This window comes from Heterocephalus glaber, unplaced genomic scaffold (genome assembly GCF_053883595.1).
Source record: "Heterocephalus glaber isolate CG9 unplaced genomic scaffold, H.glaber_assembly_v1.0 deba00000621, whole genome shotgun sequence".
Classification (NCBI taxonomy): domain Eukaryota; kingdom Metazoa; phylum Chordata; class Mammalia; order Rodentia; family Bathyergidae; genus Heterocephalus; species Heterocephalus glaber.
This window is the reverse complement of record NW_028258153.1, coordinates 15,354,499-15,931,214: the sequence shown is the minus strand read 5'-3', so window position 1 is coordinate 15,931,214 and position 576,716 is coordinate 15,354,499. Positions and strand designations below refer to the sequence as shown.

At 35.8% G+C, this 576,716-nt stretch overlaps 1 protein-coding gene and 3 pseudogenes across 42 annotated transcripts; 3 read left to right on the top strand and 1 right to left on the bottom strand.

Moving 5' to 3' along the window:
• The first annotated feature begins 64,978 nt into the window (after positions 1-64,978).
• LOC110350475 (gamma-crystallin E-like) lies at positions 64,979-73,630 on the top strand (annotated as a pseudogene).
• A 2,749-nt stretch (positions 73,631-76,379) lies between these two features.
• LOC101703844 (eukaryotic translation initiation factor 4 gamma 1-like) lies at positions 76,380-81,331 on the top strand (annotated as a pseudogene).
• Positions 81,332-190,484: 109,153 nt separating this feature from the next.
• Positions 190,485-192,516, bottom strand: LOC101703491 (signal recognition particle receptor subunit alpha pseudogene; annotated as a pseudogene).
• Positions 192,517-307,384: 114,868 nt separating this feature from the next.
• Positions 307,385-575,616, top strand: Map2 (microtubule associated protein 2). Of its 42 annotated transcripts, none has more exons than XM_087206177.1 (20): positions 307,388-307,581; positions 381,391-381,440; positions 445,066-445,130; positions 474,923-474,999; positions 483,135-483,212; positions 506,039-506,320; positions 527,695-527,808; positions 529,697-529,774; positions 539,140-539,385; positions 541,086-544,775; positions 544,976-545,182; positions 545,360-545,494; positions 548,368-548,429; positions 550,966-551,136; positions 552,005-552,152; positions 556,713-557,053; positions 565,308-565,400; positions 567,435-567,516; positions 571,448-571,560; positions 571,769-575,616. In XM_087206177.1, exons 6-20 carry the CDS (start codon positions 506,059-506,061, stop codon positions 571,982-571,984), a joined length of 5,958 nt encoding a protein of 1,985 aa, XP_087062303.1. In that variant the 5' UTR covers positions 307,388-307,581; positions 381,391-381,440; positions 445,066-445,130; positions 474,923-474,999; positions 483,135-483,212; positions 506,039-506,058; the 3' UTR covers positions 571,985-575,616. The 42 variants fall into 42 exon arrangements, with proteins under 42 accessions (XP_087062313.1, XP_087062328.1, XP_087062303.1 ...); XM_087206175.1 differs by lacking the exon at positions 474,923-474,999 and adding an exon at positions 354,712-354,800; XM_087206174.1 differs by lacking the exon at positions 474,923-474,999.
• Positions 575,617-576,716: the final 1,100 nt, after the last annotated feature.

Below are 576,716 nucleotides of genomic sequence, written 5' to 3'. Positions count from 1 at the left end.
TATTTAACATTATCTATTATACCTTTTAGTCCTTATTTACACTTTCAGTTTCTCACAGTAGAGAAACTATTCAATATTTACACGTGTGTCATGTTTATTTCACTTAAGAGTATTGTTTCAATGTGAATCCATTTAGCAATAAATGTCTCTAATTTCTCATTTTTAATGGCTGAGTAGTACTCCATTTTAGAAAAAAACCACATTTTCTTGATCCAGTCTCCAGTTGATGGGCATTTGGGCTATTTCCAAGTTTTAGCTACTACAAAATGTGCTGCTATGAACATGGGTACACATATATCACTGTGGTATAATTCTTTTAATTCTTTGGGGAAGACACCCAGCAGAGGAATAGCTGGGTCAAATGGGACTTCCAGTCCTAGTTCTCTGAGGTATCTCCATGCTGATTTCCACAAAGGTTGCACCAATCTACACTTCTACCAGCAGTGGAGAAAGGTTCCTCTTTCCCCACAGCCCCACCAGCATTTATTGTTGGTAGATTTCATGATAGCAGCCATTCTTTCTGGAGTGAGGTGGAATCTCACCATTGTTTTCATTTGCATCTCTCGAATGACCAGTGTTGTTGAACATTTTTTCATATGTTTATTTGTCATGTCTACTTCTGTGTGAGAAATGTCTGTTCATTTCAGATGCCCACTTTCAGATTGGGTCTTTAAATTTGGGAGGTCTGATTTTTTTAGGTTCTTTATTGATTCGAGATAGTAGACCTTTGTCTGAGGGACCACTTGTGAAAATATTTTCCCACATTGTGGGTTGTCTCTTTAAATTGCTGGTGGTTTCTCTTGCTGTGCAGAAGCTTTTTAGTAAAAAGAGATCTCACTTGTTGATTGTTTGTGCTAGTTCATGGGCAACTGAGGTTTTGTTCATAAAGTCTTTTCCTACCCTAATATCTTGAAGAGTTCTACCTAACCCTTGTTCCAGCCGGTTCAGTGTTTCTGTTTTTATATTTACATCTTTAATCCATTTCAATTTTAGATTAGTGCATGATGAGAGATAAACATCTAGTTTTAGTCTTTGGCAAGTTGAAACCCAATTTCTCCAGTACCACTTATTAAAGAGACTATCTTTCCTCCAGCAAGGGTGTTTGGCTCTCTTGTCAAAGATGAGGTGGCTGAGAGTGTCTGGAGTTGTTTCTGCATCTTCTAATCTGTTCCACTGGTCTTCAGGTCTGTTTCTTTGTCAGTACCATGCTGTTTTTGTCACAGTAGCTTTGCAGTATAGTTTCAAGTTGAGGGTTGTAATACACCCTGCCATATCTCTGTTACCTAGAATTGCTTTTGCTATTCTGAGTCTCTTCCTGTTCCAAATGAATTTTTGGATTGTTTTTTCAAGGTCTATGAAGTATGCTCCTGGGATTTCAATTGGGATTGCATTGAATCTATATAGCAGTTTTGGAAGTATAGCCATTTTCACTATGTTGATCCTTCCTACCCAGGAGCAAGGGATGTCTTTCCATTTTCTGATATCCCGTTCAATATCTTTTTTCAAAGTGCCATAATTTTCAGAGAAGAAGTCTTTGATTTCTTGTGTTAGGTTGATTCCTAGGTTTTCCAGTTTTTTGGATGCTATTGCGAAAGGAATTGTTTGCCCTATTGCTGTCTCAGTGACTCTGTTGTTCGTGTAGAAGAAAACTATTGATTTTTGTGTGTTGACCTTGTATACAGCTACTTTACTGAATTTGGTTATTAAGTCTAGAAGACTTTTGGTGGAGTTCTTGGGGTCTTCTATATAGAGTATCATGTCATCTGCAAATAATGACAATTTGACTTCTTCATTTCCTATCTTTATTCCTTTTATTTCTTTCTCTTGTCTAATTGTCGTGGCTAATCTTTCCAAAACTATGTGGAATAGGAGTGGTGATAGTGGACCTCCTTGTCTTGCTCCTGATTGTAGTGTGAAGGACTTCAGTTTTTGTTCATTTAGTATGATATTGGCTGTTGGTTTTTCATAGATGGCTTTATTGAGGTAGAGACCATCTATTCTGATTTTTTGTAGGATTTTAATCACAAATGTGTGTTGGATTTTGTCAAATGCTTTTTCTGCATCTATTGTGATGATCATATGGTTTTTGACCTTGACTCTATTGATATAGTGTATTACATTGATTGATTTTCATATGTTGAACCACTCCTGCATCCCTTGGATGAATCTCACTTGGTCAGGGTGTATGATCTTCTTGATGATCTTCTGCATTCTATTTGCCAGTATCTTATTAAGGATTTTTGCATCTATGTTCATTAGTGAGATTAGCCTATAGTTTTCTTTTTTTGGTAGGGTCTTTCTCTGCTTTGGGGATCAAGGTGGTGCTTGCTTCCAGGAATGAATTCAGGAGTATTGCTTCCCTTTTCAATTTCATTGAAGAGTTTAAAGAGTAGTGGCAGTAGTCCCTCTCTAAATGTCTTGTAGAATTCAGCAGTGAAACCATCAGGCCTCGGGATTTTCTTAGTTGGTAAGTTTTTAATTATGTTTTCAATTTCATTGATTGATATTGGGTTGTTTAGAATTTTTTGGTCTTCTTCATTCAACTTTGGTACTTCATATGTATCTAGGAATCTGTCCATTTCTTCTGTGTTTTGCATTTCATTGGTGTATAGGTTCTTGGAGTAGGTATTGATGATCCTCTGGATTTCTTCTGGGTCTGTTGTAATTTCACCCTTTTCATTCTTAATTGCATGGATTTGGGCCTTTTCTTTCCTTTTTCTGATAAGGTTGGCTAAGAGTTTGTCAATATTTTTTTATTCTTTTGAAGAACCAACTCTTGGCTTCATTGATTTTTTGTATCTTTCTCTTAGTCTCCATTGCATTGATTTCTCCCCTGATCTTTAAAATTTCCTCCCTTGTATGAGCTCTGGGGTTGTCCTGCTCTTCTTTTTCTAGAAGCTTGAGGTTCAGCATCAGGTTGTTTAATTGGGTACGCTCTGTTTTCCTAATATGATTATTCACTGCTATGAATTTCCCTCATAAGACTGCTTTCATTATTTCCCATAGATTCCGTTATGTTGTATTGTCATTGTCGTTTAATTGAAGGAACTGTCTGATTTCTTCTTTAATTTCCTCTGTGACCCATTGGTTATTCAGAAGTGTGCTGTTCAATTTCCATGTGTTTATGAAGTTTTTGCAGTTTCTTTTGCTATTGATCTCCAATTTCATCCCACTATGGTCTGATAATATACAGGGGATAACTTCAATTCCTTTGCACTTATATAAATATGTTCTATGCATGAGTGTGTGGTCTAGTTTGGAGAGTGACCCATGTGCAGCTGAGAAGAATGTGTATTTTGATTTTGTGGTGTGGATCACTCTGTAAACATCTGTTAGGTTCACGTCTTCAATATTTTGATTGAGTTCTAGTATTTCATTACTTGTTTTGTGTCTAGTTGTTCTCTCTATTTGTGACAATGGGGTATTGAAGTCCCCCAATCATATTGTATTAGTGCTCATATGGTTTTTCATGTCCATTAGTATTTGTTTTACGTAATTGGGTACACTAGTGTTTGGTGTATAGATATTTATGATTGTTATCTCTTCCTCTTGGAGTATTCCCTTTACATGGATATAGTGTCGTTTTTTGTCTCTCTTAATCAGTGTGGCCTTGAAATCCACTTGGTCTGCAAAGAGGATATCTACTCCTGCTTTTTGGGGGGTTCCCATTGCATGGAGTATTGTTTTTTACCCTTTAACTTTCAGTCTATGAGTTTCTTTTTGAATTAAATGTGTTTCTTGTATGCAACATATTGTTGGATCTTGCTTCTTGACCCATTCTGCCAGTCTATTTCTTTTGATTGGTGAGTTGAGACCATCAACAGTGATGGTTACAACTGACATGTATTGAGTTATCATTGTCATGACTTTTTCTTTTTGTTTGATCCTCCCCCTTTGTTTTTAATTTCTTGTTGTGCCCAGCAGATTCATTCTGCTGGGCTTCCTGGGGTTGTGATCCTTGTTGTCTTTCCCTAGGATATTGTCTAAAACTTTTTGGAGTGCTGGTTTGGTATTCATGAACTTCCTAAGGTGCTCTTTGTCATGAAAGTATCTTATTTCTCTATCAATTTTGAAAGATAGTATTGCAGGGTACATCAATCTGGGTTGGAGGCTTTTTTCCTTTAGGGCTTGAAATACATCACTCCAAGTTCTTCTTGCCTTGAGGGTTTGCAGTGTGAAGTCTGCTGTGATTCTGATGGGCTTTCCTTTGTATGTGGTTTGTTTCTTTTCTCTCACTGCTTGTAGAATTTTGTTCTTCTGTTGTGTTTCTTGAATCTTAACAATTATATGCCTATGTGTAGATTTTTTTTGATCAAGGCTATTTGGAGTCCTATATACCTCATTTATCTGTATGTCAAGCTCTTTTCCCCTGCTTGGGAAGTTTTCTGCCATCACTTCTGTGAACAGTTTTTTATGTCATCTGCACTCTCTCTTGTTTCTTCTTTGACTCCAGTCAGTCTTATGTTATTCTTCTTTGCATCGTCTAGCAGCTGCTGGATTGATTTCTCATGGTCCCTTAAAATTTTAAAGAATTTTTTCTTTTCCTGCTCACTAATTGCAATCTTACTTCTGTATCTGAAATTCTGTCTTCACATTGGCTCATTCTTCTGCATAGACTTTCAGTGGAGTTTTTCATCTCCTGGAAATTTGTTTGTATCTGTTTTTTTTTTTTTTGGTACCGGTGATCGAACTCGGGTCCTTGATCTTTCAAGGCAGGCACCGGAACCACTGAGCTAAATCCCCGGCCTGTTTGCATCTGTTTTATGGATTCAATTTGTTTCCTACATTGGCATTCCATCATGTTCCTCAGTTCCTCTGTTTTTTTTAATCTGTGTCCTCTCTAGATTTATTAATCATGTCTTGTACTATAGGCACAATCTTTGCTGTTATGTGAGAAATTATTTCTGATTTCATTTTTTCCAGGTCCTCTTTCATTGCTAGTGCAGGGTGTCCAGGTGGTTGAGTATCAGAGTGTTCCATCTCATTTCCCTTTGGGGTTGCTGTAGGTGATCTGGCAGTCTGGTTCTGTGGCTTGTTTACCTGTCTTCTCAGTTTGACACATGGGGGTGGTGTAGGGTGGGTCTATGTTCCTGGCTCCTGCGTGGCTCACCTCCTCTGGCCTCGGAGCCATGGCACATCTACTCAGAAGCCTCCTGCTGCCCACGAGCCATGGTTCACCAATCTGGAGTTCTCCTTTGGGCTCGGAGCCATGGCACACCTACCCAGAAGCTTCCTCTATGCTGGGAGCTGCAGGATGTCTCTATAGTCTAGATTTTAAATCAACTCTAAATTAATGCATTTCTCCATCCCGAATACTGATTGACTTAGATAAATGAAAACAAGTTCTTTAAACATTAATTAAAAAAATAAATAGCAAAGTAAATCTGCTTTACAGAATTATTCATGGGTACCTCAAAGTCAGTATAAAAGATTTCCAGGCTATTCATTGTTTTTTATTATCATCTTTATTGTCAATATTGGAGGCTTAACTGCACTATATTAATTTAAGCATACTGGCCAAGGATTTAGCTCAGTGGTTCCACAGCCTGCCTCACAAGTGCAAGAACCTGAGTTCGATCCCTGGTACAAAAAAAAAAATTTAAGAATACCATCACCTTTAGTTTGGTGAAGTACTGCAGTCCTAACTCTTGGTTGAAACAAAACACTACTTAACATTTCAGATTCTAAAGCAAACAGCATCAGAAGTTATTGTCTCCTATATTTTGGTGAGTGGGATGTAAAACATATAATTAACACTGATTACTGATCAAAATATTGCACAAGATAGTTGAAGAGTTGACTGATGTGCAGCTCCTGTCTTCTGGGAAGTTTTTCCTGCTCAACTCTAGTCATTTCATTTCATTATGGTCCTGTCCATTGGTGCCTGTGACCTCTTGTATAATACTTTTCTGTTTTGGCTGAAGGTAGCTTCATTCTGTGTGTGTGTTACAGAGGCCAGAGACATAAATTGGTGATTGACTTCTTTTCCTCTCATAGCCTACACACAAATCATTTTGGTTGTACCTACAAAATATAAATGGAATTTGAACATTTCCATTACCCCCACCTACCACTTTTCCCAGGTCACTATGTCTCTTACCTGAATTATTACAATAATGCCATAAATGCTTTTCCTGCTTCTGCATTTACTCACCAAAACCTATTCTTTTAAACATCAGTTAGCTTGTATCATTTTTTGAGCAGAATTCTATAGTCATCCCCAGCTTCACCAAAAAATCAAAACCAAACCTACATCACATATATGTTCTTGCTCTTTGTCCCTTATCTAACCTCTTCTGTTCTCCCTCTTACTCATTTTGCAACGGTGTCCTTGCTGTTCCTTGAGTGGCTAAAGCAGGATCCTGCCATGGGCGATTTGCTTTCACTATTCCATCTCCTTAGAATATTCTTTCCTCGGATGTCTGTATAGGCAGCATTCACTCATCCTTCAAGTCTTTGTTAACACACTACCATCTCAGTTAGGTATGCTCTGCCAATTTCATTTAAAATGAACTGCCTGACTTTATCCTTGTTTCTAGGTTCTCTGGTTTCCTCCTTCCTAGCTCTTCTTTCTCACATTTTTCTCATAAGACTTAATAATGATAATTCCAAATTTACTGCTATTATATTCATGTTATAATTGTTCTCTCTATTTTTCCCAGCCATTTTGAATATTCAAAGGTAAGCATACTTGAGGGTTTAATTATGCATCCCATACCAAAAAGCCCTTGACATATCTGTTAGATGGTATCAAAGTAAGCTTCAATCAATCTCAATCTAGACTGTAAATGTTGAAAATGTTGCAACCATAATAAATAGCAGAGTTAGTAAACCATAGTTCACTCATCATTCCTGGCACTTTCTGAAGCAGTTCTGGAAGCCCTCTGTAAGAATGTCTTTAGTTGCTCTGTTGTGGCTGCCTCAATATCCTGAATTGATTAAAACCATTTACCTGTTATGGTCATTTTGACTTTGAGGAAGGACCAGAAGTTTCCTGGTACCAGATTCAATGAATAAGGTGGATGAAGATACAGTGTAATGTCTTTATAAGCCTTCCTTTGTGTTGGATGGTGTTTAACAACATTTATTATATTTTTTATTGGTACATGTTTGCCACATATAATGATCACATTCATCATAGGGAATTTGTATCTATACATAATATATCTTAATATATCTTTTGAGATACCTCAGAGAACTAGGACTAGAGGTCCCATTTGACCTAGCTATTCCCCTGCTGGGTGTCTTCCCCAAAGAATTAAAAGAATCATAGCACAGTGATATATGTGCACCCATGTTTATAGCGGCACAGTTTGTAACAGCTAAAGCTTGGAAATAGCCCAAGTGCCCATCAACTGGAAAATGGATAAAGAAGATGTGGGTTTTTTTAATAAAATGGAGTACTACTCAGCCATAAAGAATGAGAAACTAGATTCATTTATAGCTAAATGGATGCATATTGAAGCCATACTCTTAAGTGAAACAAATAGGACACACATGTGCAAATACTGAATAGTTTCTAGTGTGAGAAACTGAAAGTGTAATTAAGGGTTAAAATGATTAAAATGAATAATTGATAACTTGAAATAGGAAGAAAAGGTTCAAAGGGGTAGGGGTGACAGGAGGGGAAGGGAAGAGATCAGAGTCACAGGCTGGAATCTGGAAAGAATCCATATATAGATTGTGTTTAAAACTATAGGAAGAGATGTAAATAAAGACTAGGCTGGAGCACATCAGTGGGTTGGAAAGGAAGAGTCACTGAGATCAAAGGAGAGAATGGTGTGTTTCCAGGAGAAGCACATACAACTATGTACAGTACACTGTACTTGATAGTGTGATAAATGACTGTTACTGTTTTATGTACTTATCATAACATGCTGTGCTTTTTATACTTTAGAGCATAATCCTACTTATATAAAAGAGTTTACTGTAAAACAGTGTGCTGCTATGCCAATGGTAGCCTCATGTATCTCGTGTTTAACTGCGTATTTGAATAATATAAAGGGGCCGTCACAGGTGATTGACGTATACCTTCTTAGTTTGCACTTAGAAGTTGGCACTCTGTGTGGTACTTTGTGATACACACAATGAAATTGCCTAATAACATATTTCTCAGATTATATTTCCATCAGGTGTCACATGACTGTATTGAAATTGAAATTTTAAAAGTTTGGCCTATGTGGAGTCTACTAGCTAATTACAATTTTTTTCCAGACCACTATTTGTTTAATATTAGTTTTGAAAATCTTTCTAAAACAAATCACATCCTTTGATGTCTTGTTAATGCTTGAGATTTTTTAAAAATTATATGGAAAAATGTTTAAGTACTTTTCAGTTTTGCTTTGGTTGAGTTCTATTATATTTGAATATTAATATAGTTTTTTCCCTTGCATTGCTTTTCCTTGAATATTTTTATTTTTGTATATATGTGTGTTTAGTGAATGATAATAAAGTTATACATTAAAAAAATACAAAAGACAACTTCAAAAACTGCTTCAAAATTGACAAGAAAGAGGAGGTAAGAGTGTTCAAGGTGAGGGGAGTATTTTGACAGAGATTAATGTCAATGTATCTTTACTGTAATAGTGAGCTTTAAATTTACAAATTTACTGTATTTGTATATTTTGATCATTCCTGATAGCTTAACATATATACATTTAGTTCCTTTCTATTTAGGCAAATCAATGAAGTGTTAGTGATAAAAGTACTTATTTAGACAAATTTAGAGGGATAAATTGAGTTTCATTTTCTTAACTCCTTATGATGTATCAATCAAGGAAATGGACTTTTTATGATGATGATGGTATTTTATTTTGTTCTTGAGATAAGTCAAGGAAATAAGTCATAACTTTTTTAAGCATACTGTGACTTTTTAAGTTAATAATACTGTTACATGTTTTAAAAGTTATGTACAGACACATAATTCTCAATCTTTCTGTATGCTCCAGTCACATTATGTATAAATATATATTATATATATTTCATCTTATATATAAATTCACTTCCTCATATATCTTCTGTGATTTCTTTATGCTGCTTATAAGCAAGTAAAAATAACCAGCTCTTTCATATATATACACTGTTTTGAAACTTTTCGCATTTAATGATGTATTTTGAATTTCTGCATATTAGCATGTAAAAGAGCCTAGCTTATCAAAACCACAGAGAATACACTATAGTTATATTAAACAGTCCCTCATTCCAAAGTACAAGTCTTGTCAAGCCCGAATAGAATACATTATTTAAGTGACTGATTTTGACTGTCAAGTCAATGCAGAAGAAAGCAAAAATCACAGAAACCACAGACTTACTCATTATTGTACATTTCCTCCAGTTATATATAGGCACCTATTTTTTGAATTTTTCAAGACTATGCAGGTAACATAAGTGACAATGTTATGACAGCTATGCAGAACATGTATTACATATCTCTGAAAGAGTTTTCTAGCCTAAAGAAGGTGGCTTATATTGTGTAATTATGAATTGAACATTGATTCACTGGTTAAAAACTGTTTTTTGACATTTTTGTAACATCTTTTTTGAACATTTTTGTTCTTTAGGGAAAATACAGTAGATCTATAAATTGCTAACTTGACATTTTAACAGTCTGACAGTGTATTTTAAATTGCTGGGATTCAATTATACAATTTGAGCACTACAAAACAATTATTTATAGAAGAAGGTTAAAACCACCTATAAGTTAAAATGTATAAAAATGCATCTTTTTAATCTTATGTGTCAAAATTTCACTTTCCCTTTAATAAGAGAGAGGCAACTAAGATTTTTGGAGTTGCTTAGGAAGATACTACTCCTTTCTTATAATATTTCAATTGTTCTACCTGAAGCTATTTTGATCAATACTGAATTTAACAACATATTTCAAAATGTGGCCTCATTCATATTTTCAAGACAATTTGATTCTCATAAGAAATGCAAATGTGAGTATCAGTAAAGATTTAAACCTGAATGGTGAAGATACACATAGTAGTCTCTCCAGCAGACAGAAATTCCCACTACAAGATGGAGAAAGATGTATTCATCTCTGGTGGGCTGATGGAACTTCTCCAAGGGAACCCTGGAAACTCATTGCCTCCTTAAATCACTGGTGAATACCAGTGTAAGGGACCCGAGGAAGGCATGGTCTTGATTTCCATGCTGGGGATTTTAGAGTTTACCTTTTCATAACTTTCCTTCACAATGGCAGGCCAACTTTTCCTGCTCAATGGTGAGAAAATAAGTATGGTACAAAATTTGTACAATTTTTCCCCCAATCCATCAGAATCCCTAAAATTTAAATTTGTTTAAAAGAATGTAGGGAAGATAATATCAGGCTAAATTGGATTTTTGCTTTGAAAGAAAAGAAAGAAGCTCAAAATAATCCATTTTGAAAGGTTATATATCTAACATAAACCATTTATTTTAGCCCACCTTTTGATCAGATAACATTTTGGGAAGGAGTTTACAATTGGAAGCAACTTCACTTGTATGTTAGTGTTTGAATTATCTTTCTAAGTTATGTCTGTCCTTCTTGTTTCTAAAGTTTCTAAAGTTCTGAGATGCACAGACAACCTCAATTTTAAAGGAAACTTCAGGTAAAAAGAATCAGAATTTCTACATAAGACATAGTTATATCACTCTTTACAAATTCTGGGTGCTTATTCCCTTCCTCTCAGCTTTTATAGGGCAAAACTCTTAGACTGTGTCCAATAAAGCTATCAACAGCTTTCACACAATAGACAATTGGATTTTATGAGCTATTGTCATTAAATTTGGCATAATTTCATATAAATAGTAATATAATTATTTCATATTAATTTACCTCTTCTGTATAACTACAAAAAATACAGCTCAGAAAGTTGTTCTTTTTTTCCTGAATTGGGCCAGAGGAAATGGAGTAGTAGAAGCAGGGTGTAATTCAACTGCTACATAATCAATATTAAACATTTGTTAGAGAATTAGCACGCTATTCATGCAATAGATTATTTTAAAATGGAAAATTAATGAATCAAAATCCTATAACAACTCAAAAGTTTACTTTTAATCTTTGTTCATCTGTAGCTGCCTTCTATCTTAATTTTGTAAATGTAAATGGCTATTAAAAGGCAAATTTTATTATTACTCTTTTGTTTTAAATTAATTATAATAAATCTACTATGTAAAAAATTACTAAATCAGACAGTTTTTTAAAAAAGGGTCCCAGAAGAACTCTTCTGAGGAGCTAAACATAATATCTTAGTCTAAGATTTGCTGATTGTAAGACATGTCAATGTAAATATTATAACTACCTCCATAAATAATTATAAAATTAAGACTAAATTGGGAACTTTCACTAGGAGCAACTTCCATTCATTTGTTAAATGCTGGTGAAGGTGATGGTGGTGATTCAGTTGTGTGGAAATGTGTGCTATTCTTTAAGAAAGTTACAATTTTGTCCAGGCATGGTGGAATACACCTGTAATCTCCTAATACTGCTAAAGGCTGAGACAGGAAGATTGCAAGATCAGGCAATTTAGAGACTAATTAGACCCTGTCTCAAAATTATAAGAATTTTTAAATAATAAAAGGACTGGATATATAGCTCAGTATGAAGGCCTTAGGTTCAAGCCCCACTACCATAAAAAGTACACCTTTTATATTTTTATGTATCATGTTAAAAAGTAAATTAAGAAAAAACTAAATGTTCTTATTTTGTCCATTCAACACTTTGAATAAAGAACTGCAGAATACAGAATAACTACGAAACTACTGCAAGTACTGCCCAAACAGCAGGATATAAGGTAGAGCTGATTTAGTGCACTGTTATTAGCACAGACAAAATGATTTGCCAATTTCTGTTACCAAATTATGTTTGCTAAAAGGGTTTGATATCTTCTTTCCAGCAATAAAATCTGTAGGCCATTTTCAGCAAAATATGACAAAGAAGAAAATTATAAACAAGAATACGTGCATTGATTTAATATTTTTCAAATTCCTTTCTGATTAAAATTAAAATCTGTTTTTAAATCAAAACATAATTCTTTGAACTTGCAAGCCAGAAAATTAGTACCACCTTTGTAAAGGTACTAACTGTAAGATTTTCTCTGACAGTGATGTAAAAATTAAAACCTAGACATTTAGGGCATTGTATTATAATTATCTGATCTCAATATATATTAGGTTTGATACCTAAGGGCACTTCTGATCCACTCCTGTGGAGAAAAGGAAGACACCTCATTACTCACTGATGCCATCTTCACTGACAGGGAGAGGGCGAACTTCCTTTCAGCATTTCTAAGCTGGTTTCCACTGACACTGCTGTGGGATGGCCTTCCTACCAAGTTGAATGTCAGGGAAAGTCCTGAAGCTCCACTTGGTGCCCTCTGACAGTGATAACAAGCAGAATGGAATTCCACTGAAATTGTGAGAGTAAGGAAGGCCTGTTTACAACCTATTGTGGAAAAAGGTCCTGGCTCCCATTTGACCTTCCCTGTACAACCTTGGTGGGAGTTTGACTACCTCACTATAGTTCAACAATAGAGAAAGTCTAATCTCTCCCCTCAGGCTTTGCTGGTGGATGTGGTGATGTTTGACAGAGTAGGGAAATTATCAGTTGCTCTGGCTTATATCTAGATGTTTCTCCCAAAGCCTCATGTGCTCATAAATTGGGTTTAGGGAGATGACTGGATCAGGGTGTGTGATACTAGATTAGTCCACTGATGGGTTTATAGCTGGGTGTGATGTTGAGAGATGAAGCCTGTTGGGAAGAGTGGGTAACTGTGGGCATGGCCTGGAAGGACATATTCATTCATATATATATATATATATATATATATATATATATATATATATATATATATATATATTCTAACTTCTCCCTTGATACTGCTGTGCTTCCTGCCTGCCATGCCGTGGACTGTTCTTTTCTGTGATGCCTGTCTGTCATGCCACCCTACCTTGGATCCAGCTGACTATAGACTGAAACCTCCACAAAGTGTGAGTCAATATAAACCTCTCCTCCTTTAATTTGTGGATGTCAGGTACTTTTTCTCAGCAATGAGAAGTCATTAAGATATCATCTAACTCTAAATGTTTTCTGTCTTGGTAGGCTTCATTTTCTTGCTTTTTTTTTTTTTTAACTGAGAAGAGCGGGCTTTTCTTTAGGTTTGTTCTTGCATCTGCCTACTGGTGATTCCATATTGCCAGCTCTCCAGTACTTAGTCAGGGATACACAAAGCAAAAGGCAAACCCAAGGAATTCATCACTACACCTTCCCTAGGTTCTGAAGCCCCTGGCAGGTTTGTTTTCTCCTCAGCTTCAGAGGTTGTTTGCTTTATGTATAATTTCCAGGGTTTTTAGTTTTACATAGTAGGTAAAAGAGGGAAATGTCCTCCAAAACTGACCCCAATAATTGACTTTTTATTTCAATCCACTTATACATTTATTTCTTAGATAATCATGTTTTATTTTTATATGGGAAAATTAATTTTATGGGAATATTTTTACCTTATATGGAAATAAGATCTGCAACTTTCATAAAAATATTATGTGCAAAATTAAATAGCACATATAAAGTATCACAGAAAGACATAAAAGCATTGACACCAACAACCAAAAATTTTTATGTAGTAGAGGAAATGATTCTGGGAGAAGTAAATAAATAGTTTTCTCCACTATTAGATGGTTCTTAGAGGCATATGAGGTAACTGTCTCAATGTATTTGTTCTTACTGAAAGTTATTAGCACAGTACCCATGTGAAACTTTCATATATCAAGCTGGTTTTATAAAGAGTTAAAAGGGAAAACTCTAAAATCTCATGTTATTTTCACATTTATGTCAATGCATTGTATCAAAGTTCCTTGGCAAGGCTTTGAGCCAACAGATTTTACTAGAACCTAGTAAAGATGAAGACCTGAGAAAATAAGACAATTGAGCAACATCATCATCAATCATGAAGATGGGACTCTAATGCTTAAGATTTTGCACCAGAGCCTCCTTATCTGTATTATGATGGACATTTCTGTCGGACGTGGCGGTATTTGGGCACTTAGGTTCACACAGTGGAAATATTGCAGCAGAAGAGAGAATGAAGAGGGGTGAATTATAGGATGGTAAACATGTCATAAAGTGAGATTTCCTATGGAGTCCTGGATCCAGGACTCTGGGACTCTGAGACCATAGGTTTTGCTAAATGCTATAAGCCTTGATTTTTTACATTTATAAAATGAGATTATGACAGCACCCAATTCAGATGGTCCTCAGGAAAAAAATAAAATAACCTAAAATAATATATCTGAAGTTTGTGGTTAACATGATATTACTTCCCTGCCTACCAAGATAGTTTTCATGATTCTTTATGATGGAACTAAACCAATATTTACCAAATGCTTACTATGAGAATCACTAATATGCAAACTTTATTATTAATATTATCTGATAATGACAAAGGTAAATGTTTAAACAAGATAACTGAGGCTCAGAGATATTGACATATTTCCCCTGATAACAGAAATTAGTGTGCAACAGGAGCAAAGACACAGAGATTCTATTTATTCTGTTTAATACATGGTTGGCATATTGCTAGACACAAGAATAAAATGGTGAAAAAAACACAATTTCTCTCCTGGATGATTTTAGATTAGAGTGAGGGAGCAGTCAAATAGACTACACAATTACATAGTACAAACTAGAATTCTTAACAGTAAGAATTATGAGAATATGTAGGTGAGGCACCTAACTCACTGGAGATATCAAAGTTGAATGGAAATGAAATTTGTTGTGCTTTCCTTGTGAACTGTATAGATTTTAAGTTTTAGTTGGGACATGGAACATAGCTTTCTGTAGAGTCAGATTCTAACTGATATGATAGAACATGGTTTAAGACAATTTGAGACCAGTGAATGAAGGTCCCTGCAGGGAGGGATGGATGAGAAAAGTTGCGACAGGAACCAAACTGGTTCAGTGCACAGATGAAAGTAGATGGAGCCGGTATTCATGCAGGTGGACAGGGTCAGGCACCTCTGCTGCAAAGTGGTCATGGACTGGCCCCTAGAAATGCATTCAGAGTCAAACTCTGATGTGTGAAAAGACTCAGCTGAAAGAAGTCAGGACTTCTGATCTAGGCAGCAGACGTGCTGGTCAGGACTTCTGGTTCAACATGGGGATGGGGAGCAAGATGTGGACAAAATCACAAGGAGGATTTAAATAAAAATAAATTAAGAGAAAAATCAAATAATGCTATATAAAAGAAAGATACAGAGCTGACTGACTGAAGAGAACATGTTAAATAGTATGATTGGACACAGATCTTAAAGGAGTTTTTAGGTGTCACTGATAAACTCAAAGCCCATTACCACAAATTAAATCTCTTTAATATCTCAAGAATATCACAGACCCCCTTTCATGTACTTTTTTGTGGACAATTTTCCTAAGGAGACACTCTCTCTATACTGTCTTATTCCTGCATTTTGGTCACCTCTACCGTTTGTAGTTCATATTTTAAAGTTCAAATTTGTAGTCTATGTGGCACTGATCAAAATCCCCATGTTCTTATCATAATCTTCTGCAAAGATATATGGTGACACCCACGTCCATGTAGGTTCTGATACAGACTCTAAATAGGCAGGAATTTTATCACGGGCCATTTAATGCTTACTTTGGGAAGATACCATGTCTGCATCTTCTCTAATGCTTTGCTACTTTAATTCTTACTCCCTTTATGTCTGATCTCTTAAATTTGCTTGCTTCTCCAAACCTTGCCTGCAGACTTGAATAGTAATTCTACAACCAGAATTTTGAGGATTTTTCTTTTCCTTCTTTGTTTTTTTCTTTTCCTTGTTCTCTCACAAAGTAATACAGATTCTTTAATAATTTCAAAAAATAAAATGAGAAATGAAGGAAAGATCACAAATTGCTCATTTTCTCACTGCTCAAACACAGTTGCAAATTATTTACTGATCTTTTTATTCTAGCATTTCTTTTGACAGGAGATGAAAATATTCAGATGAATAATTGAATTTCTTGGTTGACTGAGAATTTTCAACTTTCGTATTTTACGTCTGATGCCTGAAAGCTACCCAGTTTTCCTGGGTGATGGGCATTTATGTCTCACTTCACAGTGTATGAGAATCTATTTGAAAACTCTGTCTAGAGTATTACAATGTACAGGAAGCACATTGTTCTTAGTTTTCCTAAATGGAAGCTTGGAAATTCAGAAACTCATTCAGTTTTCTTCAAGAAATAGTTTTTAAATTTCTAAAGACAATATATGATGATTAAAGATGGAAAATAAATAGAAAATCTGAGACTTTTTACTTGTTCCCTCATTGGCTGGATTTGAAACCACAAAATTAAGCATATTATTATGTATGTCAAACAAAAATGGAAGTGGTTCACTACATAGCATTATTCCTTGATATAAGCAAACTCTCTAGTTTGTTTAATAAAAATGAGGCTAAGGAAAATGCAGCACCTATTAAATAGGAAAATATTATCATCATTTCCCATGATTTTTCTTATTTTTAGATATACATTTTTTTAACCAAACAGTATTAAAGTTGAAAATTCACACAACCAGCTTACATGGAGAAAGTGAAGAAAAGTTGTGTTTAGAAATTTAAATATATCATAATCCTCTTACTTAACAGTTGTATCTAGGGTCTGGATGGCTCCAGCAGATCTTTTTCAAAAAACTTTTAAGTTTGCTTACTAGATAAACAGGAAAAATGTTCAAAATGCAGATATGTCCAGACAGTCCTCAATCTATTCTAATAAATGCAAAAATTATGAGCTTTTATATTTCATTTGATGAAAAAATCAATCATAATGTTTGGAAAAGTCATAATTAATGTATTTTACACTCCTCAAAGAAACATGTTATTGATAACTATTATTTTGACTTCTGAGGATATCTGAAAGCTGCAGTTGGATTTTCTGAGTAAATATTATTCCAAGTAATCACCCTTCGTGGGAAGCTTAATTTAGTCATGATCTCTCTAACCTCCACCCCTCCACAGTTGCTCATTTCTTTCTTTCTGTCCAGTTCTATTGAGCTACTTCCATATCTTCTGCTAAATTTTTTCTTGTTCATTAGCGATTTTACTAAAACAAAGAACTGATATTGTAAAATTTAATTTGCTCCACTGTACTTATTCTTAGAAAGTCCAATAAAAATAAAGTCACCATACAATCCAAGTATTGAAAAAAGTAGAACTTTTTCTCCACATTCTGATCCTGAGTCTTGTTATTTAAAAAGTCTTAATAGGAGATAAATTTTAAAGAGTTCTTAAATTTTCACAAAACAAGCAAAATTACCAGGCCTACATAAGTTAAATGCCAAGTGCAGGTGGTTGGTTGAAAAAGAAAAATAAGCTGGGGACTTAGCTCAGTGGTGCCACCGCCTGCCTTACAAGCTCAAGGTCCTGAGTTCAATCCCCAGTACCAACCCCCCCCCCAAAAAAAACAAAAAGCAACAACTATAACAACAAACCTATGAAAAATAAAAATAAGTTTATTGTCTTTGTATAAAAATGAGATGTGTGTTTACTTCTCATATAACATGTTTATTGTTTTTTAGTGGTTGATACCTATGGACCATCTTTTCTTCTAGTTTTTTTTTTTCGTTTAGAAATCAAATTAGGAATATAACTGTGACTGAGTTTATTGCTATTATCTTGAAGGACATTCTGATTTCTTCTATTATTTTCTTTTCCTCCATATGAGAGAAAATTTTCAGAATCTCGAGACCTGCTTTTATTAAAAAATAAAACACTTTTATTAATTTTAAATGCTTTATTTTAACTGACATAATAATTATATAAATCTGGGGATATAATGTACTTCCTAAGGTATTTGATACACACATGTATGGTATAATGATTAAATCAAAGTAATTATCATATCCATCACTTCAAATATTTATTATGTCTTTGTGCTAAAATATTCAAAATTCTTTTAGCTATTTTGAAGTATTCATTGTTATTAACTATACTCAGCCTGTTGTGCAGTTGAACCCCTGAACTCATTTAATTTCATACCCACTAAGTACACCACCTCTGGAAACTATTATTCACCTCTCCATTTCTGCAAGCTCAATCTTTCCAGGTCCCACATACAAGTGAGGATGTGTGGCATTTGTCTTTCTGGCTTATTCCCATCCTTCTTGTTGGAGCTACATTAAAACAAGGTCTAGCATAACCTTCTTTAGCAATCAAAACATCACTGGAAGAAATCAAGATTTTTCTAGCACCAAACTTCTTTGCAAACATGACCTGAATTGTCATTAAAGCCAACATAATCATATTATAAAAACATGTGATCAAACCTAAAATAGCATTTCTTAATTTTTATGTAGTTTTTCCTCTGATTTTTGTCCTTCTTCTCTGAGAAGGACAAACATTCTCATCAACATTCATCAACATTCTATTCTACTTGGGCTTCCAAGACATAAAACATCAACTTATATTTTGTCTTCCTTAGTCTGGTTGTTTCATAATTTTTCCCCTATTGATTTTAGAGTTCTTCATGTTCTTTCCTATCCCAACAGTTACAAACTTGATGCCAGAGGTGTTATGCTAATAAAAAAATCATACTACATACAAGCCTACCATTATGCTTCATTCCTACTCTATATTTTTCCTAATGAGAAAACTTGAGCTTGCTGAAACTCTTTGTTTTCAAAGTAATAAATAGGTGTTGAATTATCCTACTCCAGTATCAGTGTCTTCTGCTAAGACTTTTTCTGTGCTATGTAATTGTATAGTTTTTTTGAAAATCAATAAGCTTGGAATAACCTCTGACTAATCACTATTAAATTTAATGTTTTCTACACCCATTTCTTGTTGGATTCTTGATTGAACCCAAATTCATAAATTAAGTGTACTGTACTATATGGTGCTAGGAACTGAAGGCAGGGCTTTTTCAGGAGGCTGCATCCACAGCCCTTTTTATTTATTTATTTTTATTTTGAATTGGGATCTTGCTAAGTTGCTAAATTTCCTGGCTGGGCTCAAAATTGAGTAAATCCTGCTTCAACCTTCTAGAGTGCTGGCATTACAGATATGAGCCACCATGCTTGACTAGTTTTTAGCCATCTTTTTCATAGTCTGCCACATTAACTTCTTTAAATGACTCCTTCTAAAACTTCCTAAGGATGTTATATTAATTCTCTATAGGTATTTCAAGGTTCTGACTTTTATTCAGTTACAAACAAAAGATACAAAAGATAGTAAATCCCCGTTTGCTATTACCATTAAAGAATTTTTAAATAATCATTACACAAAATAAAAAATTGTACAGTTGTGGTGCTACTGTATTTTCATCACAATAAATTTCTCTTGTCTATATAAGAGAAAACTAGTTTGTCCACAACAAATTAGTTTTCAAAATGCAGAACATTAATATAACACTGGTTTCCCCTTTCTGAATAGTCACTGTTAATGGTTTATTCTAATTCTTGTTAATAAGATTCCTTGCCATGGTAAATCAATACAGACATGATGAACAATGTTTTTATTATAATCATTGATACCTAATGTATAGGAAGAAGATAGGAAGAAGAAAATACATTTAATATATTTAATAAGTAAACTCCAGTAGTTTTTTTATAATAATTAAATGTAATAATGATTGACATAATAATTGCAGTATTACAGAAGTTTACTTATTTAGCACTTATGCAGATAAAATTCCACATTGGCTATTGAAATCATGAGCAATGTTGGCATAAAAAAAATTTTTTGCAAACTCTACAATAGGTGCTTGAGATCCTAAACAAGATCTCTTTATCCTTCACAGTTATTTGGTGCAAAATCACTAAGACCGCTGAAGAAGGCTCATATGAACCTATACTTTTACCTACTTGAATCCACTGTCATGTACAACATCCAATTGAAACACAAAATATTTGCAGACATGATCCTCCAAAATGACAAGGACAAACTGCAAAACACATTCACAGCACATGGACACCAGGGTCTTCATTTACCAGTTGCCCTCCTCAAGCTGTCTGATAAAAAAGAAAGTTCCCAACTTTCTCAATTCATGGTGATCTCATGATCAAAGTAATTTTTTCATGGAATTTCCAAGACCAAAAGTAATGTTAATAATTCCATCTTTGAAGATTTTTAGGCCAAACAATTTATTAATGATATATCCTAAGTGAATTAGAAAAGTAGAAATGATTTGAAAGTAAACAATACTTTCATTTTGATACTGCCACAATCACTGAGTAATAACATTTATAAGCTGGTATATTTTCTTAAATTTTGGAATCAGGTTGGACACTGCTACTTCCATTTGTTGTCAGAGGTTAATTTCTGGAAGTTACTTGCTTTTTATTACAGCAAATTTCAATTTAATACACAAATTTCAATTTAATAAAAGTATACCAGAAGGAATTTAGCCTATTTAATATCCAAACTGTAAACTACCTAGAACTAATTGTTTAAATGCTGTTCAACGAATGTTAAATATGTGTTTCCCCTGAAATTTTAAAATATTTGGCAGCATCCTTGTGAATTTCTCTGTGCACCTTAAAGCAAGTTTAAGCACTATATATGTAGAATAATAATTAATAACTAATAAGGTAAGTAAGCTTAATATTTCAAGATCTCTCACTGGCAGGAGCTTTTTCCATGGCTATAGTTAGAACAGAGCAAAACTGAGACACACTCACAATTATATAAGACATGCATTTTTTCCCTTCATCACTAGTCCCTTTGCAGTGTAGCAGTGTTAGAATGTGCATGGTCATTTTGAGGATGTCACTGTGGAGAAGCTAGTTGTTATGAGATAATAGTCTGAATTCAAACTCGGTGGAACAAGTTTTTTTGTTTGCAGTCACTTTAACTTACCCCTAGTCCTCCAGTGTGTGAAAACTTCTGGAAAGAATCGGGCTCCCCACCGTGCTGATGCACCCTGGATCATGACAGAAAGTGCCAGAGCCAGGGATATTATGGGGACAGTGAGGAAGAAGCACAATTTCAAATTAATAAAGTCAAGAGATATCTGTGGATGATTCTTCAAAGGTAAAAAAAACTTCAAGCACAGGATTAGTTTTCAGCAGTACTGAAGCACAATGTGATTTTTCTTTTGTCAGTAATATACTTGATAGTAAAGCCTTTGTAATTACGAATTTTGAATATATAATTATAAAATCTCCCTTTTCTCCTTAGTCATATGTGAATTTGGGAAAACAAAAATTATCAGAATTCACTCATTTTAGAACCACAAGTTTGCAGAAATTGTACAAACAAAATACCTATGAATCTGAAATTGTAAGTTTTATCAATCACAGGTACCAATTAAACTCAATCTCTCTTTAGAAAAGTGTAATGTAGAACTTTTTCATTTAAAATAGTTATTAACTAGGATCAAGCCAAAATATTATGTATTTTATTTTATGGTGATTATAACATTTCTCAAGTTGTTGGTTTCTTTTCTCATTAAACTAAACATACAGTATTAAATTGGATTTTGGATCCTTTTTCCTAAAGAGATCACCTTAAGTTTTATAACACTGATGGCCAATAAAGCAGCTACTTGTACTCACGATATAAATGAAGCATTTCTTTAAACCATTTTAAATCATTTTTATCTCTTTCTACATCTTAGCTTACACCTGTATTTGCCTCCAAGACCTATTCCAAAAGTAAATTTAAGAGCTCATTTCTAGTTTTCTCTTTTACACTTTTCAGAATGGATACATTTATTTTAGAAAGCCTTCTGACGTCTTCAATGTTTTCTGTTTCATGTTTCTGCTTTCTTAAAATACTATAAGCTAAATTAAAATATTGCTTTTTAAAAATACTACCTCCTTATCTGCATGCCCATCTTCATTGCAGTATATTCACATTAATCAAGATACAGAATCAAACTAAGTGCTCATCAACAGATGAATGGCTAACAAAAAAATATATATGGTGGAGGGCTGGGGATTTAGCTCAGTGGCACCATGCCTGCCTTGCAAGTGCAAGGTCCTGAGTTTGATCCCTGGTACCAAAAAAAATGAATATATATATATGTGTATATGTGTATGTATATATGTATATATGTGAGTACATATGTATGTATATGTGTATATATATTATATATATAGTGGAAAAATAATCAGCCTTAAAGACAGAAGAAAGTCTATCATTGTGACAACAGAGAGGAACCTATAGGACACTAGGAGTATGTTCAGAGCCATAAGCCAATCACAGAAAGACAAATACTGCATTATTCCACTTGTATGGACTCTAAAGAAGTTAAACTCCTACAAATAGAGTTAAATGGTGGTTGCCAGATGCAGGGGTTGAGAGTGGTTGGAAGATATGTGTCAAAGGGAGGGCACAATGATTGTATTTTAAAAATTAATAAGTATCCCCTGAACTCCATAAAAGATGCGTCTGCCCCCATTAATAATGCCAGTCGCTCTTTTCCCTTCTTTCACCCAGTGCCCTTCAAGGCTGCTTATGTCAAGAATCTCTCAGTCACTGCCTGGAATCTCTGGAGCCCTCTTGACTTCTTTCCCTTCCCTGTGCTCTTTCCCCTCTTCTTTCCTCCTTATGGTCAGTCACAAAAACACAGAACACCACACCCATGCAGGTCAGACTTTCTACACGGCGTCTGAGAAGGGAAGACTTTCAGGTGATGCCTGTGCCGGTGTTTCCAAGCCACGAGAAAGAAGGGTCTGCATCTTACTCAGCGCTTGCTCCTTTCCAAGCACAGTGGAATGTATTTAGAGAGACGAGATAATTTTGATTAGGACTTTTTGACTTCAAAACAGCTCTACCTCTTAGATGAAGAAATGGAGCCTCACAGAAGTATTTCTGGGAAAAAGTATATACTTTATCTGATCACTTTAAAAACAATAAATCACAATATTCAATTGTTTTATGGAATCCATAAAGCAATAGTGACCTGGATATCATGTACACACACACACACACACACACACACACACACACACACACAAATTGCACATTCAATCTGCCCTGTTTTCTTTTTTGGTACCAAGGGTCGAACTCAGTACCTTGCACTTGCGAGGCAGGCAGCAGCACCTCTCAGCTAAACCCCCTGCCCTGTCCTGTTTTCATTAGTAATATTACTGTATAGTTAAGAAAAGAAAATAATCTCTCACATTGTACATGAGTATTATAACATTTGGCGCCATACAGTGACCATCTACATATACTAATTGTAATAATGAAAATAATTAATTTTCATTATATATTGCATATTTCTGTTCCTGAAGATAAAATAGAGAGAAAAGTGGATGAGTTTAACTTTAACCTTAAAAATAAGGTGAAAGAAATGGCTTAGTAATTGACTAAAATGAGCAAATTAATAAAATGTCAAGTGAATTTCTCAAAAATGGTTATTGCTAGAGCTTAAATACAAAAATCAAAGTTCTGAATAATCACCAAGTCAAGGATAAACATAAGTTTAAAATATTAATAAATGTAGAGAGCTTTCACAATATGTCAATGTAATTAGCTAGGGAAAATTGTTTGTCTTCCAGGTGGCAATTAAGTATTTGTGAGAAATACTGGTGCTTTAATTGACAAGCAATTAAGTGAGATAAATTGACTAGTGAAGCATAAAGTGAATAGAAAACATATATTATCTTTGGAAAAAGTTGGTTGAATATGACTGAAGTAATGAGTTCTTAGTAAATCTACCTTTTGCATACTTTCTACTAATTGGAAACAACAAAATTAACTAAATAATATATTTAACATTTCAAAATTGCTTTTTAAATGATAAATTTCTAGGGGAAAGTATCTTGATAAGTACGAAATGTGCACTGACAGACACCAGAATTAAGCTGGAGTCTACAGTGCCCTCAGCTGGGATTGAACAATCTAAATGATATGTACAAATGCTTGAGTGTATGGCTCAGAGAATGAAAATTTAGGGATAAACAGAATATAGGGAACATTTTTACTTGATCATTAAGAATATCTACACAGAAAAAAACATTAAAACTTTATGATTTCAAGGTTCCACATTAAATGAACCAATATTAAAAGATAAACTACAGAAACGTTAAAAGTTCAAGAATAAGCTCAAGAAAAAATAAACAAAATTATTAGATTGATATTGGAAAATAAAATCTAACCAAAGTTGTAAATGATATATATTAGTACAAAGTAGGCCAGTTAGTAAGGATTTGTTTGTCCCACTTTGATATCAGATAAAATTTTCTAAGAGGTATTAGATAGGTAGTTTAATCTGCAAGAGTTATAGATAAACTCTGCAAAGAAAAGCAACTTTTTTCAACTGTGTATCATAAAATAAGCCTTGGATTTTTTGTTAATAAAAGAGAAGAAAAAGAAGGTCTTAGTATTAGCAGTAAAAATATAACCAAATATATGTAAGATTTTGAGAAAAAACAATTATTAAAAGAGATAAATGCAAACAATCTTATTTTAAGAGTTAATTTCATTTCAAAAACTTGGCACTTAGCAAAACCTTCTTAGATAAGTAAGACACTGACAGAAAGATAACCATATATTTCATAGATCCTTTGCATTTCCTGGTATTAAACATTTCCTCGTATATTTTATCTTAAACTGAAATTAATCAGTCTTAAATTTCATAAAATTGTTAGGACAAGATGGAATCAAACTATAAATGTCACCACAATGAGATAGCTTATGTTATCTGATTGCTTTCTGTGATATGATACTATTACTGGTTAAATTTCAGTGAATTATTGATTAGTTGCATAAACTGCAAATCTAGCTCTAAAATTAAATTCTCAATTACTTGTTCTTAAATTTTTGAATTAAAACTTTCTTCTTTATATATTATTTCCTAATTTCAACATGACAAATTTAAAGTAAAAATAACTTGTAAGTTTTTTCCTAAGAGAATGAACCCTCAACATTTAAACCACCTAAATAGCTTTTGACTTGTTTTTCGCTGTTAAGCAAATTAAAAAGATACACAATGGTCACTCAAACACAAAAATGAAGAACCAATAATAAAATGATAAGTATGTAATGTGAGGGATTTGTTAATTAACCTGATTTAATCATTCCACACTATATACATATACTAGAACATAGGATTGCTCTCAACAAATATAAATAATTATGGCATGTCAATTAAAATATTCTGAATTCTTTTTCTTAAATCAGATTATTCTCTCTTAAATAAGTTTCTAAGCTAACTCTAATCAGTTTATCCTTACTCTTTTTACTGAAAAGACTTACCAAGCAGATCTTATCTTTTCCTCACACAATTAGAAATCTAATTCACCACAAAATGATGCATTAGCATATTTTTCAAAGAAACAGTCGCAGATGTTCTTATAATCCACCTGCTTAAAGCATTTGGTAGTTCAGTAGCAAGTGGTAAAAATCTATATAGGATTAAAGGAAATTCACTCTCCAAAATACCTCAAAAACATCTATGTGTAAAGTTCTTTAAATATTTTGTCTTGATGGTAACTTTGTTCTCAGCTTTCTGGAGAGCATATCACCATCTTAAAATGTGCAAAAACATTTACTACCCTAAATAATATCTCATCATTTGTCATATTAATCTTCTGTCTCCAAATATCCTTCAAACTTTGCCTGTTACCAGTGTCACCAACTGATAGGAATGCCCTTACTAGCCCAGAAATTTTTCTTATCCCAGGAATATCTGTTCCCACCATAGTGGGAATGACTCAATTTTTAACAACAATATCTATCCATCCCTGGTCAAAATTTGTAAGTAATTTTTGAATGTAAGTGCCAATGCATATTTTCGGATGAGTAATTTCATTAAGTATTAATTTTTTTCTCAAAGCCACTAGTCTTCTTATTTGAAATTTATCAGTAATAAAATAACAAACACATTAATTCCTTTTTCTTTGGCCATTTTGCCTAACATTTACTTCTATTAGACTAAAATCCATGGTAACCTGTCTTCAGTTGCCATGTGCTAGGGACACAGGTTAGATGCACTGTCACTACCCTTATCTACCTGAGTAGTTGCTCTTATAATTATTTTGAATGAAAACAATCCAGTGCCTGCAGTATCTGGTTCCTTCTACCACTTCACTTTCATCCCATGTCATATAATATTTTCTGTATTTTTTTAAAGAAATGGAAATAATTGTCTTAAAAAAAGAAAAAGGACATAGCCTTCAAAGAGAAAATTAAATGATTTGAAGACACTGTGTGTGGTCAGTTGAGGAAGAGACAATTCAGGTAAAGGAAACCATAAAAAGAAATATGAATATACAAAGGCCATAAACTACCAAGGTTTTAAAACGATTTCATAGGTAGGAATGATAACACATACCTGTCTGTAATCCCAGCACTCTGAGAGACTGAAACAGGAGGATTCCATGTTCCAGCCCAGCTTGGGGAATTTAGCAACCTAGCAAGATCCTGTCTCAAAATTTACAAAAAAGGGTCAGGGTCGTAGCTCGATGAGAAGGTCCTGGGTACAATTTCAAATACGAAGAAAGAAGAAAGAAAGAAAGAGAGAGAGAGAGAGAGAGAGAGAGAGAGAGAGAGAGAGAGAGAGAGAGAGAGAAAGAAAGAAGAAAGAAAGAAGAAAGAAAGAAAGAAAGAAAGAAAGAAAGAAAGAAAGAAAGAAAGAAAGAAAGAAAGAAAGAAAGAAAGGCAGGTGGTGGGAGGGCGGGAGGGAGGGAAAGGAAAGGAAGGGATAATTTTATTGTATCAGAAGTGGTAGTCTCAGTTGGATTTTATAGTTCAAGAGATGAAGGAAGGGGAAAAAGTATAAGACTATAGCAGAAATCTACTTATTCCAACAACAAAGCCAAATATTTATCTGTTGATGCCAATTTAATGTCAAATAAACTTGATGTTAAAACGTGTAACTCCTTCAAAATTGATGTAATAAGGAAGAGATGAGAATTTAAATGGAGTTTAAATTTGTCTTAATTAAAGACACTCAAAGAACTTTAGCTATGGTCTCTTGAAAGTTTTCAGTCTAAGTCCATGCTCATCCTTTAGCATTAGCTAAATGTCAACATCGTATTTATCAAAGGTCTTAAAGCAATGACAAGCACCCTACCTTCGAACTGCTCAGTCAGCAGAAAGATAAAGGAGAACACTGGTTTCCCTACAGTGTGGGAAGGGGGTAAATGGAGTTGTTAGAGCACAGAAAGCAGATGATCTATGTCTGTGTCTCTGCTCACAGAGGTAGTAATGCTCCTGTTGATCTCTCTCTCTCTCTTTCTCTCTCTCTCCCTCTCCCCTCATCTCTCAACTGGAAAGACTCAAATTTAAAATGAGAATGATGGTCCAAGGCACATTCTCCCTAGCAGAGATTAAACAACATGAGCAGAAGTATTATACACATAAAATGTGAAAAGTTCACCTCATCCTATTTAAAATAATTTGCCCCATTTCTCTTCCAATCCCATATAATATTAATCACTATAAGTTATAATTTGCCTTATTTTTATTCAAATCTCACATAATGTTAATCATTCTATTACCATTTTATTGAATAATTAATATCTGCAAGATAAATAGAAAATCTAAATGATCAGATGGGTGTAAGAATCTAAGAGATGACAAGAATACTAAAAATCTGAGATTATTTACATGAATTGTATAAATGTATTCTATGTACACCTTGAAAGAACATTTAATTATAAATCCTTTAAGAAATATTCTATTTTCATTATTAGTTAGGATCAAGCTTTCTTGATGATAAAATGACTGTCATAGATAATCAGATGTATGCTAAGAAAACTTAGGTCAGGGTAATGTTTATTAGCAGATTATTATTTATAGAAATAAGCAGTAAATGTTATATTTTTATTACAACATACTTAAAGCACAAAAATGTACACTAAAATTTTTGAAATAGTCATATTGATGCTAATATAAATTCTGACAGGTGACTTTTTTGAAAGATATAAAATAGTATAATTACTGTTATACTGAAAACAATAAGAATATTTAGGGATTCATTAATGATGAACTAAAAATATTAGGACTTCTGATTTTAGCTACAATATTCCTTTCTCTTCAGAGAAAGAAAGCAAATCACTAACCTAAAATCTAGAGAAATAAATGTCATTCAGAGAGACCCAGTAAATAAATTCTTACTTGGAGTTTAAGTTATTAGACATAAATTAGTATGAATACACAGGTGATAGTTTTGTTAACTTACTAGATGCTGAGCATGGACTAGTGTTAGAAGCTCCCGAATCCTCAATCTTTGGACACCCTGCATTTTTGTATAATTTACATCTAGGAACCATTCTTGGGTTCTTACAGTGAAGATCCAAAAAGATTTGGCAAGAAAAATGAATGCATCCAGAGCCTTCTCCGTGACAAAGTCCAATTCTACACTTAAAAAATAAGGTTCCTAACACAATTCTAGAGCCTTTTACTAGCTGGAGGAAAAATCTTTCATTCTAGCTTTCTACAGGTCCCCCTCTCTCACATAAGTAAAGACAAATAGTCAACATGGATCAACTGCAGGCAGGAAAGATGAGAGGGACAGAGGGAAGAGCTATATCAAGGAGAATCACTTGTGAAGGTCACACCCTGAGATCCAGACCCACTAAAGAATGAGATGTTTACAGAAAGCTGCACAGCACCACCTTTCCAAATCAAGCTCCAGTATAAGAGTGGGATATAGCTGAGAGATCTACAGGACACAGACTTATTCTGATGATTGTACCCCAGAAACCTCAAGGTCAAGAAGACATACAAAACAAAGATACTAGAAACCCTAGGTCACCTATAGCTATAGCAAAGAGTAAGCATAGCCCAGCTACTAGCCAGACCAAATTAAATTCTCACACTAAAAGTGTGTTTATGTGAGCTCCTTAATAGGAAACAATATATTAAGATTTCAACAACAACAATAGCAAAATATACATAAAAATAAGTGAAGAAAGACAAATTAAACAGACAAAGCAGTCATCAGAACTAGACTTAGATGTGACACAAATGTTGGTATAATCAGACATAAAATTTAAAATAATTATGATTAATATATTAAATCCTCTAATGAATATAGTAAACAACATGCAAAAATGGAAGAGCAATATAAGCAGAGATAGAGACTCTAAGATAAGATTAAAAAGTAATGCTAGAAGTGAAAACACTATAACAGATATAAAGCATGTTTGGAAGGCTTATAAGTAGACTGAACTTGACCAAGTTAATAATCAGTGAGTTTGAATGTTGGTTGACAAACATCAAACCACAGGTTCAGGAAGCCTAGAGACTACCACCTAATATACATAACAAAAATTAAAATAATATATGCCTAATATTTAAACTGTGGAAATTCAAAGACAAAAAGAAAATCTTAAAAGAGGCTTGGAGATGAGTGAGGACACCTTACGTGTAGAAGAAAAATGATAGCCACGGCACGGTAGAGATACACTTAGCCCACCAGAGAGAGAGGTCTCAGGTCGGCGGGAGCCCCGCTCCATCCAGGCCATGCCGTACGCATCATAGAGGACCAGCCAGAAAGTGAGGACCCCTTGGCACTGGCCATGCACACAGCTTAACCTTCAGGACACCCCCCCGCCCCCTGCCTTTGGTGTCATGGCTCTACCGCTACCTGGTTCCACAGTACAAAGACACAGAAGACACCAGACCACCGTACTTGGTAAGTTGGAGGGATCATCACCTCCCATCAGAACGTGGACTATCTTCAAGGGAAGGGCAGCTGGACTCTGCAGTACAACCTCGCAGAGTTCAACCCTACAGGAGGACAGGGAGCTCAACTTGGGACTTGCCTCCAGAAATCTGCCTGAATCCCATGGGTCTGCGACTGGCTTGCTGAGACTCACTGACTTATATCTGCACACTGCTGCCTACATTGTCTATAGTGACAGCAGAGACATACCCTGAAGGAGGCCCTTCATTTTCATTTTTATTTTTTATTTCCAAAATGATTATTATTGGGTTTTTTGGCTCTTACTTTTAATTTTTTTCCTACTCTTCTCAAATTTTTATTTTTCTATTCTTTTTTTCTTTCTTTTCTCTTTCCTTTCTCTCTTACACACACTCTCTTGCTGTCCCACATTGTTCTTCATCTCTTTTTGTTCCTGTTCTAGCCCTAATTCAGATTTCTTCTTTATTTTTCTTTTATTCTCTTTTTCCTTCTCTCACCTGTGTCCTCTGGCCTCACTGCTAACCTTCCCCTATCCTTCTACCTATCTATCCCTCCCTCCCCAATTCTTCTAACTCCCCATCCCAAAGGGTAAAGTTGCTATATTGAAGAGTTTATTCATTATAAACATATGTTGGGTTGGTCCTCGATTTTGATTTAATTCACACAGTTAAAGGCAATAGATTAATAACTTTCACAAAGTGTCACTTTCTAAGATGTTCTTGCTGCTATGGTGTTGCTGATTGCATCATCTGGGCCAAGATGTTGTGATTGATCTAATCAGTTTTCCTTCCTGGTATAATGAAAATGAGACAGCCTCAGAGTCATTAGAGACTCAAAACCTAAAGACCAGTTATATCTGGAAGACACCTCTGAGAAACAATCATTCCATAAGGGTTCTAATTACAAACAACAAAGATACTTACAATAAGCAATTTTGAAGTATCAAGCCAAGAGTTAAAGCAAGGACAGTACCAAAAACAAAATACGAAGACATTTAAGCAAGGCACAAAACTCAGACTTCCACCCCACCAAGGGTAAATTCTGGGGGAAATGAGGTGGAAAAGTCTGATAATCAACCATCTGGATGCACTGAACTGATAGCACAGGAAGTAACAAGACAGATGAATGAGACTCTAGAAAAATTCAAAGTAGAAATAATCTCCTAGATATCTACAGAGATAGTGAGCAGAGTGAAAGACATGATTAGAGGATCTAGAACAGAAACAGATAAAAAAATAGATGAGCTCAGAAACATGCTAGAAGCCATGAATGCCCAGCATAAGAAAGAAATGGAAACTATGATTGCCCAACATAAGAAAGAAATGGAATCCATGAAACAGATTCAAACAGAAATTCAGGAGATTAAAAACTCCACTGAAAGTATGCACAGAAGATTAAGGGAATCTGAAGAAAGAATATCAGATATAGAAGACAGGATTGCAGTAAAGGATCAAGAAAACAGAGATTTCTTAAAAATAGTAAGGAACCACAAGAAATCAATCGAGCAGCTGCTAGATGATGCAAAGGAAAATAACATAAGACTGATAGGAGTCCACAAAAAAGCAGGAGAAAGTACCATTGACATAGAAAAACTGTTCACAGAACTAATAGTTGAAAACTTCCCAGACAGAGGTAGAGAATTGGACATACAGATAAGTGAAGCATAGAATTCCAACTAGCCATGATAAAAAAAAAAAAGCTACACCTAGACATATAATAGTCAAGATCCCAGAAACCCAGTAGAAGAACAAAATCCTACAAACAGAGAAAAGAAACAAATCACCTACAAAGGAAAGCCCATCAGAATCACAGCAGACATCTCAACACAAACCCTCAAGGAGAACCTGGAGTGAAGTATTTCAAGCCCTAAAAGAAAATAACTTTCAACTTAGATTGTTGTAGCCTTCAAAATTATCTTTAAAATTGATGGGGAAATTAGATACTTCCACGACAAAGAACACCTGAGAAATTTCATGAGCACCAAACCAGCACTCCAAAAAATTCTAAATAATATCCTAGAAAAAAACAATGAAGGTCACAACTCCATAAGGTCCAACAGAGTGAAGCCACCAGGCAAGGCAAGAAACTAATGGGAAAGGAGAAAAAATAAGAAATAAAAGCACCAACAACAGTAAAACATCATGACAAAGATGAGTCAATATATATCAATTATAACTATCAATGTTAATGGCCTCAATTTACCAGTCAAAAGAAATACACTGGCAGAATGGATTAAGAAGCAAAATCCAACAATATACTGCATATAAGAAACACACCTAACTGAAAAGGACATTCATAGACTGAAATTAAAAGGATGGAAAACAGTTCTCCATGCAACATGAACCCAGAAAAAAGCAGGGGTAGCAATCTTATTTGCAGACAAATTAGATTTCAAACCAAAACTAATTAAGAGAGACAAGGATGGTCACTACATCCTTGGGAAGGGAACACTCCAAGAGGAAGAGATGACAATCATAAATATATATATGCATCAAATATGAATGCCCCAACTACAAAAAACAAATATTAATGGACATGTAAAACCAAGTAAGCACTAATACAAATGTAGTGGGGAAGCACAAACCCCACTATCACAAATAGACTGATCATTTAGACAAAAAATTAACAATGAAATTCTAGAACTGAACCAAGCTATTGAACAAATGGACTTAATAGATATTTACAGAGTGTTCCACCCCGCAAAATCAGAATACACATTCTTTTCAGCTGCACATGGGCCATTCTCTAAATTAGACCACATGCTAGCCCATAGGACATGTTTAAGTAAATGTAAAAGAATTGAAGTTATCCCCTGTATATTATCAGACCATAGTTCAATAAAATTGGAGATCAATGACATAAGAAACCGCAAAACTCACACAAACACATGGAAATTAAATAACACCCTCCTGAACAACAAATGGGTCACAGAGGAAATTAAAGAAGACATTAGACAGTTTCTATAAGTAAATGATTATGCCAGTACAATATACAGGAATTTACGGGACACAATAAAAGCAGTTCTACATGGGAAATTCATAGCAGTGAATGCCCATATTAGGAAAATGGAGAGAACTCAGTTAAATAACCTAATGCAGAACCTCAAGTTCCTAGAAAAAGAGGAGCATAACAAATCCAAATCTCATACAGGAGAGGAAATTATAAAGATCAGAGCATAAATCAATGCAATAGAGACTAAGAGAATGATACAAAAAAAAATCAATGAATCAAAGAGTTGGTTTTTAGAAAGAAAAAATAAAATAGATAAACCTTTAGCCAACCTTATCAGAAAAAGGAAAGAAAAGGCTCAAATCCATGCAATTAAGAATGAAAAAGGTGAAGTCACAACAGACCCAGCAAAAATTCAGAGGATCCATGCCTACTTCGAGAACATGAACTCTAATAAAATGGAAAGCACAGAAGAAATGGATAGATTCCTAGATACATATGAATTGCCAAAGTTAAATGAAGAAGATATAGAAATTCTAAAAATCCCAATTACAATGAGTGAAATTGAAGATGTAATAAAATATTTGCCAACAAAGAAAAGCCCAGGTCCTAATGTCTTCACTGCTGAATTCTACAAGACATTTAAAGAAGGACTATCACCATTACACTTTAAACTCATCAAGAAAATTGAAAGGGAAGCAAGGCTTCCAAATTCATTCCTGGAACCAAGTGTCACTTTCATTGCAAAACCAGGGAAAGACCCAACCCAAAAAGAGAACTACAACCCAACCTCCCTAATGAACATAGATGCAAAAATCCTCAACAAGATACTGGCAAACAGAATACAGAGGGTCATCAAGAAGATCACACACCCTGACCAAGTTGGATTTATCCCAGGGATGCAAGGATGGTTCAACATTCATAAATCAATAAATGTAACACACTATATTAACAGAGTCAAGGACAAAAACCATATGATCATCTCAATAGATGCAGAAAAGGCATTTGACAAAATCCAACATTCATTCATGATAAAAACCCTACAGAAATTTGGAAGAGAAGCTCTTTATCTCAACCTGATTAAAGTTATCTATGAAAAACCAACAGCCAACATCATACTAAATGGCCAAAAACTGAAAACTTTCATGCTAAAATCAGGGACAAGACAAGGATCCCCATTATCACCACTCCTGTTCAATATGCTTCTGGAAACATTAGCCACATCAATTAGAACAGAGAAAGAAATAAAAGGAATGAAGACAGGAAAGGAAGAAGTGAAACTGTCATTATTTGCTGATGATATGATACTTTACATAGAAGACCCAAAAACTCAGCCAAAAGACTTCTAGAGTTAATTGGCAGGTTCAGTAGAGTAGCTGGATAGAAGGTCAACACTCAAAATAAAATAGCTTTCTTACACACAAACAACAGACTCACTGAGAGGGAAAATTAGAGAAACAATTCCTTTCACAATAGCATCCCCCAAAAATGAAATAGCTAGGAATCAATCTGACAAAGGAAGCCAAAGACCTCTACACTGAAAACTACAGCACTCTGAAAAAGGAGATCTAAGAGGATACAGGAAAATGGAAAGGCATCCCTTGCTCCTGGATAGGAACAACCAATATAGTGAAAATGGCCATACTTCCAAAACTACTGCATAGATTTAATGCAATGCTGATTGAAATTCCAACAATATACTTCACAGAACTAGAGAAAACAATCCAAAAATTCATTTGTAACCAGAAGAGACCTAAAATAGCAAAAGCAATTCTAGACAACAGAGACACGGCAGGGGGTATCACACTCCCCAACTTGAAACTATACTACAAAGTTACTGTGAATAAAACTGCATGGTACTGGCAAAGAAACAGACTCCAGGATCAGTGGAATAGATTAGAAGATCCAGAAACAACTCCAGACATACTCAGCCACCTCATTTTTGACACAGGAGCCAACCACCATCATTGGAGGAAACATAGCCTATTTAATAAATGGTGTTGGAAAAACTGGATTCCAACCTGCCAAAGATTAAAACGAGATCCATATCTATAACCATGAACTAAACTAAAATCCAAGTGGATTAAAGATCTTAATATAAAAACCAAAACACTAAACTTGCTGGAAGATAAATTAGGTAGAACTCTTGAAGACATTGGCATAGGAAAAGACTTTATGAACAAAACCTCAGTAGCACAGGAACTAGCACAAAGAATCAACAACTAGGATCTCATCTTATTAAAAAGCTTCTGCACTGCAAAAGAAACCACCAACAGACAACCTATAATGTGGGGAAAACATTTTAGCCGCTATACCTTAGACAAAGGACTACTACCTTGAATATATGAAGAACTGAAAAAAAACAGACCCCAGAAATTCAAAGACCCAATTCAAAAATGGGCATCTGAAATGAACAGACATTTCTCAGACAAAGAAGTAAAAGCAGCAAATAAATGTATAAAAAAATGTTCAACATCACTGGTCATTCGAGAGATGCAGATGAAAACAACACTGAAATTCTACCTTACCCCAGAAAGAGTGGCTGCTGTCAAATCAGCCAATAACAAATGCAGGCAGGTGTGTGAGGAGAAAGGAACCCTTCTCCATTGTTGGTGGGAGTGCAGACTGGTTTAACCACTGTGGAAATCAGTATGTATTTACCTCAAAGAACTAGGACTAGAGGTCCCATTTGACCCAGCTATTCCCCTGCTAGGTATCTTCCCAAAAGAATGAAAAGAATCATACCACAGAGATATATGTGCACCTATGTTTATAGCGGCACGGTTTGTAATAGCTGAAGCTTGGAAACAGCCCAAGTGCCCATCAACTGGAAACTGGATAAAGATGTGTTTTTTTAATAAAATGGAGTACTACTCAGGCATAAAGAACTAGAAACCAGAGACATCTATAGCTAAATGGATCCATATTGAGGCCATCCTCTTGTGAAATAAATAGGACACACGTGTAAATACTGAATATTTTCTCTGGTGTGAGAAACTGAAAGTGTAAATAAGTGTTACAATGATTAAAACAAATAATTGATGATTTGAAATAGGAAGAAAAGGTCCAAAGGAGTAAGGGAAGTGGGAGGATAAGGGGAAAGGAAAGAAGGGAAAGAAAAAATTATGAGAAAGGAAAAGAATGGAAATGAAGTCTATATAAATAGGGAAGGGTGGAGGGGGTGAAGAGCGCACAGGTAATGGGGAAAAAATAAGAAACAAGATGCATCATGTACAGGTACAAGCACCCAATGATAAATGTAAACATATTGTATACCTAAAATGTACCAATAAAAGAATTTAAGAAAAGAAATGATAAAACTTAGTTAGACTTCTCATCAAAAACCACAGAAGCAAGAATATAGGAGAGAAGCATCTACAGTAATTGTTTAAAGAGAGAAGCCACAAACTTAGAATTCTCCATTCCTCCAATAATGAAGGAGAAATAAAGAATTTGTTAGACAAAAAAAAAATGAATACATTACTAGGATATCTACTCTGAAAGAAAAATTAAAATACAAATGTATTAGAAAGAAAACGTTATATGTTCGTGTAACATGGTATAGTGTTAGCTAAAGGTGAACATAAATGCAAATCATTTAAAAGTGTTTAACTTAATCTCTGGGGCATTCATTAAATCATAAGGTATAATAAATATACTAGGAGATAAACTAATATCCTGTAAAATATTTAGTTACATCCAGAGACAAGAGGGGAAGTATGTGTATTGATGGAAGAGGGCAAACAAAGAAAAAATGCAAGAATTTTTAAAAAATTACAAACTTCATATAATAAGAGGACAGTTACTAACATGACAAATAATCCATCTCTATTAATAACTCTTGACATGTGAATGGTCTATGCTTATTAAAGACAAAGATTGACAGCCAAGATAAATTCCCAATTTGTCTACAAAAGTCAGATACAAACACTCATATAGGTTAAATGGAAATGATGAAGAAAGACATATTTTAGTAACACTAATAAAAATAATCACGGGTAGCTATATGCATTTCTAACAGGAAGACTTCAGAAGATTCTCAAGGATCAAGAAGAGTATTTCAGGATGATAAGTGAACTGAGAACTGAAAAACGAAATAAACAAGTCTACAATTGTATTCAAAGACTTTAATGTCCTTTGAAAGAGGATGTCAGAGGACTCTACAGAAACACATGCAATCGCCCTTTAGAAGAAGGATCAGGAGATCCAGTTGCTGAAAGAAAGCACGCAGCCGCAACTCAGAAGCCAAAGGGTAGAGAAACCTGGCATGAGTGGAGTCTTGAGAGGGCCTGACCAGCAGAAACTAAGTGATCATGTGAAAGGAACTGGCCTCATCTGAAAGGAAATGAGAAGCTATTGGAGAGCTTTAAATGAGGCACTGATGGGAATGGTTTTGCATTATGACTTGGTTCTCCAAACCTGTGCTGGAAATAGCTGTGAGGAAGTTGGGCTGCCAGAGAGGGTGACAGAGAACAGTTGCAAGGCCACTCTGGCTGCCCAGAATGACATTAGGCAGAAGCCTTGCAGCTGAGCCATTGTAGTGTGTCTGTTGTGGTCTTTTGGCCTGATTGTTTGAATGAGTTTCTCAGACCTCTATGACTTGAAACCACTGTCATTTTGTTGCTATTTAAGGGGGAAATTGCATGTGAAGAAATAAAGGTGATATGTAAGTAGCTATCCAATACTTCCAATTATGATGATCTTCATCTAGTATAATTTTAATAAACAAAATAATTGGTTTTCCCCCAAGAGAACTTATAAATGTTCATTTCAGAGAACAGAGGTAATCTGGCTCTCTAAAAATGAAAGAGAGTCATGAATTTCACTTAGTAGATTCTTTAGAACTGTCCTTCTTGCTCCAAAAAAAATGACCCATTCTGCAATACCATAGTTTAGGTAATGGCATTTTAATCAAGTTGTTGACTTTTGGTTCCACTGTCATGTGGTAAAACCACAATTTATAATCCATAGTTGATTGTAAACTTAAAGCAATATCCCTCGGAATTTCAGTCACATTCTTAGTATGATTTATCAAATGTATAACAAATGCACTATCAAATGAATGTTTGCATAAGTGTTACAAATATGTGTGATGATGTTTCTCCTTTTTTGAGAGGTGTGATATAGTGTGTTATCAAAAAAGAAATTTATATCATAATTTTTATCATGGGCACAGGATCTAGAAAATAGATCATGCATTTTGCAAAATCCATAATTTTTTATTAACATTTTAATGAACAAGGCCTGTCCTATGCTTCTGGGAGTTAGGAATGCAAGTTCCCTCAAAGAATTCTTGGCTATGAGTCTCTTAAGCGAATGTCAGCTCTTTTTGTGGTAAGATAACTCAGAAGGCAGTGACAATTGATGCAGACAAGGGGATGAGGGAGGGGTCACTTTGGATTACCATTTATAAGAACAAAGATCTTCATACTGTTTTTGGCCTATACTTTCTTAAATAAGCAAAATGTTTCATAAGATTCACTGAATCAAATTATTTTCATCCCCCAAGGAGGTTTCTTTTCTCACTGATCAGGAAGAGAGCTATTACAATAGTAAAAATAAAAATAAACTATTTCTTAAATAAATGGATGACTCATGAAAGAACCAGTAGAAAATAACTAAGAAGCCCAAAGGACAAGACAGAAACCCAGAAAAATCAATGAACCACAGGCTGGTTCAGCTGTTGCTGACCTGTGAGATCAGTGATTTAGAGAAAGAGCAGGCTGGAGAGAAAGCTGGAAAAGAAGCCTCGAGACAACATGATTTCCAGGCTAGAGCTCTAAAAAAAATCACTGTTCATAGAACAACCCTGGACATAAACAGTGACCAATAGTTTCCTCTCTGTGTCATTTTTTTCTACTTGTTATAATTTATTTAGAAGCAAAGTAGAAGCCATCAAATATTTTTGTTCAGGCAATCTATGGATTTCAGAAAACTTATTTATACCAAGGGTTTTAAAGTTTCTTTTAGACATAGTAGCAATACTAGAGTTTCATAGTTAGGCTGATGTTGAAGATGATGAATATATAGGCCTTAGAAAATGTCAGATCACTTCTTCCTTCTAGTAACTCAAATGTTCATGCCCTTGGCTGTATTTTCTTCCTTGTCCATCAGTGATGGGGAGGGATTTGATAAGAGAAGAAAAATTATTATTTGGTGAACACTTTCATTATCAGAAGATGCTTACAATTTTACTAAGAAGCTTTTGAATGCAAGATATTATCAAGGAAAAAAATGTTCAATTTTTATGTTTTATCTCAATCTTAGGATGTGGCCACATCTATATATAAGGCACCCAGATTTAAGAGCATGCAAAGTAACTTTGGAGTGTTACCTTTTGATGCTAAACCTTGGTTAAAATTCAAAGTGCCATTCTACATATAAAGGTAGTTGTGGAATTACTGGGCCTGTATATGTGTGGAGATAAATAATTTCTATTAGTTGCAGATCCATAGGTTGGTGGATACCATTAAGGCCACAAATGGCTTTACATAAACACAAGCTTGATGCAAAAACTAACATACACCAAAAGGGGGTCTTTGTTCCACTCGAGATGAGATAGAAAACAAATTCGTTCCACATATACTTAATGGAACACATTTAGTTTTCACTCATAGGTAGTGTTGAATAAAAATAACCAGTCAAGAAAATCATTGGAATAGATTTTAAAAAGTGAAAGAATGAAAAAGTTTAAATTATATTTGATTTGTTCAAAAAGTAGTATTTGTTTAGGTATTTATTTTGATGCACTTCACCTAAAAAGCAATCAATTTGCTAGCTGTATTGAAAGAGCATCATCATTCAGTGGACCTTCAGAAGGTCTATGAAAGCACTTTACTAAATAAAAATGTTTTACAGAGAAAACTCCCTCAGCATTTGAGCACTGAAGAGTGGATGTGTGTCTCTGGGCTGGCTAACAGATATGCACATTATCATTTTTCAACTTGAGAAGCCTCAAGCTTTCCCAAGATAACAGGCATCTCAGTGGCCTTGAGTGGTGAAGAGGGCACATGGTGGAGTCTCAGACTCATTTGATAAGTGCACCAATTGATGATACTCTCTAAAGCCAGTTGTCCTCTATAGCTTTCCTGTGAAGGACAGTAAAAGTAATATTATCTTTAGTAAAAGGCACAATTCATTTAGCTTTTATTATGCACTCATTTGCTTTCTAAGCTCTAAATGTATTTTAACTCTTTTAATCTTTGTCATCATTACTACCTTGGCATCTAAGAATAATTATCTCTGTCTTACAGAATAGTGAAAAACTTGCCCAAGGAGAAGCTGATACTTAAAAACAAACTAATTACAAAGGAATATTGCTTCTGTTTGAGCAATATAAAAATTAACTGGTGCTATTATGATGAAATATATAAATTTTAGGAATTTATATTGGGATATATTGATGAGGGGAAATATGTACATCAAGTGTTAAACACCAAATGTGAAACATAAAATGACTTAGTTTGTACCAATTGTATACTATTAGAACTATAAATATATTTAGCATTTTATTAATTTTATTTAGTTTTATTTTTATAAAATAAAAATATACATTTAAAGAAATTAATTCAATAAATTCACATATGAAGTATTTTAGAAAGATTTTGAACATTTTCAAAGTTCTTATAAATAAGAACTCAGAATTCCTTTAGAGTATTTTTATAGTGAAATGTAGTTTCCTATCAGGTAATAAGTAATGAAACATGATTTTAATTAGATTTGTTAGTTCAAAGCTCAATATACTTTTTATTATGTTACAATTCATCTCATTTTTTAATGTAGGTAGACACTTTAAAAAAGAAAAATGTTAATATTTCATGGACCAGCTACACAACTCCAAGCTTAGCACTTATTATTAAAAAGTTTAATAAATGGAAAAGAATGAGATGGATGCAAAGATGAAAGATGAAAGTGAGCAGTATGGAGATGATATTGAAGGATAGGAGAAAGGTGCTGATTTGCAAAGTAAGGGATATTCATAAAATCTTAGTAGTTTTGTGGAAGTATCTTGCAATAATTAAGAAACAAAGAATTGAAGGGCAGGTGGCAGAATGGGATGGAGAGTTTTTACTGTCATGCTTTTTCTGGTTATAAATGTAATATATTTATTATTATACAATATTCACAAAATACATAGGATATATTAAAGTATAAAAATCTATATTATCAACCATGTGTGGTGGGGCGCACCTGTAATCCCAATGGCTCTTGAGAGAGGAAGATCAGATGTTCATCCTCTGACTGTGCAATTTAGTAACAGCGAGATCCTGTCTTAAAATTAAAAAGGGTGGGGGATGTAGCTCAGTGTTAAGGTCTTGGGTCCAACCCTCAGTAACATACACCACACGCACGCACACACACACACACACACACACACCAATCTGTATTTCCTCATCCAGCGATAAACAGTGTTAATATTTTCTATACCAAAGATCTCTGCTTATAAGTCAGAGAAAAAATGATATCTTAAACCAAACTTGACTGTGATTTCTGTATACTAAAACACAGTGTATGATTTGTATTAGTAGATGGGGAAATCTGGTTACTAAAAATACTAGAACAATACAAAAATTCCTAAATCTCATCCTGTTTTATTGTTGTTCTATAAAAGAGCGGAAACTTGGGGAGGGGGGGTGGCAGAGTTTGCCCATATACAAAATTAGACTTATAGATTAGAAGTGGTTTCAGAGCTATTGCCAAAATTAATTGAGGAAAATGGCACTTGGATTAGAAAAAGGAAGAAAGCTCCCTCTTCTCCCCCCAAAAGAGCACAGGACAATCTTTACAATGGAGTGAAACATGACTATAGTGTGCAGTGATGGGTATTTTATGAAATTTATATCTAACAGTCACTTTATAACTGTTTTTATTCAGCATTGAAGCCATACATATCTCTCCTAAGTCTTAGCAGAACATTTCAACATAGGCATCTGTACAGTAGAATGTCTGAGAGAAATCAAGTAGAGATAATTTTCCTCTGTCTAAGAAAATGATGTACAAGAAGGACACTCTTCACTGGATGTGACATAACACAGTCACAGAACTCAAAAAATGAATGCTCTGATGTGGACATGGTGAGGACCATTAAAACAAGAAACCAGAGGAAGGGGCATGTGGGCCACCATCCAGCTCTCTACTCCAGCCCAGAGGAAGGGGCTTCCCAGCCACCATCCCTCCCAGCACTCCTGGCCCAGAGGAAAGGGCTTTTGAGTCACCATCCTTCCCGCTGCTCCCAGCCCAGAAGAAGGGGCTTCCAGGCCACCATCCCTCCAGCCTCTCCCGGCCCATGTCCCACTTCTCCCAACTCAGAGGATGTGAGCTGTGGGGGCCCCAACAGCACCACACGCCCCCGTCAAAATGAGAACACACATAAATAAGTCTCAAAGCCAGACTTCCAGATCACCAACAGCAACCCCAAAGGGGAATGAGATGGAATACTCTGATACTCAACCACCTGGACCCACTGAACTGGCAACAAAAGGGGATCCGGAAAAAATGAAATCACAAATAATTTCTCAGATAACAGCAGGGATTGTGCTCCCAGTGCAAGACATGATTGATAAATCTAGAGAGGAGATCAGGAACATGATGGAATCCCAACATAGGAAACAAATGGAATCCATAAAAGAGATGCAAGCAGATTTCCAGGAGATGAAAACTCCATTGAAAGTCTACAAAGCAGAAGGAGCCAATGTGAGGACAGAATTTCAGATACAGAAGATAAGATTGCAATTAGTGACCAGGAAAAGAAAAATTGCTTCAAAATTATAAGGGAACATGAGAAATCAATCCAGCAGCTGCTAGATGATGCAAAGAAGAATAACATAAGATTGATTGGAGTCAATGAAGAAAGAGGAGAGAGTGCAGACGACATAAAAAAAAACTCTCCACAGAAGTAATGGCAGAAAACTTCCCAAGTAGGGGAAAACAACTTGACAAACAAATAAGTGAGGCATATAGGACTCCAAATAGCCTTGATCAAAAAAATCTACACATAGGCATATAATTGTTAAGATTCCAGAAACTCAACAGAAGAACAAAGTTCTACAAGTAGAGAAAAGAAACAAATTACATACAAAGGAAAGCCCATCAGAATCACAGCAGACTTCTCAACACAAACCATCAAGGCAAGAAGAGCTTGGAGTGACATATTCCAAGCCCTGAAAGAAAATAGCCTCCAACCCAGATTGATGTACGCTGCAAAACTATCTTTCAAAATTGTTGGAGAAATAAGATACTTTCATGACAAAGAACACCTTAGGAACTTCGTGAATACCAAACCAGCACTGCAAAACATTTTACACACTATCCTAGGAGCAAACAATGAGGATTACAACCTCAGGAAGCAAAGTGGAATGACCCCATCTGGCACGACAAGAAATTAAATGTAAAAGGGGAGAACCCCAAAAAAAGAAAAAGTCATGGCAATGATAAGTCAATACGTTTCAGTTATAACCATCAATGTTAATGGTCTAATTCACCAATCAAAAGAAATAGACTGGCAGAATGGGTCAGAAGCAAAATCCAACAATATGCTGCATACAAGAAACACACTTAATTCAAAAGGAAACTCATGGACTGAAAGTTAAAGGGTGGAAAACAATACTCCATGCAACGGGAACCCCCAAAAAAGCAGGAGTAGCTATCCTCTTTGCAGATCAAGTAGATTTCAAGCCAACACTGATTAAGAGAGATGAAGAAGGACACTACATCCTTGTAAAGGGAAGAATCCAAGAGGAAGACATGACAATCATAAATATCTATGCACCAAACACTAGTGCACCCAACTATAAAAAACAAATACTAACAGACATGAAAAGTCATATATGCACTAATACAATTGTAGTGGGGGACCTCCATACCCCACTGTCACAAATAGATAGATCAACTAGACAAAAAATAAGTAATGAAATACTAGAACTCAATTGAACTCTTGAACAAATGAACCTAACAGATGTTTACAGAGTCTTCCACCACACAAAACCAGAATACACATTCTTCTCAGCTGCATATGGGTCATTCTCCAAAATAGACCACATACTCACACACAGAACATGTTTAAGTAAGTGCAAAGGAATTAAAGTTATCCCCTGTATATTAAAAGACCATAGTGCAATGAAATTGGATATCCATAGCAAAAGAAACTCAAAAAATTTCATAAACACATGGAAATTGAACAACACACTTCTGAATAACCAATGGGTCACAGAGGAAATTAAAGAAGAAATCAGACAGTTCCTTCAATTAAATGACAATGACAATACAACATATCAGAATCTATGGGACACAATGAAAGCAGTCTTATGAGGGAAATTCATAGCAGTGAATAATCATATTAGGAAAACAGAACGAGCCCAATTAAACATCCTGATGCTACACCTCTAGCTTCTAGAAAATGAAGAGCAGGACAAACCCAAAGTTCATACAAGGGAGGAAATTATAAAGATCAGAGGAGAAATCAATGCAATGGAGACCAAGAGAACAATACAAAAAATCAATGAAGCCAAGAATTGGTTCTTTGAAAGAATAAACAAAATTGACAAACCCTTAGCCAACCTTTTCAGAAAAAGGAAAGAAAAGGTCCAAATCCATGCAATTAGGAATGAAATGGGTAAAATTACAACAGACCCAGCAGACATCCAGAGGATAATCAATACCTACTTCAAAAACCTATATGCCAATAATATGGACAACACAGAAGAAATGGACAGATTCCTAGATACATATGAATTACCAAAGTTGAACAAAGAAGACCTAAAAATTTTGAACAACCCAATATCAACCAATGAAATTGAAAACGTAATAAAAAACTTATCAACTAAGAAAGCCTGGGTCTTAATGGCTTCACTGCTGAATTCTACAAGACATTTAGAGAGGAACTACTGCCACTACTGTTTAAACTCTTCAATGAAATTGAAAGGGAAGCAATACTCCCAAATTCATTCCTGGAAGCAAGCATCACCTTGATCCCCAAAGCAGAGAAAGACGCAACCAAAAAGGAGAACTACAGGCCAATCTCACTAATGAACATAGATGCAAAAATCCTTAATCAGATACTGGCAAACAGAATGCAGAAGATCATCAAGAAGATCATACAAACTGATCAAGTGGGATTCATCCCAGGGATGCAGGGATAGTTCAACATATGTAAATCAATCAATGTAACACACTATATCAATAGAGCCAAGGACAAAAACCATATGATTATCTCCATAGACACAGAAAAAGCATTTGACAAAATCCAACATATTTATGATAAAAACCCTACAAAAAATTGGAAAAGATGGTTTCTACCTCAAACTGATAAATGCCATCTACGACACACCAACAGCTAATATCATACTAAATGGTCAAAAACTGAAATCCTTCACACTAAAATCAGGAACAAGACAAGGATGTCCACTATCACCACTCTTGTTCAATATTGTTTTGGAAACATTAGCCAGGGCAATTAGACAAGAGAAAGAAATAAAAGGAATAAAGATAGGAAATGAAGAAGTCAAATTGTCATTATTTGCAGATGACATGATACTCTATACAGAAGACCCCAAGAACTCCACCAAAAGTCTTCTAGATTTAATAACCAAATTCAGTCAAGTAGCTGGTTACAAGGTCAACACACAAAAGTCAATAGCTTTCCTCTACACCAATGACAGACTCACTGAGAGAGAAATAGGGCAAATAATTCCTTTCACAAAAGCATCCAAAAAACTGAAATACCTAGGAATCATCCTAATGAAAGAAATCCAAGACCTCTTCTCTGAAAACTATGGCACTCTGAAAAGAGAGATTGAAGATGATATCAGAAAGTGGACAGACATCCCCTGCTCCTGGGTAGGAAGGATTAATATAGTGAAAATGGCCATATTTCCAAAACTGCTTCATAGATTCAATGCAAGTCCAATTGAAATCACAGCATCATACTTTACGAACCTTGAGAAAACAATCCAAAAAATTCATTTGGAACAAGAAGAGACCCAGAATAGCAAAAGCAATTCTAGGTAACAGAGACATGGCAGGGTGTATCACAATCCCCAACTTGCAACTATATTACAACGCTACTGTGATTAAAAACAGCATGGTACTAGCAAAGAAACAGACTTGAGGACCAGTGGAACAGATTAGAAGATGCAGAAACAACTCCAGACACACTCAGCCATCTCATCTTTGACAAAGGAGCCAAACACCCTCACTGGAGGAAAGATAGCCTCTTTAATAAATGATGTTGAAAAAATTGGGTTTCAACTTGCCAAAGATTAAAACTAGACCTATATCTCTCACCATGCACTAAGCTAAAATTGAAATGGATTAAAGATGCAAATATCAAAATAGAAATGCTGAACAGGCTGGAACAGAGGTTAGGGAGAACTCCTCACGACATTGGGGTAGGAAAAGACTTTATGAAAAAAACCTCAGTTGCCCATGAACTAGCACAAACAAATCATCAAGTGGGATCTCTTCTTAGTAAAAAGCTTCTGCACGGCAAGAGAAGCCACCAGAAGTGTGAGGAGACAACCCACAATGTGGGAAAAGTTCTTCACCTGCTCTTCCTCAGACAAAGGTCTACTATCTCAAATCTATAAAGAACTTAAAAACATCAGACCTCCCAAATTTAAAGACCCAATCCAAAAATGGGCATCTGAAATGAACAGACATTTCTCACACAAAGAAGTAGAAATAGCAAATAAATACATGAAAAAATGTTCAACATCACTGGTCATTTGAGAGATGCAAATGAAAACAACACTGAGATTCCACCTCACTCCAGAAAGAATGGCTGCTATCACGAAATCAACCAATAACAAATGTTGCTGGGGCTGTGGGGAAAGAGGAACCCTTCTCCACTGCTAGTGGGAGTGTAGGCTGGTACAACCACTGTGGAAATCAGTATGGAGATACCTCAAAGAACTAAGACTGGAAGTCCCATTTGACCCTGCTATTCCCCTGCTGGGGATCTTCCCCAAAGAATTAAAAGAATCATACCACAGTGATATATGTGCACCCATGTTCACAGCAGCACAGTTTGATAGCTAAAACTTGGAAACAGCCCAAATGCCCATCAACTGGAGACTGGATCAAGAAAATGTGGTTTTGTTAAAGAGGCTATCTTTCCTCCAGTGAGGGTGTTTGGCTCCTTTGTCGAAGATGAGATGACTGAGTGTGTCTGGAGTTGTTTCTGCATCTTCTAATCTGTGCCACTGGTCCTCAAGTCTGTTTCTTTGCCAGTACCATGCTGTTTTTATCACAGTAGCTTTGTAGTATAGTTGCAGGTTGGGGATTGTGATACACCCTGCCATGTCGCTGTTACCTAGAATTGCTTTTGCTATTCTGGGTCTCTTCTTGCTCCAAATGAATTTTTGGATTTTTCTCTCGAGGTCTATGAAGTATGCTGCTGGTATCTCAATTGGAATTACATTAAATCTATATAGCAGTTTTGGAAGTATGGCCATTTTCACTCTATTAATCCTTCCTACCCAGGAGCAGGGGATGTCCATCCACTTTCTGATATCATCTTCAATCTCTCTTTTCAGAGTGCCATAGTTTTCAGAGAAGAGGTCTTGGATTTCTTTCATTAGGATGATTCCTAGGTATTTCAGTTTTTTGGATGCTTTTGTGAAAGGAATTATTTGCCCTATTTCTCTCTCAGTGAGTCTGTCATTGGTGTAGAGGAAAGCTATTGACTTTTGTGTGTTGACCTTGTAACCAGCTACTTGACTGAATTTGGTTATTAAATCTAGAAGACTTTTGGTGGAGTTCTTGGGGTCTTCTGTATAGAGTATCATGTCATCTGCAAATAATGACAATTTGACTTCTTCATTTCCTATCTTTATTCCTTTTATTTCTTTCTCTTGTCTAATTGTCGTGGCTAATGTTTCCAGAACTATATTGAACAAGAGTGGTGATAGTGGACATCCTTGTCTTGTTCCTGATTTTAGTGTGAAGGATTTCAGTTTTTGACCATTTAATATGATATTGGCTGTTGGTTTTTCATAGATGGCTTCTATCAGTTTGAGGTAGAGACCATCTATTCCAATTTTTTGTAGGGTTTTTATCATAAATAAATGGTGCTGGAAAAATTGGGCTTCACCTTGCCAAAGATTAAAACTAGACCTGTATCTCTCACCATGCACTAAACTAAAATCAAAATGGATTAAAGATCTAAATATTAAAATAGAAACTCTGAACCAGTTGGAACAGAGGTTAGGTAGAACCCTTGAAGACATCGGTGTAGGAAAAGATTTATGAACAAAACCTCAGTTGCCCATGAACTAGCACAAACAATCAACAAATGGGATCTTTTCTTATTAAAAGCTTCTCCACAGCAAGAGAAACCACCAGCAGTGTGAAGAGACAACCCACAATGTGGGAAAAATTCTTCACCTGCTCTTCCTCAGACCAAGGTCTACTATCTCGAATCTATAAAGAACTTAAAAAGATCAGACCTTCCAAATTTAAAGACCCAATCCAAAAATGGGCATCTGAAATGAACAGACATTTCTCACACAAAGAAGTAGAAATAGCAAATAAATACATGAAAAAATGTTCAACATCACTGGTCATTCAAGAGATGCAAATGAAAACAACCCTGAGATTCCACTTCACTCCAGAAAGAATGGCTGTTATCATGAAATCAACCAATAACAAATGTTGCTGGGGCTGTGGGGAAAGAGGAACCCTGCTCCACTGCTGGTGGGAGTGTAGAGTGGTGCAAGCACTGTGGAAATCAGTATGGAGATACCTCAAAGAACTAGGACTGGAAGTCCCATTTGACCCTGCTATTCCCCTGCTGGGGATCTTCCCCAAAGAATTAAAAGAATCATACCACAGTGATATATGTGCACCCATGTTCATAGCAGCACAGTTTGTAATAGCTAAAATTTGGAAAGAGCCCAAATGCCCATCAACTGGAGACTGGATAAAGAAAATGTGTTTTTTTTTATAAAATGGAGTAGTACTCAGCCATCAAAAATGAGAAATTAGAGACATTTATAGCTAAGTGGATGCACATTGAGGCAATACTCTTAAGTGAAATAAATAGGACACACATGTAAATACCGAATAGTTTCTCTAGTGTGAGAACTGAAAGTGTAAATAAGGACTAAATGTATAATAGGTAATGTGAAATAGGAAGAAAAGGGGCAAAGGGGAAGGAAGTGGGAGGGCTAGGGGAAAGGATAGAAGGGAATGGGATTAATATGAGAAAATGGAAAAATAGGAACAAAATTTTTGTAAATAGGGAGGACTGGAGGGGTTGAAGGGAGGGCTGGGCAAGGGTGAAAAATAAGAAACAAGAGGTAAAGGTGCAAATTTCCAATGATGAATGTCATTATATTGTATACCTAAAATGTACCAATTATTAGAATGAATAATCGATAATGTAAAATAGGAAGAAAAGGTCCAAAGGGATAGGGGTAGTGGGAGGCACAGGGGAAAGGAAAGAAGGGAAAGGAAAAAATGATGAGAAATGGAAAAAATGGAAATAAAATCTTTGTAAATAGGGAAGGGTGGAGGGTGTGAAGGGAGGGCTAGGAATGGGGAAAAAATAAGAACCAAGATGCATCATGTAAAGGTACAAGTTCCTAATGAGAAATGTAAATGTGTTGTATACCTAAAATGAACCAATAAAAGAATTTAAGAATCAAAATATAAAAAATAAAAAATAAAACAAGAACCATCCCTTCCCATGGTAGAACTTTCCCCCTAAACTCTACTGCTAGTCATAATAGAGAATTATAGAATACAGTGTGTATTAACTTTTTCTTTAAATGTAAAATGTACTTACGATCTTTACCAGATTCAGATTCTGAACTGAATCACCCACACATTTCAATCATTTGAGTAGCTGTTAAACTATATGATGCCTAGGTCTTATTAAATATTCATAACTGATTAATTAGATTGTATGGCAGATAATACTGATTTGAGGAAGATCAGGCCAGAAGAATCACACCAAAAGGGATTTTAATATAAAGAAATGTTCAAACCACGGAGAGCCATTTGAAACATCAAAGAGTGAGAGGAAAGCAAAGGAAATAGCAAAACTAAAATTAGAAGGAAAGAAAGGAAACCAGGAAAATTTTTTATGTAAAATCTGGATGAAGGATCAAGAGGGATTAAGATAGCATAGTGCTAAGTACTGCAGGGAGTTAAAAGGAACAATAAAAGAACAAATTCCCTTGATTTGGCATGCACCTCACAGATACCTGTAGATAGAGGAAGCTATTTTGGTGCTGGTCATGAGATTCAAGGAGGTAGTACTCAAAATCTATTTAAAAAGGCAACAAGAGGGTTAAAGAGAGGAAATAGAAGGTGAGGAGAGAGTTTTATGTTTGAAGGAAAGAGCTTTGGAGGAAGTATGACAAGTGATACATTAAAATGAATATTTTTTTAGGATTAGTGAGAACTGAGAATATTTGAGAGGTGGTGTAAGAAGCAGTTGAAAAAGAGCTTAAAATATTTTGAGAAAATTTTAAGAAATTTAGAGAAATGTCTTGAGAAGTTGTAACAATAGTAAAGGATGGACTCTCGAATTTGAGAGGAAGATAGTAAAAGATCTGAAATCAATTGTTAGGTTTGACTCTTGGACTTACCACTTACTATATAACATTTCTTGAATGTCTCATAAGGTACAGGATGTGATTTGTGTGATCAAAATGTGTGATTGTAATAAAACTACTTAGCCATTTTATGTGCCAATTTTCACTTCTATAAAATGGGCTTCTATAAAATAGTCTTAAAGAGTTAGTGTGGAAAATAAAGGAATAAATAACAATGAAACTTTTAAATAGTGTTTAGTAGATTGTTCACAAAAACTACAAATTATTAAAATAGATTGTTTATTTTATTTATATCATTGATCCAATTAGTTTTTAAACTCGTGTAATTACACACAAACACAGACACACACACACACACACACACACACGAACATGCTCCCTATTATTTCTAAGTCTTTCCTGCAGAGAAAATGGATAGCTAGCATTCCCATAAATAAACCTGGCCATTGAGCAAATGAGGAGCCAAGCCAGGAATGCAAAGGCTATGAAAAGGTATGAATGTCTCTGTCCATTGTGAAATTTAACAGAATTTGAAATTGATGACTGCATGGAACCATGTTTTTTCTTCAGTGTCTATGTTTTTTTCCTTTCATTCAGATTCAATTATTATCCCACAAGTGCAATGATATTTAAGATCTAGGCATCTCAGACAATTGGCAACACAAAGGGACTTGATTCTGCTGTTCTCAGTATACAGCAGTGCACTGGGATTCTAAAGAACTATTTTCTCCATGTTTTGCTAGCAGGCTAAGAACATTACGTACTACTCTCCACCTCAGAGGCAAGCCTTTTATTTTATCTTTTTCTAAGTAATAACGTAGGGTATTAGGCAAGAATCTCATTATTTTCCCACTGTACCTACTCTAATGTGTGCTTGCCTATTACCTCTCACTTCTGTTTTTTGTGGGGCTCCAGTGATTTTATATCCCTGATGACTACAACAGCTGCTATCTCTTGGTAGTTACTCCCCTGGCTCTCATTGTACCACATTTCCTTCCAATTATCAGACACTTGTTCCTGTTCTTGGGGTTTAGTAAATAATAGAATTTACTACTGTATTTATACAGTAGTTTTAATGTTTTGGAGTTCCTTGCACTGTACTCTGCTCATATCATATAACATCCAAGATTTTTAATTTGAAATGCAAAAGTTTATTTATTTTAATACAAGTTTACTTAATAAATATAGTTGCTTTTTGTGGCCGAAAATTGGTGTTACTTTGAAGCAGCCTAAGAGTATTTCCTTCACCTTCAATGAACAACCTTTTAATACCACTTTAGAGGGAGATGCAAAACTGAGCAAGGCCTCGTTAAGAACATAGATTGTGGGGGCCAGGGATTTATCTCAGTGGTTTCGCCGCCTGCTGCGCAAGCTCAAGGACCGGAGTTCTATCCCCGGTACCAAAACAAACAAACAAAAATGAACATAGATTGTCGTAGCAAAATTGCAGTCTATGATGTGTCTTAGAGATCTGTTAAGTGTGGATACAAAGCCCATTGGAATGCCCAATGGAGTAGAATTTATTCTTAGGCCTAAAGAAGCAAAACTTACAGAGAAGAAACAAAGATACTGGACAACAGAAAAGAGGTCAAATGGCCTTTTTCTTGCGGTGCTGGAGAGGATTTCTAAGGCTCTCCAGCCTGGAGAATAAAACATGCATTTTTTTTTATTAGAGAAAATCCCTGGGGGAGAGGTGAGGAGATAGCACCCCCCCCCATGAAAGAAACTAAGAGCCAATGTACCTTAGCATGTCTGACCCAAGGTGGAGGAACTGGGGGTGGGAAAGTGCACCCTACATTAACATGTAGCCCCCACACTTCCATATAGTCTTAGGCTCAGACTCTAGGAGTCTGTCAGCCAAATTCAGTCATCAGAGAGTCTTTCTTCTCCCCACTTGGGTCTACCAGAATGTTCTTGCTCTCTTCAGCCATCAGTTGGAGAGTGTGGTTTCCACAGAACATGGAGGTACAACTCAGCAGCTAGGACTTCCATCACTGATTCTCCCAATACTTGGTGATTGGCAAAGAACATTCTCATGAGAGCCACATCCATACACAGTCTACACATCTGGTATTTAAGATACGCATTTTTGCGAAGCATGCCTCATGCCTCTTTTATTACTTAGGGTAATAATCCATACCTATTGCTTTTCAGGAGTAAAGGAAAAAGGCATAAGTTACTTACTGGCAATAATCCATAGGAGAGATTACTAAATTATTTTACAGGACATGGCACTATGTGCACTAATGTAAACTGCAGAAAAGCTTTTCTGTTTTTTCTTTCTTTAAACACTAATCCCCAAAATGACAGGGTCCATGCCTGAGTCTGCATGCTGTGTTACAAACTACATCAAAAAGGGAATGGATTAATGCAGATCAGCAGTCCCAGTTCTGTCGCACACTATGGGGAGACATTGGAAAAGTCACATCACTTTCCAGGGCTTTGAGTTATTCTTTTATTAAATGCTGAAGCTCAATCACATTTCCTGCTTGAAAATATATTCAAAAGCTTTCCATGTGAGTATTAAACAACAGATCAACAAATTCAAAATTAATATGTGTTCACTTTATCCATGAAATCTACATGGTTGTGTTTAGAGAGGAAAAGAGAGCCATTATTGTAAATAGTTGAAATATTTTTCCAGTCAATTAAGCCTATTCTAGAACAATAAGACACCACCTGCAGAGGTCCTTGATGAATATGCACAGGCTGCCCTTCCTTTCAATATTTGTTTTATTAATTTTATTCCTAAAAATCATTTTTCCCATTATAGGATGTCTGAACCCAACTACATCATTTGTGAAATGTCTGTTGCTTCTAATAGAACATTTAAAAAACTATCTCCCACATTTAAGAATTCTCATAAACTAAATTTTGATTTTTTTGTATTTTTTAAATTTTTAATTAATTTTTTGTGGGTAAAATTTAAATATACATAACAATCACATTCATCAAAAGGAATTTGTACCCGTACGTGATATAGCTTAATTCCTCTTTTTCTTCCATTCCCCTTCCCTCCCTTCAACCTCCCCTCCCTTATTTACAAAAGCTTTGTTTCCATGTTTTCCTTCTTTTCTCAACTTTTCTCTTTTCCCTTCCTCCCCCCTTTCACAGTTTCCCTTTCCATTTGAACATTTTCATCCTATTTCATATAATCTGCTATATTTTGAATCTAATATGGGTAGTTCGTTCTAAAGCTATTCTGGTTTCTTCCATTGACTGGTTAATGATAGAAGGATTTCAAATTTCAAGATATTTTCTTGAAGAAGTTGTTATAAAACCATCCTGAATCCATATTTGACTACCTGTGTCCTTTTTAATTTACTAAATTTAATAAAAATTTACAATGCCCCAATTAAATTTAAATACATTTACAACTCTGGTCTTAAAAGATATATTAGAATTTCCTGAACAAGAAGTTAGTGTTGTTTGGTCTACTGTTTAGAAATAAAACATTATTCTTCAACCAATCAAATTCTTCAGAGAAGAGGTAATGAATAAAAAGTAGCAACTAGAAATAAAACTAAATCATGGTGAAAGCTTTGTTCTTATAAATGTACATACTTTAAGATAGTAATGCATACAATATTAGTCAAAGATCTCATAATAAAACTCACTGGTGTGTGGTATAAGAAAACCTAATCAATTTTCATCAATGATATTTAAAAATTATTTATGTTGTAAGAGGAAATGGTTCATCTTAAATTGGCTTAATTGGCCCCTATACAAAATTTTAAAATCAAAAAACCTTCTTCAGTGGGACATGGGGATGGGATATTATAATTCTACAACTAATAATGGGAGTAAAGAAAGCACAATATTTATTCAAATTCATTTTTTGTGATAAAATAAATCAGTTATTTAGAAACCGAAGATATGTGCAACATACCTGAAATGGAATACAGCTAAAAATACTACCAGGAAACAGACTCTGCATTAAAGACACTGACAAACTGGGAGGAAATGTCAGTGGGTGTAATACTTCTCTAATCTTCCTCAGACTACATGACCGTATAGGGCACTACATGGTAGAGTGGCTCAAGGACTCATTTCACAAATCCTAAAAATTGGCCAGGGTTGTGTTAAGAAAAAATATGATAATTTCTTTCATTTATATTTGAAATCTTAAAATTCTTAATCAATTTTTATATCTTCAAATTCTTATTTGCTAATATTTAATTTACATGTGTTATCTTTGCTCATGCATGTGTGTTGTTGCAAATATTTTTATTTCCTGAAATGTTTTAAGAGTTAGTCTCAGTCCTCTTAGCAGAGAATTTTATGTGAATATCATCTGTATTTTCTTTGCAATTTGTTATATTATCTCCACCAGCAAACCAAAACAGTTGCATAGTTAACTAGGCTTTGCAAAGCTAATTAGATTTCTTGGTCAGAACCAGTCTGCTGTGTGTGCTGTGTGCTCTTTGTGTCTGTGTGTGTGTGTGTGTGTGTGTGTGTGTCTGTGTGTGCATGTCTGTCTGTCTGTATATCTGTGTGTGTGAATGGAAGATTATGTATTAATTAGAATTTTTTATTGTCTTTCATTTTTGCAGTATCATTATTTTCCTTGCCTTCTTTTCCTTCACAACAGGATCACCAAGGGCCTCTCCTTGTTCATTGCCAAAGTCACTCTCTTCTCTTCCTGAAGCAGGACTGACTCTCAGGTCCCAAGGGTCAGAATTTTCAGGTTTTTGTTTTGCCCAGAGCCTGTGCTGTAACATATCAACATTTCCCAGAATTTTTTCCTCCAGGGAAAGACTTTCTCTATTTGAAAGTTAATTATATTTGTGTTCCATCACCCCTCTCTCCCAGGCTTCCCACACTTGATTCCTCTTTCCCAAACATCTTTCATATTTTCTAAGGACTCTTTGCAGTTGTGAGACCCTGAGAAGTTCTGCTAGGTTTGAATATTTAATTCACTGCTCATAGGTTATCTGAAGAAAGTTGTATGTTTTATTTCCTAGGTTGGCTAAAGCCTAGGCTATAGATGGTTTTGTTTCTTCTTCTTTTTAATGCATTGGAGAATGTATGGAATTTAGGTGGCACCATATGGCAAACAAGAAGTTAAAAAGGAGAACTTTGATGGGCTGGGGATTTAGCTCAGTGGTTCCACTGCCTGCCTCTCAAGCACAAGGTCCCGAGTTCAATCTGTGGTACCAAAAAAAAAAAAAAAAAATAGAGAACTTTGAAGAAATTCAAGATAATTTATTGATTCTTCTTTCTTTATGCTTTTACTTTATGATCATCCTGAGATAAATCTGTAATATTTCAGACCCCAAAAAGGGCAATATCTGAAGAGCGTACCTTCTTCTTTTGAGTTAGGAATAAAAGTGTAATTAATCAATTTAAAACTTTGTTGGAGAGAAGGAATAAGACACAAGTACCACTGTAGAAATAGCTAAATACAAACTTAGCATAGCTTTCTCATATGAGGTCAAGAGTCTTCAAACTTTTTTTTATAAAGGGTGAGACGGTAAATATTTAGGTTTACTGACCATATAATCTTTGTTGCACCCATGCAAGCATGCTATTGTATGGGGAAATAAGACCTAGACAATATGTAGAAAAACAGAAGAAGCTGTACAAATTTATTTTTTTTTAAAAAAAACTTGTTTTATAAAACTTTATTTAAAAACCTGGCAGTAGTCTGAATTTGTCCCTGTCCTAGATGAGGAACAACCCTAGTACAACCATAAACCACCAGCTACCCACCTGACACCTATCTCCTCTTCGATACTCTCTGTTTAGCCACTCACACATTCAGGAAAACCACCATTTTTGGGTAGTCATGGTAACTGAGTCTGATCTGTCTAATTTGGGTTGAGTTTAGCAACAGAGAATCACCTTCTTCGGTTGTCTAAGACATGCTTTTTACGTTGTAAGCAAATCAAATTTGCAAAAAAAAAAAAATTCCAAACTCCTATAAATAGAATTCTCTTACAGTATTTCAGGGAGAATAAAGAACTAAATAAAGATTGAAGCATAAAGTATTCTAGTTGATTTTATCTGTCCCCTTCCCCATTCAGACATTATTTGTATAACTGTAGGTGATTTGAAGGATTATGTTTTTAGTATTTTGTCCATGCATCTTTTAGGTAAATTTATTTTATCTTGTTATACTTCCAATAAAGTTCCAAGAAGTGACTTTTGAGGAAAATAAGAATGGATTCCACTCTTTTTCACTTGGTAAATTATAGGTTTTGAATGTATAATCTTTTCACCTAGAACAAGTGAATAAAAAATAAATAATTTTAGAGAAAAGGTAATTAAACAATAACTTTTACAGTATGAGGTTGACATTTAATTTATTAAAATGTAAAATTACATTTTAAAAAATATATTATTTCTTTTGTACAGTAATTGGAGAGTCTAAAAGAAATAAACATCTCAACAAAGAGTCAAATAATAATTTGCCTGTGCTTTCTAACATGTCCAGGAATTTTAAGTTCATCACAAATTTTTTACTTAGATACCCACACTTTTAATAGAAACTAGCCAACAGATATTCCACTTTCCTCCTTTTTAACAGACCAATGATAGGGTTCAAGCATACCTACCCTTAATAGGCCATATGGCTAATGAGAAGACAATTCTTATCTCTGAACCAGCTCCATGATAATTTGGTACTCAGGGTAATTCAAATTAGGGCATGGCATTTCTTTAAGATTAGCTTTTCTCTAGGCTGTCCTAAATTGATGTAAAGATAACTGTCCTTTCTATGTGTAAAAGTTTGAGTCAGCTACTTATTATTTCTGTTTTAATTCACCCTAACTATAGTCTATGTTGTTAACAATTTTTTGATACATTATTATTACCTGACCTATTTTAAAGTTAACAAAATTGATGTACTCAAAGGCCATAAAGTGACTCTGAAAATTCTGGAACTATCTTATTCAATATCAAAAATCTTCCACCCTTATAGTCATATAGCTGAAGGGCAATGTTATAATATTTTTTATTTTGTATAATATATAAAGTATTTCATAAAATTATTATGTAACCTAACAAACTGAGTATTTATGTGTGAGTCAAACACCTTGGATTAGACTGCAATTCTCTATTTCCTCTACACTCTATGACTTGCTAGCTGTATGATCTGGAACAAGTCATTTAATATGTTGCTTCTTTCCTCAACAGTGAAATGAGAAACAATAAAACACTTGTTTCCTAGGTCTGTTAGTAGTATTAATAGAAGCAATCCGCATAAGGAGCTCTATATAGTGCCTGATATATTGTAGGTTTTTCCATAAATGTGAAAATTATTTTACCAAGTTGCACATGAAAATAAATATAACAATGTTTTAGTTCACACCAAGTTCTTTACAAATATCTATAAATATGAATACTCTATTCAGGAGGACCTGAATATGAATATGGATGAGTACCTGATGGCATAGAGCATGGCAAGTATGCATGGTCCAGGTATAAAAGAATGGTTCATGGGAATTTCTCATCCTGTCTCCCTGGTGGCTTTTTTAGCATCATCATTTGCTATTTCTAAGAAATGGAAAAAAATGACAGAGTCAATAGCACTACTAATATGTTCATGAGACTCCACACCCTATAGTAAAATCTTATTCCAAGCTACTCAATTAGTCTGTGATTTATCATAGCATCATTATTTAGCAATATTATACAGCTAATGGAATCAATCACTCAAATTTATAAATCTATCAACAGCTTCTTCATGATAAGTTTAACTTTGCCTTTCCATATAGGAATCTAAACTAGATCCATCATTTTTAGAAAACATAAAACGTATATAATATACATATTTTCTTTTTAACCAATTTTCTGCAGAAGCACATTCAGGGCTCACAGAGAGCAATCCTAAAATGCAAAGTGCCACTCTCAAAGAATGAAGGTTTATGATAGTTTCCTGTGTTTTAGATCCTATCAGTAAAGTTCCTGCTGCCCTCCTTAAGAAGAAATCCACCAAAAAAACCTCTGAAGCCCGGGAAATTTCAAAATCATATTCTTAAGCCAAAGGTAGGTTCAAGATGAGAGAAGTGAAGCAGAGTACAAGTTACATCAACCCAGCCAGATGTACAGGTTGCAGAGCTGGTGCAGACAGCTTGGAAGGATGGTGTACCACAAGGGTATTCTTTCAGCATTGTTTTTAGCAGTGAGATGTTGGAAGCTACTTACTGGGTTCTATTTAAAAGAGCAGCTGTGATATTTCATATGATGGAACAACAATTAATCCAAAAACAAAACAAAATATTTAAAAACCAGAATCTCTTTATATCATGATTTAGAACTATCCCCAGAGAGAGTTAAAGCAAATGACAAAACATCCTTATAGGAAAAATATAAGTTATATAAAAAATATATAAAACTGTACTGCATGTGTAAAAATGTATAAGGTATAAACTTATAAAAAGTATTAAAATGGCATAATACAAGTATGAAATACATAAAAATCATTTATAAAAATATTTAAATGCATGTTTCTGTGTGACAGACAATTTGTGGAATGCTGGTCAAGAACCTGGTCATGTTGGTTGACTTCAAGGAAAGGAACTAGACAGCTAAAGGCAAAGAGATGATGTGTGTAGGGGGTATCACACATTGTTTTTCAGTGATGTTTAATCATGTGATTTTAACACAAATTCAAACTATTGAACAAAAATGGCAGTTTAGAAATACTGTTGTTACATATTACTCATGTAATCCTTTTTCATATATCTCTGAGAAACCCTATATCCAAGAAACTCCCTTTCAAAAATTAAATTAGTTCATTTACTTTTGTTCTGAACATTATTTCTAGAGAGAAATTGTATCTCTGTTCATGTCATCAAACAGAATAGTAACAAAAGTTCATGTGTGTGCATGATCCAAGTTTTCAAAAATTTTAAATTTCATGCAGTTTTGCTTGGAAAATACAGAAAACTATAAAAAATGTCAAAATATGTAATTTATTCCTCATCTAGTGGATAACTAATATCAGATTGGCCCAAATCTTTTAAATTTCCTTAGTTTATTTTTCTCACATTTCTTTTCCCCCTGGGAATCTGTCTCTCAGAGCCCGTTCAGGTGGGGCTGGCTTGCCCTCTGAGCTCTCTCCTCTGATTTAGTCCATCCTCTCTTCCCTGCTTCAGTGAAGGCTTGTATCTCTTCTGAAGAATATGTAAGAAAGCCATGTTTATCTTCCTTTTGCTATTAGTATTTTTGTATTGGGACAACTACTGAAGGTACAATGACTATTTTATAATATAAGGCCCCCAGAACTCCAGATTCCTGTGATAATCATGAAACGTGTTTGATCTCTTGTGTGAAAGTGAACATCTGTGAAATCAATGGACCAACTTACTTGAAGCTATTCATAAGCTACTTTTTCCTTAAAGAAAATATTTTCTGTTACTGAATATTTTTTTCTTGAATAGTAACATTGTTGATTGTAATATTGAGTATTTTTTAAACTTACTGAAAGTTATATACATACAAATGTGCCCCTTTCATACTATAAAGGGAAGTAAATTAGGCAGTACAGCACCATGCTGTAAGGAGACAAAATGACACAGTAGAAAGGGAGTTAAAATAAAACTAAAGAAAATTCAGTTCTATTCTGGATTCTGACACAATTTTCTGAATGTTATCTACAAAATGAGGGTGTTCAGCCAAGTGTTTTATAGTTTTGAAATTCCACAAATTATCACACTTCTTTTCTACTGAACATGGAGAAGATAAATTTGAGTTTCACAAAAAGGTTTCCTGACCTACAGAGCTATGAAACATCAATTTTTTCCCAGGAGAAGCTGAGAATGCTTCTTTATAAGATTCTAAAAGGGAGAATCAGTTCCCCAGGCTAGCCTATAGTACAGACCTCTAAAAGAGCATAGGATGGAGAAATGTTCAAGGTCCCTAAACCAAAAGACTCTCAATTCTACTTCCAACTCTCTAGAAAAAAATTAAACAGAAATTCATATTCTAGAGTACTGAGGCAGCTGCTATGCTAGCTCCACCGACACCTGGGATTCTTTTTCCTCTACCTATTGCTCTTCATGCAGTAGTGTCTATACTTAAATATTCACTAAACTTACCGGGCAAGGTGGTGCACACCTGTCACGAGACAGGAGAATCACAAAGTTAGTCGATCTTGGGCAACTTACCACTTAGAGAAACACTGTCTCAAAACTTTTTATAAAGAGCAAGAAGTGTTGCTCAGTGCAAAAACTCTGGGTACAATTCCTAGTACCACCAAAAAAAAAAAAATCACTAAAATCATACGTGATAATTCTTTGACTTTTACACAGTAATCTAAATGGATAATTTTTTAAATATAGAAATTTATTGAGCAATTAGGAGATAGACAGTTTGCTAGATTATTTTACCATCTAAACTTCATAATAGGCATCTGAAACAATATACCTTAGTCTTCTTATTTATAAAATGGAGAATAAAATAGTGGAGTCTGTGAGAAGCTATAGGGTAATGCACACAAAGCATTGTGCACCATAAGTATCTCTGGTATGTGTGGTAGCTCCACATTAGCTCAGTGATTGATACATAATAAGTGTTTAAATATGCCTACTGAATTGGGCTGAGTTGAATCAAATTGAAATCCAGATAAACAATTTTTATTTTCTTCACAATTGCTGGGCATCTGAGTGGGGATGGTAGTTATTAGAGTTTTATAACAGGTCTTTCACTAAACAGAGTACACTTATGTCCCAGGCCAAGCAGGAAGAGAAATGCAGCTGATAATTCATGAGATTACTACAATGACAAAATGCTAATGAAAAAGACACAGCCTGGGTGAACATACAAAGAGAACCAGAAAGGGAAAATGTTCACTCAGAAAGTGCAGTGGAGAAAGCAGATGTATGAGTCAGTGCAGTCTAAGTGGTTTAACAGAAAACCCTAAAATTTTAGTTCTGAATACTATATAAAATTTGTATGAACTCTTTGAAGAAAGTATTGAATAATGCATATCCTCCCCTCCTCTGTAAGTTAGAAAACCTGTAGTTGTTCCAGATTTATTCTTAGAAAAATAATTTAATAGGAATCTACAGTCTTGGGGATTTTTTTTAACAACTCCAGCCATTTTTTTTAGACTATTAATGTTGGTTTTTGTTTGTTTGTTTGGAAGTACATGACTGAGCCCCCTGGACCTTTTGTTTATAGTCATAGGGAGCTATGCACAAAAACATGTTTGACATGAATGTGTTTTTCTTTGTTTTTGATTGGGCTGGTTTATGCTTTCATACTTTGTAAAGCTTTGCTGTTTATTTACCTGTTTTTTAAAAGTTACTGACAAAAGAAAGCACTTTTCTGAATACCATGGAAATAAAATGTGATTCTGGAAGGCCAGCCATTAGTTCATGAATGGGTCCAGTAATCTGTTTTTATTAATATGCAATGAATGGAATGTTCAAAACATCATCATATCTCAGATTTGGACCTGTTCCTATTCTACCCTGACATTGTTAAGGATTGTTCCAGGTGTTTTGCAGCAGTTTTAATAAGCCACTCATCCTGTGACACCAAAGACCTCTAAGAAATTGTGACGATGTTTGCTGTTTCTGGGTAAAATACCAGTGGACTCAGAATTCCAGCTCTGGTAAACTTAAGATAATTTAGAAACTCACCCAAAAGCAAAACCAGACCACAACAGAAGACATGAGCTCACTCATTTTTCATTCATTCTTTGTGGAGGTGAAGAAGGGGCTTTATAAAAGAGCAGTAAAATAAACTTTAATTTATAAAAATACATACAAAGGCTTTAAATGGGAAAATTTTCCTCATGAAAGCATTAAAAAGATTGTGAGGATAGAAAGACAAAGATATGAACTTCTTATCAAGTTACATCCCTATATTTCCCACTCGTTTTTAAATTTAAACAAGTTTAAGTCTAAAAGACAAAACCTTAGTAATCTGATCTAAGGAGTTTGTCATTTTTTTTTCCTCAAATAATTTTTTTAATCATACATTTGCAAATTTACTGCTTAGCTAACAAAGTGCAGAAACTGCTGTACTGTCCCTTTCATTCCCGGGCTAAAGAGACACAGGAGATCTTGGGAGGTGTTAGATATGTCTATTACCTTGAATATGGTGTTGGTCTCATGGGTGTTTATATACATCTAACCTCATAAATTGAGCACATTAAATTTGTGCAGTTCTTAGTATATTAACTATACTTAAATAAGTCTCTTAAAAGCCAATAATGGAAAGAAGACAGTGAGAAAAATTTTAGAAACTAGATATTAACTAGGGTAAGGCACGGAAAACAAATATTCAATTATTTTATTCAAGGCAGCAATTTGTAAGACAATTTGGTTTGCCTAGCTACTGAGATGTTGAGAGTCTGAAAGAAATTTCTCTAAGGAGCAATAGTTCTCTGTTAAAGTAACTTGCATCTGCTCTAACAGTTGACTCATCATTTAACTAAATAGCAATCTGAGAAAACAAGAGTAAGTCTAACAGACATTTTGTATCTTCATTTCCAGTTAAGAAAAATAAAAGGATCATAAAACCAGTCTATTACTTTATCTGCTATCTAATATTTCCCTACCTTCCCCCTTCTTTGGTCAGAAAGGACAAATGGATATTATTGTATGTGTTAAAGACGACCTCTGACATCTCTGGGATCTCTAAAATGAACACTTTCATTTTGTAAAACACCCCCCAAAAAATCACTAAGACTGTTTGTGTTACTTACCATCATAGAGCTAAGTATATTAAATGCAATTTACACATTCTATTAAACATATTAGCCCAAATGTTTAAAATACATTACAAATATTGTTACAGCATTTAGTAACCATTTAGTATATTTTTTATTTTAGCAGATGATACTATTTTTCTGATATTCCCACAGTAAATGAATATCTTATGCTTATTTTAGATATCTAGGTCAACTATATCCAGTGTTTTTACTTTCCTTAGGAAAAACAGCAAGCTTAATTTTATTGAGAAACGATTTACATAACTTAGTCATGATTTATGAAAGGCTGTTAGAGAAAGAAACATTGACAAACATCTTTGCTCACCTACAATATTCTTAGACTTTATTCTGTTTTTTCAAAGGAATAATGCCTCTTAGGACATGAGTAATAATAGCATAAAGAAATGGAGGACAAGAAATGAATGATGATCTCAGTGTAATATTTGTTTTCTTACATTTTATTTCTTTCAGGTTTGGTTAATGAGTTTTAGTCAGAAGTTTGATATAACAACAGAAAGGTAATAAATAAAATTTTTATAGTAACAACAACAAAACTCTATTTGCTGAGTATTTTTTTTAATTTCTTTTTTCTTGGTTTTATTGAATTATTTGAAATCATAAGTTTTAACTTTTTATACTTTAATGCTTTTGCTTTAAAATTTTATCAATTTTGAAATAGAAAAAATAATTAATTAAATCTTTAATTATAACTTTATTTCCTTCTTGGACATTTTGGAGTCATAAAACCCTGATGATATACCTCCTCTTTCTTCTTTTTCTTACTGTCAATTGGAAATTTTACTTTATTTGTAGCATCTATTTCAGCAAGCTGAAATGAAGCACAAACACTCTGTATATGTTTTATATAGTCCACATTTCACAACTGTTCTTAAAAACTATTGTACAAATGAATTGCCTTTAAACTATTTTCTCCCATTGGTATGAATGCTACAAATTTACTTAAAAAATACTTTTCATATTAAATAGAAAGAAAGATTGTATCTATCTTTACTAGAAGAGATTTGTGATGGACAGTTAGGGTTAGAATGATTGGTATTCAACCTAACAAAACTTTGCACTTATTTATCTATCTCCTTGGAGAACCTTGGTACTTTTCTATGATAATAGGTAGGGAATTGCAGCTGCCTCCCACAGAGACATACTCAAATACAGAATTCCATTAATAACATATAATTTAGAGTAGAAATATAATGTGTTGACCCTAAAGATTTTGTTCTTGAGATGCTTTAAAAATACTTCAAGAAAGGGTTGGAGCTCAGTGGTTCCGCTGCCTGCCTCAAAAGTGCAAGATCCCAAATTCAATCCCCGGTACCAAAAAAAAAAACTTCAGGAAAGAATATAGATAGCTCGACAATTTGTTATTTGAGTCTTATTCTGGAAATAAATCTCTTGTACATTAACTAGAAGGTTCAAATAACAAAACAGTCAATTGAAGAAGTGAGTCTCTTCAAATCCTCTTGGGAAAATGTGCCATTAGCCTTTAGGAAAATGTACTTTAGAGGCCCTGGTGATAAAACTTTTTCATGTGCTCTTGCCAACATACTTAGTTCTGCGTCCTTCATTTGACAGGGCTCCAATTCTTCATTTAACCTTGCATTGTTTCTTTTAAAAAGATTATTTTTTTCTTTTTCCTGAAGACCTTGAAGGAAAAGCTTAAGTTCTTTAGTAAAGCTTTTGCAAAATGGGGATAAAAATGGTTTATACTCCTGCTAAGATCTGTGCCCAATGTCTCTTATATTATTTGTCTTCTTTTATTCATAAAGAAAAAAGTGTTTTCCCATGTTTTCTCATATGTACAGTGATGCTATTCAGAGAGGCACAATGTCTAACAACAATGGTTTTTGTGTATTTATTTTTAAAATGTATTAACAAGGAATAAACCCTATTTTCAAGCACGTTTCTGTATAAAGCACATGAAAGTGAAGATGCTTAGGTTGAAAATGGGCAGGGATGTCTAGCTGTAGCATTCCAGTTTCTTCCTCCACCTTCTTCTTTGAGTGTTCTCAGAGCACTTCTGAGAAATTTCTGCAGTTCCCAAACCCAGTCTACAAACCATACCATTAATGCAGTGTGGAAACTGAGAGTGGGAATATGAGGTTCGTACTAAATATATTTTGAATATGGCTAGTTTTTCGACCAGTAGTTTACAATAGGGATGAATTTTGTCATCCACCCAGCTTCCCACCCCTACCAGATGGACATTTGGAGATGTCTGAAGATTTCTTCAGTTGTGACAACTTGAAGAGTAAGGATAGGTGTGCTACTGTAGTACCTGTAAGTGGAGGCTAGGGGTGGTGCTTCACAGCATCCAGTGCAGAGGACAACGCCTAAGATTCCAGCCTGGAATCTCACTCTCGCCCTGGGGTTGAGAAAGCATGCTTTAAAGAGTATGGATGGGGCTCCAGGTTCAGCTGCAGAGGAAATGGGACTGGGGTTGCAGTGGCTGGGAGAAGATTCCAGACCCCAAATCTAGGACTTGCTCCTGGGCAGAGAACGAAAGGAAAACAAAAAAAATAAGAAAGAAGGAAAGAAAGAAAGAAAGAAAGAAAGAAAGAAAGAAAGAAAGAAAGAAAGAAAGAAAGAAAGAAGGAGGGAGGGAGGGAGGGAGGGAAGGAAGGGAAAGGAAGGAAGGAAGGAAGGAAGGAAGGAAGGAAGGAAGGAAGGAAGGAAGGAAGGAAGGAAAATAGAAGCCCTGTGCGATTTCAACTTTACTTAGATTCCCAACATCTCCCTGGCTGGCCTAGTCTCCAGGGAGCAGAGCTGATGCCTGTTTTATCTAGCTTTGCTTGGTAGAATCCTCCCGGCACATTATTTATCTGATCTCTCTCCCTGCTTGCCAGAAGACAGGATGAGCTAGAGAGGTTCTCTCAGTGCAGACCAAGGCAAATCCCAAACTACTGAAAACACCCTGTGGAAAAGGTAATTTCATTCCCATGTTCCACATTTTCATGCAAAGCAAATCCTCTGCGATCTAAACATCCTGCTATGCCCCATTCTGATCCCAGACTTGATCTCTACCCTGCACTGTGATGGCAAAAAGTTCTTATCTTGAAATTTTAAAAGGTAAATAAAATATTTTATTTCAATTAACTCTTTCATCTTCGTTTAATTACAATATTCCGAAATAGGTTTCATTTATAGGCCTGAGTGGCATGAAGTGACTCTGTTGACCTGGTCATCAATTCAAAAGCTCTGGAGAGTCTAGGAGAAAACATAGAACAATCCCACCCCACGCGCACTGTAAAGAAAGGGAGAGAAAAGCGCCCTTGCCTTGGCGGGCCCCTTTGTGCGGTTCCTGCCAGCGCGGCAGCCTCCTGCTATATAGACTCGGGCGCCAGCGCTGCGACCGCACCCACAGCCGTGGACAAGGTAACCCTGGAGGGGCGCGGGCAGCGGAGGCCCGGGCCGGCCCAGGCCGCTGAACCCTCGCCTCGCCCGGCCTTGCAGATCACCTTCTATGAGGACCGGGCCTTCCAGGGCCGCCGCTGCCAGTGCAGCGGCGACCACGCCAACCTGCAGCCCTACTTCAGCCGCTGCAACTCGGTGCGCGTGGACAGCGGCTGCTGGATGCTGTATGAGCATCCCGACTCCCCGGGCCTCCAGTACTTCCTGCGGCGGGGACTACCCCGACCACCAGGGCTGGATGGGCCTCAGCGACGCGGTCCGCTCCTGCCGCCTCCTCCCGGGCGTGAGTCCGGGGCCCGGGGCCCCTCTGTGCCCGAGGCCCTGCGGTGACCCCGACGCGCGGCCCACTCCGCAGGCCGGGGTGCAAGGCGGCCCCTTCTTTCTGGCTCAGCCGTATTCTCTCCTTTTATTAACGTCTTCGAGCTTTCCTTCACCTAAAAAGTAGATGGCCAGAAGCTTTTAATTGGACATTTGATTTGCTAGATCGAATTCCCCGCTGCTGGGGAAAGCAGTGCAGGCTCCGTTCACAGCGCCTGCGCCGCAGGCTGAAGCAGCAGCAGGCGCCTCCTCGCCGTCGGAGCTGAGCCGCCGTCTCTCACTTTCTCCATCTGTGAAACGGGGCTGACGAGAGCAGCTCATTTATAGAGCCGCGATGTGGGCACCGGGACTGCCTGGCACAGCCGAGCCACCCTCCCTACAGCAGTAACTGTTACAACACCCGAGGTCACGTGAGTCCCGCCTCTAATGCGGCTAAACACGGAGCGACCCTGAGGTCCCCAGAGCCCCTGCAGAGCCCCTGTCACACACACCGCCCCCCCCCGGGCCCCCGCAGCCCAGAATCCCCCGGCAGAGGTGGGATGGGAAAGCCCCGCTGCTCTGAGGCCTGCACCCCCGGAGGGCCCGGCCTGGCACCAGGAGCCTGAAAACCTGGGTCCCCGCTCCCGGTCCTGACAGCCCCGCAGACAGGGACTCGGGACCGCAGTTGCTCTCGGGGAAGAGAAGGCTCAGCGTGCGGTTGCTCTGCCTGTGCCGGGCTGTGGGGAGACGGAGTCTCCCGCCGCCTCGGGGAAGGCCTGGCAGCAGCAGCTTGTTCCTCAGGCCGAGCTGCGCGGAGAATCCTTCCTGCACGGGCGGGGTGGGGGTGGGGGTCCTGCCGGGAAGAAGCCCGCAGGCTGGGGAGGAGCAAGAGGATTTGCCCGGGCCCAGCGGCCCAGCGGCCCACTCTCTGAAGGTTTTATACTCTTGGTCTCCTGCACCATCTCGAACTTCCATTTTTGTTAACTACCTGAGATGATGGGCAGGAGCCGTGTTAGAGCTGAGACCTGAAACCCGGTCTTTGGGAGGCTCTTGCTGTCCAGCTGGGGGGCAGCAGGGCCTGAAGCAGCGAGGAAAGGATGGGGCTGGCTGGGCTGAGCTTTCTTCCTGAATTTCCAGTCGAAACAGTGTGACAGCCTCTCCCTCCAGCTTCTTCTAACGCGCCTGAGACTCTAATGCCTTTTGCCCCGAATATATTGGTGTTTTTACTGCAGTATGTACTTTTATGATGTATGTACTTGTTTGATAATACAAGAGCCTCAGGCCACCACGAATCCATGGGAGAATAAAATAAATACATTGAAATTGTGACTTAAAAATGGCCCTGCGCAGGTCCAGCGTGCGTGGGTCGTGTGGACTGTGGTACCAGGAAACTCCAGGAGCACCATTCACGTCCGAGGCACGTGAGAGGTGCCTGCTGGAGTGTCGCAGTGTCCAACCTACCCCGCTGCACACAGTTTTAGCGCGGTCCCTTTGTACAGCAGAGATAAAGAAACCCCCGGCCGCCAGGGGAGCACGTGATTGATTGGTCGCTAGAACAAGCTCAGGTTTACTGACCTCGCCTCATCTGTTGTTTGCTGGGTCCCCAGTCCGGTTCCCACAGAATCAGGATCTACGAGCGCGACGACTACCGAGGCCAGATGGTGGAGATCACCGAGGACTGCCCCTCTTCCACTTCGGTGACATCCAGCCCTTCCACGTGCTGGAGGGCTGCTGGGTCCTCTACGAGCTGCCCAACTACCGTGGCGGCATTACCTGCTCCTGCCAGGGGAGTACAGGCGGCACCACGACTGGGGGCCCTGAGTGCCAGGGTGGGCTCGCTGAGGAGAGTCACGGATTTCCATTGAAACATTGCTCCACCCTTTTCTCCATCTGGAAGTTAATAAAATATTTCCTGTGGGTTTCATGCAGAAATGGACTTCTCTGTTCCTTTCGGCCTGCTTGGACAGGCCCAGCAAGAATAAAGGCAGGGATTGTGTGGGTTTTCCAAAATTTGTCAGCGGAAAGGGTGGTATGCAATAGCATTCAGAGTGCAGCCTGGGTCCCGATCCACACACTAGCTACAGGTGGTGAGGCAAGGTATTTATCATTTCTGTGCCTCAGTTTCCTAATTGGCAAAAATAAGGAGTGATAATACTCTTCTAGTAAGGATTTAACATGGATTAAAGGAGTTAACGTTTTTTCATCACTAACTATAGTTTTGCATATATAAGCTTCTAGGAACCTGATCCGTGAGTTGACTTGTGGAACACCTGATCACCTTCTGAGAATTGTTGTCTCATTTGAAATCTTTTTGAGTGACTGCATTAAGAAGGATGGCTAAGCTCGATTGCATTGGAGGTAGACAGAGTTAGCAATGTTTGCATCATTGTATCTAACACATCTGAGGCTTACAATAAATGAGTGGTTGAATAGACTGATTAATATTTTACATATTCAGAGCATAAATATAGGAACCAGGTACTACCTAATACACAGAGCCAAAGAACTTCTCCAGTCACAGATCACCCTAAGGGAGCTATAGAGCAATCAGGCAGTGTGCAGTGGTAAATATAGGTACACACACCGTCCAGGAGTAAAGACAGAATGAAATAAGGCAAAGTTCATAAGCTTATTATTGACTTGGCAGATACTGCCCTTGAACTTGGATCAATCTTTATGATTCATAGCTCAAGAATCAGCATTTGATATCATTCCTAATACTATGAAAGAAAAAAACATAAGGGGATTATTATTTAATGGAGTTCAGTATGTCTTTTCAAGAGAAAAGGAGTCGGAATGAAATCTAAGTAGGTATTCTAGTACACCAGAGGATTTTCTGAAAGCAAAAATACTATATTTTTATGTTTACATGTAATCAAGAAAAAAATAAATTGCTACTCAGCTTAAGAGTTTTCCTTAATTGTGAAAACAGAAACCTCTTGATGAAATAAGTCCCTGGTGAGTTAAATGGCCATGCTTAAGAAAGAAGAACTGCCAATAACTTTCTACTTGAAGAAAACCATCAATCAACTAGCAAATACTCTACTACAACAATCTCAGATATTGAAAGAATAAAGCAACCAGATGATTTATGTCTAACATTTTATTTACCTAACACACATGCATGCTCCAAGATACTCAAAGAAACTCTAAGGACCTTTTGGACTTGCTCTGTATCTTTTAACTTTTTAAATGTGGCTACTAAGATATTTTAAATTACATTTATGGGCCTCACTATATTTTCCGTTGGACAGTGTTGACGTAGTGGAGGAAAAAAGATAAATTGGCATTTGCATTCAGAAAAAGCACAGCCTTTGGAATTTTTGTTCAAGATATGGCCTGAAAGTTAAGTTATATAAAAATCCTGGAAGTTGAGAGATGGCAAGTATCACATTTAAATTGTAAGGAGATGCTCAGTTAAACTGTAATTTTCACCTGACACTAACTGAGGCAGAGTGGGAGAGGTAGCTTCCACCATTGTCTCATGTGTCTGTTCCATTAGCTACACTGTACTGAAATGTCAACAGCAAATAAGGAATTTGCAGATACAAGTCACTTCTTTTCTCTACTGATTCCCCCACTCTCCCTCTCCCTGTCCATTAATAGACTTTTAGTTACAACCTTTCACTCTGGAGATAAGCAAGTTTGTCTCTTTTATTAAATTTTATGTACTTCTACAGGGAATATCTCCAACACATTTTTATCTTCTGAAGTTTCCAATAGATTATGCCTAATCCAGACCAGGTCCAATGGTGGTGGATAGATATCCATAAGAAGAGAAAACATTTGTCCATTGGTAATTTCTGAGTCATTGGGACAAAATAGTTATATAAAAAACACTATTTGGAATAAGAGTGCCAGGACCTAAGTGGGAGAGAAGTAAACTTAAATGCTTTCCTGGGCCAAGAGGGTAATGGGAACGGGAGAAGTGGTTAGCAGACAGTGGGAGGGAAAGGTAAGATTTGTATTGACCAAAGAGCACATATCAACAATTTTAAGATATTTTAAAATGTGATACAGCAGAAACTAAGGGCCATCCATTTATTATCTCTGAGCAGTAACATGTGCCTTGAAATGAACACCTCAGGCAGAAAGAGACAGGCTTGTGAGGTTTTCCTAAGGGACAGTCTTTAAGAATTGTCTTTCATATCCCATCAATGTGTTGCTCATGGAGGGTCCCTTTGTATGGCTGACATCATTCGTTCAGCTCATCTCCATAGAGACAAACATAGCCATATTCTCCAAGTTGAAAATAGAACTTGCCTTTACTAACACTACAGTCAGGCAGAAGGGAAGTAGGTATTCACCAATCAGAAGCTGCTGTCTCTGTTACCTACCAGTCCTTCTCTGGCCTGGTTCACATGTGAAAGGAGTCAAAAGACCCTGAGTACTTTTTTCCTAGGAACTTTTTGGTTTTTTTCCGCTCTAACATCATTCTGGTCCCTCCAACTTATTCACGTTACTTTTTCAATTATTTAAAAAATAAGAAAAGATAGAATCTAGTCTGGGAGGATAATTAAACAAAAGAAACACCAGAGACTTTCTGCTCTGTCAATAGTTCTGAAACATTCATAAATTTTTGTTCTGTCCAAAGAATAAATTCTTATTTCAAATAGAGGGTAACAGGGCCAGGATTTAGCTCAGTGGTTCTGCCACCTCCCTCGCAAGCACAAAAACCCAAGTTTGATCCCAAGTACCAAAAACAAAACAAAAAAACCAAATAGAGGGTAACAGTAAGGTCCTGAATCTCAGTTGCAGGAGAATTAAAAGAGAGACATTTTCCCTTCAAGATACAACAGGATATTTTGTAGAAACATTTGAAAATGTCTGTCAACCCCCTGGATGAGAGCAGTTCTTTATGGAATCTGAAAAAGCAAAACTTAGAGAATTTGACAGTTCATGAACTATTCATTAGCATCCCTAGCAGAAAATCCAAATACCTCATGCTGTTATTTGTGAACAAAATGTTAACAGACCAAGGCAAAGAAAAATAATATTTTAAAAGGGAAATTGTGTTTATAAAATAAAAAAGAAATCAGGTTCTGGTTTTCAAAATTCAATTGAAATAGTTTTTAAAAAAACAATATAAAGCCTGTGAAAACTTTCCAGGAGTCTTCTAAATGTGCAATTATTTTTATCCTGCCATATTTGTAATCATAAAGATAGAAGCTGTCAGAATGACTGAAGAAATTCTCCAAGTTGTGGAAACTAGAACTTTGATAAAAGACTGAATGCTGAGCTGATAAATCGTTTCTAGTGCTTGAGAGATAAGAAGTTCCTCAAGTTACAGGCATGATTAATTTCAGGAAAGCCCCTTGGCCCTGGTTAATTGTTGACCTGTGTGTCATACTTACTAATTATCTGGAGACAAACCTGAAATATTTGAATCATATCTCATATACATTGATAACAGTTCAACCATACAACTAGTGTATTTCACACAGAAGTTTGTATCAGACATTAGCCAAATCAACTATAAAATACCAGATTAGAGAGTGAGAAGGAGGATACCAAACAGAGAGTTGGTTTGCTTGCAGGATTTACCATTTATTTACTCTGTAATGTACAGATTTATTTACTATCTCAGACATTCTAATGCTGTACCATTGTCCTTGGAATTCCTGGATGAAAGGGGCAAAACATCGCATGTTCTTCAGTTGATATAAAAAGATATACCTTCCCTGTGTTCTTTCCTTTAGAATTGCTGGAGTGCTTTGTATTTCTGCAAACTGCTACTATGCTACTAGCCCAGCTCCAGGACACATGCCTACCTGATACCCCAAGATGCTGCATGCCATAGCACAGTGAGAATGTTCTCTGTATTTAGAACCACTTGTCTTTAGCTTCTTGTTCCTTTGTGTACAGACTGCAGCTTTGAGAATATTACCAAATCTGTCCAAGTCTTGATTTTTTTATCTGTAATGGGGAGAGTGAAATACTCTATGAATTTGTCTTGGGCAGAGCCAAGTGCAGACTCGGCATTTGATAACTGCTTCTTATTCTTTCCTCACCGGAAACTGTTGCCCTATTTACCTAGTGACTCATGGTAAAAAAAAAAAAAAAATTACTATGTGAAAGCACTAGACAGTCATTTCAGAGCCTCACATCTCTTCATCAGTAAAATAAGGATAATGACCAATGTGAAAATACCTAGCATTGTGTACAGTGTGTAATAAATGCTAATTTGATTTTTTTCTTTTCATGATTTATAAAGGGAGTGTATTTGAGATTGTTAGCTATATGCATTTATAAATTATTCTAATCTAATCTTTCAACTATTGTGATTGGTTTTATCTACTGCATTGCCATCAATAAATAACAAAATAGTAAAAAATAACTTAGAACAGAAAATCTTGGTTCTTTGAATTCTAATCCTTCTTCATGATGTATTAATAGGCTTATACCCAATCACTTCTTAGTTCAAGTTCATTAATAAATTATTTCAGCCTATGCAACTCTCTCAGTGGACCATCTGGGTTTAGTATCTACTTATTAAACTTATTAAAAGTTTCACATATTCTGGTCATATTCTTCCTTCCTTCTTACAGAAACATGATGAACTGATAAGGGAAGGAAGGAAGGGACCCTGAGAGACAAGATGAACATCTGAACCGAAACTGGCTTCTGTGTGAAAGGCAAACTTCTGTCTTGGTTGTGTGTTGCACGTATTATTATTGTGAGTCATTGTGGTAGGGAACTAGTGGCAGGATGAAATGGAAATGTCCCTTCCACAGACAAGGAAATGGCCTCTTTGGAGCAAGTGTTGTTTGACTGAGTGCAGAGGATCTGGGAACTTATAATTTCTTGGCAGCACCCCCGCCAAAAGTCATTGAATGCTTTTAGGATTCCCAAATTCTGTTCCAAGGAATCATCAGGATCCAGGGAAAGAGGTGACAAGGTGGGAGTGGTGGAACATACAGTGGATGAAGGGAGAAAAGGAAGAAAGAAAGGAAGGAAGGAAAGAAGGAAGAGAGAGAGAAAGAAAGAGAGAGAAAGAAAGAAAGAAAGGAGATAAAGGTTACAGTATAACTCAAATGGTAATATTCTTACTCACTTTAAGAACCAGGCTGAGGATTTAGCTCAGTGGTTCTGGTGCCTGCTGTGCAAGCACAAGGTCCCGAGTTCAATCCCCAGTACCAAAAAAAAAAAAAAAAAGAACCATAATGCACATATAATTTAACTCCTATACCCATTTTCACTACTCCCTTCAGTCATGAATAATTCATCACTGTCTAGACTCTGGATGAGTCATGTCCATATTTGAAACCAGGTAAATGGTAAATGACCATTTTAACAATGAACTTTGATTATTTCTAGCATGGTATTCCAGAGGCACCATACCTCGTTCAAGTACATTTTCTTGTACATTGTCAGTCAAGTAGTACAGGAAGACAATTGCAGTTTGAAAGGAAGAATTTATGTCTGTATTTCCTGTGACATTTTCTGTTCCTCTGAATTTCCTGAGAGTGCAATGGGGTGCCGAGCATTGTTGGATGACTAAACCACATCACCTCCTTCTCAATAAATGTGAATGTACTCAAGTATTCAGCCTGCCTCTGTGTTCTGTGATATTCAGGTAAACCCATCTCTTCCCCAACTAGAAATGGTTACCAACCTTAAAAATGATGTGTCAGCCCTGCTTGCCAATCCAATAAAGGAACTCAGCTTTAACCCAGATTGTTGGTGGCAATCTCTTGTGACTGCCGCCAGATAGAAGTTACCATATGGCCTAAATAACTCAGTAAGTCTTGTTTTATTGTTATATAAAGCTTTCCCTTTTTCCTCTTTGTTACCTGAGTTACTATTTTATCATCTTGAAATCTACAGGGTAAATTTGAGAAGTCCAGAAACTATTCATTTTAATAAGGGAAACACGTGGAAGGTAACAAAGGCAGGGAAGTTGCAGAGAAGGTAGAATCCAATTTTATTCATGCTAGGAAACTGTCTTCATCCTGAGCCTTCTATTAGATGAGATAATAAATATCCCTAGACTTTAAACTAATTTGTGATGGATTGCCACACAGATAAAAACTGATTCTACTTCCCGCTTCTGAGAAAACCCTCAGGAACTTAGTCCAGTTCATTTTTCCAAACCAGTTTACATTTAGAAAGACAACAAGAGTTAATGCCTACAAAACTTTTATTTCTATAGTGACATATTCCATATTTGAAACAAATAAACACTAAAATTGATACTGGCTTTTTCAAAGTAGTTCTACTGGGAGGTAAGTTACATTTTTACAATGATTGTTAAGAAATACTTTTGTAAGAAGTAGGGAGATAGATTTTTCTCAAATGGGAAGGAGATCAATAGATGGAGAAAGGAAAGAGAGGAGAGAAGGGGATTAAAAAAGAATTAAGATGTGATATGCTGGGCCAAGGATTTAGCTCAGTGGTTTCAGCGCCTGCCTCGAAAGCGCAAGGTCCCAAGTTGATCCCCGGTACCAAAAAAATAAAATAAAATAAAATAAATAATAATAATAATAATTTTTAAAGTCTTCTTTCTTATCCTTCATTTCAAGAGTGACTTCTTAGAGAGAAGGCACAATACGATGGTTGAGTCCATTTTTTTCCCTAATCTTGCACTCATTCATTTTAAAATTATGTTTTGGTGTTCACTGAATTATTGGAACAAAAATCACTGGTAGAAAATAAAAGGAAATAAAGAATAGAGTACTCTAAAACAGACTGGGAGGACCTGAAGTTTGAAGAGACCTTTTGGGTGGTCCATTAAAGCTCTCACTTCATTCAGGTCTGTATTTTTGAATAACTCATTGCATGAACTCTTCAGAGGAAATGAAATGTTCTTTGGTTGAAAAGAGAAAAAAAGACAAACACTTTCCTAAAAGATTTTTCTGGGTGTTCTCCCTTTGTTTAACTTCTTATTTTTCTTACTGCTCGCACTTCCATCTTCTCTCCCCTAAAGGCTAAAATTGTTTCAAATTTGTGTGCTCTCTAACATCTGGGAGAAGGTCCTCCACACAGTAGAGACTCAACATGGTAAAGTTGTTTGTGTCTGCTTTGGGGGAGCAACTTTTTAGTCCCCTCTTTCATACTATCAGCACTTAAAATTCTCAACTTTTCCAGTCTTCACATTTTTGTCTTCCTTACCTTTTTTCACAAAACAAATTACATTAATGAGGACCCACCTCTATTTTTCAGTAATGGTTTTGTTTTTAATAGTATCAACTAAATAGAAGCATAGATATTCTTCACAGGAGAGAGAAGAGCAATGAGATAGGAAAGCCAAAGAAAGACCAGTCATTCGAGTTTCTGAAGAAAACCTGGAATTGCTGATTTATCTATTTATGTTACTTAAATTGTCCATGTCTTTGTTATATATTTACTTCACAATTTGACTGGTTAATAATGCCCAGGTAACTAATGATGGTCTCTGGTGATTGAAATTAAAAGAGAGCTATGTGCATTCTCTTTTCTACTTCAGATTTCTACTAGGTAGTAAGGAGTTAAAAAATATTCATTAGCAAACAGAAACAAAAAGTAACAATAATTGAGCTGGACAAGGAAAGTCTTAGTGGCACACAACCAAACTTCTTTCAGCAGCAATGTTTGAATAAAATATTTTGTTAAAGAAAATTTAGTCATATTCTTTCATTCTTCACTTTCCATTCTAGATCGGATTCTTGGCTTGTTTATAGAATGCATGTGCCTTATTGGAATAAAGAATTTCATTTTGTTTTTGGAAATATAGTATGAATACATTTAAAAACAAATTGTTTTCCTAATGAGGTGTCATATAGCTTCTTTAAAAATAGTCACATAGGTGGACTACGTCTGTGCGGCTGCGTGGGGCTCGGCCGCATGGACTGAAGGAGACTGAAGGTTCTCGGATGCCCAGAACCTGGAGGCCACACTGTGGACTTATTCTTAACAATGAGGGTGCTGGGGGGACCCTGATGTGGCACCAAATGAAATGAACAAAGCTCCACAGCCCGCAGGCACCCCCGCCCACCCCATCCCCTGGACTCCCACAGCTTGGTTTTCAGCCCCACCTGGCCTTCCCCTCTTGCTGAACTCTGGTCTCCCCCTCAGCCAGCATTTCCTCGGGGACAGACTGCACCAGTGGTGTTCAGTACGCCACAAGGGACCAAAATGAACATGCCTTCCCAGCCCCACCAGCACTTCTACCCTAGCCGGGCCCAGCCTCCCAGCAGTGCAGCTGCCCGAGTGCAGAGTGCAGCCCCTGCCTGCCCTGACCCAGCTGCCCATGTCTACCCTGCTGGATCCCAAGTAAAGATGATCCCTTCCCAGATCTCCTACTCAGCCTCCCAGGGGGCCTACTACATCCCTGGACAGGGGCGTTCCACATATGTTGTCCTGACACAACAGTACCCTGTGCAGCCAGGAGCCCCAAGCTTCTATCCGGGTGCAAGCCCTATTGAGTTTGGGACCTATGCTGGCGCCTACTACACAGTCCAAGGTGCACAGCAGTTTCCTGCTGGCATGGCCCCTGCCCCAGTTTTGATGAACCAGCCACCCCAAATTGCTCCTAAGAGGGAACGTAAAACTATCTGAATTCGAGATCCAAACCAAGGAGGGAAAGATATCATGGAGGAGATCATGTCTGGGGCACAACCTGCCTCCACACCCACCCCTCCCCAGACGGGAGGTGGTCTGGAGCCTTAAGCTAATGGGGAGATGCCCCAGGTCACTGTCATTGTCTGGCCAGATGACCGGGCTCAGGGAGCGCTCGTTGGGAGCCGGCCAGGATTTCCTGGCTCAGAGCACAGCCCTTCAGAGTCCCAGCCTTCATCACCGTCTCCAACCCCATCACCACCCCCAATCTTGGAACCAGGGTCTGAGCCTAATCTTGGAGTCCTCTCTCTTCCTGGGGACATTATCCCAATAGGGATGATACAAATGTCTGTAGAAGAATCAACTCCCATCTCCCATGAAACTGAGGAGCCATACTGCCTCTCTCCAGAACCTACTCCTCTTGCCAAACCCATACTGGAAGTAGAAGTGACACTTAGCAAACCAATTCTAGAATCTGAGTTCTCTTCCAGTGCACTCCAGATTCCTGCCCCCCTGGAATCTCACAAGGTAGAAGTTCCCGAGGCTAATGGCATAGTGCCATCTGAGGAGCTGGAGCCAGAGGTGGAGTCAAGCCCAGAGGTTGCCCCTGTTCTACCTGTGGCCTGCCCTTCAGAATCCCTCTAGCCTGTTGCTCCAATTGCCCAACCTGAGGAACTGCTCAATGGAGCCCCCTCGCCACCAGCTGTGAACTTGACCCCAGTCAGTGAGCCAGAGGAGCAGGCTGAAGAGGTTACTGTATCAGTGGCTTCCTCCGCCGTCCTCTCTGCCACTCCACCTATGACTCCTCCAGCTGCTTCTCCTCCTCAGGAGGAGGAAACGGAAGAAGAGGAGGAAGAGGAGGAGGAAGAGGAAGAAGGAAGAGAAGCCGAAGCTGAGAATGAGAAGGGTGGAGAGGATCTCTCTTCAGAGGGCACACCTGTCCCAGCCCACTTGTCCCTCCCCCCTTTGGAGGCGGCAATAGCCACCCAAGTGGCAGTATCTGTGCCAAAGAGGAGACAGAAAATTAAGGAGCTAAATAAGAAGGAGGCTGTGGGAAACCACCTAGATGCCTTCAAAGAGGCAAACCCAGCAGTACCAGAGGCGGAGAATCAGCCTCCCGTAGGCAACAACCCAGGCCCAGAGTCTGAGGGCACCAGCATGGCCCCATGGCCCGAGGAAGCAGAGGAGACCTGGGACTCCAAAGAGGACAAAATCCAGAATGCTGAGAACTTTCAGCCTGGGGAACAGAAGTACAATGACTATAAGTCAGATCAGTGGAAGCCACTAAACCTGGAGGAGAAAAAGTGTTACAACTGAGAGTTCCTGCTTGGCTTTCAGTTCATCTTTGCCAGTATGTAGAAGCCAGAAGGGTTGTCCCATATCACTGACATGGTACTGGACAAGGCCAGTAAGACACCGCTGTGGCCACTGGATCCCTCAAGACTACCCAGCATAAACTGTGGTCCAGACTTCACTCCATCCTTTGCCAACCTTGGCTGACCAGCCCTTAGCATTCATGGGCCCCCGAGGGGTGGGGCAGGTGGGAAGCTGCCCGAGGGCCACAGGCTGGCTTTGGGACCCACATGCTCTCAGCAGGGCCCCCGAAAAGAACCACGCAAGATTATTGCCACAGTGTTAATGACTGAAGATATAAAACTGAATAAAGCAGAGAAGGCCTGGAAACCCAGCAGCAAGCAGACAGCAGCTGATAAGGAACGAGGAGAAGAGGATGCTGATGGCACCAAGACCCAGGACCTATTCTGCAGGGTGTGCTCCATCCTGAATAAGCTCACACCCCAGATGTTCCAGCAGCTGATGGAGCAAGTGACACAGCTGGCCATTGACACTGAGGAACACCTGAAAGGAGTCAATGACCTCATCTTCGAGAAGGCCATTTCAGAGCCCAGCTTCTCTGTGGTCTACGCCAATGTGTGCCGCTGCCTCATGGTGCTGAAAATGCCCACTACCGAAAAGCCAACGGTGACTGTTAACTTCTGAAAACTGTTGTTGAATTGATGTCAGAAGGAATTTGAGAAAGACAAAATGATGATGAAGTTTTTGAGAAAAAGCAAAAAGAAATGGATGAAGCTCCTATGGCAGAGGAGCAGGGCCACCTGAAGGAGGAGTTAGAAGAGGTTTGGGACAGGGCCCGACAGCACTCTTTAGGGAACATCAAGTTTATCGGCGAGTTGTTCAAGCTCAAGATGTTAACCCAGGTGATTATGCATGACTGCGTGGTCAAACTACTAAAGAACCACGATGAGGAATCCCTGGAATGCCTCTGCCGCCTGCTCACCACCATTGACAAAGACCTGGACTTTGCAAAAGCCAAGCCACGAATGGATCAGTATTTCAACCAGATGGAAAAAATCATTAAAGAAAAGAAGACGTCATCTCGCATCCGCTTTATGCTACAGGATGTGCTGGATCTGGGACAGAGCAATTGGGTACCACGCCACGGAGATCAGGGTCCCAAGACCATTGATCAGATCCACAAGGAGGCCGAGATGGAGGAGCATCACGAACATATCAAAGTGCAGCAGCTCATGGCCAAGGGCAGCGACAAGCGTCGGAGAGGCCCTCCAGGCCCACCCATTAGTCGTGACCTCCCACTTGTGGACCACGGCGGCTGGAGCACAGTCCCCATCAGCAAAGGCAGCCACCCCATTGACACCTCACAACTCACCAAGATCACAAAGCCTGGCTCCATTGATTCCAACAATCAGCTTTTTGCACCAGGAGGACGACTGAGCTGGGGCAAAGGTAGCAGTGGGGGCTCAGGAGCCAAGCTCTCCAATGCAGCATCAGAACCTGCTCATCCAGCTACCAGTACCTTGAATCGCTTCTCAGCTCTTCAACAGGCAGTACCTACAGAGAGCACAGATAACAGACCTGTGGTGCAGAGGAGTAGCTTGAGCCGGGAACGAAGTGAGAAAGCTGGGGACTGGGGAGACCGAGTAGAGCGGAGGGAACAGGGTAGCGACCGTGGGGACCGATCAGATCGTGCACAGACACCTGCCCCCAAGCGAAGCTTCAGCAAAGAAGTGGAAGAGCAGAGTAGAGAGCGGCCTTCCCAGCCTGAGGGATTGCACAAGGCCTCGAGCCTCAGGGAAGATCTCGACCAGGGCCAGGACACTGTGAAGCGGGAAGCCACCCTCCCCCCAGTGAGCCCCCTGAAGGCTGCACTCTCTGAGGAGGAGCTGGAGAAGAAGTCCAAGACCATCACTGAGGAGTATCTCCATCTCAACGACATGAAGGAAGCAGTGCAGTGTGTACGGGAGCTGGCCTCGCCCTCCCTGCTCTTCATTCATCTTTGTGCGGCACGGCGTCGAGTCCACGCTGGAGCGCAGCACCATCGCTAGAGAGCACATGGGGAAGCTGCTCCACAGGCTGCTGTGTGCCGGGCACCTTTCCATCGTCCAGCACTACCAAGGGCTGTAATCCTGGAATTGGCGGAGGACATGGAGATTGACATCCCCCATGTGTGGCTTTATCTGGCAGAACTGGTAACAGCCATTCTGCAGGAAGGTGGGGTGCCCATGAGAGAACTATTCAGGGTGATTACAAAGCCTCTGAGACCTTTGGGCAAAGCTACGTCCCTCTTATTGGAGATCCTGGGGCTCCTATGCAAAAGCATGGGTCCCAAAAAGGTGGGAATGCTATGGCGAGAGGCTGAACTCAGCTGGAAGGAGTTTCTGCCTGAAGGCCAAGATGTTAATGCATTCATTGCTGAACAGAAGGTGGAGTATACTCTGGGAGAGGAGTCGGATGCCCCTGGGCAGAGGGCAGTCCCCTTAGAGGAGCTGAGCAAGCAGCTGGAGAAGCTGCTGCAGGAGGGCAACAGTAATCAACGGGTGCTCGACTGGATAGAAGCCAATCTGAGTGGGCAGCAGATAGCATCCAACACATTAGTTCACGCCCTCATGACAGCTGTCTGCTATTCTGCAGTTATCTTTGGGACTCCTCTCCCAGTGGATGTTGCGGTGCTGAAAGCGCGAGCACGACTGCCACAGAAGTACCTGTGTGATGAACAGAAGGAGGTACCAGCGCTCTATGCCCTCCAGGCCCTTGTGGTGACCTTGGAGCAGCCCCCCAACCTGCTTCGGATGTTCTTCGATGCGCTGTATGATGAGGACGTGGTGAAGGAGGAAGCAGTCTACAGCTGGGAGAGCAGCAAGAACCCCCCTGAGCAGCTGGGCAAGGGCATGGCCCTTAAATCTGTCACAGCCTTCTTCAACTGGCTTCGGGAGGCTGAGGAGGAGGAGTCTGACCACAACTGAGGGAGGGTGGGGCTGGGGACATGAGCCCCATGGACGCCAATGGCCCGGCCAGCCGTCTGGCCTGCAGGGGGCAGCAGGTGCCTGTAGTGTGATGAGTCTGAGCTAATAAAGTGGCTTGAAGAGGCAGGATGGCTTGGGGCTGCCTGGGGCCCCCTCCAGGATGCTGCCAGGTGTCCCTCTCCTTCCCCAGGGGCACAGAGATATATTATATATAAAGTCTTGAAATTTGGTGTGTCTTGAGGGGGGGCGGGCACTAAGCCCTGCCCCTGAGGTCCTTTTTTATTTTCTGAAAATCACTCTTGGGACTGCTGTCCTCGCTGCTGGGGGCATATGCCCCAGCCCCTGCACCACCCCTGCTGCTGCCTGGGCAGGGGAAGGGGGGGCACGGTGCCTGTAATTATTAAACATGAATTCGATTTTTAAAAATAGTCACATAAAGTAGTCATCGGCCGGGGATTTAGCTCAGTGGTGCTGCCACCTACCTCACAAGCACAAGGTACTGAGTTTGATTCCCTGTACTGCAAAAAAATAAAAATAATGAAATAGTCATATATACATATATATTATATATATGCAAAATATATATACCTCATATGAATGCCCTTATCAATATTTTCAGCTATTTCCCTTGTTACTTGTTGCTACATCTAAGATGTGTGTTACCATTTAGACTGCAAAATCTTGTTCAACCCATCTTCCTTATAAAGATTTTTTGAACTAAATCTCCCTAACATTTTTTAAATTCCACTTTCGGTTTCCAAATTCATATCCCTTCCATGTTTGGGTAGATATTTATGTGTATGTTAATCAGTTATTAACTCTTCAAGAAATTGAGTATGTTGCTTTCAACATCTAATATTTTGGCAAAGAATGCACTTACAAAAGTTCTTTATCAACAGACTTGTATAAATTGTTTGATTTCTTTAGCTTCTTTTATACAATGTTTGATACACATGTTGATTTTTATAGATTGTTAACTGTTTTCTTACCATTAATTAACTGGTCTAATACTTTCTTTTTGGCAGAAAAAAAAGTGCCTATTTTAGTACTCTAATCTTAAAAATAGGAAAGCTAAAAGAGGTTATGTAATTTCCAAATTACATAGTGAGAGCTACATAGTGGAGTGGATTTGAATTTAGATCTGTTTTATGACAATAAACTTGAACTTAGCTAGCATGACATATTGTATCCTCAAGGAAACAAAGGTTTTGACTTCTGGGGAAAATATGAGACTAGGACTAACTCAAAGGGCAAGAAAATATTTTAAAAATTTTACCCAAAAAATTGAATAACCTGGAGGCACAGTTACAGGCAGAATTACATTTTAATGAAACTGAAAGTCAGAAGTCAGAAGCCAGCTACTCCCAAAGTGATGTATAACCTAATTATTGTTCATGACCTCTCTGCCTGAGCTTCTTGGTCCTTACAATAAAGCAGAGGAATAGATGAACTTGAGAGTTATCTGTAACTAAGAATGTCTGGACTATATGAAGATCAAATTCTGATATGAGTGAAAACTCTTCTTTTCTAAATGTTTTCTACATGTTCTTTAAAAGATTTATTTAAACTCACGTTCAAAGTTCAAGAAAATATAGACTAAAAGTTGCTAAATAATATTAAAGCAAGTAATTTTCCAGAATCAGCAAATTTATACACTAAGCCACCTTAGATATTTTTAAGTTGTATTTCACGTGTCAAAAATGATTATTCTTTTTTTTTTTTTTTTGGTACCAGGGATCGAACTCCGGTCCTTGCACTTGAGCAGCAGGTGGCAAAACTGCTGAGCTAAATCCCTGGCCAAAAATGATTATTCTTTTCATACCCACATTCATTATTTTTATCACTTAGCTGCATACATTTATCTCTAGGTTAGTTAAAACATTGTGCTAATTTGATTTTTAGCAGCTTAGAGACAAAGAAATATCCAAATTAAAAAGCCAGGTTGCACTTAAACTTCCCTTGAACTTTTTATATTGACCTTTTCATATTGCTGATGTTTGAAAATAAATTCATTAGCCTTGGAATTTCTCTCACTTGCAAAGATACCCAAGATATCCTGCTTCCCTAGGACACTTTGACTTTAATATATGACAGAGAATAATGTTATATTATACTGGGATAGCTAAATCAGCTCAGCTTCTATTTCCTTTAGAGTAGTAATGCACATCCAGAAAACACATTGCAGGCAGAAATAGGAATAACATACAGGTGTACTATTATTTCATGACACAGCAAACAGAACAATACATCTGACCTATCTTTAAAATCACTATGTCTACAATCAATCTCAACTGGCTATAATGATTTAATATGACTAAATTTTAATTTAAAATATATGAATGATACCAGAAGTACAATTCTTCTTAGGCATTGCGTGAAATACTAAAGTCTTTCACTCTCTCTGCTCTCTCTCTCTCCCTCCCTCCCTCTCCCCCTCCCCTCTCTCTGACATCAATAGTTAAGGAGCTGTCTTGAGGAAACATTAATTCACTACTGGGAATTAGTAATAATTCTTCTCTTTAGGCAATATTTCTTTACCTGTATTCAACCTCAGGGTTTCTTTCATCTGTTGTGTCTATCAGGTCAGCTCATAAGCCTATTGAAGGATGTTTTTCATCTTCATGTCACATGTTTATTTCCTAGAATTTCTATTTCAAATTTGTTTGTAGTTTTTCTTCTCTTTGGTGAAACTCTCATTCTTTTCTTAGCTATTCTACTGTTCTTATATGTCAATATAAGGACCTTTTTCTTCCATTCTGTAGGCTGTGTTTTCAATCTTTTGTTTACTTTGCTGTTTTGAAACTTTTTCATTTGATTTAATCCAATTTATCAATTTTTCTATTACTTCCTGAGCTATTGGAATCTTATTCCAGAAGCCTATATCTTAAAATGATTCCAGCAATTTCAAAGTTGCAGGTCCAACATTTGAGTTTATCTTTGTATAAAGTGAGCTACAGGAATCTTAGGTTTCATCTTTTCTGTTTAGATATTCAGTTTACCTGCCCCCATTTACTGAGAGACTTTTCTCCAACATCTATTATGGTACCTTCATTAACAATCAGATGGCTGTAACTGTGTGTTTATTTCTGTATCCTTCAATTTATTATGCTATTCTACATGTCTATTTTTGTGCCAGTATCAAGCTGTTTTAGCATAGTTTTAATTGAGCATTGTGATACTTTCAACATTACTCTTTTTCCTCAGGGTTGATTTGGGTATTTGGAATCTATTTGTGTATCTTATCAATTTTAGAGTCTTTTTTTCTAACACTCTGAAGAATATCATTAGCATTTTCCTGGAGATTTTATTGAATCTATAGATTACTTTCAGTAATATGCCCATTTTAAAAATATGGATTCTGCCGATCCATGGACATTGATGGTCATTCATTTTGTAGAGTCTATAGGACTTTGTAATTTTGTTGCTCCAGGCTAGTGGGGACAGAATATTAGATGGTGGCACATACGTTTCCTCAAACAATATCTTCTAACTGGATAGAATGCCACAGAATCTCACTTAACACATTTTCAAGTAAGAATAGCAAATTTGTAACTACTGTACTTTTATCTAACATTTTTTATGTCTATGAAATTTAAAACTTCAGCTCATCCTTCTCTCCAAACTTTGTACATAAATATTCAGTGTCAGCTCAATTTTTTTAAAGCATTAAATATTTGTGTCCTCCAAAAGTCCTATGCAAAAACTATTTCAGTTTTATTATCTCCACTCTTATTTCTAATATTTTTAGTTTAAGTCTACTCTATTTCTTTACCGATTTTCTATCTAGACTTCTATATATTATTGAAAATAGACTATTAAAGTCTCCTATAATTGTATTGCTGTTAATTTGTTCCTTCAAATTCGTCGGTATTTGGTTTATATATCAAGGTGCTCTGTTGTTAATTCCAAAAACATTTACAATGGTTACATATTCTTTCTTAATTGATACTTTTGTCATTATATTTATCTTTTTCTCTATTGGCAGTTTCTGAGTTAAGGTCTATTTTGTATGACATAAGTATAGCAAATTCTTATTTCTGTTGATAACTATTTGCATGGTATATCTTCTTCTGTTTCCATTAACTCATATGTGTTCTTAAATCTAAAATGAGTCTCCTATAGACTATAAATCAATCTCATTTTTTATCCACTCATGCCTATTAAGACTTTTGATTGAGGAGTTCTATTCATTTGCAATTAACTAATCATTGATAGGTGAGGATTTACTATGTCATTTTGTGGATAATTTTCTCTTTTGCTAGTATTTTTCTCTCTCTTGTCTTAATTTTTATTCCATTATTTTCTATAATGATTTGCTTTGATTTTTTTCTTTTCATCAGCTGAGTAACTGGTATAGGCTTTGTGGTTGTCACAGGCTTGCATATAATATTTTAGGATTATGTATATTTTAAGGTAATAATTTGAATTCATTTACATATGAAAACTCAACACTTAGTCCTCTACCCACTTGCTTTGTTTTCTTGAAGTCAGAGTTTACCACTCTTAATATTGTGTACTCTTTCACAATTTTTTGTTATTATATTAATTTAGAATATTTTTGTCTAACTTTTATATTAATGTTAAAATCATTTTAGTACTAATGCACTATTACAAAATTCTATACTTTACTACATATCTAAATTTACTCATGAGATATATGATTTCACATTGTTGTTTAGCATGTTTTTATTTTAATTTGAAGAATTTTCTTCACTTTTTTGTAAGGAAATTATATATGGACAAAGGTTCTCATATTGTTGGCTTAGAAAATAATTTATCTCTTCTTCATTTTACAGGGCAATTTTTTCAGATATAGAATTCTGTTTGGCAATTATTTTATTATTTCAGAATATTGAATATATCATTCCATTCTCTCCTGGACTGTAAGATTTCATCTAGGATATTTATTGGTAGTTTTATGGGGGCTCACTTATAAATGTTGGGTGACAGAAAAAGTCACAAACTAGGAGAAATTTTTCCAACTATACATCTGATAAGGAATAAATATCCAAACTATATAAGGAACAACTCAGTAGCAATAAAATTCAATGGCAATTAAAACTTAATTTCAAAAAACCCTGATTTAAAAATAGGCAAGGGACTTGAATAAACATTTCTCAAAAGAAGTCATATAAATAGCCAACCGGTCCATGAAAAAATATTCAACATCAGTAATCAGGGGAATAAATGCAAATTAAATCATCAATGAGATATCACTTCATACCAATTAGAATGGATCTTATCAAAAAGATGAATGATAACAAATGTTGATGAGGATGTGGAGAAAAGAGAACATTTGTAGCTTATTACTAGAAATGTAAATTAGTGTAGTCACTGTGAAAAATGGGATGGAAGTATCTCAAAAGACTAAAATTTGAACTGCCAAAAGATCTAGCTATCCCACTTCTGAGTATATATCCAGAGGAGCTGAAATCAGTAAATTGAAAGGATATCTGTATTTTTGTGTTTATTGTGCCATTATTCACAATAACCAATAAACCAAATCAACCACTGTGTTCATCAACAGATGAGTGGAGGATATATATATATATATATATATATATATATATACACATATATATATATATAGAGAGAGAGAGAGAGTATATATATATATATATATCTGTATATTCAACCATTAAACTAACCATTAAACTGAAATATCCTGCCATATATGGTAACATGAATGAATGTAGAGGAGATTAAGCTAAGGAAAATAAACCGGGGCACAAAAAGACAAAAATTGCATGGTGTCAATTTTGTAGAACCTAAAGAAATAATGAACCAAATTAGAATGAAATAATGAACCAAAGTAGAATGATGGTTACTAGAAGCTAGAGTGGTGGGAGGGGTGGGAAAGAAGGCAAAGGAGCTATTGATCAAGGAGTACAAAGTCTCAGGAAGTCAAGATAAATAAACTTTAAGATTTATTGCCTTTATGGGTGACTGGCCAATAATAACGTATTGTATATGTCAACATGACTAAGACAGTGAATTTCAAATGTGTCACCAGAAAAAAATATATGAATAACAACATAAATTACCTCAATTTAACCAGTCTGCATTGTAAACATCTATAAGAATAGCACATTGTATCCTTTAAATGCATACAATAATTACTGACAATCAAAAACAGTATTAATGATATAAAATTATTTTTAAATTCTCCTTTCATCCTTGACTCTTGATCATTTGATTATAAAGTATCTTGGTAAAGTCTTCTTTGGGTTGATCCCTATGTCATATTTTTTAACTTCATGTATCTGAATATTGATTTCTACAGTTTGAGAAGATTTCAACTATTAATTCTTTCAACAAGTTTTATCAACTTATTCTTTGATTTCTTGTTGAATATGATAGTATGTAATATTACTTTATTTGTTAGGGTAAAATATGCTCTGTAAACTTTCTTTACCTATTTTTCATTCTTTTTACTCATTGGATTATTTCAAACAATTTGTCCTTGAGTTTGCTTACTTTTTCATCCAACCATGCTGTTGAAGACTTGAGGTATAGGTTATTGGTAGAATGCTTCTCTAGCATGTTTAAGGTCTCAGATTTAATCTGCAGCACTGCAAACACAAACAAACAAAAATTGTTGTTGAAATTTTCTATTGTGCTTTTCATTTCATGCATTGTATTCTTCAGGTCCAGAATTTTAGATCATTTTCATTACAGACAGTCCTCTGAATGACAATGGATTAACTCATGATTTTTCAGTTTCATAATGGTGTGAAAGTAACATATATTTAGTTAAAACTCTACTTTGAGCTTTAATATTTTCCCAGATTAATCATATGTGATGTGACACTCTCTCATGATACCAGACATTAGCTCCTAGTTAGTCTTGCAGTCATGAGAGTAATCAACTGACTCTCCACAATGTATTCTGTTGACAATATGATTTATTTTTATGTCTGGAGTAGTATTTAGTAAATTACTTGAGATATTCTCTACTTTATTATAAATTTGGCTTTATGTTAGATGATTTTATCCAACACTAGGCTAATATAACTATTCAGAGCACATTTAAGGTATGCTAAAGTTATGATGATTAGTAGGCTAGGTGTATTAAATGCAAATGATAGCAACTCATCATGGTTTTCGTTGGACATTAACACCATCATAAATTAAGGTGCATCTATATTCATATCTCTTTATTGAACTTGAAATTTTAATTTTGTTTATATACTGTTTTTGTGATTTAATTATTTGTGTTCTTTTGTATCTCACTAAGCTTCTTTTAAAATCTGGTTTGAATTAGTTTAACAATTCACAATCTTCATTTCATTGGGTTTGATTACTGAAGAGTTATTATGTTGCATTGTTGGTGCCATGTTTTCCTGTTTTTTTCATATTCTTTGTTGTCTTGTGTTTTTCTTACATTAGAAGAATCAGATGATTCTTCCAGTGTGGCCTAGGCAGGGAAAACTCTCCTTCCTGGGAAGAGTAGGTGAGGTTCATGGTGGTTCTAGTTTTTTTTAATCTGTGTCCAATAATGCAGAGGTACACAGGTTCTAGGAGCATGTGAGGATCAGACAGGATGGCGTATGTGGAAGCAGTGATATGATGGGGTTATACCCTTAGCTTTGGAAGTAATCTGGCTCATTGGTCTTATGTGTACAGCTGTATTGGGAGCCTGCTCCAGTAGACACCTGATAGTGTGTGTGATGACACCAATAAGCAACATGGCCTGTGACAGGCACACTCTCCATAGATGGTGTCTATTCTGAGGTATGGACATGTGCCAACTCATTGGTGCTCTAATTCCAGAAGCTCTAACTCCAATGGTAGCAAGAGATCCTTAGCATCTCTGACAGGAAATGCAGCTTTGGATCCATGTCAATAACATCCATGAGTCCTCTGCAGTGGTAGTTAGGGGTGCTGGGGTCATTACTGTCAATGACTGCTGAGGTCACCCTAGTGCATGTATCAAAATAGGAAAAATGTTTTCTGTCATTTTTATTAGCCATCTCCAGTCTCAGGGATCTTCTTATTTTGCTGCAGCCCATTAACTACACTCAGGGTTTCTGCTAAGGGTGTCCTTTTCCATAGATTGTTCACTATACCATTGTTTTTGTTTTAGATGAGAATTGGAATTTCCCTACTCTGCAATCATTTCCTAATCTTTGTTTAATAGATATTTGTGGACCAATGAAGAAAATAAAAATATCTTATAACAACTATTTTCCATGTGCTTTTTACAAAATCCTGATGAAAGGAAAATTAATGGATGATTAAGCTCCATGATTCATCTGTATTTTTTTCTTATCTGAAAATAATGTCCCTTTTCACTGACTGATCCAATTCTGTTCCATGAATCATTTTACTTTTTATGAGTTCATCATTTCTTTGCTTTTTTTTCCCTTTCACCCAATTTCAATAAAATTAATAAAGCTATTTCAAACGAAATGAACATGTAAGTAGAACAATTCAAAGCAAAACAAAAACTTTTGCTAATGTGGGTTGAGCTATATATGAAATTACTATTTTTACACCATTCTGTTTTTCTTCATATTGATAATGTAGAGATTATTCAAAATGTCTGGACTAATACCTATGTGTTTGATTTATGTGCGTGTTTATGTGTATGTGTGTGTGTAGATAACTTCTTTTATTTTCAAATATTGTATTGTTGATATGAAAATTGAAAAGTAAAGCAAAATACAAAAAGATAGTACAATTGACTAATCCTATCATTGAGAAACAATCATTATTTACATTTTGTTATTGTATATATTTCAATTGTTTAAAATATTTTATTTCTTAATTATTTTTTCAAAAATAAGATTATATTTTTAACCAAATATGTGCATACTTTTTGACCTCAGGATAGTGAGAATGACAGGAAAGATAAGAAGTCCGAGAATAGTTCTTTGGCTACTCCAGTGTATGATGTCAGAGAAATGAGAGGAAGCCATCAAGGAGAAAGTGTTATCCTGGATGCCAAGAAAAAGAAGCATTTCAAATTGTGTCAAACATGTTATCCGATATACTCCGAGTCATATGAGGATGCCATGGACCTTATTAAAATCAACTTCTTTTTGAGTAAATGAAAAATACTATCAAATATTATACCATGAATTTTTAAATTGTACTTCTTGGAATTCTTTATCGAGGCAAGCAGAGGACAAATATGATGATGCCTGACATGTGCTATTGAGAAATCATTCTGACAGTGATTTTAATGTCATTGAATTTCTGGATCATTTAATTTGGTAATTTATGTGAGGATAGAATGAGATGGGAAGAAAAGAAGCATTGGCTACAATTTTACTACACTATAAATACTCTAATCTTGTCCAGAGAATATTGAGTGACTTTTATCAACTAGTTGTGTCAACAAAGTAAATCAGATAACATCAAATTACATAGATAAATCTCTAGAGATTAAATTTCAACCATTTTCAATATTCTATTCTCAAAGGAAACAAGCATCCATTTTAGTTGAAATTCACCTTTCTAATGTGGCTCAGAAAGACATTAACATACTGAATGCTAATATTTCAAAAAGTAATTCTCTAAAACAATTTTCTGGAATTCAACATTAAGTGATTATTTTAGCTTTTAATTAATTTGATTGTGACAATTTGATAGATTTAGACAATTTTCAGCCTTCTCACAGTTGATTCGTCATACCCTTTGACAGAGAGTTCTTCCCACACAGAATTTCAGACATAGGGGCATCAGTTGAACAAATAAAATTAATAACACACAGCCTTCAATTTCATGTTTAAATACTTTTAAAAGAGTTTTTAATGACTTTGAAATAATAAAAAAGTGGAAAATTATTATTATTATTATTATGAAGAACAAGAGATCAAAATACTTCAGTCAAGTCTTCAGAAAAATGACCACAGAGACAGGAGATAAGGAAAAGGAATGAGAAGAACTAAAAAGGGAACTTATTCAAGGAATTTTTAATGCCTTATGTAGAAATATCTGTTATGAGTAGTCTTACTTCCATTCCAGTCTTCCTTTCTAAAAAGTTACCCTTAAGCATGTTTAGAATTCTTTAGAAAGTCAAATAAAGTTGTTATTCACCTATTTTTCAACACATTCTAGAATCTCATAAGTTTAGGGAGTGAGAAAAATAGAGATTTGTGATACTCTGAACCTGTTTCACAGAGCCATCCCATTAGCCATAGATTTCAGGCCTATCTCAATTTACAGACCTGGTAGTGCATTCAGTCTCAAAAGAGATTCATTAAACACAGAAAAGTTCATATGCTGTGGTCTGAATGTGTCACTCAAAATGCGTATGTTGAAATATAATGGCCAAAGTGACAGTAGTAAAAGGTGATGTCATTAGAAGTTGATTGAAGAATGGGAGTAGATACAGTCTTCATGGATGAAATCAAGATTCTCATAAAATGGCTTGAGGAAATTGATCTGTTGCCTTCTGCTCATCACCCGTCTGGCATGGACGGGAAACTACAGTGTTCAAGACAGCATCTTAAAGCAGAGGTCAGGTCTTAGTAAAACACTGAATTTGAACTTCTACCCTCCAAAACTGTGAGAAATTAGTGTCTGTTCAATTATAAAATCCCCAGTCTCAGGCTTTTGATTATAGTATCGTCAAATCACCAACAGACTAAAACAGCATTTTTGGTAGATATGTATACATTAATTTTCACATTATAATATTTCAAAACAAATCAATTCCAACTATTAAAGGGAAAAATATATTTTTGTAGACACAGAAATTTTATCTAGATATAAATATTGAGTGATATCTTACATAGAAAATATTTAAAACTAGCTTGGGTTACACAAACAATTGGTAGAGAAAAAATATGGAAGGTAGCTTGTTTTTCAAAATATTTTTATGCCAAAAATAAGTTCAAACATTTTGAAGTGTAGTTATCTGCTTCAGAACATGACATTGCTTGAAGGTTAATTTTTTATGCAAAAACTTTATGTTGAATTTTCTAGCTTTTGCTTGGTACTATAGACAATTAGAAAGAACGTTTCTCCCAGATTTACAAAAAAGACAAATTTAAACTGACTACAACTTGATGAATTTACATGATCCCATGAACAAGTTTGAAGAATCAGGGCAACTAATTAATGTTAAATCTGGGGAGAAACATGCTTCTGTAGGGATAGTCTGAATTTCATGGGAGTACTTGCTCACCTGGAGCCAAGATAGTCATGTCTAATTTGGTAAAAAGTATTCAGCAAGAACTGTTGGCAAATTAAGAGGCAGAATGCACATTGGTAAGAAATTGTGAAGCCCTATGCCCATAATTATGGAGAAGGGATTCCAACACTATTGCAAACTCTGGCTTCTATGTATGAGGAAGGGATTCTATCATTATCAAAAGTTTAGGTGTGCTTTCTACAAGTTCCTCTGTGTACAAGGGGCACAGGCCTGAAACAGAAAATTCTATAGAATGATAGGAAACATTATTTGGGATCTTCACCTCAACCTCCTTTAAAGAACAAAATCCTTAATGTGTTGGGAAGAAGGTTAAAAAGTAAAATCAAAGAAACAATAATAAAACTATAGCTCTTGTAGACCTAGCAAAAACTTGTTAAGGTTAGGAGAAAAGAACAATAAAAAAATTTTAAATTTCACTCTACTTCCAAATAAAGAGTTTCTCAGCTTTGGCACTATGGTCCTTTTGAGACATAGTAATATTTTTGTGGCGACTACATCAGGATTTTTGGTTTCTGTCCACTAGAATCCAGTAGCATCTCCCAGTTGTGACAAAAAAAATTGTTGTCAGATATTACCAACTATTCCCTGAGGAAAAAAATGAGCCAGTTGTTAACTGCTGTCAGAGAGAAAGGGTGGGAATATGTCCTGGCCCCAGAACTATAGTTGAAGAACTAAATTTCTGATACCCATGGACACATTGTCTACCTGAGACTAAGGCTAAATAAGAACAGTTGAGACTCCCACACCTCTACTCCATCAGTATACTAACAAGTCTTGAGCTGAGTAATAATTGAAAACTGTTAGAAGAACAGTGGTAAAAGTGGCAAGTGGCACAAAAGTGGCACAAGTCATCTATTCTCTGAGGCACACAGCAGGGAAAGGAACTGAAACTGAAGGTGAAGCATATGCTGAGAAAAACCCTCTAGAAAATCATACCCCAGCCTAAACATCAAGTGTCAGTACAGAAATGCGTAGCTTATACATTAAGAACAATCATAGTGAAATAACGTGTCAGTATTACTAGATTAATATGCTAAATGCATAACAGAAAGCTATGCACATTTTCTGGCAATACCTCATTTATTTCACACCATTGTTCTCTGTGGCATATAAAAATGCAAGAAAAGATACTCATTGCCAAGAGACAATTGATGTCTGGGCTCAGATAAGACACAGATTGGAATTGGGGTTGTTTGGGAAAAGAAATTAAATAATTGTGATTCCAATGTTAAAGATTCTAAGAGAAAAGATGAACAACATGCAACAGCAGATGAGTAATTTCTGCAGAGATGGAACTATAAAAATGAGTCAAATAGATATGTTAGAAACAAGAAAGGTGAGAGATTAGAAAAGTAACTTGGATGGGTTCACAGCCAAGGAAAGGATACATGAACTTGAAGATAAATAAAAAGAAATATCTCAGACTCAAATACCCAGTACTTTAAAAGACCAACTACATCAAAGTAAAAGAGCTAAGAGTAGTGAGAAACATCAAATACTCTTAAGAGACAAATAATTACAAACCTAGAAGCAGACAAGATATAGAAAACAAAAAATTTAATGAAATAATTGGTGTGAATTATCAAAAAGAAACAATAAAGAAGACATTCAACTGCAAATGCAAAGAACTCAGATAAGAGAATAAACATCACACACACATGCACACACAAACACACACACATGCATATCACATCCATGCTGCTGAAAATGAAAGAAAAGAAGAAATCATTCAGACAAAAGTAAGAAATTCTTTTTTGGCATTTGAGTATTAATTGCTATAAAAGAAAGATGTCTTACCATCTAAATCCTCAGATTAACATGAGACATAAGGATCAGTAAGTATAAAATCTATTGTAATTACATAAACTATAAATAAACAATTAGAATAAAGATTTTTATAAAGAATGCCATTCACAGGAACACTGAAAACTTAAAATACTATGGAATAAAGCTGACAAAACACAGTGCCTGTAGAAGTTTGTAACACTAAAAATTATAAGTTGATGTTGAGAAAAATTAAAGATATACCTTTGGGACAAATCAATACTGTAAAGTTATCTATTTTATACAAACTCATTTGTAAATTCAGTGCAGTTCCAATCAGTCTTATTAGGCTTTTGTTAAAGTTGACAAGCTTCCTGGTTCAATGTTCAGAGTAGCTTAGAAGAGGGCTCAGTATGAAGCTCAGAGGTACAGCACTTACTAGTATGCACTAGATCCTAGGTTAATTCCTCAATATAGGAAAAGAAATCATAACAAATACAAAGAGACATTCTACCACAGTGAACCAATCTTATACAGGGTAACTGCAAAGAGCAACAACAAAGTAAGTTAATTTTACATGACTTTGTTAAATCCCAATCAAGTTCAGACTTTTTCATTCCTGCTGAATTTGTCTATTGTTTCATTAATGCTATTTACCATAAGAAATTTTTTCAATAATGCAAATAATAGATGCCAGGCTTTTGCAGCCTATTTTGAAAGGTAAATTTCTGCATTTATTACCATTTTATTCACACTAAAATCAAAGAAACTACCACGCCACATATAAGAAATTGTGTTCAACTCAGTTCAACCCAATGACTATAATGTGAGTTTCATTCCCACTTGTTTTGACTTTTCCTCTTAAACAAATTTTGGCGTTAGACATAAATATTATCATATAGGGAAACATAACCCAAAATTAAAACTAAAACATTAACCAAATATACGAACACTTAAATGGATAGAGTTTAAAGACTTTCACTATCAATTCAAGGTGGTTTAAAGAGCCACATGAAAATGCAAAAATTATAAATGCTTAGATAATAATAAAGGACAAAATCTCCATGAAATCCTTCTTTCCTCAAAGGAAGAGAAAATTTTGCTAAGCAAAATGCAAAAACCCAATCTTAAAGAGTTTAAAATTTAAATGCCTATACATCTTTTCATCAAAAGACATCGTAATAATTTACAAGTTAAATATATATTCGCTGCATAATTGAGCTATTCTACTTTTAGATGTTTATCCTAGAAAATTAAATCATATTCATTGTAAACCTGTGCATCAGTCTATAGGATGATAATTTCAAACCTCGATAACTAGAAACAGCACACTGTTCTTCTGGCAAATGAATCGGCACAATATGCTACACCTGTATATTGGAATGCTACTCAGCAATGAAAAGAATGAACTATATATACATGATATGGATGAATTTCAAATGCATTAAGCAGAATGAAACAAAATACTCAAATAAATCACCCAGAGGATATTAGCATTTGTATGACATTCCCATATACATAAAGAGACAGAAACAGGAAACATCCATTGTTGCCAGGAGCAAATGTAGAAGGAGAAATGAAATACCAAAGCGCAGCATTGGTGAAATTCTGTGAAATATTAGAATTTTCAAGTATTCTGTCTGTACTAATTGTTATAAAAGAAAAAAATAGTATTTAAAAACTCATAGGACTATACATCAAAAAGTAAATTCTACTGGATCTTTTTTATAAAATTGAAATTAAAAGGATAATATAAATGATACAAAAGTATATATACACATACATATTATATATATTATATATACATAAAATTGGTACAATGGGTGGAAGAATTGGACATTAATACACAGCAGTAAGGAAGAAGCAGCTAAATTTAATGAAGTTAAGAGTGGAAAGTATGCTCAAGGTGAGTAGTCTCCTGCCAGTAGAAAAGGAAAATGGAACAGACAAGAAATAACTTGGGCTTAAGGATTTGAAGTGTACACCCCACCTAGGGTGCCTCCCACTGGGTCTTTTAGGGCATGAGTGATAATGTGATAGATAGGGCAATGGGTCATCTCAGTTGTATCTACTGCACCTGTCCTTTCCCATAATTCACTCAGTTATAACTGGATGCATGGGATCCAGTCCATAGGTATGAACCCTCAACAAATTGAGTGAAGAAAGGTCATTGTTGGTCAACCAATGAGTCTAACATGCATGTGTTCTGCCCGGGAATTTTAGGAATTTGTTATTTCTGTCTGTTTTTAAGTGATGAGCCTTAGAAAAAAGGTGAAGGGGGGTGGCCCTGGGGGTTGCCTAGGTTCAAGTGAGTGGAGAGAGACTGGCCCCATACCCAAATATTAACATCTGTATTAAAACTATATAGATCCAGGGCTGGGGATTTAGCTCAGTGCCACTGCAAACACAAGGTCCTGAGTTCAATCCCCAGTACCAAAACAAAAACAAACAAAAAGCTGTATAGATAGATATACACTAGTATGGCATACAAATCCACAAAATGTATAAGAACTTACAAAGGAATAAAGAAAAATAATTGTTGCAATAGAGAAATAAAAGATTTTGTAGAAATACAACATAGAAGTAAAACAGACAATAAAATAAATTAAATACTTATATTCATTAGTAACCATGACAACAAAATCATAATCAGATATCACTATTTACACACCAAATGGGTAAAAATGTTAAAAGGCATGTTTTAATAAGTGTTCAGAAAAATAGAAAGGAAAAGAACCCTGATACAATGAGAGGTAGAGAGTATATCATGAGTTGTTTAGCATTACTTACATTAGTGTCATTGAAGAGATATCTGTTAGTTCTAATATTACTCATATATGTACCCAAGGAGGCAAATAAAGCAATTTTATCCCCCAAATAAATATAACTCTAGTATCATGGATTCGTTCTTTCATGCAGTGGCTTTCTAATTTATCAGTCAGCTCCCATATGCAGCCAATACACTTGGGAAATATTATCAGTACTCATCCTACTTTTAGGTTGGTCTAAAAAAAGCAGGTAAGTCATGTGTAGAAATTTCTGGCCTTTTATAAAATTTTGTGTTGGGAAACATAATGCCTTTGCACCTATCATATGAAGCCATCATACCTAGAACTGCTGCAACCATCCTATAATGTGCTGGAGAAAGATGTTTACATCAAGCACGACATAGTCTAGGAGTATAAAGAAACTGGGTCACTGATGCCCTTACTTGTCCATTTTTATCAATAAATCCCTAAGTTTTTCCTATGGCTAAATGGTTATTTATTCAGTTAAAATGCATCAGGATGAAAAAATCCAAACTCTTCCTCTAAGCAAGTCTATCAATACCACTTTTATTCATGTGTAAAATTTCTTTCCAGGCAATAATATATAACTATATATCTGATCAAAATATCAGAGCAATTCTTTAGGATAGATCCTTTCACTTCCCACACAATGTATATTGTAATGCATTTAAAGCTATCATACTTTATTCATATTTTAATCTGAACAAGAAATTATGAAAAACTTCCTATTGTTATTCTCAAGGCATACATCATGAGATTTCTTTCCAATGGTCTTCTAAATACATGAACATACTGAACTAATTTATTTTTTATTTTCTAAAAAGAAAATATATAATTTTTGCAAATAATCCTGATTTTACTAAACAAAGATTTCAAAATGTATACATACAAGAATATTCATACATACTCATTTAGTATTTTGTTTTATATACTGTCAAAAATTTTAAGAACCTATAAATACATATTTTTACAAAAGAATAAAACTGCATAATGTACATTGCTTAAAGGCTTGCTTTTTTAACCAGTATATGGAGAGAATCTTTCATCTAATTGACATGGAAGTATGTGAAAAATATCTTTGAATAATTTTAACTAATATCCATTGTTTAAAAAGTAAGTTACTGACCTAGAAACACAGGAAATAACCTGGATCTGTTCATTTTACAATAATAATTAGATAAGATAGAAGAAATAAAATAGGTAAAAAGGAGAAAAGGAAAATTGTAATTGTACTTTTAAAACTACGGCTTCAGGAAACAGTCATTCAAATTTAAATGCTATTTTCCCTTTCAGGAAGCTCACTCAAAAAAAAAAATACTAAGGATCTTAAAGATACAATAAGCTTGTAAATTGGGCCTGTATTTTCCACCAGTAAAATGAGCCTCCCACAGACCACCATCCTCTAGAAAGCCATGCTATTATCTGGGTACCATATCTCTAAACTTCATGTGTATACAAATGTCTTGGCTTCTATCCTAGTCCACCAGATGAGTAACCACATGAAATCCTAGGAGCAGACATCCTCAATCTCTTCAGGACACCTTCAAAAGCACAAGAACACTCCTAGACTCAGACTATAATATGTTTCTATGAGCATTCATGCTCCCTTCTGAGTGTGTTCTTGTTTCATCCTAAAAACCTTCCCATGCTTTTCACTAACACATTTAGAAATTCCTTTCTGTGATGTGAATCAGTGAATCTATAACCTACTGCACTGATAGGTGAGTTAAGGCCTCACTTTCTCTTTCAGGGGTACATCTTCTGAGCTCATTTGGTTACGATACCTCAAAAACAAGCATTGTAGAGAAGATGTGAATTGGAACAAGGCTATTGGTTACACAATCATTAAAGAAAGTAATTCTAAAAATATCGTCAATTACCTTAAATTAAGCAGAAGGTCAAGAACCACATTTTGGTCTTGTATGTGTTATGTTTATGCTTTTCTCTTTAATTCTGTCAATCTTTAGTTTGGAGATACAAAGTGAAGATCATTTCTCTTACGTGCATTACATGATATTTGTTCTGCCTTTATTCTTTTCTCTTCCATATATTAGTGAAAACCTACTTACTGAGCTCTTCCATTAAATGCTGCCAAAAATTATCAGTAATCTCACTGACCTTATGTCAAATTTTAGAAAATTAATCTATTTGGAGTGTAGCTATGGAGACGGGCAGATACTGCTCTGCAATATTACCAAAAACTAGCTAAAAGCTGCTCTCCCACATGTACTAGAAAGAAGCTGCAGAGGTTAATGGGCTAAGAAAAGAGCTACAGAATATCAGGGAATGGAAAATAACCACAGATATTGGAGTAGTTTGGAGTTGATACAGTTTATTTACGTGGAAAGTTATATGCCACAGGATCGATTATATTTTACATTGCTTTCAAATTCTTTCTCTGTCTCTCTTTCATCTTAGCCCTCACTTCATAACCTACTAATGTTATCAGTCCCTGCAAGGTCCCATTATTTGGTTTACTTGTTCCTTTTTCTTTTCATTTCGCCTTCTCTTCTGACTACCTATCTACCATAAGTATTGAGGAATGATATGCCTAGATTTTATGATAGAATTATTCTTAATGTGACCACCTGCTGTGAATGGGCTACAAAGTTTCCACTCTGTGTTACTTACTTTTTGCTGAGACAAAATATGTGACACCTGAAGTTAAAGGGGAAAGGTCTTATTTACTCATAGTTTGTAGAAGTTTCAGTCCATAATCAGCTGGCTCCAAGGCAGGGGGGATGGCATACAGGCATGGCAGAGGAGAAACAACATGGCACACACAAAGTAACAAAAGGCAACAAGAGATTTCAACAGTGTCTTTCTGCTCCTTTTATTTTATTCAGACTACTGGGATTAGAGCAGTGCCAAACCAATCACTCATGTGTAGTGGTTTAGTAATCACACATCCTTAATCCTAGCATCACACATTCGAGATTTAGCTACCTTTGAAAAAGGATGTATGAGGCTTTGGGGGGACATCTAGACATAAACCACAACACATTCCCATCAGAACTGAGCATCTTCAGATACTCAATGACCATATAATTTGCATTTTTATTATGTGTGTGGTTGATTACATGTATGCTTTGATTAACAATCTTTGGTTTGTTGTCATGGCCTGCCTTTGAAAAGAGATTACTTGTCCTTTGCATCTCTTCTCTTTTGTTCTGACTTTGTACCTCTTATTCCCCATACTTGCTCTCCTGTTATCTCAGGGCTCTTTCAAAGGGATGAACTTGCAAAGCTTTTCCCTCCCTGAACGTTATTACCATGATCTGTATCTTCTCTGTCCCTTCTCTTCCAAAATGGATGTGATTACTCTCCATAGAATTTTTCCCCTTTCCTTTCAAATGGGAAAATAATTTATAGTGCAGGTTGGCATGTTGAAAGCCTTCAGTCTGTTTGCTGTCAGCTTAGCTACTTTGCACAAGATGAGCTCCATTACTATTGTCTGCCATTGGTGACTGGTTCCTGGGGCTGCAATACCATGGTGAGCAGGAGGCTACATGTATCTCTGGCTACCACCTGGAGGTGCCCTTTCCTAGTCTATGGACAAATTCCTCTCACTACTATTTTTAACCTGATCCTAAACAGTGACAAGCACATGTGCATTGGAAATCACCAAAGGAACTCTGCAGCCTTGTTATATGGCTATCTGTCCCATATTTGGAATGACAATTTTAATGTTTAAAAAGCAATAGCAATACATGACAAATGATTTTGAGGCTCTAGTATATCACAGATTTTACTTATACTCATTCTGGCTCTCACAAGGTGATATCATCTCTAAGTGAGACAATTGGTCAACTGTAAATAAAGTTTGTATTTAATGGAATTGTAACCAATGTTAAATAGTTTTAATAAATACAATATTTTGATAAATGTTATGATTTTATAAGATAAACATTTCAGGACAAGATGGAAAAAGGGTACACAGGAATTTTCCATAATAATTCAAAAAATTCTATGTACAATATTTTTAAATACTGATGTTAAGAGATTTGTTCAAAGTAAGGTTTCCACTGTGATTTGAAACATAGAAATATTAATTTCACTCCCCAAAACTGAGAAACAAAAAGACTCCTAGTTTAGAAGATGAGATAAATGAGTTTCTGCTAAAGGCAGAGGAAACATGTGGCAAGTACATAACTACAAAATACATTAGTCTCAGTATTGGGAGAGAGGAGAGGAAAGAAACACAAGTAAAGGCATTTTGAGAAGCATTTAGTAGGGAAAGACTCATTTTTTAATTCCATTCTTCCTGATGTAACTGTAATCCAGGAGATTAAAAAAGGCATTGACAGTCTACATAGCAGAATGAACCAATGTGAGGACAGAATTTCAGATATAGAAGATAAGATTGAAATTAGTGACCAGGAAAAGAAAAAAATCTTTAAAATTGTAAGGGAGGGTTGAGGAATTAGCTCAATGGTTCTGCTGCCTGCTTTGCAAGTTCAAGGTCCTGAGTTTGATCCCCAGTACCCCCCCAAAATTAATAAAATAAAATTGCAAAGAACCATGAGAAATCAATCCAGCCGCTGCTAGATGATGCAAAGAAGAATAACATAAGACTGATTGGGCTCAATGAAGAAACAGGAGAGAGTGGAGATGACATAAAAAAATCTCTTCACAGAAATAATGGCAGAAAACTTCCCAAGCAGGGGAAAAGAGCTTGACATACAGATAAGTGAGGCATATAGGACTCCAAATAGCCTTGATCAAAAAAAATCTACACATAGGCATATAATTGTTAAGATTCCAGAAACTCAACAGAAGAACAAAATTCTACAAGCAGTGAGAGAAAAGAAACAAATCACATACAAAGGAAAGCCCTTCAGAATCACAGCAGACTTCTCAGTACAAACCCTCAAGACAAGAAGAGCATGGAGTGAAGTATTTCAAGCCCTAAAGGAAAACAGCCTCCAATACAGATTGATGTATCCTGCAAAACTATCTTTCAAAATTGATGGAGAAATAAGATACTTTCATGGCAAAGAGCAACTTAGGAACTTCGTGAATGCCAAACCAGAGTTCCAAAAAAATTTAGACAATATCCTATGAAAAGACAATGAGGATCACAACCCCAGGAAGCCCAGCTGAATGAACCCATTGTGCATGAAAGAAATTAAATGCAAAGGGGGAGAATCTAACAAAAAGAAAAAGTCATGACAAGGATAAGTCAATATGTATCAGTTATAACTATCAATGATAATGGTCTCAATTCACCAATCAAAAGAAATAGAGTGGCAGAATGGGTCAAGAAGCAAAATCCAACAACAGGCTGCATACAAGAAACACACTTAATTCAAAAAGAAACTCATGGATTATAAGTTAAAGGGTGGAAAACAATACTCTACGCAAAAGGAACCCAAAAAACAGCAGGAGTAGCTATCCTCTTTGGAGGACAAGTGGATTTCCAACCAAAACTGATTAAGAGAGACAAAGAAAGACACTACATCTTTGTAAAGGGAACAATCCAGAAAAAGAGATAACAATCATAAATATATGTGCACCAAACACTAGTGCACCCAGCTATACAAAACTAATACTGACAGACATAAAAGTCATACAAGCACTAATAAAATAGTAGTGGGGGACCTCAATACCCCAATGTCACAAAGAGATACATCAATTAGACAAAAAAATAAGCAACAGAATACTAGAACTCAATCAAACTCTTGAATAAATGAACTTAAACGATGTTTACAGAGAGTTACACCCAACAAAATCAGAATACACATTCTTTTCAGCTGCACATGGGTCATTCTCCAAAATACACCACATTCTCATGCAAAGAATATATTTAAGTAAGGGCAAAGGAATTGAAGTTATTCTCTGCATATTATCAGACTACAGTGTGATGAAATTGGAGATCAATAGTGAAAGAAACTGCAAAAATTTCATAAACATATGGAAATTGAACAACACTCTCCTGAATAACCAATGGACCACAGAGGAAATTAAAGAAGAAATCAGACAGTTCCTACAATTAAATGACAATGATAATACAATGTATCAGAATCTATGGGACACAATGAAAACAGTCTTATAAGGGAAATTCACAGCAGTGAATACTCGTATTAGGAAAACAGAGTGAGCCCAATTAGGCAACCTGAGGCTAAACCTCAAACTTATAGAAAAATAAGAGCAGGATAAACTGAAAACTAATACAAGGGAGGAAATTATAAAGATCAGAGCAGAAATCAATACAATGGACAGTAAGAGAACAACACAAAAAAATCAATGAAGCCAAGAGTTGGTTCTTTGAAAGAATAAACAAAATTGACACACCCTTAGTGAAAATTATCAGGAAAAGGAAATAAAAGGCCCAAATCCATGAAATTAGGAATGAAAAGGATGAAATTACAGCAGATCCAGAGGATCACCCATACCTACTTCAAGAACCTATATGCCAATAAGATGGAAAACACAGAAGAAATGGACAGATTCCTAGATACATGTCAATTACCAAAGTTGAACAAAGATGACTTAAAAATTCAAAAGAACCCAATATAAATCAATGAAATTGAAAATATAATTAAAAACTTACCAACTAAGAAAAGCCTGGGTCCTAATGGCTTCGCTGCTGAATTCCACAGGACATTTAGAGAGGAAGTAGTGCTGTTACTCTTTAAACTCTTCAATGAAATTGAAAGGGAAGCGATACTTCTGAATTCCTTCCTGGAAGCAAGGATTACCTTGATCCCCAAAGCAGAGAAAGACTCAACCAAAAAACAGAACTATAGGCTAATCTCACTAATGAACATAGATGCAAAAATCCTCAGTGAGATACTGGCAAATAGAATGCAGAAGATCATCAAGAAAATCATACTCCCTGACCAAGTTTGATTCATCCCAGGGATGTAGGGATGGTTCAACATACACAAATCAATCAATGTAATACACTATATCAATAGAGCTAAGGACAAAAACCATATGATCATCTCAATAGATGCAGAAAAAGCATTTGACAATATCCAACATGCATTTATTATAAAAACCCTATAAAAATTGGAATAGATGGTCTCTACCTCAATCTGATAAAAGCCACCTATGAAAAACCAAGAGCCAATATCATACTAAAACTGAAATCTTTCACACTAAAATCAGGAACAAGACAAGGATGTCCATTATCATCACTCATGTTCAATATAAAAATTAGCCATGCCAATTAGACAAGAGAAAGAAATAAAAGGAATAAAGATAGGAAATGAAGATGTCAAATTGTCATTATTTGTGATGACATGATACTCTATATAGAAGAACCCAAGAACTCTACCAAAAGTCTTCTAGACTCAATAACCAAATTCAGTAAAGTAGCTGGATACAAGGTCAACACACAAAAATCAATAACTTGCCTCTACATGAGCAACAGACTTACTGAGAGAGAAAGAAGGTAAAAAAATTCTTTTCACAATAGCATCCAAAAAACTGAAATACTAAGGAATCAACCTAAAAAAGAAATCAAAGACCTCTCCTCTGAAAACTATAGCACTCTGCAAAGATAGATTGAAGTGGATATCAGAAAATGGAAAGGCATCCCTTTCTCTGGGTAGGAAGGATCAATATAGTGAAAATGGCCATACTTCCAAAACTGCTATATAGATTCAATTCAATCCCAATTGAAATCCCAGAAGCATACTTCTTGGACCTTGAGAAAAAAATCCAAAAGTTCATTTGGAACAAGAAGAGACTCAGAATAGCAAAAACAATTTTAGGCAACTAAGATGTGGCAGCAGGTATCACAACCCCCAACTTGCAACTATACTACAAAGCTACTGTGATAAAAACACCATGGTACTGGCAAAGAAACACACCTGAACACCAGCGGAACAGATTAGAAGATGAAGAAACAACTTCAGACACAATCCTCCAGCTCATATTTGAAAGGAGCCAAACACCCTCACTGGAGGAAAGATATACTCTTTAATAAATGGTGCAGGCAGGATCATCAATACGTCCCTTGAGAACCTCTATTATAACAAAATGGAAAGCACAGAAGAAATGGACAGATTCCTTGACACATATGAATTGCCAAAGTTAAATGAAGAAGATATAGAAATTCTAAACACCCCAATTACAATGAGTGAAATTGAAAACATAATTAAAAATTTACCAACAAAGAAAAGCCCAGGTCCTGATAGCTTCACTGCTGAATTCTACAAGACATTTAGAGAAGAACTATCACCATTACTCTTTAAACTTTTCATTGAAATTGAAAGGAAAGCAATACTTCCAAATTCATTCCCGGAAGCAAGTGTTACTTTGACTCCAAAACTGGGGAAAGACCCAACCAAAAAAGAGAACTACAGACCAATCTCCCTAATGAAAATGGATGCAAAAATCTTCAACAAGATACTGGCAAACAGAATACAGAGGGTCATCAAGAAGATCATACACCATCACCAAGTCAGATTTATCCCAGGGATGCAAGGATGGTTCAACATATGTAAATCAATAAATGTAATACACTATATCCACAGAGCCAAGAACAAAATCCATATAATCATCTCAACTGATGCAGAAAAAGCATTTGACAAAAGCCAACACCCATTCATGATAAAAACCCTACAGAAAATTGGAATAGAAAGTCTTTCTTTTAACTTGATTAAGCTATCTATGAAAAACCAACAGCCAACATCATACTGAATGGTCAAAAACTGAAAACCTTATTGCTAAAATCAGGAACAAGACAAGGATGTCCACTATCACCACTCTTATTCAATATATTTCTGGAAACATTAGCCACAGCAATTAGACAAGAGAAAGAAATAAAAGGAGTAAAGATGGGAAAGGAAGAAGTTAAACTGTCATTATTTGCTGATGATATGATACTCGATGTAGAAGACCCAAAAAACTCTGCTAAAAGACTTCAGACTTAATTGACAGATTCAGTAGAGTAGCTGCATACAAGGCCAACACTCAAAAAGCAATAGCCTTCTTGTACACAAATAACCGACTCACTGAAAGAGAAATTAGGGTAACAATTCCTTTCACAATAGCATCCAAAAAAATGAACTACCTAGGAATCAATCTAACAAAAGAAGCAAAAGACCTCTACACTGAAAATTACAGCACTCTGAATAATAAGATTGAGAAGGATATAAGAAAATGGGAAGACATCCCTTGTTCCTGGGTAGGAAGAACCAATATAGTGAAAATGGCCATACTTCCAAAACTACTATATAGGTTTAATGCAATGCCAATTGAAATTCCAACAATATATTTCACAGAACTAGAGAAAACAATTCAAAACTTCATTTGGAACCAGAAGAGACCTATAATAGCAAAAGCAATTCTAGACAACAGAGATATGGCTGGGGGGAATCACAATTTCCAACTTGAAACTATACTACAAAGCTATTGTGATAAAAACATCATGGTACTGGCAAAAAAACAGACCCAAGGATCAGTGGAATAGATTAGAAGTTCCAGAAACAACTCCCGACATACTCAGCCACCTTATCTTTGACAAAGAACCCAAGTATCCTCACTGGAGGAAAGATAGCCTATTTAATAAATGGTGTTGGAAAAACTGGATTTCAACCTACCAAACATTAAAACTAGACCCATACCTATCACCATGCACTAAACTAAGATCAAAGTAGAGTAAACATCTAAATGTTAAAACATAAACACTAAATTTGCTGGAAGATAAGTTAAGTAGAACTCTTGAAGACATTGGCATAGGAAAAGACTTTATGAACAAAACCTCAGTAGCACAGGAACTAGCACAAAGAATCAACAACTGGGATCCCATCTTATTAAAAAGCTTCTGCACTGCAAAAGAAACCATCAACAGAGCAAAGTGACAACCTACAATGTGGAAAAAAAATTTAGCAGCTGTACCTCAGACAAAGGACTACTATCTTGAATACATGAAGAACTTTAAAGAATGAGACCCCCCAAATTTAAAGACCCAATTAAAAAATGGGCAACTGAAATGTACAGACATTTCTCAGACAAAGAAGTAAAAGCAGCAAATAAACATATGAAAAAATGTTCAACATCACTGGTCATTTGAGAGATGCAGATGAAAACAACACTGAGAGTCCACCTCACCCCAGAAAGCATGGCTGCTATCAAGAAGTCAACCAATAACAAATGCTGGTGGGGGGGTGGGGAGAAAGGAACCCTTCTCCATTGTTGGAGGGAGTACAGACTGGTGGAACCACTATGGAAATCAGTATGGAGATACCTCTACCTCAAAGAACTATTACTGGAAGACCCGTTTGACCCACTTTTCCCCTCCTGGGTATCTTCCCAAATGAATGAAGAGAATCATACCACAGCGATATATGTGCACCCATGTTTATAGCGGCAGAGTTTTCAATGGCTAAAGCTTGGAAACAGCCCAAGTGCCCACCAACTGGAAACTGGTTAAAGAAGATGTGGGTTTTTTTTTTAATAAAATGGAGTACAACTCAGTCGTAAAGAATGAGAGACTAGACATTTATAGCTAAATGGATGCATATTGAGGCTATACTCTTAAGAGAAATAAATAGGACACATATGTGTAAATACCAAATAGTTTCTCTGGTGTGAGAAAATGAAAGTGTTAATAAGGATTAAAATGATTTAAAATGAAAAATTAATAATTTGAAATAGGAAGAAAAGGTCCAAAGGGGTAGAGGAAGTAGGAGGGCAAGAGGAAAGAAAGAAGGGAAAGGAAAAATTATGAGAAAAGGAAACAATGGGAACAAAGTCTTTGTAAATAGGGAAGAGTGGAGGGGTGAAAGGAGGACAGGGAATAGGGAAAAAATAAGAACCAAGATATATCATATACAGGTACAAATACCCAATGATAAATGTAAACATATTGTATACCTAAAATATACAAATAAAAGAATTTAAGCAAAAAAAATTATAAATGGTGCTGGAAAAATTGGGTTTTAACTTGCCAAAGATTAAAACCAGACCTATATTTCTCAACATACACTATACTAAAATTGAAATGGATTAAAAATCTAAATATTAAAACAGAAATGCTGAACCGGCAAGAAACAGAGGTTAGGTAGAACTCTTGAAGACATTGGTGTAGGAAAAGATTTTATGAACAAAACCTCAGTTGCCCATGAACTAGCACAAAAAATCAACAAGTGGGAACTCTTCTTAATAAAAAGCTTCTGCACAGCAAGAGAAACCACCAGCAGGGTGAAGAGACAATCCACAATGTGGGAAAAAATTTTCACCTGCTGTTCCTCTGACAAAGGCCTACTATCTAGAATCTATAAAGAACTTTTAAAAAATCAGACTTCCCAAATTTAAAGACCCAATCCAAAACTGGACATCTGAAATGAACAGCTATTTCTCAGACAAAGTAAAAATAGCAAATAAACATAAGAAAAAATGTTCAACATCACTGAAATGCAAATGAAAACAATGCTGAGATTCCACCTCACCCCAGTAAGAATGGCTGCTATCATGAAATCAACCAATAACAAATGCTGCCAGGGATGTGGGGAAAGAGGAACACTGCTCCACTGCTGGTGGGAGTGTGGACTGGTGCAAGCACTGTGGAAATCAGTATGGAGATACTTCAAAGAACTAGGACTAGAAGTCCCATTTGACCCAGCTATTCCCCTGCTGGGTATCTTCCCCAAAGAATTAAAAGAATCATACCACAGTGATATATGTGCACCCATGTTCATAGCAGCACAGTTTGTAATAGCCAAAACTTGGAAACAGCCCAAATGCCCATCAACTGGAGACATGATAAAGAAAATGTGTGGTTTTAAAAAAAAACTGAATAGTTTCTCTAGTGTGAGAAACTGAAAATATAAATAAGGACTAAAAGCTATAATAGATAATGTGACATAGGAAGAAAAGGGGCAAAGGGGAAGGGGAAGTGGGATGGTAGGGGAGGTGAAGGAAAGGAATGGAATTAATATGAGAAAATGGAAACAAAGTCTTTGTAAATAGGGAGGAATGGAGGGGTTGAAGGGAGGGCAGGGGAAGGGGTAAAAATAAGAACCAAGAGAGATTATGTAAAGGTGCAAATTTCCAATGATGAATGTCATTATATTGTATACCTAAAATGCCCAATAAATTTTTTTTAAAAACAATTCTCATTTTCCCTTGCCCCAATTCTGGCAATCACAATTCTGCTCTCTGTTTTTGTGAGTTTGATTAGTTTAGATAACTCTTATAAGTGACATCAAGCAGTATTCATCCTTTTGTTAGTGGCTTTTTATTTAGCATAATATCCTCAAATTTTGTACATGTATTATAGACTAGCATTGCCTACTTTTTAAAAGCTAAATAATAATTAATTGTATGCAGACACATTTTTTATCCATTCATTTATTAGTAGACTTGTATGTTGTTTCTACTTCTTGGCTATTATAAATAATGCTACAATGAAAATATGTGTCCTGGAGATATTGTTTCCAATTCTTTTGATTCTATATTCAGAAGAAGGATTGCTGAATCAGTAAGTACTTCAGTTTTTACTTTTTTATAAAACTATCATACTGTTTTCTTTAGTGGAACCATTACACAATTACACCAAGAGTATTTTAATTTCTTCATATCTTGGATAAGACTTGTTATTTTCTATCTTTTGATAGTGACCATCCTAATGGGTGTGGGGTGACATGTGATTGCTGTTTTGATTTTCATTTCCCTAATAATAAGTGATGGTAAGCATCTTTTTATATGCTTACTGACCATTTATCCATCTTCTTTGGAGAAAAGTCTATCCAAATTCTTTTCCCATCTTTTAGGCATGCTCTTATTTTTACTGGACTATATGGTATTTTTCAAATATTCTTGATATTACCTGCTTATTTGGAAAATGGGTTGCAAGAATTTTCTTCCATTCAGTCAGCTTCGTTATGTCATTTATTTTTCTCCTTCCCCCTTCAATACACTATTTCTTTTGTCTGAATGTTTCAAGCTTGATGTGCTCTCATTTGTTGATTATTGCTTTTATTGTCCAATTTAATATCATGAAGCATGTTTGCTCTGTTTTTTAGATGTTTCATAATTTCCAGGGGTTTTTTGAGGATTTTAATCCATTTAAGTCAAATTTGTAACAGTATATTACATATTTATTCTTTTGCACTTGGATATCCAATTTTCCCAGCACTATTTGTTGAAGAGAATATATTTTTCCATTGTGTAGCCTTGATACATTTACAAAAGATCATTTTCATATAAAAGAAATGTGATATTTAGACTTGTGTGCCTGATTTAATTCGTTTGACTTTATGTTCTTGAGGTGAAACCATTTTCTTACATGTGACTAAATTGTATTCTTCTTTATGAGTGAGAAGTACTCTGTTTGCTTCAATACCACATTTTCTTTATCCATTTATCAGTTAATGGAAATATAAGATCCTTCCAAGATTTATTTGTTATGAATTGTGCAGTTACAAAATTGGGTATACATTACTACTCTATATGATATCTTTTAAATCTTTCAGGAGGATACCTACAAGGGGAACAGCTGGGACAATTGGAATTGTAGCTTCCATTTTTTGAGAAATCTTAGACTTAGTTTGTTCTCATCTTTCTAGTTCCTTCAGGTATAATATTGAATTGTTGATTTAAAATTTTTCTTCTTCTTAATGTTAAAATTGATTCCCATAAGCTACTTGGGAATGATTGTGCTACACCCCATTAGTTTTTCTATACTTTATTTTCATTTTCTTTTGTGCCAATATATTTTCTAACTTCCCTTTTGATTTCTTCTTTGATCCCATAGCTCTTTAATAGTGTGTTTTTAATTTATACATATTTGTGACTCTTCCATTTTCTTACTCCTTCATTCTAGTTTTACCCTATTTTGATCAGAAAGAATACTTGGTGTGATTTCAATCTTGCTAAATTTGTTCATTCTTATTTTGTGGCCTAACATCATGTGTCAGTAAGTGCTTGACAAGAATGTGTATTCAGCTGCTATTGGGTAGGTGTTCTGTATGCGTCTGTTAGATCTGTATTACTGTTCAAGATCTCTATTTCCTTATTGATCTTCTTGCAGGTTATTCTATCCATTACTGCAAATGGGGTGTTGGAATATCTTATTGTTGTTTACCATTTCTCCTCTCAATTCTGTCAACATCTGCTTCATATATTTGGTGTTCTAAGAAATTATATATATGATATATAATGTATCATATTTTATCATATATATGATAAAAGGGTCCAATTTCTTCACCAGATGTTGACCAATTTTTATTATACAAAGTCTTCCTTTTCTCCTCTGGCACTTTCTAACTTAAACATCTGTTTTGTCTGATATAGGTAGGACCACTCTTTCTTTCCTTTGGTTGCCATTTCCATGGAGTATCTTTTCCCATTCTTCCACTTTCAGCCTGTGTATATCTTTACATCAAACTGTAGTAGATTTTCTGAAGTACAGTCCAGTTGAGGGTAAAAGTAAGGTCTGTCAGTAGACAGATCTTTCAACGGCAATGTCTATAAAGCAAAATGAAGAGTATTACTTCCAGTTGATATGGCCTGAGGTTTCATTATAATTCAAATGCCATTGCTCATTCTACTCCTGAACCATAGATATTTGAGTGTCACCTGAATCCTTGCCTGTGTTGGGTTAGGTTTGTGCACCACGAGGAAGTTCACTGCATTCTAATCAGTTCAAACCAGTCAAAGAAAAAAGGCATTAATTACACTTGTACAGATAGATGGTACACAGATAGATGATAGATAGATAGATAGATGATAGATAGATCTTCAAGATAGATGATAGATAGATAGATAGACAGATAGATAGATAGATAGATGATAGATAGACAGATCTTCAAGTTGGGTGTGTTTGTGCTCCTGGAATCTCAGCACTTTGGGAGGCTGAAGCAGGAGGAAAAAAATTTATAGTCTCAGACATAGCTCACCCTAACACCCTCATCCCTCCCCAAAATACTTCAAATTTTCAAACTTTTCCTAATAAAAATTGTCTTATCTCTTTATATACAATTCCAATAGCTCTGGAGGTTTATTTTCTTAATAAAGCCTGATTTTTATTATTCCTACTGTATGAAAATGCAACCTTGGTGTAAAAGGATCTCAAATGTACAAGTTTAAAGTCATTGTGGTTCATTGTGAAATACTGAATTAGAAATTTATTGTAGCAACCTTTTAAATGTCCGTCTTAGCTTTTGTGTCCCCCTCAGTGAGACTGACTTTTAGCAGTGTCATTGTCCAGCACTCTGGTCAGTGAGTGGTTGGTACATGTTGGGTCCCATACACACTGTGTGCAGAGCCACCTGCATCTCCGCAGCCTAGCTCTCTAAAAAGGCACAGCTGGCTAATGAGATGACGCAGGAGTACAAGGGTTGAAAGTAGCTTTTAGCTTCAGCTATAAACAGTAAAGAGGTTCTGTGTCCAAGGGCAAAGTCACGAGAGCAAAGAATTAAAAAGGTTTCATCCCCAGGTCTTGTTCATATAAGTGATATTTTGAAAACTGCTATTCCTCAAGCTATGATTAGGTCTCAGGGCTTTATGCTTTTCCTTGCTCACAATTCTCTATCTGGCAAATTTCAAGGCTCAATTCTGCTCAGAAGTTATCATTATTACCAAACCTCTTCGGGGCCGGGGATTTAGCCCAGTGGTTCCATCGCCTGCTTTGCAAGCATAAGGACCCGAGTTCAATCCCCAGTACCAAAAAAAAAAAAAAAAACAAAAACCTCTTCTGACTTCTTGTGGTCAGAATCAGTCTTCTCTCTGCCTTGTGCACAACAGCTCTCCTGACACTTACCTCACTTGCCTTAGTGTTCCAAGTAGTTTTCTATCTCTTCTGCTATGTGTAGGGCCCATCAAAATGGAAGACTTGTCTTATTTACCTTCACCTTTTTTCTTGAGCATCAGTATGTGCCCAAAAAGAGGCTCCCAGTAAGTGAAGAGGCCTCACACTGAGCACAGTGAGCACTGGAAATTGTCTTTAACTTTTACAGCCAGTACCTCATTTCATCTGGGCCCCAGTTTTGTGAATTTTCCACTACAGAAGTAGAAGGAAATAGACCTAGAGATGGTAACCATTTGCCCAATGTACATAAGCAGGGAGTGAAGCTAGCCTTAATATGTGCTTGTTGATATCACAATATACAATAAACAAAGGATAAATGGTACGAATATTTATAGATAGCATATCATGATGATTTTTCATTTGGCACTTACTGTACTTTGAAATTAAATTAATTAATTTAATTGATTTGAAGTTAAATTAAATTTGGAATTAACTTTGGGAAAAAATTAGCAAGTATTCTTTCCAATTAGACTTTGAATTTTTCTTTTATTTATTCCTCTGCTTCTGCAAAGTAATATTGCCTTGTCTCACAAAGACATTGAGTTTGAGATTTAAGAAAAGAAAGTGTTTTTCTGAAGTGAATCTCTCAGACTTTTCTTAAGTGAATTCCTGGTGAATTCCTCAAACTTTTTCTTTATCCTTGAAATTTAAAAAGAACACCAAGATATTTCTTGGTGTTTCTTTCTTCTTGTAAAATTTAAAAGATACCCTGCATGACAAGTATGTAGACAGAGAAAAGGTATTTTTTTTTATTAAATTCTTTCATTGGTACATTGTAGGTATACAGCACAATTACATTTCTCATTGGGAATTGTACCTTTACATAATGCATCTTGGTTCTCATTTTTTTTCCCATTCCTAGCCCTCCCTTCACGCTCTCCACCATTCCCTATTTGCAAAGACTTTATTTCCATTTTTTCCATTTCTCATCATTTTTCCTTTCCCTTCTTTCCTTTCCCCTACCCCTCCTACTACCCCTACAACTTTGGACCTTTTCTTCCTATTTTACATTTTCAATTATTCATTCTAATCATTGGTACATTTTAGGTATACAATATAATGACATTCATCATTGGAAATTTGCACCTTTACATAGTCTCTCTTGGTTTTTATTTTTCACCCTTGCCCAGCCCTCCCTTCAACCCCTCCATTCCTCCCTATTTACAAAAATTTTGTTCCTATTTTTCCATTTTCTCATATTAAACCCATTCTCTTCTATCCTTTCCCCTAGCCCTCCCACTTCCTTCCCCTTTGCCCCTTTTCTTCCTATTTCACATTACCTATTATACATTTAGTCCTTATTTACACTTTCAGTTTCTCACACCAGAGAAACTATTCGGTATTTACACATCTGTGTCCTATTTATTTCACTTAAGAGTATTGCCTCAATGTGCATCCACTTAGCTATAAATGTCTCTAATTTCTCATTTTTGATGGCTGAGTACTACTCCATTTTATAAAAAAAAACACATTTTCTTTATCCAGTCTCCAGTTGATGGGCATTTGGGCTGTTTCCAAATTTTAGCTATCACAAACTGTGCTGCTATGAACATGGGCACACATATATCACTGTGGTATGATTCTTTTAATTCTGTGGGGAAGATCCCCAGCAGTGGAATAGCAGGGTCAAATGGGACTTCCAGTCCTAGTTCTTTGAGGTATCTCCATACTGATTTCCACAGTGCTTGCACCAGTCTACATTCCCACCAGCAGTGGAGTAGGGTTCCTCTTTCCCCACAGCCCCGCCAGCATTTGTTATTGGTTGATTTCATGAGAGCAACCATTCTTTGTGGAGTGAAGTGGAAACTCAACATTGTTTTCATTTGCATCTCTCAAATGACCAGTGATGTTGAACATTTTTTCATGTATTTACTTGTTATTTCTACTTGTTTCTGTGAGAAATGTCTGTTCATTTCAGATGTCCATTTTTGGATTGGGTCTTTAAATTTGGGAGGCCTGATGTTTTTAAGTTCTTTATAGATTTGAGATAGTAGACCTTTGTCTGAGGAAGAGCAGGTGAAGATTTTTTCCCACATTGTGGATTGTCTCTTCACATTGCTGGTGGTTTCTCTTGCTGTGCAGAAACCTTTTAATAAGAAGAGATCCCACTTGTTGATTGTTTGTGCTAGTTCATGGGCAACTGAGGGTTTTGGGTTTTTTTTCTTCCTCTGTGAACATTTTTTGAATGCTCTTTTGGTTTTTTTTTTGTTTTTTTTCTTTTCTAGCCCTCCCTTCATGCCCTCCACCCTTCCCTATTTATAAAGAATTTATTTCCATTTTTTCCATTTCTCATCATTTTTTCCTTTCCTTTCTTTCCTTTCCCCTGCTCCTCCCACTACCCCTACCCCTTTGGACCTTTAAAATAGGAAGAAAAGGTCCAACTGAGGTTTTGTTCATAAAATCTTTTCCTACACCGATGTCTTCAAGGGATCTACCTAACCTCTGTTCCAACTGGTTCAGAGTTTCTATTTTAATATTTAGATCTTTAATCCATTTTGATTTTAGTTTAGTGCATGGTGAGAGATACAGGTCTAGTTTTAATCTTTGGCAAGTTGAAGCCCAATTTTTCCAGCACCATTTATTGAAGAGGCTATCTTTCCTCCAGTGAGGGTGTTTGGCTCCTTTATGAAAGATGAGATGGCTGAGTGTGTCTGGCATTGTTTCTACATCTTCTAATCTGTTCCACTGGTCCTCAAGTCTGTTTCTTTGCCAGTACCATGCTGTTTTTATCACAGTAGCTTTGTAGTATAGTTGTAGGTTGGGGACTGTGATATCCCTGGCCATGTCCCTGTTACCTAGAATTGCTTTTGCTATTCTGGGTCTCTTCTTGTTCCAAATGAATTTTTGGATTGTTTTCTCAAGGTCCGTGAAGTATGCTGCTGGGATCTCAATTGGAATTGCATTAAATCTATATAGCAGTTTTGGAAGTATGGCCATTTTCACTCTATTAATCTTTCCTACCCAGGAGCAGGGGATGTCTGTCCATTTTCTGGTATCATCTTTAATCTCTCTTTTCAGAGTGCTATAGTTTTCAGAGAAGAGGTCTTGGATTTCTTTTGTTAGGATGATTCCTAGGTATTTCAGTTTTTTGGATGCTATTGTGAAAGGAATTATTCACCCTATTTCTCTCTCAGTGAATCTGTCATTGGTGTAGAGGAAAGCTATTGATTTTTGTGTGTTGACCTTGTAACCAGCTACTTGACTGAATTTGGTTATTAAGTCTAGAAGACTTTTGGTGGAGTTCTTGGGGTCTTCTATATAGAGTATCATGTCATCTGCAAATAATGACAATTTGACTTCTTCATTTCCTATCTTTATTCCTTTTATTTCTTTCTCTTGTCTAATTGTCGTGGCTAATGTTTCCAGAACTATATTGAACAAGAGTGGTGATAGTGGACATCCTTGTCTTGTTCCTGATTTTAGTGTGAAGGATTTCAGTTTTTGACCATTTAGTATGATATTGGCTGTTGGTTTTTCATAGATGGCTTCTATCAGTTTGAGGTAGAGACAATCTATTTCAATTTTTTGTAGGGTTTTTATCATAAATGCATGTTGGATTTTGTCAAATGCTTTTTCTGCATCTATGGAGATAATCATATGGTTTTTGTCCTTGGCTCTATTGATATACTATATTACATTGATTGATTTTCATATATTGAACCATTCCTGCATCCCTGGGATGAATCCCACTTGATCAGGATGTATGATCTTCTTGATAATCTTCTGCATTCTGTTTGCCAGTATTTTATTAAGGATTTTTTCATCTATGTTCATTAGTGAGATTGGCCTATAGTTCTCTTTTTTGGTTGGGTCTTTCTCTGCTTTGGGGATCAAGGTGATGCTTGCTTTCAGGAATGAATTTGGAAGTATTTCTTCCCTGTCAATTTCATTGAAGAGTTTAAACAGTAGTGGCAGTAGTTCCTCTCTAAATGTCTTGTAGAATTCAGCAGTGAAGCCATCAGGGCCTGGGCTTTTCTTAGTTGATAAGTTTTAAATTACATTTTCAATTTCATTGGTTGATATTGGGTTGTTCAGAATTTTTAGGTCTTCTTGGTTCAACTTTGGTAATTCATATGTATCTAGGAATCTATCCATTTCTTCTGTGTTGTCCATCTTATTGGCGTATAGGTTCTGGAAGTAGGTATTGATGATCCTCTGGATTTCTGCTGGGTCTGTTGTCATTTCACCCTTTTCATTCCTAATTGCATGGATTTGGGCCTTTTCTTTCCTTTTTCTGACTAGGTTGGCTAAAGGTTTGTCAATTTTGTTGATTCTTTCGAAGAACCAACTCTTGGCTTCATTGATTTTTTTGTATCATTCTCTTAGTCTCCATTGCATTGATTTCTCCTCTGATCTTTATAATTTCCTCCCTTGTATGAGCTTTGGGGTTGTCCTGCTCTTCTTTTTCTAGAAGCTTGAGGTTCAGCATCAGGTTGTTTAATTGGGTACACTCTGTTTTCCTAATATGATTATTCAGTGCTATGAATTTCCCTCATAAGACTGCTTTCATTGTGTTCCATAGATTCCAATATGTTGTACTGTCATTGTCATTTAATTGATGGAACTGTCAGATTTCTTCTTTAATTTCCTCTGTGACCCATTGGTTATTCAGAAGTGTGTTGTTCAATTTCCATGTGTTTATGAAATTTTTTGAGTTTCTTTTACTATGGATTTCCAATTTCATCACACTATGGTCTGATAATATAAAGGGGATAACTTCAATTCCTTTGCACTTACTTAAACATGTTCTATGTGTGAGTATGTAGTCTATTTTTGAGAATGACCCATGTGCAGCTAAGAAGAATGTGTAATCTGAGTTTGTGGGGTGGAAGATTCTGTAAACATCTGTTAAGTTCATTTGTTCAGGAGTTCGATTGAGTTCTAGTATTTCATTACTTATTTGTAGTCTAGTTGATCTATCTATTTGTGACAGTGGGGTGTGGAGGTCCCCCTCTACAATTGTATTAGTGCATATATGACTTTTCATGTCCGTTAGTATTTGTTTTATATAGTTGGGTGCAGTAGTGTTTGGTGCATAGATATTTATGATTGTCATCTCTTCCTCTTGGATTGTTCCCTTTACAAGGATGTAGTGTCCTTCTTCGTCTCTCTTAATCAGTGTTGGTTTGAAATCTACTTGATCTGCAAAGAGGATAGCTACTTCTGCTTTTTTTTGGGTTCCTGTCACATGGAATATTGTTTTCAACCCTTTAACTTTCAGTCTATGAGTTTCCTTTTGAATGAAGTGTGTTTCTTGTATGCAGCATATTGTTGGATTTTGCTTCTTGACCCATTCTGCCAGTCTATTTCTTTTGATTGGTGAATTGAGACCATTAACATTGATGGTTATAACTGAAACATATTGACTTGTCATTGCCATGACTTTTTCTTTTTGTTGGGTTCTCCCCCTTTACATTTAATTTCTTGTCATGCCAGATGGGTTCATTCTGCTTTGCTTCCTGGGGTTGTGATCCTCAATGTCTGTTCCTAGGCTATTGTGTAAAATTCTTTGGAGAGCTGGTTTGGTATTCACGAAGTTCCTACGGTGCTCTTTGTCATGAAAGTATCTTCTTTCTCCATCCATTTTGACAGATAGTTTTGCAGGGTACATCAATCTGGGTTGGAGGCTGTTTTCTTTTAGGGCTTGGAATATGTCACTCCAAGCTCTTCTTGCCTTGATGGTTTGTGTTGAGAAGTCTGCTTTGATTCTGATGGGCTTTCCTTTGTATGTGATTTGTTTCTTTTCTCTAACTGCTTGTAGAACTTTGTTCTTCTGTTGTGTTTCTGGCATCCTAACAATTATATGCCTATGTGTAGATTTTTTTTTTGATCAAGGCTATTTGGAGTCCTATATGCCTCACTTATCTGTATGTCAAGCTCTTTTCCCCTGCTTTCTGCCATTATTTCTGTGAAGAGATTGTTTATGTCATCTCCACTCTCTCCTGTTTCTTCATTGAGCCCAATCAGTCTTATGTTATTCTTCTTTGCATCATCTAGCAGCTGCTGAATTGATTTCTCATGTTCCCTTATAATTTTGAAGCAATTTTTCTTTTCCTGGTTACTAATTGCAATCTTATCTTCTATATTAGAAATTCTGTCCTCACATTGGCTCATTCTGCTGTGTAGACTTTCAGTGGAGTTTTTCATGTCCTGTAAATCTATTTGCATCTGTTTTATGTATTCCATTTGTTTCCTATGCTGGGATTCCATCATGTTCCTGATCTCCTCTCTAGATTTATTAATCATGTCTTGCACTAGGGGCACAATTTCTCCTGTTATCTGAGAAATTATTTCTGATTTCATTTTTTCCAGATCCCCTTTTGTTGCCAGTTCAGTGGGTCCAGGTGGTTGAGTATCAGAGTGTTTCATCTCATTTCCCTTTGGGGTTGCTCTAGGTGATCTGGAAGTCTTGTTTTAAGACTTATTTATGTGTTTTCCATTTTGACTGGGGCAGGGGGCTGTTAGTGGCTGCACAGATTACCTCCTCTGAGCTAGGAGAGGTGGGACGGGGGCTGGGTGCATCAGTAGGGATGGTGGCCCAAAAGCCCTTTCCTCTGGGTTGGGAGCAGTAGGAGGGCTGGTGGTTGGGAAGCCCCTTCCTCTGGACTTGGAGCAGTGGGATGGCGAGACAGAAGCCCCTACCTCTGGGCCAGGAGCAGTGGAACTCAGTACCTTGGTCTGGTGGTCTGGTGTCCTCTTTGTTTTTGTAATGTGGAACCAGGTGGCTGCCTGTCTGCAGCAGAGTGATTCAGAGTCTTCTGTGTGATTCAGTACCTCAGTAGGGCGTGGGCAGACCTGCCTGTCTGCAGTGGGGTGATTCGGCATTTTCCATGTGACTCGGGACCTCAGTAGGGAGTGCACCGAAAGCAGGTATTTATAAAGAGGAAAAAGTGAAGCCACTCTTAGATTTTGCAACTGCAAATGCTGGGAGAAAATGGAACAAAATATATAAAATTTTAAGGGAAAATAATTTTAAACCAAAAATTATACATGCTGCTAAGTTGTCATTTTGTTACAAGAGATATTCTCAGATATGCAAGGGGTATGAAAGTGCATTACATAAGAAACTTCCTTGAAAAAATTTGCTGAATGATTTACCAGTGCCAATGTAACAATGAAATAAAAGAAATCAAGAATAGGAAGTCCATGGTACATATACATGACACAGATTTTTCCTTTTTTAATTGCCTTACCCTTTCCACCAACTTTCTTGCCTGTGGCTCTAAATCCTCTTTCCTCATTTTCATTCTTGTTGTTATTATTATTCTTAGTTCATGTTTGTGACACATAATGTTTACATTCGTTGTGGGTATTTGGTACCTGTACGTAATATCTTAATTCTTACTTCCTTTTCCCTTCCCTCTCTACTCTCACTCTCCTGGACCTCTTCCCACTTGCAAGAGAGCTATCCCCTTTTTTCCTTCTCCTCATCACTTATTTTTCTCTTTGTTTGTACTTTGTCTCATTCAAATGAGAGATACCATATGGCATTTAAATTTTGTGTCTTATTTATGTCCCTCAAAGTATTTTCCAGATGCATCCATTTTCCTAAAAAATGTCTCAAATTTATCCTTCTTCATAGCTGCATGTGCTGCACAAAAGAATGTATATTCTGTTTTACAGAGGTGGGATACTCTGTAGATATCTATTGAATCCATATGTCCAAGGATGTGGTTTAGCTTTGATATTTCTTAATTGATTTTTTGTTTAGTTGATATCTGAAAAATTAGGGCATAAGTGATATAGGGGGAATAGATGTAACTCCCAAACCTGCTAGATATCCGAAACTAGAGTTCATGTTCTCTGAAATCGATGAATTCTAGGAATAATGGAGGTTAAAAGTAGGAAAAAGTTATTGAAAGAAAGAAAGCTTCTGTCTAAGAGAGACAGAAAGGGGGCCGGAAAATGAGTTGCCTGGGACCCTATTTCCCAGGGGGCTTTTATGGAGCAAAGCCACGAGGTGAAGTGGGTTCAAGGTGGGACAAAACTATTAAGACCCAATGGAAATTACATGGTGAGCATGAGGTCGAGCAAAACCATGACCAACCAATAAGATTACAAGTACAACCACCCAGGTAATATTGATCAAATGGGGATCAAATGGGAAAACAAGTCACATACAAGGAATTTCACATGTACAGTATCAATCACTGCTATCAATCTCTAGGGGGAGTAGTACCTCTTTTCTTTTTTATAACACTAACCAGTAAATGTGCCTTAATTTTTCTCCAGGTTGGCTCCTTGAGGGCAGCCCTGTCTAACTGCCTACAAGATAATCTAATTAACCTACCTATTTACAATATTAAGACCCTGCACTATGATTATGTTAGTATTTATTTGATCTTTTATGTTCAGCAGTATTTGTTTTATAAAAATAGGTGCTCCAATGTTCAGTGCATATTTATAAATATTATCTGTTCTTGTTGGATTGTTCCCTTAGCTAGTATGTAGTTACTGTCTTTGGATCTTCTGATCAGTTTTAGCTTGAAGTTTACATTGTCTGAGATTACATTTCTACCCGTATTTGTTTTCATGGTCCTGGTTCATGAAATATTGTTTTTTGTCTTTCAAGTTTTAGACTATGAATATCTTTTTGGATTAGATTAATTTCTTGCATGCAACAGTCTGTTGGATTTTTTGATCCAATCTGCCAATCTGTGTCTTTTAACTGGAGAGTTGAGGTCACTAATATTGAGAGATACTACTGAGAAATGTTGACTAATTATTATCACCATAGTCTTTTTCTGTTGAAGATTCCTTTTTCTTTTCCTGTTTTTGTTGTTGTTATTGTTGTTGTTGCTATTGTTTTGTTTATCCATTGTCTTTGCTTGATGTTTTCATTCTCTACTGGGCTTTTTTTGTTGTTGTTTTGTTCTGGTTTGGTTTGGTTTTGGCTTTGCTGGCTTCACCATTCACATCTTGTATATTCTTGAGTATTTTCTGTAGTGCTGGTTTGGCATTCATGAATCTCTTGAATTGTTCTTTTTCATAAAATGTCTTCATTTCTCCACCTATTTTGAAAGAAAGTTTTGCCAGATATGTTAAACTGGGTTGTAAGTTGTTTGCTTGTAGGACTAGAGATACTTCACTCCAAGCTATTCTGGCTTTTAAAGTTTGTATTGTAAAGTCTGCTGTAATTCTAATGGACTTATTGTTATATGTGTATTTTGTTTTTGTCTGACTGTTTTTGAAATTCTTTTTTTTAATTGTTGGACTTTTGGCATTTTAATTACATGGCCTGAAGAGCTTTTTATTCATGATGATTGTTTAGTGTTATGGAAGTCTTTCTTATTTTATGGTGAGCTCTTTTTTCACATTTGGGACATTTTCTATTATAATTTCTGTAAAAAAATTTATACTTTCATCTGTATCTTTTATTTTTTCTCTAACTACAGTTAACCTTATATTGGTCTTCTTAGTGTTTTCTAGTAGATGTTAGGTGAATTTTTTCTTGTTCTCTTACTTTTTTCAAGTTTTTCTAGTACTTCTTTATAATTAACACTAATGTCTTCAATTTTAGACACTCTTCATATTGGTCATTTCTGCAATTTATGAATACTATACTTTTAAAAAAATTTCTAGTATTTCTGTCTGATATCTTTTCGTGGATTCTATATCTTTGGTGCATTTGTCGTTTGCATTTGGAACTGTTTTTGATCAGCTCTCCCAATTTTTTTATTTCCCCCAAAACCACACTAGGTACTTTGGATGATAACTTCATGAACTTTTGGGTTGTGTCCTTTTTGAACTCACCATGTTTCTTCATCTCTTCTTTACAGAATTCATGGAGCTCCACTTCCTGCTACTTTCTTTCCTCTCCATTTGTGCCTCCTTGATCTGCTTTGGGAGGGTTGGGAGACCTTGGGAATCTTTCCTTGCCTTGTTTCCCCATGATCCTTTGTGTATGTATATCTGAACCCCCACACACACACTTTTTCCTTTTTTGGTACTCCGAGTTGTCTAGTGGGATTAAGACAGCTTGTAATTTCTGTGAAAATTTTTAGTCAGGTGCCACCTTCCCATGATGGGTTTCAGCTTTATATGTCCAAATATAGTATTTACTCATTGGGCTATTTAACTTATTTGCACATATTCCTATGTTTTGAGGGAAAAATTACTTCTGGTTGTAATAACACCAACAAATCCAATCATATGTCTAATATATGATAGACCTTGCATTGCCTGTGTTCAATTATTATTAGCAGTTGTTCTATGATGTGTCAGGAGGAGTAGAGGGAAGAGATTGAAGGACAGGTGAAAGAGGAGTGTTAAGTCAGTAAGAGGGGAGGTTGGTAGCAGAATAGTGCTAGATGAAAAGAAAAGGAAACTTTGGTATGGGGTCAGATTCTGTTGGAGTACTTTCAGTTGGGTTGAAGTGTTAGTGTTGAGGGTTTTAAGAAATTTGTGGGGGTGAGGATGAGATATTGGAAGAGGAAGTTGTATTTGGTGTTTAAGGAAAGCCATGTGGCTCTCCGAACCTGGTGATAAGCTTATGTACCTGTAAGATACCAAGGAGCAAAAGGAATAGGATGGGGAAAATAGAGGGTTAATAAAGGAGAAGATGGGAGTGACAGAGAACAGAGTATGGCAGACTAAAAACTTGACAGGAGGAAGTTTTTAAAAGGGAGAAAGTAATTAGATGAAAGCATTGCTAACAGAGTTTGAGGTGAAAAAACTCAATAGTGAGATGAGAAGAGGGAAGGACACAGATACAACTAAATCAAAGCAAATAGAAGAAAAATAAACAAAAATCAAGCAAATTTTTAAAAAACACCACATAATATCCCCAGAGAACTCAGGTCAAGAGAATGTGCAGGTGATTCACACATGAAGGCTTTGCCAGAAACCCTGGGTCTTCACACCGTTCTCTTCTTGCATTGACTGGCATGATGACATGCAGCCACACCAACAGCACTTCTAACCTTTCCACTGCAAAATTGAAGTCAAACCAGTCTCAGGACTTCATTCCACCAGCTTACAGCCAACATCTGGAGCTATCCTGAGAGAGTTAGGAGTTACCATCCCCCGCTCCAGGCATGATAGCAGAATCAGCAAGCAGGTTCACAGGCAAGCAAAGGATCCAAAGTCAGGGGTGTGCTTGGGCTCTGATGTGACTCCTCAGGGGTCTGCACTTGTTCCACACACTGGCTGGAGAGTCTACAGGTGGACGTCAGGGACTGATGTGAAACTGCTGGGCCTTCACTGTCAGGCAGCAGACTGCAGATTCTTCGGGATGTGTGTGCCTACCCACTGGACTCTGCAGTACTTGCCATTCTGCCTAGGATGTGGATGGAATTCCTTTGCCTTTGTCAAGAACTGGTGGATATTCTGCAGGAGACAGCGGTGGCTACAATTCCTTCTATGCCATGAAGCCCATGTGTCTGCCCAATTCCCTTCTTGTCTTAGCTGCAGTCTGGTTGCAGGTGGCTAGCCCTGTTTTCCACAGATGCCATATGCTCTGGTGACTGGGATAACACAGTGGCATGGAGGGCAGGAACAAACTCACTCAGCCTGCAGTCAGGCGCTGGTGCCTGTGACCCAGTAGGCCACCAGATATGTGGGGCTTTTGCTCAGCAATTCTGATGCGCTGCCGGCTACTCACCGAGGGCAGACCAGCAAAGCTGGTGACAGGAGATCCGGGTGCGTATGCCTGAGACTCGATGGGCAATCTGGGCAAGTGGACTATGTAGGTGAGTGCTAGGGGCTTTGTACATGCTTTGTAAGACTTCTAGGTTGACTTTCACCTGAGTGTCCTCTCTGGCCCAGTGCTGATGGGGGAGGAGGTTCTAAGCCTGCAGTATACACTGGAAAGGAGAATACAGGAATGCTGCTTTCCCCAAGTCTGCAAATGGAAAAATTAAATTTATATATTACAATAACAAATAAAAGATAATAGAACATATTGTTTTGGTGGTTTTGTTTTGCATTTTCAGAGTTGACCAAAATTCTAAAGGAAACATTTTAGATTTTTTGAGGAGCCTTAATATAGCTTTTCATATCAGGTGCACTATCAGGTGTTGTAAGATTCCAGTTTCTCCATCTTCTTGCTAACACAATCACCTTTTGTTTTTCGATAACAGCCATCTTAACAAGGTGTGGTTTGTATTTTGATCCATGTTATGATTGGCATTTCCCTGATGATTAATGTCAGCTCATTCCTGAACAGACTTAATAATTTATTTTAGTATACGTAGGCCATGAGTTTTTCAAATTTTGAAGTTCTCCTCATCTTTGATTAACCCATACATTTTGACATCATTTTTCTCTTTATTTTACTATAGTCGAAAGGAATCAGGCTACACTTTCTTTGACACTCTGCTTAAATGCTTCTTCTGCCAAATATCCAACCTCATTGCTCACAAGTTCTACCTTAGACAAATGACTGGGACATAAAAACTACTCTTTCAATATGTTTGTTATTTTATAACAAGGATGGCCTTTCCTCCATTGTCCAGTAACGTGCATTTTATTTTCATCTGAAACCTCTAGAAGGGCTTTTTTGGCACGTATTTGTGCCAATATTTTGTTCAGGATTGCTTAGGCACCCTCTAATGTGATTTAAAAAGAAGGAAATATTGCTCTACACAAAAACATGGATAAATCTGAGGTCATTATGCTATGTGAAATAAGTCAGATGCAGAAAAACAGTGGTTCATAATTTCACTTCTATGATGTATTTAAAATAGTCAACTCACAGCAACCGAAAGGAGAATAATGGTTGCCAGGGGCTGGGGTTAGGGGAAAATGGGGTTTTAGGGCTTAATGATCATAAAATTGGTTATTATACAGCAATAGGTTTTAGAGATTTGCTCTATAATGTAATGCTTTTAGTTACCAGTATGATATTGTACATTTGTGAAAAAATTTTAAAGTGTATACCTCAGGTTAAATGTTCTAAGCACACTTTAAAAAGAGAGAAAGAAGTAATTCTAAAGGAATAAAGGCTAAAAAAATGGGTTACATACCCACAAAAGTACCCAAACTAAATGTGACTTATATTCTCAACTTTAAAAAATGAAAGATTTTCCAATCAAGAATTTGATGATAAATACCATGATTCAACAATTCTGTGCTAGTCAGGTTGCAATTGTATATACAGGCCAGAGCACAATATTCACAGGATTTAAATACATCTGATTCATGCCTTCTGAGGGAGAAAAACACTTAATAATCTCAAAATCTACATTTGTATGTAAGTAAAAAGGTTAAGCTTTAAAAAGCAGAAAGTTGCCACAAGATGACCATCAATATTAAATCCAGTTAAACATACAGGGTACTTTGATAATTAACTGTGAAGAAAATCCATATTTCTGCTTTTAAAATCAGTGATATTTGATCAGGAATCTAGTTGGCTGCTACAGTGTCTGATATTAATCACTAAGTGATGCTAGAATATCATTCAAATTAAAAAAGTAAAACATGTTAGCACCTATACTTTTATTCATAATCTGTTTTTTGAACTTTCCCAGGCATCTTCCCTAGTTGGATAAGAAGAAAGTGATTCCACAAATAAACACACTCTTTTTCCTAAAATTATTCTATATTTTATGTTCTATTTTTAACAATGGAAGCCAATGGGTTTCTAAAGTAAAAATTTCTTTTCCAGTATACATTTTCCGGATTTTTGCAGACATCACCTAAAATGGATTTATATCTATTGTTTTGGTTGATTCTACAGGCACCTTAACAGTTGTCTCTTCTTTCTAGATTCTGAAAGCCGAAACACTAATAATAAAATTTGTTTTAATAAATATTTGTTTTTAGAAAAACAAGAAAGTAGTGATCAAAAATTGCCTAATAGTCTCAGATAAATATATACAAATATATTCAGATATACTGCTTAATAATATGAAATCAGTCTTGTTCTTTAAACATTTATAATCTTCTAGGAAGCTTAAAAACATAAAGGTTGGCATTATTTCCTATTCAAATAACAGTGAAAGCTAAAAAATAATCAAAATATTGTTAGGGCTAGGAGAAAAGTTTTTATTTTTCTTTGAATGCCAGGTACAATATGTGATTTTTTAAATACAAAAAGATTAAAGACAGCAAATATCAGTTACTTTTATCTTTTTTCTCATAATCATATAGTATTTCAGTGATTATGCAGAATATCTCTATGAAAAGTCCATTTCACTCCCAAATGAAAATATCTCCTTGGAATCCCTGAGTAATACTTTACACTGAATCTTATTACCATTCTTTATATTCACTTATCCTTCCATTTTTCTCTATGCTCTCTCCTACCCCTTACTCACCAGGTAATCAACACAGTGAAGTGGGTAACAGAAAAACAATGTGAGAGAAGGGTAGAAAGGAGAAAGGGGGGAAAAAAGCAGGGAAAAATTGTGGAAACTTCTCTTTTATTTACATGAAAATGTAGTGAAAACACCTGCAAGAGACATTAATTAACATTTCTGACTTAAAACTGGTTCCCTTGGACTAGTCTACTAAAATGGAAATTATGCCCATTCTTCACTTGCTTAGTGTGAGTGTAATCTTTTCTTTAAAGGTCCTGTACTGTAAAATGTCTAATCACTAAACAGGATTAGTTTCTTTGAGATGTTTATATATACAAATGTTCCTCAAACCTGTGTGGGATACAGCAATAGACACACTATTTTTTTCTAGACTTGAGCAAGTCTTTCAAATACATCTTTTGTATATATGTATTCAAGCTTCTCTCTTGCTATTCTAGGCTGCCAGTTAAGGAAAAAACATGAAGGATGTGACTTTATCCCATAGGCATAAGGAGACTATTATTATTTCTTTTTAAAAAGAATTTTACCTTTAAAAAAGAATCCAACCCAAAATCCCAAACTACAGAGCAAATTACATCACTTTTCTAAGTTGGCTCAAATTTCTCCTTATGTCACAAAAATGAGGTATAGTAACCAAATTTTGTTCATAGAGAAAGCCCTCTCACACTCACAAGATTAACTATAATTTTATTAAAGAAACTTATAGAAAACATTGTGGGTTCCATTGTGAATACATACGAGCTCTAATATTTAATAACTACTGCACATGCTTCCAGACTAAAACAATAATTATTGTCCCACGAGTTAAAGGACTGAAGACACAGGTCCCCAAATGTATGGAGCATTGATAGTTAGCAAGCCACAAGTGAATCTCCACTCAAGGCAACTCTTCTATGCTAAAGTCTGTGACCTCTTCCAGAGGGAGGTCAGTATTCAATAATTCACTAGTGCACTGATGTGAACATAAAAGGGCCAAACTCCTTGCCTAGTTTAAGACAACTCTGCAAGGTTGTTCCAGATCCAGATCTACCAGTGGGATGAGCTATGTCATAGCTCAAATTAGCTTCTGCCTGGTGGCTTCCTTTACTCTCCTTGGAAGTGTTAACCTCAGCACATTTACTTCCCAGTAAACTTCCTGCAGGCAAGTCTCCATCCCTAATTCTGTTCTCAGAGAAGCTGACTCACAACATAGAATATCTAAGGGGAATACACAATACAATCAGCAGAGCTGCCTAGTGGCGAAGTCCTTCATGTACAGGTAGGCCCAGAACCACATTGTGTTTTAGATCTCTTGAAGGACAAAGAGGAATGGAAGTTGTTATAAAGAATCCAATACTACTCAGCCATAAAGAATGAGAAACTAGAGACATTTGTAGCTAAATGGATGCATATTGAGGCTATACTCTTAAGTGAAATAAATAGGACACACGTGTAAATACCGAATAGTTTCTCTAGTGTGAGAAACTGAAAGTGTAAATAAGGATTAAAACAATAATTTTTTTCCCTTAAATTCTTTTTTGGGTACATTTTAGGTATACAATACGTTAACATTTAACATTGGGTGCTTGTACCTGTACATGATGTATCTTGGTTCTTATTTTTTCCCCATTACCTGTGTGCCCTTCACCCCCTCCACCCTTCCCTATTTACATAGACTTTGTTTCCATTTTTTCCTTTTCTCATAATTTTTCCTTTCCCTTCTTTCTTTTCCCCTTCCCCTCCCACTTCTCCTGCCCCTTTGGACCTTTTCTTCCTATTTCAAATTATCAATTATTTAAAACAAATAGTTTCTCTGGTGTGAGGAACTAAAATTGTAAATAAGGATTTAAATGATTAAAACAAATAATTGACAATTTGAATATATATAGTTATAAATGCAAATGTATTGTATACCTAAAATGTACCAATAAAAGAATTTAAGCAAAAAAAAAAAAAAAAGAAAAAAGAAAAGAATCCACTGTCAAAACAGGCTTTTGAAAAAAAATTTATTCCAGTTAACAGGGACTAAAATCAGGAGATTCTAGTAGGTAGCTGGGAAAAATCAAGTTTATCACATCAGTGTGTGGATGGGCTGACATTGGGAGAGAAATAGAAGCAGCTAGCTAGGAGAGATTTCATCCATTAAGTGGATGGGCTAACAGTAGGAGAGAGATATTAGCAACTATCTGGGAAAGGAATTAGGCTTATATAGGCATTGAAGGGGCTAAGGAATCTGGGGTGAAATATTTACAACTTAGACGGTCTGCTCAAGTGTGTACACAATTACTGAACTTTTCAGAGGCAGGGGATCATATACTTTGTTTAGAGTCCATTTGCCCTATTTACTGAGAAGTTATTATTTGCTAAAAACAGCCTGTTGGCTTTGTTCTGATGGTTTAGGCTAGGCCTGACAGTTGTCACCTGTTGTTGACCTTCATTCCTTGGTTCAGAGTAGGCCTATTCCTTAACCCTTGCCACATAACATTATGGAGCCAACCCTGAAATTCAATAGAGAAACAGAGAATCAATTTTACCCACCAGAAAAACAATTTATGGAATAAAGTAAAAAGCTCCCTTCTTCAAAACTTAATTATATTTTTCTACACATTTTTCTTATGCTGAGATATTTATCTTCAAATCATACCATCTTCTTATATAGGTATCACAGATCTTTAACTAATGACTATATCTATAAAAGTAAGTGTGGAATGATAAAGTTTTTGTAAAACTAAATATTTTTCCCATATTATGACTCTATCAGTTAGTTACTTGGAGACTTTGGTATTTAAAATATTTCATTATCTATTCTTATAGGTGCTAATATAGCAATAGAAAAGCCTCATTGTCTCTCTCTTTTTTTTTTGGTACCAGGATTGAACTCAGGTCCTTTCTCTTGCAGGGCCACTGAGCTAAATCCCTGGCTTCATTGTCTCTTTAACACTCAAAAGTATTAGAATTGATCATTTTAAGTCTCTTTGTTACCTATACAAAGAAAGACAAAAAATTCACTCAAATTACACTTAGGAAGTACATATGCTTGAAGAAGTAACATAAAGTGTTCTTAAATCCATACAAATGACTTTCGTGCCATTGATTACCATTTATTTGTCCAGATAGCTGAGGGCTATTTTTTAAAGGTATAGACAGGTTAGTTATAATTCATTTATTCAAATATTATCTACTGCTTTTAGAGAAGTAACAATAGAGTTCAGATTCTGATTTTGAACACAATCATGTTAGCCTCATGTGCCAAGTTCAATGGAGACAGAAGCCATTGCCTTCTATACTTGGAGGACCATTAAATATGACTAGTCACAGAATCGTGTGAGAGAGCTGGGTAACTGATTTACTTTCATATCTGTGTGATGAGAGCCCTTGTCCTAAGAGGAGAGAAACTATCAATGAATAGAAACCGACTTAGACAATCTCTGTGTTGTAACCCCTTCCTTTAGAAAAGATAACCAATTATTCCTGGCTACTACTCTAACTCAATTTGAACAAGAAAATCATTTTTTAAAATACCAGTGCATTTTGCCACCCCTCCCACACATTTGTTGTTTAATCTAAGAGAATATTACAAGACTGTGAATTAAAGAATGTTTCTAAGTAGAGGACACCATGCAGGTATTAGGAGTGCTAAATTGAATTCCTGGGTTTTTCCTGGATAAATGACTTTGGAAAGCCACTTATTTACTCTATGTGCTGTTTTATCTGAAAAACTTGCACTTTAGAGTGTCTTTGGTTTGCTTTGGTTTGAAAAGCCAAAGCAAAAAGTTCATAAGTAACTTACTGGGCAATATGTATATAATATATATATACACCTTTTTTGTTCAAGCTCAAATGTATTGATGAAATGCTTTCTCCAAATTTTCTACATAATTATCCTTCCCCCTCCTGAGTTAGTTTCTTAATGGTGCTTACCATTAACTTACATAATGAACATTTATATGCTAGATTTACAAGCCCCAATTCACTAGAAAAAAAGTTTATGAAAACAAGAGATTTGTTTTATTCACCACTGAATATCCTAGAATATAAAATCAGACATAGCACAGACATTCTTTCAACAATAAATTTATGCTCAATAAATCAGTAGTTAACAAATCAATGAATAAAGAAAGACTTTGAGGTCACAGGAAGTAAAAGTAGGAAGGAAGTTAGAAAAGAAGACTGAAGATAAGAAGGAAGGGAAGGAGAAGCTTAGGGAAGAGGGAGAATAAAGAAGGAAAAGGAGGGAGGAGGGAGGGCAGGAGACAAAGAGGATATTCATTCCTTTGACCTACAGACTTCAATTTCTATTTCTCTCTCCCTCACTTATCACATGCCATCCAACTAGTCTACTTTCTCTCTCTTAAATGTATTTGGCATGTTCTCAATTTGTGGCTATTTGGATGAAATGACTTGAAGCAACAGGTAACTGACATGATCTCCCAAGGATATTCTTCCTCATATATCAGTATGGCTCTTTCACTCCTCTCTTAAATTTTTACTCTCATATCATGTTGTCATTGAGGACTACCCTGACCAAGACATTAAAATTCTACTCCAACCTTCACCATACACTCATACTAACACACAAAAGTCTGAATTATTTTACTTAAACTTGGATACTTCTCATTTTTCACCAAACTTAATACTGTGTTATTTACTGACATATTTTTCACTTACTGTTTCACCTGACACACAATCAAAATATAAGCTCCATAAAAGAAAAGGTTTCAATGGAATATACTGAGTATGATTTCATGGGAACACACTATATGCTAAATAAATACTTGTTGAGATTTGATAGAAATAAGTTTACAATAAGTTTGCTCACTGTCACCTTAAGTTTTAAGCTAAAATAAATGCATAGAGTTAATAAACGCTAATTATTTTGAAAATATAACTTGTCCCTTTGGACAGTTTAAACAAATACGAATCTTTCTTTTCTTTTCTTTAAATAAATTAACTCATTTTCAACAGTAGTGAAAAAAAAGAAGCCTTTTTTGACAATAATCAGAGATAAATTGCAATGGAATTTGGCTTTTTTCAATGAAACTTTAGAAGAAAAGAAGTAATTCTGTATAAATGAAGAGTTAAGAATTATACAATTTTTATTGTTTTATCACAGTCAATACATATTTTAAATATATTGGATGATGACGTTTTAAACAAACACTAACATTTATAATAGGTATTGTTTCAAACTTGGAATATATAAACACAAATGTATATGTATAGTTATAATTCTACATTTTATTTTTGTTCCTTTATACCTCTTTAGTTCAACCCCACATGAATAACTTATTTTATTAAGTTTCTTGCTCTTTGTAGGCCAGTTTTCCATCACTGACAAAAATACCTGAGACAATCAACTTGAGAAAAAGACATGTTGGCTCACAGTTTTAGAGGTTTCAGTCCGTGATTGATTGGCTCCATGGTTTGGGGCCTGTTTCAAGGGAGAATATTATGGTGAGAACACACAGTGGAACAAAGCTGTTTACCTAATTGTGAACAGAAAGCAAAAAGGGAGAGAGGAAAGCACTGGGATCCTAACTCTCCCTCAAAGACCTGCTCAATGACTCAACTTCTTCCCCTGAGTCTCCACTTCCTAAGTCTTCCACCATCTGCCATTGGCACCACAAGCTTGTGATCAAGTCTTCAGTATAGGGGCCAAACCATAGCAATGTCCTTTTAGCCATGTGTATGTACGTAGAAATACATAATAATGATTATTACCATCATTTTAGAAAATCTATAACATGTTCTCATTTGAAAAGTATTTCTTCATTTAAGAGTTTAGTCTTGATATTTTCCTTCATATTCATATATTGAGTACTCAACTACCAATGATCCCATCAGGTAGATAAACCATAGTTTAATGATTCCCCTATAACTTCATCAATATAAATTAAAACCTATATTTTTGTGTGATTGACTATGACTGTCATAAAATCAGGATATGGAAATTTGAGAAATCTCATTATTTAACATTTTAAAGTCACATATAGAAACTTATTTTTCACATTACACAAGAACAGAATGGGAACTTAAAAAGACATTGTCCTTGCAGTAGGTGTATTTTTTACTGAAAGAAGCCCTCTCTGCTGTAAGGAAAGTGACATATATGGAGTGAATATAAATTGATCAATGATTCACAGACTACAAAGCTCTTGGATTTCATCTCTCCTTCTCAGTTTTTGACACTGGTGGATTAGCTCAGCAATCATCTTCCTTAAGAGAAATTCAGCTTATCTCTCTACTGTATATCATCAACTCAATGATAATTCACAATCCTGACGGTGTCTCTAAAAAAAGATAAGATTCTCTTAACTGTTTTAAAAGATTAATATGAGGAAAGCATACAAATTTATTTTATAAAAGTTTTACATGACGTGAAAGCCTGCAGAAAGACAATTAAAACCCAAAGATACAAGAAAACTTGTGTATTTTTATGTTGTGCTTTGCTCGAGTGGATAGTCATGGAGAAATATGATGGGAGGACAAAACTGTATGCTCTAATGGTAATAAACCAGGAGAAACTTAAAAGGTTGCTTGTTCAGATTTTTTTCCATGTCCTTGTCTATTCAGAAATAATGATTTTCCTTTCCTCTGGGTATAAGGAGTGTCTTGGTTACTTTTATCCCATGGCTGAGACAAAATACCCAACACCCATAGTTAAAGGAGGAAAGGTTTATTGTAGCTCACAGTTTGTAGGTTTCAGTTCATGATTGGCTGGCTCCAAGGCAGGGTGGCATGGCAGAGGGGCATCGCAGAGGAGAAACAGTTCATGGTGGCCAGGGAAAGCAGCAAAGTAGTGAAAAAGAAGCAAGGAACAATGGTAGCCCTCTTTCTGTCCCTTATATCCGATCCAGATTACACACCCATAAGGCAGGTAGCACTCACACCCACAGTGGGCCTTCCCATTATCCACACCCAGAACTATGCCAAACCAATCAGTGGACTAATTTAGTAATCACATACCCTTAATTCCAGCAACACACACTTAATTCCAGCATCACACACTCCAGATCCAGCCACCTCTGAAAAGTCCCAATTGTGACCACATGAGGCTTTGGTGGAGCATCTAGACATAAGCCACAACAGGGAGTGTTATGACCTGTTTCATGAGGGCAATAGAAGGTCAAGAGTAATTTTCCAGGTTTTTTTTATCTGCTTCAGGGGAGAGTGATAATGGAAAAGTCAGAATGACCTTCCTGATATTGAGTTGCGTCAAATGCCAAAGTGCTGTGTTTTAGGGTAATCTGTTCTGGACTCTATCAGTGTAATATAGTTTAATGATACATAATAATATTTTTCAACATGAATTGAAACTTGCAAAGTATCTGGCAGTGATCTAAATTATATGTGTTAATTTTGTAGTCTTCACACTGTTTTTATGAAAATAGGAGAAAACTGAAATATATAGAAGTTAAGCAATTTGTTTAAGTTCACAATTTTAGCAAATAGGAGAGTTTGAATTTGAACTCAAATGGCCTATTCTGAAGCTTTTTGCCATTATAAGTGCAAAGTTCTAAGAAGAAAGAAACAAAGAAAGACAGAGAGAAAGAGAAAGAAAGAGAGGAAGAGGAGAGGAATGCAGGCCGGAAGGAAGGAATAATGGGAGGAGGAGGAGGAGGAAAAAGGAAAGGAGGAATGGAATGAAGAAAGAAGGAAGCAAAGAGGAAACAATGGAAGAAAGCCTTGGCTAAAAAATTGAACAGTAGGATTTAAAAGACAGCATTAGGGCCGGGAATTTAGCTCAGTGGTTTCGCAGCCTGCTGAGAAAGCACAAGGACCCAAGTTCCATCCCCAGTACCAGGGAAAAAAAAGCTCTAGATTTTAAAGCAGCAGTATAAAATTAACTCTGTTTGCTTCATACAGAAGCTCTTGCTTTGTTTCTTGTGTTCTAAACAACTGCTGAAGGCATTATACCTGCCACCAAGTGTGTGAACCAGTTTTGTATGTATCTTTGTACAGGTTTTGGTTACTACTCTTTTTTATTACTGTATGTTTGCATATAATGATTATATTAATTGTGGGGAGCTGGTACCTGCACATAACACATCTTAATTCTTTTTCTACTATTTTGGAGGAAATCAGAATTCATTCTATGGTCTGGATCAGGATGCAGAAATCTAAGTAAGATTAGAACATTTTGCAATTATAAAAAAATGAAGATACATTCAAAGATGTTTGAAGTTACTTTAGAAAAACACCTGAAAAACACAAGGCCAGCTGGTGGTCAAATAGTTTGCTTTGTTGTTGGTGGTGGTTAACTTCTGTTCATGGCTGAGGTATCCATGTTAAGGTCACACTTTCTAGGATCTTGCCAGACCCTTCCGGGACACTTGTGTCAGCTGCACTTTTTGCTTCAGGTACACTCGCTACAAGTGCTTCTATCAAGTCATTGCTGCTATTTTAAAAACCAGTAGTCCTGCTAGTGCTTCTTTTCCTATACTTATTAGCTACTGCTTACTGAAGACATTCTGTTTTCACCATTGGATTGAACATTTTATATCAGTTAATTAAGCAATTATGAAATCCTCAATGAAACAGATGCTGCATTATCTATACTTCTTTTTTATCTATACTTCTTTTACTTTAAAAAAGAAAGATTTAGATCAACCAGTTATTCTTTCATACAAGTTTCTACTGCTAAGGATTTATATGTCAGGTGAACCTAAATCAACCTATTTCTAAATTAACCTATTTCTTGTTTTCTCTTTCATTAAAAAAATCTAAGTTTGGGATGGGGATTTAGCTCAGTGGCACCACACATGCCTTGCAAATGGAAGGCCCTGAGTTCAATTCCTGGTAATGAAAAAAAAATCTAAGTTTAATATTGGTCTCATCTGTTAGCTATGAATTCTGTGAATATATCAGGTCCTATGGTATCTTTGGTAACATAAAATTTCCTATGTTAATCATGTATAGTCATGTAACTCTGTAATGCACAATACCAGTGTCTAGAATGGTTAAGTATAATATTATTTGGACTCAGTTTAAAAACTTGGGGGAATGAATTGGCAATTCAAAAACAAGTTTCAAATTAAGTGAAGACTCTAGAGGCTAACAGAAAAAAATGAATGTTATTGTAGAAAGTGTAAATAGTTATGTTCTGCTCCCTTAAGGTAACATACAATGTCGCTATATAGCCAAGTTAAATTGCCTTCTCATTATATAAATGACTATTATATATATATATATAAATGAATAGTTCATACTTGATTGCCTTTCCAATTTCTTTTCTTTTTTTCTCTTCTGATCCATTGTTACTAAAAACAAGACCAATATGAAAAATGAACATTTCCATGTTCATTCATCATTTAGCCCCTAAGGACAAACAGACAACTGGGGTACTCTTCCCAAAGTCCATGTGAAGCCAATTAAAAACTTTCTGGAGGCAGCTAGTGAGCCAGAAAGAAGTGTGTGGAGCAGCCAGAAGCACACACTCCCACACACTTCCAGCAAATAGTAGAGATGTGCCAGGGATTTTCTCCCCATTTATAGGCAACAATCAGATCTTAATAATTACTGATTCACTGGCCAAGTCCTAATGCTTATCTAGTACTTTGATTTTACAACATGCTTTCAGATATGAAATTTTACCTGACATTTGTGCAGACTCACAAATTCTGCCATAGGAAAAAAAATTATTCTCATTTTTTTAGATGAAATGAATGAATGCAAGAAAGTACCATAGCTAGTAAATAGAAGAGAAACTAACTTTCTAAGTTATTCTGTTTGTTTGAACTCAGAGATTCTTTGTCCCCCCCCATTAAGTTTATTGGTACATTTTAGGTATGAAATACATTTACATTCATCATTGGGATCTTGTATCATTACATGAGTATCTTGGTTCTTTTTTTTCCCCTTCCCCTGCCTTCCCTTCACCCCCTCCACCTTTTCCTATTTGAAAAGATTTTGTTTCCATTTTTTCCCTTTTCTCATATTTTTTCTTTTCCTTTCTTTTCTTTCTCCTACCCCTCCCACTTCCCCTGCTCCTTTAGACCTTACTTCCTCTCACACAACATCAATTATATATTTTTAAAATTAAAATATCACAACCTAGGAGACATTACCACCGATTTTATAGAATTTAAAAGGATATAGAAAGCATATTTCAAAAATCTGTTTTGAAATAAATTTGACAACTTCTAAGAAGTACCTTGAAAGACAAATTAATGAAACTAACTCTGGAGGAAATATAAAATTTGCATAGCACCTATTAAAGAAAGTATATTCCTAGCTTGAAAACCTACCTATATGACAACAGCAGGCTCATATACATTTTAACTGATAAATTATATCAAACAATTAAAGCAGAAAAAAGAAGGAATACTTCTCCCCTCATTTTAGGAACTTAACATTGTGCTAATCCTAAAACTGGATAAAGATAATAGAAGAAAAAAGTATGAATATAGATAGAAATTTGTTTAACAAAACAAACTATTAGAAGTCAGATCTGGCAGGATGTAGAAAGTGGCTTTGTTATAGGGATGGCAGTGTTGGTTCAGCATTGGAAGATCCACCCCCAAAAGTCATCATTTTAACAGAGGAAAGGAAAAAGCCATATGATCCTGTCACTAGTTGAAGAAAAAGTATTGGACTAAATTCCACAGCTGTTCAAGGTAAAAGCCATCAGGAGACTAAAAGTAGAACAGAAACTTCTTAACAGATTAAAGACATGTAGTCCATACTTCCAGCAAAAACACCTTATATGAATGGAGAAGGTACAATGCTTTCTCTTTAAGGTGGGGAACAAGGGCAGATATGCTTACTCTTTATCTGTCCATTAAACTTTGAAACCTAGGCCCCACCAAAATAGTCTGGCAATAAAATGACACAATTAGGATAGGATTGGCAAGGTAGAAGCAAAATCTTTATATGTAGATGAAATGGTCATCTACAGAGAAAATACTAAGAAATCTCTAGGAGCCCCTAGAACTTGTATTTGAATTTAGCAGGATTAGAAAACACAAGGTATATATAAAAATTCAGGTCTATGTATAGTTGCTATAAATGAAGAATTGGATATTGAAATTTAAAAGTTATGTAGGAGTACAAAGGACCTAGAAAAGTAAATAAAAAAAAAACAGTGTTGGAAGATGTTTAGCATCTAATTTTAAGACTTCTTCTAAAGCTACAGTAATCAAAGCAGTGTTGGTGTAAGGAAAGACATATAGATCATTGGAATAAAACAGAGAATCTAGAAATAGAACCACGCATATATGGTCCATTGAGTTTTGAAAGATTATTTAACATTAGCATTTTATAGAATATAAACTCAATTCAAGAGCAGAAGTTGGAGTTTATAACGGTTCTGTAAATAATATCAGTGTAAAAAATACGTCAAGCAAGTCACTGTTAATCTAGCAAACATTTCATAGCTTACTACTTCTAAACAAAATATTTTAGAGACAAAAAGAATTTGTATCAGAATACAGATGATTTCACTGCTGCCCAAATGGAATTTCTGGTTTTGTTGAAAAATTTTCCCACTCAATGATTCAGGAAAGATAAGAATTTATATAACAAAAATTCAATAATATAATGTAGAATTTTAATGGTACATAAGTTTGATGTTAAACAAAGTTATGTACTAGAATACTAGATTTCAAACATATTTTGAGGCTGGAGCATTTAAAAGCCATTGTTTCCCCTTCCAAGCACCAAATAAACAGATATTTCGTATATAATTTTGTGTTGCAAATGAGGAAAAACTGTTGCTAGATAATTTTATATGTATGCAATATAAATACATAACTTTGAATTCACATCTTAACAAAATACAAATTTCTAAAGGCATGAGCGAATAAGCTGGATTTAAAAATTTGGTATTTAAGGGCCAGGGATTTAGCTCAGTTGTTTCGCCAACTGCTGCACAAATACAAGGACCCGAGTTCGATCCCCGGTACCAAAAAAAAAAAAATGTGGTATTTATACACAATAGAGTACTGTTCCGCCATAAAAGGGATAAAGTTGAGTCATGTGAGGGAAAATGAATGCACCTTGAGACCATAAGTATAAGTGAGGTAACTCAGACACACAAGCTTAAATATTGCATGGTTCCTCTTATATAAAAAAACTCAATATATAAGTACATATATATATGTACATATATATGTATATATGTACATACATATATGTACATATATATGTACATATATATGCACATATATAAATATACATATAAATATATATATATATACACACATACACTGGACTCTCAAGTCCTTGAGTTACAATCAGCCTGACATATGAACAACTTGGGTTACAACTGGAATTTTAGTTTTAACTTATGAACAAAATCTTGAGTTCAAAATCTTAACTTATGAACAAAGTCTCCAGTCACTTGTGCTTCCAGATGGTCTCAGATACAGATTTATCCCTTAAAGAGTTCTGGAAGGAACATTTCAACATCCTTTCCTGTGTGGGGTTAATTGAGAAATCCTGAGCCAATGTTTCTCTAAGGACACTGAGATCTGATTGCATACAGGAGAGAAACTTTGAAGGCTATGTAGAGGATCCTCAGCTTTCAAGTGACCAACTTGAGTTACAGCCAGCCCTCAGGAATGAATTGAATTTGTAAGTCAAGGGTCCAGTGCATATATATATATGTATATATATATATATATACATATATATATAAATGAAAGACAGATAATAGGAAAAAGAATAGAGGAGCAAAAAGATTTTAATCTAGCGTGGACACTGTATCTAAAAGTGTACCTTGACTTAGTACAATTGCCTTACATGTTTTATGTGTTCTTTGGCTGAGTAGTCTGGTTTTCAATTTGTACATATGCTAATTAACTTTATAAGGTCTTATAAATAAATGACTCTGATACTGGAAAAATAAAAAAGGTGGAAGGAGGAAGAAAAAAGAAAGAAATTGAAATATGTTCTGTACATGTACAAAACCACTACACTGAATGTAATCATTATTTACTGCAAACATGTACTAATAAAGGTAGAAAAATTATATAAAAAATAAAATAAATAAATTTTGGTTTCTTGAGTTAAAATGTATGATGTCTTGGCAATGTTCAATGATAGAATGAACTAGCAAATTCCCTCTAACTGGACTAATTGTATTTTGTAAGCTCATATTTTCTTATCCCCATTGATGAAACTGAAGATATTTTGATCATCAAAATGATAGTTACCAACCATAATAACTTGAGTAAAATAGTACTAAAATCCAAGCAAAATTACCTAACAAAAGCTTAAATACTATAAATCCTTTCTGATGCTCTTTTTCTGAAATGCCCTGTGATTCCTCATGGCTGATAGTTTTTCTCATTGCAACAGGGTTAAAAAACATTGAGAGCAACCGCCAGTAACTAAAAGAAGCATTTTTAAAAATCATGCTTAGAAGGGCAGGGGATTTAGCTTAGTGGTTCCGCCACCTGCCTCACAAGCACAAGGATCTGAGTTTGATCTCTGGTACCCCCCCCAAAAAAAATCATGCTTAGAAATGATCTTTATTTCATTTAGCAGTTTTTAAATTTTACTATTTTGTTGCATCAATAAAGCATCATAGAAATTTTAGTTGTATGGAAGTGCTTTGTGTTTATTATTGAGTTCTATGAAGAACAGAGTCCCTGTACAGTATTCAAAATTGTTAACCTTACACAAACCATCAGATAGGACAATGCAAAAAAAAAAATCAAAAGAAACTACATGCCTTTTATCAGGACTGGTTTTTTTTAATCAATGTAAATACTTATATTTTAGTTATTCAGTGAAAACAGAAATTTCCCATACATAATAAGCTAGAATCCTGAGCCTACTAATATCGAACAAATTATGTGTATGAAAATATTCTAATTTATTCCTTGGCAACAAAGTGCCTGTATTCACAAGCTGAATACTCCCATGTTATATACACTGTTGTATTGGTCTGCCTGGGAACTTTGAATGGCTGTTTTCATAATAGTAAAATACAAGTTTTAGTAAAACTGGTGAAACAAAACATTTATATGCAGAAAATTATTAATTTGAAAGATAAAATGAAACTAATGATCGAATTTACCTATTTATGAAAATAATGAGTCAGGTATAGGGAAAAATAAGAATAAAAAAAATAATGTGTTACAATAAAAACATTCGTTTCAAATATTTGCTTTTAATTTTCTAAATGTCTCATATAAGACACATTTTATTCTGTAAGAATGTAATTTACTTTCCAACCAATCTCACTGCTAATTTCAGCAAAATCAAAGTAGGTAACATTTCTTCACATATAAATGTGGTGTTAGTAAAGTAGCTCTGAAAACTTTTCTAGCTGGATAAAGCTTAAATCTTTTTTTAACCATTCAGTCATACACCTAACAAATGAACCCAAATGTGCTAAACAGTTATTATTTTTCTAATGAAACCAATAACCACATCACAAGGAGAACATTTGAAATTAAATTTACCTTGAATTACTCAAAAGATGTTCCAAAGATGATCAGATGAAGGAACTATATTAGATAGTATTAGATAGTATAAAGACTTAAGGCTTATCATCTATAAACGAGTGTGTCTAGACTTTCATTTAGTAATTGTTTGCTGTTTTCTAATGGTTTTGAATAGCACTAAAGTGGTACATTATCAGTGTACTTTCCACAAAGTTATGACAACTTTGATAATCTCAGACCATTCTTAAGTTTAGAATTTGAGACTAGCATAGAAGCAGTACATCTCCGTGCTTCCCTTCCCTACCCCTAGTTCCACCTCCTAGACACAAAGTATCTGCAGGCTCTATCATTATAGCCATTAGCAACACATGTGATTGCCCAGAATCATATTCAGATGCTGATTCCATAATTGGTTTTTAGCATCAATGTGGGCAGCTGAGAAACAGTACAGGTTCGAGGACAAACTTTATTTATATTAATCAATGAAAAAGCTGATTTGGGGCCTACCATTCCATCTCTAAGTGCATGCAGATTGCAGGGAGCAGCTGTATGGCCCAGATGAGCACAGCTGCAGGTGGATCCCAGCCAGGGCTCCGCCCCAATGCCAGAGACTCCTGCACACCCCCAAAAGCCAAAGGCCCACCCAGAAAAGAGCTGCACAGGCACAGAAGTTTCAACCAGAGGCCTGACATACCATAGGCCACACCCAAGGACACCCCTGGAAAAGAGCTACATAGCCACACAAGCAATATCCAGAGGCTCGCCTGATACCAATGATAAGTGGGTGGGGACCCTAGGTAAAGCCTGTGTAGACAACAGGAACTGGGGTGCACAGCACCCAGCTAAAGAGCCTCCCAGACAACAGCTACATAAGGACCCCAGCAAAGGGCACACCTAGATACCATCACAAGTGTGCACAGGCCCCAGCCAGAAGCCTATCCAGACAACAGGTCAGCTCAGGGATCCAGAAGGCCACCACTCTGAACCCAGGAATTGGTGCGCTGGTGAGCAGCAGAGTTAAGGCTGTTCAGTGGATTGCTGAGAATTAAAGACCACTGAGTGAGCAAAAAGTCACCTCAACAAAGGCACAGCAGGTTTCATCTGTTGAAATGAGAAGACATGTAAATAAGTCTCAAACCCAACTTCCAGACCATCTAAGGCAACCTCAAAGGAAAATGAGATGGGGCAGTCTGATACTCAAACACATGGACTCCCTGAACTGGCAACAAAAGAGGATCTGGAAAAAATGAAATCAGAAATAATTTCTCAGATAACAACAGAGATTGTGCCCATAGTACAAGACATGATTAATAAATCTAGAGTGGACACAGATAAAAAAAAAAAAAAAAGAGGAGCTAAGGAACATGATGGAATCCCAACATAGAAAACAAATGGAATCCATAAAACAGATGCAAACAGATTTCCAGGAGATTAAAAACTTTGTTGAAAGTTTACACAACGGAATGAGCCAATGCAAGGATAGAATTTCAGAGATAGAAGATAGGATTGGAATTAGTGACCAGGAAAAGAAAAACTACTTTAAAATAGTAAGGGATCACAAGAAATCAATCCAGCAACTGCTAGATGATGCAATGAAGAATAAAATCAGACTGATCAGAGTCAATGAAGAAACAGGAGAAAGTGCAGATGACATAAAAAAAACTGTTAACAGAAGTAATGGCAGAAAGCTTCCCAAGCAGGGGAAAAGAACTTGACATACAGATAAGTGAGGCATATAGGACTCCAACTAGCCAAGATAAAAAAAAAATCTACACATAGGCATAGAATAGTTAAGATTCCAGAAATCCAACAGAAGAACAAAATTCTACAAGCAGTCAGAGAAAAGAAACAAATCATATACAAGGGAAAGCCCATCATAATGACTTCTCAACACAAACCCCCAAGGCAAGAAGAGCTTGGAGTGACACATTTCAAGCCCTAAAGGAAAACAGCCTCCAACCCAGATTGATGTACTCTGCAAAACTATCTTTCAAAATTGATGGAGAAATAAGATACTTTCATGACAAAGAGCACTTTAGGAACTTCATGAATACCAAACCAGCACTCAAAAAATTTTAGACACTATCCTAGAAAAAGACAATGAGGATCACAACCCGAGGAATGAATCTATCAGGTAAGAAAAGAAATTAAGTGCAAAGGTGGAGAATCCAACAAAAAGAAAAAGTCATGATAAGGATAAGTCAATACATATCAGTTAAAACCATCAATGTTAATGGTCTCATTTCACCAATCAAAAGTAAAAGAATGGCAAAATGGGTCAAGAAGCAAGATCCAACAATATGCTGCATACAAGAGAAACACTTAATTCAAAAAGAAACTCATACACTGTAAGTTAAAGAGTGGAAAACAATACTCCATGCAAAAGGAACCCAAAAAACAGCAGGAGTAGCTATCCTCTTTGCAGATCAAGAGGATTTCAAACCAACACTGATAAAGAGAGACAAAGAAGGACACTACATCCTTGTAAAGGGAACAATCAAAGAGGAAGAGATGACAATCATTAATATATATGCACCAAACACTAGTGTGCCCAACTATATAAAAGAAATACTAACAGACATAAAAAATCATACAAGCACTAACACAATAATAGTGGGGGACCTCAATACCCCACTGTCACAAATAGATAGATCAACTAGGCTAAAAATAAACAATGAAATACTACAACTCAATTGAACTCTTGAACAAATGAACTTAACAGATGTTTACAGAGTGTTCCACCCTGCAAAATCAGAATACACATTCTTTTCAGCTGTACATGGGTCGTTCTCTAAAATAGACCACATTATCGCTCATAGAACATTTAAGTAAGTGCAAAAGAATTGAAGTTATTCCCTGTGTTTTATCAGACCATAGTGTGATGAAATTGGAGATCAATAGCAAAAGAAACTGCAAAAACTTCATAAACATATAGAAACTGAACAACACACTTCTGAATAACCAATGGGTCACAGAGGAAATTAAAGAAGGAATCAGACAGTTCCTACAATTAAATGATGACAATACAACATATCAGAATCTATGGGACACAATGAAAGCAGTCTTAAGAGGGAAATTCATAGCACTGAATACTCATTATTAGGAAAACAGAGTGAGCTCAATTACACAACTTGATGCTGAACCCCAAGCTTCTAGGAAAAGAAAAGCAGCACAAACCCAAAGCATATACAAGGGAGGAAATTATAAAGATCAGAGGAGAAATCAATGCAATGGGGACTAAGAGAATGATACACAACAATCAATAAAGCCAAGAGTTGGTTCTTCAAAAGAATAAACAAAAATGACAAAACCTTAGGCAAACTTATCAAAAAAGAAAAGAAAAGGCCAAAATCCATGCAAATAGGAATCAAAAGGATGAAGTTACAGTGGACCCAGCAGAAATCCAGAGGATCGTCAATACCTGCTTCAAGAACATATACACCAATAAGGTGGAAAATACAGAAGAAATGGACAGATTCCTAGATACATGTCAATTACCAAGGTTGAATGAAGATGACTTAAATCTTCTAAATGACCCAATATCAATCAATGAAATTAAAAATATAATTTAAAACTTACCAACTAAGAAGATCCTGGTTCCTGATGGCTTCACTGTTGAATTCTACAAGACATTTAGAGAGGAACTACTGCCATTACTCATTAAAATCTTCAATTAAATTGCAAAGGAAGCAATACTCCCAAATTCATTCCTGGAAGCAAGCATCACCTTGATCCCCAAAGCAGAGAAAGACAACCGAAAAAGAGAACCGAAAAAATGAACATAGATGCAAAAATCCTCAATGAGATACTGGCAAATAAAATGCAGAAGATCATCAAGAAGATCATACACCCTGATCAAGTGGGATTCATCCCAGGGATGCAGGCATGGTTCAACATATGCAAATTAATCAATGTAATACACTATATCAATAAAGCCAAGGACAAAAACCACGATTGTCTCCATAGACACAGAAAAAGCATTTGACAAAATCCAACATGCATTTATGATAAAAACCCTACAAAATATTGGAATCCATGGTCTTTAACTCAATCTGAAAAATCCATCTATGAAAAACCAACAGCCAGCATCATACTAAATGCTCAAAAACTGAAATACTTCACACTAAAATCAGAAACAAGACAAGGATATCCACTATCACCACTCTTGTTTAATATAATTTTGGAAATATTAGCCATAGCAATTAGACAAGAGAAAGAAATAAAAGGAATAAAGATAGGAAATGAAGAAGTCAAATTGTCATTATTCGCAGATGACATGATACTCTATATAGAAGACCCCAAGAGCTCCACCAAAAGTCTTCAAGACTTAATAACTAAATTCAGTCAAGTAGCTGGTTACAAGGTCAATGCACAAAAATCAATAGCTTTCCTCTACACAAATGACAGACTCACTGAGAGAGAAATAGGGCAAATAATTCCTTTCACAATAGCATCCAAAACACTGAAATACCTAGAAATCTACCTAATGAAAGAAATCAAAGACCTCTTCTTTGAAAACTATAGCACTCTGCAAAGAGAGACTGAAGATGATATCCTGCTCCTGGGTAGGAAGGATCAATATATTGAAAATGGCCATACTTCCAAAATTGCTATATAGATTCAATGCAATCCCAATTGAAATCCCAGCAGCATACTTCATAGACCTTGAGAAAACAATCAAAAAATTCATTTGGAACAAGAAGAGATCCAGAGTAGCAAAAGCAATTCTAGGTAACAGAGACATGTCAGGGGGTATCACAATCCCCAACCTGCAACTATACTACAAGGCTACTGTGATAAAAACAGCATGGTACTGGCAAAGAAACAGACTTGAGGACCAGTGGAACAGATTAGAAGATGCAAAAACAATTCCAGACACACTCAGCCATCTCATCTTCGATAAAGGAGCCAAACACCCTCACTGGAGGAAAGATAGCCTCTTTAATAAATGGTGCTGGAAAACCTGGGTTTCAACTTCCTAAAGATTAAAACCAGACCTATATCTCTCACCATGTACTCCACTAAAATCAAAATGGATTAAAAATCTAAATATTAAAACAGAAATTCTTAACCGGCTGGAACAGAGGTTAGGTAGAACTCTTGAAGACATTCATGTAGGAAAAGACTTTATGAACAAAACCTCAGTTGCCCGTGAACTAGCACAAACAACCAACAAGTGGGATCTCTTCTTATTAAAAGGCTTCTGCACAGCAAGAGAAACCACCAACAGAGTGAAGAGACAACCCACAATGTGGGAAAAAATTTTCACTTGCTGTTCCTCAGACAAAGGTCTACTATCTAGAATCTATAAAAAACAAAAAATCAGACCTCCCAAATTTAAAGACCCAATCCGAAAATGGGCATCTGAAATGAACAGACATTTCTCAGACAAAGAAGTAGAGATAGCAAATAAACATATGAAAAAATATTCAACATCACTGGTCATCGGAGAAGTGCAAATGAAAGCAACACTGAGATTCCACTTCACCCCAGTAAGAATGGCTGCTATCATGAAATTAACCAATGACAAATACTGCCAGGGCTGTGGGGAAAGAGGAACCCTACTCCACTGCTGGTAGGAGTGTAGACTGGTGCAACCACTGTGGAAATCAGTATAGAGATACCTCAGAGAACTAGGACTGGAAGTCCCATTTGACCCAACTCTTCTCCTGCTGGGTTTCTTCCCCACAGAATTAAAAAGATTATACCACCATGATATATGTACACCCATGTTCATAGCAGCACAATTTGTTATAGCTAAAACTTGGAAGCAATCCAATTGCCCATCAACTGGAGAATGGATAAAGAAAATGTGTTTCTTTTTTATAAAATGGAGTATTACTCAGCCATAAAGAACGAGAAACTACAGACATTTATAGCTAAATGTTTGCACACTGAGGCAATATTCTTAAGTGAAATAAATAGGACGCACATGTGTAAATATGAAATAGTTTCTCTAGTGTGAGAAACTGAAAGTGTAAATAAGGGCTAAAATATATAATAGATAATGTGAAATAGGAAGAAAAGGGCCGAAGGGGAAGGGGAAGTGGGAGGGTAGGGGAAAGGAAAGAAGGGAATGGGGGCCGGGGATTTAGCTCAGTGGTTTCGTCACCTGCTGCACAAGGGCAAGGACCTGAGTTCGATCCCCGGTTCCAAAAAATAGAAAGAAGGGAATGGAATTAATATGAGAAAAAGAAAAAATGGAAACAATGTCTTTGTAGATAAGGAGGGGTGGAGGAGTTGAAGGGAGAGCAGGGGAACAGGGAAAAAATAAGAACCAAGATGGATTATGTAAAGGTGCAAATTTCCAATGATGAATGTCATTATATTGTGTACCTTACATGTACCAATGAAATTAATTAAAGTTTTAAAAAACCTGATTTTAAGCAAAAGCAATCAAATAAATATCATTTTATGTACTAGTATCCCGGTACCCCACACAATAAAACTAGCATGCAAGTATTTTAAAAGCAAGACACAAGAAAGCATTTCCCAAGAAGTTCTGAAATTTCAATACTTGGCCTAGCCACTGAACAATGGAGTGAAAAGTGGTACAGAAGCTTAGTTTTCCCAATTCCCAATATATGATTTTTTATGGTTTGTATCTAGATGTCCTCTCAGAGCCCCCTGTGCTTTTGGAAAGTGGTTGGACTTTGTGGGTCTTATAGCTAACTTGTTATTAGGAAGTGGAGTCTAGTTTGAAGAGTTGTGTCACTGGGGGCATGACCTGGAAGGCTGTAGCTCCCTCTTTGGTTCCTGTCTTCTCTCTCTGCTTCCCATTTGCCTTGAGGTGAACAGCTCTTTTTCACCCAGGACTTTCCACCATGCAGCCAACCATGCAAGGACTGAAACTTCTAACACATGAATGGGTGCTGGAAATTTTGTTCCAGTCATGAGGAAAATAACTAAGACATGGTTATAGCCATAAAAACATGTCTATCTATGTTTATGAGTGCAGAAGGTGCCAAGGGTGGATTGATGCTTCAACATTGGAGATATCGTGGGAGAAAATCAGAGGTAAAAAGAAAGATGATGAAACTAACAACAAAAACATCATGTAAAAACAAACTCTTTTTAAGAAATAAAGAGTTTGTGAAGTCTTCCCCAAACCGTAGTAACATTAGTTAAGACAGAACATAAAGGATATATTTGTAATTTGGAAACAACCTTTTGAACAGGCTTGAGAGAAGAAAAAATCTAACATAAACAAAGCTATAAGTTCAATTGCACTCCCAGGGAGAAATCATCTTGCTGAGATGTAATCTATATGAATTCCTAAAATTTTCAATTTTAGAAACACTGTTTCAAATGTTGGAACTGATAGACCTACTTGAAGATATCAGGAAGCCCTTTCCCATCTCTGTTTTGGGACATAAAATCTATGTCTCACAAACATGGGATGAGAAGAAATTCCTAAATGATAAACATTAAGAACAAGAGAAATTAATAGACTGGTCAGAGAGAAGTGAAGCTTGGCAGCAAAGAATAATGTTTGCATTGTTTCAACTTCATATGTGTCCTCCTCCAGAAAACAAACTCTTTGGGCTAGAGGCCATGTCTTAATAATTGGACAGTCACAATTAATACAAGGATAGTACATGTGTATAAACACTTGTGTAGGGTTCAATGCCTCAGCCTATGGATGACCTAGGGAAGAACTAGGAAAACAGAAATTTAAGTAAGGGAATTGCTTAAGCCTCGTGTTACCCACATCCTAGACCTAATAATGTACCAGCAAGGATTACTAAATTCCTTCACTTCACAAACACACAACAAAACAGATTCTTTAGATATCATGGCAAAAGCTGGATGGACAAAGCCAAGGTTATGGTCTTCAAACAAGAGGCATGATACAGTATCAAGCATTTGTAACACAAGTAAATATGTGACATCTTCTATGTGTAATATGAAAGGCAAGAGCCTTAGAGTCACAATACTGATGTTATCAAACTCCTGGGTAGTGGTGTTATGAGATGACTTTGGAGTTGACTTGGTTGACAATGTTCATTCTGCAGGAAAAGAACCAGAGAATTTGGGAAGATTCGTTTCATTTGCAGTTTTTTTAAGCTCTCAAACAGCTCTAAGCAGTGTTAGTCAATATTTTAAAAATGCACTGAAGTTTTGTATACATGATGGCCAAGGGCTATTACTGGCTTTTTTGTCTTGCAGGTATTACTCATCCAGGAAATGAGCTGCCAGAATATATGATGAGACCAGTAATCACATCTTCGAACTCATCATATGTGGGCGTTTCCATCTGAAACAGTAGAAGCCACACTGTCTTGTAATGTAGGCAAAAAAATATGCAAGCTTAGATTTATCTCATGCCCGCTCAGTTGGTCCAAATACACAGTAAACAAAACACAATGGAAAACTCTCATTAGAAAGGGAGTCAACCTAACCACATTAGTAATGCAAGTGACAAATATAGTGGTAAGGAATATTAGGGACAATTATTTTCATAAGGAAATTTTCATCATTTTATAATTTGCTGTGAATAAAGTAGTAGCAATAGGCTATCATGAGGGGAATTTTATACATAAGTCCGCCCTCATCTTGCCAGCTAAATATTGAGCCAGGAAGTACTCAAGGTTTTTTACTGATTTGTTTTTGAGTATTTTACTTTTTATTGATCTATTTTATATCTATAAAAAGCATTTCATACTTATTTGCAAATGTTATAAACAGATTGTATTCTTCCAAATTCATATGTTGAAACACTAACCCCCAGTGTAGCTGTATTTGGAAAGCAGGACCTATACTATGAGGAAATTATAAAATTAAATATGTTCATAAGGGTCTGTTACAGTCAGTTAGGTTTGGTTTCATGACAAGAAGTGACAAGCTTTCTGCCCTGTCTCCACATGAAGATACACACAAAAAGAAACCACCTGCAAGCCAAGGAGAGAGATTCACCAGAATGGGATTGGACAGGGACCTCAGTCTTGGATTTCCTATATCCAGAACTGTGATAAAATCAATTTCTTTTGTGTAACTCACCTAGGCTGTGCCACTTTTTATCATAAGCACTAACGGAGCCAATAGCTGTCAATTTGAAGCACATAACAGCCTTATTACTATATTCTTACAGATGTTATTTAATATTTGTTGAGATTCCAGTCACACTAAGCTAAGTTTTTTCCCTTAGCCCAAAGTCCTAACAGCCTGGAATAGAATTCAGATATATTTTATTTACATAAATAATTAACTATTTTACTATTTATGTTCAAAATAGTGATAAATAATTTGTAATTCTAAATTAAAGTTTGTAAAATTTTAATTAAAATTATATCTGTTGTAGTTATTTAAAATTTCTCTTAAATTTAGAAACCAAATCTAGAAATTATATTTTGGCTACCAAAAGCTTATGCAAAGTATATTTAATGACATAATTTTACAAATCTTGCCATTAAGTTAGGAAAAAAAATACCTGTTGTAAACCCTACCACTCAACATTATGCTATAGTCCTCTTAATGCAATGAGAAAGAAAGAAAGAAAGAAAAAGAAAGAAAGAAAGAAAGAAAGAAAGAAAGAAAGAAAGAAAGAAAGAAAGAAAGAAAGAGGCAATGTATGTAATGGGAAGAAACAAGTCTTTATTTTTTCTTTATACTGAGTATCAGATCGATATACATACAAGAACAAAGAGAATTTTTCCATTGTGATTATAATCAATTAGTATATAAAAGAGAAATGGTGATGAGGTGAGTAATGATGACCAATACTTTTTATATGATTACTATACATCAGGTACTTACTAGGTTAATTGCCTTTCATGAGCTGTTCCATGAAATACAACATTCCAAAACAGCTTTCACTTGCTATTACTACTTTACAGAAATGGAACTGAGCTTTTGAAATGTTACGTGAAGAACTTAGGGATTCAGTACTAGTTTGTAGCATAGCCGTACTCAAATGTCTGACACCCTAACCCATAACTTGTATTGTATTTATTGTAGTCATTGTATTCTTTTTCTTCCCTGAAATCTTTGATTTTCTTTTAAATTTGGCTTGTAAGAGTCTACCACCCAATAGAATAATTTTTAAGCTCAACATTTAGTTTGCTCTGTATGTATGACAAAAGAAAAAAGTGACATTTCAAGATGTGGGCAGATGCTTTATCAGATAAAACACAATTATTGCTGTGTGTGAATTTGCATACTGCAGACCATTACCTGTATTTGGCTTTAGCCATTCCTCTTCCTTGGAACACAGTTCCCTTTTAAAAATTAAATTGAAAATGATTAGAGACTTAAATTTCAGCTAGGTTTTAATCCTAAATTTCTCTTTTAAGGCTAAATTTCTCTGAATAGATGAAGTGCAAACTTTCAAAAATTTATGGAGCATCTATTATGAAAAATGCAGTCTGCTTAATTTCCACAGGGAATACAAAGTTGTTTGAAAGCTAGCAGTAATCTTAGAGAATGTAAGTCTGCATGTTTCTCTGAAAGAAATAATTTGGTAAACTGATTTCCCTTTAAATTCTTGATAATCTCATTCACTGGTGTAATTCAACTATTCTCACTGAATTTAAATTTTAAATCCATAATTCAAATACAATCCTCTTCCAAAATTCTATTCTTATTCAATACTGTATATTCAAAAAAACACTTGTACTTCTTCACTAATCTACTCAAGCATCTTATCTAAAATTGAACACAGCATCTTCCTCTTCACCAGGTTCACCTGTTTCCTAATTAGTGTAGCTATGAAAATACTTGTTGCATGTTAGACTTTTATTCTACTCCTATTCACACCTTACATATGACTTCCTTTCAAGACTTTCAAATAGTGCGCGTTCAACCAACTTTGAGTTTATTTACATTGGCAACACTAATTATGTATTGCCATAAAATGAATTTATCTGTAAAAAATAAAATCATATTTGCACTAAAAATAGAAAGTAAATCTTGAATATAAGAAATACTCCTGTATTATCCAAATGGTATATCACCTCAAAGTAAATAAATTTTGGAACAGGAAATAACTGCAACTTGAAATTGCAGCCTTTGAATCAAGAAATTGAAGAAAGATTAGCACAATAGCAACGTTTCAAAATGTACATACTGAATGTCAGAAAAAGTATTAATGCATAAACACCAATTTGATTTAGCCCATAGATTTTATCAAATGCCAAACACTTGGTCACATATTACATATCATAAGTTATTATTGTATATGACTTATGAGTTTATAAGTGCATATCAGTTTGAAGTTATTTTTGGAAAAATAATCACTCATATTCTAGCTTTGCTATTTAAAGCTAGAAGCAAATTGTGATTGTAAATATATAATATCATGCATAGAGTCCTGCACTGATTTCTCTTCACTTATTAAAGTAGTAACTTTCCCTTTACTTACAGAAAGTAACTTGGGACTCTTTTGGTTGAGACTATATATTATCATGGTTCATATATACCATATATAAGCCAAAAATGTTTTGAGGATTTAAGATAATATTTAAGTAACATAATTTAAAAATAATATTTTATCATAAGGTATCCAGATATTCCCCGATACAAAGAAAAACTTAAAGGACCATGTGTTATTTATCAGTGTCATGTAACACTCTATTTTTTTGTCCTTTCTGGTGCTGGGGATTGAAATCAGGTCTGTGCATGGTACGCAAGTGCTCTACTACTGAGCTACACTCAAACTCTTGACTAATAGAGAGATTCCTCTGTACTTTTAAGCCTCTTAGTGGAAAAGTTCAGGCTAAACATGAGATACAAGAATAGGTTCCTTATATAGGTAGTCAATTCATTCAACATGAGTGATCTGGTTTTAGAAGCACTCTTTCAAACCTGACTACAATAGGGAAAGCCAAAGTAGAGCTCTTTTTCCTTAGTACAAATAATTTTTTTTTTTGGCGTTTTGGCTCACAGGTAGTTTAAAGAGAAATCATATTGTTGGGATAACTGAAGCTTTACCTAGTCATCTGATACCCAAGCACTGCAGATCCGTGAGCACCAAGGCAAAAATTCATGCTTTACTGTGGTCCCAAGAGTTCCCTTGGACGGTGTTAGCGCGCCCCCTATGGTAATAAAGATTAAAATTAAAAGCAGCTAAAATGAAATACAGTTTACTTCTTCTTTAAAGGCATGAAACGTCCCTCATCACACAATTCCTTTTGTGTCTCCCCCAAACCTGGGTGCAAACCTTAGGTTGTACCTGGTTTAACGGATGAATAGTTACCTTCAAACTGGAGAGGCTCCGCTGTGAAATAATCCCACGCACGTTATCTAAACTGTACTTTGACTACGAAATCCAATATCTTCGCTCTCACAGCTCACAAGGAACAGTAACGATTGATCAGTAACCACAACGTTTTCCCTCTCTATTCTTTCCTAATGACACGTTTCTCCCTCCCCTTAAAATAATGGTCACAATCTCTTCCAAAGGTTTCAGCTTGAAACTAAGGGTTAATTCCCAGCAAACCAAACAGATCTTAACTGGAGCTAAGGACTCGGAGGGTGAAAAAGTTCCTTCCCTACCCTGCCACGCACGCTCAATCCCCAACCCGGTTGTTCCTAAATTGCCCCGTCGAGTGTGGCGCCTTGGGAGACCGCGTTACGGTTCCCCGGGGCTCGGTGCAGCAGCTGCGGACCCGGGTCCTGGGGCGCGCGAGTCTCGCCACGTGACTCCTGGACAAAGGCTGCTGAGGCCAGGCTGTCCCTGTCCGCATCTGTCCCCCCGGCCGTCCACAGCTTTCCAACCTCTGTCTCCATCCAGAGTCAATCCAGACGCCCTGTTTATAGAGAAATGTCGGTTTGAGGCCTAAAATACCAAATTCAAAGTGTAGTCTTTTTAATCTCTCAGAGTAAAGAATTTTAACAGACAGGGAAAAAAAGTGAAACGAATATCACGTTCCTGCTACTTAAAGAAGTTCAAGAACAGAAGACTCCTTTATCCCTTGTTACTACCTTTCATTATGTGATTCATATTCAAAATATGTCCTCACTTTTCTGAAAGTAGCTAGAATGTTTTAGATTAGTAAAATTTTTCAACACACAAAGTGTGATCAAAACATGCGGTGAAAATGTATTACAATAAAAGACGCATTGCCTTTAACCCCCCAAATATTCCTCTTCCTCTTATCTCACTGTTCTTACCACTTTCTGAAGCAGTTCTGGAAGTCCTCCTTTGTGAGTGTCTTTGGTATGTATGATCAAAAATTTAGTTAATGTGGTTGCCCCATGCCATCCAGCACAAAGACAGCATCATGAAAACATTCCAGGATATCGGCGTTCATTTTATTCACCTATTCTGGCATCAATAGATGTCTGGCTCTTCCCCAAAGTCAGAATGACCACAAAAAGTAATCGTTGGAATCGAGTCAGGACATTGAGGTTGCCAGGCTGCACAACTAGACATAAAACAGGACTTCAGCAACTGCTTCAGAAGGTGACAAGGACGATGGTCCTGCCTCAGCCTTCTGAATAGCTAGAGTTACAAACTTACACCACTCTGTCTGGATTAAAAGATTGTAATTTTAATCAACATATTTAAATTTGCTGTGAAATTCTACAAGAAAAATGAGATTACTTTGTTGATATATATAAATGTAAAGGCTTCTTTCCAATTCTTACACAATACTGTTTTAAATTTAATAACATGGAGTTGACTCAAGATTTAGAGAATTCCACATTAATGAAATGAATTTCTGATGCAGGTGTAACTTCTGAAATGAAATAATGCTGTAAATATAAAATGCACATGGAATTGCAAAGGAGATTTAAACTTTATAAAACAAAATATCTCATTCATATTTTATATCATTAAAGTTTTGATAGATTAGATTAAATAAGAGGCTACAATTAACTCCACCTGTTTCTTTTACTTTTTAAATTATATCCAGTACATATACATATATATATATGCTGTTTTTATATTTCTATTGGATAGAACTGTTCTAGACTAAACTTTAAGTTGCCCCATATTCTTCCTAAAGCTTATATCTAAAATAGAAATGTCTGTCTCTTCCACTATACAAGTTTTTTGAAAGTTCATATACTGTAAAGGAATTGGTTTTGACAGTATAAAGTGCTTTCTTTACAGGCACAAGATTGTAAATGTTGTCCATTAAAATCACAGTTCACTTCATACTAGCTAAATCCTGGAAGCAGCCTACAAATCCATCAACAGATGAGTGGATAAAGAAGATGTAGTGTCTATATATAACAGAATACTACTTGTCTATAAAGAATGACCTATCTGAGACATTTGTAGGAAAATGGATGCACCTGGAAAATATAATGTTGAATAAAATAAACCAGACACACAAGCTTAAATACCTTATGATAGCTCTCATTTCAGTGAGGCAAAGTACAAACAAACAAAATGATAAAGGATGGATAGAAAGGGACAAGGGTATGGATGTCTTCCAGTAGGGAAGTGGTCCAAGAGAATAGGGAGACAGATGAAGAGGAGGAGAAGGGAAAATTTTTATAAAGATACGCCATGTACAGGAACCTAATAACTGCAATTAATATAAACACTATGTGCCATAACATGAGCTAAGACAAATAATATCAACAAATATGAAACGCAGATAGGGGAACCTGAGGAGGAGGCCAGAGAGGGGGAAGGGAAAGAGGTTGAAAAAAGAAACAAGCTGTAATATATACGTGTAACAACTCCCCAAGATGATTGCAAACTGCATGAACTGCAAACATGTGCTAACAAAATTTTTATATCATAGTTCAGACATCACCCAGACATCAAAAAGCAGAGAATATATAACTAAATTGTTGCTTTATCTATGAATTTAAGAATTATATATTAAAAAATAAAAAATCACACAGATAGAAATTATGATTAAAATTTCAAATACAGGAATATTTTAATGATTTTTCACATACATAATGTAAATTTGTGAGATTTTTATAGCATTTTAAACAAAATACCTTGCCTGTTAGCATATGAATGTACTCTCTTTTCTCTCCATAACTCCCACATGCTATTAGCCATTGATTAATCATAGCATGCCAGGCATTCAGCTGAGAACATTTGACACTAATTATCACAACATTTCAATAATGCATAAGTATTATGTGCCCATTTTTATTTTGACTTTTAAATTCTATTACTGGAAATCCAATCCATGGCTTTGAACATGCTAAGCACATGCTCTGGCACTGAACTATAATACACCTAGTACTGTTCTGATCTTTAAAGTAAGACTAGTCCATATTTACAGAAGTTAAGCAGCATATTCAAATCAGAAAACCAATGGATAACAGACACAAAATCCAAACTCTTGATTAGAAAATATTTGTACAATGTGCATTTTTTCAGAATTCATATATAATAGAAATATGCAATATGAAAATGACATTTTTGAAGTTGAATTACCCACAGATAATTATAACTAATATTTAGGTATATCCTCTTCTTTACTTCTATACAATTTTAAAATATAGTCTGATTTGCATATTTTCTTCACATACAATTTTCATTTACCACTGGTATGCCTTTGAACATCCAATTTTCAATAATATAACATCAAATTGATGTATCAAATAATTAAAACTTTTTTATTCGTTTATATTTTTACATTTTGCATTGTTAAATATCTAATACATATTTATAACTTTTTGTTTGTATCAAGTAATTTATATTAGATTTCCAGCCAACTTACTTCAAAAATTTATAATAATGTTCATAATCATTTCAGAAATTGATTATTTTGCCATATCAATAATACTTTTCCAATTCAATAAATATTCTAAGTATCTCCTATGTAAAAGTAATATTAATTGATATTTGCTTGAAAAAAAGAAGTGTTATTATGTACCCTGTATTTCAGAATGAAAGATTGTTGAAGTAAGGGAATGAATTAAGCAAATGAGTTTGAAACATGGCAGTGGCAGTGGGACAGCAGAGGGGAGAGGAAGAGAGAGGGCAGTAAAAATAATGTGAGGAAAAAGGAGTGGAAGGTTCTATCTCCTATTTCCCCTTTGCTCCTTATGTGTCTATTGTTTTTATTTCCCTTTTTAGTACTTTTGATATGGAATTTTGAGTTCCCCTGCAGCTCTTTCAGTTACTAATATCCTTGTTACTTCTTCTTCTTGTGTTTGGATCTCAACTCACTATTGTCAATGTGTCTCATTCTATTTTCTCATCTACTTACTAATTCATAACTTTGAATTCATTTCTTTAGAACACAATTTAGTGTATCTTATTAAAGAAGCCAAATTATTTCAATTTTCCCAGACTTGTGCAATAAGCAGTTGGAAGTATGTTTTTCCTGTTGCTAAGTGAACATTGCCTTTCTCTTGTTATCTCCCCACCTTTTCTCCCCCCAGTGAATTCTCAGGTTTATTAGATTTATTTCAGTTTTGCTGTTTGGACTCATCTTTGAGTGAAGAGTAATATTTCTGTTGGCCAACAGGGAGGAATCTGGCATGCTTTTGTACCCAAATCACTGGGTCCTCTTCAATTTCTAACTCAAATGAGTTGCAAGTCTAATCCCTCATATGCAGCCTGTATATTCCTAGTATGGTTCTTCTCTCTCAGAGGATTTCAAAAATCCATTCTTGATATAATTTCTTCAGTTCCCTAAAGCCTTGAGGTGCAGAAAATCCTAGTCTTCACATGTACCTGTTAGTGCTGATGACATCCTACTCCCTACCTATTAACCGTAGAAGTCAAATATGCACTAGCGATCTAATTGCTGCCTGACATTTTTTAGAATTGTAACTCTTTAGGCAGAAGCAGAATAACGGAAAGCTAGAAACAGTGACCTCAGTGCTTTAAAGTATTACCTACAGGGTAGAATAAAAATAGCTACCTATCTTTTCGCTTCTCAGAATTAGAGAGTGAAATGGTAATGAGGAAAACTTGATGAAGACTCTTTCCTTGACCAAACCTCAGGCTCCTCTGAGACCTTTTCTCAACTAAACCTTAACCTTGGGTTTCTGTGTCTGTCCTTGCAGAGTCCAATTTTAGCAAAAATGGTGGTTAAGCCACTCCCATTCTTGGTATCTAATCATCTTTGCCTGCCTTTCTAAACCATCCTGTTTAGTTAGCGTAGAGAGAATTCCTTTACCCTTGATGTTTCTTAGTAATTTCCATCTACTAACCCCCTTCACTATGTCCTTTGGCTATAAATCTTTAACTATCTTTCCTGTATGCAGAGTTTAGTCTCAACTTTCTCCTCTTCTGCAAGATCCCATTACAATAGTCTTGAATAAAGTCTTCCTTGTTGTTTCAACATGTATCAAAATATCTTTTTCTTTAACATACTTCATAAGTATTTTCCTGTAAACTTGGAAATAACCAAATGCCACTACCAAATCAGAATCAAATCTTCTAAAGCTAAATATGTAATTATCTCATAACACAGAAGTTATAGTCTGTGGAATTTATCTCTGAGAAATAAAAACATAGTCACACAAAAACATGCATAAGTGTTTGTTGCTGTTTTATTAGTAATAGTCAAGATCTGACAAAATCTTGTGATGATTGATTCTATGTGTAAACATTAACCTAATAAAACATTATTTCTAGGTGTACATGTGAGGGTACTTCTGAATAAGATTATCATTTAAATGAGTAGACTGTGCCAAAAAGGTTTGCCCACACCAGTGTAGGTGTCATCCAATCCATCAGGGGCCTGACGAGAATGGAAAGGTAGAGGAAGGGTGAATTCTATGTCCTCTTGACCTGAGACTTTGTTCTTCCCCTGTCCCCAGACTCTAGAGCACCTGATTCTTGGATCTTAGGACCCTACACTTATGCTAGCACTCTAGCCAGGTGTTTGGACTCAAACTGAGAGATTGGGAGTTAAACCACCCACTTTCCTGTTTCTCTGGTCTTCTGACTGATCTATATTAGGTTTTTATGCTCTCTAGCTAGCAGATGACATATTGTAGAACTTCTTAGCTTAGGTTATTCTATGAGCCAATTCCCATCCCACAATAAATATTCTCTTTATCTCTGTCTCTCTCTCTCTCTCTCTCTCTCTCTCTCTCTCTCTCTCTCTCTCTCTCTCCTGTCATCCAGAATATTGGGTCCATTTCTCTGAAGACTATGACTAATGCACATCTTAATATCCTTCGATGGGTGAGATGTGAAACAAACTATGATACATCTGCACGACGCAATGTTATCCAGAGATAAAATGATACTACAATGTTCCTGCAACATATGGAATGAATCTCCAGGGAACTATGCTTGGTGAAGAAAGTCAATTCCAAAAGTTTACGTAGTCTCTGATCATATGACATTCTTGAAATGAAAAAAGTATAGACATGAAGAGCCAACTGTTTATTGCTTATTTAAGCTGGATGGGGAGGTGTAGTTTCACAAGGGCAGCACAGGGGATGTGTAATGTGATGGAACTGTTTTTTGCCTTGATTTTAGTGGAGATTACACGAATCTACAGTGACAAAATTGTACAACAAAATACACAGAAAAGTGCACATAAAACTGATAAAATTTGAGTAAAATTGTGAGTTTAAAAAAATGTAGTTTCTTAGTAATAACACTGCACTAAACTTATCCACTATACTACTATTGAGGAACTTGATGAAAGTTATAAGGAATCTTTGTATTATTTCTTACAACTACATGTGACTGTGAATCTACTACTATGTTGATATTTACTTTTCAGACAGGAAGGAAGCTTAAAAATCAGAGCTCTAGAGGTGTGAGTTAGGGAAAATGATTTAAATGTAATCCGGCAAACTTAAATTTAACTAATAACATATAAAACCTAGAATGGAAGGGCATTTCTCTGACTATAGATTTCTAATATACTCAAGATGAATTCACAATTCTTTCAAAGCTAACATTGATATATTTGTTCCGAATATCAAGACTGAAGTTGGCAATGGAGAGTGGAAAATAATTTGGACAAGCTTCCTTTCTTTCAGTTGAACACATTATTGGACATTCATGGGCTTTCAACAACCCAGTCTTTACTAAAATTGGGACTCAGCCATTGGAAACATCCAGCACCTGCTAAGAGTTTGGTCCTTGCTTCTGGCATGGGAGTTTCCTAGGTGATGGGGAAGTTCAAAGGGAAAGGAAGAAAGGAAAGGGTGTGGACCTCAGTAGAGAAGGGCCCTTAGCAAGGAACTAAACTGTTGACAAGTATTACCCTGCAAAGCAAATTTGAGATTTGAGATCTATTTGTTCTACTTATGAACTTTACAATTATAGCTTTAAGTATTTTTCAAAGAAATAGTCTTCATTTACTGCATCATGATTTTTAACATATTAATATGCACGTTTGAAAATAGGTGCTGAATAGGTTTTGAGTAGTCACCACATTGCATTGCTATGCAGACTTACTCCGTAATCTTAATTTACTGCTAGTTCTAATCTCCTGAAAAATAGCCCTTAAAATTCATTAGCAAAATTTCCTAATGTACATACTGCTTCAAGGTCTACCTATTTATTATCCATATCATTATAAATCTTATTTCTTATATATAAGAAACTTCAAGATGTTAGTTAAGGGCTGCTATTTTCCAGTTATAGCCTCTCCTATATATTTTATCAGGTACTATGTCAGGATAATGTTGTCAGTTAAACCATCATAAGTTTTTCATATTTTAATTAACAAATAATAATTGCATAAATTTATGGAGTACATCAAATTTGGTCTGTTTTGATGTTTTGAGAGATATTTCTACTGTGGAATAATTAACTCTAGCAAATTAAGACATCCATGACCTCAATATTTGTCAATTTCTGTAGTGAGAACATTTGAAACCTGCTCTTCAGAATTTTGAAATATACAATACTTTATTATTAGTTTTAATATCAAGACGGGAAATGTCAGGTAAAAGGGCCAAAGACCAAGACCAGACCAGGCCACAACAAGCCTTTATTAGGGGAATAGATCTGCCGGGCTGTCTCTGAACAAAGGAGAAACAAAAGCAATTTGGCTGGGGCAGGGAGAATCTTTTATAGAGACTGGGGTGGTGTTTGTAGGGGCTGAGGTGGGGTTGAGTGAGGTAGTGACTAGGGAATGGAGGAGCCGGTGATGTCTCTAGGCGGTAGGAGGTGAGCGAGTATGAGGTTACTTTCTAGGCGGGAACGGGCATGCTGGGAAAAAGGGTTTGTTCTTTGGTGGGAGCAACCATCTTGGCATGACGTCACACAGGGGAGGGAGCAAGGCACGATAGGAAGAGGGCAGCTACTATACATAATAGCTGCTGAGGTGGTGGAAGACCAATCAATATTATATAAAAATTTTGAGAAATAAGATTTTTTACATTATTTATGTAAAAAAATTTAATAAAAGCCTTGAATAATAAATTGAACAAATTATATCCAAATGGGTTAGAAAATAGACACAGAGCTTCATCTCACTGTCTTCTCTAGACACACATAAAAAATACTTTATCCAGTTTTGTCAGAAATATGGAAAGCACAGTTAACTGAAGCCAAAAATTATTCAAAGTAGCTTGATATCTACTTAGTAGAAACAAAATTTTTTTCTTGTGAAATTTATACCAGCTGAACATCTAATAATGTATGCTATTCATGTGACTAAAAATCATAATATATTTATGTTTCTTTATTGACACATCATTCCTCTGTAATTGATTTATATTTCCAACAAAAACAAGAGTACTTCTATGCTATAATAAGCATCATCAGAATGTATCTGTACTAATGACATAAACGTCCTTGATCACTTACACTTGCTTTTTTCTAGAGGTATTGATTTATTTTTAACAGAGAATAAGACATGATACTGATAGAAATCCTACATTAAGAAAATAAGCAATTGCATGTGAAGTATCTTAGGAAGAAGTAAAGTTGCATTGTAAAGAGTAAAGTGCACTTTAAAAAAACATGCATCATTGAAGGTGAGGTGAACAGATGGTAAGTGCTATCATCCATGACAAGCTAACTTGATGAAGCTTCGACTCTCACCATTTTTTTCTTACTAAAAGTAAGAAGAACAATGTCCAAATATCTATTTCTCAACTACTATAAAAAGATTTGACAACATAAAACTTTAGAATTTCCCCCTTCTTTCCATGTGTATTTTAAAGTAATATACTGTTTAAAGGTCCTCACTATGCCATCCGTCCAACAGTTCCTTGGAGAGGGAGCCTTACAAATACCAGGGACTTGGGATGCAGAGAAAATTCAGAATATCATGGGAAGAGGTGCTAAGAACTAGGTTTAATTTAGGAATCCGTAATTTTTACTAACAATACAAATTGCAGTCAGGATGTGGCATTCTCAGGCTGTTTGTTTCAGACTGTTTCAAACAATAGAAAGATTCCAGTACCTGAAAGGAGGAATAGGTATGTATATATCTCTATATATGCATATGTGTAACTAGACTTGACTATAAATGGTCCCTGACTTGGAATTGTTCAACTTGTGGTCTTCCACCATTTGATGGTACAAAAGTATTGCACATTCATTGGAAGCCATACCTTCAAATTTGAACTTTGAACTTTTTTTTAGATAAGCAGTACACCACATGACACTGTCTCAAGATGCTGGCCAGCTCCCAGTCAGCCACACAATCACTAGGTAAGCGATCAACACTCTATAGACTGCACTGTGTTGGTGAGCTATGATTTGGCAGGTTAGGATTATTCTATGTATTTTTGTGTTTACAGCTTTTTCAGTTGAAGATGTGTGTATCTGTATGTAACCCCAATGTAAGTGAAAGAGCATCTCTACATGTATCCTTGTCACATTTCTTTAAATCATGTGGGGTTAATATGATGGTGTTTCATTTGGGCAAAATGAAGTGGGATCATTGGACCTCACAATGTATCCAGTGATTCTCAAACCTGGTTGGGACATTTTTACAAAATAAAGATTCCTAGACCTCCATCCCAGATCAAATTAAAAACTTAAAGAATGAGGTGCAGAAATATTTTTTACATTTTTAAAAATCTATGTCATTCTTTGATGGGTTTGTTACATTAGTCAGAAAAATGAATAAACCTTACAGAGAATTTTATTTCAGGAATGAAATAGACCTTTTTCTGGAGACACTTTCATTTGAAGCAGCTAGATGTTATCTCACTAATTTCTCTTCCCTCTGACCTTTCTTTTAATCATTTCTGTGTGGCTATTTCTAACTTGTGAATTTTTCTTCTTAATACAAGAGATAGAAAAATGAATCAATACATTAATTTTTTTCTTTTGTTTGTTCAAAAATGTCTATTGAATAGCTGTCATCTGGGATATAGTACACACAAATGCTGGTCCAGTGGAGGGAGAAAAATGTCAAGTAAGTTCGCAAATCTATAAGCCATCATGGTGACAAGTGATGCTGAGGGGAAGGATGATGAGCCCTACCTTAGTTAATGGGCTGAGAAAATGGTTCCTCTATCTGGCATTCACAATAAGTCTTCTCCATTAGGAAATAAAATTGATTTATATCATACTTGTTGGTTGTTATCTGAACTAAGCAAATAAAATCAACCTGGCTTAATCTAAAATTAGTATTCCCAAAAATGGCAGGTTTTATTTATTATATTAGAGAATAGTTAAACTAAATAATTTATAAAACATTTCATTCGCATGTTTTTATCTTAGCCTTTATTATAAAATGTAACTTTGGGTGTATTTATTAGTCATTTGGAGATTGTATTAAATTTTATGATGTAGAAGCCAGGCACCATGGTGTGTTCTTATAGTCTCAGCTACCTGGGAAGCTCAGGAAAAATCAGTTGAGTCTACAAATTCAGAAGCAACCTGAGAAACACAGCAATACCTCATTTAAAAAAAGAGAAGGGCAGGGGATTTAGCTCAGTGGTTCCTCCACCTGCCTCCCAAGCAGAAGGACCCAGGTTCGATCTCTGGTACCAAAAAAAAAAAACAAAAAAAGAGAGAAAAGGAAGGGAGGGAGGGAGGGATTATTAGTAGTTAAAAGTACTATAGGGAAAGCTTAGCATGGTGGTAGACTGTAATCCTAACACCCTGGGAGGCTGAGGCAGGGAAATCACAAATTGAAGCCCAGCCTGAGCAGTTTCTCAATCTAACAAGAATCTGTTTCAAACTTAAAAAAAATAAAAATGGATGGAGATGTAGCTCAGTTCAAAGGCTCTGGGTTCAAGGCCCATTACACACAAGAAAAGACAGGAGAGAGAGAGAGGAAGGAAGGAAGGAAGGAAGGAAGGAAGAGAGAAAGAGGAGGAAGAAAGGAAGGAAGGAAAATTCTACAGATTCATGAATATAAATTCATAGAAATGGGTCTGCAGTGAATTGACTGGAATTATTTCTGGGACTTACAGTACTGAAGGTTCAACTAGAAGTCCAAGAGCTTTCCTAGATTTTCTTAATTTTGTAAACTTTAGTTTTCATCTAAAAGTATAAAAATATATATAAAGAAGTTTAAAGTTTTTTAAGATTTAAAAGACATTAAAAGTAGAGGCCTGTGACATCACATAACATTTACAAATTAAACTATTTACAATTGATATAATGTGTCAAATAAATGTTAAAGAGAATTATGTTTCTAGAGATTGCAACATGGCAGGATATGCCACTTAGCCTGTCATATTCTTCAATGAAATATCACTAAAGATAGGACTGCTAGCCAAAAGCGAAAGGTAAATTTTGAGTGAATTTTGAAAAATGATAGTTTAATTAGCAATCTTAAAATCCCATACTTAAAGTCAAACTGTTTAGTTGTTTAGAATTACTGGAAAAAGGAAAGCAAGGCCAAAAATGTTGATATTTTATTTCTCAGTATGTTTCATTGAAGGTTGACTGACTAGGTTTAAATTCTAGCTCCATCAATCCTTGGCTGTCGACCTGAGGAAACTGACTCTGTTTCCTTATCTATATAGTGGGAACTTCAAAGGACTTGTCCCACAGGCTTGCTATGAGAATTAAATAAGTGAACATAGCTATAGGAGTAAATAACATATAATCTGTACATTGATCACCTTATAAAAATTATCTAAAATTACCTAAATTTCCTGTATTGTTGCTATAAATTATTTTATCTAGATTAATAAACAATGAGGAAGATTTAGTTTAGTGAAAACAAATTTTCTTAGCTATTTTTTCACAGGTTGAGGGGCATTTTGTAAATTTAGATATTATATACTGTCTGTATTAATTTCCCATGTCATCCTATAGCAGTGGTGGGGAACCTATAGCCTGCGTGTTATTGTGTTTTTCTTTTAGTACAAAATATGTTAATGTATGAGTTGTTTTTTCTACACTAAAGACTCAGTACTCAGGTTTAATTGCAGTGTTGGCACTTCAAGATAAATAAGTGGGTTTTGGGTTACAGTTAGACGCCTGGTCTCTAAAATGTTCACCATCACTATCCATTGTATTCTGTGGTCACAATCATCTGTCTGTGGCCACAGCTAGGTTTATCACTTAAGTTCCATTGTAACGTAACTGGAGAAAGTTTCAATTTTAATATACCTTTAATTTCTGCAATTACTTTGAAACTGTCCCTCAGAAACTTCTGTAATTAGGTTGGGAAAAATGTTAGGTGCTGTACACTAAATATTTGGGTCCCCCCTACCACCACCACCTGAATTCATATCATGAAGCTCTGCTACCTAATGTGAAGGTACAGTAAGTCCCCAACTTATGAACAATTTCTGTTCCGGGAGAATATTCATAAGTTGGATTCCTTTCTAAGTCCAACAAAATGAATCTTAAACATCTTTGACACAAATATACAGTGTAAAGCATAAAAAAACCAAACATACACACAAAAATACAGTAAGTCCCCAACTGTACTGTACACTATTGGACTGTACAGTTAGTACAACTATGACAATGCCCACAGACACATGAGCTACTTCTGCGATTTGTTTTCATCTAGGAATGTTCATAATGCAAGGCCCTTTCATATCTATGAAAGTTTGCAACTCGAAAGTTCTTAAATTGAGGATTTATGGCATTGGAAGATGGCCGTTCTGGGAGGTGATTAGGTTTAGATGAAGTCATGAGGGTGGAGACTCCATGATAAGATTAATGATTATAAGAAAAGCAAGAGCCACCAGAGCGTTCTCTCTCTCTCTCTCTCTCTCCCTCCCTCCCTCTCTCTCTCTCCCCCCTACAAAAAGAGAAATAATACATCAACATTTTTGGCCTTGCTTTCCTTTTTCAAGTAATTCTAAACCACTAAACAGTTTATCTTTAAAAATGGGATTTTAAGATAGCTAATTAAACTATCATTTTTTTTCAAAATTTACCTTTTGCTTTTGGCTAGCGGTTTTTGAGAAACAACAGATAATTTTTTTAGTTTTCATTTTTATTAGTATATGTTTGCATTACATGATGTTTCCATTCCTCAGCAGTTTTGGCACATATAGTATGCCACTGTGTATAAATATCACATTTTTAATCCATTCATCTGTCAATGGACATATAGGCTGCTTTGAAGATGTAACTATTATGAATTATGCTGCTATAAATGTGGATATACATGTATCCCTCTAACATGATGTCTTTAAGTCTTTTGGGAAGATATTGAATGGGAAAATACCTAGATCAAATGGAATTTCTGGTTTTACCCTTTTGAGGAATCTCCACAATGGTTTCCATAATGGTTGTACTACTTTGCATTCCTACCAACAATGTAGAACCTGCAGCCTCTCCAGTGTTTGTTATTATTTGTTTATTTGATGATAACCATTCTTCCTAGAGTAAGATGGAATCTTAATGTGGCTTTAATCTGTATTTCTCTAATGGCCAGTGATGTTAAACATTTATTTGTACTTGTGAGAAGTGTCTATTCACTTAAACTGCCTATATTTTTGACTAGGTCTTTCACTTTTATATGGAAGCAGAAGAGACAGAGAATAGCAGAAGCAATCTTGGGTAACAAGTGCAAAACAGGAAGCATCATAATCATGGATTTAAAGTTACATTATAAAGCCATAGTGATAAAAACAGCATTGTATAGGCACAAAAACAGACATGAATATCAATGAAACAGAAGAGAGTTTGCAGAAACAACCCTAAGGACATTCAACTATTTGATCTTTGACAAATGTGGTCTCCCCACTCCTAGGCATAATATAGCTAATTTACTTCATTTAATTCAGAATTTCTAAACTTTCTTGAACATGGAACATACTACCCTTGCAATTTTTATAAAATAATAATTAACAGCTTTGGATCTTTTATTTCAGTGAAGAGGTTTTAGAAAATGCTTAGTGACTAAGTCTATAAGAATAGTGAACTTGGTTACAGAATTTTTATATAGAGTACAAAATGTGAAATGACCAGAGGAGAAAAGGCTTTATAAAACTAGCAGAATCAATTAAAGCTACAAGTCATTGATTTTTATTGTCAACTTTAAAGAAATATACTATTTTGAGAAGATATTTCAAGAGCTTTTACACAATTTTGAGTCTAATTTTTCCCTACAAAAATTTTCTGCTCAATTTTTTCAACAATAATTGCTCACCCTCCTGGGGAAGTGATGATGAAAATTCACAAGGCTAAGTATAGCATGCGGTTTCACACTGAGTTGAGTTATGTCTCAATTAAATGGGTTTATTTAGAGAGTTCTCAAGTGTTTTTTTCTTCTTTTTGGCACCACAAACTTGTCATTATAAAATATGCCATTTTATTTAAATCACAAGTTGTTCTTTCAAAATAAAATGTTGCATTTGATTATAGGAGAGTAAAAGTAGGATACTAAAATACATGAGAAGTTCAGCTTCTATGAAATCAACTTGTTCCAAATTGTTGGCTGAAGGATATTGCAAAGCATATTCTTTTTGGTGAACACTTTTGCACCTATAGAAAATTTATTTTCAACTTTCTCTCATAGACTTCTTCCAGAATGTAATTTAAAAATTCTTATTTATTCTGTTATATATAAAGTAGTAATAGCTTGACTGTATACAATATAAATTTGTAAATCATTGAAAAATGTTGTATACCATTGCTGAATAAAAAGAACAGAAATTTAAAAGTAATAAAAATCAGTACAACATGCATGCACCAAGCCAAAATAATGTTTTTTCAAAGATACACTAGGGAAGGAATAAATTAAAATTCTGATTGTAAAATTTGAGGCTGTTTCTTTTAAGCACAAACACAAACCCATAAACACATCATGACTGTGTAACTGAAATGGTAATATATATTGTCAGGGAAAAAAAAGTCTAAATGTCAACACTTAAAGCAACACATTTTATATGAGTCGTGTATAGTTTGCATGACCTTGGAATGTAAAATCAAATCTCAAGGTTATTACATACATCTTATTGTACACAATGGTATTTGAATACTTTTATTGGATTTTAATTTTTCATCTAGAGACAATAACTCCACATGAATAGGTTAGAATATAGAGATCTCTTTTCAAAAAGTAGACAAAAAGTAAGCTATTTAATACTATATTAGTTAACAAGGTGAGAGAATACAAGTACATCACTGGTTAGCATATTCTTATATCAGATTTACATGGATGATTGTAAAATATAGATAAATGAATATTTAAAACATATCAGGGCTGGGGATTTAGCTCAGTGGTGCCGCCACCAGCCTCACAAGCACAAGGTCCCGAATTTGATCCCCAGTACCAAAAAAATAAAATAAATAAAACATATCATGTGCAAGAAGAATTTTGTCACACCAGAGAATTATCAATTTGAGTACCCAGTAAATACAGATATTTTAAAATTTAATTATAGAAACAAAGCAGACAAAATATTGTCCCCCAAATGTACTCATGTCTTAATTCCTAGAAATTGTAAGTTTGTCATTTTATATTGGAAATTGGACTTTGATCATAATTTCAGACATTAAAATGGTGGATTATCATGGATTACCTGACTGGGTCCAATGTAATCACATAAATCTTTAAAATCAGAGAAACATTCCTGGCTTTGGTGAGAGACAGTGTATTGACTGAAGGATAGTCAGAGAAACACTGGAAACTTTGAATATAGAAGGGGGAAACATAAACCAATTAATGTAAGCCACTTAAAAAGATGGAAAATGCAAAATCCAAAAACACACACATCCAGACAGGAATTTAGCCCTTCTTGACACCTTGTTATTAGGCCAGGGAGATGCAGGTCAGAATTCTAGTCCCTAGAATTGCAAGATGCTAAACTTGTATTTATGTTGTTCTAAGCCATTAAGTATGTGGTAATTTGTTACAGCAGAAAATTATTTATACTCTTCTATGAAGATGTTATTCAAAAAAAGGAGAAAACCTTGGAAAGCATCAAGATCAGTTTAAATGGGGAGGGGGGGCGTGGATTTAGCTCAGTAGTTTCACCACCTGCTGCTCAAGCGCAAGGACCCAAGTTCTATCCCCGGTACCAAAAAAAAAAAAGATCAGTTTAAATACCATAGGATTTGAATAGAGAGATATTTATTTAGAGTAGAGAGACATTTATTCTCAGTACTTATGTGCTTCTGCACTCATGCAAAAGTATCATGTCACATTTACAACATTTATGCCACAATAACAACTCATCTACTACCCATGTTTTTAAAACTAAAATGATGGCCCCTAGGCTTATTAAATATTCTACATTTATGAAATCCTGACTTAATTACTCAAAACCTAAAAATTTCATAAAATGACTTAATACACTGAAGCAAAAACATCATCCTATTTCCATTGCTGCCTTATCACTAATTTACCAAACAATAGGATAGCATTTCTTTACAACTTTTGGCTTGGGGTGATGGCTCTTCTCAGTATGAAAATTAAAGTACTTTTTCAGATAGAAATAGCAGACATAAAGAAACTTCAACCAAAACTATCATAAAAATGACTGAACAACAGAATATTTTATCAGATCAAATTTTGATGGAATCTTAAATGCAATGAAAGTACAACTGATACTATGCCAAGGAAGAATGCCTCCCCTGGAAGTTTTACACAACTCTTCCAAAAGCAACCTGTTAGAAATATGTGTGGAATGGAGGTAAAGCCATGGAGATGCCTGAGTAATTAATAAAAATTAGTTAAATGGCTATAATTCATGATGCTTCCCAATGGTTTTGGTTTGGAACAACACTGTGGAATAACATTTTAATTGCTAATTGCAAAATAGCAGGTGTTTATTGTAAGATGTAGAAAATGCCATAAAATCTTCATGGAGTAAAGTTGAAATCCCCTGAAATCTCACCATTAACTGTGATGTTTGGTATATTTCCATTTTATAAAGGAAAAAATATATGTACAAAAATTTCTACAAAACTTATATCACATTGTATATATAATTGTTAGATGAAACCATGGTGACGCAGTAAAAGAGCACAAACAGCTTGAATTTAAGTTTCCTGGCAGGACCTCCAGGAGTCACTCCAAAGCAGGGTCATCTAGGATTTATTGAACTGACGTTTTGTGGAGCATTAGTGGGACAGGCTTATGTTGGGTGAGGTGAAGAGAGGCATGAGATTGGGGGAGAGAGAATAGCTGGGTAGCAACAGCTGCATGACAACATAGCAATGGCTACCATAGCAACTGCTAATGTTTTGTTGTGACTCTGCCATATTCTGGTAAAGTGGCCCTAACAAAGCTGGTGGGGTGGCCACAGGATGTGGGATCCAGACTGTGATTGCTCTCAAGCTTAGGTGGTTGGAAACAGCTACTTCAGGAACTCTGACAGCAGGCCAAATGAGTGTCAGACCTGTCAATAATTACTTATTTAATTATTTTCATCATAGATTACATTATCAAAAATTCTTAGAGTTGGAAAAAAACATTCTTAGAGTTGTACATAATTTTTAATTTAAAATCTAATGGAGTTATTATTCATCATTCCTACTTTAGAAGACTCTCTTTGCTATTCTCATTATTTCTATTGGATTTTTTAAGAATCCAGTAAATATATGTACTACTTCTATTCTTTTATGGTTTATAGTTATTAATATTGTTGGTTAAAAAATTCTTCTCTTTCTTCCCTGTAACATACTTTGTGAAAATGATTTGAGTAGAATAAATGCATTGTTTATTTTATCTTTAAGTAATTTAATTTTTCAATTTTCTTGTATGGATATCTTTGTCAGTGTAACAAAAACTTGTTTAGCATCTGCCATTGGTTAATTCTAAGCAATGTGATAGATTTTTCTTGAGCTCAAGACTCATATTTAAGTCAATTGAATTTAAATTCTAAAATCAATAATTGTGGTTACTAATATTATTTATATATTTACTTTTTTGTTGCCAACTTCCTCTGAAAAAATGGAAACATGTTGAATTCTGTTATTATTGTCTTTATAATTTTCTTCTTTAAAATGTGTAGCAAAGTTTGCAAAAAAATTTAGTTCATAAAATTCACAATTATTTTTCCATTGATGTATACATGACACATTTGTTGAAATAGTTTTCTACTGTGAAATGTTATAGTGTACTGGTTAAGAGGTCAGATAACATTGGATTGAATCCAAGTTCTACAAATAGTTTGTGCAAATTACACTGTAATTTCATCAAATTCATTGCCTTTGAACATGCAATGTACGTATTCTGTACCCTACTGTGCTCCACTGAAATGAGGGTTTCAGTAAATTTGAACATGGCAAGTGTTAAAAGGTAGCGTTTCAGTTACTGTCTAGTTTTATAAATTTGTAATTTCCATTATGATTATTTAGATATGTGCCTATCCAATTCCAAATACAGGGGAATGATTCAAAATATTATTAGAAACAGTAGTATAGTTAGACAACATGTAATCACTCATTTTCTGGATTTCTAAATTTCTTACAATGAATTCAATACCTCATTTATCATAAAGTTTTATTATTAGAAACTTACAAGTTTAAGATTACTGTATAATGGTATTTTTATTCCCATAATTTTCCACTTAAAAAGATTTGGGCTTTCAAGATGAAGACAGATTGATATGTATAATAAATATATTTTATTTTGAGATTCACATGTTAAGATATTTTGAAAATAACTAAATTTGTATTCTGTCCATACATGTCAGGAATATTTAATAGAAATTAGAAATTAGAAATTCATTCCTGGAAGCAAGCATCACCTTGATCCCCAAAGCAGAAAAAAATGCAACCGAAAAGGAGAACTATAGGCCAATCTCACTAATGAACACAGATGCAAAAATCCTCAATGAGATACTGGCAAATAGAATGCAGATCATCAAGAAGATCATACACCCTGATCAAGTGGGATTCATCCCAGGGATGCAGGGATGGTTCAACATATGCAAATCAATCAATGTAATACACTATATCAATAGAGCCAAGGATAAAAACCATATGATTATCTCCATAGATGCAGAAAAAACATTTGACAAAATCCAACATGCATTTATGATAAAAACTCTATAAAAAATTGGAATTGATGGTCTCTACCTCAATCTGATAAAAGCCATCTATGAAAAACCAACAGCCAATATCATACTAAATGGACAAAAACTGAAATCCTTCACACTAAAATCAGGAACAAGACAAGGATGTCCACTATCTGTTGGCGGTCTCTCTAAAGGGAGACCTGAGACCCCAGAGAGCACCGACCTTAAAGAAAGAAAAGGAGACAGCCTGGGGGACGAACAGAAGTTTATTTCCTCTGACACTGTTCGACAATCACAAAGGGAAGAAGTAAGGCTTTTATACATGTAGGAAAGCAGCTTAGTTATTCTGGCTATCGTCTTTCTGATTTTAACCTCTGGTGACAAGTGACTTTAAGTGACAAAAAAGCTACAGGCAAATTTACAAGTCCCTCATTTCTGTTCACCAATCCTGTACATCAAAGAGCACACTGCAGCCCTCTTCTTATCAGATGGTAGCAAGAGAGGAGGATGACTGCAGCAGAAATCAAGCCCACCGGCCCACCACAAACATCACAGATGTGCATAGTGAGTTGTATCTCTCTCACCACCCGTAGAGTCATTGGGTCGGGGTCCACTGATCCTGGGAAATGGTAAATAAGAAAACTAGGAAAACCTGTTTTTCTTCCCTGAAACTTTTACAACATCTCTTAAAGTTTTCTGGCATTCTTTTAACAAACAGACTTGTGGAATTTCCCAGAAACGACTTAATTTTCTCAGTTAACAAACTTCTTGTGATCTATTCTTACAACTAGATAACTAAATTCTACAGTTTCCCACAACTGTCACCACTCTTGTTCAATACAGTTTTGGAAACATTAGCCACAGCAATTAGACAAGAAAAAGAAATAAAAGGAATAAAGATAGGAAATGAAGAAGTCAAATTGTCATTATTTGCAGATGACATGATACTCTATATAGAAGACCCCAAGAACTCCACCAAAAGTCTTCTAGACTTAATAACCAAATTCAGTAGAGTAGCTGGATACAAGGTCAACACACAAAATCAATAGCTTTCCTCTACATGAACAACAGACTCACTGAGAGAGAACTAGGGCAAACAATTCCTTTCAAAATAGTATCCAAAAAACTTAACTACCTCGGAATCAATCTAATGAAAGAAATCAAAGACCTCTTCTGTGAAAACTATAGCAGTCTGCAAAGAGAGATTGAAGAGTATATCAGAAAATGTAAAGACTTCCCCTGCTCCTGGGTAGGAAGGATCAATATAGTGAAAATAGCCATACTTACAAAACTGCTATATAGATTAAATGCAATCCCAATTGAAATTTCAGTAGCATACTTCACAGACTTTGAGAAAACGATCCAAAAAATCATTTGGAACAAGAAGAGACCTAGAATAGCAAAGCAATTCTAGGCAATAGAGACATGGCAGGGGGTATCACAATCCCCAACTTGAAACTATACTACAAAGCTACTGTGGTAAAAACATCATGCTACTGGCAAAGAAACAGACCTGAGGACCAGTGGAACAGATTAGAAGATGCAGAAACAATGCCAGACACACACAGCTATCTCATCTTCGATAAAGGAGCCAAACACGCTCACAGGAGGAAAGATAGCCTCTTTAATAAATGGTGCTGGAAAAATTGGGTTTCAACTTGCCAAAGATTAAAACTAGACCTGTATCTCTCACTGTGCACTAAACTAAAATCAAAATGGATTAAAGATCTAAATATTAAAACAGAAACGCTGAACCAGTTGGATCAGAGTTTAGGTACAACTCTTGAAAACATCGGTGTAGGAAAAGATTTTATGAACAGAACCTCATTTGCCCGTGAACTAACACAATCAAGTGGGAACTCTTCTTACTAAAAGGCTTCTGCACAGCAAGAGAAACCACCAGCAGTGTAAAGAGACAACCCACAATGTGGGAAAAAAATCTTCACCTGCTATTCCTCAGACAAAGGTCTACTATCTCGAATCTATAAAGAACTTAAAAAGATTAGACCTCCTAAATTTAAAGACCCAATCTGAAAATGGGCATCTAAAATGAACAGACATTTCTCAGACAAAGGAGTAGAAATAGCAAATAAATACATGAAAAAATGTTCAACATCACTGGTCATTCGAGAGATGCAAATGAAAACAACCCTTAGATTCCACCCTACTCCAGAAAGAATGGTTGTTATCATAAATCAACCAATAACAAATGCTGGCGGGGCTGTGGGGAAAGAGAAACCCTCCTCCACTGCTGGTGAGAGTATAGACTGGTGCACCTCCTATGGAAATCAGTATGGAGATACCTCAAAGAAATAGGACTGGAAGTCCCATTTGACGCAGCCATTCCCCTGCTGGGTATCTTCCCCAAAGAATTAAAAGAATCATACCACAGTGATATATGTGCACCCATGTTCATAGCAGCACAGTTTGTAATAGCTGAAACTTGGAAACAGCTCAAGTGCCCATCAACTGGAGACTGGATAAAGAAAATATGGTTTTATTTAAAAAATGGAGTACTACTCAGCCATAAAAAATAAGAAATTAGAGACATTTATAGCTAAATGTACGCACATTGAGGCAATGCTCTTAAGTGAAATAAATAGTACACACATGTAAATACTGAACAGTTTCTCTAGTGTGAGAAACTGAAAGTGTAAGTAAGGACTAAAATGTATAATAGATAATGTGAAATAGTAAGAAAAGGGGCAAAGGGGAAGAGGAAGTGGGAGGAGTAGGGGAAAGGAAAGAAGGGAATGGAATTAATATGAGAAAATGAAAAAAGGAAACAACGTCTTTGTAAATAGGGAGGGATGGAGGGGTTGAAGGGAGGGCAGGGGAATGGGGAAAAAATAAGAACCAAGAGAGATTATGTAAAGGTCCAAATTTCCAACGATGAATGTCATTATATTGTATACCTAAAATGTACCAATGATTAGCATGAATAATCGATAATGCAAAATAGGAAGAAAAGGTCCAAAGGGATAAGGGAAGTGGGAGGGATAGGGGAAAGGAAAGAAGGGAAAGGAAAAATTATGAGAAATGGAAAAAATGGAAACAAAGTCTTTGTAAATAGGGAAGGATGGAGGGGTGAAGGAAGGGCAGGGAATGGGAAAAAAAGTTTTAAAAAATTTTAAAAAAGAAATTAGAAATGACTTTCACTTAATCATCTGAAGGAGGGAAATCAGACAAAATATGAGCCATAAAAAATTAGGGGATGGTAATATTTTTCAGCAAAATAGTCAAGAAAAAATATTCCAAGAAAGAGGGTGTGATCATTTTAGGACTGTAACATGACACAAAAATCTCAAACAACTCTTATTTTTTATTCATTTATTTTATTAGCCCCAGTTTACAGGACATAATGATTACATTTATCATGAGAAGTATGTACACATCCATAACATACCTTAATCCCTTTTTATCCTCTTCCCACCCACTCCTTCCCTGTTCCCTCCAAATCTTTCTTCCCCTCCTCGTTTGTAAAAGCTCTGTTTCCAGTTTTTTCTTCCATTTTTTGTTTTTAAATCCCTTCCTTCCTTCCTTCCTTCCTTCCTTCCTTCCTTCCTTCCTTGTTTCCCTTCCCATTTGCAAGAGATCTACCTATTTGCCAGTGTCTCTTTTATTTTGGCTCCTTATTTATACTTTGGGTTTCTCATACACGAGAAGCAATGAGATATTTAAATTTATATGTCTAATTTATTTTAATAAGATAATGGTCTGAAGGTGCATTCATTAACCTAAACATGCCTCAAGTTTATCCTTTTTATGGCAGAGTGTATATAGATGCCACATTTTTTTATCTATTCATCTGTTGATAGGCATATAGGCTGTTTCCAAGATTTGGCTATTATGAATTGTGCCATTTGTACTTCTTTATCTGAGAACTGTCTATTCATTTCAGATGCCCAGTTTTGGATTAAGTAATTAAATTTTGGCATTATAATTTTTTCAAGTTCTTTATATATTCTAGATATTAGTCTTGTGTCTGAGAAGCGATTGGCAAAAAATGTTTCCTCATTCTGTAGGTCATCTCTTCACTCTGCAGGTGGGTTCCTTTGCTATGCAGGAGCCTTTTAATTTGATGAGATCCCATTTGTTGATTCTTGCTATTATCTCTGGTGACACTGGGGTTTATTCAGAAAGTCCTTGCCTACAACTATGTCTTCAAGACTTTTACCCATTTTATCTTCCAGCAGATTGTTCCTATTTTAATATTCAGATCTGTGATCCATTTTTATTTTAGTTTAGTGCATGATGAAAGACCTGTCTATGTACAATCCTCAGCATGTGAATAGCCAGTTTTCCCATCACCACTTGTTACTGAAGCTATCTTCTCTCCAGCAAAAGTATCTGGACCCTTTGTTAAATATAAGGTAGCTGAGTGTGCCAGGAGTTGTTTTCGTATGCTCTATTCTGTTCCACTGATCTGCAAGTGTGTTTTGTTTTGGGGAGTTTTTGTTTTTACCAATATCATGCTGTTTTTATCACTGTGGCTTTGGAGTACACCTTGAAGTCCGGTATTGTGACAACTATTTAATTTATTGACTAAAATTATAGTTCAAGGTAATTTGAGTATAGTAAATGAGGATGTTTTGCTTTTATTTTTAGAAAAGTTGCTATTGGTGAAAGAGTCTATAGATGTAGGTCAGCTGTCAAGATGAATGAGTTTCAGATATTTAAACAATGAGGAAACACAGAAGATTTAGAAGATGTCTTTGTTTATAGATAGACTTAAAGTACCAGGGCTATAATGCTAGTTATTCCTGAGTTACTCACATGGGACAACAGCAATAAACATGCCAAAACTGACTATAGAGAGCTTTTATGTGTAATAATGCTCTAATTACAATGCATGCAGTGTCTAAATAAATATGCTAGTGTGTGAGGAAAATGCAATTCAAATTTGGACATGTTCTGTGAGTACCAAAATCATCAAAACTATATCAAGTTTAAAATTATAAACAATTTGAAAATCAATATAATCCATTATGTCAATACAATTAGGAAAAATCATGTGACCATATCAATGGATGTTGAAAAGCATTTAACAAACTCCTGCATTCATTCATGATAAAAACTCTCAACAACTAGTAATAGAGGGGAAACTTAAAAAAAAAAACACCTACAACCTATAGCTAACAAAAAAATTGTGATCAAAATAAATGACAAATGGTGAATGAGATTAGCTCAGTGGTTCCGCCGCCTGCCTCGCAAGCACAAGGTCAGGAGTTCGATCCCCAGTACCAAAGAAAACACAAATAAAATAAAATGAAATAAAATGGTGAATGTTTCTATTTTTAAATTTATTACAGTAAAGGATACTTTTCCATTAATTTTCCTTAAAGCACTCCCGTCACTTTAAACACACTTATTTGGTCATTGTTGCCAATCTCCGGAGCAGTTCTGGAACTCTTGTGAATATCTTTGGTTTTCTGTCCGAGCTGCCTAGATAACTGAATTCATTCAAAACGTTTATCTTTCATGGTCATTTTGACTTTGGGGAAGACTTAACAGAAGTCACATTGTGCCAGATCTAGTGAGTGGAATGGATGGGGTAACACTGTACTGCTTTTATTTGACAGAAATTCCCATGAACATTTGATCAGTGTGAGATGATCATAAAATATGTTGACTGCTTTAATTAAAATTTGTATTACAGTAAAAGACATATTACCATTAACCCTCCACAAAATATTCAAAATTCTCCCCCTTTCTTTGAACGCACTTGTTGTTCTTGACAATGTCTTTTTCTGTAATGTTTAAAAAATTTAAACATTTATAGTATCTTTCAATCACTCCTTGTATATAATGACAAATTAAAAGTTTCTATACTAAGATCAAGTCAAGAGTACACCTTCTCACCACTGTCTTTCAACTTTATATTGGATATCCTAGTCAATGCTTCAAAAGCAATACAAGTACACAGATTTGGAAGGAAAAAAGAAAACTGTTCACAGATAATGTAATTATCAATATTAGAAATCTGCAAAAAAATGACAAAAAAACTCCTGAAACTAAAAAGAAATTAAAACAGAGTTATAGAATATACAACTAAATATATAAAATATGATAAATGTCCATATATTCCATCAATGAATACATGGAATTCGATATTAATATACATTACCAGTTACATTAGCATTCCCCAAAGTGAAATATTTAGGTATAAATCCAACAAAATATGTTTACATATATGTAAGGAAAACTATAAAACTGATCAAAAACTTTCAAGAAAAACGTAACAGAAGGATATTTCATGTTGACAAATAGGAAGAGTCACATTGTCAAGATATGTCAGTCATCTCAATCTGGCCTGTTGATTAAATGCAATCCCAGTGAAATTTCCAGTAAGTTGCTTTATGCATAGTGATAAATTTTACAGAGAAGTAAAAGATTTGGAGTAGACAACTTAACTTTGAAGAAAAATGTCTATTTTTGATAGAAAGAGCATGAATAATGTATTTTAAAACATATCCCACTGGTAAAAAGATTTCTACTTTGTTGGAAAAACAAACAGTAACATCTAAGGTTTAACTATTATTAAAATGCTATTATATTATTATATTATTTAAAAATACTTCCATGTTTCTAGTATGAAGAGAAATGCACAATTTAATAAACCTTACTGGCCTTCAGATTCCTTGGAGTAATTAAAAATAATACACCAATCTGTTTGCATTATAGAACTGCCAGTATATAAATATAAATGTAGCTATAAATGCCAGTTGAAATTATTCCTTCTTAAGATTTAAAATAAAGTAGAAGTTCTAGATAAAAATAGTAGGGATTAATAAATCAATGACTTATGCAACAAATATTTCCTAAGAAAAAGTTCTAAGTGTAAAATGTTGTAGCAGTTTATTGTTACACCGGGAAAGAAGCATTTTTTGGCAGTTTGAGAGCTGGAGCTTTACTGCCCTATGTCAGAGAGATTGTTTCAAAAGGAACCAAGCCTTTTTCAGGCTTCTTCCAGGAAAAAAAATATGAACATTGATCAAATCTGCTTCAAATAAATATGAAATCCCATCTCATCTGGGCTTCCTTTATGCAATTAGTAGGAGAAAACTGTTTAAATTTAAGCATTTATGATGAAGAACAGGGAAAACACTATTGAAGGAAATTAGAAGCTACTTGCATTATTAGTCATATATAAGATGAAACAAATATGCACAAGTTTCATAAGAAGGGGGTTGAAAGAAGACAATCTTACCAAGTTCAGCCTCTTCCATATTTGCTGTTTACTTTGATGAGATTGGACTTAGTCATTCTTTTTGTTAGATTTTTTAAAATCTCCTTTGAAAACAAGCTATATATATTTGTGAAGATTGGAAAAGTAAAAGTTTTTTTTTTTAATTGTTCAGGACATAAAAAAATCACAAGAGAATTGCATTCAACCAGTATGATTAGGAAATCTATAAAATTGTTTAAACCAAAAGAAAATCCTGCAGTTTTCGGTTATAAAATTTTGCACATCTACTTTCTCATCTTAAAAATCAAATGAGACAGTCAAAGGGGAAGGGTTTTAAGATGAGTTGTTTTGTATTTTGTTTGGTTGCAGTCTTGAAAAAAGTGGAAATCACTATAAGCAAAGAAAATGTCTTGCCCTTCAATTAAAAGTCTACATAATCCTTTTGCCAAAAGCTGTAGTTTCATTAGAGAAAATACAAAGTTGTATGGTTTTAAATAAGGTGCCAGCGTTGAACTAATGCTTGAACTAAGGTGAGATTGACTTGTTCCCATTACATTTGTTGAAGGGACAGTTGGAATAATTTAAATAGGAAAACTATGAAAGGTATATGATAGCCTTAAAAGAAGTGGTTTGAGAAGACAAAACTGTAACCGTGGAATAATAAACAGAAATTTTTTTTCCGATTTTGGTTCAATAATACAAAATATGAGATAAAGTTCTTGCTGAGATAGCAATAATACCTAAATAGTGTTTTACAATTCACAAAGCAGTGTTTCTTTTTGTGTAATATGTGGTGAATGTCCAACCGAAATGAGTCAGCATGGTTCTGGGCATGGAAGAACCCCCTGAGGATTATTTCCAAAATGATATAAAAGGAGAATGGGATGGGAAGAGTGTATGCCGCTGATTTCCCAGGAGAAGCTTTGTTGTGACTGGTTTCCCCCATATAAACTCAGCTATTCTCATTGGACGAGGAGCTCAGGTCTTGCTGTCACTGAGAATGGCTGCTGTTCTCTGCGGAGAGCCCTGGTTTTTGCCTTAAGCATCACTTCCTGGCTTCAGTCCAGATCTCTCAGCCTGGTGGTACAGATCCTTCACTAGGCCAGGGCAGACTTTCTAGCTTTCACCACTGGCCTTTGGGCCTTCCTGGTGCAATTCCTTGATATGAACTTGCATGAGACATTGCCATGGGCTCTAGGCCTCCACCTGGGCTTGTGGAGGACACCACTGTGGGACCCGGGCCGTTGGCTGGATTTTCAGGTCTCTATCACACAGAGAGATCTCTTGTACTCCTTTGCATTTGACTTTCTGAGTGAATATTATAAAATAATCCTATAAATTATATGTTCTGTGTTAAACCTATTCCCTTCCAAACTCTGACTACAACAGTGTTTCTATAATTCACATTAATATTCTGAGGCCAGTGTTACAGTAATTTTTGTTTTAAACATGAAGAAACAGATACACAGTGTTAAGGTGTCTATAATTTACTTTAATATATTTCAAGATAGATAGGATGATACTTGTTGATTATTTAAACTATGCCTTCAGAAGAGCAAGGTGCCCTCACTGGAAATTTGTACTTCATGGGTTTTTAGACTAGGGTTTAACCAGAAAAGCCAAAGCCTGGAGAATTCCAGAGAATTTTTATCTCCAAATTTTGTCAGTGGCTTTGCTAATTAATGGCATGAAGAATGTTACAATTTTTTTATTTGAGGAAGCTAATGGCTTATTATAGCAAGATGGGCATTAAAATGAGTTTTCATTGATGTTAAGAGCATTAAAATATGAAGATTGGTTTTAGTATTTCAGAGCATCCTCTCACCTTTGATTGAAATCAGCCTTTAGAGTAGTACTCTTAGTATCATATCTGAGACCTGATCTGTAAGTGAAATCCCGCCAAGACTTTGTCCAAGGGAATGTTTCATTGCCCAACACTAATTATCAAGTACCAATAGACTATGACAGCAATATCCATACAGCAACCTGATGTTGTGCTTTTAAAATGTGATCAGTCTAGGGGCCAGGGATTTAGCTCAATGGTTTCGCCGCCTGCTAACCAGGTGCAAGGACCCAAGTTTGATCCCTGGTACCAAAATAAATAAATAAATAAATAATAAAATGTGGTCAGTCTAAATGGAGATATGTAGATTTAACAAAATCTCAATCAAAATATGAACAGAATTCTTCATAGAACTAGAAAAAAACAATCCTAAAGTTAATATGGAACCAGAGGAGACTCAAAATAGCAAAAGCAATCTTGAGTAACAAAAGCAAAGCAGGAGGTATCAAAATCTTGGATTTAAAATTACATTACAAAGCTACAGTGATAAAAACATCATGGCATAGGCACAAAAACAGACACATGTACAAAGGGACAGAATAAAGGATGCAGAAATAACTCCAGAAACATTCAGCTATTAGATCTTTGGAAAAGGGGCCAAAAACATATGTTACAGGAAAGATAATCTCTTTAATAAATTGTGCTGAGAAAATCGGCTGTCCACATCCAGAAGATTTAAATTAGATCCTACATATATATACATAAAACTAAACTAAAATCAATATATATATATAATATATATAGTACTAAACTAAAATCAAAATGGATCAAAGATCTACATATTAAAGGAAAAATATTTAATCTTCTGAAACATAAAATAAGTAAAATTCTTAGATACATAGGCAAAGGCAAGGACTTTCTGAACAGAATCCCAGTGGCACAAGAAATAGTACTAAGCATCAGCAAATGGAATCACATCAAATTAAGAAGCTTCTTCACAGCAAAGGAAACAACTAACGAAGTGAAAATAAAAGCTGCAGAATGGGAAAAACTTTTTGCTAGCTATTCCTCAGAGAGAGAACTAATATCTAGAATATATAAAAGCTCAAAGATAGACCCTTCCAATGCAGAAACAACTCCAGACATGCTCAGCCACCTCATCTTTGACAAAGGAGCCAACCACCATCATTGGAGGAAAGATGGCCTATTTAATAAATGGTGTTGGAAAAACTGGATTTCAACCTGCCAAAGATTGAAACTAGACCCATACCTATCACCATGCACTAAACTAAGATTGAAATGGATTAAAGATATAAATATTAAGACAGAAACACTAAACTTTCTGGAAGATAAATTAGGTAGAACTCTTGAAGTCATTGGCATAGGAAAAGACTTCATGAACAAAACCTAAGCAGCACGGGAACTTGCAGAAAAAATCAACAACTGGGATCTCATCTTATTGAAAAGCTTCTGCACTGCAAAAGAAACCACCGATAAAGCTAACAGACAACCTACAATATGGGAAAAAAATTTTAGCGGCTGTACCTCAGACAAAGGACTACTGTCTAGAATATATAAAGAATTGAAAAAAAATCAGACGCCCCCAAATTCAAAGACCCAATTAAAAAATGGGCATCTGAAATGAACAGACATTTCTCAGACAAGGAAGTAAAAGCAGCAAACAAATATATGAAAAAATGTTCAACATCACTCGTCATTCGAGAGATGCAGATGAAAACAACACTGAGATTCCACCTCACCTCAGAAAGAATGGCTGCTATCAAGAAATCAACCAATAACAAATGCTGGAGGGGTTGTGGGGAGAAAGGAACTCTTCTCCATTGTTGGTGCAGTGCAGACTGGTGCAACCACTGTGGAAGTCAGTATGGAGATACCTCAAAGAACTAGGACTAGAGGTCCCATTTGACCCAGCTATTCCCCTGCTGGCTATCTTCCCCAAAGAATTAAAAGAATCATACCACAGTGATACATGTGCACCCATGTTCACAGCGACACAGTTTGTAATAGCTAAAGCTTGGAAGCAGCCCAAGTGCCCATCAACTGGAAACTGGATAAAGAAAATGTGGGGTTTTTTAATAAAATGGAGTACTTCTCAGCCATAAAGAATGAAAAACTAGTCATTTATAGCTAAATGGATGCATATCAAGGCCATACTCTTAAGTGAAATAAATAGGACACACATGTGTAAATACCGAATAGTTTCTCTAGTGTGAGAAACTGATAGTGTAAATAAGGGTTCAAATGATTAAAATGAATAATTGATAATTTGAAATAGGAAAGAAAGGTCCAAAGATGAAGGAGTGAAGGGAGGGGAAGAGGAAAGGAAAAGAGGGAAAGGAAAACCTATGAGAAAGAAAAAAAAAGGAAATGAAATCTATGAAAATAGGGAAGGGTGGAGGGGCTGAAGGGTGCACAGGTAATGGGGAAAAAAATAAGAACCAAGATATATCATGTACAGGTACAAACACCCAATGATAAATGTAAACGAATTGTATACCTAAAATGTACCAATAAAAGAACTAAAAAAAAAAAAAAGACCCTTCCAAAAAATAAAATATCTAATCAAAAACTGAGCAACTGAAATGAATAGACACTTTTCAAGACAAGAAGTAAAACTGGCCAATAAATAAATGAAAAAAGTTTAACTTCTCTGGCCATTAATTTAAAACAACACTGAGATTCTGTCTTACCTCAGAAAAAATGGTCATCATCAAGAAGTCAAATAATAACAAATGCTGGTGAGGCTGCATTATTGGTAGGAATGTACTCTGGTGTAAGCACATGAAATCAGTATGAATGCTCCTCAAAAGACTAAAACTACAGGTTCCATTTGATCTAGCTGTTCCTTTCCAAAGTATCTTCCCAAGAGTTAAAAAACAGACAATAGGCAGTAAGGAGATAGATCTTTTTCAAATGGGATAGGAATCAAGTGATGCAGGCAAGGGAACGGAAAATAAGGAAAGGGAATGAAAAACATTGAGATGTGTTATGCACATGTACCAACTCCCCACAAGAAATGTAATCACTATATAATACAAAAATGTACTAATAAGAAAGTAAAAAGTTTACATATTTAAGAACATTTTCTTCCTATTTTTAAATTGCTAAGAAGTTTTAGCACAAAATATTTTTTGAGGTATAAATATCTATCATGGATACCCTTGTGAATCTAAAAAAGCACAGTGTAGTTTTTCTTTCCTTTTTATTTTTTCTTTTTCTTCATACAGAGGGTCAAAAATGAACCTTATGCATTCTGAGCATGTGGTGTGCCTCTACACTATAGCGAAGCCCAAATTCAATGAATTTTGACAAATCAATGTGCCCATATTACTATCTCTTGGATTAAAATCTAGATTGTTTCCATTATTCAAGAAAGTTTCCTCATGCTTATTGCAGGAAATGCCACCTCATATACACAGATACCGACGATATTTTGATATTTATGGTCATATATTCAATTTTCTCTTCTTGAAATCCACTTGTATTACATCACAATATTTGTAACTGCTGGCTTATTACACTCAATGTAATACTTTCATGATTTTTCATGTAGTCTATGTATCATCTATTTCTTTTTTCATACTGAATAATAATGATTTGAGTATGTCACAATATCTTTATCCATTCTTGGTTTTTTTTTTTTTTGGTACCAGGGATCGAACTCTTGTCCTTGGGCTTGCAGAGCAGGCAGTGAAACCACTGAGCTAAATCCCCAGCCCTATCCATTCTCTTTTTTAAACTATCTTTGAAACCTGTATTTATTTCTCTCAGCTCTATTCCTAGGCATGATTTTGTTGAATTATGGGCTAAAAGAATTTTTAATTTTTTAGAAACCATCAAGTAGTTTCAGGAAATGCTTATATACTATTCTACTTCCACCAGCAGCTTCATATTTTCACTGTAATACCACACAGTTTTACATCTTTATTGATTTCCCAGTTTGGGGGCCATCTCATTATTTGAAATTCTCATTTGTCCAGCAATGTACACTGATTGTTTGCCTTGAATGCCCTCTGGTGATACGTTCACAGGAAAGCTTGTCTACATTTCCCCTGTTCATAAAATCTCTCAGTTCTTTCTGATTTTCATTGCTAACATGATTTGCTTGACCTCTCAGCCCAATTATCACCTTCAGTTATCTAATCAGAACTATTTCTAAGCAGAAACATACACTGCTACTACAGTATTTAGCACATATGCAAATGCATGGAAGCCATGCACTCAGCTATTACAAAGTGATATGCAAAGAACTTTCTCCCTCCAAACATATTACTGCTTATCCTGGAGAGTCCCCACGCTGCTCCGACATCTCAGAGTGCTATAAATCTCTTGGATAGGACTTCTTAAATATTAGGTCCATTGACGGTTCTTCCTACTGCTTTCCATATAGTTGTAAGTTTATTCTTTATGGAAATTTCTTCTCTTTGTGAAGTATTTTTCATAGGAGGGGAAGACAGGCACTCCTACCCATTATTTTATTTCAAAAGTTATATATATTTTTTAAGTCCACTAGATCTTAATACAAGCAATTTAGGACTGCTATATGAATTTAGCTTCTAAATGTGAAATGAACACGTATTCATGTTTAATCCCAACAAAAGAATTAAAATCTATGGCATCATATGCCCTATTTATATGCCATCTGTTTCAGTGATATAGAAATATAAAGGATATTGAAATTGCAAAAGCTTGGCTTGAAATTCTCCCCTGTATAAGTACATCATCTTAATTTACTGAGACTAATTTCTTACATTTAAAATCAGGTTTAAAAAAAACAGTTTCAGGATATTGTGTAAGGATTAAAGTAGACAATATGGAAAAGATCAACTAATATGCCAGTCTTGAAGCTCAATTCATGCACCTCTGACTTTTTTCTAAATGTTTTTTCAATTGCTTGGGGTGAAAAATTCCAGAAATTCCTGTGGTGAATTCTATTATTGCCTGGCACTGGACTGAGACTTTTATTTGAACTTGGTGGTGGTTTAGGTAGAAAACAATTTTGAAACTATGTGTCATTTGTCTAAACTTTTCCTCTCTGCAGGTTTCAGTCCATGGTTGGTGGGCACCATTGCTTTTGAGTTTGTGATAAGGTACCACATTATGATGGGAACCTGTGGCGGAAGAGGCCCATTCCCCTCATGGAAGGTAATGAGGGAGAAAGAGAGATGGGAAGAGATTAGAATCACACAGTCTCCTTCAAGGTCAACATGGTGACCTAAAACCTCCCATTAGATCTCACCTTTTAGAATTTCCACCACTCCATCACTGAGCCAGTCTGGGAACTGACCCTTCAACACACTGGCCTCTAGGGCACATCCTTGAGGCAAACTGTAACAGTCACTCTCCCCTTGCTCTTGCCCTTCTCTCCTGAAACTTCCAATAAAGTAGGTCAGCATATATTTATTCATGACCTACCTTCTTTATACCTCGAAGAAAAAAATATTCTTATACTGAAGACACAGAATCACTGAGAAGAACATGAACAAAAAGATCATGGTAATTCCCCTTTCCTAATTACTACCACCTGTCAATAAACTTATAAAACATAACAGAATGACAACTTTGGATGAGTAAATTTTCTGCTTAAAAAATAAACATGCCAATTGGTATTTTAATTTCTTTCTATTTTATGTTCCCTTTTTCTTATTTACTCCATTCTTTGAGCTATCATCTCACTGGAAGCTCAGGAAGTCCAGAGAACAGGAATTCTGCTTTGTTGTACAAAGTATCCATTACCCTAAACATACTACAGTTTATTTACTGAGCACCAAACTTTGACCTCAGGACTCAAAGTGCCTTGTTTAGCATCACTGACTTTGCTGAACAAAACCTACCAGAACAGTCTCTGGACTATCTCATTCAAGTCTTTTTTACCCTCAACTTGGTTTCAATAATACCCAGCACTTTTAAAAAAAGAAAAGGAAATGAGGAACTGCCTAAGTGCTCTGTGGACAAGGAAGTCAGAGAGGTGATTCCAATAGTCCACTCCTCTCATTTCACCCCTGGGGTAAGTCACTTTCCTGGACCAAAAATCTTTCTCAAAATGAATATAGCAGCAGATATCTGTGTATTTTTGACCCTTCTTGGATTATGATATGGCTGTTTTAAGGGATCACATAGAGGTTTCAAATTATACACTGCATAAACAGGATTTGCCCCCATTAGTTACCATTTTTCATCAGGGTTGGGTCCTCACAGAGCTCACTTACACACTTCCCATTGCAGTTATGTTTACCACAAATAGGCCTTAAGATTGCCATAGGTTCTGCAACACAAGTGAGAGAACTATTAACTCCCGGGAGAACTCATGACTCAGCCCTTTATACATCATGGGAAATCATATACTTGGCCTCTGCATTTAAAACAAAACACTCAAAACTAATTTTAACATACACAATTCTGGCTTTTGGGTTCTTTTCTGACAGCCTGAGTTTTGCGTCACTTTCCGTCACTGGAACACAATACCTGATACCAGAAATTTAAAGGAACAGCAGCTTATTGGGCTCAAAGTTTCAGAGGATTTGGTCCACTTAGCAGGGGAAAGGACATTGCTCCAAGGCAGGAATGGAAGAACATAGTAGAGAAGGCTGCTCAGCTCACAAAGGCCAGAAGAGCCAAGCAGGAAAACAGTGTCAAGAGACATGACCTCCAAAGACACCCCTCTAGTGACTCACTTTGAAGTGCACCCAACCTCCTTACCACATATGCAGCTATGATTATCAGTAGGTTAATCCACGGATGAGTATAGTGCCCCCGTGATCCAACTACCTCTCCAAAAATATCTTAATCCAGTCAAGCTGAAGATTCAGTTTATTGTCACAGCATCTAGTCATAGAAAGATTCTGCTAAGGACTTTTCACACTCTTAAAGCTGTCACTATTTCTTTTTAGGGTTGGTTCCTCTCTAGAGGAACAGAATGAATAGAAAAATAAATATATAAAAGAAAAAATAATTATATATAATAGAAAAAATATATGTATGTATGCATGTGTTGGATATATAATTATAATGCATATAATTACTTATATAAGTACACATACAATTGTATTCATAATTATATATATTCCTCATGAAGGAATTTACTCAGTAGGCTTACAGGATTAGAGGCAGGGGCACCCACAATGGCCATCTGTGTACTGGACAGCCAGAGGATTCAGCTGCTGCTCAGTCCAAGAAGCTGGAAGCCACAGAACAAGGATGAAGCACCCATCCCAGACTGAAGGCTTACAAGCTCCCTGAAGAGTTGCTGATATAAATCTACCTGGAAAAGCTGATGAAACTGGAATCTGGAATCCAGGTGCTGGCAGTAGCAAAAGACCTCACCTGCTCCAATAGAATGGAGCTTTTCAAAGCTACACCAACTTCTGTTTTTTCCTTACTATTCCATCCAGGCTACAAGCCTATTGGATGGTAGCACCTAAAATCAGGGTGGGTCTTTGTCCCCACAGTTTGCTGGCCTGCATGCCAAGCATTTCTGGAAACAGCACAGACACACCCAAAAGTGCTCTTTCCTAATCTTCCAGATTTTTCTTAATCCAATCAAGTTGATGTATCACCTTTTATTCACTCTATCAAAACGAGATAATAGAATGTTTTTAAATGTTCTATGAAAAAATATAGCTTCAGAACTATTGGGTTTGGAAGACTATTAAGTTCATAATAACTTGATTTCCTACATCCCACAAGATACTCTTTGAAATTCTTGCTAGTTTTCTTTTTAGAAGAAGAAGGTGAGAGTCTTGTGAGATTTAGGGGAAGATGGTTGCTGTTTATTTAACTAATTCATAAAACAATTGATAGCTAATAGAGAAGATCAAGTATATATAATTCTTGGCCATTTTCAAGGATCTTATCTCCAGAGCCAATACTTTGTAAAGGCCTTGTTTTTGCAAGTTTCCTTTTAATTACTAACTAAAATAAATGTTTAGGCACTTTGCTACACAGGTAGATGATTACTGTAATACTAGCTAACACAATTTTTTTATTTATTAAATTTATTTTCTCATATAAATTATGTATTTCTCTGGGCAGACAACCTTCATCTTATTGCACTAATAGCACATCTGTAATACCAAGCTACAGGACAAGTCTTAAGAGGTTTGTATTTGTCGATGTAGCACTTGTCTACTAGGCACTGTAGAAGAGAGGGATGAGGAAAAAGCCAGGGCCTGCTCAGCACAGGGTAGGGTGAGGTGGCAATGGAACTCCTTCTTGACAACTGGTTTTCTCCCAGGAAGGGGCACGCACATGCAAAGCTTACATCTGGATTCTAAGAGGAAGGAGATGGAAGTCTGAGAAGCCTGATGCAATGCAACACTGTAGCTTGGCTCCCTCGGTTTCTGAGGGATGCAGAGACTCACCTTGCACTCATATGTAACAAATCACTCTGGCCTAGCTGATGCTCTGGGGAAACCATGGGGCAAGGATCATTACCAGATTTAGAATTAGCAGCAATTAATAGGCCACACACTGCCACAGTGAGGTAAGTGTCATCCTGGCACCTGAAAGGTATGCATCCTAGGGAGAGGTGCCATTCAGGACCCAGAGCTGGCCTGGCAAAGTCTCTTAACCTAATGGAGCTGGGGCTTCAAACTGCTCCTTAGGCACAGATGCTTCTAGGGCCATCATAATTGGCAAAGCTCTGGTGCTGGGTCTTCCAACCATTGGTCAAAGCTGTGATGAGAATGAATCTGTAGGCAGAGTGAAAGGGATGCCTGAGTAGGAAGAGGGAAGCTCATGGGGAAAAGGGAGGATGGTGGGAAGTAATTGCAACATGATTAGGCCCTCCTTGCAGATGGAGGCTGGGCTGAGCAAGGGTGGGATTAGGAGCTATGCACCCCCAGGACTCCACTTGCTCTGCCTTTGTACTACACTGAAGACAAGTTGCTCATATACCCTAAAGGACATTCTCAATACAGGGACTGGGGCTTTTGGGGTGAAGCGGCAATTTGGTATTAGGCAAGAGTTAAGCCTTCATGAGGGCAGCCACCACAGCCTTGGCTTTGAGACTGCGTAGGTCACAGTAGGTGGCCAGTGGCCACAAAGACGATGGGTTTGCTTGTGATGTACATCCTAGAAATAGCAGCTCCCACCTTGTCATCAATGGAGTCAAATTTAGTAAGGACAATGCTATCAATGAGCCGAGGTGTTTGAGCCATAGAATGGTCAGCCGGGGCTCTGTTGAACTTGACCAGCTGGTCCACAGCTTCGTTGCCTACCAAGGCCTCCCCAACAAAAAGCACCAAGTCAGGTGTATTGACGGTAATGAGTTTGGCCAGGGCAGTCATCAGGGGGGCATTGTCTTGCGTGCGGCCAGCCGTGTCCACCAGCACCACATCAAAGCCTTGGTTATGTGCAAAGGCAATGGCTTCCATGGCAATGCCAGCAGCATCCTTGCCATAGCCCTTCTCAAACAGCTGTACCATTGTTTGGCCACCATGCTTCTCTGGGGGGTGCAGGGTGCTCAGCCGCCAGGTGTGTGTACGAAACTGCTCCACAGCCCCAGCCCAAAATGTATCACAGGCAGCAATCAGGACGCTGAAGCCGTTCTCTAACAGCCAGAAGGAAATCGTAGCAAGATTAGTAGTCTTCCTCACTCCATTAACACCACAGAAGGTGACAACATAAGGGTGCTGGTGACTCTGGGCATCCATGATATCCCGGAGCATGTCCACATGACGCTGGGGCTGCAGAATCTGCACCAAGGACTCCTGCAGAGCCTGCCTGACTGTGGAAGTCACCGTACTAAATGTCCCCATCACCTTCCCTTCCAACTTGTTGGCCACAGATTCACAGAACTGGACAGCAATGTCTGCAGCCTCATTCTTAGCAATGAGATGATCACACATCTTGTCCAGCACAGATTCCATATCTTCACGACTCAAACTCTTGGAACCCACAAGGCCCTTCAGCATCCCAAACATTCCACCCAGAGTACTCTTGGTAGCACTAGGTTTGGCAGAGTTTGGGGCAGCCCCTTCATCATCTGAGCTGCTGCAATCCAGATCCTGAAGCTGCCCCCCAGGCCCAGTCTCTCAAATCAAGTTGATGTCCTCCGACAGGGAAGCCTCTGGGGTTCCATTGGTGGTGGGAGTACTGTAATCCAAGACTTCCTTGTTAGCACAGCCACCTAGTTCCCACACCCGGGGTGCTTTCTTGCCTTTCTCCTTTGGCGCATCTGACTTCATGGACTTGCTGGATTTGTCCATACCCCTCCCATGCTTCTGAATGAACTCCTCTCTCTTCCTGCGTATCAGCTCCTCTTTGGAAAGTTCTCCATTCTCAGGCCCCACTGGGAGACTTGACTTTTCAGCAGGGGCTGCTTTGCTGGTAGCCAAAGGGCCATCAGAACCTTCTTTCTTGGCCCCCCTTTTTTTTGCTGCTTTTTGCTTTTTCCTTGGGCTTCTCCCCCGGGTTTCAATCATGGACCTCACAGGTTTCTTGGCCTTTTCGGAATCTTCAAATTTCTTCGTGGTAGTGAGAGCACGGATTTTACTGCTCTCCTCTGCTTCATGAAGGAGCTGCAGGAAATCATTTTGGAAATCAAAAGTGCCATTCAACAGACTTAAAGCACTCTGTTGTTGGATCCCTGTGCGGTACTTGTCCCAAAAGAGCCGGTGCACATCATCTATCAATTTGTCTACATATGTCAGTGATAAGATCTTCTGAAAACCAACCACAAACACCAGCTCAAACTGGTTGTCCAGTTTGTACTTGAGTGTGAGGACCTCATGGGTGAAGGAATTGTTACCTCCCCGTTCCTGCAGCAGCACGGAACGAATCAACGCGTTAACGGGCCCGGTGCATGAGTTGCTCACGCCCTGGAAGCACCAGAGCACAAGGCCGCCTTTAGAGAATATGGTGAAGAAGTCGAGCATGGCGGCAGCTGGAGAAGAGCAGGGACCGGCGCCGGGAACTCGGGCCGCGATACACACAATTTTATAAAAGTTCTTAGGGTGACAAGAAAAGCTAGGGGTTAGGTAAGTAAAGAGTAGTATGTGCAGCAAAAGTTACCACCCCTCAAAGGCAACTCCCATGCGTTTCATAAGTGTAGAACAACAAAGTTTAAGACTAAATTAGGAATACAAATTCCCTATGGACTTCAAATTTTACACTCAAAATTTTATGGCAAATATAACAAAAGGAAGAAAAGCTGGAAAATCAACCAAATAATGAATATATACAGTTCTAGAAGAATGTCTCATTGATGCGAGTTTCAAGTCAATTTCAAAAGAGCAATAATGACAAATGGACAACTTCTTCATTGTGTTCATGAAAATACAGCTGGGTTTTAAACAAGATAGAGTAAACTAATTTATTGTAAGACATGGTTTTGTGGTGACAAAAGAGAATTTTAACCCTTTATGTCACCACAAAACTCTCAGCAACAAAATGCCATTGCTGACACAACCGTTCCCAGAAAATACTGGGCCGTCATGAGGCAATACACTAACACTGACCAGAGATAGCACAGGATCAGAAACAGTAAGACCCGTTTATCTCTCCCAGTGAGCCCTAACCTAGTTTCTCTGAAAGAGCTAATGTGCATAGATATCCTTATCTAAAATTGAAGGGGCTCCTGTGAGACTGGGGCAAAGGCCTTGTCAGTCTGTAACTCCAGTGTAAAACTTTAGATACGGTGAAGGTATTCCTGAATGATCAGCAGAAACCAGGAGACTCAGAAAAATCCTCATGGGATATCTAGATTTGCAAACTCAGAACCTTTCCCACATCTTCAATCTCATGTACAAACACTAACCTCTCACCCTGACTCTGCAATTCCTCTCTTGAGAATGCAGTATCTCTTGACTATATAGTGTAAATAAACTCTTGTTTTCATTTTATTTTGATCCATTCTTTTCCTACTTTCATATCAATGACCTCTGCAATGCCATCTCACACAACAGATTTCATTTCTAATGTTATATTATAAACCTTAGCAGACACAAGCTCAATATAACTTTGAAAAAGGAAAACCATATATTTCATAGTTCCTTTCAGTGAACTGACCGCTTGAAATAATTCCATGTAATTTCTCATGAATTATAGAATAGCAATGATGAAAATCATCAAATGTTATCGAAAGAATAATTTTTTAAGTTCTAAGATATTTGGATAATTAAGTTTATCTGATAAATTGTTATGATATTATGCTACTCGGTCCACTAATACTAAATCAAAATGGTTTTATTCTTTTGGATGGGCAGTCAGGTAATTTAACTTTACATTTTTCTCTGGTATTAGATCTTCAGTCTGTGCCTTTAGAATGTGAAGCTCTCATTTTTCTGTATATGATAAAACTACTTGAGTGAACAAGAAAATAAAATGCAAAATGAAAAGCTCAACACTGCCTTTTCTTGGTAATTTTGACTCTTCAAGGATTTGTGTCTTCATCTCACTACAATCACAAAAAATGAGCAGTTTTTCAGACTGTGTGAATTAAATTCTTCCTGTTAAGACTCTTCATTTGAATAAGTTTCTGAGAGAAGTATCTGCTCCCCTCTTTTTCTCTGAAAAGACTAATTGCCTGGATCTTATCGTGTACTCCCACCCTAGAAATCTAAATCATTCCTAAAAAAATATATTAAAATACTTGAGAAGACAAATACCACAGTGTAACTAGCATGAGACAGCACCATTCTCTGTCTCCCATGACAGGAAGTCGTGCTAAAGCACGCGATAACTCCTTGGAATATCTACTCTCACTGTATTTGAAGTCCCTCACTTTCCCAGGAAGCTATTGATCCCTTTTAAGAATCTGCTAGCTGCCTTTTTATAAGAAGAAAATGTTTTCTCATGAGTCAGTTTATAAATATTACACAGACCTGTAATACAAGCACTCAGGAGCCTAAAGCAGAAGGTTTCCAAAACTTCAAGGCTAGCCGGAAAAGAACAATAATAGCCCATCTCCAAAACCAAGGCAAAAGAAAAGGGGAAGAGGAAATTAGAAATAATTCCTGTCAAGCAAAATAACTCCAACTGTTGAAAGGAACAGAGTATAATTTTTGCAAAACACAAAAACAACAATTAAAAAATCAAAAAAAGAAAGTTTAGAAAAGTTTATAGAGATAAGTGGAAATGATACTCCTTGCTGAAATTCTGGAAATTAGTTTGAAGATAAGAAAATTTTAGTGCAATCAATGATAGAATTTTGATGTAATAACATATTTCACTAAATGAGAAAACTCCCATGTTTATAATTCTTCTAGGTAATTCTGACAGTTGTTAAGTATATATGAGAAATTCATGTGTTAAAACCACAGACAAATTTTCGTTTTTATGTCAATTTAATATCAAATAAAGTAGAACTAAATATATTTAACATTAGTATATGTACAACATTATTATATGTACACAACATTCTGCTACAACATTAGTATATGTAATTGACAAAAGATTTTCAATCGATATATTTTATTCTCTCAATATGTAAAGAAGGAATAAACTGAATTCCTATTCTCAGTTCCCTCTTTCTCTCTCTCTCTCTCTGTGTGCGTATGTGTGTGTGTGTGTGTGTGTGTGTGTGTGTGTGTGTGTGTGTGATTATCCCTTAACTCTACAGATATAGTGGAGGAATTAACAATTTTTTTTTGGTTTTTTGAGATAGGTCTCACTGTATATTCTAGGCTGGCCTTGAACTCACTATTGCAGTCTGAAGTAACCTCAAATTCACCAAGATCCTTCTGCCTCAGCCTCCCAAGTGCTGGGATTATAGGCATGCACCACCACACCTAAGGAGGTATCAACAATTTTCCCAACCTTATATTGCTGTCTACTCTCAAAGAATTCAACTTCTAATAGATAATGAGCAAACAATAGAGTAGCTAACAATAAAGGAAGAACAACAGCAAAGCATTTATGGCTGCATGGGGCTCAAACAAGGTTTCAAGGAAATGTTCTACTTGTGAGAAGAGAAATCTTATGTGACCAAAGCACTGAGCCATGGCTTGGAGGACATGCTCCTGCAAAGTACAAGAGAGCAAAGAACTCACAAGTGTCACAGTGCTCCCAGGTTAGAATAACTCAATTTAAAGATTTTTTTCTTTCTATAATCTAATCCCACTTACTATTAACTGCATTATTCTTCCTCTAATTTAACATCAGCTTGCTCTAGGACAATGAACAAACTATGAAAGTCAGGCTGGTTTGTGCAGACAAAAGCATGTTAAGGGATCCTAAAGTTCAAAAATAGTAAGAGCATTCAATGTGGTCAGCAGCTTATGCATGGGAATCTATACATGTCTTCAGAAAAAGTTAGGTCTCAAGTGCTGTGATCCAAAAAACAAAACTTCTCAACACTACTTCAATATTGTGATTTTTCTCTAATTATTATTTAAAATTTGATGTGTATATGTGTGTGTGCATGTGTGTGTGTGTGTGTGTGTGTGTGTGTGTGTGTGCATGCTAAAACCACTCCATAGAAGTAAGCTAAATATGTCTTAATAATTCTTGGGGTTATCAGGACACTGTTTATCATCATATAATGCATGAAATTTTTCACTTTCAGGATCAAAAGATCTTAAGGTGTAGTAGTGCACATTGTGAGTTTAACATCATTATGTTATCATTAAAATAAATTCTGAGAATATATTTGCTTGGAAAATTATAATTAGTCTGATTACCAAGCAACTGGAAGTAATTATTTTAAAACCCCCAAGGGCTTATTTTTGGAAAATAGTCAACAACAGAATAAGAAATTGCAAAAGGAGTTATTCAAAAAGATGAAATGTCTTTCCTTTGAATTCTGCTAAATACATTATTTGTCAGATTCAGATAGTATGTTGAAAATTACTTCTAGAGCTATTTTTCTAAGAAAAATATGAATGGAGAAGGTCGATTGAGCACAAAAAATAATATTTAGACACACAAATGTGAGAACCAATTTAGAACCAATAAAAATTGATTTGAAATTTACTCATAATTCACATTAGCCTAAATTTAAATACAGGAGTTATAAGAATGAAGGCAGATTAATTTCATTGTGTGCTCATTTAAATTTTATAAATACTAACAAGTTATTTATAAACCTGTGTATCTATCTGTAAACTGTTGTCAAAATGATATGCATGTCAAACAACCCTACAACTCAGTGACACACAATAAAAAGCATTTTGCATTAACGTGACTGAAGATCTACTGGGACTAAGCTGATTTCACTTTAGCTTTTTGTTGTTGTTGTTGTTGCTGTTGTTTTTGTTTTGTTTTGTTTTGTTTTTGAGCCAAGGTCTCCCTATGTAGTTCAGGCTAGCTCTGAACTCACTATGTAGCCCAGGCTGGCCTCAAACTTGCAGTGATCCTCCTGCCTCAGCCTCTCTAGTGCTGGGATTACAGGTGTGCACCACCATACCTGGCTAAGAGGGCTTGTTTTTAGACTGTGGGAACAGTTCGGATTTGTTTCATGTGTATCTCATTCTACTGAGATCCATGGGCTAACCAGAATATGTTTTTCTCTTGGGATTGACAGAAATGAAACTACTCCACATAAATACTCTTCAATACTCTGTCAGATCCACTAATGCCCCATTGGCCATGCTCTACAATAACGTGAAGAAAAATGTGTTCTGCTCAACAGGAGGCTACAGCAAGGGTGGGGATAAAAAAAATATGAATATCGAATGAAAGATGAAGACTGGTGTTTAAATCTGCTGCAAGCTTATTATTCTTTTGTATCTAAAAAGTAGAATTTGTAGATATATTTCTACGACTTAATTTATTTTGTATTTATTTATCTTTTATTAGTATGTATTTGCAATATACATTTACAAGAGTTTGGATTTTAAAAGCAATATTCCTTAATATACAAGTGGTCAGCACTAAATGCCAAAAACCAAGAACAGAGATGCTTTTTTAAAATATGTGTGTGCATACATGAGTACATACATGCATGCATATATAAAATACTTTAAAAGACTGTAGAATATCTTCTGTAGAAAAGAATGATATGGCTAAATCAATGATATGACATAATATAATATTTAATGGAAATATATTAACATTTTAAAATAAGTAAGGATTATTAAAAGGAATACCAATAAAGTTCATATAGGTCAGAAAATCAAATCTTTGGAGCACAAATGTCATAGAATGTTGGGAGAAAAGGCAAAAATATTAAATATTTCAGAAATGAAGTTTAGATAAAAACAAATAGAAATTACTGAAATTTCTGAAAGGTAGGAGAAAAATACAAAGAAACAATAATTAAGGCTGGCTGAAACATTCCCTGATTGAAGCATAAAAAATACGCTTTTCATACAACTTAAAAACAATATGAACAACCTTATAAAGATATGCTATGGTATTTATTGTATATTTTAAATTGTTCTAGTTATAAAAATAATGCTACTGATTTATTTAAGGTCAATATAAGTAGAATAATGCATTATTACTTAAAAACTGAAAAAATGGCCCTAATGTTGAAATTAAAACTCAATTCACTTATATAAATTTAAAATAGGAGAAATAAAACAGGGCAATACTAGCCATGAAAGAACTGAAGTATATCTCAACATTTTAAAAATATGTATGTATTTAAGTCAGTTTTAGAAGAGGCTTTCCAAATCCATCATCCCAGAATACTTAGAAATTTTGGGCAAAATATTCTTTATAAAATTATATGAAGATGCTACCTTTATCCTTAAAGCATTTTCAGTGTCAAAGCATCAGCTGTGGTTGAAGATATAGTTCAATGGCAGAGCATATGCTGAGTATGCACAAGGCCCTTCCCTCCTTAACAAAAAAATCACCTAAGAAGGTCAGCAGAGCCTTAATAGACTCAGGTGAAATGAAAACTAGGGTTTTTGAAATAGAAGGAGTAGAAATACCTAGGATTCTGGTGCCAGCTACAATGTCTACCCTAGCTGAGAGATAGAAACATTCTACATAGAGAGCATCGTGAACAATCTCAAATTGCCTCCAAAATTTTTCTTACATAATACCAGTAATTCAGTCAAAATTACCAGAAGTGTAAATAGGCAAGAAGCAACAAATGGGAAGTGAAAACAGACAATCAAAAGAGATTCATAGGAAATCCAGATATTGGAGCTATGGCATGTAGACTATACCAACTTTGATTAGTTATTTTCAAGAATTTAAATAAAATGGTAAACTTGAACATAGAATCAAAAATTATGAAACCAAGTTAAATGAAATGTCTAGTGATAAAAGCTACCACTAATTAAATTAGTAATGTACCAGATGTAGTTAAAGGTAAATTATTGAACTGCAAGATGGAAAATATACAGATACTATAATTATGGCCAAGATATGTATAATTGGAATCACTGAAAGAAAAGAGAAAAATGGGACAGAAAAAATATTTCATATTTCCAATTATGAAACAAATAAAACCATATATTCAAGAAGAATCCTGACTGCTTACCAGAATAAATACAAAGCAAGCTGCATCTAAGAATATCATAGTAATACTGCTGCAAACCAAATAGGAAAGAAAAAATTTCAGCATTATTTTCAAAGATGAAACATTGAGACAGAAAGTTCATTTTTCACTGGAATAAATGGAGGCCAGAAAACATAAAATTATATCTTTAAAAGTGTGGAAAATAAAAAAATACTCAACTTAGAATTCAATACAGAGTAAAAATATTTATTAATATGAATATGAAAAACATTCTAAGAAAAACAAGATAATAGAAATCAGCAGCAACTCTCACAAAAAATCAATTATTCAAACATAAAGAAAATGAACTAAGATGGTTAGACCAAAGATTAAAGAAGATTTAGAAAGGAATGAAAAACCAAAATAGTAAATATGTAATAGACATTAGTGAATATTGGCTGTATAAAACAACAATAACAAAAATTGAAGGGCAGAAACAAGGAAATATTATCAGTTCTCATGTATCATTCAGCTTCTGAATATATACAAAGTATGCAATTTCAACACATATTGCAGGAACCTGCTTTTTCATCTTCTTTATGATTACTGTATACAATGTGCATAGAAAACGGAACATTATATTTCCAATTAAAATACAGATTTCCTTTTCCAATTATATGCTGATTTTTTGTTCATTATTAAGAGGAAAATGGAAGTAATTCAAATCTTTCAACTTTATAAATAGAAAAGAATATTTTTATTATTTCTATTCCTAACTTCTGATTATTTGAACTAAGTTTTGTTCAGAGAATACTATGGATTGATACTTAACATTCTGATTAGTTTGAGGTACATTATTCCCTAGATCATGTTTGCTCTGATGGCATCCTGAATTTGAAGGGGAAAATAGAATAAATATTTAGGCTCCTTGTGTCACACGTCTCTGAGTTTGGAAAGAGACTCTGGTGTGTTCCTTCCATGGTGAACTTGGAGAGGCTCTAGTGGGCTGACAGTGGATGAGTTTAACACTTTTTCTCTGTGCTAGAAGATACATTATACGCTAGTGGAAAAAATAGCACACATTCTGAAACCTGGCTAAGTTCAAATTGCAATTTCCAATGCTGTAGGACTTGACAATGAATTTGTAAAAGAAGATAATGCAACACAGAAGTACATTTTTGCTGTCCTTCAAGTGACTATGTAAAGTGCTAGGAAAACTCTGCCACTATTCCTATATTCTTAGAGTAGATTTTCTATGAATCTCCAAACATTACACTGTAATGTTACACTGTACACTCTACATTCTCTACTATTACAATGTAACCCTCTACATTCCAAGATTGTAAGCATTTTGGATAATGTTTCTGTCCTTTCCCTCCCTGTAGTGGCAAGAAAGGAGGTAGTTGACTGGTGTTATGACAAGGAATAAGGACCAGGTAGAAGGAGCTGCTAAAATTGCTACAGGTTTAAAGTTGATTAAATTTCTGAGTTGCATGGAAAACACTGAATCAGCCCACTGCAGACAGGCAGGTCTGCGGATGTGGTCCCGAGGTTGGCAGTCCCACTGAAAACACCTAATCAGCCTGCGCCCTGGAAGCAATCCACTGGACCCTCCCCCCACACCTTTGGCCTCTTCTCTGTACAGCCATCTGGTTCTATACTACAAAGATTCAGAGGACACCTGACCACCAGACCACTGCACTGGAGCTAAACAAGTTCTCAGGATTTAAAGAATTCCTGCCCAGAGGTAGGGGATTCTGAGCCACCGTCCCACTGCTTCTGATCCAGAGGAAGGGGCTTCCTAGCCACCATCCCTCCTGCTGCTCCCAGTCCCTGTCCCACCTCTCCCAGGTCAGAGGAGGTGAGCCGCATGGACACCAAAAACATTCTCCCTGCACCCCCCCCATCAAAATGAAAAAAACACGTAAATAAGTCTCATAACCAGACTTCCAGATCACCTACAGCAACCCCAAAGGGAAATGAGATGGAACATTCTGATACTCAACCACCTGGACCCACTGAACTGGCAACAAAAGGGGATCTGGAAAAAATGAAATCAGAAATAATTTCTCAGATAACAGGAGAAATTGTACTCCTAGGGCAAGACATGATTAATAAATCTAGAGAGGAGCTGAGGAACATGATGGAATCCCAACAGAGGAAACAAATGGAATCCATAAAACAGATGCAAATAGTTTTCCAGGAGATGAAAAACTCCATTGAAAGTCTACACAGCAGAATGAGCCAATGTGAGGGCAGAATTTCAGATATAGAAGGTAAGATTGCAATTAATGACCAGGAAAAGAAAAATTGTTTCAAATTTATAAGGGAACATGAGAAATCAATCCAGCAGCTGCTAGATGATGCAAAGAAGAATAACATAAGACTGATTGGGCTCAATGAAGAAACAGGAGAGAGTGCAGATGACATAAAAAAAATCTCTTCACAGAAATAATGGCAGAAAACTTCCCAAGCAGGGGAAAAGAGCTTGACATACAGATAAGTGAGGCATATAGGACTCCAAATAGCCTTGATCAAAAAAAATCTACACATAGGCATATAATTGTTAAGATTCCAGAAACTCAACAGAAGAACAAAGTTCTACAAGCAGTTAGAGAAAAGAAACAAATCACATACAAAGGAAAGCCCAACAGAATCACAGCAGACTTCTCAACACAAATCATCAAGGCAAGAAGAGCTTGGAGTGACATATTCCAAGCCCTAAAAGAAAACAGCCTCCAACCCAGATTGATGTACCCTGCAAAACTATCTGTCAAAATGGATGGAGAAAGAAGATACTTTCATGACAAAGAGCACCTTAGGAACTTCGTGAATACCAAACCAGCACTCCAAAGAATTTTACACAATATCCTAGGAACAGACATTGAGGATCACAACCCCAGGAAGCAAAGTAGAATGAACCCATCTGGCATGACAAGAAATTAAATGGAAAGGGGGAGAACCCAACAAAAAGAAAAAGTCATGGCAATGACAAGTCAATACATTTCAGTTATAACCATCAATGTTAATGGTCTCACCAATCAAAAGAAACAGACAGGCAGAACGGGTCAAGAATCAAAATCCAACAATATGTTGCATACAAGAAACACACTTAATTCAAAAGGAAACTCATAGGCTGAAAGTTAAAGGGTTGAAAACAATACTCCATGTGACAGGAACCTGAAAAAAAGCAGGAATAGCTATTCTCTTTGCAGATCAACTAGATTTCAAACCAACACTGATTAAGAGAGACGAAGAAGCCCACTACATCCTTGTAAAGGAAAGAATCCAAGAGGAAGAGATGACAATCATAAATATCTATGCACCAAACACTAGTGCACAAAACTATATAAAACAAATACTAACAGACATGAAAAGTCATATATGCACTAATACAATAGTAGTGGGGGACCTCCACACCCCACTGTCACAAATAGATATATCAACTAGACTAAAAATAAGTAATGAAATACTAGAACTCAATCGAACTCTTGAACAAATGAACTTAACAGGTGTTCACAGAGTCTTCCACCCCACAAAATCAGAATACACATTCTTCTCAGCTGCACATGGGTCATTCTCCAAAATAGACCACATACTCACACATAGAACATGTTTAAGTAAGTGCAAAGGAACTGAAGTTATCCCCTGTATATTATCAGACCATAATGTGATGAAATTGTAGATCCATTGCAAAAGAAACTCAAAAAATTTCATAAACACATGGAAATTGAACAACACACTTCTGAATAACCAATGGGTCATAGAGGAAATTAAAGAGGAAAAGACAGTTCCTTCAATTAAATGACAATACAACATATCGGAATCTATGGGACACAATGAAAGCAGTCTTACGAGGGAAATTCATAGCAGTGAATATGCATATTAGGAAAACAGAATGAGCCAAATTAAACAACCTGATGCTGAACCTCAAGCTTCTAGAAAAAGAAGAACAGGACAACCCCAGAGCTCATACAAGGAAGGAAATTATAAAGATCACAGGAGAAATCAATGCAATGGAGACTAAGAGAATGATACAAAAAGTCAATGAAGCCAAGAGTTGGTTCTTTGAAAGAATCAACAAAATTGACAAACCCTTAGCCAAGCTTGTCAGAAAAAGTAAAGAAAAGGCCCAAATCCATGCAATTAGGAATGAAAAGGGTGAAATGACAACAGACTCAGCAGAAATACAGAGGATCATCAATACATACTTCCAGAACCTATACACCAATAAGATGGACAACACAGAAGAAATGGACAGATTCCTAGATACATATGAATTATCAAAGTTGAATGAAGAAGACCTAAAAATTCTAAACAACCAAATATCAACCAATGAAATTGAAAATGTAATTAAAAACTTAACAACTAAGAAAAGCCCGGGCCCTGATGGCTTCACTGCTGAATTCTACAAGACATTTAGAGAGGAACTACTGCCACTATTGTTTAAACTCTTCAATGAAATTTTAAGGGAAGCAATACTCCCAAATTCATTCCTGGAAGCAAGCATCACCTTGATCCCCAAAGCAGAAAAAAATGCAACCGAAAAGGAGAACTATAGGCCAGTCTCACTAATGAACACAGATGCAAAAATCCTCAATGAGATACTGGCAAATAGAATGCAGAAGATCATCAAGAAGATCATACACCCTGATCAAGTGGGATTCATCCCAGGGATGCAAGGATGGTTCAATATATGAAAATCAATCATAGTAATACACTATATCAATAGAGCCAAGGACAAAAACCATATGATTATCTCCATAGATGCAGAAAAAGCATTTGACAAACTCCAACATGCATTTATGATAAAAACCCTACAAAAAATTGGAATAGATGGTCTCTACCTCAAACTGATAGAAGCCATCTATGAAAAACCAACAGGCAATATCATATTAAATGGTCAAAAACTGAAATCCTTCACACTAAAATCAGGAACAAGACAAGGATGTCCACTATCACCACTCTTGTTCAATATAGTTTTGGAAACATTAGCCACGGCAATTATACAAGAGAAAGAAATAAAAGGAATAAAGATAGGAAATGAAGAAGTCAAATTGTCATTATTTGCAGATGACATGATACTCTATATAGAAGACCCCAAGAACTCCACCAAAAGTCTTCTAGACTTAATAACCAAATTCAGTCAAGTAGCTGGTTACAAGGTCAACACACAAAAATCAATAGCTTTCCTCTACACGAACGACAGGCTCACTGAGAGAGAAATAGGGCGAATAATTCCTCTCAAAATAGCATCCAAATCACTGAAATACCTAGGAATCATCCTAACAAAAGAAATCAAAGACCTTTTCTTTGAAAACTATGGCACTCTGAAAAGAGAGATTGAAGATGACATCAGAAAATGGACAGACATGCCCCGCCTCTGGGTAAGAAGGATCAATATATTGAAAATGGCCATACTTCCAAAACTGCTATATAGATTCAATGCAATCCCAATTGAAATCCCAACAGCATACTTCATAGACCTCGAGAAAACAATCCAAAAATTCATTTGGAACAAGAAGAGACCCAGAATAGCAAAAGCAATTCTAGGTAACAGAGCCATGGCAGGGGGTATCACAATCCCCAACCTGCAACTATACTACAAAGCTACTGCTATAAAAACAGCATGGTACTGGCAAAGAAACAGACCTGAGGACCAGTGGAACAGATTAGAAGAGGCAGAAACAATGCCAGACACACTCAGCCTTCTCATCTTTGATAAAGGAGCCAAACACCCTCACTGGAGGAAAGATAGCCTCTTTAATAAATGGTGCTGGAAAAATTGGGCTTCAACTTGCCAAAGATTAAAACTAGACCTATATCTCTCACCATGCACTAATCTAAAATCGAAATGGATTAAAGATCTAAATATTAAAATAGAAACACTGAACCAGCTGGAACAGAGGTTAGGTAGAACTCTTGAAGACATCGGTGTAGGAAAAAATTTTATGAACAAAACCTCAGTTGCCTGTGAACTAGCACAAACAATCAACAAGTGGGATCTCTTCTCATTAAAAAGCTTCTGCACAGCAAGAGAAACCACCACCAGTGTGAAGAGACAACCCACAGTGTGGGAAAAAATCTTCACCTGCTTTTCCTCAGACAAAGGTCTACTATCTCGAATCTATAAAGAACTTAAAAAGATCAGACCTCCCAAATTTAAAGACCGAATTCAAAAATGGGCATCTGAAATGAACAGTCCTCTCTCAGACAAGAAAGTAGAAATAGCAAATAAATACATGAAAAAATGTTCAACATCACTGGTCATTTGAGAGATGCAAAGGAAAACAATGCTGAGATTCCACCTCACTCCAGAAAGAATGGCTGCTACCATGAAATCAACCAATAACAAATGCTGGCAGGGCTGTGAGGAAAAAGGAACCCTGTTCCACGGCTGGTGGGAATGTAGACTGGTGCAAGCACTGTGGAAATCAGTATGGAGATACCTCAAAGAACTAGGACTGGAAGTCCCATTTGACCCCAATATTCCACTGCTGGGCATCTTCCCCAAAGAATTAAAAGTATCATACCACAGTGATATATGTGCACCCATGTTCATAGCACCACAGTTTGTGATAGCTAAATCTTGGAAACAGCCCAAATGCCCATCAACTGGAGACTGGATAAAGAAAATGTGGTTTTTTTATAAAATGGAGTACTACTCAGCCATAAAAAATGAGAAATTAGAGACATTTAGAGCTAAGTGGATGCACATTGAGGCAGTACTCTTAAGTGAAATAAATAGAACATGCATGTGTAAATACTGAATAGTTTCTCTGGTGTGAGAAACTGAAAGTATAAATAAGGACTAAAATGTATAATAGGTAATGTGAAATAGGAAGAAAAGGGTTAAAGGGGAAGGAAGTGAGAGGGGTAGGGGATAGGAAAGAAGGTTATGGAATTAATATGAGAAAATGGAAAAATAGGAACAAAATCTTTGTACATATGGAGGAATGGAGTGGTTGAAGGGAGGGCTGGGCAAGGGTGAAAAATAAGAACCAAGAGAGATTATGTAAAGGTGCAAATTTCCAATGATGAATGTCATTATATTGTATACCTAAAATGTACCAATGATTAGAATGAATAATCTATAATGCAAAATAGGAAGGTAAGGTCCAAAGGGGTAGGGGTAGTGGGAGGGGCAGGGGAAAGGATAGAAGGGAAAGGAAAAATGATGAGAAATGGAAAAAATGGGAATAAAGTCTTTGTAAATAGGGAAAGGTGGAGGGCGTGAAGGGAGGGCCAGGAATGGGGAAAAAATAAGAACCAAGATGCATCATGTAAAGGTACAATTCCCAATGAGAAATGTAATTGTGTTGTATGCCTAAAATGTACCAATAAAAGAATTAAAAATAAACAAATAAATAAATAAAATAAATTTCTGTGAAAATCTTCATCTCCAAGTCAGTATTGTCCTGAAAAAAATCACACTACACAGAAGATGACTTATGAGCAATTAGTCTTCTGAGATTCTAGGTGCTATTTTAGAATTTTAGGGGCTGCCATCACATTTGGAATGTGTTCTGCATAGTCATAACAGTTTCAGAACTACTAGAGGGTTAATTCAAGGTTGAACACTGGTTGGCTTATTCACCCAGTTAGTATTTTACATAAACATCATCACTTGTGAGCTGAATCACTTGATGTGTTTAATGCACACATTCAGAAATTGATTATTCTTTCTTCTCTTGTTTTCCTTGAAGTAAACCAGCCTAGGGACACAATTTAAATGGATGTGACTTATTTTGAAAAAGACATCTTTGCCTTCCAATCATCCATAATGGTGAAATCATCTTTCATAGGCAGCTACAGAATAACATTTCAAAAAACATTGCCTGATGCAGGTTATTCCAATAACTTTTAAAATTTACTTCTGACTATAAAGAGAAATTAAAAGACTCAAAATAGAAAAATATATATATGCCTATATGCATCTATATAACATTATTGCTAACTAGCTTCTTTAGTTAATGAGAGACAAAGATGCTATCATTACCTACGATTTGATGTGGATGTAGTATTTCATTCTACACTGTCTTTCCCTTAGACAGATTATTATAATGTTGTTGTCTGAACAAAAGGAAATTTTTCAGCTTAGAAAGTCTAGGCCAAAGTACTTCAGTGTGACAATAGCCATTTCTTTGCAATGATTAATGGATTATCATTCATTCTGTCAAGGAATGTACAGCTCTATAAGCTGAGCATAAATTTCACCTCCCTTAAATGTCCTTTCTCTAAAATATCTACCTTTTACTCCACAGCATGTGCTTCAAAATTACCAAACAACAACAACAAAAAAATATCTAAAAGCAAAATATCCAAAGGGAAAAATAAACTTGAAGGTATGTGTGTTGAGTTTTTATCCAATGTTAATAATAATCCATAAACACTAGTAAATTAGTATTGTCTTTAAACAGATGGCATTTGTTAAAAAATCTGAATACCAAACATCAATCTTCGTAAACTTTGTAAAAATACAAGCAAAATAACATTTATTTTTGCCCTCTATAGAATTTTAAGGAGAAATGTCTACTTGTGAATGACAACCAGAACTGCAAATGAGTCTTTCATTATAATAGGCCAAAGTAGCAGTTCTTATGAAAGAGATATTATGCAGTGATTTTACTTTTAATCTCCAAAGAGTTCCAGTTTCTCAAATACTGTTACAGATGTATTATAAGATGTCAGAAAGCATAATATCTGTAGATTATGTTTGAAGGCAGAGACAATTTTCTTTGAAATTCTTTAAGAAATAAAGCATGTATTGTTTTTCTAGACAGACTATACAGTACCAAATTATGAAACACCTCTGCAAGTTGTCATGACAATAATTTTAAAAACATTTTGGAAATTTTTCAATATCTTAACTCCCTTAATTTAACATGGTCTTTTTCTTAATGATGGCTTCTGAAGAAACAAAAACTCAAACCAGTAAACATTTATGTTCCATGTGCAACTCTTTTTGGTCATTTTGCTCCAATTTGTTCAAAGAGAAGTGAACAAAAACTGTATTCCCAGCTGAGCATGTTAACACATACCTCCAATCCCAGTGCTCTGGGAGGCTGAAGCAAGAGGATCACCACGTTCAACCTCAGCCTGAGCAACAAAGTGACTTAGAAAAATCCTGTTTGAAATAAAAAATAAAGGGCTAGGTGAAGGCTCTGTTTACAAGCCCCACTACTGCAGTTTCCTGCGGACAATTTTCCTAAAATTCCTTTAAACGAAGTTTGTGTTGGCGGGGGAGACAGAGGCGGGGAGACAGAGAAAGAGAGAGACAAACAGATAGACACACAGACAAAGAGAGATGAGCAGAAAAAGAGACTGAGACAAACAGATCCAGAAAGAGATCAAGAGATGGAAAAAGGAGAAAGACAAAAGTAGAATAACAAAAATACTTTGTGAGTTACTCAAATGCAGTGAGCAAGAGAAGATTTCTATTTTGTTTACATTCTCTCTGGAAGGTTTAGTCACCATTGGATTAGCAACACCTGTAGCCTCAAAGCATCATGTGAAACTCTTATGAGTCAATGGGAATGTTAGGAGATCAACATGAACATATGCACCTATGTGAAAAAGAAGACAACCAGTTAGTCCATAAGGGCATAGGGAAGTGAACACTAATGTATTCTCATCTCTTCCAACACAGTCAGTGATGAACTCTTCACTTGGCTTCTCTTCTCCCATATTGGTCTATTTCCTCCTCTTGGAATTTATCTTATTTGCTGAATTTACATGAAACTGATCTCCATTTTCCTCCCTCTCTTACATTGTTATTTCCAAACAATTATTGCAACTCCCTGTTTACTCAAATAGCAACAACACTGTTAAAATTACAAAGACAAACAAACTTGTGAGAAACAATAGGCTTCACCCATCATCAATTTCATATAACTTGAAAAATCATTACAGAACAGGCATGGACACAACTTGTACACCAATAACATGGCAGAAACCTGCTGAGAAGGCTGCTACCAGAGTAGAAATAACCTTTCTCCATTGCTGGTGGGAATGTAAAGGAGTGCAACCCTATGGAAATCAGTATGGAGGTTCCTCAAAAAACTAAAACTAGAAATTCCATCCAATGGAACTGGTCTTTCACAAATTGATCTTTTTTTGATTATTATTTTTATTAGTTTGTTTGCAGTACATATTATATTCCTTGTGTGGAGTTTGTACATGTACATAATACATCTTGATTCTTTTTTCATCCCTTTCCCTCCATCTCGCTGTACCCTTCCCTTTTGCAAAAGATCTGCCTATCTCCTACTGCCTATCTTTTATTTGCTCATTTATATTTTGGGTTTTTCATATAACAGAAGCAATGTGATATTTAAGCTTGTGTGTCTGATTTATTGCACTTAAGATTATGATCTCGAGATGCATCCATTTTCCTACAATGACCGATGTTTATCATTCTTAATGTCAGTAGTATTCCACTGTGTATAAAAGCTTCACTTTCTTTATTCATTTTTCTGTTGATGGACATATAGGCCTCTTGCAAGATTTAGCTATTATGAATAGCGCTGCTATAAACATGAGTATGTATATATCACTGTATAGGATGTCCTTAACTCTTTCAGGAAGATACCTAGAAGGGGACTACCTGGGTCCAATTATGGAAATCAGTATGGCGATTCCTCAAAAATATAAATATGGACTATGAGTTTTTGACCCTTGGTCTTTTTTTCAGTACTGAGGACAGAACCCAGATCCCCAGCCCTTTCTATTTCATGTTTTGAGGTAAGGGTCTCACTAAGCCACTAAATTTCCCAGGCTGAGCTTGAACTTCCGATCTTCCCTCTGCCTTCCAGAGTGCTAGAATTACAGGCATAGGCATGCACCACCACTACCACCACCTACTGACCCTTGGTCTTTGCTATGAATCCTTTCTGCTTTCCCAAGAGTATATACTTCTAAAACTTTATCTCAGTTTTTAAAATTTTTATTTCCTGGGGGTTTTTTTCTTAAAACTTCCAGAACATGTTGTAAAACCTACAGTCAAATGAGAATGACTTTCAGAAGTAGAATGGAGATGTAAACAAATATTTCAGAATGATTATTTTAAAAAGATAAAAGTCATTCATTTCATAACCATAAAGTGAGGGCTTCCATAGCCATTGCACAGTATACATGTTCCAGAACATTTCACGCTGTGTGCTGAGGGTTGTTTGTAGAAGCTTGGTGCTATTCTGCACTGTCTAGAGTTTGGATCACACTGGCCTGGGCATCATGTTTCACAAACTCTCTTGCTAGGTACATTTTGAAAACTCTTTGTGCTCTGCAAATAAGATGTCAATATAAGAGACTGGGATTAGGGGGAAGAATAGGCTTAGCAGGACTGCAGCAAGCATTTAGAAGTCACACACTGCAGTCACACACCAGCAGCTGCAACACTGGCAGCAGTTTCCTGCCCACTGGGTGGCAGCAGCCACATTTTGCCTCTGAACCACAAGGTAGAGTAGCAAATTTGAAAGTTAGTGACATGCACCCTAAAGCCCCCTAAATACACTTCTCTTCACCATCACTATGTTCACTTATTTAATTTAGTCTTCCTAGACATTGGTAAAATTACAATTCTGTATTATATCTCTTTCTACTTGAAAAAAGCTAGTTTCTCTTTTATCTGATTAAACCTTTGATATGTTTATATCTTGTTTAGTTCCATAGCCACTGATAAACATTTCTAATGATTATTTAAACAAATACTAAGGAAATGTGGCATTTGAAGCTAATAAGACAATTGCAGGAAGAAAAAGACAGTTTTGTTTTGTTTAACAAATAACTTGATGCTCAATCATACTTCTATAACATTAAAATAAGTGAGTATAAAACCAAGATAATTTAATAAAGACCTAAACAGCCAAGAGACAACTTTGAATTTAGAAGTGATCCTAATTAGGTAAAATAATCTAATTAAATTCTCTATGTGGCAAAAGCTTGAATAATCAACACCAAAAAATGTAGCAGGAATTTCACAGGAGCAGAGTGAGGAAACTGTTAATGATGGACAAGAGATATGAATGAGAAATGAATTCACAATTCAACAGAAAAAAATCTGGTAAAGATAAATAAATGCAAAAGTAATGAATTAAATTTAGTTTCAACAACACAGTTCTTAGAGTTTTTTAAATTTTGGAACACTTTAAGTGATATAGATACTGTGACTGATAAGCAAGATCAACTTAATGACTTGAGCCAGCAAAATGAGTTAAGCAGAAGTCATTAAGAGATGGAGTAAAATGGGAGGAGCTACTAAGAATGGCTAAGATTGTGGTTCCTTTAAAGAGCCCCAGGACAATTTGCAGGCTGAAGAAAGAAGGCAATGCACCTTTAAATCTCACATGCCATTTTAAAGAAGTAGCTTGTGAAATGAAGTTATTTCAGACTAAGGGGACCTAGAAAATATGAACATGTAGCCTGTGTGATTTTAAAAATGAGTTACACAGCATTTTCTAATTTTAAAAACTGCTTCAATGAAAAACATGGTGTGAGTATCGTATCTGTCATGTGTTTGAGATATTTTATTTTCAAAAGCACTGAGAAAGAGGGGATATATGTCTTCCACCACTATACCACAAAACTAATAACAAAGGAATACAAGAGGAACTTGTATTAATGGAAATAAGACATAGTTTCTGGTATCTTCCAGTTATCTATAATAAATATACATTCAATTTTAAAGGGAGAATGTAAAACCAAAACATTTTATAATCACTTTCACTGATTTTAGAGTTTCAAAGACATCCAAGAAATTTTACAGCTATGTTTGAGTTAAAATGATAAATACTGTGATCAATTCATTATATGTGAATTCAATATATTTTCAGCTTAAAATTTATTTTTATGTATTTCATTTTTTCCTGCTTTGACCCTTATTTTTGTGCTGGCTCCTTCACTACATTTGTAGGTAGGCTTGCTCATTTCAAATGAACTGTATTTTAAATGAAAGGAAGTTGGCTTTTCTTATCAAACAAAAAAATTAGGGATAATTTTCAGATCCAGATAAGTAAGCCCTTTAGTACTAATTACACAAGTAAAATTCAACTAAAATATTGTTAAAATGCCACAATTGTGCAACTCACTTGGAAAGGAATAAATAAACCTATAGTCACAGAAACATGATTTTATATAAATAAATCCTGAAGAATCTATACACACAAAAACCATTAGAACAAATACATGATTATATTTATATTACAGGGTATAATAATAATTTACAAAAATTAATTACATTTCCATATAGTAGCAACTAATAACCTGAAAATAAAATTACAATTATAATTCTATTTACATTACAATAGAAATTATTAAGACACATGGATAAATTTGACAATGTAAGTGCAAGGCTTGTACATAGAAAACACAAAATATTGTTGAAAGAAATTAAAGAAAACAAATAAATGGAAAGATACAATATGCTCATGGATTAGAAGAAAATATTTTCTAAATGATAACATTCCCCAATTGATTTACAGTTTTAATACAACCTCTATCAAGTCACACCTGAATTCTCTGCAGAAATTAACAAACTCATACTAAAATTCATGTGGAAATACAAAAGACCCAGAATAGCCACAAAAATCTTTGAAAAGATCTAGGTTGGAACAGCCATAATTCTTGATTTCTAAACTTACTACAAAAGTCCAGTAATCAAAGCAGGATAAAGATAACATAAGGAGAGATAAATTGCACAATAGAGTAGAAATGAAATTTTTTTTCTTTCTTTTTTCTCATTAAATATTTTATTGGTACATTTTAGGTATACAACACAATTACATTTCTCATTGGGAATTGTACCTTTACATAATGCATCTTGGTTCTTATTTTTTCCCCATTCTTAGCCCTCCCTTCACCCCCTCCACCCTTCCCTATTTACAAAGACTTTATTTCCATTTTTTCCATTTCTCATCATTTTTCATTTCCCTTCTTTCCTTTTCCCTGCCCCTCCCACTACCCCTACCCCTTTGGACCTTTTCTTCCTATTTTGCATTATCGATTATTCATTCTCATCATTGGTACATTTGAGGTATACAATATAATGACATTCATCATTGGAAATTTGCACCTTTACATAATTTCTCTTGGTTCTTATTTTTCACCCTTGCCCAGCCCTGGCTTCAACACCTCCAGTCCTCCCTATTTACAAAGATTTTGCTCCTATTTTTCCATTTTCTCATATTAATCCCATTCCCTTCTGTCCTTTCCCCTAGCCCTCCCACTTCCTTCCCCTTTGCCCCTTTTCTTCCTATTTCACATTACCTATTATACATTTAGGCCTTATTTACACTTTCAGTTTCTCACACCAGAGAAACTATTCGGTATTTACACATGTGTGTCCTATTTATTTCACTTAAGAGTATCGCCTCAATGTGCATCCACTTAGCTCTAAATGTCTCTAATTTCTCATTTTTTATGGCTGAGTAGTACTCCATTTTATAAAAAAACCACATTTTCTTTATCCAGTCTCCAGTTGATGGGCATTTGGGCTGTTTCCAAGATTTAGCTGTCACAAACGGTGGAGCTATGAACATGGGTGCACATATATCACTGTGATATGATACTTTTAATTCTTTGGGGAAGATGCCCAGCAGTGGAATAGCGGGGTCAAATGGAACTTCCAGTCCTAGTTCTTTGAGGTATCTCCATACTGATTTCCACAGTGCTTGCACCAGTCTACACTCCCACTAGCAGTGGAGAAGAGTTCCTCTTTCCCCACAGCCCCAGCAGCATTTGTTATTGGTTGATTTCATGATAGCAGCCATTCTTTCTGGAGTGAAGTGGAATCTCAGCTTTGTTTTCATTTGCATCTCTCAAATGACCAGTGATGTTGAACATTTTTTCATGTATTTATTTGCTATTTCTACTTCCTTGTCTGAGAAATGTCTGTTCATTTCAGATGCCCATTTTCGGATTCGGTCTTTAAATTTGGGAGGTCTGATCTTTTTAAGTTCTTTATAGATTTGAGATAGTAGACCTTTGTCTGAGGAAGAGCAGGTGAAGATTTTTTCCCACATTGTGGATTGTCTCTTCACACTGGTGGTGGTTTCTCTTGCTGTGCAGAAGCCTTTTAATGAGAAGAGATCCCACTTGTTGATTGTTTGTGCTAGTTCACAGGCAACTGAGGTTTTGTTCATAAAATCTTTTCCTACACCAATGTCTTCAAGGGTTCTACCTAACCTCTGTTCCAACTGGTTCAGCTTTTCTATTTTAATATTTAGATCTTTAATCCATTTTGATTTTAGTTCAGTGCGTGGTGAGAGATATAGGTCTAGTTTTATTCTTTGGCCAGTTGAAGCCCAATTTTTCAAGCACCATTTATTAAAGAGGCTCCAGTGAGGCTGTTTCATCCAGTGAGCACCACTTCCTCCAGTGAGCACCATTTCCTCCAGTGAGGGTGTTTCGCTCCTTTATCAAAGATGAGATGGCTGAGTGTGTCTGGCATTGTTTCTGCCTCTTCTAATCTGTTCCACTGGTCCTCAGGTCTGTTTCTTTGCCAGTGCCATGCTATTTTTATCACAGTAGCTTTGCAGTATAGTTGTAGGTTGGGGATTGTGATACCCCCTGCCATGGCTCTGTTACCTAGAATTGCTTTTGCTACTCTGGGTCTCTGCATGTACCAAATGAATTTTTGGATTGTTTTCTCAAGGTCCATGAAGTATGCTGCTGGGATCTCAATTGGAATTGCATTAAATCTATATAGCAGTTTTGGAAGTATGGCCATTTTCGTTATATTAATCCTTCCTACCCAGGAGCAGGGCATGTCTGTCCATTTTCTGATGTCATCTTCAATCTCTCTTTTCAGAGTGCCATAGTTTTCAGAGAAGAGGTCTTGGATTTCTTTCATTAGGTTGATTCCTACGTATTTCAGTTTTTTGGATGCTATTGTGAAAGGAGTTATTTGCCCTATTTCTCTCTCAGTTAGTCTGTCATTCATGTAGAGGAAAGCTATTGATTTTTGTGTGTTGACCTTGTAACCAGCTACTTGACTGAATTTGGTTATTAAGTCTAGAAGACTTTTGGTGGAGTTCTTGGGGTCTTCTATATAGAGTATCATGTCATCTGCAAATAATGGCAGTTTAACTTCTTACTTTCCTATCTTTATTCCTTTTATTTCTTTCTCTTGTCTAATTGCCATGGCTAATGTTTCCAGAACTATATTGAACAAAAGTGGTGATAGTGGACATCCTTGTCTTGTTCCTGATTTTAGTGTGAAGGATTTCAGTTTTTGACCATTTAGTATGATATTGGCTGTTGGTTTTTCATGGATGGCTTCTATCAGTTTGAGGTAGAGACCATCTATTCCAATTTTTTGTAGGGTTTTTATCATAAATGCATGTTGGAGTTTGTCAAATGCTTTTTCTGCATCTATGGAGATAATCATATGGTTTTTGTCCTTGGCTCTATTGATGTAGGGTATTACATTGATTGATTTGCGTATATTGAACCATCCCTGCATCCCTGGGATGAATCCCACTTGATCAGGGTGTATGATCTTCTTTATAGTCTTCTGCATTCTGTTTGCCATTATCTTAGTAAGGATTTTTACATCTATGTTCATTAGTGAGATTGGCCTATACTTCTCCTTTTCGGTTGGGTCTTTCTCTGCTTTGGGGATCAAGGTGATGCTTGCTTCCAGGAATGAATTTGGGAGTATTGCTTCCCTTTCAATGTCATTGAAGAGTTTAAACAGTAGTGGCAGCAGTTCCTCTCTAAATGTCTTGTAGAATTCAGCAGTGAAGCCATCAGGGCCTGGGCTTTTCTTAGTTGATAAGTTTTAATTACATTTTCAATTTCATTTGTTGATATTGGGTTGTTCAGAATTTTTAGGTCTTCTTCATTCAACATTGGTAATTCATATGTATCTAGAAATCTGTCCATTTCTTCTGTGTTGTCCATCTTATTGGTGTATAGGTTCTGGAAGTATGTATTGATGATCCTCTGTACTTCTGCTGACTCTGTTGTCATTTCACCCTTTTCATTCCTAATTGCATGGATTTGGGCCTTTTCTTTACTTTTTCTGACAAGCTTGGCTAAGGGTTTGTCAATTTTGTTGATTCTTTCAAAGAACCAACTCTTGGCTTCATTGACTTTTTGTATCATTCTCTTAGTCTCCATTGCATTGATTTCTCCTGTGATCTTTATAATTTCCTTCCTTGTATGAGCTCTGGGGTTGTCCTGTTCTTCTTTTTCTAGAAGCTTGAGGTTCAGCATCAGGTTGTTTAATTTGGCTCATTCTGTTTTCCTAATATGCATATTCACTGCTATGAATTTCCCTCGTAAGACTACTTTCATTGTGTCCCATAGATTCTGATATGTTGTATTGTCATTGTCATTTAATTGAAGGAACTGTCTTTTCTTCTTTAATTTCCTCTGTGACCCACTGGTTATTCAGAAGTGTGTTGTTCAATTTCCATGTGTTTATGAAATTTTTTGAGTTTCTTTTGCTATGGATCTCCAATTTCATCACACTATGGTCTGATAATGTACAGGGGATAACTTCAATTCCTTTGCACTTGCTTAAACATGTTGTATGTGTGAGTATGTGGTCTATTTTGGAGAATGACCCATGTGCAGCTGAGAAGAATGTGTATTCTGATTTTGTGGGGTGGAAGACTCTGTAAACATCTGTTAAGTTCATTTGTTCAAGAGTTCGATTGAGTTCTAGTATTTCATTACTTATTTTTAGCCTAGTTGATCTATCTATTTGTGACAGTGGGGTGTGGAGGTCCCCCACTACTATTATATTAGTGCATATATGACTTTTCATGTCCGTTAGTATTTGCTTTATGTAGTTGGGTGCACTAGTGTTTGGTGCATAGATATTTATGATTGTCATCTCTTCCTCTTGGATTCTTTCCTTTACAAGGATGTAGTGTCCTTCTTCATCTCTCTTAATCAGTGTTGGTTTGAAATCTACTTGATCTGTGAAGAGGATAGCTGCTCCTGCTTTTTTTTGAGTTCCTGTTACATGGAGTATTGTTTTCCACCCTTTAACTTTCAGCCTATGAGTTTCCTTTTGAATTAAGTGTGTTTCTTGTATGCAGCATATTGTTGCATTTTGCTTCTTGACCCATTCTGCCAGCCTATTTCTTTTGATTGGTGAATTGAGACCATTAACATTGATGGTTATAACTGAAACATATTGACTTATCATTGCCATGACTTTTTCTTTTTGTTGGGTTCTCCCCCTTTCCATTTAATTTCTTGTCATGCCAGATGGGTTCATTCTACTTTGCTTCCTGGGGTTGTGATCCTCAATGTCTGTTCCTAGGATATCGTGTAAAATTCTTTGGAGTGCTGGTTTGGTACTCACGAAGTTCCTAAGGTGCTCTTTGTCATGAAAGTATCTTCTTTCTCCATCCATTTTGACAGATAGTTTTGCAGGGTACATCAATCTGGGTTGGAGGCTATTTTCTTTCAGGGCTTGGAATATGTCACTCCAAGCTCTTCTTGCCTTGATGATTTGTGTTGAGAAGTCTGCTGTGATTCTGTTGGGCTTTCCTTTGTATGTGATTTGTTTCTTTTCTCTAACTGCTTGTAGAACTTTGTTCTTCTGTTGAGTTTCTGGAATCTTAACAATTATATGCCTATGTGTAGATTTTTTTGATCAAGGCTATTTGGAGTCCTATATGCCTCACTTATCTGTATGTCAAGCTCTTTTCCCCTGCTTGGGAAGTTTTCTGCCATTATTTCTGTGAAGAGATTTTTTTATGTCATCTGCACTCTCTCCTGTTTCTTCATTGAGCCCAATCAGTCTTATGTTATTCTTCTTTGCATCATCTAGCAGCTGCTGGATTGATTTCTCATGTTCCCTTATAATTTTGAAGCAATTTTTCTTTTCCTGGTCATTAATTGCAATCTCGTCTTCTATATCTGAAATTCTGTCTTCACATTGGCTCATTCTGCTGTGTAGACTTTCAATGGAATTTTTCATGTCCTGGAAATCTCTTTGAATCCGTTTTATGGATTCCATTTGTTTCCTATATTGGGATTCCATCATGTTCCTGAGCTCTTCTCTAGATTTATTAATCATGTCTTGCACTAGGGGCACAATTTCTCCTGTTATCTGAGAAATTATTTCTGATTTCATTTTTTCCAGATCCCCTTTTGTTGCCATTTCAGTGGGTCCAGGTGGTTGAGTATCAGAGTGTTCCATCTCATTTCCCTTTGGGGTTGCTGTAGGTGATCTGGAAGTCTGGTTTTGAGACTTATTTATGTGTTTTCTCATTTCAACTGGGTGGGAGCTGTTGGCACCTGCAAGAATTACCTCCTCTGAGCTGGGAAAGGTGAGTCAGGGGCCAGGAGCAGTGGTAGGGATGGTGGCCCAGAAGCCCTTTCCTGTGGGCTGGGAGCAGAGGGAGGGATGGTGGCTGGGAAGCCTCTTCCTCTGGTCCAGGAGCAGTGGGATGGCGGCTCAGAAGCCCCTACCTCTGGGCCAGGAGTGGTGGGAGGGATGGTGGCCCAGATGCCCCTTCCTCTGGGCCAGGAGTGAGGGGACAGATGGTGGTCCAAAAGCCCTTTCCTCTGGGCTGGGAGCAGCGGGAGGGATGGTGGCCTGGAAGCCCCTTCCTCTTGACCAGGAGCAGTGGGACAGCGGCTCAGAAGGCCCTGCCTCTGGGCCAGGAGCAGCGAGACTCAATACTGTGATCTGGTGGTCCAGTGTCCTCTGCGTCTTTGTAGTGTGGAACCAGGTAGCTGTACAGAGGAGCAGGGTTCGGGGTCCAGTGGTGAAATTTTTAAAATAAACTTTTACATCTACTATTAATTCAACTTTAGCAAAATGGTCAAAACAATTAAGTGGAAAACAGTAGTCTTTTTCAACAAATACTACAGGATAATTGGTGATTTGCATTCAAAAGAATGAAGCTGGGCCTATATCTCAGTTATACACAAAAATTCACACATTAAAATAAGACAAATATGGAGGTGAGATGAAGCTTCTCCGTAGTTGGGGCCAGCTTTTGCGGGGCTGTTGTTAAAAGCATCCCCTATGAACAGAGAGCTCTTGAAATACTTTTAATTCTCAGAATAAAAGACAGGAACAAAGAACATTACTTATAAGGAAGACCAAATGGATGAGGAATTAATGGAGCCTCTGACATATGGTGAACAACTTCCTGTAGCTCAGGTAATACACCAGAAACCAAAGTTGAAAGATTGGCATCCTCCGGGTGGCTTTATCCTGGGATTGTGGGCACTCATTATCATGGTTTTCTTTTTAAACATATGGAATCAAGCATATGAAGTTTATTTTTTAGACTCCAGGATGTCTGAAGAAGAATATATGGAAGATTTTGACCTTGGATAAAAATTTATGTTTTTACAAATACTTTACTCTCATGTAAGTTGGAAAAAAGTATAAGGAAATTAAGTTTTAATAAACTATTGAGTTTATACCTGCCTTAAGTAAAAATAATTTTTAATTGCAAGTGCTTACTGGCCACTAAATATATTTCAGGTTTTCATTTTGTGTGTTATAAAAAAATGGAATAAAGAGACCTGGATATAAAAAAAAAGACAAATATAAGAGTTAAAACTGTAAAAAAAAGAAGAAAATATATGTAAAACTTAAGAATTTAGGATTAGACAATGTTTTCTTAGAAATCACACTAAAACTACAGGCTTGCAAAGTAAAAAACAGATCAACTTTATTGATCATTGACATCTAAGAAAATTTATGTGTAAATAAGAATATTGATGTTTAAAAACCCACAGAACGGGAAAAATATTCACAAATCATACAGTTATATTGTTCTAATATCCTAAATACTATATAGTAACTCCTACAACTCAATCGTGGAAAAGTAACCCAAATTTTAAAGGATTTGAATGAATGTTTCATTAGAAAAGACATCAATAGGCCAATAAAAATAATATCAAACATCATTAGTTTTTAGAAAATGTAAATCAAAACCATGGTGAGATACCATTTCACCTACACTAGGATGGCTATACCAAAAAAACTGACCATATTAAGAATTAGCAAAGAGAAATCAGAACCGTATATATCACTGGTATAAATGTAAAATGATGCCAGTGCTTTGGAAAATGATTTGTGCTATAGAAAGGAATAAACCATTGATACACATTACATACAATATGAGCAATACTTGAAGCAGGCTAAGTGACAGAATCAAATACAAAAAACCACATGTTCATTATTCGATTTATTTGCAATGTGGAGAATAACAAATGCACTGAGTCATAAAGCAAGTTAGTAGAGGCCAGATGCTGGAGGGGAAGGAAGGAAGAAAAAGGTGTGAGTGCTAATGATACTTGGTTTAATCTGGGAGTAATAAAAATGTGCTGAAATTAGTTACTTGTGACAATTGCACATAACTGACTGATCTATGAGCTAAAAAAAATTGCGTTCAAATAGAGCACTATGGTTTGCAGATAGTTAGTTCCCAGGGGCTCACGTGCTAGAGGCTTGGTCCCCAGGGCCACAGTGTTGAGGTGATAGAAGCTTTCAGAAGTGAGGACTCCTGGAACGTAATTAGGTCACAGGACCTCACATTAATGAATGAATTAATGACATCTTTCTGGAGGGAATCAAGTCAGCTAGGAATATATTAGTTCCCCAGAGAGCAGGTCGTTGTAAAAAGAGAAGCCTAGCTCCTCCTCTTTCTCTTGTTTCCTGACTCATCACATGCCCTCTCTCCTATCCCCAAGAATTCAGTTCCCTTTCTGCTTCTCTACCACGTTGTGAGACAGCCAGGGGACTTTTTTCAGGACATCGGCACCATGCTGTTCACACATTCCAGCTGCCAGAATCATGAGCCAAATATATCTCTTCCCCTTACAAAGTATCTAGCATTGAATATTTTGTTACAGTAACACAAAAAAAGAGTAAGACACAAAAAAGTAAATTTGATCTAGCATGATGTAGTTCATGAAAATTCTTTTTAAATTTCCCTGCATATTTGGCATAGATTAAAGCTTTCATATAATTTGCAAAACTTAAAGTGTTCTTAGTAATAGTATTTAACGTGTTATTTTATAATAGTATTTCAAAATTTACTTCACAATCTTTTAATATTTTGTTAGTATTGTTACAGACATCAGAGATCCCAATTAACTAAATGTCTTCAGATTATCATAATTAATATCCTTACAATTGATCAAAAGTTAGTTATATTAAAAATGTACACCAGAGGAGGTCTAATTAGAGTGAACCTCACAGTTAAGAAAACATTTTTTTTCTTTTTCTTTCTTTCTTTTCTTTTTTCTTTTTTTCTTTCTTTCTTTGCTTTCTTTCTATTTTTTTTGAGACAGAATCTCACTTTATAGTGCAGGCTGGGCTTGCACTATGGCAATCCTCGCACTATGGCAATCCTCCTGCCTCAGCCTCCCAAGTGCTGGGATTACAGGAATGTGCCACCACCCCCGGCAAGAAAACATTTTCTATTACTTTTGAATTATAGTGAAGAACTAATTTGCAATATCATAATGTAAAACAATCCACAGATCTTGAGTCACATACAAATAAATTAACCAAAAATTTATGTTGCAGGTTTAGTGCTCAGGATGTCATAGAAATATATTCTTTGGTCAATATGATACACATGAACATATGCATATAAAATATACTTATATATGTACACATAATTGTATTGAATATATGTGTGTATGCCACAGATATCAATGAAAAATGAAGCTGTTGTATGTCACTTTTCTGCACAATAAACAGCCCCTGGAAACAGCACACATTATTTATCTCACGGTTTCGTGGGTCAAGAGTTCAAGTGCCGTGTAAGTAGGTCATCTGGAAATTGTGGTGTTAGCCAGGGCTGGAGTCTCTTCTGCAGACTCAAGTGGAGAGGGGTCCAACTTCCAGCTCCCTCAGATTATTGACTGAATTTCTTTCATTGTGGCCATGGGACTGCGCTCTGGTTTCTTGTTGGATGCCTGCCAGAAATGACTCTCACCTTCTCTCAATGAGGATTTCCCCAACATGGCTACTTACTCATCATGCCAACAAGGAGTCTCCTGAGCAAGTCTGCTAGAAAGACAGAGCTTTACATAATAAAGTGCAGTCTGGAGAGTGACAGCTTGTTACTTTTGCCATATCCTATGGGGTAGAAGAGTTTTTGTGGACTCCTCAGGGGAGAGAATCACAAAAAGGGCTGAATATCACCAGGCAAGATCATGGAGGATACATCCTGGAGTCTACAAATCAGGACCTATTTTGGCTGGGTACAAATAGTCACTGATAATCTTGTGGCTCAATTTCATGTGACATCTATCAAAAGACTTTGATTTTATCAAACTGCAGCCTATAGCATAGTCACTTGTTTTTGTAAATAAAGTTTTATTTGTACACAGCCACACCAATCAATGTATCCCTGTATTTTCCAGGATTACTTTTAGGTTGCAATGGTAGATTTGAGTAGTTATTTTAGAAATGGTCCACAAATCCTAATATATTTACCCTTCTGACCTTTTATGATCCTTTGTCAATCTCTAATTTAAATAATGGAATTTAGCGCTTTAATTTCCTTATTGATAGGATTAACTATTTTTTTTCTCAAACAGTTTTTGAAAGAATAGATACAACCTAACAGATGACTACTTAATATTGAGCTTTGTGAAATGTGAAATATATTTTCTCCTAGTAATATAGCACCATCTTATGGAATATTACAGAAACCGCCAGAAAAGTTTATTTCTATGCTACTAAGTTACTATGTGCCTGAAATGTTTTGGTATAACTTCTAAATTCTACTGAAAGTAATGCAGAAAAAAGTGCTACCTTTTAAATTAAAATAAATGTATAAAAATTAGAGAGATGGGGCCGGGGATTTAGCTCAGTAGTTTCACCACTTGCTGCGCAAGCACAAGGACCCGAGTTCAATCCCCGGTACCAAAAAAAAAAAAAATTAGAGAGAGCCAAGCATGGTGGTATGTGTCTGTAACCCCAGCACTTGGGGGGCTGAGGCAGGAGGATGAGAGTGAATTCAAGGTGAGCCTGAACTCCGTAGTAACACTCTGTCTCAAAAAAAAAAAAACTAAAGTGAAAGAAAAAAAATAGAGACCATCTAATTCTAGTCTACAATGTTCTAAATGAAGAAGTTTGCCTTCTGAAACTGATTTTCTTAAACTTACACAATAAGTTTCAGTAGTGGGATTTCAAACTCTTCTAAAAGTAATGAAAGTGTATTTGTACATGGTGTATATTTATATTCACTGAATTAAATATATCAGCAGTAAAATTTTATTCTAAAAATCAATTTCTACAATTTTAGCTAACTTTTTAAATTCAAAATTGTTTTAGATATGCTGAAACACTTTAAAGATAAACAGTTAATTTTTATACATAGGAATACTACATTGCTAACATCAGTACCAAAACTGTGAAGAGAAAATAATTTTGGATATCATGCTCAGTTCTTGACTCACAAGGATGAGAAGCATTAAAAAAAATAGGAACATGTGAAGATGAATTACCATCAATGAGATGAGATGCTCCCGAAGATCATGATTTAATGAGCCACAGAAGGAACTGGGGCTGTGAACAGAGAAGATCTGGCCGAGCGAGGAATGGGTGTTCTTTTAAGTATTTGAATGGCTGTCACGGGAAAGATGGGTTCCACTTCATTTCCTGTGGTCCTCGAGCACAGGACAATTTTCACTGGGCCAAAGATATTGAGAGACAGTTTTGTTTCAAGGTAAACAAAATCATCCATGCTGAAAATAGAATGGGCAGCCCAAGGAGCTGTCTTCTGTCACAAGAGATCAGAAATGTAAACTTTCTGATGAGCTTGGTAGGGAAAGGGATGCTCTTCAATAGTTGCATGGGAGATGAAAGTCAGTCCTCAAGCCTCTACATTTCGATTTTTATGTGAGATGCAGAAATGCAGCAGGCAGAATAGAGGGGGTTCCCAATCCATGCGCACGTTGAGGGTGAGTGCACTCTGATGAATCCTGTAGAGTGTATGAGTGCCAATGGTGCCACACTTACCAAAAGAGCAAACAGGAAGCACTTGAGACATTTCAGAATGTTGAATCAGACCTGATGAGGATGCCTCAGACTCCACTGCTAAACAGTGCTGGCCAGGGCTTCTGCCAGACACCCAGGAGACCAGGGTAGCTGTCCCAAGAGGATGCTGTGCTTGCTTTCTCATTGGCATATCCTGATTTGAGAGAGCTGTAGAACATGGAGCTTCAGACAATCCAATGAGCTGAAAGTAACAACTTTTATGTTAATAAATATAAATAAGATGACTTTATATGATAAGTATTTCACCCTAATGTAATTTTTAATCATTCAGTCTGGAGTTTTAAATCCAATGAGCTCAGACACATTTTGATATTCGCCTCTCTCTGGGCTGCCTCAGCCACCCAGAATGTGCTTCTCAGGCTCTGACTTCCCACACCAGGCAACCCACTCAGTCTCCCATTCCCAGTGCAGATGCCCCCCATCCCGGGTCTCAGCCCCTCTGCTCTTCCCAGGACCACCTCTCTTACCTCTCCCTGTTCTGCTCCACCTGCCTCAGACTTCAGGACAAAGTTCTCCAATGAACTTCAGGAATGAAAAGAAGTCAAAAAAATTTTTTTTAATTTAAAAAAGAAAAATAAAGTCAGAGGAGAAGAACACAAAAAATTGTAAAGATTTGGTTATTGTTTCTGGGAAAAACTATACCTTTGGATTGAAAAATGTTTTTTCAAAAAGAGTTCTTAGAACATATTTTAAAGGTATTGCATAACCTTGTATACTGGGGTTCTAATTTTATTTCAGACTGAAGTTTGAAATGGACAATGACAATTCTCTATAAGAAGGAGCAGAGGCCATGATCACCACATCCCTCAAATTACTGCACACCAAAGTACAATGATTTTATTTCAGAACTATATTTCCCACCTTTCTGGAAAGCAGATTTCTTCTGTTCTATCAGCTCTTAATTTTTTATGTGTAAACATGAGAGAAACTGTAGGCATTCAACGTAGATTTAACATTCCTCAGCACTGCTGGGGCAGTGCAAAGCTGGAACAAAAGTTCAAGGCAGAAACAAAAACACAAACTAGATGGGAAAAAGTGAAGCATTGGTCTGTGGGAATGACATGAATTTCATTTAAAATTTATCTTCAGGTTGACAAAGGCAGAGGGTATCACAATCCTTGACTTAAAATTATGCTACAAAACTGCCATGATAAAACCAGCAGGAAGAAAGAAAAGAAAGAAAGAAAGAAAGAAAGAAAGAAAGAAAGAAAGAAAGAAAGAAAAGATTCAAAGATCAATGCAACCAAATAGAAGATGTAGAAACAACTCCAAATACACTCAACCACCTTATGTTTGACAAAAGGGACAAACACCTTCACTGGAAGAAATATAGCCTCTTTAATAAATGGTGCTGGGAAAACTGGCTTTCCACATGCAAAAGATTAAACCTAGACCCATATCTCTCATGATGCACCAAATTAAAATTGAAATGAATCAAAGATCTAAATATTAAAATAGAAACACTAACTCTGCTGGAAGAGAGAATAAGCAGAACTCTTGAAAACATAAGTGTAGGTGAAGACTTTGTGAACAAAACCCTGATTGCACAGGAAATATTACAAAAAATCAACAATCAACACTGGTATTACAAAGAATCAACAATCAACACTGGTATCTCATCATATTAAAAAGCTTTTGTATAGCAAAAGAAACCAACAGAGGAAAGAGGCAACCCTCAGAATGGGAAAAAAAATTTTGCCAGCTGTTCCTCAAAGGACTAATATCTAAAATATATAAAGGACTAAAAAAATTAGACCCCCCCAAATTTAAAGACACAACCCCAAAATGGGCATCTGAAATGACTAGATACTTCTCAAATGAAGAAGTACGAACAGCAAATAACGCATGAAAAAATATTCAACATCACTGGCCATTCGAGAGATGCAAATAAAACACTGAGATTCCATCTCATTCTAGAAAGAATGGTTATTAACAAGAAATCAACCAATAATGAATGCTGGCAGGGTTGGGGGGAAAAAGGAACCCTTCTCTGTTGTTGGTGGAGTGTAGACTGGTGTGCAACCACTGTGAAAATCAGTGTGGAGATTCCTCAAAAACTCTATTTTACTAAAGCTGAACTTTTATTAGAGGAATGAACTGGGGAAAGATATGTTAAATGTGGCACTTGACCATTCCATTCGTTTTCTATTTGGAAGAATAAATGTCATGCCTGAATTCATTCATTTGAAAATCAAACAAAGGCATAATAAGCACTTTTTACTCTTCTCATCTTCTCTCTCTCTCTCTCTCTCTCTCTCTCTCTCTCTCTCTCTCTCTCATGTTTTTGAGACAAGGATTCACTATGTAGCTCAGGCGGACCTTGTATTTGTTATGTAGTTTTGGCCAACCTTATACACACACTCTTTCTGCCTCAGCTTGCCAGGTGTTGGGATTTCAAGGCACGTGCCACCACACCCGGCCCAATTTACTTTGTTTTTTATATTCACCTGGGTAATTAGAATTAAGAACTAATTTATCAGGTAGGTGGCAAAATGAGTTCTGCGCTGATAACTTCACTGTCAGTGCTGAAATATATTTACACTTTCTAAATGTCTGCCTTGATATTTCATTCCAACAGGAGACAGAGCATTTAACCCTCTCATCCTGTTTGTGTTTTTGTGTTGTTGTTCTTCCAAAATGTGCCTGCTTTGCCAAATGTGAATTAAATTTTAAGTATTTTCATAGATTTCTTAAGTATAAGTTATATAACTTTCAAATATAATTATATAAAGGAAAATATAAATATTGTTAACATCTTGGGAAAAATATTAGATTATTTTGTAATGAAGCACCATCTACAGATAAATCTATTCTAGGATGACTTAATTTTATTTCACTGATTGATAAAAAGGAAAAATTATAGGAAACATATGATACCATTTGCAGTGAGTGTTTTGTGGCTATCCTGAGTATTCATTCTTAGTCCTCTTGTTATTGATATGATCCCTGCACTAGTTTACAATGTAATATGACATGGTTAATAAATATTAGCAAGAGTTATGTACACACTGTTGTTCTAGGTGTGTAGTTACCTATTTGTTGCCCACCAGCACCAGCTCTACTCTTCATGGCTTTCCTTGTCAGAGGGGTGCTAAATCTTGTGAAATCTTTCCAGCTGGAACACACTAAATTTTGCCACTAGAGGGAGTCGGCCCTTGCAGATAAAAGGCGACTCTGGTGCAGGTGTGCTGTTATCTATCTCACTACCTTCCCACAGTGTTTTGCTGAAGAGGGAGGCTTCCAGCAAGCCCACTCGGAGTGGTTCCCTGGCACAACAGCGGCTGCTTCTCTGCAGGTTTAGCAGTACTTTCAGTGGGTGACTTCCAACAACAGCAAAAAATGTGTTCAAGTGCATACAAACTCTTACCAAAGCAGATAATATTCTGTGCCATAAACTCTCAATATGTTAAACCATTTAAAAGGAATAAAATCTTTCCAAATATTTTGTCTGACTAAATGGATTTATATCACAAGTAAAGTTATCTGCAAAATTTCCAAGTGGTTAGAAATTAAAAGCTATTTCTAAATAACCAGGTTTCAAAGATGTTACATCAGAAAATTTAAGATATTTCTAACAAAATGAAAATGAAACCACAACACAATAAAATTTTCTGGATGTCACCAAGTCTGCCAGAAATTAGTTGTTCTCCTATTTAAGAAAAACTCTTAAAACTCTCAGTCTATTTACCTGATTATAAAGTTATTTGGTTAAGTTCAGGTTTCCTAGCTCTTAGTTTTTAATGAATTTATACTAAAACAAAATTTACTCCAAAACTATAACCTCAACGAGACTCTATAAGTAGTAATATTGGAAAAAAAACTGTGATGGAAATGTATCTTTAATTTCCTTTTAAAAAGTAGCAATTGAAAGCCTATGTTTGTTTGGATTTGTACTTTTACTTTACTCCTCAAAATCACCAAGTGCTCTTAAAATCTTGTCTTTACAAAAGTAGTAAAGAGCCATCTCAGAATTGTTGTTCATTCTCAACTAATAGCTGCTAGTTGTATAATTTCAGAAAGTTAATTTGTTCCATCTTGGTGTCTTGATTTGTAAAATAAAAGACAGTCTTCTAAATCTAAAGTTCAGTATGCCAGTAGGCATTACCTATCCTCCATTTCTTCCTTCCCTCCTTTTTCTTTTTTCATTCCTTCTTTCTTTTGGTGCTGAGGATGGAACCCAGGGCCTTGCACATGCTAAGGTAGCCCTTTTCCATCACCACTGCAGTATGCCACCACCCCAGGTATTATCTTTTCTTTAAAACCAGGTTGTCCAAGACAGATTTGGACCTAATACTCACAAAATGTATGACCTTTGGCAATTTATTAACATTCACTATATCTCAGTTTCTTGGGGGAAAAACTTCAGTTTCTTGAAGGATTGTTGTTCCAGAGAAGTGGGTCCTTGCTGTGACATTACCTAGCCATGTGGCTCAAAACCCTTTGGAAGTGACTTGTGGGAAGGGGTAGAGTTAGGAAAGATTCAGAGATGTTGGCTATAGGAATAGCACTAGAACACTTTACTACTTTGTATGGGAAATTCTGGTCAGAGCTTAGCAGACCAGAAGGCTGGTAAAGACCAGGCTTGGGAAATTTCTGCTGGGAAGAAGGACTGCATTGGCTGCTGGACTCCAGATGATGTGTGTTATGGCTTGGCAGAAAGTCTGTCTGCATTTTGTTCATATCGAGAGACTTTGCCTGAGACTGAGGTTAGGATTGGTAGAATAATGAATCTTGCAGAAGAAATTTCAAGGCAGTCGAATACTGAGGCGGTGGCATTGCTGCTGTTGGGGGCTTTTAGCCAGATTTACATTGAGAATCAAGAGGAAAGAGCCCAGCAGAATGGTTTAAAATGTTTTGAGTTTGGCCAGAAAGGAAGCTCCAGTAAAACTGTGGACTGCAAACATAGACCAGAGGAGATCTTGATTGCTGAGAAGGAGCAGGAGAATAGAAAAGATGGCCTGAAGGCATCACAAGAAACAACAGGATTCCACCTTTTGCAGTCTCAAAATTGCAAAACTGAAGGACTTTTCTTTCAGAAGGAAGCCCCAGAGCACTATGTTCCAGTGGCCTAGGGAAGTTGTTCCAAAATGGCAGCAGCCTAGGGAAATTGTACCAAAATGGTGGCAGCCTAGACAATTTGTTCCTCAGGATTGGGTTCAGAGTGCTCAACAATCCAGGCACTGAACCTCTACGGACAAGAGGGAAGAAAGCCTGGTTACAGCTCCAGCTGGCAGCAGACCTTGGCATCATCCACAGGCACTGGTTTTATATGCATGCAGAATGCAAGAGTTGTGGAGTCAGGAAGGCTTCCACCCAGATTTCAGAAGAAGGCCTGGGAGGCCAGGTAGGGTACTCTTGAGAGGACAATGTGTGCAAGTTGTGAGTGCGAAGCTGAAGGTGCAGTGGAGGAGACCCCAGAAGTTTGGAGAAGCCAGGAGCTTGGATTGCCTGAGGAAAACTGCAAAGGGGATGCAGAGCCGGCCCCAAAGAAAAGCCATGGGAGCTACAACTACCAGAAATGCCATAGGGGTGGAGCCACCCAAGCCCTTTGGAGCTCACAACTTGCCACAGGTTGCTTCAAATTGAGGAAGTGGAACTGTGGAAAGTAAAGTTTGGCCTGCTGGGTTGTGAGCTTACTTTGGTCTGATTCCTTCGTATCCTCCTCTTTGTATCTTTTGGAATGGAAATGTCTATCTTGTGCCATTGAATGTTGGAAATGTTTGACTTTCTCTTCATTTGTACAGGGCCCTGCAGCTAAGAATTTGCCTTAAATCTCAGAGGAGACTTTGGACTTGGACTTTCCAGCAGTGCTGAAACTGTTAGGACTTTGGCAACTCTTAGAGACGGACTAAAGGCCTTTTGCATAAGGGAATGTGCAAGAGTCTCTGGGGGACCAGGAGCGGAATGTTATGGTTTGGGCCTGGATGTCCCCTCAAAGCCTCAGTGGTCATAGGATGGGTCTAGAGTGTGTGAAGCTGGAATTGATTCATGGTGCAATGCTGGGCTCAAGGGCACTGGGATTACGAGTGTGAGTGCTCCCCGCCCTAAGTAGTCTGAATAAGATAAAAGGGGCAGAGAAACACTGTTAATCTCTCTCTTGTTACCTTTGCTACCTTGTGTGTGCCATGTTGTTTCTCCTCTGTGATGCTAGTTTGTCATCTGAGCCTCAGAGCCAACCTTTTATGGACTGAAACTTCTATTAACAGTAAGCCAAATAAACCCTCTAATTTTGGGTGTCAAGTATTTTGTCTCAGCAACAAGAGAAAAATAACTAACACAATTGTTTTAAGAGTCAAATATATGAATAAGGTCTTGAAAAAGCAACAACAAAAAACAAAATGAAGTTATGACACTATTCTTCTACATGTAATAGAGGAGAAAACAGAACAAGAGTTTGTTTAATAAAATTAATTCCAAACTAGTATTCATTATATTATTATCAAGAAAAAATTATAAATAAGACAACTAATTGTTAAATTATGACAATTTTAAACCAATTATTAAACTAGACTGTTACACAGGTTTTTAATTTAGAAAAATTAAATAAGTTGACTTTAAATGACATTTATTATACTTGAAACATGTGTTTACAATTTGCAAGTTCTTTATTCTATTTTCTACCCATGATATTTTCAGTGAGATATATTTTAAATGAGGACTCAGTACAGCCCTCCTCCATGTGGCCCATTTTTTTTGACCCCATCCCTTCCATCTTCAATATAGCTTGGTTTGTTTTCATGTATAATTTTTTGTTTGTTTTTACAGTGCTGGTGATCAAACCCAGGTTCTCACATATGCTAGTGAAACTCTCTACCACTGAGCTACATCTGCAGCTCTCGTATAACTTTATTTATTTTATAATTGGAACATGATTTTTATTTAAGGCCTATTAAATTAGCTCCCTAAAGGGAGTCCCTAACTGCAGCCTTCCCTACATTGACCCTTCTCAGCTCGAAGCAGTTGGATTGAAACTACACCCTTTCTCCCCTAACTGCAGTTGGAGATGCTCTTTATAGAGGAAATTATTATAGACAGCTAAGTCAGTTAGATATATTATAAGCCCTTGAGACACAGGTCCGTTAGATAACTCATGGGGAGAACTCATTGTTGTGGGAGAGGAAGGGGAAAGGGAAGAAGGGAAAGGAAAAATTATGAGAAAGAAAAAAAAAATGGAAACAAAGTCTATGTAAATAGGGAAGGATGGAGGAGGTGAAGGGTGCATAGGTAATGGGGGAAAATATAAGAACTAAGATACATCATGTTCAGGTACAAACACCCAATGATAAATGTAAATGTATTGTATAGCTAAAATATACCAATTAATATATAAATAAAAAATAAATAAAAAATAAAATGAAAGTAACAAGATCTAATTGAGCTTGTGGAGGTAGCTGTACCCCACCTTTTTTGTTTATGTAATTGTACTTTTAGGGAAAGGTGAGTACATCTCATATAACTTTAAAACTTAGGAATGGGGATGTATCTCAGTGGCACTTCGTTAGCCTGGCAAGCACAAGGTCCTAAGTTCTATCCCCAGTACCAAGAAAGAAAAAAGAAAAACTTAATTGACCAAGTAATAGTAATTGTTTTAGGAGGACTTATTGTATGGCACTGGCTTTGCATAGTTTATTTAATCCTTACAATAAACCAGTGAGGAAGATATTGCCTGTATTTTACAGGTGAAGGACCCTAGTTGGCAAGACAGACTCCATATTGCTGCTTGACCCACCTGCCTGCCCTTTAGATGAACTTAGAAGGAGGAAGCTTAAAAACCTCCTCCCCTTAGAAAGTCTCTTTAGAAATAACAATTAATCAACTATTGTTTTACAAATGTTCTAACAGCAGGACTTTCCACTTCTGTACCTTTTGCTTGCTTTACTAGTTCTATCCCATAGGGGGGCCTAGGAACTCTTGGCCTCAAAGGTGTATAAAACATGTTTGTCAACCCCCAGTCGAGGCTTGAGTCTGATGCTCGGCTCGGGTCCCAGCCGGTAATAAACTCCTGTGTGGATTTAATATGGGTCTCTGGTTGGTTCTCTCTCATTGGGTGTAACAACAGGTAACTACCTTGAGGTTCAATAACCTGTTCAAAGTCATGAGCTAATGACTGAAAAAGCCAGGATCTAGACCTATGCGCACTTCAGAGAGTACTCTTTTCAATAACCCATGTGGCCCCTCCATGACTGATTTTTGAAGGAAAATATTACTCCTGCCATCTCCATTTCTTTTCCATTTCCTTTTAAAAAGGAATGACCATCCTGATCTAATCGAGCAACTCCAAACATTGAAATATTAGTTTTGCGTTATATTTATATAACATAAAAAAGCAATTGATACAGAAAACATATACTTGGAATTTTCAATTCTCCCTCTGACTTTTACCTTGTGAACAGGCCAAGCTAGCATGCTGAAACCTAAGAGACATGTAGTCAACATCATCCTAATCAGCACCTATCCATCTCACACATATGAATGAGGCTATCCTAGGGTGTTTAGCTCAGTATTTCCATTGTTTGTGCAAAGGGATGATAATATCCTATGAAGAATTTACCTTGCAAGGGGATATTTTAACAGTGGAAGCCCAAGGTTGTAATGCACCTATCTGGGCTGTAGAGGGCACCAGTGGCCTATGCGGCAGAATCTAGTGCTTCCATTGGGTTTACCTTTGGAAAGACAAACTCCATTTGCCCTGCCCTCTGGCTCTGCATCCTAGGGGCTGTGAAAGCAGCATTACCACTTCCTGGCCTGGAAATTGAGTAGCCATCTGAGACTTTTACAGTTGAGTTTCACATTAGCCCTTAATCTATGTACCGCATTTACAAAATATGATTATAATGAAAGATTTGCAAACTAAGACCATTATTATTTTTTGTCCTTAACAAAAGATAATTTTGGGGGGAAAATTAGAGAGCAATCCAAATTCTAAAGTATTAAATCACTGACAATGTTATACATATCACAAAATATTCAGAATAGTGAAACCTCATTAATTTGCTCTAGCTAAAAGACCTGTTATCCAAATAAATAAAAATAACAAGAAGTCTAAATCATATAGTGTTTCTGCAAATCTATTTATTTCTAATTAAGCTAATATCGTTTTATGGACTCAATCTACTTTCTAGAAAAGGTATATAAGATGTAAGAGTAAAATAGGGCTGGGGGGGGGCCGGGGATTTAGCTCAGTAGTTCCACCGCCTGCCTCGAAAGCACAAGGACCCAGGTTTCATCCCCGGTATCAAAAAAAAAAAAGATGTAAGAGTAAAACTGATCAAAGACATGACCTTGGCACCAAACTGCCCTGGTCCAAATCCTGCCTATCCTATTAATTAGCTGAGTAATTCGTAACCTTGAGGGGTCACTTTGTATTTCTGAGCCTTATTTCCCTCATTTGTAAATTAACAAATAAAAATTAAAAATACTTCCTTCATATGGTCATTGTGCGAAATAAATTAGGAAACATGTAAAAATGCTTTACCACAATTTATGTGCTCACAATAAGGTTTGAAAATAATGGTTATATTACTGAATAGATATTATTGATTAGTAATTAGCATATTATACCTTTTATACAACACTTATTCCTCAGAGGACAATGTCCCTATATGTCAATACTCTAACATTTCAATAATTTCATGTGGTTCCTAGGAAAATTCTTGCTATTTATTTCTGTCTTTAAGATGGACATTCAGTGAAAGACAAAGTCCTTAGTTCAAGTAAAGAATGTAAATGCTAAAATACCCATTTACTAGTACAAATTAAATTATATTAGAAGAATTTTTCCTTATAAAATTCTGAAAGATTATTATAATTTGATAAATAATTTGTGACTATAAATAATTCACTTAATTTAAATTTAGCTTAATTTTTGTCCAAATTATCTAAAAAGTAAGAATTACAAAATATTCACATTTGGAGATATTGGGACTAAAATAAGAATGTGAAAGAAGGGGCATGTAAGACTGGGCTTAAGACAATAATTGTGCAATAAGAAAAAGAAAGATATTTTATAATCATAAATCAGAATAAGTCACACTGTTAACTGCCTATCAATAATATTTATAAACCAAATTACATCAAGTTGCAGATCATTAAAATAATAAAAGAGAAATTGGAAATGTACCTCAGGAAGAAGCATGGAATATCACTACAGTGTCCATGCTCTTACCTCACCTATGCAAAGGCCCTGCGTTCAAGAAAAAAAATAGAAAAAGCAGAAATATGAGTGAAAATATAGACAAAATATAGAAAACCTTACTTCTGTGAGCTCTGACACAGAAGTACACATACGTATATAGGAGATCTAAATAAAAATAACTAAATGAGTCATACATATAAAACTGAAGCAATTAAAAATCAGCTAGCCAGTTGTATTTTTCATAATTATCCATGGCATATCTAAGTATTGATTATTCATTACAAAATTAAATTACTAAAATATCAAAAAGTAGTGTTAACTTTTCTATTATTAATGTTGCTGATAGTATTAACAAAGATAAAATTTGCAACATATTATACCTATGCAAATAAAACTTTAAAAAGCAATTGCGGGGTCATGGCTCTAAAGTTCGTGCTCTGAGCATATTGCTAAGAGCCCGCTAGTTTGCTTGGCCACCTTCTGTGACTTTTACTGGTTGTGCACTACATAGGAAGGACTCTGGGAGAGCCTGAAGCCACGCAATGCATGTCCAGAGCTGAGCTGGTCCCACCACCTGGAAGGAAGCTCACCCACCACCATTCCAAGCTCCTAGGGCAGAGAAGCTCAGCTGGTCCCAGCACCCGGAAGGAAGTGCCACACTGCAATCCCAAGCTCCTAGGGTAGAGAAGGTGAGCCGGTCCTAGCACCTGGAAAGAAGCTCCCCGCCTCCATCCCAGGCTCCTAGGGCAGAGAAGCTGAGCCGGTCCCAGAACCCGGAAGGAAGCTCCCTGCCTCCAACCCAGGCTCCTAAGGCAGAGAAGCTGAGCAGGTCCCAGAACCCAGAAGGAAGCTCCCCCACCACCATCCCAGGCTCCTAGGGCAGAGAAGCTGAGCCGGTCCCAACACCCAGAAGGAAGCTTACCCACTGCCATCCCAAGCTCCTAGGACAAAGAAGCTGAGCTGGTCCCAGCACCCAGAAGGAAGTTCCCCTGCCTCCATCCCAGGCTCCTAGGGCAGAGAAGCTGAGCCAGTCCCAGCACCCGGAATGAAGCTCCCCCACCACCATTCCAAGTTCCTAGGGCAGAGAAGCTGAGCCAGTCCCAGAACCCAGAAAGAAGCTTCCCCCGCCACCATCTCAAGCTCCTAGGGCAGAGAAGGTGAGCCATGTGGGTGCCAGAAGCACCCCCACCCATGGAAATGAGAAGACACATAAACAAGCCTCAAAAACAGACTTCTGGATCACCTACAGCAACCCCAAAGGGAAACGAGATGGAACAATCATACTCAACCACCTAGACGCTCTGAACTGGTAACGAAAGAGGATCTTGGAAAAATGATATCAGAAATAATTACTCAGATAACAGCAAAGATTTTGCTCATGGTGCAAGACATGATTAATAAATCTAGAGAGGACACAGATTAAAAAAATAGAGAATCTGAGGAACACGATGGAATCCCAACATAGGAAACAAATGGAATCCATAAAACAGATGCAAACAGATTTCCAAGAGATTAAAAACTCCATCGAAAGTCTGCACAGCAGAATGAACCAATGTGAGGATAGAATTTCACATATAGAAGAAAAGACTTCAATTAGTGACCAGGAAAAGAAAAATTGCTTTAAAATTGTAAAGAAACATGAGAAATCAATCCAGCAGCTGCTAGATGATGCAAAGAAGAATAACATAGGACTGATTGGAGTCAATGAAGAAACAGGAGAAAGTGCAGATGACATAAAAAAAATGTTCACAGAAGTGATGGCAGAAAACTTCCCAAGGATGGGGAAAGAACTTGACATACAGATAAGTGAGGCATATAGGACTCCAAATAGCCTTGATCAAAAAAAATCTACACATAGGCATATAATAGTTAGGATTCCAGAAATCCAACAGAAGAACAAAATTCTACAAGCAGTGAGAGAAAAGAAACAAATCACATACAAAGGAAAGCCCATCAGAATCACAGCAGACTTCTCCATGCAAACCCTCAAGGCAAGAAGAGCTTGGAGTGATGTATTTCAAGCCCTAAAGGAAAACAGCCTCCAACCCAGATTGATGTACCCTGCAAAACTATCTTTCAAAATTGATGGAGAAATAAGATACTTTCATGATAAAGAGCACCTCAGGAACTTCATGAATACCAAACCGGCACTCCAAAAAATTTTAGACAATATCATAGGAAAAGACAATGAGGATCACAACCCCAGGAAGCCCAGCAGAATGAATCCATTGGGTGTGACAAATTAAATGCAAAGGGGGAGAATCCAACAACAAAAAAAGTCATGACAAGGCTTTTAAAACTTTTGACTTCGTCTCCCTAATGAGTGTATAATTCAATCTCATTATTGTATTAATTAGTATTTTTCTGATTCTAGAGTTGCACACCATTCCTTGTGCTATACTGGCTATTTATCATCTTCTTATGTCTACTTTTTAATTGGGTTGTCTATTAATGAGCTCTACGAATTCTTTATATATTCTGGTCATAGGTTATATGCATTGTAAATATGGTCTGTTTAAGGACTACTTTTCATTTTAATGATATCATTTAAAGTTCTAAATTTTGATGGAATCTCATTTATCAATTTTTTTCTTTTATACATCATGTTTTTGTATCCTAGGTATTTCTTGCCTACTCTTAATTCATAAATATTTTCCCTTATAATTTCTTCTTAAAGTTTTATACTTTTAGGCTTTCATATTTAGGTTCCTAGATCCCTTCAAGTTATTTTCATGTATGGAAATAAAGGGATGAGGTTAATTTTATATATGGATACCAGGTGTTCTAGTGCTGTTTGCTGAAAACACTATCTCTTCCCCTGCTCTTGAATTGAGTTTATATTCTATAAAATGCTAATGTTAAATAATCTTTCAAAACTCAGTGGACCATATATGTATGGTTCTATTTCTAGATTCTCTGTTTTATTCAAATGATCTATATGTCTTTCCTTACACCAACACTGCCTTGATTTCTGAAGCTTTAGAAGAAGTCTTAAAATTAGGTACTAAATGTCTTCCAACACTGTTTTTGTTTTTGTTTTTAACTTTTCTAGGTCCTTTGTACTCCTACATAACTTTTAAATTTCAATATCCAATTCTTCATTTATTGCAAGTATACACAGACCTGAATTTTTATATATACCTTGTGTCTTCTAATCCTGCTAAATTCAAGTACAAGTTCTAGGGGCTCCTAGAGATTTCTTAGTATTTTCTCTGTAGATGACCATTTCATCTACATATAAAGATTTTGCTTCTACCTTGCCAATCCTATCCTAATTGTGTCATTTTATTGCCAGGCTATTTTGGTGGGGCCTAGGTTTCAAAGTTTAATGGACAGATAAAGAGTAAGCCTATCTGCCCTTGTTCCCCACCTTAAGGAGAAAGAAAGCATTGTATCTTCTCCATTCATATAAGGCATTCTCGCTGGAAGTATGGAGTACACGTCTTTAATCTGTTAAGAAGGTTCTGTTCTACTTCTAGTCTCCTGATAGCTTTTACCATGAACAGCTGTAGAATTTAGTCCAATACTTTTTCTCCAACTAGTGACAGGATCATATGGCTTTTTCCTTTCCTCTGTTAAAATGATGACTTTTGGGGGGTGGATCTTCCAATGCTGAACCAACACTGCCATCCCTATAAAAAAAACCACTTTCTACATCCTGCCAGATCTGACTTCTAGTAGTTTGTTTTGTTAAATAAATTTCTATATATGTTCATACGTTTTTCTTCTATTTTCTTTATCCAGTTTTAGGATTAGCACAATGTTGAGTTCCTAAAATGAGGGGAGAAGTGTTCCTTCTTTTTCTGCTTTAATTGTTTGATATAATTTATCAGATAAAATGTATATGAGCCTGCTGTTGTCATATAGGTAGGTTTTCAAGCTAGGAATATACTTTCTTTAATAGGTGCTATGCAAATTTTATATTTCCTCCAGAGTTAGTTTCATTAATTTGTCTTTCAAGGTACTTCTTAGAAGTTGTCAAATTTATTTCAAAACAGATTTTTGAAATATGCTTTCTATATCCTTTTAAATTCTGTAAACTCTGTGGTAATGTCTCCTAGATCTTGATACTATAATTTAAAAAATGTGTAATTGATATTGTGTAACAGGAAGAAAAGTTCTAAAGGAGCAGGGGAAGTGGGAGGGATAGGGGAAAGGAAAAAATGGAAAAGAAAAAATATGAGAAAAGGAAAAAAATGGAAACAAAATCTTTGCAAATAGGGAAAGATGGGGGGGGTGAAGGGAGGGCAAGGGAAGGGGAAAAAAAAAAGAACCAAAATACTCATGTAAAGGTACAGGATCCCAATGATGACTGTAACTGTATTTTATACCTAAAATGTACCAATAAACTTAATGGGAAAAAAAATCAATTGCAGGACATAAGAAAAGTGTATTCTCTGAAATTTTCCAGTCCTCTCTGTGACCACTACCCCATGAAGAGCCCAGGTGAGCCTGCATGACTGTGACACTTGCCATTACCATCATCCTCGATAATATCTAGTCACTGCCAGACACATGGATGAAGCCTTCCTTGACAATCCAAGCCTGGCCAAACCACCAGCTTAGCACAGAATAACCATGTAGCTCAGCCCCCAAATTTATCAACATTTTCTATTGTAAGCTACTGAGTTTGGGACTGGTTTGTTGTACCACAATGTCTGATTCCTCCTTGTAGGGAGGAGCCAACACAAGTTCACACTGGCTTTCCCTGCCATGCCCCACATCAGGTAGAGGAGAAACAGTACACAGCTTTGTCTTATTAAACTCGAGAGTATAGAGTGCTTCTGAAGCAATAGCAGCTTCTTTTCTGTCATCACCAGAAAGCCAGCCCAGGACTTGCCTTTTGAATTTCTCAGGTATGAGTCAGATATGGTGGCAGTAAGTAAAGAAGGGACTATATTACCTACCAAGTTGGTTCCTTACAACCTGTTTCTCTTTTCTGTAAGAAAGAGAAAGTACTTTGAGTTTTGCTATTAGGAAGAAGCATAGACTATCACTATAGTATCCAAAAATTCTCTTTGAATTTCTCATCTTTTTTTTTAGCCTATCCAGAAACACATTAGGCACTGGAGGTGGGTGGTCAGCCAGTGATGGACACCAATGCACTACTATCTACTTTTTTGAAGTCTTACATCTCACTGTGGACTGTGCATCTATCGGTTTGTGCCTTAAATAATTCCATTATGCTGTCTTTTCATCATGAATTTATAGAATCTTTGCATGGGGAAGCTCTTTCACAGTTTGATCAAAATAGAAATAATGATGTTACTTCTTCTTCCAGCTCGAGTCTGGCAATTGCTCCAGATGCTCCAAATCCTCCAAATGCTCCTCTTTTCAAGGTCCCAGTGACCTCTACACTGCAGGAGCCTCAGTTCCACTTCACATTATTCAAATATTCAGGAGCTTAATGCTTGGTAGAAGTATTTTCCACTCTTGGTTTCCAAGACATTGTAGGACCCTGGTTTTCCTTTTGCCTCATAAACTGATTTAGCTCATCTTTTTTAATTCAATTTATCTAATCTTCCTGATTGCTAACTATACTTAATCCCTAAGCAGTTGCATCTGGAGCATGGCTTTAAATGCTATCTACAAGCTAACAATTCTCAAATTTATACTCTCTACTCTATTTCTCCTCTTGACATTCATATTTATCTGCCTACTCAAAATCTCCACTTGGCTGTCTCAGTTTATTTGGTTTTTTTGGTACCAGGGATTGAACTCGGGACCTTGCGCTTGTGAGACAGGTGCCGGAAGCACTGAGCTAAACCCCTGGCCCCTACTGTATCAGTTTTTAAAGAAATAACATATCAAACATTGCTGGGCATGATGGCACATGCCTGTAACCCCAGCACTCAAGACTCCAAGGCAGGAAGATTGAGGCCAGCCTGGCCTATACAGTGAGTTCAAGGCCGGCATGAGACCTTGTCTCAAAAAAAGAAACAAAACAAAATGAAACAAAACAACAACAACAACAACAACAGAATATCAAACACAACTTCATCCAGTTATGGGAACCTATTCTTCACCTTTCCACTGTCTTAGTAAATAACACTGCTCTTCACCCAGTTAGTTGCTCGAGCCTTAAACTTTAACATCCTTTATAAATCCTCTTTATCTCACCACCCTATAATTTTCCTAGAAAATTGTAACAAATTTCTACTTTCAATAGCAAATACAACTTTCTCTTGACAATTTCCTTCCTATTACCCTACTGTAGGTCACTATTGTCTCACACCCAGATAATTGCAATCATTTCCTATCAGGTCTCCCACCACTACAGCCCAGTGTGCTACAAGTCTTCCAATAACATTCCTTAATATAGAGAAAAAGTACAAATTTTTCTACAACCTTCGAGACTACCCATGACCTGACCAGTATCTACCTAGGGAATATCATTTCCTTCTTCCTTTCCCTTGCTAATTCTATTCATGCCACACTGCCTTTTCCACTTTGTATGACACCATTCATGAAAATGAAACATATACACACACACAGAAACAAAGTTATTATGTCTGCAGATGCAGATATGTATGTAAACTTATAGGGGAAGGGTCAGGAAGAGTGAAGACAAAAGTGATTGCAGTGGTATTTTCTGAGGATGACAACTGTGAGGGTCAAAAAATCATCAAAGAATAGCTTAGCTTTTTTGTTTCATTGGATATTTTTTAACAATGACAATGTACTCATGCATTATTTTTCTAACTTAACAATACTTATCTAAAATGTAAAAATTGCTTTCAGAGCAATTATAAAGAATACTTTCTTTCCTGAATAATTAATTTTTAATTCTCTATTCTCTGTAGATCCCAAAGACAAAGCCTAAGTGACTATGAATGAGATTTTCCACATTTTTGCCACCATGTTCATTTTCCTTTCTCCCTTTCATTTAGAATTTAATGTTTAGCTAATGCATAGAGAGTACACTCAGATCTTTAAGAACAGGCGGTTCATGGTGGGAACTGTCAGAAGTGGAGTTGAACATGTCAGTTTTACATGTAATAAATTGAACATACACATACATGAAAAATTAGACATGCTCATCCGCAAGATCCATCCAAGTTCATCATCATCAAAATGAAATGAAATGTCTATATTCAATACGTCTTCCTCGGAATTTGCCAAGCGTCCTTCTCACTACTCTCCTGCTATTAGTGCCACAAGAAGAGCATGATGTGAAAGATCAAGTTGAGAGCTAGAGATTTCCCAACATCCTACTCAGTATTCTCAGAAGATCCATCTCTATCATTGCACAGTAACAACTATTCATAGGCTGCCACCACATTGGATTGCTCTCTACCTGGACATTAAGACACTAGAAGGAATAAGAAATTGTATTACTAATGCTTATACTTATACAAAAAAATGCTGAAAGAAAGTACTATTCTTAATAGTTGTTGTCTCTCAGGATGGGAACCAAGCCAATGTGCTACCAAAATATATGAGATATTTTTTGAACCATAAAAATACTCAGCTTCAAAAATTTTTTTACTAATAAATAATGTACCGAAAAATAAATTGGATACAGTGAGACTTGATGCTAGTTTCAGAGGTGAACAAAAGTGCAGATTTTGAAATACTTTTGCTTCTGATAAAGTTTTAGTGAAAGAAACAACAGATGCTTTGAGCTTTTGTCTGTTATATCAGTTCGGAAGAGTTCACGTCTTCATGACAGTTTGTTTGCACTTTATAGATTTTACTGATTTCCTGGGTGGGATCTAAGATATTAGTGGCTAGGTTAGAGTGGTCCACTAGTTATCAAAACTTTTTGTGATTCTTTATTTTTTTTGTACCGGGGATCAAACTTAGGACCTTGCACTTGCGAGGTAGGCGGAGGCACCACTGAGCTAAATCCCCGGCCCTCTACTTTCTTAAAAAGAAAAATCTTTTAAAGAAAATCCCCACTGCTGCAGAATTGCTGACATAGCCACTTCTCTTATCATGGGCATGGTTTTCCTGGAATGGATTTATAAGAAACCTGTTTCATGTTCAATTTTTGTTTTAATTACAAATGAAATTTCTGTAATTCCATGAAAAATTCTAATGTATCTAACATTGGCATTGGAAGCCAGGATTTCTTGACTCACTCTGAAAAACAATTAAAATTGAGGTATAATGATGGGTGCTTTAATCCTCTTTCACGGTATAAAAGCAGCCATTTTAAAAAAAATTCTTGCTAAGTCTCTAAATGTCCTGTAGGAATTCATCAATTATCATGCTAGGAGGGGTTCCTCAGAAGCAGACCTAGTGAAAAGAATCATGTAACTGTTCATGCATTTGGTGTTTTGTTTTGTTTTTGTACGGGGAATCAAACTCAGGTCCTTGCACTTGCAAGGCAGGCAGTGGAACCACTGAACTACATCCTCAGCCCTCTCATGCAGTTGTTTTAAGGTAATGTGCCCTGGACATGTGAAGTCACCAGAGGAAAGAGGGTGTGGTCTCTCGTGGAAGTCCCTCTGGGGTAACACCACCTTGATACTGAAGGGGAAATTGGAGCCATGAGGTAGTCTCAGAGTTTTCCACCCTTGAAATGGAGGAACCAGGATTAATATTCCTACAGGATGGTGGTGACCACAGAAACTAGCTCGAGGGCAGTCTGATGGAGAAGAGCCTTTGAGTTGGCCTGGGAAAACATTGAGAACCAAGGAATGGAAGGTGTTTGAGGAAAGACTTGGGAAGGAGTCCACAGAAAAGTACAAAGGGATTAGAGAACAAGGGTGGAGCTCCAGCATTACCTGGTGTAATTAGTCATCAGCTCTTGATTGCAAAGAGAATATTTAGGGACAATCTGTGTAGAGACCCAAGGTTATTATGCTTATTCTAATTGTTGCCATACCTAAGGTAGGCACAATTAATGTGGACAACTTGACAGATTAAATTCTAATCTCATGTAGTACAAAAGAAGCTGTTTTAGCCCCTGTATATACTTCTACTTTTGATATATTTAAAGAATTGATAAATTCATTAAATTAAATCAATCTGTGTAACATAAAGATAAGCTTTCCTATCTATGCTGCCTATTGTCTTCATTTAATAGATACAAATTAAGAAACAGCCTTTTGATGAAATGTTTCTAAAAATATCAAATTTTGATCAAATGTAATACAGCTAAAATTTCTGTACCTGGGAATCATTTTTCGATATACAGTGTTCCTTTATATGGGTATGTGTTCAATATATGTAAATAGTAGGATATTTATTGTAGGATATTAAGTGTATAGTAGATTACTAGGTGGAATATTTCAGTAAGAATTTATGTAACAAACAAATGGAATCCATAAAACAGATGCAAACAGATTTCCAAGAGATTAAAAACTCCATCGAAAGTCTGCACAGCAGAATGAACCAATGTGAGGATAGAATTTCACATATAGAAGATAAGATTTCAATTAGTGACCAGGAAAAGAAAAATTGCTTTAAAATTGTAAGGGAACATGAGAAATCAATCCAGCAGCTGATAGATGATACAAAGAAGAGTAACATAAGACTGATTGGAGTCAATGAAGAAACAGGAGAAAGTGCAGATGACATAAAAAAAATGTTCACAGAAGTGATGACAGAAAACTTCCCAAGGAGGGGGAAAAAACTTGACATACAGATAAGTGAGGCATATAGGACTCCAAATAGCCTTGATCAAAAAAAATCTACACATAGGCATATAATAGTTAGGATTCCAGAAATCCAACAGAAGAACAAAATTCTACAAGCAGTGAGAGAAAAGAAACAAATCACATACAAAGGAAAGCCCATCAGAATCACAGCAGACTTCTCCATGCAAACCCTCAAGGCAAGAAGAGCTTGGAGTGATGTATTTCAAGCCCTAAAGGAAAACAGCCTCCAACCCAGATTGATGTACCCTGCAAAACTATCTTTCAAAATTGATGGAGAAATAAGATACTTTCATGATAAAGAGCACTTCAAGAACTTCAAGAATACCAAACTGGCACTCCAAAAAATTTTAGACAATATCATAGGAAAAGACAATGAGGATCACAACCCCAGGAAGCCCAGCAGAATGAATCCATTGGGTGCAACAAATTAAACGCAAAGCGGGAGAATCCAACAAAAAGAAAAAGTCATGACAAGGCTTTTAAAACTTTTAACTTCATCTCCCTAATGAGTGTATAATTCAGTCTTGTTATTGTGCTGATTAGTATTTTTCTGATTCTAGAGTTGTACACCTTTCCTTGTGCTATACTGGTTATTTATCTTCTTATGTCTACTTTTTAATTGGGTTGTCTATTAATGAGCTCTAAGAATTCTTTATATATTCTGATCATAAGTTATATGCATTGTAAATATGGTCTGTTTAAGGACTACTTTTCATTTTAATGATATCATTTAAAGTTCTAAATTTTGATGGAATCTCATTTATCAATTTTTTTCTTTTATACATCATGTTTTTTGTATCCTAGGTAGTTCTTGCCTACCCTGAATTCATAAACATTTTCCCTTATAATTTCTTCTTAAAGTTTTATACTTTTAGGCTTTCATATTTAGGTTCATAGATCCCTTCAAGTTATTTTCATGTATGGAAATAAAGGGTTGAGGTTAATTTTTTATATATGGATACCAGGTGTTCTAGTGCTGTTTGCTGAAAACACTATCTCTTCCTCTGCTCTTGAAATGAGTTTATATTCTATAAAATGCTAATGTTAAATAATCTTTCAAAACTCAGTGGACCATATATGTATGGTTCTATTTCTAGATTCTGTTATATTCAAATGATCTATATGTCTTTCCTTACACCAACACTGCCTTGATTTCTGAAGCTTTAGAAGAAGTCTTAAAATTAGGTACTAAATGTCTTCCAACACTGTTTTTGTTTTGTTTTTAACTTTTCTAGGTCCTTTGTACTCCTACATAACTTTAAAATTTCAATATCCAATTCTTCATTTATAGCAAGTATACACAGACCTGAATTTTTATATATACCTTGTGTTTTCTAATCCTGCTAAATTCAAGTACAAGTTCTAGGGGCTCCTAGAGATTTCTTACTATTTTCTCTGTAGATGATCATTTCATCTACATATAAAGATTTTGCTTCTACCTTGCCAATCCTATCCTAGTTGTGTCATTTTATTGCCAGGCTATTTTGGTGGGGCCTAGGTTTCAAAGTTTAATGGACAGATAAAGAGTAAGCCTATCTGCCCTTGTTCCCCACCTTAAGGAGAAAGAAAGCATTGTATCTTCTCCATTCATATAAGGCATTCTCGCTGGAAGTATGGAGTACATGTCTTTAATCTGTTAAGAAGGCTCTGTTCTACTTCTAGTCTCCTGATAGCTTTTACCATGAACAGCTGTAGAATTTAGTCCAATACTTTTTCTCCAACTAGTGACAGGATCATACGGCTTTTTCCTTTCCTCTGTTAAAATGATGACTTTTGGGGGTGGATCTTCCAATGCTGAACCAACACTGCCATCCCTATAAAAAAAAACCACTTTCTACATCCTGCCAGATCTGACTTCTAATAGTTTGTTTTGTTAAATAAATTTCTATCTATGTTCATACTTTTTTCTTCTATTATCTTTATCCAGTTTTAGGATTAGCACAATGTTAAGTTCCTAAAATGAGGGGAGAAGTGTTCCTTCTTTTTCTGCTTTAATTGTTTGATATAATGTATCAGATAAAATGTATATGAGCCTGCTGTTGTCACAAAGGTAGGTTTTCAAGCTAGGAATATACTTTCTTTTAATAGGTGCTATTTAAATTTTATATTTCCTCCAGAGTTAGTTTCCTTAATTTGTCTTCCAAGGTACTTCTGAGAAGTTGTCAAATTTATTTCCAAACAGATGTTTGTAATATGCTTTCTATATCCTTTTAAATTCTGTAAAATCTGTGGTAATGTCTCCTAGATCTTGATACTATAATTTAAAAAATGTGTAATTGATATTGTGTAACAGGAAGAAAAGTTCTAAAGGAGCAGGGGAAGTGGGAGGGATAGGGGAAAGGAAAAAAGGGAAAAGAAAAAATATGAGAAAAGGAAAAAAATGGAAACAAAGTCTTTGCAAATAGGGAAGGATGGAGGGGGTGAAGGGAGGGCAGGGGAAGGGGAAAGAATAAGAACCAAGATACTCATGTAATGGTACAAGATCCCGATGATGAATGTAACTGTATTTTATACCTAAAATGTACCAATAAACTTAATGGGAAAAAGAAGAATTTATGTAACAAATACTGTGCCAAATAACATTGTTGGCATTGGAAATGAGCTGGCAAACAAAGGAATGAAATACTTTCTCAGAGACCTTACTTTTCAAGAGGGGAAGATAGGCCCAAAATAAAAATGTGTGACATTATCCTGTATTTTTACATATCCTGAACGTAAAATAATATGTAGAAGCTTAACTGGAGTTTAAAAATACACATGAAGGGCTGGGATTAGCTCAGTGGTGCCACTGCCTGCCTTGCAAGTGCAAGGTCCCTAGTTCGATCCCTGGTACCAAAAAAAAAAAGAAAAAAATACACACAAAAATAAACTTACAAAAAGAAAGAAACAGATAACAATCATTAGAATTTTGAAGTTAAAAAAGGAATTCTTATGATCCAAAGCAATGAGGCAAAAGTAAGGGAATTTTAATATATCACTATCAAAAATATTTGATAAGTTAATTGAATCATAGTCAAAGTTAATTAATAATAAACTGAAAAAGATATTTGCAATATGCACAACTGACTGATGATTAATATACAGAATATTCAAGACATTTTTAAGAAGAAATGGAACAAAATATTTAAAAAGCAAAAAATCAATATGTGAAGGTGAAAATCTGATTGCTAACAAGTAAATGAAGTGTTACCCAGCTTCCTTGATAACCGAGGAAATACACAGAGAAAGACAGTACTCTGCATTCATCCAAGCAGTATGAGTTAAAATCAGAACATATCAAATGTATGTAGAGAAATGGAATCAAACTTGCTGCAGCAGGAGAAGTATAACTGTTACTAAGATGCAATGATGCAGTACCCATGACCCCAAACCCACAGAGGCTAAGTGAGCTCAGAGAAATACATCCCTAAGAAGAGATACCACAGTTGATACAGGTCTACTTTTGTGACTCTGGGGAATCAGGAGCCTCTTTGTTGTCCCTGACTAAAGGAATGCACAAATAGAATGTAATTAAGCACAATGATAATACTCTCCAAAAATTAGAACCAATTGATGTGCATACAGGAAAATGGTTTGTGTTGCATGAAAAATTGAGAATAATGATATTCAAATCAATATATCATTTATCTATACTGAGCACATACCAATATATAGTAATAGTGTATATTGTACAAAGATATGTATGTATCCATGGCTTCAGGGAAATGGGAGCAAACAAAATAACAAGGCACAAAATTAAATAAGTAGCTGTGCACAAAAAAAATTCACAAGATTGTCCTCCAATTTTATAATTAAAATCTTTTGCAACACTTTGATTATAGTTTTGTTACAGTTCATATTTGCCATTATACAAGAATCTATGCAGTAAATTAATTATTTTATGAACACATATAAGGGACTATTATGGACCAAGTCTTGTGCAAGGTGTTTGGCATAGGAAGAAACTTGGCCCAGGAAACATCCCGACTCTGGAGGACGGATGCACATATGGCCTATTTTCATGTATACTTTATTTTCTAACAGATGAATGTGATATCTGTTTTATTCAATGCTAACACTTTTCCCTTTTGACTTCTTGGACTTAGGTAAATACTTAATTCAGTAATGGTAGCTAATTAATTCTAAATTTATTCTAAATTTTGTAAATAGTTTTCTCCACTGGTTTAATTTTAAAACTTTTTTCAAGATATATATTAATAGTATACAGTTACTGGAATCATTTTAGAAAACAAATGAGCCACAATACAGAGAACGTTTAATCAATATGAAAAACTCAAAATATAAATAAAGAGCAAAGTAAATGATAGATGGATGACAGGAGACAGAGAGGTAGACCTTTATGCAAGTGGGGAGATGACACAGGGATGGGGGTGGGGGAAGAAAGGGAGAGAAAGGGAAAGCCAAAAAGATTAAGATGGGATATCTATGTGTAACAACTCTCCATGATGAATGTATTCATTATGTGTCACAAACATGTAATGAAATAAAAATTTTAAAACAAAGCAAAATAAAATTCTCAGCAGGGGCTGGAAAGAGAAGGCAAAAAAAAAATGAGAGAAAAGAAAATCATTTTAAAATGTATGGTTTCAAATAATTTTTCCTTCATTTTTATCCAATATTTGATATTAGATTTCCACTTTGCAAAGCAACTCTGCTGCATGCATATAACTCAAAATATTTTGAGGAAACATAAAATTTCACACCATCAGTGTAGCTTTAGGAAAGTCATAGGGCAAAAGTTTTATTAGAAGCCATATAACTCACCAATGATTGGAGCCCATGAAGTAAAAACAAAAGTGGAGCAAGCAGCAGCTGGAGATAATAAAGGTTTCCATTCTTTTCCATAGCATACCTCTCAGAAGTATAGCAAGTGACATTTTATTCATGCCCGAGGGCTCCTGCCTACTGAAAGCTAATTTCCTCTGTTTGGGCCATGGAAGATCTGCAAGCTTAACCCAACTTGGCAGATCTTAGGTACAAATCTGACTCAGGAACCAGCTTCGGCTTCCTGTTGCCTCTTTCTCAAACTTTTGCCAATTCAGGGAACCAGCTGCTCCACACACTTAGTGTGCTAATCAGCTTTCTCACGGTCACTTTCAGAAACATTGGACAAGGGAAAAAACAAACAAACAAGGCTTTAAAGAGAAAAATAGCATCTCTGTGCCTTATTAGGACCTGGAAATATACTATTGGCAAAAGCCAATAGTATAAAGCCCTGAAGTTTGGGCTTGCTTTTTTTTGGATTTACATTCATATTTAATTAACCGGGCACCTTTTACATATAGGAATATATTTAATCCTTGAAGCAGCCATAGTGACAGATAAAATTTCTCTTATTTTCAATTAAATGATATTTGAAATTTTAGCATATTTATGACTTATATAAGATAATCCAGCTTAAAGTGAGGCTGTTTGTAGAGAAGTGAAGCTGTTTGTAGTATATTAAACCTATTGTTTAGGCCACCTAGCTTTTCAAAAAAAAATTCACATATTACTGATAATGAATGATGTGTAGTTGTTGTATGGCTCATAGTGCATGTTGTTGGAGCAGAAATCAGTTTGTCGGCCACACGTCCACATAGGTCCAATTTGCCACATTCTGTAATGTAAAGGAGCCCTCGTAACTACATAGAAACCTTTTTTTCAATTATAAGACAGAAATCCTGGTTTTCCAAAACCAGGATTTACCTGGGGTTGTTTGGATATCCCAAGTGTGCTGTAGTTCTATTGAGCAGATTTAGCCAACTATGTCTGCATGATTTGCCAAAGAACCTATTTACTACTGGCCCTAAGCTAAGCAGCAAGACTTCCATGCTTAGCCCCTCCATGTCCTGACATGTCAGGACTGTGAAAATTAATAAGTACAGTAAAGAATACTGGACTCTTCTACTACTTGATGTAAACATATAACTGAAGTGTCCCTTCTTTTGATAAATATCATTTCAATTCCCTAAGAAAACTTCTCCACTTTTGCTCTGTATTTTCAAAATAAAAGTAAATGAAGACAAATGTCTTTCAAGTTTATGGATATCATTATGCTTCCAACATGGGAGAATGAATGACACTGCTTCAAAATGTGGGGGAAGTTGTGCAGTTAAAAACCCTAATTAAAAGCTAATGCAGGAAATTGTCAAAACATTCTTACTAGATATTAATGTTTGCATCAGAAATTATTTTCCCTGGAATAAGTCTGTCTTATTGTTTCCTTTTATGTCTCAGTGTGTAGAATCTTGTTATCTTGTGGATATTTGCAACAGCTGAAAATGGCTACTTGTTATGGTTTCTATCTAGATGTCCCCCAAGAGCCTCACAGGCTCATAAGTGGGACTTTTGAAAGGAAATTAGGTTATGGGGTTTATAGCTGACTTTCTGTTAGGGGCTGGGGTCTCTGCTCTCTTCCCTTCTCATTCATTCCCAGGCCATGAGGTGAGTAGCTTTGTTTCACCACCCACTGCCCATCAGGGTCATCTGACACCCACCAGAAACCTAAAAGCAATGGATCCAACCAACCATGGACTGAGACTTCTAAAACTGTGAGCCAAAGTAAACCTTTTCTCTTTACACACTGATTATCTCAGGTATTTGCTACAGTAATGGAAAGCTAACACAGAGTTCTTCCCTATATTCTAGTGTGGATAGTCAAGGGTGGTGTTTATCCACAGTCAGATTACACCATTTTGGAAGCCATTTTTTATATACTCTCTCATGCACAATAACCTCTAAATGTTTCCTTTAGAAAGGAAAACACAGGAGATGGAGACTCCATTATTAGCTACATTAACCTATTAGCTAACACAAATTAAGAAGGAAAATTCAGGTTTGTAAGAATGATAGGAAGAGTAGCAATAATTATAGATACCAGTTGTTAAATTCAACTATGTGCCAGAGGCTTGACATATATTAATTAACATAACAAATGTGTAAGGAACATATTAATATATAATATTGAAAAATTTATCTCTTCTTTTTTGTTGTGTATGTGTGGTACTAGAATTGAACCCAAGACCTTCACACTGAGCTGCACTTCCAGTCCTTTTTAGTTTTTGTTTGTTTTTGAGAGAGGGTCTCATTAAGTCACTAAGTTGCCCAGACCAGGCTAGAACTTACACATATAGTCTTCCTGCCTCAGCCTCTCAGGGTGCTAGATGGTTTCTTCTTTTTTTCTTTCTTTTTGTCTGATGAGATTACTTTACTCTTTTTTTTTTTTAAGTATAAGATGTGAGAACCTAGATCCACTTATGCTTATCTGTCTTACAAACAACTGTGTTGGTAATCTCGCTCTGATGAGTACATGCAGGAAAAACCAGGAGACAGAAAACAAGACTAATCTGACATTCTTCAAACAGGAAATGTGAGCTAAATAATACAAATCTCAAGAATTTTCCATACCCTTTGTCTAGATAGAAAATAGGATTTATAGGCTTTAAATTTAATCTCTCTTTAATCAAACCACATGTGTGAACTTTTGCATATCTTCTTTTCTTATATATAAATAAGAATTTATAACACTGAGGCACATCACTTAAGAAATCTTCTCCATTGAACAACATGAGTTATGTTGTGTTTTTATTCACTTTATAACCAACTTGGAGTTGTGCTACAACAAGTTGTGCTTGTTTTCCACAATAATTCTTTTAATTTTAATGTAATACAAGTAGATATTAATAAAGAAAACATAAAAACACTCCTCTATGGAAAAAATAAAACAAAATTTCATAACAAAATAGAGACTAACAATAGTTAATAAGGACTGTATACCATAATCTCAAAAGAATGGCTATAATGATACTCAGCATACAAGTCATAGACAAAAAAATACTTACAAAAAAGAAAACAAATAGTACAAACTTGTATTTCTAATGAACTAAGAGAAATGTCCTATAATTGAAACAAATTAGAATATATTTTGAAATATTTTTGAAACAACAGAATAGAGAATTTGTGGCATTGTTTGAGCTTCTCCTATTTCTCTGTCTTCTATTTTACTCTTCATATATCCATATATTTTGAGTTTCACATATCAAAGAAGCTGCATGCTATTTAAACTGCTTTGTCTGACTTATTACACTTAATGTTGTATTCTCAGGTTGTGTCCATTTGCCAACAAACGCCTCAGGTTTATCTTTATGGCAGAGTAGTACTCCCTTGTATATCGATAACACATTTTTTCAATCCATTCATCTGCTGATGAACACGTACACTGCTTCCAAGATCTAGATATTATAAATTGTGCTGCTATGAACATGGGTATCCATGTATCCCTGTAATATGGTGATTTTAACTCTTTTGGGAAGATAGTCAGAAGAGGGGTAGCTGAGTCAAATGGAATTGTAGTTTTATTTTTCTAAGAAATCTCCATACTTATTTATATAGGGTTGTGCTAGTTTACATTCTTAACCCTTAAAACAAACAACTGTTGTTTGCAGTAACATAAAGTACTTTGGTGTGGCACACCACAGAACCTGACCACAGCTGGCCACAGCATAAAGGAAGAATGGAAAGATTTCTTGTTTAGAAATTAAACTGTGATTAAGGAAGGGGAAGGTAGCTTGTCCAGGGTCACAAAGTAACTAAATACAGGGCTGGTGTGTGGGTCAGGGTAGCATACATAAGGCTGAGCTCAATCCCCAGCGCTGCCCTCATCCACAAAATAAAAAGTACCTAAATATAGAAGCCAGGATTTCAACCTGTTTATCTGACTTCAAAATTTAGAAAAACATTAACCTATTTCCTGGACTTCAAGAAAGAGAACAACTTCTGGCAATAAAGACCATGTAGGCCAGTGATTTTCAAACTTACATGTATGAAGGACTCATTTAGACCTCTTGTTATATATCAACTCCATTTCAATAGATCATGATGGGCCTCAATTTTCTGCATTTTTAAAGCACTGATTCCTATTATTTGCAGTTGAGTAAAATGTGATACAGAGAAAAAGTCAATGATAAGCTCAAGGCCATGCACTTTGTTCAACATAGACAGAGAAGGTTATCTCCAAATCTCTGAGTTATTCTGTCCAGTTTACTGTACAAATTGTCCAAAAGATGCATGTCACCACTGATGGAGAATTTCAATCAACCCACACGTCTAATCTGGATGAATTCTGCTCCAATACCTCCGTGATCTCTTGCTATTATAGTGTATGGACTATAGATTCCTGTCTTTTCCCTTCTTATCTCTTACCATGTTTAACATTATCTAAGAGAGTCCTGGAAAATTATATGGAAATTAATACTTTGTAGTTGAATCATGATCTAAATGCTCTGAAAGGTCTTGCTGTTTTGGGGTGGGGAAAGGAGTAATGGGTTTGATCAAATCCCCAAATATTTCAAAAATGTCTAAAGTTGGGATTCTAAGTTCTATATATAGTTTCTTAAACTGAAGGAACACTAGATAATTAACAGAGCTTATCAACAAAAGTAATTTACCCTAAACTCTAAATTGATGGCTGGGATGCCTTCACAATTATATCATTAATATATGCAGATTATATTATTTCCACTCAGAGATATGTTCTTACATAAAGAATAACAAATTCAAATTTACCAGTTTGTATTTCTCAAAGCTCATTATCTCAATTTGGAAAAACCTCTTTTCTGGTTAAAACATTTTAAATGGATATCTCTAGAAGCTACTTCAATGAAGCCTGTTCTTGGCAAACAAATGGTAATTCATTTGCTGGTTTCAGGAATTCTTTTAAATATTGTATCAAAAAATAAATTAAAAAATAATGTTATGATGTATCAGCTAAAGTACTTACTAAAAATGAGCATCCAACAACAATAAAAAAGTATGGGATGGAATAAATTCCTTAGGCAAACTGGTTTTCCTTTTCCTAGCAGTCATTCCAATTAGGAGAAAAGTATGGCTCTTGAGTATACTTTACACATTATCAGAAATGGAAATGGTGTTTATAAGTAGGATTCTTTGGCAAATCACATCTTACATTTGCTTGAATGCATTAAGTAATTCTTTGGGAGACTTTCGAGCTGACTGTGTTTTAAAATCAGGTCTATCTCCTCTTTTGCCTTCCTTTGTGTGGCTGCCAGTTTCTAAGTAGCTTTTTTATGCCAAGCTTAATCAAATAGGATTACACCAACCCCAGCAACCGGGTAATGTTCTTTTCCAGCACATCTTGCTTTCTCATTCCATTCTGTTCTCCCTCTCCTTCCTGCCTCCTGCTGTCTGCTTTTACCTGATTTTACTTTCTTGTCCTCACACTGAAGGATTAATCTTAAATAAAATAAGATCAAATTTTACAGTTTGTTATGGTTATAACTAGGGGAAAATAATAATACCAGGTGTCTAATCATCTCCTTTTCTCTTTTTCCCATACACAGAAAAACTAGTGACTTTAAAAATTTTAGAATGCAAACCAACCATTTAGAAAACTACCAAATCACTGCATTTAAGCCAGCCAGGGCCAGTGGCCATTTCTTGACTTATTTGACTTATCTATCTAAGTTTCTGTCCCCACCAGTGAGGCTGAATTTTATTTAGGTAGGAGTCAAAATGTTACCTCTCCTTCAAAGTTCAGCTCAGTGCCACCTTCTGGCATCTATTTCTACATTGTAACTGGTCTACGTAGATGCTGTTCCCCCAAAGGCTGTAAACAGCTTCAAATCAATATCTTGTTAGTCTTATCTTGCCTTAAGGGCTATGTTAGTGTCTTGTTCACAATGAAACCAGCTGCTAGTTTGATCCAAGTCACAGGGCATCAGATGCCAAATACTTCACGAAGAATCTGTGCTGTTACAAATTCTGCTAATGCCATAAGGAATGGCAACCAGTTAATTGCCTGGTCATGCATTATATTTATTACTCAAGAGTCCTCTTGTGAAAAGTGTTACATGATCCTTTTGGAAACTTTCTCTGTAGATCAAGACAAAGTTTATAGTCAGGAGCCATTTCAAGGCATAAGTGACATCAAGTATTAGAATAGTCATTAAGTCTGGGAGTCCAGGCAAGCAGGAAGAATGTCACCAATAACATAAACTTAGGCAGACAAGGAGTTGAATTCAGAGTATTAACTAAATGCAGTGGTGCTGCTATCATATTGTGATCATATTTGTGTGTGTGACAATTGCTTGAAAATTTGCAAAATTTCACTCTCCAAAAATTACGAAAATAAAAAAATACTTCCAAGTGAATCCATACCTAACAATGATAATAACATCCATATGTATATAATAATTAATAATAGGTACATGGTCAAGAAACATAATGTCCCATGCAATAGAGCAATTTTGGTACCTTATGGATTCGAAAACTTTATACAATAATTTTGGAGCCCCTAGAGGTCATAGACCCATTGGTTAGAAGCCTAAAATTTAAGGTTTTACTGAAAGACATGGTGGATTTGAATTAAGAAAACAGATTCCAAAATTCAGATTGGATATAAAAATGAAATAGCAATAATGACAACATAGATTAAACTTCATTCCTTCCTATTGTGGGGTCTTTTCTCTCTCTTTAGTCTTATATTTCATGTTCTGTATGTTCCAGATTTGATACAGAAGGTGTTAAAGTCAACAGAAATAAAAATATATACAGGTGACTCTTGCAACTACAAGTTATAAATTTTTCTCCATAAATCCCTTTTATTCCATATAAGGAACTTTATTTTCTTTCTTTTGTTCTCGGTTGACTACAATATTCTCAGTATGTAGACAGTATTAGCACAAATTAACTGCTTAACAAGTAATAAATGAATAAATGATAAATGGGTACAGAAAGGCCAACTAAGACATGACTTATTATTTTTATTTGAATGGGAACAACTTCTGGAAAAAAATGAAAAATGTCAAAAAGATAACCAATAAAAAGAGTATCTGGTCTACAAGGCTTCTCTCAGCATGGCAGAGAGTTGTGACTATATGTGTATTAAAAACTCTGGAAAACTTCACAGAAGGAAGACAACCAATACATATTGCTCAGTACTCATGGTGTGTCAGGCTGAAACTTTATTTTTATAGATGACCAGTCCATGGTACAGAATGAAAATACAAGACAGGAAAGAAAAGTAAAACAAACACAGGTTCAAATTCCAGCTCTGTCATAGTCAACCTGTACAGCTAAGACACTTATCTTCTTAGGATTCAGATTTTCTTATCTAAAAAAAAGGAAAGTTTAAATCATTCTTTTCTGAGAGTCATTCTAGTTCTAAAGCTACTCAATCAGTTTTTACTTCAAAATTTTGTGTGACTTTTTGAAAGTTTCTGAAAGCTCAATTCAAAAAATGAATATAAAGGACTAGTTGTGGTGGTAAATGGACAGCTCTTCCTAACTTTACACACAGCATAAAGAAAGTTCAAAGTCCAAAGGGATCAATTTACATTGTGGATCGTGTCATAATAGAATTTCTCAAAGGGCTGTATTTACACCTCTAATATCAGAAATACTGTAGGATCTGGTTTAAAGGGGGGTTACTACATCTTACCTGAGATCTTTTGAGATAGAGTTTTTAGAGACAATATGGAGAAATAAAAAAATTTTACACCCCTAAATATAAAAATCTTCAAGACTTTCTGATTGGGATTAATAGACTTTTTTTACATTCTTTATAGCCATGGGCATTTAAGAGTTAGAGAACAAAACAGTAAATACTGGAATAAAATTATATAAAACATTATTTTAAAACTTATACGACTTAGACTGGTCTAAGCTGCAATTTTTCAAATACAGAGAGAAGTGCGAAACAGAATCTAATATCCCTTCCAACTCACTGTTTCCCTAATTTTTGTCACAGCTGTATGAGAATCACAATTTCCATTTACAATGTTAACTATTTGCTTTTTGTTTCGTGTGTTTTTTTACATTTTTTTTAGTATATATTTCCAGTGTGGATTCGTCACGTGTATATGACACATCTTCATTCCTTCTTCACCTCTTTTCCCTGCCTTTCTTCCCCTCCCCCTTCTCTTGGCCCCCTTCCTGTTTGAGAGTTAATGGTTTAATTTTTTAAAAAACTTGAATAACATATCTAACTACAGAAAACATGGAGAAATAGTTTAGGCAGAACTGTTCAAAATTAATCAAGGCATGTTTTTCTGTTATAAATAATATTATGCCATATTCAATAGATTTTTCTCTTTTAACCTCTCTCTCTCTCCCATCTCTCTCTCTCTCCCCCTCTCTCTCTCCCCCTCTTTCTCTCCCCCTCTCTCTCTCCCCCTCTCCCCCCTCCCTCTTTCTCTCCCCCTCTCTCTCCCCTTCTCTCTCTCCCCCTCTCTCTCTCCCTCTCTCTCTCTCTCCAAGCAGGCTGTGGCCTGTGAGGAGTCTGTTGAAATGATATATGGGAAATTTATCTTCTCCTTCACAGGGAAGCTTTCTAAAGGGCAAAAGCTCTGCTATGTGCTATGTGGGGCCATAGTCTCCATGGGAGCTGAGTGATAGATGCTCATATAATGAGTGTTTTTCCTTTTCCAACTTGGTCTACATTAATTTTATTTCTTCTAGTGAGTGGATGAAGGCAGAGATAGTTGGCAAGAGATTTCTTAATAGTATCTGGGGTAGAAATTTTGTTAGAAATGAAATAATTTATTTGCTAATATATATATATATATATATATATATATATATATATATTGGTACTGGGGATCGAACTCAGGACCTTTCGCTTGCAAGGCAGGCACCGGAACCACTGAGCTAAATCCCTGGCTATTTGATAATATTTTGTTCTTTATTTTCTTGTGGAAACATTTGTAAGTTAGTACATTAAAATGTAAAGTGAAATGCTTTTCGGTACCTGCCTGAGGTAGTAGGTATTACTGTTGAGTGTTCATGTGCAAGTAATTCTCTACTTCTGAAAATCTGGGGTGCTCTGCCCTCTTAAAGTTAGTGCTAGACTTATTTTAATTGGTGCACAGTGAGTAAAAGTGATGAATCATTTCTGGGTGGCAGAATTTAGTTGCTGGTGGTTGAAACTGCTGCTGCTACTGGGCTATCATGGGAGCAAGACTCCACAAGAAGGTGCCTCTCCTGAGAGGTATCTTTGACAACTTGTTTCAAGGTTCCGTAACTGTTTCTAGCCCTTTTCATTAGTTGCCAGTTTCTGCTTAATCATTTGTTCTTAATTGTCAGGCTTGACTCTCCTGGAAAACTGAGGAAGATACTGTGAAGATCTTTTGGATCACAGAAATCTCCAGGAGAAAACTCTCTCCATTGTTCTTTCATGCCATTAATCTATTCTTGGTATTTCAATATTTTCATCTACATGTGCTTTGTCTCTAGGAAGTGTCTCAGGGTCAGTGAGTCTCATCAGTCTCTTGTATTCATCTGCAACTAGAATGTTGCAATAATGAAAATGTTTCTCTTTCTAAATTTACGAAATACAAACAATCAAAATCAAATTACATCACTTATGTAGCAGAGAATTTGGTTTCTCATCCCAGTACTTTGTAGTTTTCTCAACTCTGAGATAATTCTTAGTTATCTCTGGGATCTAGTGAATCTCTCTCCCCAAGTGCATTCCAAACAATATGTTGCATAAATTAAAAGTAATCTCAGAATTGTAATAATATAGCACAAGCATTTTTAGTTATTTCAATGTATAGTAAAATATCAATGTATACAAAATAGCTATAAATTTATGAGATGCATATAGAATGAAGATACAAAAATATGCTTAACAGCAAGTTTAAGAAGTAAATTTTCCAAAAGTCCTGAAAATCCCCTCATGACCCTTCTCAATCCTGTTAGCTTAATTTCTCTTAGAAATAAACAGTATGCTGAATTTCAGGTTTATTATGCCTACACTTTTATTTAGTTTTACCATCTAATATATGTACTGCTATAAGTTTTGAGTTTTTATTTTTTTAACTTGTGTGTTTTTGAAACTTTTATAAATAAGACTATGTTATGAGTTTCATGTATAACTTGTTTTCCTACCCAAGTTATGGCCATAAGACTCATTCAGGTCCAGGCACATATAAACCAGACTATAGTTTGGCTTTTGATTTTTCAACTTTTTGATGGTGCTGAATTGGCACCACACCTGCCTGGCAACAAGGTCCTGAGTTTCCTTCCTGGTACCAAAAAGAAAATGGTGCTGACTTTTCATCTTCAGTACATAGTTCTCAATCAGTCATTCTTTACCACTGTATTCCACCACTGTATATTGAACATGCACACATACACACACAAACACACACTCCAATATTGATTGAATGCTTTTATTCAGTTTCATTTGTGTGTTTTTAAAAATATATATATATATATAGATGACACTAACATTGAATGACATTTGGGTTTATGCAGTTTTATGTCAGTTTTTATTGTAGATGATGCTTAGTTGAATAGTCTTCTGCATATACTTTGAATCAGAGATAATCGCGATGAGCTCTATTACCAGGTGCTACAGAACTTAATTTGAAAAATCTGTAAGTCACTGGGGGAGGAATTTGGTGTAGAATATGTTAAAGACACACACATAAGAACCCCAAGTGTTTCCATAAATTATTATAGTGACTGAAGATAATTTGGGGTAAGAAAGAGAAGAAAATGGCTTCAGGATTTCCAATAGAACAAAACTATATAGTTGCTTTAGAAATGGAAGCAATTGGAGAAATAGAATTCATGCAAATTTGACTCCATTTTGATGCAGATATTACAGGAAGCAAAGCTTTTTCCCAAACTAGCTAAAGTGGAGACCAGTATGGTTAATAAAACTCTAGAAGAGGGAAAGAGACACTCCCCAAAAGCATTAGACAAGAAAGCTCCAAGTACAAGGCAATGAACTTTGAATCAGAAAAGATTTTAGAACTGCAAAATATTTTCTTTCAAAGAGGAAGTTATAACATTACAGATAATAATTGATACCTATCACAATGACTTCAATATAAAGTCATTGGCTTGTTCTGCAAAGTGCCTTAAAACATTTACATACAGACATTGGCAGTGGGAGATAATTAACTAAGGCAAATAGAAGGATGGAACTTGAGAATTTGGAAAGGAGAAAGACAATCTAAGGAATCTTGGAGCTATACGGAAGGAAAAACAAGAGTGAAAATTATGATAGGAGAGAAGTGTAAACATAATTGTAAAAAAAGCAGTTTTTGATTGTGTGGTATTAACTCCTCCTCACTTCTGGTGTGAACTTTTTAGAAAAGCGTGTATTGCCCTTGTAGCTGTCAAGTGAATGGGTCTTCATAGGGACACAGGAGTTATCAATCTCTATGACTCAGTGTATCTAACACAATTCAAATCACATGTGAGAATACAAAAGGAAGCACAGAGACATTGAAAGATTGATTGAAATCGGTGATAAAAAATTCCCCTACAGAATTAGGGGTTTGGGCAGTATCCTCCTATATCCCCATTGCAGTGGGCAAGAAGCCCACAGCTGACATCTAGTAATATTCATCTATAATTTTATAGAAATATTTATGAATACATTAGCCACATAAGGGATTCCTTGTTCTTTATCCTTATACAAAATCCAAACAGAAATTTAATAAATAAAGAATGAAAGCTCCTCATTAAATCTTCCTATCTTTTTCCCTTCTGTGTGCCATCCCCCAAAGTATTCGCTGCTATTTGATCATTTTCTTGCAGGTGCATTTTCCTTCCCTTCTCATACATATATTCTGCACACTTGTTAGTATCTACGGAAAGGTCTTTTCGTCTGTTGTCTTTTTACCAAGAGATTGCAAATGTGAAATTCTGTGCTTTCTACATGGAGTTTGTTTGAGTTAAAAAGGACAGCCCTCTTATAAATAGTGACCCTAAATGGGATTCCTGGTATCCCCAGAGATTGGATTTCTTTCTATATTCTGAATAGAGCCCTTTCCATATTCTGTAGAATCATTCTTGATATTGCCACCTAATGATGTATTGCCAATGTAAGCTATTTCTAATAGAATGGTTGAGAACATGGATCAAAAGAGCAGGGAATTTTCTACTCCTTTCTCCACCTGGGTGGAATCCTATTTTGAAGTGTGACCGTGGATAGAGTGGTATGACTCATAAATCTTTCTTGAGGCTCCTGTCTACATTCTCAGAAAATTCCTCAGGGAATTTTTCTTTGCCACGATTTCCCTACGTGACATCAGGACTATCATAAAGAAGATGGGTTTCTTCAATGAAGAAGTTTTTAACAAAATCACTTTGTCTATCACTTCTTTGTGTGTATTCGTGAGAAAATAAAATATATAACGAAAATTATCTAAATAAATCCAAAATATTTCCCTTTTCAATAAATACAAAATAAAAATTCTAACTGAAAGCATTGTTTCAGAGATTAATGGTCAGTGTTTTTGTTCACTTCATGAAATATTTGTGCATCTTACAATTGATAACATCTTATATTTAACAATACAGCATATTTAGCCTCCATTACACTAAGAGAACAGGGGTGCAAGCCAGCTTCATACAATAAAAATGCACCTAAATGACACTTTGTATCAGATCCCACCTATGCGAATAAACAGGTTCCTATTTTTGGCAGTTGGGGTGGATCTGATATAATGTTGTTCTGGCGTGGGTTGGTTGTTGTTGCTGTTAGTGCTGATTGTGTGCGTTGGCTCTGGAAGTACCATAGAAGCTTTGTTTGCATCTGCTTCTTTAGTATTCCTATGATTCTCAGAGGTACCTAACTTCCTCAGACAAAGTCCTTTAATATAAAGACTTCCCAAGTACATTTTCACTGTTTGCAATGAAGGACCTTAACTAATCTTGTCTATAAGAAACTTTCAGAAAGAAGAATAAGCCATGAATAAACAACTCTAGGCCTTCACATTCATTTTGGGGAAAAAAACTATTCTTGAATCCCACCTTATATCCTATATGATGTAAATTCTAATAAATAAATATCTAAGTATATAAAATAAAAAAATTTAAATGCATTGATAACAATCATAAATTTGGTGAGAATGTCAGTGGATAAATCTTGTTTTTGTAATAAAATACAGTATTGTTAAAATAGTAAATATGTAACTCTTTGTATCAATAATTCTGCTTCTAAGAATTCTACAGGCTATAGCATACATTTGCAAAAATTACTACACAGCAATATTTATGACAGTGTAATTTATTATAGAAAATGGAAAATGAATCAATGTATACAGTTTACAATAGAAAAATTGTTAAATGAATAGTATAATTTCCACATAATGAAGCAGTTTGCAGCAATACCAAAGAGTGAGGTAAGTGTTGCAAGCTTGATAGTCTAACATAATATATTTCATTAAATGGAGGTCAGGATATGTACATATTGAATGTTTGCATATACTAGTATCTTGAAAGATAACCAATTGTGGGCACCCTTGAGGAGAAGAGACTGGTAAAAAGGAGAGGAAGGTTTAACATTTTATTCTGTTCTACTAAGATTTGTTGCAATAAACATTACAATTTTCAGAATTTAAAAGCAATAAAGTTTTACTAAAAGAGTAATCTTTTAGGCTCCACCTAACCAAGGGATCAAAATTAATACCATCAGTCATAAGACATTGATAAATGTCACTTAGTTCTGGTGTGTGCACTAAAAACAACATATTGCTTCTGTTATGTCCTTCCCCCAATTTGTATCCTCTGTTTGATAACTTAAAAACATCAGATAGAGCCCACTGAAGAATAGCCTAACAGATGACCACTACTCTTCAATTTGTCAAAATCAAGAAACAAGAGGAAGGACTGAAAAACTGTCACAGATTGGAGGAGGCTAAGGAGATATGGAAATTCAATGCATTTTGGTGCCCTTCACGGAGTCCTGGATCAGAAACAAGACATTAGTGGGAAAACTGGAGCCCTTTAAATTCAATCTTTTAGTTCAACTAGTAGAATTATACCCATATTAGGTTAGTAGTGTTTTGGTCGTTGTATGCAACAAAAGCATTGATATATGATTATGTAAGAAGTTAACATAAGGGAAATTAAATTGAACAGTAAATAGGAACTCTATTACTGCAGGTTTCTGTAAGTCCAAAGTTATTATAGAGCAAAAAGTTAAAATAAAAATAAAAAATAAATATAAAATATGTTTCTATAAAGGTTTATAAACAAATGTCTACAGCAGTGTTGCTCTGAATGATGTTTTTGACCACTAGAATCAACCCTAATATTCACTGACAACTAAATGAATAAGCATATTGTTATATTTATACAATAAAATGCTATTCACCCACTTAAACTAAAACATGGATCAATATCAAAATAATTATGGTAAATTAATTGGTGATTATTGACCAATACCTCTAATACATAATTTTAGAAGAAGTAAAAGTAATCTATAATGATAGACAGCACAGAAGTGGTTGACTGGAGTTTGTGGTACTGGAGTGAGGAAAAGATATTGACTAGAAGTTATAAAGTAATTGTTGGGAGATTATTTTGATGATTTTGATTATTTTTATGATTGTACATGCATGTTAATGGGGGATGAATTCCATGTGTGAGTGTTTTTATCAGAACCTAAACTGTACCCTTAAGATGGGTTCATTTTGTCATATTTATGCTCCTATAAGATATATCTAAAATTCAAGGGGGAAATGATCATCAAGAGATTTAGTTATATACAGTATGTTTTGCCAAGTATCTTTTCCACAATGGCATAACTCCACTATGATTTTGGTACATAAATGAATTCTGGTATCTATTTTCTCATATGTGATGTGGATCTACAAGCATTTTCTAAAGAAAAGTCCTCTGTTGTTTCAGTACTGAGAGGGTGCACCTGTGTGTGTGGACAACTGTTCTGATTGGCTTATCAAAGTTCACAGAAAATTTCAGTTCTTTCTCTTCAACCTGGCATATTATCAACACCTGGGGATCTATGTTAGCTAGCAACACAAAATAACTGCTTTTTTTATGTACTGATGATTGAACCTGAGGCCTCTAGCATGCTAGGCAATCACTCCACCACTGAGCCATACCTCCATGCCCAAATTAGCTGCACTTCTAATCTCACCATATTAAATCTTAAACACTGTTCCTAAACATCATTAAAATTTTGACTGTGATAAATGATTTTATTTGGAGTACTGCCAGAAAAATGAGATGTCATTGTGTCCATCCACAAGTATAAATTCTTTGGTTACTCTAAATTTGCCTTCAATAAATTATTCTTTGATAGTAGACAATCAGGCTGACATGAAAAAACTATCAGGGAGAAGACATAAAACTCCAGATTTCACTACTCTATCATCTTTTTAAAACTACATTTATGGCACGTTAAGCTTGAGATACCAGTTGACATCCAGTTGGACATGTAAGGAATGGAATGGAATGGCTAAGTCTCAAGAGATATATTGTTTTAATCTGGAGGTGATAGGCAATATATTTAACAACCAGTAAAATGTGGGCACTGACCCATTGGAGGAACAGCCCCAAAGTGTTGGAATAAGTCTTGATGCTCCCCCTACCCCTCACTGGGCCTGATTTCTGGGTCATGAGGATGAACAGAAAACTCTGACAATGGTCCACAGCAGAAAGCTTTCAGGACAGCAGCTAGTTATCCACTGATGAGGAAGTATTTCAGTATTTTAGTCACTAGGACACCCATGCTAATAGATACTAGCTGAATATCTATCCTGAATGCAATTGAAAACATTTATTGTTATTATATCATGTAATATTTTATTTGTGAAGACCCTTAAGGAAAATTTCTTTTGGAACAATGGAAAGTTATATAGTTCTGAAGCGTTTGATCTTTTCTCTAAATTCTTAATTGTTTTTGAATAGTTTCTTATTGCTTTTGTATCCTATTGTATGAATTTAACACAGTCTCAAAAACAATTACTTTAGCATGTTCATATCACACATGAATTAGCATCCTCACATTTACATATACAGCCTTAATTCCACTCATCTGATGTTTATCCACCACTCTGCATACCTTGTCCGATTCATAAGGCTTTAAACCACCGAGTGGGAGAGAGTCTTGGGATTATCCATGACCTGGGCCCCAGTACCTGTGAAAATGACCCCAATATTCAATCAATTTGTACATCAACCATCACTTGCAAAATGAGAAGCACATTTTTGTGATGGAAACAAAGAATGCACAGTACCGGTATATTAGTAAGCAGTTAAAAAATATTTTGTGAGTTAAAAACTATGTTCAAGAAGTCAGAGAAAAGGGACAGGAACTCCAAAATGTCCTCCTTGTAAACAGTGCTGACCACTTATCGTGATGGCAAAAAGGTGTCTCCCAACTCTTCAACAGTTCATTTTTGTTTCTTATGAAAGAGGAGAAACTCTGCATTTACCAGGATCTTCCTGTTCTACAGAACAAAGTTATCACTCCCTAAATGTGGTAGCTCTTCCTTAGGTGGCCTATGTAATTGTGCTCCCATCAGTCGAGTTGCATGCTTACCAGGTGCCTATGGATTAGTACTTTATGCTGCTGGATTTTGCTGTTGTAACCACATATTTGAATTAATCATTATATAAATAGGTGGAAAGTTTTATGTGAAAGAAGAGACCTTTCTCAACATTAAAAAAAGTCCATAAAAATGTGGACTCTTCTGGCTTTGTAAGTATCTTCAAATTCTTGCTCTACTTCAAGTAAACTAACATTGGAAAGTAAATATAATGCATTTTAGATGTGCTTTAAAGAAAAAGATGGAATTCAAAGCAGGGAATCCAGAATAAAAGAAAAGAACTTGGCACAATATCCAAATATTGACCAGCTAATACTTGTTTTATAAGACATTTAAAATATTAAGCATATAATATTTTATACTTTCTAAATAAAAGCTGTTCATTAGAAGTTTTCAATTAATCTGTCAGTCATGTAAGAGAACAGGGCTACATCTCAGAAATATTTGAGAGAATTCTACAAATTATAAAGCCTTATAGAAATTTAAAGTTCAGGCAGAGAAGGTGAGCCAGTCCTAGCACCCGGAAGGAAGCTCCCTGCCTCCATTCCAGGCTCGTAGGGCAGAGAAGCTCAGCCAGTCTCAGCACCAGGAAGGAAGCTCCCCTGCTGCCATCCCTAGATCCTAGGGCAGAGAAGGTGAGCCACGTGGGCACCAGAAGCACCCCCACCCCATGGAAATGAGAAGACAAATAAACAAGCCTCAAAACAGACTTCTGGATCACCTACGGCAACCCCAAAGGGAAATGAGATGGAACAATCTGATACTCAACCACCTGGACTCTCTGAACAGGCTACAAAAGAGGATCTGGGAAAAATGAAATCAGAAATAATTACTCAGATAACAGCAAAGATTTTGCTCATGGTGTAAGACATGATTAATAAATCTAGAGAGGACACAGATAAAAAAATAGAGGATCTGAGGAACATGATAGAATCCCACCATAGGAAACAAATGAAATCCATAAAACAGATACAAACAGATTTCCAAGAGATTAAAAACTCCATCGAAAGTCTGCACAGCAGAGTGAACCAATGTGAGGATAGAATTTCACATATAGAAGAAAAGACTTCAATTAGTGACCAGGAAAAGAAAAATTGCTTTAAAATTGTAAAGAAACATGAGAAATCAATCCAGCAGCTGCTAGATGATGCAAAGAAGAATAACAAGACTGATTGGAGTTAATGAAGAAACAGGAGAGAGTGCAGATGACATAAAAAAAATGTTCACAGAAGTGATGACAGAAAACTTCCCAAGCAGGGGGAAAGAACTTGACATACAGATAAGTGAGGCATATAGGACTCCAGCTAGCCTTGATTAAAAAAAAAATCTACACATAGGCATATAATAGTTAGGATTCCAGAAATCCAACAGAAGAACAAAATTCTACAAGCAGTGAGAGAAAAGAAACAAATCACATACAAAGGAAAGCCCATCAGAATCACAGCAGACTTCTCCATGCAAACCCTCAAGGCAAGAAGAGCTTGGAGTGATGTATTTCAAGCCCTAAAGGAAAACAGCCTCCAACCCAGATTGATGTACCCTGCAAAACTATCTTTCAAAATTGATGGAGAAATAAGATACTTTCATGATAAAGAGCACCTCAGGAACTTCATGAATACCAAACTGGCACTCTAGTTCTAGACAATACCCTAGGAAAATTCTAGACAATACCCGAGGAAAAGACAATGAGGATCACAACCCCAGGAAACCCAGCAGAATGAATCCATTGGGTGTGACAAATTAAACGCAAAGCGGGAGAATCCAACAAAAAGAAAAAGTCATGACAAGGCTTTTAAAACTTTTAACTTCATCTCCCTAATGAGTGTATAATTCAATCTCATTATTGTACTGATTAGTATTTTTCTGATTCTAGAGTTGTACACCTTTCCTTGTGCTATAACTGGCTATTTTTCATCTTCTTATGTCTACATTTTAATTGGGTTGTCTATTAATAAGCTCTAAGAATTCTTTATATATTCTGATCATAGGTTATATGCATTGTAAATATGGTCTGTTTAAGGACTACTTTTCATTTTAATGATATCATTTAAAGTTCTAAATTTTGATGGAATCTCATTTATCAATTTTTTTCTTTTATACATCATGTTTTTTGTATCCTAGGTAGTTCTTGCCTACCCTGAGTTTATAAATATTTTCCCTTATAATTTCTTCTTAAAGTTTTATACTTTTAGGTTTTCTTATTTAGGTTCATAGATCCCTTCAAGTTATTTTCATGTATGGAAATAAAGGGATGAGGTTAATTTTTTATATATGGATACCAGGTGTTCTAGCGTCGTTTGCTGAAAACACTATCTCTTCCCCGGCTCTTGAATTGAGTTTATATTCTATAAAATGGTAATGTTAAATAATCTTTCAAAACTCAGTGGACCATATATGTGTGGTTCTATTTCTAGATTCTCTGTTTTATTCAAATGATCTCTATGTCTTTCCTTACACCAACACTGCCTTGATTTTTGTAGCTTTAGAAGAAGTCTTAAAATTAGGTACTAAATGTCTTCCAACACTGTTTTTGTTTTTGTTTTTAATTTTTCTATGCTCTTTGTACTCCTACATAACTTTTAAATTTCAATATCCAATTCTTCATTTATTGCAAGTACACACAGACCTGAATTTTTATATATACCTTGTGTCTTCTAATCCTGCTAAATTCAAATACAAGTTCTAGGGGCTCCTAGAGATTTCTTACTATTTTCTCTGTAGATGATCATTTCATCTACATATAAAGATTTTGCTTCTACCTTGCCAATCCTATCCTAATTGTGTCATTTTATTGCCAGACTATTTTGGTGGGGCCTAGGTTTCAAAGTTTAATGGACAGATAAAGAGTAAGCCTATCTGCCCTTGTTCCCCACCTTAAGGAGAAAGAAAGCATTGTATCTTCTCCATTCATATAAGGCATTCTCGCTGGAAGTATGGAGTACATGTCTTTAATCTGTTAAGAAGGTTCTGTTTTACTTCTAGTCTCCTGATAGCTTTTACCATGAACAGCTGTAGAATTTAGTCCAATACTTTTTCTCCAACTAGTGACAGGATCATATGGCTTTTTCCTTTCCTCTGTTAAAATGATGACTTTTGGGGGGTGGATCTTCCAATGCTGAACCAATACTGCCATCCCTATAAAAAAAACCACTTTCTACATCCTGCCAGATCTGACTTCTAATAGTTTGTTTTGTTAAACAAATTTCTATCTATGTTCATACTTTTTTCTTCTATTATCTTTATCCAGTTTTAGGATTAGCACAATGTTGAGTTCCTAAAATGAGGGGAGAAGTTCTCCTTCTTTTTCCTGCTTTAATTGTTTGATATAATTTATCAGTTAAAATGTTTATGAGCCTGCTGTTGTCATGTAGGTAGGTTTTCAAGCTAGGAATATACTTTCTTTAATAGGTGCTATTCAAATTTTATATTTCCTCCAGAGTTAGTATCATTAATTTGTCTTCTAAGTTACTTCTCAGAAATTGTCAAATTTGTTTCAAAAAAGATTCTTGTAATATGCTTTCTATATCCTTTTAAATTCTGTAAAATCTGTGGTAATGTCTCCTAGATCTTAATAATGTAATTTTAAAAATGTATAATTGATGTTGTGTAACAGGAAGAAAAGGTCTAAAAGAGCAGGGGAATTTGGAGGGGTACGGGAAGGGTAAAAAGGGAAAGGAAAAAATATGAGAAGACGAAAAAATGAAAACAAGGTCTTTGCAAATAGGGAAGGGTGAAAGGGGTGAAGGGAGGGCAGGGGAAGGGGGAAAAAAAATAAGAACCAAGAGACTCATGTAATGGTACAAGATCCCAATGATGAATGTAATGTATTTTATACCTAAAATGTACCAATAAATTTAATAGGGGAAAAAAAAGAAATTTAAAGTTCATATACCTATATTTATATACCAATATTTCACAGATAGTAAATGATTAATCCATCAAGAATCAATAAAAATTTGATTGGTACAGTTGATTATAAAGCCATCATATAGGAAATTGTAGAGCATATTCATCATTTGATTAATAGCCTGTACTCCATATACTACTGTTTGAAAAGACAAGACTCAAATCTTCAGCACTCATAAACTGGGTGTCTCAAGCCCTTCCTTAACCTTAGTGGCTTTCTCAGAAATAACTGACTTCTTTCTTCTTTTTTTCTTTATTGTACATGCATATTTTATATACACATATTCTTTATTCTTTATATACATACATATATACATTTATATACCTGTGTAGTACTGGATCTTCACATATGTGTGTGTAAAATATTTATGTATATGTGCACAATTTTGTACACACATATATTGCATTTACATTCATGAACATGGAGCAAATATACAGCCACGTATATAGCATTCATTTGTCTATAAATACACAACTCTACAGAACACTGAATCTGCCATTCTTCTCTTAATCTTCTTCCTATAAACTCACATTTCCAGCCAACAGTGTAAAATTTAGAAATAACATTACTTACAAGGAAATTTCACACCTAGCTTGCACCTCCTTGTAGATCTTCTGTGACTGCAGGCTCTCAAACCTTCTTCCTGACATTTGAAAAGTCTCATAGCTGATATCAGGTAATAAAACTTAATGCTATGATTCTACCAATTAACGTAATATCCTTTTGAAGTCAATAATTATAATTTTCAAGGCTTTTGTTCCAATGAAACAGCTGAGACTCAAAGTATCTAACGATATAGATCTTCAACACTGTTTTTTATGCAAGGAGTACTACATAGGAAAGACAAAATCATAGTGCAATAAAAATTATTAGGCACTGATTATAGGCCTCAGAAATAAAGAAGAAAATAAATAATTTCTTCCTTCCATGTGATTACAGTCTGATGCAATGCACATGAGGAGAGATTTGTTGGGGACACAGGGTCAGGTAAAACTAATCCTTGTTTTCTATGAAGAAATGGGAGTAAACATGTTCCTAACCCAAAGGTGGTAAAACATCTTGAAGAACAGAATTTCTCTGGGCTAACAGAAAGGAGAAAGGTTTTTCTATGAGAGCACTGTGACATACCAAGTTATGGAATGTGAAATCCACTTTTCAGCTAAATAAAAATATAATAGTACATCAGTCCTGAGTCACCTGAAAGGTTTCAGCAGGAAATTGTAGAATGTACTCACCACTTGGTGAATTATCTGTACTCTGTACTCTGATATCTTGACTCCGTTTTGGATGCCTGGAACCACTGCAGGAATTTATTTGGAGCAGTGAGTGACACAATGCTATTTGTATTCCAGAAGATTTTCTCATAAATGAGTGCTGGCTCAATTCATTTATTTGAACAACATTAAGAATAACTTGAAGGGAAGAAAGAACTAGATTAAATGGTAGCCTGAGAAGGAAGAGGTGATACTCTTATTTTGAAGACAGAATTAACACTTGGTGCTTTTAAATATAAATGATGGCTATGCTGCACTAGTGGCTTCCAAAAGTATATCTCATTTTAACTCCTCAGGACATTCCTAGATTTCATTCTGGGACAAGGTAGTGAATGGTTATACGTAGCCCAGTTCACTGGATTGCTATTTTTAAATTGTAAAATTCAATATTTCATCTGAAGATGTTCTTATCTAAAGTGACAACATTGCCTACCTCTCAATCTGAATACTAGAGTTAAGTAAAATTTATAAAATCAATATCTACTTCTCTCTCAAATGGAACCCAAGCTAAGACAGACGGACAGGTTTGCAGAGAGAACTGGTGTACTGTAGCACAGAGTTTTCACTTCTTCCTTGCTTCAGGCAAGAAAGAAAGGTATGAAGAACCAGGGTGGGTGTTCAATTCCTCCAAACCATGTGGTTCTGTAAAACCAACTAGAAGTGTCAATTAATTCCTTAGGCCATTCTAAAAACCTTTATTTTGAAAATTAATAATTATTGCTTTTCCAAAAGATTAATATATGATTTATATATTGCATCCTAAAGTGATATGTTAAAAATAGGTTCTAATCTCATGACCAATACAAGCAACAACAAAAATGCAATGATTTTTTTGTTTGTTTTTGTTTGTTTGGGGTTTTTTTGGTACCAGGGATCGAACTTGGGTCCTTGCACTTGCAAAGCAGGCGGCGGAACCACTGAGCTAAATCCCTGGCCCCCAAAATGCAATGGTTTTAAGAACTTGCCTCTGAGCAGTGAACCAATAGAGTGATAAACTTACTGAGGGAGATATATTTTAGGAACTGCATTGTTAGGTGATTCATTTTGCAAACTTTGTAGAATATACTCACACAAAGTAAGAGGGCTTTGATGTCGTTGTGAGGGAATATAAACTTACAGGCCACAGTCATATATGAAGTTCGCCATTGACCAAAACATTGCCACACAGAACATGACTGTCTGAAAGCAATGCACACATGAAATGGCAGCACCTAAGATTTGCCAATAAATGTTAACTTTCAGATAAGATCTAGCTAAGGAGATACCCATTGTTGTTAATGGGATACTTCCCAAACCTTGCCAATCATATGGAAAGCTATTAAACCTTAAGGCAAATAATTTTTAAATACACTATCTTTGTACCAGATTTATTACAAATCATTCTGGTTTGAAGCCTGATATAGAAGTGCTTAATTGCTACTTAGATTGTCATTTATTTTTCCTAAATGAGTTCTGTATTAGTCTCTCTGGTGTGAGAAACTCAAAGTGTAAATAAGAATCAAAATGTATAATAGATAATGTGAAACAGGAAGAAAAGGTCTAAAGGGGAGGAGGAAGTCTGTATTAGAGTTTTAAGGTAGAAATCATAGAATAATGTTTACCCAAAATGGTAAGAAGATGACGGATGGCTGACTAGCATCCTGTGTGTCTTCAATTCATTTTAAATTCTTTCTTATTTCCTCCAGAGTTCTACATGGAGAAAGCTCATGCACATTTCCTAATATGACTTGACATCTTAGAAAATTTCACCTTTTACCAGATTGGACTCAAGGCTGTTGACGAGGGAACCAAAATAAGCATTTCTGCCACCCTGGAGGCTCTGGGAAGCATGTTGGCAGGCAGACAGTTTGCAGGTGTCAGGCAACAGCAACAACATGTGCCCTGGGTCTTCCTGTCCACACTTTGCTTTCTTGTGCACAAGTTTAGACATGAGACTTAACTCCCTGAATCTGTTTCTGCTCCTTTCAAAAGCGTGAGAATTATAATGACTTACCTCTCAGGGATGCTATAACACTAATTAATGTCTCAAAACTCTGTAAGTAAAAAAATCATGCTTTGCAGATGCTAATTACTATTATTATTCAGAGGATAGCCATGAGCTCAGATGTGTGGCAGAAGAATGTGACGGGCAGGTTTGCAATCTCCTCAAGGAAAGCTAAATGTCAACTAGTAGGAAGAACAGAGGAGGGGAAATAAAATAGTTAACAGGTACTTAAATGAAGGTGTTAAATTGCAGACCTATTGCAACCAGGTTTCTATTGAAAGTGATGGTGGAGTGCACATCCTATGACTGGAGACCACCACAAATTCAATGGTCTGTCGAAAAATTTCATGAACAACAAAATGTTAACAGCACTACTTGAATGCTAATGGAACAAACAAATTTTAAGGCATATTACTGGAATGTGTATAGTCTAAAGAAGGCTTCTTCACTCCAAATGCATCATATGAACCTACTTCACACTGTCCTTTGATCATTTTTATATACCAAGCTATTTCAAGATGTAAAAGGTAACAAATCCTAAGGGCTTGTGGAAAATGACCAAATTAGAGAATTCCTGAATCTCTTATCTGTTGCATTGTGAATAAGATACAAAATCCCAATGACACTTAGAAGGCTGACCTTTTTAAACAGCGTTGTTATTTTCCTGTGATTTCTACCACTGCAACCATCTCTTTCTGGCTTCTGCCCATATTACACTTTTTGGTTACCAGTAAGGAAACATGGTGAAGATAGAGCCTCAATTCTCTCACACAAATCTTGTATAATGTGATTTAATGAGTCACGTGAGAAGGGTTACTCTCAAATTTCTAGAGCAGGAAGACAACTTGTGCAGAAACCTTAGGGATTCCAGTCTTTTCCATTCTACGATTGTAGATTTCCCGGGCACTTACATATTGCACACTATTTACTCCTCATGCTGTGTTTCTAATAAGACTTCTACAGGATGATGTGAGTGTTTTCAAAGTGAAAAGCTGCTATAAAAGTCCAACTCAGAAATATTACAAAAGTACACTTGAGTCATGTGTGAGTGAGCAAATAGGTCAACAGGAAGTCTCCAAAACTTGCTGCTGAGGTAAGGTCTAGAGAATGCTTGGTATCTTATATATCTAAATTGTATCAGACAACCATTTATTTTTGTCACTCTCAGATTAAATAGGAATCAAATTTGTACTATGTCCGACGCATAGTCATGCTTATTTTCCAGTTCTAGATTCAAAAAGCCACAAGCAAAACAGGCATTTTTAACTCAGATTTTCTCAGTAAAGAAACTAAAGTTTAAGGAATTAACTAATATCCTAAGATAGTGTAAGATGCGTTTTGTTTCTAGTCTAATAATTTATCATCTATACCCCCTGGAGTCCCTGGATGTAATAATTATTTAAAAGTTTCATGAGACTTCAGGCAAGGTAAATGTGACACTTTCTGCTTGACTCCAGCACTCATCACAAGAGTGCACACAGGTAAACCCAAGCCCCAGCTGAAGAGAAGCAAAAATATGTAGTTCTAGGCTCAAATTGCATTAAGATGAAGTACCAAAAAGATGAGAAAATAAGTGAAACTATTCACTGTCAACAAATCACCCTGGATAGGAAAAATATAGGACTTGTTCACTCTTCAATTAATATTTATGGAGATTGTATTATATATAATCCCTAATAAGCCTGAGAATGGCATGGCAGTCAAAAGAGACTAGGTCCTTTTCTCAAGGACTTAACAAAGGACAAGGAAAACCATCATGAAACAAGTAAGTTCCCAATCATTTAGTTACAAGTTGTACTAAAGTTAATTGAAGTGTTCAGTTACCTTACTATCCAGTTCATATAAAATAAGCAGCTATTTTTTCCCAGTGAGTCATATTGCTATTAATATAAAAATATCTAATTTAAGATGATGTTCCATCCCCCTATGCCCAAATGGAACTGTGGGCAACATTTCCCCTGGATTTTTCATAGTTCTCAGGGTGTCCAATGTTGTTTTAGACTGTGCATTGAAGACAGAATTGAGGGTATAATTACTATGAGAAAAGAGTAACCCTGATGCCTGGGAAGCAGCCTGAGAGGAAGCATGAGAAAGAGCAAGGGCCTGGTCCCTGTGATGCACCCTGACTTAGTACGCCAGCTATAATGATGTCAGGTGCCAGCACCTTCCAACTCTGACTTCTGAATTTACAAGTGGGACGATATCTACAGGTCGATCTAAATGACAATATCACTTCAAAATGTCCTCTGTGACAGAGTCCCCTTACTGCTGTCTTAGCACTAACTTGAAAACTGTAGCTATACCTTAGTATTGGAGAGAGGTATGGAGCAGCTGAGACTTCTTTGTTTGGAGAATATTTCTAGAATATTCTCTTGATGGCTATAATTTCTAGAATATTCTTTTGATGATTTTTAGAGCTCTCGGGAATTAAGCTCTCCTTCCCTTCACCTACAAAACAGTGAACTCTGCACACTGCCCAAGCCATGGGATGATGGAGCAGAAAGGCAAGGTAGTGGAACATAGTAGCAGTCCCTAAGGCACTCCATACCTGACTGACCCCAGGAAAGAGTTAACACAGCCCAGCTCTGTAATGGGAGCTTTCCCAGTAGGACATGGAGGGAGCATGCTACAAAAGAGAAACTGGGAGCTGTGCTTGAGCAAGTACCACTGCTAGTCACACTTTTAATAGACCAACTTTATTCTGTAATCTGATTTCAGTGTTGTGCTCAGTGCCTTTCTTGCTTCCTTTTCTGAGTTACTTCTTCATTTCAAGTTTCTTAAAAAAAATAATTAAGGCCTTCTTCTTAAATGAACCTACAAAATTTACAACTTCCAGCTTTTAAAAGGCAGAAGTAGAGTAGATGAAAATAAAGTCCATCATACAAACCTCTGCTACCCTCTCACTCATAAGTCTGGGATTTCTATATAGACTGTTTAGCTGGTAGCATGATACTGTCCAGGATTATTGCCTTCCCTCTTTAGTCTACCAATCCCTTTCTTTTAAATCTTTAGCTGTTTCTACCAGGTTATTTGGAACCTAATCCATTAGAGAAATTTTAAATTAGTTGCCCCATGAACTCAAACTTATTAAATAAGAAAAATTAAATATTGTAGACTAGCATATGCCTTCTAAGCCATCAAGCTCCTTGTAATTGGATGGAGAATAACATATCCAAAGATACATTAAACATTGTTTTCTATGATGATTCCACATGGGATTCTAGCAGAAGAAAATGAAGCATTGAGCTTCTTCCCAGGGAGACTGACAGCAGAGAGAAAAGTTAGGCAGTGACAGTATGAGTATTGGGAAATATGAAGTCCCTGTGTCTCAACTCTGTTTCGATAGAAATCAGTTCACACAGGGAACTACCAAGATTAAGATTAACCTGTTCATCCCTTCTGGGACTCTTCCAAATCTTCAGTAGTGTTTCTAAATGTGTGATTTATTTTTGTTGTGAAAACTGACAGAGTGGATGTGAGACAGCAGGCAGGAGAGTGGAACCAGAAGGACCATGAAGGTGTAAACAGGAATTTTCAAGAAGTGTGGGGAGGAGTTTGAATTGTATGGAACATAGATATAGAGTCAGGCCAAGTTCAGTCAGATTTTTCTTGGTCAAGGACTTTGGTTAAAATTAGAGCAATGGGGAAAAGATGCAGAACAAGAGAATATGTTAAAGTTGAACCACACTAATGAAAATTAGAAATTACTTTCTCTGGTTTGTACGAAAAGATGTACCTCTGCATTTTTCTGGGAACTGAATGAGAAAAAAAAAGGAAGACTCTTTAAATGTTGAGAACAGAACATAAAAGATAGAAACAAAAATATTGCTAGCTGGGGATTTAGCTCAGTGGTTCGGCCGCCTGCCTCACAAATGCAAGGTCCTGAGTTTGATCCCAGGTACCAAACAAAAGAAAACAAATTTCTTTTCCCATTACTGATCTCTACTTACAAACAGACTGAGTTGTAAATGAGATTTTTTTCCATAAAAATGCTGAATATATATATACGTTTAAATTTTTCATATTAATGTGGATAACTAGTTTCACCAAATTTGCCAACACTTTCTGAAGACTTAATTTCTTTCTGTGTAGTTTTAAAAGAACAAAGTTACACATTTAGTAATATAGAACAAAGAAATGAAGACAAAAAAGCAGTTACCGGACATATGAAGGTAAGAGGTAAAAGTCTAAAATAGGAAATAGGATAAAAACAAACAAGAATAAAAAGGATATGTACAAAAGAGTAATGAGCAACTATGAAGCAGAGAAAATTGTGTGGTAGTAAATTTAGGGGCTCAAATATCTTGTTTCCAGATTCCTTTGAAGTTAGGTTTGGGCCATATGGCTAGTCTTGGGCAATGGAACAATGAACAGAAATAATTTGTTATTTGCAAGACTAGGAAGTTGAAGGCTGGGATGCTTCTCCATCCTTTGACCAACCACATGCTCCTAGATCAGTGCTGCTGTAGAGCAGAAATGTGATATAAGTCACATGCAGTATTTAAAATTTTTTTGCTGTCCTATTTAAATAGGTAAAATTAATTCAGTAATATATTTTGTTAATCTATCCAAGATGTCCTTTCAACATATCATAATATAAAAATAATTATGGAGATATTTTTCATTGTTGTTTGTCTTATTAGGCATGCTAAATCCAGCATATATTTGAGACATACAGCACATTTGAATGTAGATTAGACACATTTCAGGTTCCTAGTAGCCATGCATGGTTAGAGGCTACTCTATTGAGTAGCAAAGTTCTAGCTGCTCTTGTGACAGGAAGAAAGAGGGCTGCCTTACCTACACTGGACTGCCCGAGTAAGAGGCAATCTTTTGTTGCATTAAGCAAGCCACCAAGATTTTAGAGTTTATTTGTTACTGCAGCATAACATTACCCTGACTCTTATAGCAGTAATTATAAATTCAGGATTGGCTAAAATACTTTTCCCACTTCCCCTTATTTTTGAAGAAATTTGGTAGAGCTAAACAAAAATATATTTTTCTTGACTGGGAAATGAGCGTTTGTCACTAGTCGGAACAAACACTAAACAATAGAAGTTGATGCCTCACTGTCATTGAATCATGTAGAACAAACAGTTAATTTCTAACCATTCCATCAGATAGGTGCACAAAACTGATTCTATCACAAATCAAACCATTTAGGGGCCTTCTTTCCTGATTGATTTTTGATATTCCTTTTGAGAGGATATAATTCAACATAATATTAAGCTTGTTATTTAGCACATCTTTCCAGTCTTTCTTCTTTTTCATTTATTTAATCTTCTCTTTCCTCCTAATCTTTTAATTTTCTGAGAGTTACAAATACCTAATTCCCATGGAGGGCATGAAGGAGTCTGACACACTGAAGTGACAGAGATAGGAACTGGGGGAGGCTGTAGGGGAGCTGAGAGGGGGAGTGTAATCCACATTCTCTCAGTCCTACCTGCTTGTGAAACAGGTTCCCCAGGTGACTGTCACCTGATGGGGTCTGAGGTGGTCTGCTGAAGCGGAGATGGGGAGCTCTACTTACCCCACCCACAGTGTAGGTGTTAGGTTTCCTAACTTCAGTCACAGAAAATGAATTTTCAAGGTGTGTCAGTGAGGGGCACAAAGAGATTTATTAGGCAGAATTTTAAAAGTACACACTCAGAGAATAAAGTGTGGGTTCTCCCTAGAGGTTCCTTATTTCTGCAGAAGGGTATATTTACTGTCTTGGAGGTGTCTTCAAGATGGGTGACCTAGGAAGTGGATTCCTACCCTGTCTAGGTACCCACTTTGCAGGCTATGTTAGAGTGTAAACCATTCAACTGAGCTATGCTGCCCACTAATATTGCCACTTCCTTGAAGATGGAGGTCTTTGGGAGGAAGGACAATTTACAGGTGAAAATTATGGTCCCATAGCCTGATTTCCAGATGTATTATGTTTTTAATTCCCTTAGGATTTTTTTTTTGGTACCAGAAATCAAACTCAGGACCTTGCGCCTACAAGTCAGGCGGCAGAACCACTGAGCTAAATCCCCAACTCCCTTAGAATTTTTTTTGCGGGGGAGTGCATTTCCTGGGAGGGAAAAATGCTTGAGTAGCTTTTGTGTCCTTAAGTTGCAGTTTTTCTTGAAAGTACAATTTTTAAATTATGATTTTCCTTGTCTCCTTTTTACCTATATTTATTTTTTTCTATCCTACCTTATGAACAGCTCTTAACAGGTGTTGTAGTTGAAGACCTACAAGATGCTTAGCTACCAATTGTGGCCCATCAGATGATCTTCGAATGTGAATGCTAGTTAACACCACGACCTGACCATCTGCTGAAAGAATATGCTTATATTTACTGAGAAATTTCTGGAAGGAGATTGGTGTTCTGGGTCATAATTCAAATTAATTTCTCTGGCCTGCCCTTGCCTTACATGAGAAATTTAAAAATGACTGCCACTCCCAAATGGAATATGAGCTGTCTCACTCAGGAGTGCTGTTCTAACCATCTTTCTCCCAGGTCTCCAAATTCTACTGCTCCTAAAACTCCAGTCAGAGAGTAGTCATATGTTCCCTTAATTAAAGACTCACCCAAAAACCTAATGGGCAGGTCCTTAAGGACACCCAGTTGCATGGGAAGATGAGTCAAGTGTCAAACCCTGCCATAATGAGTAAGGTGTATTGGAAAGCTACAACATATCTCTCCTGCACCTGTCTCCAAATCTGTCTGACTCTTCTCTCTCTCTTCCCCATACCTTTTGCTCCACCTCAGCAGCAGAAAGAAAAACCAGTTCTTCTAGTTCTTATATTCTCTTCCCCAAAGGCTTTAATCTGATACTTTGCCAAGTCTCCACTGAAATGGCAATCTCCTGTTTTTTCTCCCTCCTCAAATTCTGTGTGTGTGTGTGTGTATGTGTGTGTTCTGCAATTTTGTGTACTCGTGTGCAGATAAGTGCTAGGAGTTGAAAAAGTAAGGACTGAGAAATGAAAAAAAATTCATTGTTCCTTCCTTCAGTGTACTGCCAGTGGTAAACACTTCAGGCCTTAGCCTCCTCCGTGTAATTTCTACAGCCTCTCTGCAGATAAAGGAGCCTCCACTGATACCCAAGATAGGTGCACAATAGGGTTCCTGATGAAAGCTTTCTGCTTGGCTTTGTAAATAGATTGGACAACAGCTCCCAGGAAATTGTATCTGAGGTTTCAAGGCTAGATCTGGCTGTCAAGCATGCTGAATCATAGGCATTGAGTCAGAGAGTGTTAAGCTGTAAGGGAATTTTTCTAAGATTAGCAAATAGCTTTGCTTTGGGTTGAAGATAGCAGTTTCCTAGCAAATGACCCTGAAAGATGGAAAACGCTGCCATTGTAAGGAGGTGTACTGCTTGGTTTTTATTCAAGTTTCCATTGTTATTGCCTGGAGGGTCAACCACCACTCTGAGCTCAATTATCTGGGAACTAGAAGCTTTAACTCAAATGGTTTCCACTAAAAAATAAAAAGCCAAAATAACCCTATAATGATGAAAGAAAGTCGAAGATGTAACATAAGTAATATAATGAAGCTTCTGTAGACTCAAAATAAATGCATAACTAAATGCCCAAAAACTTAAGTTGGAGTCCTCAATATCACAAATGTAAACATCATTAGAGCCATATTTTAAACTGAGATGTTCACAAATAACCAAGAGTCAACTGACTTGTAGAAATGGTGGCCTATTAATAACAAATTGAAACATAGGTTTCTAAATTAATTGGAACCATAAAATTAAAAAGATTGGAGAGAAAAAGTTGATTTGGTAAAATACCACAGGCAGAGAAAATACATGCAAAGACTTGGGCACATGACAAAGCATAAAGTTTTAAGGGAATTTTGAGCAATAGGGCTACTGAGTCACCAGAGTAGTTCTGGTTTATTCATGTTTTTTATTCTGTTTGGGTGGGCATGTCTCATTTGAGCTTCTATTACTTGATTGCCACTAAGAAATAATCAACTTTACCTAATGGTTGTTGTAAACATTCTCAATTATAGAATTCTGTGCAAAAGCCATTATTATATTTGATAATAATAAAGTCTATTTATCTATAATGTCCCTTGTTATAAAACATAAAAATGACTAAGATGATAAGATTGCATATGGATTGATATTTTTTACTTTTATTATTAAATTTGTATTATTTTAACAGTAATTTCTAGAGTACATATAGAGATATATACAGTTTAAAATTTTTTTAAATGCAAACATGCAGAACACCATCAGTACCTATGGCTAATTTCCTTACAGAAAATGTTTGTTCCTTTTCTTCAAACATAAACACAATGATGAACTTTATATTACCAATTCCCTTATTCCTCTTTATAATAAAATCTTATGGGTATACTTTTAAAGTTATATGTTGTTTAATTTTGAGTATTTGAAATGCTTACTGCATTTATTCTTTGATGACTTTCATTCAGCATCACTTCAAGAGCATCATCCATGCTGATGTGTACAGAGGAGTCAGTAAAATGTCCAGAATCTCTGCTGTTATTCCCAGGGATACTTGGAATGCCCTTGCACATGTTCTGGTGTAATGTGTGCAAATGTATCTTGGGGCTCTGCCCCAAGGAGTGCAAGTGCTGGCTCATAGATCCTATACATTTTCAAATGTTAGGAATGCTAATTTTCTTCTAAAAAGGTTACCATCAACAGTGCCTAAGACTCCATACTGTTTTCTTCTTTTCTTGCACTTGGTATGCTGCATTTCAATTTTGCAAGTCATTCTGCGCACATCCCTCCTTTCTATCTGCTTCCTTCCTCCCCTACATCTCCTTCCTCCTTTGTGTACTTTATCCTCTGTACTCCACCAGTGAAACAGAAACCAGAAATACCTAAATCTAAATTTCCTAATATAGAGGACAGAGGCAGAGGGGTTAGTAGAGCTTGAGATACTTTATGTGCTTTTTAACACAATTGTTACTTCAAGCTCCATGCTTGGCAACCCTCACAGGATCATTTGCAGATTGCTTTAGCATCGCTAATTGCAGAGGAACATAAAAGGTGACCTCCTGAAGCAGTCGGTGATCAGTGTCAAATACTTTAGAGGTGGAACTGCTCTTTTGAGAATCTGCCCCAACCGTGATCTGAAAGGTACACAAATAGATAAAATCTTTTACTAACTGCAACCGCTGACTCTGCTATTTCCATGGCAACCCATCCTGGGCAAGGTAATCCAAAGACTCCTTATTTAAGAAATATCAAATTGCCCCAGGGAGTCACTAGTCATATCAGGCCACCATACCCACAATAGCAAAGATTATCCTTTGCCCGCCAGAAGGGGATTAATCCTTCCCTGGATTTCATGACTTTCTGACACCTCTTGAGAGGAAAAAATTCTATACTAAAGCTTTTTCTTCATTTCTGTTTCTTGAGTTCATAAAATATTCACAGTACAAACCAGGAGTCATAGAGCATATCCATTCTTCCTCATGTGGCTCTATTTATATGAGTTATCTAGAAATATTAAATAGATTCAGAGGGTTTATGTTTTAATCACTCTCACATATTGCTTGATATTAATACTTTAGTCTTGGGTTCCTTCTCTTTAAAATGACAGGATTGAAGTGGATTATCCAAAAGATCTTCAAATTATCAACTGAAAAATATGATCCATGTCCTATTTGTCAACTAGACATCCATTAAATTGATTTCGCACACAGAAGGTGATTAACAGTAACGACAAACGAAGTTCAAATCCTAAGAACCTAGTCAGTACTGCGCCATTATTTTTATTTTGGGGGTTCTTTTTATTTTCTCTTTTTCTTTTTCTGCCTTCTATAAAATTTTTATTTTGAAACTATCAAAACCGCACTGTTGGGCCTGAGAAGAATTAGGTTTTTTAATTCTCCATTTAAAACTGATTCTTTTTCCAGCGCTAACTGTTGCATATTCATGATCTCCTCGGCAAATGTTAGAAAGTGGAAGCAATCCTCTCACTCTATATTGCAGGACATGACATTAAATCTGAACTTTTCTGCCCATATGTTCTTCATCACAGCGCGGACTTGTGCTCCTGGCCTCATTACGTGAGATGCTGTTGTCTGGGGAAAAAGACCCAGATTTCCATTCCTTATCTTTGCTTCGGGGCTCTTTGACTTTGGGGAACTTCCAAATCCTCTCTGACCTCAGTCCCCCCATTTAAAATAGAAATAAAAATGCTACTCTCCTCATAGAATTATGAAGATAAATAAGCTAATAATTTTAAAGCATTTAACAGTTCTTGGCAGGTTACAAGCATTCAATAAATATTAACTATTCTTACTTTATCGTTTCAGAAGCATTCCTTGGTGTACCATTCAGTGCTCCAAAATGCTCATTTACTTGATAATAGTCTAATTGTCCAAATGTTTATTCGGTTCCAAAGTAGGCAGTTCATTGCTCGGTTAAATATCTAATGCACTTGAGTATATTTTATCCGCTTTAATAATATGTTGTTCTATATAAAGCATTATTATCATGTTAGAGACTATTAGAAGTTAGCGCATATATTAAATACAAGAAACATTTCTTTGAAAATATTGGAAACTCTGGCTAACATATGTTACTTATTACTTTTAAAAGCACTAAAAAGATTTATTGTATTTTCTTTAGAAACATGTATTTAGTCAATTTCTCTGTATACCTTACTTCAATTCAAACACCTAAATAATTCCATTTTTCTGTTTTCAAGTGAATTCTATTTCACAAGACATTCTGGTGTTTTCCCCCTTCCTTCTATTCCTTTTTGTATCTTTGTGGTTTCCCTCTTTCTAAATTCCCCAATTGCTAAATCTAATTAAAAGTGTTCAAAAGTCACTTCTGTAATCTAAATCTTAACTAAAAGTTTTAGGAATCTAGAGGAGAACATTCTTCCATAAACCATTGACCACAATAACATCTGTATACTTCTTTAATAACTTATATTTACCCATTTGGTTTCTGAACCTTACTTTTTCATCGATTAAAAGCAGTATCTTATTTGGCAAAAAATTTTCTGTGTAAAATTAAGAATAAGCTCTTTGCAAATTTGATCATCACTGTCATCAATTTTCTTCTACAAAGATAATGAATTTCTTTTAAGCAAATCCCAGCTGTATCTTTCCATCTCCACTAAGGGTACAATAAGGCCAACTGCAGCAGGAATGCAGTAAGATATTTGGAAGCGTTCTACATTGTTATGGCTGGCAAACTTTAAAATGCTTTACTCAGGCAGAAAGTTCTCACTCTGAAGTTTTTAGGAACAAGATGAATAACTAGTCTGGGAATAATGCCATCCTGAAATCTGCAGGACAGACCAGAATTACCAGATCATGTAATGTAGTTTCATCTTATGCTTATCAGACATTCAATGTCATCATTGAAGGCATGCCTCCTATGAATTACTGAAGTCATCAAGATGCATCCTACTTGCCTTGTTCAACAATGTAGACTTACTCATAATGTTTCCTGAATTCTCACCTAGGCATCTCCCAAAAGCTGTGGAACATCCACTGTGAGGAAAATTAATTGAAGTAACATCACTCTAAGTAGCATGGTCGAGTACTACACTCTAATACTTAATACTCTAATATTTACATACTAATACTCACATGACTATAGTTAATGCTCACAGAACAGTTCCTTAAAGAAGATATCCCTTGCCTTCTTTTGTGACAGAGGGTTACAAGTATCTTGTTCAAGTCAAAACAGCTGGTTACAAATCTACTGCTTTTTCCAACAAACTTGTTTTTCGATATTGTTCATTAACCCCTAAAAATTAACCACAAAAATATTAAATTGGAATTTCACAGGGATTGTCATAAAACAGGTGGGAGAAATTGTTTTAAAGTTGGAAAGTGGGAGAGATTTGTCTGGCAGTTCTCAAATGGTGGCAATTTGCCTTAAGAGTGTTTTGATCATGTTTGAGTTCAAGATTTCATATTCATTGAAGTTATGGCATTGTCCTGAGGTAGTTTGATTGCATGATAATCTGAATCTTTTAGGAAAACAGCAGCTAATCTTACTTTAGTAAACTCTTCCCCTAGTCATTTTATGCATGACCAAAATAGATAATCCCTTAAGTCTTGTTATTCTTTTACTCCACAGTATGTTAGCGAAAGGAAGAGTGATCTTAGACATAATGATTACTATGAAGTTTTCTCTCTTTATCTTTGTCAATACTTGCAAAGTAGTATAAGTACTTTAAATTAATGTTATAAAAGTAAATGAGTGGAGCAATATTTTATGAATGGCTTAGTCATATGTGCGTACTTTCCTCGTGAATCAAAAACTTGATTATTCTGGGATAAAACTCTTCATCATTATGTGTCAGTATATCCTTGGCAAATTCATTAATATAACAATTTAACATTTTTAAAGTACATATTTTTGCTTAGAATTCAAATTAAAAATTGAAAATAGGGCCAGGGATTTAGCTCAGTGGTTTCGCCGCCTGCTGCGCAAGCGCAAGGACCCGAGTTCGATCCCCAGTACTAAAAAAAAAAAAGAAAAGAAAAGAAAAGAAAAATTGAAAATAGTTCAAAATTATAAGTGAATATTTATTAAATGATCCATTATTTATTTATTAAATATCACTATTATATGGTACAGTGGACGATAAATACCCTGCCAAGTGTCTACCAGCTGATAAGGTTTCCTGCAAAGTTATTTTGTAAATTTAAAGAACATGATTTTATTGTATGCTTCCTTTTATTGTGTTAACTTTTTTTTCGGTACCAGGGAATAAACTCAGGACCTTACGCTTGCCAGGCAGGAATGGCACCACTGAGCTAAATCCCTGGCCCTACTGTAAATTTTATAACTTAACTTTTTTTTTTTTTGGTACCAGGGATCAAACTCTGGTCCTTGTGGTTGCAAGGCAGGCAGTAGAACCACTGAGCTAAATCCCTGGCCTGTAACTTAACTTTTATATTGATATCTTATCATAATTATACATTACTAGTTTTTAGAAGATGGTTAATCTCATTACTGCTATAGTTTAAATCTGGAATGTTCCTCACAGGTCCATGTGTTAAAGTCTTATTCCCTACAGTGACACTGTTGGGGGGTGGGAGAATCTCCAAGGCATGGGGCTTAGTGAGAAGTTGTTTGGTCTTTAAGAATGTTTCCTTGAAGGGGTTAGTAGGCCCTTGATCCCTTTCTCCTTCTATTTTTCCCACATCCAAGCAATGAGGTAGAACAATTTTGCTTCACTTGTTCCCCAGCATGATGTGCTGTCTCATGGGCACCAAAGCAATGGGAATCAAAGGACTATGGACTGAGTGTGAGCCAAAATAAACCTTTGCTTTTCATTAATTAATTATCTCAGCCACTCATTACAGTAACGGAAAGCTATAAGTTAAAATATATATCAAGTTATGTTACAATAAAGTTGAGATATCTTTATAATATCTTTCACCCTTTGATCTGGATATTTTTTGCTATTCTTTTGCAGAATCTGGACATTAATGGTTTTTCTATATTAAAGAAGATTTGTTAATCTTTCTACAATATGAGGATTAATGGAAATCCATTGTCTATTTAGTTAGGTTTTTCAATGAAAATGACATCAACAAATAATTCTGATTATAATTATGCATGTGCATTTTTCTCTATTATATGCTATTTAAGTGCAAGGAATTCATTTCAGCTGCTTTCTTCATTTATTCTTTCAAGAACTACTTACTGCAAATTGATCATGAGCTAAGTATTGTGCTATCCCTTAGTCATATTAGAATTCATGTATTTATCTCTATTTTTACCACTCTCATGAGGTATCATGGACTCTTACAGCAGCTTGCTAGCTATGCTTTCTTTTTAAATTTTTATCCCTCTATATCCCATTTTCCACAAGGCTAAGTTGTTTTATTTTTTTGTTTGTTTGGTTTTGGTTTTTTGTTTTGGGATGGTTTTTTTCTGAGTTGTTTTATTAATTACAAAAACACTCCAGTTGTTCTGATGACACCCAGTGGTTCTTATGTTGTTTAAAAGAAAATCCAACGTTCTGTTTTATAAAGTATGCACATGCATCATCTTCTTCCGGAACTTCATAGAATGTCTTTCCTCTTGCCCACTACCCTCAAGACCTCAGACCTTTCACAAATTCCCTCTTCTTTATCATTTAATTGTTGGTTGCTTAAATACCACTCCTTCTGATCATCCATTTTAAGTAGATATCAAGTTACTCTATGCTGCTCCACTCTGCTCTTCGTTCTGCATATCCCACCATCAGTATCTGCTACCTTGATTCTCATCTAAGAACGTGAAATCTAAAAAATATATTGTTTGTATGTGAGAATGAGGTATTTTTCAGTTTCATTCAGTACTGTATGATTAGTGACCAGAATGCAGGAGACACTGAATAAACAGTTGTTGAGTGAGCAGGATAAACTACAAACCACAATATGAACAACAGTGGTAAGTCACATTTTCTGTCTGCCAGAAGGTTTTCAGTCAAATAGGAGAGAAAGAAAGTTACAGAAAATAACATATAGCTTCATGGTAGAAGAATACACAGAATGTCAGACACACAAAAAAGTGTACATTCCATTCATAGAAAGAGGGATGATATGGAAGAGAAAACTTGAAGATTTAATCAATAATATGAACTGGAAGAAAGAATTTACGATGAATATTGGTTTTCTAATTGGAGATATAGACTAGCATGTTATAGAGACAACATGAAGAGACTGGGCCTCAAGAAAAGTTGAATTTATTTAGAGCAAATCGAATATGCCTGTAACTCAAGATGAGGTTTCTATTAGACAGTCGGATAAATATATTCAGAGTTCAGACATATATGCATACAAATCAGTATATTTATGTAGTATACAGTGTATCCAACCACTCATTTTTGCATCTATTATCTCTCAAAACTTAAAACAACTTTTAAATATGTAAGGTTAATATCATTTCCAACGGTATTTAAGTAAGTCATTCAAAAGGCAGAGAAACAATAAGAGAAATGGAACACGAATTACCTAATTCTTTTCCAGGATTATCTTCATTATCTTTACCGTAAACTTCAAATACCAGGAGTAAAATACACTGCTCAGAAAGAAAAATAATGGTTTTGATGGCAATGTTGAAGAAGAGAAAGAAATATGTTTTCCTATTTGTTCTTAACTTTCTTATATTTCACACTGAAAGTAGAAAACTGGGTTAATTTATGATGATCATTAGTAGGAAATATGCTAATGAGATGTTGCTTTGCTCATATATACACACAGTGTGGGGGGGTAAATGTAAAGAAGTAATGAGAGGACTGATAAACTTATTTGAATGATTAAAGAATTTAATAATACTAAAGGAAGATGTATAACATAGCTTTTACTTATTTCTATTCTCTTTTGTCAGAGAAATCTCAATGAAATAAATACACATAAGAATTTTACCAGCAATATCACCAACCCTAAAAACTTGGTTGGATTGAACCTACAAAATTACCTCAAAGATATTTACAAAATGATTATTGAATCTTTTTATAGGTGACAGAAAATGACACTGGATGAAGAATTTTACATTGTTTTCTTTAAGGTAGAAAGTGTACTTGATGTACATCCAAAGAGGTGTCTAATTGGCTATTGGAGGGCATGGTCAATAAGAACGATAAATATTTATAATGTTGAACAGTAATGGAGTGGAAAATTACATTCATAGCACTGAGCCTTTGACCATAGTACCAAGATTCTCTACCTTAAAGAGTATTTTAGGGGCCAGGGATTTAGCCACCTGCTGCGCAAGCACAAGGATCTGAGTTCTATCCCCGGTACCAAAAAAAAAAAAAAAAAAAAAACAGTATTTTAGATGTTATGCCTATGTAGAAAACAGTTCTGGAAAATATTTTGTGTAAATTTGGATCACACAATATATTTTGTGTATTTCTTTTCATACTTTTATTTCAACAGGTGTTATTTTGTTATAAAGTAATATAACATGTGGAACATAGAAAGTATAAATAATTTTTAAAAAATCTACTTATTGCTTTTTTGTGTGTATTATCTCTTCTCAATTATATCATGAATATTTTCCAGCTTCTACAAATTCAATTTAACACAAACATTAAGATCCTGAACTTTGAAGTCAGAAATTTTGTAATTTAAATTCTCCTACTCATCGCTTGTGTCATTTTGCTTAAATTATTCAATTTCTCAAATATTTAACTGTTTTATAACTATAATGGGGGCATGCTGTAGGTGTGGCTCAGCACTAGAGTGCACGTTTATTTATTTACATATATATGTATGTATTATTTATATAGACATATATATAATGGAAACAATACAAATATCATGGCACGGATGTACAAATGAAGTGGGATTGTGCATAAAGTACTTAGCACAAGACCTGGTGTATGCCAGCTGGGCATTAAATGATGTATTTTAATGACACATTATCTCATTAGAAAGCTCTACTCTCTTTCATTTCACCAATCCACATATATGGTGCTTTGAGGTTTCTTCCAAATTTTTTCATTATCAAGGCTATAAAGTACATTTCTATCATAAAATGTTAATCATTTTATTTCTTTCTTATATAGTCCCAGGAGAAAGCAGAATTGCTAGTGGGCAGATTTTAGGGCTTTTAGTCATTTTATGCATTTACTCAGGAAAGACAAATAGGATAGCATAAAGGTGCCTCAGTGGCAGAAAGATGTATGATTCATGAAACTAACTTTACACTAGGGAAAAAATAAGAATTGCAAAGTCACACCTTTAAGGAATGCAACTTCAAATGAAATGAGCAAGGTAGATTGTGTCTAGATGACTGGGTGAGAAAGGCAAGGTATAATAGGTTGAGGGGTAAGCATTTCAGAACATTCCAAATTAGGGATAAAAGCCTGAAATAATTTACCCTGGCTCCAGCTCTTTTAAAACAACACCTACAGGCATGAACCAATGAAGCACTGACAGACATTATTCAATTAAAAGCGCAGAAATACAAATATAAAAGATGCTAATATCAAATGGAAGCCTGTTAAATCTACACATACAATGTAATGTTTCACATTTAGGTGCAATGACAAAATAAATAATAACACAAGCTATAGCATATATTTTAGAGGACTAAGACTTCAAAATCAATTCATTTTGAAGAAAAATATTTATAAATTCAGTATAAAAACTAAGTCTGTCATCATGTCAGCTGCGTTTGACTTACAAGAGAAAAGATGGAGGCTTGGAGAAGAGTTGCTGGCAGTCAGTAGCCAGAAAAAGTTGAGGGTCTGGGTTGTGTCCTCTTGAATGATATACACTCTTCTATGTTATGATGTATCTGTAACACAAGAAAAACTAAAAACAAAGGTGAACTAATGAAAATTTCTCTATTGTGGAAGATTTAATTCTGTATCGTGACTCAGATATTGTACTTTGTGTTTTTTCTTCAGGTAAAAGGTACTGAAATATTTGAGAGAGTTCTCAGTCAAGCTAGTTTCTAAAGGAACAAAAAGGGTCAGGAAAAACATACACAATTTAAGGTTTATTAAGCTAATAATTGGGTGTGTGTAAAATACTCTCTTGGGTGTGCTGGGTGTGTGTAAAATACTCGCTTGGTTTGTCTATAAGATACCCTACAATGGAGTTAGGGAACAACTGTAAGTGGGTATGGGCTAAACTGACTCAAAAAAAGAAGCCATAAATTTTCTCATGGGGCTAGGAGACCTTATTTAAAGTCTCTTAACTATTTGCTGCATATCACATTATTTGAATTAATCCTCTCAACCACTCTAAGAGAAGGATAGTGTATTGCTACTTCAGTTAAGAGACATTATATACTTACCCAACATGACCTGCAGGGGAAGGCCTGTAATTCAAATTTAGGAATTCTAAATGATTCCAAAGCCTGTTAGCTAACTTTTTGTAGCTCAACTTCAGAATAAAGAAGGCTCATAAAACCTAGGTGCATAAACCTGGTGTCTAAATTTCATATTTGTATCTGAGGACAAAATAGGTACTATAAATTTTTACAGAAGTGCATCTGTATCCCTTCCATTTCCTCAATTTCCAGTTTGATGGATATTACAAAGAGAAAATAACTCAGCAAAAGAAATAGTACAAATGACTTATCTATCTGTAGCTCAAATTAATTCAAACCCTGATATGTAAATAAAATGAGTATCATTGAAGGACTGGAACATCAAATATGCATGATACTGTGGAGAGTTAGCCTGGGAGATATAAAAAACAAGGATAAAGCCTAGGTGAAGACACTTGATAGATTAATGACAAGAACAAAAACATGTGAAATGTGATGGGTGGGAGTGAAAAGGATACAGAATAATGTTAAGATTGTGTGGTTGTCAGGGAAACTCAAAACTATACTGTGGATGGCCTACCTAAGAGAAATATTTCTAAGGGAGAAAAGAGTTTTGAGAAAGATATAGGGGCAATTATATTCTAAAGCAGCATACAGGGAGAAAAAGCTACACTAGAACATTTAGCTTTTGAATGCCTGGCAACAAAGAAACGATGGGAGAAATAGTAATAGATTTAGAAATGCCAAGGTTGAAAAACTGTGTAAAGAAAGGAATACCATAGCAAAGTAAAGGTATTTTCACTACAAGACACAGAGGAATATTTATGTAGTAAAAAAATAAATAAGTACTGTTAATATCGCTGTGGATCAGCTCCCATAATGCAACTTTTATGCTGGTGTCCTCATAATAAAATTATTTTAAGTCCTGATTGATCTACTGTTTGATTTGTAAGCCCAGACTTTCAGAATCTATTTCTATCTATTATTTAACACATCTGTGCACAGTTTAGGTGTTAGCCACCAGGTGACCATTGAGGCTGCTTTTACAAAACAAGACTTAATCACTTGGACTCCTGACACTCCAGGTAAAGAGAAGGTGGGAACAAAGCACACAGTACAAAAAAGCGTATTTTTCTATAAAACTTAACTGTAAATTTACTTTATCTTTGCATATTGCAGATCACTGAAAACCTTGTATATATTAATTGCTTTTGAATTCCACTAAGTAAAGCATTAATACTAACTATACCCATCATTATTTGAGGTGTGGGTACTGTTAGAACAAAATGTAAATAAAAACTGCGAAAAATAATCAGTGTTTTTTTAAAATATGACTTATTTGACATTGTTTACATTTTGCCATGTTGATGGTGCATACATTAATCATTCATCTTACTTGTTCTTCAAATTTTTAGCTTCTATTTATTTATTTGTTGGGGGGGGTACCGGGGATTGAACTCAGGACCTTGCACTTGTGAGGCAGGAGGCAGCACCACTGAGCTAAATCCCCGACCCCTCAGCTTCTACACAGCTCAATAATTCCTTAAGAGAAATGTTGAAACTTTCCTTGGTATAATTTAACTGAGAGTATTTTTATGATATCGCCTTCTACAGAAAACTAACACCTCACTCATTTGTGTCAATAAAAGAATTGCCTTTTGTTCAATTTGACTGGTTTTTTGTTTTTTGTTTTTGGGATTTTTTGGGTACTGGGGATCAAACTCAGGACCTTGTACTTGCGAGGCAGGCGGCAGCACCACTGAGCTAAATCCCCAGCCCTTGACTGTATTTTTTGGAAAATGTTAAAAGAATTTGTATGAGTTCATGTACAAGGGACAGGGTGCTTCAGTAGAGCATCCTGTACTTCTCAAGAAGAATAATAAGAACCTAAATTTTAAAGGGATAAATGAAAATTCAATTGATCCAAAAAGACATTTAAATTAAGGTATCAGTACATTTAAAAGAAAAAACCCCCCATATATTGAGAATGATATCCAGTTCGCACTTTGACCACTATAAACTTTACACTTGGTCCCCCAAATTCTATTGTTCCTTACATCGACACCCTGAAAATAGAATTACAGCACACATTTCCATCTTTAAGAACTAACATAGCATTCATTGTTGAACTTGGCACCCAAATGCTTTATGAAAAGTTCAAGCCCTTTTGTTTTTAAGTTCTTCACAAGCAGAAACCATTCTTTACAAAAATACTCACATAATATTATTATGATGATGCCCTCTTTATCTTCCAATGTTGTGTTAAAATTGCTAATACAGTGTTCACTTTATTTCTTAATATAACGGAATTAAATACTTCAACCAAGATAAACCTTAGTAAGTGCTTTTATCAGATCAACTTATTAATAAACTGCTGTTACATATATTTCTCTGCTTTAGGGATTTATTTTTATATTCCTCCTTACTTGTGGCAATAACTGCCTTCTCCTTAAGATATATGTTTCAATGAAGCTGACCACTGGAAGTAATAATCCACCTATGTCTTAGCTCAATTTATAGCAAGGTCACTACAAAGTATAAGTCATTTGAAGAGCAAAATTGAAGATAGGTAATAGGGAATAGAAAGATAGATCTTTTGCAAATGGGAAGGGACCCAAGAGATGAAGGGAGGAGGGAGAAAGGGAAGGAGGAGGGGAAGCGAAAAGAATGAAGATGTGGTATGTACATGTACCACCTCCCTACAAGGGATGTCAGCATTATATACTGCAAACAGGTGCTAATTAAAAGAAGAAAGTTTAAAAGTAATATAAAATCACTTTTTAAAAGTGACATAAGCCTTATAAATTTTAATGTATCAGACTCAAGAGCTCAGATATTGATGAGCTTTTAATTTGATCTAAATAGTAAAAATTATTCCATGTTAAAATATAAGTATGTACTAGTATCTTTAAAATAAACCTAATTCTTTGTATTTTTAAGGTTGAAAGTATTCATAATTCTCAAATTATGTGAAAAGACCTAATGAAAGCAAACAATATGTAACTATATTGATCATAATAAAGGTAGTATGGCTTACTGCTTTAATTTGATATGATCTATATTAAATATGCAATATATTTGAAATAGCATAGTTACTAAATTGTTTTTCCTATCTTTCCTTAGTAATTTCACAATGAAATGGCAATAGGTTGGCAGGGTAAAGGCTTGCGATGAGGAGGCTTCTGGTACCCCCTTTTTATGTAACACTAGATTTATCTTCTTATTTCTCAGTCATATCACTTGAAAAACAAAGACTTATTCAGAATACCACAGAAATCACTGCAAAATTATTTGGCCTATAGAGAGTAGAATGCCTTATCACATGACCTTGTCAAGTATTATGATTTTTGAAAAAAGACACTCAAACAGGAAATGTTTTTCTGAATTATATTGACTATTTTGAGTATGAGATCATCCTTTAAACATGCCTTGGGATTTTGGAGTGAGGAGTGTGTGTGGGGGGGGGTTAGGTAAATTTGCAAGGATAAGAGGCTGAGAAGTTAGGAAGACTATAAATGATCTACAATGTGTTAAAAAATTGGATTCGTGTACGTCATTTGTTTTACTTCCAAATGTTACCAATATTGCTTTTTTGCAAGAAAAATGAGTAGGCAGCTGCTGCAATCAGTTCAGCTGCTTTAATTTTTCTCTGCAGAATTGGAGGTGGGTTGAAACTTCAGGAACATTGTCCAGACTGTGAGCATGCTCAGTTGCAGTCATCATAACTCAAGGCCAGATAAATGTAGCACAAAAGTACTGTTGTTTGTTGATGGAAAAATACAAAACCTCTGAAATACTCCCATTGGCCTGGGGCAAACTGGCCTGTATGTCAGGAACAGTTCAGCCCTGTGCCTTTCTGATCATTATTGTACTCCAATTACTGGCTTGCTTTCCAATCTTCATTTTCCATCTGAGATATTTGGTGTGGTTTATCTCCTTTATTGTATTGACTTCTGAGTGCCTGAGAAGACATTGAGGAGAAATCCCACTTTTCTTGGCAGGTGGAATTGATGCCCTTCTCTGCTGCGGTATTCATTTGTCTTAGGCTTTATAGAATTGTCACTTTACAAGGACAACTCTTCTCACTTTATGTGGACTAGAAGAACATTGCTCTTCAAAGTTGGAAGCACAGCCAAAACATTCCTGATCAGTGAGAAGATATCATTCAGCCAGCACAGGTAAAAGTGCTATTTTGCACAAGGGAAGGTTTATTAATTCTCTATAACAATGCCTCATTTAAATAACATTTCAAGTCCTGAGTTGTACATGATGTAGAGAACCAAATCATAATAACTCATATTTGGAAAACAACTTGCTTGCACTTTGTAATTTAATTAATTTGAATATGTTAAATTGGCACACAGCATTCATTCCAAATTCATTCTGCAGAAGCTACAAAATCAAAATATAGACATGCCCCACACCCTTGGAAATCGAGTTCCAGAAATTCTATTCACTATGTCCTCCATCTAGAAAGATGATCTGTCTAATGCTGCTGCCAAGTGCAGATGTCAGATTTTTCTGCATGCTACATGATCATCAGGAGGCAATGCAGAAGCAGTTTTCTGATAATTGGGTCCCATTTGTGTCACTGTTCTCAAACTCAGTTACAATAGAAGCTTCTTGATCTGTAGCTATTGATTGTGATAGAGGTGGCAGCTCTCCAACCGACCAACTCAGAAGTGATTTCCTTTTCTCCTCTAAAGGCTAAATCTGAGCCCTATATTTCACCTGCTCTAAAACATGCATTCTTGTCACATTTGCTTTTTCAAATCCCTTTATACCTAAAATGTGTTGAGGTTTTTTAAATTTATTGCAAGGTAACTTAGACAAAAGTATCATTTTCCATAAAATCTGGCATGCAATGAGTAATGGAAAAAGAGTGTTAGAAATTGTAGCTTCTAATAATTTTAGACTGGTTTGTTGGGGATTGATTCTCCATGTAAGAGAGACTATGAACAGCTGCACAAAATACAAACATGTATCTGTGTAAAGATAACAGGCTAAATATTGAAATAAAATGCAACAATTACAATATAGTTTGAGGTTTAAAATGTCCAGATAAATAAAATATATGAAAATTACACAAGTTGAGAAGGGCTATACGTGGAATTAAAAAGTTCTAAATTTCTTGCGTTTCTACAAGACGCTAAAATGATGTACACAGATTGTAATCAGAATAAGTATAAAAAGGTCAATGGTCTAATAGAATTTATATGAAATAATTTTAAAAGTTTATTAGTCCAGGTAAAGACAAGTACTAGAGTCTGGTTATGGTTTGAGTGTGCATCCCAAGTGTTCATGTGTTAAAATTTAACCCACATTGTGACATATGAAAAGGGTAGAAACTTAATCTCACTATAGTGTTTAGAGGCAGGGCCTTTGGAAGGAAATTAGGATTAAATAAGGTCATCAGGATAAAAACCTTGTGATTAAATAGGTTTTATAAGAAATGGCTTTATAAGAAGAAGGAGAGGGACCACAGCACAGGTACGCATGCATGCTTCCTGTTTCTTGCTGTGTGATACCCTTCAAGTCTCCAGACTCTGCCAGCAAGGCCAACTCCAGATGCCTCCCTGTGAACTTTGACCTTCAGAACCATGGCCAAAATAAACCTCTTTTTTAAAAAAAACTTACCCAGTCTGTGATATTGTGTTATTGGCAACAGGAAATGGACTAAGTTGCATCAGTGGTTTCACCACCTGCCTTGCAAGCACAAGGACCTGAGTTCAATCCCCAGTACCAAAAAAAAAAAAAAGAAAGAAAAGAAAAATATAAAAAGACTAAAAGGAAAAGGATACCAAAAATATGCCCAGTGAATGTTACCCAAGAAAAAATGGATGAAGATGTTCTAACATGAGATAGACTTTGAGTCATAAACACAGAAAAAGAGAAATATATCACAATAAAAAAGCCAATCTTTCAAGAATAGATGATCATTCTGAATGTGTTTAGCATATCTTCAAATAGGTAAGGTAAAAATTAATAAAGCTAAAAAATTAGATAATCACAGTGAGAGATTTCAACACATAACCCTCAGAAACTAATAGGACAATCTAAAAAAATTGTTAAGGAAAGAGTATTTAAGGACATAAAATTAAGAATTGAGCTGGTACATATATATATATATATAAAACACTGACAGCAGCAAAATTATCCATATGCTAAAACTGAAAAGAGTACAATCTCTGATCACAGTAGAAAAATGTTTTTAAAAAGATAGAAATCAATGACAAAATGACGACTTAACAAATATTCAAAAGTTTGGAAATGAAACCATACTCACAGTAAGTAACCCATACATCAAAGAGAAAAATCATAATGGAAAGTAAAAATATAATTTTAACTGAATAATAATTAAAATATAGCATATTATATAAATAAGATGCCTCTAAAGCCTTGCTCAGAAAGCTATTGTTTTAAGTGTATATATTAGAATTTCAGATTTCATAAAGAAGCTAGAAAAAATTATAGCATATAAACTAAAGTAGTAAAGCTAAACTAAAAGTAGTAACATAGTAAATTTAAAAGCTAATACAACAGGAAACAATTATTTTCTTTTCTAGTGAAGACACAAGTTGGTTTATCAAAATGACTTCTAAAATGACAAATCTAATGAAAAATAACTATAAAAGTTATGAGACACCATTATAATGAATGAAAATTGCTTTAAAATAATTTAAATATTACCAACAAGTCCATAACAATACATGTGGAGATTTAAAAGAGAAGGACAACAATCTGGGAAAAAAATGCATTACAACTCATGTAGGTAGAAATAAAGTCTAAAAAATAGTTTATTAAATGAATTGAATATCTAATTTACAAACATCAAAAGGAGAATACCAGGACAAGATAAAATCACTAGTAAATTCTTCCAATCAGTTATGAGAGAAAAATTCCAAACCAATGAAGTCATCACAGATGGGAAAGAAGGAAAAATCGTCAAACTGATTTCATAGGTCCGTTAAATTCAAGGCCAATGTTTAATAGGAATACTATAATAAAAAAAGTATAGGTCAATTCTTTTATGAAAAGATGATAGAGCAAAGAGGATGACACATGAACATAACCAAAGTATTAGTAAACCAAGTCCTATATGCAGCAAAGGTGATAAATGCATAGGAAACCAGTTGGCTTGGTTCCAAAGATGCAACATTGGCAAAGCATGCTAGAATCAGTAAATATCCACCACACTAAAAGAATAAAAAAGGAAACTCGTATCATCAGCAGCTCAAAGATGCTGTGGCAGATAAAATTGTATTCCTCTCCTGCAATGTTGTCCACATCCAATCTGCAGAACCTGCAAATATTTTACATTGGAAAAATGATTTTGCAGGTGTGAGTAAGGTTATATACTTTGAGATAGGATGATAATCCTGGATTATTAAAACTGATTTATTCTGATAACACAAGTCTTTAAAAGAGAAAAACATTTTTCATCCATAGTCACAAAGATATGGTATAAGGAAAATTGCATGCCTTTCCCTATACTGATTTTAAAGACTGAAAAGAGAAGCCATAGGCTGAGAAATGCAGAAGTCACTAGAAGCTAGAAATAGTTTACCACCAACAAGAAAATGGAGAGCTCACTCCTACATCCACAAGTGGCTGAATTCTGCCAACAACTGAACTGAGCAAGGAAAGTGATTCTGACTTAGAACCTTCAGTAATGAGGGGAGTGCTGTGGAAACCTTGACTTTAACCCAGTAAGTCCTGTGGCAGACTTCTGACCTACAAACTATAAGACAAATAAGGTTGTTGCCTGAAGCTAACTAAATTTTTGGCAATCTGTGAAATCAGAAATAGAAAACTAATACAAACATATAAAAGGCAGTTGATGATTTCAATATACATTCAAATTTTTAAAAATTGTTTAAAAAATAATACAAAATTTCATTCTTGATTTGATTTTTAAAAGTCTCCAAAAAACTCTAAGCATCATACTTAATACTAAAATACTAAAAGCATTATCCCCAATACAAGAACTAATCTAATAATATCATAACAATATCATAACTTGCATCTAAAGGATTCTGTTGATCCTAGCCAATGATAAAAGCCAAGAAAAAGAAGTAATATTTATAACAGATTAGAAAGAAAAAAATATAATAAGAACATTTGTGAATACAAAATAAAAAATATTTAGGAAAACTATAAGAATTAGGCATTTCAATAGATGCAAGGTTAATATAAAATCAACCATACTTTTATATATCATCACACAAGTTAGGAAACTAAATTTTAAGTGGTATCATTTTTGAGAGGGGCAAAACATCAATAGTTACAAATTATTTTATGGTGGATTTACACATAAAACTATAAAAAATGATTGAAGTGTATTACAGAAAACCTACTTGAAGTTTTTACTTTTCTAATAGCCAATGACATTCAGTGTCTTTTCATGTTCTTAATAGCCATAAATGTATCTTCTGTGGTAAAATGTCTATTAAAATTTTGCTTTTGAGAGGGTAGAGCTGTTTATCTCAGTTCTAAGTATGAGAGTTCTTATACTGTAATTCCTGGATACATGTTCTTTATAGGACATATGATTTCTTTGGAAATATTTCCCTTGGTGTTTGCATTACCATTTTCTTCTTAGTGAATCTTTTGAAAAACAAACCCTTTAATTTTGAAAATACCAATTTATCAATTATTTTTCTATTTTGAGTAATGTTATTAGAAACATACTTAAGAACATTCTTCCTAATCTCATGCAACAAATATTATCTTCTTTTTTTATAGTTTTGTACTTTTATATCTGAGTCTCTGATCCATTTTAAGCCAAACTCTTTTTTCTGATACTAAGAATCAAACCCATGGGAGATCCAACATTAAGCTGCATCCTCAGCTCTCTATTTATTTATTCTGAGGCAGGTTCTCACCAAGTTGCCCAGGCTAATCTTGAACTTCTAATCCTGTTGTCTCAGTCTCTCAAGTGACTGGGATTAGAAGTGTGTGCTACCATGCCTAGACAAAACCAATTTTTGGTACATATAACTTTCAGGGCCATGCAGACTGTTTAGAATAGACCCTACTTTTGGCTAAAAGAGTATTTAAGAGGAATCACATCTGCAATATACTTAATAGAATTAAAATCACACAAAGAATTTTTTTTCTCGCAAGAGAATTAAATTGCACATTGATTACCAGTGTATTAGCCAAGGTTCTACTGTACAGAGAAACAGAATTAATAAGAGACCAATGCCCCGAGCGCAGAGGAGCAGAGCCAGCCCCAGTATTGAGGAGGTGAGCCACACAGGTGCCAGCAGCACCACCACCCCTCCCATTGAAATGAGAAGACACATAAACAAGTATCAAAACCAGACTGCCAGATCACCTAAAGCAACCCAAAAGAGAGATAGAACAATCTGATACTCAACCGCCTGGACTCCCTGAATTGACAACAAAAGACGATCTGGAAAAAATGAAATCAGAAATAATTTCTCAGATAACAGCAGAGATTGTGCATGACATGATTAATAAATCTAGAGGGGAAACAAATAAAAAAATAATAGAGGAGCTGAGGAACATGATGGAATCCCAACATAGGAAACAAATGGAATACATAAAAAGAGATGCAAACAGATTTCCAGGAGAAACTCCATTGAAAGTTTATGAAGCAGAATGAGCCAATGTGCAGACAGAATTTCAGATATAGAAGATAAGATTGCAATTAATGACCAGGAAAAGAAAAATTTCTCTAAAATAGTAAGGGATCACGAGAAATGAATCCAGCAGCTGCTAGATGATGCAAAGAAGAACAACATAAGACAGATCGAGGTCAATGAAGAAACAGGAGAGAGTGCAAATGACATAAAATAACTGTTCCCAGAAGTGATGGCAGAAAACTTACCAAGCAGGGGAAATGAACTTGACATACAGATAAGTGAGGCATATAGGACCCAAAATAGCCTTGATCAAAAAAAATCTAAACATAGGCATAAAATAGTTAAGAATCCAGAAACCCAACAGAAAAACAAAATTCTACAAGCAGTGAGAGAAAAGAAACAAATTACATACAAAGGAAAGCCCATCAGAATCATAGCAGATTTCTCAACACAAACCCTCAAGGCAAGAAGAGCTTGGAGTGATGTATTTCAAGCCCTAAAGGAAAACAGCCTCCAACCCAGATTGATGTACCCTGCAAAACTATCTGTCAAAATTGATGGAGAAATAAGATACTTTCATGACAAAGAGCACCTCAGGAACTTCATGAATACCAAACCAGCACTCCAAAAAATGTTAGACAATATCCTAGGAAAAGACAATGAGGATCACAACCCAGGAATCAGCAGAATGAATCCATTGGACATGACAAGAAATTAAATGCAAAGGGGGAGAATCCAACAAAAAGAAAAAGTCATGACAATGATAAGTCAATATGCATCAGTTATAACCATCAATGTTAATGGTCTCAATTCGCCAATCAAAAAAACAGAATGGGTCAGGAAGCAAGATTCAGCAATATGCTACATACAAGAAACACTTAATTCAAAAAGAAACTCATAGATTGAAAGTTAAAGGGTGGAAAACAATACTCCATGTGACAGGAACCCCCCCAAAAGGAGGTATAGCTATCCTCTTTGCAGATCAAGTGGATTTCAAACCAACACTGATTAAGAAAGACAAAGAAGGACACTACATCATTGTAAAGGGAGCAATCTAAGAGGAAGAGATGATAATCATAAACATATATGCACCAAACACAAGTGTGCCCAAGTATATAAAACAAATACTAATGGACATGAAAAATCAAATAAGTACTAATACAATAGTAGTGGGCAACCTCAATACCCCACTGTCACAACTAGATAGATCAACTAGACAAAAAATAAACAATAAAATACTGGAACTCAATCAAACTCTTGAATAAATGAATTTAACAGATGTTTACAGAGTATTCCACCTCACAAAATCAGACAAGACATTCTTTTCAGCTGTACATGGGTTGTTCTCCAAAAAGACCACATACTCGCTCATAGAACATACTTAAGTAAGTGCAAAGGAATTGAAGTTATCCCCTGTATATTATCAGACCATAGTGCGATGAAATTGGAGATTCGTAGCAAAAGAAACCACAAGAATTTCGGAAACACATGGAAACTGAACAACACACTTCTGAATAACCAGTGGGACAAGGGGAAATTAAAGAAGAAATCAGACAGTTCCTACAATTAAATGACAATGACAATACAATATATCAGAATTTAAGGGACACAATGAAAGGAGTTTTACAAGAGAAATTCACAGCAGTGAATATTCATATTAGGAAAATAGAGAGAGCCCAATTAAACAACCTGATACTGAACCTCAAGCTTCTAGAAAAAGAAGAGCAGGACAACCCCAAAGCTCATACAAGGGAGGAAATTATAAACATCAGAGCAGAAACCAATGCAATAGAGACTAAGAGAATGATACAAAAAAATCAATGAAGCAAAGAGTTGATTCTTCAAAAGAATAAATAAAATTGACAAATCCTTAGCAAACCTTACCAAAAAAAGGAAAGAAAATGCCCAAATCCATACAATAAGGAATAAAAAGGATGAAATTACAATGGACCCAGCAGAAATCCAGAGGATCATCATACCTGCTTTGAGAACCTATATGCCAATAAGATGGAAAATACAGAAGAAATGTACAGATTCCTAAATATGTGTGCATTACCAAAGTTGAATGAAGATGACCTAAAAATTCTAAAAGACCCAGTATCAATCAATTAAAAAGAAAATGTAATTAAAAACTTATCAACTAAGAAAAGCCCGGGTCCTGATGGCATCACTGCTGAATTCTACAAGACATTTAGAGAGGAACTACTGCCACTACTGTTTAAATTCTTCAATGAAATTGAAAGAGAAGCAATACGCCCAAATTCTTTCCTGGAAGCAAGCATCACCTTGATCCCCAAAGCAGAGAAAGACCCGACCGAAAAAGAGAACTACAGGCCAGTCTCACTAATGAACATAGATGCAAAAATTCTTAATAAGATACTGGCAAATAGAATGCAGAAGATCATCAAGATCATACACCCTAATCAAGTGGGATTCATCCCAGGGATGCAGGGATGGTTCAACATACACAAATAAATCAACGTAATGCACTATATCAATAGAACCAAGGACAAAAACCATATGATCATCTCCATAGACGCAGAAAAAGCATTTGACAAAATCCAACATATTTATGATAAAAACCCTACAATAAATTGGAATAGATGGTCTCCACCTCAAACTGATAGAAGCCATCTATGAAAAACCAACAGCCAATAGCATACTAAATGCTCAAAAACTGAAATCCTTCACACTAAAATCAGGAACAAGACAAGGATGTCCACTATCACCACTCTTGTTCAATATTGTTTTGGAAACATTAGCCACGGCAATTAGACAAGAGAAAGAAACAAAAGGAATAAAGATAGGAAATGAAGAAGTCAAATAGTCATTATTTGAAGATGACATGATATTCTATATAGAAGACCCCAAGAACTCCACCAAAAGTCTTCTAGACTTAATAATCAAATTCAGTCAAGTAGCTGGTTACAAGGTCAACACACAAAAATCAATAGCTTTCCTCTACACCAATGACAGACACACTGAGAGAGAAATAGGGCAAATAATTCCTTTCACAATAGCATCCAAAAAACTGAAATACCTAGGAATCATCCTACCGAAAGAAATCAAAGACCTCTTCTCTGAAAACTATGGCACTCTGAAAAGAGAAATTGAAGATGATAGCAGAAAATGGACAGACATACCCTGCTCCTGGGTAGGAAGGATTAATAGAGTGAAAATGGCCATACTTCCAAAACTGCTATATAGATTTAATGCAATTCCAATTGAGATCCCAGCAGCATACTTCATAGACCTCGAGAAAACAATCCAAAAATTCATTTGGAACAAGAAGAGACCCAGAATAGCAAAAGCAATTCTAGGTAACAGAGACATGGCTGGGGTATTACAACCCTCAACTTGAAACTATACTACAAAGCTACTGTGATAAAAACAGCATGGTACTGGCAAAGAAACAGACTTGAGGACCAGTGGAACAGATTAGAAGATGCAGAAACAACGCCAGACACACTCAGCCATCTCATCTTTGATAAAGGAGCCAAACACCCTCACTGGAGGAAAGATAGCCTCTTTAATAAATGGTGCTGGAAAAATTGGGCTTCAACTTGCCAAAGATTAAAACTAGACCTGTATCTCTCACTGTGCACTAAACTAAAATCAAAATGGATTAAAGATCTAAATATTAAAATAGAAACTCTGAACCAGTTGGAACAGAGGTTAGGTAGAACTCTTGAAGACATCGGTAAAGATTTTATGAACAAAACCTCAATTGCCCATGAACTAGCACAAACAATCAACAAGTGGAATCTCTTCTTATTAAAAGGCTTCTGCACAGCAAGAGAAACCACCAGCAGTGTGAAGAGACAACCCACAATGTGGGAAAAAATCTTCACCTGCTCTTCCTCAGACAAAGGTCTACTATCTCGAACCTATAAAGAACTTAAAAAGATCAGACCCCCCAAATTTAAAGACCCAATCTGAAAATGGGCATCTGAAATGAACAGACATTTCTCAGACAAAGATTTAGAAATAGCAAATAAATACATGAAAAAATGTTCAACATCACTGATCATTCGAGAGATGCAAATGAAAACAAGGCTGAGATTCCACTTCACTCCACAAAGAATGGCTGCTATCATGAAATCAACCAATAACAAATGCTGGCGGGGCTGTGGGGAAAGAGGAACCCTGCTCCACTGCTGGTGGGAGTGTAGGCTGGTGCAAGCACTCTGGAAATCAGTATGGAGATACCTCAAAGAACTAGGACTGGAAGTCCCATTTGACCCTGCTATTCCACTGCTGAGGATCTTCCCCAAAGAATTAAAAGAATCATACCACAGTGATATATGTGTGCCCATGTTCATAGCAGCACAGTTTGTAATAGCTAAAACTTGGAAATAGCCCAAATGCCCATCAGCTGGAGACTGGATAAAGAAAATGTGGTTTTTTTAATAAAATGGAGTACTACTCAGCCATAAAAAATGAGAAATTAGAGACATTTATAGCTAAGTGGATGCACATTGAGGCGATACTCTTAAGTGAAATAAATAGGACACACATGTGTAAATACTGAATAGTTTCTCTAGTGTGAGAAACTGAAAGTGTAAATAAGGACTAAATGTATAATAGGTAATGTGAAATAGGAAGAAAAGGGGTAAAGGGGAAGGAAGTGGGAGGGCTAGGGGAAAGGACAGAAGAGAATGGGATTAATATGAGAAAATGGAAAAATAGGAACAAAATCTTTGTAAGTAGGGAGGACTGGAGGGGTTGAAGGAAGGGCTGGGCAAGGGTGAAAAATAAGAACCAAGAGAGACTATGTAAAGGTGCAAATTTCCAATGATGAATGTCATTATATTGTATACCTAAAATGTACCAATGATTAGAATGAATAATTAATAATGGAAAATAGGAAGAAAAGGTCCAAAGTGGTAGGGGTAGTGGGAGGGGCAGGGGACAGGAAAGAAGGGAAAGAAAAAATGCTGAGAAATGGAAAAAATGGAAATAAAGTCTTTGTAAATAGGGAAGGGTGGAGGGGGTGAAGGGAGGGCTAGGAATGGGGAAAAAATAAGAACCAAGATGCATTATGTAAAGGTACAATTCCCAATGAGAAATGTAATTGTGTTGTATACCTACAATGTACCAATAAAATAATTTAATACAAAAAAAATTAAAAAAAAATAAATAAAATGGAGTATTAGCCATAAAAAATGAGAATTTAGAGACATTTGAAAGCAAAAAATACAGATGTCCCAGATGATGGACAGAGGGTAAAATTGCTCTTCTTTCCATTTTTTTTCTAATTAGGTCCTAAATGGATTGACAAGGGTGATCATCTTCTTGATCAGTTTACCGATTCAAACATTAATCTCTTCTGGAAACACTTTCACAGATACACACAGAAATAATATTTTTCCTTCTCCAGCTATACAGGCAACCATTAACTCAGTCAAGTTGACTCATAAATCAATCACAAGTTAATATCTTTCCAATCTACACATATGTAAAAATTAAATAATCACAATGCATAATAATGTTTCCAAATTAAATGAAAATATACCACACCAAAATTGGTTTTCTTTAGGTTATGCAGTGCACCGAGAGAAATTTATAGTTTAAAAGAAACCAGACAAGAAAGACAGATCAAGGGCCAGGGATGTAGCTCAGTGGCGCTGAGCCTGCCTGTCTAGCACAAGGTCCTGATTTCGATCCCTGGTAAGGGGGTTGGGAGAAAAAGACAAACTAAGAATTTAAATCAGAAGCAAGAGACCTAATTGTGGAAACAAGGCTCGCAGGTTTTTTCCTACCTCTGGTTTATTATTGGAGTCCAGCACTGTATTAATCAAAATTTCTTTGGTTGTAAATGATAGGAATTCAACTTAATGATTAAGCCGAGAAGAAAAGTCAAACCTATTGGTTGAATAATTGCAGGTCTATCTTGAGACACAGTTGAACTAGATCTTTGGAGGATTGTTTCTTTCTTCACTCCTCCCTCAGCAGTGCTTCTTTCCAAGGAAGAAAAGATAATTAATGACAATTCTAGACCTACAACCATCTGATTCACTACTGTTCATGCAACACATCTTATGGAAAGCCCTTGATTGGAAACACCTGAAACATGTGAACACCATAAGCCAATCATGGTATATATGGAGAAAAAGCCCTGTTATAGATGTAGCCAGGATAACATGTGCACCTCCAAAGACAAAAGGAAAGGCATGTGGTATACTGCCACTCTGGGAAGCATAATATGAGAAGGAATCTCTCTCCTCTAAGGAAGGGATGCTTTTCTGAAGAAAAATAATTTCTCTTCAGACACAGAATTAAACTGGTAACCTAAACACATGCAGTCCCCTCCTAAAGTTCTCAACATGGTAGGGTGCTGACTCCCTGCCAACTGTATCTTCCATGCTACTTTGTTAGCTGACTCCTGGGTTCCTCTAATGGCAGGATTTTGAAATATAGGAGAAAAAAGAGAAGCTGTAGTGTTTCTCCCTCCCTCTCTGATTGAAGAGGACTCTCCGGCAGTAGCCCAGTCGCCCTCCCCTTTGCCCCATCACCCCACTAGACATGCTTACTGTGGTTTTAGTTCCTCAGAGCAGCCAGGCTCCTTGCCTCTGCTAAAACCTCCTGCAGTTTCTTATTTGTAACTATGGCTGTGGTGCCCCCTCACCCCCATTTGGTTTTCCAGTTGTTTTAACTCTGTTGTTTAGCTCTTTGTAATTTGTCTCCCTTATTAAATTCCTTCTATGAAACTACTGAATACGGTTGGGTTTTTTCTGACAGAACTCTGGCTAAGACAATTTTGTTAGACAGGCAGCTATCTCCCACCTAATGATGAGGTTCCTTAAACAGAAAGCTATTTGCATTTGGTTGAGTCCGTGAATCATTAAGATATAGAAACAACTGGTTTGCAAAATGTGTGGATGGGAAGCTTGGTTTTCCAAGCCTGAAGTTACTTCTGTCTACTTTAGTACTGATGGAAATCCAGAGGGAATTCTGCTAGAAGTAAAGGAAGTCAACAAGGTCATCCTTTTCAAATGGGGCTCCTCTTTCATATAGCCCCGAAATAAGAGGAACTGAAGAACAGACAATAATTAGAGCATGCAGGACTGAAGAGATTCTCTCACTGAACACCTGCCTGGGTAGTGAGTGTCACCTGCTGACTCCGACAGGGACACCTACTCCCTCTTCCATTCACATAACACAATCTCCTTCTCAGTCAGGCCACCTTCTGGGGAGGAGCCTGCCTGTCTCCAGGCTCCCTGCTACTGGGTGTGCCCTGACACTGCCAACCTCCTTGCTAGCAAGCGTCCCAGGACGTGGGATGAGACTGGGTGGAGGGAGGGAGCACACCGAGCATGGGTGTGACTGTCAGGGTTTCGCCTCTTGCTCTGTGGTGTGTTCTGATCTTTGCAGCCTCCTATCACTCACTGGAGATACGTTTTACATCAGCAAATGAGGCAATTGGGCTAAAAGCCTAAGAAATATACTCTAATATTCTCTTGCCTATGGTTCTGTGGTTAATTAAGTGACAAAACTAAATTATAGCTACTGTCTCCTCAGCATACTGTTTAAGCCACACCTCACTGTGGTGTGACTTTTCAACACCTTCCAGTATTCCACAGAGTACTTGAACTCATTCTAAGTTGCACCTCACTTTGAAGGGGAGGGGACAGTTCTCTGGGGAGAGGGGTACAGTTCTCTGGGAAGGGGAGAGTTCTGCGGAGGAACAGTTCTCTGGAGAAGGGGACAGTTCTCTGGGGAGTGCAGGACAGTTCTCCAGGCTCTCAGAAGAAACCCATCCCGCATCCCCAGTCCGCCCTGGCCAGGCGGGGCGGGGCCTACGGAGCGGCCTGGGCGCCCCCTGGCTGCGGCGGTGGACAAGGCCTCTGCGGCGCGCGTGGCGCTGGCGGGACTTGCGCGGGGCGGGGCGCCGGGCGCGGGGCGGGGCGGGGCCTCCGCGCTCAGACTGGCCGGGCGCTCGGGCTGCGCGGGCTCTCGGGGAGGCAGCATCCTCCGCAGTCCTCGCCTCCCCTCCGTCCTCTTTTCCTTCTCCTTCTCCCTTTCTTCCCCGCCCCGTCCTCCCAGGCGCTCCCGGACCGCGAGCAGCCGCACGGAGACCGCGGCCCCGGCTCCTGCTCCAGGTAAGCGCTGCGTCCCCGTCCTCCCTCAGAGCCCGCGGGGTCCCGGCCTCCCCAGATGTCACCACCGAGGGGCTGGGCACGTCCCCGGCTCCAGGTCTGCGGAGCACCGAGTGACCTTGCTCGGTGCCACTGCGAAACCACCGACGACTGAAGTCAGGCCGGGATTCGTGTGCTGAGGGTTGACGCTACCTGAGCTGTAGCAAGAAGGGGCTGAACTGTGCGAGAATCATGGAAGACGGGGATTTGAAGGAGAGGATTATGTTCCTTTTCTTTCTTTCTTTCTTTTTTTGCCCGTGAAGCCGCAGAGCATTGCACATTGACGAATGAGCCAGTTTAAAGTCATTTATCCCTGTGATTCCCCTAGAGACAGCTACAAGAGGGGGATTGAAACATATTCATAATTATAGGAAAATGAAAATCAATGCTGTGTTGTGTTGGAGGGCGGGGCACGAAGGAACCAGTCTGGTTGAGTTCGCGCTTCCACATACACTTTTCCTCCTCTTTAATGATGGAGGTGGAAAGCTGCAAATACTGTCCTTTTCTTCTTTTCTAAACGCTTTCTTTGGGGGTGATGCAGTGCTGACTGCCTTCCTTCGCTAACCTCGTCTTTTGTTTAAGGATGGAAATTTCAAGAAAGAGTGGGAGGGCCCGGAGTGGGGAGGTGTATGTTTGGGTGTGGGGAGGGACGGGGGAGGGGTGGTAAAGCCGAGGGAGGCAGGAAAAAAAATTCTTGAAAACTGGAAATTGATGTAGTCCCTCCTGGCATCGAGGCGCCAGGATTTTGTCAGAAAATAAAAAGCTTTGGTTAGCAACCAGCTCGTTTGTAACAATTGCTGTATACCATCTGTTGTAAGCCTTCCACAGAATGCTACCAGGGCATAGAGCTTTTAAAACTGAGTCAGTGCGGACCCTTTTTGTTTCAATGCGCGCGCGCACACACACACACATTACCCATTAACATGTTACAAAAGGGAGTGGATGCTTAAAAGACAAAACCTTTAAAATTTATCTTGGAGGGTTTGGGGTTATGTTGTGAATGAAATCAATTATGCAAAACAAAAATATTGTTGGGTAGTATATAATCTTTGGTGTGAAGTAAAAGGATTAATGAATGTTAATAGGAACTAACTTAAATACTAAAAAATAAAATGGTCCATCTGTTAGAGAAAATGACTGCAAACTGAAATTGAGCTTGCAGCCACAGTGAGGCGATGGAGAACAAAGCCTTTTATATGAGCCACATTATGCAAAATGTCCCCATGCCTAAGCTGCAGGTACCAGCCCAATTTAAAAGCATAGGGGTGTCACCCTGTCATTTTTATGGTGGGCAATTATGACTTTTGTGGCAGTCAAAATAGATTGAATAAATAGAAGACTATTAGAATGGCTTTGATTTTATGCCCAAGAGGAAGATTACAGCCTTCCACCTGAATGTGACAAGAACACTCCTTTAATTGAGCAGTGAGTGTTTCTTGGTAGAAATCCTTAGGAATGTATAAATCAAATGTGTTTCAGACACCTCCCCCTATGCACACAAAGCATTTTCTCTTCAAGAAAAGATAAAAGGCATTTTTTCTTTCAATAAAGAACTTTGTGTTTTTGTGTGTTAACATTAATTTTGTGGTAATTCTATCTGATCCTCATAGGTTTACATCTGCATTCATGATTTGGGTATTATCAGAGCTATTGTGGCTTTATGATCAGTGGTACTGTATATGTTGCTTGTTTGTGTGGTTTATTTTATTTTATGCACCCATTACAGTTTGCTGAAATGATTTAATTTCCAGGCTTTTTAATTGAAAAGTGGGAAATTGCTTAACATACATCAGGACATCCAAGCAGTTGAAAAATTAAGCTTCCATTTAAAAATAATGTTTCACATTAATTTTTATTTTTTATTTCTCTCTTGTCTTAGTGTCTCCCACCCCCACCCTCATCAGACAAACTGATTCTTCCCAGTTATATCCAGACTAACAAAAGCAGAGCCAGTGTTCCAGGAATTTTGAATTCAGAATTTGCTCACTCTCTGCCACAACTCTTTCTCAGGATGACTTGTTTACAGCACCTGCTCAGGCAGGAGAGGGAGAAAGAAAGAATGTGCTGAGAGAGCATGACCCAGTGAAACTGGCAGAGCCATTACCTCATTCATTGAGTAGGCCCTTCAGCTTCACTGAGGGCACAGGGTGGAAACCAAACACCAGAAGCACACCCGTCTCAGGGCAGAAGCCTTCCTCTCCCCACAGCAGCCTCTACTAATGCCAGTCTACTGAGATGAAAGGGATATTTTCCCTTGTATGTGTTTCTTTTTAGGGAACTTGAACTGGATCAGAAATATGCAGCCAGAGATGAAACTTGGTCCAGAATCCTCCAAGCCTGAAGGAATAGTTCTGTTCCTTTACCACTTTTGGTTTAAACCAATTTGCAGATGTTATAATTGCCCCAAAGGTGCTTGTTAGTGGGTTCCCTTGTATTTTCTTGTAACACACATATATTGTGTTGAATTTTACTGGTAATTAGATAAAAGACTGGAGTGTTGTTCTTTTCATAAATGCAGTTGCACTGTTCACATTCAAAATTAAGTAGCTGTTACATTTGCTTAGATGTATGCATGGTAATAAATACATCTCTGAATGATTCATTGATGTCCTTGTGAGGCCAGCCATAGGAAACCAACCTGGGATTTTAGTTGTAGCCCCTGACTATTGACTGTTGAATGCTTAATGTCCTCTTGACAGATTAAGATAAAGAATCTGAAATATCAGTTATAGTAGAAGATAACACCACCTCCAGATGAATACTGTAGTCTTTAATGCTGGAAGTACTATAGTCATTTAGGTAAATCCCTAACTAGTAAATGTATGGGCTTGAAGACAACAATTGCAAGTTTCTTTGTCTATGATATACTGTATGTGAGTTAAAGATGCTAATAGGCTCTTCTGGTCATATGTGACTTTCTCAGATACATTAGTGCTTTTGCTACTTTAATTCTGTATCTCTTCTGTTGTCATTGCCTTGATCCACTCAGTCTACATCTTATGAAAAGGCAGTGTTTTGATCATTTCACTAATATTTTTCTTTACATCATTCTGTTTAATTTGATATTTGAATGTTAGACTTGTTCTTCTCTAGGTATTTGGTTTTATGTTCTTGCTCTCTTGATAAATATTTGGCTTTTACCTTCATTTAGGGGAGCAATTATTCCCATTTATTATGAGGAACAATTTTTGATATTCTCAAAGAATTATTAGTCCCAGAAATTGATTCCAGGCACCAAAAACAGTTAAACAATTATTATGAGTTACACAAAGGGCCAAAATCAAGGCAGAACATCTGTGGGAAAGTTTAGGTGGGTGGGTGGGGGTAGAAGAAGAGGAATGGAACAAACCCTCAGCTGTTATAATTTGTCTGTGTAGGATGGGGATGGGATTTTGTTGATGTGGGTGGAGAGGGAAGAAATCTGTTTTGCTTTTCTACCTCAGCATAATATTTTGTCTCCTCCTCTCCCTTGTCATTCTTGAAACTAAGGTCATGCATACTTCACTGTAAAAATTAGACAAGATGCGTATTAGAAACAGTTCGATAGTGAATTAAAAATCTTATATAATGTGAACACAGTTCATTGATGCTTTTATAAAAAATGTTTTGAATCTAACCTTTGAATTTTCTGATCCTTCCCATTTAAGAGATAAACTTCCCTTTATGGTAATATTTCACTGCAAGTTTTTTACTTACACCTTTTAGTGGAATTGTATGCAAATTTAGACAATGAAGAACTTAGATTTTTCCTTCATTCTGTTAAATTTATGTTGTGGACATTGGGGAAAATTTTAAATAATTTTATTTTCCTTTCAAACACACACATAGAAACATGTAATAGTGCTTTTTGTTATGTTAGTAAGCCTTTTAGAGCAAGTAATTTATTTTTAAGAGAAAACAGCTTGATTTCTTCCCCTTCTTTTCCTTTTTTGTCTTTCTCTCCTTTCTTTCACTTTCCCTTTGCTCCTTCCTTTCCATTTGTATTGACAAGACTATTACTAATCATTAGGAAATGAAAATGTAGCCTGTTACTTTGACTGAATTCATTTTCCATTATATCCGTGAACTTCATTTTACATGCAGGTTTATGTTAACATCTTTTCCTTCTCAAGGCTGTCTCCCTATCTTGGTATTATCTTTCCACTTTCCCTTTTGTATCTCTGGGCTTAAACAACCTTCCTTGAGTGCCAATCTCTGACCCTAGGTGTCTCTGAAAGACCTTTCAAATCAGTTTCTACTCTGTTTTCTCCGTTAATTTGCACCTAAGTTTATCCAGGTTCCATATTTTATAAATAGTTCCTCATCACAACTATGTCTTCTTCAACCTTCTTAAAATTACTTTTTTTTTTTTTTTTTTAGTACCGGGGATTCTTTTAGTACTCAGGACCTTGTGCTTGCCAGGCAGGCATGCTGCCACTGAGCTACATCCCTGGCCCTTAAAATTACTTTTTAAAAATTACACAGGAAAAAATGGTACAGCTGTCCAACTATTTTTTAAGATGGAAAATGTGGTTAGGCAAATGACCTTTTATTAGATTCATCTGATACCAAATAAAATGGTTCAACTTTGTTAAAAAATTAAAATGACTAATGAAGTCATGTGTCAGGTAGTTCATTGTCTTCATTTTCTGCTAGTTAACTGATTCCACTGATATATACCTAATAAGATAGGTGCCAGCTATTCTGTGTCCATCAGTAAAAGTTAAATGATCAATTAGTAAATGTTAAATTAATCATTAAATGCCAAACTAATCAGTAAATGTTTTAATTAATAAATTTTGAGCTAAATTAACCAATAAGTGATAAATTAATTTGAAATAAAAGATTTTAAGTATGTTAGTTTTCATAACACTATCATTAGCCGTCTTGAATCTACCTCAAAATGATCAAAAGCCTACTTTTTTTATATCCATTAGTGTATTTCATCACTTAACTGCCTAGGTCCTTTAAATGTAAGGCAAATTTACAAGTAAATATACTGTTTTGAGACAGAATAATCATACTAATATGAAGCCTTTATTTAATTTTTAATGGATTTATAGATGGCTACTGCATTTTACTGTTGTATAACAGTTATATCCATTCTGCATTGCCTTGTTAATGGATGGCACTGATAAGCTAAAATGAATTGATAGAAAATGTTTACCAATTTACTGACTAGAAAGAATAATGTAACAACATTTTGATTGTCATTGAGACAATTAAATATCGCCCAGCTTTGAAAGTTTAGTGTTTTATTTGGGCATCATGCCTCTCAAAATTGTAATTTAGCCTTTTCTTAAGAAATACTTTTTCAGGGATCAAACTTGGGACCTTGCGCTTGTGAGGCAGGCGGTGGAACCACTGAGCTAAATCCCTGGCCCCTTAAGAAATACTTTTAATAATACCTTTGAGCAGGACAATTTTTATTTGAATATGTCATCTAGTATAACTAAAAAAGAATCTTATTATTTTAATACATTATTATGTGTGTGTGTGTGTGTGTGTGTGTGGTATTGAGGATCAGGCTCAGAACCTCATGCATGTTAGGCAAGCCCACAACCGCTGAGCTGCATCTCCACATGTACCACCTTTACTTCTTATGTGTTGTTTAAGCAAAAATGCACAAGCTATAACATACTATTTCTTTGCTCAGTGGAATCATTATACCAGTAACAGCTAAATAACCCACCAAGTTTGTCTGTCAGGACTAAAATAATTGGTAGCAGTGGTGGTAGTGGTGGTGGGGTTGGTGGTAGTGGTGGTGTATGTGATTATCCTCTCAGAGTTAGCCTCTTATATATATCCTGTTTTTATAGTTGAGATCAGGTGTTTTGGAATCACTTGATATAAATAGAATTAAAACCTACACCGTTTGGTTCCACATGAGCACAAATTAAATAAAATTTTTATGAAAAATAATGCTGTATTTAATATTCACTAAGAAATTAAATTAGATAAGTTTCAAAGTACATTGCCTTCCTTATCTGCCAGCTCTGCATCCATGATTCGACCAACCATAGATTGAAAATATTTGGAAAAAAAATTATATCTATATTGAACATAGGCATTTTCTTCTTGTGGTTATCTTCAAAGAATACAGTTTAGCAACTATTTAAACTACATTTGCATTGTGTGGAGTATTATAAATAATTAAAATGTTTTGGAATATATGAGCAGATGTGTGTAGGTTATATGCAAATACTACATGATTTTAGGTAAGAGATTTTGGCATCTACACATTTGGTATCCATCGATGATCCTGTATCCACTCTCTCCTGCGTACCGAGGAATGATTGTATTAGTATAGTTTTCTTTCTTGACCAAGATGGTCTGAGTTCTATTGTTCCATTGAAATTGATGATAAATATAAATCTGCTCAAAATCAAAGACTGTTTATCAAAATTTTCTAAATTGAAAAATTCATTACTTTATCTTTTAAGAAGTGCAGTTGAGAAATGCTTTTGTGCATAAAATGTAGTTGTTCTTCATTTAAATAGCAGAAGTCAGAGCTGATGGAAGCTGAGGAATTTTGCTACAAAGAAAACACAAGTATTAAGCATCCTACTGGAAGCTGAATCTCTCCTGAAACAATACAGTGACTATGACGTAGAGTTTATTTTAACCAATTTTAGCTTTTGTGTCTCATACAAAATCTTGCCTCCTTCGTAAATTGCATGATGAACTTTATTATGGACCACTGAGCATGGCCTTTGATAGAACTGAGAAGTTTCTTTTTTTTTTTTAAGTTCTTGTAGCTTTCAAACTCATTTACCAGTTCCATAATTTTTGTTTCTTTTAGTTTGAGTGGGACTGCATTAAATGAAAGTAGTCAAAATCAAAATTAGAAGCATTGAAAGTGTTGTACCATCCTGAATATTCTCTTTGCCTTACTTCATCCCCTTTCCAAAGACTATCATGCAGATTTCTAGTAGAAATCTTAAAGTTCTCTATTCCAAAACTGTTATGGAAAATGAGAAAATGATTTTTTTTAATAAATTGTATTTCCTTTTGTTTCCTCATATACTGTCCTCATATAATAGACTAGCTCTTTGTTGTCCTATTAACTAGTAGCTTAGAAAGATTGTGTATGTACATATGTGAAATAAAGGCCATTAAATGTGGTCCTTTACAAATTAAGTTTTTAAATGAACAAATAGAAATTGTATATTATTAAATGCATTCCTTACTTCTGTGCCTCTGACCAATCCAAGAAGGAACATAAATTATAAAGATATGCAAATTATATATGATTTTGAGGATGTTTGATGAGGAAAGAGGATTGTCAAGAGCCAGGGTTGTGAACAACTGGTGTACTCATGATAAACTGAGGCAGCAAGCAGTTAAGTGACTTTCTTAAGGTTGTTAATAGTGGAACCACGCTTGAGACTCAAGAATTCAGGCTCAAACTCAGCCCTTGATAAGGGCTGCCATGGATGATCCAGTTCATTCTGACTTTCTGTTCCTAAATCTAGTATACTTCTGCTTTCTGAGTTGAGGGTGGAGTGTGGTGGCAGTCATACCTGCCCAACTTTGTGACTCAGCTGTGACATTCACATGGTTATAAAAGAAGGAGGGACTTGAGATTTTAGAGCCATTCCAACCAGCTACTTGCCAGATTCACTATTGAAAGCATGGAGACTAAATCTCATCCAGGAAACATTTACAAGTTACTGCTCTAGGGCCATTCCTGTGGTTTGGAGCTCTTAGGAGACGCTTAAGCTCTGGGGATGTGTGCCCAGACTCAGGGGATGTAGACAACTAGGGAGCTTTCTCTGAGCATGAACGATCCATACTGAAGCCTCCAGGTTGATTGGATCTGTGTTTAGACTTGGTTCTATATACAAGGGGAATCCAACAAAAATAGGCAGGCTGAAACTTTTTCCTTGTCTGTATCACCATGATATTTTCTCAAAAATAGCTTTCCCTGTGTTTCCCCCAGCTTTGACATTTTTAGCGAAAGGAAGTGAGCTAGAAAGGCTGTGGGTTTCTCTCTCTGACTGAGTCCCACTTACCTTCCTACTCTTGCATGCCTTCCTGTTTCTCTGCCTACAACTATCTCTCCCTCTCTCTCTCCTCCCTCTATCCTCTATCTCTTTCTTGGTTTTTTTTTTTTTTAACTTCTTCCACAGACAGCAAATTAAATAAGAATTAGGTGTTGCCATGGTTACTGTGTTTGGTAGAGCTGCACCTGCACCCACGCTGCTTAGGCATTATAGAGACTTAAGTTGACAAATATTTGAAACACTTGAAGAGCATCTTGGAGGAAGGAAATTAAGCAGAAACCATGCTAAATATTGAAAGAGAACCATATTAATAGTTTAATATGAAAACTGAAACTATACCACTATCTGGGCAAGGAGTTCTAATGTCCTTGCTAGAGAATGCCTTATGGTACAACCTGATTCTCTAGGTAAATGTATTTAATCACTCATCAGAATTGGAGTGACTATTTCATCACTGAGAAGATGGAACAGAATTCCTTGTAGTATTTCCCATACACATGGGTGAAAGAACATGTTGTACATATCATTTTTCCCTGAAGTGTCATTATTTAGATCCATAATTGTAAGAAAAGCTATCCTCAGTGCATATTAGAAATAAATACTTATGAATAAAAATCTTTTAAAATAAGTTGTTCTTGCTCTTCTTTTGGATGAGGTTTTTTTTATTTGCTAGAGTAAAAATTAAAATCATTTGTAAAGAATTAAATATTGATACCTTTTAGCAAATAATTTTCTTACTTGGGAAGAATTTACTCTGTTTCTTTTCCACTTTCTTTTCTTATATCATGGACCATGATTGATTGATTGATTGATTGGTACTGGGGATTGAACTCGGGACCTTGTGCTTGTGAGGCAGGCACTGGAACCACTGAGCTAAATCCCTAGCCCCCATCCATATATTTATTTAATAAATGATGTTTGGCCCCCTAATATACAGTAAGCAGCTGAGTATGGAGGATATCAGGATAACCCATACAAATTCCTGCCCTCGTAGAGTGGATATTTTAGCAGCAGGAGACAGAAATTAACAAGTAAAATTACAAATGAATGAATATTTCAGACATAAATTCTATAAGAAATATACAACAAAAATATATGCCAGGGCCTGACTTCAGTGGGATAGGGTGCCCTTTATAAGATGCAGTGAGTCATAGGAATTCTGAGCTTCTAAGTCAGAGTGAATGATCTCAGAGATGGAAGAAGCATGGCACCTTTGAGGAACAATGAAAAGACCATGGTAGAGGACAGTGGGACAGATAGAGCAGAAAGAAGGTGCCAGACCACATTGGGCTCTGGATCATGATAAAGAGTTTGACTTTTATTTGACTCGTAGCACACTTTAATTTTTGAGGTTGTAAAAACAGACTTTTTTGGGGAGAATCTCATAAAAGCTTTCAAAGATTAATTATATCTTGTAAATCCCTCTAGATATATCTATCTTATTCATTAATGTGTTAAATCACAAGAGAGGAATAATTTAGAAAATCAGAAATCAATGGTGAATACAAAGAAATCAAATGGCGAATACATTCACCTGATCTATCATAGTGCTATGAACATATGTACCACAAGTAGTATTTTCTTTGGTTGTTTATTACATGTATAATTAATTTTAAACATGTGTAGTCTTCTTATACTCCAAACTAGCTTTATAAAAGAAACCTCAACAGACAAAATACAAGTGCATATTTGAGAAAAGTAGTTCAAAATAATTCCATTTTCAGTATAAATGTGTTCATTGGCTATTCCCCTACAGGACCTTTAGTTGTAGACAGAATCAGGTGCCAAGAAGAAATCAAGATGGTGATAAAATGTATAAATAAATAAAACCAGGACATATATTTTGCTTCTTAGAGATGATGTTCTAGATCTCTGGAGAATTTGGTAAGTAAGCTGGTCCAATTCTAGGATGATCTTGGATCATAAGTGAGGTTAAAAGTCAGTGAAGTTCTTCATGCATGTTTCTTTTACCAAAATACTTAACATACTTTTCAGTTATTTATGACTTAGTATAATGTTGTCTTGACTAGTGTTAAACACAGTTTGCCAGATACCTGATTGATTTAAGGATGTTTACTTTTTTCTCAGTATGTCATTAATAGAAACAAAATCTTTTTTATTCCTTATGTAATGTTATGTACCAGGCATTTTAAAAATCACATAATCAAGGGTAAATTAATATTTTTATTTTACAATGTAATATTGAACTTCTGCTTATTTTTCTTTGAGTTTTTTTCCTTGACCTGCCTTTTTAAAATATTATTTAACTTAAGACATGCTTTAATGTGCAGCCAATAGGTATATTGACATGTCTACTAAACATACAGTTACTCAAATTAAATATTACAAATATGAAATGAGCAATCAACAAATAATTTAAATATATATAAACTCTGAGTAGTGTTTTTGTAGTTACATTCAAATGTGGGCTTTTAAATATTGATTTATCACTGAACATCAAATAAAAAGTGACATCAAAGGACTGATGAATGTGTTTTAAAAAGAAACAAGGAAGTGGTTTCCTTCTATGCATACAACTATTCTTGTACTATACAATATCAAGTATACAGCATATTTCTCTCCTCTGCGCGACACTTAACTAGTGATATAAGAAATAAAACAAGTATCAAAAAGAATGATACACAACAACATAAATGGTGAAGAATGTATGTCCTGTAAGTACTATGCAAATTCAGAGGGGGAAATTTGTCACCAAGTAGAGAAGTGGAAGTCTTCATGGCATGTGTAGTAAGACTTGTGAGTGGCCTGGTTTATAAAAATACACAGATAGGAAAATAATACAAACAAAAGCACTGGAGTCACAAGGAGCTAAGCAACCAGATTGCTTGAAATAGAGGTAATCTTCTCCTGTTGGAGGAGTACCGAGGATGAGTGGCCTTGTATCATGTAGAGGTCCTTAAATATTGGGCATGGGAGGACTTTAGGTTTTATACAAAACTGTTCAGATCAGTGAAGGATTTTGACCTGGGGAACAGCATGAGGAGTACAGTACAATATATTAAACTTAGCAAGACAAATTTGAGGGGGAAAATAGCAGGTCTAGAATTTCTATGGTATTAAATAGAGAATATTTAGAGTAGGAGACTAAGAGATTTCTTCGAAACTGGGGTTGCAGACATTTTCACATACAATTAAGAAAATGCCAATACTAAAGAACAGAAGTGTGTGCTGTTGATGGAGATGTTTGAGGAAAGACTGACTTGAAGAATCAAAAAAAATTAGAGGCCAGGTAAAGCTGCAGTTGGTAAAAAATATGTGTCCCGATTGGAGCTTTGTCAAATACATGCAAAATAAGTATTTTAAAGAAGACTTTAGCCTTAAAAAGAAAGCAAAAGATAAATACTAATTTCTGTTCATTTTATTTCCTGATTTCTAGACAAATTGGAAATGAACTTTATGATTTCACAAATTAATTTAGTATCGAAAACCAATTCTATGTGTGTATATCTGTTAACCTGTCAAAAGATGACAAACACATTTTTGTTAGATGTTTATTTTTAATTTTAAAGATTTGCATTAAAATGTTTATTATTAGAGTTATCATATGGTAGGGCCTGATAAGCTATTTTATTGAAAGATGTGAGAGAAAATGTTTTAGGTTCTGTGACCACACATTGTCTCCGTACTCAGCTAGAAAGCTAGAAAGCAACTACAAATAATATGTAACCAAACGGGTATTGTAGTGTTCCCATAGAACTTTTCTTACAAAATTAGGTGACAGTGTCCTTTGATCTTTGGACTATAGTTTACTAAGCTTTGGCATATATTGTCATGTTTGAACCTGAATACAGAAACTATCTTTAAAGTTATAAGGACCATACTTGTAAAAGATCACAATTACATTAAAACTCTGTAAAGACCCATGAATGGGGCAATCCTTAGTTTTCTCTTAAGTTACAGCTGAGAAGCTAGAGACATTTTTCTAAGCCACTAGCATGGCTTTGTCATATAGGTACTGGTTGTATTTCTATATTTTTCTTGGCCTCTAGTAATCTCAGAGTGAAATATATCCTACTTCTAGCATCTATGTAGACTCTATGATATGCATTTCACATACTAACTTTTTCATTTTTTATTTATAATTTCTCTTTATCCTAATTTCTTTAGATTTGTTTTAGAACAAGGTAAGGTCGAATACATAAAGCTACATTCAATATTTTCGTTAGAAATCCACTTTTTTTGGTACAGGGGATCGAACTCAGGACCTCGCAATTCCCAGGCAGGCACTGTGCCGGTGAGCTACATCCCTGGCCCTTGAAATCTACTTTTTATCACAGTTTGTGGCCATAACATTAACTCCATCTCAGAAGAAAAAAGTAGCATGGCATTTTCAATCATTAAGTTAGGGCAAATTGTATTGCTGTTGTTCAGATTCCACAACTGAAATAATTCTCTCAAAAAATAAATTGTAACTTTTTTGTAAATGTTGTAGTCAGGGTCTGCAACTGAATACATTTAATACAGGACATATACTTTATAGGATTATTTTATAATATTCACCCAAAAAGTCAAAAGCAGAGGAGTGTGAGAGATCTGTCTGCACACTAGAGATCTGAAGAATCCATCCGAGGACCTGGATCCCTCAGCAGGGTCCCTCCCATACAAGTCCAGCTGAAGGCCTAGAGCCCAAGGCAAAGTCCTCCACGAGTCCAGCCAGAAGCCTAGAGTCCACGGCAATGTCTCATGCTAGTCTATGTGGAGAATCTGCACCAGGAAGGTTCAGAGGCCAGTGGTGGAAGCTAGAAAGCCTGCGCCTGTGGGGCGAAGGATTTGTGCCACCAGACTGAGGGGTCTACACTGAAGCCAGAAAGTGAGACTCAAGGTGAAGATCAGAGCTCCTCTGATGAGAGCAGCAGCCATTCCCGCAACAATGAGGACCCAAGCTCCTCTTCCAAGAACAGCCGAGTTTGCATCAGGAAAACCAGCCATAGCAAGCTTCTCCAAGAAAATCAACAGCATACAATCTTCCCTCCAGTTCTCTTTTTATACTGTTGGCCACAATCCTCAGGTGGGTCTTCCATGCCCAGACCATACTGACTTGATTCAGTTGCAAGTTCCAAGTTGACCATTAGTTAATCCACCACAGTAAATGTTCAAATATTCAATTGGGGAACATGGAGTCAATCTGTTAGCTTTGTACTTTACAGAGAAATGGAGTGTCTTTCTTGCTTCTGAACACTTTCTTGTGTTTGTTTCAAAAGATTTTTGAACACTCAGGAATTCAGGAGGATGCTAAGATCCAAGTATATTTTGCTGTTATAAATGTATCGTTCTGGAAATATTCTGGGGATTAGGATTTACATATTAAGCCCTACTGTCTTTCTTTCCAGAATGCTTCCTGAGGTTTTCTCACACCAAACTGAAATCTATATAAAAAATTATGAACTGTGATTTTTACAGTTTCATGTGAAATGATACATTACCTTCAAATATTAATAATAAGTATATATTGTTAATACAGTGGAATTAAATAATTGAACTAATTGTAATGTCCCATTAAATTAATAGTGAAATTATTTGGCTCACAATGGACAAGACAGCTCTTTACATGATTATTAGTTTTAAAAGAATAAAGTTACCAATTAGATGTAAACTCGTAAGTACTCTAAGACATAATAGATCAGGGAAAATAGTATGGGCAAGTAAAGTTCTTCTTTAAACGTTAGAAAAATAGGGCCGGGGATTTAGCTCAGTGGTTTCGCCGCCTGCTGCACAAGCACAAGGACCCAAGTTCCATCCCCAGTACCAAAAAAGAAACAAAAAAGTTAGAAAAATAAAGAATACCATATGAAACTAAGATAAATTATAACACATCTCATAGTCAGATAGTTAGTGGTTTTTTCAGTGGTTAGTTGTTCTACTTTTTTAGTAATTGTATTTGAGATTGTTTCCTTATAATCATTTTATATGGGATAGAGTCACAGAGAATTAGAAATTATAACAAGGTGTATTTTAACCACATTAGAACATAGACAAGATATTGAGTGATAACCCATAGGTAAAGTTAGAATCAAATTTCAGCCCCAAAGAGCATAGTTCAGGCAGAATTGCAGGCACAGCCCAATAGGCAGGAGACTGTATCTTTGTTATTGTAGTAAAATATGCAAAGCAACTGAAATACTAAAAAAAAGGGAAGGTTCCCACTATTAAGTTGTGGATTGGCAATTTAGCTCATGGTAGAGCACTAGCATATGTGAGGCCCTGGGTTCAATACCCAGTACCACCAAAAAAAAAGTGTTAAATTAGTCATAATGAAAAGATATGATTGGGCCGGGGATTTAGCTCAGTGGTTCTGATGCCTGCTTTGCAAGCACAGGGTCCCGAGTTTGATCCCCAGTACCAAAAAACAAAACAAAACAAAAGATATGGTCATATTTTGCTAAAGGTAATTTAATTTCAATTTCTCTTACCTAAAAAAAATTTCATATATTTATAGATACCAGTTATTTGTGGAAGTAGTCTGTAAATAAGGATATAAATGGAGTATATATATTTAAACTTGAATATCGAATATCGTATGAACTATTTACAATAATTATTTCAAAGTAAAAACAGTTTAGGGTTTTGGTATTAGGTGATGTTATCTTTCATCATTACAAAACATTTCAAAAACATAAAAGCAATCACTGGAAATTAACCATGATTTTGCATCTTGTGATAAAATATAATTTATTGCAGGAATATCTCCACTAATTTTAGTCAGAATTATTTTTTTCAGGAAATATAACAAAGAAAAAACATGGAACAACTGCAGTTGCTTTTCTTTTCTTCTCCTTCTTCTTCTCCTTCTTCTTCCTCCCCTCCTCCTCCCTCTTCTTCTTCTTCTCCTCCTTCTCCTTTCTTCTTTCTTCTTCTTTTCTTCTCCTTCTCCTTCTCCTTTTCCCTCCTCCTCCTCCTCCCCTTCCTCCCCTTCTTCCCTGTCCTCCTCCTTCTCCTTCTCCTTCTTTCCCCTTTTTTCTTTTTGAAACAGGGTCTTGCTACGTGGTCCAGGCTCGTCCTTAACTCACTATGTAGTCCAGGCTCACCTCGAACTCGCAGTGACCTCCTGCCTCATCTGGGATTACAGGCAAGCGCCAACACACTGGGCTTCCTTTCTGAAATTATTCTTCACCTCAGACATTCTTAAACATAAGGTTAGGTATTCACATGGAGAATTGACTCCGACCATTGAACTGAAGAGCCCTGAGTTAGACCAAACCACATGTGGAAATTTTTCTGGTCAGAAAAGTGTTATTAGTTTAGATGGAGAGGCACTTACTCATGCCATATATGGGCTCATGTCCGAGTCCTCAAGGTGGAGTGAAAACTGAATTTACAACACAGCTCTCTGGTGGACAGCTTTATTATCACGTCATCTGCACAAAATCTAAGAGTACATGTGCCCAAAATACAGGATGTAGTTAGCGCAGAAACAGTATTCCAATTTTTGCATCATTATATTACATGATTATTTGTAATCTAATCTAATAACAGAGCAAAGAAGACATTGTGTTAGAAAAATCTATATTAATTTTAATATCTATTTCATTTTGCTCTTAAATATGCCAGGCACAGAAAGATAAATACTGAATGATCTCGTTCATATGTAGAATATAAATAAGAGTTGGTCGCCTAGAATTAGAGTAAAATGTGGTTACCAGAGGCTGAGATGATTGGGGTGGGAGCTTGAAGATGTTGGTCAAAGAATAAAAAATGACATTTCCATAAGAGGAGTGAGTTCAAGAGATCCATTAAATAGCACATGGTCATAGGCTACAGTTAATGATCACATATTCTTGGGGAATCTAGAAGAGCAGATATTAAGTATTCTCACCCCAAAGATAACTATTTAAGGTGTTAATTAGCTAGATTTAACCATCCTACAACACATATATATATATGCCCTCCAAGGTATATATTAATACATTCATATATATAATTTACATATGATATTTATATAATTTTGTCAGTCCATTTAAATAGATACATTTAAAAAATTTAAATAACTTTATCCTGGTAATAGTTAAATAAAATTTAATAGTGAAAATTTGAAATTGGACACCAATATCATGATGAATCATCATTGAAGTTCTCAATAAAGCTATTTCTGAGGTTAGAGAGGATAAAAAAAGTAGAAGGGGGAACCGTTCAGTAATTATTTTATAAATTCCAGCTTTAATTCATATTGTTATTTTTGTAAGGCCACAGTTTTGCTCTTACATTGTTTATAAGACCACATATTTGATCATCTAACTCCACAGCCACACATGATTAGATCTTGTTTATTGCCTCCTATAGTTCTTTGAACAAGGTGCTTAACATTTGTGCAACTATTTAAAATATATATGTGTACATGTAATGCATGTGTATGATTTACAAAGGGCAGTGTGCCAGCATAGACTCATAAAGGAAATATTAAAAATAAACTAAGTTCAAACTAAACTGTGACCTCCTTGGCCCTTGTTTCATTTTCTAAAAATAAGGATAATTGCCAAAAGATCTCTCAAATTTTTTGCTTTGTTTTACTTTTGCTTCACATCTAAGAATCTAGAAGTCCAATTAGAGCCATCTTTTAGGACAAAGTTCTCTGGTTTCTTGGAAAGTTAGGCATGAATGAAATATTCCGTACGTCACCATTGTAGCTTCTAAGAGGTTTTGGTCAGTTATGGGTTACATCAGCCATTTGTGAACCAATTTGGAAACTAGGCAACTTTCAACCTTTTGAACATAAACTAAGCAGTTTACAAAATTTTATCAATGTTAAGTTATCCCACTAGTTGGGACTGGTGTTTAAAATATTAACAGAAACAGACAAGGGCAATGCACTGAATTTATTTACAAGAGAATATCAGTGAAAATAACCTCTTACAGACCTTATTTTACAGTTTCTAATAGTCCACACAGTAACATTTTTATCAGAAGTTAAAAACTACTTTATTACATTACATTTAGATTTATTACTCTGCATCATGGTACAGTATATAGGTTATGTACATTTTCATAGAATAGTTTACTTTTGAAATTTTGTTTTAAAATTCAATAATTTAGTTTTTAAAGGAGAATGACATAATTTTTATATGCTTATTTGTCCACTACCTAAAGAAATATTTTATTCTCACTTATTCACCATAATATTTATGTTGCCAAGAAAATTGTGTAGATGTAGGAAGTGGTCAATAAATATTTTAAATAAATGAGTTATTCAGAGCTATTTGTTTAGAATGCAAAATATTTAACAAAATGTGTTTAATCATGTCAAAAAGGAAATGATATCTTCTTTTATGATTGGTAAATTTGTTAAAAAATTATTGATTGTAACATACTCAGTTTTTGCCTTTGCTTAAGACATAGAAAGCCTTATTACTCTCTCCTATGGGTCTTTGAGAAAGTCATTTGGCTCTTGGGCTTCAGTTTCCTAATATACAAAGTGATGGGATAAATTTAGTTGTCTCCAAGACTGATTCACATTCTATGATTAGTTGGAAATGCATCACATTAGTTCATATTTTTATACAAATCAGTTAGTCACCTTTGTAGCCATTTACTCTCCAAAGCCTGCGTTAGTGGGAATGTTTGACAGATAAGTTTCTCATTAGGGAAAACTGAATGTCTTAGATGGTTAGACTTATGAGGTGCCTTTTGGAGAAAACAAATTATTCATTGTGAGCATCTACTTTATATTTGGCAAATGTTAATTAAAAACCAATTTTAAGACTTTTACTGTGATGAGCCATATTAGCAGTACAAAGAAAAAGACAAGATGTGTTCTTTCTGTCTAGGAGCATGTGATTGAGTTGAAGGCTGCACACAAATCCTTTTGGTAACTGAATGGAGTATAAATAAGCATCAAGTTTTAAACACCTGTTTACAAAGCCTTGGAAGGGGAAACACTTATGTGCTAATCCTTAAATAAGAGTGGAGTCATGATATGGTTCTGTGTTAAAGTGATCATTTATGATCATCGTGTTAAAGTAAGATTTTAACACATAACTACAGTCAGTGATACAAATAATCAGACCTGTTGGAAAAATGAGTTTATAACAAGGTTTGGGGAAAGACAAATATAATTCTACGCACTTTACATATTATATTTGCCCTTCCAGTAGCTCATATAATTTTAGAAAAATAAAGAATTCTTTTTAAAATAAATATTTTCCAAATGAAAGGCAATTAAATATTTTCACCAATCTGCATGATTCCACTATTTATTTATTTATTTATGATGTAAGTCTTAAAACAATGCATCAGATATATTACAGAGAAAATAGTTCTCATAAATCTTTTAAATTTCTTGATGTGTTCTGGTGACCTATGACTATCCATTGAAATCTTAAAAATCTCTTCCACTTCAAATGTAAGTCCTTAGAGGCATAAGGCTTTGAAAAAGAAGGCAAGAAGGAGGTATACCCAAGGATTTACTGTACTGCTTTTCAAAGCAGAGGCCAGCTGTTTTGGAACTAGAATTAAAATGTAAATTATAAAGGAGAAGAATGAGAGCCATTTCTTTCAAATAATGTCCAGTGCAATCAGAGTAAGAAAAGGGTTTAGGGAGATTTGCTCCTATGCATAAGTCACAAAGGATCAAATGCAAGGCCTGGAGGGAAATTATTTACTAGGAACCAAGGAGACACAACCCATGGATTGTCTAGGATGATGTCTAGGATGAATTAATTGAAGAACAGACCTTCAGTTCTGTTGGACCTGAATCCAAACCACAAGATAACCGTGCAAAGAAGTTAGGCAGTCTCTGTACCAACAGCATAGCAGGATTGTAAATTGAACTACAGTGCTGGTAGCATGAGTTGCATTTTAATCCCTGTGGTTTTATGAATCAAAACAGAGATCTGTTAGTACAATGCAGACAGTCAATGTCACTTGAGAACAAAATACAAAAATTGCACATGAGCTTGGTCAGGGTTTTCTATATAAATTACAGGAGGAAAAGCCATGAATGCTTTTAAATCTACTTATTTTCACAAATAAATTAGTTTTTCTTATATTTTTTAATATTTTGTAGTACTTTAAAAAGATCTAACTGTTCTAACCGGGACCACACATATGTCATAAGGATGTATATATATATGTATTCATTTGACTGTTCACATTAAATCTTAAAATTTAGTTTTAATCAGTTGTCATGACTCTAAAATGAGATGGCAATATCAACAAGGAAAAGAAGTGAAAATATATTGACTTACAATAGAGTTTTACACAAATAAACATTTATTTATTTATTTATTTATTTATACTCTGCTAGGGATTGAACCCATAGCTTCACCCATGCTAGGCAAATGCTCTACCACTGAACTACATCACCAGCCCCACAAATAAACTATTAAATTGACAGAGTAAAACAACATTAGCTTCAAGTTTATGAGGGTGTGTAGAACTTAGAAACATTGGTATGAAACACTGATGATTTTGCCTCTAACATGAGCATGAAGTTCATATGGGATATTGTGCTCTAACTCTAAAGACCAGATCTCACTTAACAAATAATTAAGGGTTTGATTGTGAAATGTTTAATTACCAGCATAAAATTTGACATTATCCTCTAAACACTACTTCCCTTATTTTTTCTGGAGTCTGTGACTCTTCTTTCTACATACACTTATACTAGTTGATTGTTTCCATTGCCAAAACTTGTAACAAACATGTAGTTTGACTGTTTCCTGATCTATACCCCCAGCTCTGGCTTCTTCCCTGAAAGTCAGACTCATATCCCACTACCTGCCAGCTTGCTTCTTTATGACCATCAAGTGCATAGGGGCTACAGGGTTCAAATAGCTAAGACCACATTTCACTGAGTAACTGAAATACTAAAAGTATTCTCTAGAAAAATACTAACAGTATTCTGAAACTCAACACATTCATAATGAAACTTATTTCAACATCCACCCTCTATTCCTCTTTAAATCCCATCTTATGTCATGAAATTATTCCAAACCAGAAGTCAAAAGCCATCCTAGACTCCTGGGCCAGGGATTTAGCTCAGTGGTTCTGGCGCCTGCCTCACAAGCTGAGGACCTGAGTTTGATCCCCGGTCACCCCCCCAAAAAAGCCGTCCTAGACTCCTAAATATATTTCCAAAATATTCTCCTTTTCATCTTTATTCTCATTGAATTTGCTCTTTGTTTTTCATCTGGAATGTAGCATTTGATTCCTTTGCCTCCAGTATTTTCCCATTAAATTCAATCTTTATATGAGCCAGAGTAGTCTTTTTAAACTGCATGTGAAACGGGATCACTCTTGTATTTAAAATCCTCCCTTCAGTGTCTTGTTAATATAGCATATTAAATATAAACATGCAAATCTGGGAGCATGCTATCTTTTCAATCTTATTTTCAGCTACTCCTTGCCTGTATTTTTGGCCTTAGAATAAGCAAACTACTCTAGTCTCCACACATTACTCGCTCTATTCTTCCCATTATAACTCCCCTACACACACCCTTTTGGCTAACTGCTTTTCATCTTTCAAAATCAGCAGAGCTTTTATATTTGTATGCCGCTGAATATTTATATTTTTTTCACATTCATTTTTGCAAATCCAGTTTCTAGCAGAATGCCTGACAGATACTCTGCAGTAAAATAATTATTTTTTGAACCGAACAGCAACACTGGTTCTGTTTAGATTTTGCTAGTGAGTACTTTGCTTAAATGGGTGCTTGTCCCTTGTAGTATGGACAGTTGTTCCATGTAGGAGGCTAACTTCAGATAAATATGTTAGTATAGCAAGTATTTTTGTCATGCTTCTTCATCTATGCTTCTAGTCTCTTTAGTCCCATTAGCACACCCAACCCTGGGTAACTAATGTCTCTCAGCTGGTTTCTTCAATTTTACTATGGGGATGGTTCTTTTCTCAAGAGGACTCTTGGGAAAACAAATGGGACAGAGAATGTATGTGAAAGAGGTAATGTTAGGTCCAGTAGTGGAATTTCAGTGAATTTTCATAAAAAGGAAAATTATGCTTTCTAAAATATATCAACACTGCTAATGGAAAATAAGAGTGAGAAACTGATAATGGAGGAGAAATGTTCTAAAATGCTCACCTACCAAAGGACCATGCTATAGGGCTCAAGTTTCTATACTTGATATAATTTTGAATTCTTGATTTACATGCAGCAAATTTCCAAGCAAAACCTATTTTAAGAATATGTTAGTTAAGTATTGAAAATGATTTATTGTATGGATTTCCTTTGTGTAATAGTTTTCTTAAGTGACAGGGATAGTTAACATTTTATAAGGTCCAAAAAAAATTCCATAATGCTTAAAATCTATATTGTTTTACTTAATTTAATGACAATTCAAATAAATAACCATGAAAACCAGCAAAATGACCAGAATTTAAGACATTGTCTCAAGTCAGTGCAGGATATTAGGACTTCAGTTTGAGGTCATTCAATATTTCTTTGATTGCTCAAGGACTGATTTTTATCACTTAGTCTCAATGAATAAAAATTATTTATGCCTAAATATTACATAGATGAACCTTTTTCACAGTGCTAGTTAATATTCTGTAAATTATGTATTTTTCAAACAGTGTTAAACTGCCATATTTAAAATGCATAAATCAGGATGCTCTGATGATGGATGATTTATCCTTCTTTCTCTGAAAGTTCATCCTTTTTATTTGGAAGTTACATTGGTTTTGTCTGATTCTGTAATAAATAAACTTCCTAGGAACTGTTTAGTTTTAAAACCCTTGGAGATAGAAAATAGTATTTCTGGATCTTTTATGTTTGGGTGTGAAAGCTAAGACAAAATATTCAGATTGTAGTACCTAATCACTTAATATCTACCTAGCACCACTTAAAAATCACTTCCATATTTAAGTATTTTTAAAACTACTAATAAAGCATAGCTTATTCTAAATATTTCTCATGGAATGCTAAAATGATTGTCTTCATGGTTTCAAAAGAAGGGTTTCTATTTATTTTTGAAAACTGATTTCATGATATGCACAACACAATTCTCTGCTCAGGTGAAAGTGAGTATCACAAGAAAGTAAAAGGCACATTATTATCATTATTCAGAATAGATTGATAGAGAATGGGCTCAGTGTTTGGGTTTTCTTAAAAGCCTAAGGCTGTGGGGCACAGGTTTTTCAGCAGAGAGGTTGCAAAACATTTAAAATACATTTATAGCTAAATACATGAATGAAAGCAAGAGAAGAGTTGGTGCTCTTAGCAAAAAAAAAAAAAAAAATTACACATGAGATCCTGCTGGGTACATAGATATTTGGTACTAAGAGAGTTAAATATAATTTTTATGTAACATCTTAACTGTGTTGGATTATTAAATATGATGAGGAAAATCACATTCTCCCAACAGACTTAACTCAAGAATGACAATCAGGAGCACTGGCAAACCATCCAACCACCCACATCTCCCAAGAAAATTACTCATAATAGCAATTTGCATTGAGGTATTAAGCAGCATATTTTAAAATATATGGGATTAAACTCAACGAGGAAACATAGCAATTCTCTTCTTTTTATCTATAGACTGTAGAACATACCATAATCTAAGTGAACAAAGAGTCACACATTTTTAGACAATGAAAACCTAAATATCTCTGCTTCCTGCCCATTATAAAATGCCAAAAAGGAAAAACAGTTTCACAAGATTCTACAAGATATCAAGCAACAGTTATTTAAAGTGTTTTGATTTGGTGGGGGAGGATTAAATGCCCAATTTAATATCCTAATATAGTCATAAACCTGATAAAGTTTTAGAAAAATGTATGTAGTTATGACCTCCATTACCTGGTTTATCTAGGTTCAGATGGCCTCTGGTCAACATTTTGGCTGTATTTGTGGCCAAGGGTTTGTCTTGGATATTTTCCTCCTTTGACCTATGTTTAATTTTGGATTTTATTGTTTTTATTGTACAATAAAGATCCTAAGTATAATTTGAATAAATTTACTTCCCCGCTGCCTATCATTACCGTCACCACCTGTCTAAATTTTGAAAAAAATTAGAGCTTTAGCCAGGGATTTAGCTCAGTAGTTTTGCTGCCTGCTGTGCAAGCGCAAGGACCTGAGTTTGATCCCCGGTACCCCCCCCCCCCAAAAATTAGAACTTTGGAATTACTTTGGAAATGTTGGGTATTTAATGATAAAAAGTAAACAGACTTTAAATTTTAAATAGTGGATAGTTTTTGATATAGAACCTAAACCTAGAATTACCTAAACATGAATGAGTGAAGGAAAAAATTATGATAACAATAAAAGCATCTAAACTCACATTGTTAAAATGGGCAAGAGGGAGAAGAGCCTTCTGCTGTCTTATCTTTCGACCCAAGTTTGAATGATCATATCTTGGTTTTCTGAGATCAGCAGTTGGCCTTCCCCTGCCACTTTTGTATTTAAATAGTAAATTGAAATTTTGGGGGCTCTTGGTTCTCTGTTGAGATTAAATTGGCCAATTTAGTTTCAGAATCAAAGAGCCATATTAGTTTTCCAAGACTTATGAGGTTGACAGTGTCACTTCTGTGGCAGGAATTTCCCCAGGTATATGCTCCTTACCTGGTTACTCTTGGTACTTTAAGACTGCATACGACCTCCAAGACCAGCACTTCTTTCTTCTCTGAAAGTTGCAGCCTGTGAGAACACATGTCTTGCTTTCTCTTTCTGGAGCAAATGTCTAGATAAACAACTGAAGGAAAGTAGTAGGACACTACAGTGACTCCTTCCACCAGATCTCAGATATATAAGGACATGTGATAGAGGCCTCTTCAATACATGGAATCAAACGTACTTTGTGGTCAGCTCCATTGAACTGATCGTGGCCTTCATAGTTTGTAAAAATGGGGCTTTTTAGTGGCTTATAAACCTTCATGTTTGATTGTAGGAAAGAAGTCAGTTTCATTAGCCCATAGACCAAATATTAGCCAATTTTGATCAGAACAGTTTTGCTAGTCATTATCTCTTAAATTACCTGTTGTGGATCATTTTTGATCTCTTTGAGCTCAGAATTCCATGTTTAGGTTTTTGCCAGGGCTGAAATGTAATACATAACCACAAGCCATACATGTCCTTTGCCATTGTATTAGTAATGATTCTCTCGTTAATATGGAGAAATTCTTCCTAAAATTTCAAGTGGCCAACAAAACAAACAAAACCATACCAGTTAGCCTAGAGATTCTCAAGGGACATTCTCATTTGCTGTTGAAGATGGCAGTCCTGTACTTCTTGAGACTATTCTTAGTGATTTTGCTGACTCCTAATTGTCACTTAGCAGATGATTATTCAAGCCAATATTATGTTATTTCCAGATCCTCTAAATTTGATAGATCTCTACAATTAGTACTTCTAAATAAGAGACCAAAAAGCAGTTAGGTCTTGATCATTCTGAAGATAGTGGAAGATAATCCGTATCCTAGCCAAGAGAGATACATCCAAATCTGCCAAGTACCATAGAACTTGCTCAGCCCTACTATAAATGGCTCATTCTTAACTTATCTCATTTTAAAACAGTGGTTCCCAAAGTGTGGTGCTTGGGTGAACAATATCAGACTCATCTGGAAAACTGTTAAAAACATAAATTCCCAAGCTCCAGTCCACATCTAGGATGTTTACTAGGCTTTCATGATTCAGATGCACACTAAACTAAAGAAAGCAGCACATGCCTCTCCCCTCCATGTAACAGAACCCATTAGAAGAAAATTCTGTTATCCTACTGCAGCATTACCTTAATGTATTTCGGGGAGGCATTGGGCCTAAAATTGACCTAAATAAAGAAGTTTATGTGTTAACTTTGGTAAAATGTATCAATATATAAACCCTGGAATAGCTCCCACTCCATCACTTGAAGTTGGGAAGTATGTAACTTATGTGCCCTGAAAAAACACTTCAGTAGTTTTCTTTCCTGTTAACTCCAAAGCTGGCAGCCATCCTTCTTGCATGGTTTCCAAACTGGAATTTTTTTTTTTTTTTTTTTTTTTGGTACCGGGGATCGAATTCGGGTCCTTGCGCTTGGGAGGCAGGTGCCAGAACCACTGAGCTAAATCCCCAGCCGTGGAATTCATAGTAATGCCTATTTTTACTAGCATCCGTAGACTACAAGCTGAGACTATAGCCTTCACTGGTTACATTAATTTATTGTGAGTGCTGTAAAAAATTACCACAAATTTGCTGTCTTAAAACAATGAAAGTTTATTGTCTCACATTTCTGGAAGCCAACATTGAAATCAAATTGTTGCAGGATGATAGTCCCTATAGAAGATCTACAGAAAATTCCATTCCTTGTTTGCTTCTTGTTACCTCCATCTTTACATGAATCTCTCCCTCTCCCTCTCCTCTTCCCCCTTTTCTATAGGGATTGAACCTGGGGACTTCCCATTGAGCTAAATCAACTCTTTACATTTTTTGTTGTCAGGCAGAGTCTTTCTAAGTTGCCAAGACTGGGCTCGAACTTGTAACCTTCTTGCCTCAGTCTCCTCAAATGCTGAGATTACAGCTGTGTGCACCATGCCTGGTTAGACTTCTGCTTATCACTCAGATTGTCCCTGTGTCTCTTACAAGAATGTTTATGATTGGATTAAAACCACCCAGATAATCTAGAATGACCTTTTTATCTCATGATCTTTAATTTAATTACATTTACAAAGACCCTTTTTGTCAAATAAGGTAGCATTCACGGGGTCTTGGAATGAAGGTATGGGTATAGCATTTCAGGAGTTACCAGTCAACCCGTGGCACTGGTATTTCCGGAGAATGGCACTTATGGTCATACTTTGTGGACTAGAGAGATATGGGGGCACTGTACCTAAAGCTTGTTCTCATCATATCATCGTTAAAGTGCCTAAACTAACACAAGCAAGTTTTGTACCTACTTCTTTAGGTCTACTTTAACCCAGTGGCACATTCTTTTTGTAGGTCATTAGGATATGGAATGCCCAAGTGCAGCACCTTAGCCAAAAAAAGCAATTGGGTTTATATGTAAATGGCCAACCATTCACTTATAAATTCCTTGAATTTTATTTGAAGTACATCACCTAGATCACAATAGATGCTTAGCATATATACATTTTTAATGCTTAACATACATATATGTATATATAATATTTTTTACGAAGGAAGGAACAGTAGAGTCAGAAAATTGTTGCAGGCCCAAGAGACAGAAACATTTACAGAGGGAACAACTTGTGTGCTTATTCCAGAACTACAGAAATACTTGAGAGAAACTGCTTAGGAAAATAGGATATTCAGAGAATGGCTTATCCTTTCTTTCCACCTCTTAGTCTATACTATAAAATATTTTCATGGCACACCATGTAAATAAAATAATACAGCACATACTGCCTTAAATCCATATTAATTTATGACATCTTAAAAAGTTTCAAACCTGATTTATAATGACAAGCATAGAGATTTAAAAGGGTAAACATAAAATAGAGAATAATTTTAAATGTAAAGTGCAGTATTTTTATTAACATCTTAAAGAAAGACATAATTTGTATGAGTCATCGTTAGTGATATTGGATATAAACCTCTTTTGTAAATAATTTTCTTGATGCTTTCTTTCGTTGACTCCTGTCATACTGTTATAGACATCCGTTGTCTTTATCTGATAAGATTTTCTACTGAATGCTAGATATGCTGTTTTATTGGCTCGTGTGTGTGTGTGTATGTGTGTGTATACTTGTGTTGTCTATCTATATTATCTTCCATTTTTTGTGTTGGCATAGAGGAAAGTTTAAGCCATTTGTTCATTTGTAACCAATTGTTTGAATAAAAATCACACATCCACTGACCTGGGCATACATAAATTATTATGCATTATAATAAGCCAAGAGCAGGTGAAAGCTTTTCTTACTCTCTTTATTAGGGACCATTTAATTATCACTTGCTCTCATTTGGATATATAGACTAAGTGAGGACTCCAATGTCAATTAATATATTAAATATTAGTAACATTTCATTTCAATTTTTCTCCTTATGACAAAAAGTATAATTTTTCACATCTACTCTGTACATGTGATGGAAATCACATATTTTTACTGGACACTCACTACTTTCAGTATCCAAAATATCTTTTACTTTTGTTCAAGTGTGTTTATACACTCTTTTGAATGTCAGCAATGAAGATGGCAGTCATGTATTACACTTTAGTATCCTACATATCATCCTAGGCTAGCTTGTAAATAACTATTTGACTAAGGACAGTAGCTCATTGGAAAGTCTTGTTTTATGATTGATATAATTTTGAAAATAAGAGTCTAAAGGGAATCATCTCAATATAGCTTATTAAAATAAGCAGTATAGTAGATTACATAAAATTGAATTACATTGCAAACTGTAAGCTACTATATAATGGTTACAAAATTAGAATTTCTGAGTTGCTTCCTTGTGAAAGATTTTCTTTCAAGGCAGTTAACATTGAATTTTGTCCTTTTTTCCTGGCTGAGTATGTAAGACATATCCACTAAACTGGTGACAAAAGAGAAGTAATCCAAATCTATAGAATTTGAATCTAAACAATTTAATTACTTATTCACAGATACTGTCATAATGTGCCATTGATACTAAAGTTTCTTTAAAATGGAGTTGGCCCATATTAAAGGAAAAAAACAGTTTATTAAAAGGTCGTTTGTTCCTTTCCTCCACCTCTTCACCACCACCTGTTGTATCCAGCCAGTGGGAAGCAAGCATAGATTAGGGTTAGGGTTAAGAAAAACAAGGGGCTAGTATGTGGGAGAAGAAGAGGGCCAAACTATTTATTTTTCCCCTCCCTCCCTTCCTTACTTCTCTATTCCTGTAACATCTTTGATTCAGGTAGCAAGATTCCTTCTGCATTGGGAACTTTTGTGGAGTCTAATTGTATTGTTCCCTCCTCTTGTCCCATGGCCCAGAGCCAGTGACAGCTTCCTGGCTATTTAGCCCCTGGGTGCTGCAACATTCCTCCTTGGTTTCCTTCACCTTACTCATGGCAAAAATCCCTTCATTAAAACCTCATTTTTTAACCAGACCCTGACAGATACACATTCTAACCAGGGTGGCAGCATTGAACAGAGATCCTCAGCAGGCTTGCCGAAGGCTGTGTGTAAGCACAGCTGTAGGAGGCTGAAAATAGCTCTGTTCACAGCATCTTTTTTCCTTTTGTAATTCTAAGCTCCAGTCGGGGGGAGGGGTCAGTAAGGACTTTAAGTGCCAATTTTTTTCTTGGCAACCTGTTACTAATCAGCAGTTATCCTTGTTACTGTCCATATAGTATATTAAAATAAATGAATTTTAGAGGTACATACCTCAGCCTGCCATTTGCCTTTTTAACCTTTAATTTTTATGTAGAAAGATTGTGTTGATGGTTAATGGAATGTTAGCCAGCTCTGAGTTGATGGAGAAGAATTTGAGATACCAATAGAACATCTTGAGATCAAAATAGGACTTGTTGCAAGTTAAACCTTAAGAGTGAGTTGCTTTGAAGTTAAGAGTGAGAAAGTGTATAAAATGACAGCTGTTTCTCTTCTCTAGGGATGGCCCTGTGATCTCTGAAGTAGACAGAGTAGGGGGAGGGTTGACCTATATGCAAATACTAAGGACCTATTTGTAGGAGATATTTGGTTTCACCAGCTTCTTCAAGGAGATAAAACCCACTTTCATTTAGTCCCCTGGCACACCCTTCTCTCTAAAAAGGCATTCTATCAGGAGCTCATCTCTTCCTTTTTGAGCATAGATCAGTTTCCTTCCTTAAGCAAAAGACCTTCCTGTACATTTGTATTTTCTCACATATCCAGAAAAAAAAATCTTGGTGTTTAGTAGCCTGTATGATATCTTCAAGCATATCCATAGTCATACCATTTTCTCCCAGCTTCTAATAATGATATTTCTGAAAAGGGTATCTGCAGAACGAGATTTTGACCTTTGGAGAAGGATAAATCCACAATAAAGAGTGGAAACACATTTTAGCATACTTAATAGCAGGCCTATCTTTCATGTTATTTCTCTTTTGCTTAGTTTTTAACCTGTACACACACTTCAGTACTGGAGGAAGGCAGAGGAAAATGTGTTTAATATTTTGCCTAAACCTATTGGTGAAATCTTAGCACATTCTTTTGTTTAATAATCAAAGGGGGCACATTTATTGATCACCATTGCCTCTATCAACACTTCGTCTTTCATGTTTATAAATATTTTTTCTCTTAACTCCAAAAAATTCAGAAGAGTCAGCATTAATATCTCCCTCTTCCCTTTCTCTTTCTGTCTCTCTCAGTCTTTCAGCTTCTTTCTTATATTCCTATCCTGCAGTTGCTTTCTTTGTTTCACTCTCCTTTTTCTCCTTCCTGTGTGTATTTTGAATTAGCATGGCCAAAAAATGCATTCTGTAAAATTATATAAAAACATGGTTCAGACAGAGTGGAAGTGTGCCTCCCGGTCTCTGTGTTTAACACTGTTATTACATCTTAGAATGACAATATAATGGTAGAGATGTTGTTTTCCTTTGGTGAATTATTTGATCCCTCAGATAGTCCTCTGCTTTAATGATGTATAATCAGGCATTATCAACCATTATTCATCTTGCATTTATGTTTTTGTTTAAGAAATTAATGACAAACTGGCCATAATAATAGCAGTTTGGCAATTTGCTTGGCAAATTCATTCTAACAATAGTGGGATTCCATGTGTTAAAAAGCAAGAAATAAAATACCAGATTCTAGTCACTTAATATCAAAATACTTTAACATTAGAATGTACAGATTCAATTCACAGTGCAGCAGTGCAACATAGTGCTTTAAGATGGGATGTGGTGAAAGAGGGTTACATAGGATTACATACAAATATATGTGACTGTTATTATTATTTGTTAATTTTCCAAAAAATTAAAAGACTAAATCCTCCCAAAGTTTTATGTGCCCATCTTACATTGAAAATCTTTCAGACAAAAGGATTGCATACATTTTCCCAGTAGTCAATTTTCTTGTCTATAATTCTTTTCTATATGAATAAATTATTTTTCCACTTAAGGGCTCCTCAATTCTGTCTACTCTTGTGGAGTGTCATTTCATGAAAAGCAATGTCTTGGGCTTGGGTTATAGCTCAGTGTTTGAGCACTTGCCTAGCATGTGTGAGGCCCTGGGTTCAATCATCAGTATGACAAAAAAAAAAGGTGGTATTATTTATGTGAATCACTATTGTGAGATGGACATGATTAGAGTTTATAGATGGGAATATGTAGACATCCTCTATGGGAAGAAAAAAGAGAATGAAATTTAATGCAGTTAGCACATCCTAGGAGTGAGTAAAAGATCCCAATTTTAAAATCAGATAAAAAGGATTAGGTCCTGGTGGCTCATACTTGTAATCCCAGCTACTTGGGATTACAAATTCAGGGCCTGCCTTGGAGACTTAGAGGATCCTGTTTTAGAATAAAATTTTACAGAAAGGGTCAGGGGTAAGCTCAGTAGTCGGGTGCTTGCCTAGAATGCACAACACTCTGTTCAATCCTCAGTACCTCCCCCAATCCTCTCAAAAAAATCAGAAAAAAATGAATTTTATATTTTCTTCATGGTATGAGGCAGGATTGTATTCATCCTAGGATAATGTTTAAAAAATCATCAATACATTAACAAGTACTGAATATCTTAATAAATTCCATGCATATAAAAATAAGGGTATGTTTTAAATATACAACAGATAATAATACATAGTAGCATGTAACATGTAAATATGTGATATAGCAAATATTTACATTCCAAACAGAGGATTAAGCATGTGCCTTGTACTCTTCATTGTGTGTGTGTGTGTGTGTGTGTGTGTGTGTGTGTGTGTGTGCGCCTGGGGAGTCTAAGATCTTGGTGCCAGATATATTAGTCAGCTTTCCTATTGCTGGACACAATGCCCCAAATTCACAATTTAAAGGAAGAAACACTCATTTTAGCTTATGGTTTGAGGGACTCAGTCCATAGTCAGCGGCTCCGAGGCAGGAATATCATGGCAGAAGTGTGTTGGAGTAAAGCTACAGAGTTCATGGAAATCACGGAGCAGAATGGAGGGACAGTACCAGAGGAATGTGTGAAGGAGAGAGGGACACCATTCATAGTATCCAAGGCCATACTGCCACAACCCACACCCAGGAGTGTGCTCTACTAATCTGCTAGGTGTTTCTGGATCCAGTGAAGTTGATTTATCAGGATTACTGGTCACACCAGGAGATTTGGTTCCTGGCTTTGGATGGCCATCTTCTTTCTGTCTTCAGATGGTAGAGAGAGGGAAAGCTCTCTAATCTCTTATAATGGAACTAATCCCCTGATAAGGACTCTACCTACCCTCATGACCTTGTCTAAACCTAATTACTTCTCAAAGACCTCATCTTCAAATACAGTATCTGTCTCTTGAGGGCTAGTACCTCAACATACACATTTTGGGGAAGACACAATTCTGCGTGTAGCATAGTTCCTACAACAACCTTATTAAATAGTTACTAACTGTTAACCTTATTTTACAGATAAAAAATTTTTTTTTAAAAGTTAGAAAATGTGTCCATAGTCATACAGATAGTAGTGAATTTAGAATTTTATTTTATAGTCTTCGTAAGTAGACTCAACTTCTTCTAAAATCATTTTTTCTTTCATGTGGGGTTGAATTCAAGATATTCACCATTGATTTTTTGATATTACTGTGTTCATGGATTTCTATCATTTTGTGAATCAAAGAAATATTTAGTTAGGCTATTGACATATTATTTTCTTTCATTAAATTATTCTTGATTATGACCAATGGTTGGTCTTTATCAATAATCACATTTTTAAGGGCACATTAGTGAAAGGCATATTTGTTTGCTATTGTTCCATATTTTCCATTCCTTTTAGTGATCCCTAAATGCCCCATGTCTAGATGTATCCTTAGGAAAATTTCCTGGCATAGTGCAAAAATTATTAGCATTAAATACTCATAAAATATACAGCATTAATAAAATCTGCTCCTTCATATCCTTGTTATACATAGAATTGGATAATCCTAGCATGTAAATTTCTTTTATAAGTTTTGAGTTATGTTTAGAAGATCCACTTTGAAATCCTAGGTCTGAAGAACAGACGTCATGGTTGTAGTGATTTAGAACTGGATTCTTATTCTTACCTGTTAATCACTCACTGGTCTCTAACCCTGACTGACCCACATGTTGATCTATGGCACAGGGCAGCCCAGAGAGATGAGTGACCCAAGACACATAGGCAATGTGGGAGTAGAGGTGGAGAAAAGCCAATAGCACTGCTCAATTCTGTTTACTGTACTTGACCTTGATCCCTCAAAGAGGAAATAATGTGATCATTCTTGTCACTATGATCATATGTTAACTTCTGTGACCATGTGCCATCTGTTGACTTTCTTAAGTCAGATGTATTGACCTATGAAACGATGTGTTCCCCTTGTATTAAAAACAGAGAAAAGAGCATTGCCTTCCTTATTTTCTAATTAAATTGCCTCATAAGAGCATGTTATAAACTGCACAATTCTATATAAGTCATACTCAAGAATTGGAAGTTGGGATAGAGAACAACCATCTTTGTATCATCATTATTTTACTAAAGGAAATTAGTCTTTAGCATAAATGTATGCTCATCATTGTATGAATTTTAGGGAAAGAAAATTGGTAGTCCACTTCTTTCCCCAACCCCACACACAGGATGGATCAGAGAAGTCACATGGATCACTTTAACGAGAACCCCATCTCACCAACATGTGACCGTCATTAATGTACATAATATGATATATGTTTCACTACCCTCATTTCGTCAAATCATTACATGTTTTGCAGTGATAGTTATTACTTCCTTGTTTTGTTTTTTTTTTGGTACTGGGGATCGAACTAAGGACCTTGTGCTTTTGAGGCAGGTGCAGCACCACTGAGCCAAATCCCCGGCCCATTACTTTCTTGGTTTTAAAGAGAATGAATCTTGAAGAACATGAATAGTTTGGCTATAGGAGTTACCTAGATGAACTTTCAGATATAGGCTTATTTCTGCACTTCCAGTGGGTCTTGCAAAATCTTCCTAAATTACCCAGCAGGACCCACTAAGGAGAACCATCCATTGACCTAAGTATCTCACTTGGGGAGCAATGAGCAAGCCACTAGAAAATGACAGCATCCATGCACAAGAGTATTCTATGTTACTACCCATTTTTATAAGCAAGAATGATAGTACAACAAATTGAAAAGGTCTGCAGACATTTTTTTCATTTCATAGTTTTGAATAAATGGGGCACCATTTGAGTAGAAAATGTACTCAACTTGTGACTGAAATGTAAGGATTTCAACTGCAGCTGTTATGAATTCTGTGACTTAAACACATAGTTTATTCTAAGAATCAAATTCTCCATCCATACAGAGGGATGTGTACCTCATAGGATTATTGAGACAGCCAGATTCAGTGCTTCATGTGAAAGTGCTTTGGAAACTATGAGATGCCTGGGAAGTGTCCTGGGAGATGCTGATGGGTTTTGCCTCTTTGATGTAGAGACCTGAGTTTCACTGCCACCTTCAACCATCCTTCTCAAGTTAGGATGGCCCAAAAGGAGCCACAGACTGCACACCACAACATGCTTATGCCCACTTCATTCAAATGTATTGCCATTGTAAAAACCAAAAAAAAAAATCTCTGTAGTATTTTTTTCTTGATTGTGTTGGGACTAGCAAATCTGTCTTTGTTAAGTTAAAAATGTTTGCTTTGGGTGAGCAGCATTGGTTATTAGGGTGTCCTATGGACTTTGAATAATAATACAAATAAATAGATGTGTTTTTCTTTCTTACAGAAGTCTCAGCTGTTAAAATGCCAGAATCCCATTTTCTAAAGTGGAATCATTGTAAAAGGCTTGGCTAGATTCCTAGAACCAGAGGCTCCCCAGTGAAAACCACCTGTTAGCAGTCTTTATTTCACTGTTTGGATTCTTGGAAGAATATAAATTATCCAAAGAAAGCAATACAGAGGGCCTGCAGGGAAATTACCTTCCCCAAACAATTGAAAGACTGTCTAGTTATACCTCAATTAGATGATAGGATACATTCCAATTGTACCCTCTGTTGATTGAAATGTAAAAAATAAGTAAAAACAATACTGAGAGCAAAGGAAATCGTGAAACTGAGGTTTAGATTAGTGTCAACCAAAATATGATCCATGCAAAATAATCCAGTAATGAGAACTCACCCACACTGAGGGATTAGACTTCCCACTGAGAAATGTTTTGGATTGGCCAAGGGGATGGGTCACTATATTTGAATAATAAAGCAAGTGGAAGTGTGGGATACTGAAAGATACTTCAAATCACAAATGTCTTTGACATCTATCTTATTTGCTTCTAATTGCAATAGTATTTCATATGAGTAGAGTTCAGTATGCCCAAGCCTGAGTCACACAGGCTCACTTCTGTGTATCAGAACTTCCAGAGAGGTGGATGACTCATGTATTGCTTCTACCTGAGAAGCAGTGGGAGTACTGGGTAATAGCAAGGCTCTGGAGTAGCTTCCGGTCAGTTCTTAAACCTGTGTCAATTTCCTCACTTGGCAAGTAGATATAATACGCCTGTTTCAGAGGGCCGTCAGGAAGATTACACAACTTAATATATGCTTAGAATAATTAAGGATAATATTGCCTGACAAATAATCATTGGACAAGATTGAGTGACAAGCAAAATTAAATCAAGCTATTGCTATTTGTGATATTCATTTTACCTCCATAAGGCATTTAATTTTATTTATTTTTTTATTTTTTTGGTACCGGGGATCAAACTCGGGTCCTTGTGCTTGCGCAGCAAGCGGCAAAACCACTGAGCTAAATCCCCGGCCCATAAGGCATTTAATTTTGTCTCTAGTATTTTTGGACTGTTCATGCCTAGACTGTGTAGTGCAATGGTTAAGAGCATATGTTATGTCATCAAACTGCTAGTATTTACATTATGACTCCACTCTGACTGTAATCGTGGGTAAATTGCTTAACTTCTCATCCTTCTGTTTTCTCATCTATGCAAGGGGGCTGATCACAATCATTGAGTTTTGATGTAATGAGTGAATGAAGGTGAATGAAGTAAGTCAGGGAAAGCTCTAAAACAGTTCCTGGTACATGGTAAATGCCTCCCTAATGCTAATATTATCATCATTATTTTCCTCTGTAACTTTCTTTCTTTCCATACCTGGGATCACTAGACAACCCCCTAATGATTGCCCCTTTCCAAACTTTCCAGAGGAAGCTGATGCTGAGATGGGGGACACAGCAAGGATCTCCAGGTCATCATGCTGTCTTGGGCTTGCATCATCCCTGTCTGTCCTGTGGGCAGATCTACATCTTATTGTCTTGCTATCGTGTCTGGATTTCTTCTGTGGTTCTTTTGTTCTGGATTCTACTCTAGCTTGCTGCTAGGACTCCTTGGAGTCTCTTATTTCTGGAATCCTTTCCCACTTGCTTTACAGGACAGTCACATAGTTGGGATTTATGAGTACACTTTTCTGAGGGTCACTGCTTGCCAGGCCACTATGCCCATTTTTGAGTGGTAGCAATTCATGACTTCCAGGCTGTAGGCTTTGTACCTGCAGGACCATGGCAGGTGGTGGGTGGGTCTTTGAGCCATTACATTTGAGAAGTCAGTGGAGCTTCCATTCTTAGTATTTGGTACCCTCTCAGGACCATAAAGAATCTATCCAGGTCCTTTACCCTTTCTTTCTGTTCCTCATCCAGTAACCATAACCTCCAATAAATAAGACCCATTGCTAAATAACTATGGTTGGAGCCTCTCTCATAAAACAAATACTTGCAGATAAAAATAAGTAGGCCAAAATTTTTCAATTCTACACATAAATTCTCTATTTTAGAAATTATAATTTAGCGTTTGTAATCTATTTTTATTTATGGGTATAAGTGTGATATTTCAGTGTATCTGTATGTGTATAATTTCATCAACAATGTCTAGAATTATAACTTTCATAAAGTGAAAGGCATATAAAATAGAATTGAAAGTAACTGGCCATCATAATGTATGGAGGTTACTAGTATCTGACTGGCTCTATCTACTAAGGAGAAAGCATAGATTCTTTATTGAAACAAACTGAAAAAAGAACAAATAGGTTCTTCGAGGTGTGGACGGTAGTTTCATAATAGAGATGTTGATTTGACCTGTAAAACCACACTATTGCCATAAATTCAGTGACTCCAGTACCTTAGGTCTCAAGGAGAAAAGATTCCCTTAGTAGCTAGAATTTCTTTACTTTCTTCTAGTCACTTCCTTTTTCCATCTTTTAACTTGCTTGTAACAAATTTCCTCTTTTTCCGTTTGTGATAGGGAGGTTTGTTTCTGTGGGTAATTGAAAAATGGAAATTTTGAAGCTAATAGACTTACTTTTCTGGAAAGTAAAAACAACCAATAAAAAATGCATCAAATACTTTAGAAAATTTAATTAGTAAAGCAACTTCATTATTACTAGAAAATTGCTTATAATGATTCAAAGTGAAAAATAAAACATTTGTTGCCTTGTTGTAATGGCTGTCAGGAGCCCAACATCTTAAAATGAGGAGAGATGTAAATGATTTTATGTTTACTGGCCTGTTCTTTCAGTCCCCAGCATGTACACACATGCGCACACACACACACACATGCACACATTCACGAGCAACGTGAAGGAAAAGATGACTCTTTTATCTCTCTACCCTCGGTGTCTATGTCGTGTAATTATTTGGTAAATGTTGAAAGGAGAAAAGTCAGCAAGAGAAGGAGGAAAGAAGGAGAAAAGCCATTCTATCATTATTAGCTGGCTCTTCCTTCAGACTTAGCCTTTACTTAGTAACGTGGTCTTAGAGAACTTTTGCCCATCACAATATTTCTCATTTGTTTTCTTTCACAGAAAATTATGAAAATTTTTTTTTAACTCTTATTGTCTCAGAAAAAATGTCCTTTTAAAGACGAGTTTCTTTTGTGCCTCGGGGCATTTTCTATGTAAGGTCTTATTTCTCTGCCACTAGAGGCCTGTTTTTCTTCTTTTTCTGATCTGTCTCTAGGGAGAAAGCAGCTTTTTCTGTTTATTCTGTTCTCTTGGATTTTTAAAAATTTAAAGCAAGGCATGCTAATTAGTTATAACTCTATTTCTAATATACACAAATATGATATAATCATAATATATTTAAAATGAAAATCATAAAAATTGTGAACCAAAAGACCACTGACCACATTTCACATATGAGGAAATTAGAATCCAAATGAATTAAATTCCCAAGATTAGAAAGCAAAACCAAAATTAGAGTTTTTAAAACCACTATTAAGAAAATAATTGAAATAACCTAAGGCAGTTGTCTAGTCCCATTTCTTTATCTTTCTAGATGACTATTGAAAGTTTGAATGATGGTAAAATACTGTTATTTGCCTGAATCAAATTAGAGGCCAGAGAGTCAGTGAAGTAAATGAAATTGCTGAGGTAAGGATTGCTTCCTTTTAAAACTATCTCTCAGTCCCTACATTTAGGGTGATTTACATGATTCTGGCTTACAGTATCTCAATGTGATGAATGTTACGGGCATTCAAATCACAGAGTTCAGGAATGATTAACCAATGGCAAGGGCAAATAGGCTTTATTAGTTTTCATCATAAACAGATCTGTCTGCAGTAACAAGATGGAAATTTAGGACTCCACTGTGTGGCATGCCAAATTCTGTGAATGGTTAAAATGGCCACTGAAGTAGATCAATTATTGCATCTCAGTATCAAGAGAGAACTAGCTTGTTCCTTGTTGACATGGCTTTAATTTCAGTCTTTCCTGAGAAAAACTGATAAATGTACTTTGGTTGAAAATAATACAAATTGCATTAGGCATTCATAATCTTCTATTCCTTATCCTGGAGTTAGTGTGGTAAAAATACCTACATAAGATTAGATAAGATAATACAATATTTAAAGATAACTTAGATTTATACAAAGTATGCTCCCTACTAAAAAATGCAGATGAAGGGTTTTTTTTTTCAACATTATTAGATGATTTTTTTGGTTTGGGGTGAGGAGAATTTAAGGAAGTTGGAGGGAGGCTTCTCTTTTCCTGAAAGAATGGACTGGTAAACAGAGATTTTACATTACAAATTTTAATTGTAAGTAATTGGTTAATTCCAAGAGTGATTAATTCATTCCAATCCAGAATAGCTGTCCTATATTCATTTAATGATACTGTATTATCATTGATATATTAATGATAAAAATGCCTGGACTAAAAAAATGGTCACATAAAAAATTACTAAGTATATTTTTTTAAAGCTACTTTATCTACTAATAAATTTATTAAGGGTAAGTAATAAAGTTTAAAAATATGACATAAAGAAAATTTGCCTATATTCCTACAAAATCTGAAATCATTTTTAAAGCTTTCTTTCTTTTTGTTTTTGGTCTTTTTGTGTCATGGTCTTACTCTGTAGTTCGGTCTGGCCTTGAACTCACGGTGATTTTCCTGCCTCAGTGTTCCAAGTGCTGGGATTACAGGCATGAGCCACCATGCCCAGTTTAGAGCTTCCTTTAAATGTATTCCTTTTGTTATTAGTGGAGTACATGGCTGTGTGTGCATTGCCACATACCGGTTATTATAATTTTGTGTGTACATTATTGTATACCGTTCTGTATCTTACTTTTTCATGTTATTTTGTAAACTTTTTCCTCAATGCTGTGTGCATTTTTAAAATTAAATTTACTTTTAGCTGATACGCAACATAAACATTGAAGACTGTGTCGTGCATTTTCTTGCAGGAAAAGCTTACAACTGTCCCCCTGCTGTGGGCCACTTTAGTTATTTACAGAGGTCATGGATTAATAAGATCATAGAGATGGAGGTAGACTTAGAGAAGATTCAATCAGCCCCTTTTCTTTTAAAATTTGATTTTGTAGTTAGGACTAAGATCTAGAAAGGTTAATTGGCTTAGAGATTATTTTATTTTCTTTAAGAAAAAATAAAATTACATAATTCCAGAAATACTTTTGCCTGTAGAAACAAAAAAGTACAAGAAAAGTAAACTGAATCAGACAAGGAACATTCAGAATGAATAAAAAATATGGATGAGTAATCTATCTTTGGGGTGAGTAATGTATCATTTGCTATAAATATTTTCTTCACATTTTAAAAGGCAAAATAATTTCACGCAGCATAACTTCTCTAATCCTCATCATGGCAACAGAGGGACACACAAAATATGGTGTTGCCTGAAAGTAACTTTCTAGTCTACTTGCTCACATATTGAAAAGTAAATGTGTTTTTTAAAATTCCTTCCATTCTAATAAACTAAATTATTGCAAGACAGAGTAGTACTTTTTCCTCTCTAGCATATAACTACTTGGGATTTAACATATATTTCCTTATATTTTTTCTTGACGTGATGATTTATGGGCTCCACATCAGTCTATAAATGATAGTTTGGCTAGCAGATGCCTTCTGGTCTAAGAGTTTTGTCTCTTCCTACGGTAGCAGTGTACAGAGGCATGATTTTTTTAAAATGAGTATATTTAAGACTCTCCTTTGTTTCCTAAGAGCAGTATGATGGCAAAGCCAGGTCTCCTCCAAGATCAAGTCCCAGTCAGCTCAGTGAAGGCTATGGGACAAGGAGCCAAAAGCAGCAAAAAAATGCTGATATTTACTATAGGCTAAGGATATTTCCTTGCCAGATTATTCAAAGCTATCACTGAATGTATAAGCAAATGTCATCAAACTTTGAATAGGCTGGTTTCCTGTAAAAGTCTTTCAATACTTCTGAAGAAATGATTCTTTAATCCAAAGATTAAATTATGGGTTTTGCTGGGCATGGTGATGCATGCCTATAATCCCAGTACTGGGGAGGCTGGGGCAGGAGGATCTACGAGTTCGAGGACAACCTAGACTACATAGTGAGTTCAAGGCCAGCCTGAACTCCATAGCGAGACCTGTCTCCAAAAAATAAAAAGTAGATTATGGGTTTTGTCTATTTTTCTTAGAGGAACATTTGATTTTATTAGCTATTTTGGCAATGAAGTGAATGAAATCTTTAGTACAATCTTCAGACTAAGAGATTGATGATGTACAAATAACAGTCTACACCCTTTGCATTCCTTTTTTTTTTAAGTACCACTAATCTACACTGAACATTTCTTCAGTACTGATTATTTCCCCTAAAATAGCATTTTAGGAAATAGACCCTGAACAAGTTATTTTACTTTTCTATGACTTAATTTCTTTCTGAAAAATGGAAGTGTTACCAATACCATTTCTGTGAGACATGGGCTAAGCATACATAAGAGTGGATGGCCCCACATTCATGTTCAGTAAGTAGCTACACTTTTCAGAGTCCTGCTAGGCACCAGGCACTTTCTGTACACCTTCTGAGTTCATCTCTGAGCAGTAATATACAGCCATTTTATGCACAGATAAATTTACACTTCAAAATGGTAACTTCTTGAGGGATAATGTAACAAAGATTCAAGCCAGCCAGATCCAACTGATTCCATAATTTAAACATTACACATTCTTCCTCCATGATAACCCTAAAAGAAGGGAACTAATCTGTTTCCGAAATTGCAGAATTAAAAAAAACTTGGGAAAGTTCATGACATGGGTGAGAAGTCAAGAAGCAGGAACAGGTCAAATGTTGCCTTCAAAAGAAAGGAATGATTTGGTTTGCCACAAGATAAAAGACACTGGAGACCAGAGACTCTCTCTTCTCTCTCCTCTCTCCTTCCTCTTCCCTCCCCTCTTGTCTCTCCTTTCCTTCCCCTTTACATTTAATTTATCCAAGTTGTGTCATTTCTACTTCCACTGTGTCGTCTTTTTCACTTTATTTCAACCCCCACTAGCTAGATTTTCTGTATGTTGTAATGAAGTAATTACGATGTCTCTTTGTTGGGAAATCTCTGTTCAGTCTACCCCTGGTGATTTGGCCTACATACTACTGCCAGAGATGCTTCCTCAGTTCCCTCTTCAGTGCTGCTCCTTTCCTGATTAATCACCTTTGATGTCTGCCCAAATTTTATAAAATAAATTCCAGCTTTCATCAATAAATTAATGAAGACCATTTAAAATATACTTTGTTATATTTATGTATTTATCTCTCACTACTCCCCTTCATGGTCCCTAATCTCTGACACCTGGATTAACTCACTGTTTTCAGTATATTCCTTTCTCTTTTGCATTCTTCTCATTGTCCTTTATTAGCTGCTCCCCCCTCCCCGTCTCTTCATGTGGGTTGACATTTCATTCTCATTCTACTAGCAGATATTTTGTATATATTACCTGTGGTACTAAATTTCCCCAAATTTCCCTTTGGAGTAAGAATCATAGAATCATTCCTCCCTGTCTAGACAGAAGAGGCAGAACAATAAAGAGTCTAAGAGGAGCTTGGACTCCAGACAGATTGCTAGGACTCTAGCCATCTAGCCATCCAACTTTGTGCAATTTCTTAATATTCTTGTGCCATAGCATCCACACTTGTGAAACAGGAGCAATGATAGTATCTTTATCTTAGGCTTTTATGAAGATCATATTAAATATAATGAATTCCTGGTTCATATAAAGTTTACAGAGTTTTTTAAATGAAATAATTAAGAATTGGCTATAGCAATTGGCTTAAACTCCCTTGTGACAGTGATCGCTCTGTGTCATATTATATCCGGGCATGTTGCCTAAGAGTCCCAACCTCACTAGCCCCAGTTTGAGAATGAGGGTTTTGCTTTCGTCATTGTATTTGTACATAAAACTCAATTCAGTACTTTGTCCTTGTAAGAGTACAGTGTTCTATGTTGGCAGCTAAATAGTCCATTCTCAGTGGAATTTTTCTAGAATCGGGGCTAGTCTTGTCTGCTTATTAATTTTGTCATATCTCTCTGAGAAGGCTAAAATTTTAAAAAAGATTTTCAGAAAACAGAGAAGTCTCATGGGAGATTTTTTTTTTCAGTTCGGGGCTTTTAAAGCACAAAGCATAGATTGAATTGATCTAGAGTGTGTCCATTCAGCTCTCGGTCTCATAAGTTTTATGATTCATGGGTTTTTGCAAACTGCACCAACAGATAATGATATGTTATCTTTGCCAAAGAGTTTTGCAGACTATGTCTTATTAAACTGCATGCATGTCTTTGATCTGAGTACATATTAGCCTTGCTTGGTAGGTGAAGAAACAGGAGGCAGAGACACAGGGCCAAGTCCTGTGACTTAAGGCCCTTCCGACTGCTCCTGAGCACTGGGCAGTTGACATGTGCGAGCACTGCTCTGTTGCTCTGAATGTCCAGCTTGCAGGGTACCAGCCAAGGTGATTGAGGATCACACCATGAATTCATGGCTGAGCCACAGACTGATCTGTGTCATGGAATCTTATTAGTAAGAATCAAAGTTGAAGACATCTAGGAAATTATTTTGTTCACTTCCTTATGCATGAATTCCCTTTGAACAACTTTATGACATGAAGCCCTTCAGTCCTTTCTTGAGTTCCTGCATTAGGGAACTCATAGCCAGCTTCCTATTTTTTTTCTATTTCCTGCATTGCTACATAGACCTCCTCAGTATCAGACCTTTGCTTGTCTTCTTGCAGTTTTCACTTCTTCATGCAGATTCTACCCTTAAACTAACTATAATGTGTTTTGTTTCCTTTGGTAGGATGTTTGTTTTAAGGTGAGAAGACAGATACCATACACTTGCTATCTTTTCTCTGGGCCTAAGTATCTTTATTTTTCTCAAACATTTCTATTGTGATAAGAATTTTTACATTTTATTTAAAAAGAAAAACTTGTATGACCATACTCCAGAAGTGTATGCATAGTATTTCTTTTTTGTTAGTGATTAATGGGCTGTGGTTTTTTTCTCTCTCCATTTTTTTTAAGGAAGAGAAAAGGCAGTGATATAGTTATGCCGTTGCCTTGTCTTTCTTAAGTCCCACTCTACCTGCTACAAGCTGTCTTTGCAGCCAGTCAACTTCTGCACCTCTGTTTCTTTGTCCACAAAATGGAAATCACAATTCTTTTCTCACTCTTGGCCAGTAGTAACTGCAAAGTGAAAGAGTCAGTGAAAGTGCCTGGCTCATCGTAAACACTCAAGAACAATGTTTCCATTCTACTTTGGGTCTACAGGCCCAGCAGCCCACCTGTCAGTTTTGTTACGGTTTGCTGCATCAAACACATATGTTTGCTTTCAAACCTTAGTCATCTCCACATTTTTTAAATGGAGTAAGTCTTCAGTGTTCAAAATTAAGGTCTCATGCTTGAATTTAAACAATTGTAATTGAGAAAAGTGAAAATCCAAACAATGCTTTGGGCAAAGCAACTGCTGTGCAGGAGGGTGATCATCAGAACAGCTTGTCATGTAGATAAGCAATGGCCCTTGGTCTGTTAGAAAAGTGGGAAAGATACGGTTTTACATATGGCAAGGGCTCTTGTGTACTTGTCTAGCTGAGCATATTATTAATGTGTCTTCTTTAGCAATCCGTTTGTGCTGCACTGTAATTAAAGTTTTCCCCTTGCAGACTTCTCTCTACTTAGAGAAGAAATTTCATTTAAGAATTCATTTTTTTTAGTAATTCTGCTGCTTTTTTTCTGAAATTTCCCCCTTTAAAGCAGGTAATGTCACTGAACCACATTGGGCCGTGGTGAAACCTGATCAGGAAAAGACTCCTCTTTCTCACTTAAAGTTTGAATAGTGTACTGTTTTTTTTTTTTTTTTTGGTACCGGGGTTCGAATTCGGGTCCTTGCACTTGCAAGGCAGGCGGCAGAACCACTGAGCTAAATCCTTGGCCCTCTCAATTAGAGTTTGGGAGCCCATCCACCCTTGTTCCCCCTTAGATGTTTTGTCTCCGTCATGGCTCCCATGTACCATTCTTTCAACTGTCGAGCTTAATGGTCCACTCTTTGGTCCATCGTCTCCCCAACTAAGAAGGGATATCTTTAGGGCAAACCCACTTGCACACCATCTTTCCCCATTTATTTTATCTAATGAGCACTTACCTAATCATCTAAAATCTTCATTGATCTACTAACTGATTTCTCTATATCCTTTCTGCTTGTCTCCATCTTTACCACCATACTGGTGTAGACTTCGTCTTGAAAGAAACATAAACCTACTAATATTCCTGTACTCAGATAAAAGTCGTTAGCAGTAAAATGATACACTTTTCTATGCCTTACAAAGGTCCCCATGGTCTGACTTCTACCTGTTTCCTTAGGCTCACATCCCATTTTCTGCTTTGCTGTGTTTAACCTCAAACACACCATGTATCTCTTTTCTTAGGCCACTTTCATCTTCTGCTTCATGCTGCTAGCCACCTTCCCTTTTTCTGGTTCATTCTAATTCATCCTATACTTAAGGAATCCTTGTCCTAACTGTTTCATTATTCTTTGCCTCAGAACACCTCTTTTAATTTTTAATTATTTTATCTTAAAATGTTGGTTATTTGATAATTTTATTAAACTTTTTAAATTAAATTTAAGTTTTATTAAACTTGTTAAAACTTGCCTTTTTACTTATTAGGTTGTAAGCCTTTTGAGAATGGGAACTGAGTCTGTTTTAGGTCATCTTATATCCCTAGTATTTAGCATGGCGTCTGATATTATTGAATTAATAAATAAAGGTGAGAGCTGCTCAGGAAGTGAAAGGATATTAAATTCTAAATTCTAAGCAAAGTTGGCAAAGGAGCTTAGTACCTGAAGATTATTTACTGAAAGGTTTTAAGAGCAATAGAAGTTGTGTACTCAAGTATGTAAGTAATCACTCTGGTGTGCCTACCTCCCCCACATTTCATAAACTAATAGAGAGGGAGAAAAGAGTATTCAAAGCCACCCATGTTACATTTTTAATACGTTATTACCTTGAAAATGTCTTCCATTCTTTGAGACTAAAAGATTACCTTAAAAAGTGTCAAATAAGGAGATGTTTTTATTATAAAATCGAAAACACATCAACCTGGTCTTTACAACAGGCATTTTCCATCTTTAAAAATTCCTAAAAGAAAGCCTGCATTTTCACTACCAAGTTAAAAAAAAAGAGTGGGTCAAATGTTATAATTAAAAGGGGCTTCAAAGCCATCTTCTCCTTATTTTCCACCCCCCTCTCCACTTCATCCCAATGATTTTCGATGCAGTATACTGGGAGTGTTATGGAAAACAGAAATATACATAGTGTGTAGCTTTTGATTTTTAAAATTTTCATTTGAAGCTCCCGTGCAATACTGATGTCCCTCGAGGCACGTGTGTGCCTGAGCCGCTGGCCAAGGATTTAAGTTACCAACTCAGTTTATCAAGGAGGAGATGTATCCCTTGAGATTTTGTAGGTGTACAACACCAAGCTGAAAAGTACAGCCCAGCAGCTATTGAAACCCCTTCTGCTGCATTTCTACCTGGTATCTAACAAGAAGAGCTGGCCTTGGCCTGGGTTGTGTGGGAGTTTTAAAGTGAGTGTCCCCAACACCCGTGGCAGTGAATCTTAGGAAAAATGGAAGCTTACAGGGGCCTTTTGTTTCCAAAGATTGAAAGCAACAATCTACCAAAGTACTGACAAAGATATAAATCCTTGAAATACCTCTTTGTTATGAAAGAGAAGTTCAGCACTATTTACTAATGACCCTTTTCCCCTTTAAACCTTGAGGGATTTAGGACAAAGGCATAGGATTGTGTAACACAGAAGTGAATGCTTTGAACTGCTCAAAACAAAGGTATTGTCATCACTGAAATTGAGTTGTTATTATTTTATATCCATGAACAGTCAATTGTCAATTATATAAAAGACTTACAGGATTTACTGGAATCCTAGCATTGAGTTAGAAGGAAATTTATAGACCTTCTAAACTAACACTGTTTTTCAGAAAAGAAAATAGGTAGATTAGTAATTGTCAAGGGATTTCAGGTTATTTTTATGTACATGTTTATTGTTTTTACATTCTTCTTGTTCTGTGAACATCAAACCAAGACCAAGTAGCAGTATGCTACTCTTTGGCCTACTGCATGCTAGATCTTCTCAGGAATCACGGGACCTCAACTATTATTATACTTTCCATCCAGTACTGTTATGGTTTGGTCTGTCTCCTATGTCCTCCACCTAGCAGCAGCACTGGCTCCATGGTTTGCTTATGTGTGAATTTCATACATTTTACAGAGATTGTCAATTTAGTAGTATCTAATAATTATTCTCTGCTAAAAATATAAATGATCCAAAACAGTTTTATAGTTTCATACTCAATGATTTTAGGAGGTTACTTACAATTAGAAAAGAAATGTTTTCCTTCATTCGAGTATTTTAATGTAGATTAATTAGTTAATGAAAATGCATTTGTTGCAAGGTTAAGGACTTAAGAGTGAAGAAGATACAGCAGGGCCTAGGAGGGAGAAAGATCTCTCCTCTCTCTCTCTCTTTCTCTCTTTCTCTCATATATATATAATATTTATTAAATATATTTACATCAAGAGCCTTTTACATTTTTATAGTATGATTTATCATCTGCAAATGTCTACATTTTAATTTTAAATTGTCCTTGGGGATATGGAAAGACATGTGTAGTTGTCTACCCCTATAAGAGAGCTTTGACCTATAAAGAAGGACAAGAATAATTAATAGAGCCCTCTGAAGTGTTTATAAGACTAGCTTTTGAGGTCTTTAGTAAAGACTTTATATATGATGCAATTAATAACAAATTGGAACATATCAGGAAATAAAACTAAAATTAGGAAGCACTCTTAAAAGCACCTTGTTGAACAATAACTGAATGCATGTTTATATGCTTGCATTTTATAGCATATATTTTTATAATGTAATATCACATTTTCTCCTTGGATTTCACTATGTAAAAATATTAACCTCCCCAACTTGCTATATTTATTTGCCCCATGCCATCCTTGTTTATTTCTGTGGTTTTTCCAGTTGAGTCTTTTCCTCTCTATGCTTTACTCACATTCCACAAACCGGATTCAGGGCGTTTTCTGACACTGAAGCCATCAAAGGAGGCATGCAACTTGAGCAGTAGCATTCCTTACCTTGGGTGCTCTGTAGTGGTTAACCCAAGGGGAGCCTGAGGTGCAGGTCTCCTTCCAGGAGGTAAACCCAAGCAGTTCTAGTTACAACTGATTGTGGTTTGGTTTCTGCAAATGAACTTAACTTTGGTCTAGTTTTTTTTTTGGTACTGGGGATTGAACTCATGACCTTGTGCTTGCTTGCAAGGTGGATGCAGTGCCACTGAGCTAAATCCCTGGCCCACTTTGGTCTAAATTTTAAGAAGTCACTACATTGCAGTGGAAGAGTCAGTTTTGGTGAGTACCTGAAGACTACTTCTGCATGTGTGAAAATTATAAATGCTTTGCATAATTTTTATGAAATAGCATAGTAGGAGACAAAACTTTTAAAAATAATTACCTATTGATTATTCCATTGGCTCATGAACAGTTTATAGCCTGTAAGAAAGAGTTTAATCAATATTGGCTTCTGATGAATCATTTCCCATTATATTCCATCTTCTTCCGTTTTGGAGATCAGTATTTTTATGAGAAAGAGGGGGGAGCTATATATATTATATACTTTATATACATATATGTGTGTTACATGTATGTTATAAGAATTAAATGTGTGTAAAAATAACAAACAGCAGCTTTATCTTATTTATTTGTTTTTTGTTTTGTTTTGGTACCGGGAATCAAAATCAGGACCTTCAGCTTTCGAGGCAGGCAGCAGAACCACTGAGCTAAATCCCCAGCCCAGCAGCTTTATTTTAGTAAATCACAAAATACTAAGATGAAGGGGTGATTGTTAAAGTTTGAAAAACACAAATTAATATTTTACTGCATAGTAAAAGAAATATATGGAAATTGTTATTCTAAACTTATGCAATCTACAAATTGAAATCTACATAGAGGCATGATGAGAGCATAGATAGTTTTTCCAATTCAAATAACAGCATTTCTGAATCCAACTTGTTCATGATTCATTCTGTCCCTGTTATGGTTTATATATAGATGACCCCCATGATTTATATATAGATGACCCCCATGAGCCTTGTGTGCTCATAGGCAGGGCTTTTGGAAGGTGGTGAATCAAGGGGGCATTGTAGCTGACTTGCAATTAGGAGGCAAGGACTGGTAGTAAGAGGAGCAGTTTTCATGAGACTAAAATATTTTATAACATTAGAGCTAAACATAGTATCTATTAACATTAAATGTTTAAACTTAAGCTATAGAAGGATAAGCCTCATAGGAGGTATAGCTAGAAATTATGTTAAATATAGATATACAATGTAGGGATCAAATCAATACTGTTATGTCCAAGTTAAAATAACCATCTTTTTATTTTCTGACCAAATTAAGCTTATTGGTCATCAGTTCTTAGTTTCTATTAATCTATTTATTCTAAATTAATGTCAATCTTTGTATCTCTATATTCTTTTTTTTTTCTTTTTCTTTTTCTTCTTTTGGGTACCAGGGATCGAACTCAGGACCTTGCGCTTTCAAGGATGGCACCGGAACCACTGAGCTAAATCCCTGGCCCTCTACATTCTTTTTTTAAAAAAAAAAAATCCATCTTGGGCCGGGGATTTAGCTCACTGGTTCCGGTGCCTGCCTTGCAAGTGCAAGGACCAGAGTTCGATCCCCACTACCAAAAAAAAAAATAAAATAAAAGAATAAAAATAATTAAAAAAACACATCTTTGGGCCAGGGATTTAGCTCAGTGGTTCTGCCGCCTGCCTTGCAAGTGCAAGGACCCGAGTTCGATCCCTAGTACCAAAAAACCCCAAAAAACAAAACACATCTTTTACTTCAACACTAAATAATTATCTCAACCTATTTATAGTGCTTAAATGCAGTTAATTTGGACAAAGGGGGTCATAGTGTAGCAGTAATCCAGAAGCTTCTATGAGCTATCTCTGGGAAACTTGTGGTTTTTTTTTTTCTTTAGAAAAGATGAGTGGGACATCTATGCTGGGATTTTATTAGGGGAAGCTTTCTGTTTCTCTTCCTGAGAGAACAAGACACTTTTAGTAGCACTCAAAATGATTTTAACCCTTTAGATGGAACATATTTTACCATAGTGAGAACTTCTCATTACAAGAAACAGGTTTCTTATGCTCTAAGGTAGAGAACAGTGCTGCTAGAAGAGACAAACATTTATAAAATACTTTAAAAACTGTTATGCTCTTAAGCTGAGGCCTTCTTTCAGAACACAATTGTAAATCCTAACTCTTGATACAAGAATCTTGTCTATCTAAAAGTGATACCAGACACTTAGAAATGAGAGCCCTTGTCTTCTACTTAAGGTTCTTCTTTTACTTTGGAATTGAGCATCTCAGTAAGCAGAGGCTGTAGAAAGAGATGCATTTGCAGAAAGAGGTAAAGAAGTTAAAACTGCTGTAGGCCTCCCAAATTTCATTTCTATTTTTCCTTCAATCTACTCTGTCTCTAATTCAGACTGTAATTTAGGAAATGCATTGTCCCTCACCACTATCCCAAAGGTGAAATATGTTATCCTGGTCAGGGCCTCACTTCCCTAATGGTGTGATTAAAACCGGGAAGAAATGGGTGGAGGATTTAGCTCAGTGGTTCTGCCTCCTGCCTTGGAAGCACAAGGTCCCGAGTTCGATCCCCGGTACCAACAACAACAACAAAAAACCAGGCAGAAAGCCCAGTGTAATAAAACAGTCACCACTTTGGTCTAGGAAAAGCAGAGTGGAGGTTTTATTTCTTGAAAAATACACAATGTCCATATGATTAAATGCTGTCTCTATTTTTTTTTCTCAACCACAGGGTGCACATTCAGGCCCTAATTGTGGCAGCTGTTCTCTTAACCTGTCACCTAAATATTGCACTTGAATGTAATCTGTATTGATAGAAAGCCTTTTAAGTCCTCTTTATTACAATCCATCTTTCTTATACTAAACTAAATGTCTTCTCTTCTTTTGAGAAAAGTGAGCCGTTTGGAGGAAAAATAAAAACAAAGATTTTATTCTGCATATAGTAAGGCAATTCCTTTTTCCTGTCTTAATTGAATTCAGTTAAGCATTCAAAAATTTCACCTCAATGACTGGCTGAGCTGTTTTATGTTTTAAATGAGGCTAAGTCTCTTTGGCTGCCATGAGGAAGACCATACTGTGAGGGCAGGCTGCCAGAAGGTCACACATTCAAGTCCAGGGGGTGGACAAAGCCTTTCCAAAGCCTCTTTCACAGTCTTGCATTGAAGACAACTTGCTGGCCAGAGTTGTGAGTCCTGCACAAATGTTATGTTCTGTGCTTTTTCACATGGTTTGGAAACAATGAAAGTGATCCATTGACCTTCTCACATACACAGTGTAATTGGGCTCTGTGTCAAGGTGTACAATAATCTGGGCCAGTTTTGCAAATTCTTGTGAGTCACACTATTTCAGAAGAGAAAAAATGTTATGTTTTCTTTTTAAGGACAATCAGAACAACTACATGTGAAAAAACCAAGCTACATGTATAAGTATAGCTCTATCTTTTAAAAAAAAATACCAGTTAAAATAATGACAGAGGAAAGAATAAAAGGTAATTTTTTTTCCTGTGCTTTAGCCACAGGCATGTGAGGCATACTCTGTGTCTAAAATCCTTTACAAATGTCCTGAAGGATTAAAAAGAACAGTAGGTTAGGCTTTAACCAAAGCAGATTTCAAATGGATATTTAATTCTTTCTCTATCTTTGCTTATGTTTTCTTCTCTTTGCCCCATTTCTCTTTCCATCTTTACCAATTTACTTCCTTCTCCATCTCCCTCCACTTTTTTGTGATGCTAAAAGTTATACTGCTGGATTATTCTGATTCTATTTCATTAGGAAAGTGCTACTCATGTAAAATTTTAGTAGAGCTTGCTTCAGATTTTTAGGTGTGGGAAGGAAAGAACAAAAAACAAATCAACAAAAATGATGATACATCTGTCATTATTGCTACCATTAAATATAAGGTAAAGATATCAATTTTAGGGGTTAGGAACTCGCCTCTGAAGTCAGGCAGTCCAGATTAAAATCCTGATCATGCCTTTTGCCTGTGCCTGATATTCTTATCTTTAAAATGGGACTGAACATAATATATTTATCTCAGATATTTAATAAAATACATCTAAAAAGTGCTTGGCATAGAATAAGCACTCAGTGATTATTAGCTTATTTATCCAGTCAAAGGCAAATGTGTAAGACCACCAAATTCTCCAAATACATATGATTATTGAAATACAGTTTGCAGAACTTCACTTGAGAAGAACATGAAACATGAGCAGCAAAAGATAACACAGTTGTGTCACAGACACCTAGCACATCACCCTACCTCTGCTCTCCCATTGCAGTGTCCCCTTTCCAAGTATATGTAGGGCAGCACATATAAATAATTGACTTCCCATTGGTGTTTATCAGACCTTATTAAAATACCAACTTGCAGTGGCTGCTACCCTCAGTTCATTGTACGCTTCTGCATGTTTTACTTGGTTAGGACATCTCCCATTACTTTTCCAGATTTAATCATGTAAATATAAATGCTTTAATTGGCATTCTGGGAAATTTGTCTTCAGTGGAGGAGTTGGGACTGGACATCTTCACAGTAATTAAATGGGATGAAATTGAATAGGCTATATGGGGTTTGACATGATTTTTTAAATATCTCACTTACCCAGTTATACAACTTCATTGGCTTGCTTTCATTTAAGCAGTTTGATTTATTGAAAAGAAATTAATAAACTGTTGAGTAATATATAAACTGAATATTAATTTCTAAGGTCCTAGCATGTGGGATTCATTTTCAAGTTATAAAAAAGTGATTTTTTTCTACAGTGGAACTTCAATAAACATGGAATATTTTTCACCACGAAAAAATATATTAGTTTTAACTTATGACTGATAACATTTTTCCTTCAAATACTTGTAAAAAAAACAAGCCTCCCATTTTTATAAGGCTCTGTGTTTAATAAATATTAATAAAAGGAATTCTGTGGTTTTTGTTGAAATTGGCATAGGAAGATGCTGAAATATATTTGTGCTATGAATATTTTATATAAAACTTACACCTACTCTATTAAAGTAACTATATATTTTTTAAATAGCATGCACTTTATTCAAAATCAATTTTTTAATAGCGATTGTAACTATATTTTAAGTCGTGTTACTTTCTGCTTAGTGGAGCAGAACTATATTAATGAAGATAATTTATCTCATCAGTTGTCTAGTGCCAGGTACTCAATAAAGAAAGCGCTTAAAATCTGAAGTTCCATAAAGTTACAATGCTAATTTCAGAGCACTGTAAACAAAGGGATGGTAAATGAATAAGTATAAGAGCTTAAAACAAATTATAGAAAATTTCAGAAATTATGTAATTAAAACAAATCATGTCTACCTTGTGGTGGAAAATAGCACAACTTTGGAGTATGTTAAAAATATTTTTATCTACAATGTTTCATTATCAAAAATGTAAATAGCCGAAGACAATTTTAGTTCATTAACTGAAATTTTCAGAAGACCTTGGTAAATTGTAACTTCTAATACAGTAGTTGAAGATGCCAAACTTTTTCAAATTATACATCATAGTAAAATTGATTTGCTAGTAGGAAGCCCAAATGATTTTTGTTCAGCTGAATTCATAAATGTGTTTTATTACTGTTGCTATTTCCTGTATTTTATTTAAGTAATGTAAATTTGCTTAATTAAGGTATGACAGTTTAAGCTGTATTTGACATTTTTCACAGTTATCCTCACCAGTCCTTACCTAATAATGTACATTCTGAACCAGCCAGTAGGAAATTAGTAAAATGTGCTAGGGTATTGATCCTGTGGCTGAGAATGGGGAGGAAATGAATTGTGTGTTGGCAAACCAACATATGCCATTAAAAATCAATTGCCCATGCCGCACATGGTGGTGCACACCTGTAGTCTCAGCACTTGAGAGGCTGAAGCAGGAGGATCACTGGGAGTTCGAGGCCAGCTTTAGCTACATAACTGCATAATACACTATCTCAAAAAAAAAATCAGTTGCCCACAAAAATGATTAATTCAGCTCCTGAAAAAATAAAGCAAGGTGTTATGCTGACAAACGTATGAACATCTCTGCTTTGAGTCACTTATTTATGAACCCAGACGGTCTCTAGGTTTATAAAAGAAAGGGAAGCATAACAGTAGCATAAGCTTTTATTCAGGATATTGAACTTAGATATGTTTTAGTTATTTTTTCAATTATTATTAACAGTATTAATTGTACAAATTAGGTGCATTCACTATGGCATTCCTGTGCATGCATAGTGTGCATTGATCATGTCCATCTACCTTTCTACCCTTCCTACTCACCCGGCCCCTCCAATGTTTTAGTACTAAACCTATATTTTAAAATTAGCATTTATTAGAACACAGTATAACAAAAGGACAGCTAACTTGTATCAACTTCTTGTTGAAACTGAATTGAGTTACAATTATTTGTGAACTAAAGTATGTAAGACTTACTCATTTTTTCCAGCACAATGTATTCTTATATATATATATGAATAAATTTATTTGTGAAACTTTTTATAGAATATTTTTCAAAGAAACACATCCTAAGATCAGTGTTTACACCTTCTCCATTCCTATTTAAAAATTATTATCTATAATTCTATTGTAGACATTGATTATGTGTTTGCTCCCTCTTACTCTTTTGTAGCTCCTTGGAGACAAAGTGCTATGTTTACTTGTATCTTAGCATATATACACACCAATGCACATTATACACATGTACATTTTAGCCCATCAGAGTCAACTTTACAAAACCTTTTCCAGTCCTTTTCCATTATGGTATGTGTTCAGATTAATATATTGTCAGCCAAAAGAACTGAGCACGTTTGTATAAGCATGTTATTGAAGAAATTTTCTTCTGTGTTATTGCCATACATTTTCTCATGCAATCTTCAAGGTTTTTCAGGCAATAGATATTGTTATTCCCATTCCAAAGATGAAAAAACTGAGATTCAGACATATTTAAACACTAACTGGTAAGAAAAAAATCTTAGGATTTATACACATAGCCTGGGAATTTTCCATTTTTACCAACTACCTTCAAGTTTTACTTGTTTCTCTAAGACTATAAAGTATTTGTAGTAATAAAATTTGAATAATATATCACAGTGGCAGTCTAATTAACTGAACCATGTTTTTTCAGAATCTTAGCCTGTTTTTACCAAATATTACCACCTGAAACAGACTCATCTTGTTATTTCTATGATAGAGTGTTTTCTGTTATCCTCATCTTAGAATTTGGAATCATAGTTATTTTAATAAAACAGTGAATTCAGAACTTAGGTCATGAAAGTGTACTTTGCTAAGCCTAAATTATTGATACAACTAATGACTTTAAACCTGATCTGAAATTCTGTTTTTAGACTATTTTTCTAAATACAGGAATTTTGCTCTATTGTTACTAAGAAAAGAATTTATACAAAATTACTTTTGCTTACATTTTTCATTACTGGATATAATGCATGTATGTTTATTAAAGAAAATTTATAAACACAAAATGATATGTCTAAAAGACAAGATTCAGCCACTGCAAAGTGTACCTTACTTTAATATTAATTTTATTACAAGTACTGATACCAAGATCCAGTGGTTCATTTAACCTTTGTAAAAAGCAAAGTACTTGAAATCACTTACTCCGTTTTGTAGGCAGAGCCTACCTGTTATGGTTTTTGTTCATGTAAAAGGAAAACACACTTTGAAATTGGAAGCTAAAATGTCATAATTTGCTGTTCAGGCTTGCAGCAATGCCGGAATTTGTGTAATCTTTTGAAAAATGTGCAAGTCACATCAGCATGCTTTGTCTTAAGAGTACATACAGCACTTATTTTCACCCATGCTTTCATGCTGAGAAAGATTAAATAAAATGCATGGAGTCTGGAAGGGTGTGTGGTGGCTGGTAGAGATTTTCCTGAAGGCCCTAGAGGCCTTCCAGTAGATTGATTATGCTCCATTTTTGGCAGTTCTCTTCACTTTTCCCAAGCCATCATCCCTTCGGGAAACAAGGGGCTGAATTACATTGTATTTCTGACAAGGTAGATAATGTTATGACATTTATCTAGTCTCCTAAAGCTTGACTTTTTTTTAAAATATAAGTAACAACTTTTACCTCTTCTATTTCTCCTATGGAAAATATTCAAAAATACATGTACATTTGGGGGGAAATGACTTTTAACTTCTGTGAGAGCCACTTGTGTTCACTGTGAATAGTTCACTAATTCCCTCTGAGCACAGTGGAAAGGCATCAGCTGCCCTCCTCACACCCTGTCTCCTGATAATCTTTCTTGTTTGTAATTCACTGCCGGGAAGTCTAAGACAGTTAATTTGATGCACCGTTACGCTGAATCCTATCTTTCTCAGTGAATTTGCTTAGGAATAAATTACTGCAAATAAACAAATGCTTATTTTATGCATTTAACCTGACATTTAAACGACTTGGCCTTTTAGATTTGAGATTGGATAGCAGATAAGCCTCAGTGTTTTAAATGTCCCTTTTAAGCTAATACTGAAAAATAAACCTTATTAAGAAACTTAAACTCACTGTGATCCCAAGGGTACACTGGAATATGGCAGATGGAAGCACAATAGCAATTATGTATACTAATTTCAATTGTGACAGACACAACAGAAGTTGGAAACGGGGCTGCTTCTGTTGACTCTCCCACCTCCAAAGTGTGCCTAGTGTTACTCTGCTGTAGCTCTAAGTCCATCAAATGCTAAGTCCTCCCAGAGGAACAGGGTGATTAACAGGCTAATTCAGCTGGCTTCAAGGGAGTCCCATGACACAGCCTCTTGGTGTTGCTCAATTATTGTCATACTCAGTCCCCTCTCTGAGATCTGGTTGAAGATTTATGTACCAATCGGAATTTAACCAGTGGTATATTGTAAATAATTTTAAGTTTGGCCCAAAAAGAAGACTTGATCAGTTCATTGTGAGTGGATTATAGACTCACTTTCTATAGTTTATCTTAACTGAAAGTTTGTAAATGAAGCACATATTATTTGGAACATTTCATTGGATGAAATATCAAACATTAGGCCATTTGTTTCCCATTCTTTACTTTTCTTATTTTTATTCAATGTTTTTTGGTACATATTAGGTATACATTATGATCACATTTATTATTGGGAATTTGTATTTGTACATAATATATCTTGGTTCATATATTTTCCCATTCCCCTTTCCTCACTTCAAACCCTCCACCTTTCCCTATTTACATAAGCTTTCTGGTTTTTTTCCTTCTTTTTTCAATTGTTTTCTTTCCCTTCTTTCCTTTCCCCAAACCCTCTCTATTTCCCCTCCCTCTTTGAACATTTTTTTCCTACTTTACACTATTATACATTTTGATCTTCATTTACACTTTCAGTTTCTCACACCAGAGAAACAATTTGGTGTTTGCACATGTGTGTCCTATTTATTTCACTTAAGAGTATGGCCTCAAGGTGCCTCCATTTAGCTATAAATGCCTTTCTTTATACCTGAGTAGTACTCCATTTAATATAAAAAAATCTTTATCCAATCACTAGTTAATAGGCATTTGAGCTCTCTCCAAGATTTATCTATTACAAACTGTGCTCCTATAAACATAGGTGCTGCACATACATTGCTATGGCATGATGCTTTTAGTTCTTTCAGGAATGTACCCAGAAGGGGAATAGCTGGGTCAAATGGGACCTCTAATCCCAGTTTTTTGAGGAATCACCGCACTTATTTCCACAGTGGTTGCACCAGTCTACACTCCCACCAACAGTGGAGAAGAGTTCCTTTTTCCCCACAGCTCTACCAGCGTTTGTTATTGGTTGATTTCTTGATAGCAGCCATTTTTCTGGAGTGAGGTGGAATCTCAGCATTGTTTTCATTTGTGTCTCTTGAATGAGCAGTGATATTGAACATTTTTTCATGTTTGTTTGCTGCTTCTACTTCTTCCTCTGAGAAATATCTATTCATTTCAGATGCCCATTTTTGAATTGGGTCTTTAAATTTGGGAGGTCTGATTTTTTTAAAGCTCTTTGTAGATTCTAGATAGTAGACCTTTGTCTGAGGAACACCTGGTAAAAGTTTTTTCCCGATTGTGAGTTGTCTCTTCACTCTTGGTGGTTTCTCTTGCTGTGCAGAAGCTTTTTAATAAGAAGAGATCCCACTTCTTGATTATTTGTGCTAGTTCACGGGCAACTGAGGTTTTGTTCATAAAATCTTTTCCTACACCGATGTCATCAAGAGTTCTACCTAACCTCTGTTCCAGCCGGTTCAGCGTTTCTGTTTTAATATTTAGATCTTTAATCCATTTTGATTTTAGTTTAGTGCATGGTGAGAGGTATAGGTTTAGTTTTAATCTTTGGCAAGTTGGAACCCCATTTTTCCAGCACCATTTACTAAAGAGGCTATCTTTCCTCCATTGAAGATGTTTGGCTCCTTTTTTTAAATATGAGGAGGCTGAATATATCTAGAGTTGTTTCTGCCTCTTCTAATCTGTTCCATTGATCTTTGGTTCTTTTTATTTTGCCAGTACCATGCTATTTTTATCACAGTAGCTTTGTAGTATAGTTTCAAGTTGGGGATTGTGATACCCCCTGCCTTGGTTTTGTTGCCTAGAACTGCTTTTGCTGTTCTAGGTCTCTACTGGTTCCAAATGAATTTTTGGATTGTTTTCTCTATTTCTGTGAAATATGCTGTTGGAATTTCAATTAGTATTGCACTGAATCTATGTAGCTATATAGCAGTTTTGGAAGTACAGCCTTTTTTATTTTGGTTTTTCCTATCCAAGAACAAAGTATGTCTTTCCATTTTCTTATATCCTCTTCAATCTCTTTTTCAGAATGCTGTAGTTTTCAGAGTAGAGGTCTTTTACTTCCTTCATTAGATTGATTCTTAGCTATTTCATTTTTTTTGGATGCTATTGTAAAAGTTGTTTCCCCAATTTTTCTCTCAGTGAGTTTGTTATTCATGTACAGAAAGTCTATTGATTTTTGAGTGTTGACTTTGTATCCAACTACTCTACTGAATTTTATTATTAAGTCTAGAAGACTTTTGGTAGAGTTTTGGGGGTCTTCTATGTAGAGTATCATGTCATCTGCAAATAACAACAACTGAACTTCTTCATTTCCTATCTTTATTCCTTTTATTTCTTTCTCTTGTCTAATTGTTGTGGCTAATATTTCCAGAACTATATTAAACAGGAGTGGTGATAATTGGCATCCTTGTCTTGTTCCTGATTTTAGCATGAATGATGTCAGTTTTTGACCATTTAGTATGATGTTGTCTATTGGATTTTAATACATGGCTTTAATCAGGTTGAGATAGAGACAATCTATTCCAATTTTCTGTAGGGTTTTTATAATGAATGGTGATTGGATTTTGTCAAATGACTTTTCAGCATCTATTGTGATAATTGTATAGTTTTTGTCTTTGTCTCTGTTAATATAGCGTAATACATTTATTGACTTACATATTTTGAACCAAGTTGCATCCCTAGGATCAATCCCACTTAGTCAGGGTGTATGATCTTCCTGATGATCTTCTGCATTCTGATTGCCAGTTTCTTATTGAGGATATTTGCATCTATGTTTGTTAGTGAGATTGACCTCTAGCTCTCTTTTACAGTTAGGTCTTTTTCTGCTTTTGGAATCAAGGTATTGGTTGCTTCCAGGAATGAATTTGGGAGTATTCCTTCCCTTTCAATTTCATTAAAAAGTTTGAGCAGGAATGGCATTAGCTGTTCTCTAAATTTTTGTAGAATTCAGCAGTGAAGCCATCAGGAACTGGGCTTTTCTTTTTTCTTTTTTTTGTACCATGGATTGAACTCGTGTACTTGCACTTGCAAGGCAGGCGGCAGAACCACTGAGCTAAATCCCTGGCCCATGGGCTTTTCTTTGTTGGTAAGTTTTTAATTATGTTTTCAATTTCATTGATTGATATTGGGTAGTTTAGAATTTTTATACCTTCTTTGTTCAACTTTGGTAATTCATATGTATCTTGGAATCTGTACATTTCTTCTATGTTTTCCATCTTATTGGAGTACAGGTTCTGAAAGTAGATATTGATGATCCTCTGGATTTCTACTGGATCTGTTGTAATTTCACCCTTTTCATTCCTCAATGCATGGATTTCAGCCTTTTCTTTCCTTTTTTTAGGTAAGGTTGATAAGGGTTTGTGGATTTTTTTAAATTCTTTCATAGAACCAACTCTGTGTTTCATTGATTTTTTTGTATCATTCTCCTAACCTCCATTGCACTGATTTCTGCTCTGATCTTTATAATTTCCTTCCTTGTACTAGCTTTGGGTTTGTCTTGCTCTTCTTTTTCTAGATGCTAAAGGTTCAGCATTAGGTTGTTTATTTAACCTCGCTCTGTTTTCCTTATGTGGCCATTCACTGCTACAAATTTCCCTCGTAGGACTCCTTTCATTCACTCCTTTCATTTCATCCCATAAATTCTGGTATGTTGTACAGGCATTGTCATTTAATTGTAGAAATTGTCTTAATTTCTGCTTTAATTTCCTCTGAGATCCACTGGTTGTTCAGGAGGATGTTATTAAATTTCCATGTGTTTACAAAGTTCTTGTGGTTTCTTTTACTATTGATCTCCAATTTCATTGTGCTATTGTCTGACAATATACAAGGGATAACTTCAGTTCTTTTGCATTTACTTAAGCATGTTCTATAAGGTAACCTGTGGTTTATTTTGTAGAACAACCAGTGTGCAGCTAAGAAGAATGTGTATTCTGATTTTGTGGTGTGGGACACTCTGTAGACATCTATTAAGTCTATTTGTTCAAAAGTTTGGTTCAGTTCTAGTATTTCATTGTTGATTTTTTTGTCTAGTTAATCTGTCTATTTGTGACAGTGGGATATTGAGGTCCCCCACTGCTGTTGTATTAGTGCTTATTTGATTTTTCATGTACATTAATATTTGTTTTATACAGTTGGGTGCACTGGTATTTGGTAATTGTCATTTCTTCCTCTTGGATTGTTCCCTTTACAAAGATGTAGTGACCTTCTTTGTCTCTTTAATTACTTTTGGTTTGAAATTCACTTTGTCTGCAAATAGAATAGGTACCCCCAGCTTTTTACCAGGTTTCTGTTGTAGGAAGTATTGCTTTCTATCCTTTCACTTTGGGTATATGAGTTTCTTTTTGAATTAAGTGTGTTTTTTGTATGCAGCATTTTTGGATCTTGCTTCTTGATCCATTCTGCCAGTCTGTTTCTTTTGACTGGTGAGTTAAGACCATTAACATTGATGGTTTTAACTGATATTCATTAACTTATCATTGTCATGATATTTTTCTATTTTTGGCTCTTTTATTTTTTTATTTTTTCCCCCTTTCCATTTAATTTCTTTCCTTGCCCAATGACTTCATTCTGTTGGGGTTAATGGAGTTGTAATCCTCATTTTCTTTTTTGAGGATACTGTTTAGGATTTTTTGGAGTGTTGGTTTAGTTTCTCAAGTGTTCTTTGTCATGAAATTTATCTTATTTCTCCATTGATTTTGAAAGATAGTTTTGCAGGATAAATCAAGCTGGGTTGGAGATTGTTTTCTTTTAGAGCTTGAAATACTTCACTCATCTTTCTGACTTGAGGGTTTGTGTTGAGAAGTCTTCTGTAATTCTTTTTTTTTTTTTTTTTTTTGGTACCAAGGATCGAACTTGGGTCCTTGCGCTTGCGCAGCAGGTGGCGAAACCACTGAGCTGAATCCCCAGCCCCAGTCGTCTGTAATTCTAATGGCTTTCCTTTGTATGTGATTTGTATGTTTTTCTCTGTTTTTAATATTTTTTTCAGTTTATTTCTGGAATGTTGACTATTATATGCCTAGATATAGATTTTTTTTATCATGGCTAGTTGGAGTCCTATCTGCCTCACTTATCTGTACGTCAAATTCTTTTTCCTTGCTTGGGAAGTTTTCTGCCATTACTTCTTTGAACAGGATTTTTATGTTGTTTGCTCTATCTCCTGCTTTTTCATTGACTCCAATCAATCTTTTTTTTTTTTTTTTTTTTTTTGTACCAGGGATCAAACTTGGGTCCTTGAGCCTGTGCAGCAGGCAGCAAAACCACTGAGCTAAATCCCCAGCCCATAGATTTTATTTATTTATTTATTTATTTCATTTTTGTGGGGTACTGGGGATCGAACTCGGGACCTTGCGCTTGCGAGGCAGGCGACAGCACCATTGAGCTAAATCCCTGGCCCAGACTCCAATCAATCTTATGTTATTCTCCTTTCCATTATCTAGCAGCTGCTGGGTCGATTTCTCATGCTCCCTTGCTATTTTTAAGAAATCTCTCTTTTCATGGTCACTAACCACAATCTTGTCTTCTATATCTGATATTCTGTTCTCACATTGGCTCATTCTGCTGTATATTTTTTCAATGGAGTTTTGAATCTCCTGGGTATCTGTTTGAATCTGTCTTGTGGATTCCATTTCTTTCCTATGCTGGGCATTCATGGCTTCCATCATGTCCTGAGCTCCTCTATATTTTCATCTGTTTCTGTTCTAGATTCACTAAGCATGTCTTTCATTCTGGTCACCATGTCTGTAGTTATCTGGGAAATTATTTCTGTTTTGATTTTTTTCCAGTGCATTGTTCATCTGTTTTGTTACTTCCCTTGTTATCAATTCAGGGAGTCCAAGTTGTTGACTTTTGGATTGTTCCACTTCGTTGCCCCTTTGATTTACCTTTGGTAAGCTGGAATTCTGAGTTTACATCTTATTTAAGTGTCTTTTCATTTTTATTTTTTGTTGTTGATGTTTTTGGTTTAATTCCTAGGTTGATGCTTGTATATTGCTTTTTCCAAGTAACTTTATTGCTGGTATTTATAACCCTTGGGGAATGACTGCTTCTCAGAGGTGTCTTCCAGGTATAGCTGGTCATTGGGTTTTGAGTCTGTAATGACCCTTGGGCAATCTCAGTTTTGGTATAACAGGAAGGAAATTGACTAGAGCAGCCACATCACCTTGGACAAAGTAATACAATCAGCTTCAACAATACCATCAAACACAGCTTAGAAAATGATAAATTGTGGTAACTATTAATCTGTCACCTTTAACTGCATGAACTAGACTCATAGTTATATATCAAAATCAAGGACCAACTAGAAATATGTTTGCAGTAAATAAGCCCTTTGATATAGCAAATTTACTCTCTGGGAAGAAGACTTAGGAGTTGAGGGGATAGAGAAATAGGAGAGGGTATGGTTAGAAGTAGGTCTAGAGGACAAAGGAAGATCATGCAAACTTTGGGATACTGGTCAAGATAGGAGGAAAAGAGAGAGTGAAGAAACAAAAACAGAACAAACTAACAGCAATAGGAAAACTAGAAACTATATTCATGCCCTATTAAAATAACAACAATCAAGAGAAAACAAAACATGACAAAAACAGGAACAAGAAAGGAGAGACATGAAGAAGATGAAGACAAAGGAAGAAGAGGAAGAAAAAGAAGAGGGAGAAGGAGAAGAGAGAAAAGAAATTTTATCCCTTTGAAGGAATGTCTCTTCAACGTGGGCAGAAACATTCAGATCCGAGTCGATTAATCTGAGCAAGCCAGATGTAACCTAATGAGATTCAGGCTGGTTTCTGGCTGCAAAACCAGAATTGAGTGCCCTGACCTCCTGTGGGTTTGATCTCTAAACGGTTCTGTTGCAGGTTCAAGCCACCCCTCCCTCTCAGCAAGTCCAGGTTTCAGTGGGAGATGCTGAACCCAATCACTCACCAACCACTGTAGTCTCTTTTTTTTTAGTACCTGGGATCGAACTCACGACCTTGTGCTTGCCAGGCAGGCAGCAGAACCACTGAGCTAAATCCCCGGCCCAAACCATTGTAGTCTCACTGCATCTTACAGGTACTCTCTTTGCTCTCCTGGTAGGCTTCAGTTCTCAAAAACAAGCTTCGGGGAGGCCCTGTCTCTGCTGGTCACCAACTCTGCCAACTTCCCAAGCTCAGAATAATGGTCTTTCTGCTCTCCATCTTTGTTTGGATCTGGCCTCTGCCCTAGTGGGTCATCCACTGCTCTCTCGCCTTATTTTCTGATGATTTTCTTTCTTGCTTGACATGTGAGAATTTTTCAGGTGAAAAATTGATAGTCCATTACCAAGGAAATACCTACTACCCAAATGAAAGGTCATTGGGAAATAGGTTACTATGCCTAATCTTGATTTAGAGACAGCTCTATCTAGGTCCATAAGCATTTCTTCCCTGAGAAGGGCTATGTATGTGAAAGAAGAACATAAAGTCTTGCAGATACGTTAGTTATGGTGTTAGAATCCCCACTACTACAAAAATCCTGCATTAGTCTCCTAATTGAACTTTTTTGGTGCGCTTTCAGAATTCACATGAAATTGTTGTATTTGCACATTCTAACTTAACCCATAAAATTGATCATTGGCTAGAAAGTTGTAGATCAGGGATGTGGTGGAGGAAACATTCCCTTGAAAGAGCAGCAGGTAAAGATCTAGCTTTCTTGCTATAATAAAGTACAATTGGAGCTTCTACTTCTTTCTCAAAGTTTAAATTGCTGAGGTGGAGAAAGCTCTTAACTACCACTCATTCTCTCACCTCTTGTATTACTTTATTTTCTTTATAGAAATCACATTCTCTTAAATATTTATGTTCCAGTATAAGAATATAGGAAAAAAACTCCAAGAGGACAGGAACCTTGCTAATAACTTATTCACTACTCTTACATTCCAGTCTTAGAAAAATGCCTTTCCTGCCATGAAGCCCATATTTTAAAAAAATAATCAAAAGAGTAAATAACTACCTCCCAATTGTACTTTAGTTGTTTGTAGAAACATGTTTATAGTAAAATAATGAAATGGTGTCTTGGTTCACAATCAGGTCATAAACATTCTATTTAGCTGCTAAGCACTACTTTAATTGCACTAAGGATTAAATAGACCAAATTAGAAATTTAACCACCATTTGGGACATTTTTCTTGCTTACATGGTTGAAAAAGGTTTTAAATATTGAATTGCCTATGTATGAATCATAAGGAAAAGATGGAGAGTTAATTTAAGAGCTTTTAATTCCACTATCATGATTTTTGCTCCAGTGTTACTTTGGGGAAAAATTAAAACATTAACTCTTGGATATTGCAACTAAAAAATAATGTAATCTGCGAAGACACTTAATATTTGACTTTTAGGAAATTTTCCCTGTATTACTGCTCTCAGATTTAATAAGAATCCCAATTTTTGTTGCTGTTACAATTGTTACAGACAGAGGCTTTCTCTTTGTAAGGTTTGGATCCCACTTGAATTTGAGCCTCTTTTTTATCTTATATGTGCCAAAAAATGCAACAGGAATGTTTAAATGGATAAAAATGTTCCTTATAATAAATAGTTCTCAAATCAATTTTTTTATCCCTCTTTTGGGGATTTGCAGTTTTTAAGTTGAACTCTCCTGGAATGGGATTCTAAAAGCAATATTTGTAGGCAATATATATACCAGGTCTCGCCTTAGAGAAAGCCTCTGACTCAGAGGCATGAGAGCAGAAAAGCATGGCATGCTCTGGTTTGACTTGTTAGCTCCTTAGAATTGTCTTTCACCTGCCAGCATAATGTTTGGGTAGGCCTAGCAGAATGTGAACGCTTTTAGCTTTTAATCTTAAAGCAGCCTGATGTTAGACACAGGAAATATACTACCTGGCTGGTGTTTACAATAGTTATGTTCCCTATTTTTATACTTCCCTGTATAAAGAAAAAAAATGCTTCATTGAAGATTTTCTACAAATGATTAGTAATGCATTCACTTTACTCTAAAAGCCATTTCAAAGAGCATCTCAAACTTTAAAGTAAGTTTTCATAGTTCTACAACATTGCTTATTGGCTTTTGCAGATTTATCATTCAAGTGTAGTTTCTTATTATTCAGATAAACACAGCATCCCCCACGTGCATTTTAACTCTCACAAAGCGTACTTCTCATTGCTGTTTTTCATCATAGGCCTTGAAGAGGTTAACTTCTTAAACTATTTATTTGCCCAATTGACACTAATGAAATGAAATGGATAACACTGAGTAAATAACATTGATAAAATGAATATTGAAAAAAGGAAAAATGACAGGACCTTGGGTGAGAATATATAAGATCTTTTTGCTGGAGATATTAGAGCTAATGTCAACAAAAAGTTTCTTTAAAAAATAAAGATTAACTAATCTTCCAAAACTTTTTACCCACTGATAATTCTTAGAGAAAAAACTATAGGAGACTGAGGTCATTTCATTCATAAATTCATTGTTCCTTTTCTGTATTTTCTCCAAACCATTTTTGCACCAATGTTTCTTTGAGTTGCGTATGCCAGTATTCCTTGGAGAATCATACAGTTGGGAAAATTTATTCATGTCTTAGGCCTAAAAGCAAAAGATGAAAATATATATGTTCCTCATCTTATATCTGATACTTATTATCTTTTTCTAAAGAAGACGTTGTTGTAATATCTGTTAATTAGGGATCTGTATCTTCCCATAGGTATTGGAAATTTAATCTGAATATGCTGTATTCTTTAAAAGTTAATTTTATTGGTACATTTTAGATATACATAACAATAACATTCATCATAGGGAATTTGTACCTGTACATGATATATCCTTTTTTTTGATACCAGGGATCGAACTTGGAACCCTGCACTTGCAAGGCAGGTGGCAGAATCTGAGCTAAATCCCTGGCCCCTGTACATGATATGTCTTGATTCTTCTTTTTTTCCCATTCCCTTCCCCTCCCTTCAAGCCCTCTTCCCCTCCTTATTTACAAGGATTTTGTTTCCATTTTTTCCTTCTGTTCTCTTCTTTTTTCTTTTTCCTTTCCTTCCTTTTCCCCTCTCCCTTTTGAACATTTTATTTCATTAGTGTCCCTTCCCATTTGAACATTTTCTTCCTATTTTTCAATATCTGTTATACATTTTGGTTCTTATTTACTCTTCCTGTTTCTTATATCAGAGGAACCATGTGATATTTGAACATGTGTACCTGATTTATTTCATTTAAGAGTATGGTCTCAAGGTGCATCCATTTACCTAGAAATATCTGAAGTACATCCTTCTTTATGGCAGAGTAGTACACCATTGTATAAAAAAACCACACCTTTATCCATTCATCAGTTAATCGGCATTTGGGCTATTTCCAAGATTTAGCTATTACAAACTGTGCCGCTATAAACATGGGAGTGCATATATCACTGTTGTATGATGCTTATAATTCTTTTGGGAAGATACCAAACTGGGGCAAATGGAATCTCTAGATTTAGTTTTTTGAGGAATCTCCACACTGATTTCCACAGTCATTGCTCCAGTCTATTCTCCACCAACAGTAGAGAAGGGTTCCTTTTCTCCCATAGCCTCACCAACATTTGTTATTGGTTAATTTCTTGGTAATAGTCATTCTTTCTGGAGTGAGATGGAATCTCAAAATGTTCAGCATCACTGGTCATTCAAGGGACACCTTGTTCCATTTGATCTTGGGAAGATTAAATCAATAACACATAAGATGTACTTCATACAGTGCCTAGGATGTATTGAAAACGTACTGCACATTCCCTATTATTGTCAGTGCATTAGAAATGGTGCTGTAATTTTCATTTTTAAAATTCCATGATTTAGGCATTTAAAAGTTCTTCACTTTAAATGACTCTTATTATTTCTAGTTATTTCATCATCTAGTCATTTTTTTCAGTGTTGTGACAGTAGATGGGAGAATGAGGTTTAATTTCCCAGCATGTAACTGGTCGTTGTAAGCTTTAACTTCCATTTTCTGCCTTTGTTATGGCAGTTACAGCAGATATGTCAGAGTACAGAACATTCCATTAGGAGTGATACCTGGTGCCTGGCTTCCTACGATGTTGTTTTCTATGAATAATACAACGTCTGGAGGTGAAATTAGTTGGAGTGCCATGACTCAGCCTCTCTTTCCGGGGAGTGACTCATCCCACATTTATAGATCCCTGTCTTTGTGCCATAACCACACTAAGTGCTTGAGAAACAAATATGAATTTGTTGGTTCACTGACCCAGAGCAGCCCATAGTCTGCGCAGGCAGGATATGGCATTAATTAAGAACAATCTGGGGTTACAAACAGGCAGTACTCTATTAATGCTGTACCTACCTGTCAAGTCAAAGCGTGAATAAATATGCTATAATGTGGGCTGGCTAGACAACCTAATTCTGTGATTTGTAACACACACTTCTGCTTCTGTCTTGATATATTCTAGCCTAATTATATCCTTTTTTCTTGTTTCAAGATTAAGGAAGCTATCACTCATTTGCATGTCACATAAAATTATACCCTCTGTGACTAGGTCAGTTGTCTGATGAATGCCTTCACTTTATTATCCTGCCAGAAACTTAAATTTCATTTGTCTAATAGAATCCACTATCATCCTCTATTCTTGCCCAGTAACCTGACTTTCCTTTAGCCTTCCTGTTTCTAAACATGTCCCCATCTTTCTGGGTTTCTGTTTATCTCAAGGCTTTAGAATTCTTCTTTATTTTTTTCTCTGCCTTTCGTATCCAGTCAGTTGTGGATTTTTTATGTTATACTTACTGTTGTGCACTGAAATGTGACCGCTTTTCCTTTCATATGTCGAAGTTCTAATCCCAATGTCACTGTTTAGATATAGGAATTTTAGGAAGTGATAAAAGTAAATGGGGTCACAAGGGTGAAAACCAAATCCAATAGGATTAGTGCCCTTATAAGATAAGGGGGGGAGAGATTGATTTAAATGTCCCCCAATGCCCACTGTGTCTTTCCTTCTTCATCATGTAAGAACATAGTAGGAAGTGGCTGGCTGACTACAAGTTAGGAAGAAAGCCCCTACAAGATCATTATGATACTCTCACCTTAGATTTCCAGCCTGCAAGAGTCTGAGAAAATGAGTTTCTGTTGTTAAGCCACCCACATTTTATAGCAAATGATGCAGACATATACCTGGTTATGCAATTTCTGGGGCACTCTTTCTCCGTAACAGCGATTCCATCTCCACTTAAATTACTCCTTCATTACTGTCCAATCAGATGGTTCCAGAAGCTACCTAAATGGACTGTTCTCTTTTAATCCCTTTCCATCTCTGATCCAGTCAACAATGTTGCCAGATTAACTTTCCTGATTATTCCATTCTCAAGTTAAAAACTTTGAGTCATTTACTTTGGCCCACAAAATTAAACATGTAATTATATAGTTTCCTTAGATTGTCATTCAAAGTCAAATGTCTCACATAGACCCAGCCTAGCTTTGCATCTGATTATTGCTCTTGTGTGTTCTGCTCCAGCCATGTAGAATTGGAAGTGTTTTCAGACTTCTTCAGGCCTTGTTCTGCTATTTGTTTCTGCTGTGTGCATTGCCCAAGGTGGTCTCCTTCCTACTCCATCTCCACCTATCCAACTTTTTGCCTCCTTACAGAACACTCACATGAGACTTCTGCAAGTATTTATCTGCCTAACAGAATTTATTTATTTTCCTATTCTTTGATCTCATGTAGCTCATTTTTGGTATTTCTCTGTGACAACAGGCATATTCTGCTTTCCATCATGACTTTTTGGCTTTTGGCTTTTACCCAACCACTCCTATCCTACTAAATTCTAACTAAATAAACTCATTCATGGCAAAGACCACACTAAACAGTGATTTTTTAAAAAACTTACTCTAAGTCATAAAAAAGTAACCATTTTAAACAAAAACACTCTTTTTTTTTGGTACCGAGGATCAAACTCGGATCCTTGCGCTTGCACACCAAGCGGCGAAACCATTAAGCTAAATCCTCGACCCACAAAAACACTTTTTAAAAAACAGAATAGATTCTAATGTCTTTCTGATTCGCAACTTTTTTTTTTTTTTTTTTTGGTACCAGGGATCAAACTCAGGACCTCGCTGGAACCACTGAGCTAAATCCCTGAACCCCAACATTTGTTTTTGTAAATTATAACTCAGTAACTTTTCTGTTACCAACAGTTTCTGTAAATAGAAACACAAGGAAGAAGTATAGGAAGAGGCTTAAAAGTTGCTTTCAGTTCAGACCTGACCTTGATAATCCAATAGCTAAAACATATCTGCTGTTTGCAACTCTTACTCCTTGTGAGGTTTAAGCATACATCAGTTCAACACACAGCTTATAATGTTATCTGCCCGTCACAATATGAAATCATTTTTTATGTAGCACTTAACTCTCAAGATTATTTTCTGACATTTCCCCTACCTTTGGAGTGAGAAGAGACAGAGGCTGGACACATGGCGCTTTTAGTAGGCCGATATATTCAGCTGCCTGGAAGAAGATGCTGAATACTAGTGAAAAGAATTTCATTTGAATAATGCTGAGGGCATTGTTCAGCGAAATATTCTATTAAAAGTCTCAACCTGTGTGTTTAGTGTGCACAGGGAGGAGGGAGCCTAAAGGCAGCATAAATCTTCACTATGCTGTGGCTGTTTCCTCAGTAACTTGGTTAGACTTTTTAAAAGTTCCAGAGAGTTATTTAGAAAGCATCTGCTCTTGGCATTGCAAATGGAAGCACCCCCTTCTCGAGACAAGAAAGAAAAGCAAAAGAAAGTGAACAAATAAAACTCACAAATGAACAAAGAAAAACCATAGGACAACTTCGGGTCACTAGGTCAGAAAATGAAAACTCTTTTCCCTTAAACGATTTTGTTTCTAGTAAATATTTTTAAATAAAAATTGTGTGTATTTAAGGTATAGAGCATAATATTTTGATATGTAATGCATAGCAAAATTATTATAGTGAAGCAAGTTAACATGCCCATCTGACAGTTATCTTTATTATTGATTCATTGGTTTATTGATTTGTTTTATTTACTTTTGATGAAAGCACTTTCAGCAAATTTCTAGGAACCGTTATGGAATTATTAACTACAGTCAACATGTTGTACATTATGGGCTTATTCATTCACTGTAACTCAGATTTTGTACTGTTTTACTGACATCTCCCTGATCCCGGTAAAGAACATTCTACTCTGCTCTCTGTTTCTATGAGCTCAGCTTTCTTTTTCTTTCTTTTTTTTTTTTTTTTTGGTACCAGGGATCAAACTTGGGACCTTGTGCTTTCGAGGCAGGCAGCGGAACCACTGAGCTAAATCCCCAACCCTCTTTTTCTTTTTTAGATTTCACATTTGAGCAAGGTCATGAATCCAGTATTTATTTTCTGTGTCTGCTTTATTTCATTCAGCCTGATGTCTTCCAGGTTTATCCATATTTTCATAAATGGCACACCTCACTTTTAAGGCTGTATAATATTCCATTTGTGTGTGTGTGTGTGTGTGTGTGTGTGTGTGTGAGAGAGAGAGAGAGAGAGAGAGAGAGAAGTCCTTTTTCCATTTATCTGTTAGACACTTCGGTTGTTTTCCTATCTTACTGATTGTGAATATTACAGCAATTAACATGGCAATGAAGATGTCTCTTGGAGGTAATGTTTTCTTTTCCTTTGGGTACATACCTAGAGTATTATTTCTGGGATATGTACTAGTTCTGTTTTAATATTTTGAGATATCACCATCTAATTTTCTATAATGGCTGTATAATTTATGTTCTCTTTAACTGTGCATGTATTCTCTTTTTTAAAATCTTGTTATCTTTTATCATTTTAATGATATTTATATTAAAAGATGTAAGGCTGTATCTCATTTGGTTTTAATTTGCACTTACATGATCAGTGGTATTGATCAACTTTTCATGTAGCTGTTGACCATTTTTATGTTTTCTTAGGAAGAAAAGTGTGTATTCCAGTCCTTTGCTCATTTATCATCGGATGTTTTTATTTGTCACTATACAGTTGTATGAGTTTCTTACATATTTTAGATATTAACCATTAACCAGATACATGGTTTGCAAGTGTTTTCTCCCATTAGTAGGTTGCCTTCTCATTTCATTTTGGTGCAGTCCAACTTTCTTATTTTTGCTTTTTGTTTGAGCATCTAGTCTCTTACACCCCACCGCCCAAATTCGTTGCTAAAGCCAATGTCAAGATGATCCACTATGGTTATTTTTTCTAGGAGTTTATGATTTTAGGTCTTGAATTTAAATCTTTAATTCATTTTGAATTGGTTTTTGTTCATGGTAGAAGGTAGAGAACCAATTTCATTATTTTGCTTGTGGATATCCAGTTTTCCCAAAACTACTTATTAAAAAGATTGTGATTTCTATGGAAGTCAAGTAGGGGGAAAAAATACAATTTTTTTTTTTTACCAAAAGGGGAAATTTCAGCTGTCTTTACATTTGACAAAGAACCACAGAAGTGCAACACTAAGCACCTTCAGTTTATTAAAAAATATTTGATCCTCTTCTCTGTGCTGAACTCAGTTACATATATGGGTTCAAATACAAGGTTCACAGAGCTAATAAAACTAATATTTTAAATGAAGTTTTTATTTGACTCATGCTGTACTGAAAAGAAAATAAGCAAAGATTTGGTTTTTTGGCTATGGGCTGGTAATGAAGGGACTAGGTCAGGGTACTAGTTAGAAGGTCTTCTCAGGCAGGTGAAACACAAAAGCGAGTTAGGTTTGTATATCATAGCTCCCGACTTTTGAAAAATCCTACAAGTATTGTCTGACTTTACTATGAAGGTATATTTGTGGAAGAACATGTAGAAGAGATGAATGTAATTGGCTTAAGAGAATATAAAGGATATCAGAATGTTTAAAATGTGAAAATGCTCTCTCTCAACAAAAAATGGCTGTGGTCATATGATAAATTGAGACATTAAACTCTGTGTACAGACAAATGAGCAGTTCTATCTAGACTTTCCTAGCCCCAGCAAACTGTGAACTCTTTGTTCCTTAAACCATTTTAAGTGGTAATATCATGCTGGGATTTATTTTTCAATATGTACCAAGTGACTACTGAGGAAATCTAGGTGCAGGATACCAAGCTTGATCCTAGGGTAACAGGATTTCTTTTTTTAAAAAATTTTGGTAAAATATATATAACATAAACTTTGTTATTTTAACAATTTTTATATGTATAGTTTAGTGCCATTAAATGCATTCCATATTGATGTGAAGGCATCACTTTCTTGCTAGGAAATATTCGGATTTGAACCAAAATTTCATTTCCAGAACCTTCTTTTTCTTAGAGAATGACGACAGGTAGTCAATGAGGTTAAAAGGAATTGAAAGACATAGAGTATGTTCTAATATTAAAACTCTAAATTACTGTTCTTACTTCTAGTAATTTGTATAGTCTCAATGGATGCTGTTGTGGTGATTATTGTTTGTTTGCATATCTTGAACACAGTTTACCATTCCCTGTGAGTTTACTGTAGTAATCTGGGACACTGTGGCACAGTTAGGGAGTTATTAGTTTTAGAGCCGAATAATGATAATTATATGAAAGAAAATAATACATAGTGTGCAGAAGGTGGAGATAGACATACAAAAGATATTAATCTTCAAAGTCCTCTGTAATGCCTCTAGATCCTCTTTTTTAACGTGCTCTGTAGGTATCAAAGTATCATTTCATTCTTATAATGAAAAAGCTTACTCTTCTTAAGCCCTTAGGTTTAAAAATCAACTATTTCACACGCAATTATTTTTACTATTATTGTTGTTATTCACTAGTGTTTTTTTATTATTTTATACTATTCTTTTCATTGAATAATTTCTGTTTTAGGCTAGTTTAGCTTTTGAACTTAGCCTAAGTGTCTAATAATGAAACATTTCTGACGTATAGAACATATGCTAACTTCCAACTAATTAAAGACCTGGCTTCTTGTGGGGTTTTTTTTGGTACCAGGGATCGAACCTGGGACCTTGCTCTTGTGAGGCAGGCACCAGAACCACTGAGCTAAATCCCCAGCCCCTTGGCTTGTCTTTTAACTGGAGATTTTGCTATAAATATTCCTTGAAGCAAGTCAAGAATCTCACTCTTGCCATTTTGAAACTATTCTCTTTGCTGTCTGTCCAAGAGACAGGCTGACTTCAAACACAGATGTTTTGGTTTGCTTTTGTCCTTAATTTACTTCCTTGGTGATTTCCCTTTGACAATGCACTTTTCCACACACGTACTTCTTGGCTTATCTTAATGGCAAGGTTTGGTGTAAGAGATCAATGGGAAGACTGATGAGTTGCAAAGGAACTGTCTTCTTTGACCTTTGCTACCTTTGGACTGATTGATGATCCTGGACTACAAAAACAACAGTCTCTGTGTGGGTATGAGATCAGATTAAAGTTCTGTCTTAGTCTGTAGAGGTCATTATAACAAGTATATCATAGACAGGGTGCCTTATAAATAACAGAAATTTATTCTGCACAGTTCAGGAGACTGAGAAATTCAAGGTAAACAATTCAGTGTTAGCTAATAGCTGTCTGTGTGTGTGTGTTTTGTTTGTTGTTTGTTTTGTGGCTTTACATGTCAGGAGAGGTATAAAAAAACTTTTTGTTTTTGTCTTTGATAAGGGCACTGATCTCAAGTTTTATATTTCTGGCTTTCTCCTTATAAGGGCACCCGTCATCTCCCAAGGTCCTACCTTCAATGTCATCACATTAGTCCCATTGAGAATTAGGATTTAACATATGAATGAGTGGTACACAAACATTCAGTCTATGGCAAGATTCAGCTACATACATTTTATTGTTTAATTAAAAATCTTTCAAGAGAAATAGCACATTAGGAATAGGACATGTTAAAAATTCCTTTTGGTTGGGGTGTTTTAGAATATAAGCATGAGAACTTTTTAAACAGGTGGAAACTTCTGAAAATAAAAATTACTCTTTTTTTAAAATCTAGAAAATAATTTGAAGTTTAGAGTATTACTTCTATATAATCCCTGAGCATTATAAATGGATGTTTCAGCTGATACCTTTTATAGCTTGAGGGATAGTCTTGTAACGTCTCTTGATTTTACCTTCTTCCTTAGTAACTGCTTTACTGAGTGTTTTTCTCTTTTTCTTTCAGATTTTATTGATCTGATCCAACGTATCTTGTGACTGCTGGCTGAAATTAAGGTCAGTGCTGTATTTATATTGATCATGAATAAACTGAAATAGGATAAAGACATCCTGGGCTTTAGATTGCTAGGTCAGAATAGTCTTGCAAAGTAAGTAAAAAACTGAAATTAAATGGAAATTCATTATATTTAAGACTTGGCTCACTAACAAACATGGTTTCTTGAGCATGTTTCTTTTCATAGTCGTTATAATTTCTTTAGTTAATGAATGTTGGACTCCTGTCACTTTAAAGGTTGGGTTTTGATCAAATAAAAAGATCAGTTTTAATTAATGCATTTTATTAACAGGAATATTAAAAGAGTGGCTTCTTTGAAAAGCTGAATAACATTTTAAAGAATGGTCTGCTTCCTGAATTTGCAGGCATACTCTTCTGATTACATATTTTGATACCCACAGAGAATTCAGATCCTAAGGAGAATAGATTTGAAAATATATTTCTGAATCAAAAATTTGAATTAATTAGCAGATTGTTGATGTAATTTTTTTGTTCTGTTTTTCTCGTTAACTGGCTTTTATAGGAGTCTGCAAAGCAGCTTAATTGAGTGTAGAGTAAAAACAAAGACATGGAAAACTCTTACATCAAGACGCTTGGAATATCATTTTCTATTTTCTTCTCTAGAACATCTATTCACATTTAAAAATTAAATTAAAAATTAAACCTTGAAGGAAATGAGAATTTTTGTTGCTCATAAAAGACCAAAATGCCAGGTGTTGCTAAACTTTTATATGGGCTTTTTGTTAATGATTAACATAAAGGAAAACATTGGGTTTTAATTTATGTTTCCACTAATCAAGAATATTTTCTATGAAGTCTATGTTTAATTCTTCAAACTGCTGTATGTGTCATATAGCAGGCACATAGTAAATATGTACTTTTTTCAGTCACAATTTTTATCTGCCTCTCCAACTGCCACCACCTCTCTCTCTCTCTCTCTCTCTCTCTCGCACACACACACACACACACACACACGCACACACACAAAGGACTACCATTTTTTTTTCAAGTACAAACTATGCTTTCCTATCTTTGAATCTGCATTGAACTAAACAAGTAGAATATGTTGGAATCATGCTTAAAGATGATTGAAAACTTAATAAAGAAAAAAAGTGGAATGTGTACAAAGGATGATTTAAAACAATTTTTTAAACTGTATTATTTTTATGTGTTGGTATAATTGTAACTTGGATTTATTGAAAATGCTTAGCCTGGCTTCTTTTTCTTATTATTTGGTATATTCTGTGTACACTCATATGCATTTAAACATTCAATTTCTTTTAAAATCATTTAAACTTTTTCTACTCCCTTTTTTCCTGACCAACCTCCGTCTCATTTACCTGCCAAAGAGAAATTACAAATAAAATAAGACATTTGCAAAGTATTTAAATTAGAAGTATTTTCAATGCACAGAATTAAGCCTGAATTTTTCTTTTTATTTTAATAATAAGTAAATTCTTCCTTCCCTGATTTTTATTTTTTGGTTAATATGGTGAATATAGCATCTTGAAATCACACCTTGATCTGGCCAATTTAAAAAACTAAAATTAAAATAAGATTTTGTTAGAAAAATTAATAAGATTAATACACTAAATTTTGTCTTAATCTGATCCCCTACCCATTTTCCATGCAGAATTTCATTGGTGGGAATAAGAATATTGAGTGTATTTGGCGAAAATGTGAAAGGTCAGAATGACTTTGTATTTTTAAATAAGTAAACAAATTCAAATATATAAAACATACAAATAAATGGAAACATGTTTTCCTCTATTATCAGGTCTTCTCAATTGAGAATGAAAAGATTGTTTAAAAAAATTGGATGATTATTTAAATCACATTTTATAAAAGTAGCTAGATATAGCAAAGCTTTTAAAAATGTGTTAACTCATGAGGAACAGCCAGGTTTTCCACATAAAATATATTGAAAATTACCATTATTTTCTCAACCAGAGCTGTTTTTTTGGTTTAGGAAAAAGAAAGTTTCCCTCTCCTAAAAATCTTGTTTTTCTATAATAATATTACCTGAGAAAAGCGACAGTGGTTGCTAGATACAAGCAAGCTGTAAGTAGAGATAAATGAAATAGGATACCAGGAATGACAGTGCAATACTTCATTAATTCTAAAATATACATTTTTAACATTATACTACATGGAATTAGGTGATTTTATAGTTAAATGTGTAGCATTTATGGTAAATGATGTGTGTATTATAGTGGATTGCACCTCAGATTCTGTGAAACATAATATTAGTGAATCTACAAGGGAAAAAAATTAAATCCTCCAAAGTTAATACAAAAAGGAGTCAGAGGGCATGCAGAAACTAGGAAGTAAATTTAAGATTGATTTTTAACATTTTAGACCACACTTTTTGTTTTTTGAAAATAAGCATTAATTTTTCAGAGTTATTTATTTTTCTTTATCATTAAACTGCTACTGATTTTTTTGGTATGCTACTTTCAAGTTTTTGTAAAGCTTTGTTTTTATAAAATTAAAATTAAAGTTTACATCCTTTAACTTTCAGTTAGTTGAAAATGTGACTTTTAAGTGGTTGCAATATTTTAACCTGTGGATATTATATAATATGCTTCACAATTTACCCACTATTGGACAATGACTGTTTCTAGTATCTTACTATTAGGGACAGCATTGCTATGAATAATCTTCTACTAAAATGTTTATGTTCGCTGCTAACATTATACTTAGTGTGAATTTGTAGAAATAGATTTACATAGTTTAAGAAAATTAATATATTTGAAGTGACATATTGTGAGCATTCCCCAGAATTATTGTGCCAATGCACACTCTGTGGTATCATATGCAGTCTGAGTTGTACTATTCCAGTGTCAATGTTAGAATTAGGAATTTAAATTATCTTTCTATTTGATAAATAAATAATGGTTTCTGAATTTTAAAAAATCTAATATAGAATAAGAAAGAAGTCTTATAAAGAAATAATCACAGATCATTAAAAATCAATGTAAATAGCATAATTCCTTTTTAGATAGAATTACCTGTTAATGTTACTTTAACTGGCTCTGTCCAAGTCATCTCGGGGAGGCTATTCAGTCTTGTGCTGTTGAAGCAACAAAATTGAATTTTTTCACTGTTATAAAAACAGATGAGAGTTTTATTTCTATTAATCACAGTTTTTTTAAAAAAAGAGATTGTAAACCCTGAGGAATGGAGCAAGTATAACAGTTTTAACAGAGTTTTCAAGTTAACTTGTATTGAAATGTTGCTTAACAAGTGATACAAGCCACAATTGTTTTTCTGGAAGTGTGTGAAATCCTATAAAAAGATTTAAGATTGTTCTACAAATCTGATAGAAGCAAAAAGTTAAAATGTTTGTTAGCTAATGCTTAGGTTTTGTGAATTTTGTCCTGAATGTTTTAAAAATATTTACAGCATTATCCTAAATTGATGACTACTACCTTTAGTATAGTTTTGCAAATGAAAAGTTAAAAGAAAAATATTACTGTATATCCCTGGTTGTTATTTTATCAATGTTTCTTCTTCATGTCATAAATGAACGTTTTCCTTTATCCTTTCCATGATACAATCAGTACATAGCATGCATATTCCATTAAGACCCAACCTCCACCCCAATACAAAAGACTGGTTCTGTGTTTGGGACTGACCCTTCATGCTAAAGATTATGTTGCTTCTCATTAGGTATTTAACACTATAAGATTTCTTCTGCCTTTGCAATTGCTTTTGACTGTACTAAAGTGTTTCTGGTGATATTGCTGTTTTGTTTTGGTACCAGGAATCGAAACTAGGACCTTGGGCTTTCCAGGCAGGCATGGAGCCACTGAGCTACTTCCCCAGCTCTGCTGGTGATATTGATTGAAGCATATATGTTTAAAATTTTTTGTTGTTGTTGTTAAATTCTTTTATTGGTACATTTTAGGTATACAACACAATTACATTTCTCATTGGGAATTGTACCTTTACATAATGCATCTTGGTTCTTATTTTTTCCCCATTCCTAGCCCTCCCTTCATCCCCTCCACCCTTCCCTATTTACAAAGACTTTATTTCCATTTTTTCCATTTCTCATCATTTTTCCTTTCCCTTCTTTCCTCCCCCCACCCCCGCACCGCCGCCACGACCCCTACCCCTTTGGACCTTTTCTTCCTATTTTTGCATCATCGATTATTCATTCTAGTCATTGGTACATTTTAGGTATACAATATAATGACATTCATCATTGGAAATTTCCACCTTTACATATTCTCTCTTGGTTCTTATTTTTCACCCTTGCCGAGCCCTCCCTTCAACCCCTCCATTCCTCCCTATTTACAAAGACTTTGTTCCTGTTTTTCCATTTTCTCATATTAATCCCATTCCCTTCTATCCTTTCCCCTAGCCCTCCCACTTCCTTCCCCTTTGCCCCTTTTCTTCCTATTTCACATTACCTATTATACATTTTAGTCCTTATTTACACTTTCAGTTTCTCACACCAGAGAAACTATTCAGTATTTATACATGTGTGTCCTATTTATTTCACTTAAGAGTATCTCCTTGATGTGCATCCACTTAGCTATAAATGTCTCTAATTTCTCATTTTTTATGGCTGAGTAGTACTCCATTTTATAAAAAAAACCACATTTTCTTTATCCAGTCTCCAGTTGATGGGCATTTGGGCTGTTCCCAAGTTTTAGCTATTACAAACTGTGCTGCTATGAACATGGGTGCACATATATCACTGTGATATGATTCTTTTAATTCTTTGGGGAAGATCCCCAGCAGTGGAATAGTGGGGTCAAATGAGACTTCCAGTCCTAGTTCTTTGAGGTATCTCCATACTAATTTCCACAGTGGTTGCACCAGTCTACACTCCCACCAGTAGTGGAGAAGGGTTCCTCTTTCCCCACAGCCCTGCCAACATTTGTTATTGGTTGATTTCATGATAGCAGCCATTTTTTCTGGAGTGAGGTGGAATCTCAGTATTGTTTTCATTAGCATCTCTCAAATGACCAGTGATGTTGAACATTTTTTCATGTATTTATTTGCTATTTCTACTTCCTTGTCTGAGAAATGTCTGTTCATTTCAGTTGCCCATTTTTGGATTGGGTCTTTAAATTGGGAGGTGTGATCTTTTTAAGTTCTTTATAGATTTGAGATAGTAGACCTTTGTCTGAGGAAGAGCAGGTGAAGATTTTTTCCCACATTGTGGATTGTCTCTTCACACTGGTGGTGGTTTCTCTTGCTGTGCAGAAGCCTTTTAATAAGAAGAGACCCCACTTGTTGATTGTTTGTGCTAGTTTACGGGCAACTGAGGTTTTGTTCATAAAATCTTTTCCTACACCAATATCTTCAAGAGTTCTACCTAACCTCTGTTCCAACTGGTTCAGAGTTTCTATTTTAATATTTAGATCTTCAATCCATTTTGATTTTAGTTTAGTGCATGGTGAGAGATATAGGTCTAGTTTTAATCTTTGGCAAGTTGAAACACAATTTTCCCAGACCATTTATTAAAGAGGCTATCTTTCCTCCAGTGAGGGTGTTTGGCTGCTTTGTCGAAGATAAGATGGCTGAGTGTGTCTGGCGTTGTTTCCGCATCTTCGAATCTGTTCCACTGGTCCTTAGGTCTGTTTCTTTGCCAGTACCATGCTGTTTTTATCACAGTAGCTTTGCAGTATAGTTGCAAGTTGGGGATTGTGATACCCCCAGCCATGTCTCTGTTACCTAAAATTGCTTTTGCTATTCTGGGTTTCTTCTTGTTCCAAATGAATTTTTGGATTGTTTTCTCAAGGTCCATGAAGTATGCTGCTGGGATCTCAATTGGAATTGCATTAAATCTATATAGCAGTTTTGGAAGTATGGCCATTTTCACTCTATTAATCCTTCCTACCCAGGAGCAGGGGATGTCTGTCCATTTTCTGATATCATCTTCAATCTTTCTTTGCAAAGTGCTATAGTTTTCAGAGAAGAGGTCTTTGATATCTTTTGTTAGGTTGATTCCTAGGTATTTCAGTTTTTTGGATGCTATTGTGAAAGGAATTATTTGCCCTATTTCTCTCTCAGTGAGTCTGTCATTCATGTAGGGGAAAGCTATTGATTTTTGTATGTTGACCTTGTAACCAGCTACTTGACTGAATTTGGTTATTAAGTCTAGAAGACTTTTGGTGGAGTTCTTGGGGTCTTCTATATAGAGTATCATGTCATCTGCAAATAATGACAATTTGACTTCTTCATTTCCTATCTTTATTCCTTTTATTTCTTTCTCTTGTCTAATTGCCGTGGCACAAGGACCCGAGTTCGATCCCCGGTACCAAAAGTAAACAAACAAAAAACTTTTTTATTTTCATAGATTTTACATCTTCTCTTAAGAAGTGAGGTTAAGGAAGATCTTGAAACTATTATTATAAAAACTTCCAAATACATAAAAGAAAGCTTATTAAACTGATTGGAAAGTAATTTCTTTATACTCTGTTGAGTGATATTAAGTCTTGTAGTAAAGCAAACTAAGTAGTATATTGCTCAAATAAACCGATTTCTACCAAAGGAAGTGTAGAAAATTCCAATGCTTTAATGAAATCAGGAGTGGGGAGAGAGGATACCCTTTATGTTTTCCTAGTAAGCATCAGTGCTTTGAGCTGTCCAAAGACAAGGCAGTATTTTAACCAGCTGCTTAGTCAATCTTGTAGCACTATCTTAGGGAGAAGTTGTATTTCTCTTCCAATTTGTTTCATATTGCTTCACACATCTCTTATAGCATATATTCATGCTTTATTATAATTGCTTCTGTCTGCTGTCCTGCCTCAGCAGCACCGATAGGCCCATTAAGGAGAGCTGAGGTCTACCTTTTTGTCCTGTCCTAGTAGGACCCTAAAAACAATGTCTATGATGAATTATTGAGATCTTAAACACTGAAAAAGCTTATTATGTACCTGTAGACTAAGTATAGAGCTATGTATATGTGTTTATATGTATATATTATACCAATAATTAAACACTGTATTCTCTCCTTTTGTGATGAAAAAAATTGAGCAAAAAAAGGACTTTAAATAGTAATTGTTTGAAAGTTATTTGAAATAGCACTTGTTGTTAAGTTTAATTTGGGGACTTTAGAAAAATAAGGGTAAAGAAAAGGTGAATTTTTTATTATATTTTATTTCTACATTTAGTTAATGCCTGGGGTTTTTGTGTGTTTGTGTTTGTTTTTGTTTTCTTCTGCCAGTGTTGGGGATTGAACCCAGGGCCTCTTCCATGCTAGGGAAGCGCTCTGACACTGAGTTATATCCCTTTATTTCTGCATTTAGCCTAATAGAATAATATTCTGGTAGAATTTGCAAAATTCTATTTACTAGATTGGCATAGTGGCACAGAAAGACTTGGATATTCTGGAAAAATTTATAGAATACTCAATTATTTGCTCACCACTTTCAGGAGAGCTATACAGTTACTAGAATCATATTTCAAACTGGAAACGCTAGTTAGTCCTAGGAGAATTTACTTTCCTTGTTTAGCTTTCTGAAATATAAGCTATCAAAAATAAGGATTTTCTCTTCTTTGTAAAAAAGTGATGCTTTCCCGCTTTAAAAAAACCTTGAAACTAAGAAATTACCTCATGATGTGTCTTGAAATGGGCCAGGTAGGAGGGGATGAAGGGGCTGGTAGGCAGACTTGCCATTGCTTCTCATTTCCGCACATGACTAATGGAGAACCTCAAGAATATGTTTTTAGAAATTGCTCCTTTATGTGGACGATCTTACAATACTGAGGAAGGAAGCTTGTTGATTCCAGAGACACATATGAAAACACTACCCATTGGAAGTATATTAAAGAATAACTATTGGGTCCCCATTTAAAGAATAATTATTGGATCTAGTCACCCATGCAAAAAGAATATTCTAGCTGAGTCTTTTTCTTTAATTAACTGTAGTATCAAATTGCTACAAGACAACCCCTTGGGTCTGTTTTCATACAAACCTCATGCTTATGAAATCAGTCCTGAAGATTTAATTCACCAATCAGCTAATCTTTATTACTTTCCTGAAATCATCTGAAAGAATGCCATTTCAAAGAATAATGCAGCTGATCTTTGTGCATATCATTTATATCATTAAAGAATATTCAGACTTAAATTTGAGCTTTATATCTTGTTAAGGCAGGTTGGGTGATTTTTAAAACAAAAGGAGTATACTTCCTTCTTACCTAAGAAGTAGTCCATTCATTTTTAAATCTTTTATGTTCCATTTACTGTAAAGTAACAACTTTATATTATTAAAAAGAGATATGCTTTGCTGTTCCTCTGCTTCTATAATCAACATTAGACTTGTTAAGCTTTATTAGTTACCCACCTAAGAATAGAGAATCAATGATTGTGTATAAAAGTAAGGAATAAAAATATATGTGTATCATTTGTAGTTAGCAAGATAGACAGGTGTGCTGGTTTTAGGTAAATTTGCCAATGAACAATACCAAAGCTTTGCTTTGTGGTATATTTTCTGTATCATTTCCACAAAGTGTGAAATTATCTGCCTTTTCTGAACTATTTCTTCTGGTTATTTAATAATACAAAAATGTTTGTTAAAAAATAATCATTTGTTATAAAAACCAATGCAGATGGAGTTTTGTCCCATATCACTCAGAGTCTTGTTCATGTTGCACTAGAAGATTGTTTTATACTTTTCCACTATTTCAGATATAATGAGTGAAGAGCCTTGAGCCTTGGCTGGCCTTGAACTCACAGTGTAGGCCAGGCTGGCCTGGAATTCACAGAGATTTTCCTACCTCAGTGCTGGGGTTACAGTTGTGTGCTCCTCTCGTCTATCTTATAGTAAGACTTGTGTCTCTCCAATAAAGCTTGTAGTTCAAAGATAGATTTCACCATGAAGCCAAACACAATTTTTATAACTGATTATTCTATGAGTTGTAAACAGTTAAAAATATGGAAAAGGCTCTTTTGGAATAAAAATAGCTGAAAAGACCACTTTAAACCAACTGCAACTCTTTGCTTATAATATATATGTATGCATCATTGAGGGATGGCTTAAATGAACAGATGTTAATCTTGAGAATAACAAATAAGAAGGATATTCATATCTTTTGTGTGAAGATGTTTCACTATAGAATGAAATCCTTTTTTAGCCTTTCCTTCAAATCTATTGCCATGTATTTGTGTTCTGCCAGAAGTAGCTCTGTGGTACAAAAGCTAAGGTACAAGTGTGCTAGCTCACATTTTAGAAACATCTATGGCGATATCTTAAAGGTCTCCTAAGCAAGCTAAGGAATGTTACCCCCCAAAAGGAGAATAAAGAAAACAAGTTTTTTCAAAAGTGTATTTATAGAGGAACTGAGGGTCTCATATCTGAGACCATTAGTGAAGATAAGATTACAAGAATTCCCTCCTCTGGTTGTGATTTTTATTTTCCTTCAGATTTTTCTCATTGTCTAGAAATTTTAGATAAATTTGAAATATGAAAAAAATTACCAAGAGGGAAAAATGTTTAACCTGCTAAAGAACTTCATAGATAGAAGTCCTTTCCAATTTCATTTTGAATTTCCAGTATCTCTTGGTGATTCGGAGACCTAATTTAGGCCATCTGGCTATGATATTAAAGGGAAAAGACCTTTGTACTTAGTGAAGTATTCTTTTTAAATTCTTTTTTTCTTTTTCAATTTTTTATTCTTTTTTATCTATTTGGAAATTAAAGGATAAATCTTTTAGTATTGATAGTGTGCTCCAGGCATATGTGATCAGCCAGGTAGGCTAAGTGAAGTTAATGGGCAGAGAAAAATTAGACTCAAATACATACAAGCAAGGCTATTATTCCACGCATTTCAGTGGAGTGTAATTACCTTTTCTTCTATTTCATACAAGTGTTGTACAACCTAAAATATACATATTAGCTGGGCATGGTGAAGCAAGCTTGTAATTCCAGCATTCTGAGAAGCCAAAGCAGGAGGACTGCAAATTTGAGCCCAGCTTGGGCCACTTAAGAAACTTGGTGAGATCCTGTCTCAGAAAAACAAAACAAAACCGTGCTGTTCCATGTTAATAATTACTGAAGTTACCTTAACATTTTCCACTATGTGGATGATCATACCTGTACAAGGAATGTAAATTCCCCAGAATATTTGAACAGTTTTATTGTCTTCAATCAGACATCTTCCTCCCTCTTCCACCACACCTGGAACCGCTGTTGTGTTTCTTTTACTTTGTAGAGACTGAGTAAAAATTTATAAATTTCCTTATGCATCCTGGGCAGGTTTTATAAACCTTGTTGATTACTACTCTGCACTAGTAGCAAAAGTTGTTTTAAGTATGTGTTTAGAAAATAAACACCACAATGTATGGCAGAACACCAGTAAATGGTTTCTCTTTGCATTGAACTGTTATGTTTTCCACTTACAGGTCCTGGTTTGTTTAGAGACATATCTATAATTTCATTATCTACCTATAAAGCCCACACAGTTTTGGTTTTTGACACTTATTAATTCATCATTTTGGCACAGCCATGAGTGGTTTTACACTTAGATGTATTCAAACAGTTTCATTTACTTGGATGTAGGAGTCATTAGCTATCTAAAATACAAAGTTTCATAAGGTTGAAGGAAACAGAGAGGAGGGAGAGGTATGTCCAAGGAAGAAAAAAGTTTATATAAAAAATCCCAGCCACAAGGTGAATAACTGATAGCTAAACAAACGAACAAAAAAATTAAAAGGAAAGAAATAGCCCAGTTATAACACATTTTTGTGTGGTCCAGATTTTGGAAAATTAAATCGTGTTCTTCATCTCACAATTTCATAAATATGCAATTTTACTGAGGAAAGATAATTTATAAGTTATAGTCTTTCTAAGTCATTGTTAGCTGTCTGTACTCTTCAGTTAAATCTTTTCAAATATGAAGTGAGCCTAGATAAGGTTAGATTTCCGATGAAGAAGAAGTTATTAATAAATCAGGTATTGGGAATCATTTGAGAGGTAGAGTCTGTGAATGCTTTAAGAATATTACAAATGATTCCCTTGCTCTTCAGTAGCTTATGCTCCAGTGGAAGAATACATGGAAATTAATACTAAATACACACATAACTTTGTTGACAGATCAGGAGGAGACATAATTCACTCTGATTGATTAGGGTCACAGTTATTAAAAGGAATTTCAGCTGCACTTAAAGGTGAATAGAATTTAAATAGGGACGTAGCAAGGGAGGGAGAGTTTGAGAAAAAATGATGTTCCTTTAAAAGGTCTTTAAAAGTGAAGGCACACACTGGACATGGTGGCGCATGCATGTATTCCTGGCACTTGGGAGGCTGAGGCAGAATTGCCACAAGTTCAAGGCCAGCCTGGGCTACATAGTGAGTTCAAGGCCAGCCTGAACTGCATAGTGAGACCCTGTCGCAAAAAAAACCCCACCAAACAAACAAAGAAATAAAGTAAAGGTACAGAAAAGGAAAAGAAGACTGGGAAGTTGGCACACATGAAGACAGAATGCAGGACAGGTTGACTTTGGACCAGCATTCTGCCTTTTCCCTTTCGATCTTTGGTCTTTTCTTTTAACAAATACCTACTGAACTACTTCTATGTATACTTAATTTCTAAAACTGTGAGTAGATAGTCAATCCTTTCAGAAAATTTTTCATGTCTTCCTGCACACATAGAATATTTCAGTATATAGAGAAATACTGATGAGTTTCTGTTTCAACAGCCTCCTTCAATAAAGTGGCTTTTTTGTCTTAGGTTTTGTGAAAAGAAAAAACCCCACCAATGTCTCAATACATGGGAAACAATTGTTCTAACTAACACTTTGGAGAGCTGTATTTATTTTATTTTGTTATTAATATTACCATGTTTGTTTAAATTAAAAGAAATGAAGTAGTAAAATAAAACTACCATAACTCTTTATTAAAATTTCAGATGAGAATATAGAATTTTAGCATTTAAATTCTTTACAGAATATCTACAAGGGCTCCAGTGTAGAAAGATGGATTAATTGGAATACAAATTGTTGGGGGAAATTTAAAAAAAAAAAAACCTCTCCAGACCCAGAATTCCTCTTCAGGAAGGTAGCAGAGAAGAGAGAGAACACACTTGTATTGTTTAATAAGCATTAAACCAGAATGTGATTCACATTACAAGCATCTGCCAAGTCGTAAAGACTAAAAGAAATCTCACCCTTTAATTCAGACAAATACAACCCATTTCATTCATGTGTGCATTCAGTAACAATAATTAGTCCTCAAGAGGACTTGCAGAATCATCCTAAATTCACCTCGTAATTGGGTGACCATCTGTTAGGTAATTGGCTTTATCTACGGAAAAACAAATATCTCCTACTTTTACGATAGGAAATAATTTAGCAACTTGGATCAAGAAGCCAACTAAGATTAGGCTCTTGCCCTTCCCCAGGAGCTGGGAAACCCAGGAGCTCTCTCCCTAGATGTTTGCTTTTCTAAAAGATTGATCTGAGGTTCTTAGGGAAACATTCCTGAGTTGTCCCACTGAGGAGAGGCTTATTTGGTCATTACCAAGATTTACATACATTTGAAAAGGGCAGAGAGAAATTCTCAAAGAAAAGGGAGGAGAGAGGTCTCTACCTTTGTTTTTACTGGGAAGAAAGAAATCTGTCCCTTTTTAATTAATATTTGCCCTTCCAATGTAAAATGAGTAAAATTCTTGTTTCTTAAGAAAAGTAGTCAGGGTGTTTTTGTTCCTCTGAATATTTTATCAGTGTATTCTAAAAGAAAGGTAAAACAGGCTTTTCATTGAAAGATTTAAGTAAAACAGTCACTACCCCTTCTTCCCACTTACCTGAGTGTTGGGTAAATTATTGGGAGTGTTACTGGCCTGCTTTAGCTTTGAAAGAGAAGGCAGACCTCCTTATGGAAAGCAAGAATGGACAACATAAAAAGCAGTGAAATTACTCTTTCAAATGTATTGGAGAATAGACATTGGCAGCTTTCTGGTGCCTTTAAACTATGCTCAATTCCAAGATCCCCAGTTCTCATTCAAATGCTAATGGTTGGCCATCTGCCCCTTCTTTAAAAAAAAAAAAAAGCAGGAACATTCTGAAGGTCACGTGACCCTAATTACCGCAATTATGAGCTTTCTGGGAGTAATCACTCAGGTTGCACCCAGAGTGAACATCTGCTGATGATGAATAGATCAGGAGATTGCTAAAGACAGGCTTCCCTATAAGACTGCCAATGATTCATGTCTTATATAGCAACGTATACACAGCCAGAGTCCATGTGCTCTAATAATAGCACTCTTTCCCCCATACTTTGTCTTTATAATTCCTCTTTAAAATTTAGTAGGAACTGTTTAAAATGCATATGTGTGTGAATAAAATTGGAATTATAATGGAGGATGTAAATTAAACATTCTAATAATCACCAATGATGAAAAGGAGCCTTCACCTACACAAGTTGTAGTTCTGTGTGCAAGGAGAAAAGAATTTCACAAGGTCTCAATCTTTCCACTAGAAACATTACTTCATATTTCTTTTCTGTTTTGTCTTAGTAATATGAAAGTGAAAATTTCATAAAGGTATGTATGTAAGGGAAAATTCTTCAGATCACTTTTGAAGGTCATTGTGGTAGAAAGTCAAATTTTTTTCCCTTTCATAAGCCATTTACTCATTAAAATGTTAATGTTTCTAATATATTTTAATAATATTATTTATGTTACTCATTATTAAACTCCATACTGTGGAGGACCTATGGTTTGGTATGGTTTGTTTTGTTGGTTTATTTTTAACCCCTTTCTTCTCATGCAATGACTTCTGAATGAAACCCTGTCTATACTAAATTCCGGGGGAGCGGGGTGGTCTGTGGCAGTATCTTTCATTTCCATTTTTGGTGGATCCATGTTAGTTAACAACAAAGAGATTAAAGGAAATGCATGACCTCTTTCTTCTTTTGAAAATCAATGACTATGCCAACATGCTTCCAAAGTAAAGTTTAGAGCTTCTTAAGATTCTGTATTTTATTATCAGGGCAGGTGAAGTTGTTCCCAGTCTGTGTGAAATGACTGAATGAATGAATTATTCATTAAACAAATGCTTTTTCACACATCACTTGTACCCCCAAGTGTGCTGGAGGAGCACAAGTGGGGACAGTCTTGTTTACTCTTACTCAGTAGTAACAGCCTTCAAGGAACAGTACATGGACTTTACAAGATGTCTGTGTGATACACCAAAATATAATGTATCATTTGCTAAATAATCTGTCTTCAGTTTTACACAACTTTAAAATGCAACGATTGGAGTTTTTGAAAGTTGTTTTGTGGTAACAACTGTCCAGCCCTCCCTGCCCCTCTGTCATTCTAGGAAATGACACAAATAAAGGACATTTGGTTGGATTATAATTTTTCTCTCTTCTTCATCGTTTTTATACATCCTCTTTGATTCTTATAAACTCTTTAATCTTAAAAGAAGGAGGAGGAGGAATAAGAGAAAGAGGAGAAAGAAGAGGAGAAGAGGAAGAAGAGGAAGAAGGAGAAGAGGAGGAGGAAGGGGAGGAAGAAGAAGAGGGAGAGGCTGCTTCAATTGTAAGGACTGCTATCGCTCCTTCCTAACTTCTCATCGGAAGAACAGTGGAGTTGGAATTCTGTGAGCTGATGCTCAGAGCCTTTCAAAGACAGTATTGGAAGCACATGCGTAATCCACCTGATGTATTAGGAAATGGGAATTGTGAAATCCTTTATGTAGTCCATTCTGTAGCATGTTTTAAAGAAGTTTTGCATGATAAACTCTCTTACTATTTTTGTAAAGTACCAGAGCCCCATGATATCGTTCCTTTCAGTAAAGTGATAAATGACAATATATGACAATGTAGTTCTGTTGAGCTTTGTAAGACTTTATATCAAGTCATAATTCATCCTCAGAAACCTTTTGACAGACCATATATTTAGAGTTTTGGTTCAAACAATGTTGTCTTCAAAATGAAATTTAAATGGAAGGAGTTTTTCCATTCCCTTCTAAAGAGATATCAAAAGCTGTGCTGAGTTACTCCTTGCACCAGACAGAGGACCAGGCAGCTCACTTTGGCATCCTGTACGCCTGAATCCAATTAGGAGTGAGGGGCTTGCCTTCGCTGACCAGATCCAGCCGTGATATGAAAGATAGCAGGAAAAGAGTAGCATAAACACCAGGGAGCTACCCAGATCAGAAGATTATGGCCCTGCACTTCCAAATCAAGGCTGAGCATTTAAACATGGCCAGAGAAATGATGGCAATTTAGAAAACAGCCTTTTAAATTCTGAAAATTAAAGTGACAAAAAGCAAGAAAATAAGAAGTGATCTGGAAGAAAGCTTGCAGATTGGGATAAGTAAAGTCCAAATCAAGTGGATTGATAAACTAAGACCCGGGTTGAGGACAATATTACTCCTTATATGATGTTTCAAGAAAGCTTTGTGATAAATACTTTTAAAGGTTTTGAAAGTGCTGTGAATATCATCAGTACCATATAACATGATGTCACTGAGTGAAGGGTCAGCATTAAAATAAATTTTGAAGTAAACTGATATGTGTAGGAGGTCACTGCAGTAGTAGGGACATGGTCTAAAACCTCATTCCAGGAAATTACTAGCAGAGTCATTAATTAGGGGCTTTTTAAAAAACTCAATATAGAAGTTTATTTTTGCTGATTTACCTTTACTAATATCTTAACTTTCCCTCTTTCAGGGAAATAAACAGTCAAAGCTCCCCCCCTGAGAAGTAAGTGTTGCATTCAAACACATCCTACCTTATCAACGAGAAACCCAAACCAATAAGCAAGAGACATCAGCTCATTGCAGCCCACAATTATTAGTGATGAAATAAGTGTGGTCCTGGTTCTAATGAACCTACAGTTCTTTCTTGTTTGTGATGACCTCAATTTGATCTCTAGATATGACATATTTCATACTTAAAAGCCTAGTAAGACACAAATTAAATTCTGGCATTTGGAGTCACCTTAAATCAGTTAACACCAAAAAAATAGTTCTTTAGCCTTATCACTTGCGATCTCTTCTTCCTAAGCCCCTTTCCTTTCTCTTGAAAATGAATGATTAGACATCAGTTACTCAGAGAAGCCTTTGCTATACAGGGCTAGATGTCCTCACTCTGCACCCCCACAATGACCCAATCTGATCTTCATGCCCATTCCCTACAGGCTCTTTTAAAAAACTGTTATTAGAGTCTAAGTGTCTTGGAAGCAGAGACCATATGTGCTTTATCATTACTGTCTTTCCAGACCCTAGCACACTACCTGATATAACTTTAGTGCTCATTATATCGCATGCTGTCACTGTTATCGCTGCTGTTGGTTGTTGTTATTATTCCAGGATTTCTGTGCTCCTCTCTGTTGCTCCCCTGATCATTACCTTTCTAACCATCCCTCTGGGCCTCTGCCTCCTGGACACTGAGCCTAATTAATGCCACAACTGCTTGCCTTTTCCTCTGACCTGTAGAAGCTCCTCTTTCTCCTCTCTTGAAGGCTCTTGTCACATTCAGCAAACAAACTTCCATTATTACCTTTAAGGAGCCTGGTAAATAAAAAGAAAACTCTTCACACTGCACAAGAAGAATCAGAAGCCCTGTTCAGCTCCTTTTGGCTCTTTATGCATTTGTTTTTCTCTTGCCAGGTGGTCTGAATCAAGGATTGAAATGCCCTAGATTTCCAGATTTGTCTTCTACAGACAGATTCAGCGTTAAATGCTCAACGTTGTTTATATTTTAAGCATGAGTTTTATAAAAACTCTATACTGAAGGGCTCTGACTAATTATGAATGTATATAGAAAAGCATGTTAACAGAAATGAAAAGTTCCCTTCAAGTCTGTTTTTTGAAGTCTTCCTTCATTAACAAAGAAACAAAAGTTACATTGCTTGCCTCACCAACAACCGGTACCAGTTTTACTTACCACTTTTGGTAAACATTCAAAATTTATTTGGGCTCATTTAAAAAGGCAGGGAAACACTTTACTGCACCAAAAGCTGTATATTGTGGTGTGCATAAATGTTATTACAGGAGCCGGGGATTTAGCTCAGTGGTTCCAGCTCCTATGCACAAGCGCAAGGTCCCGAGTTTGATCCCCAGTACCATAAATAAATAAATAAATAAATAAATAAATAAATAAATGTTATTACACAGCTTATTTTTGTATTCTAGAAAGGTTGGCATGGAAATCTTGAGAAGGCATTTTAGATGCTCAATGGTACACAAAGGTTTTCATTTTTAAAGTCTTGGTTATCTTATTTATAAATATTTGGAATCAATTTAATGTTGTTTCTTTTCAATTTATGACACATTTTTTTCATAGAGAGCAGAAACTTTATTGACAAGTTTTTAAAAAAGATATATATTTCCTAGAATAGGGGTATAGCTCAGTGGTGGAGCCCTTGCCTAACATATTTGAAGCCCTGGGTTTGATCCCAGCACTGAAAACAAACAAGCATCCATTTTCTTAGAAAAATGGAGTAGGTAGGGTTGAGATAAGTAAGGCCGAGGGAGAATTTTGAAGAATTAAACAATGTAATTTGAATACAAATGACTCTGGAATTATATAGATCTGTATTTAAGTGCTAGTTTTTATTTTTATGACAATTGCTATTAATGCTTCAAGAACTGAGATTAAAAAGTGAGATAATAATAAGGAAAATAAAATGAGACATTATATGTAATGTACTAGACAATATAACATATTAGCAGATAATATATGTAATATACTTGCATAAAGTGCCCATTCATCAATTTTCATTATCATAGTTTGGAAGGAGAATGTGTAAAAGAAAAATCCAATAAACTACTTAGATTCAAAAACCTTTCCTCAGTCAATATTTTTAAATTCTTCTGTATTTTGCCTGCATATAGTGAAATAATGGATATATATATTGTTTTAAGACCTTCACTAATTTATATGTGAATATGCTTTGGTGGGTTAAATGAAGAGTGTGAAGAGTGTTGTATCCATTTTTTCTATTCATCTCCTGATGTGTTATTGTACTACTGCCTCGGGTTCTCTTACCTCAGGATAATTAATAATCATGAATGTCCCTTGGCATCTAGAGACCTGGGTTCAGTTTTTGACTTGTCTGCCTTATAACTATATGACTTTAAATAAGGAATTTCAAATTTGAGACCAGATTTCCTTCTATATAAATTAAGTGGTGATAAACCATATGTTTTCTAATACACACACACACACACACAGACACACACACACACATGCATGCATGCACACACATATAGTCTAGCTTTTTCCACATCCTTACTATATATATTGAAAATTAAAGATTGTTTCACATTCTTTACAGCGTTGAATCTTCCATCTCCACAGATGTGCCCAGAGGCAAACTTATTAATCACTTTTGTTAAGTGAATTAACTCCTATTTTTTAAAATTTAGAATCTCACAATATTTGGCAAGTCTGCAGATACTGACTTTCCAGAAACCCCTATCAAATGAATGATTATTATTTTATTTATTATTATTTCAATTTTTTGCTGTGCTGGGGATCAAATCCAGTGCCTCGATTCTGCTAGGCAAGCCCTCTCCCACTGAGCTATACCTCCAAACTCCAGAAGACAGAGATCAATTTTCTAATATTCATATATAGAAAATGACATATTTTTATTTTGCCAAGATATGAATCAGTTCAAAAACAGTGGATCCATTTTGTACCAGAATAACCCCATGACATGGTTAGGTCACGATGGAGAATAAGTGAAAGAAGCACCTTCCCTGGTATGAAGTTGGCTAGTGTTCATTGAAGGCTTATCATAAGGCAGTGCCTCTTGGTGATCTGGTAAGGGTTCTGCCAGAGCACATCCGCTCCTGAGTGGCCTGACCATCAGAATGGCCATGGGCTAAGGACAAAGATCATTTCCATTTTTTAAAAAAATTTTCTCATAGTTTTTTTTTTGATACTGGGGATCAAATGCAGTTCCTTGAGCTTGTGAGGCAGGGGCAGTGCCACTGAGCTAAATCCCCACCCCTATAGAGCTTCTAACTAAAGCTCTGTTATTACTATACCAGAAGAATCCCAAGAAGATTAACTTGGGAAATTCCAGTAAATAAAAAATGTATTGTTCTTTCATAGCGCATATATTCATATGGAATTCTGTACACTTGGGACTAGATAACTTTATCCAAACTCTTAGTTTCTACATGACTTTACATTTTCTCTTTCTCCTCTAAGAATGTCTGAAGGAAAAAGTCTTCACTAAAGTAACCAATAAGTTCCATTTCCTATAATATTTCTTTTTTGTGTGTGGTTTCTGGTTTCCAGCCAATTCTATTTTTGCATTTATTTTTTCCTCTGGAATTTTTGTGTTTTTCATTTTTTCAAAGTGGAATTCTTCTCATGTCATGTCATGAGTCTAATGTTTTCAAAACTTAAAAAGCAACAGAGAGGATGTGTTTATATAACTCAATATATCTTGGATTTTTAGTAAAGATCTGATAATTGAGAAAGTGTTTTCAACTAGCAGTGGATTAGGAATTCCCAATGCCATTTTCCTGTAAGTTCTTCACTCGAGTATAGCAGCTAGCTTTGTACAGCTGTGGTTTAAAAGAGGAAATTGGGAGTCTAGGAAATGACCTCATGAAAATGCAGAACACTAAGAAGAAGTAGTAATAATATACAAAAGCAAAGAGCATATTTCATTAAGTGTCTGAGCGCATGAGAATTCTGAAAGTAGTGAAAAATCCCAGAGTATGAAACTGGTATTTACATATGAACACTTGGAGACACATGCAGGAGTGCAAGAACTCAGGCTTTTGATGTTTGGTTTGTTGGATTCTTTTTTCCTTTCCTTTTCTTTCCAATTTTTCTCTTCCTCCCCCCCCCTCCTCTTTCTCCTCTTCCTCCTCCTCCTTTTCTTCTTCCTCCTTCTCCACCCCCCTCTTTTTCTGGTATGCCTGTGGAACTTGGCATACCAGATATACTTAGATAAGATATTTGCATATTTGCTTTTAAGGATATAAACTTAAAAGTACAAAGATCCTTGCTGTGAGTAAATCTTTCTCTCCTTTTGTCTCTATACTATACGGTGAAAAATAAAGTTATCTTTCCCACATTTACTTTAGCTAGGAGACTTGTGAATGTGTGATTGTAGCAGACATCTAAGCAGAAGGGCATTGTTGAATTCTACACCCTCCTTATTTGTAGTTCTTTATACTAATCCTGGCATGTGGGAGATGAAAAGTTACAAAAGTTACAAGTTAGAATTGTCTCATTTTTTTTGTGGCAGTTCTGACATTGTAGTAGCCTTTCTATATCATCCTGACCTGCTCTACCCATTTTTTTCCTTCACATGCACTTCTACGGCTGATATATCTGATATGTTTTCTATTTTGTGCAGTTAATATTTGTTTCCCTAACAGCATGTTAATAAGATAAGGAATATTTTCAGTTGTGTGTTCTTTTGTTTGTTTTGGAAGTGCTGGGGATCAAATCTAGGACCTCATGTATACTAGACAGGCACTGTACCACTGAGCTACTCCACTAACCCTTACATTTTCTGCTTTGAACACTCATGAGTTCCTAACACCTAGTCCTGTTTGAGGAATGTGAAAGTGCTCAGTAATAGTTATTCAATGAGTGAATCTAGTTACTGATTTTGGGTGCCCCTTGATGCGTGATGCTTGCTGGTCTTTGCTTTCCCCACACACAAATATACTCTGCCTCTTTTACTCTCCACTCCCCACAGCTTCCATCCCCGTAGCAGCTTTCTTCACAACAATGAGATTACACAAGAGGTTGATGGAGGAACTCATCTAGATCCTTCTTGGTGCCTAGTACAGCTTCCTTATGCTCATCTTCAGTGTAGAACAGCCGGGTTCCAAGTGTGCTCCCGAGACAAACAGCTCCATCAGCAGCACGTTGGAATTTAGAAATGTAAATTTTTTTTTTTTTGTACTGGGGATTGAACTCGGGCCCTTGCACTTGTGTAGCAGGCGGTGAAACCACTGAGCTAAATCCCCGGCCTAGAAATGTAAATTTTTGATATTCACCTCAGCCTAAGTTCATCAGAAATGTGTGGATGTAACCCTGCATCCTGTGTTTTAGCAAGCCCTCCAAATAATTCTGTTACTAAAATTTGAAATGTAGCGATGGGACATGAATTGCATCCATAACTTCATTTTTAACTTTTCAAAATCTCTGTAATTCCTCTGAGTTAATTTCTTCAGAAAATCCACAAAGACTCATATCTGTCTCAAAGCAGGAACTTCAAATTTACATACTAAATTGAGGACATGGTAGACAAATCTATTAAATTGTGTGCCTTTACAAACGTTTGCAGTGTTAAAGATATGTATTTTCTTCCACTATTCAAATTCAAGTTTCTAGAAAACTAGGCTGCAAATTTCCAGTCTCTTTTTATATGCTATCCCCTCTATCTCTCCAAACCTCTCATGAACATATATAAGTCAAGCCCAGAACCTATTCTAAGTCAGCCATAGTTCTTCAATGAAAGCATTAAAAATAATTAACTGGGTATAAAGCTAAATAATTTAGAAAAGTTATATAGATATCATGTGTTTTCTTTCCTAGAAATCTATGTAGTTCTGTTTTAGAAAAAGATAGGAATGATTGCCTACTTTTAAATTTTTATGTACATCTCCTTTAATGTATAAAATAGTATGTTACATTTGGTTTTTGATTAAAATTACTTATGTCATTTATGGGAAGACATTTCAGAAGCCAAATTTCATCCTTAATTTGATTATAATTGGTTAACACATTGGCAGGTCAGTTTTTTGCAGGCATGACTTTCACTGTGGCTAAAGAACACCAGAATTAAGACTTCCTCAAAAGAGGTCATGTAAAGATAGCTGAACTCACATCATCACAGGTAGCTAGTTAGATCCTCAATTTTTCTTTCACTTTTTTTTCTTTTCTTTTGTTCCTAGAAATCAACAGTTAATTAGTTATAGCTTCTTAAGAATCTATATCTGAACTAAGAATAAGGAGATGTTGTTTGTCTTTCAAAATGTAGTTTGTCTTAGTGCAGATGAGAGCTAATGAGAGTTTTAGCTGGGAAAAAAAGTGGCATGGATGAAAGAACAACAACCATCAATGGGAGAGAGAACACCACAGCTTCTATGCCTGTAAAGGCCATTGCATTTTGAAAAGATATAAGCAAGATTTGGAAGATTAAAACTCCAGTATTGTTGAGATTATATTTAATTAGAAGGATGTTCAGGTTAATTTAAAGTCAATACATTGGATATTCATTAAACTGAACAAGTAAACTTCTTAGTAATTCTATGTGTATTTCAATAAAGAGATTGTAATTGAGTGCATGGGATCATAATCAGCTGTTAAAATAATTGACATAATCATTAAGTCCATTAAAACAGCTCTTCATGAAAAAAATATGGGTGTGATGATCAGGAATGTTATTTATTAACAGAATCCAATTTTCTGATGACATCGGGCCCCCTAAAATCCCTTTATAATTATTCCAAAAGTAGAATTCCATTCAAAATAACTGAGAGGTAAACAGATTCATCAATCCCTAAAGGGCATCGGCAAGTTAAAAAATAATCCAATGAGAATCAATAAACACTTTGAGCAAATATGTATGTCATTAAGTACTTCCAACTTGTCATTTTTGTTATAACCTTTAATTTTGCTTCTATCTATCCTAGATCCATTATTCAATTTTTGAATGGTTAAAGGCATTTGATATGGCTCAATTTTTCTTTTATTCTTTCTTTTTTCTTTTTTCTTTTTTCTTTTTTCTTACAGTGACTGTACAGGGGAAACAAACTCAGTAATTCTATGAGTATCTAGAACAGAATTTGTGTGTGTGTTGTTGTTGTTGTTGTTGTTGTTGTTTTTTAGTGTGCATTTAGTTTTGGATGTATCTAGTGGAGAAACAAAAAGCAAAACAGTGAACCCTAAAATAACAGTAACTGAAGCCCATCCAAGTTTGGTATAGCTCTCTGTCTTCTTTAAGAGCTCAGATCCCCTCTGTATTTCTGCCTTACTGTCTTCAACATGCAACTTGCCTCTTGTTCCCAAGATGGTTACTTTAGCTCCCAGGATCTTATTCATAAGCATCCTGAGAGAAGAGGGAGAAATGAGGAGAAATGATAAGGAAAAGGGTATAACCTTATCTTTTACACCTCTAGTAATATTTGCTACTAATCAAACATCTCGTTTTCACATTCCATTGACCAAAACTTAATTATTTCATAATACTTTACTAGAGAGATGAAATGTGGTGTTAAAAATAAACATGTCCAACTAACATTTGAAATTTGTTTTACTTAAGAAACGGGAGAATGGATAAGAAGGACAATTTGTAGCCTCTACATTAGAATTAACCCCATTGATTTGGTTAATGAAAGGAAAACGTGCAGATTGTTAGGGTTGCACTGAATGTTTAGTGACATGATTATAGGACAAATATAGATAGGAAATTAAATATCTCTTGCAAATTGTGTAATTTGAGATCTTAATATTGTTTGCTATTTATGAAATTGAGTATTTTTCTCAGCTTGAATTAAATCATAAATTCTAGTAATTTATGTTTATAAGAAGATAAACATTTGTGAAGTTACAGGGAACATACTAGGTTCCTGAAATATATTGTCAGTTTTTTCTTTACAATCATCCCATAATATAGATATTCACCATTTTAGAGTTGAAGAATATGAGGTTTAGAAGAATCCAATAACTTGCTCCAGGTCAAACAGATAATAACGAGAGTTGGATTTTAACCCATGTCCGTAAGATTGCCAAATATATGGTTCCCAACCCCACATTGTCCTGTTTTCTAGTAGCGTGTCTGTTTTCACAGGTAGTCTGATTTGTTTAATTTATGTTTAGGTCCATCATGTTATAAACAGTGCGTGAAGCTACTAGTTGAATGAAGGAAATACTGAGCCTATTCATTTTATTGATATGAATTTTTTTTATCATTTGTTGACCATCCAAACCATCCCTTTGCTTTATTTAATTTCTGAACAAATCCAGTAAAGACCAGTGTTTTGCTGGAAAAATTAAGTGAAAGGTTAAGTGGGAAACTCTGAATAGCTTTTTCTTCATAAGAAAAATGAGAAAAAGAACTAGATTTATGAGAAAATACAATGTCCTTTCAGTTTCTAAGATTTTATTCACCTGAATGTGATCATGGTGTGAACTAATTTTATCTGTATTCTGTGTCTCAAAACATCTGCTCTTCCTCTTTCAAATTTTTTTCTTCATACTTAATAGTGTACCTTTTGAAGTCATTTAAAATAGTATACATGGGGTCAGTTAGTAAGTTATTATATTTGAATGGTATAGTGAAAAATGCAGATATTCCTTCTATTAGTCTCAAATGGGCTTCCCTCAAATAAGTTATAAAACAATTAAATGTGTTTTTTATATTCATGCATAAAATCTTGGGAATAATAAGTCAGAAACTGAAGAAAATTTGTCTTCAGTGCTCTTGAGATGTTCATTGGTTGGTTAATATGACTTAGTTGTTAATATGACTTAGTTGTTGATATGGTTTAAAATGGTTTTTAAATTTTAAATTATATTAACTAAAATCTGAATTTTGAATAATAAAGTTCACAATATATGTATCATTGATATAAACTGTTTTTACAATCAGCCTCTCTGTTTTTAATGCTAAATTTAATTATCCAAGTTTAAAAGGTTTGAAACAAATTAGGGTGCTTTTATGCAGCCAATCTTAGGCTCCTAAAGGAAGTATCTTATTAAGAAAAGAGATTTTTATTCTTCTTTAAGATATAAAAGTTGATTTTTCCATCGTTTGACTCCCTGGAGAGCAGGAGCTTTTAATAGACCCTAATTTTCATATGATCTAGAGTTTATTCTATATAAACTCTTCATCATCATCATCATTTTCTGCTTCAACATCATGACTAGTAGTTATGAGTGGGAAGCCCTTGCCATGTTATTTTACCGAATCCTTATAGTAGTTCTAAAAATGTGATGACATTATTGGTCCATAGTATGACAGAGATTTAGTAAACAATTTTCCCATGGTTTTCCAGCTCACAGCTGATTGGACTTAAATGCAAGTTTAGACAGTCAGATGTTTGAAGCCTGTACTCTGAGCCATACTGTGACAACCATGCACTGCAAGTCACAGATTCTTAAATGTGGAACTGGCCACATTTAGTTGGCCTTGCTTTAGTGTTCTTTATCTAATCTTTTCTCTTCATTTTTAGCTGGTCTCCTGGAATTTAGGATCACAAAATGACATCCCATTCCTGTACAAAGAAGTTAATGTGAACTAGACCTTTGGGGTATTTGCATTGGCCATTTTGCATTCATTGGTTGATTATTTTAATTAACTGACATGTTTGAAGAATTTTTAACCAATGAATTGAGTGAGGATTTTAATATCTTTAAAACTAGGCTTATCCTGACCTCTGCAGGACTCATAAAATAGCTGAGGTTTGGTTACCCCTCTTTGCTCCCCTAGATTACTTTCCTTTTCAGAAATTTTCTTTTCCACTCAAGTGGTCTATGCTCAATCTGTTCTCTGCTCCTTTGAACCATTTCGGTACCAAGTTTTGAAAAATATGTACAACTTCACCTGTTCATTGTTCTCCCCTACTGTCTGCACCAACCCAACCAAGGTATGTTTTTAAATATTATTTTTCTTGTTTCCTAATTGTTCTGATTTTGCTATGGAAATTTCAGAAAGTACAGAACAGTATACAGAAACATAAAGAATTATAAAGCCCCTGATTCCACCACCCAGATGCAGCTACAGCACGCATTTTGGCAAACTTCCTTGAAGTCTTCTTTCGTTTTATAAAAAATCTCTAAGGCATAAGGAATTAATTTATTAATAGGATACAGCTCTTTAAAACAAAGCCCTATTGTCAGGGCTTGCCCACCATTCAGATTAGACAGGGGTGTCTAGTTGTTCTGGGGAGGGTCAGTGGGGACCTAAATTGGTTTGTGCTGGTTAATCAATGTAATACCACCCATGAAGGGAGGGCAGGAGAGTTGCTCACAGAGCATGACCCTTCCCTAGAGAACTCAGGTGAGACAGGCACAAGAATAACTGGTCTAGGTTAGTGAGTTGATAAACCAAGGGCAAGTCTTTCGAGGAGGAAAGGAGAGACTTGACCCAGCTAGAAGGAATGACAGCTGAGCTGAGCACTGGCAGAGGAACTGGGGATCCCTAGAGACCTTGCTCCAAAGAGCTGTTGAGTAGCTTGGTTTTCCCAAGAGGTTATGCAAAGTACAAGCCAGCCTGCCAAAATGCATGAAACATCCACTGTAAAACACAGCTAACGAGTATTTCTGAGTCCTGCAAGTAATTGATATGAGACCTTTTGTTAGTTTGCAGTTAATAACAGCTAATATTTCTTGAGTCTGTGTCCTGCACTAGCTAATCTATTTCCTAGTATTATCTCACCTTACAACAAGTTAGTTACTGTTAGGATCCCAGCTTTACAGATAAGGAGTCAGAGATTTATGCTTCTGTGCAGGGCCTCTTGGATAAATACAGGAATAGGAATTCTAGTGCAGGGATGATCTGAGTGCAGTTCTTACTTGTAGCTACAACGTGGCATGTGATCTAGTCTTTTTTCTGGGGCATATGGTAGGATTAAAGAAAATGTTGTATGGGAGATATTTTCTGTAGGTTCTCAAATGAATATCCAAAAGTAACATTGCTCAGCCCTTCTAAATTGCTCTAATTAAATGTAATAGATCAATAGCTCTTGGAAGTGTTCTGGGTTTTTTATTTTGTGTCAACCTTTTGCTGTTGTTGTTTTAATTTTGTTTGTACTAGAGCTGGCCGTCAATTTAATTCACAGAAAATACAAAATTATTTAACAAGAATATCTCAACTGCCACAAATTATACAGGAATTACAGTCCAACATTTAAGTGAATCACTGCTCTGAAGTAGCACTAGTTTTAAAGCTAATCTGTAGTGGCTTAAAAAATGTCCATAAAATCTCGAGGTCAGGTACTTTGCTGTAATTTCAGAAATGAGATACTTGCATTTTACTTTGAAACAACTTTATTGGAATATAATTCATATATCATACAATTCTCTCATTTAAATATAATTTAGTGGTTTTTATTATATACATATAACCATTAGTTAGCGCAGTCGATTTTTGAACATTTTTATCACTTCAAAAAGAAATCCTGTGAGGCCCTTTAGCTACCACTTCCCTAACCTCTCCTGCCCCTTACTGTCCCACCCTCATCCCAAGTGACTGCTAGTGCACTTTCTATCACTACAGATGTCCTGCTCTAGAAATTCATGTGAATGGAGTCATATCAAATGTGGATTCTTGTGGCAATTTCTATCACTTAACATCATTTTCAAAGTTCATCCAAGGTACCCAGTCGTTCTTGGCAGGTATCCAATTGGTTCTTTATATTATATTTTCCCCAAGGGTTCTAAAGCTTGATGCCCAAAACATGTGTCCTACATTTATCCTTGAAAATTTCACTGGATGACCACAGCATTTCCAAGGATTATTTCAAGTGCTAAATTTTGCAAAGTTATAGGCAGGTATTTGATTCTTGCAAAGCTTCAAGAACATGTTTTACAACTTCAGAGATGTGTGTGTGTCCTCTGCACTTCTTCATCCCTCATGAATGTATTTTTCAGCAATACATGCTTGGATCAATAAAGTCATTCCCTGTAATTTTGCACAGTCTCATTGCAAAGGGAAGCTGACTAATGTTTTTGAATTGGAGTAAAAGGAAAACTGAAGCAAATAATGAGAAAACAGTAATATCAATGTATTTTGGAAGGTTTATAGTTTTAGACACTATTAATAAATTGCAAAGCCATAGTAAAATTAATTACTGGATTGAAATGATATGGAAGTTAACATATGTTAAAATTGTACATAAGTTCTGTTTTTCATTGTCCTTTTCCTATAAACTGGCCTGTAATATATTGGGGACTGAACTGGGGTTAGGTATTGTCAGTCTTCGCTCCATTCATTGAAACTCAGTAAATAATTAAACAAATATTCGGTGATGTATTTGTAAGCTTAGAATGAATTTTATATTTTAAAAAAATCAGAACACTGGGTGCTTTCAAAATATTCTTAGAATGAAAGACATTTTAGATAGAAATTATAATAAACTCGCATCAAAACTGCTGATCTTTTTATTTACAAATGTCTCAGATTTAGAAAGCTGAATTTTGAAATTATTCTCCTAAACAATTGTTAATAACCTGAATGGTTCCACAAGTATATTTATGACATATGCAAATGTAAACTACTCAAAAAAATAAATGTGACACTTTCATATTATTATTGATCCAGTTCTCAGGAGAGTCCCCACCAAAGACTTTAGTGGATTTATCACTATGCTTCACGTAAGTTTGAGGTGGCATCAAGGAAACAAGGCAGTTGGTTAATTGTGTGGATCTTTCCAGTACATTCAGGATTTAATAGGCATTTATAGGGATGATTGTGGATTCAGATACAGTGAAAATCAAATTATGTCTCTATAAACATAAAAAATATTTAAATGTAGATGCTATAAGTTAATATAGAGAAGCCATAAGGCCTGTTAGTCAACAGAAACTCATTGAATGCTTCCACTCTAGCTATATTATCTTTAACAGACTGATTATTCAGCCTGGATTCAGGACTTCTCAAATAGATACCTTATAATTGAAATCTTTAGCAGAGCCACGAGGTGGTTTTGATTCTAATGTTCTGGGTTCACAGTACTAACTCTGGGGATAATCTAATGTGTCCTATGCTTTTAAATTTTTGAACTCCTCTTCTTTATTGGCTATGGGATTGTATTTTGTATATCTGTCCTACAGATATGAAGTCAGCTAAAGATAGTGAATATTCTTAATATATTAACTAAAAATAGTTGCCTTCATCAGACACATTTTAATAAATAAAATGTTTGATGATTAGACTATGAAGCTATTTCAGACTTTCATTTCTGTTTGAATTTCTTTTTCATCTAAAGCAGATTAAAATCTGATGGTAAATATGTATTTTTTATAAAACCATGAAAGTCCTAAGCACTAAGTTGACAGAAGCAACATGTTACACCGAACCAGAGTTTTGTCACTAAAAATATTAATCAATTGTGTGTAAATACTCTGTGTATAACTCATAATGGGGAGAGGGTTGTATTTTGTGTAAACTAGATAATGAATCAAGTAGACTAATATCAAGAGCAAATCTATTTTTAAAATCCTTGATGTATCCCTAAAGTATATTAGACACTCTACTTTAAGATTACAATTTGACAATCTAAGTATCAGTTTTATTAATTACCTGAGCATAAAGATGTTGATACTTTTATTTGATACAGTGACATTTTTATTAATTTTTAATGGAGAAAATACTCAGGAATGGATGACACAAATGCTAAACTTTTAAATTCAACTTTTTAACTTTCCTTAGAATTTGATACAGCTTTTCCTCAAGCTAATAATCACAGAGCCAAAGTCTTTCCTACATATTTATATCATATGTAAATTTGATCTCACTGTCAATGACAGATCCCGGGACAAATCTGCTGTTCCAAACTAATATGGATTTGATGTGGTTTCAACAAGTAAACAAGAAGTCTTCCATGAAGTTTTCAATAACAAATTTGCACTATTTCATTATTATAGATGTGGAAACACTGGCTGAAATTATTTTTTAAAATTTATTAAATTTAAATATATATGTAAGATATCTGTAGAAATAGTAAACAATATATACATACACATATAATTAGTTTCTAGAGTGTCATCCAGGAAATCATATAGTTCATCTTTTATGAAGATGAGAAGAGAGTTTTTACTTATTTAACCACTTTATCATAATACAGCTTCAGTGTAGAAACTCCAGATTTTTTTCTTAATTATATTAGTTTCTTTGTCCATTAGTCTCTCATCTATAAATGAATTCAAGTTATATTAAAAAATGTATTATTTATTTCAGTGAGTCAATACTTAGTTAAAATTGATTGTATATTAGTTTTCAAATTTAAAATTTGGCATGGGAGACATTGGTTTAAAAAGGTAAAGCTTCACTTGATATTCATTTTAATTTAGAATTTATTACAGAATTTTTTTTTCTGGCTTTTTTTTTTTTTTTTTTTTTTTGGTACCAGGGATTGAACTCGAGTCCTTACGCTTGTGCTGCAGGCAGCAGGTGGCGAAACCACTGAGCTAAATCCCTGGCCCTATTACAGAATTTTTGAATGTCTGCTACGATTTAAGAAACAATTAGAGTAGGGAGTAGAATAAGAAAAAACCTGTGTGTCTCAAAAGTTATGAAGTCTTTATTCTTCTTCATCACTGCCAATAATTGATTATAGTCTCTGGGCAGGGCTTCTGCTTATTTTTAAAATTTTTTTATTTTAATATAATACAAGAAGGGGAATAGCTGGGTCAAATGGGACCTCAAATCCTAGGTTTTTGAGGTATCTCCACACTGATTTCCACAGTGGTTGCACCAGTCTACACTCCCACCGACAGTGGAGAAGGGTTCCTTTCTCCCCACAACCTCACCAGCATTTGTTGGTTGATTTCTTGGTAATAGCCATTCTTTTTGGAGTGAGATGGAATCTCAGCATTATTTTCATTCACATCTCTTGACCTCTTGCTGTTGAACATTTTTTCATGTGTTTATTTGCTGTTTCTCCTTCTTCATCTAAGAAGTGTATTCATCTCAGATGCCCAGTTTTGAATTGGGTCCGTAAATTTTGGTGAACTGATTATTTTTTCATTTCTTTATATGTTCTAGATATTAGCCCTTGTCTGAGGAACTGCTAGCTAAAATTTTTTCCCACTCCGTGGGTTGTCTTTTTCTTTGTTGCTTTTAATAAGATGAAGTACCAGTTGTTGATTCTTTGTAGTATTTCCTGTTCAGTCTAGGTTTTGTTCATGAAGTCTTTGCCCTGTGTTCTCAAGCATTCTATCTATTCTCTCTTCCAATATAGTGTTTCTGTTTTAATATTTAGCTGTTTGGTGGATTTTGATTTTAATTAAATGCAAGTTTTTATTGCAGTGGGGAGGAAGAGTAACACTTTTTCACCTTGACTATGGAAGGACTACCCATCTGTGGGATAACTTTATTTCAACAAGCTTACGAGTTTTAAAACAATTGTTACTATTTTATGTAAGATTTTTTGGACCTGGTTCCTTTGATCTTTCATCAATGCCCCAGATCTTTCCAAATCACTGCTCATGCTGGCTCTGGGGAAAGCAAACTTGAGCACTCATTTCACCTCTGAAGAAATGGCTTTCCTTCTGTAAAATGGGGATATCTCATCAGGGTTTAAAAAATAATAATTAAATGAGATAATACATGGAGATTGCTGACATCAAGTAAACACTAATATATTTATTACCTATTATTTTCTTAGAAACCATTCAATTGTTGGTAAGCAAAAAAAAAAAAAAAATCAGTCACAGACTACTTACCCCTAGATTCTTCAACCATTTTTTAAAAAAATGCTAACCCAATAATGGAATTTAGTTCTATATGCAGTCCACAGTGCAAACCTTGTCAACACTACTGTTAATTTTTTAGGAAATTTTAGTCACAGAATAATCTTTTTTGGTGGTAGGGATGATCTGTCAGTCATTAGATTATTTACACATTTAAATTAGCTTATGCAGTATGATCACAAAATACAGTAAATGCTTAGTTTTAAAAAATATTACAGTAAAAAAAACCATGGCTTCCTCTCTCTTCAGACACATTTATCTCATGTTCTTGCCATTTTCTGAAGCAGTTCTGGAAGTCCTCTTTCACATCTTCCATTGTGCTGTCATGGCTGCCTTGATGTCTGAATTGATGCAAAACATTTACCTTTCACAGTCACTTCGATTTTGGGAAGAGCCAGAAATCTTCTGGTGCCAGATTTGGTGAATAATAAGGTGAATGAAAACACACTGTAATGTTTTTATGAGCCTGCCTTTCCATTGGATGGCAGTCCGCAGCAGCAATCACTGTATTTTTAATCACACTTTGTAAAAACATGGAAGAAGAACCTCTTTAGAAAATGGCAAGTACAATGGGGTAAGTGAGCTCCACAGGATGGAAGGTATTTTAAGGAGAATTAATGGTAGTGTACCTTTTACTATAATAAACTTTAAAAAATTTTTAAATGTTCACTGTATATTTTGATCGTAGCGCATCACATATGCACTCTATAAATTGCTGAATGTATTTGTGTCGTTTAATGTGCACAGTCTTGCTTTACACCTGACCATCTGTTTACATTTTAAGGTTTTAATAGATGTTGCCTCATACTGTCCTCTTGTACATAAAATCTATCTCTGGAAAGGCACCCATTTTTTCAAACCTATTGAACCTGCACCATTTACTCTAAATCACAGATGCAAGCCCTAGGAAATTCATAAGGAAGATATTTATAATTTTCAAGTACCGCCTTGTTTTCTTTTCTTTTTATAGTGTAGAGTTTTGATTAAATAATCAGTGGACCCACTGACCACAATTTTGGTGACAATGCAACTGACAGTATTATAATATTATTAACTCAAGTCACATGGCTAGTAACTTATTAACCAGAGACTTTGCTATGTGAATTAATCGTGGCTTTTCTCCTACAATAGTAAAAAAAAAACGATAAAAAAATTAAAACTTGACTTGTTTTCAGGAGATAAATTGCTTCAATATTTTCTTTTTGTTACAATTTAAACCTCTAGTTAAAAAGAAAAAAGATTTTAGGTGAAGTTCAACATCTTTATGATACAAAAACTGCAGTTATGTTTTATAAATTGTAGTTTAAATATGAGAAACTGAATAGTACTGAATTCAATGCAGATATAATACTAGATTGTACTTAATAAACGTAAGAAATGAAACATTTATTATAATTTATAGTCATATTCATTTTACATGTGTACAGGTGTTTTTATATATACATATGTGTAACTGTGTATGACTCTATAGCTGCATGTAGTTATACACTATGTATATACATTTTTACACATTTCTATACATTTATGTACTCTTATGGCTTGGATGAAAAATGATCCCCAAAGGGGTCAAATGTTCAGGGGTGGAACTTTTGGAAGGTGATTAGATTAGAAGGCACCAGACCTCATCAGTAATGAGTTCATAGCTGAATATGTTGTTAGGATGTAGACCCTGATTGGAAGAAGTAGTGTAACCTGGAGCAGTAGATCCTGTGCCTTATCCCATCCTCTTTCTCTGGCCCTCTCTCCCTGTTTCTCTGCTTCTGGCCACCACAAGGTGGACACTTTTCCTGTGCCGTGGCTCACAGTCATGATGTTTCTCCCTTGGAATCAGCTGACCTCTGGAATCATGAGCCAAAATAAACATTTCCTTCTTTAAGTTATGTATGTCAGGTATTTCATTGCAGCAATGTAAAGCTGACTGACACATGCACATTCAGTGACACAAACTGTGTATGGGAGGTGTGTGCAATTATGTTGTCATGTATGATTAATGTTGTCATTGGGAAAAAAGCTTATTCCATCGTGTCAGATAAAAATGAATTGCAGTTTAATTTCCCCCTACTTCTGATATATATTTTTTTCATTTCTTTGAGCCACAATTGCCTCACCTATGATCTAAAGCATATTATATAGAATAGCTGTGAAAAGTAAGTGAGACAATGTTAAGTGTTTAAGCACAAATCCTAGAATTCAGAAAGCTCTCAAAGTTAGTGCATTTTCCCTTAGGAATAAAATAATAGAAAATCTGCATTTCAAAAGGCCATATACTGCATAAAATGAAATAAAGAACCAGACATGCTTGGCTTGGTTAGGGCCAAGTAGAAGACATTTCTATAAAATTATTGTGTTAAATTCTTAACCCAGGGCTGGGGATTTAGCTCAGTGGTTTCGCTGCCTGCTGCACAAGTGCAAGGACCCGAGTTTGATCCCCGGTACCAAAACCAAACCAAGCCAAACCAAAACAAAACAAAACAAATTCTCAACCTAGATTTAAGAATTAGCTCACTGAAACTCTCCCTCTTGTTTTTCATTGGTTGTATCTTTAAGTAAAGCAAGAAGATTGAAAAATATAAAATTTAGGTTGTAAATGGTCCAGTGACTAGAAAAATACTTTAAATGTGGAAAACATGCCAGTAAGTTAATAAATCAAAGAAATTATTTTTTATAAAAAACATATTTGATATGTATTTGGAAAGAAGATAGTTAAAACTCCCATTTTACTTGTCTAACTATGAAAAAATATTTCATGTATAAATAAATTTTAGATAAACTGGTATCAATGCATACCTTCTTTCAGAAGCATTAATGCTGGACTGGAGATGTAGCTCACTGGTAGAGTGCACTTCCACTAGGACGCATGAGACCCTAGGGTCCATCCCTGACACTGGAGAAAAGCACAAACAAACAAACAAACTGTAAAGTGTAGCATGCCCAAAGTATTCATGCTGCCTGGTGCAGGGAACATGTGAAGAGAAATGGATGCCCCTGGAAGCAGGATCCTGAAGAGAGGAACCTTTTGGGCTGCAGGTTGTTGGTGGGGTGACCCTTTACCTCTCCTCACCTAACCTTCACATAGAGCCATCGCCCCCCAAAAGAAAACCAACATAACATTAATCTGATTTTTTTCTGTACTGGGGATTGAACTCAGGACCTTGCGCTTGCAAGGCAGGCACCAGAACCACTGAGCTAAATCCCCAGGCTCATAACATTCATCTGAATGATAAACAATATGTGTGCTTTTCCATGGTGCAAATCCCCAGCCCACCTCCTTCCATTCTAAGTTCTACACAAGGAGCTGTTTCATGGTCAGTATCACTTCTAGGAAGTGAATGCCAGATAATCAGATCTTCAAGCTACAGCGGTACTTAAAATGCCAGGATGTTTCCAAGTTTGAAAGACATAGAGGGAAAAAAATAGTGGCGGCTCTGGTAATAATAATGTTGTATTTCATACCAATATTCAAGTTTCTGAAGTCACATCACCTGGGTTCAGTTCCTGCTGTTCCACTCATTTGCTGTGTGCTACTTATCTCACCTTCTCAGTGCTTCAGTTCCTCCTGTCAAATGGGAAAATAAAACCACCAACCATATAGTGTTTGTAAGAATGTAGTAGGGATTAAATGAGAATTCTATAAAAAAACATTTAGCACAGTGAAATTAAAATAAGGATTAGTTGGTGCAGTAATTTTCATTACAATTATGAGTATTATTAAATGTGGTGTGATAGTACATAGAACAAATATTTGAATGGACTGGAAGAATAGAATTCTTTCGCATTTCTGAATACTAGAATAAAGTCGTTCTTCTTACCAAAATTGTGCCACAATCTTTAAATAGAGCAAAGGAAGGAAATAAGAACAGAAGACATCTTCTTTTCCCACTTTTTACTAAAGTCCTGAAGGTTTATGTAGTGCCTTTCTCAATAAAGTTCTAGAGACAAATTGAATGATGTTTATTAGCTGGATGCAAAGTGTTCTGATTGCTTCAGTTCATGTAGACATGTAAATTATTCAGCATTCTACACTTTGGGATCCGAGCATCTCCAGGGAAGTATTTCCCAAGTAGCCTAACCGCATATACATTATTATAATAAAACTCCTAAGGAAAAACATCACTCAGCTCTGGTAGGGAAAATAAGGAGTTTCACAAGCATCGTATTTTTTCCTAAGCACAGCTAACTTACATCCAGAGGGCAGTTAACATGACAGCCTTTTTAACTCCGTATTTGATGGTCCTTTTTCTGATACTACACAAATATTCTACCTCCTTTCTATATTTTTTTTTTTTGCTAAACAAAAAAATAAGGCTTATGCTCTTAGCTGGGTCTATGTATAAGTTTATGAATCATTTTGGCAAGCATGAAGATTTTTCAGATTCCACAGAAATGACAAAAGTATAAAATATCAGAACTATATTAATCAGAAATGTGATCAGTTCTTCAGTGATACCAGTAGAGACCTACTGTCCTTGCATCTTTTCATGTCTTTCTATGCATTTTTGAATATTGCCCTTTTAAAAGCCTCATAGTCACAGACAGCTGCTACACCTTCAGGCATTATATCTGTATTCCAGACTGAAAAAAAAGAATGGTATAGATTGCTGACAATTCGTGTTTTGATTTAAGAAGACAGGCTCTCTTTAGGAGATTTTCTCTTATATTCTGTTAGCCAGAGCTGGATCATTTTCCCACCCCTAAATCAATCATTGGTCTGGAGAAATGTCTATTGAGTAGACAGTGTACAGTAGATGTCAGATCTGTCTTTCAGCAATGAATGAGCCTGGGTCTTTTTATCAGGACAGACTTACACAGCTTTCAGCTAACTGCAGGAGAAACATTTCTAATCCCTGGTTCTACTGGCTTCCACTCTACCGTTCTATATCATTCAAGAACTCATTAAAATCCTCTCTTGTACTGTGGTATTGTTCCTTAAAGTTGATATTAATTACTTTTAAGAGATGATTAGAAACTTACAGTATGTTGATATGTCTGGGGGAAAGACATCTAAAAAAAGATATTTTTTATTTCTTTGGCCTTTGCACAATCTGATATAGATTCAAATCTGTCAGAAAACTTCTTGAAGCATATTGTTTCCTTCTCTGCAGCTACTGTATATTCTGCAGTCTGCTATATTCATGGCAACAATCACAAGTTAGATGCTCTTTTTAGCTATAACGGGACTGTGCTGAATAGGCCAGCTGAGAGCTATTTTACAAGAAAATTTAGCAATCACTTTGTGGTAATGGATATTGGTGTATGGCACATCCGTTCCAGTTTCTGCCTTGTTAAACACTTTAAGAGCAGCTCCCATATGCTGAGCTCCTCTTTCTGACCCTCTGGGAACTACAGGTTTATGCATTTTTACAACTGGCGGTGAACAAAGCCAAGCTGATCTTAACTGCCTTTTTGCCATTGACGTAATACAAAGAAAGCTACCTGGATACTTTTTAATAATAACTTCTGACTTTTTGATACTTCAAAAGATAGAATAATTGCTGGTTCATTAATAACACAAAGAGCCAATATAGTCTGTTTGTAGACCATCCCATAAATTTTAAAAGGCACTTTTAGTAGCTTAGAGAAAGTAAGCAAACATTTTGTTACCCTATGTTTTCAATTCTGGTGGAAGCTGAATTAGAGGCAAACTAGTCAACTGTTATATTTTACACTAGAAACATTTGTAGTGTGCTACTGTTGCAATAACTTAATGTAATGCCACATTTAAACCCAGCATACTGATCTCTTCTGAGGCCATCAAACTATACTCAAACATTGAAGCTGTTCGCAATATATATTTTATGGAAAAATGCTTATAATTTTATGCCATAATTATTAGTTCATACCTTATAATTACAGAAATATGTACACCTTTGTAAAGTAATATTTACTCTAAATTTTACTAGTATAGGGACATGAATGCTGTATTAAAATAGAATATTAGGTCAATCTAGAAAAGTTAGTTAAAAGCCTTAGGCAAATACGAAATTTATTGGATATTCTTTCACAGGGATAACTGATTTCTCTGATTCTAATTCCTACTTTTGGTCTTTTCTCTGATCCTGAAAGAATACTTCTGAGATACTGATTATGAATATGAAACGGCCTCCCAGATCATAATTCTTAATTGTTAAGCTAGAGCTAATCAGATATAGCTGAATATTCAGGAAATAATTCAAGAATCCATTTTTAGATGATTAATAAATAATCAAAGTTAGTTACTGCAGTTAACTAAAGGCTGTAACAGTTGTGATAGAAAACCCCAAGAATAGAACTGGTTTTGTTATAGACTAAATATTTCTGGAACCACTTCCTACTTGTCACATAATGTACTTTCTTTGGATTTACAGTTCTCATAATGTACTTTCACTGGATTTAATGTAATTAAGTAATTAAAATTTCTCAAAGTTTAGTCAGCTCTCAGTTCTGCTAGAATGGATGGCAAGTTATGTATACAACTTGCATCAGGGAGTTTATACCTGGGGTACATTCTCTTGGTCACATGAAGGTTATTCTGATCACTTCTCATCTTCCTTATCCTATTATATGTGTTTAAATTTTCTTTTTCTTTTCATTATTATATTTTTATAATACATGTTATATGCATGTTTTATAGTATACATTTGCAATACATAATGACTACATTCATTCTGGGGAGTTGATACCTGTACAAAATACATCTACATCTCAGTTCCTTTTAGGTCCCCTTCCCTTCTGACCTCCTCCTCCCTCTCTTGGTCCCTTTTCCATTTGTAAAGGTTCTATTGTTTAACTTTTTAACCGATAGGTAAAACATAAAAATTGTACATATTTAGATGGTACTGTGATGTTTTGATACAAGAATACATTATGTAATGTTCAAGTAAAACCTAATCTGAGGAAGATAAGTGATATCAATGCTGTCAGATATCAAAGACCATTTGTGAAGGATTCCATGTGACATTGATTCTCTATTAGCATGATTGAGGACAAAATTATAGGACCTGATAGAAAAAATACAACCTACCTTTAATTAATGGAATACTGAGCCCTACAAAAAATGTAAGGCTTGACTATTGTTATATAGACATGAATAGCACAGGGGTATCTGTTCAAAAGTGTCACCCCAGTAACACAAAGTGCAGTTTTGGTGATGTACTTCTTCCTCAGTCTGTATTTTAATCAATTACTTTCACCAGCTTCATTTATCAATTTCCATTTCATTCTATTTAAAGGTACCAAGGAAAAACATTCTCTTTTCAAACATTCTTTTATATTGCATTATTCACCCTGAAAACTAAACCTATTGCATTCACTTGATAGGGTAAGTTTCATAATTACTTTTGTTTTGAATGAACTTAAGTCCTTGCATTGAGCCCTTGAATACCTATTCTGTTTTAGAAGATACTTTGATCATTTCATCACATGTAGAGTTAATATTGGTAAAATGCATAATGCCATTTACTTTATTTGGCTTAAGAACAAATTTACATCTTAAAACTTGGCAATCTGCTAAAGACAGCATCTAGGGTTTGAACAAGTTTGCATACTCTGAAAGGCTCTCTCTGTGAAAGTCTTAAGTGATTTCCTGTCTGGGAAACCAGAGAATGGTGTCATCAATTAAGAAAGAGGATCAGCAGGCCATGGTGGTGCATGCCTATAGTCCTGACACTTGGAAGACTGAAGCAGAGGATCACTGGGAGTTCAGGCTATCCTGAGTTCAAGGTCAGCCTGAACTATATCAGGAGACCACCCTCCCCCCCAAAAAGAAAGAGGACTATTGAGAGTGCATGTGATGTACCGTTAGTGTGTACACATCAAGGTATTTATACCTCATAATTGTCTTGTGAGGAAAGGATTTATTAAGTCTAAATTACTTCACTTCCCTAAGGTTTTACAGCCAGAAAATAGCAGAACTCCATTTTAAATTTAAAATATCCCAAAGCCATACACCATTCAGTATACCATCTTGTCAGTAAAATAGAATGGTTCTAAGTGAATAAATACCCTTTTTGATGTAATGAGTTATTTCTGCTATAGAATCATAAGGCGTAGAGTTCTTTCCAAACTTAGTTCCTATTAAGTGTTTATTAAGAGCAAATACTCTGATGTTTTCTCTACTATGAATATAGATAGGAACTGTTAAGAAACAAAATATCTATAATAAAATGAGGCTTAATTAGAGAAAGTCTTAGCCCTTTTTACTTTTCCTTGTTTGTCAGGCCCTAACCTGCTAGGAATAAAACTGTCTCCCAGGCCACTGGGAACTTTTGCTGAAATAACTTCCTGCATTCATTCTGTCAACTTCTATTTTTAAACATTAGGGTTTAGAGACAGACTTAGCACAGTGCCAGGAACATAATATATTTAAATAATGTTGAATTTATGTTTTAAATGGTACAAGAGTTTAGAGTAAAGGAAGCAATCCAATGTCTCTAACCCTTTTTACAATTCTGTGTTTCTGCTATCATTTCCTATATAAATTCTTCTTGTAGAAGTCCTATTATCTGTATGACTAAGATTTATTTTTAAATTAGGTATTTTAAAAATTATAGGCTGAGGGTTTAGCTCAGTGGTGCCACAGCCTGCCTTGCAAGCGCAAGGTCCCGAGTTCAATCCCCCGGTACCAAAAAAAAAATTATAGAAATTAAAATTAATTAAGTTTGGAGACTTTTTAAGCATCTAACAAACACTGTCTGAAAGAACCCACAATTTGAGTTGTCCCAAATCTGAGTTGAAACATTATAAGGAGGACTAGGGGTATAGTACAGTGGAAGAGCATTAGTATGCACCATGCCCTGGGTTCAACCCCCAACCATCCTAAAAAAAGGGGAAAAAAAGTGTGGTACATTTGCATCTTGGAATACAACTCAGTCATAAAAGGAAGGAAATCCTGTCATTTGACACAACGTAAATGAAGCTGGAGAACATGGTTTTAAAATGAAAGTTTTAAAATTTATATTTTCAAAAACAGTATAGTATAGGGAGAATAGCATTATACTGGAAATTATGAAACACAACTCTTGGTGTTTTTTATCCATAAACTAAATGTTTGAGTTTATGAATACATATATGAAAATTTAAAAATTTCTAGGCCCAGCATCCTTACAAGATTCTCATGGTGAACATTTGAGATGACATCCAAAGAGTGCTTGGTAAACAATCCATTGATGTCCAGATGTAAACAACTGCCCTGGTTATTATTGCTGTGATTAATCCCACTACTTACTAGTAGTGATAGACATAAACAATGGCAGCTTTTGGTGCATGGGCTCAGTCCAATCAGTGATTTCCAGTCATTTTTCTGGTTTTTACCTCTATTCCTCTTACATGTGGCTTGTTGCTACTACATTACTTAGTTTGTCCTCATCCCTAAGCAAGGTATTCAGGATGTTACCACTGCCTAAAGAAGTGTATTGCACCAAAAAGGGGAAGAGCGTTGCAAACTCTGCGTGGTCGTGGTATGTGGGCAAGCTGGCTTTCAAGGGACGTGAGGGGAGATAAGAAAAAAGCCCTAATTTGTGGAGCTAGCTGGTTTCTGTGTTTATTCATTTTCTACATTATTAAAAGTTGTTAGTTACTAGTACATGTTTGCAGTGTATGATAATTATATTCATCATGGGGAGTTGATACATATACAGTACATAGTACGTCCTAATTCTTTTTAATTTCCCTTCTCTTCCTTCTCTCCCTCTGTCTCTTGGTACCCTTCTCATTTGCAAAAGGTCTATCTCCCTATTTTCTGTTTTTATCTTTTATTTTGCTCTTTAAATGGTTTCTGTGTTTAAAAATCTCCCCTTAAGCACTTTCAAGCCATGGCCACTGCTGCAGTGTTGGGAAGCAGCACACACTGCTGGCCCATGGAGTGGGTAGGGTCTGAGTCCAGCATGTGCACCAGGAGGCAGGGATCCTATGGATGTGCTCAAGGTAACAGCGTCAAGGTCCTTGTTTCACAGCGGGAACTACTGGGAACAAAGGCATGGACAGAACTGTACACTTCTTCCTCAAGAGATGACCTTTTTGGTCTAACCCTCACCTTATTGTTTTCCTCTGGTCTCTGTGGAGCACTGAAATCCAGTCTTCAGGATACCTGAATCTGAACGCTCCCCACCTCCCAGTGGCTTGGCTCAGCCTGCAGCATGTGGCAGTGAGGTTGTCTCCGACAGGAATCCCTGCTCTGACTCTGTCCCCTCCAGATTCAGGGCAGCATTCTGGCCACAAGGCTCCTGCAGGGTGCCACTGTGGGCCACTGTGGTGAATGTGCAGAATGAAAACTGAAAATCTAAAAGCTTATTCAGCAGTTAAAATCTTAGATTTATTTTGATAAACAGGTAAACTGAATCCACAGATAATAATTGTCGAATAATCATGATATATATCAAATTATTCATTTATTTACTTACTACCCTGTTTCAGAAGCAAAAGTATCAAAAAAAATTAAGGTTAACCAATAAATGGGCACATATAATCACAGAGCTGTCTTACAGGACTCCTAACTAAACAATTACAAAATAACATGTTTCGCACAGGAAGATAGCAAGAGTTCGCATTTCTCATAATCCTGCGTATGCTTTCTTTTGTGACTTTAGGAATGGTTTTTGCTTGCTTATTTGTTTGTCTTATATGTTTATTTCTGTGTTATTGTCTAGAATTCAACCATGGGGGTTCATTTGGTAGAATTCATCTGCTAAACAAATATGTATTTCACTTTAAAAACGCAAGCAGTGAGAAAGCTAATAGCAAACATTCATTCAGTTCAGCTACTATTTATTTATTTATTTGTTTGTTTGTTTATTTATTGGTATCAGGGATTGAACTTGGACTTTGCACTTGCGAGGCACGTGGTGAAACCACTGAGCTAAATCCCCAGCCCCATCATCTACTTTTTAAACTTTTTAACATCCTGAGTAGAATCTACTAGGGATGAGGACAGTTTTAATAGAGGCTGTGAGCTGGGAAATTTTTTGTTAGAAAATGCTGAGAGGATGAAAAAACTTGAATGGAGTTTTTACTGAGGTTTGTGATTGGATGGGGAGTAAGGTAAATTAGCACTGATGACATAAAGAATTGCAAGGAAAATGTAGTTTTTAGTAATAAAGAAGATTTCTATAAGTTTTTGATACAAAAGACATCAAAATAAAAACTCAGTTTTATTTCTCTACAACCCAAGCTTCTTTCTTTTACTCATCCTTTTGGCATTTGTTAAATTGAGAATATTCCAGGCAAAGTGCTACCAAAAAGCTTGATTCACACACATTGTGAGTTAAAGAGATTCCTGTGGTCTGACCAGAAAACCCAAGTAATATTTAATATCTTCTTAAACTAGGGAATGCCAATACTCCACTCCCAGTCCTTCACTCAAGGATAAATTACAAAATGACAAGTCACATTCCCAGCTTCTGCAATTTGTAACTGTCATGGCATTCATAAACAGACCAAGTCTAGTGGTTGTGTTCTAACTATCCTATAAATAGTGTTAATACTGAAAAAGTTAGATTTTCTGCTTTTTCAGAATAGAATGGAAAGAGAACATTGTTTTATGCGTTCTTTCTTTTGATGATCCGTGGCTCTTAAATTATTAAGTCTCTTAATGGAGTCATTTATTGGTTAAAGTTCACTGACTTCTGTGCCTCAGTGTCATTACCTATGAAATGCAGATAGTCACAGTAACTGCCTCTTTAATTTGTATTATGTGAGTCTTGCAAAGTGCTTAGCACAGTGTCTGGCGCATGGTTAAATGCTGTGACTCTGCCCTCTACTGCTTGGAGAGGGACACAGAGACCAAAAATTGGTGCCAATATCAACTTGATACATCTTACCCTACCCTTGTACATGGCCATGCCCAGACACCCATACACACACACACTATTTTCTTCTGCGTCATTTGAAAATAACTCACAGACTTCATAATACTGTAACTTGAAACAGTTCATCTTATATCGGTAAGACCAAGGCATTCTGATTACCACGATTTCATTATGAGAATGAAAGAATATGTATATTAAAAATATCATATAGTATATAACTCACTAAATTCTCTAATTGTCCCCCAAAATATTCCTTGTTGCTGTTCTTTTTAACTTAGTTTAATAAATCAAGGTTTTCATGTTTATTTAATCTAGAAGAGAGTTTTTCCCTTTTTCTATTATGACATTGGTGTTCCCAGAAATTCCAGGCCAAGTATTTAATAGAATGAACCAAGTTATGGAACTTTCTATTTGCTTCCTCAAGGTTAGGTTCATAATATATATTTTGGCAAGAAAAAAACAAATATATGATATCGAGGACTTTCTAGCAAGTAATTGTTAAAAGTAACCATATTGTTCTGTTTTCCCATTGTTGTGAAAAATGGCTGACACTCTCAGTTTAAGGGAGGGGAGGTTTATTTGGCTCATGGCTTCAGAGGTTTAGTTCATGGTCAGCTGACTACAAAGCAAGAACATCATAGTACAGAGCATGTTGGAACAAGGTTGCTCATTTCCTGAGGTCCAGAAAGCAGAGCACAGGGGAAGAGTACCAGAATGCCCTCTAAAAGCATATGCTGAGGAAGACACCTCCTGTCTACATGGATCCCACTTCCTAATAGCACATTCAGTTATGAACAACTACTGTTAGTCCACTGATGAATATAGCAGCCCCATGATCCAATCACCTCTCCAGGAGCCCCTTAATCCAGTCTAGTTGATGATTAAAATTAGCTGGCTCTGTAACTTTCTAAATCTGCAATGGAGAAAGAATCTGCAGATAACACTAGGCTGTGGGATTATCCTATTTCTCAACAACCTTACCCAGTAGTTACAACATACATTGCTTATTCTTACTGAGTCCATTGTTATCTTGGGGGGATGCAATTTTAAAAGTGTTTACTACTATATTTTTATCAACTAGCATTCTTCTAAGGACTTTTCTACCACTCCTCTGCTTCTTAGGTCTCCCCACCCTCACCGCTTAATCCAAAAGTGGATTATAGCTTAATCCAGTATAACCTCAAGGACTCTTTTTTGTTCTATATCTTATAATCTAACAGCACCATTAGTATATTTAATGCTGAAATTGTATCAGGTTCAGCCACTGGGAACTCCTCCAAGACAGCAACAGTGTCCTTTGGACCACACTGATTAGTCCTTAGCACTTCTCTACTTCCTGGCACAACAGAGTGTCTGGGAACTCTGTACATTCCCTGTCCCAAACCTGGGCTCAGTATTTTTCCTAATGACTTCTGATTCCTTTTAGAGATAAATGCCATTTAGAAACCGAAGTCAGGACACCATTGCTTCTAGAACAAAATGAAGTTATTGGTGTGAGAGTCCTACATAAAGAATAAAGCACTCTACTATCATGTCTGTTATTAGAGTCATCAGACAAGCATTCAGCCTGTTTGGAGCAATGCTAAATAGTAGCACCAACATGACTTTCTGTGTTTAGAGAGTAAGTAGGAGACACGGGACATATGTGAGGGTAGAGCAGATTGTGAGCAGGCATTGTCCAACACTGTGTAAGTCCTTGTCATATGACTCTAAGAGATAAACAGGACAGACAAAAAGGCTATGAACTGTATCCCCACCCTTCCTTATGTTGCTTTGTTATTAAACACCATAAGGAAGGAATAAAGTATTTTATTTTAAAAAGTGAGACATTTATCTGAAGAATAATGAAACAGTTGTGCAATTTTCTTTCCATTTGCTTTTCTTACATTTATTTAGTAGGTTCCAAAACAAAATAATTCTGAGAATTTCAAATTTTAAAAAAATTGTTAATATTTAATTATGTTATTTTCCATGGTGGGTATAGTACCTGTATCAAATTTAAGAAATTTTTGTTGTAATATTGCAGTAGTCAACTTGCCCATTGCTGGACCCAATGCCTCACACCTAAAACTCTTAAAGGAAGAACTGTTTAATTCGGTTCATGGTTTCAGGAGCATTAGTCCTTGGTTGACTCCAAAGCAAAAACATCATGGTATCTGAAGGAGCAAAGCTGCTTAGTTCCTGGCTTAGTTCAGGAAGCAGAGCAGGGGAACAGAGCCAGAGAGGAAAGAAAAGGACCAGATATGGGCCCTAAGTCCACTCCTCCGTGACCCACCCAGACACATCCATAAGTGTGCTCTGCCAGTTCCCTGGGTGGATCCCAAAGCTAATTACTCCACCCTAACCACCAGACATTTTTGGGTTTCCTTGTGGGCAAATGGATTTTTGTGGATTTTGCTTAATGTGAATTTAGTACAAATAAAGAGCATATCTGTTCTGTTTCATTTTTAATGTATGCTTTAAATATTGTTTGTTTTAGTTTCCAGGCTTTCCTGCTTGTGCTGTGCCACTGTTCTACTCTCTAATTAAAACTTACTCCCCTATGGCCATAGGTTATAATAAATTGGACAAAGGACAGAAAGGGACAAATAGGTGATACTTAACATCTTATTTATTGTAGGAGAGAAAAACAGAACAGCCTAGGTGTCCAGTCAGCAGCAGTTCTTTTTTTTCTTTTTAACTATGCCAATTCTTTTTAACTGCCCGTTATGGCAAAATAGGGATAATAGAATAAGATACACACAAGGCCAATGGGTTTCACAAGCCTTCTTTTCATATGAAGCCAGACCCGAAGTAGGAAAGAACAAAGGACGTGTGATTGTTTGATGTGTGTCAGAATGTCCCTCAGTTGTCTGTATTTTGGTTTTGTATGAAATTCAGAGGAGGAGATGTCAAATGCCTTTATGTGTACTGGCACAGGGGTCAGGCAAGGAGGGTGATCGAGTTCAGTAGAGCAGTTTGAACTGTTTCAAAAATTTCTCATTTGCTGATGTTGTGTGGAAGGGAATTCCCATAGGAATTCAGTACACATGCCAAAAAATCTAGGTTCATAGAGAAACTAAGGTCAGATTGTCTAAGTCACAAGGCTCTTCAGTTTGCTAGTAGTTTGTCCTTGGGAAAATTAACCCAATCTCTGTGCCTCTACTTGCCCACCTCTAAAGTGGAGGTAATACTGCAACTATCCTTATAAGATCAAATTAATAGGGTGAAATCACTAGTATAATATAAGCCATACTATGCACTCAATAACCTCATAAAGTTAAATTGGTACATAGAGATGCTAATAAAATATTGCTACTTCTTATCAATTTTTTAAAATCTTAAAATAATATAATCAACAAATGGATCAAGCACTACTCCATGTTAAAAATATATTTTCCAGGCCGGGGATTTAGCTCATTGGTTTTACCGCCTGCTGCACAAGTGCAAGGACCTGAGTTTGATCCCCAGTACCAAAAAATATATATATATATATTTTCCAATTTCAGTTTGTTATTTGTTTAACTTCCTTTCTTAAAGGTATAATATTCTTAAGACTTGTGTAGCTCTCAGTATTATGCAAATTCACCAACTCAAGACTCGGAAACACTATGGCCAGGCCCTCTTCTAGGTGTTAGAGATATGCAAATAAAATGTGATACTGTCATTAAGTTACTTACTCTACTAGGTTAGGTGGACAATTATACAAATAAACATCACATTGCAAGACAGAAGAGGTAGAAACTTAAGAAAACTAAGGAATCCTTACACTTCAGAGTCATGGAGAATGAGTAGGTGTTCCCAAAATTAACAGAACTGAAATTAATTTTCCAAGTGAAAACTATTTCAAAAAATCTAAATTAATTTTACTTAGTAGTCTTGACTAGAGATGTCTTGTAGAAAAAATTCTTTAACTGCAAAACAAATGTGAATACATAGTTGTTTCTTAATATTATATTTTGGAATTTATCATAATGCCCAAGACTCCACTTAACACTATTTGGCATTTTGTAATTTAAAAAAGTAAACTATCATTTTCCTCTTTCACCTCCAGCACATAAATCACAAAGATACCTATACATTGGAATTGTCTTGTCTCAAGTTTTAGGAAAAAAGAACAACAGTGACTCCATGCCAGATCAAGTACCGAAATACAGAGGTTCTGTTTATTCCTTGACTTCTTAAAATTAAGGCAGTTTTTTAAAATGGGACAAGATTTCATTTGTTCAAAAAAATTGTAGAATTCATTTTAGTTATACACACAGCTTGGGAAATTGAAAAAAAGAAATAAGTTACTGTTATGGCTTGTATCTAGATGTCCCTTTAAAGCCTCATGTGGTCAAAGGTGGGGCTTTTTGGGTGTGACTGGATCTAGGGTTTGTGCTGCTGGGATCAAGGATGTGATGCTGGGATTCACACTGTGATGCTAGGATTAAAGGTGTGAGTGTTATTTGCCGAAAGGGAAGGTACCCTGGGTAAACTATAAGGGACAGAAAGAGCTGTGGTCAGGCCTTGTCAGTAGTTGCTGGCTTGCTTTAACTTCTCCCAACGATGAACTTTTTCCCCTCTGTGATGCCCCTCTGCCATGCCACCCTGCCTTGGAGCCAGCCGACTATGAACTGAAACCTCTACAAACTATGAGCCAAAAAAAGCTTTCCTCCTTTAACTTTGGGTGTCCGGTATTTTGTTTCAGCAACAAGAAAAAGAAACGAAGACAGTTATCCAAATTAACCAGTTATATACCACTGATCCCTGGGTACCAGCTTATTCATATCATGCGTGCTACTGATGTGGACCTGTCATCAGAATTTTCCCCTGGAGGACTGAAATGCCAACCATTAACCTCTGAAAGGACTTTAACTATCTCCCAGTTTTAGGAACAGTTTAGATTATATCCAGAACATATGAGAGTACAGAATTGTGGAATGAAACATACTTGCAGTTTAAAATCATACAGCAGGCAACCTAACTGTGTCCTGGTTTCTACATCCACAACATGGATAAAATAATAATAAAAACCTCACAGAGTTGCTGTAAGGACTAAATGAGTTAATACAAATAAATGCTCAGAAGTCTGTCGCTGCCTGCTGCACAAGCACAAGGACCCGAGTTCCATCTCCAGTACCAAAAAAAAAAAAGGTTAGTCCTTATTAAGTGCCTGATAAAAGCTTCTCATTCATTTCCCCAGGAACTGCCCTCCTCTAAAGGCCCTGGAATCCGATCAGGATGAAGGACAGCCCATTGCCACAACCTCTCCATCACACTTAGACTAGTTCTGTAGCTCATAGTGACATCCCTCTACCTTTCTCAAAATAAATCAACAGTGCTTAAAATTCACAAGCTCAGGAACCAACACTAACATATATATGGGCATATTCTCTTTGTGGGTGCTGTTTCCAGATCCCTGATAGAGGCTTGATTCACCAAGATAAAACCCTATGAAATCCAAGGGGATGTTGTGCTTCCATCTGATACAGTCCCCATAGTTGCTTTGCAGTTAAAAGAATAAATATTTTTTGGCTCTCTGTTCACAAGCAGCAAGCACAAAACTTGCATCAAGTGATGGAAATATGACAAGAGTTGTGAAGGCAACCTTGTAATTTTATGAGCAATATTCCTAGGTTCTACTTCAAGTGTATGTCATAAATACAATCTTGGAATTCTTTGTGTATTCATTTGTTTCTTAATTGTCACTGTGAAAAGAAGGTCAGCTAATCTTGAAATGTCTTTGATTAAAGCATTTTTTCTAGTTTCCATTTTATTACTGATTACAGTTAATAACAATGAGATAATAAGAAAGGAAAATGAATAGAAAATATGGGGAAACTAAAATGTCATATTCTTTAAAAATGAATTTCTAATTTTAGGTGTAGAAGATACTGATGTAATTCTCTATATTTCGCTCTGATGTAGATCACTGTATTTCATTCTTTGTAAAAGTTTATATTCATTTGAAATTTGACCCTTTCAGCCCACATTTTGAAAACCCCTGTTGGTTTCATTGACACAAGAAACAAAGCCATTGTTGAAGTTGGTGAAGAAACAATTTACCCCAGTGATTCTGTTTTTTAAACTGTGTTCCAAGAATTTATGGCATCTGAATCACCTGGGCTCATTAACTCTGCAAAGCAGATGCAGTGATCACCTCTACACTACTGAGTTGAATCACACAGAAGTGAGGCCCAGAATCTACATTTAACACAGCTCTGTGGAATTAAAAAAATAGACCTAAGCCACTTGTATATGGTGGTCTCCAGTGTCATAGCCTCTTCTCGGTAGAGATGGGGAGCGATGTCAGGCTGTGGTTTCCAAACTTTTCCATAGGTGCAAAGAACAGAGTCCTCATAATCCTCATCTTTGTGGTCCATGATCAGCAGACTGTGAAAGTCCCTTGCCTCATGTTATAAGAACAATTTTCCTTTTATTGCTGAGCTCTCCCTCCCTCTTTCCACGTGGCTTCACTGCAGTGTGCTTGCTGTCTCTCTCCTTGATAGAGTTGCCATTCTGTGTATGCTTTTCAGCATGGTCCTGTGCTCCTCAAGTTCAAAGCTTCTGAAGAATGCAGAACACCAGGATTCTTCCTACCACAATGGACTTGTCCATGCCCCCTGCTGTGAGCGTCCCAGTTGGCTTCAGCTCTGCCACAAGTGAGACCCTTCCTGCAGGCTCACTGGTGGGCCCATTCACTTGTGATCACAAATATACTCACTACTGAATATGCGTTTAAATCTGAACTTTAAACACATTTGCATTGATGGTGTTTGAAGCTGGCTGTATAACATGTATGGGGAGGAATAACAAACTCAGTGGACAATGTCAGGTTACATTATGCAATGAGTTATGTCTGTTTTTCTTTTAATCAGCTCTTTCCAGCTATAATTTATATATTTTTTAAAAGAATTAGGCAAATAGGGCTGGGGGATTTAGCTCAGTGGTTCCTCCACCTGCCTCGCAAGGGCAAGGTCCCAAGTTCAATCCTCGGTACCAAAATAAACAAAACTAAAAATTAGACAAATAATTCCAAGTTGCTTCTCTCTTTCTTACATTTGACATATAATTTTGTGATCTTTCTCTCTGGGACCATTAGCTTTCTGTTAACTAACAGAAGTTATTAGGATGTTTCATAGAAAGTCACAAATCCATCTTCACTCCTACAAAACGTGTTTGTTGTTAGAAGACAGCATTTTGCAGTGAAATATACATTCAACCCAAAAGTCAAATTAAATTTTTTTTCCTGTTATTTGCCTATGTGCAGTATTAGTGACAGGGTCTCTAGATCCAAATGCTATCATCTTTGAATCTGTTATCTGGTGCACAGATATCTGAAAAGAAAATTATTCTAAGCAAGGATGTTTTTATATAAGCAGCCAAGCATTTAACCTAAAGAATATATCCAGCATGTTGACGTACTTTTTGTCTCACACAGCAACTACTGACTGCACCTTAAAACCATAGGCATATTGAGGGTGACAGTCTCTCTTTCCAAGATAATTCTAGGTTATGCCGTTGGTGAGACTGAATCCAATTCCTTTGCACATTGTCCATACCTGTGAGTCCTGGTGCAGGGTTAATGTCCAAATTAAAATCTTCCCTGTCAAAGGACTTGTGTCACCTAGCAAATCCTGGAGCACTGCTGACTGCAGGTGGTTGGTGAATATTGATGCTGTGCATGATTTATAAGACTGTAGTAGAGGGCATGTGAAACTCAAGATTTCCTTAGAACAATGTCCCTGTTTAAAAGCCCTCTCATTCAGACGCAGCTGGGCACTTAGTAATGCCAGCCACTCAATAAGATCTTTCAATAGCCTCGGGCTGCTTCACCTGCCAGACAGGCTCATGAGTTTGTAAATGAAATCTGATTGGCTTCCTAAATTCTTCATTCTCCAGTGCTTCTCTATCAATCTCCCTTATTTTTGCTTTGCCTTCTGAGTGTCTCAGCTCTCCAGATACACCATCAGTTTTTATTTATTTTCTTTTTTGCAGATTTTGTACTTGGTATTTCTGTGTTGTTTTATCATCCTTATAACCCCTGCCCTTTTCTTAGTTTTCTCTGTCATAAAGTAAATTTCCCTTTCGTTGCATTTGCCTTTGAACTGAGTGTTCTGAGTGCCAATTTCTCAAGGTTTTCTCTTTACGCATTCTTTGGGCATTTCTTAATACATGCTCCAGGTCCTCTTCTTTCACCAGCCAATCAGTTAATCAATCATACATTTTAATGAACAACCTCAAATTATAATACGAAATTATAAAAGGATTATAAGAAACACCCTCTAGAAAAACCGGTCACTGAGGCCTCTCTAGCTTTCTTTCAATATGTCATAGATATATTCCCATGTGTTGCAGTAGAAAATATCTGCAAGCTGGGCATTTGATTGTCCTTACTTTTTTAGCTCTGCTAGATTAAAAATAAATAGGTAAAATAGCACAATGACCATTTTTCTACTTACTTCTTCCAGTTTTTTCTAGGTCGGCCTCCACAAATCAGATTAATGTTATTTATTATACACAATGTAAAAATAACTATTAGTTATTAGAGAAAGAAAATGACATAAAACACCTAGATTTGGCCCTCAACTAACATGGAGCCAATGAATGTAGAAGAAAGCTTGTATGAATGATCTCTTTAGTACTTGCCTGTATTTTTGCCCATGCTCCTCATGATGTCAGGATAAAAAGTAGGAAAAATTGGAAAGGGAAGTAAAGCAAAAAGAATGGAAACAAATGAACAAAACATAAGAATATGACAATTTTAGAAAAAAGGGGAGTAGCCCTGTGAATGAGAAATTTCCCAAACAGATTCGTTAGCCCAGCTCCTTACAGTAGTATTATTTTTGTGGTTTATGTGAAATATAATTAAAAGTAGATGATAATGCCTAGAAAATTTTTTGAGTTTTTAAAAATAGTAAATAAAACATACTATTGCCTCTATTACATGTTTATTATTACAAGTAAAATGAAAAAAGCCATAAAGCAATGGAAATGATAGCATAAATACAATCTAAATTCACATACTGAGTCTTTCTAACCAACCTAATGATATTATTGAGAGGGAGTATTCATACATAGACACTGATCATGTGTGTGTGTTTTTAATTTAAAAGTCAGCAGGGTTTTTTTAACCTAAAATTCTTTGTAACTCAGGCACTGAAACATGAAACCTTAAAAAAAGAGTAATCCTAGTTGTCCTCCAAGTTCTTTTTTCTTCTCACATGAGGAATTTTGTATCTACCATCCATACTTTGATTTTAATAAATGTGATGATTTGGGACATCAGTACACGTTGAGAGGTACCACTGAATGTCTTTAAAGTGTATTGTCATTCTGTTTTATGTAAAATATCTATGAATACTTGCATAGCCACTAATTCCCTCATCTCTGTGTGACCCTGATACAAGGAAAGACAAGAGAAAGAGAAAAGATAGCGACTAACAAATCATATATGTAGCTGCATGTGGCTGGTGCTTGTCTGTATTCTTAGTTACTCTGGAGGCTGAACAGAAGGATTGCAGGTTCTGGGCCACCCTGGGCTACTTAGAAGACTGGCTCAAAAATCAAATGGTAAAAAAAAAGGGAGGGAACTGGTGATATAGCTCACTGGTACAGCACCCCGGGCTTTTGTTTCCAGTACCACATGAAAAGAAAGCTACATATGCAATTCATAATGGCCATTACCTTAGTACCTTGCCTCCTGAACAGTGAGAATAAGTCTGAATTTCATAAATTTTTGGAATGTAGATTTCAGCTTTTAAAGAAATAAATTAATATATACACCTTCAGAAAGCATGATCCATACAGTATGGCACTTATGAAACCTTCACAACAGATACCTTTCAGTTTGAAAAGGGAATACTAAACTTGAAGAAAACTCTGTGGGAACTCTGAAAGGAAACCTTTTCAGAGTAATCTGGTAATGGGAAGGTTAAAGATGACTTCGTTCAAGGATGTGGTGCTTGCTGACCTCTAAGTACTGCTTGACTCCTTGCTCTCCAATTCTGTGTTGCCAAACACTGAAGGAATGACACAATTGGAGAATGTTGAGATAAATTCGTCTTCAAAGCTTAGAAAGCAATAAACAAAATAACTCTGCTTAGCAGTTTTCAATAAAGAATCAAGAAGTTAGATCTAATATCATACAGTGTAGCATTTGATTTTGTAGTATTTGAGTGTGTTCCATCTTTCAGTCTTCCATTAATTGTAATGGCCCCACTTGCAGAGACTTGATAAGTGAGGGTTCATTTCCTACACCTAGGAAGATTGGCCAAGAAGCTCATGACTCATGTAGAAGGATGTACTTGACAGACTACTAAATGAAAATTTATCTGGTGAAAAATTTTCCACACAACTTTGCCTTGATGGTTTGCCTATAGATTAGCCATATCTCCAGCAGTGAAGGAAACCAGTTTATGTCAACTGTTACGTTATTGGAAAGATGGAAATAAATTTGCAAGTTATGACTAAGGATTCTCAAGCAGATAAGAAAAACTGCTAGATAATGTTTTGTAAAAATAAATAAATATATCTTTAAGGGCCGTGGATTTAGCTCAGTGGTTCTGCCACCTGCCTCACAAAGGTAAGGACCCGAGTTCAATCCTTGGTACCAAAAAAAAAAAAAAATTAAATATATCTTTAAAGACCTGAAATGAGAAATGTACTCAAATGGCCATAACTGTGCCAAAAATTAAAAACCTGAAGCTTTGTATATTTAAATTGTTATCCAAGACCCAAATGAAAAGAAGTCCTTATACCACATGTTCTGTCTTGTGAATTCTGAACTGAGCTCAGACTTTAGATGATTTGGCAGCAAAGTCATGCTTTTTATATGACTTTTATTTTTAAATTTCATTTTATTGAATATTTATTGTATATCAGTTATGTATCAGACCCTGGTCTGTGCACTTGGGATATACCTCATCAATGAACAAAACAGATAAAGGATCTGTCTTCATGAAGTTTACAAAAGAGGAGAGACAGAAAATAAGTAATAAGCAAAACAAATAAATTGCATAGTATGTTGGTGAAAAATGTTAAGCAAAAAAGGACAAAGGAGATTGGGAGTGGAAATTACACATTGCATTATTAAATAACAATGATCACCTGAATCCTTATGGAGCAGGTACTATTTGACCGAAAATCTGATGGAGAGAATGGAGTTATTTGGAAGGAAAGTGTTCCATATCTCAAATCTAATTATAAAAAATTTAACTTCTACAACACATGGATTACATAGCATGATATTGATACAATGTTTTCTGATGTGAAATTTAAGATTTATCATGTTATTTGATAATTTTTAACTCAATGAAATGAAGGCAGTGATTTTTAAGACACATTATTATTAGCTGTACTTCAAAAATATAGATTTATTTGAACTAGATGTTTAAAAACAAACATAGTAAGTCTAGGTTATCAAACAATGAAATTCTTTAGAAGAGGTGAGCATATTTCTCATTCATGTCTATTCTCAATCAAGAATAGAACAGAAAGATTGAAAATAAAAGTACGATGTCTTCCTCAGCTACAGGAATGCTGTGTTCACAGGTGTATTATTTAAATCTGAATTTATTCTTAAAAATAAAAAAAATCTGTATTTCTAGTCCTATCTTTTATGCATAGCCTATTCATATAATATGTAGTCTGTTTTAAAATGGAAGATTTTTAATTCCATGTTTAATTTTTTCCTCTTTCTCTTCTGATACCTTGTAAGTGTAAATGGAAAATTGTTAGTTTAACTTAGCTCTTTCTTAAGCGTTAGGCTGAATTACAAACTAATTGACTCAGAAGTTCAGGGATTGAATTTCACTACTACTTATCAGCTGTGTGTCCTTGAGGACCTTACTAAAGCTACTTGGGCCTATTTCCTTTATTATAATATACAGGTATATAATTCTCAGAATTGTTGAAGAAAATAATGTAATAAGAGAAATTGGCATATTATATATACTTAGCTACTTATGCTGTATCAGAATTACATCTTATATTTTTTAAATTGGTCAGTAGTATACTCAACAACTGAATATAAATAACTGAAAATCAGCCCAAGGCCATATATCATATCTATTACAGTATTTTTTTATGTGTGTATGTGTGTGTGTGTGTGTGTGTGTGTGTGTGTGTGTGTGTGCAATTCCAAGAAAGGAAAGAGCTTTTGTGGCATTATGTGCTGTGAAAGTTTTGGAAGCCATTATGAAAGATTCAGAACTTTAAATAGACCAAAGAGGAAGTATAAGCTTGGGTTGGAAAGGAAGATGAATCCTGAAATAAACTAGCAAGTATGGAGGGCATTGATGGGCAAGGGATTCTTGTGAAAGGAATATATTGAAAATGTTTTAGTCAGGCATGGTGGTGCATGCCTGTAATCCCAGCACTCAGGATGATGAGGTAGGAGGATCTCAAACTTGAAACCAGCCTGGGGCACATAGTGAGTTCAAGGCCAGCCTGAATGATATAGCAAGACCCCATCTCACCTCCTACCACAAAAGAGAAAGAAATATCTTTTTCTTTTTCTTTTATTTTTTTTGGTGCCAGGGATCGATGAAAGAAATATCTTAACTGTCCATTACTTTGTTCTAACAGTGTACTTCAATAAAAATCACTGCAAATACTTTTACTAGTTGATATTCCTAAAATACACATTTTATTTGTTTGTTTTTATTTTTATTCACAGTTGCCTTTTATTTATAAGACCTATGTAAAATGTCTTCTCCCTACTGGTAAATTGTACTCTTACAACTTTATTATTTAACATACACATGGCCATCATATGGCTTTCATTCACAAAGTCATAGTTCATGGCATATTTGCAGAATATCTGATCATACCAGAACCCTCTTGCATAATATTCCCTAAAGATTCTAAAACATACTGTGAACAGTTTCCAAACCAATGATAGCACACTATTCATTGAGACTGTTATACTTTTGGGGTACAACATAATGGAGTGCACACATCTTTCTTCCTTGCCCAGCTCCCTATGTCACTACTGCCCAGGTGAGGAAGATGTTAGACTTCTTCCCGGTAAATGCCATCCTCATCCTGCTCTCCACAAAGGTAGATGATCTTTTGACTTCTAAGTATTAGTTTGATTTTTTCTTGAATTTCATACAAGTGGAATGATATAACATGTCCTCTGGCTTTTTTCACTCATAATTATGCCTGTGAGATTCTTCTATGTAGTTGCAAGTAGTAATAATTTTTTCCAATGTGTGTGTGTGTGTGTGTGTGTGTGTGTGTGTAGTAATCCATTATAGTAATATATGACAATCCATTCTGTTCATGAGGATTTGGGTGGTTTGCAATGTCATGCTATTAGAAATAAAGCCACTGAGGACATGTTTGCAAGTGTGTTTAGGCAGACATCTTGTACTCATTTCTCTTGGGTATCTACCTAGATGTGGAATTACTGGATGGGTCAGAGGGTGGACACACAATTAGCTTTATTAGATGTGGCCAAACAGTCTTCTGAGTGGTTGCATTAATTTACACTCCCACCAGCAATGTATAGTTCCACTTGGTCTACTATTATAGTTTTCTTTTCAACTCTCTGAAGAGCATTTTATTCCCAAAATAATTTTTAAAGTATAATTAAATTATGACTTGATGGATTGAAGTAACAATTATTTTTCTTCATTATTATACTTCATGTCATTTTTTTTAAAAAAGGACTTTAGAAAAAGTTTAGTTCAGTTTATTTTTGGGAAAGTATCAGAAGAATAAAACTTTGGGTTCAGCCACTTCATTGGCTTTTAAGCTCGCTCTTTCACTACACTGTGGTCAAACTTTGAGAGCTGACAAGAAAAACCTCTCCGTCTCTCCATTTCAATCATCCTACTGGTTTGTCTTTGATGAATGAGAAATAAAAACACTGTTGAGATAAAGAAAAGCATGTATATTATTTTTAAAACTACTGTGCAAAATTTTCCAGTGAAATGTGAATGTTTCTAAATTTCATCTTTCCCACTGCAAACCAAATCTAATCAAAATCACAGTAAAGATGTCAGATGACAGCCAGTGACCCATCTTTACAAACACACTTTAATTCTGATTCAGTCTTCATATAAGTTTAGTAGAGATACTGAATATTTTGGTTTAACATATTTACTACTTGGTTCTATGTGTAAGAGGTGGTTAAAATAAAGGCAAATAAATAGGACATGGAGCCTGGACATTATCAGTGTACTTTCCAACTTTAAATAAGTAAATAATCGTGTTCAGTGGCATAAATCTAGTAAAAGCAAACGAAAGGTTGAATTCACGATAAGTTAATAATAATTAATGTAGCCTATCACCAAGCATAAGCAATTGAACTTGGGGAAGGAGGCAGGTGATTCAGGATTCTACTTTGGGGGTAAAAATTTTGAACTTCAGTAATAAATTTTTCCATCATCAGCTGTTCAAATCCTTTACATGAGTTTCTCAATCTATTGATTGATTTTTTTCATTTTTGAAAAAATTGGTAACTAAACTTTGTTGATGGTAATAATTATTATAGTTTGTTAAGAAAACTGTGAAAGATTTACATATATTTATTTGTTTGTGCTTAGTGATTTTCTTTTAACTCCCAGCCAGCTTTTCATCATATAATTCAGACATCCTTTACAGCATGTGTCTTTCATTAATGTTACCAGGTTAATCCACTGTACTATTAAAAACAATATTTTAAGCCTACTACTGAAGGAAACATTTTTGGGGGATTTATTTTCAGATCCTCAAATAAGTCTAAAAACCTCATGGCCTTAAAAAAATCAACAGCTTTTGGACCTATGCTTCTAATTATTTGTAATAATCTAATAGGCACCATAGACTGAGTTTGAACTGGTTATATTTTAATTAGGGGCCATGGAATTCCATGTATTGATAGTTATTCACATGACATGAAATTCATCCTTTTTTTTTTTTGGTACCAGGGATCAAACTCAGGTCCTTGCACTTTCGAGGCAGGCGGCAGAACCACAGAGCTAAATTGCTGGGCCCGAAATTCATCCTTTTAAAGTGTACAATTCAGGGAATTTTAGTATATTCATAATTGAGCAATAGTCATTATCTAATTTCAGAACCCTATTATCACTCAAAAACTTCATACCCACTAACAGACCCTTTTCATTATTTTCTGCCCCAGCCTCTGCAGCCACTAATGCACTTTGTGTTTCTATCATCTTGACTATTTTAAACATGGCCTTTATGTATATCACAATATATGGCCTTTTGTAATTGCCTTCTTTTCACTTACTGTAATGTTTTTGAGGTTCATTTGTGTTGAGCATATATCAAAACATCATTTCTTTTATTGCCAAAGATTATTCTGTTATATAGGTTTACCATAATTTCAATCAATATTATTTTTGTTTCACAAGTCATAATTGTGTATATTTATGGGCCATGATGTGGTTTTTTTTACAGTACAACTTTATTACTGTAGTCTTAATGCTGCACATGAAATCTCTAGACTTGTTCATCCTGTGCATTTCATACTTTATGTCCTTGGACCTACTACTTTCATTGCCTCCTGACTTGACCCCATCTACCTCCCGCCCCACCCTGTAATCAGTAATGTTTCTCTTTATCTCCATTATGTGATCTTTTTTTTTTTTTGATACTGGGGATCGAACTCAGGTCCTTGCCCTTGCAAAGCAGGTGGTGGAACCACTGAGCTCAATCCCCAATCCCTATGTGATCTTTTTTTAAAGATCTCACATATAACTATAAGATCAAGCAATCTTTTTCTTTCTGTGCCTATTTCAATTAACATAACGTCCCCCAGGCTCATCCACATTGTGGTACATGGCAAGGTCTCATTCTTTTTTAGGGTGGAACATTACCTAAATATTTTTAGGGTCATCTTGTAGAATCCATTCATATAGAGATGGACATGGTTTGTTTCCATATCTCAGCTATTATGAATAATGCTACAGTCAGGGCTAGAGGTATAGCTCAGCATGCAGCAGAGCATTTGCCCGGCATGAGCAAGGCCCTGGCATCAGGCCCCAGCATGGCAAAACTATGTATATGCTGAAACAACCACAGGAGTTGTTTTGTAAAACTTGCTCTATTTAATTCTACATTCTTTTATAACTTCTCTAGGTATTAGGTTGAACTTTATGAGATTGTCATTTTGTAGGTAAAAAGTAATAGAATTTCAACATTTCATGTAATTAAGACTGCTAATTATGACTTTCTTTCCTCTCTTTTTAAATCATAATATCCTTTTGTGGACCAACTTTGTTGAAGGAAAAAATATTATTTATATTAAATAAGGCAAGACAATGTTTAGTGAATTGGGGTATGGTAATAATTTGGCAAAGTACTTACACATCTGCCTCTTACATTAGAATAACTCAAACTGAAGTGTACTAAATGCAAGTGTAATTATTATTACTCTTAATTTTAAAGTACACATTATAGTATTAACAGTCAAATTTTAACAAAGCAATTCCAAAGTATTTTTGCTCTGAGGGAGCATTAATTAATTATTCTAATTTTATTTTTAAGATCTAAAATTAAAGCATATTTTACCACCACCAGCAGGCAAACCACCTCTTTCTCGGTATTTAAGAGCTGATAACTCTAAGGTAGAATGTAAAGAAAGTAGGAGAAAAATCTCTATTTTAAATAAATTTTTATTTAACAGTGGAAATTATAAAAAATACTGATTCCATCAATGTGGTTATCGTACAAATAAAAGACAGTATTTATAAGGAAGACTTAATATATAAAATAGGAATTGGGAAATCAATATGGAATACAAAGGGTTTCCTTGAGTTTAAACATTCCAATTCATCCACTAATATCATTTTCATATTCACTCATTTAAAAAATATGTTTGAGTTACCAGAATGTTTGAGGTACTGTTTTCAGTGCTTTGGGTACGTTAGTACCCCAAACATGTGCCCCAAACTGCCCTCGTGGAGCTAGCAGAAAAAGGAGGTAATATGAATAAACATAATTAAAAAGATAATTCATGGTATGATAAGTGCTGAGGAAAAATGGAGCAGGAGATGAATGGGCATGGGAAGGGCAGTTTCAGGGAGGCCCCACCTGGGAGGCCCATGCTCCAAGGAGGGAAGGGACAGATGCCTTTCTTACCCCTGTGTTCCCTGTGCTGCCACTGAAGTTCCTTGAACAGGAAATGGTGTTCTCTTTTGCTCCCCAGTCATATAACCTGCTAACTATCTGAAGTATACATGCATGTCCCATCACAATTGGCTACATGAAACTGCAGGATGATGGGAAGCCGGGTCCAAAATAGCAAGGGAAAGGAAAGCAGCACAGTGACAGCTCACAGGAATAAATATAAAAAACCAAGAAAGTCACAGAAGTCTCTCGGTTATTTGTTGATTAGCTGTCATCTTGTTTTTAGAATATAATCTACTTCAGGGCAAGAATTATATTTAACATATAGTGCTTACTTCGTATTGGAAACAAATTTTAAAAATAAAGAATATACTAATTCATTTACATTTATTGAACCAGACGCCCCTAAATATTAAATGACTTTCAGAAATGAGTCTTATGCATCACTTTTTGTGTTCACAAGTGAACAGAAGACAATAGATGAAAATGAAGCATTCACTGTGAGAAATAAACTTATTGTCCAAAATCACTGAAGAAAAATAGATATTTTACAGAGATCATACTGAAAATGATACATTTTAGGCGGAGGAATCCTAACCTGTATGTAGGATTCACTAAGTCATAAAATCTCATAAATTTTGCCAATGGCAATCATATGTATTTTTAGTGTGATTTATTTGGTTTTTAGCTGAGGTGCAAAAGAGAGGGTGGTGGTGGCAGCAGCTAATATATAGTAGAAAAAAATTTAAAATGTATGGTTCTGTAGATGAATTAACATAAAATCAATGAGTCATAAGTACTAAATATTGAGGGGGAAGGAGAAAGCTATTTTTTTTTAATTTCTCTTTGTTTTGGTGCTGCGGAATCAACCCAGGATCTTGTCCACACTAATTACATGCTTTTTCATTGAGTCACACTTCCAGCCCTGAAGGAAAATAAAAACAATAGAACATCAGTACCAAAATCCTAGCCACTTACTTTTATGGAGTAGTCCAAACAATTTTAGTAAATATTGCACCCTCCAGTGGTTGTTTTTGACTCCCCCGCCCCCGGCGCAGTTCACCTGGGCTTTCAATTTTCCAGCTTCAGTGCTTTGGATAACCCAGGGAAGGCTCCCATTATCTGTGTCTAGGAGAAACTTTGGGAGGCTGGTTCAATTTGATTGTCCAATTTCATGCTTGCTTAGAAAGTTATGCCAGTGCTGACGAGATACCTCGTATATGATGATGAAGTCCAGGCTCCACAAGATAGGTCTACAGAAGGGCAATCATGCTTTATTTATCTGATTGCCACACTAGAAATGAAAGAAAAGCTATTGACATCATTATCCCAGATTTTTCAGATCTCAAATACAGTCCAGAGCCATATGGAGTTAAGCTAGTTCACAAAATGATTGCAGTGTGTTTTAAAGAGGAAGATTACTGCTTTTGCAAATGAAAGGTTTACAAATTCAAACACAAAGGATGTGTCTGGAGTCTGTTTTGTCTGCAGCTTTGAGGGTGAGGAGAGAAGAGAAAGGATGCTCCTTGGTTAGAAAGGATGGGCAGTAGACAGTCAAGCAGCCAGACCTGATTCATGACCTCATTCACTCTCCCTGGGCCTCAGCTTTCTCACCTGTGAAACAAAGGATGTGGAGAAAGCTCTATGAGAGCTTGAAAGGGCTCCATGTATCCAGTATATGTTCAGTGGCAAGGAGAAGCAGGATCAAGCTCATACCCCAAAAGCCCCCAATTTTAATATTTATGAAAGCAAAATTAGCTGCTGATCTGAAATCACTTTAAAATCCAAAGTATAATATAAAACTGACAGAGATGCTTGTTTCAAGAAGGAAAAGGATAAAGCGTATCATCTTGCCTCTAAATTTCCTCTACTGTGGTTTCCTTCCCTCTCCTCTCTGGTCACCTCATTTTTTTCCGCCTTACTTTCTGTTTCCGGTAACCATGGTGATACTCCTTCCCAGCGAAGCTGGCCTTTTTGGTGCGCATTGAATTTTACTCCATTCACTGGTACAGGGCACTAACAGTGCCATAAAAATTAATTTACTTAACATTTTTCTTCTTCCCTTTTCTCCAGGAAATTCATGCAGGGAATTATTCTACACTTAACCTCCCTACATAAGGGCCATTGTAAAACAGGGATATTCAACTGTTAATTTCAGTTACTGACATGAAAGGGATACTGATTATGCCCAAGATTCAGCTCTCTGCCTCGGCTCTCAGGGACTGCTAAGTCCCAGCACTCAGCTAGTTGCCACTTCCTTTTGCTTTTGTATGGAAACAGCATAAAATGGATTGCCCCTGAAATACATATCGACCCTTAGTTTCCTAATCTTTTTTTTTGTCCTTGCTCCTTTGTAAAGAAAATATTACCAAGTGCGTACTTATCATACTTACAAAGGGATTGAATTTTCCACAGGAAAATGTACATTAGCATATGAATTTATTATTTGTATTTTGGAATAAAAATAACCAGTTTATATTTGGAATATGAGTAAGTGATATGCAACAGTTTTTAAAATATTGCTATTGTCTGCCAGTGACAAAACATAAGACTCTTCTGGTGTCCTTCATGGAAATCGTAAAAATTTCTTAAAATTACCATTTATTCATGTCTAGTTTGTGTAGCTTAGCTTGTTTGTAATCTTATATGCTTGAAGATTGTCTATGTGTGTGTGTGTATGTGTATGTGTGGTGTGCGTGCCTGGCATTAACACAAAGGAGACCAGATGATGACATTCATAGGCTTATGGATTCGGCTCCTGGGGACACACTTGGATGGAGGCAATTAAAATGCCTGTCAGGCATTTGGTACCAGGACCTCCCTATGGCAAACCGCTAAATCGGAAGCCAGGGCTGCATCCTATTGTCAGTGAATGATGGCGGAGCTGAGTGGCTTGTCATCATTCTGGAAAATTCTGAGGCTAGTGAGCTCTCTCTCCCTCTCCCACTTGCCTTATTTTCCTTTTTGCCACTGCGGGGACTTTTTCTAATTTGCAGCCTCCCTTTCCCCGACACACACAGACAGGAGCTGGTGGCTTGCAGACTGCGTCTGTCTGGAGCTAGAAAGCCAGCGAGCCAGCCTGGAGATAATGCTCCTGGAGAAGAATTCTGCAGCAATTCTCAAAGGCTAGGCTCGGGGGTATTGCTGCAGCAGCACTGGTAATGATTTGGGGCTTTATGCTTTTATTCTGCTTTATTTTTAATGTGCTTTTCAAAGGATCTTCTTTATGTGATCTCAGAGTAAAATGCTTTAAAATTCGTTACTGAGCTTAAGAATTCAAGTACTGCATTTCTTATACTACAGATATCAAGGGATAGATTTATTATCTGGATATAAAGAATGCACTTGCTTACTGGTGAGTCACAATTTTTGATATTTAGTTAACAATTCTATGTATATATGGTTTTTTTCTTTTGTTTTGGTAGATTCTTCAGCTTATCTCTAACTGAGGAAGCATTGATTGGAAACTACTCATTCAGAAAATTTAAAGGTACTACTTGTTTTGTTTAGCTGTTTAAATGAGAGAAAATCAGGGAAGAATTGGAATGTTTTTATTTCAGTTAATCTCTTTATTGTTGGTCTTTTATCCGTAAGCCTACATTGATCATTGTCTGTAGCATGTGCAACTTCCTATGCAGATAAAACCAATACCCAAGGCTGTTTTGATTAGAAATTTTCTGAAAAATTATATCCTTTACCTGTTATAAGTTATTAATGAATATTAAGATGTCTGGCTTATTTTCAAATTTTATTTATTGTAATAATTTTTTTAAAGTCCAAAATGCTTATCTACATTAAAATGTATAAATTTGAACTTAGGAGTAATGTTTTAGGTAATGATTTTTACCTAATGGTTTCTTATTGATAAGTGAATTTTTTTTTTAATGGGTAAGTGAAATGGCTTGCCCTTTCCGGGCAGAATGAGTGAGCAGTAGAAAGGAAAAGCCCAGGAATGACTCAGTATTGTTGAGTTTTGTGAATAAAATATTGCAACTTCTTCACTGATGTTTTTGTCTTCAGCAATGGATATACCTAAAGGTCAAGGCTGTCAGTTCTTAAAAGAACTGATTTTACATATGTCTTATTTGGAATTGAAAGCTGAGAAACTAACCCTTCATCTTGCCACAGAAGCAGTTGAATCCATTGATCCTAGGCCTTATGCCTTACATGAAAAATATTAATTTTGAAATTCAATTTCAAGATAGATATTGAATCGGAGGGCAGTTATGGGTATTACTGTTGCTTTAATTCCTTAACATTATCTTTGACTTCAACATATTTTTATGTCAATAAATCCCTTATTTGTAATTTGCCTTTTTAAAAAATGGAAGACATTTTCTGCCTTGCTGAGGAGATCAGTAACACCTTTTCCACCTTCCCTTAGTGTCCATGTAGGATTTCCTCTCAAGACTATCCAAAACATGTCATACAGACAGTTTAGCTTTGTTATTTTGACACACTTAAGAATGATCAGTGCTCAACGACTGACCCCTAAACACATATGAGTGTACACCAAGAGGTAGGAATATTTATACCGATTGAAGGAGACTGATACATTGTCCTCGGTTAATTTTCTCTGCAATGTGTAATCATGAAAACCTTAATTTATTCATTCCACAAGCATTTCTGAAGAGCTTTGCTTCTGAGGAGAGTTATTGTGGGAAAGAGGGAAGGGACAGATGACACTGTCCAGAACCTTACCGAGTGTTGGCAGCATCGCACAAGATTTTTGAAAAGGAGGATGAATTTGTTAACATAAATCAGTGTATTCTCAAAAATGGCATTCTTTCAGTTATTGAACGCCTTCTAATAGGCTAGTGCTGGAGAAAGATAAAATTATATAGCGTTTTTCCTCAAAAATGATTTAGTAGACTCATACATAAAATCCCTAAAAAAAGACTTACTGATCCTTCTGGATATTGTAAAACCCTTGAAACCATTCTTCTTTTCAGATTTCACTCAAAGTAAGTGAATCATTTCATGTTTGGGGAAAGGAACTATTTGCTACTTTTTGTAATTAACTAAACCCATACAGCATACATTTTGTGGTCTGTTTCCTAAACTTCAGGCTCACTTAGAAACTTGTTATATTAATGTTGACCTTTAAGGTATTTATACAAATTGGAAAAAAGATGAAATTATTATTTAACTTCTGAAAAAAAAATGTCTGCAATGCATTGTCAGTAGAAACCAATGAGCTCTGTTGCAATTTGGGAGTTGGAGAAGCAGAATGGGATCTAAATTGCCGTGGCTGGTGGAGGCTGCATTTTGTGGGACCATTTTGAAACTCATCTATGGTGTGCTAACAGACTGTGTGTAGTAAGAACCAGCTTACCGGTTCAAACCCAAACAGTTTAGTTATTGAACTCTAAAAAAGTCAGGTAGATTATTATTGTATTTCCAAATAATCACTTTTGGACATTAGTTAATTCCTTTACTAATTGTTTTTCACTCATGTTTTTAGTGCATAGTGCTGGACCATAGTAGGAGTTTGGTAAATCCTTATTTAATTACTTAATGCATAAATGAATTCATCAGAATTTTCTCCCATTATTTTTTGGTTTTGCCTTTCATGATATGATGCAATGTAAAATAGACATTTAGTACTGTTTCTTAGTTTAATGAAATGTTTATTATATGTTTTTAGTTAGTAATTAGTATCGGGTGGAAAAGCAAATGAAGTATGTTTGGACATTTTTCCAGGTTCTATGGAAAAAGATTTTTCATGATTTTAGAGTAAGATGGAAAGAATTTCTAAAATGTCCCCCTTCCCCTTCTAGGCTACAGTACCAAACTGCAGCATAGGCTTTGCTTGTGGACGTTCCCCAAATCGAACTCCCAGCATTGGCATTGTTAGGCTCTTGATGTTTTTGCCAAGGTTTGGCTACAGCAGAGGGGAGGAAGTCTCTTTCTCTCTCTCTGTAATAGTGTGCAACACTAGAAATAATGTCATACTTACCAGTCCATAATGAACAACAAATCATTTAGGATAGATATATACACATTCTACATAGTTTAAAAACCTGTAAAGAAACTTCTAGAATCATATTAGAAAATGCCATTCTGTCTTGTGTCAATTGTTTTTCAGTAATAAAACTATATATATATTTTTGTTTGTTTTAACTATCTGCTTGACAGTGTCCAATGCTCTTAACCTGTGTTATCTGATTTAACTCACCCTGTCATCCTGGGAGGTAGGTATGGTCTCCATTTTACAGAAGAATAAACTGAGACTCCAGCTGGGCAGTTAACCCAAAGGCTGACTCCAAAGCCCTCATATAAATGACCAAATACTACATTATTTTTCTAGCATAATTTTTGGCATATAGTTATTTTCTTAATATTAAATTTATACTACTTACATCACTGCAGTAAGATTAAAACAGTTTATAGTACTTATAAAACAGTATACATATATATAATATTAAGATTATTATGTACATAAAGGTGCATTTAAAGTGAATATACCTCTAAATACATAATTATTATATTTAAACTCTGGTAAGTTGTGATATGTATACATATATGCTTACATATATAGATTATATACATATTTGAAACCTTTATTTTCAAAGGGGAATTAAGAAGCTTAAAAATGAATGAATTCATACAGTACTTTCTATGGCATTATCCTGGAGTAATGTTGTCAAATAGCATAATCTATATAAGCACATTAGAGAATTTAACAATTAAATAGCATAACTAATGCCATGCCTTATAAAGATTTTTAAAAATTGAAATAATAGTAGAAGGTTCAAAGTTCCAAAACAAATAAATACGCAGAAAACAATGTCTTGAACAGTGTGAATATACCATTCAAACTTGAGACTAACCCAGAAAAGTCACTCAGTGGTTCCACAAAGATGTACAGGAGCCTCTTCCTGTAAAGAAGATGCAGCAGTTCTCTCTGAGCCGAGCTGTGTGCGACAGAGTGGGAGAAGGAAGTAGCACAGGCCCATTGGTACCGCAGGCAAGGCAGGAGAAATTTCTTGAAGGACTTCATTGCTGAGAAGGATTACTAGTAGTGAAGAAAGAACTTCAGAGAAAGGACCTTATGGGGGAAGTTATTTATGTGGAATTTAGGAATGATTAGAAGTACTGTAAACAAGGGGAAATAATGCATGGAAGAGCAAACACCTTTAGCAAAAGAATCAAGGAAGGAATGGGAAAGCTTGGAAAGCTGGCTGAGTCTTCTTTATACTCTAGAAGAGTATTAAGGGCAGTTGAAGGGAATTCTCAGCAGAAAACAGTGGGAAGGTAGGGAATACTATTTCACTGTACCATATGAAATAGCTGTTTGAATTCCTAACTGAATATTTCATTCAGTTATTCAGTTCAACTTAATACATCAAAAGAGAACTTTAAGGGTCAAGTTAGGGAAATTCTTTTATTCAACAGGAAGGTATCAATTGTATTTTTAAACAGGAGATGATTTTGACCAAATTCTGTGTTCAGATGATTTATTTTATAGCTCAGTGAGAGACCAATTAGAGTTGTAAGTGAGAGAATGTTGCAAAAAGCATCATTTTGGATGCTGCAATAGAATAATCCAAGAAAAAAAAATAAAGACTGGGATGGTACTGACTGTGGATGTGGAAAAGTCATGAAACTGAAAGATGTTTCTGGGCTGAAGTTCAAATAGGAGTACAGCAAACCTTTACTGGCAGGAGGTATGAAAAGCAGAAGGACTCAAGGGTGAGTCCTTCAATCTGATAACTGAAGAAATGACTGAGATGAAAGAACATGAGTGCTACTTGAGTTAAGAAGTCCTCTTTTATTTTTATGATACCTCGAGTCTCTCCCAGACTGCCTGAGACATAGTACACAGCCAGGAAATAGTAGATGAATGAGTGAGAGGGGAGTATGAAGAAAAGTGAAGATGCACGTGCAGCTCATAGTGGTTAGATATGGGGGTGGACTGAACTAGGAGACTACAGATCACGGAGGTTTAAGTTCAAGGATAAGGAAGAAGCTGGGTGGGCAAGAGTGTGCGTAAAATTACCAAGAAAGATGCCAAGAAGAGGACCAGAGGAAAAACTCCAGGCAGCACACACATCACAGATGCAGAATGAAAGGCAGGAATTAAAAAAAAATGAAGGAAGAATTTTTTAAATACAAAGAAAGAAGACCACAGCCAATGTAATAAAAAACAAGGCAAATACTCATATTCTCCAGAATTCCTTTCATCCTATTGTATTTAAATTTACATTATCAAGACCAGGAGTGTGTGTGTGTGTGTGTGTGTGTGTGTGTGTGTGAACTCTGCCTTTTTCTCACTCAACAATATCTTAAACATCTCTTACATTATTGTCCCACCTGCATAATGTTTTCACACGTGGATATTGGACATTTTATTCCCCAGTGTTTCTAATTTTTACTATCATGATAATGCTGAAATGGAATGCATAGTTTGTAATTACTGTTATGTAATAGTTCACATTATTTCCTGACAATGAGATCACTACATTCTATATTGTCAAATTCCTGGTAAGATAAAATTTAGTGGCTTCGGAATGAACCTCAACTTTTCTCCAAGGAAAATCTGCAGTGACTACAGAACCTGCCACATGCCAGACTATGATAGGTACTTTTGTTATCACTATTACTCTGATGTAGATTCTATTATATCCACTTTGGAAATGAAGAGACAGAGACCAAGACTGTGTGCACAGTTTTGGATTAATTTTGAATCTGAGTCTGATTCCACACTAGTCAAATTATGGGGACAGAAACAAAATCTTGTGAAGTAAATGAATAAAGATGTGGAAACAATAAAGACATGAACTTAAGCCCAGGACTCAAACAAAAGAGAGATAAAACATGGAAGACAAAATGGTAGTGGGCTTTTGCTGCTTATTAACATGAGAAATCCCATAGCAAAGGTGGGGCAGATAGAGAGGGGCTCTATATATGTGAGCAGAAGAGGGACACATTTATAGAACCAGGTCCTAATGGAAAGTGGTAAAGAGTATAGACAAGGATATTGGTTTGTCAAGCAAAATACATTGACCTTGCAAATCAGTGAAAGAGAAAAGAGAGTGAGAATTTTCAACTGGTAAAGAAAAGATATGGTGAATCTTATACATCATTCTGGCCTTTTTCCTAGATGAGAAGAAAATTCACTTCTTCATTCAGTGTATATTTATTGGACACCAAATCCCATGCCCTTTTCCTGTCCTCATAGAACTTTCCTTCTGAAGGGGTTAATAATCAGTGGATTAACAAATAAATTAATAGGTTACTACCCAGTCAGCTGTACAGAGAATGGATTGGGGGGTGTATAGGTGCTGAGGGATTTACTTCTCAAACTTTAAGGCAGAGAAGAAACAAGTAGGATCTTATTGAGATGCTGATTCAGTATCAATAGGTTGGAGAGGGCCCTGAGGTTCTGTATTCTGACACAATCCCAGAGGATGTCAATGTTGCTGGACAGTGCCTTGATTCATAAAAGGTTAGAAGGCCAGTCAGTGTCCACCCCCCACAATGAGATCTGATTGGAACAGTTGCTATGAGCAATTCCAAGTGACTCCTTCTTATGTAGGGAGACTACACACCTTAAACATCTCTGATGGTGAGAGAGAGGGAAGGAGAGGGAGAGGGAGAGGGAAAGGGGGAGGGGGAGGGAGAGATCTCTTTATAACTGAGCTTTTTCAATCCAGCCAATATTTTATAAAAGATCCATAAAACCAGCTCTAACGAGCTATTGGCATTTCATTCTTTCTACTTGTGCTCCATGCTTATTATACCATATAATGGATTCTTCTGTCTCAGGTTTGAGGATTTGATGCTGTATAACCCTGTGCCAGTTTCTTAACTCAATTCTGTTTCCTCCTTCATGAATTTTTTGAATTTTTAGCCTCTTCTCTAGCTGTATGTCACCATAGTACTGGCTTGCTAAACTCTCAGGTCTCTTGGCTCTGCTCTTTGCATCCTGACCTTACTTTTACAGAGCCTCTGTGTCTCCACACCCCATTCTCTTCCCCATTCTAATAGAAGCCTTGAGGAAGTCTGCTTTAACCTCAGGAACTATGAAGAGTAATCTCTCATTTAAGAAAAGCATTTTTCCATCAAAATCATCTCTGTTAGGTAGACTGTTTTGGTCGATGACAACAACCTGTAGTCCTTTGAGGGATTCTTTACAGCTCTACAGGAAGATACACATGATTGTAGCAAGCTGAATGTTCAGAAGTTTAAGTGTTTGTAAGACGCCTTGACACACTGTCAAGAGTGATGTCATTTTTCTGCCTTTTGTGCTAGACTATAACTCACATTCTTCCTTTATAGCTGCAGGTACTTGAGAACATTGACCTGTTTGAGTCCCTTCAACCACACGTTATAGCTGTAAAATACCCATGAAAATAAGAAATCAAATAAATGTGGCATTCTTACCCAGCAAGGAAAAAACAGATTAAATGTTCATGAAATACCTATGATATCCTCCTCCCTATTAGCATTCATCCTTCACTTAAAGTGCTGGTTTTATCTCTAGGCTATGCCATGCATGGCTGCATCTCTAAACCTAGCACTGTCATTTTGAGATTTCGTGTATACTTGCCCATCCAGTGGACAAGAATAGTATTCTGAGAAATTTCAAATTCCAGTAAAACATCAAATTAATTTCATATGAACAGAAGTTAAATTAATAATCACATTTCTTCAAGAACATTTGGGAAGTGTCCTGGAAAAGAGAAGCCACATCACAGAGACCTTTGCACTCTTATGTTGTACGCAGAAAGTGCACTTGATGTATATGTTGCATTGTAGTGAAGAAAATAAGTGTAATTTGTTTGTGTCTATGTGTGTGGCCCTAGTCTTTCTAAAATGGACAATGCTAGTTTTCTTTGTATAGTCTAACTGGATTTGTAAAACTTTCAGAATTTGATGCCATACCAATACCTGTTGCCATTCCTTTAATAATAAGAGTCTCAGGGTGGCATGGTGGCATGGGATCACCTCTGGTCTTCTTTTTTTTTTTTTTTTTGGTACTGGGGATCGAACTCAGGTCCTTGCGCTTGTGCAGCAGGTGACGAAACCACTGAGCTAAATCCCCGGGACCTCTGGTCTTCTTAACACCAATTCATTCATTCATTCATTCATATTTTCTCTCTCCCTCTCCCTCTCCCTCTCTCTCCTCCCCCACTCTAAAAACAGTTTGAATCAGTCCTCTTTTCTGTAGACTCCATTCAGGTCTGCCTCAGGTGGTTTGAATTCATCTTTTTTCAGAATTTCTTCTAGTGTTAATGATTCTGGATTATGACCATTTAAAGAAGCCGGATGTACATTGATCCACATCTGGCAGTTGTTAAAACAAAGCTACTCCATTTAACACATTACAATCAAAATATATGTTTTGCAATTTACTTTTTTTTTTTGGTACCGGGGATCGAACTCGGGTCCTTGCGCTTCGGCAGCAGGCGGCGAAACCGTGTTTTGCAATTTATAAGAACTTTAAAAATGATGTTTCCTTGCTCTGACTTCAAAGATTTTAATTTCTACTACTCTTCAGCCAAGTAGATGAATGAGAATATTTTCCTAATCTGGGATTTTTTAACAGTGCATAGACTTGATTGCCAAAAGAAAGATTCTGTCTAAGGTATAATGACCTCCACTAAATGGAGTGCATTGGCATCCCAGGAGACCCCTTTGTCTTGAAATCCTGCACTAGTGTGGTGTGAAACTATTTCACAACTAGGAAAAATAATAGTTATCCCTGAAATGGTTTTAAACTTTTATAGATTAAAGGAAGATAAGGCTAACTATATCACAGAAAATATAATCTTACTGATTTTAAAAAGCACTTGACAGAGGGATAAATGAATAAGAATCTATTGTTCAAATCATGCTTTCATAGAACTTTAAGCATCTGATGAGGAATTTGGTAAGAACCCAAGAAGGCAAAGAAAATTATCAAAGCTTCACAAAATCAGATATACAGAGCAGCATTTAAAAAAGTAGCCTTGCAATTGTTCCTATTATTCAGAAACTTAAACTAGGAGTGGTAGTGTACCACCTGTAATCCCAGCACTCTGGGAGACTGAGGCAAGTTCAAGCCCAACCTCAGCAACTTCGTAAGACCCTGTCTCAAAAACAAAGCCAAACATACATGCGTATGCACACATACAGAAGGACTGGGGATGTATCTCAGTGTGAAGGCCCTGGTTTCAATCCCAGTACTGGAAAAAAGAGAGGTGGAGGCAGGAGGAGGAGGGGACAAAAGAGGAAGGAGGAGAGGGAAAGTTAAAAGAGCTTATACAAGAGGAAATATGAGCTAGAAACTATGGATTCCAGTTCTGGTCTCAGATGTAGAAATGCAAGGGTAGCATACATAAAAAACATAACCACAGCACTCACTGAAGTCATTGCATCAGGGTTACAATTGAGGTTAGATGTCCCAAAGCAGACACCAGTGGCATAGGGCCACTGAGGCCGTTCTTGGTATAGTGGCCACCTCCACATTTCTTCTCCAAGCCCCCTAGATGCTTTCAACTACTTTCTCTTCCCTGGACACCATCACCACATTCATCTCGCATTCTTTCTTGTTGTTTACATTTTCTTCCTCTTCAGGGCTCTCTTTTGATCTATGACCTGGGCTGGCCAATAAATATGGCAGCCACTAGACACATGCAATGGTTTAAATTAATAAAAACGGTTGTTGTAAGCAATATATTTCATTTTTTAGCTGTGGATATCATCTATTGCTTCCTACAGTAAAAAGAGAGGAATTTAGTACCCAAAGACAGTTTCTCTTTCTACACCCTATATTTGTTAGTAATTATTTTTTATTTTTGTATTATCAAGGTTTGTGATGCTATATTCTGTTTCATCACTGGAGGTAATTTTGTTTTGTTTATGTTGACTCAGAAAATATGTTTCCTCTTCAATCAAAAACTGTTAGTTGGGGCCAGGGATTTAGCTCAATGGTGCCACACCTGCCTTGCCAAGTGCAAAGTCTTGAGTTTGATCCCTGGTACAAAAACAAAACAAAACAAAACTGTTAGGTGAACCACTGAAAGATAAATGCAATCTGTGTCTCCCAACTCCTCTGTTTTTCAGATGAAACATCCTTAGTGTGAAGATGCAGTGACTTTGATGTCTTTTCAACCTAATTTTTTTCTTGTGGACTAGGCTCAGCACACTTTTTCTATCATGCAGCAGATAGTAATTATTTTTGCTTCTGTAGTTCCTACCACAGTGACTCATCAGCTTCTGTTACAGCTTTAATGTTGTTCACTACTGTAGCACAAAAGAAGGTATAGATAACGAATATGTGAATAGGCATGACTGTGTTTCAATAAAACTTTATTTACAGAAACACATGGTGTATTTGACCCATGGGTGATAATGTTCCTGCTTTTTCCACCCTAGGCGCTCGCTCTCTCTCTCTGTCTCTCTCTCTTTCTCATTCCTTTCCATATCACCATATCATCTCATCCTTTATTGTATTTCAATTTTGTTTTGCTAGAGTTTCTTCTAAAGCTATTTATTCATATGTTGCCATTGATAAATTTGATATAGCTTTCAAACCATGTTATCATGTAATAGTCACAGTGATAATTTCATCCAGTATAGTTTTACTCTACTATATTTTAGCATCTAGTGATATTGATAACAGTATGGGTTCCATTCTTTTATGAAAAACCTTGATTTTTTTGTTTCTACTACATGTTGAAATTTTTGTCATTTTAAAATGTTATGCCTGGATAACAAACGTATTATTTACTTATCCCATTTGGCAAACAGACTACTTTTAATGTGTCTTTTTAACTCAGAACTTTCCTCTGCTTTCCTTTGCTGTTTATGGCTATCCTCACCAATGTCCTATGTTTGGAGGATTCCTATTGGTAAATGTTGGACCTTCTGAATCTGTCATGCCTCTTTTGACAAATATTTCATAATTTCTTTTTCATTTTTGCTTTGTTCTAGAAGGTTTAGTTTTTTCTTTTTATGAACTGAATCACCGCCTTTTCCTTTAGCCCTGCCAATTCTATTTTTTAATCAATTCAAATTAAATAATTAATTCAAACAAATTCAAGTTATTTGGGTAGCCATCTATTCATTCCCAGGGATTTTTTTTTCTTATTTTCTCTTTGATGCTTTTCCATAATGAATTTTTGGAAGGATGTTCATTTTTAAAATATTCAACATTTTTTTGAGATCTGAGAAAAAATGCTTATAATTGTGTAAGTTCTCTCTTTTTCCCAGAATTATCACTATTTCATCAAGAGTCATTTTTTAATTATATTCTTTTTTTTGGTACCAGGGATCGAACTTCGGACCTTGCACTTGTGAGGCAGGCAGCGGAACCAACTGAGCTAAATCCCCGGCCCTTTTAAGTATATTCTTAATGTTTATGCCCTTGATTTTTTCATATCTTGCTTTGAAGGGTTTTTAAATTATTTGTCATGTTTGTAATGAATGAAAAACTAGGTCGAGGGGCATAGGCGGCTGCTGTGAGGTTATGTGAAACTGTGTGAGTCTATATTCTGCTGACTGTGAAGGCTGAGTGCTGGCTCTGGGTAGGTGAGAGGACCGAGCATCCTAGGAGGAGCAAGAAGGTAGAGCTGGCAAGTGAGCGGGTTAGGATCCCCACCATTCCACAGTGTGTTTCAGTTCTGCATGGATTTGTTTTTGTTAGACTGGCTCCCTGCTTTCCTTAAAGACTGGTTCTTGTTTTCAACCTTGGGGACAAATATTTCTCTTGTCTGATGAAAATGTAGTAGGAAGGGAGAAGTGTCTTGATTGTCCAGAATGTTTCTTTTGGGGAGTGGAGTGGTGCTGTGTCGTGGAGTGAATCCAGGGCATCTCAACATGCCAAGCACATGCTCTACCCCTGAGCTGCACCTGCAGTCCTCTTCTGAATAAGTTTCCTAGTGAGTTGCCATGACATTAATCCCACAATACCCTTGGACTCTGTTTTTGATGATTCTAAACTTGGAGTTTCTGCAGATTTTCTTAAGATAGACTTTCTATTAAACCAGGTGCTCTTGGCAGCAGTTTGTATTTTTTTTCTGTCTCAGCCCGTCTGCACTTTGAGGTCTAGAATATTGAGAGATTTTTGTGAAAGTTACACTATTTTTGGCACTTTTCATCATCTTAGTGATAATTAGGAGATAGGAGAAGTGTGTGATAACTCTTCTATCACTGAATATACTTAATTTTCTAATTTGAGTATCCATAACACCAGTATACATGAACACACAGCACCACGAGAGTGTGTGTGTGTGTTTGTGTGTGATCAAACCCTGAGCCTTTTGCATGCTGAGCAACCTCTCTGCCACTGAGCTGCATAATTAGTCCTATACTGCACTTTTGTGCATATGTTATTTCATTGTTCTATCTCTAATAATTTCCTAGCTATTTAGAAAAAAATATTTCCCTTTCATGGGTCCTTTTTTCCCTGTTAAGTGCAAGTAAGATCTGATTTTCAGAGTTGAGATATAACATATAAGTTCATGTTGTATGATGTAAAGTAGAACACAAATGTCATATATATATATATATGACTTTCTTATGGATCTAGAGTAATCAATAAATGCAAATTAAGCCAATTCCTATTTCCTAAGTCAGTAGGAATGGCAAGGTAACCTCTAATTGAGGCAAGTACTAAAACTGTGTAGTTCAAAAGAACCAGAAATTTTCATTAGTAGCGATGTTGGAATAAGCAGCTATTCACAGATGTTTCACCTAATGGAAAGATAATGATAAAACAGACTAAGATTGTAGTTGGTAAATTAAGTAAAAATAAATGTAAAATGTAGGTTGGGCATAGCATATGTGAGTTAATATGTGTGATATTTTTCACCGCAAATTTGAGAATATGTATTAATAATGTTAATAATGAGTATAAAACAGTGCTGCTATTTAGTTGCCACAAAACTGTTACTGCTTTTATCTGGCATCAGTTAATTGAAAGTTTCTCTCCCTGACATTGGTACATAAAGTACTCAGTAAAGGAGAATTTAAAAAAATAAAAGAATAATGATAAAGTGGCTTAACTGTTAAAGTTGAAGAAATATTAAGAGGTAATTCAACAGAGAAAGGAAGTTGGAGTCACAACAGCCTTTAACTTTAATGGACTATAAACCATTTGTGGATGATGAAAGGAACATTTTCCCTAAACTTTCAAAACACAGTATCTTTACTGATAGCTGGGAATAAACTAAAACTATATCAAGCAGACAAAATATAAAATAAACTAATGTGAATGTATATTGAGGGGTACAACTCAGCATCTGGCTACTATTCATTCTCTTTTCTGTGTGCACTTATTACTTTCTAAAGTTAAATGTTTGTAGATGATATGTCACCAGCCTTAGTTAAATGTTAATGAAACTGGTGACATAACATAATTTAAATTCCAGGCTTTACCCAGTGGAATGTGAATAAAACTTGTTTGTTTTTATGGGTACTATTTAAAGGAATTAACTACACTCAAATATTCGCATAGCTGAGACTGCTTTGTAGCAGCAGAAAACCATATTTATTGATGGAAAAGCTTTGTGTAACCACCCCAGCAAATCTAGACTGTAACTAAGTGTTCGTTTTGATGTGCTTTATTTTTCTGTTGTTGTAAAAGACCTGCACAAATTATGAGTTGTTTTTTCCTCATCTATACCTAAATTTGCCCAAAATTAATGTAGTATAGATTATCTTTGCTTCTAATATCCATTCTTCTTTCTTCTTCAGTAATAATATAACCTTTGCTTTTGTGGGGTACAAAGGCACATGGCCATTTACATAAGAACCAGAATTCCGACCTCACTAGAAAAAGGTGTGGCCAGTAACATATGAACAGAAGTTGGGTGTGAAACTGATATCCACCACTTACAGTGCTCTTCATCACTCCTTCTAACTTTCTACTTCCTTGCCTTGCAGCTGCTGCACCTTTTTGGAAGGCAGGCTAGTACCTCCTTTCTCTACTCCTTTCTTCCCTGCTCCACTCCCATGCTCCTGTCCCATCACGGGACTTAAGTCCTTCTCCTCTGATGGTCTTGGATTCCATGACTCAGGTCTCTCACCTCTGCTCTGCGTTGGCCTGCACATGACACACACCTATCACTAATACACTTCCCTCACTTGTGCTACTATTGGCAAACATCTCCCACATAAAATTGGAATCTCCATGAGTTTGTCCTTTTCCTAAGTAGACACTTAGAACCTAATGCAGAAACTGATACAGAATAGGAGCTCAGAAAACATTGTTGATTAACTCAAACTGATCCTATAGTCTGTTCTCTTTCCCTAAAAAGCATACCTAACTAACATTGAGTTCCACTTAATCAAAGGCTCATGCATCCTCTGGTGCACCAAAACCATCTATGTGCTTTCTTCTTTTAATTTAACATTTACTTTTTTTTGAGGTCATATGCTAGGCTTTGGTTATAGTTATTTATTTACAGTATTCTCGATTAACATTGGTAACATTCTAGAAAATTTTATGATAGTAGCTGCTTTATGAAAAAATTTATTACACTTGCCTTCATCCCAACAAAATAGAAATTTGTGAATTCTTTGGTTGGTGAATGATTCTTTTTTTGTAGACAGGTATCTGATACGCAACAAGCACTTAACAAATGCTGAAGTCACAAAGTAGTGGAATAATTGTAGACTGTTGAAAATAGATGCCCTTAGATTTAAGTCCAGAATCATCTGAGTCTGGTGAGCTTATCCTGCCTCAGTTGTGTGAAGCAGGGATGATAATATCAACCTTATTAAAATATTGAGAGAGTTAACAAAAATGATTTCTATAGCAAATGTGATTATTATGGCTATCCAAGTTTATATTTCCTTATCCCCTCCTTAGCAAACAAGGCAGATGCTGGGCTTTTTGTTTGGAAGCTGAGTGATGCAACTGATGGCGACAAAGCCTAACAGACAAAGCTGGGACCTATAAGAAGGAGCTCTGAAGTCACCGTACAGTTTTGTTTACTATGTTCCTTTTCTCTCTGACCACTGCACCCTTATAAAAAGTAAAAGATGTTGACAGGTGGAAAGCAGCAAGACAAACTATGGAATTACACATTATTGAAGGTCACTAGGAAGTCCTGAAAATTATACACAAGCTAAATTACACCACCTGAGGCCATTCTGTTGTCAGGAGAGAAACTGATTGGGGCATGTGAAGAGTTCAGCTGTCCCTGTGAGGCTCATCTGCAATGCAGATTTGTCTGAGTTTTTCCTTGCTCTTTCAACCTCCAGACCGACCAGCTGTTCTCAGCCCTCCCAGCTGGCACAACAGGATTTGTCTTCCCTGTAGCCTGTTTCCCAGCTCCTCTACCACCGGAACAGACTCCAGGTAGACAGTTTTCCTAACTAGTATCAAACTCACTACCAAGCCCTCAAATTAACACTTGGGTCAAAGAGAGGTAGATTATTACGGAGTTATTTTCAGCTCTATGCCTCTTGCCTCATGCATGCATGATATCTTTTGTAAGAGTTCTCAGGTAGTCTCAATTGTAGAATAGAAATTGCAGCCCTCCTTGTAGGGCTGCTGGTGCCAGGATAGCTTGGGTTAGCACAGAACCCTCCCTTGAGCTTCCACCCTGTGGGTGCTGCTGGGTTACCTGACTTCAAGTGCTCTGCTCTCTGCAAGCTGCCATCATTTGAGTCAGGACTGTGACTCTGTGGCCTTGCCTGCAGATTCAGTTTACCCTCTCTTCACAGGCCCTGACTCCTGCTCAGTGTTTTATGACTGAGACATATTGTTGAGAGGCTGACGGCTCAGCTCAGTTCAGAATTAGCCTTCTCACATTGACAGCCATGTGCTCTTGGCAGAGTTACTCTGTAGGGACAGGTTTGTCAACTGTAAAGCTCTGTAATCCCCACCTCACAGACTGGTGAGAAATAAATTACATGTTGATTGTAAAGACCAGAGTGAAGTGCTGGCCTCTTAGACTTGGCCACAAGTGGTGGCTGCTATTCTTATTATTTATATTTATATTGACCTAAACACTTAGTTATAGCTGTAGGTAGACAGTGAATCTTCTCCAGCTTTTCTTTTATTGCCCCCTTAGTTGTAATAATGTAGGATTTTTCTTTTTGTTCATTTTTGTTAAAAAAAAAATCTCATTGCTCTCTCTATCTTACATGAAAACATTCTTTCAAGGTTTACCTCTAAACTCCTTTCTATGCTTCAGCCATAAGAATTTTGTATCTAGAGAAGAGAATGCTATTTATTTTTTAAGATATTTAATAATGGTTACAATGTAAAACATTGCTTTTGAAAAGGGTAAATTGTTTATTGTTCCAGTGATAATCATCTGAATTATATTTGAAATGCAGTGAATATTCTGTAAAGGTGTGATCTTGAGAGTTTTTAATGTCTTTAATATTTTCCTCTTGTTCTGCAAATGACCTTGCCATGTGTAAGTGAGATGAATGTTGATTTATTCTGAATTCTTTCAATAAGGATTCTTGAGTTTACTATAAATCAGTTCTGGAAGGTGGTATTACATTTGCTTGGCAGCATATGTCTTTCTACTACATAAGGCATGCAATAAAGTGTAGTATCTTTGTCTCCTTTGAAGGAGTACTACTTATAATTTTTAAAATAAACCTTAATTTTTAAAAACTTAAAGTTTATATTTAAGACTAAAATTAAGTTGCAAAGCAGACTCTGTACATAATGACATTTAAGAAAAGAGTTTATTGTACATTTGTCTGATATGTATGGACTATTCCCAGCTTCACGGCTCCTTTTAACAAATCCTCCTTCATAGACACCTTTTTCAAGTATATTCAGATGGAATTAGCAAAAGATGGGGAAATGCAGCAAGGCCCCATTCAGGACTTCACTAAATGATGCTGAACTCTGGCCTCTTTTAGCAGCAAGAAGGATTGAGCCTCTTACAAACTCGCTGGATTAGAATCCCAGCACTTCGAAGAGCTGGTGTAAGGAAGATGATGATACAGAGATAAATCCTAAACTTCTGTTGCTAATATTGATAATTAAATGCCCACTGCCAGTCTATTTCAGTGAACTCTCAGAAGAGCAGGTGCCAGTTCTCCTGACCGCTGAAAGATGGGAAGGAGACCCAGGTTCTCTAGAGAACTTTGAGGGATTCTAAGCATGCCAAACAGGACTTACTCTCCAGTGGGGTTTGTGTAAATATGAACTGCCCCTCATAGCCTTAGGAACACGTCTCTAAAGTCAATACTGCTGATTAGAATCCTCCACCAAATCTTGAAATGGCTTCCAAGCTTGTCCGCTGTCTGGACTTAGGCTCTAGGCTTTGCCATGATGCTCTGCTGACCTCAGGTCTCTGACAGTCCTGGAAGGGGAACTAATGAGTGGGAGGAAAATGTCTCAGGCTCATAAGTCAATGGCTTGAGATGAAGGCATGTACTATAGAAACCAGTGATCCATAAATATAAAAAAGAGATAAGACATGCTTAAGAAAGAGGATCTCCGGCTGTGCACAGTTACTCTTTCATTATCTCCAACCTGGAGCCAAAGTGCCTTCAAGCATGGGGAGAATAATAGGTGAATAGGATTGACTGTCCAAAGAGAAGAGAAGGCCAGAGATTTAAGGAAAGAATAAAACCCAGGGTTTATTTAAAACTAGAGTACAGTGCAGTGTCTAAACACATAGGCATAGCTGTTGTTGTTTTCTTACCAGGCATGTTACCCAGGAAAGGTGCCTAAGAAAATCATGACAGAGTTTGACAGACAGAGTTTTTCCACCTACAGTGGGCCTTCATAGTCATTGTGCTGCTTGATGTAAAAACCTTAAGACAATAGAGCCTACTAGAAAAAACTGACAGAATGTGAATGATTCCCCTCCCCCTCCCCCTGAGATGTTTCGTTCATTTTTTCTGTGTAGAAAAGGAAATAGGCACAGTGTAAACACTTAAAACAGTATCTTAAAACTTTGTGCTTTTACTGCAATCTTTAATCCCTATGTTACATTTTCTTATCTCTTTATATCCTTTTTTGTTTCACATAACAGAATAGCCATGACTTTGCACATTTTTTTTTTTACTTTGTACATTTTTAACCGAGTATCTTTCAATTTGGAGATTTAATGGGATTAAAAAAAACCTTTTTAGGAACTGTCCTTTCTTTAATATCACCAGAATAATGTGCAGTTGATCTAAGGGCTATATGTAGTCTGGTGGCCAAAAAAAGAAGAAAAAAAGAAAAAGCAATGAAAGGAAAGAAGAGGAGGAAAGAGGGAGGAAAGGAAAAAGGGAGGGAGTGAAAAAGGGGAAGGAAAGGAAAGAAAACAGATTTAGCGAAGTTTGTATAAAGCCAAGGTAAAGCCACATATGACCTGCTTTTGCTGGAGAGAGAATCGTGCAGTTGTGTGGAGTGACATTATACATCCCAGTTAGCCGAGAGTTCTCCCTTGCTGCATTGTGGCAGGTCCCATGGTTCCCTAGATGATTGTGTTTTGCACCAGTTTAAACTAATTTTCCTGTGAGATTCACTGGGTCTCTACGACAGTAACAAGGAGAGGTACCAAAAAGAAGGCCATAGGTTATGGTAGACACCAGGAAAGGTGAGCAGATATTTACTCTTAGAAGGTTTGCACTCATTTAATCATAGATTCAAATCAGTATCTCAGGTAGAGGCTGAGGTACTCATGAACCAGTACCCTTGAAACATGAATGCTGAACAAATCCTTGTCTTAATCTGCATTAATCCGGATGATCTGATTTAGCAGTTTGGCTGTTGAGTTAACTCAGGTCTCTGTTACCCACAGAGCTCAGCTTCTGACTGTATAGTTATAAATTGTAGTAGAAAGCTTTTGCTTTTTGGTGGGCAGAGCTTCACTGGCATTAATTATGGCATTACATTCGTTTTCTGGTATGAACATCAGCAGATAAAATAAAATTGGAAATAACAAAAGGGCACTCCAATTGAAAGTGACAGTCTTGCTTCTTTTGAAAGTTTTCACACAGGATTTTGCCAGTTTCAGTGAGGTTACCTGCAATAGTGGTCCATTTTGTGGAGAGCAGATCTGGTCTTTCCACACTGTGCACATGTTTCTGGTTTGTGGGAGAACACTGTTAGGTTCTTTTATTACTTAAGCAAAAATAACAAATAATCATCCTGCCATAAGAGAACATACTGATAATTATAGTTTGCCAGGCATGTTGTATAAGCCGACAGGAAAGACAAAGTGTTAGTGTTGGCAATTCCCAAAACAGAATACTTGTTCAGACTGAAGTAAACGCCCACATTGAGTAGCTTTCCCATAAAAATGCTAAAAATTCCAGGGGCTGTTGAATAAGACTGGATGGTTATGGTATGTTATATGTAATTAAGAGACAGGATTTTTAGACATAATCTATAATTTTCCACATTATTTTTGTTAGTACAGCAAAAATATACCAAAAGAGTGTGTGTTTGTACATGCAAAGGTGAATAAGCTCTGAAAAGAAAATATTTTTATAGAAGTAACTGGACTATTCTAGAAAGAATTTTTAAAATACAGTATTTATTAGTAGTCCTCTCCACTAGCATTTTGGTGAAACTTAATTTAATACCTTAAGCAGTTTTGCTTGACTTTTAGGCAGTACTTAAGGATAAGATTTACTCAAAATTAGATATTTTATAGAAAATGTACTTAAAAGAGGGCCACATTATCTGGCAATAATTAGTTTCACAAAAAGTGAATCTTCCTCAAACACAGATGAATTGAAAAAATAAGATGGAATGTTTTGGAAATAAGTGTATTAACTCTATAAATAGAAATGTTTGTATGTTAATTATGACTATATGTTCATTCTGAGAAAAAAAATGAACTCATTTTTTAGAGTTTCCTGAGAATAATTTCCGTACAGATTTTATTTGCTACAAGTCAACTTCCATTATGTCACATTCTGCTTTTTTCACCTTGCTCCTTTAAAAGGCTGCTTTTAGCTAGGTGTAGTGGTGCATGTGGGTAATCCCAGCACTCTTTGAGGAGCCTGAGGCAGGAGGAGCCAGCCTGGGCAACCTAGTGATTAGCACTCCCTGTCTCAAAACTAAAAGAGGGCTGGGGATGTAGCTCAGTGTGAAGGACCTGCGTTCAAGCTCCAGTACCAGAAAAAAGGCAATTTTTGTAGGTCTTGATCATTTTTCCTAGACTCTTGATAATTATATAATATGCAAATAATTATCTGTTTAATTATCCACTGAAGTGAATATCATGTCCTCATCCTTGTGATTTTCCTCTTTCCACTGATGCTAATGATGATGACTCTTTATTTCTCTAATTCACCTGTTACTTGAGTACTTCTCCAATATTGCTTTCCTGCTCTTAATCCTGCATCTCTTGCAAGACTTAAAATTTAAATATACAGTCAAATGGTATCTAATTTATGTTGCATCGCCAGATATTGATACCTTTGGAGAGTCATATAGAAATCAGTTAAAAAGCAAAAACCTTGATTTTTGAAAAGGGTTAAGAGCTAGTGTTAACCAGAGGATAGATAGATGGTCAAGTAGATGGTTATTTTAAATTGTGTTCATGTCCTAATAAAAGAGTTCTAGGGCTAGGAATGGGAAAAAAATAAGAACCAAGATGCATTATGTAAAGGTACAATTCCCAATGAGAAATGTAATTGTGTTGTATACCTACAATGTACCAATAAAAGAATTTAATAAAGTGCAAAAAAAGTTCAGTAGAAAAGAAATTTTTCAAATTTGTGAATCTCCAAAATTTGTGAATTGCCCTCCTTCACTCAAAATCATATATCCAGCCTTTTCTTTAAAAGAACATCCATTTGATTTGACCAACACCACCAAAAAGGACTATTAGTAATAAGTTGTTCAGTCTTTTTACTTTCTGGTCCTTTCATAAAATTACTGAAGACTGTGTGTGTGTGTGTGGGGTGTGTGTGTGTGGGTGTGTGTGGGTGTGTGTGTTTATGGGTACAAATATAAAAGAAATTCAGAACTTCCAGGTTAGACTGTACAGTTTTGATTTTCAGGCACTGAAAAGTGGCAGATTATTTCCCTTGATTTTATCATGTAAAGAAAGGATGGGAAAATCAGAGCTAAAAATATGGTACTTTCATCTGGTGGACCCAGTTTAGTTAGAAACTAGTTGATGAGCATCTATCTCTATTAAGTTGGGCACACAGAGGAACTTAGAATAGTCTGCACAAAACCCTTCTTTTGTTTCACTGACATCATTTCAAATATTAAAAAAAATCGTGACATTTTATAGTTGAGATCATATCTATGAGTCATTTGACTTTGCATCTATGAGTCTAACTTTCCTTTTTGGAACTGAGTAATGCATAATTAAGTTGTCATTAAAGAAATAATAGTGGCAAAACATCAAATGCTAACTCGAGACATATGGGCAAAATCTAATATCCATGTTTTAAGGAGTTGCCAGAGTAAATTAATAGCATTAATGATATTAAGTATATCATTTGATGTTTTCCTGTTTGTTAATCTCTAGCAGAAATATTTATTGACCTGAAATACATTATGAAGTTGTTGTATTTTTCATGATTAGTAATAACACCCACAATTTCTATATGAGAATAACCATAAAACTTGCCCACTTACCAATATATCTTTAGGGGTCAGGGATGTAGCTCAGTGGTGCCGCAGCTGCCTGGCAAGCACAAGGTCCTGAGTTCGATTTCCAGTATGAAAGAAAAAAAATAAGTAAATATCTCTACATTACAATGTACATACCTGAGTTACATTTTTAAATAGTTGGCATTCTACTTTGAAATAAGAGTGAGAAATGTACAGCTATTGAATATAGCTTAACATTTGCAACATTTTCAAAAGATGGAGAATGTTCTGAGTATTTAATGTTTTTCTTTCAGTGTCTTGAGGTATATACTTATGTACAAAAAGAAACAACTGTTCCATTGAGTGTAGACTAAGATGATTGAAGAGATGATAAAAAATTTGATCCTGGGATCAGCCCAGAGTGGATTTTGAAAAATGATAAATTATTCCCTTCCCTCCCCTCAAAAGATGGCAATATAAAATTCTGTTACAGCCTCACCCCGGTGCATGCATACTGTTGCTGGATCTTGACCAATCTGGTGCATTTTTACCTCGAAATCCTCATTCTAAGCTTCCTAACCAAAAGTTTATTGCCAATTCATAGTTCTAGCTACCTTTTTAATATTCCTTTTCCTGTTCAAACTCTCTTGCATGTCCACTCCATTTATTGCTTTGTTTTTTAATCTGTCCCATTCTCTAGAACTTCACTAGATTTTTTTCTCTACCTGTGTTAGCTTTCAGTCACTGTGAAAAATACCAGAGATAAACATCTTTAAAAGAAGGAAAAAATTTACTTTGGCTCATGATTTTATAACCTTGGACAAATTATAAAATATCAAAAGGCCGATACAAAGACTAAACATTGTACACATTTCTCAAAAGATACTATTAGTGGCTGCCAGTTTCCCCTCAAAATCTCCTTTTCATTAGATTCTACAATAGTGCACTGTCTTGTGTCATCATTATCGTCTTCAATGGCTTTTCTTTTTTCTACCACTCCACAAATGGTCTCTCCCATGATTGTTGGTCTAGCCCAAGATTCTTACTCCACATATATTTGATGTAGTTATCCTTTCAGTTCAAAATTAATCTTTGTAAGGTACAACTGATTATATCTTTGGATGTCCCAAAAGTTTGTTACTATAGAAATAAATATGCATTTCCCCAAATAAGATTCCAAGCCCTCTGTCATATCATCCCAACACACATTTCTAACTTTATTTCCTCCAGTTCTCTGTTGAGCCCAACTACCTGCAGTTTTCATTACTGTTTTATTTCCCCACTTCTACTCTTGTTTTTGTTGTTCCTCAATTTCTTGTCCTGCCTCTCCTTGTCCCAAATCATACGGAACTTTGCAAAGCCTATCTTAAATATCATGCTCTCTGGAATAACAGAAATTGAACGTAATATTTCCTTTGATTCTCTCTCTACTCACACTATGCTTTGTTCTACTTATTTACCAACTCAAATATGAGTATACAAGCTTCTTGAAATGAGGAAGCATGGGGCCGGGGATTTAGCTCTGGTTTCGCCACCTGCTGCGCAAGCGCAAGGACCCGAATTCAATCCCCGGTACCAAAAAAAAAAAAAAAAAAAAAGAATGAGGAAGGTATTTTTAACAGGGTCTGTGTAGATAAGGAATAATTCATGTGTGATACATTTGAACAAATGAAATATTCAGGATATCCTTGATATTTTGTTCAGTGTAAGAATATTTTCTCACTGCTTAGACCTAAATAGCTCTGAAAAATAGCTTAAATCTCTTTTAAAAATCAATATTTAATGAATTAAGTTTAGATTTTAGTATTAAAATCATGAATTAACATTTGCCACTGAATCCTTGCACTTATCAGTAGCAACTATCTTGAGATATAACTCACATATACAAATTCACTCTTTTAAATTTTACAATTCAGTGGTTTTTAGTATATCCATAGAGTTAGTCAATTATCTACACTATGTAATTTTAAAATATTTTCTGTGTCCCCAAAGGAAACTCTATTCATTCACAGTTACCTCACTTCTCCTCTGGAAAGCCAACAACCTACTGTGTATCTCTATGAATTTATCTCTTTTTGCAGACATATTTATAAATAATACATAGCCTTTTTAATTTTATTAGTACATGTTTGCAGTACATGAAGTTTACTTTCATCTTGGGGAATAGGTGCATATACATAACACAGCTTGATTTTTTTTAATCCCCTTCCCATTTCCACCCAACTCCCTCCCTCCTCTACGTCTCCTTTCCCCATTTTCATTCTTATTATCATGAACATACAATATATAATCTTTGAGAGACTTCTTTTACTCAGATGAAAGTCAGATACTGTCATAGTATTGGATTTCATTATTTTTATGGCTGAGTAATAGTCCATTGAATGGATATACTACATCCTATTAATTTATTCATCAGTTGATGGACATTTGGGTTGGTGAGTCATTTTTAAATTTTTAAAACTGAAAGAAAATCTAGTGTTACTTAGTTTAATACTCCTTTTTTGCACATAAAATTGAGGTCCAAAGATATATTCCTAGATTTTTATGTAGATAATTACTGGATTTCTTCTTATTTTAGAAACAAGCTTAATATAATATGATCCATTTGTTCATGCATTCTTTTGTCCTTTTTTTCATATAGTTAATAAATACTTCCTGATGGTTTGGTTAAAAGGAATTATGACCCCTGTCTTCATGAAGTTCAGTCTAGAGAGAAATAAGCTCTTAGTCATATAATCACACAAATACCAACTTAGAATCATGACAGAGGCTATAACGGAGACATTCAGAAACTGAATTTGCCAGAAAGGATAATTGAACTGTCATTGATGGAGAAATGATCATTAACCAGCCAAAAAGGGTGGAAAAGAACATTCTAGGGAGAGAAAAGGCACATACAAAGGCCCTTCAGGAATAGGAGCATAGCTTATAAGAAAGAATTACAGAAGGCCAGAATTATAAGAGAGCAGAGGATGAGAGGAGCAAGGTGTGGGGTGAGGGTGAAGAGGTAAGGACAGATGATGCCAGGTCTTCCAGCACAGTGGAAGGGTATTTGTCTCTTTCTTAAGAAAATCGGACAACTGAAGCATTTTAATCCCAGAGATAATGAAAGCAAAAAAGGAAGATGTACATTCCCTTTCATCTTTTTTGCAGGGGTTAGATTTATTTAAAAAGGTAAAACTTACAGGGTAAAACATGTCTGTTATGTCAACACTTGTGGAAATATCTGTAGCTTTCAAAGTTCTCATTTTATGTGTTTCCTAAATTCCTAGTTACCCAAAGTAGAAACTTGTGTTATTAGAATGCCTTATTAGAATGCTGCCTCATTAGAATCCTGCAATTTCGTTCTGTAAGGAACTATTTTTTTTGACTCTTCAACAGAATAAGCAATCAAGGCTACTGAAAAGTGATAAATAGATCCAGAAAGGTCATGCTTTTCTAATACACAATAACTATATTTTAGACATGTAATATCTAAATAATACAGAAACTTTTCTCTAAATTTCAAATGGTTAACACCTAATTCTTTAGCTCAAGTGTTTTGAACTGGAGACTTACTGTTCCCAGGAAGTGTATGAATGGGACCTAGGAAGCTTTTGTAAATGTAAAGGTCATTCCTGCATAGCATGAATTCAAAGCTTTCATTAACTTCTATAAAGAGTCTGTCACACAAAAATTAAAAACAGCATTTTTGGAAAGAGGAAATACATCCTTAAATTACTATAAAAAAAACTATTTATGCTTAGTTTCTGTCATGTAGAAGTTTAAGCTTATATAGTTAAAAATAGTAAACATTTAAACTAACAGCTAATATCTTAAGAATAATACCCTCTTTTTAAAAATAAATCTACTGAAAGAATTATCAAGGTTATACCAATAGAATTAATTACATATTACATAGCAGTTATTTCTCAAATTATAGTCCCTAGATCATTTTCTTAGGGATCCTAGTGAATACTTGTGAGCCGTGTAGATTCAGAATTCCTGCCTTGGAACTCAAGACACTGCAGTTTAAATTAAGAGACCAACAAAGTGCTATATCACAGTAATAAATAGTAATCTTTTGGGCCGCGGATTTAGCTCAGTGGTTTTGCTGCCTGCCTTGCAAGCGGAAGGTCCCGAGTTCAATCCCCGGTACCCCCCCCCAAAAAAGATAGTAATCTTTCTTCCTTTGTTCAACATTTTAACAATCCAGGTTTGCTCAACTCATTAACATATAATACTAACATCATGTAGTAAATACTAGATAGATGGATAATCAGACTCTATGCAAAAGCTTTTATCTAATCTATCCCTTGTATTTAAAATTGTTTCAAAAAATAGATACCATCTAAATAATTTATGGATGAAGAAATCTGGGACTAGTGAAATAAAATAACTTGCTATGCTGAGATCTGGCTGAATCCAAAGCCTTTGTTTCTCTTCTTTTGTATCATCTCTTGCTCTTACTCCTGTGCCAGTTCCTCACTGCTGAAAAAGAAAGCAAATGGATTTCTGTATGATCCTGTTACAACCTCAGTTAGCATCCACTAAAACCCATGGACACCAACAAAGTTATAGATTTAAGATGAGCAAGGTGTAACACATAAATCTCTCTTGCTAAGCACAACTGTCTGACACTTCTCTAAAAGAAACTTTACAGGTAACACTTCAGTAGGCAGGAATGGTGTGAGAATGAGAAAATTGCTTGAAGCTGCTACAGTTTAAAAAGCAGAGAGTGTGTTAGTCAGGAGAGGTTTGATTTGCTCCATGTTTCAGGGGACTCAGTCATGGTCATCTGTCCCTAAGGCAGGAACATCAGGGCAGATGGGTGTAGCAGACAAAGATGCTTAGTTCATGGTGTCCAGGAAGCAAAGTTGGGGACCGTTACAAAGAGGAAGGGCCCCAGGGTCACATCTCCATGACACCCCAGAGATACACAGAAGTGTGCTCCACTAAATCCCCATGTCAATCAAGTTGACCAACTAGAGAATATAAAGGAAAATCCAACATTATAGCAGCTAAAGTAACCTTAAAACCTACCAGCATCTGATCTGTTGGGCTGTTTTAAAACACAAGCTTTAGTAAGATTTTTACCTAACAGAGATGGATCTGGGATAAGTATATGCTCTAAAACATGAATCACATTTTATTTCACCCAAGACTTTTATTGGGCACTAATAATGAAATTACTAATTTTTCTAAAAATCATGCAAATCACCTGTATTTATAGGCTTTTACTTGAAAAGAGTTCAAAGTCTGCCAACATGATAGGATAAATTCTTACGATATTTCAGAAATGGCAAAAGTTTAAATTTTCTGGTTGTTACTCTAGTTGTAATTTTTTTTTTTTTTTGGTAGTGGGGATTGGTCTTTGCGCTTGCGTAGCAGGCGACAGAACCACTGAGCTAAATCCCCAGCCCACTCTAGTTGTAATTTAAAAGTATGTTTACCTTTTAATTATGAGGTGATAAGAATAAAATATTAAACCTGGCATTTAAGGTAGTTTTACTAATTTATTCTTTTTAAATCTCACATATTAATTTGGGGAAAAGGGATTTTAATTCAAATTATTTAAGAAAAATGACCCTTCACTTGTAAAATGCTAAAAAATGCCAATTCTCCAGGAAAATGGCAATAAAAAATTTAGTTGAGTCTGTTGTTCTGAGTTTGTCACCTGCCATATAATTGCATAAATAATATTCCTTGTATCCCTACTGGATACAGACTACACTATTCAGCAGGCAACTATAGCAAGCAATTTTTAAATGAATGAGAAAACTATTAAACATTTCTATCAATGCCAAAAATTTTAATGATTTTTATTTCATGTCATAAATTGTCAGTATTTGAGAACATGGTAAGAAATGAGTAGTAAGTATATTTGTTATACTGCCTGGACTCCTTTAAGGCATAAAAATGTCATTTGAAAACTAGTATCACAGGAAATATTATTTAAGAACAAAGAAGGTTATAGCTTCCTCTTGACAGTTAAGGATTCTTGTCTCAACAAGTTAATAGAAATCTTTATTCCTGTTTTTATTGTTATTTTGAAGTTGCATCAGGATCTAATGCCCTCCCTCTTCACATGCATAGCTTTCAGTGAGTTCTGTAATGGCTTCCAGCGAAATCCTCAGGCTTATTCCACTTGTCAGATTACCTTCTGGTAGATTAGGGTCTCATAACCCATGGTGGTCACCCATAAGGTCTCCAAGGAAACAGTGAGAGTACTTTAAGCACTTGAAGTAGACTTGCTGTGCTCAGGGAAAGAATATTGAATTTACACAAAATAGATAGAGCCCCTCAATGCATGAGGCGAGGAGAATTCAAAATGACTTCCAGCCTTTTCCCCAGCCCCATTTCCTTTTCTTTAGCTCCATGAGTTTCTTTTAGCTGAGTTGCTTTCAGTTCAGATTTACATCAAAAGATAGGACTAACATGATATGAAAAAGTAATAAATGAATTAATTTAAAACTAGAACTCTGAAGAATCTGCAGTCCTCCTGTAAGAAAGTCCTCCTAAAATCTCACTAAAAGCTGAAGCCCCATCAATGATACAATCAAGCAGGTCACTGTTGTTGCAGCCTCCTGGCCTTTACAGTATTGTGGAGGCCTCAGATAGATGGGGAGTCAGGGGTGAGTGGGAGGAACTAGCCCACACCTGGGCTGAACCACTCAGGCACTTTTATAAATTTTTTGCTCTAATATAACTATTCACAGCCACAATTTGGAAAGATAATGCATTTTTAGGCTGTGGCTATTTATTGGCTTAGAATAGGCTTTAAAAAGCCTTCTGATAGTAAAGATAGCTGCTGTGGTCCTGGGGAGCCTGAGGAGGCCAGGGGAACCCAAGCATCCCTCACATTCTGCTGGAGTAATAGTCATCACAGCAGCTAGGATATTGACAGCCTCATTGGCTCACTTGCAGTGGTTTTTTAGTTTAGACTTTAATCTTATTTTCATATGCATTTGTATTAATCAGACACATGCAGCTTGATCATAGACATTAAGTGGCCTCTAGGAGCTTTAAATTAAAGTCTTGAGTGAACACCACTGTCTGGGTGCTCTGGCTTGGCAGCACCCTGAGGTCCCTATCTCTCAGCCTCCCTGTCCCTCCTCCGCTGCTGAATTCTGTGCTGCTCCTTCCCCCATTCCCATTCCCCTTCACCTCCACCCGCTCTACCGCGTCTGTTTACTTAAATCTAAGCCAATTAAATAAAGCATAATAATAGAACACCCTTCTGAGAAGAACACAAAGGGAGGGGAATTGCATGGCCCTGATAGAATAGTAGAGGAAATATTTTAAAAGAGCTCCCCACAGACGATCTGCCTCCTTCTTTGCCTCCTATTTATGGGAAGGTAAACTCTTTCCAACATCTCTATGCCACATCCTTTTTCTTTCTTTCTTTCTTTCCTGGTGAAACCTTAATGATACATCCTTTTGCACTTATCACTTGCTGGGAGCCAGCCTTGTGCATACATCTTCATGTCTCTTAAGTTTACTGATGTATTGTACATCTAGGAATGTTGTTATAGAATTTACAGAACATTCGGGAGTGCTAACATAGCAAATTCGGATATATTTCAAGGCTAGCTTTTATGTTGAGATATGTGTGTGTGTGTGTGTGTGTGCACAATACTGTCACTCAAGAGTTCTCACTTTTTAAAATGGGTTATTCTTTAGTGGGTAATTTTTTGTAATTTAAAGGAAATTACTTTAGTAATAAAACATTGGCTGCCACTATTAAGAAAATGACTTGGGGGAGGCAAAGAAAGTATTTCAAAATAGCGTCACAGAAGAGGAAAGGAAGGGCCAAATTAGCTCCCACTGTGCTAGTTAGCACCATTGCCTCTTGACCAATACGCAGCTAAGATGAAGGGTGGAACCAGCTGGAGATCATCCTTAATTGTAAGCACTTCCTCAAGACCAGTGACTTAATGAAATCTCTCTGCTTCAGGAACTTTCAGCTCTTTGGGCTAAAAGTAGATTTGTCAGAATAACATTTTTTCACTCAGATGATTACAGCACAGTCCTCTCTCTGTTGTGGGGTGTGGTGTCACCCTTCCAAATTGTCTGAAGTCAGGAATGACAGCATTTAGGCAGAGAACATTACCAGCCAGCTGAACTCAGATTTCTTGAGACCACAGCTGGAATTTGGATGCTTACATTGAGTTCCGCACCGGCTTGGTACTATTCTCCCTGGTTCAGCCAAATGCCTCTTGGATGAAGTCTCTGCATGCTGCTTCAGGTTGCCAGCTGGTTCTCAGCAGGTGAACGCTGGGCTCTTAGTGAATGAAATGCTTCCTTTCTCTGGCTCAGTTTTTCTCAAAGACACCCTATGTCTTAAGAACTTACAAGACCATTGGATTCTAAGTGGAAACTAAAAAGATTGGCTGTAGCTAAGAAACCACAGATTAGTGTGAGGAGAGGGTTTCTGCTCAAGTGGATGTGTAGTCTCTTCATGAGAATGTGCAGTAGTGCTAAATGGTGAGGAAATACTATATGAAGACGGATAACACTACAATGTTCCATAATTCTCAAAACACTTTTCTAAGCACAATATTCAACTTAATTTTTGCAACAGCTGTGTAAAGTCTCATTAATAATCTTCATTTTATTGCTAACACTGAAGAACCAGAAAGCTAGAAGTTCTACTTAGTGTTACACAACTAGTAAGTGATGGGCCATGGTTCCAACACAGTTTGCATATCCAAAGTTTGAGAGGTTTTTTTTCTTTTCATTTAAACACAGAATTTAGTTAATTTCTACTCAGAATAGTTAAGAAAATAAACTATCATCTTTTTCATTCATCAGACATTTACTAATCCACTTACTTACAGAACAGGGAGGCATTAAGCCAGGCATGAAGAGGTTCCGTTGCTCATAACAGAAGAGTTGATATGCACAGAGTCAACCAGTAAGTAACAAGCACATCTTTCCATTTCCTGAAACATCAATTGTTCATTCATTGTTGGTTAGTTACTGAGCACGTGTTTGCTACTAGACAGGAGCTGTAGTGTGGTAATAAGCAAGAGGAGGTGGAGTGGGACAGTCATAACTCTAAACTCTACACATTGGTGATAGTGTCTACAAGGAGACAATGATAGTGGTGTGGCTTACTCTGCTTGGGCTACCATAAAAGAGTACAACAGACAAGGTGGTTTATACAGCAGAAATATATTTATTATAGGTCTACATGTTACAAATCTAGGATTTAGTTACCATTTGGGTTGGTTTCTGGTGAGGCTCATCCTCCTGGATGGTGAATGGCCCTCATCTCTGTATATTGAATAGGGAAAGAATTCAGGTTCATCTCTCAAATAGAGCAAAGACTGATGTGGACTTTTAGAGGATGAGCAGAGTGAAGGATTGGTAGGTGGAAATTACTTAGAGAAGATGTTAAGCATAGAGTGCTTCTTGCTAAACCTACTGAACTGGATTCTTGCTGAGGGCAGGTCAGTGGCTTAGACTGGTGAGGCATGAGGAACTGATCCACTCTCCAGCATCAGGAGGTATCAGTAGTGTGAGATTCTCTCCAAACTGACTTAGCAGGATTCAGTCTAAAATTGGATTTATAAGAACAGGGGCTAAAGCCAAGTACTATTCAAGAAGAGAGCTCAGAGAAACCCCTAAAGTTTGATCAGGAAAAGACTTTATTTTTGTGTGTGCTGATGGACAAAAAGAGATCACTCCAGTGCCTCTTTCTCTTCTTATAAGGACTTTATCCTATGGGACTAAAGCCCACCCTTATGACCTCATTTAACTTTAATTACCTTGTTAAAGGCCTCATCTCCAGTGCCATCACACTGGAGATTAGGATGTTGAGGTGGGAACATATTTCATTCCATAAAATGATGTAAATTAATTATCTCTCCAGGGAAAATTTCCTAGCATGGTGACATACTTTGAAGTGCCTTGCATATTCATAGGGCTTAATATTTTTATCCTGTATATACAGCATACATTTTTAAAAATTCAAACTATTATGAAAAAGTAATTTATATATTTCATAAACGGAAATGGCTTCTAGGGTTGACATAAAGCAGAGAAAGTGGTGGTGGTGTTGGGGAATTTCTTTTAATTGCCAGAAGCCTTAATTAGCAATGTAAGGTAGTGTATATGAAATACAAATAAATATAAGAAACCATAGTCATAAGTTGAGGGACAGAAAAGGGCCTGGTGAGTTTACAAAGAGAAAAGCTCCAACTGAGTGAGAAGTTGGCAAACTTGGAGAAAGAAGGGAGGAAGGCAGGAAAGAGAGAAGAAGTGAATGGAGGAGTCAGGAAGATAGAAATTAATGAAGAAAGAAGGGGACTTCGCAGAAGGAGAAAAAATACACAGATGGCATGCAAAAAAGCAATTAATAGATCTACCCAAAAAAACACTAGTCTAAGAAGATGTGAAAGTTTCTGGCAGTAGAAAATTGGGGATAAAATTGAAAAAGCAAGTGTGTTCGCAACATAAAAGCCCGTGAGGCTAAGTCTAAAAATTTAGCATCATTTTAAAAGAAGAGCTGTGAAGATTAAAGTGAAATCATTAAGAAGGATTGTGGTAAAATACATTTTTTGTGTGCTTGCTCAGTTTCTTTTGAGTCTTTTCTTCTTATACTAGTAATCGTGTTCATCTGAATTATGTATTACATTATTTTAAATAGCTTTGAGTTCTGTTAGTGTGTCTATTATCAAAAGGACAAAAGATAGCAAATATTGTGGCAAATGTAGGGAAAAGGAAACATATTGATGGGAATGTAAATTAATATAGCCATTATGGAAAACAATATAGGGGCTACTAAAAAATTAGAACCAGAACTACCATATGTTTCAGCAATCCCTCCACTGGCTATATATCTGAAGGAAATGAAATCAATTCCCCAAAGGATCTGAACTCACATATTTATTGCAACAGTACTCCCAATAGCCAAGATATGAAATCAACCTAAGCATTCAACAAACAAACAGATAAAGAAATTGTGGTAAATATACACAATGTAGTACAATTCATCCATAAAAAAATGAAATCCTGATATTTGTGACTACACAGAGGAAACTGGAAAACATTACGTTAAGTGAAATAAGGAAGCCATATCCTCCTCCCCCAAATCTCACGATCTTACTCATACAGAGAATCTAACAAAGTTTATTTTCTAGAAGTCGAGAGCAGAATGATGATCACCAGAGATTTGGGTGGCAGGTTGATATAGTGAATAAAGATTGCAAAATTTGAGTTAGAAAGAAAGAAGTAATTAAAAAGATCTATTGTACAACATGATGGCTACAGTTAATAACAATATATTGTATTCTTGATACATGTAGTTGCACATGCCTGCAATCCCAGCACCCTGGAAGCCTGGGGCAAGAAGATCACACGTTCAAGCCAAACCCGGCAACAGAGCAAGACTCTGTCTCAAAATAAAAATTTAAAAGGGCAGGCATGTAGCTCAGTGTGGAGAGAGAGAGACAGGAAAAGAGAAACAGAGAGAGACAGAGAAGAGAGGAAAAAAAATACTGAGAGTAAATTGTGTGTTCTCACCACAAAAAAGACAACTCTGTGAAGTAATACATATTAATTCATTTTGCTTAGCCATTCCACAATATATATTTCAATCATTATGTTGCATATGATAAATATACCCAATGTTATGTCACTTTAAATGAATGCACCTTGAGACCACACTCTTAAGTGAAATAAATCAGTCACACATGTTTAAATATCACATTGTTTCTCTTGTGTGAGAAACTCAAAGGGTAAATAAGGAAGGGAGTGGAGGGAAGGGGGGAAAAAGAAGAATCAAGATATATCATGTACAGAGCCACAGATTTAGCTCAGTGGTTCTGGCGCCTGCCTTGCAGGTGCAAGGTCCCGAGTTCAATCCCTGGTACCAACCCCCCCCTCAAAAAGATACATCATGTACAGCTACAAATTCTCTATGATGAATGTGATCATTATGTATATTAAAAGTGTACCAATAAAATTAATTTTTAAAATAGCTGATGAAGTAAAAATAAAAAGGTTGTTTGTTAGAAACAAAAGAACAAATGACTTTCTACCAAGCAAAGAAATGTTATAATTCTTCAGATATATCGTGATTCTGATCAGAAAACAAAAGTATAATATAAAAATAAGCAAAAATACTGATGCATATGCCGCATTGCTGCCTGCAGTTCTGCATATCACAGAGCAAATTTTTATTTTATTTATAAAGTAAAATATTTATCTTTATAAGTATCATCATATAGTAAAAAATTAACAAGATGTTTGAAGCTTATATCACTGGATATTATTTCTTTTCAAGAAGAAAAAATTTAAAGTAGCTATTTCACCAGTCTCAACATGCCTTATTTACTTTGCGATAGACACATTTACCTCTCTCCAAATAGCCTCTTACCCTCCATGTCTCTCAAATGCTTGCATTGAAGCAAAGTCAAATTCAGTGTAATGGGTGGCGAGAGGAAGTGATGTACATCCTCACTTCCTCATTAAGAGCCAGTGTTCAGCCCTGAGAATGCCGTTTTCTGTAATCCTGAAGGCCCTGAGTTGGATTAAGTCACTGCATGGGAGAGGGTGTTACGGTGTATATCTGCATGTCACCCCAAAGCATCATGTTCTCAAAGGTAGAGCTTTTGAAGGGTGACTGAAGCATGGGGACATTCTAGCTAAATGTGATGCCAGGAAGTGGGACCTGGTGAGCAGATGTGGGTCACTGGGGCTGTGTCCCGGTGGAGTACATCTCCCTCCCTGTTCCTCCTTTCACTCTCTGCTTCCTGGCTACCATATAGGAGCAGCTTTCCTCCAAGGCAGGCCCTTCCTCCATGCCACTTCTGCTTTGGAGCCTGCTGACTATGAACTGAAACCTCTGAACAAAGTGAGCCAAAAAGTCCTGTCCATCTCTAAGTTGCTGCTCTTGGGTATTTGTCCCAGTGAAGAGAATGTGACTAAGACAGGAGCCTCAGAGTGACTTTACTCCTCTCAGATTTATGTGAACAGGATATAAACTTTCATTATGAAAAGCCTCAGCAACTTAAGCCTGACTTTTCTAACTAATCCATCCTTTATCCTTTACCTCTTTATACATTATTTTTACTACTTTAATTATATTGAGGTGCTTGGACAAAGTAAGATCATTTCTACTAAGTCAGCTTACTTTAGCCTGCTAGTTCTTAGCAGTAGCCTGGAGTATCGGGTCTGGGGAAGAAAGGGTACATTATTGTTTACCTTACCTAGATTTTCTGCTCAACTGAAGGCCTTATGTTTTTTAGTAGGGATTTTGTTAACAGGTCTTAATTTTTTGTGTGTATATTTGAAACATATTTCCTTCGCAAAAAAAATAATGTTCTTCTAAAAGGAATTTTCACAGTACCTCTAAAAATGATTATTCTCTAACCTATTCAACTACCAGTGACTTTGGTTCACCATAACTTTTTTCCACTCATAGTAATGAACTGATTCTAAAGATACTAGGGGCTAGAAATGGTGTAGTAGCATTTAACTGAATGACTTGATGTTGTCTTACTGTTCCTCTATCTAATGACTATCTAATTGGGATAGTGGATATGCTCCCAAAGGTATTAGCAGTGCCCACAGTAGCTGAAATCTTGTAATTCTGAACAAATGTACTGAATTACATGAACTATTCAAGCTCTCATAGACCCAATTGTTAGATGAGGTGGAGAATAATATCATTGTTTATTTGAGAGCTGACTGAATAACCAAATTCTAATCACTGAGGTTATGCTGAGCCTTCAGAAATAGCATTCAGGCTCCCAGTGTCTTCAAGCATTTCAGTGTTAGCTTATCTGACAAAGCCTATAAAAACATGAAATTAAATAAACAATACTTGGGCTAAAATGTGTTTTGAAGGGAAATAAAGAATATATCCTGGCCAAAAAATCCCCAGATTTTATCTTGATGATGTTGTTTAATGAAACATGAATTCTAGCATCAGTTGAGAAAACCACACCTTGACATTATTTTTTTCATGAGAGTCTAAAAGCTTCCACTAATTCATCATTCTAACTTCAATGCTATAGGTGGCACATAACTTGCACATAAATATGCCTACAGCCAAAGATGTATTTCTTTCTATCCAGCCTCAGTGCACTGCAGGAACATCCATTTATCTGAGTAACCAGCTGAGAAAAGCTGACTTGGTTTATAGCTGAACATCTGTTTATTTATCTTAGGTTCCTCTTCAGATGATTTACTCACCTTACTTTGTGATGCTAATGTACAACATATATCCTGTTTTCTGGCTTGTGCAGACTAGCTGTTGGATGTCATTATTCACCAGTTGGCTTTGTTGGGGGTTGCCATTCATGATTCTCAACAGTATTCACAGTTGTCCCTAACAGCTGCTGGAAAGCTTTGTAAGCCAACCTGAGAGAAATAATTAGGAGAAATAGGCAGAATAACAGAGGAATAAATTTCAATTTGTTCAAGAAGCCAAATATGCTGAGTAATACACATGAATGGTATTCCTAGTAAAGTGAAAGTTTCCATTAGTATACTAAGGTTACTCCAAAAAGCCATGAGCTTTTATACTTGAAATTACCTTTACCCAGAGTCAAAGACTGAAAGCCAATTCTCAGTATCTGTTTAAAGTCAGTACAGTATATGGTTGAAAAGGTAGGCACTTTCTAGCTGCATCATGCTGGGGAGGACACACAGACTATCCTTGCCTGCTTCCCCATCTGTAAAGTAGAGGTACTAATAAAGCATGATAGTGAGGATTACATGAATTCATATGTAAGAAGTACACAGAACAATGGCACATAAAAATCCTTTACAAATGTCAGCTAATATATAGTATATCTAATACTAACTCTGTGGCATGGTATTCATAACAACAGCTATGCTAATGTGATTTAATCCTTTTAATATGTGTTGAAAATTATCACTGCTAACTGCACGTGTTAATTGAAAATAGCTATTTGATTTTATGTGCCTTATGGAGTAGATCATAACTTTAAAAATAAATCCCAGATGACATTTATCTCTCTCAGAAAATAAAGCCTAGAAAAAAAGATAGTAGTTTTCATTTTGTAACAAACAAGAAAACCCATAGAAGTCAAGACATACAATAAGTGGGGGTATTCTTTATGACTTATAGGTATCTTATCCTTAGGCCAATAATTTCCCAATGTGGGGGGGCCTGGAATTGGCTTTTGTTTGAAACTGGAACTTCATTTTCACTTTTATATAACTGCTGAGTTGATTTGGGGAAAGATTAAAAGAGGGATTTTTAAGCATTGTTTTTAATATTAATCAAATGACATAAGGCATATTAGCAAACATTCAGCAAAAGGTCCAGACGGGAAGCATTTCAAACTTTGCCAGACACAGAGTCTCTGTCACGGTACACACAGTTCTGGCATTACAGCATAGAACCTGCCTGGGCACACAGAAATGAATAGGTGGCTATCGGCACTGCACTTAGGAAAGGAGGCAGGAATGGGATGAACCTGGCCCATGGATCAGAGTTTGTTGACCCCTACTCTACAAAATTATTTTTTTCTCCTCATATTTTTACTAGGGTATAAGACACACACATGCACACTATGTCCTTGCACACTTAACACATGCAGGCATGCTAGCTTGAAAATCAATAAATTGCAAAAAAATGCACTGTAAGGTGTTTGAGGAAAATATGGAATTTAAAGAGAAATAACTTATGCTATCTACACAGCATTCATTTATGAAATACCAAAGGCTCTTTCCATCTGAACAAGGCCCAGCGCTGATCTAACACTTATATTTATCCTAAAATCAATCTACAAAGTTTTATTTGCCTAATAAAACTCTCCCTAATAATTCTTATGATAGTTATGTGTATTTTAAATTTGAGAACCAAGGATTTGGATTAAAGGGAAAAAATCTGTGTGCATAGATTTGGGCAGTCAAATCTTTCTTGCTAAAATAATTATCAAATTATTACAGGGAATTCTTTGTGCTTATTTTAATGTTAAGCGTTTCTACCTTTAATATTCATTGAGAGAGTTGTTTACTGTGTGTGAGTGCTCACAGATTAGGAGCTAATACACATAAAATGCTTAATACAGGACCTGGCCTAGTCAGTATTTGTTGCTTTTAAATCAGCATCTATCTGTTCATACCCTGATTCACATTGCTCTTCAAAGGGTCATAGAGAAGAACTGAGCCATCTATATCTAGTTGTCTTTCCTAGTTTGCATTTCCTGCTGGGTCTTGAAGAGTTAGTAGCTATCACAATTTGAATACCGAGTTTTTTACCTATAGAATAACATCATCCTTGAGGATATGACAGCCTTGGAGATACAGAGGTTAGATACCAAATTATGAGATCTGGACTTCAAAATAGGCCCCAGCTCTGTAATCACTTCTGTATTGTACATTCTTCCCTACAGATAGGACGATTACATCTGAATGTTTTCTGGGACAGAAAAGAAGCCTTGTGCCTTCTAAGTAATTTTTTATTATAGGTACCACATCAGTAAGGAGTTTTCTATATTGTTTTAGGTGGCTTTTCTAAGCAGAAATACTAATCCAGAATGACTTGTAGGATTTTGAATGTCAAAATAAGTTTAGCACTCCAGAGAGAATATTTAATTAGTTGTCAAAAAATTCCTCTTTCCATTCTGTGCTGGAGAAAGTCAATGCAGACTGGGCTGAAGGCCCAGACTTTTAAAGCTTATTGGATATAATTAACAATTTACTAGGATGAATGGATTCTTTTGGAAGTCAGTGTGATTGCCTACTATTTATTAGCTGAAAACAATTTAAAAATTTACTCTTCCTCAGAAATAATACTTATGAAGCACAATTGGAATGAAGCAAAACAGAGAAAAAGCATGCAGTTAGTCTTTTTTACTCTATCCCATTCATCTGACATACTACCTAGCAAGTTATAAATGCACAATAGTTGAGAACTATAAAGAACCATTATGATATCCATCTTGGTGTCTCATAGTTACCCAATATAAAAAAAAAAGCTATGAGTTAAAGTTTACAATGAGCTACATGATGTAATCGATGTGTGTGGATCTGAAATGGAATTATTAATTTTCTAATTTTTTACAGAAAGAAGCCAGAACATATTATCAACTCTTTGAGAATACAACATAAGGAACTTTACCATTTTACCACTTTCTTGGATAGGTAAGACCCTACCTTCCCTACTAGGAGTTACCCACAATTGTGAAAAATAGCTCTTTGCTATGCTTTTATAAATTCTTAAGTAAATATCAATTCATTTTGGTAAAGGAGAAATATACTTATGAATTCGACAGCTAATAGATTCAGAATTATTAAGGTAGCACTTACAGTGTTTGGACTGACAATGCCAAAGAATGCAAAGACGCTTCTGTGAAATGATGATTGTACCAAGCCTGTCTTTCTTGCCGTGGTTAACAATACCAATAATATTTTCTCAGCACCTTCTACTTGCCAAACATCCTCCTAAGTATTTGACTTTATGTAAATTAACTCATTTCTTACAAAATCTATGAGACTAGAAGATGAATTTCATGATACAAGGATCACACCATTTACATATTAGGGGCACGAGGCAGATAGCAGTTACTTTATTGCTTTTATTATTTCATTGTTTTAGTTTTAAGAAACAAAATTTATAAAGTTTCAAAGCAAAATATTTTTTAAATTATACTAAATACCCAAGTACCTGCCACATGAATTAAACAAATGCTAATGTTCAGCTATATTAAAATCTTACCTAAGAAAATAAACTGTCATAGAAAGAAGAAAAGCTTTTCTTGCGGTCTCATTTTTCTCCTTTCTTCCTAAGAGGTGTCATGATGTTAAATAATTTTTCTGTGTCTTCTAATGTGTGTGACATGTGTATGAAAGAAACTCATATGATTATTTACATCTTAAAGTGTACATAAATTTGTATCTGGCTGAAGATGTTCTTTTGCACCTTGCCTTCACCTACCATTATATTTATATTCACCCAAATTGATACGTGAATATCTGGTTGGCTCTTGCTAAGTGTTAAAAAGTGATTCATTTGAATGTTTTTATATTCTGGTACTTACTATTATTTCTAAATAACTTTTGGTGTTTAACATTTTAATGCTGAAATGGTTTAAATATGACTTGCAAAAACATTTAGAATTTGTATATAAGAAATCTTAATTTCTTCATATATGATAGCATGCCAGTCCTGCTTGTATATGTTTTGTTTTCAACTAGAAATACATTTTTTTAAATTGGCTTATAAAATCTTACTGATCTTATGGGAACCATGATTTTTACTGTTTTGCCATAACATTGTAATTGAAATCTGTGTTATTTCCCCATAGATGAAATGCTGAGTTTTCTAAAATATACTAGAAATACTATTTTTGAAATTTACGATACTTAAAAGAAAAATACTTTTGGGGGGCCCATGTTAATTTCTTTTATTCTCTCAAAATATCATGGGAGAATTAAAAAAAAGAGATTCTCTTCAAATTGTTTTTTAACACTACAGTTCATTCTAGAATTTGTTTACACATAAATGGAAGTTTCATTTATTCCAACAATATTTATTGGGATCCATGTATGCACACTGGAGAGTGATATTTAAAAGGCAATGCAGACACAGTATCTACCTAAAATGAGAAAACAGGCTATTGATGAATGTGAAGATTCTAAAATGCAGCCATTTAAGTAGATATTTTTATTTGTAACATTGTTACTCAGTGATGATCTTTGATATCACCTAACCATACCAATTTCATTAAACTGAATAATCTAATAGGAATAAAAATGCTTAGTAAATAAAGTCCTTTGCAACCACTTGCTCATATTGTTAATTACTGTACTGCATAAAATTTAGAATTGGATACTTCCAACATAACAAACATGATTCTACACGTAAAGATTGATTTGTTTCTGAAGGTTAAATATTAATAATTCACATAGAATCCACATAGTTTTTACTCAAAAACTCCCTTTAATATTACAGTGCAGGGCTGGGGATTTAGCTCAGTGGTTCCATCACCTGCCTCACAAGCGCAAGGTCCCGAGTTCAATCCCCAGTACCAAAAAAAACAAAAACAAAAAAATATTATAGTGCAGTAGTTGACAGCTCTGAGTATTGTTTTGTCTCCAGCCTCCACAACCTATTAGAAGTATATTAACTACTTTAAGCTTCATAAATCATAATACCAAGCTTTTACCTGTCCAGAATATTATCACGACTTACCATCTCCATTTATCATTTAAATCTGCTGTCTCACTTTTACTACTGTGCTTGCTCCCTTTATCTCTATAGTTCACTGTCATCACAGAAGTCAGAATGGCCTTTTTAAAAAAATATGAATCAATTGCTATGATTCTTTTGTTTAAAATCCACTGAGGTTACTTAGAATAACCCACAACCCTACTGTGACCAAAAGGTGCTACATAAACTGGCTCCTCCCCCCGGATATCACATCCCTGTCACTTCCTGCTGAGGACAAAGATAGCGTCACTTCTAAGCTGTCACCAACATCTAGAGCTACCACCTGTTTCATTGGCCTTCATTTCTTGAAAGATAAGAAGGGATACCAGGGTTGCTGTGAACCAGTGCTGGTAGATGCTTTGCACATACGCTTCATTCAGTGCACATCAGTGACTGGTGTTGCCCATTCAAGGATTTCTTTTTTTACTTTTGTCTTAACAGTAACTATTACTTCTGCAGGGTTTTGACCCATGATTTTATAGCATTATGGAAACCTTTACGTTGCTGATTTATATGACCCAAAACTTCCCATAGACAAATTTCGGCCCAAATTAGCTGCATAGACATGAGAAAAAATAGTTGAAGAGTAGAAAATATGTATTATTCCTTGCAATCTTTTAACTAAACAATAAGATTTGCCACAACCCAATATTGTTTAGATTTTATTTTATCTACAGGATAGATTTAAATATTTTCTTATTCATAGATACGTAAAGTCTATCCATTAAGACAAATTATTTTGTAAAATGGGCTGATTTTCTTTTTTGGTTTCATTTTCACAATATTCTCAGGAAGCAGCACTCAATGACTATTTATATTATTGAGAACGTTTGGCAACAGAAAGATAAATAGTAGGACCACAATACTGCAACAGCTATGGAAAGAGAATGCAAACCTGGTGTTGCCACCATCCTGCCTGGTGAAATGAATACCTTGCCTTGTGCTGATTACAACCCCATCAGCACTGAGCCCTGGTCCCCTGCACTCTGTGTGAATAATTTTAAATGCAGATTAAGCATTCTATAAATGAATTCTATGGGAAAATTAGGATATCAGACTTTGCCTTTATGAACTATCAGCTGGCAATCTTACCAGGGCCCAACCTACTCTGGCTTTAAGTGATTAGAAACCTATTCCAAGTCTGAGGTGCTAAAGAGGGACCTCTCATGGTTGACTAGAGACAGAGAGAATTACCCACATACTTTGGCAGGAGTTAAAATAACAATAACAGTCCTCCTACTTAACAGACTGAGTCATGAGCACATCATTCTACTGATATCTCAGCAGTTCTGAGCAGATTGTTTGGGCTCCAGTTCTGTAGGCAGAGGTGGGTGCACCTGCTACAAAAAGCTCTAGCTCTTGCTAGGAGGGTCTGTTATTAAGTCTTGTCTTTTAACAGTTTGGCCAAATGGAAATAGGAAAAGGAAACATTTGGTGCTGATAAGCATATTTTTCTAGTGCAATACAAGAATGGTGGTCTAAGCACAATTATTTACCTGCCATGAGTATAAGTCACTTAAAAAGTGAGGCTTATTGTAGAAGTTCTTGACCATCAAATCTTGCAAGCTATCTGCATTAAGAAGTCTTTTAGAAATCAATAGCAGTAGCTTTGTCTCAGTCAATTTGAAATAAAGGTAAAAATTGATAGAAATCTACTTTTGCTTAAACAGAAGAGAGATTATTATATGGTTCCTAAAATGCCAGGTATCAGGGCATGTTTTGTTACTATAGCACAACACCTGAGACTGGGTAACTTTATAAGGAAAAGAGGCCCAAGGAAAAGATCCAAGGATCTAGTGATGACCTTCTGACTGGCAGGGTCCCAAGGCAGTGCAGGGTCTCACATGGCGGGAGATAATACACTAATACACATGCGTATCTTCTCTTACTTCTTAAAAGGCCACTAGTAATTCAGGTATGGGGGATCCACCCTGATGATTTTATCTAATCTTAATCACAGCCCAGTGCCCTACCTCTAAGTATCACAGTTGGATTAAGTTTCTATGCTTGTAATACTTCACAATAGGAACTAAATTTCAACTCGTGAACCCCTAAGCAACATAATGAAGCCATATCCAAATGATAGCATTCTTTGTAATCCAAGGATTGAGAAAGAAAGGGGCATTATAAGTATCTAGAATTAGGAAGTAAAGAGGAGCCCAAGCCATCATTCTCCCAGTCTGTCTCACTCCTCTGTGCTCCTCTTGATTCCACATGACTGCCCATAACTTTCTGTACACAGAGATGCGATATCCTTACTGCTCTTTACCCAAGCACAGCTCTTGAGTTTGCTTGCCTGTCAGTGCCAGGCTTATATAGTAGTTGTACATCAATGTTTACTTACCTGAACTTTTTACCAAATAAGCTGTGACTGTGGCAATAGAACAGTTCATGCATACATGGTTGCCAGCATCCTGCCATTTTGTATGGGAAAAAAGGAAGAATGAAAACAGAATCTTGATCATAAACTAACACCCTCAAAAGCTATTGAAAAACTCACAGTGCAATTTATTTACTCCTGCCCTCTCACTTTCGTTAGTAACTGGCACGTCTTCTGGTCAATCACCTACACATGTGATTTTATGGTTGTCAGGTCATGAAAGCCCAGTTAGTGCACTAAGAGCCTTTTCCATACCCTGATTGCAAGTCTAAAACTAAGAACATCTAGAATCCTTTGAGGGTCTTGGTCACTATCTCCTTTCCCTTTGGGACAGAAATTAGCACTTTTCAAGATGAAAAAGATTTGCAAGCAAACAAAGAAAACAGGTAAAATGCAAAATGACTGGCCTAGACAAATCAGGAAGTGGAACAAGGAGCTTGAGCGAGTCCTTCAGGTGCAAAGTCAGCATTCCATCTTTAGGTTGACACACATCTCTGCAAAAAATAAAACCCTTTGTAGGATATATTTATTTGGCCCTCCTGTTCCAGTGGGGCAACTTGAAATAAAAGGACTTAGCAGGAGTCATGTGAGTGTGTGTATATGTGTCACATGCATACCTTAAACCAATTCAGCGTTTCCATAGACATAGTTCCAAAGATCACATTTTTACAAAATTGACTTCAAATGTGATCATAAGTTTAGGATACTTTAAACCCTGAATCCAGTGATAATTAAAACCAATTTTAATGGGAATTACCTAGGATATATAGAACTGTGCAAGCAGACCCTTCAGCTATTGTCCTGTGGACCTAATTGTTTCCTAAGGAGATGAGTGCCCGTATTGCTGTCGTGGTGTGCTTGGCTTATTCCTCTTTCACCCCTCCAGATTCTACTTTTGCCAAGCAAACAAACAAAGACCTAAAAAGTGAACAAAACATCTTTGCTATGGTCATGATCTAGCCTCAGCAATAATACCCACATAGCAGTGTGTTTTCACTGAAATATATAAATTGTTTCTCAAATCAAACATCTTTTTACAAGAGATAAATGATGAAGCAAGCAGTGACCTTTTCATTTATTCCTTAAAAATATTTTAATTCGCACCTTTTTCAAGTCTCAGTTCTATAAAGCATGGAAAATCAAATAAGGAATTGTGTACAAGCCAAGAGACTGCAACATGGGTTTACAAAAAGACAGCAAGTCCATTTTACTTGGATTTTGTGGGGTAGAAAAAGGATTTGAGTCAGGGGAGTTAAGCTGGAATAAGAGAATGGAGGGGCTGCTGTAGACAGTAGGAATGCAGTCTGCAACAAGTTTTCTGAGAAAGTGAATGATGTGATCAAATTGGGTTATGAAGCTTTATTATCCTGGCGAAGATGTGCAGAATGGATTAGGAAGTCAACTCTGAAGCACAATTTACATCACTAACATGCATCTATATTTTCAACATGTGGTAGTGTTGAGAAATGTGATGGAAAAGAAATTTGGAGTTAAAGATACTGGTCAGGACTGTAATTATAGTCTAGGGACTCATCTATGTATTCATGATATGAACTACTAGGTATAAAAGGCCATGAAGAAGAGGATAATGCCAAAAAATTGCAGAGAGCGTTGTGAGACATTCATATCCACATTAGTGAGAAGGAGTAGAAAATCAACACAAAAAATCCGTATGGTGTAGAAGGAAGATTCAAGCCTAACATGGACCAAGAACATTATTACACAGAATTACATGTTATACTGTATCAGGGAGGATAAAGAGAGAACAGTAGTAAGTGTTCTACTTCATGCTTAATAGATTGTTAATAGTTAGTGCACCAGTGATCATAAAATCTCTATCTCCAGGTCTACCTTGCCAGCCACCAAACATGAATTTTCTACCATTCCCTGGACATACTTATCCAGATGTGCTGCAGCCAGGCATCAGAATTCTACTTGTCCACATGGAAGTGATCAGATTCCCCTCTGTGCTCTTCCTGGCCCCCAAAGTCTTATGTATCTTCATTACCACCTACCAATGTGTCCGATAAAACTATAAGGATCTCTTTTCTAACCCCCTCTCTTCTTGAATTCCTCAATTTGGCAAGGCACTAGGTTCTGAGGTATCTCAGGAAGCTAAGCCTTCTGCTCCCCCTACTCTTCTCCCTTGCCTCAGGCCTCCTGTACATCTGCCTGAAACTTCCATTGCCATTGACTAGATTCCCTTTTCTAGTCTCTTACAAGCACTTGCTCCTCTCAGCTCTCAGTGTACATCAGATCATTTCTTTACCTAAACTTTTCCTATAGTACAAAACACTAAATTTAATAAAGACTCTTCAAAACAAGGCTGAAAGCATCTATTTCTGGAAAATCTCCACTCCTTCCCTGCTATTCAGTTACCTGTCCCTCTTTCTACTCACAGCAGATACTTGTTGCCTCAACTTTATTGTCTCTCTTGGGACACCATGTTTTTCTCATGTGATCATTGCATTTGTTAATTTTGCAACTCCAGCATACAAATCCATATTCCCCTATCTGGCTTACAAAAGCCTGTCTAATCAACTCAAATATTATTTCTTCTGTGAAGCTTTTTTCTGAGTATTAAATGTTCCATTAGATGATGTCCTATTTACTTTTCTTGTTGCTAAACCAAAATTCCCAACACCCAAAGTTAAAGGAGGGTAGGTTCATTGTAGCTCATAGTTTGTAGAGGTTTCAGTTTATAGTTGGCTGACTCCAAGGCAGGGTGGCAAGACAGAGGGGCATCATCTTGAATCAATCCCAGCATTACATCCTTGATCCCAGCATCATGGATCCTAGATCCAGCCACCTCTGAAAAGCCCCACCTATGACCACATGAGGCTTTTGGAGGACATCTAGATACAAGCCATAACAGGTGATAAGAGGCATCCTTAGTCTTTTAAACATGTCTAGGCTAGAGAAAAATCATCTTGATATGTTATTGCTCCCATCTGTCTTTCAGACTTCTTTGTGAAGTCTCCAAAAGGAAAGGTTTCAGCTGTTCCTTATTTGTGCTTCTAAAGCCATAATATTTAGATTTGAAGCAAAGGATTTTAATAGGTATTACTGAGTAAGTAAGGTATCACTAAGTGGAAGATCAATAAGTGAGGGATTGAAGGGTGCATTCCTAGTCATCACTCGAGAGGAAGAAAGATGAGCTGGTACTGTGAGACCATGAAGAGATAATAAGAACAAGTTTAGGAGGGGGCAGGGCAAGATATGTGAAAGATACATTGAAGAAAATTGAGAGCCACTTATTTCTCTAAAGAAAAGAGATGGCAACAATGAGAGCAGAGAAAGAGGGACCAGGGAGGCTTCTATCATTTACCACTTCAGGAAAGACAGTGCTTTTACGGCCTCAGAAAAGGATTACAGATTCAGGCCCCCGAGGCAGATGTTACAGAGGGACTCACTTGAAGGCTGAAGCATCTGTGCTGGAGCCCATGAGGAAGGAGAGAGGAGTGAAAAGGGGAGTTGGGAAGAGCAACAGGAAATGCTCCTTGCTCCAGTTTGCTTTTCCCTTTTTCCACTCCAACACCCACAGGCTGTTCTCGTTGCTGTCAGCATTGGCTGTGCAGGCAATAAATCGACAATAGTTACTTAAATGTGTTTCCTTTAATCTTCTTACTCCTATCAGTCTCATCCTTTAAAAAATAATACTATACTTTTTCTTCAAACCAAGTGTATTAGTTAGGGTTAGCTAACTGTTAGAACAAGCAGATCTAAAAATATATCATTGATTCTTGCTCAGCCAGCAGTCTTGGTTCGCTGTTTGTATTGGGAGTTCAACCAGGGCTCTGGTCTCTTTCCATGTATGGCTTTGTGTTGTCATATTCCGCATCCAGTTGGTGCAGGGGAAGAGACCAAGGAAGAGCATATGGCAGTTGTATAGGAGCCAGACCTTGAAGTGTGCAGTATATATCACTTCTGGTCACGTGTCTTTTGCTGAATTGCACTCATACAGGCACACCTAATTGCAAGGAAATGTACTCTACTCATGTCTCAAGAAAAGGAAGAAAAAAGTTTTGGTAAAGTCCTAGCAGCATTTCTTACCCTAAAGTAAAAATCTATCTACAGATTAATACATTGAACATTTGCTTCTAATAGCTTTTTGTGGTGTCAGCCATTCCACAGAGACAAAATTATGAATCATAATTTCAATATCATATTTAAAACATAAATGTATTGGATACACCAGTTTATCAAGCTTAATCCTCACAGCAGAACCCAAATAAGATAATTTTTAAAAGCTTACTTATAAAATAATCAGTTTCCAAAATAATGGCTGACAAACCATGGTACCTGATGTTGCTCTTGATTTTCTTCAGTAACTTTTGATTAAGGGAATTAATTGATTAATAAGATCAAAAAGCTTCATTGTGGAATGAAATAAATATTTTTACTTTGATAAATATCTAAAATTCATTATTATAGAACATGAATTGGGATGGTCAAATAAAAATTTTGAACTGAGGAAAGATAAAGGTAGAACATTGAGAGAGCATTTTTAAAAATTGTATAAAAATTTTGATGTTTAATAAACTCACAAATAATCATGTATAGCCTTTCCATCATATTTTTCCTTTGCTCCATCAATACTATTTATTTGGATGTTGGTAAATATTGTCTTTTATATAAAGGGTAGCTAGACATCTGTTCATTGCTTATAGAATGAGAATATTATGTCACAGTGTTGTATAAAAGCCATTCTATCAGCTAAGTATTCTTAAAAATCAACTTATATGGTAAGTGATTCTGCTGCAGAGTTTTTGTTTCCAGTGATCTTGGAATGTTTGGGTTTGTGTGAAAATGCTGCACTGCAGTCTGTGTGATCACTGTCTTCTTCTTGAAAGTTGAGACTTCTCTTGCCTTTGAGAGTTGGTTGCAATTTAATCACATTCTCTTGGCATCAGAGAGCATTTGAAAATGAAGAAATATGAAGAAAACTGGACTTTTCAATGAGGATTCCAGAAAAGGCAGTTTGATGCTTCAGAAGAATGAGACACAGTGGGTGAAAACCCAAGTTGCTTGAACTTGGAGGCTGATTCCTTCTGAGTGTGTCTGTCAAGTCTCTCCTCCTAAGAAGCGTAATGATTTATGTAAATCTGATCATTTCTTCTGTTTTTTTTTATCCTTTTCTCACCCACTTGCACTATTTAATGAATGTCAAGGATTCCAGTTGTACCATGTGCTCAGTAATTACTACAGAAGGCAATTTGATTCAGAAACCGTTGTAGTCTCTTCAAGAGAAATTTAAAATTCACTAAAGCAACTACTCCAGTGAGGAGTACCAAAGCTTGAGTCATGTGAAACCATTGTGCACAGAGTTCTAAGAAAGACCCACCAGGAATCAATCCTGAATGAAGAGCAAAGGGCCAAAACAGTCAAAACGACTTTTCTTTCTGCAACACACTACTGTAGCACTAGTAAGTTTTTGCTTCTGGAAAGCAGTGTGTATTTCTTTTGGCATATATTTAGAATTAGAGGAATCTTGTTTCTGGAACCTAAGAATTTTAAAGAAAATTTTAACTTAAAGACAAGGGGAATTAAAAATACTGTAATATAATATATATAGCATACATATATAGTACACCTATGCACAAATACATCTATGGATTAATTAGATATACACTGTGAAGGTATTATTTGAATGGAACAGGAGAATAGGGAACTAAATCATTAGAGAAATAACATATTAGTGTATATTTTTATATAACTTTCTTATGGTAGGTCTAAGTAACTATATTGCATAGTTTGAAATATTTGTACTTAGAAAATACATAGGAAAACCTTCTAACTTCATTTTTTCCACTGTATTTTAAGTCACGACAAGCCTATCCTGCACCAACTTTTCACCCTGTCCTTTAGCATCCCTGTAATCAGAGCTGCCTCCAAGTCCTCAGGTCACAGCTGCAGCCCAACTTCCCATTTCCACCCCTGCATCAGTGTGTTCTCTTCACTCATTAGCAGCCATGTGATTATTTTAAATGGCCTCTACTGCATTGCTTAAAATCCTTCAAAGACTTCCCATTATACCTCAAGGTAAATCCAGTCACTTACCAAGTTCTGCAAGACCCTACACACTTATTCCAAGTCGGTCTCAGACACACCACGTTCATTCATAAGGCTTCTATTCCTACAGCACCCTCCTCTCCTTTGTGAACTTTCTTGCCTTGGTTCTTTGCGTAGATAGCACCTCTTCATCAGCTGAATCTCTCCCTTGAGATCGCCTCTTCAGTACAGCCTTAAAAATGGAGACCATTTAGAAATAGCCCATATCCTTGCCCATTGCCAGAAAGACATTTCTTAGTCTCTGTATTCCCTTCTAGCACTCAAATTCTTTGGCATGGAATTGCAGAGAAATTTTAGAAATTGACAGTGGCAGAGACAAGGAAATAATAAAGATTTTTCTATATGTTGTTTCTACAAAAATCATGAGACAGATACTTAGATTTCTACACTGGAAGTGTAAGAATCACAAAATTCCAAGTAAAAGCTCAAACAGAATTTATGTGAATGAAGATCCTGTGGTGATTCTGCAAGCAGGTTTAATGCTTCCATGTTCTGTTCCCTCAGTTCATCTGGAATCCCAGAAAGGAAAAGAGCAGAGGGCCGCTTCTCCCTTTCCATTTAAGGACTCTGTTACCACCCATGCCTCTGACTTGCCAGAGGTATACTGTCAACCTCACCTATCACCTTCTTGTCCCACTTCCTACTGTCATTAAATACAAAGTTCCTAGCCTTTGTCATTTAATGGCTGTGATAAAATGTTAAACATGTGTTGGGTCTAATGAAAAGTGAATGCCACACAATTAGTGTATTAAAAATTAATATTCTTCCTTAAAATTTTTGCTATATTCCCAGAAGTGTGTTCCATTTTAAAATTAACTTTGTCTTATGATCCACATTTTTCTTTACTTGCTCCTGGCCAGCTCCTATTTGCCAGGCTTACAGATTTATATTGAATATTGTTTTGCCTATGGGCCCACCATATAATATTGCCACATTTGTGTCTATATGTACATTGAGAGTTTTGCAAATAATATTGGAATATTTGTCTTTGTAGAGAAATTAATTATGATATACATTGGTTTACTTGAATACTTTTTGAGGTTAATTTTTAAGTATCTCACAAACTTAGACTAATTATATACAATTCAGGGATGGAGAATTTAATGAATTTATGTCACACCTTATCTCTCCAGAACTTTGGTAAAACCCAAATTGCAAACACAGAAATTGACCTGATTTCAGAAATCACTCCATGGTACAAAAATATGTCCGTTCAAAAAGATAAATGGAAGTGTATGTGAAGGCTGACCCAATTGGATCAGACCTGAGCTGTGAGGGAATTCCAGATGATAAGGATTCCTCATGTTTCCTTTCTGTCTCAACTTAACTGATACAGTTAGTGAACAAGGTTACTTTCAACTTCACTGAGAATTCCTGAGAGTCACAATTACAGCCAGCAGTGAGCACAGAACACAGCTGCCCTGAATTCACAAAGGAAAAAGAAAGAAAAGAATTTGCGGATTTATATAACACATACTTTACTTTTGCATGACTAGTATTTTACCTTTCTCTAGAAAAAAAGTACTTAATATAATTAACTAGATTTTCAACAATCCATACATGTAGTATTTTAGTACATTTTAAAATGTGCCTAGTACAAATATTTTGGATCTATTTATTTATCTTATAAAGTAAGTATGACTCAGGTTTATATTCACATGGCACCTATTTCATCCTCTGTTATTGCTTTTACTGTGTTGCAGTGTAAAAAAGAAAAAAATCAAACATCTGTTTTCCTCAATGGAGAGTGAGCTGTTTGTGGTCAGAGTCCACATCTTTATGTTCTCAGTGCCTAACAGAATTTCTGCTAGAAAGCTGGCAGTCAATAAATGTTTATTGAATTAAATACTATAAAGCATAAAAATGAATTGATAGTGATCTTAATATTAAATGAAAGCTCGATGCGATCTTGTGAAAGCAATTTGTAAATCAGTGCCTCTCAAAGAAAGATTGCTCTTTCTGGTCATTCTGACTGTGTTATTTTCTTAGCAGTCTCTGTTCTCTCACTCCACTGTCTCATCATATAACTGCAGTCACAAACAGGTTCACGGCCAACTAACTCTAACCAGTTGTCACATCTGGAAAGAAAAGTGACATCCAAAAGAACCTAATGGGGCTTACATTGAACAACAACCAAAAATGAAATTCCATCTTACATTGCTCATTAAGAAGCAAGCACAATATTCTCTAATAATGAAAATTTTAAGAAAAAAAGCTCTTTGTAACATGGTATATGACTGAACCACAAACTGAACTTAAAAAAAAATAAGGTTATTACCTTTTAAAAGAGTATGAAATATGATGTTTTTATCATTCCCTTCCTTCCACAAACATGAGTGGCAAGGTATATAATTAGATAGATGAAAATAGATAAATATAGAAACATTCCTGGGTATCTTCCCAAAAGAATTAAAAGAATCATACCACAGAGATATATGTGCACCCATGTTTATAGCTGCAGAGTTTGTAATAGCTAAAGCTTGGAAACAGCCCAAGTGCCCATCAACTGGAAACTAGATAAAGAAGATGTGTTTTTTTTTATTTTTATAAAATGGAGTACTACTCACCCATAAAGAACGAGAAACTAGAGTCTTTTATAGCTAAATGGATGCATATTGAGGCCATACTCTGAAGTGAAATAAATAGGACACATGTGTAAATAACGAATACTTTCTCTAGTGTGAGAAACCGAAAGTGTAAATAAGGATTAAAAGGATTAATAATGCATAATTGATACTTTGAAATAGGAAAAGGTCCAAAGGGGTAGGAGTGGTGGGAGGAGATGAGGAAAGGAAAGAATGGAAAGGAAAAATTATGAGAAAAGAAAAAAAATGGAAATGAAGTCTATGTAAATAGGGAAGGGTGGAGGGGTGAAGGGCACACAGGTAATGGGGAAAAAATAAGAACCAAGATACATCATGTACAGGTACAAGCACCCAATGATAAATGTAAATGTATACCTAAAATGTACCAATAAAAGAATTAAAGCAAAAAAAAAAAAGAAACATTCACTATAATTTAAATTAAAATTATAAAAGCCGCTTGTTAAGACGTTTATTAAGTAGACTATATTACTTTGAGGGTCAAGTTTTGTCTTGTGTTTTAAACATAAAATCAGCCTCTTATTTCAATCCCAAATATACTGTCATAGTTGAGGTCCACAAGCTCATAACTTCTTCCAATTCATTGATTTTGGATCAATCATCCTGAAAAATAAATTGAAATAAAGCACTCCCTTCTCTCATGTCTTTCCCAGGGCTGCTGTATGGCCTTCAAGGCACAGCCCAGGCTTAGCCTGCTATATCCCTTTCTGATTGTGTCCTTACATGCCTGTCAGCCTCATTGGCCTGTCCCATTTCACTCCTGAGCCATAGCAAGTCATGTGTGCTTTGCACATGTTCTGCATTTGGTTAGTGAATGTTTGCTGTTGAGCCTCCTCTGTGCCACACACTACCCTAGGTGCTGGCTTGGCAGAGATGAATAATCTCCAGTTTTCCCTTTAGAAGCTCACAACCTAGTGAGGTAAACAGGCAGAAGAGTGAGGAAGTTCTCACCCAGCATGGAGGCTGGAGTGACAGGGTTGCTGGAAGAGTGCCCATTGTGGTATCTCTCCAAAAGGTGTTTGTAAAAAACAAAACAAAAACAGGATTTGGACATCCAGCTTTCCTTTCTAGAAAGCTTCCCATTCTTTTTGTGGCTAAGTCCTATTTATTTTTTATACTCTTTCATCTTCTCCAGGAACTGTTGATTTTCTTGTGCAGTAGGAGCTGTCTATGCACTTCCCCAGCTCCCTGCCTTACTTCCATTACATGTGTGCTTGCTGGTGGTTTTTTTTTGTGACCTCCTTCAGCATAAGGGCCATATATTTTTCCTTGTATTCACAGAGTGTTTCCTATTGGGTGACACATAAAAGCCTTACCCTTAATGCTTGGAGACATTTTAAATGTAATCATTTAATGAATTGAGATATGTTGTTGTAGAGTTGGGAAGCATCATATCAGTCATACAGACCAGGCCTCCATCAATCAAACCCAGAATTGATTTTTTAATGTTCGGGACAAGATGGCCATTCAGCTTTTGCTTGAATACGTCCACTAAGAAGGAGTGCATAAATTTCAAAGATAGATGAAAAACAAATACCATGACTAATGATGCTCTATGTCTGCATATACTCACTAAATTTGAGAGAAGAGTTGAATCCAGGTGCATTAGTGGCAAAACTTCAGTCATATAGGTTGAAAGAATTGCCCACCAAAAGGTAAAATGACCAGCTGGGCATAGTGATGAACAACTGCAATCCCAGAACTCTGGGAGGCTGAGACAGGAGGAGTGCAAGTTTGAGCCCAGTCTGGATAATTTAATGACTTGATGAGACCCTGTCTGTAAATAAATAAATAAATGCATATATAAATAAGGATGGGAATGTAGCTCAGTGTAAAAGCCATGGTTCAATTCTCAGTACCAGGTAGAGAAGGGCAGACAGACTGGGAAAGGGGAAATATGCAATGAAGAGCAGGAAACAAAATAGTTTTCTTGTTTATAATTCCCAGGACGTCATATTTTTTGTTTGTTTGTTTTAAATAGCCAAAAGCAGATCCTTTCATAGAAAACCAAAAAGCATTCAGTTTTTAAATTTATGCCCTAATATATTCTCCACTTTCAAGTTTCCCTCTTTTTGTTTTATGCAACTGCAAATTTCTTCTCCGACTTTTAGGGTTTCATTTTCTTTTTGTTCTTAATTGTATCATTTGCAATCACAGTCTCCAAGTTTATGTAAGTCATGACCTTCTTAAAATTTTTAATAGAGAAATTTCGGGTGCAACTTGTCTTCAACTGCTGATCATTATTTTTATGTCACCAGATTTAATAGGGAAGTCTGATCATCTTGTGTTCAAGGGCTGGGCTTTAGATTGTAGCTATAGTCACCTAGCCAGTTGTCTTCCCTAAATGTGGCTCTCAGTTGTCTGGAACCAAGAGTCTTTCACTCCGTTGGGCTTTAAGTAAATACTTGAGGACTGAAATTCCTTTTAAAATATCTGTAACTCTTTAAAATACTCCTCAGATTTGTGCCCAGAGACTTGCTTCATGGTGTTTTATTGCATGACACTAAACAAAATCTGTACGGTGTTTTATTATGTGATGCTAAACAAAGGTTTCAGATCAGATTTGAAGCTGGAAAAAGTTTAAAACAAAATCATTCATTGTCAACATCCAAATGTCACCTTCTCTATTAAGCTTTTTATCTTGATGGTTAAATTTATGCTTAAGAAAAATGTTGCTAAAATTATTACGATTGGATTTCTCCTTACACATTAAAAGAAAAATACTAATCTCTGGGCCTGAAGTTCAGTAGTTAGTTATATGCTTATGAAATTAACACATTTATCACCCTAAGTTTACAGACCTTATAAGTGGCAGAAAGGAACCCTAATTTCTGGTTGGAAATCTATTATATGTTCCATTACGTCTCCAGTACCGAACAAAGTGCAGGTCTTTAATTAAATACCATAAATAGAGCTAAAACTCTAGTGCATTTTAAATATTATTCTTTTCTGATATGTATATGACATAATACTTATCCTTTTATTTAACATAAAAAAGAGCTTAGAAATAATACACATCTGTGAAGTATGGGTTAAATACTACAGTCACATAAAAGTGCTTATTTAGATTAACAGTAGATTAATATTAATGGAACAAATTTGTAATGTCGGTGTTCTTAACAGGATTTCCTCTCTGGCTTCTACCCCATTCCACAGTCTTACCACCTAGGAAAGGAGCAGGTAATAGAATGGATGTTGGTAGATTGGCTACAATTCCAAAATTTTAATTTATTATTTATCATTAGAAGTAGTTGATTGAAAATGCTTTAATATGTATTGCTTTGAGGGAAACACAAAAAACTTCAAAGTTTAAAGTAAGTGGAAAATTAGGAAATGGCTTCTTTTTTAGTAAAATGTGTCTCAGATTTGTATTGTTAATTCTGGATTTGCTTAGAGAAAATCAGTTCATCAATATCTCAGAAAGATAGCAGAGCTGTCTGGGATATTTTCTTCTGCTTACTTCTTATTTCTTCTTTTTAAATAATGGAGGGAACGTGACAGCTGTACCTGATTTTCTCGTGTCTCCAAACCCTGAAGGCTTATGTGTTCAAGAGCCACTTTTTGGTACATTTAAACCATTATGTTCATTTGTCACTTGCTGTAAAGAACAGAAAATGTGAGAACATCAGAATATCAAGTTTTTTGCATGTGCACTATTCAGGCAATCCAATGATAGATGGAGGTTACAAAAAAATACTTCTTTTTATAAACCAGCAGATAAGTGCATTGTGTTTCAATGTGCACATACAGTTTTGAGAATCTTCAAAGACAACCAGCATAAGGGTGTCATTTGGCTACTTCCAACATAGGTCATTTGTCACTTTAAAGTTATCATTTGCTCATTATCAACATTTGCCTGGAGAATAATTAAGAATTTTATTCCAAGGAAGGTGGACAGAGGAGAAATACTTTTTTAAAAATCTAAGTAATTCTATCTATTTCAAGAAATCAGAATTTTCTGCTAGTTTAGTTAACTTGCAACCTGTCACAAAGTTCTAAAATATTAGTTAATGTTTTATTAAACCATTTTGTGATGATGTCTGTCATATTTTATTCACTTTTTGTACATGAATAAAATGAACTATTGTATGTTAAATAATGTCTACTATTTTCAAAAAACAAGCCAAAATGTTGGAAGACAATATGTACAGTAATTATTTATTTAGGATATAAAATTTAGTTTCAGAAAAGATTTAAGTTTTATAATTAATTATAATAAAGAACAGAACACAGTGATAATAACAAAACGAGGTAAATATTAAATTATTATTAATGCTAATCAATTTAGTTTCTGGTGATTAAGGGGAAATGTGAAGAAAGATATAGTGCCTGGTAGGCTAAGAATTATAAGAAATAAGCAAAATATGTGTGATCTTATTTTCTTTCTCAATTCCACTATAAATTAATATACTGGGTAAATTCTTAATGCAAGGGACAACAATATCACAAAAGACAATGTTTCAATAGAGGTTTTACAGATTTGGAGGCAGACTTTTGAGCTCCCTTTGGGAAAGTAAATTTTTTCTCTCACACACACACAAATATCTTAACTGTAAACTAATCCACACACCATTTCAGCTTAGAGTTTATTTCTTTAGTTGTTTTATTAATTTTTATGGTTCTGTGGATCAAACCCAGAGCTTAATGAGTACTGGGTTAGCACACTGCCACTGAGACACATCCCCAGCCCTCAAGTTGGAATTTAATCTGTAGAAAACATGTAATAATCTGGTTATAGCAATTTTACTATTTTGATATAAGATGATATAAATTGGATCTTCAGTGGGTTAGAAATCTGATCAATCCAGAGTTTCATAATTTCCTTCATGTCACTGGAATCAAAGGTTAATGACAAAACTGCAGGCACTAAAGAATCATACTTTTCATTAATATCTATCACTGAAATGATTGAAAGGATACAGTGCCCACTGGTCCAGAAGTTGAGATAAAGTCATGCCTACTCTTGTCTAGGACATAGAATGGGAGAACAAGATCTGAGGTTTATTGAGGCAAAACACTAAGAACTGAAGGTTTAACTTTTAATGAAGTCTGTCCTTAGAGAACTCTCAAATATCAAGAAGAAATTGCTTAACAACAAATTTTAGCAAAGTTTGAAGCTTACTGCTTCCATCTATAACTACCATTCCTGGGAGCATGAGATCTTCTCTTACCTATTGTTCTAGCTGAATACTCTAATTGGAAAGAATACTGGGGCCCTATAATAAAAAATATGATAAAGTCAAGCGAAGTATTTTAACCAGACATAAATAGAAGCTTGAACTTCTTAGATTTCTTTTGTTAAAATTCATATAACAGATAACTGTGTCCTCATGTTGGAATTTGTGTTTAATTCTAACACCTAAGATCTCATTGCAGTATGTCATAAATTATACATCAATGTCTTGGACTTAGATGGCCTTATTAACATTATCAAGCTAGGCTTTCTAGGGGAGATGAGGAAGAATCAGAAGTTTCTCAGTTAGTTTTATCAAACCAGAGACTGTGGAGCAAATGTCCAGCTGTTTGGCAGTTTTGCACTGTGAGAATCTGCATTTGGAGAGAGGAGTCTTTTCCCTTCAAAGTCAGAACAGAATGTTAGTTTCTGTTACCTCACAAGTTTCCTTTTATAGATTTGGAGAGAACTTGCCTGTGTCTCAACCTTCTTATCTTCTTTAATTTCACATTCACACAGGTTTCAAAGAAATTAGATAAAATAATAATGAATTAAGAAGAAGAAATTGAAAGAGTCTGTGACCACTTTTAATTATGTTATGAACAATGGAAAGTAAGTGAAACTTACTGTCCTATAGGTGATATTTTACAAGGCAGGCACCGGAACCACTGAGCTAAATCCCCGTTCTATAGGTGATATTTTAATAAATTGTGAGTACACCTAAGAATGGCCATATAGTGTCTCCTTTAATTCAAGAAGCTTTCCCTTTAGAAAAAAGACAATCTTTCTAAATCATATTTTCTGTCAAAATAGTTTTGTCAAGGCAATATGGATTGTATCTCAAAATTTCCCTAAAATGATTATCATTTCACAGATAGTTAGACTATTGTACATTTTAAAATCCCAATAAATTAGAAAGTGATACCTGATTAACCTACACATATTTTAAGGAGTATTGTCTAATAGTCTTATCAGGATATTATATGATGCTTTTCAGGTAATAAATTTATTTATGTATGACTCTGGTATTAAGTGAAATCAGTGTGGTTAGCCATCCTTATCTTCTTCCAAAAATAGTTTTTAATGATTAGTTAGAAAGAAGATTATCCAAGATACTTACACATTAAAAACTAAAGGAATTCACTTTATAGATGCCTACTGTCTTTTAAAAGTGGTTCTGTGGCCAAATGGTTTGATAGACTTTGCACACACCTGTGTCTTCCTGAGATTGAAACATCTAGAAGCTCAACAAAATCTCTCAGAAGGCTAAGAGTATACATTATCTGTATAACTCAGCATCTCTCAAGTTTATTTGAAGACTACCTCTTTGATTTTCCTTTCCAAAACATTTAACCTAAAACCAATCATGGAAAAAATCAGGCAAATTTCAGCAGAAGGATGTTCTACAATTTATTTGACCTGCATTCCTCAAGACTGTGAAAGTCAAAATCATAGTAGAACCAAAAGAGATATGAAAACTAAATGTATTGTGCCTAAATGAAATCCTTAGTCACTTTTTCATGCTAGGACAAAATACCTGACACCTCAAATAAACCAAAAGAACATTAAGCTGAAAATTAAAGTGATCTAAATAAATTATAAACTTTAGCTAATAAGAGTTGATAATAATGTATCAATATTGGTTCATTATTTATAATAATACATATTGGTTCATGGTATAATAAGTATACCATGCTAGTGCAAGATGTCCAAAATAAGGGAAATTGTGCTGTGGATTCATGGGAACTCTTTAATATTTGCAAATTTTTTATGAATCTAAACCTATCCTAAAATTATAAGCCCTGTTAAATTTTTTTTAAAAGCCACATTAACAAGACATGTGCTTTTATGAAAATTTTCCTGTTTAAAATAGGAGATTGGACCACGTAAGAATATGGAAATTTTAATTCTGGTTAAGAAATAGTAAAGAAATTGAGCCATGTAATAGTTCAGATGCTGGAGGCAAATCTATTAAAATATTGTGATTGAGAAGGTCACAATTTGAATCTGGGCTGTTTCTTCCATGCCCTAGACATGTGAAGACACTAATACCTCCAGAAATGTAATGTTTACACTCTCATTTTAGGTCTTCCAGTATTTTACCCAAAACAATAGGAGAATGTATTGATGAACATTGCGGGATCATCTTTATAAAAGATGGAGCTAATCGTTCATATGTATGCATGAAGTGGTTAATTCTAAAGATGCATTCTTTCACTCAGGCTCTTTTTCTGGGACATGTGCCATGGCTGCCTTAGAATGTTTGTTCAGGGTGTTTGTGCAGTATCTGGGGACAAATTTATTAGTAACTTTCACTATTGTACTTGATTGAGTCTTCAAGCTTCTATTACTATGCTAACAATGGCAGAAAAACTACTTACATGTTTTATATGTAATGATTGGTGGTATAATAACTAGCAATGTAATTGTAAAAACAACAGCAAATGTAATAAATATCATTTATTGAACATAGTAGCGGCTTTGTTGTTTTAACTTTGTAACAACCTGTCTTAGTAACTTTTTCATTGCTGGGACAAAATACTCAACACTGGCAACTTAAAGGTGGAGAGACTTATTTTGGCTCATGTTTTAGAAGTTTCAGTCCTTGCATGGTCGGTGACTTGGTGGAAGGCCCTGGATGGAGAAAAGCTGCCCAAGGGATGGCAGATGAGAGGCAGAGTGAGAAGAAATGAACCCTTCCAGGCCACGCTCCAGTGACATGCCTCTTCTGACCAGACTCCACTTGCTAACAGCAGGTCAATTGTGAGCCCCCATAATCCAATCATCTTCCAAAAGCCCCGCCTATGAGCACATGAGCTCATGGAGGACTTGTAGATATAAATCATAACACAAGTCAATAAACTTAGAATTGTCCTGATTTTACAGATAAGAAAGCATCTCTGTGTATCCAGTTCTTTGCCCATATTTGGTGAGGCAGGGATGTTCCTTGTCTTATTCACAAGCCCTCAAATCAATGTTTGAAGAACTAATCTGACATCTATCTCATTTAAGTATGTTCTCACAAAAGATCAATACAATCCTTTTGGTAAAGAATTTTGGGGCAGTTTGGTGTTGAAACTGAATTAAATGAATGAATTCGCCTAGCTCTTCTTGGTTGGACTAGGAAGCAGGGGGAGCTGAGGATTGTTTGGAAATTCAGGAAGAAACAAACCAGTGCTCTTAGGAACCTGATAGAAGTGCTTACTCTCATAACAGCTGAATTTATTTGTAATGTCTCCACAGACCTGGGCAATATGAAGTAGATTGATCTGAATGGAGTTTTTGTTTGCTTGTTTGGAGATCTTTGCTTCAATTACATTTTTGAAAATAGGAAAGTATTCTGTTTCCATCAAAAACATCCATCTCCTATGTTTTCACTGATGGGAACATGAGCCATCAATGAGGCTACATCACTGGCAACAGCTTTCCTAACTGAATGGTGAATCACCTCACATCCGTTACATCTCCAAACTTGACAGCATCTACACATAAGAGAAGGTCGTGCGGTATCTGCCACTCAACATTTATAGAACACCTCCCCCTCAGATAGATCATTGTTTGCTTTAACTTACAGCTTCCCAAAATGTCAATGACTTAACTTTTTCAGATCTTATTTAACTCAGTTATGAAATAATACCACAAGATTACCCATAGGACTAACACTATTTTTATCCTTTCTCTGTGTAAATTGTATATTAATACAAAATATAATTCCTTCTTAAGCTATAGATAGGGTTAAAGAGAATTTGTTGAAAAATTAAGTCAGAACTATCTTTCTTTTAATTTACAGTATTCAGAAAAGCATATCTGCCTATGACTTAAATTGAATTTTGAGACTAAAATGTTACCCACTGTCTTTCCTAGGTTCCACTGAAGCTTGTTCTTTAAAAGACTTCCGGGAGTGATTTTCAATGACCTAATGTTTCTTTTTTGTAATTCCTCTGTCTCTCTTCTAACCAGTTTTTTTTTTCATAGTGCAGATTTTCTTCCCCAAGGCTAAAGGGTTTCTTAACTTTAATGGGCAGTCAGCATTCAAGACCTCAAGTCAATGAAAATTAGTTAAGATGTGTCCTTAAATGTCAAACATTATTTCTTAAGAACATATGTAGAATGATGGTACTAATATATTATAAGGATAACTATTCTAGAAACTATATTACACAAGGAATCATCAATGGCTAGTTCTTGATATTAAAAGAGGATTACTGAACCAGATGCAGTGGCACTTGCCACTACTCAGAAGGCTGAGGTAGGAACATTGCAAGTTTGAGGTCGGCTTAGAAAGACTCTGTCTCAAAATAAAAAGGATACAGTTCAGTGGTAGAATCCCTGTGCAAAACCCTTGGTTCAATTCCCAGCACCAAAATAAATAAATAAAAATAAGAAAAAGAAGAGAGTTATTGAAATGCCTTTTTGACTATAGCAAACCACTGATTATGCTACAAATTTTCCCCATCTTGATACTACTGGTATCAGCTCAGATGTCCCCAGAGTGATGGATGGTTACTGTTTGTCCTGTTCCTATTGCAGAAATTACACAACTTTGAAGAATGGCAGATGAACAGAAAGATGAAGCCAAGGCACCGCACTGGACCTCAGCTCAGTTAACAGAGGCATCTGCACACCCACAACCACCTGAGATTAAGGACCAAGCTGGGGCAGGGGAAGGACTTGTCCGAAGTGCCAATGGATTCCCATACAGAGAGGATGAAGAGGGTGCCTATGGAGAGCATGGGCCACAGGGCACCTATTCAGATACCAAAGAGAACGGGATCAACGGAGAGCTGACCTCAGCTGACAGAGAAACAGCAGGTACCTAAGGGCCCACTGTCACGAGTACTTGCTTTGTGCCTTGTAGTCAGTTTAATCTGAAGGTGAATTAATTTACCATGCTTATCTCCTTTCACTGGGGCTGGGGCTGAAATTACAGCTGGTAGGAAAAAACAGACACCAAAGGGAGAGAAAAAACATGGTCACTAGTCTGACTTAACCTCCAATTAGTTGTAATCTCAGTTCCATTTCCCTTTTAACTTTTATTGCTTTGGTTTTTACAGAAAAATAGCTCCATGTGTGTATATTTTGCTAGAAATTATCAGCATTTTAATCTATTCAAAAACAACTTTTCTTTGATTCTCATGAATGACATTGGCCCTAAATTTAATGATTGATTAGAAACCTATTTACTTTATAGAAAGATATATAAAATCCATCTCCACAAACTTCAAAAGAGAGAAAAAACAAAGAAAACAAACATACATCTACAGATATAGGAACTATTTCAAAGTTTCTCAGGTATTTAAAAATGACATATAGGGGGCTGGAGATTTAGCCCAGTGGTTCCGGTGCCTGCCTCCCAAGCACGTGGTCCCAAGTTCAATCCCCGGTACCAAAAAAAAAAAAATGACATATAGGTACTCGAAGGAGAACATAATTTAGTTTTTCTTTTCAAAATATGACTTCTATCAACAGTTTCCTTTATTATTGATTATATTATCGATATGGCAGTTATTATGCCACATTTATGGCATAGAGAAATGCTAGCCTCCACTATATTATTTTTCATCACCATTTTCCTTTATAATTCAGAATTTAATGTTTTTAAACTCATTAATTTGCAAACAGCAACTTACCACCCAAAAGAATGAGGAAATTATAAGAAGAAAAGCTATACCAGCTTCAAAATCATCCCTTACTTGCTTGAGGAGTAGTTTTCTAATCCTCAAATCAGACAATTAGTCTGAAACATTTATGGATAGTGCACTCTACTCAAAATATATTAAAGTGTGTAAAAGTGATAAAGGGTGTCCTTAGCATGAGTAAGATCCCAAGTTTCATCCGTAGCACCAATCCCTCCCTTGTAAGCATTCATAAAACAGGTTCACATGAGTGCATATGTAAATTTTAATATGGAATTGTGGAAAGCATTTCAAATGACAGAGGAGAACGTACATGAAACCTCAGGGAAATTTTTAAAAATCTACTCACACAAGAAACTACCATGGAGAACTTTCCATGTACAAGACACCATGTTAGCTTCTTGTAGGGGTGTGTATAAGAAATGGATCCTAAACTTCATGGATCAGATGCTGTTACAGCACCCAAGACCTGTGCATGAAGTTAATTCAGATCCAAAGAACAATGTGAAGGGTCAAATGAGACATATAGAAAGGCAGATTTGAAGAGGAATTGTTTATACTGAAAGCCAATATTCTCAAACTGTGCACAGATGCCTCCTGCAGTGGCAACCAAACTTACAGAGATACAGCAAGGTATTTTAAATATTTAAAGAAAACACCATGACACTCAGCCTCTGTCAAGCACTACCCCACCTATTAAGTCAAGAAGATTCACAGTTTCTACATTAGATTCCATTTGAATATGACATATCTTTGAAAGCTGAATTTTCAGCAGTTGCTCTGATAAAAAGCATGTACCTTGCAGAAATCCATACAAGGAAAAGAAGGTGGCAACATCCAATCTGATTTGAGGAATCCAGAAGCTGTACACAGCCTTATATACCTTATTAGGAAGAAATACTCTAGTTAAGAATGAAATTAAAATATTCTGTCAGCTCTCAGTTGCAGTGAAGACTAAAGTAAGATTGTAAAGTGTATAAAATGAGTAGTCCAAGAAGGAATAGCTGTTATTTATTGGTGAGATGATGGTAGCAATGAGGACAACAGATGCCTTTGACTAAGGAATATTTTTCTACAGCTGGGCATAACATAACTTGAAGAGAATAGGGCTCGCATGTCAGGGGTGTTAGCTAAGAGGATTTTGAAGGAGTTGAGGTGAGGCATGAACAGTTGAGGACACATTAGAATGTAACAGTTGAGAAGAACAAAGGAGATAATGTTATAGACCAAGATTCTTATTTTCATATCCTGAAGCACCCAGTATTACATCTCCAATCCTCAGTGAATGCATATTGAATGAGCGAATGAATGAATGAATGCATACCTGAATGCAAAAAGATGAAAATGCTTTTCAAATTAATGGGGAAACTACTGAAAAGTCTAGCTTTATCTCTTGGACACTCATCATTTGATTCTCAGTCACTATGGTAGTTGTTCAGAAAAGCAGCAAAGAACATCCTTTACTGTTGCATTTGTTCAGTGATCTTAATGAAGTATTTAAGAGCATCAGACAAATATATTTCCCAGGTCAGCCTGTCCTTGCCTGCTTCTTTGAGAAAATAAATGAAAAAGAGACTAGCAGTTGTTTCTTTTAAGAGATGGTTTCAGGAGCATCCTGAGTTAATTTTGAAGTCAGCTTAAGTTGTATCAGTGAGTCCTATATTATCTTTGGGAGTTGATTGCAGAGGTTTTATATGTATGTTCATAGTAACAGAGGTGGTAAATAACCAGCTGTCAGCTACCACAGTGATATTTTCAATCCAAACTATGCTATAATTTTGAACTAACTCTCTCTCCAAAATAGCAGGTCAAATATCAAAACCATAAAATATGCCAACATGGAAGGCTATAAATAAAGGAAACACTAGCTTAATATATGATAACTTTTATCATTGCTGATTTATGGATAACTTTAATAAATTATGTAATGAAATCATCTCCGATAAAAGAAGTGCTCTTAAATCTCAAATATGGACTTTAAAAATGCTATTCTTCAATGATGGAGACCATGAATATGAGCTAACAATATATTTTGAGATACTTGTTTATTTCAAAGAGCATCAGGAAGCTATAGACCAGCTTGTTCTTTTATCATTCACATACAATCTATCAGTGTGTTGCAGTTTTTCCCTGTGAAAGGTAATCCTGGCTGGGCATGTGCTACAGGCCTCAGACCCAGCTTCTTAGGAAAATGAGATAAAAAAATTACCTGGGCCCATGAGTTTAAGACTTACTTGAGCAACTTAGCAAGGCACTGTCTTGGAAAAATAAACAATAATAACAACAAACCAATAAATAAAAAAGTTAATCCTTAAAACAGTTCACATGAAGCATTTCTCAGGGACATCAAGTCCTCAGCTCTATGTCATGCTTGAATCCAAAAAATCATTATTTTCTTTCTTTCTGTAGTTCTCTCTTCATTTTTAGACATACATTTTCTGCAAAGTTATTTCTTTTCATTCATCTCTATAAATAAGATTGTAAGCACCATATCTTTCACCTTTGCTTCCTTCACAAGATTGGGCCTACTTAACCAAGGCTTTTATTCTCCCAACTCACCCTTTGTAGAGTTCATTTTCACTTATGGGCCATAATAATATTTAAAGATGATGATCCACAATCAACTTATCTTTGATCTTCTGCACTAAGACCAAGGGCTGGGAGAATTGGGAATATTAGAAGGAAATAATATTTTAAGTTATATTTCTTCACAACTTACTGTTCAAGGTTTTATCTGCTTCTGTACAGTTTAAACCTAATCCATAGAAAAATAGGTAAAATTATATTCTCAGCTGTAATATCTGATGCTTTAAGTTTTTTTTCTTATCACTGAAGTGTTCTTTTTCAAAACTGTATTGCAGAAGCATAAAAAAAGAAATGTGATGGTATTGAGAATCTAGCCACTAAAGAAAACTCTTGTTATATTAGGATGACAGCAACATTCAAAATATTAATAAGAAGAGTAATAGTTTCTGATAATCTCTTCCTACCTCTCTTTTCCACTTTATTGAACAGGGCAAAGGAATGCATTTTGGTCCCTATAAATTTCCCACTCAGTAACAAATGAGGCACCTCATTTTTAAGCTTCTCATCCAGGAGCAGGATCCAAAATCATGTTGGACTTTGTATCAAAATAGCATGGTGTTCCTTGTGAAAGAACAGAAAGGCTGATTTGTAAACTCTGTAATCCTTGGACAGGAAACTCATTTAAGAAAGTGGCAAATTGAAAAAATTAATCCTTCACATGACATTTTAGGGAATGAAGAGCAATTAATTTCTGTAATCTTGTACATGTGACTTGGCAGTGGTTTTCACATCACTTAGTGCCCCATTATCCACATATCAAATTCTGTTCTGTGTCTGTTTCTAGGATCGTCAGCAAACACCAGTGTCTACAAAGTAGTAGTTTCCTGTTTCTTAACCTGTTCTGAAAAATGCCATCACTTTAGCATCACTCATTTTCCATCAGTAGAGAGGAAAAGATTTTTCTAATTCCCTATTTGTCCCTCAAGAACTGCTTAAAGAGGTATTATGAAAATATAGTCTGCCCTCCATGTTGGTAGGTTTCCACGTCCATAGGTAAAACCAATTGTGGATCAAAAATATTTGGGAAAAGTACTGCATCTATACTAAAAATGTAGACTTTTGTCATTATTCTATAAACAGTACAGTATAACAACTCTTTTTATAACATTTACATTGTATTAGGTATTCTATGCAATCTAGAGATTATTTGAAGTATATGGAAAGATAGACACAGGTTATATGCAAATAGTATGACATTTTATGTAAGAAACTTGATATCCACAGATTTTGGTTCCAGTTATTATTAGTGTCTTCATTTACAAATAAGAATGGTTGAGGCAATGAATCGTTAAATGACTTGCCCCACAGTTGCAAAGAAAGAAAATTGGTAGCTACATTGTGAACATAGTGCTCAGGAATCCAGTATGATTCTTCTTCATACATTCTTCATGGGGGAACTGTCCCCCATGCAAGGAGTAATATGGGATTTTTCCTATAGTTTGTAATTTATCTGGCTGTATAGACATGCTGCTGGCTGTGAAAGATTTCAAAGTTATTTTAAACGTGAAGCAGTTTTGTTTTGTTTTTTCTGGTTCTCAGGACTACAGTACTTTTGTAAATTTTAGGATGTGCCCTTTGTTAGACAACACTAATGGAATCTGCTGATTTTCCATCATAGTTATGGATAAGAAGACAGAAAGCTAGGAGGGACCTGTAAAGTGATCTCTTACAGCTCTTTTATTTACAGGTTTAGTCACCCATCTAAGATCACATGACTATTCCCAGAACCCAGATCTCTCGTCTCCTGGACTAATGTTCTTTCTGCTGTCCCCTCTGCCAGACTGGGACTCGAACACCCAATCACAGCACTCATTATAGGCGAAGAAGACCATTTTTCTTCTGTTGCAGAACTCTCACATTCATGTTCCTTTAAGCATGACATAAAATCATGACTTTATTCCCAGTTTTCAGCCTGAGTAAAGAAAGAAAGAGACAGCTCGAAGATGTTGATACATACCAAACATTGAGGTATTTAAAGTCAGACTGTAGGGATTATGAATAACCTAAATTTACAGTGCTTTGATCACTGGTAAGAAACAGTAGTCACAGTACAAGGTGGCTTTGTGATCACCGAAGGCCAACATCAGGTACTTCTTGGGGGTAAATGTAGAGATTTACATTTCTTCACTTCACTCCTCAGGATTTCTCAGGATCTCTTTGTTTCCCAGCGTTTCTGGGCATGTGTTTCAGTCTACTCCCAGCCTCGGAGGGGAGAACTATCACTGAGGGAGCTAGGTCTTCCAAAGCCTTGCTCTGTGCTTTAACATCCATGTGACTCCAGCAGCCAGTGATGGACAGACTCAAATATGTATGCTTGTTATTGCTGCAATTATAAACTGAAGCCTGAAAACACACAATGGGGGAAAAATTGGTACCTCCAAATGCAAAAAGCATAGTACGCTTTCATCTTCTCTCTGTCCCTTTTTTTTAATCTTTGAAAATTCTAACCTGCCTTTTCTTACTCTCCTGTTCTCCTCTGCCTCCGTTTCTAGTTTTGAGATTTACCAGTAGGATCCAGCATCTCATTTAAAATATGACCTGTTGTACATAATACTACAGTAATTCATGGAGAGCAAAATAACAAGCAACCATTTCTTCCGCAAAGTGACTAAAGCCTACAGCACTACCTCCTGAAGCAAATAAACAAGCTGGCCTAACAATACAAGAGGTTGCAGGATTTTTCTTTTCCTTGTTGCCATGCCAACCACTCATTGCTCAGGCTGCCATTTCCCTGAGCTCTGCAGAGAGGAGTGTGCGGAGCAGTTATTTAGCATTCAAGGGCGGATCTGCAGAAATCCACACGGTCTCACTGCAAAGCGTCTGGGCCTGGCAGCACTCATGGACCAGGAAAGAAAATGGGCATCTTTTCAGTGTTTTCCTTCTGAAGGTTAGGCATTTGGGGCTGGAAAGAAAGACAAGGACTGATTCCTTTTTCTTAAAGGCAGTTCCATGAGGTTTGTAATTGTCACGTTTGCTTTGTCCTATGTGGTCTGTCAGATGAAGCCAGTGGTGGGTATTAGCTTCTGTCATGTCATTGTCATGTTGAACAATAGTAGGTCCTGAACCTAGTTCAAGACAGCCTACACGGACATTATCGTAAAGAACGGTATCTCTTGCACTGGGCAATGTATGAGCTTGCATACTGCAGGTGTTATTAGCTAGTGCTTTTGATGTTTTACAGATTGGAGGAAAGGATGGGCACTGAATAGGTTTTTTGTTTAAATATAAAGTTATACAGTAGTGTATCCCGTAAAAATCAATTTTTGCTGCTGAGAGTCAGTAGGACATTGTCTTAAGCCAATAATTTTGAATCAAAATATAAGGAAAACTTGGTTTCTCAAAACTTGTTTCAGTGATGCTCAGTGATTGAGGTATGATTGCATTGCTTAGAATTTTAATTTCCTATAAACTCTTGAAGGTATAAAGAGTAAGGCTCTACTTAACACAATATAGCATGGTATTTTAAAACTAAGACTCATTTATATATCCATTTCCTTCTATGTATATTCTTAAAGAAAATACTCCAGGCACTGTGAAAATCAGTTTTAGTTCTTGTTGTACTAAACAACAGAACTATTTCACAGGCACTCAGGAAAGTATTTGACCCACTGACACTTTGAAAATTTATTGTGTTGAGTTTGTGTTTTTATCAATGCAAGTTTTCCACTAAGTAGAATTCTGAACTATTTGTAAAAATTATTCTATGTGGGTTGTTTTTAAGAGTAAATCTAATTTCATTCTCATTGTATTTTGTACCCAACCTTTCATTCAGTTCTGTATTTTCCAAAATCTTGCCAAGCTTCTTCCTTTCTAATTTGCTGTCATGTTTTATTATCACATTTTTCTTTTAATGCTTTCCAGTTGAGAGGGGGCATTAAAAACCCCATTTAGAAAAAACATTTTCAACATTTCATAAAATCTTTTTAATTTGTAATGAACAGATGAAAATTGTCAGTGATGGAAGTGAGTCTTCTGGGGTTCATTTCTAGACTAAGCCTTTGTTTTCCTCTGGGTTATCCATAGTCTTTTATCTGTTGCTTGTTCTGTTTCTAGGTAATCCCTCCTCACAAAAGAGAAATGAAAAACATAAGAGAAAAACTTTGACTGAGGTTTGAACAAAATACATTCCTCAGATATCTTGAGAATATATTCATCATTAAGCAATAATATGTTTTTGAAAAGTATCTGTACAAATACGTGTTGTATGTTTATAGACATACATATACCTATACATACACTTTTACAATATCGGTAGCTTATGTATGAGAAAGGTAGCGCTACTTTTTGCCACATGCCACCCTGATACTTGGCTTTGGGTTGATTTGATTGCATCTAAGAGATTATGAAGTAGATGCAGAGTACCTGACAGTCGTCACTCCTCTCTCTTTCATCCCCAAGCTACTGCGATCCATTGACTCTTTCACCTCAGAGTGCCAGGCCTTTTTCTCTGCCTCACACTCCCTCACACTTTGCTGCTCCCTGGCACTTTACAGAGAGCACATGCTCTACCTGTCAGGGGAGTCTGGAAATTCCTATCAGGAACAGATGGATCAGAACAACTGGTGCTGCCCTGCAGACCTGGCAGTTTCACCCTTAGCCGACCTGGCACCGTGTGTCCTGGGGGAAAAGACAGTGAACCTCGAGCTGCCCACTCTCTGCGTGGCTTGGTCACACAGAATGAGTCACCAGTAGGCAACACGCATAAGAAATACAGCTTAAACCCAGCCAGGCTGATGAGCAGAGAAAGAGAAAAACACATGTCCCTCGCTGCTGGGTGGTTACCAGAACCTAAAAATGAGAGTAAATTGTTGTCATTTGCCTTCGATTTTAGGAATTCTCAAAACTTCAGAAGGTAGTAGGCTAAGGTAGATAAAAAGGGAAGAATCAAGAGCAGAGAAAAACCATCTTTGCTAGAGGTGACTCATCTTCAGCAGCCTGAAAAATTAGACTCAAATTCTCTGTTCAGATTTTCTGTTTAAAAACACAGGTCAAGGCTGTGTGTGCACTTGAGTCTTGATTCTTACAGGAGCATCTCCAGCATGAAACATCAGTCCTCTGACCAATGGAAGAGCTTGTCTTCTTTGAAACCTCAGCCTGCCCTTCAGCCTACAATGATTTCGTTTACATGCACATTGGGCAAAGAGGGATGGGAAGACATTGTGGGAGGTACCCCTTTAAGAGAAAGGTCCTCAAAAGTCTACCTTGGTCAGAGGCAAAGAAGATGCTGATTTCCTTCTCTCTACTTAGGCTCTTCTTATCTGAACACTCACAAGTCCCTTGTTTATATCTTGCTAAAACCATTGATTCCAGTCACAGTATTGCAAGTGATTTGAAGTAGGAACTGTTCTTTATCCATCTCTCCCTCTTGTTATATAACGCAGTACTTATTTTCTGTAATGGGTCCTAGTAAATAGTTTTGAATTAAAATAGAAAGACATTAGAAACTATTTACAGTTTTGAGGATGGAAACCACATAGACAATATGGTGCTACAAAAATTATACCCCAAGCCAGGCATGGTGGTGCACACCTATAATCCCAGCACCTGGGAGGCTGAGGCGGGAGAATTAGCACTGGTTCAAAGATAACCTGGGGCTACCTAGTGAGTTCAAGGCCAGTTTGAATTACATAGCCAGACTCTCAGCAAAACAGACAAACAAGTAAATAAATAGAGGAGGCAGAGACTAGAATCAGTGTAGAGACTATGGAACTAATGGTTGGAACAGAAAGGAATTAAGTAAGAGGAATTCCAGAATACTGTAGTGAAAGGACATCATGGAGATGGTCAAAAAAGTGGAAATAAAGGTGAGGAATAAGGTAAGTACATTGCTGACTGAAGACATTAGTAAGACATTTTCTTGATGAAAGTTATTAAACTGGAGATAATATGAAAAATCAGGATAAGTGAACCTTCTGAGTGACGTCTATAATCGAACAGCTAAGAAGCACATGGGTGCTGAGTAACTTTTCAGCTCATTCCTGTGAAATTCAGCCAATGTCATAATTGGCCTGGAGTAAAAATGCCACTGAAACACCTGCAAATGGAGCTCTGAACCACATGTCCTTTTTCATTCTCTGGCTGTAAGTGTGGGCTTGCTGCTCTGAATCAGAAACTCAGCAATCTCATTTCTGACAAATGGATAATCTGAACCTGGGAGGAAATAGACATTCTGTGTCATTCACTTAACTGTACACCTTTAAAAGAGTAGACTAGTGTGATGCTGGAGAGATGCTATCTACTCTATTGTTGAAGGTCACCCTGAACACAATACCTCCATTTTTCTCTATTTCTCTTGGAGTCTGTGAAATAATTTGTAAGCAATAAGTTTTGGGGCAATAAAAAGTATTTCCATATTGAGTTAATGGAGGACATTTCTACATTAACTAAAGAAAAATGTTTTATTTTAATTAGATAAACGAATTTTTTCTTTTAAATAGCTTCAGTGATCCATCATTTTCTTTTTGTCATATTAGAATAAAAAATGCTTCTATTTCAATATTAAAACCTTTTTTCTCTAAGGAAAAAACTAATAATAATAATAAGAAAAAGAAACTATTATTTTTATGAAGCAATTTACAAAGTAAATCAATCCAGTAAATATTTTTTCTCCTCTTTCCTTTTTTTTTTTTTTTTTGGTACCGGGGATCGAATTCAGGACCTTGCACTTGCAAAGCAGGTGGTGGCACCACTGAGCTAAATCCCTGGCCCTGCATTTTACATCTTAATGTCCAAGTTCATTTTTATCTTTCTTTAAAAAAAAAAAAGGTTATTGGCTAACATCAGATTGAAAAATAGAGATCTGCATTGCATCGAGAAGATTGGAGTAAGGGTAACGGCGTAGTCTAGCTCAGTAATAGAGCACTTGCATACCATGTGCAAGGATGGGTTTGATCTTCAGCACAGAAAGAAAAAACAAAGATTGGAATAGTAAGCTCCTCTCTTTGGAGCTCTTGTGGGCTACAGCACAATATTGCCACAGAGAAAATGGCTTTTTCTTATTTTAGATCAGACCTTACTATGTTGCCCAGGCTGTCCTCAAATTCCTGATCAGTGAAGCCAACATTTTTAGGCATGTTCTTAGAAGCAGAAAATAGTTTTTTGCTTCATGGTCAGCGATACTCTATATAAAATACTAAAATTGCATTTTCATTTTGAAAAACAAAGATACAAATTCTGATTTAGAATTTTTTCTTATATGTCAGGAAGAAAAGAAAATAGGTTGTCATATATTATCATTGACATATTTTCCAATGAAAATTTTAAGACCTTTTTGTGAAAGGTGGTAGTCCATATCCTCAAGAATCTCCATATATCTCTTCACTAACTCTCTTTTCAGGGCAAGTGAAGCTTTACAGACAGGGGATAGTGCATGGCTACTATAGCATCTGCCTGTCTGGGGCTCTAAGCAAAATTAGAAAGTAAATAAAACATGTCTTGAACACTTTTGCTCCTGATTCCTCAATCCCATCTCTTTGTTTTCTTCAGGTTGTCGTTAGTCACAGGCTCATACTCCTGGAACCCCACCTTCGACCACACTGCAAATCTCAGTCTTCTTGTCCTACATCCTGTATACCTAGATACCATCCTGTTTTCCCAATTTCAACTCTACCACTCCATCAGCATGTTGCTAACTTTCTCTGTTTGCTGGGCTCCTACAGCAGATCGACCAGAGCTATTTCAGGAATGAGTTACAGTTTTACACTTATAGAAGCCATGTGCATTCTGACAAAACTTGACCATCTTCACATAAAGAGTGACTGCTTGGGCCGGGGGTTTAGCTCAGTGGTTCCACTGCCTGCCTCGCAAGTGGAAGGACCCGAGCTCGATCCCCGGTACTAAAAAAAAAAAAAAAAAAAAAGAGTGACTGCTTGGACCACTATATTTATGAAGTAGATGGCACCTGCAGTTGGGAAGCATTTCTAGAAGTATGCTTTGTATTATGAGAGCCAGTATGTAGAGGAGAAATACAGTAGCAGAGATTATGTGACGGCAGTACATAATGTTCACATTCTTTGTGGGGAGTTGGTACATGTGCATGACACACATTAATTCCTTTTTCCATTTCTGCCCCCCCTCTTTTCATCCCCTTTCCATTTGGGAAAGATCTCTCCCTATTTCCCATTATCTATCTTATTTTGCTCTTTATATTTTGGGTTTGTTACATAAGAGAAACCTTGTGATATTTAAGCTTGTATGTAAGATTTGCTTTACTTAACATTATGGTCTCAAGGGCCCAGGATTTAGCTCAGTGATTCTGTCACCTCGCAAGTACAAGGTTCCAAGTTCAATCTCCGGTACCAAAAAAGAAACCCAAAAAAACAACATTGTGGTCTCAAGGTACATCCATTTTCCTACAAATGATCCAAGTTTATCTTTCTTTATGGCTTAGTAATACTCCATTATATGTAAATACCACATTTTCTTTATCCATTCATCTAGTGATGGATATATAGGCTGCTTCCAAGATTTAGCTATTATGAACTGTGCTGCTATAAATGTGGGTATGCATATATCACTGTGATATGATGTCTTTAACTCTTTGGGGAAAATACCAAAAAGGGAACAGCTGGGTCAAATGGATATAAAATTTTATTTCAACAGAGCTCTCAGAGATATTTTCTAAAGTAAGATTTATGTTATTTGCAAATTTATGAAGATAACTTTAAATTTACTATTTTTTTTATTTACCTTACGTAATGAAACTTTTGTACCTCAGACTTGGGGAGAAATTCAATTAATAATATTTTCAATGACATATGTTCATTACTCTAGAACACAAAATAATCTTTATTCTAGAATGTCTTTTGGTGTGAATAAAAATTCTATCATCATCTTTGTTTTTTGATATAATAGCATCAAAGTATAAAATATACTGGACTTTGTACTTCTTTTCCTACTTAATATCTTATTATTTTGCTACTTATAAATTCTAGCAGAAAGTCTTTAACTATCACCAATTTTGCTTGTTTGGAATTTTTTTAGAACATAACTTTGCTTTGGAACATAACTTGGTGTTATGGCTGAGCTTTTCTTTAACTATATTATTAAATGATAATGGAGGGATGGCTTAAAATATACTTTTCTTCTCGTTTTTTTCCAGGATGAATATTTTAGTTTTCAAAATTTCATAAGATAATTAATTGCATTGTACCTTCTTCCTCCATAAGATTATTGAAAAATGGTTCTCTAGTTACATATATTCAATTGTAATTTGGAAATTACAAAGAATTACTATGTCTTTTTATAAGTGGCTTTAAATCCTTCAAGTCCTTTCAGGTGCTGGTACAAAGAGAATCTTTGTGTGCAATATTTCATAGAGCAGTAATGGCCAAAATGAACAGAGAAGATGGACAATGACTTATTTAAAACATTTATAGTTTGTGGGAGACTTGCTAAGCTGAAAGCATGTAAAGTTGAAAGCATGTAAGAATGCATCTAAGGGTATGGTTTGTCCACTTATTCTCAGAAGTGTGTTAGGACAGAAGTTTTAAGCAAACTGCAGTTATATAGAAGTCATGTTGGCCTCAATTTTCTGGCTGTACTTTGTGATGTAACAGTTGATTTTCTTATCACGTAGTTCTTAATTTCTGTATGCTTCTAGATGGTGACAGGGTGTCCAAGACTTGACAGAGTTACAGTGGGGATAAGACAGTAGGCACAAACACATGTTCAAAAGCTGTTGATTTTTACCACACTATCATCACAAACATAGAAGGATGATTTAAATTTGCAGAGGTAACTGGTAAAGACTAGTCCTTGTATATAGAGAACTTACATTTCAAAAATTCATTCCAATAACACTTTAGAGGAATGTACAATATTTTGAAATTGTTCCATCATATCATCTTTCTAAGACATTTCTAGGTTTTACACCTACCACATTTCATTTCTTCAGAAGAAACCCTAATCTCAGTCCTGGTATCCAATACCTTTAGGGTACCCAACACATACAGAGCTTGACAAGCAGGGAGGAACCCTTATATACATGAGTATTAACATAAATGCACAGATATTGTATTTTTTATCCTCCAGTGATCTTTTTCAAGGGTTGACTTATTTCAGGTCTCTGCTTTGTCAACAGTTCATCTCCTCATTAATGTTTTTAACAGTGGCTCGTACTATAATTCTTTGACAGTGTGAAATGTTTTAATACTTAATGGAGAAGATAATACAGTTTTTCATGAGTATACAAAAAATAGTGTAATTGTAATGGTTGTAAAATGCAAAACAGAGCATTTCACAATTCCAAAAGCATCATCCATTCTCTCACTGCCTAAATGATTGTATTAAATTTATTGATACTAAACCAGGTAAAAAAATTTGAAAGGATAAATTCCCCATGAAAGCTATCATTTTCAAATTAATATAGAGCAATAAGATAGTATAAGCTGACTTAATTAGTAAATATTTAATATATGGACTACAAACTACAGCATAAATATATATATACATTACTATATTAGCAACTCCAGCACCACTGGTAGCATAGTTTCATTGTGTAAAATGAATTCTCTAAATTTAATAACATAACAGAATTAACTTTGTAAAATCATGATTTTTTTATCTTGAATGCATTCATTTCCACAATCTGCTTTTACCTCAAATGCATTTTCCCTCCTAAGTTACATGGATCCTCCTTTCAATCACTAAATACTTAGAAGAAATCTTGGGAAGTAAAAGCTTGTAGAGAAAGCTCTGCAGCTGCAGTGTTGGCCCGTGTGACTCTTTGCGATCAGTCAGTTTGACTAGAGTGGGATTTGCCAATGCTGGCCTCTGATTAATACAAGGTGCCAGGAAACAAACAAACAAAAACCACAACAATCTGCTCTTTTAGTTTCTTTCATCACCAGTTGATTACAGGAAAGAGTTGCAGAGGAGCCATTTACTCTCCAAATTAAGCATGGAGCAGAAGCAAGGAACTTTTCTTCTTTCCCTATTTTTATGAATTTATCTAGGGTATTTGTTTAGCAGAGCACTTCAAACTACACAGTGCTCTCCTTGTTGACTGGTTTCCAGCAGCAGCAGCAACAGCAATTAGCATGGGTCTCCATGGCAACCATCCTGTACCCTACTGAGAAAAACCTTTTCTTGACAGGAGCATTCTGTCTTAAATTGTTTTGTTTTCCGCTTTTCCACAAGTGTACAGTAGGCTTATTTGTCATTGCTTTTAACACAGCATTATTATGTCTGTGATTCTTAAAAGCAGAAACATTTACTGGCTTTTATATCCATATGGTTGAATTTGCTGTCAAGTATTTTACTTCTCTCTTAAAAACCTGAGGGAAAAAAAAAACAACAAAAATATGTTCTCAGGCATATACCAACCTGCTTAGTCTTTGTATTCATAGTCTAACTGGTGAACTTTTGCATGTTCAAGTAATCACAGCTGGTCTGTTGAAAACCCAAAGAGTTCACATTCAAAAACAAATTTCTTGATCTACCAACAATGTCATATATCACCCAGAAGTAAATTAGAATTTTCAGGGCTATTGAGAGAGCTTCAACAGCATTGATTTTGTTATTTTCCAACTAAGCAATATTGATAGATTAATATAACAAAGTGACTAAACTAAAAATACATGCTAAAAACAGACCTGAGCCTGACTTTAAAAATTTGACATGATAAATACTTTGACCAGAAAGGCATCATGTATGTCATGAATCGACTTCATGGCAAAAAATACAGGACTACAATGGTGACAAATGCTGAATAGTAAAATAACCAGTTGAGCAATATTTAATTTGTGTGCACTTTAGCATTATAGTTTAAATAATAAATGGTAGGAGCCTTTTATATTGTCTGTTAAGCAGAGGCTGGGCATTCAAGCAAGGAGGTATTCATTGGGAAAAATTATAGAATCATCTCAATATATGACAGAAACTTAGGTCTTACCTGTGTTTTATTGACCATATGAATAATTTATATAAGCACTCAACATATGTTATTTCATGTAATTGTCACAAAATACCAAAAGAAGAATAACACTTTTAGTTTCGGAATCTGAACGTTAGAGAGATGATCCCTTAACCAACATCTGGAGGTTTTTAAGAGTTGGAGGCAGAATTTGATTCCAGCTTTTCCAAAACTAGAACTTAGCCTTATAAAAAATATTTTTACTACAATATGTCAATCAAAACGAGATTTAAAAGAAACAATAAATTGCTTTTATCCATTATTTTTCCAGTCTTTCTAGTTGAAAATTGTGTGGATTAAGTAATATCAACAAGAAAGCAAAGGGCCTAGTAGGAGCTTACGTTATATACAGTATGATGTTTATTCATTACTTATGTGAATTTATATAGCTTAGTATGATACCTTTTGGGTACTGCTAGTAGCTTTTGTGGTTGAAAACATATCTCAATTAGTTTCTTAAGCCTATTTACTTCCAGCATTTTTTTATTAATATAAAAAAATAATATTTCCTTCCAGACTTTTTATCTACCAAGAACTAGTTTGCTCCTGTCCCTCATCTCTGGCTGCTAGAACAAGTTTTCAAAATGGATTTCACTTTTTGTTTTAAATATCTGCTTATATGGTGGTGATAATGCTATTACCTAATCTGCTTCTTGCATTTGTATCTTTATTTGTTCTTCTATCAGCCTCTAATCAATAATGTTTTTAAAAGTTATGAGGTTGAATTTAATTAAAAGAAGTTAATTTTAATATTTTTCTTCCGAATGATCTACAGGCAGATCTGTTTATTAGACTAGTTCAAAGTCATGGTTCATTTTCTTTAGTATGACATTTGTTGCCATGTTATGAAATATTCTTGTATTACTTGTAGAAACTGACCATCATTACCATCATAATACTAACAATAAGGTAATAAAATATAACAAATTCATAAACACTATTATTAAGATCTTTACTACAATACAAAAACTATAGGAGCTAATCAAAATTCTGAGGTTCACAAAAGAGAAAATAAAAATATTACCACCTCTTTAAGATAATTTCTAATGTAAACCAAAAAAGTTCATTTCAAAAAAATTTTAGAGGTTCATTGAACCTTTCAAAACATCATATTACAATATGCAGCTATTTCAGCTATGAAAATCAATGTTAATGTTTATTTATAATGAATAATTCCCCAAATTACATATAATAAAGTCATCTCTAATCTTCTCAATAACTAATCCTATGTACAATTTTATACATGCGTTTGGAAGGTAAAAGCAAAAAAAATTAAAACAAAGTAGAAAAGAGGACAGAAGATAAAGAAAGTATGCAATGAACAATTAAAATGTATTCTAATATTTTATCTCCAAGAGTATTTTTCCTGTTGCTGATTTTTCCTTAGGAGTTGACTGGGTTATCATGCCTTCTAGGGACCATCTAGAAGGTAGTCCTGAAGTGAGTCTTGCTGGCAAGGATTATGAGCAGATGATAGCTCAGAACCTACAAACCCAGGGAAATGGTATGAAGCCAGAAAATAGAAAACAAAGACAATATTTACTTCTCTCATAGCTTTGTTTTGGAAAAAATACTTCCCTTGGGCATCAACATAGCCATCCACATTAATGATAGTGGGTTGACAGTACTGTCAGATGGTCATAAAAATTACAGCCTCATTGGCCTAGACACTGTTGCTCTTTTTTTAAAATGGAAATGTAAAGGTACAAAGTCCAGAAGAATGTATGACCAGGGCAAAATATAAACATCTTGATGAAAAACTATGTGGAAGTCTTCCTTTTATTTGAACTCTTTGATATGCCAAGTCCATTGTCTAATTATGTAATTGAGTCCCTACCACAACTCTAAGACAAATACAGTACTATACTAGTACTACTGAATTATGAGTGAGGCTTGGGGCACAATGAAATTAAACAAATTTCTTAGGATGGAATAGCTAGAAAGCAGTAATTGTAGAGTTCATACCCATATTTCTCTGCATTGAAGTCTATACAATTTCTTCTAATTTACCTAGGAAGTCAGTTGTCTCCTATATACATAAAGGTGTGATAGTTGGATGGATGGATGAATGAATGAGTAGGTAAGGAAGGAAGGCCTTTACTCGATCTAATCTATGTGGATGACCTCTACATTTAAAAATTTTGATTATTGTGTTTGTGTTGTGTCTGGTGCTGGTGATTGCACCCAAGGGCCTCATGGATGCTGGGTAAACACTCTACCACTGAGCCACATCCTCAAGCCACATTTTTATTTTTAAGGTCTGATTCTGTTACTATCTTCCATTCTCTTACATGTTTGTTTGGCACATTTACCCTTAACCTTCCCTGAATTTACCCAAATCATCAATGAATTTCTCCTGCCCCAGGAATCAGACTATAAAAATGAAATTCACCCAGAAGATCAGCTGGCTAGGTCTGTTTGGAGAACACTTTAAGGAAAATGTACATTGTGGAGGTGCTTTTGACAGCCCTTACTTAGAGGAAGACTTAAATTGACAGACTAATTGAAATCCACAGAACAATCTTATACTGTTTCCCTAAATGCACTATGAAATTTTTATTAGAAAATGTATTATTAAAAAAATTTTTAAAAAGGAAATGTATTATTTCCTATTTGAAAAGATTTAATAATTCCATCCTTCCAAAGAACATAAAAATGTCAGTTAAGGCAATATGAACTAACCTCCCACATAGACTGTTAGATTATTCTTAAAATATCATTTCTCAAAATTTGTTAAATTCATTTAAGGAAAAAAATTTACCAATTCTCCCAAGATTGGGTTAAATTACTTTCTGACAATTTTGCTTAAACACGTACAAAAATAAAATTAACTTATTTATAAGCTCTTATTAAATTATAAAGCTGAAATACATTAGTTTTCTTTTAGACAAAAAAAAATAAAATTCAAATTTCCTGCAATTATGTCTAAAATAAACCATATTATTCTGATGAAGCTAATTTAGTTCTCACAATTGAAATGTGATAACTAGCAGATACTGTACATTTTGTTTAAATTGGACATGCCCATATTAACCAGATGTAAATAATAATTCAATTCTTTCTTTACTTGTCTCTCTTAAGGCTATTTAAAAAGCCCATTTATACAGCACTCCATGATGTTATTTGGCCTACACTTGTATGAATGCATCCTTTATGTATTTCTTCTCTTTTATTATTTCTTAACACTTGAAATAATTTTTGATGATGTCAGAACTAAATGCAACCTCAAGCAGAAAGAGTGAAATAATGTAGCATTGCACAGTTACAATTTGTTCATATGAACAAATAGATTCCTGTATTATTTTACTAGATTATCTTTCCAGTCTAAAAAATCTTTGATTTATATAAAATATCTTAGACCCTAAGAAATAATGTTCTAAAATGTATCAAATTCTTAAAAAAATAATAGAGCAAATGAGATAATTTGGGAGGCTTTAAAGGTAGTAAACATAATAAGCATGAATTATTTCTGATGTGTAAATATGAATAAATTTTTCAAGTTAATTTTCATCTTCTCAAAAATTATGTTAGGCATCTAATCTGAGTTAATCTCAGTGAAGAAACCTTCAAGTATTGCAAAAATAGCAAAGAACAGTCATTGACATGGGAACTTACATGGTAGTAGAGATGAACCTTGTGTACAATTTTGTATAAGTCTAATAGGAAGATGCAGGAATGACCAAGAGGACAGGAAATTTCTGTATATGCCCCAATTTTAGTGTGCTTGCTCCACCTCTCAATTCTCCCAACTTTCCATAAAACACTGGAGTGTTAGAAGAAGTTAATTCTGTTGCATTGAAAATTAATATATGTAACAATTCTCAAAACTCCAAATAATTCTTTTGGTAATATTATTAAGCAACTTAGAACTCTAACAGCTTCTTTAAAACTTAATTTTCTGTAGCCATTTCATTTTATTTTTAGTGCATATTAACTGTACAGAATAATGAGTTTCATTTTAGCATATTCATATATGCATATAACACATTCATCATTCCCACCACCCCATTAGCCTTTCTTGCCCTCCCTTTTACTCTCCTCTTGATTCAGTTCCTCTTCTCTGAGAGTCTCCCTTCTTCTGTAGCCTTTTTGCTAGTATACATTCCCATTGAAAATGTCATTTGAGAAGCCCATCATTGCAAGGAATGTTCAGAAGAGCTCCTCCCACATCCTGGGCTCAAGACCACTCACAACCCTTGCTCCTCCTCTGTCACTCCTTCACTGCATAGTGGTGACTGTTAATGTTATTTACTTGGAGTAATTGTTAAAATATAGGTGCAAATACTAAAATCAGAACTACTCAAAGCAGTAGTTTAGAAATAAAATATTCATCTTTTCCAGCGTAACCCTACTTATTGACGGTTTCCTCATCTGTAAAACAGAGCCAATAATAGTAAATAATTCATTAAAATAATGAGGACAAACATCTCAGCAGGGCATATGGGACACACTGAGCACTTTAATACTTTTTAAATGTTGGTTCTGCTGTTAACAGTACTACTCTAGAAAATCATGTTCACAGTTCATCCCATAAGAATATGCATAGTCAAGTGGCTAAAAAAAAAGTAAAGAGGTTAAGCATAAGGGCAAAATTACTCAACTGGGTAATCTACCTTTTAAAATTCAGATAAATTCTATCCAACTGAATTCCTAGTCCCAAAAGCCTAGTAGGTTCACTGTACTTTCTGTCACCTGGGTGGTATGAAAAAGATTCTCCAGAGGAGACAAAATCTAAATAAGGTTAAAAACAAACAGAAATCCTCAAACCTGATTATGACTATGCAAATATGGATCATGGGTGTCTTAGTTACTTTTCTCAATGTTGAAACAAAATACCCAAAACCCAAAGTTAAAGGAGGAATGGTTTATTGTAGCTCACAATTTGCAGAGGTTTCAGTTCATAGTTGTCTGTTTCCAAGACAAGGTAGCATGGCAGAGGGGCATCGAAGTGGAGAAACAGTTCATGGCAAATCAAGGCAGGCAGAAGGCAGCTAGCAGCAAGCAACCGACAAGTGACAGATTCTTTTTGTTGCTTTATATTGTATCCAGGCTTTCCACTCTAAAGGTGTGTTAACACTCACACCCTTGAACCTAGCATCATCACACTATGAATCAATCCCAGCATCACATTCTTGATCCCAGCACCACACGCCTTAGATCCAGCCACCTCCAAAACCCCCACCTGTGACCACATGAGGCTTTGAAGGGTGCCTAGGTGCAAACCATAACAATGGGTAAAAATAAAATTTCAATAGAATATATTCTAATATCTTGACTTTTTAAAAGCATTTCAGGCTCCAAACTAGTTATTTTTGCAGCTCACTGACTAATGATTTTAGTCATGAGCTTTCTGGTTTTCGATGGAACTACTGTACTTAGAAGATGAATGTATGTCATATGGCCTTTAAAAATCTTTAAAACGTCTACTATTTAGAAAAGAAATATTTCTTTAGAAAGAGACCATATGATATGGCATTGTATTTCCTTGAAGTGTTATCTTTCCAGTTTTTCATAATGTATCTTATTCACATTGATCCTTTTAGTCACAGGTATACATTTTTGAGGCATCTCTTCAGGTTTTAAATCATGTTTCTGCAAATGAGCATAGTAACGTATTTGAAGCAGACTGTAAACATACTTTCAGTTAAATTCAAAATGAATCTTCTCTTTTCTCTTTGAATTTGTTTTATTAGATTTAAACATTAAATTGCTTCAGTTATGTAAATAACTTTTGAAAAATAAAATGCCGTACAAGTTCATGCCAGTTTTCTTTCTTTTCTCAGTCATCATTGTCTCCTTCTTCTTCTCCTCCTTCTTCTCCTTCTCCTTCTCCTTCTTCTCTCTCTCCCTCCCTCCCTCTCTCCCTCCCTCCCTTTCTCCCTCTCTCTCTCTTTGCATTTTAACTGCAATTTAAAAATTACATTGTACTGTTTTTTGGGGAAAAGACACCAAAATGAAGTTTTAATCCACTCTGCTATTTGGTTACCTTTCCTCTTTGCTACCTGCTTCGAATTTCTCATTACAGTTTCTTCTGTTACTGTTTGTTACAGAGGAGGTGTCTGCACGGATAGTTCAAGTAGTCACAGCTGAGGCTGTAGCCGTTTTGAAAGGTGAACAAGAGAAAGAAGCTCAGCACAAAGACCAACCCGCGGCTCTGCCTTTAGGTAAATGGAGAAGAGCCTCAGGTCTGAGGCTGGGCCTGCTGCACCCTGATCAAGTCTTCATGTTAAAAGACAGGCTATATCTTGTACAGTGTCTTACATGTGATGCTCATTGGTCATCTACTGAGATGCACTGCAACCTGATTCCTCCCTCCTCCACAGGCTCATTGAGGGATTTTGGTAGTTTCTAGAGTGGTAAGCTTACAGTTAGATATTCCCTTAAGTAACCCATAATTTTTCATTTCCTAGACCATTAGAGGATTGCATGAGCACTAATGCATAAGGAAAATGTACTGAAATTTCTAGTTAGAGATGGTTATTTCCCTTTATGGGTTTTAGTAAATGATTAACTACACCATAGTCTTGTTTCTGTCTTCTTGAACTGCTACACAAAAGCTAGAGCTAGAGCTTTATTATAATCCTCAGAGACTCTGTATCACATATGAAGTACTGACCACTTGGCTCATCTCAGGGCAGTGAGATAGCTCTGCCTTCTTGCTTGGTCACAGATCAAATGCCCTCCAGTGACAGGCAGGTAATATGGCACATGGTTTCTCAGAAAACACTCAGTTAAAGGATTGCTGCCCCACTCATTCATAGGTAGATAGAAACATAAATAGATAAACAGATATCTATGTGTATATATGATAAGATACAAGGAAACACACTCTTAGGTTCAACATGTGTTTATTTCACAGATACATATACCTGATCTGTGGAAAAGTACGGCTTCTAAGCCCTAAAAAAGAGTACATACCCATTTTTCTCTCTTACAGTCTAATGTATCTTAACATTTGATTTTCTGATCATTACTCCTTCAAGCCTCTAATAAAAAGTAAAGACTAAAAATATTTTTCTCTCCCAAAATAATCATAGAATATATACAGTATTTTCTGGGTGGTTTATCAAGCGCTACTTTTCTCTTAAAATGGAGAAGGGAAATGTATCTAATCTAAAACATTCAAACTCATTTTTAAAATTTTTGAAATTGTAAAATATGCCATGTAAAACCCACAGAGTCAGGGAATTTTAAAAGGCATCTAAAACCCCAAAGCTGCCTCTACTAACTGTTTATAAAACTGAAATTTGGGTGATCCTTAAAACAGAGTGAACCACTGGCCTTAGTTGAGAAATATTTCCTTTAGAAATTTCATATGCTCATAAGAGGGGTCCTAACAAAGGTCAGTATCCTAAGGAGCAAATGGTAGAGTTCACTGTCGATAACGTATCTTCTAAAGCTTTTCTCTCTGTCCTTCTTTGTGTGCACGGCTAAGGCTGCCAGATGACTTGGCTCCCACCGGTGAATCATTTCTGTCTGAAAGTTGCCCCAGGCCATGCCAGCTTCATTTGCTGACAATACATAGAGAAGATGGTTTTGACACTAGGCTCAGTGGGCAAAATGTTATTTTAAAAAGATGTCAGCTGATATAACTATCAATGACCACAGTAACATTTATTTCCAGATAAAGCAATTGGACAACAAAACTTTAAAAATTTTTTTCATTCAGACTAGCCTAATCCAAACTAAAATGCCTGCCTGCAAGTGTTTTTATTTGCTATATTATGACCAAATAAAATATATTATTAATTGAACAGGTAGACAGAAATTAATGAGATGAATGATAGAATCTTAACATCCGTCTCTACTCCATTTTTATGAAGAAGACAAAAGACTTTTTCAAAACATATGAAATGCTTACCTTACTTTGCAGTCTATCAAATATGCAAACCAGGTAATGGGCCTAAAAATAGGCTAAATGAAGGTTATTATTGAATCTTTCCCTGAATTTCCTAGAGAGGCCTTTTTACAGATCGAAAAGCTGTCCCACAGATCCACTAACCCAATAGGATTAATTGTTGTCATCTCATTTCTCCATTGTTTGATCCATAGCAGCTGAAGAGACAGCTAATCTGCCTCCTTCTCCACCCCCATCGCCAGCCTCTGAGCAGACCATCCCCGTGGAGGAAGGTAAGTCCTGCTGGACCCTTCCGGCTTTGTCTTCTCAAAAAGGGTAGATAATAAACATCAAGCCAGAAGCCATGGACCTCAGTGTTGGCCAAAAGTCCCTCAGTTTTGGAATTGTCTGTTTCAAACAGTGAAGAAGTGAAGTCCTTAAATATGCAATCATTTTATTGCTGTAAAATCAGACGAATGTGGTAAATAAAAGAAAATCGACTGGATAAAGAAAGGGATAATTTCATATTTAAGTTGCTAGAACAACGATAGAGAAGCAGTTTACTTAATGTAGTGTTTGAGAGAGCAGCTACAGTCCTATCTTATAAGTGACTGAATAAAAATAAAAGCAATGAAATCCCTGTTATACCAGGAGTCATATTTATTGATGAAGTCAACACTTGCTTATGGAAGCATCAGGAATTGTCCCTGCTTTCCTCACCATTATATTTCCAAGAACCTCCCCAGGGCTAGATCCACAGCAAATTCTCAATAAATATTACTGAATAAATGAAGAAGTTAGCAGGAATTTGTGATAGAGCAATGAACTAAGAGCTGATACTAGGGTTTCTTTCCTGCTGGGACCTGTTATTTCCCATGAATATATTCATGCACTTCTTTGACGTGGAATGCTGTATCAGCTTTTCAGTCCTTATTGATTAAAACAGAGGGGTGCTTTTGAAGAGTACCCATTGAAAATCTCAGATGAAAAGCACTAAAGTAAATTATGTTGAAACAGCAGTCAAGCATGAGATCTCTTCTGACTTTTCTTGGAACTCTGAATGATGCACAAAAGTTAACTGACCTGAGTCAGAGGAACAACAGTGGTCTGTTTGTACTTTTCACACACTGAAACCAGAATTTTACAACTATTTTATTCACTTACTTCATTTGTTTTTCATTTTGGCCTCACTTTAGAGTTCATTTTAATGTGTTAAAAACTGAATACTATTTGTCATGGAAGACTAATCTTTCTATAATTAGCAATCCAATTTATTTAAAATATTCTCTGATTTCCTAAACACAACAATATAAATTACTAAACTACATATAATTAATTCCAATATAATTTATTTTTGTCACAGATATATAAACCTAAACATTTTTACCAAGTTTTTTCTTTCTGAAATTGAAGATTTTTTCTTAATTTAATGCCTGAAATAATGTTAAACAAACAAAATTACTCTAAGGAGGAAAAAATCAGTCCATAACAGCCACTGACTATTACTTAATTCACTTTAATTTTTAAATTTATATATCTGAAGATTCTTTTTGGCCTTACATTTCTCCATTCATCCACACACCGCCTATGGTGTTCTGGGAACTCTGCAAATTCAGGGTGTATGCTAGTGAGCAAAACAGACATGAGCCTTGATTTTTAAGGAGCACATTGTCCAGTGGAGAAAGGAAGTCCAATAAATAAACTTTCAAATAATTTCAAATTGAATTAGCTCTAGGAAGGAGATCAGGGAGTTGTAAGGCAGAATAGCAAGGGAAGCTTTATTTTATAGAATGAATAAAGGGACAGTTGAGCGGCTGAGCCCAGAAGTATGAGAAAGTGTTGGCCAAACAAAATTGGAAGAAAGAGGCATTTGGGGCAAAGGGACCAGGATGCAAAACTTCTGAGATGAGCAGGAAGAGCCAGTGTTCCAGCAAAGGAGAACATGGCTAATGGGTAGTGAGAAAAGGGTTGGAGGAGTAAAGGAACAGGAGAGTAAGACAGCCAGTTGGGGTCAGGGACCTGGATTCCATTCCAAATGCAGCGGGAAGCCTTAAGTAATAGTTGTACCTCCCTGGGTCACTGAAAATGTTTCTGAACTTCTGCTTAAAGTCATTCAAGTATCAGAGAATCCTGTTAACCCAGAAAGGTATATGATGTCCACACAGCTGGCCTATTGCAAAAGTCTTCTGAGGTCAAGTTATTGGCTCTTACTTCTTAATGGGAGCTCTAGCCAAAAAGGAGGGCAAGCCCTCCCATCCATCTGGGAATTCACCCAGCCTGCTTTTGGGAGTGTAGCATAAGGGATATAATGAAAATATAAATAAATAAAGTATAGCCAGGGATTTAGCTCAGTGATTCCGCCTCCTGCCTCGCAAGCGCAGGGTCCTGAGTTCGATCCCCGGTACCAAAAAAATAAAAAAATAAAGTACATAATCAGTTTCACATTTTTGTTACGTATGTGTCACAATAACCTGTTCCATCACATTTCAGAATTGCTTTCCCCAAGTGGTTTCAGTATAGTCAGAGGAAATGCCAACTTAGTTATCACTGAAAGTAATACAAAGTTATTTTCAAACCTAACTGGTACTTTTTTTTTAGAAAAGCAATAAATTATATGAAGCCCTGATGATTTGCTTTTGAAAGAATAACCTTTTTTTATTTATATGATAAAAGTATACATTTTATAAAATTCCCCTCGTTACACACCAAATAATATTATCACCTTAAATATGTGAAAGAAATGAGGTCTAGGCAAAGTATTGCCTCTTTTTTATTTTAAATCACAGTTATGTATAGCAAATAATAGGTTTTTCAAAGTTTAATTTTGTCAGAAAATAAATTAGTGACCAGTCACACCTTTGAACTATTCAGTTTTTAATCTAATTAGTGTGTAAAGATCCATTTCAATTTCTGTCAATGTCCTGCTTACAGCAGGTGTGGTAGAAAGGGAGCAGGTGAGTTTCTTTGCTTTGTCTAGGGGATTATTTTTCTTCTTTGATACACTTTTAATGCAACTGCCACAGTCTGATCCTTTTGTACAAAAGGAAAAGAGCTCTTGAATCATACCAAGTTTTCAGTGACTTTGGGGATACATTAACTTTTTATTAACTATCAAACATTTTTAAAGCTATCCTTTCCCAAAGGAAAAGCATGAAAGCTCCCATGGAATATAATTCATGAATTACCATAATTTATAAATATTCATTTTTTTGTAATTAATGTAAAATTGATAATTCCCAGGATATGTGCTTATTCTAGGAAACATTCACAAGGGATTTTGATGAAAAATTTTAACAAGTAACACACTTAGAAAGGAAACCATAGTACAGTTTTCCAATATTATACTAGTTATGATGTTTTCCAATTTACCTCCTTTTACTTTTTGACCCAGTCTTAATAATTGACATTTGAACTGAGCTATTAGAATTTGAAAGTCTGTGCAAGTACAATGGGATCGTAAGAAAATAGAACCAGGATTCCTGCCGCCCTCTGAGGTTTGTTCCAGAGTTCTAGAGTAGTGTTTTTCTGTGTCATAGATGTGGCAATGATAACTGCCAGTTTAAAACCAGTTTCCCTCTACATCATGCTGCTGCAGCATTAATAGAAAACATAGACATCCTCAGGCTGGAAAGGGCTTACAGATGGTGAAGAGCGATGTCACTGGGGCCAGCTGCCTTCAGCCATCCTCTGGGGGACACAGAGGTGATGCCACAACAAGCAGAAATCAGAATCTCCAATGCTCCATCGAGTGTAGTCTCTCATGATTATTTGTACTCCTGAAGGCTGACCAACTAAGACTGGTTTGAAGTAGTAAGTCTTACTTTAGCCCAATAAAAATTTTCAAATGGTTCTTTTAAAAAAGCAAGTTTGAACAAAAGCAAGCTAGAGGACATTTATTCCTCTGTTGAAACCAGGTAAGCATCAGTTTTTAAGATAATTATGCAAAAGGACTTAGTAAAAGTCCACAATGTACTAAGTTACCCTGACCTTTTCTATATGACATTATTAAATGAAGTAGAATGTTTGGTGGCAACAACAGAGGCCTCAAAAGCATACTTACTCATAGTAAAAGGCTGAATGCATTCATTCATTCATTTAAACAGCAAAACTAATGGTTAAAAAATGGAATCAATTTTTCATAACTCTCTTAACTCCAACTTTGATGTGTCAAATAAAAGGAAAGAGCAGAAGTACTTGAAAATGTATCCAGGTACACAGAAGATGATAACATGTATGGAATCAAACACGTGTTTGGAACTTTCACAAATATCTTGCCGTTTAATCTTCCTAGCATTGTGCAGAAATAGATTATACTCATGTCCATTTTTTTGGCTTATGTCTGGATAAGTGATTTATCCAGAATTCAAATCTAAATTTAAATCCTGCAAACCATAATTGCACTACATCCCTAATTCTGCCTCTTGTCACATTTCTTACTGTGGGATTATGGGAGTAAATTATCTTCAAATGTGAGTTCCTTGTTCCAACTACTACACAAATGTCCTTTTTCTAAAACCACCCCCAAATAAATATTCCAATTATTTTAAATTATTATGCATCCCACTTCCATTGGGAGTGATCCAACAGCACCTACCTTGCACAACTGCATAACAAATGAGAACCTAATGTCTTAGGTCAGTATCATTGGAACCCAATGCACTGTTGGGACTTAGCTCCCTAAGCATAGCTTGCCAGGCTTATCTTTTGAGCTTGTATTGTAGATGGATTTCATTCACAGGTCATAAACAGAGGCTTGGAGTGCATATAGCACATAATACCAGGAGAGGACTGGTCTTTGCCAGACACTCCTGGGAAAGTTGTCTTGGCTCAGGGCCAGACAAACACAAAGAGAAGCTACTTTTCCACTAGAGTCTTTAAAGTTTCTGTTTTTGACTGGTTAGAGTGAAAGTCTTCAAAATAGAAAACATTGCTTCTTTCGAGATGTTACAGATCTGAAGCAAAGATGTGGGCTGTTTTTACATTTGAGCATGTATAAAAAGAGCAACAGTGATAAGAAAGGGAGCCAAAATCTACAGAAGCTTAAAATCATCTTCTGAGTATGGCTTTCAAATGACAGCTCTCAGTTTTGAGCTCTTTAGTTTTATACTATATCCTTCTCTACTTCCCCACATCCCAAAAATGTTGAAAATCAGAGAGACAAATATCCCCTTTTTTGCTTCTTGACTCCCCATGCAATCTGTTGAACATAGCCCAAGTATTAACAGTAACGTACATAGCTGGGAAGTTTATAATCTCAGCCACTAGACAAAATATGAATGGCTGAGATACATGACAAGCTGAGGGCTATGCTTCAGTCAGTGTTTTAGACCAGATCTTGGACAATTAATCTACTCAGCTGAGAAACTGAGCTGAGTTGAACTAAGAATATTCAACATTATTTTAGGCATCTGCTACTCCATGATATAATAAGTATAATGGGTGAAAAATTCTAGCATGCATCCAGAAGCAACTTCCTTGGAATGGTCAGTAAATAACATGCTCAAAAGATTAAAAGTAATCCATCCACAGTGTTATTTTTAGTATCTTTATGATTTCAGACTTTTTTCCAGTTGTCCACACTTGGTTGCTGAAAATAACTTACTATCCTAAAAACTCATTGCATTTGCAAACTAATGCTATAATTTTGTCGCTTAAATCCTGATAAATAAAAATTATACAGAGGGATACTATAAATTTTGTTCTTATTGTTGAGAGTTATGAAATTTAAAAATTATTTCTAGATATATGAACACAGTGACTAGCAATTTTGATAAAACGCCACCTTGAGATGTGGTACTGGAACCAAGTCCAAAGCCTCACAGTGTTCATTCTCATGATCCTTGAAGTTGATTGAATTCTACCGGGTCCAAATGCTGAACAGTCTGATTTACAAGTTAACTTTGAGGAAATATGTTTAAATAAGTCAGACTTCTAAGCCAAGACACAAAAAAGGACAGAAATGGGAGCAATTTTAGTAAGAAACATGCAATAAGACATTTGAAACATAAAAAACAGCCAAGAGCCAGTGGTACAAAAGAGACTACGTGGAATGAAGTTCTGAAGCCAACTCTAGAAAAGCTAATGGTATCTTCATTAGGCTTTCAAAAGAGAAGCAGAACATAAGAAAACAAATTTGTTATGTTAAGAGCCTCCTAAAACAGTATACAGTACATCTCCAAACATGCAGAATTACATCAGCCTTAAGCATCCTATGAAAGAGCTATGCTGACTCCTTTCTGCTTATGGAAGCAGGAAAGAGAACACTGTAAGTTTTTCTTAACAGAATTAAAATTGAAAATTACTGGCTAAAGTCATTAACTCAAATTGAATTAACCAAAATGCTATTTGTACATCCTAGACAATTAAAGTCATGTTTCATACAGGAACTGTTTTTCCTTATAATCATACAGGTATGATACCCTGACAACATTTTTTCTCCTTTAACTTATAAATATATTCTTATAAGAATAAGAAGAATTGATCTGCTCAAAAGGATTTCCTGCAAAGAATGCGTGTGTTTTGTAATGCTTCATTTCTATTCCAGTGTTTCCTTGGTTATTCTGCCTCACTTGAGAGGAACGTACAGATAATTTCTATTTTGCAGCAGGGGTGTCAGTACTTTTTATTTGCTTAGATCAGGGCAGATTTTCCTAAAGGACAGTCTAATGCAGTGGCTCCCTAAGCATGCAGCATTCCCTGTTGCCCATCCTCCATCTGCTTGGTCCTGCTGATTCCCCTCCATCCTCTCCTGCCGCTGCCCCGCCCCTTCATGTCCTCCTGCAGGTGTCTCATCTCGTCCGTCCGATCTGGTGTCTGTCTCGTCCAGTTCACCCTGCAGTTTCTTCCTGTGTGTCTGTTTGTAGATGAAGGGGCTGAGGATCAAGTGGGTCCTCTACACAGGTTCCCCAGCCATGAACCTACCACCAGCAGGGAGAGGCGTAGACTCCTAGCCCCCGCCATCTCGGTGTCTGTGCCTGATGATGACCCTTACAATTCCGATGAGGAATACTATGAGCATCCCTTGTTCAGCTCAGAATGGACCACTTCTAGTGTGCTCCCCAGTGTCCCAGCGCAGAGTGCAGAGGCCCACTTAGGCCAGGAGAAAGGTGAACCAAGCATGGTGCCCTTTTGTTCCTCCTCCCCAGCCTGCAGCTTTGCCCACATGCATCCTGTTCAGTGTGCCTTTGTGTGGGGGTGGGAGGACAGGAACCTGTTTTTTCCATACAAATGTGAAGTCCCTATATAGGTGTATAGATCCAAATGATTCAAAAATGTTATAAAAGAAGCCTTATTTGAGACATGTGTGCACTTCCTTTTTTATATCATTGCTTCTGAGAAGATGCAGAGAGAGAAAGAACGAAAAAGTTTAACTAAAACATGACCCATTTCTACTACTTGCAAGTAAATCAGTAAGGAAAAACATATTTTTTACTCAAACCATAAAAGATGATCCTGAAATTTTTTTCACCTTGAATCCACAGTGTTACTACGACCAGCCCTAAACAGAATTAGCTTTCTTTTTAGTGCCATGTTGACACAATCTCTCTTTAAAAGAGAAAAAGTGAAGGATCTGTTTGGAGCAGAATAAATATTACGGCAGCAATTTGTTTCCCCTTTTCCTTTAATCATCTACAAAAACTACAGAGGCTTCTCCAGGTAACTAAATCTTTGTTCACACCAGGAGTGCTGGGCTAAAGGGAAGGAATCCTAGGAGCCTTTGTCCTCTCAGTCTCATGAAGATGGAAGATCCTAATGTATAACTGGCTGGGGTGGGGATGAATGATTAGATGCTGGCTTACATCTTGTCTCATGCTTATAACAAAAAAGAAAAGGAAGCTTAAAATAATTTTGCTTAGGTGAAGATATTGTTTTCACATGGTGAAAATAACCTACTTAGAAGAACTCTTGGAGAAGTTTTTCATATAGGACAATATTTAATGTAAGACAGAAAATCCAAAGGCAATGACTAGTAAGCTCACAGGTCACCAACTACATTCATGACAATAAACTTCTTCAAGGAACATTTTGACAACAAAGAGTTCTAATGGCTCAGATACTCTGATGAAGAAATATAACCTAAATTGAGTGAAAACTAAGCTCTTCTACCTGTGAACTTATCACACATGAGAATATTTGAATGAGGAATAGGTGCAATGGAAATAAACATGATTTATACAAACTGAGAAAATGGAAAGCTAAAAGACTTATGTGGATTTGGAAACTTTTAAATTAACTCGATTAGAGTTTATTCAATAAGGCAACACTAGTAAAGCACTTATATTAAAATTAAATTGTAACCCAAATCTATGCATTATAAAAATTTCCTCAATAATAAGTTAGAACTGGAATTTTTAAAATGTTACTTACAAAGTTAAATTGAAAAATTGGAAGTTTCTAAGTGCCAAATATGAAGAGATGAAGTGATTCTCCCCATCCCCCAGAGGATTAATATTTCTTAAAATGAAATTTCCTTTTCTTTTCATCTGTAGTCTTTCCCACAGGACCATTTAAACAATGTGCAACTGTTTCATAAAAATGTCATAACAATTCTCCATTTGCAGAATAAACAATGTATATATTTATCTCTAATTTCTTAAGGGATAAAATTGGATTTTTAGGTTTTTTACTGGTACTTGAAGTGTAAATGAAGAACAAATGAATACAGTAACTTAGAACCTTCATAAGTCCATTGTTTATGTTTAAAGGCTAAATTCCCCTGTGATGTATATTTCAGGGGTTATTTTGGTAATTTGGTCACCACTCAATTATCTTTCCTGAGCGATTTTGGTATGAATTGCAGAAATAAGATTTTATTACTAATATGCACATTTTCTTTGTTAGTATCAAGGAGAACTATACAGGAACTATATTATTGATTAAACAATATTATAACAATTATCCCCCAAAGGAAGCCTTTTGTAAATAAAATCTAAATTTCACCTTGACCTTGTCTTTCAAAATATTTTACCTGTTCCTTGAAATTCTTCATTTTCTAAGCCATTATCTCATTCAGTGAAAATAATACAAGTTGAGCTAAGTAGTCTTTTACCTTGGGAATACTAAATAAATGATATTTTAAGTGTCAATGGATTTTGTGATAAAGTGGTTAAGCTAATTGGTTGGCTATTACTTTGAGGGAAGAGTTGTTTTTTGTTTTTTTTTTTTGTAATTCCCAAGACTCCTCTGTGAAGTTTGCTCATTTTAAATAAAGCAATCAGGAATTCTTATGTAGGGGCTTCCTGAATTGGACAAAACAGCACGTCTGACAAATGTAAAGGGTTTTTTCAGTGCATCGATACATGTCTCCGTTCCCAACCATCTGTTACTTGACAGCATCCATCTCTCATTCCCAGCAAGCTTTCCACATGTGTGCAACTTGCTGCCATTTCCACTAAGGGTAACCTATCAATAAAACCCTTTCAGCTCTTGGGTTTTAAAATAAATAGCCTTTTAATGAGACCTTAAAAGGCATCACTATTAGCAGACTCTACATCATAATTTTCCAACCAGTATATCATATATGTTGCATCAGACTATCAATTTGCTGATCCAAATGGTAAATCATTCCAGTGGAGCTGAAAGTGTTCCTTAAATAACATTTCTGTCCTTCTGTGTATTGTTACGTGGTCATGATGTCAACATCTTTTTCATCCCTAAGAAGAAGAAACTCTAGAGGGCCTGATGGCTGAGGAAGAGAAACCTGTTGCTCTTCCTGGGAAAGAGTGTGGGGCTGCTAAGTCCTCAGACCAACCCCGGGCCCTCAGTGAGGGCCAAATGGAGTCTAGTACAGAGGCCCAGATAGTTCCGGAAGAGAGTGCGCCCCCTGGGGCTCTGCATGAGAAAAGTGTAAAAGAGGTCACAGAGTTGTCTCCGGAAGTAAAAACCCCTTCCTGTGACAAGGAAGGTGTGTTTCTCAAGATTTGCATGTGTTTTGTTGCAAATGATCTCCCAGCGACTTACATACCTGGCGCCTTTCCAAAGCTGTTTCATCTCGGCCTTCTCATAATCATGAGACCACCGTTTCAGCCTTCATGAGCAGAGAGTGTTGCTTGCGCAGGTGCCGTGTGGCAGCTTGGTTGTCCTCTGCTGCAGCTGATTCTTGGTTGTCCTTTGCCATGATACAAGACGCTTTGCAGCAGGCTGATGATGCTGTGTGAGCTTTTGAGTTTCCCTCCCTCCTCATCTCAGATGTTTGCCAGTCACATTGCTAATACATGTATATTTTTGTTTTGGTTTTTTGGAATAGCAATTCATATGCTTTTCTTTTAAATCCTACAATTGGATTTTGGCACATAGAGGCTTAAATAATAGAATCGCTTTTATTTGCAACTGCAACCTGCTATATTTTTTATGCTTCAACAAGTACTGGTTTGGTTCCTTCAAAGCTCCTGTTGATGCTTCTCATGTCATTTCCTTTCCATGGCAGCCAACTCCTTTGGTCGCTCCCATATCTCTTGAGTTTTCATCCATCTAACCTAACCGTTATTACAGCTTCATAAAATATCTCTTTTCTATTATCACAACAGGATACACAAGCATATAAGGTAATGATGATCCATACACTTGCTCAAGAGATGGTTGAAATTTGTGATTTTTTTTCCCCAAACCTTTTCAACATAACTACACTTAGCTGCAGTGATCAGTGTGAAATATTTTGATCTTAAAACACAAATAGGGCTTTAAAGCCTTTTGGATTGGTGAATAAATGAAAATAAGAATATGTCACTTACTTTCTGTGAAGCATCTTTAAAGCCAATATTGATCAGTACTTCTCCAGTTGGTCATGTTCACAGGGAGTGTGAGGTCATGACCATAAGAAGAAAGGTATTTGGAAACTTTATTATTCATGTTACTTGCCAATATTAATACTTTAATTCAGATAGTCTCACATCTATGAGACAATTAAGCAATGATTAGGTAATAAGAATATTGAATATGTGGTACAAACTGCCTTTTCAATTCTTAAATTATGTCATATAAATTTGAGAGCAAATATTTACTTATATTCCCAAAATTTAATCTCAGATCACTTCTAAAAATTTAGGCTAGTAACCTTTTAGTGACCCTCAAATCAGTCCAGGCCTCTGTTAATCACGCTATTTTTTCTTGTATCATTATTAATTACTTGACATTCTGCCCTGGCCTGCCAATTCATCTTCAAATGAGAAAATATTCAAATGTGAATAAAATTCAATAGAAATCAATCTTTATCTGTATATAGTCCTTAATATATATTTTATATCCTTAATCACTTACTCAATATGCATTAATATATAGAAGGCACATTTTCTTTTCTACTATAATACACATCACATAATGTTTAGGACACACCAGACAAACAAAAAAGAGAAGACAAATGAGTAGTCTGAAAGTAAATGCTTCTTATAATTCCTGTACACATTGATTTACAACAGTTCACTTTACTAGCAGTACACATCTATCTCAGCTCTGACATTTTCATATTGAGTTTTAGATGAGTAGCATGCTTGCATGTTCCATATTTTTTCATTTCTCTACCATTCATCATTTCAAAATATAATTTTAAGCTTACTGCCTGAAAGCATTTGCCTATGATTTGTTTAAAAATCAACCCGATTACTTCAGATTTACTTACAGCCTCGAAGATGGAGTTCCCTGATCATCAGGAATTGACTTCCTCAGCAGCTGAGCCTTTAGACAAAAAAGAAAAGGAGTCAAAGATGGAAAGTATGCCTGGTGAAGACTTTAAACATGCTGCCTTAGTTCCTCAGCCTGACACAACTCAAACTTTCCCTGATACAAAGAATATGCAAGGTGCAGAAGGAGAAAAGGCACCTCCTGCTCTGTTTGGGCATCCTGTTGGTGCCACCCTGGAAGACATGAAATGGAAGACAGAACCAAGCTTCATAGTGCCTGGCATTGACCTCCCTGCACAGCCTCCATCCCCCAGAGAGCAAAAAGACTGGTTCATTGAAATGCCAGTGGAAACAAAGAAAGATGAGTGGGGTTTGGCTGCTCCAATGTCTCCTGGCCCCTTAACACCCATGAGGGAAAAAGATGTCCTGGAGGATATCCCAAGATGGGAAGGGAAACAGTTTGATTCTCCTATGCCAAGTCCCTTTCAACCTGGAAGTTTTACTCTTCCTGTAGATGTCATGAAGAATGAAATCGTAACAGAAGCATCACCTTTTGAGCCTGGCTTCTTACAACCAGATAACAAAAAATCACTGCAAGAAATCAGTGGCCCAGTGACTGCCAAAGATAGTTCTAAAGTTGAAGAGCTACAAAAAGATGAACCTGATAAAGTGGCAGAAACAGCAGCCTCAGAGGCAATTACCTTACCCAAAGATCCCCATGTTCCAGTTCTGGAAGGATATGTTATTGAAAAAGTTCTAGGGGAAAAGAGAGGCACCCCCAGTGGACAGGAACCTACACTTACTGAAAAGGAACTTCAGCCAAAGCTTGAAGAGAAAACATGTGTTTCTGACAAAGAAGCTGTACCAAAAGAGCATGAACCCTCAAAATTGAGAGATGAAGAAACAGCCATAATTCAGACTGCCACTGAGCACACTTTCTTGAAAGAAACACCTAAAAGCCAAGAACAAATTACAGATATGTTAGAACCTGGCACCTTCCCTGTAGGTTTGGAGCAAGCAGTGACAGATTCAACCATGACCTTGAACACCTTGGAAAAAGTCTCCACTGAACCAGCTGCACTCTATGAAAAGAGTACATTACAGGAACTTTTTCAGGAGAAAGTTGCTGACACAGACAGTAACGTTGAAGGAGTTAGGGATGCACCGTCAGCAGAAATTGGCATGCCATTTTATGAAGATAAGTCAGGAATGTCCAAGTACTTTGAAACGTCTGCCTTGAAAGAAGAAGTAATGAAAAACATTCAGCTGGCCAGTGATTACTATGAACTAAGTGACACAAGAGAAAGTGCCCATGAGTCTGCTGATACCATTTCTGCCATGCTTGAAAGTGATGACAAGGAATTCCAAGTAGGGAAAGAATCCCAGCCCAGTGCACCAGCACAGGGAGCAGGGTACAGCACTCTTGCACAGAGTTATCCATCTGATTTGCCTGAAGAACCTAGTTCTCCTCAAGAAAGAATGTTCACTATTGATCCAAAAGTGTATGGGGAGAAAAGAGACCTCCACAGTAAGAATAAGGATGATTTGACACTCAGCAGAAGTTTAGGACTTGGTGGGAGGTCTGCAATAGAACAAAGAAGCATGTCGATCAATTTGCCCATGTCTTGCCTGGATTCCATAGCTCTTGGATTTAACTTTGGCCGGGGCCATGATCTCTCTCCTCTGGCTTCTGATATTCTCACCAACACTAGTGGAAGTATGGATGAAGGTGATGATTATCTTCCACCAACCACACCTGCAGTGGAGAAAGCCCCTTGCTTCCCAATAGAAAGCAAAGAGGAAGAAGAAAAGACAGAGGAAGAAAAAGCTACTGGACAGGAAAATATTCAAGTAGAGACATCCTGTGAGTCACCTTTTGTAGCCAAAGATTATTACAAAAATGGCACCGTCATGGCCCCTGACTTGCCTGAAATGCTTGATCTGGCAGGTACGAGGTCAAGATTGGCTTCTGTCAGTGCAGATGCCGAGGTTGCCAGAAGAAAATCTGTCCCCTCAGAAACTGTTGTTGAGGAGAGTAGTACTGGATTGCCACCTGTAACTGATGAAAACCATACCATTGTGAAAACAGACAGTCATCTAGAAGACCTAGGCTACTGTGTGTTCAATAAATACACAGTCCCACTTCCATCACCTGTTCAAGACAGTGAGAATTTATCAGGAGAAAGTGGTTGCTTTTATGAAGGAAGTGATGATAAAGTTCGAAGAGATTTGGCTACAGACCTTTCATTGATTGAAGTAAAACTGGCAGCTGCTGGAAGAGTCAAAGATGAGTTCAGTGCGGAGAAAGAGACATCCTCACCTACATCTGGTCTGGTTAGGGAATTTGATCAGGAGAGGAAAGCAAACGATAAGCTGGATACTGTGCTAGAAAAAAGTGAAGAACATGCTGATTCAAAAGAATATGCCATGGAAACAGAAGAGGCTGGTGGTAAAGTGGACACATTTGGGTTAGGACTAATGTACAAACCAACTTCTGCCAAAGAACTGACAGTGTCAAAAGATGCAGCATTCGAGAAAGCAGAAAAGGGTCTTAGTTCAGTGCCAGAGGTAGCTGAGGTAGAACCATCAAAAAAAACTGAACAAGGACTGGATTTTGCCGCAACTAAAGCTGACCAAGGTCAATTAGATGTTAAAATCAGTGACTTTGGGCAGATAACTGCAAGGCTGAATGTGGATGCTGGAGAGGCAGCAGAGCTTAAACTGAAGGGTGCACAGGAACTGGCACTCTCATCCAAAGCACCTCAGGAGGCAGATGTGTTCCTGGGTGTTGAGGCTAGCCACATGAAGGAAGGTGCCAGAGTTAGTGAGATAGAAGTCAAAGAAAAGGTGGCCAAGCCCGACTTGGTGCACCAGGAGGCTGTAGACAAAGAGGAGTCCTATGAGTCCAGTGGTGAGCATGAAAGCCTCACCATGGAGTCCTTGAAACCTGATGAGGCCAAGAAGGAAATGTCCCTGGAATCATCCCTGATGCAGGATGAAATTGCCATTAAACTGTCTGTGGAAATCCCTGGCCCACCTGCTGTTTCAGAAGCTGACTTAGCTGCAGCTGAGCAAGCCGATGTCCAGATGGAATTTATTCAGATGCCAAAAGAAGAAAGCAAAGAGGCCCCAGATATATCCATCACCCCCTCCGATGTTACTGAGCCACAGCTTGAAGCAGTCATATCTGAACCACCAGAGGCTCAGAGTGAAGAAGAAGAGATAGAAGCCCGGGGAGAATATGATAAACTGCTCTTCCGCTCAGACACTCTCCAGATCACTGACCTGGGTGTGCCAGGTGTCAGGGAGGAATTTGTGGAGACCTGCCCAGGCGAACACAAAGGAGTCATTGAGTCCGTGGTGACCATTGAGGATGACTTCATCACTGTAGTGCAGACTACAACCGATGAAGGAGAATCTGGGTCCCACAGCGTGCGTTTTGCAGCCCTAGAGCAGCCTGAGGTGCAAAGGAGACCCTCTCCTCACGAGGAAGAAGAGCTTGAAGTGGCAGCTGAAGCCCAGGCAGAACCTAAGGATGGCTCTCCCGAAGCTCCAGCCTCCCCTGAGAGAGAAGCTGTGCTATTAGAATATAAGACAGAAACCTATGACGATTACAAAGACGAGACCACGATTGACGACTCCGTCATGGATGCTGACAGTCTCTGGGTGGACACTCAAGGTGTGCTCTTTTTTTGTTTTGTTTTGTTTTTAATTTTCTGCTCCCAAATTCAACCCAGTAACCTAATGAGCGTTTAAAAAAATTTTTTAAATATCCCTTTATCTCTTTATTTTGCATTTTGTGAAGTATGCGAAGGATTCTGTACATTTGTCACTAATGTTTTCGCTGTTGTTGTTGTCATGATTTGCTTTGATCCACAGATGATGATAGAAGCATCATGACAGAGCAGTTAGAAACTATTCCTAAAGAGGAGAAAGCTGAAAAGGAAGCTCGGAGACCATCTCTTGAGAAACATAGAAAAGAAAAGCCTTTTAAAACCGGGAGAGGCAGAATTTCCACTCCTGAAAGAAAAATAGCTAAAAAGGAACCTAGCACGGTCTCCAGGGATGAAGTGAGAAGGAAAAAAGGTTCATTTAACAATCACTTCTTTAACAATGTTTTTTGAAGTCATTCGTTTTACTTGTGTGTAGCAGAAGCTGCCTAACAGTCTTAACCGATTACTTACAAAATTTTCATTTGGTTTTGTTCCAACTGTTTCTTTTTTTTTTCCTGATGGTATGCTCTTTGTGTTTTCTTATTCATAGCAGTTTATAAGAAGGCTGAACTTGCTAAAAAAACAGAAGTTCAGGCCCACTCTCCCTCCAGGAAATTCATTTTAAAACCTGCTATCAAATACACTAGACCAACTCATCTCTCCTGTGTTAAGCGGAAAACGACAGGTGACTGCTCAGTTCTGCAATGTGGCTGGCAAACATAGACATGTATTTCTTTTCTTTTCTTTTTTTTTAAATCTCATTACCGTAGCAGCTTCTTCATTTTACTTTCCTTCAAAGAATTCCAGCAGTCATGAACAATTTTGCTATTGAGTGTCTTGTATCATTATTCTTTTTTTTTTCTCCCTCCCTGCAGAAGAGCTCATGACCATCTGTCTCTTTGTCATGCTCAGACGTAACAGTGTGTGATTGTATCTTGGCATTGTGCTCTAATGTCACGTTCTGGGGATTCCTATTTTCATTCTGTGTGTTTGGTTAGACGATGGCGATAAATTTTACCATGGTATGCATTCTTGTTATTTTGCTTATTTATCTTTCTCATGCTTAAGTCATATATATTTGTCTTATTTTCTACATTGTCACTACCAAATCTGTTACTGATGTTGATGAATTTACTGAGAATCACCAAGAATGCACAGTGATTTAGACACTGAAAATGAAAAGCAAACTGAGGTAAAATTGTGCTTTGCAAAATTATTTTGTTTTGGATGAAAAAAAGTAGCAAGAAAATGAAATTGTGTGGCAATTCTGTCAAATTTTATTACTTATATCCATGATTAACAAGCCTTTCAATCCATTGTACTGTATCTTTTGACATTTTCTTATAGAGATTGTCTTAAATGTCTTGAACTAAACAGCTTAATTTTCTGACATAATTCAGATTGCAGAATTCTAAGACAAAACTCTTTTCCCCTTAAGAAAAACTTAAGTTAGAAATAAACTTAGCTCTATTTCAATTTTGCTACCTATTTCTCTGCCTTCTCCAAATATACCATTTATTTGCCAAGTTTTTAAAAGTGGTGGAACAAAAGAATGAAGCATGTTTGAAATTATGATAAAACCCATAGAAATATTTATAGTGCAAACTTTATTTCTAAATTTCAATTCAAAGTGTTTTGTGGGTGTAATTACACTAGGATAATCTTAATGTTTACAATATGTTTTATTTTAGCATTTAAATGGCATGCTTGTAACCTACAAAACCACAGATTCCTAAGTCAGGAAGGAATATTTGCCTTTCCATTATACATCACACTTGTCTCTATGTTCCCCTTTGGATGGTTTTAATGGTTATGAACAGAATTGCTTTTATGAGATAAAGAAAATCAAGGTAATTGATGGTTTCATGACAGACACTGAGAATTTCAAGTCTTTTGTATTTGTGTTTTTCAAATAGGAAACATCATGTGTTTTCTTTTCAGAGCAAGTATCTGAGGCAGGATTTTAAAATGGAAGGCTTATCTATACATGCAAAGCTTGATAAAGATTTAGGGTGAGGAATACCTCTAAATTAGAAGTTAGAAATTAACATGATACCTCCAAATCTTATATTTTAGTTCATTTTTTTAGGTTTTTAGCTTCATTTAACTTGGAATTCTTCTCCTAGTTAGATAAATGCTTGGGCAGGCAGAATCTTCTGGTTGGAGCATTTAAAAATCCTCTCTTATCTTGAATGATTAAAGATATTATCAGGATTGTGGAATTTCAGAAGAAATATGAGATGTCTGAGCAGTGTCTGCATGTCCATTGATTTTCAGTTTACCACACTGAAACTATTATTGTTTGAAGGATATTTAAAATATTTAGAACGATTTGAATCTTCCCTTATTCTAGTCAAATATTAAGATATTCTGACAGAAAGCATATACCAAGCATAGACGTACTTGGTTTGAAACAAACTACGTGCATATGTCATAGAAATTTGAGATAGGTTATATAAATAGTAGGAAGGCATCCCTTTTACTGTAAAAACTTTAAAAGCTCAGTTCTGGAATCTGCACAATATTACCAACCAGACCTACATACCCCAGAGCATATTGTAGACAGTTATTATTTTGGTGTTAGAGCTGTCCATGGCATAAGAAACCTTTTGAAACTCATTTGGAGGCCTGGTAAGGATAAATATTTGTTTCCTTAAAGGTCTGTCTCTTACCAAAGAAAACTAAGGAGGAAGTAAACACATAAGCTTGCTTTTTTTATTTTCTGAAGATAACTTTTTGAATATGGATGGTTTTTCCAAAACAAAAAGATTGTCTTAAATTGTGAAATACTTAAATCAGGTAAGTCATCAACAGAAAATATGCTCAAGATGATGGAGTTTAAAATTGAAACCAGAAGTATAAAATAGCAGCAAGAGAAACAACAGTAACAGATGTGGTAATAATTTCATACAGGAAGTGCATGTGTAGAACATGGTCTATATTTACTGAACTTGAAATCCTCTCATGTTGTCTGTCCTTGACAAGCTACTATTCTTCCCTTCTCATGTAGTGCATTTCACATCAAACAAGTGTGTTATTCATATTGTGAAATGAAGGGTGCAGAGAGGAAAGGGTTGGCTGATTGTGACAGTTTGGAATGTAAAATGTAGCAATAACTTTAGGCATGCCAGTGGCTTCCAGCAAAACAAGAGAGTTTGGAAATCTCAATGAACACCTCTATGTCACACCAACCCTTGAAAGCTGTCAGCTTCCTTTTCCTTAAATTCTGCAGCATTCACATTGCTATTCTGTGACTTCTGTTCTAAAGAGTCTGACTTCATGTAGTAGTGATTCTAAGGTATATTGTGAACCCACAGAATGTGACTGGTGTCCCTACCTGTGCTTTGCTAGGCACTGACATACTCTAAGTAACACACACTGTAGTTAGTTACCTGCTGTTATTGTGATTCAGGTTTCTTCAGTTACTGAATCTGAGCCTCAGAAAAAAAATGCATTAGTCTGTTGATACAGTAGAATGTTCAAATGGCATTGAAAAAAATGCATTTGTGTGGTTTTTAGCCACTAAGTTTGAGTTTATGTGTCTTTTCTTTTCAACAGCAACAGGTGGTGAATCAACTCAGGCTCCCAGTGCATTTAAACAGGCAAAGGACAAAGTCTCTGTGAGTAAAATAAGTTTTACCTTGTTCTTCATGTGAAGCTCTTTTTTGGTATTAATTGCGATGTCTTAATAACTTTAGATATTTTTTACATTTTTAGATGTTTGCCCTTAAATGTCATTTTAAACAGTTCACCCACCCAGATTGACTCTTAGAAGCAGCCAAGCAAGGATTAACATTCTCTGGAATGGCATGTGATGGTAGCTGGTGGGGATATGGCTGGACTGCTCTTTACTAGTAAGATAAAAACATGAAGCAACACAAGGATTGGGCAAAAGTGGGAAAGACCAATTTATCTGCTTTATATAGAATCAAATTTACATTACAATCAACATAACTATTTTATAGCAAATTAGAGCTAATGTTGGCTAAGTTCATATATGCATTTCCTTAGGATAATTAACTACTAGAGAAATTGGTGTTGCAAGAAAGATGTCTAGTCTTGCTACATATTACCAAATTTATAGTTGCTAAATTCTGAGATAAATATATTATTGTTTTAATGTGGTCTATTAATAGGTTTAACTTTTTCATATGTTTGTAAATATTTTCTTTTTCTTTCTGAATTTTATTTTTCATTTTATTAACCATATTTTGAAGACCAAAACCAACATGAAGTATTTTTGCTCCTTTACAATTAGAAGAAAAAAGTTAAAGAACTATTCATGAAAGCTAAAATTTATAATAAATAATTTGAATGATGTTAATTAATAACTTATCACAGAATTCTGAGTCTCCATAATTATATGTGATATTTAAATCATAATTCATAATTTAACCTTCTAATAACTGATAGTTTTTAAACTTCTACTTTTTATTTATTATTAAAACAATGATTCATTTCCATCAATGACCAAACTTTTGATAATCATCTTGAAACTCAAGGACTTCACTTTCATCAAGGAAAATATTTGACTTTTATACAAATGTTTTCAGACATATTCCTGAATATATGACAGGTAATAGAATTCATTTATTGCTTTGGTCAATATTAGGCTTTATTTTGAGTACAATGAATTCCAAGCTTTTTATTTCCTCTGTTTCTGAGAACTAGTGACTTGTCATGTTCAAATCTTTGCACATTTATTGTTTAAATGATCTTCTTTTCCTGTCTTAATTGTCTAAAAGTAAAGGAAGATGATGAAAATTCCTAAGTAATAATATAATTACGAAGATTAGATCCAGTAATTTTATACAACAGAATACAGTGTGTTGACTGGAAAAATAGCATTCATTTAATAACAGCAGTTGTTATTATTATTATCTTTGTTATTATTTAGAAAGTAAATTTTTTTAAGACCAGATACTGAAAATAAGTCTGAGTTTGTCCCCTGTAGGAAAAAATTTTAAATAGACATCTTTTGGAAAACCTGTAGGAAATATTCAAGACTTTAGTCTGTAAGGACATTGTGTGACATAAAACTAACTTTTTACCTGGTAAATATCCATCTCATCTTTGTGAAGAAGAAAGATAAGTTCATCATTCTTAGCTTTTCTCATTTAACATCCCTTTTTTCTTCCTAATACTGCACCCTCTATTTATGTTTTCTAAAATCTCTAGACTAATTCTGACCTGATTTGTTTCTGATATTCAGGATATGCATGTAAACAGTCCTCTGATTTTTGTCTTATCCTTTATTATGAAAATTACTCCCCATAATCTTTCGTTAACTTGGATTTCTGCTGGTGACAGTGGTTTGCTTAGCATTGCACTTGTCTTTCTTAATTAGAGGCAATCCAGTTACTTCATTCTTCTTTCTTAGAACACATTTCTTGAAATTCATTCTTTTGTGGGTAGGATCAATCAAAAAAGAACAACTGTGCTGAGCCAGTTAGACTTCCACTCAAGGCCCTGGGTCTGCAAAGGAGGACGTGATTTCCACAATCAGTGCTTGCCTGTGTCCCTGTGGAAGTAGCTGTGGAGGTTAAAACTTGAGATAAAATTCTCAGTTTTATCTGCCATTTTTGAAACAGCTAAATCAAATTAATTATTTGAAGATAATAGTCTCCTTGGCTTTGTCATTCTTGTCTGTCTTTTTAACAAAGTCTTCCAGGAGACATCATGATATGGCAGCATAGCTTTCTCCAAAAGCCACTTACACTTGCAGAGCATTTCCCCAGGTGTGCTCAACACATGTAAATTAAGTCTGGTGATTTTTATAGGGAATCAGTGTGGGGCTGACTTTTCTTCTTAGATTTTATAACACATCATCCAGTCTGTCATCTGTGCATAAAAAGATCTCACTAATTCTACAGAATAACCGGGCAGGTCTGATGGGCCAGCATTATTTTTATGTTCACATATAGTAGGTATAAGAAGTATTGTGAAGTTAGTTCCAGCTCAAAAGAGGTGTTTAATAAAAATCTCTTTTTCCCACATGATTATACATTTTCATCATTGATTACAATTATTGTACCTGTGTTCTTATTAAAAGTATACATTTCATTTAATTTCATGTATGTTTATACTTTTTAATTTTTTCATTTACTTCATAGTTTGGTTTATTTTGTACTTTTGTTTGTTTTCTTTCATGGCTAGAATCCTACCCTGTCAAAGATTCCTGCTTTACAGGGTAGCACAAAGTCCCCAAGATACAGCTCAGCCTACTCTAGCACGACTAAAATGGGTACCTTTTCTGACAGTTGTTTAACCCAGCCCACCTCAGCGGGCTCCACAGAGCGTTTGCCATACTCAAAATCAGGGAACAAGGTAAGGCAGTAGGTCGGTGAAAGGTGCAGAAAGGAATATAATTTGGGAGATGGTTATATGGCATAATTCAGGATCAGCATAAAAGCAAGGATATAAAATACTAAATTATCTGACATATAAATAACAGAGCCCGTTAAGAGCAAATACAACTGAAAAAATTTTTATACCCTTCTAGCAAAAATAAGTATAGAAAATATTTTTTCTAGATATATTATCCAGTATCAATTTTTTTCTTGTGAAATATCAAATAAAAACTGACAAAATATATTCTATTGTATATAATGCTATATGTAATAGATAATTTAGTATAATGACAAAATCTATTGTACATAATATGGTAGATAATTTAGAGTCACCTTCAGACACATTGAGGTTTAAATACTGCCCCTGCCAACTTTGTGAATTTGAAAAAAATTATATTAACTCATTAAACCAGTTTCCTCAGATTTAAAATGTGTATAAAATGGATGCAGTGTGCTTAGAGTTCCTGTCACATAGGTGTACATAATACCGTAGTGGTCATTCTTGGGAATATTATTCATCCAATGCCTTTGGCCAATTCTTGCTGATTAATAAATTATAATGCTAATGAAGATTTTTCAGTAGAATTAGCAATTTGCTGAAGAGTGCTTCAGTAAATTAACTTCCAGAACTAACTCTAGAATAATATAATCTTACAAAATATCTAGGTAATATGAACTCTTTCTAAGTTATAAAGTAGAAATGGTTAAAAGTGTATGAGATTTGGTAGTGTACATTAAAGTAAGTTTATCAGCACAGAAAAAAATAACCAGCATAGTGTTCTCACTTTGTATAATTAAAATAAAGATTTACAAGAAACCAGTGTCTTTTTGTTTTCCCAAATCAGGATGGCATAACCAAGAGCCCAGAAAAGCGCTCTTCTCTTCCAAGACCGTCCTCCATTCTTCCTCCGCGCCGAGGTGTATCAGGAGACAGAGAGGAGAATTCCTTCTCCCTCAACAGTTCCATCTCCTCTTCAGTGAGACGGACCACTAGTAGGTTTCTCTTGGTTTGGCTTCTTTTGTAATTATTTTTTTAAGTCCCTTAAGTGGAAAAGAGCTTATTTTATGCTTCTATTTTACATTTTTCAAATAAAGCATGCATTAAGAACAGATTGTCTTTGTCCAAAGAATCAGAGAATACATGACTATAGGTGTTTCAAAATAGCTTTCTGGTTAAAAACAATTAATGGAGGAAATAGGACCAATATTACCTTATTGTCTACTAAATAAGATTGAGATAGTCATTTTTCTAAGTATATATTTTCTTTCTTGTTTCAAGTTTAGGACAGAATATTCTAACCAAAAAGAATTAATTGAGAAAAACAACAGAGATTTTTAAAACATGCATCTATATAAACTTAAGACTTTGAATTCCAACTCCTAAAATCTAAATGGAAAGTCAAAATTCCAAACCTAAGTTTAAACTTAATTTGTCCAGAATTTCCCTTTCAAATGAGCTGTAAACATAGTATGAGCAGTGCAATAGCCTATCCTCTGATTGATGGCCCAAACTGATTGGCAATTATAACAATTAATGTAACATTCCTATCATTACACATATACAGATAGTGTGCTGCTAAAACTATCCAGTAAAAGATGGATTCAAAATATTTTCCTCTTGCAACCCACAATGGCTATCATTTATTGAGTATACAGATGCAAAACTCTTAAGATATATTTTTGACTCAGTTTAATTCACAATGCTGATAAGTATTAATAGCTGAAATTCAGTTGATTAAAAAACTGACCTTAGAGAAAGGATAACTTGTCCAACACTATATAGCTAGTGAGTGGTTGAATTTGATGGTCAACCCACTGTTAACTTCACAAGCTGTCCTTTTAATGTCTTCTCTGTATTTATTTGGAGGAAATAGTATTTGAGAACTGCTCTGTAGAATTACCTAGAAAATAATACCTGTCATTTCGAAACTGTTATACACAGGCGGAAATTGCTATCACTATCACATTATCATTGATTTCACCGCTTGCTTTTAAAAACATTTAATAATAATTGGTCCACTTCAAATATGATTATTTTGCAGGATGCTTTTGGAGTTCTTTTGCCTACAGTGAAAATGTTTATTATTATGATTATGTGCCCAACAACATTTAGTCTCGTGAACTATTAGCATCCTTTAAAATCTGTGCTAGAAACACTTTGAAATTATCAAATCTTTTTTATAATAGGAAAAATAAATTATTCTATTAATTTAGAAATTATCCTATTAATTTTAGAAAGGAGGACATTTAAGAGTTAGTAATTTCCATGGAAGTGAATTTAACTACAAATATCTGGATTTGGAATTGAACATAAACAATAACCCAAGGAGGATGAAACAAGACAAAGGCACCACTCTCCCAAGGAGCATCTTGAATGATGCATGTGGGTGTTGCTATGGAAGCAAAATGGCACTGTCTCCATAAATCCACCTCTTCATGCCACTGTATTCTGCCTTTTAACTTGGATCTGCGTATAAATTGCTTTTTAAAATTTTCCAAGCCAATGCTGTTTTGACATTCTAGTTTTATTTATGTTTACAAAAAGATTTTATCATGTTATTTGGCAATAAGCATAATTGATACTCTGATCATCTAAGACATCGGGCCTGTTTTAGCTCTACATAGCAATGTCTAAGAGGCGTAAAGACAATCAGAAAAGCAATAAATTTTCCACTTTTATTCTACCATCTCCTTGACTGAACACAGGAATATCGTGGCCTTTCATAAAACTAATGAAAGGATTTGAGGGAAACAGTGCTGTGTGGGAAGTTCATTTAGCCCAGAAAGAGGAAAAGGCTTTGTCATTGATTTGAGAAGATAAATAAGGGCCCAGTATAATAAACTCACAAATATTTTTAAAATCATTAGTTTTTTACTTTACCTTTTAAATTTCAGAATAAAAACTCTCAAACTTACTGTTTTGATGACTAGAACAATTTATTGCAATAAAATTTGGTCATGTGTATTGAACAGCAGTATGAAGGCCTTAAAATTCATGGTTTATCTTCATTCTTCAGATCTAACACAAAACCTTTCTTTTTTATGAAGCCTAAAATTGTTTTCTACCAATGTAGAAATGACCCATACTTTAGAAACAATTATTTCTTACAGTATTGTTGCTGACATTCATTGTATTGCTTTAGCTCAGTCTCCATACAGTAAAGAACATATTAGCATACTTTTATAAATTTTAAATCCAATTCATTCCTTTAAAAAAATGAACCTGCTTTATTTAGACTTCATGAAAGTTACCAAGGTGGGTATAGTGGCAAATTATACAGAGAAGGTCTCTTTCCAGAATAGGTGAGATACCAAAGCTGGTAAAATCACAAAGAAAACATTTGAGGAAGAAATAGTTTATGGAGAAATTTTTCAGAAGGACATGGTAACACGATTAAGCCTACATTAAAAACTTATTCTACAAGGAAGCTACAAAATGCTATATTACATGTGATCCTAATATCCTGGTCTTGAAATATCATCTTTATGGTAAGGAACAAATTTAAAAAAAACAGGATGCACACTAATCCATCATTTTTACTTCCTTATATCCCATTTCTATTGTCAAATGAATAATATGACTGTTTTGTGCCCTTTTGTTAAAAGTCAAACCCAGGGCAATTTTCTCTTAATATGTGAAAACTGTTCACAGAAAGAGGAAGTAAAATTGTTCTATTTCTCCATGAAATTAAACCCAGATCAGTGAGTAGATTTCTGCTGTCTATAGATCACAATGTCTAAGAAATTCTCTTGCGCTCACTCCTTATGTTAAGCAATGACCAAATTAAAATTAAATGTCCCCGTCTGAGGAAGAACTTCCCACACTGATGATCAATTACCCTGGTTGGCCTATCAGATCTCTTTTACTTCAGTGATTTTAAAATTGAGACCTATCTTAATCCCCTACAAAATTTCAGAGGATCTACTCACTATTGTATCCGGCTTAGAATCTAATAGCATCTGAGTAAATGAGCTTCAGTGTCCTCATTTCTTTTTTTTTTTTTTGGTACCAGGGATCGAACTAGGGTCCTTGAGCTTGCGAGGCAAGCGATGGAACCACTGAGCTAAATCCCCAGCCCCCTTATTTCTTAATTAAGAGTAATAAGAGCAGCCCCTAATTATTATCCATGTTTGTTTGCCTCAGATTGTTTGGTATTTACAAAAGTGCTTTGAAATCTACATGCTGTACACTTATTTCTATTATTCCTCTTTCAGAAGAACATTTGAAATGGCATTAAAAATACATACAAAAAGATAATCTGAGAGAAACCTAGTATCAGAAAGAAAACAGGAAATAGTAAAATACAAGGGGTGATCAAAACATATAGCAAATATTTCAGTTTTTAAAGTTATTACAGTAAAAAGCATATTGCCATTAATACCCCTCCCATTTCCTGCAAACACACTTATCTCATTGTTTCTTGCCATTCTTTGAAACAGCTCTGGAAGTCCTCTTTTGTGATTGTCTTTATGCGTTGTAAATATGGTGCCATCCAACAGAATTACAAGCTCCTAAAAACCTTACTGTGTGTCCTCATCCATCTTATTCACTGGGTCTGGCACCATGAGACTTCTGGCTCTTCCCCAAAGTCAAAATGACTATGAAAATGTTTGGAACTGATACAGAATATTGAGGCAGTCAGGACAGAGCAATTAAGCATGAAAGAAGACTTCTAGAACTGCTTCAAAAAATGTCAAAAACAATGAAATAAGTGTGTTCAAATGAGGGGGAGTATTTTGAGGAGGATTAATAGCAATATCTCTTTTGCTCTAATAATTTTTGTAATTTAAACATTCTCCATATTTTTTAAAATAAAATGAGATTGGGCTCAAGTGGCTGCAAAGAAATTCATCTCGAAGATCCTGTATAAATAACACAATCAGGTACAAGTTTCACTATGAATATTTTGTTATAACATCCCTATTTTCTAAAGAAAAAAATAGATCTTTTTAGTAGGAGGCATAGGATAAGTTTCCTTATAAAAGGAATAAATGATACCATATAGTAAAATACTGTTTGCCAGCTTTCAATAAACATGTGTGCAACCCCCAGTGCTTCTCAGTAAAAGCGGAAGGACTAACATGAGACATGATTCAATCAGTTCTTTTCTGCATGGCACCATGTGATGTAAATTCACAGATCTGTGTCATATGCACATCTGGAGCTCAGCATGAATAAACTGCATAGAGGAATGAATGATGTGCATGTCATTCAACTTCCAAAAATAGGGAGTCTATGTGCCTTAACAATCCTGCAAGTAGAAAATAGTTTTTGACACATTTATAATGAGAACTAAGGAAAATAAATTAGGAAAAATCAAGTTTTATCCTCATATTAATAGAAACACAGTTTCTAAAGATTGTCACTAGATTATGAACCTAGAGGAGGTTCTGGCATATTTTTAGCATTTTTGTGATAATTCATAAATATTTCTAAATGTTTCAGAAATTTAATATGTTATGAATCCTAGTAGTCTACAGGAAGAACAATACCCTAAGGAGAACTCTCTAATGCTGCTGTTTGGTGTTTGTCTAACTCGTTTATTAATATAGGGTCAGAGCCAATTCGCAGAGCAGGAAAAAGTGGCACCTCAACACCTACTACCCCTGGATCAACTGCCATCACTCCTGGCACCCCACCAAGTTATTCTTCACGCACCCCAGGCACTCCTGGGACCCCCAGCTACCCCAGGACCCCTCACACACCTGGAACCCCCAAATCTGCCATCTTGGTGCCCAGTGAGAAGAAAGTCGCCATCATTCGTACTCCTCCCAAATCTCCTGCTACTCCCAAGCAGCTTCGGCTTATTAACCAACCACTGCCAGACCTGAAGAATGTCAAATCCAAAATTGGATCGACAGACAACATTAAATACCAGCCCAAAGGGGGACAGGTAAGAATCACGTGAACATCTATTTGCTGCCAGAAATAGCACCATGTTCATTATTATGCTGCCTTCCTCAGCTAACAATTCTTAAAATGCAAGGGAGTTAGAAATGTTACAGAGTTACTGGTTACAATTCGCTGCTGAGCCTGGACCTTATTTGAAGAACCAAACATAAAATAAAATTAAAATCACATAATTCTTCCTTTCCTTCTGGTCATTTTTGGGTAACACTTGGTTTAGTCATGTAGGAGGATCTTTGAGGTGATTTCCTAATAGATCTTTTCTGAAATATCTCTATGGATTTGTAGATTTTAACTTAAAATTAAAGTTACTGTTCTAGTGTCAATTTGAATTTTCTATTTTAGACCTTTACCATGAACTTAATTTGATTTTCAGTGATTCCAGTTTTGTTTCCTTCCTTTTCCTCCAAAGATTTCTTATAACATCTTTTGCCATTTCTCCATGTTTATGCTAAAATCAGAATATGGTTTACCAAGTTACTTCTCTGGCTACTATTCCCTAAATATTGCAAAGCGTAAAGGTTTATGTTAATAATAAGTAGACCACTCTACATAATTCTTATGAAGTTATAGCCTTGAAATGTCTACTTAATAATAACTGTATTGAATAAGGTTATTAGAAAAGATCATTAAATTATGATTCCAGAGCAAATATTTATGTCTTTTCCAACTAGGGGACTTTGAATTCTGCTTTGATCTGAGCTTTGCTCATCCACTATACATTTTGGACAAAGTCAGGAAGGAAATAATACAAATATTATTTAACATTTTTCATAACTTGATCACTTTTTGGATGATTCAGCTTTTCTTGGAGAGAGATAAAAGAAAACATCCACCTTTGAAAGAAGGACAAAAGCAGTAATTCTGTTTGTTCATGAACAAACTTGTAATCCCTTTTCACGTATTCTTAGAAACACCTTCTCTTTTAACCTCAACGTTTTTTCGGCCAGCTTTTCTTATTTCTTATACTTTCTGCCACTGATTCCTAGTATCCCTCTTTCAAGCCAGAGAAAATGTACTTTAGAGGTTTAAAGGGAAGATCTTGCCAAAACGTGAAGCTACCAAGGATTCCTGCTCACATTAAAATCACACTTCCATGTTGATCCTTCTTTAGCAGGAAACTTTCTTGCATCTCACTATAATTCTGTTTAAGAAAGCCCATGGAGTTAAAAAAAAAATCAACCAAGAGGCTGAGAGGGGAGAGATGAGCCCTTTTCAGGACAACTATAACCACCTATATTATAGTCATAGTAAGATACATTTTTGTAGAAAGACATTATGAGAAATATGAACTATAAGAAACTTTTATAAGAAAAAAAAAATCCCAAATTCTAACAAACTTAAGCCTGTAAGTCCAAAAAAAGATTATACTATCCTTATATTCATCAATTCTGTGAATTGAATAGAAGGAAATATTTTGGACCTTTTAGAAATATCCAAATTTTGCACAGTTTTATATTTATGCATAAATAATTAAAAGAATAATTTGAAATAAATCAGTTTAGTGAAAGTAGGAAAATTCTCATAAGTTTTGATGAAAAATTAAATAACTATTGTCTATATTTAAAATCAATTCTCTCTTTATAAATATCTCCCTATTCTGGTACTCTCCTTAACTAGCATCTCCTTGCTTATATTAAAGTATTGCTATATAAAAGAATCTATTTCTTCTTAGAATCACAAAAAAAAAAAAAATCATTTTTGAGATTTTTATTGAAACTAAAAAGAAAATATAACAAAAGGGGAAAAGTATCACTATAATTTGTGTCTTAATTTTCTTGATGCTGAATCAAAATACCCAATACTCAGATTTAAAGGAGGAAAGGTTTATTTCAGCTCACAGTTTGTAGGTGTTTCAGTCCATAGTTGGCTGGCTCCAAAGCAAGGCAGCATAGCAGAAAGGCATCGCAGAGGAGAACCAGTTCATGGTAGGCAGAAGGCAGCAAGCAGAAGCTTTCTCTCTTTCCCTTTATATTCCATGTAGGCTATAACCCTACTGATTGATGCCACCCACGCCCAGAGTGAGGCTTCCATTATCCACTCCCCTAATCCCAGCATCACACCATAAATCTACATTCACACACCCTAACCCAGCCACCTTTCAAAACTCCCTACCTATGACTGCATAAGGCTTTGCAGGGGGTGGGGGAGCATCTAGAAATAAGCCATAACAATTTGACACAGAAATTTTAAATTACATTGCTGGGACCAAAAGACCCCTTAAAATAAAGTGTTAAAAAAAAAATGAAGAGTTGAGAAGAATGGATTAGCTTAGCTTTGCAGAAATCTCTAAGATTAAATCAATCCAAAAAATATATAAGCATATTTATTTCCTTTTTTTTCTTTATTGTATCTGATTGGATTTCCATGTCTTTAATTGACTTCCACTGCATTTGGCAATTCATAAAGTTAATATCAAAGTGTCTTATTCTTTTGATCTGATCTAAAATTGCTCTTGAAATTATGGTAGTTAGGAACTAGTAAGGACAGGGCTCTATTTCTATGCATGTTGAACTGGTGGGTTTGACTGGATTTTTTTTAAAGTAGACTTTATTTTATAGAACATTTTCAGATTCACAGTAAAATTAAGCAGAGTGTACAGATTTCTCATATGTCCTTTCCCCCCACACACACAGACTCCTCCATTACCAACATCCCCCATCAACCTGATAGATTGTTACAATTGAGGACAAAATATTGCATTCAAATGCTTCTCTGAATTGCTAAGGTTTTTGGTGGCTCTAAATTTTGTATTTGAGGCAAATGGCTTATTGGCCTCTGTTGGACCCACCCTACCATCCCTTAATATTTTCTTTCATAATAATAGAGTTTTCCGGTAGGCCTACAGCATCGTCCATCCCCAGAATAAATACTATGTTTCCCAGCTTCTCTTGTAGTTAGTTTCTTATAGTTCTTAACTAGGAAACTTTTTATGTTAAGACCTCATAGAAATTATCAGAATGATGTCATACACCTTTATTGTCTGATTGAGTACCAATAAATGTACACTAATGATGAAATCAAAGCCACTTGCATATCATTCCCAATTGTAAATTGATTATCCTGGACTGTTTTAATGAATAAAAGTCAACCAAGAATCTTTAAAGAGGACAGGGCAATAGCTGTACTTTCTGCAGGAGCCAGATTTTGTAATAGTGATATGTGTGACCTCACAACTTTCCAATTTGAATATTTATTGCTCTTTAAAACTATTACTTAAAAGTATATCTGTGTAGTTAGTTCTCAATCTACATGCAATCTGAATTCTAAATGAATGTTAGCTTTTGAAGCACATAGCTTCTTGAATTAAACAAAACTATGAAAATAAACTTTTTCTCTAAACATACAGCTTTTAAAAATTAGGCAGTTTGCTGAATAGAGAGTGCTGTTTTACCTTTTCTGTCTATCAGGTTTTTTAGATGGACTTCGCTTTATATAGAAAACACTTTTTTGGTAAGTTTCTTGTATTGCTCCATCAGCTTTATGAAGATCACTATAAAAGTGCTAGTTATGCACCTTTGTAATAGTTGAACATAACTAATGAGGCCATTTCCTAGAAGATGTGTTCATTGATTGCTCTTTGGACAGCGCAGTGACTTCAGCAAGGTCACATCTATGGATTTGATTGATTGCCTGGTGAATGATAAACTTTTATTTATCATTCAGCCATCCATTCTCAGGTCAGCTAGGCTAAAATATGCATCTTCAAGAAATACACTCCCATTTAAGGAAAGAGTAGTGTTCATATTTTATATAATGAACCTTGTAGAATTTGTCAGCCTTTTACCTTCCCAGTCAGTGTGGCTGTGGCATCTTTTTTTAAAAAATTATCTAGGTAAAGCCGTTACACTTGAATTTTTGAAGTATATTATACTATGGTATACTTTAGTATAGATGGTATAGTATACATATGTACTCTTAAGTATATTCTAAAGTAACACAATCTAATTTTTTTCCTCCCAGTTTTATATGGCTTCATTGAATTCAAGGGCATTGGAGGTCAAAGATATTCATCTCCTAGTTTAACCTTCGCAGTTTTACAAAATAAGAAGCAGGAGTCTTTAGATTAGCCACATTTTGCATATAGAACTGCTGATGTCATCTTCAGTGGCTGAGCTATATAGTCGGAGGATGTAATTTGTATTTAAGGAATAATTAATCATTTATCTACAAAATATTTTAATTTTATATACTAAAATTAATAAAATAAATCATTGTAGACAGAATCCAGTCTTTTGGACATCCAGTTATTGTCCATACCTCAGCACATTGACTGACATGTGGATCTTTGAATAAAGAAACCAGCCCCATTTTTACTGTCCAACTAAAAAAATAAAAAATAATATCAAAATCCCACTGTACAAGATACTCAACTTGATGTTGTAATGAATGCCTCTGGCTTATATGTTGTTCTACTAAAAACTGTACTTTAGAAGAGTATTTTCTTTCAGTCTATGTGTTTCATATTTCCAACTAACTAGTAAGAGAAATTATTCTTGCCTTCATGTCCTATACATTTTTGTCTTCCTATCCTTTCCTAGGGTGACCTTATCTTAAGGGGAAAATTTTAGTTTCTCTGGAACAATTGAACATAGTAGAGAGCAAGTACATTGATAGACCATTTCAATTAGATCATCATGATAAAATCCCACTCAAGTCACACAAATACCTAGAAAATAACTAATGTTCTTCTCTACCATATTGGAAGGATAGATAGAATTAGCAAAAATTTAAATAATTCTGATTATTTTTTACTTGCATTAACCTATACTTATACAGCTCTTCTTCATGTATGAATGAAAAGTCAACTCTTTATCCAAGTGAACCACAAACTTTATATAAAACCCATAAAGCTAACACTCTTTTTGGCCAGCCTCCCCCAGGTGTTGCTGATTGGGCTGAGCCCAAATGGTCTGTTAGACTCAACTTGGAGGTTGGGCAGTCTAGAGAGAATTAACAACAACAACAACAAAAAAATGGAGATAAAGTTGAAAATGTAAACAAGGCCCTTAAACAATGGGATATAATATAGTCTAAACAAAATGTAAAGTATAAAAAGGATAACAGAAGTAAAGGCTCAAAAAACAAAGTCCCTGAGAATTCTGGTTGCCACACTAAGAAATTTTGGTCCATTTAATAAGCAGTAAGAAGACTGGAGGAATTTGAAATAGGATAGAACCTTAGGAAGATGATACAGTTGATTGATATAGTTTTCACTTCAGCTGTGAAATAAGCAGAAGAAAAGATTATCAAATGCTTCCAAGTCATTCCATGTGATACTAATAATACAAGTACTTTTTTTTGACTGAAATAAATTCATTAAGATTAAAATGTAATTTAGAGAATAAAAATGATTAAGATGCAAAGTGTGTATGTACCAGTTCCCCAAGATGAGTGTAATTATGTATCACAAACATACCTAATAAAAAAGATGTAGTTTATAAATAATATTAGATATTCATTATTCAGTTTTCCCCTTCATTCCATAAACATAGAAAATTGATCATTTCTCAAATAAAAGTTCATTGTACTTTTTCTAGACAATCTCTAAGATATTAAAATAATTTTCCCTTAACATAGGCTTTTCGGAAAACAAATGTTTTCCCGAAACTGAATGTTCATTTTCCCCAAAAAAAGGGAGAGACTTTTTTAGATCTATCCAGAAAACCTAGGGACTTAAAACTCAGTTCTTTGATTAAAGAAAATAATAATAACCTGGACTGTGACTCTGTCTCATAGCACCCATCTATATTTTTCTATTTTATGGAAGTTTCTGAAGCTTGCTGTTATTTGTGGAATCAGCTCCAAAGTGGTCATTATTTATAAATGACCCTAGAGAGCTCTGGCATGAAATAATTTGTATTTTGCTAAGACAGAAAGATGAGTCACTGTGACTAAGTAGAGACCCAGGTGTAAGCTGTGAAAGTAGAGCCTAAGTCTTACTAAGCCTTGCGTATCCTCTGTCCAAAGTAGTTTTTGTTTTTCTCCACTCAACCATTAGGCAATATGGAGAATGAAGGTGGAAGAGCCTTTTATATTCATGCTGTCATACTTGGCATTATTTAGATAAAAACAATGTACTATGAATCCATTGCAATATAGAAATATGAGCCACTAACGATATCAAAGTCTGCTTTATATAGGTTGAGAAAGCACCGTCAAAAGGTCAGCTAGTTGTTTCACTGGAAAAATCTACAACGAGGAAATCTGAGGAAATCAGTAGAAGTTAGCTTTTAATTTCTAGGGTTTTAAGATTTTAAATCATTTCTAAGTGCTGGCAGTGAGACCCTTCAAATCATTTGTTTTGAATATCATAAAAATTGTCAAACAGTTGATTAAATTTTAAAGTCAAACAGATTTATGCAAGTGAAATTAGAATTTTCATTTTTGCAGTAAGTGAATCAGATTCATGTTTGGCTCTTTGATCACTTGGTAATGAGTCATTTGATTGGTATCTAATATTTCTAAATTAAAATTTATAAATGAAATATGAAACATTTTATGTCCCCAAGGTTTAGTGAAATGGCTCACATAATAAATTCTACTTCATTTCCAAAATAATCAGATATTCATGGAGAATAATTTAAAGTATTATTACTAGACATAATAAATCAAAATCATTTGCTTTAGGAAAATAACTTATCTATGAGGTTTTGAAAATAATGGTCTTTATTGGTTTAAAATTGTCTGCAGGGCCAGGGATTTAGCTCAGTGGTTCTGCCGCCTGCCTCGCAAGCACAAAGTCCCAAGTTTGATCCCTGGTACCAAAAAAAAAAAAAAAAAAAACTGTCTGCATTAGCAGTTTATGTGAAACTCTTAAAGTGCAACTATACTTATTATAGATATAGACTCTGTGGTGTCCCTCACCCTTTTTAAGTTGAAATTTTTATTATGCCTTAGAGAGTAGTCTAGTCATCATGTCTTCTGAATTCAAATTTTGACAAGAGGCCCTTCCCTTGGGCTGTTGATGAGAGCTGTCAGTGATATTTCTCTGCAAGGGACAAGGTATCTTGTCCATGTTAGACAGGCACTGTGATTTAAGCTTTGCCTAGTTAAAAAAATTCAAGAGTCAACGTCCTTTTGAATTTTAGATTCTTTTCTGCAAATACCAAAAGACATGCTAACATTCTTGGTGATGGCTGTACGTCTAGGGCAAATTTATTTATTTATTTTTTACAAGAAGCTAAACTTCTAAATCATTGAAAATATGATTTCTGCTTTGCTTTAGCTTGGAGTGGGGGAGTAGCAGTAGACAAAAGAAAACAATTAATAACAACTACAACAAAAAAACCCTTTCTTTTCTGTCCTATTTTTATCTGTCCTCTAAAACATTCAAAGTTCAAAAGACACGTGCAAGAAGTCCCAAGAGTTATGACTTTGTACATTATATTACACCAGAATGATGTCTTTCCAGATATAGATTTGCTGTTGTTTTCAAATGAATATTCGACTTTCTGAAAATATAAACAAAACATCTAACTTCAAGTCTGCTGCACCCAACCACATTCTAGACTATGTCTGTATGGCCTCGTACAAGTCACCTGTGGTCCTTAGTTTTCTCATCTCTAAAAATATAAAGAAGCTTCCATACAACCATCTACTGGTAGTCACTGTTGATGAGCACCTGTGAGAGAGGCCTGCCAAAGGCTAAGAAGCCAAACCTGCAAGGAAATTGTAAAGCTTTTTTTTAGCAAAGCGGGTCCAGAGTCTTTTGACATCCCTAGCAAACCAGGAGTTCTTCCCTCGGACAAATGGGAATCTTGACCTGAAGCATTCAGCCAGACAATTTGGGAGCTGGTGTGTGGACTAATAGAATAGTCAAGGCAAATGTAGGAGGTGATTAATAATTGTAATGGCTGACACTGTGGGGATGAGGGGAACTAGTATGTGCCCAAGAATCCTAGGCCAAACCACAATGAACTTTATTAGTGATTCCTTGTGTCATCTACATCTCCCTGCCACAGATGACCCATTTTATTTTTCTACCCCTCCAGTTGTTTCTATATTATACCTGGCTATAGGTAGGATACCTAGGGCTCTCAAGCATTTATCCATTGGGAGACAGGGTATAAAAGTTTACATGCTATAACTGCTTTTCAGTTCCAATGTAAGTTTTTTCTCCTTAGTAAGTATGAAGGTGCAAGGGAGTCTGCAGTCTGTTGGTGCTACCCATTCTGGTTCCCTGTACGCAGGATCTTGAAAGAAAAATGCATGGTGAAGTTACCTCCAATTCCTTTTAGGTTAGGATTTTAAACAAGAAGACCGATTTTAGCAAAGTTCAGTCAAGATGTGGTTCCAAGGATAACATCAAACATTCTGCTGGGGGTGGAAATGTAAGTAGAAGCTTCTATCAGAAAGCTGTTCTGATTGTGTAAGATCAGCTGCACAACCAGCACCCTATCTCCTTTCCTGGCTCCTTCCCAGATCACTCCTCCCTTCTCACCGCTTTCTACATGTCATCTGGTGTGGTAGCTTGTCGGCCTTGCGTTTAGGGTGATGGGCTTCCCCCTGTCCTGCACAATCACAGTAAACTTCTCACTTTCAGTTGGGAAGGAAAACTGTTGTTGGGGTGCTCCGTGGTTTTCCTGAGAATGGCAAACCCACCTCACCTACCAGCTTTGTCTGCTGGCCCTTTTGTCTTCAAGGTATCTCCTCCTGCTGTCTCTATTTTCCTGCAACAGTTAACTTTTCTAGTTCCATTTAAATGATCCTTGGGGCAAAAGCTGATATACTTGAAATGCTCAAAGTGTTTAATGTCAGTCTTCTGCAGTTCATTATTCATGAAAGTTAGGATATCACGTAGAAAAATACCAAACTGCTGAAGCATGAAGCATGCTTCATTTATAATTTAAAGTGAGAGGATTCAAATTCTAGTGTACATGTTGTCTTGATGGGATTTTTCCTGTCCCTTCTATTTAGTGGAAATAATATCCCATGAGAGAAAATGAAAGATGAATCTACATTTTTTAAGTGTAGTTGAGGCATAGTTGAAGCAGTCAGGCAAAGTCGAGCTAAAGGAAGCATGGTTTTTCATAAAATAAAAATAATTTTTAAAAGGTGAATCAAGTTGACTGTTCTACAGATCCTGCCATCTAAAAACCAGGTTCTGATAATCCATGACTCAAGTAATTTACAGGGTATCATAGTACAGCTCTTGGCTACTTGTTCCTCAACTGGGCAAATTGGAGTCAAGCAGTGAGTAGAAAGAGATATAAGCAAGTGCCTTTGTTACCTGATAATCAAAGAAGCTCCACTGAGAATAAAAATACCATTATCATGGGAAGTCCTCAGCAGTATTTGCTGTGCTCCTTCAAGGATGGTAGGCTAAGCCTCAGGGTTCCTATTTACACTGACATGATTGCTGTCCTCCACGTTCCCCTGACTAAGTGCACACCATGGGCTACTCTCACCTATATAGTCCCAGTCCTAGTAATTGTCCTGAAGGTATCAGAGGATGGTTGTGCTGTTGTGCACTGCAGATGCTGCTGATCAGAACACAGTGGACAAAGGATAAATTGGGGTAACTAAAGATCATAAGGTTAGTAAGATCTTCCAACCTTCAAAACAATAGTGTAAACTTTCCTCTAGAGAAGAATCATTTATTTAAGTGGGTAGTCTAGCTTCATCCCCTTGGTGTCTAATTTCCATGTACAACACAAGGGACCACATCTTCAGAAGCACTGCTTCAAATATTAGGAAAGAAAACATGTTCAGTAAAATATTTTAAAATGTTTCTATCACTTCATAATCTGGTATGCAAGAAATACCCCATTTAGCCAAGATGTTACAATTTAATAACAGTTTAGGAAAGCACATTTTAGAACCTTTTTCTTCTTGTGTCTTAAAGCAATTGTTGATCTTCTTGTAACTATCAGCAACACTGGTCACTGCTATGTAAAAATCACTTTATAGAATATAATCCATCACTTCTCTTAGCTTTTTGCTTATGAAAAGATTTAACACGGTGTGGCTTAGTTCTCCGAGTGGAAGCTTGCCTCATTAATACAAATGTTCCTTTGCTCCTTTGATCTGTTTTCTACTAATAAAATCTTCTGTTCCAGGATTTTCACTTTCATGGGTTCTTCTTTCCAGCCCAAATGGGGGGTGCATATAGGAAATTACATTTTCCTGTGTGAGTATGTGTGTGTGTGAGAGAGAAAGGAGAAGGAAGGGAAGGATGGAGAAAGAGAGAGAAGGGGAGAGAGAGAGACAGAGAGAAAGAGACAGAGACAGAGGAGAGAGAGGGAGAGAGATTGGCTGATTTGGGGGCACATGGTTTGTTGTGATTCTGTGTTCCTAGATTTCATGCTTAACTTGAAGGTTTTTCCATGTCTAACTATTTTATATGTTTTATGTGGCTCACACAGGTACAGATTGTTACCAAGAAGATAGATTTAAGCCATGTGACATCCAAATGTGGCTCTCTGAAGAACATTCGCCATAGGCCAGGTAAATAAATAATTTTTAGTAGTTTGACAATTATTTAGTTGGATTCAGGAAATTGACAAGCAAATTTTTTGTTGCTGTCGTGAAATACCTAACTGGAAGGGTGTTTCAAAATCCTGATACTTCTTGTACTTATTAATAGAAACTTAACTGAAAAATTTTAAAACATCTTCGTTTGAGACAAGTGCCCTCAATTACCATGAATAGACTGCACATCATGAAACAGACTAAAAATTAAAAGCAATATAAGATGCATGTATTTCTATGTACACAACATGCTTACTGGAGTGCTTCCAGAATACATTGCTTTAAAATATGTTGGATCAGGGCAGGGGATTTGGCTCAGTGGTTCCTCTGCCTGCCTTGCAAGCGCAAGGTTCTGAGTTCAGTCCCCGGTACTAATATTCATGTATAATAACTTGGACTGAAATAATTATTTCCCTGCACTTTTCATGAAATCATTCCTTGCATTATGTAAAATAAGGATTGTGTTTAGCATAACTGAACAAACTCTTTACCTGATGAATATCTCAGATCCTTAATTAGGTCAATAAGCACTTTAGGCCTCAGGAGAATACAGTGCTTCCCAACTTATATAACCATAGACCTCCTCTTTTTAAAAAATACCTTATAGGACTTGTGCTCCAAATAGAATTTACAGTCATATTTACTGGGAGTTTCCCCCTTTAGAATACAAATCTAACATGTTATGAGTCAGTTTTTTCTGAGCATCATGTAATACTTTTGCTGAATTCTACCCACACTCATATGTAATAGTGGATAAATGTGAAATTTGTAATTTTATTGACAGTATTTTGACATAATTTTTATGTCCAGTTGTACAATGCAAGGACAAAAGGAAAGAAGCCATGATTTTAACCCTCTGTGCTTGGAATCTTAATATATAAGCCAGATAATACCTTATCCCCATTAATCATTTTTCAAAATTTATCAGAAACAAAGTATAAAAATAACTCAGCTGACTTAAGATTTCTGGCCAGCAGATGATTAGTAAGAATGTAGTGGTTGAAAACCAAGTTAGGCAAGATAAGTTCACAGTAGAAGAGCAGATTAGAAATATCTAGAAATCAGGATTCATTTTGTTGAAGATCCTCAGGACAAAGTCAAGGACACACGAGTCTCCATTACTAGTTCTAGAATTGCTACCTTGGAAGTAGCTTCTGTGCTATTCATGAAGCAGCAGCAACATGTCCCAAATTGAGTATCTTCATAACTTCCCCATCTATAGCTGAAGTTTCCACTTAATTGACTTTGTACTGCTCTTTTCACAGAATGTCTGAGGTATCTGGCCACAGTGCCTGTTTTCTTGCAGAACACACAAAAAAATGCTAGATTCTTTCAGTCTGGACAATAAGGATAGGGTTAGTCAAATTTACCTAGGCCTTGGATACCCATAAAAATAAGGAAATATTCTGTGTATGATTTTCTGGTCCTAAAAGTCTATTGTGATATGCTCCCACTTATTTCTAAATCTAGCTCTTGCTTCTATTATGACTGAGTCATATGACTCAATTCATAAAGAAAAGTAGCGTGATGATCATTGACAATAGCAAGCTTTTTACAAAGTTACTTTGGAACATAAACAACCTAAGGAGAAAATAAAGAAAATAGTCCAACACCTGGAGGTACAAATTGAAATATCTGAACTTCACTTCTGAAGTTTCATAAAAATTATAATCTTTCAAAATTATTGTTTCTGATGATTGCCAGAGTTCTTCAAAATCAAAAGTATAGATCTCTGAATTCAAATGGGTTTCTCTAAGAGTTGTGTAAGAAATCATCAAAAATTCTCTTTTGACAGAAATAGACAACACAAGCTTCATTTCCTGAATACATTTTGGGTCAATATTACATTATTATTTTTTCCTCTCTAAAGACTGTTCAAAGAAAATTTAACAAAATTTTATTGATATAACACATAACTAGAAAAAAATGCTTAAGAGGGCTGGAGATTTAGCTCAGTGGTTCTGCTGCCTGCCTCGAAAGCTCAAGGTCCGAAGTTCGATCCCTGGTACCAAATAAAAAAAATGAGAAAGAGAGAAAATTCTACTAGAGGCTATCACAAAAAAATACAAAAAGAAGATACCAAACAAGTTGATCCCATCTAGTTGAAAGCCCAATATCCTCTAACCTCTATTGAAGATAATTGTTTTTATGAATCATTATGAGCCATGATAATGCCATCATAGCCAATGAGGCAGGTAAAAATGTGGAAAAATAACATTCCATGAAAGAATCCAAACTTTGAGGGAAGAATAACTACATGTCTCTCTGAAGCATGAGTTACCGAACAGTGTGCACATCCTAAGTCTTCAGAAGAATGAATATATGTTTCTCCGAGATATAAATCAATAATACTTTATAATTGCAAGAGGCCCCTCCCAGGCAGTTGGGTGCTAACATAAATGTCTGTGTGGTGCATGAGAAAAACACGGCAAGGTTTAAGAGACCTGTGAAGCCTTAACAGACTTCTCTCTTTGGCCTGCAGAGGTATGCAAACATCAAGAATCCAAAACCGAGCAATCTTATCTTTGTTTCCATAGATCCCCTCAGACATTTTTCTGAAATCAAAATCCCACTAAAATGCAGATAGTAAAAGGTCATCATCCACTACTGGCCTTCTAGAAGAATGCACATGGTTGAAACCAAGTTGCTGATGAAAATGAACCAAATATTTCAGGTGCATATAGGTAAAGAGGAGTTTAATCCAGCTTCTTTTCAGGTCAAAGACATCACAAACACTCAACAGTAGTCAAGGGAAGAGCTAAAGAGCAACAGAAACCTATCCACTGTAGAAGAGCCCCTACATGTGGAAGCCTGAGCAAGACATGCAGGAATGGGGAAGACCACACTTAAAGGTGGAGTGTGGCACCCTAACAATCAGCAGAGCCTCAAGTTTCAGACTAGTCAGCATTAGGTTGAAACTCTGTCTCACTGTTAGTGGATCAGGTCAGATTGGTGCTATGCCTTCTGTAGAGGAATCTTTGAAGATTCTTTTCCTATCGTGTGCTAGTTACAATGGGAAGATCTTAAAGCTTACTAGTTATAAACAATTGGGCTCCCATTTCCTCAGTGAAGTTACCAATGTTGAAAATTTACAAATGACAAGGGTCGTCTCTTGGGATTCATGGAGAATTGGCTCCAGGACCTCCTGCAGATGCCCAGATCCGTGGATGCTCAAGTCTGTCCTACAAAATTACATCATACTCTCATAGAAACTATATATATCCACCTATAAATTTTAAATCACCTCAAGAATACTTATAATATCTAATACAATCTAAGTGCTATATAAATCCTTCTTATTGTTTAAGGACTGATGATAAAGAAAAAAGTCTGTACATGTTCAGTGCAGATGCAACTTTTTTTCCAAATATTATCCATCCAAGGATGAACCTGGGGTTACAAAGAGCCAGCTGCATATTATCTGTATGTGCACCATTCCAGCCTCAAACTTCTTTGGATAAATGGTTTGCTACCATGAAGAAGAATAAAAAAGTGTTTTTATTTCAATTTAAATTACTCCACTTAGTAATAAAAAACTAAATGTTCAAAGTTTTACACAAGTTACAATTGAATATTTGTATTCTTTTACTCTTAGAGCTTTTGTTATACCAATAAGAAAAAATCCTCTGATTTCTAACATATACATAGGTTAAGAAGAAAGGTATTAACATATGAAGCAATCTATATAGTGGTATAAAAATGATGTCATTATTTTGGATCATTGGGGAAAAATCACACAGACTACAAAATCTAAAAGATTCTTTTCACATCTGTGTTCAGAAGGATAGTAGAGTTAATGGTTATAGTCTTCACTAATCTATTTACTGTACTCATTTGGGGGAAATAGTCATCACAAATATTAGATTTAATTTTATGAAGGCATTTAAAAGCCTTTCTCCTCTCAAAGGTGGTGGACGAGTGAAAATTGAGAGTGTAAAACTGGATTTCAAAGAAAAAGCCCAAGCTAAAGTCGGTTCACTTGACAATGCTCACCATGTACCTGGAGGCGGTAATGTTAAGGTAAGCCAGACATGTGTTTTTTGAAAAAAAAAAAATTGTGAAATACTCTTTAGCAAAATGAGTCCCTGTTTGAAGATCTAGACAAACAGAAAGGAGGGATGGCAGAGCTGAGTAGAAATCACATTCACACCAGCTCGGAGATACAGGGAGAGAGCTAGGGGCAGTCAAGGTGCTTGAGTTAATGAGGACTGGTGCTTGTCTTGAACAGATTGACAGCCAAAAGTTGAACTTCAGAGAGCACGCGAAGGCCCGTGTGGACCACGGGGCTGAGATCATCACACAGTCCCCAGGCAGATCCAGTGTGGCATCACCCCGACGACTCAGCAACGTCTCCTCTTCTGGAAGCATCAACCTGCTTGAATCTCCTCAGCTTGCCACTTTGGCTGAGGACGTCACTGCTGCACTGGCTAAGCAAGGCTTATGAATACCCATTTAGCATCGGAGTAATAATACTTAGGCATGAGCTCTTGGCAGGAGTGGGCTCTGAGCAGGTGTCACATTCATTCTTCACAACCATAAGATAAATAATCTCATTCCCAAACTGTAGTAATTGTTACAATTTTATATAAAAATGAATAGTATATGCAGAAACCGACTTCCAATTGCAACAGGAACACACTGGCTTTACATGGGTACAATTGGACAATTATTTTTGCTCTGCTCTGTTTTGCATGGAGTATTATTATTATTTTTTAAAATGCATTTTTACCTTTCATGTGCCTGAAGGCTACCCACTACATTCTGAAAGGCCTTGTTAAAATCCAAACTGCTCATTTCACTATTCTGTTTCTGGGTGAAAAGGTAAAAACTGCCTATCGTAACTTATTACAGGTTAAATGAAATCAAGAAGTCTGATTGCAGGAAGGGAAAAGCATGTAAGAAATAAGTTTTTTTAAAGTATTCTTTTGTATAAATGGGAAGAAAGATGCAGTTAAGTTATTAACATTTGGGACCTGGATAATTATATCAGAGTATCAATCCAATAAATTATTTAACTAACTAAAAATGTTTCAAAGCATTTGAGCTGTGGTTGAGGAAGTGGTGTAAAAGTGCATCTGTTAGGAATAATGCACTTTTGTTAGGATGGATTCATGTCTGATTAGAATGTCAGTTGATCCGCTAGAGTTATGCCCACACTACCAGTTCCACACCCCCTTTCCGTCTGTTTGATACAGTATTATAGATATAAATATATATATATATATTTCTCTGTGGCCATTTGTGATACTTCCTCATATACTTGAATATTATACTTCTTTATTCACAGTATCTGTGTCTCCTGCACCCTTTGGTGTTGCAATTTTAGGTATGTGAAAGTAGATGTTAGCAGGGTTCTCTCCCTATTTAAAAAATACATTTAAAAAGACAAAAAGTTTTAGCATGAAGTTGCTTTCTGTAACGACTCAAAGCTGTAACCTTGTTTTTAGTGCCAGACACAAGTCTCTCCCGTGATGCTAGGAAAAATATTTTTCTTTGCTTTCACCAACATGGAGTTTGTAGGTGTGGGTCCATTTATACATAAAAGGTTTTACAGATTGTGGGTTTAAGATTATGGATTTATCTCATTTTTAAATCACAGAATAGTTTTGGTTTTATTCCTACGTCATTCATGAGACCAACCTCTTAAGATTCTTTTTCTTTTTTTCTTCATTTGCTAAAGTTGAAAATAAGAGTGGTAGTTTTTCCATTCTTCCAAGAAGTACCTGTTTATTAAATTTTCTAATAGAAGATATGTGGCCTCCTAACCCAAAGTAAAGATCATTTTATCAAAAAAGGAAAAATACAGCATCTTGAGACGCTATCACTATAAAATATTTGAGACACAGATATCTAAATCAGTTTTTTCTGTAGGACTTTACATTTCATTCTGTGAAGAAACTCAGTGTGACTTATTTATTTATCAGTACATAATATTGTTCTGATTTAATATACAGTCTAGAAATCATAATTCAATTAATTAATTACACTTGCAAATCATTCATTTTAGCAATGAAATGATCAATTGCCTAAATAGGGCAGAGTTACCAAACTGAATGGGCATTTTTTAGTATTTTATCTGTTCTTTCTCTTGCTCAGGGCTGGTAGGTTGGATCTAAATGGCTAAAGACAAGGTCTGCTGGGTCTTTGATCCCTGAGAAAAATCAGTTCCTGAATATAAAGGAGGAGATGTAAGCATAGACTGGGCAGTAAGGGAGTAGAGAAACATCTGGAACACAAAGCCAAGAAATGGGAAGATAGATGACATAGATGCCATTTTGATGAGTCATTGGATATAGCAAACAATAGGACTACCACAAGAAAACCCTAGGAAGAAAGGTCTCCATTCTTTCTCAGCTAGGACATGTAAACAGGCAAATATGTCTTTGGCTATTTATAAACAGGTTATTTTTGAAAAAATCTTAGCAACTACTGAGGAATAGGAATGTGACTATTTTCAGCCTAGTAAATGCTGTGAGACTTGATTTGATCAATCTTGGCAATTTATATATCAGCTTCCCTTGAAATGTACCAGGAAATAGGAGAAAGAATAGTTGTGTGGAGTCTTAGGTATTTTCTTACATGTTTTGATAGTGTTAGATAGTGATTAAAGTTCTCTAGAAAAAAGTCAATAGCTGCTTAAAACAGCTTTAACCTGTGGGAAAAAAATTTCAACCTGGTTTAATTTTTTTTTTTACAGGGAAGACTAAGTAAACTTGTTCTACCTATTAAAATTCAATTTTTTCCAAATACATGTCCAAACTAAAAGTTACATAAGACACTAAGTTAGTAGATTTGGCATTAAAATAAGTGTTTATTCCTAATCTCAACAAAATTTTAATGAAAAGTGCCCTTGTTTTGCATGAAAATATGATTGTTTATAAAATTAATAAAAACAAACTGAAATTATGCACCAGTAAGCAAGAGAAACACAGGCTAAAAATGTCTCCTTGTGGGGATATGAGGCGGATCCCATCTTGCCTTCACTCTCAAGCTAACGACTCACATTAAGCTTTTTGAACACCACTTCTGTGGGACACCCATACGCTGATCTAGAAATGAAAACTTCCTAGTTACATTTCTAGATCCACTAATGCCAGTTTCTCTCTGGCTTTAGCCTTTGAGAACCTGTTTAAGAATACATAAGTAATCCAGAGCCGTGGAGAATTAAAAGGCCAACTTCTCCAATGAACTCACACTCTCTGGGTGACCTGCAACTAAAAATTGGATACTGTGCAACAGTGCAGGGAAGATCCGAGATCATGATGAGTTTCAAAGGCCAGGTTCATGGAGGAACCAGCTCTCTCTGGATTCACCTGCTGAGTTTCAGCAGGGTGATGGGTTGAAGCCCCACCCATAAGCAAGACACCTGTGTAGCACCAGGTAGATATGGCTGAAGAAGGCTGAAACTAGAGTGCCATTAAATGGAAGAATATACTGAAGGCAGCTGCCCTCCACACATACTCAGTAAGACCACAGAAGTGAGGTCATCAGCCAAAATATAACAGCATGTCAGTATTATTAAAGAAATAGCCTGAATGTGCTTGATTCTGACACAGCTACAATTATTGTTTTTCTCCTATTTTTCATGCCACAAGAAGGGGAAATAAATGATTCATGGTCTAAGTAGCAAACATAAAGTAGATTCATGGTTTGAGAAGGCAAATTCCAGGCATTCCTTCTAAGACTGATGTGCTTTTAAAATCAGCACAGATTTTTTTTTTTCATTTAGAATTTTTAGCCTGGTTGCGTAGATTGAGGCCAAGTCCCTCTGCAGGAAAAAGATTATGTTCAAACTCAAAAAAAAAATGTCAATCACAAAAGTCCACTTCAACTTTAGCAAAAAGGAAAAAAAAATCAACAGAAAGTTTACTCTGTATGCTGGGATTCCAGGGTTCCAAGAAGCCACTACAAATCTTTGGGGGGATTCTTTCTTCTGATAACTCTAGAGCCTGTTACCATAGAAAGGCATTTCTTCAATGGCTGATTGTAGTTAGTTCATGTTTTTCAATCACATTTGAAAATGTATTTGTTGCTGTATAGTGATTGTTTTGCAAAATAAAATTGCTTGTCACCTCACAGCTACTTTGGAGTTATTTTTTTTCTCTTCATTTTGGAGGAGTGTGTATGTATGTGTAGGTGGTGTTCAACTCACTTAAAGAAAAATTTTGAAAAGAAGGTTACCACCTACTGAATTCTTAGTATGTGTCAGCCCCAATACTAACTAATGTTATATTAACTTGTCTAATTGATAAGGGAATTTGTTTTTCATCACAGCTGGAGTCACAGGAGTAACAGAAACTCAAATTAAACTGGCTTGCACATAAAGTTGAATTTATTGGATCAAGTAGCCAGTAGCTGGGAATGTCTGCCTCAGGCGTGGTTGGATCTAAGCACTCCAGAGTTGTGATCAAAGACCTTTCTTTTTCCAACTCTGGATCCAGGCACTCCAAAGATGCTATCAAGAAACTTTCTTTTTCCAGTTGTTGGTTCTGCTTCCTCTGTGCTTCAAGGTCAAGCAAGCACTACCTCTGTGATAGCACCAGAAACACCCAATTTTGCATCCTGCCAAAGAGAGCATTTTTTCAGTACCATTAACCAAAATGTAGGATCTGAAAATCACTGAACTATGAGGATAACCTGCCCAGTCATGCTAATGAACCAGGCTTGAGTCACAGAACCAACTCAATTACAGGTGAATGGGGTAGGAGAAACTAAGGGGAGAAGGACCCTCATGTGAACTGCATGAACCAAATATGGAGGGGAAGTGATTTTTCCAAGCGAAGTCAAGCTGCTCCCGCTGGAATAGAGAGGAAGTAGATCATAAAAACAAATACCTCCACATCCACACAACCCATTTTCTATCTTTATTCATCTTTTATTTCCTTGATGCTTAAATTGAGCACACACCTCTCTTGAGAGCATATTAGAAATGCAAATTCTCAGGCCCCAAGCCTGACCAACTAATACAAGTTATAATCCCTCTAGACAGTACATCTGCATTGTAAAATTTGAGAAGCATTCAGCTCATCCAATTTCTGGCAAAAATGCTTAAGAAAAAAGAGCTTCATTGCACACTCTAACAGATGAGAAGTGTTCCTAAGATTATTTGAGACAATATTAGTACCTTTGATGTCATGCAGTTGAGATACCATGTGGTAGGAAGTTGCCACTAGCAA

Bases quoted from the DNA above. Each gene is read 5' to 3' on its own strand.
- Map2 (XM_087206206.1), top strand. From the start codon at position 506,059: ATGGCAGATGAACAGAAAGATGAAGCCAAGGCACCGCACTGGACCTCA. The intron at 539,386-541,085 runs GTGTGTTTCTCA...CGATTACTTCAG, and splicing joins CCCTTCCTGTGACAAGGAAG to ATTTACTTACAGCCTCGAAG. The intron at 557,054-565,307 runs GTAAGAATCACG...AATTCCTTTTAG, and splicing joins ACCAGCCCAAAGGGGGACAG to GTTAGGATTTTAAACAAGAA.